This window comes from Melospiza georgiana, chromosome 13, assembly GCF_028018845.1.
Source record: "Melospiza georgiana isolate bMelGeo1 chromosome 13, bMelGeo1.pri, whole genome shotgun sequence".
NCBI lineage: Eukaryota > Metazoa > Chordata > Aves > Passeriformes > Passerellidae > Melospiza > Melospiza georgiana.
The window spans coordinates 5,571,357-6,015,313 of record NC_080442.1 but is presented as its reverse complement, the minus strand read 5'-3'; the positions used below and the strand labels follow the sequence as shown (position 1 = coordinate 6,015,313).

General features: G+C 40.3%; 10 protein-coding genes across 20 annotated transcripts; 5 read left to right on the top strand and 5 right to left on the bottom strand.

Annotated features, from left to right (window-relative positions):
• Positions 1-24,661: 24,661 nt before the first annotated feature.
• ENTREP2 (endosomal transmembrane epsin interactor 2) lies at positions 24,662-111,898 on the top strand. 7 transcript variants are annotated; one of them, XM_058033620.1, is made up of 13 exons: positions 24,662-24,865; positions 60,757-60,813; positions 75,500-75,610; positions 81,809-81,940; positions 91,628-91,735; positions 98,213-98,275; positions 100,827-100,987; positions 101,574-101,709; positions 104,824-104,899; positions 105,565-106,155; positions 110,044-110,118; positions 110,805-111,136; positions 111,510-111,898. In XM_058033620.1, exons 1-13 carry the CDS (start codon positions 24,740-24,742, stop codon positions 111,696-111,698), a joined length of 2,157 nt encoding a protein of 718 aa, XP_057889603.1. In that variant the 5' UTR covers positions 24,662-24,739; the 3' UTR covers positions 111,699-111,898. The 7 variants fall into 7 exon arrangements, with proteins under 7 accessions (XP_057889603.1, XP_057889604.1, XP_057889609.1 ...); XM_058033623.1 differs by having other exon boundaries at positions 24,675-24,865; positions 98,261-98,275; XM_058033622.1 differs by having other exon boundaries at positions 24,675-24,865; positions 98,258-98,275.
• Positions 111,899-112,222: 324 nt separating this feature from the next.
• Positions 112,223-194,389, bottom strand: APBA2 (amyloid beta precursor protein binding family A member 2). Of its 2 annotated transcripts, XM_058033627.1 has the most exons (13): positions 194,276-194,388; positions 145,862-146,867; positions 139,160-139,240; positions 138,122-138,158; positions 133,334-133,479; positions 131,982-132,017; positions 130,351-130,437; positions 126,613-126,798; positions 123,779-123,958; positions 122,511-122,723; positions 121,598-121,717; positions 116,270-116,410; positions 112,223-114,778 (listed from the first exon to the last, which is right to left on the bottom strand). In XM_058033627.1, the coding sequence occupies exons 2-13, from the start codon at positions 146,828-146,830 to the stop codon at positions 114,707-114,709; spliced, it is 2,268 nt and encodes a 755-aa protein (XP_057889610.1). In that variant the 5' UTR covers positions 146,831-146,867; positions 194,276-194,388; the 3' UTR covers positions 112,223-114,706. The 2 variants fall into 2 exon arrangements, with proteins under 2 accessions (XP_057889610.1, XP_057889612.1); XM_058033629.1 differs by lacking the exon at positions 131,982-132,017 and having other exon boundaries at positions 194,276-194,389.
• Positions 194,390-200,249: 5,860 nt separating this feature from the next.
• On the bottom strand, positions 200,250-206,491 carry MCEE (methylmalonyl-CoA epimerase). The gene is made up of 3 exons (XM_058033231.1): positions 206,413-206,491; positions 202,413-202,753; positions 200,250-200,925 (listed from the first exon to the last, which is right to left on the bottom strand). Exons 1-3 carry the CDS (start codon positions 206,441-206,443, stop codon positions 200,773-200,775), a joined length of 525 nt encoding a protein of 174 aa, XP_057889214.1. The 5' UTR covers positions 206,444-206,491; the 3' UTR covers positions 200,250-200,772.
• A 1,723-nt stretch (positions 206,492-208,214) lies between these two features.
• Positions 208,215-215,021, top strand: MPHOSPH10 (M-phase phosphoprotein 10). Its single transcript, XM_058033230.1, has 11 exons — positions 208,215-208,328; positions 208,790-209,441; positions 210,179-210,336; positions 210,740-210,911; positions 211,190-211,331; positions 211,657-211,724; positions 212,394-212,531; positions 212,744-212,854; positions 213,091-213,198; positions 213,748-213,978; positions 214,803-215,021. Exons 1-11 carry the CDS (start codon positions 208,234-208,236, stop codon positions 214,950-214,952), a joined length of 2,025 nt encoding a protein of 674 aa, XP_057889213.1. The 5' UTR covers positions 208,215-208,233; the 3' UTR covers positions 214,953-215,021.
• Positions 215,022-216,082: 1,061 nt separating this feature from the next.
• Positions 216,083-231,637, top strand: FAN1 (FANCD2 and FANCI associated nuclease 1). Of its 2 annotated transcripts, XM_058033746.1 has the most exons (15): positions 216,089-216,134; positions 216,762-216,894; positions 216,996-218,423; positions 220,594-220,734; positions 222,034-222,229; positions 222,527-222,760; positions 223,217-223,348; positions 224,439-224,547; positions 225,082-225,201; positions 226,065-226,229; positions 227,164-227,332; positions 228,985-229,088; positions 229,827-230,021; positions 230,422-230,550; positions 231,437-231,637. In XM_058033746.1, the coding sequence occupies exons 3-15, from the start codon at positions 217,118-217,120 to the stop codon at positions 231,572-231,574; spliced, it is 3,138 nt and encodes a 1,045-aa protein (XP_057889729.1). In that variant the 5' UTR covers positions 216,089-216,134; positions 216,762-216,894; positions 216,996-217,117; the 3' UTR covers positions 231,575-231,637. The 2 variants fall into 2 exon arrangements, with proteins under 2 accessions (XP_057889728.1, XP_057889729.1); XM_058033745.1 differs by lacking the exon at positions 216,762-216,894 and having other exon boundaries at positions 216,083-216,134.
• Positions 231,638-232,492: 855 nt separating this feature from the next.
• MTMR10 (myotubularin related protein 10) lies at positions 232,493-268,169 on the bottom strand. Its single transcript, XM_058033564.1, has 16 exons — positions 268,100-268,169; positions 266,779-266,839; positions 254,415-254,551; positions 253,253-253,325; positions 252,062-252,204; positions 245,627-245,717; positions 243,076-243,250; positions 242,604-242,691; positions 242,358-242,446; positions 241,226-241,356; positions 241,033-241,102; positions 240,776-240,846; positions 239,745-239,914; positions 238,357-238,527; positions 237,347-237,529; positions 232,493-236,857 (listed from the first exon to the last, which is right to left on the bottom strand). The coding sequence occupies exons 1-16, from the start codon at positions 268,151-268,153 to the stop codon at positions 236,258-236,260; spliced, it is 2,307 nt and encodes a 768-aa protein (XP_057889547.1). The 5' UTR covers positions 268,154-268,169; the 3' UTR covers positions 232,493-236,257.
• A 7,229-nt stretch (positions 268,170-275,398) lies between these two features.
• Positions 275,399-317,460, bottom strand: TRPM1 (transient receptor potential cation channel subfamily M member 1). Of its 2 annotated transcripts, XM_058033477.1 has the most exons (27): positions 317,407-317,460; positions 310,895-310,974; positions 309,959-310,154; positions 309,474-309,687; positions 308,644-308,768; positions 307,811-307,982; positions 305,249-305,423; positions 303,593-303,716; positions 302,104-302,176; positions 301,189-301,289; positions 300,174-300,347; positions 299,394-299,528; positions 299,061-299,111; positions 297,440-297,580; positions 296,800-296,829; positions 295,296-295,585; positions 294,546-294,774; positions 292,997-293,119; positions 292,528-292,659; positions 290,417-290,545; positions 289,847-290,098; positions 289,128-289,302; positions 285,965-285,985; positions 284,218-284,362; positions 281,967-282,166; positions 280,699-280,831; positions 275,399-278,835 (listed from the first exon to the last, which is right to left on the bottom strand). In XM_058033477.1, exons 1-27 carry the CDS (start codon positions 317,458-317,460, stop codon positions 277,572-277,574), a joined length of 4,938 nt encoding a protein of 1,645 aa, XP_057889460.1. In that variant the 3' UTR covers positions 275,399-277,571. The 2 variants fall into 2 exon arrangements, with proteins under 2 accessions (XP_057889460.1, XP_057889461.1); XM_058033478.1 differs by lacking the exons at positions 285,965-285,985; positions 310,895-310,974; positions 317,407-317,460 and having other exon boundaries at positions 309,959-310,013.
• A 47,010-nt stretch (positions 317,461-364,470) lies between these two features.
• CA12 (carbonic anhydrase 12) lies at positions 364,471-383,188 on the bottom strand. Its single transcript, XM_058033565.1, has 10 exons — positions 383,098-383,188; positions 382,330-382,350; positions 376,158-376,337; positions 373,496-373,638; positions 373,132-373,227; positions 371,413-371,476; positions 370,831-370,988; positions 369,653-369,779; positions 365,247-365,331; positions 364,471-364,555 (listed from the first exon to the last, which is right to left on the bottom strand). The coding sequence occupies exons 1-10, from the start codon at positions 383,186-383,188 to the stop codon at positions 364,471-364,473; spliced, it is 1,050 nt and encodes a 349-aa protein (XP_057889548.1).
• Positions 383,189-396,942: 13,754 nt separating this feature from the next.
• USP3 (ubiquitin specific peptidase 3) lies at positions 396,943-437,315 on the top strand. Of its 2 annotated transcripts, none has more exons than XM_058033281.1 (15): positions 396,943-397,111; positions 413,239-413,299; positions 415,047-415,178; positions 421,069-421,152; positions 422,617-422,698; positions 424,803-424,885; positions 425,435-425,548; positions 426,224-426,337; positions 429,434-429,580; positions 431,424-431,530; positions 431,700-431,780; positions 432,456-432,574; positions 432,720-432,833; positions 432,948-433,015; positions 433,750-437,315. In XM_058033281.1, the coding sequence occupies exons 1-15, from the start codon at positions 397,021-397,023 to the stop codon at positions 433,913-433,915; spliced, it is 1,563 nt and encodes a 520-aa protein (XP_057889264.1). In that variant the 5' UTR covers positions 396,943-397,020; the 3' UTR covers positions 433,916-437,315. The 2 variants fall into 2 exon arrangements, with proteins under 2 accessions (XP_057889264.1, XP_057889265.1); XM_058033282.1 differs by lacking the exon at positions 396,943-397,111 and adding an exon at positions 397,548-397,566.
• A 1,206-nt stretch (positions 437,316-438,521) lies between these two features.
• Positions 438,522-443,713, top strand: FBXL22 (F-box and leucine rich repeat protein 22). The gene is made up of 2 exons (XM_058033279.1): positions 438,522-439,674; positions 441,582-443,713. The coding sequence occupies exons 1-2, from the start codon at positions 439,340-439,342 to the stop codon at positions 441,925-441,927; spliced, it is 681 nt and encodes a 226-aa protein (XP_057889262.1). The 5' UTR covers positions 438,522-439,339; the 3' UTR covers positions 441,928-443,713.
• Positions 443,714-443,957: the final 244 nt, after the last annotated feature.

Here is a 443,957-nt window from a genome sequence, read left to right as displayed (position 1 = left end):
ATGGAGTTCAAAGCACAGTACCACCTACTAAGAAGTTTGTGTCTATCCCAGCCAAAAGCAGCACCATGTGAAACACTACAGAAGGAGTCAGTCACACTTGAGGCACCCTGGCATTACCCTGCATGGATGTGGTGTTATTTGTGTCCTGGGCATCGTGAGTGTGCTGCAGGGTGTAACTGTCCTGTGGTGATTCTACTGTAGTGACCCAGATTACATCTTCCTGCTCTTCTGTTTTTAAAGAGCACAGGGTTATGCCTTTCTGTCAAAACGAAAAAAACCAAAACAACCCAGCTTTTGCTCTGTTGTTGTTTCATAAGTGGGATGAGAAACTGATGCTGTTCAAAAATGTGGCAATTCTATACTGCAGAGCAGCCTGTTGGGGAAATTGTCCTTTGCTGTCTGCCTGTGGCAAGGTTTGTCCAAGTATCTAATGGGAGCCATGTGCATACCTTCTTTCTTGTTAAATCCCGTTATTTTGGGTTAAAACATGGCCAGTGAGAATAACTAGGCTAAAATAACACATTTATTTTAAAATAATAGTGGTTTTGAAATCTTTATCCTTGGAACTGGTTGCATTCCTTATATATTTTATATAGGCTAGGCTCTGCAGGAGGTAAGTTTTAATACTGTTTCTATTTACTGTTTTATGTGAAGCTCATAAACTACATCTCTCAATTCTTCCTATTTGTCTCAGTGATGTCCTGGTCAGCTTTGGCCCTGCAAATTGTACAGAAGTGTTAAAAATGTAAATCTCAAGTCTTGTGTTCATTTTAAAAATGGGCCTTCGGTGTTGGAAACAGGGGATACAGAATTGCTGTTCCTCTCTGATTTAGGTTTTTGGTAATAATATTTTTATTATTATTATTTTGATTTTTCCAATAAAAGTAGCAGTACATATTCAGTGATACATACACAGTTACATCTGTAAAAGTAATCTATTCCTACCAGCCTGGGTTAGGTGAAGCAATTCAGCAGTGGTAGGGTATGGCTGAAGATTCTCTGCTGCAATGAAACCTGAAATATGTGATGGAAATTAAAGCCATGCGGCTTTGGAGAACAGAGGCTGGTAAGCATATGTGAAAAATGTGTTCTTAGTGTCTCAGTCACCTGAGGAAGGCATTTGTAGAAGCCTTGCTGAGTGCTGTGGTGGTCTGGGTACGTATGGACTGCACTGGCTACTGGCTCCATCCATTGGCAATATCAAATGGTTGGGTAAAAATGTCTTTGATTATCTCCAAACTGTGCGTTATGATCTTGTAAGCAAGGATCTGAGAATAAATACACTTAGTATTACATTGTCTTTACAGTATTCTGCACCACTTGTCTGTTTTGTACAAAAGTTGATGAGCACGGTAGATAGGCTGTGAGAATAAATGACAGCCTGTTAAGATAAGTGCTGGTTGAAAACACTTTTGTTAAGGTATTAGTTTCTAAATTATATTAAAAAAAAGCAATATTTTCTCAGTAAAATTGTGGCCTACTTCCCTTTCAGCCTTGGGGCTTAGAATTTGGGGAAAGATCTACAAGAAAAAGGCTGTAGAATTTAAGGAAAATGAGATCAGGTATTTAGTCTGATAGGTTCTTTTATATCTTTGCATACTAATGGTGATACAAAATTATATACATTTAAAAGCCTTGCCAAAGGTTTAGATAATTTTTGCCAGAGTGAAACCTGACATTGAAAATTATTTCTTGTAGAAAGAAGATGAGGAGAAGGATTTTGCTAGAAGGATCATTCAAAATACAGAGCCTGATAAAGAACTTCCAGTATAGGTGGTGTAATAGTGAAACTGACTGCAGTCATTTCCCTCCTAATTATACATGTCATTCCTGAATTAATGGCCAAATATTTCACATTGCAAAATAAAAAAGGTAAGATAGAATTAACTACATTGATGATACAGAAATTTACATATTTGTTAACCGAAGTAGCATGTTAGTAAAGCAGTACATTGGGGAGATAGTTTAGTGCTCAAGAAATAGTTGCTTAAAATTAAGATTTGTGCTAATTGTTTTCAGCTTGTCTTGTCTAAAAGCTGTGTAAAGGCACAAGATATATCCAGATGCAAACCTTACTGTATAGGAAATAATGCTCTGAAATGAGCTACATAAACAATAACCTGCTGGCCCTGCAGAACAACCAGAGCTGAGGAGTTGCAGCCCTTTTTCCTGACCAGCAGTGGCAGTCCCACTGGTGCTGCCAGGATTGGCACCACTTTTAAAATTTCTATCAGCTGCACACTGAAGGTTTTCATAGCCCTTCATGTGTCTGCTGAGAATGCAGGAGTGATGAGAGTGGGCTTGCCTATCTTCCAGATACATTTCATATACAGACTTTCATTTTTTCATAATAATTGACATCTTCATGGTTCTAGGCAGTTTTGAGAAAGCAATTCAGACATAAGCTATTGCAGTAGTATCTATGCAGCTGTGTCAGTCTCACTGAAATGAAGCTTACTCATCCCCCAGCCTCTCATCCATATGTGGGACTTGCTGGTATAGAAGCCTCTGGGGTTGCTTTGGTTTCAAGAGACTGGAGACTTGTTTTCTATTCTGGTGGCATTTAAATATAATTTCCATAAATTAAATTTCCATTATTTAATGGGTGTAAATGGTATGGACTCTTGGCCTGTGATGGTAACAGCTGCCCAGTTTTAAGCCATGCCAGTAAGAGGAGAGAGTTTTTCACAAATGCTGAAAACTATCACTGAGCAGGGAGAGTTTCCTGGGAGCCCATAAAGCTGCTGCTGCTGCAGTATTCTATTTAACAATGCTCCAACTCCAAAAAACACAGCAGAGTTCCTTGAGGATGTATTTTCTGATGAATTTGTCTGTAGGATGCAGAAGTGTCTCCCCGCAGTGAAGGTGAGGGAGGCATTGCTCTGGGGAGAAGGAGCTCAAAATTTCTTCCTGCAGTGTGAGAGTAGGTGATGAGCAAGCAGAGTCTGTTCACAAAGGTGTAAAACCTTTTATTTAAGTCAATAGCAAGCTCTGTTCTGACATACCCATAACTTTAAACATGTTTTCTGTTTCTCCTTTCGTTTGATAGGATGGTTAGAAATTTGCTGATGCTCTTACTCCTCTGGTCTATAGGCAGTACTCTAAAGTGTAGCATGGTAGGTAGTGAGCTGTGATGCCAGCATGCTTTGAACTACTCTGTGTGTGGTTTTCAAAGCACTTAATTCTGAGGAAATTCAGTATCACTTTTCATTTCTAGATGTGATCCTTGTTTTTTTAAATATCAAAAATAAAAAACACCTTGCTGAGGCTTTCTAGTGATCAAGCCATGTACAGGAAATACACCATAATGTCATGCAAAAATACCTGCATGTAGTTCAGGCCAAAATGTGATAAAAATGGAGATGGAGGTTTGCAAGTCCTTGTTGTGTGCATTGGTGCTTCAGTTCTCCTATTTTAAGAGAAAAAGTCATAGGCAAGTGGTTTTACAGTGGTAGAAACTGTCCCTAAGAACCTCTCTAAAAACCCCCAAGGAAACAGAAAATGTGTCTGAATATAAATAAGTGAAAACTAGAAAACTATTCTACCTATCCAGTGACTCTTATCAGTCTGGTTTTATGTATATGCACATACAGACCTGCCACTACTGCAAAGTCTGAGCTCTGCAGGTAACAGGGGGGTGTGCTTGTGTATCTGTCTTGTTCCCCTCCCATAGGATCCATTGGACATTCTGGGGTGGTCAGAATGCATATCTGCCACAGATCTTGGTACACTTTGAACTTTTACTGGATTTTCATAGCAATTGGGAATAGTTTTACCATATGGTCTTGAGGGTTGTTGATCACATTATAATGATACTGTGTATGTAATTGGACTACTCTTGGCAAACAGGAAAAACAAAGATAATCACCTGTTTGTGAACAAAAAAGCACTTCTTAAAATAAGAAGTTTGCTTTCTCATACTGTGAAAGAAAATGAATATATAATTAAAACCACTCCAGTTGAAAAGGAGTGATTCAGATCAGCAATTAGTGTTAAGATTCCCTTTGTGCAGGCTTCTGCACAATGAGAGCTCCATCAGAGTTCCTGTGCAGTGTATCCATAACACAGATTGGCTAATCCGAAATCCCACTTCACTTCTGACAGCCTCTTGCCGCTCCTTTTGATTTATCACCCTTAATACTGCCAAGTGCTACCGGGTTTGTCCGCAGGCCGAGGAGCTGCGGCACCTTTGAGCTCACATGTGAGTGAGAACAGCAACCACTGGGGGGGAGTGGTGCCTAAGGAACAGCTCCGTGCCGAGCTGCGGGCGCCGGGGCTGCGGGCAGCCCTGCCCTGCCCTGCCCGAACGCTGGGCTCCAAGGAACTGCTTCTGTCACGGGGAAGGCGACATCAGGGCGCAGCCTCAGGTGTCTCAGCTGGCATTTTAAACTGCTGTCACCTCTAAACAAGGGGCATTCTGGCCTGAACTCCATGTAGGTAGCCGGGGGGAAGATGTTCAGAGTATTGGTTCAGTCATCAGAAAGCCTGGCATGGCTTCAGTGGTGTGGCACTGAGGAGCCAGAGCTGCTCATACAGCTGCACGATGGCCATGTGCCCTTCAGTGTCAAGGACTCTGGCAGAAATAGTTCTTTATCATGTTCCTTCTGCAAAACAGATTGGTTTAAGATTTTTTTGAGACTTGCTGCTGCTTTCAGAAAACAGGAGCTGCTTGAAGGCTGCTTTTGTAGTTACAAAACAGATGTTTTTTAGAAAGCTGTGAAAGCAAAGAGACAGTATGGTATTTGCAGGGAATGCCCCCACGAAGGCAGGAATGATACATCTGACTCGATGTTCTCAGAATGCCAATTTATTACTTTATAATAATAGAATGCTATACTAACTATACTAAAGAATACAGAAAGGATATTTACTGAATGCTAAAAAGATAATTGTGAAAACTTGTGACTCTTTCCAGAGTCTCAACACACCTTGGCCCTGATTGGCTCAAGTGTTAACTCACACCAGAGTCCAATGAAACAATCACCTGTGGGTAAACAACCTCCAAACACATTCCACACAGGAGAAGCAAATGAGATAAGAATTGTTTTTCTCTGAGGCCTCTCAGCTTCCCAGGAGAAAAATCCTGGGCAAAGGGATTTTTCCAGAGCGTGTGAATGCCACAGGACAGTGCAACAGGAATCTCCAACTCACTGTGGCCTCACTGTGCCATCTCGTTTTGCTACAGCACCGTATTTTCTGCCTTTATCATTTTTCCAGGGCTGTGGGTTCTCTTTATGAGCTAATAAACTGAAGGGGAAAATGCCAGAAGGATGCTCTGATGTAATATACCCAGCAAGAGATTATAGACTTTTATAGACTTTTTTAGTCTGCAGTTAATTTATTTTTCATGTTCTCTTTGCATAAACTGTTATCTTTTTCAAACCAAATTGCAAACAAGCCTTAGGAAAGAATTCAGTGTAATACAGAGTAATTTCCTAAAGAACAGTCTATGTAAACTACTGCTAGGGTATTTTTTACCATCTCAAAATGGTTTTTCCATAGCAGTGTGATGTCTGTATAACAGTCTGGATGGTCTAATCTGGATAAAAATCTAAAATAAATGAATTTTCTAGGTCTTAAGGTTTTTTTCCAAACCTTTTTTCTTCAGGAGGAGGAGATGACCTTTGTGCTGTTGGAATATATAATAAAATTCATGTTTAGGCTGTTGGGTAATTATGTGTATGGAGTTATGAAAATGAAATTTTGAAAAGCCTTCCCAGCATTTGAGACCTTCACTCTAAATGGATGGCTCATTAGTAAGCCCATTTTAATTCTTTGCTTTCTTAATTGTCATGAGAAAGTAGTTATTTAGAGTATAGATAATAATTTTTCTATTAACAAAATAGAAGTTAAATGCCAAATGTTCTATGAATACCTTCATGTAACTTCATAGACTTTGGAAAAATCTGCATGAAATGTTAAAAAAAAATTTAATCCAAGAAGATCAAAGATTTACTTATCTCTAGTTTTCTGTCAAAATGTACTAATTTTGGGTGGTGAGATCTTGCAGCAATCACAGCTGAGTACGAAATTTCTTTCTGTTAAGTAAAAAAATTGATGTTCCAAAAATGTTTCTGGTCTTGAATATGAACAGATATTTTAAGGGTTTAGTGAGGCAATGAAATCCAGGGATCCATCTGTGCATCATTTTATTCTTAGTGAATGTTAAGTTCTAAAAATACATAGGAAGGGATGCTGGGGTTGTGCTGCAGAGTTATGTAAGGATAAATATAACCATGTAGAATACTATTAACTATGTAGAATAGTATTTGCTTATGGCTTGTGCAGAATTCCAGAATGTTATGCCCCTGTGTTTACAGGCATGGCATTTGCTGAGTAATTTTGTTTAGATGCTTACTTTGCATTAAGAGCAGCCATTTTGGGACCAGTGAGTAAGGAGAGAGACCCAAAAGAAAGGTGGTGCAAGTAATTTCATTCATTCTGTATGTCTTGATAAATAATGAATTTGAAATATAAAGTGACTCTTCATAGTAAAACTTTAAATTTGTGGACAAGTTTTCTTAGGTGAATCACTTAACATGTAACTACAGGTAATTAAGGAGAAGAAAATAATTCCACGACAAAGTTACCTCCAAAACCTCCACAATCAGTCCAGGTCTCACATGTAGTAGCAGCTCAGGGATTTCTTCTTCAGTGTCAGTTCAAATATGCTTCCAGGAACATGCTCAATGTATTTGGGAAAGGAGAAGCAAATTGAAAAGAGATGGATCAAAATTGGGTCTTTTACAGTCATAACTCTTGTAGTGCTGCTCAGCTGCAGTGTAGCTGAATGCAGGGCTAATGGAGGTAATGCAGAAGTGAAACCAGGTTAACTTTCAATCCAAGTAATAGCAGTTGCAATCCATACCTTTATTCAACATCTTAATTTATTTTTAGTGCACATTGTTTGTGATTCTGTTGTAGAAATGATGTTTTCCTCAGCACTAACAGAAGCCAAATTGCTGTGGTAAAAAAAGTTGCACTGTGGGTACGTGGCCTCATGGAATGCTTTGTGTCGCTTCACTCTTTGGTGCTGTACTAGGGCATGTGGAAACCTCCCTACTCTGCTGTGTGCTGAGCACCTTGAGAAGGTCTTGGCACTGGGATTCACTGAGATTCACTCCCATTCTGGCAGTGTGCCCTCCAGCAAAGGCATCTGCAGTGCTCTCCTGGGCTCCATGAGGCAAACCAGTGCCAGCTGCTCCAGGAGGGAATCCTGCCCCTTGACTCAGCACTGCTCAGCCTGGAGCTCTCTGTTCACTCCTGGCTCCTCAGGCCAGGGAAAGTGTGGATGTGTTGGAGAGAGGAGCCAAAAGCCACAGAGATGGTGAAGGGCTGGGGCAGCTCTACAATGAGTGAAGGCTGAGAAAACTGGGCCAGTTTAGCCTGCAGGGGAGAAGGCTTGGAGGGGTTCTTTTGTTTGTAATATGTGCAGGAAGCAATTACAACAAGGAAGGGTGCAATGAAGTTGGAGCTGGGCTCTTTTCAGTGGGTCCTGAGGCACAACTAGAGAGACAGTGGGCACAGAATGGAACCTAGAGGATTCCTTCTGAACACCACAAACCACTTATTTGCTATGAGATTGCCCCTGGAGGTCATGAACTCTCCATCCTTGGAGTTATTCAAAAGCCATCTGGCTCTGGGTAACCCTGCTTGAACAGTGGAGCTGGACAGGGTGACCTCTGGATGTTCCTTCCACCCTTAACCATCCAAAGACTCTTCTGACCAGACAGCATAACTTCTGTGCCAACTCCAGTGAAGCTGTTCCCTCATTTTTAAGAGTACCAGGTGAGTTCTAATCTATGAACTGCTCTGGCCTGCTTATTTATGGAGTATCTGATTGTGTCCAAAAGAAGTGATAAAAATACCATACTTCATAAAGAACATCTAAGACATCAGTGTTGTTTAAAAATTGGTTAAGAAAATATTTAGTTGCTGTTACTCTTTCTCTGCTCTGCTGTCATACTGTTTGTGGAAGAAGATGGGAAGCAAATAAGCATAACAGTTCTAACTCAAAATCCCCATGTGTGCTTTCCATATTTTTGCTGTTAATTGAACAAAATGTACTTGTAGCTGTCCATAGCTCTACTTTAATCTAGCTGAATTGTTTGTGTTCAGTGAGGTTTCCTGAATGAAATGGCTGCAAAGTTGCCACAGTGTAGTAGGGATGTTGCTGCTAGTGCTTTTATCCTGTTATGTGATCTTATCATGTAATACTTTGAAATTTTCACTCTGCAGACATTAATGCTGTGAAGCTTTCCTTGTTTACACAGTATTTGCCATATTTAGAAGGTAAATTAACTCACCTGTATTTGGTGCCCAATGTCAAGAAGCATTAAAAGCTTGCAATACTAGAAGTGATCTGGTTTTTGCAGCAGCAGGAGCCCTGCTGCCTGGTCTGTTGTTTTCAGCTGGACAATGCTGTAGTGCCTCTGTCTGCCTTGGAAATCATTGGTTTGGTGCCTGCAAGTAGCAAGGGCACTGTGACACATCCTGGGCTGGGGGACAGGCACAAACAGAACACCCTGGGTCATGCAGGTCTGCAGCTGCTCCAGTCTGTGGAACTTCAAGGTTCAAGCTGCAGCTCTGTTCTCTGTGTTCCGTTGTTCTTTTCTCACCTCAATAGCTTCTCACTGAACATTCCCAGGAAGGCTTCATGTTTGACAATAAAATCTGTTCTTGCCACCCACTGAATCTTGGAATACCTTTGAAAATAGAATGAGCCTAATGGAAGAGGTAACACTTTTTTCTTACTACAATCTAGAGCCTCCTTTGTCTCAGTTAAATATTTACAGCCCATGTTCTATAATTCAGCAGGAAAAGGTTAGAGAATACAAACATTGGAGTGTTTTGCTGTAGTACTTCTAAGATTCAGCACATGGCAAAAATGATTTTAGCTTCTAGAATATTGCTTTATTTATGAGCTGTCCCTGTCAGGGATGTAATTAGCACTTTGCTCACAGTGCAAAAGCTGCCAGGCCAGCTGTTGGATGCTGAAGCAACCTATTGATACACAGACCTCCAGACCAGAAACTTTTCCCAGTTGTACGCAGCTAAGATTTAATTTGCCTCTCAGTTTTTGTGGGATTACAATTGTGGACTGTTCAGCTTCAAGTGATGACTGAAGTTGGATTTTATTTGCATTTCTTAAGAAATAGCTTTCATTCTGATTGAGGAAGTGACTTGTGTTTTCATTTCACTGTTCCCCAGCACTTGGGATGGCAGCTTAGAGCTAATAAATGCTGTAGATGTGTGTTTGTAGCCATCACTCCATTTAAGTGACAGATCCTTCCTAACATGTAATAGGCTGCCCACTGTGTCTGACTAATAATTGTTAATGTGATCCTCTGTTGAAGCAGAGAAAAGCTGCAGCTAGCAATTTGAAATGTGTGCGCACATACTGCTAATCCAGCCTTTGTGTACATGCTGGTGTTGAGTGGTGTAAAATTCACATGATGTGTAAGGAGTCATGGTTTTCAGTAAAAGAAAGGAAAATCAGGCTTTGGGGTTTTTCCTAGTGGTCACAGGAGGGTCCTATTAAGAACATAATAGAGACATTGGGATGCTACCAGAAGTGACTGCAGTAAGGAACTAGAAGTAATATCAACATAATAAATCAAAATAGTTCTTTGTCAGCTGAACATGCCAAAAAAAACCACCCCACCCAAAAACCATTCTTCTCTTCTACCTTTTCCAGCCTCAGGTTTCTAACAGGTGTCCAAAACCTACAGCAGTAACTAGTTTTACTTGACTCAAAATCACACCAAATCCTATTGTGGACCTGGAATATACGTTAGGAACAGGTGGGAAGCAATAGCTGTATTGCCTGAATGTAGCAACTTTTTACTTGTCTAGATTCTACTTCAGCTTTTTAAAATCTGCTCTTAATTTGACATTGCAGTTGGTGAAATTTTCAGCAATTTTAAAACAACAGACTTTTTTGGGAATATCACAGATGAGCCACGCTTACTCAAAAGACAAGGACAGTGAAGGTAGCAGAGCGTAAAATGCCAGACTGACGTGGATAAAAGTATTATCATCCATTGCATGTGTGAGTTAAGCAGCTCTGAAATGCTGTGTTGTGGGCACATATGGTGTGAGCTGTGTAATCAAGTTGTTATGCCTGGGTGGAGATTGCTTAGGAGAGGAGTGATGGATGGTTGCAAATAAGCTATTGCTTAATAATCCATGCAGTTGTTGAAGGACTCGTGTTGCTCTGGCTTGTGCCTGGCACACACAGCCCCACCTCCCAGCACTTCTGTCCCAGCTGCTCTGGCTACTCCCAGGAATGCTGTGGGAAACAGCAAACCATGCTTAGAACTTCAGCTTGCTGTAAGACACCACAGCAGGGGGAAAACCAGCTCTGAATGACTATGGCAGATATCAGCCAAAAGTGAAGCACTTCTATTTATTATTTGTTTTAAGCATTGCTTCAAAAAGGTTTAAAACATTCTTTGCTGAATCTTCCCCTGTTAATGAATCTGCCCTTCCACAGAGAGTCATGAGCTCACCCAAATCTGAAGATAGCAACTTCTGGGAAAGACTAATGTTTTCTATGTGCCATTTAATATGTGTAGGAATTTCAGCTCTTGACTCTTAAAAGTATAATTACTTCATTACCAAATGTAAAAATTATAAACAGGAAATTGTTTCAGCTGTCTGTCAAGGAACCCCAATGTCCAGTAGTCTGTGTAGAGCCCATTAACTCTGCAAACCTGCTGTGTCTAATAAGTGCTGCTTGTGAAGGGCATGTAGGGAAACAGAGCTCAGTAACAAAGACCACAAATCTCCTGCACTGTGTGGCAGTGATCAATTTGGTTTCACGTCCTTCATTTTAGAGTGTCTTTGAATACACCCTTTCATGTGGAGATGATCAGGAGACTGCTCTGTTGGAAAACTTCCCATCTGTGAAACAGAGTTCATAAGAGGCCCTGAACTTGGGTTGAGCAGGACTGGAGTGGCTGTGCTCTACTGAAATGAGATTGCTCTCTGATGCTGGCCAAGAGGATTTGTTCAAATAGCTTTTGCACTTGGGTAAGCTTTTGTATGTGTTGTCTTCACCAGGCTGTGTACTTTGTGAGCAGGCTGCTTCCTACCAACTAAATACAGTTAGAAACAGTTCAAATTAAGGAGGGGTAACTTACTGGGTACCATAAGACCAGTTCCTAGGATATTAAAAATGCTGGTTTGTACTGTGTTTTAGTTAGTGGCAGCCCAAAGCTTTATTATGGTGTTAAGTTTGCTCATCTTCCAATTTTCACTAATATCAGGGTCTTCTCAAAACCCAGGAAATGGGGGAGTTTGGAGTCATTCCAATATATATGGCTTTGGTCCGCTGTGTTAACTACGGTTTTTACCCTACACGGTTCCATTGTGTATGGGGCAATCGTTCATTCGTTGCTGTTTTGGATGGAGTATCGCTCATTTGTGGGTATTTTTAATTCCAGAGTTTAAATACCCAGGCTTATTCTTAAGCTCCCAGCACCACCCATGTCAGCTCCTGGGATACCAGCTCCCAGTGCCATGAACTCAGGCTGTGGTAGGGAGACAACTTCTCTCCTGTTCTGTGTGCCCTGAGATGAGGGCTGCAGATGGGCTCTGCATTCTGCCTCATAATTCTGCCCACTCCATACAACAGCTCAAATCTTTCACTTCTGTTTTTTTCTTGGTCCCTTGTAGTCTTTCCCTAAATAATTAAAATAATGATCAGTCTGTCTCCTGTTGTGGAATGGAGATCACCACTTCAGGGAACCTGTTTCAGTGTTTGACTACCCTCATAGTAAAAATTAAAAATTTGAAAGAAATACTGAGGAGGTCATGTACTAATGTTGACCAATAATAAATAATCTGAATATTCACTTTATCCTCTTTTATACCCCTATTTGGTGAAGCAAAATGATCCTCATTCCTTCAAAGCTGCTCTCTGCAGTTACAGTATTTCCTCTTGCACAGAAATATCTGATGCCCCTAGTGCTGCCTGTGCTGTGCTAATTATTATTGTTCCTCACTGGTTGTAATGTCCTAGGATTTGGATAAAGAATCCCAGCAGGTGAGGGAATGGAAGCTGTCAGGCCATGAGCCCAGTAATGTAAAGCTACCAACCCCAGCATTTTACATTGTGAATCAAAGAATCAAGTTGAATTATAGAATGTTATTTTTATGGGATAGAAAATAATAAAAACCCCAGGTTATTTAGTATATCAAACCTGCTTTTACTAATGACACTTCTATCTATATTTTTAATATTGCTATTAAAAGGGACTTAATTAAATAAAATGCTCTGTGATTTATTGAAATAGCCTGTAATAGCTCAATGTGCTTATACCTTCTTGAAATTCCTAAACCACATTGTGCTAATGCAGCTAATGGCAAGTCCATCACTGCACCACCTGTCTATTTGTGATTTGCAAGGCCTATTAACTCTATTTATCATTGAGCTGATATGAGGCAGAGAGGAAAGAATGAGATTAGAATAATTTCATAGAGGAAAATGGCAAGAGGAAGTGGGCAAGGTGAAGTAGTTCTTGAAAAGAGTACACAACTTGTAAAGTCACAGTTCTTTAGCACTTTGAATTAGAATGTTTCCTGAGAGTTTGATCAAAGAAGCAATTTTAATGGGTTTCTGAAGAAAAAATACTGTGTTAGGCTCTTTGAGAGTACCTTGACAGACATCCTTCCCTTTGCAGTCTGATAACCAAAGGGAAGGCTTGGAATTTACCCAAATTCTGAATTACACAGAGTAGGCATGGTCTGTTTTGGATTATTTTGTCTCCCCAGAAGTGTGACTCTAATGTAGATTTTGGTTTAATTTAGGGTTTACTTTCCTCCAGGATAACACCTGAGGCTTATAAGCAATTTCCACAGTAGTCTAGGCTACATATTTAATTCTATACTTACAGAAATCAACTGAAAATATAAATATGAAAAATAGGTTTGAATGCACACATAGCAGAAAGCAAAGTAGCTTGTAATATACAGAGGTAAGAAGAAATTACAGAATGCTATAAAATCTCATTAAAAATGATATATTGTTCCAGTAGCTTTATCTGGGATATGGAGTGGGGAGCTGTAATTGTCCTTCAGTTGCACAGATCATATTGGAAACATTACTTAATATTTATATGCCAGAATGGTTTTATTTCAGTCCTGCCTTATGTGAACAATATGTTATTTTATCAGCTTCTATCTCTACATTTAAAGTCAAAATGTTCCTTATCTTTAATAGCAACAGAACACTTACAGTAATGCTTTTCTTAAAAAACAACCACCCTGAAACTGGAGCACAGCCACAGCCTTCCCTGACAGGAAGCACTTTAAACACAATTTTCTGAGGACACCAAGTGTGGTGACCCAGAGCAGCAGAATGCCTGGGGATGAACTTTACTGACATTATCTGCAGGTCCTGTGTGAATCCAAGGGATGCCAACCTCCTCAGCTGGTGATGCAGAACATCACCAAAGAAAAAGGATTGAGAAGGACCTGTAGCCTTCAGAACTCTCTCTGAATGGCTGGAAGAATTCAGCAGGGTAAGAAGCACAAGCAGAATAGCAATTCCCCCCCATTGTTTCTCAATTTTTGAAGCTTATAGTTAGTTTTCCAACCCCAGAAACATTTCACCCTCGTAACGATTAGAGACTGTGATACTACTCAAAAACTGTTCAGGCAGTAATGTGAGGAGAACAGGGAGCATTAAGTGGTTGTTAGGTTGAAACAAAATCTTCTGAGCTACTAAGAGATAATTAGGCTTTCAGTGGGGAAAGAAAAATATAATTTAAAGGCCTTTACTAAACTTGGTTTTTCCTGAAGTGTTTACCTAACAGCTGTTCTCCTAAGGGACTCCCTTCTGAATTATTCAGTTCCGCAGTACAACATCAACTCCTACCCAGGGGCCTGAAATACTCAGAAAAACTTGAAATAATAATCCAACTGTCTCATATTCTGTGTAATGGAGCAATTGCCTCCAAATTACTCTTGCTACCTCAGGCCTCGGTGTCCCTTCAGTAGCATCACATCATGGCAGGAGATGGGTGTGAAATGGTACCAGTTTGAGCAAGGGGTGCCTGGCCCTGGTGCCAGGGGGAGCAATGCCTTCTGCTGCAGGGTGAATGAGAGGGCACTGAACAGCCTGGCAAGCCATCAAATACCCTCTTGGGAAGAAATGCTTTAACAAGAGGGAGATTAAAAAAAAAAAAAAAAGTATTAAGAATTGTGCTAAAATACTGGCTGAAGAGTAATCCTAGCTGTACTCTAGCTGACCTTGTTAATTTTCCTGATTCTTAGAGAAAGAAGCACAAAGCCTGAATGAAATTTCTCACTAATTCTTTTGTTTGAAGGGTAGTGAGACAATCTCCTTAATTATTTTTGGCAGCTGAGATAAGTCTGTTTTTCAAACACTTGTCATAGTAACTAATATTCTGTTAGAGTAATTGCTTTTTCTGTATGTACACCTCTCTATTCAGAGCTCTTGTATTATTGTTTTTATTATAAATCCTTCAGGGAATTTTTCTCTCTGCCAAACCATTTTATATCCTTGGCTTACATTCTACCTTATAGTTTTTGCCAGATTTCCCTGTATTAGTCTCTGACAAGCACCATAATATAAGAGAGATGTGTAAGATTTTGTTTGTTTTTTTAAATTATCACCAAAAATATTCCATTTAGAGACATTAAAAAAAATGAAAAATAGAGATTAGCATTGGAATACAATTGTTCAGCATATTAAATCCTTCTCATTTTGGCATTGCCAAAAACAGAGACTTTCATTCCACCTGCCATTTCTACAGACCTCAGGCCACTGTGGTGAGTGATGCTGCCAGCACTGTTCCCTAGGCAGCCACAGAAGTACACTGCTCATTATGCACTGATATTCCACAGGGATGGTTTCTATTTCCCCTCAGGCCAACAGTAAGCTGCTTTGGAAAATACACAGGCAGTATTCCTTTAAAAAGAACAAGTGCCTCTCTTTCAGAAGAAACATGGGTAATTATAGAAAAGATTTATTTTCATTTTGAAGAAACCATCTTCCAGAAGTGTCCCTGGGTGCAGCCATTTGCATGGGTAAGATTCACTGTTTGTAGAGCAGTGACAGAACCTTTAAATGCACCAATAATCAGCCAGTGTCTGTCTGGGTATTCCAGGTATCCTGTTTGGAGTGATCTGTTCCTTCTGCACTGGACATCTGCTGAATCACAGGTCCCATGATCTCTTTTTGCACCCTCCAACACAAGAGTCTTAATTCTCACAGAAACTTGGCCATCTACTTTCTGACCAGATGAAAATTCTTTTAGGGAGTGCCACCTATGTTGAATGAATGCCCTATTTTAAAAGCACTTTGAAGAGCAAAGAAAGCTTTGCATGCTGTTAAAAAAGCACACCCAACTTTCAGAACATTGTCAAAAATGGAATATTGCATTTTTATACTGATTTAAGTAGACAGGTAAGAGTAGCTTTTCACAGAACAAATGTAATTTCTTGACTTGCTCTATATTTTTCTGTGCTGAAAGGAAATTTCGTTTTGTGCATAAATGAGCCACTTAGACTTACAACAATAAAGTCAAAGATTCTTGGTACATATGGATAACAAGTTTATAAAGGCTTTTCCATATATTGAATTGTACCTGAATCATGAATATATAATAAATAATTATGCAGAAGTTATCTCTTCCTGAAGGGTTTTTTTCAGAAAGTATACAGTAAGACTTGTCTCAATTTCTTTTAAATATATATTTTTTTCTGCCACTCTGTTGCCAAAGAAAAGAGTCCATATAATGCCTAAGAACTCCAAATACCTCAGGATTTTATTCAGATGTAATGTTCTACATGGATGATGCATTTCAGAAGAAATAGCTTCTCTTCAGGCATATTTGTTTTGAGGAAAAAGTATTCTGTTCTACCTCAGGAAAAAAATCCACTTCTTTCCAGCCAGTGTGTTGAAGTGAGAAAAAGTTCATTTGCAGTGCCTGGACAGACATGAACAGTAAGCTTTATCTAAAAAATAAATCTTGAACACAGGTGAAAGTAGGAAATGTAAGATTTTTTTTTAAAGTCCAACAATTAAAATTTAAAAAGTATTTAAGGGGTTTAGTTAATAACACTGAAATCTGGTTCTCTAAATTTTCCAATCCTTAGTCATCCTCAGCAGCAGATTTGGCTGTGCCATTCTGCAGAGGGAAATGTTGTGTGTCTGGCTGACTGTCCTCAGGGCAGGGGGTTTTTAACCTGTCTCAATTCAGGGCGACTAAATTGGGTTTGATCCTAAATATATTCTATATTTCATCAGCATTTAAAACAAATGGATGCTACAGTAGTGTGTGATGCTCAAATAAACAAATCATAGCATTTTCTTTCTTTAAGTCTTTTGCTTTCAAAATGGACTTGACCAGAAAAAAAAAGGCAGAAAGGTTATAATAGCCTAATAAAACTTCCAGTGTACTCTGCAAGTATAGATTACTGGAGAATTATGTCATTTTTCTCCTTTTACTCTGCATGTTGCTCTGAAAACCTAATGCAGAACTCTATGTGGAGTTATTTAGGGAAGGCTGGAGGTATTTAGAAAGATTAGAGAAATGCAGAGAATCATGGGGGCTAGGAGAGCGAGGAGAATTTGTAAATGTCTGCAGAAATACAGCTGTGCTGGTGGAAAATACTGGACTGGAGAAGAGGGTATGGCTTAAAAAATATTATCCCAATACATTACACCAGTGTACTTCAGTCTGCAGGTTTTTCTTGCAGCACAGTCCTGCTGTCTCCCTGTGTGGAGCAAGGGCACAAGGGGGTGCAGGGCCTTGATGCCACCAGAAAGGTGCTTCTGCTTGAGGTGCTTCAGTGCCCAGGGCAGAGGATGAGTTCCACAGAGTGCCCAGGGCAGAGGAGGAGTGAGTTCCACAGAGTGCCCAGGGCAGAGGAGGAGTGAGTTCCACAGAGTGCCCAGGGCAGAGGAGGAGTTTCACAGATGTGTTTCAGGGCTGCAGCTGGATTAGCCAGGGGTGGGTGGATGGTGCTATGGAGCCTTTGGGCATGGAAGGGAAATCTCTGAGGCCTGTTCCAGCTTACCCATGGAAGTGTTCCGCCAAGGGGACAAAACTGTACAACTGCTGACTTGTTTCTGCTCCACACAGTCCTTTTGGTGTGTTAGTGTGCAGATGAGTCCTTTTACACCCCACAAAACTGCCACAGTTCATGTATCTAATCATGTATGGTCAGTTACTGCAAAAAAACACTACTGTGCCTTCAATCTGAATGTATTTCAGATACATCCAGACAGCCATTTTTGCCCTCTGATTTGCAGCTGCATTTCACAAAGAAAAAGCTTGAAAAAAAATATCCAATTTATCCAATGTCCAGTATGTTGGAGACTGATTTCATAAAATTTCAGTAGCAACTTCATATGAAAGAAATGCCCTGCACGAATTATAATTTCATCCAAGAACCAGAGTTTCTTGAATAAGCCTTAACTTCAGCTCACCTAGTTTCCATGCTGAAAATCTTTCTGGTCTCCTCAGTTTTCCAAAGTAGAAGCTGTGTTCATCTACCAGGTTTTAACGACATTGCTAAGAGCAGCTAAGCAAGCTTTGAATTATTTAAGATTGCAATTTTTTGCAGAAGCATTGGGTAGGCAAAGTCTCAGCCACCAAACACCAATTCCTGATTCTCCAGGGAAGATCCTTTTGCCCCATGTTTACAGCTTTTCTCATCTACCAATAACAGCTGGAAAGACTATGTGCTTTTTGTAAGCTATTTCCTAGAAAGTGTGTCTAAGTTTTTTCCCAATATTTTGTTGATTTTTACTTGATAGTGATTGGAAATATTTTCATTTTTCTCCTCTATTTCTCAGGAATGCATTAATGTATAAGAAGAATAGGTAGAACCCCACAAGCAGATTCTATGTGCTTTATTAGAAAATCCACAATCTCAGCAAGATACTTAGGTGAGGGATTATGGACTTCTTTCTTTTTCATTCTAAATACTTTAAATTACTTACCTGTAAATCAAACAAATTAATTTCTTGAAAATTTTATTTTGGGAATCATGTAAGATGTTAAGAGGTGTTTTTCTCAGAAAACTAAGTCTTTAACTTCTAATTTTAAAAATGTAACTCATCTTTCAGTAAAGGAAATAAAAACCTACTTGAGAATGCATAAAATGATTCCTCATTTAAAATTATGCTTGGATTTTAGTGGCTTAGCTAAAAGGTGGATTTTGGGGTAATAAAAGTGATTCTGTTAAGTTTTTATTTGGGAATTTCAGCTGTTTAATTTCTACAGTTGAAAATATTTTATCTAGTAGATTCTGGCCCTGTAAAATCCAGCCATTTTAAAAGACAGTATGAACTGGCTAATTCTACCACATTTTTTTTTGCTCTTGGCAATGGGATCAATAAGGAATCTCATCACTATTAATTGTTACTTTGTATACAGAAGTGTTGCACATTTTAAAGTTTTACAGAAGAAAAGTGATATTACTTAATGCAGTAAAAAAGGTGCTGTCTAAAACTTCTTGTATAGTATTGGATATATGTTTTTCTGTGTTTTAATTTCTTAGATTGAAGTCCTGATTAAAATAGTTTTATTTTTGCTAAGACTTGGACAGAAAATACCGGGTACTTCTTTGCTTTATGCTTTTTGGGGGGATTACATTTTCTGCCAGGCCAAGGGTGATCATCTGGGAAAGAAATCTGCCTCATTTTTAAAAACATGAGTTCTAGCTTGCCTTTTGTAAAACCACAGGGCAATCTGCTTTTCAGATCCAATCACGTGTACTCAGTGTGAACTTTCAAGGAGTCATAAAATGCAGAGCAATGATCCTGATTTCAGTGGTGTCTGTAGCTCTCCAGGACACTCACAGGGAGGAAGCCATTCCAAGGTAGATGTTTCTGAAGAAAGGATACACACTACTTTCAGGTTAAAGCATGAAAATTGAGGTTTCTTTCATTTTTTTATCTGCAAAGCTTTCTTGTTTAAAACCCTTTTGGCTTACATATAGAAGTAATTCCTATAGCTTTATATACACTTAGATGATGTTGTTAAAGGATGCTATTTTTGTGAAGCCAACTGATCTGTGATTATCCTCTACTTGAAAACATGAGGAACCACAGTAATGGCTGTAAAGTAATGGCAGGTACTTTTCTTTGTCTCCTTCAGGCCCGTGACTGGTTGGGGTACAAAACCAATTCATAGGTGCAGAAAAGCTGAGATATTAGGGGATCCACATATAACTCCAAGTCCTTTGAGAGAAAAGTGAGAGAATGTGCACACAGGAACCAATCACCCCATCAAGGACAGTGTGGGTGCCTCAGTTTGGGAAGGACGTTGAGCACCTGCAGAAGAGGCAATGAGGCTGGTGAGGGGCTGGGAACACAAACCCTGTGAGGAACAGCTGAGGGAGCTGGGAGTGCACAGCCTGGAGAAAAGGAGACTCAGTGATAACCTTATCACTCTACAACTCCCTGAAGATGGTTGTGGTTGGGTGGGGTTGGTCTCTTTCACCGGGCAACAAACATCAGAATGAGAGGACACAGTCTCAAACTGCATCAGGGGAAATGAAGGTTGGATATTAGGAAAAAGTTTTTCACAGAAAAAGTGATAAAATATTGGAATGGCCTCCCTGGAGAGGTGGTGCTGTCACCATCCCTGGATGTGTTCAAAAAAAGACTGGAAGTGGCACTGGGTGTCATGGTTTAGTTAAGGTGTTTAGGGCATGGGTTGGACTCGATGATCTTGAAGGTCTCTTCCAACCCACTCATTCTGTGTGTGATTCTGTGTGTGTTTTGCAGCTTGCAGTGGAGATGCGACAGTTCCCCTTGTTTGTGTTACCTTTTGGAACCTGACTTTGTCCAGGCATTGATTCATTGCAGGGCTCTTGATGATTGTGAGGTAGATGCTCTTGTTTTTAATATATCCTTTTAAAAGCTTTCATAAATAGGCACTTAGGATTCAAGCACAGAAGCAGGGCTTAGTCAAAGTCTACTGATCCTCACATTCATTTTTAAAGTTTTTATTCATACTATTTTTGAACACAGAATTGATTTGCTTTGTGAGCTCTTCATTCACTTCCACAGAAAAACTGCTGGGAGTATCATCATATATGTGATTTGCCAAGTGAAAACACAGTGGATAGTTCTATTAGTATAAAAGTAGGGAGGTGGGAAGAGGAATTTTATTTTTGAGGTTCATTGATTAGCTACAAGTCTGTCAGAGGCAGTTATCCTATTTTAAGAAAATTGTAGATTCATCAGGAAGCAAAGTAGTACCCAAAGATAGCAGTGCCACCATAAGGTTTTAAGTGTGCAGATTTAACTCTACGATCTCTTCTTACACTGGTGGGCACTGGCATGCATTGTCTTCTTGTCTTTGACACATTTTGCTATCTGCTACTATGAGGGGGCTTTTATATTTTCAAAGCCTAAAGCTAGTAAAGCAGGATACTTCCTGCAAGATGTTGATTACAATGGAAGTGGTGTATAGATAAAGAAATCTTTATTATTTGCTGTCTTGCCCTCCTTTCTGTCCCTGCCCAGTACAATTTTTTGGAAGATAAACTTAAGGAAGATTGGCTGTCAAGTGCAAGAAAATGTAAATTTCTTTTTAAATGTACTGAAATATCAGCTTCTGTTGCCTTTGGAATCAAATATCCTTACATGCTTATAAGTTGGCATGTGAGAATAAGTTGTTCTTCAGTTCTGCCAATGATACAGACTTCATATTTAGGTAATTATAGCCATAAACCAATTTCATTACCTCTGTAAAAATTGGATATATTGAGGATGGTTCCTGGTAAACTGAGATAAAGTATGTTGGAGTGCCTTACAAGTTATTTTTAGAACAGGGCAAAGTGGAGCCATGGAAGAAGATAATTAAATTTTTTATATATGTGCCAAGAAATTATTATATGCTTCAATTGAACTTATCCTGGATGTTGTGGTCTGGGTACTTGATTCCCTTTGAGGAATCAACGTGGACAAAAGAAGTGGAATTACTACTGCTGGTGTTATAGGGATGCAACAACATCTGAATGGCTGAGAAATGACTTGTTAAATATTAGAATAATAAATTTATTTTAAGTCAAGATATCAAGATGAATTATGAAGGTTGGATATGGAAGAAGATATGTTAAGTTTGTGGGGGTTTCTCATTTTGTGTGTATGTGTAGATAAAATTTGCATTTTATCTTTCAGGGCTGTTACCACATTCAACCAATTTGCACTACATGTTTAAGATGTACATTGTGTGGGACAGCCTGGTTTGTTAGTGCTTAATAAGCCCTTAAAGCTGCATCCATGGAGAGGGGCTGCTCCAAATCATGAGCTCATGTGAGGGATGCAGATTTGAGCCATGCTGGATGTAAGTGGCAGTGGCAGGGCCCTTGGACATGCTTTCAAAATCTGTACCCTGTGGGGCACCTTTGTAATGGCAAGAGAGGCTTTGCTGTAACTGTGAATTTACTTCTCTTTGCTCCTTTTCCAATTCTGTCATACTTGAAAATGCCATTTGCTTCATCTCAAATAACAGTTGAAGAGACAGATGCATGAAATTCACTGCAGTGCAAAGTGGGGTAGAATAAATACAAGGTAGAATAAATATGAACTTCTATCCACTAATACATTCCTGAGGATGAAGCTGCTTTCTGAACATGTGAGAGCCAGTAAAGGCTGACAGTTATGGTAAAAGTGGCATCATTTTCATACTGGCCTCTGAGTTTGATGGGTTTTAACAGGCTAATAAAAAGGTCTGATATATAGTGCCCTTCTGGCTGCCTTTGGGAAACAAATTATTTGGTAAATTTAAAATGAGTGGTTTATAGTGTTCCCAAATAAACATGGCTATTCCAAAGCTTTTTCCATGGCCACAGTTCTGGAAGAAGTTTCAGTACCACATCCCACTTAGAGTTACATGCAGTGATCTGGCACTGAAAAATATCAATGGAGGTATACCAAAAAGGTCTCTTCAGCAAAATAACTTTAGTTAGGGACAATACTACTTCCCAAATTGCTCTCAAATACTTCTCAAACAAATCCAGCAACTAAGACTCTTCAAAGAAAACTAAGAAGTGTATCCAGAGCTAATTCAGATCTTGAACAGTATCTATCTACATCTGAATGCTCACAAATATTGAAGAGACAAAAAGCAATTTAAAGTCCAGTAGATTCATACTGGAAGCCAAAATAATTTTTTTTCTCCCTTAGTTGACCATATTGAAATCTGTGGAAGCATTGATTACCTGAGAGCTTACCCACATGTGAGGTTCATGGACAGCAGATGATCTTGTGGATCTCAGTGCCAGATCCTCCTCTGGATTACCCACAAATGTAGATTTTTAAATTTTTTTTTTATTTTTACATACAAGTTAGAAAGTCCTTGGAAATGAAGGTAAATTGCTTCGTATGTAACACTTTCAACAGTATCAGCGCAGGGAGTTAGTGAGATGTAAATTCACACCCCAGTGTAACGTGTCCTAATTTCTCCAAGCCCTAGGGCCATCTTGTTCCTGAATGAGAGCACCCAGATAGAGGTTTAAATGCATTTATTAAGGTTTCTGATTGTCCTGCTGTTGAATAACCTAAAGCATTTGTGCCTTGATGGAGAATGAGCTACTTAATCATAGAGACTGCAGAGGTTCAGTTTGCATCTGGGCTTTGGTTTGGTTTCTTTTTGCTAGAACGTTTCACTCTCTTTGGCTGAACATTGGAACACAGACTCTTCCTTGAATTTGAAAGGGGCATTTCAAAGTAATGTTTCCAATGTTGGACAGCAAATAGTTCTACTTAAATACAAGTGGATGTTAGTTTTAGTGTGAACTGGTATAACCAAAAATTCAGTGTGATCTATAACCATATATTCCCACCTGCCTTCATTTATCTCTTCTGCCTGGGCTTTCAGGTGGGAGGTAGCACACCTGTGCCAGCAGTCAGTTTGGGAATATCAGCTGGGAATGTGTAGTGCTGCGCTGTTTCCAGCTGAATCCTATTTGTTATCAGGCCCAGTCTAACTATGCCATTGTAAGCTAATTCTTCTTCTGATCATGAGCAGTGTTAATGTAGTACCTCCTGCATTTGACTAAAAACTTTTAGCAAAACATTTGTTTCTTCAGTGCAGAGTTTTGTCAGGTGCTTTTGTCTCTGATTAAAATATGGCTTGTACATGTGCTGGAGGAGTATTTCAGCCATAGTGGGGTGACAGCAGCTGCTATCCTATGATATTGTATGACACAGTGAATTAAGCTGAAAGCAGCAAGCTTTTTTTTGGTTCTTCTGTTATAGTAAAACATCTGGATATGGTATAAAGAGAAGAAAACCTTCTCTGACACTTTGCTGTCAAGGCACACTTCCTCACTACTACCTCCCAGGAAACTCTTTAATGCTAAGAAAAGTTCCTGTAAGAAAAGAAAAAGAGCCTCAAATACCAAGTTTTAAGCCTGGTGTACATGTGATGTTTGGATTGAGGGGTTTTTAAATGAATATCACAGAATTACACATATGTAGACTACATGTACCAATTCCTGTATTTTAAAAAAACCCAACAAACTATTTTTAGCTGATTATGGTGCTACAAACATGTTAATCTTGGCATAGTTTTACTACCTAAACTGCCCTGCAGTATAGTTACACTATAGTATATACTGCAGTATAGTTTTACTATAATATCCTGCACAAAAGAGATGATTACCTGGGGTTTGGGTTCTGTTTGTATGTTTTTCATGAGTAGGCCAAGCTGTTTGCAGTTGGTGCCTAATTGCTGTGATTTCCCTTCTGCAGAAAAGTGGCTTCAGGTGCTGTGGGCAGCCCGACCATGCTAGACCCCGCTGGCAGCAGCAGAAGGGCTGGGAAGTTTTTATAATTAGAAGCCTCATATGTTTCTGCTACTGGGGATGCTGTGCCTTAGATTTGGTTACGGTTTGCTCTGAGGAAAAAAAAAAAACCCCAAAACAAAAACCGTTCAAGATTCCTTCTGCACAGCCCTGAGCCCCAGCCCTGCCCTTGCTGCGCCGCTGGACGGAGCACACAGAGCACGGGGGGAGGCTGCCGGTGCCGCTGCCGCACAGAGCGCAGGTGGCAGCGATTTTGCCCTCAGGGCCGCGGCGGCAGGAGCGGGGTCGGCTCGGGGGCGCTGCCCGGGCGCCGTCCGGCTGCACTCGGCCCCGGGCCCCTCGCCCGCCTCGCACATCTCCGAGCCCGCAGGGCCGGCGGCCGCCGCCGCTGCTCCGGCCGCTGTCTCCGCCCGCCATTGGCCGTGCTCAGCCCTCCCCCGCTCCCCTCCCCTCCCGGAGCGGCGGGCGCTGGGCAGCGGGGCTCGGGCGCTCCGCGGCAGCCGCGGCGGGGCCAGGGCGCTCCCCGAGCGAGCGCGCCCGGGCAGCGGCGCCGGGGCTGGGCCGGAGCGGGGCCGCCCCCGCCGGCGGCTGAGGTTGAGCCGCGCCCGCGCGCTGCAGCCCCGCAGCCCCCCCCGCCCCGCGCCTGCAGCGGGGACAGGAGGCGGCGGCGGCGGCTGCCCCTCGCCCGCCGTGCCCCGGCCGGGGCCGCGCGGGTCGCTGCGGGCGCAGGGCGGCTCCTCCTCCATGCGCCGCGGTGCCCGCAGCGCCCGGCTGCCCCGCGGAGCGCGGGGGCGGCGGGAGGCGTTGCGGGGCCGCGCGGAGGATGCCGGCGGGCGGCGGGGCGGCGCGGGCCCCCGGCGGGGCGCGCTCCCTCAGCCCCACGGCGCTGTCCCGCAGCCTGTCCCGCCTGCGCGAGCAGCGCGCCCGCTCGCGGGCCATGCTGGCCCTGGGGGTCACGCAGATGGTGCTCGGCTGCCTCATCGTGGCCGTCAGCTTCGCCGCCCTGGCGCTCACCACCTCGGCCCGCGTCCGCCACTCCTGCCCCTTCTGGGCCGGATTCTCGGTGAGTCTGGGGGCGCGGGAGGGGGCGGGCGGGAGCGGCGCCTCAGGGATGCTCGGCCGCCCGACAGGTGGGACGCGGGCGGCGGTCGCGGGCCTGGGCGCCCTCCCCGCGCTGAGGCGGGCAGGTGAGCTCCGCGATCGGCTGTGCCGTGTTCTGCACGGCTAGGGCGCTCCCCGGGCCGGCAGCAGCGCGGTGGCTCTTCCACCTCCTCTTTGGAAGGGCTGGCTAAGGTGGATTGGGTTTTATCAGCAGCGTCGGGTGAAAGTTGGGATGACAAATGAGCCTCTGGCGTTGGCTCAGCCGCCGGTGCCCGCTCCAGCGGCGCTGACTTGGGCTCACCTTGAGACGCGGCCGGCGCTCGGCTCTGGCGCGGCTGCAAATTGAGGTACCAGGCGTGAGGTGCTGGAGGTGACCAAAGGGGACGAGCACAGCAGGAGTGGGGTTTAAGGTAAACACACGGCGTGGAAGAGTTCCCCGAGGAGAGCACGAGTGCTCCGGAGCGCTGGGAGGGCCGGGGCTGTGGGGCAGCCCAGAGGCCTGAGGGAGGCTGGCGGTCTGAGGGAAAAGCTGAGCGCAAACTGGGGTCCTTCTGATTCCTTTGTATCCTTGTATATCCTTGTCCACTTTCCATTGTGTCCTGCTGGCACAAATTTAAAACAAACAAAAAACCCGAAAACCCAGAGTCGATAGTCTGACTCAGGTGGTCTCATTTAGTGCTGGTCATGAGGGGCTGCATCTGTGTGTGGGCACGGTGCACACATGGACACATTAGGATAATCCTGCTTCATGAAAATTTTTCTCATAAGCAGTGAAATGGGGCTTGACATTTATGAAGAATTAGGCATTTCTGAGGGCACTGGTAACAGACTCTGTGCTGTTGGTGAAGATTTGCTCCATTTAATTTAATGCGTTACTGGTTTCAATTATGTCTCTTCAGCTCTTTTAACGGACCAGAGAGTTTTCAACTTCAAACGTGCTTGTTAGAAACCAGAACAGTTAGATAAAATATTTTGGGTTATTTATTTCTGAGCATGTGGTGTAATTTTTAAAAAGTCTTAAACTCTTTAATATGCTCTTATGCAGAATATTTCTTTTTTTTTTTTTTCTGAGTCCTTCAGAGCAGAAGAGTCGTTCTGGATTAATTATTTAGATATCTTTCTTGATTTTGTTGTATTTTATTCTAGTCTTGAAAAGAAATATGAGTTTACACTAATAGCATTGATGTTGTAATTGATCCATTCTATTGAATTGGATCCTCTGCAAGATAATATGCAATTATTTGTTGTGATGAGGTGTGAGTTTTAGGTTCAGAATCTGGCTGCTTACATATTAATGTGCTACTAAACCAACACAGCTCAGGCAGCCTTTGTTTCTTACCTTGGTAGAGTGAGCAGAAATATGCACAACTGCTTGTGGATTTCAGTAAACACAACTTTTTCAATGGCACCTTTTCCCACCTCCTGTGTTCTGTTCAAAGACACTCCTGGTGGTTATTGTTATGCTCCAAGACAGGCTGCTTCCCTTATTGTGGATGTTTCCTACTCTCGTCTCTGTGTATTTCACAGAAAATGTGTTTCCCACGTAGATTTCATGCTAGTTGCTCACCGGAAACACCAAACCTGTGATTCCAGGCTGTGGTAGAACGGGTGGAAGGCTCAGGGAATTGAAGGACTGCTGACTTCAAGGCCTTATTTTCCTGTGCTGTCAGAATGAGGCAGGTGTACCTTGTTCCTTAAACTAGGAGTTACTTTCTGGAAATATAATTCCACCTTATAAATTATCTATCTGAGCATCAGAATAAACTTATTTTCCTCCTATTATCCTTATCTCTAAGTCTCAAGAACTAAGAGAAAATAGAGCAGTTTTTGAGGCATGATGAGCCCTAAAGAACTTTTTGAAGTTAGTTGATTACACACCTTTTTCTAAAAGCCCTTGGAGCTATTTAGTAGATTTAACAAACACTAAATATATCATCACTCACAGCTGAAAAATGTTTCTGTGGAAGAGTAAGTCTTTAGCTTGCTTCTATAAAATGCAGTTAAAGAAATAAATACAGGTGGGTTTAAGTAACATGAGAGAAAAAGGATGGAACTGCCCTTCCCTTCTTTATTTGGTGCCAAAATCAGACATAGATATTCACTGCCTTCACACAACTTCCCCCTCACTTCTTGGAAGTAAATAACTGAGTCATTTGACATTGAAGTAGAAACTGTGAATCTATTTTGTTGTGTGTTTATGTGGTGTACTGTAGTTTTTAGTCATTAGAAATGCACATCCTAACAGAGAGTAGTCTTGCCATTGATACTTCTCAGCAGTTTTTGACACCAAATGACCTGTCAATAGAAATGAAGGCTTCAAAAATTTGTTATGAGTATTTCAAATGTTTCTTAAAATAATTTCCTAGTGTTTGTAACCATCTAGCTGGTTGAAAAAAAATTCAAAATAGATCAGGCTGCATATTAGACACACAGAAAGTTCTGTAATTAAATGCAATGAAAAGGTTCTGATTTCTCACTTTCTTTTTGAAATCAAGTGTCCATGTTAGTGAGAGCTTATTTAAAGAACAAGGCACCATAATTTCCATAAAACTTTGAAGAGTTCAGAGCTTATTTAAACATCATCCCATACCTTAAACATTTTATCTTTCATAGGAAAGATTAGGAAGATAAAGAGTATCTTCATATATTTTGCATTAAGGCATTTTTAAGGCAATTAATCAGAGTCAGCCTCACACTGAGCAGAAGGAAATTTGAGGTTTAGATAAGCAGGTACTGGTTAATTCTCTGCATAGGCAACTTTCATTGGCAAGACCTTGCAATCTGTGTGCTGAAATGCTTGGCAGCTTGTTCCCATTGCAGTTTCCTGGGAAAATGGGGATTTCTTCTTCACATTCTCTCAATTGGGTAAAAGGAAATATTTTTTCATATAAGGGAAATGAGCAGAAGTGTCTTTGATCCTGTTAAGAGCACCAAGAGCAGAGTACTAGCCCCATTTTAGTGGTGGAAGGATAGGTCTCAAAATGAGGCTGTTCTGGGAGATCACTGGAAGTATGAGCAGTGACAGGGTTATTTGTCTCTTCTGTAGGTCCATAATTGCTTGAAGATGAGAAAATATTTGTGCCCCCTTTGCCCTTTAGGATGCAAACCCTGTGCCAGTTGTAGTGTGTTGCTGTGTGTGTGCCCAGAGGGAAGGAAATGCTTCTGCTCAGTGATGTTCATGGTTCCTGGGACAGCAGCAAACCACAGGCTGTGGAGCTGTGGCTGTGGGACTGCAAAAGCAAATATCACTTTGTGAAGTCTTTTCTTCAAATTATTTAGAAGATTGCAGAAAGATGTTTATCCTGCTACTCCCCCAATCTTGATTTAAGAAAATGACCAGGCTTAGAGACCAGAGTTCTCTCTAGTAGAGCAAAGTATTAATAAAATAGTAAACTAAATCATAAGATTGCCCAGGTTTCTAAAATTACTCTGGCACTAGAGTAATTGCTGTGTGTTCTTCTATCTCTTTTTAATGTATGGTTACATGGCAGTTGTTGTGTTCTTGTGTAGAAGTGTGTTGCTGGAAGATCTTTTGCTGCCTTTTCTTTTTAGTAAGTTTCTTCTCAATTGTGCCTCTTTTCATCCATATCCCATGTTCAGAGCAGATCAATTCTTCTGGCTTAAAAGCATCTTTAATGTAGAATGTTTTCAAGGTTCATGAAATACCTGCTTTTTTGTGTTCTTTGAAAATGGAAACAGATATAAAGGGAGATTGTTGGTGTGAACTCAAACCCAACTTTTCTTTTGTGGAAAATGGGAAATATGTTATATACTTGCCTACTTCATTAACTGAGAAAGCTGAATGTAGGAGTTTTTTCTGTAGTTTTCTATGACTTTAAACCTATTCTGTACAAAAACCTCAGGTGGTGCTTAAAGGAGTTAACTTTCAACAACTTCTACTTGTCTGTGACCCTGGCTGTTCCTCACATGCAGCAGGTTGTCCTGGCATGTTCCTGTACAAAATCATTGTGGAATTGAAGGGGAGATGACAATAAAGATAATTTGTTAGCAATTGTGGTTTTCTCTTCTCCATTTCAGCTAAAGAGTTTGGGTTTTTTTCCTTCCTCCTATCCCCTGTTCTGTCTTCTTCTGGTATTTTCCATTATTGCCCGTGGATAGTCAGGAGGAGTAGAGGGATAGTTGTAGCTTGGGGTAAGGAACTTTAAGTTTGCATGAGAAGCCTCTTGCCAACAGTGTGACTGTGAAAGCAAAGCCAAGCTCCTTGAGAGAAAGGAACCTCACTGCTCCTGTGGTGTGATCCAGTGTTCAGTGAACTGGGACAACCTGGAACACATTTATTTGTTTATTTGGCTGGCAGATAATAATTTCATGTCTAGGACTCCAAGGGCAGCTTTCCTGTCCACCTGCTGTAGGTAGAAATGGAACTCCAGCTCTGTGGTTATCAGGTGGTTTTTCACCAAATGTCTCCTGTGCTTCTGAGCGTGCTCTGTGAGAGCTCTGCATCCTCTCTGGGGTGTGAGAACCCACAGTATGGATTGTTGGTTGTGTTTTCCTGGTTAGCACACGCTGCCTGAGAGCTCAGCCTGCAGCTTCCTTGGGGGAAACTCTGTTTGGGTGAGAGTGTGTGACCAGATCCCTTCTCTGCAGAGGATTGTTCTAATAGCAGATTCCAAATCTGTGGACTCACAGCTGTAGGGGGATAGAACATAAAATGTAACCTTATCCCCTAAAGAGTTGCAGCTGAACCAATTACTAAAGATTGGGAGCAGGCCTGATGTTAACAGGCCACACCTGAGGCCAATAAGAACAAGGGTTATGAAAGAGTGGAATGGTGGGACTGGAGTCAGTTGGCTGCTGTGAGGAGCAGGAGGAGTCAGTGTCTGGAGGAGCTGAGTACCAGAAAACATCAAGGAGGTACGAGATTCCAGCAGTATGGAACCCTTGCAATGGCATGTAATAGAACCTTTGCAGTATAATGACTACACATAGCCATGATGATTAGTTTGTTGTGGACAATTTGTTTTTCTGTGAAGTTTGCTGCTGGTTCAGCAAATGTTCTATATCTCTAAATATTCACTTTCAGGCTTCTTTTGGAGGAGTTTGTGTTGCTAGTTTGGAAACTGGGTAGGTAAATTTCCACACAGAAGAAATTTTTGGGAGACTTACCAGACCTCTAATGCAGATTATCAAATAGTGAAGCCCAGGGAACAAATGAAACTGATTTCTCTATGTGGCTGTTGAAGATCTTATGTCATTCCTAAAAGAGGATGCATCCACTCACTAGGACAGTTACTTTGATGTTCCTTGTTTCCATTTGGTGAAATTTAGAAGACCAGGAAATGAATCACTTCAAAAATCCTACAAGTGACTTGGTAATATTTTGCCTATTCACAAAATGGCCAATAAGTCATGGTAGGTTTTGGCCCCTGTGATAGGGACAAAATAAAAGCTGCTCAATGGGATGATACATTTGAGAAAGTAGTACTACCAGTTTGACTGATCAGTTAGGAATTTTAAGGTGTAGTCTCAGTTTTAGTTACAGATAGTGGAACCTTCAGTTATACACACTTGCAAAAGAATTACATGAACTTTGATTCTTTGAGACATTATCTGTTACTGTGTACCACTGTATCCTTTATTAACTACTATCTGATTTCTGGGTTTTTCTGACTTCTTTTTGGATTTGCTGACACCTCAGCCACCTCTTTCCTTCCCTTTGTAAGTTTGTCAGGGCTTTGAAATGTGAGCAGTCTGTGGAAGGAGGTCAGCTGTCTGGAACTTTGTGTCTCAGGAAGCCTGCTAGGGGTGTGTGTTGTGCTACACAGTGTTGGTAAAAAAAAGAAAATCAGTCACCTGCACAGGTTTGCTTGTCACCTTCACAAACTGCACAAGGATTGCAATGTGCCGTGTCTGTGATGGATCATTATTAATTGTATTAGCATTCTTGGTTTGTACATCCTGACTGTATTGTGTGACTGACAAAAAACCCAGAAACATCCAAGCCAGAAAACCCACGAGGCTGTTAATAGATGCCAGTTAAACCTTGGCATTGGTGCACAGGAGGAGCTCATACACCTCATAGAACATCAGAACTGAGAGGCCCTGGGTGCATCCTCTGTGGGTGCTTTGTGGAGTCTGTGCTCAGGCAGGGCTTTGGAGCAGGCCATTCATGGGTGAAAGTGTTGTTTCCATATCCTGATGGAATGACAGCAAATCAGCTGGACAGAGGAACAGTCAGAAAGATGACAGCATTCCTTTTTAATTCTTTGAACTGTGCCTGGTAAAATAACTGCTTGTAGCTTCTGAGGATTTGGGGCCAAGTACAACCTTGAGATTTTTTTGTCTCCAGTGCACTAGAGAATAGCAGACTCATGGGAGGCAACATTATTTGTTTCAGGAGGCACATCAGCTTTTATTGCTTCTGAGTATGTTCTGTTGCCTTAGCCTTAAGAGCAATTTAATTTAAAAACTTCCTGTGTTACAGGAAGGAGCAGTGGAAGAAAGCAAAGATAATTATGATAAGAAGCAGGAGGTGTCCAGTCTGTAGGGAAGAAATAGCATTGTTTTTATTAATCCCATATTATTATAAGTGACTTGTATTCTGAAGTCTTTATATTTCTGTAGGCAGCCAGACTGCAGCATAAAAATATTTTTGAGTAAGTCTCTTACTGTTGTCAGCATACAGCTTTTAGTTACTTTGTTGTGGGTTTGTTTTTGTTTTTTCTGTAGCAGAAAGACAGATGTATGTTTCAGTCTCTTTGAGAACGAAGTATTTTTCCTGGATGCTGGTTGTCCTTTCCAGACAGTTTTTTGAATGCTGGAAATGTAGGAGCATTGGTGTAAAGGACAGTAAATACTGCCCAGGAAGTTAGGAGAACTAGCTGTGAGGAACAGGTTAAGTCTACTGAGAAACTGGGACAGAGCTAAGTACCTTGGTGGAAATGGGAATTTCTAAGGTAAATAATCTAGTTATTTACAGCTGCTGAACTTATTGCACCTTCATTTTAGTTTTATGTTGTGACTTACTAAAGGAATGAGTTGTGAATTATTATGTTTAATTAACTATTCTTTCACAATTGATTTTTCTGCTTACTCCTGCGCCTTCTGGGATCCAAGGGCAGAACAGATAATGGGACTGTGTAAGGTGTGAAGTGCCTGAAATATGTAACTTACAGGAGTAGAACAATTTCGGTGTATTTAGAGAAAGCTACTCTGCTAGAAGCAGGTGGTGTGGTCATTACCTCATCTCTTTGGGAGCAAGCACATTGCTTTAAAGGAGTGTTATGCAAATGTGACAAACATAGGGAATTCATAATTGAGGAATATTTATACATTCAGAGCATCCCAGCTTACGTGCAGGCAACATTTTAAGATCAATATGCCCCAAAGCTTAGTCTTCCATCTTTGGCAAAGTCATAGAATCACTGTGTCTACCCCATAAACAGAGGGTTTACAATCTGTTTGTAAGGACTCTGTGTTGATAACTCCATCACAAGCTCTTGCCTGTGCAGTTTGAAGCTGCAGTCCTGTCCCCAGTCTATTTTGTCATTTTTGTTTTTGGTGGTCTGTGGATGTGTCCGTGTCAGTGTTCCAGTTCTGGTTGTGTGTGTGCTCCCACTCACTGCTCCTGCTCACCAGGAGTGTTCTCACACACAGACTCTGCTCCTGGGGATAAATGGAGCCAGGGGATGAGCTGGGAGAGCAAATGGAATCTGCCTGCTGGGAGGATGAAATCTCTGGGCCACACTGGAGCCTGTGTGAATGGTCACTCATCCACTGAGTGCTTGCTGTGGGTGCTCTCAAGACCAGATTCTTTTGCAAACAGATCTGCTCGTGTTCCACTTGCTCTTTGGCCCAAAAGGTTTTACCTGAATTACCAATCTGAGAGCTCCTGTATTGTGCAGGGGATGTGAGCTCCCCACAAACGGCTGGAAATGCTTTGTGCTGGGCAGAATTTTCTTCCATCCTGGTTACATCTCCATTGGTAGTTTGCTGCAGGTCTGCAGACTAAAATAGCCAGTTCTGAGGAGCAGATGCCAGTGCTTGGTGTGTTGCTTTTAAGGGCCTTGAGTGGGTGGAGTACTTTTGAGCTAATTTGCAGTAAATGAGAAATACTTACTGGAATTACTGCTGCATCACTTATTCTGAGACATTGTTTTCCAATAGATTGTGGTTTAAAAAATTGAATAATTTCATAATATTCTAAAAAGTGTATTATTTGGTTTTATTATTGGTTTTGTTTGGTTTTATTTTCATATGCTGATAAAAATGAGTAAACACTTTGAAGAATATGTATTTTGCTTAAAGGAGGCAAACTGAATTTAACACTTGGATTTCTGATCTTTATAACAGCTTGATTTAAACTTGGGTACTTGAAACAGCAGCACAATTTTAAACTTTTGGGTCTGATTTACAAAGTAGGAGTTACTCTATTTTGCAAACTTGCTTTCAGTTTTAGATATGAACTTTCCTTCTTTCTAGAAGCCATCATCATGAGTCACTTCTGTTCTGCAGAACCAGCAAATAATGTCCTCACTGATAACTGTGCAGGTTTGTTATTTCTGTCACTTCCAAAGAGTCAATCTCAGCAGAATTATTTTCATGTGTGGGGTATAATGTACTTATGAGATTTTTTGTTTTGCTACTGTTTTAGCAGAAAAGAGCATGGCTTAAGCTGAAGATTCTAGATAAGCCTTCAGTGCCAGAGAGATAACAGGTGGTTTTAAACTGAACACACTTAATCCAGAGGCACTGAGAGATAATAAACATGTAGCTTTATGCTGTCACTTTTGTATTCACTCTCTTCAGGGAAAAAACTCTTTTCATCTGTGTGGAAAATTGTGTTTGCAGCTATTTTTCATATGTGACAGATTTTGTCTGCTAAAGAAATTAAGATTACTCTTTAGTTAAAAAAAAAACAAAAAACAAAACTAAACAAAACACCAAACCAGCATTGAGCATTCAATGTAAAGAGCCAAGGGACAACCTGATTTATCAGTAATAAACACAAGTCATTATCTCCCTATAATGCATTCTAGTGAGCATGGTTCTATCAGAGCAGTCAAACTCAATGGTTTTCCTTTGTTAGAGCAATGGAAGCATTTGTTGACTAATGCTGCTAAAATAGTGGAATAATTTGTTGACTAATGCTACTAAAATAAGAGGTTTTCAAGTTCTGACTCTGTGAACAGTCATCAAGAATTTTGATGTTGCTGTGGTCATGTGTGACATTGCTGTGTCATTCTGGAAATAACATTGGTAGAAAGTGGTTTTGTCATATCTTGAAATTAGCTGTAGTTCAAACAAATTTGATTTTTCCCTAGGCTTAAATACAAAACCTTTTGAAAACTTGTGAAATGTATGGCTACAAAAAAGTAATTCCACACTGCAGTGCAAAGGCTGCTGCCCTGTGTTTGTGTTGCTGTGAAGGGAACTCAGTGTGTTCTGTGTGTCTCAGGTCATCCAGAGTATCAAACTGTACACTTGACCCTTTCCATGTTCACTCCTAAACAGAAATTTTCTGGGGGTGTGTAGGACCACTTACACATTCTTGTGGCAAGTTTCAGTTTTTCTGTTTGTGAGCTGAAAATAAAAATGCATTTAGAAAACTCCTAATGAAAGTGTGGCATCTTTAGGTGAGCAGATGAGCTTCCTCTTGCTTGCCTATACAGACATGATTTGTATCTGAAAGGGTATTGTGTTGATTGCAAATGAGAATAAACCAAATGGATGCTGTTGTAGTCCTTTCTGCCTTGAAAATTGCCTTCCAAAAAGCAATGTTAATTCAAGAAGTCCTAGATCTGAGTTTTCATTTTGCAGTGGTTTTAAACATAATAAAGTTTTCATGTGAAATAAATTTTTGTTACACTTAAAGAGTAAAAGGGAGCATCAAAAAAGAATATTTCTGGGTTTATAACAAAAACGTTGACTTAGGGACTGGAGATTTATTTAGATACAACAGAGTATGATGAATAATTTTTATGTTCAAAGTAACATTAAAAGCAGAGCAAGACAGGCCACAAAACACCACTGGAGTGGGGGATGTGGGGAAGGAAGGAAGGAAAATGCATGTAGGATAATGGCTCATGCCCTGGAGACATTGCCATGGCTCTGTAATTGCAGGACTCCCTTAGAGCTGCACCACAGGATTTCTGTGATGCACCTGTGCCCCTCCTAGCACAGAACCTGCTGCATGAACCAGAGGGAATGAAACCAGGGAGGGCAGGACAGGTGGGCTGGCAGGGGCACTTTGTCTGCCTGACAGCCCTGCACACTTTGGGTGGGGTGTTAATAGCTTCTCCATGTTGCCTTTATGCATAAACCAGCAATGGTTGTCCTTTCAGGAGGACAGAAGTAATGTTATGATGTAGGAGTCAGGTTTAATGTGTAGGCTGAAGTCTCTCACATCAACAATTTTTCACATCTGTTCTGGTACAAGAGGAGGCATTAGCTTTTTTAAGGAGTTCCTAACAGGAAATTCTTGTCCTGTTTATTCTTGTGTGACATATATTGGTCTGGACCTAAGGAATTTATAATAATTTAGAACTTCTTTTCCTCCCTTAAAAATTTTCCTTCATTCCTTCTGAAATTTGGAATAAAGCTTCACAGTCAGACCATGCTTTGAGATCCTATGAAATATCACTACAATAAGTAGTGACTAGGAACAGTGCTAAAACATTGCTGTCTGTTTTTGAAGTTCATGTTAATTCAGTAAATATTTTCTTTCCTACCTAAGTACCTTAAATCTTCAGTGCAGCTTTTCCTTTGAGCTTTTCAAATACTCTCACTGTGGCTTGACAGACTCATTTCTCTTGGTATGTAATATTTGCCTTCTGAGTGGAGAAGAACCTTTACTGTAAAAGCAATAATGACAGTACAAACAGTGTTGCACAGATAATAAGGATAACCAATATCACCCCAATATCTGCTGGCATTTGGTGTCTGCCAGAGGCCATGTGCTCATCCTCCTTCCCTGACCTTCTGTTGTGCTTTAACACACCTTGGTTCTTAGCTCAAGAGAAAATCCATCAGTTAAGGAATGATTCCCTGGAGGGAGCTTGGCACCTTCCTTTGGACCTCACTTCTGGAACTGCTGGCTTTTCCCTTCCTGTGAACCAAGTGTCTGAAAGATGGAATATGAATCCAGCTCTTTGGGAAGGGGCTCCCCAGGGACAGGAGCTGTCAGTCTGGGTGAGGTTTGTCTGAAGAGTTCAGTCACACCCATCACTGCTTTGTGAGCCTAAAGAAATGGGCAGGAGCAGAAAGAATTTATTTTCTACTTCTGACCTTGCACCTTCCCCTGCAGCAGTGCCCTTTGTGCCTGTGGGACTGGAATTCACCACCAGGCAAATTGTAATGTCCTTCCCCTTCATAGTTCCCTCTCATGTCCTGGAAGTTTAAAAACTTGCCTTCCAGTATGAATTGTTTGGGGTGGGCTTAAGGTTTTGCCTCAATCAGCTGTTTTGGTTCATAACTCCAGAAGTAATTATCTTGTTAACTAACCTATTTTGAAAAATTAGAGAAAATAAGAAATAATGGGGGAAAAAGGAGTCAATTTGAGAGTTACAGTTACTTTTCAATCTTGAATGTTTTGGCAGCAAGCAATTTTATTTTTGTTTTTGGAGGTTGGTTATTTTGGGATTCTGAAGATTTCTTCCCTTCATCAGTGTCTGATTTGATTTATATAACATCAATGAAACAATATAGGTCTGTGAAGAATTTTACCTTTGGAAAAGTAATTCTATATGCACTAACATTTAGAGCTCCTGGAAAATAAAAATAAATGAGATTTTTTTTGTTTATAGTTAGATATATCATATTTAGGAACTATACGGGAGTCCCCAAACAATATATTTCCTTGAATCTGCTGTATGTGACTTAATCAAGAAAAAGAATCTGGTGCCAAATTGAATGCTGTAGTAATGAGCTGTAGCTCAAATTCTTGAAAACTGGATCATGTAGAAATTAGAGCAATGGTTTAAATATCAAAAATGTTATATGGTTAACAGACAGAAGGCACCAGAAGCCTTTTGACCTCCTTTACCTGTAGCCTGAGGAATCAGTGTTGTAGACAGTTTATCTGTTATTGATGTAATTCTTGAGTTGAGTTTGAGGAGGTAAAGGAGCCCAGTGTCAGGAGGAGCTTGTTTTGGTTTTGGGTAAAGCATGGCAATGCAGCACTGGAGCTGTGCTCTGTGTCATCCTGGCCAGAAGCTTCACTGAGCCAGGAGTGTCAGGAAAGGTGTCAGGAGTGCCCAGCTGCTGCCTCACCTGCCAGGGCTGTCCCTGCTCCTTGGGACACCGTAGGGACAGCCAGGGGTGGCTCTGTGGGAGTTCCAGCAAATCCTGCACCAAACAGAGCTGGTGGCTGTGAATTCTGACTTACAGCTCAGGCCAAAGGACATGCCAAAGGTGAATAGGATGTAGAAAGCTTATACTTAAAAATAATATAGAGGCTTTGTGAAGTGTTCTGTTTTCTGAAAGCAGAAAATTCAACACTCAGTGTAATTATATTTGTTTGAAGCCCACAAGAAGCCTGTGGATTAACAATAATGCACAGTGATTGCATTAATCAGGAGACTCTAGTGGAAATGAGAGGTTTAATGGTATAAATACATATAATAGTACTTTGGATGAAGTACAAATACTTTCTGAGGAGATCATCCTGAAGAAGATGAAAAATTGTAATTTTACAAACAGATCTGGAGAAAAGAGTTCCTTTCTTTTCCAATTAAATTACCAGTGAATAGCTTGAGAAAGAAAAGGTAGGCTTGTGTATTAAAGAAGGTGGTTTCTCTGGCATGGAAAAGGATACCTCATACAGCTTTTTAGTTAGTAAAGTTGTACTTGGATGGAGTGTGGTTTACTGGATTTCTCAGAAGCAGGCACTAACTTCAGTGTAAGACAATAAAATATTAAAAATCAATGTATTTGGTGTCTGTTAAAGAATTCCTTGGTCATTTAAATGGGAGAAATGTTTGCTTCCCCAGTTGCCACTTGAAATGCCTGAGGAGTGGGAAGATGAAAATAAGCAATAGTGTGTTCTCAGACAAGATTCACACCTCCTCAATCCCCAAAGAACTTTCTTAAGAAATGTGCTATCTGTTCCCTCAGTGTTTCCACATCTGACAAGTGATGATCTGTTACTTCAGTAAGCTCTAAATATGCCCCACCATTGGATAACAGGGTTGTACACACACACTGAGGGAACTCTAATAAACATTATAGTGATGAATAGTTCTTGCCCTTCTTTGCCTGAGAAATTAAACTTTGCTAGCTTAACCCACCCATGTTTTTAAAAAGTAACTATAGCATATTGCAGGGACAATGAATTCAGTCCTTTCACTGACCCAGTGGTCTGTAGCAAGGCTTTAAGGAATGTATGAGCAGATAATGCAAGGAATATTTCCTAGAAATCTAGGATTGTAATATAGCATTAGTTGAGTATAGATTTACAGTTTATAATCCTGTGGAATAGCAAATATATGGAAGTAACCCTCTTAAATATAAATGGAAACTTGGCAAAAATTTTTTTTGTGTTGTTGGTTTGGTTTGTTTTTGTTTTTTAGTTTTTATTGTTAATTTGTTTGGGTTTTTTTTTTTTTTTTTTGCTTAGTGGGGATTTTTTTTGGTCTTGTTTGTTGTTGTTGTTTGAGGTTTTTTTTTTTTTTTTAATATCTATATTGTGGGGATTTCCTAATATGGTGTTGAAACAAACTAGAACAAGGTAAGCTGACAGCTGATCTTTCAAGGATGTACTGCCTGTAGGGGCTTGCTTGTTTTGTTTTCCTACAAAATGGAGGTCAATTATTCAGAAGGAAAAAAAGCATTGAGATCCAGAAAATTCTCTTGCTTGGTGAGGCAATAATATCACAGTTGTACAGTGCCCTTTCTGTCTGTGGAGGTGAGGGTCTCCAATTGCTGCATTGAGCTGGGAGCTGTGCCCTGGTGCTTTTGCCAGGTTGCCTTGGCTCCCAGCTCCAGTAACCTTTGTGCTTGAGTGCAGCCAAGGGTCCCTTCCCTCAGGCAATTAAACCCCTCCTGCTTTTCTGTCACTTCTCTAGACCTTAGATCTCTTCTGCTGCTCTCTCTCATTTAGCTCCTTTGTAGAAAGTGTTGATCAGAGGAAAGTTTGCAGAATGCAGTTGATTCTTGACTGAGAGTAAAAAATGATTAAATATTATTCTGTGTAATTTCTTTTACTGGTTATGCATTCACCTTAGGGAAAAAACTAAAACTAAACCCACCAAAAAAATCCCAAACCAGTAAGCATCCAATTTGTATTTGATCTTAATAATGTTCCTCTTAGTTGAATTGTATGAGGAAGGGAAGAAACATCACAGGCATAAAGTTAGTGCTTATGGGAAGTTAGTGTATGATGGAAAGGACAGGATTGTTTAGTGGTCAGAATTGTCTTCCAATAGAATTATCTCCCCCTGCACCAACACAGTTAAAAGGCTGACTTCCAGACAGCACAGCTTTGCTAAGGGTGTGAAAGTAATGTCCTAAATAAAAATGCAATCAAGCCTGAGAAAAAGCACTGTGGAGATGATGTTGTGATTAGGAAGGGATTTGGAGTCTTCTCCAGGTTTGTTAAATGGTTTAATGGTGCTACCTGGGCTGGCTGGGCTGCTCAAGAGTGAGTGCAGGTTTGGGTTTGAAAGCTGCAAATCCCAAGTGTGATCAGTGATGAAAGAATTGGGAAAAGGCTGCTACTAGCATCTCATAGAAACTGCCAGAAACTCAAAAGATACTTTAACAGTGATCACATACTAAACAACATTATCTTCATAGGCTCTAATTAACCACCAGAAAAATGACCATCTTTTCTGCCAGTTTGTTCCATTTGCCTCCATTGACCCACAGAAGCAGAATATTCTTCTGATTTTTATCAAGAAATTTATTTGTCAAAAATAAAAATTCACTCATCAAAATGTAGGTCTATAACAAAAACTTATCTACATTGTAGCAAAACAATAAAAACTTTGCTGTGTTGTAGCAAAAGGAGATTGAAGTAAATTAAGAGGGCAAGTAAAGATGACGTGGACTCTAAAACATTACCAAAGGCTGATTGATTTTCTGTGTATATCATTTCATTTGGGCACAAGCTATACTGCACTTCATGGAGTCAGATGGCAGGACTTGACTTGTGAGTTTTATTGGTGTCACACTATATTTTGAGTGAGATCTTTCTCCTCTTTTTTCTTTTTTTTTTCCCTGCAGCCTAGTGGCCTGCATGAGTTTATTACCTGATGGTGTGTAACGAACTGGGCAGCAGCAGTAGCTTAGCAACATCAGCTAGTGCTGATGAGCAGCTAGTGCCAAAGAACAGTGTTGGCTTTCATCGTTTTAAAATGCCAGCTGCTTCTTTAATAGTCTTTCTATATTTAGAGATTGATAATTGTGTTTTAACTTGTAGACCTAGACTGGATTTCACCACTAAATTGTTTGATAAAGAATTTGGGAGTCTCAGAAGTTTGAACTGTAGGCATTGATGTAAGATTTAGGAAGGGCATGATAATAACTAAATCCCCAGGTGAGATACTTGGTGATGGAGAGTACACAGAAACCTTCCTTGCTTCCAATTCATTGTAAGTGCACGAGCAAAGCTGCCTAAAATGCCCCAAAGGAGTGGTAAACTGCATTCTCTGAGAATTATGATGTTCTCTTAATAAATAATAATACCCAATAAATATATAATTTATTGGAGATTATTATTTACGCAAATATTTTTATATAAGTAAATTAGAAAATAAATTAGTGTTACAAACATATCCTGATTCTGTGCTTACATGTATGCACACACTAAAATAAAACATCAAGAATGTATTTTTTACAGAAATCATAAAGTTATAGAAATGTGCACCTGGCATAGGTCTCAACAGCTCATCTGTTCTATTTTCAGTGTGAGATCCATCTATAAACAGCAGCATCTCCAGCTGAATGTTTGTTAAATTGTTCCTGGAGTAAGGTAATAAAGGAATCTGTGTAACCTTGATTGCATCTTCCAGCACTTAACTGTGCTGATATGAACCTCATACATTAACTCTATATATCCTAACAGGGAATGTAAATTCTTTCTGGAAGTTAAACTTCTGATATTTCTGGATGCATGTATGGTGGGCACAAGGGCAAATGTTGCTGTTCGTTTGTTGAGGATTTTTAACTCACCAGAAAATGCCACTGTTCTTTAGCCTGGGTAAAACATACAGAGCTTTCTAACTTAATTAAAAGTAGTTTTCCAAATCTCTTTGCATCTTTATTTCTGACCTTGATTCTCTACAGTGGTTGGGTATATTTAATGAAATGTGGGCAAGCTGGGCAGAACATTCTTGCTGAGAATCTTCACCAGTGCTCATGGCAGCAGAATGGATGCTGTGCAATCTGTATGGATGACACTGCTGATTTGTTCCCAGATGCTGTCTGTGTCCCTCTGTCACTTTCTTATTTATATTTTAATTCCTGGTTAAACCAATTCTCAAGTCTTTTTCTGCATATTTCCCATTTTGTGACAGCTAGGTCCCTTTATGTACTCAAGTATTAATACCTTACTTCTCTTGAGTTTATTTTTCAGCAGTGTTAGAGCATCCTTATTTGCAAACATCTTTTAATTTCCTGTTTGAAATACTTGCTTTTCATATTTCACAGTTCTTAGGTTGGTTGTGGTACCATCATGTCTCCCAGCCTGAGGCTGTGTGTGGATGGTTATGTCAGTGTGCCCCCACAGAGCTGTGTGGGTTCAGGTGTGCCCTTCTGTGGCCGTGTTCACAGGGGTCTCAGCATGAGGGGAGAGATGAGGATCTGACTCCATGTTTCAGAAGGCTTGATTTATTTTTGTATGGTATGTATTATATTAAAACTATACTAAAAGAATAGAAGAAAGGATTTCATCAGAAGGCTGACTAAGAATAGAAAAAGAAGGAATAAATAACAAAGGCTTGTGTGTGGGACAGAGTCTGAGCCAGCTGATTGTGATTGGCCATTAATTAAAAACAACTCTATGAGACCAATCCCAGATGCACATGTTGCATTCCACAGCAGCAGATAACCATTGTTTACATTTTTTTCCTGAGGCCTCTCAGCTTCTCAAGAAGAAAAATCCCAAATAAAAGGTTTTTCAGAAAATATTGTAGCTACACACTTGCAGAATGAATTCTGCACACTGGGCTCTGATTCATCTTCTGGAGCTCTCTGAGCATGCAGACTGGGTAGCACTAAACTGCCAAGTGTGCTTCCCCAGCAGCTCTGCTTCCCCAGCAGCTCTCATGCTGGCTGGCTCTGGATGGGCAGGTAAATCCACAGGCTCAGACTGGAGCTAGATCTTGTTTCTTAAGGCTCAACAAAACAACCAAAATACACCCCAGCTAACAACAAAAACCCGACAAAACCCCCACACCCTACCACAAAAAAACCCAAAACGAGATGAAACAAGCAAAGAAAAACACAAACAAACAAACCAACCCCCACAAGCACCCAAGCAAAACAAGCCCTGCCAAGGCAGAGCCGTGGATGGTGTGGATGTCAGCTTCCCAACAGCATCTGCTCCTGCTGGCCTGCCCTGCCTGTGGCTGGGACACTCCTGTTACAAACATGCTGTTTTGGGGAGCTGCACACACTCCCTGTGCTGATCCATAGCAGGCTTTTTGAGGGGTGGAAACTCCTGGGTGACAGCTGGAGATTTGGGTGGGTTTGGTGCCACTCTGTGATGCTGTGTGTTTCAATAGGCCATGCCTAGCTGAAGGATTCAAATTCATCTCAGGTTTTTTTTAATTAATTCTGATTTGCAGAACTGGAACTTTTAAAAGTATTGAATAACTGGTCAGAACTACCATTTTTTGAAAAAGCCCAGAAGGTATTTTCTATGGAGAAGACTGGAGAAGTCTTCATGGGAGGAGCTTTCCTGGTAGCTAATGGACAAATCTTGTGGTTTTGTGTTGCTAGAAGAATCTTTTCATGTCTCTCCTTGGCTTCAGCCAGTTTTGTCTTTCTGCCTTAGTCCCTAAATGATCCTCTTGCCATGCAGGAATAATCTGTCTCTGGTTCATTAGAAGTGCTTTTGGTAGTAGGTGTAATAGCTGTCATTGAAATGATGTTTTAATAAGTATGTAGGATGTTTCATGTTTGTAAATCTGCCAGTTATTAACACTTGCACGTGTTTTCTGGTTCCATTCTGTCTCTTATTGTTCCTCAAAGGAATTACTGTACAAATACTTGGAGAAAATCACTTTCTGCTGTGTTTATATAACACTGCTAAAAGGATTTATAAATTGGAAGCCAGCACTATGTGACTCAAGTCATGTTTGACTCGAGCTGTAGCAGAAAATTACTTTGAATATTTAATAGTTTTCTAGTTAAAAGTCTTCTGCTTTGCTTTTAAAGGTATTTGGTGTGCAACAGAGAACAAATTATAGCCTTTTACTGACAGGTAAGTGGTATTGTAAAATCATAAATGTATACAGTTTGTCATTTTCAGAAGAAGGAAAAATGAAGATGCAAATTTTCAGAGTCCTTTAGAAGTATTAATTACTGTGATTTCCTTTCAGTGTTGAATCTTATTTACTTCATCTGCTTTGAAAATTCTAGGCTAGGACTGTATTCCAACTAATATCAAGATTTGATATGTTTGTGATTTCTTTTCATGTATAAGGTGGAGATGGGTTTTATAGCTTAAAAATGACAAGCCATGACAGCACACAGAAAGAGAATTTACTGCCTCCCTGTAGAATCACTAAATGCAAATAAAAAGCATGGTTTAGTTTCCAAATATTGACGGTGAGTTCTAGGAAAGCACTATGAAGTCTTGCACAGACTCTCTCAAATGCTTCATGTGGAGCCTTACCTAGAGCCCAGGATTTCTTTACTGTTAAAACCACATCCTGCAGACTGCAAAGAAGGAAGAAATGGTAAGAAATTAGGGGAAAAATATAATTGAGAGGTTGTATATTTGAGGAAATTAAAATTGTGTGACTGATTTGAGAAAGCTTCTCTTGCTGATCTCCTCTCTTGGAGACCTTGAGGCAGAAAAAGATTGGGTTTCTTTGGCTTTCCCAAGATGTAAATCAATTGAAAGGAGCTTTTTAGACCACATTTCTGTTCTGTTACTGCTGCTTACAGAATTGGTTGATGGATTAGAGTATTTCAAAATGTGGCAAACTGCTTTTTCATTGAGAGTTTAGTAACCAGCACCATTAAGTTTTTGTGTCCCTGGGTTACAACTGGTAAATAGGTAGTTTGTTGCTGATTCCAAAATTGTACATGTGATTTTAGTAATTGTTTTTTGAGTACTCGTAACCTTACTGGCAGGAAGGGAGACAAGAACTTCAGTGAATACAGGAGTAACTGTGATATGGGAACAGAGTACCACATCCTAGTTTTTAACTCTCTTATATTTCAGGAAGAATTTTAAAGAAACTAATGAATTTTTTTTTTTTATGAGTTTGTTATCAGTAGGGGAGCAAGAATCATTTCTGGAGCATAATGTGTATAATGAAATTATAGAATGGCTCCTCACATTCCATCCTCTCTGCCATGGGCAGGGACACCTTCCACTGTCCCAGGCTGCTCCAAGCCCTGTCCAACCCAGCCTTGGCCACTTCCAGAGATGGGGCAGCCACAGCTGCTCTGGGCACCCTGTGCCAGGGCCTGCCCACCCTCACTGGGAACAATTTCTGCCTAACCCCCAACCTAAGCCTGCTCCTTGTCAGTTTGGGAATTTAATATTGATAAGCATTTTATAAACATGTGGTGTCTGTAGTTAGTGGAAGGTCAAAAGCATCCTAAAAATTAAAAAAATGGCTTATTATCTTTGAACATGCAGTGGCTCAGCATTTTGATGTGTAAAATAGAGATTCAGAATGACCTTTATTGTATCTAGTAATAACCTGAGTAACAAACTGTGTTCAATTCCATCATATTTTGAGGTATAGCAAGGGGTTATTTCTGTGTTGTAAGAGCAGCAATGCAGTGATATTTTTTCCCTGCTGAGACAATAAATAAGATGTTAATTGGGCAGGCAGCAGTTTCACTGAGCATGGTCTGCAGAACTGCTGGAGCAGGAATGAGTTTTGAGTCTGCATCACTTGGCATCAATTGCTCCTCGGTGAATTGTGCATTTGCCATGCAGCATCTCTGCTGCTTCTCCATAGTTTCACTGATTCTTCAAACATTTTCAGAAATTTACAGAATATATCTGCAAAAGACAGCTTATGTTGAATACTAAACTTTGAAGGGGATAATTATCAGCTACAAAACAGAATATTTTTAATTTTGCTATCATATTTTTATATCTTAAGTGGTTTATTTTTTAGCTGTCTGCTAGCAAAAAAAATGATATATTTGTTTGCACTTCTATTAATAGTTAAAGTATTGCTTTTAATGATGTTTTTAAATTTGATTTTCATTACATTTTTCTGACTATACTACTGACTTCTGACAGTTTTCTGACTTCACTTCTCTGGCCCTTTCTTTTTCATATCCCATTTCCCCAGTGCCTGCCTGCTGCAGAGCTCCCTGTTTAGCAGTTATCTGCTTTTACTCTTTGTGTGTGTATGAATTTAAAATCAAACAAAAAACTACCAAAACAAAACCAAACTCCACAGGGAACTGGCAATGCTCTCTATCTCCTGTCTTGATAATACACTTGGTGCTGTTACTGATTTCCATGTCTCAAGATGGGAAGTAGGATAGGAAGTCTAGAGGGAAGAGACAGGAGAGATTTTGTCTTTTTTCCTTCTTTTTATCAACAGCAGTAACAATTTTGCTGCCCCTCCTGCAGTTTTTTTGTGCTCTAACACAACTGATCTGCAAAATGATCAATAATATTCCTTGGTAATGTTTCTTGTGAAGCTGTACTGGAATTCTGGAACAAGTTGGGTTTGAGGTCTTTCTGTAAAATAAAGACTGAAGAAATGAAGGATGCTTCTCTGCATCTTTCACTTGTTGGGGATAAAGAAGTCCTGTGTCCTTCAAAGCAGTTACCAGCAGTGTCAGAAGCTAAGGAAAACAATTAGAACATCAGTGAGGGTCCCTCTATCACCACCAAATTTCTGTGGGTAGAATATCAGGAGAGAGACTAAGAACCTTCTGAGGTAACTACTGCAGGGACAATGTATGGATTTCTAAAGGTGTCTTTTCTGAAATTACTTTGAAAAAATACAGTAGAGCTTGTTTATTACAAGCAGAATCTGACATGCTGTATAACGTGCTCTCAGTTCATGAAATTTTGCAACATTGCAGTGAATGAGCAAAGAGCTGTCTCAATTTGCAGAGTCTGAAGCACGGAAAGGTGAGGTGACCTATTGAAGTGACAAAGATTTGTGCTTTCCAGAATCAGGAAACCTACTCTAAAAAGACCCAAGCTTTCCAGCTTTTTCCTTTGTACTTTCCTTCTGAGTCTGGTTTCTTTTTTTTTTTTTTTTTTTTTCTCTTCATGTCATTAGACTTTCCTTAGGTGTTTAGCCATTGAGTGTCTGACTGTGTAACCCTGTGAAAAAAGAACAAGTACCTGGTACTGGTGTAAAGCAAGGCTGAGTCTTGTGTGTGTTACAAAGGGTCTGTAATGTCTGGGAACAGTTTTACAACGAGTAGGAAGGAAATTCTGAAGAAAGTGGGATGAGAAGACATAGATGAAAGTTCCTTTATAGATGAAAGTTCCTTTACATGCTGAAATACAAAAATGACTGAGAATATGATGGTTTTTTCTATCCCAGGGAACAAAATCAGTGTCATTTTAAGAGAGTAATTGAAGTTTTTTGCAAGAGTTATTTATCGTGAGAATTGTTAAAATGAAAAAGATTCCCAATCCACATTAATACTCACTGAATGCTGAATATTATTGTGTTTTGGTTTTGACAGCCTTCATCATTCTTTCTTATTCAGTTTCTTTCCTCCTCTTTCTTTAAGGAGTATTTAGTGAAGCAGAAGCTGTGATTAATTAATTATGTCCATGCCACCTTCAAGATCAAAATGACTTTCTGTTATAATTCCCAGTTTCTGTGTCCCAGAACTCTTCTCCTGATCCTTTTGACTCCAGAATGAACAAAAGTGTTTTGTTTGGTCTTTGATATTTTGATGTCATGTTCTGGGCTAATCTTGTATCCAGCCCTGCATCTGAGAAGTGCTGGTGCTGCTTAGGGTAACAAGGCTCTGAATCCCTGCTCTGACTGAGCTCTCAGCTGGGACCCAAGGCATGGCACTTTGGTTGCTGTGGGATATGCTGGGTCCTTTAAAGTGATTTTGCACTGAGACATTTAAAATTTCTTTATGTTCCATGGGCACTCTGCTCGGGTTTTTCAGCAAGACTGACATATGCCAGGTCTAGATGCTCTGGTGCAATTCATTCTTCTTTTTTTTCTCTTTTTTTGCTCTTGCAGAATGAGTCACTTGATATTCAGGACTGTCTTGTACTCAGGCCAATTAAGCACTTGTCAGCTTTGCAAAATGCACTTAAAAAAATGAAATACAAATGCCAAATGATGCATGTGCACCCGTGGACTGGTTTGAGGCTCGTTTACTGGAGTTTTCTGTAGACTCATTTTGTTTCTTTATGGGAGCTGGATGAGTTTATTAAAAACTGAATTACAGATTTCTTTACACTTGCTATGTTTCATTCCTGCACCGAGGTAATTTCCCTGGGAATCCATACAGTGTGCTGTTTAAATCAAGGTGAGTTCTAAAGGGGAAATATTGCAGAGACATATACTGGGCAAGTTACTCATTTTTAAGGATGATGTTGACAAATGCTGTTTGTTAGGATCTCTGCTCTCCTTTCTGTAGATTAGATCTGAGTTTTTGTTTTTGATTGGAAAGGAATGTAGCAGCAGTTGTATATAACTTGGCATAAAGTCAGCAAAAGTTTTTGATAAGGTGAAGAACTTAATTTTACTGACCTGAACGCAGAAGTTCCTCTCACTTCTAAATTTTTCTAGTTTTATATTCGGTCATAACTTTTTCTTTTGGTGTAGAATTTCTTTCCTAGAAGTATTAGTTAAGTTCCTTGATTTGGTGTTTAACTTCATTATGAAGAGAATATTGTAGTTGTGAATGAGTTTACTTTCACAATGAGAGCACTGTTCTCACCTGTGTTCCCTAGAGAAAAAGACTTCTGAAAGATTGATTCTGTTGAGACTACTGAGTTACCCTAAAATCAGCCAAATAAAAGATTGCTTTTTCCTTTGTTAAAGTTTGCCTTAAAGAAGTGAAAGCACTTTTTTTAGTATTATGATTAGATATGAAATATCTTCTTTAAACTGCTTGATCCAGCAAGCAGCTAAGGAGGGAGGAGAGAGAAATGACAGGATGTACTGGCTGCACAAACTTTTCATTTCTGGTGCCTGTGGGGTGTGAATGATGTGGCTGCATCTCCTTGGTGTCTGAGCAGTGTGAGCACAGTGCCCAGTGTCACCTGAGCTGTGTGAGCACAGTGCACATTGTCACCTGAGCAGTGTGAGCACAGTGCACATTGTCACCTGAGCAGTGTGAGCACAGTGCCCACTGTCACCTCACCTGAGCAGTGTGAGCACAGTGCACATTGTCACCTCACCTGAGCAGTGTGAGCACAGTGCACATTGTCACCTCACCTGTGCTGTGTGAGCACAGTGCCCACTGTCACCTGAGCAGTGTGAGCACAGTGCCCACTGTCACCTGAGCAGTGTGAGCACAGTGCCCACTGTCACCTGAGCAGTGTGAGCACAGTGCCCACTGTCACCTGAGCTGTGTGAGCACAGTGCACATTGTCACCTCACCTGAGCAGTGTGAGCACAGTGCACATTGTCACCTGAGCAGTGTGAGCACAGTGCCCACTGTCACCTCACCTGAGCTGTGTGAGCACAGTGCACATTGTCACCTCACCTGAGCAGTGTGGGCACAGTGCCCACTGTCACCTTGGGCACACTGCACGTACTCTTGCATGTGGAGCTCCATCAGTCTGAGACTTCACCTTCTGCTGGGGTCTGTGAGAGGAGAACAGGAGAGTCCCAGCTCTGGGTTCCTGATCCAGCTGGTGCCTGTGAGCTACCTCAGGTAGCTGAGGCTCATTTTGTCTGGGCTCTCTTAGATATCTGTATATGGAAAAGCTGTAGAAGCTGTAGAAAACTGAATCCCATTTAGCAAGCTTTGAATCTTTTAAGTGACTTTTTCTCTAATGAAAATCAGTAGTATTCTAGAGGCTTTCTAATATCTGTGTTTCCCAAGTTGATGAATGAAACAGGAATAGCAGACTATTTGCATAATGTATTTTCTATTAATGTGACTTTCAGGTTTTTCAGTGCCTTTTTTATTTTGTGTAGAGCTGTTATTTTTATTGCTCTACTATTTTCTCTTCCCTTGTCCGTTCTGTCATCTTCCTTGATACTTGCATTGATTTTTTTTCCTATTAAAAAGAAAAAAAACACATAACAACAAACAAACCCACCAAAACAAAGAAACTCGACCCCTCTTCCCAACCTCCAGACATTGTTCTGCTGATTTTGTAGTGGATTGCCACATTTCTGTGGTCTTTATGTTTAGTCATGATGTGTTTACAGTAGTGCAAGATGGGGTGTAATTACTACTGCAGAGTGTCCTGTAGAGAATATTTCCCAGTGAAGTCACCAGAATCTGATGTACCCCTAACCAGAGAGTCCTTGACACAAGGCACAGGTTGTCATGTTCCTATAAATCAATAGCAATAACTTCAGAGAGTGTTCCTTGACAGCTCTGCAGTGCTGAGGCTGATTTTCTTCACATCAGCTGCCAGCTGAGGGGAACTCAATTTGAATTTCTCCTATCCATTAATCAGCAAGCTTCAAGTGGTCCTTGAAATATTGCTAGAAAGCCAAGTTTCCCTGTAAAGTGCATGGATACTTGTTTGAGAACAACCATTGTTGTCATTGTCTTCCTGTCAACTTTCTCCATGTGGACAAAAAGAAAGCTGCTGGCCAGAGTAGAATAGATCCATCTCTCTCTGCCTTCTTCAGCTTAAAAACAAAGCTTTTGCATCTCAGATGGTGATTCTGAAAAGTGAATGTGGAAAGATAGTGAGGAGATGGTTCTAAAACCAGATATTGTGTGCAAAGTCACTATCTCATTCTATTACATGCCTGAGTTCAAAGTCAAGCATGTTTTTTGAAAAGAAAAGTGACACCTCATGTTCTGGAATACCATCCCACTGTCTTGGGTTTTGAGAGCTAATTTTCAAATTTATTTAACTAAGATGGAATCTAAATGCCAAAGTTACAAGTTAAAACTTTTTAGGCTGTGTTAGTGTGCATAAAATGTAATCATTTGGAAGTAAGTATTAGTCTCTCTGTCTTGTTTTGAGTTTATCCTGTCTTAATGAATAAAGTATCTCCAGCTGAAGCAGGGATATAGCTGCTTTTATGAAAGTCAATATGTTGGGCTTTTGTTGAGTCTGTGGTCAGCCAGGCTGCAGTAACACAAACATTGAGAGTGTGGGAATCTTGCTGGGATGGTAATTTCAAAGCTTCTTTGTGAGCTTTTTGCAGGCAATCAGAGACAAGTAGAACAAACCAAAGAGGCCCTGTCTTTGAAATATAATTGAGTTTGATGTACTGCTTACTCAGTTTGCTTTGCCTTTGACTCTGTGGAATTTTTTTAAATGAAGACATCTGACTGTGCACTGAAGTGGGAAAATGGTCATATTTGAGCTTGGCCATTTAATATTAGATAAAGTTATAGTTATTTCTTAGAGGCATTTAAGAAGGTGTTTTAAAGAGAGTAAAACACTGCTCAGTCTAGTGCCTGTATGTGAATGGCTGTACCATATGAAATTAACATTTTTGGACATGGTAGTGGATCAGCCTCCAAAGGTCAGGAATGATGCTGGTTAATCTGTAATCCTTGTTAAACAAGCATGCTTCACATGGCAGTGGGAATAATTTTTTCTGGGATTTTACTTCCTCCACAGGTGACAATGCAGGTGGATCTTTTACAATGCAGGTTTTATTTGATGCAGTAAGGAACCAGTTTCTGTGGGTCTGAGTTCTGATGATGATGAATGATTCTGTAAAACCCCAGGAACAAATTTTTAGAGTAAAGTGTTTCAATCTAGCAGTAATGTAAAAATGGAAAACTGCTCTTTTAAGACTCTAAAATGTTTTTCCTCTTAATCTTGACACACAGTTCCCATTATATTTACCAGAAGTCCTGACCTTAGAGTCAGTTGGAATGAGCCTTTGGACTCCTTGAGCTTAATTTTTCTGTGGGAAAGGAGTTTCTGCAGAGTGAGTGTGGTTTGTGGTTGAATGGCCATTAAATAATCCTAGAAAGCAGACCACCAGGATCTGGCAAATGGCTCTGGTGTTAGATGAGGTCTCATATGAAGATTGGTGTTCTATTCTCACTTTATTTCCAAATCAATATGGGAAATATTTCAATTTGATGGTCCAGCTTGGTTTTGTAACCAGTATTGTACAGGATGTTTTTCTGTCTGCAGTGTTTAGGAGTTCAAGTATTTTAACCATGTTTATTATAAATTACAACTTGCTGTGCAAATGAATTTAGTGTTATACATCAGTAATCTCTCTGAATCCCTTATGAAGAGAAAAGAGGCATTATTTAGTTGCTCTGTAATGGTTATAGGATTTCCTCTTTTGCATTCTCTTTGCACTTAAAATAGCTCTGGGCTTTGATTTTGGAACTAAGGATATGCTTTTATTCATTAAGCATTTGGGCTATTATTGCCCAAATAATCAATTGTATTAAAATTCCTGGAAGAGCAAGTCATGTACCACCCAAACCTATTGCCTGCTGACAGGTTAAGGAGCCTCTGCAGTAGAATTAGACTTACAGAGATTTTGGTGCTTTTAATTCTTGCCTAGAGTTTGCCTTGAATTTTGGAAGCATGTCACTTGTCAGATTTCACTAGAAAACACCGATGCTTTGCCAAGTAGTGCTGCAGTCTCAAGCTGGAAGTCCCATCACTGTGCTGCCCAAGAGCTTGGTGGGAGAAAAGCTCCTGCCTGTTCCCTAGGTCAGTCCAATATTCTGTGAAGCTTGGTGGCTGTCATTGCTCCTGGCATTGAAAACTCATTTTCTTATGGGTGCATGGTAGAACTTCATGGTTGGTTTGTGGTGCTGGAGTGATACACTCTTTTCAGCTTGCCCCAGTCCTTTTGTCTTTCTTTCCAAACCAATTAGAGATGTTTATAAGTTATTGTCAAGGGTTGTCAAAATCAGGTATCTTGTAGCTTGTATGCAACATGTTGAAGAATGTATTTTAAGTCTTTAATAGTAACTAATAAGATTATTATAATTAAGAAAGGAGGCAATGCTCTAAATTATTCTAAAGACATTACATTCTTTGTTCAGTCTATTTTGACTCTGTATCAGCATGATTTCCTTTTTTCATTTTGCTGCTGGCAGGTTTCAGTGGCTGGAGTTCAGGCCTGTGAGCATGCTGGGCAGGGACAAGGCAGGAATGTTTTACAGTGGCTCCAGGCTGGGTTTCCATCCTGTGCCATTGAGGCTGGGGGGACCAGGTGCTGCAGGTACTTTCCCTGATCTTGTCTTAGCAGAAAACTCGTTCAGATAGATTTGGAACTGGGGGACAGGTGTTGAGAAGGGACCATCAGGATCATCAAGTCCTGGCCCTGTGCAGGACACTGTTAAGATCTCACCGTGTGCCTGAGAGCATTGTCCAAACACTTCTGGAGCTCTGTCAGGCTGGTGCTGTGAGCACTGCCCTGGGAGCCTGTGCCAGTGCCCAGACACCCTCTGGGGGAAAAGCTTTGCTAATCTCTAACCTAAACCTGCCCTGCCTTAGCCTGGTTCCTGCTGCTGCCTCAAGTCCTGTCTGTGATGGAGAGATCAGTGCCTGCTCCTCCTCTTCCTCTCCTGAGGATGTTGTGGACTGTAATGAGGCCTCCCCTTGGTCTCTTTTTCTTCCAGCTGAGCAGGCCAAGTGATTTCAGCCATTCCTGGTGTGGCTTGCCCCCAGACCTTCACATCTTTGTTGCCCTCTTTTGGACCCTCCCTAACAGCTTAGTGTATTTTATATTGTGGTGCCCAGTAGTGCCCCCAGCACTGAGGTGAGGCTGCCCCAGCCCAGAGCAGAGCAGGACAATCCCCTGCCTTGCCTGGCCATGCTGTGCCTGATGCCCCCCAGGACTCCTTGGCCCTCCTGGCTGCCAGGGCACTGCTGGCTCATGTGCAGCCTGCCATGGAATTCATTCAGAACTCTTGGTTTGTTGGCATGCTTGGAAGGCATCTCTCCATCCTTGATTAAACCTGTGTTTATCCAAATCCATTTGTCCTTTCCCTTAAGTCCTGTTCTGGATGTGGTGAGCAGCAGTCTGGAGTTGTAGCTCCTGGGAAGGGCTGTCTCAGGAATGAGGGTGACAGCAGCAGTGCCGGTGGCTTTCACCAGGAGGACAGTGTTTATCTGATGTGACCATTTAATATTTACTCTGCTCCTTTATCTCTCATTGCTGCCTGTGCATCTTTAACCTTTTCCTTTATCTGGTGGCACGGCCTGGAGGGCAAGCACTGATGGTGCTCGTTAGAGTGTGAGCTCTATTGCTTTTTGATTAATCTCCCTGCATGTGCCCTGTGGCACTGCAGTTGGAAATACATCTCCAAAAGATCTATGGAACTGGAGGAGTGGGCCTTTCTCTGCACTAGAGATGTGCAGAGGTGTTGCATTTTGTGTGCATTTGGGAGCCCTTCTGAGTTTGAGGCAAAGAAAATGCTCTTGTTATCAATACTTGGATTGCTTTATAATAATGCACCTCAGCTTTCATCCCCTGAGAAATTGTGTCAGTAATTGAAAGAGCCATTGTCTCATTTCAGTTATCTAAACAATCTCAGTCTTCATCCTTATAATTATTGGAAGAGCCCAGCAGCAAAAATCTTATTAGTAATTTCCTAATGCTACTGGGAAACAATATTTCTAGAATAATTTTCTGTACTGAGTCAATGATACAAGTCAAGATTGGTGTGAAAACCGATTAGGGAATGTCTAAAGAAATTTCTCTCTTTTTTTTTCTTTTTGTCACAATAACATTATGGATATAAATTTTTTAAAAAATACAATAAAACATAAAATGAAAATTCTGGAAGTGAAGATCTGCTACCATTTGGGTATACCTTTGCCTTAGTAATAAAAAAAATATGGAATCCTTCATTACTGGAATTAAGATAAATTTAAGTTCTCACACTTTGTGCCCTTGAAGGAATGTAACTATCATGAAAGAAAGCATGATTCATTTTATAGACTCATAATAGCTTCCCAATGATTTCAAGTGCATTATTTCTTTCATTACAAACAATTAAAAATGTATCAGCAGTTTTGGCAAGGAAATTCAATATACTTGTATGTGGGGAGGTTTTGTCCCTGTTAGAAATCATCTTTGTAAATCTATTGCATGGAATGCCCATAAAGCCCAAGAAAATAAATATTCAGATGAGGGAAGAATTGACACTTGAGTTTACAACACCTGCATACAGATCTATCATATTGGACAAACTGCTTCTAATTTCACTGATTTCTTTGGTTCAGTGCATTTTAATTAAGCTTTTGACTACTGCCTCAGTAAACCCTTCCTGCTTCAAGGAATCGATAAGCTATCCACACTTGATCTGAGCTAATGTAGAGATGCTGAATATCATGTATGGGCAGCACATTTCTTCAGTCAATTATTTGTGAAATAATTGCTTGGTCTGGCTTTCATTTTAAATGTTGTGGAACACAGCATCTGATTCTGCAGCACTGTTACTCAAAGCCCTTGTGTTCTTTTGTTTCATCCATGGGTCATTCTGGAGAAGGGAAGTTGCTTGGGTTGTGAGGAAACTTTATTTTAGATTGAATTGTCCAAGAGCCACAAAATCATCTTATGTTATCCCTTACAGTGTCTCAATAGACTTTATTCTGTGTTCAAACTCTTCCCCTATGAAACAGCACATATTGAGCTTGCTCTTCAGTCATCTGTTTATTTCAGGTTTGTTCATAAGTACTCTAATACATTTGCAAGCTTGGAGGATTGGTTCCACACTGCTTAGTTACCTTTCTGTTTAAATACTCTTATGCTAATGGCTGTGTGCCTTATTAATGCCCATGGATTACATTATGGGGCATAGGAGATAATGTAATGGTGTGTTCTGTGAGGATGTTTAATAAAAACCAGATTAGAATTAAGACTGCATTGTGAGTCACTGACATATCAGCTCTGTGCTTAATATCTTATCTAAATCCCTGTCCATAGCTTTTAATACAGTTTGCATATTTTAGTGAAGTTGAGCATAATGGTTCTGAAGCACTCAAAAGGGTAACAAATACATAACATATGAATTTTTTAAAAATTGAAAATTATATTATTCTGATATATATGTGCTCCATCAGTGCTTGTTTTTCTCTGAATGTTAAATTGTTTCCTTTTAGAAGCAAATTACAGATGTGTATCAAGCAGATTCCTGATGGGTATGGAGAATATTTGATAGGAATACAAAGACAAGACCAAAAAAATCTCACCCTAGAGCTTAAAATGAGATCAGAACTGTGTGCTGTTAATACAGTCTGGTAGCTGTGTCAATGTATAGGTAATTTTGCTGTCCGGTTCTTGTGGGGCACCGAGGGATTTTGTTTCTCTGCTCCTGTTTCCATGGCAATTAGAATTAGATTAGTTTTAGGACCACAGTGGATAAATGAGAGCGACTCAGCTATGATGTAGTGTTTGTGAGTCAGGAACACACTGAGACTTTTTATAAAGTAGCACAAAACTGTGCTTAAATCATTGTGGCTTTCTGGTTGCTGCTGGCTTGCTTGTATTTATCTTTCAGTGTCCAGATCTTTTGCTGGTGGCTGCAGTCTGGTGGCACTTGTGCTTTTTGTGTTTATAGGGATGGAGCCTTTAAATGGGAGAGCAGTGATAGCTGCACGTTGAACAGTCAGTTTGCATATTTGCTAATAAATATTTATGTTAACTATTTGAAAAAACTCTTTAGCCCATGACTGATTTTTGCAGTGTTTTGAATATGCTGTAGTGGTATGATTTTTATTAGCACCCACTCTTTAGGATGACTTTCCTGGAAGACCATTCCAGAACCAAGCCACTGTTCTGTACTTGTCCATACAGTTTTCATGGGTATGTGTGTGTATGCATTTTTCTTCTTCTGGTACTTGTTAATGCATTCATACCACCCTCACCCCAAGAGATTTTCATCCTTCCTGTTTTTCCAGGAATTGGAATGGAGAGTAATATTACTGGTGGGCTATTCCAGTTACTTTTCCCTATTCCCTTGCAGCACAGTTCTTTTTCCTGTAGTGTGTATTTAACTTTACCAGCATTTTGCACTAATGGATTGCAGATGCTGCAGAGAGTGTTATTATAAGAAGATTTCATGCTCTGGTAGTAATGTGTCATGCTTTTATAGTCTCTGAGTACATGATAGTTGTGACATTCCTCACACAGTATTTAATGCTTACATTTTGTTTAATAATTGTCTACTTATTACAAGGGCTGTGGTAGATTTCACAGAGACATCATCCTGGAAGATATTTCAGCCATTGTTTTAGACTCTCTGGATAGCATTTCTGATGTGTGAATATTATTTATTTTACACCTAAACCTAAAGGCCCTTGGGGATATTATTTGTTAAGGTACAATAGAACTCCACCCTTGCAGGCACATTTGAGTTACACAAATAATCTCTGCAGTAGTGTGTGCTCCTGTAGCCCAGAGAGGGGAGCCTTGGCAAGGGTCAGTGGCTTCAGGCCCTGCTGCAGGAGCACAGCTGCTGTTGTGCTTTGGCAAAAAGCACTGGGGGTGCTGGGATTTCCCTTTGGAGCCCAACTCCTGCCCTGCCCTCTCCGCTCAGCTGCCATTTGTGCTGTGCCTGCTCTGCCTGGCCCACCCTGGTGGTGTTGGTCTGATGGGCTGTCACAAACTCTCTGGTTTCTGCCTTCACAACACACCTCTTTGGAAACACAAACACAGATTTCTGTAAACACATAAATTTAGTTCTTAGAAGAGGCCTGAGAAGGAATTTCTGCAATTGCTGTGAAGAACTTGTATGCTTATTTTCATGTGACTGAATCCATTGCTTAGAGAATTGGTTTTGTATTTACAAACTGAAAACATGACTAACCCCTAAAGTGGTAGAAAATAACCAAATGACTTGATACATGTTGTACCAGGCTGAGCAAGGGAGCAAGAATAAAGAATAAAACTTGGAGAAATATAAATAAAAACAGAACATTAATTCTATAACTCATACTCTATATTAGACTAGAAAACCATTTCTAGATGCCAAGTCTAACTAAGGAAAAAAAAAATCATTTTGTTAAGCAAATTAATACATAGACGTCAGTCATTTTAAGTTTCTATGGGTTTTTTTGTACCTTGATAGTGTTTCACTATACCTAGTATGGCTTTATTAATATTTATATAAATAGAGGTTTGTGTAGTTCAGAAAAGAAGTTTAAAGGAACCACACTGGAGAATGTATTGCCTACAAGAGCCACTTTAAAGGTGGAGAGTTGGAAAGGAGGTGATTTCTGATACATTGAGAGATTGCATCATCTGATCTGTCCCATATTCAAAGTCAAAGCCTTCTAAATTTTAGGGATTCACCAGACTGTAGAGGCAGAATGCTGGAAAAGACACCATCAAGGGCTAATCCTTTGTTTGCAGTCCCTGTACTGGAAAGTAATTTTACCTTCTGGTTTTGTCCTGCCTCAGTCTGTGCCTGTTAAAGTAAATGCATCTTTGTCATGCGTGAGCACCACTTGCACTGCTGATAATGGAGTTTTCATATGCATGTTGAGTTGCTGCATTTCTAATGCTGCAGAAGTCAGCACTGCTGTACTCTGTTGTTTCTCTGTGCCTCAGCATTGTGGTAATCAGCAGATACATATATCTACATATATCTGTGGGAATTCTCCTTATGGAATCTGGCAAAGCTACTTTTTGGAATTTTAGTAGCTGTCATTTATTTCAATTATTGTGGGATGGGGAGGTTCACTACAATTCAGCAGATGGAAGTTGGGTGCAAAGTTGTAGATAAATGTACTCTGCAGGTTCTGAAATCCAAACACATTGCCAATGTTAAGGGATTGTTAAAATCCTCAAACACCAATTTACTTTTTATTTAAGGAAGAAAAACCTGTGCACAGAATATACATAGTGACATAGTGATTTTTGAAAAGCACATGAAGCCATACGGATTGCAATGCTGAGCTACTGAATATTCTGAGTGATTATTGTAAGACATTTTGGGCCTGTAAATTACATACTACTTTTCAAATAATTGCTACTTTTGTATAGAAATAAAGTAGGGTTTCTGCTCACTGTATTTAATGTTAACGTTGTATTTATAAGAAGTTTAAGCTGAAGAGAAAACAAAACCTTAAGACTGTTTGGGGTTTTTTGTGGGGTTTTTTACTTGTTTGTTTGGGTTTGTTGGTTTGGTTTGGTTTTGTTCTTAAATTCCTGGTCATCTTCAATATCAAGAGAAATCTGTAGATTTCTATTTTGATAGTAATTTGGTGTATTCTAGCTAAATGTCATGATGTGATATCCTTTGTGTGCTTTTTTCCCAGTTTCATAGCTGTGCCCACTATGGGTTAACGTGAGGTGCTTGGCCCTGGAAGTAGAGGCACCTCAAAGCAAAATAAGTTTTTTGGGTAACACAAGGGACTAATGGGGGTTGGTAAATTACATGACAGCATTGTTGAGGTGACCTCTTATAATGCTAATATTAAACAGGTGGGACACTGAGTTCTTGTGTCTTTAATTAATGCAAATTTATCAAGGGGCCTGGCTGTGCTTGACCTTTTGCATGGAGAGCCAGTACAGTGAGTGCCACAAAGCTCTCCTTTTTCAAACCTAAACACATGTACCTCTTTCTTCCAACAAGGCCTCTCTAAAGGTCAAACACAGCTGTAGTTCAGCTGAACAAAAGGGATCAGCTTCCTTCTTGCACCCTCTGCAATGCCACAAATAAGACAGGAGGGGTAGAGGTTTAATTCATGGAAGGGAGGTCACACTGTAAGTGTGTAAATGAAAGTAAATGAAAGTAAAGGTTTGCTGCTCATAGGTAGTGATTACAGTATCTTGGCACTGACCATGTGACTTGCTGAATACTGATTTACCTACAAATATTTTATGTATCAATACATCCTCTGTTTTGGAATGCAATTTCTTTCTTTTCCTAAAGGGTTTTCTTTAATAACCTCACAACTTCAGCCAGTCCATTTATTTATTTGAGAGCATGTGCTGTCTAGCCAGCAGATAAACTGGCTAACCTTGTCATTTTACCTTCTGAGTGCAGTTCCACGTTACAGGATTATCAGCCCAGAGCCAACTTATCATACAGTAATAATAAGCTAACATAGCTGTGTGAGCACATTTAATTCATGGCAAAGATGGAATTCTCGAATTTTCCTTCACTTGGCCACCATCCAGAAGCGTGTGACTCCTCTGCTGTAGGAAATGTTGTGGAATACAAACTATGCACATTTGCATGTAGGCTTTATCTGGACAGTCTTTGATATCCATGTGCTGGTCCTGGTTCATTTTTACTGTGCATTTATCTCCCAGCTGTTGCACTTGTACTTCATTTAGAAACTAACACTGGGCTTTCACTAAAAACCCCTAATTTGAGGGGTCTTTTTTAATGGCATAGCTACTAAAGAAAATACCAAAAGGCACATCTTCCACATGTTGTCTTTCTGAATAATGTTTTCAACAGCTGCTGCAGCTGTGGATATTGTCAGATTGTGAAAAATGCTTGAAACATGCTCACAGTAGGAGTGTCCACAGACCAGACTTTGTGCAAGCTTAAACTGGGCACTCCCCAGTGCAGCTGCTCCAGAGAACCAACAGCTCCTTCTCCACATTCCCACCAAGCATCCCTAGACTGGGTTGTTTCCAGCCTGCTTCCCAGTGCAGTGTGCATCACTCCTGCAGTGGCCAGGTATAGATGCATTTTTGTTTGTTATACTCTGCTATTTTTACACCCAAATGATTGTTAGGAAAGCAGGATGGGGTGGGAAAAGGTGACTAGCCAACTATAGAAGTTATTATTACACAGACTCTTTGCACAAGCTGAGGTGAAAAAATGACACTCTGGACTCTTGAAATAAATATATTGTGCATTCTTTTCTCTCATTCTTTTATTTGGATTCTACTTTGCTATTTTTGTAATTCAGTGTTCTAATGAAAAGGCTCCTCTCCACTTTTCTTCTCCCACACTAGGGTCAATATCTCTCACCCCATTTCTTGTTTCCTTCTCCATTTTTAACCACATGTTAAGCTTATGGTGACTCAACTGTAATTTGCATTTATTTTAAAATAGTTAAGATTAGCTTAGGTGCATAAAGGTCTGAATCCTGCTTGCTTTTGGTTTGTAGTATAGGGAGCAATGTATATGCTAATCTGTATGCTAAATCCAAGTTTTAATGAATGTATGGGTCCTCTCTCAAACATAAGATCAAGTGGGGAGGTTGTTTGGGTGGGTGAAGCAGAACAAAAAACCCTTTTGCTAATTTATCTAGATACCTGGATGTTTTTGTGATTGTTCTGTCATTACTCCCATTTTTAGCTCATTTTCAGTTGTGGTAAGAGCTCACAAGAAAATTTGCCCTAAACATTTATTCTCCTTTAGTGTTTGATAGCATTTGGGACTGGGAGAGAAGAAATGTTTTAATGAACTTCTTGTGATCTGATCACAACTGAGTGAATCTGGCAGCTGGATTGAAAATTGTTTAAAAACAGCATAGTATGAATTCTGTTTATTTCTTATTGAGAATAAAAGGAAAGCATTTTAATTTTAGTATGTGGTTTCCAGCATTCTGGAAACACTTATGGCTGTGTATTAACTTGATCTCCTTACCTGCTGTGTTTTAATGACACTGGTATAAGCCTCGTGCCTCTTTAGTAACTCTGCTCTCTGTTCCAGGTGCTGTTGTCAGGACTGATTGGTGTTGTTTCATGGAAGAGGCCCCTGTCCCTTGTGGTGAGCAACTCCCAGTGCTTTTGTCCTTATAGAGAAGCCTGATGGTCTGTGGGGATGGTTTGCAGTGCTGTTGTGTATCCTGATATTTATAAACACTTAGTGCAAAAAGTTTGAAGCCTTTGAAGTTGTAATGTATAAACCACCTGGGTGAAAATAGTAATTTTCTGCTGTCTCACAAACAGACTATTGCTCTGCTTGTACCTTTGCATTTAACTTAATTTGCCTAAAAATGCACTGCAGAGTAATCTTTTAGCAGGTATCTGAATGGAAAAAAGCCCATTCCAAATTAGTAGTTGTCTTCATCTGCAGAAAGATTTTCAGCCACATTTTAGTATTTCTGTCGTGAGCTTTGTGTAGTTACTCTATAATGAGCAGTGATCCATTCTTTGTGTGTGCATGCTGATAGAGTTTGTTAGCCCATTCATGTAAAGCAGTATTAGATGGAAATCAAGCTCATTAAAAACATGTGGTGACTGTGTCAATAAGGATGTGTTAGCAGGTAAACATTGCCTTTGGAACAGTGTGCACGTGTGACAGAGTAACACAAAACATTTGTAGCATAGTACTGAAGGTAGTTCTGGGATGAAAAGCATAATGGACAGTATGAAATGCAGAGTCTTGTACTAATAAATTTGATTAGAACTGCAGGTATATCTTTTAGTGTTATGAACCCAGACAGTAGGCAGAGATCACATAATTGGAATAAATAATATTCACACATCAGAAATGTTATCCAGGCCTGTTGAGACCTGTCCTCTGTGATTCCTGAACACTCCCTTGCATGTTGTAAATTCAGCTGGGCTTTCTAATATCGACTGGTTCAGTGAAATGTAAATAGGCAGTCATGGTCAGTGTAATAAGGAAATGGAGATAAAAGGGAGGAAACTGTAATGGTAACATTGATGTTTGCAGAACAGCTCATCTTCCTAAAATCTGCTCTAGGAAATTGTTTATTTCCAAGAGTAAGCTTAATGCTCTTGATTTAGATCCTGATCTCCTGTATTGGCCCTTGGTGCTGACACAATAATCAGCTGAAGAATAGGGACGGGGATGGTGGTTTTCACTTCTGTGTGTGACTAAGCTGTGCAGTGGTTTCCCAGTGGCTTCAACTGTCCTGTTTTCCTTGCTGAGTTGTAAATACCTTTGAGCAGTTGGGCCCCACGTGTGCAGGGGGACTGTTCTGATTAGCAGTTAATAATGTGCAACTTTACAAGCTCACAGCACCAAGTGCCACCAACATGCTAATGAGCCATCTTCCTCCTGATCTGTTTATTCAACACATATGGCCAATAATTCCCTTTTAACCTATTTCATATTACTATAAGCAGCTAGACAATCAATTGCAATATATTACAATGCCTTTTTTGTTGTAGTGTGTTACAAAATCTGGCATTGCTGAGAGTGATAGCAGAAAGATAGATAAATATATTTATCATTTTTAGCTATGAATAAAGTTATATAAAATTAAAACATGCAACATCTGTGGTGTCCTGAAAACTGGTGAAACTGTGATAATATTTTAAGGTGCCAGTTTTCTGCATATCTTGGATTTGTGACTAAAGCTGGTTTATAATAACCAGTGTTTTGACTATTGCTGAGCAGCACTTGTGCACTATCAAAGCTTTCTGGTTTTCCCACACAGCATCACTTGCTTTGGCTTTTTCTTTCCTATTTCCTGTGCTTATTAAAGTATCTTTACCTCACAAGTTGGTTTTTTTTCCCACTTGGGCTTTTCTAATTCCCTTCCAGTCCTGCTGCAGGGGGCAGTGAGTGGGGCTGGGTGGTGCCTTCCTGCTGGCCAGGCTCAGCCCCCGCGCTGCTGGATGTGCCTCGCCCAGCGCTGTAACCACACAGGGCTTTCCCACAGATGCTGGGTCTGTTCTTTGCAAATGGATCATTTTCTGCAGGCAAAACGAGGAAGTTGAGGAAGCATTAAACAAGAGATTGTTCATCAACCATTAGTTTCTGGCTGTATCATAGAAGTGTGTTATGCAGTATTGGTGTAGAAATGAGTGTGTTGTTGCATAGTTTAACACTTGGGAACCAAAGTCAAAACTGAGAGTAGTTGTGTATTTATAAGCTATTAGTATGAATGCTGTTTTGTATTCTGCATTCAGTCAAAGATTTACAAATGTGTATGTGCTAAGGACATTTTACTGCAATATTAATGTGCAGAAATTTAGAAGTTCTCCTGCTAAAGTGTCTTTGCAAATCTTGATCATCTGGAAAATTCACCAGTTTTTTTGTTAGTTTATCTGAATTTTCTTGGTCAACTCCTAGCCATCAGTTGCTTATGTTGCCAAAATACTTTATACATGCAAGGAAGAAGTGTCTGTTACCAAACCTATATTTACATTTACCAGAGGAAACACTCAGGGAAAGGAGATATTTAAATTGCCCACACATTGATTTTGAACAATATTTTCCGTATGTTTCAGTTGTTTCCTCATTAAGCTTTCTCTATTTTCATTTTGAAATCTCTGGGTAGTGGTAGTGCTTTCAGAAAGCCTTTCAGGGGTCCCTTTTTTGGAAACCAAGTGTTGGCTGTGTCACTACCACTGCTTAGTGTTAAAATGCAGTGTTAAAGTAGGAATTTGTTTCCTCTTGGTTTATGGAAGTGTCTGAAAATTGTGAAGCTTGTGGAGCTTCACCTGAGGCTGAATTGCCTTGTAAAACAACTTTAAATTGTGCAGTCAGATTATTTTTCAGTTACAATCTAATCTATGGTAATTGCAAATCTATTTGTGCTAAGGAGATTATTTCAGCCTCTGAATTGAGTTGAAAGCTTCTCTGCTGCCATCTGGCATTTGGGTGCCCCCAGAAAAACATTTTTACATTTCTAACTGAAAGTTTTTTACAATAAACTGATAGATTTAATTTTTTTTTCCAATGAACAGAAATGTGGCGTTTCTTAATGTCTGTGAATGTCAGTGAGCACAAGGTGATACTACTTATTAATAAATGATCTTGATTACTCAGAATAGCTATTTAAAAGCATTTACTATGAAATGTGCATTCCAGATCCAGTTTTGTGCACCAGTGAACATGCAAATCAGTGCGTGTATAACTCAGTGTGATGTCCCTTCAAATTTACCATTATTTCAAGCCTTTTTTTGTGTTTGATAAGAACATAGGATTTTCTTCATTTTAGAAAAATAAGAGAAGCTGTCCTAAATAGCTGCAGTTCAACCTGCATGTCAGGCAAAAGGAAGAACTGTGTAAAGTCTCAGGCTGCACCCATAGTAAGACTCAGTCAAATACAAAACTGACTTTGAAAGAATATATTCATCTTGGGTCAGCTTGGTAGTTGTTGCAAAATGAGAGATTTTTGTTTCTAGAATTCCAGTGAAAAACTTGAATTAGTTGAAATTCAGACTTGAATACTTTTTTTTTTCTGTAAAAATCATTAGAAAAATATCTACATTGAAAAGGGAAATTACTAATAATTTAAAATCAATACATTCACATATACTCTTGCCCCATAAGATGTAAAATTGGTCCAAATGTTTTTCCTCATTGATTATCTCCTCTCACTAAATATCATTGCAGACTACAGCAGAAATAACCAAACTTCAGGAAAGAGATGAAACCTAAAATATATAGAAATAGTGTATTAGTGTATACACACATATATATATATAAAGAGAGAGAGTCTGTATTATATAACAGTAAGTTTCCTATATTCTGCTAGGTGAGGTGGAGTGTTGACATGTTCCTGGCCATGCTGCTTAACCTGAGCTCCTAGATTAGCTTAAGGGGTGAGGCAAGTATTTTCAAACTCTTGTAAGGGAATTTACAGCTTCCTTTCAGATGAAATCTGGGAGGAACATTTGAGTTTTAAAAAAGAAGAAGTGATTTTCCTCCCTCCAGTGCCCACCCTCAAGCAGAGATTTAGTTTGGTTCCTGGAATAAAAGGATGATCTGTGTAGATGAGGGGCAATGCCAGCATAAGCAGGTCAGAGCTGCAGGGAAGAGCAAGTGCAGGAGTGCTCAGAGTGGGAGAGGAGCAGTGTGAGGCTGCCATCCCCTCGTGTGTCACTGCTGACTTTGATACCTGTGTGATGCTGAGAGGAGCTGCAGAGCATCCCTCTGCCTTAACAGGGCCCTTGATCACTCTGCAGTGGCATTTCAGCATGAGTGCTCTTTGAATCCCTTGATCAAAATGTTCATTAGGAACCCTGCTAGTAGACAAACACTTGTCTTTGAGGCTGAAGCAGTGGTTTAAAGGTGAACAAAACACTGGGTGAGAACAAGAGCATCTTACATACCTGTGCTTTTCTGTTTCTGATGAGCTGGGCGGGGGCTGAATGCTGGATATTGCTGCTTTCAAAAAGAAACCTGGGAGACTGAAACAACTTCTGTTTGCAAAGCAAATCCAGTGCTGGGTTTGCTCTTCAGATGTAAAGTGCTGTAAAAAAGTAGCTCTTCAGATGTAAGGCTATAAATTTTGGTGAGAACTGATGTGAACCCAGGGTTTGGAATCAAGAACAGTGTTTTAATTTGATCTCTTTTCTGGGAGCATGGAAGGAAACCAACTCAAATTCAGAGGAGCTGAATGCTAAATCAGGGGGAAGAGAATTGTGGAGGACTGGGACAGGAAGGAGAAATTGAAATGTGAGTCTGGCAATATGAGGAAGATAGACATCAAAAGATTTGATAAGAATAGGACCTAGATGGCCAGACAGAAGTGGAGCAAAACCATGTCAATAAGAAATCACACAGTAGGATCTCTGATGTTTCAGAGATTCAGTGCCATAAGCATCATTAATAACTGAATTGCTATAGATTTGTATCTTAGTTCTGAGTGATTTCAGTGAAGAAAGTGTAGGCTGTAAATACTATTTTCCTATACTTGGGACAAAGTTAGGTTTTCTTTGTCTCTTGCCTTCCTGTTCTCCCTTCCCTGAGGGTTAGCTGTACAGAGCACTAAGATGTCTGTACTGCTCTGGTCACCAAACTGCACCATCTGTCTGTGCACACTGCTACAGCATGGCTGGGCTTGTGCTAAAAATCTGTGAGACAGGATCTAGAAGTGAGGTTAGTGTATTTGGTGATAGCTGTATTCCAGGTTACATCTGTTTGAAAGTAGATTTAAAATAGATTTATGTTTCATTGAAGCTGCTTCTCTTTTATATTTGTTTCAAACTGATGTCCTGAGAGGTCTTTTCCCAATATACAAACTGTTGGTTTAGGCCATGAAATAATACCTCTTGTTGGATTGAGTAGGGTGTCTGAAAAGTGTGGTCTTCAAAATTTGCAATTTGAATTTGTCTAAACTCTGATTGCATTCATGTTCCAAATTGTTTTTGCAGGCAAGTTAATACATCCATTTAGCTTTTAAAATGTGCACTGCCTATTGATTTTTTTAACTTATTAGACTGGTGATTCCCTTCTGTCTTCTTTAATATCATAAAATGACTGTTAGAAAAACCTAGCCCCGGTGCCCTTTCATTAGAATAGACCAGACAGAAGAGGAAGAGGGGAAAAAATGGAGAATGGCCCAGTAAAGTTGTGAACTGGGTGAGTAAGAAACAATACTTGAGATGGAAACAGAAGAAGTGAATCAGGGAAATCTTTGCAGTGGTGGAGAAAAGATGCCACAGATGCCATTGGATGTGCTACATCCTCTTTTACATCTTAACAGTTCTCAAAGCTTTCTCTTGCCAAGGTCTCTGTCTGCATCTCTCTGACACCCTTTTGGCCACGGCTGCCTGTTCCTGGGCTCATGTTCCCACTCCTGTGGGAACCCAGACCCCTCTGCTGCGCATCCCTGTGTGTGCTGCCTAGTTATCCCCCGTGGCAGAGATTAAAAAGACCACAAGCAGCTTTTCCTGAGGAGCAGGCAAACCCTGCTGGGGTGTTACTCTTGCCCCTTCCTAAAGAAGCATTTCTTAATGACCCTAAAGCAGCCCCTGCTCCTCCCCTGCTGCCATCCCTGGTGTTGCTGTGGCAGCAGCTCCTGCTGGCACATTCCTGCCCTGGGAAGCTGTCCCAGCTCCATCCCAGTGCTGCTGCCTGCAGTGGAGAGTGTGCCCTGGGTGCTGCATTCACCTCTCCTCAGCCCTTCAGTAATTCCCTTGTTCTCACAGCCTTTCCATATATATCTGCTGATGGTTCTTTCATCTCATCTGCTCCTTCTTTTAGAAATGCAGGCTGCATCCCATCTGCTCCCGGAGTTCTTGGCAGCCTTTGCACAGTCTAATTTCTTCAACTCTTTCTTGGTGAGAGTCTGGTTTGCTTCAGCATTTCTTCTTCCTCCTTGGAAAATGAATCCCGTGTCACGAATCGCTGGGGCTGGCTAGTTGGGCAACATGGGAGCTATTTGTTAAACTTGGTGTTTTGTTTCCAAATGGTGAGGAAACACTAGCTTCAAAAATTTATTTGAGACAAGCTGAGCTGCTCTTGAAATGTTTTTAAAAGTAGAATAAATATTTGTATGAACTAATATAAAGTATTTTGAGGTGTGATGGAGTTGGGGATGGATATCTCACTCTTTGTGCTCAATCAAAGCTCATGTGATTTTAGTTTTATTTGTGTGACAGATGGAAGGAAACACACTGTTACCCAAAGAGAATCTAATTATCTTGTGCTTGTTGAAGAAAAATACTTTGATTTCAGTGGGATTTGCTTGCCAGGTAAATCACAGTTTAGATCCTGAGCTAAACATGTGTGTGATTGAGTGTTTGGATTTCCTTATTTCAAGTACCATAAAACCTGCAACAGCATTATAGATTAAATTTTACTTGAGATATATGAGGAAAGGTCTGTTCACTTACTGCTGGATCTCCATCAAATTATTAATGTGAGTTGTCTTTGGAGATGTGTGTGCAATTTTTCTTGAAATGGCCAGAACTGTGGTGAGTTTACATTACAATTGAATTGGAAGGAGCTGCTGCCCACGTGAAGCCTTGCCTCAGAAACTGATGCTGAAAATGCTCCTGTGCCCTTGATGGAGACCAGCACTTGTGGCCCCTGACCCTGCTCACCTGGCAGAATTTTCCTCCTCGGGGATGGAGTCAGAGCTCTGGTGTGTGAGGGCTCAGGGAGACCACGCAGTTGTTAATTAATGAGAATAATTGCAAGTGAGTAGCTAATTGCTATTAATATGTTGGGAAAGACAGATGCAAAATATCTGTGTGTGTGACCTTTACATCCTGCTTCTGTCTCATTACTCTTCTGCCAGGAAGGGCTGCTCACAGAGCTTTTGATGCCTGTCCTTGTCAGCAGGACAACACGAGCCTTTATTTCCCCAGGGAATCCTGCTACAGATGTTGGGGAAGGTTAATTTATTTGGAGTAGCATTTCTGACACGTGCATGGAGGTGAAATCCTCCCTGCAATGTGACACTTGCAAAAAGTAATGTATTGTTTAGGTGGATGAACCCATTAGGCAGCTGCTATGGAAGTATAAATTCTGTCTTATGTAGATTTTCTCAGAAGTTATTATTCTACTCACATTGTTGAAGAAAATGTATTCGTTTTCATTTACTGATTTATCTGTTTTGTTTAAATTCAGATTGTTGCATACAAAACTAATTTAGCTAATTAATTCCTAGCATCCTAAATGTCTAAAGACCCTAAACCTCAGCTTTCTTTTCCTGTTCTGCTGTTGTCATGGAACATTTTTGACACACAGTGTCTTATTTGTTAATTTTTTAAAAGTTTCAGTTTTTACTTCCTTTGAGAGTATGTTGGAATGATAAATGAAACTAATATGGAAGAGGTAGTTGAAATTTTAGATCTGGCTTATGTGGTCAAAATTCCATTCAGAAAGCATTATATTTGAAGTTCTTATTATGACACTGTTTATCAACTCCCCTTTTTCCACCTGACTGTACAGCTGAAGCAGTTGTTTTTGAAGCATTTCAAATTGACAACATTTTGAGTAGCATTAAAATAGGTTAGTACTGTTTGATTTCTTTCTCCTTCAAAATAACACTTAAATTTCATGTGCATGGATTTTTTTATTTAGGGGAGCAGTGGTGCATAAATGTAAATGTCAGTGATAAAAATTAGACAATACAACTACTACTAAAAAAAATAATAAATCATTTGTCCAAATGACTTATTTTGACTGCACATACAGTAAAAATTATGTGATTATATGACAATTTATAATAATAAATTATTATGACAGAGTTGCATTGTTGCAGTATTAGCTGCAGATCATTGAAGGATTCCTTTGATTGCTTATTTTCATGTAGCAAACTTCAAATTAGCCTCTTTAGCATATTAGCTGGCAACTCCCCATTGTCCTACTAATGTATTATTGGACAAAGCCTAAACTTGTTCTCTGCTATGAAACTAATTACCTGCAAATTATTTTTGTTACAATTACTGTTATAAGTGGGTCACATTATTTGAATACTTCACGAGATAGCTTGAATTTTATCTGAAAAAAAAAAAAAAGGTATAACTCCTCTTGTCTCTCTTTTATATGGCAGAAGTCTGCAGGCCACTTGGTGGTCCTTTTGGGTCCCTTCCAACTCAGAATGTTCTGTGATTCAGAAAGGTGTAGATGCTAAATGAATAATTGGAATAGAAAGAGCAGAAAATTAGTAGATGCTGAAAGATCAACTTTTGACAAATTTCTGGTTAACGTTCCTGAGTTGAGAGCCCGGGGTCTTTATTACAAAATCAGGCCTCCTCTTAGAGTTTCCTAAAAAAACTACAATAAATATTGTAATTGCTGGAGCTGTAACACAGCATTACAGAAACAACAAACACCTATTGCTGTGTGTACACTGTGACAGTGCTGCACTTATTGTGGTCTTACTCTTTTAATCTGATCCCACTTGAGGAAATTATTTGGATGCCCATTGCTTCTAGTGACAGGGAATTTCATTGAGGTATTAAATCTCTCTTATTATGAGATATTAGGAGACTTGTTTTGATATAAAGGCATTTTTGCATTTGTCTCTCTGCTCCTGCACGCAGAGCCAAGGTTGCATTTTGGATTGCAGGGTTCTTGAAAAGCCTTGGCAGCAGCTGCCAAACCCCTCACTTTATTGATGATGTTGTTGTTTGCTGCACAGGGAAACAGGAGGAACCAAACTACTCCTTCTGGTCTTTAAATAGCTGTTATTTTGTGTGATGCAAATTCTGCATCACAATAAGTGCAAACCCCAGTGCCCCTCTCTGTTGCCCACAGGGCTGTTACCAAAATTCCCACAATTCTCCAAAGGTGCAGAGTGCTGACTCTTGCTGCAAGCTGATTGCTGCTCTGGCACTAAACAAAACACAGTCACAGGGAGGCATCATTCTTTCCTGTAAGTCAAAACCAGTAGCATTTTTTATAATCTTAAATAGAATAATATTTGAAGTTGGAATTTTCCACAGAACATTCTAAATAAAAATATAGAAATTAAGATATAACCAAGCAGCAAATAATAAATTAATTAAATTCCAAGATCTATGTGAATGAAAGCAAGTTAATAGGGCCACAAGAAGGTCAGTAAAATCCCATACACCAAGTTCAAGTTCAGAAGTTTTCATCTGAACTATTTAGCTTTGAAATTAGAAATAGTTGCCTGGATTTTAATATTTATACTGAGACTTCAGCTTTCCTTTACAAAGTTAAATAGCTTCACTGGAGTCAAAAGGAATTTAATGTGGAGAATATGTAATCTAATTGAATAATGACAGGAATTGAACAGGCTAATACAATTTAGAATAAAACAGGATATAATTTATGGTTCCTAACATAAAAACATTAAAATATTTAGCCTGATGCTGTGCCACAAAGGGAATATTTCTGCCTATTTAATATAGAACGTTACTTTAGACTTGGAGAAAATATTTTTGTTCAAAGCTTTATTTTAATTTAAGCAAAAAACAGGGAATAGTGAATTAAACAGATTTGAAATGCCAACACATTTCATCCTGTCTCTTCTTGGCAAGCATTGAGAAATCATGAAAAAGAGATCTATTATGAAGCAAATAATGGGAAGATAAATTTTGTTGTTTCTTGTACACTTGCAAACCATGAGACAGGAGTGTTGGTTTGAATGCCATTTCTGTTCAGTAAGAATTTAAAGTTGGCTCATTTAAAAAATATATGTTTTATCTATTTAAACCTATAATATACAGTGAGCATTCAGCATCTGGCAGATCCAACAGGTAGCTTCTGGCTGTACCCCAGATAATCTTGCATTAACTTAGTCCTGGCACAGTTGCTGATCTCGCTGCTTCATAGCTCTTGGTGGTGATAAATTTTCAGATTTGCTTCTGGTGTTTAACCTTCTGCACCTCTGTCGGGGAAACTATGAATTCTGTAGCACAAATATCAATAAATGTTACTGCCTGCAGTTCATGTAAGACAAAGTTCTGTGAGCAAAATACCTTGGGGCAAGTTTTTAATCTACTTATACAGTGTTTTATAGAGACAAGCACATTTACCTCTGGCTGTTCTTGCTGTTTCACAGATAAGAAATGTGTGTGTTAAAAGGAATGTATTTTAAATCTCACTAAATACACCCACACATATTTAATGTCATTGGAAAGAAACCTTTAGCACTTCATATCAAACTACTGCGTCTCAAAAAAAATGCTTTCTTCAAATGATTTCAGTGTAAACCAAAGTTCATTCAAGGAGATTTTCTGACCTTTCAGGAGCTGCAGGACAGGAATTATTAACAGGAAATAGATGCAGTATTACAGGTGCAGAGGATTGGCAGATTTACAGAGGGCAGCCTATCATGGCAATGCCTGGTTTTATTCAAAGTACCTTGCTCAGGAGAGTTGAGTAATGTGCTTCATCAGCACAGAGGGTAATGTTCTGTCTCAGTGTTCATGTCTTGACTATCAAACCTGCAAACCACCAGGGGAAGCAGTGATTGAAATGCCAGCAATGAAGAAGCAATCCTATTTCATATGTATCTCAAAAATGAAAGTGTGAGGAATGAAATAAAGTGTTGCTTTTAGAAATAAGGTTTCACGTGATACAATATTTACATCTCTTTTGGAGGACTTTAATTATTTTGCATGTAGAAACATCTTCCTGCTTGTAGTAGTTGGTATTTCTTCAAAATGCACTATGTGCTGCTCCCTTTTACTGTGCTCTTGGTGTGTATACGCAGCAGTGAGGGGGTGATTTGGGTCACTTAAAGAATCCCCATCAAAGGTATGGGGAAAAACAGGGTTTAATATAAATTTGTGAAAGTCATAGGGTCATAGAATGGGTTGGGTTGTGTTGGGAGCAGGGGTCACCTTGTTCCATGGGCAGGGACAGCTTCCCCTATCCAGATTGCTCAGAGATCCCTCCAGCCTGGCCCTGAGCTCTGCCAGGGATGGAAAATCCTCCCTCAGCCCCCTGGCCACACTGCTCAGCTGCAGCCCAGGGCAGGGCTGGCTTTCTGGGCTGCAGACTCACATTGTTGGGTCCTGCTGTGCCTCTCATCCACCAACACCCCCAAGTCCTCCTCCTCAGAGCTGCTCTCACTGCTTTTTTTGGTAGAAAGCTGTATATGGACAGAAAATCTAAATTGTTAATGTCTGGTGTTGCAGGTCACAAACTGCAGTGTGTGCACAAGTTGGCTCATTTGTTTTTCCCCTTTTTACCTCCCATCAATTCAAGAACAAATTGTGAAAGACACAGTAAGGGCAAGAAGGTGCTTTGAGCCAGCTATCTCAAGGATTAAAGTTGTTGGGTTTTCAGGTAAACAGTGCCTTTGGGAAAGAAGATGAAAGGAAGACTAAAACTTATGGTAAAAACAAAAGAGAATAAATTACTTGAGGCTAGTTGTGAAAAAAAGAGGAATATCAAGAAGCAAAACTGAAAGTGATGAAAAAGAATGGAGGGCAGAGAATAGATCAGCTTCTGTAAATCCCTTTGATTTTTTTTTTGTGTTATCCATAAAATTAAGATGATTTACTTTGGGACATTCTGAAGGCAGGTGTATGGTTGTATCTACATTTAAGAAACATAAAGGAAAAAATGTTCACAAGTAATCTGAGAATACTAATAATTTTCTAAAAGGTCAAATTGTACTCAAGAGAGAACTACAAACAACTTTCTTTATAATGGAAAGACAATATAACCTGTTAGTACTTAAGTTTTTGGTTTGTTTTCTTTCAGTGAGGAAGGGCACTTTTTCTGGGCTCTTCCTTGCAAGGCAAAGGAGGGTGCTGATATTTTCATTCTGTGCAGATGTGTGTGGTGATATGCATATCACTCTTGATATGCTCTGCATATTTATACTTAAAGCAGTTCCCAGAAATGGAGTAAAAAGGGGAGCCTTGTGTGGGTCCATGTGCAAGATGGCATCTCACATAGTGAGTTGTTACATAATTTTAAGTCATTGCATCCAAACTGTTTCAGTTTTGAAGAATTTGTTTAGGACCATGGTAACATTTACATAGGAACTCCTATTAACATTTCTTCCATAGAGTCCTTTGTATGGAATATAAGCTTTGACTTCTCCAATTAGTTCTGCTACACCAAGTCATAATAATTCCATGGGCTTTGCTTTTTGTTCATGTATTAGTTCTTGGTGACTTTTGCAGCTATGGGGCATTAATGCTCCTTGCTGATTTCTAGAAATATTTTGTCTTGTTTATATGTTGTAACTAGAAAGGTGAAGAACATAATGATGTAGTTTTAAATCAGCATTAAGATGTCATAGCCCTTCAGTATCTGAACATTCTGTGCTTACTTCAGTGTAAGTTTTTGCCCTTGATCATTGGGCTGTTTGTGTCTTATACTCTTTCCTTATAGTTTCACACTGCTCCTTCCAGCATGTCACACTGAGCTCTCAGAGCAAATGTATTGTTTGGTAGCTCTTTTTCTGAGGAAAATTTTAGTGTGGAAATTAGCCATACTTGACTTCATTAATAATGTATATCTAACTTAATCTATAGTGTTTCATAGTGTAATGTTGGGTCTCCATCAAAACTCACAACAACCATTCTTTCAAAGCTGTTTATTTTTGTGTTTATTTTTATTGCTGCACCTGTGCCAGTGTTAGAAAAGACTGCTTGGTGTTAAAAATGAAGCGCAGTGAACATGTTTTTTAATGTCTGTAAATATGGTAATCGATACTTTTGTGGCTCCCTTTCTCTGTTGTGTGTTCCAGCATGGTGTAAAGTTTACACTTTACCTCTGAAGTTGTGATAACAGAGGACCAGGTGTGTCCCACTCCATCAGCAGAAGGCTGTTTTTGGTATTTAGCTGAGAAGCATAAGGAAAGAGATTGGAAATTCTTCAAATCCTTTTATTGGGATCTTTGTGCTCTGCAAGAGGCAAGGCAGTTTCAAAAGACTTGCAGAGGATGTGGATTTCTCCTTTAGCTCCATGTCCAGATTAGGTAGTTCCCTGCCTGGGACATTAAAGAAGTGAGGCATAAAATAGCAAAATTGGGAAGACAACTGTGACAGAGAAGCCCAGTATTGATATCATGTGGTGGCTGCCACTTTGAAATGCAAGTCCTGAGCAGAATGTGAGGCACAGACCACAGAGATGAACAGGAATTCTAAGAGCCTGTTTCATGTCCCTCTTGTCTTTGCCAGTGACAAGAGGAAGAGGTTACCTTGGAAACACCAATAGAGGTTTCTTCATTAATGAATGCTGATATGGAGCAAGTACTGCAAAAAATAGATAAACCTGGTGTATGTTGCAGCCCTTGTTGTCAGCTGTGATGCTTGGAAGAATCTGAAGCTGGCAACTGAAGTTTGTCACACAGCTTCTGTCCTTTGGTTGATACTGTGGAGGTTATGGGGTTTTGTCCAAAAGCACCAGAAAAAAAGTAAACAGCCTTTTTTGATTTAAGGTTGTCAAAAATATTCCTAGCACATGCACTGACAAAAGATAACATCTTGTGAGAACAGTCAAGGGCTGTAAACTGTGAGCACGCATATGGAAAAGAGATGCAACAGAATTTCTTACTAATTTCATATAGTACACTCACGCTCCTCTTGAGTTATGGCAGTGTCAACACTGAATATTTAAGGTGGCCACACATCAGGAACACATTTGTTACTCTTACTGCTTGTGCTGTTCCCTATATGTTGAGATTTGTCTGCCCTGACTGAACCATGCTTTTGTACATTTAAAGTAATAAAATTATAATTAAACTGATGGAATCGGGTTAATGCTTGTTTTGACGTGTTTTGAGATGAGAAAAAAGGAGTAATTAACATCATGAGTAGTTGATATGGAGGATGCTGCTTAAATTTTAATTGTTGTTTAAAAACCAAGTATTTATATATATATATCTGGACTTTTATTCACTCCTTTTTCCCCAACTCGTAGGTGCTCATGATATGTGATAGTCACAAATACTTTTCCTGTGTAATATACTTATATCCCCATCAAAAGGATTGAAATTGTTTCAAGACTATATCTGTTTATAATAAAACATTTTTCAAATCTTACTTTTTAGTAATGCTTGGTAATAAAACCCATTAAATTTTCAGTGTGTGATGTGATAGAAGTGGGAGATAAATGGATTATTTTGAAATGGCTGGAGGAAAACATATAATAGCCATGTCTAGTTTTGATTTAGCTTTCACTTACAGTGCAAGACCAAGGATGCTGTCAGATTAAGTACCCTACTCTCTTTAAAATACATGAAATGTTGTCATCCATGTAATTGTGTGACAGGCTGGAAGTTCTTGAACATCTAAATTATATTTTTCCCTTGTTTGCCTCTTGAAGTGAGTAATAACAGGGTGCTTGGGGTTTTTTGCAGATAACGTTTTTCATGCTGCTCTCTGCAGTGTGTGTGATGCTGAACCTGGCCGGGTCCATTCTCTCCTGTCAGAATGCTCAGCTGGTGAAGTCCCTGGAAGGATGTCAGCTGGTGAGTGATGGAAAACTCCTTTCTTACCAAGGGCAAGGGCTCTGTTCTTCATCTCTTAGGGGTTCACACACACTCCTGGGGTGGTGCTCACAGGAGTCCCAGGACGAGGGAAGAGACAAGAATCTTGACTCCATGTTTCAGAAGGCTGGTTTATTATTTTATTTCATATATATTTTATTAAAAGAAAATTATATATTATAACTATACTAAACGAATAGAAGAAAGGATTTAATCAGAAAGCTAGAAAGGAATAGAAAGGAATGGAACGACAACAAAAGCTTGTGACTCTCAGAGAGTCTGAGCCAGCTGACTGTGATTGGCTATTAATTAGAAGCATCCAACATGGACCAATCAAAGATGCACCTGTTGCATTCCACAGCAGCAGATAATTATTGTTTTTCTTTTCCTCTGAGGCTTCTCAGCTTCTGAGGAGAAAAATCCTGGTAAAGGGTTTTTTCAGAAAATATATCCATGACACACTCCTTTAATTTCCAGTACAGTAGGTATTTAGTAGAGAAATCTATATGTGTTACAACTTAAAAAAACATTTTGGGAAAAGTTTGGAATAAAGTGCTAATGGATTTTATGCTTTGCTACCTCAAAAAGTAACTTTATTATCATAAGGATTGACCTTTTACTGTAATGGTAAAAGTGATGCTTCAGCAGAATAGGTGGAGTTCAGGCCACGTCAGAGTGGTGTGGTAGTTACCATTTGATGTCAGCAGGATCAGAATTCCTTCCATCCAGTACTTGTCCAGGCAGTGGATTTCACAACATTTTGGTATGTGCATGCTAATATTTTGTTTACAACCTGAGTTGTTTTTCATTTTCATTTCCAAAGTAAATGAAAGTTACTTATGCTAAATAAAATACAGAACAATACAAATTATCATGATGTGGCATGCTCTACATTATAATGTACAATTTACTTAAAGCATCTGTGGTTTTATCTCAGGAAAAGAAAACAACTGTATACACATTAAATTCCAGCATATTTTCTGGCTTCAGCTTGTGAAGATGCCTGCATAAGTCAACTCATGACTGAAATGTTTTGAGTTTAAGTAATAAGTGTTCAAACTGTAGTTTTGATTTTCAGAGCATGATGAAATGCTAAGTAGCTTTGCCACAGCATGTTGTACTCTATATGGGCAAGTTAATTTAATTGTGGCTGTTTATCATATTGTAACTGTTAAAAAAAAATTTTAAAAAATCAACAGTTTCTTCTACCCAGACCTCACTCTTTAGGTTTTCCTTGCTCAAAATCCCGTTTCAGTCAGGCTGTGGACTTACATATGAATATATTGCATTGCCATGTTGCAGGGCTCATATATGTGGAATTCTGGAGTTCTGTTCTCATAGGCCACCCTCTGTGGGATACACTGGAGTGAACTGCACTGCTTTATGATTAAGCACAGAGTTTGACTCAGAAGGTGGTGATGTATTATGCTGAGCATATTTAATTACTTTATTACCATTTTTCACTTAAAAAGGAAAAATCCCAGTTTCTTAACAGCTTGTTCCAAGTGTATGTTTAATTTTAATTCCTTAGATGGCTCTCTTTAGTGCTGTAGATCTGTGTAATCCTGCACTGTGTGACTGGTGTACATTATCAAGTCTAAATCCTTTACTTGCCTCCTAGGATACAAATGTACTTTCTGAGGATGCAGCTCTAGGAGTCAAAATCCACCCTTTGCAGACATGTGGTTTGAAATGTAGTTAGCATCCCATGTAACTGAACCAGTAAATTTCCAAGCACAGTATACTAAAAAAGTCAAATTCAAAATAAATTCTGTTTTAGTTCTGGTCCTTCTGTCAAACTCATTCATGGTGAGTGCATGGTGATAATAGTATCTAATGTATTATGGAGTTTAAATTCAGCAGTGCTTCACATGTAGTGTTGTTACTTGAAGGAAAAGAACAAGACTCAGTGGTCTTATTTTGCTTTAAACACTGGGGATTTATTGTAGATTCCATAATATGTATTTCTGTGTGAATATGAGAAATGTGCTTGCCATATGTTAGCATTTTGAATATGTAATTTGTGAAGTTGGTATTTGTGCCCTTTATCCTGCAGCTTAGCAACATTCAACACTGAGGGGGAAAAGGGCAGCAGCTTTAATGCCTTGTTACCAAAAATTAATTGGAGGGGTTTTTTTTGTTTTTCCATAATTAGCTGCAGATTCTGTGGCCAAAACCTCAAGATACTGCTTTAAATCAGTGAGAATCAGATGTGTAGAGAGAAGTTACACACTCAAGCTGTTCATTAATGTGTACAGGACAAAAATTTGTGTATAGGAATTTAATTTACAAAGAATGGTTCTCTAAAATTGTTCTTTGAAAATATGGGTAGAGCAATTATTATATTTAAATATTATATGTACACATATTATTAAATATATTAATATATTTTAATTTATGTTCTATTACTGCACAAGACAGAATAAGTTTTATTTCTTCATCTATATTTGTTTTTATGGAGTTTACCTGTCTTGTAAGTCATTAATTTAAAAATAAATGCTGCAGTTTTAATCTAATTTAGAGGTGATTATTATTCAGAAAAGTAGTGATAGTGGAAGGTTACTTAGTGAAAGGTTACTTACTCTCTCTTGAAAAGTTACTTTTTTTTTAAATTTTTGGTTGTACGGCTGAAATTGGCCAGTGGTTTCAGTAACACAAAAGGAAGACTCTTCTTGCCCCTGAATTATCTTTAGCTGGAATAGACAAAGCAAGGACAAGTGAAGCAGGTGCAGGTTCTCAAAGAGCTGAATGGCAGAGCCCAGGTCCAGAACTGAGGTTTATTTGTATTCCATTTTGCACTGGAGCTAAACCCAGGTCTGTGCATATCAAAAAAAAATTTTTAAAATTCCAGGAAAAAAAAATATATGCTGTGTTGTTCTTAGTAATCTGTCAGTTTTTAATCTTGATATTTCCCTACAATGCAACTTCACCCTTACTGGGTCCTCCCATCTTTCCCTCTGCATACGGTACTGGAATTGACTGAAGTTCCTTCCCCTGAGTACACCAATGGACCTTTCTTGTCCTTCACTGCCTTGTTGTCAGCTTTGGAACTCTCATGCTGCATTTTGAAATTGTTCCTTCCCTTTTTTATATTCCCTATAAAAACCCCCAAAGGTTAATTTAGAAGAAGTAAAATCTATTACTACTTTTACTAGAAGATTTCCATTTGTATTAAGGAGGGTGGTAGAATGCAAAGTGACAGTGTCCACCAACTCCTAGCTCCTGTTAGGGGAGGGTGTGTGTGCACTTAGCAGCCAAACAAGCAAACAGGCTTCTTTCCAGCAGCATTGACAGAATTTGATTAATTGATACAGATTAGAAAAAAAATAAACATAAAGCCTGTGAGAGTATGTCCACATATTTGTAATAAATCTGGAAAGTCCTTTCCTTTTTTGATTCTCTGCTGTGTGAAAGTCAGGTTTTAATGGGTTTTATGGCTTTTGAAGAGACAGAACTGCTTTTTGACAAAACAAAATGAACTTGCAAGACAATTTATGCATATAGGCAGCTCTGGCTGATGTTTGAAATCTTAAATATGGTTTGGATGAGGGTGTACTGTGCAACTGTCATAAATATGAAAGCACACAGAGTCAGCTGTGAGTGCTGACTAGCATGAGTAAGAATCACGAAGTGGGACACAAATATGCACAGGATGGTGGGGAATGTGCAGGGGATGAAGTGAATGATGCTTTATTCTTGAGCTCTGCCAGCCAAAAAGAGATTGAAACACAGACAGTTTTGGAGGCACTGCTGCTGTAATTGTGTCTGGGGTTGGCAAACACCAGCCCAGCAGCTGGAAGGAGCCATCCCAGCCCCTTCTCCCTGTACCAAGGCAGATTTACTGTCACTGCTACTGTCTCTGTTTGTGGCACCACACAGCAAATGGCCTTTGAGATGTGATTTGGGCTAACAATAATCCACTTCTCCTCCTTCCTTAGGCTAACAATAATCCACTTCTCCTCCTTCCTTCGGCTAACAATAATCCACTTCTCCTTCCTTCCCAGATAAAAAAAAAAAAAAGTTAATTTTGGCACTGTTTATGTCACAGAATAGCTGCATGAACTCTTGATCCTGTCTGCAGTGGGGCAGGGAAGGGCATTCTGGAGCAGGGGCTCAGGAGAGCTTTCAGCTGCTGCATTGCTGAGAACACAACTGCAGTGACACCTGCAGCCTTTGTCCTGCTCCCCACTGCAGCAACACTGCTCAGCAAAGAGGCCACTTCACAAACATGGAGGGAAAAGGTGCACAACAAGGCAAATTTCTCCAAAAAGAATATGCTGCCAATCTGATAGTGAATCTTGGCTGTTTTGAATATGCTGTGATTCTTCAGATGGCCCTGTGTTTTGCAAGAAGTGCCATATAAAAAATTAGCTTTTAACTAATTTTAAAAATTAGATTAAAAGAAGAGATACTGGGCAGTAAAAAGTTATGGAATAACTTTCAGAAAGTTATGAATTGAGAATCTCTCATAAATGGGGAGTCTTGACTCAGCTTTATCTTTGCGGCACCTGAACATTACATGTGGTACAGGTGGCCCTGGGATCTGGATTTCACATTAGCAATGCCAGGTACATGGCATGAGTCAGTGCCTGTCCTTTATTGAACAGGGGCAGCAAGAATCAGAATAGATGATCTTGCAGTAAAAACCTTTGTCTGAAGTCCATTTTCCTCATTACAGAAACTTTTTAGCAGCTGAAGCTGATATTGATTTGCCAGGTGCAGCCTTCTGGCCCCTGGCTTTGAGACGCTCTAAATTCAAAGTGGGAGTTCTAAAATTCCTCAGCTGCATTTCTCAACCCCTGAACCATTGCCAGGGAGTTTTGGGAGCAAGACCTCCTCAGTGACAGCCAGTGCTTTGATTTTACATCAGCTTGAAGAGCTGAGGTCAGCTGATCATAAGCCATTTAGTTGGGTTTTGCTCAGATATTTCTCCTTTAAAAAAAATATTAAAAGATTACAGGAATTGAAAAAGAGCTATTCTGAAATTGTTCAAGCTGCTTTATAGTTAAATTGTATGCTAATGAGAAATAAATCCACAACTATCATAGAGGTGAACAAACGATGTTTTTTCTTTATTTCCTTGCAGTGTCTCTGGCATAGGGTATGACCAGTTTCTGTGAGTTGCCACAGACAATTATTTCCAGTGTTGCCTTGGAGAATATGGGAAATGGTGTAATTTACATACCCAATTTTTTCTAAAGCATTTTACAAATTGTGCTGGCTAGAGGGCAATCTGGAGTCTCAGGAGCTGAAGTCTCCTGAGATAGCTCCTGCCCTGAGCTTGCTTTCATCACAGTGAGCGAACATTCAGTCATCTGAACCTCATCTGGAGAAGCTTATTATGTTCTTTTAATTGACTCTTAGTTTTGCTCTTCCATCTGCTGTCCTGGTCACCAGCATGTAAGGAGAGAGTGCTGCATAAGCCAGATAGGGGTAGCACTAAAAATACATATATTTAAACATACAACTTTTAAGATCATATGAACAATTTAAACATTCTTTGAGGTCTAAGAAGTAAGTAAATATTCTGTTGAAATGATTCTATGTATAAGGCTGTGCAAGGTAATTCCACAAGGAATGCTGGTACCTGTTTTTGTTCAGGAAATTGGCAACATCCTAGAGAGAATTTGATTTTAAAATAGTGAACATGTATTTGCATTGGGAATTTTTTAATGGATTTGTGTCTGGAAATATTGAGGGGTTTTTTTAATGCAAAAGAGTAAGTAATAGGGTGGTTCAGATCTCACCACCCAGCCACTGTGCTTCCATCTTTACTTAGGGGAATAAAGGACTGATTTGTGATCATGACTCCTTCACATATTTTCTGACCTTTTTCTGTTATTTTTGGTTATCCCACATTGGGTATGATTTTATGTTTATTCAGTTGAGTTACTCTGGTTTCACCTGCCCCTGCAAAGCAAAATTTTTTTAAAAAGAGGCATAAAAGGTAACACTTTTGACATTGAATCCTCTTTCTGTATTTCCCCTGTTTTTATAGCTTATATTAGCCATTGAAAAACATTCTGCTCCAAAGGTTCTGCACCGAGTTTTTCATTTTGCATTTAGTAGCCATTACTGTAACTGTAAATACTATTTTTGGGAAGTGTGTTTCTGTTGATTTATACTTTTATACAAATTCTGTTGATTTATACTTTTTCTGACCTTTTCTTTTCTCCCCAGATTAAATTCGACAGTGATGGTGTCTGTGTTTGCTGTGAAATGCAGCACCAGACATCAGGCTGCAGTAACCTGGGAGAAACACTGAAGCTGAACCCTCTGCAGGAGTGCAATGCAGTGAGGCTGACCCTCAAGGTGTGTTGGGAGAGAATTAACTGATTATTGCAGTTTTAACTCACAGAGTGTGTGATCGAGGGAGCAGCAGCTGCTGTTTTGTGCTTTCATCCACCCTAATGTGCAAAAAACCTCTCCATCACAATATCAGCATTTGTGTGGTAACTGTTAGGGATTACTCAAGAAACAGAAGTTCAAACTGGCTGGTTTATGCTGGGAGATGCAAGAAGAATTATCTTTCACTGTGCTTTTCTGAGGTGGTGTCTATTGGTGCTAAGGTGAATGCAAAGAAACACAAAGTGTGGCAGAATAATGAGATATTTCCTGATGTGAAGGCAGCCACATGGCTTTGGGGGAGAGGAGTGAGTGTTCTTTCTGGGTGGTGCTGGAAACCTGCTTATAAACTGCCCTGCAACACTGTAAGAAGTTTAAACCTTGTAGCATTTTGTGTTACAGCCACCCAGATGAAAAATTGAGAGCAAATACTGAGCATATTGTATGAGTGAGTTAGAGCTCAGTGTGATTGCTGCCATCATTGCTTCACTTCATTATCACCAAATGGGAAAGCATTGATGCTATGTTGTTTTGAAAATAATAAGGAATCAATGAAAGAACTGCTCAGAAAAAGGAACCCTAGGCTGAAAGGCAGATATTGATTCATTCTAGGTTTAATTGCATGATCAGCAGAACTCTGTATCTGTGACTCTCAATTTCAAAATGTGTATTTTATTAAAACTAATAGAAAATAATGGAGTAAAGTAGAGAAAATTCGTTATGAGAAGGATCTTAGGGAGGTAGATTTTCTCGGTGGGTCCTGAGAAAGCAATAAAAGTTTTATTGATATTTGAAGATATATTTTAAAATTCAGAATGGATAGAAATCCTTTACAAGGTATATAATCAATACCTCAATGTTCTTCAGGCTTGTTAAGAAAAAGCAAAAAAACCCAAGCTAACACTAAGTAATATGGATGAGGTAGAAGTTAAAATATTTTTATATGGCCCCAAAATTAAGTAAGAACTCTGCCTCAGGTTTTAATGATGAAAAAGATTACAGAGCAAAAACCTACTGGGTAGCAGGAGTTTAGTAAGTGGAAAAGAAGCATAACTTGGCATTGCTGGTCAAAACATAACAATAACAGTGAAATGTATTACAAGAAGGTAACTTCTGAGAAGGACGTTCCTCAGAGTATGACAGATGCAGAAACATGAACCTGTCATTCAGGAAAAGCTGACTTGCTAATCCCATGAAAATAAAGATTGAGGGAGCATATGTTTGCTTCCTGTAAATATGTCAGCAAGGTAAACTTTAATGAGAGGGAAAACAACTGTTTATCTTTGGAGGACCTTGTCAGCATATGAAGTGAGTAGAAGTGACATATGCTGAAAATCAAGACAAGGATTCTAACCAATACAGCAGTCAGAATACAAGCACAAAATTGAATTTCTTCGAAGATATAACTCAATCATTTATAAAGGGAATTGACATATCAACTTACATTACAAGAAAATGGGTTTAAACACAGGAGTTCCCATGGGTATAGTCTGAGTGCAATTTTAATTATGTTCAGAACTTTTCATCTAAGAAAAGGTAGTTAGGAAAGTAACTTTTTCAGGAAGTTTTTTACATCTTTTTCAGTTTTAATTTTACATTTGCTTTCTATTTGGCTTAGCTCTGATTCCTGGCTATAAATTTAAGAACAGTAGGTAACAGCTGACAGTGATAAGGCTCACCCTCTTTAATTACAGTTAACAACTACAAAGTAATTTTAAAGAAACAGGTGTTTTAGTACCAAAATCTCAGTTATACTAATTGCTTGAGGAGCCAGAGGGAGAGAAAATGTAGAGAACCAGAGTTAAGATTACATTTCATGTATAACATTTTGTAGGTTTCATGCTCCTCTTTATTGCAGGTGGGGTAAAAATCTGATGTTTCCACTAAGTCACCTGTGGGGTTTTGGTGGTAGCAGCTGTGGAGCTCCCTGTGAACAGAGCAATCCAGCACATCTCACCTGTCTGATCTTGTTCCCAGGCAGTCACACAGGACAAGCAAAGCCAGCAGTGGCTCCTGGCCCTGTGTGTGTTAACTCAGCCTTGCATCATATTGAGTGGGGGGTTTGTAATTGCTTTGAAAAATCTCTAAATTTGTTGTTGTTGTTTCTGCAATGAACCATCTCTATGTGCTTTTTGTAGATCAATCCTCTTTCTTCATTTCAAGCCCTGAATAAACTACTCAGACCTTTTAATGGGGACAGAGGAGCTACCACTGCAGCATGCATGGTCCCATATATGCACATTTATAGATACAAGTATTGATTGCAAATGCTGACTTCTGAGATTAGTTGAATAGTGGGGTTTCAGCACAAAATTATATGTTACAGCAAAATGGCCAAAAATACTGTGCTATTTCACTGTTGTACTGGGGTCTCAGCCCACCCAAGGGTATTGAATTGTAGGGTTAGAATTATAAATATAAGATACCATACTTGTAGTGTTGCCTGCACACCTCAGCAGAAATAGCAGCTGCATGATGAGATGGACTGCCATTAAGATCTGCAGGCACCCAGGTGGGATCCATCTACCCTGGTTTACAGTGGAGACAATTCCTGGTTCCTGTATTTCACTAGGACATGTGGGGTTTTTTAGTTTCCTGCAGTAGTAGCTCCTAAATTGCCCCTGGAAATAAGAGCTTTCCACTGGATGCTCAGGCTCAATGATCTGGGCTTCTAAAGGATGTAAGTGTCCTATTTATCTTGATTTTTTTTTTTTTTACAGTAACCACATTTCCAGAACAGCTTTATCCTATATTAGGAAGTTACTTGGTTTAATTAAAGCCAAATGAAGGCACAAGCAAATCCTACCTATTTACAAAATTAGTTAAAAGAGTTTAAAAGGTTTATTAAGAATCAGGTGTCCAAAAATGAGATGATGGCCACAGATGGGATGGGTTAGGGATGCAGTTTCAACTTAATCTCTTTTTCCACAGGAAGTTGATGAAATCTTAAGGAACTGAGTTTTTCTTGTCATGTTCAATAAAGTAAAAAGGCTAAATTTTTCTGATACGTTTCATCTATGAAAATTTTGTCTTCTTTCTAAACTCAGAGTATTCTTAACTTACTGAAGATATCAAATATCAAAATATTACAAGTAACTACCTGCAACATTTTGAGAGGATGAAGTTAGGTATTTAGAAGTTTTAATTATTTTGTAACATATTATTGCTGTCTGATACTGACTTGCAAGAGTGAAATGTTATGCTATTTTGGTTTAGTAAGGATACAGTTGAGTTTAATTACTTTTAACAGCTCTCAGAGTCCAGAATACCTGCAGACATGTATGTGAGTTTATAGATTTGCTATTTATGTAATTACTTCCTACTTTACCTAAGGTGCATCTGTAGAATGCCTTGGTGACTATCAGGCAAGGAGAGAAGCTGATTCTCTCCTATTTCTTCAGCATAAATATTTGGTTTGGAGCTGCTAAAGTTCAAGTACAATGTAAATAGTAAATGTCTTTTTCAGGTTTCTGGTTCCATTCATTAGTTAGGCATCTCTATTAAAGATTTATGGAGTCAGAGCTCTTGAAGTCTTCTATGTGAATACTTTCTTTCCTTTCCTCTCCTTTGGATCCGAATTTTTTGTTACTGTGTTTCCTGGTGACCAAGTCTACTCATATATTTAATTTTTTTTTCATTCAGAAGGAGATGCTTCTATTTGCAAAGCAGAGGAGGATGGCTCCTAGCACGCTCTTTAGAGTTATGAGAACAGTCTTTCCTCAAGTTTACTGGAAGACCAAATGCAATATTAATTTTACTGAGTGAATTACCTGAAAGGCTTCTTGAACTACTTAAAATTGGATAAAGCTCAGCACAGAATAAGTAATTCCAGATCAGATTTTTAAATGCTGGATTTGTTTCACATTCCTTTACAGGCAGCTGAAAATATTCCCTACATTCAGAGTGTATTTACCACACCACAAATCATCAAAAATAGGGCAGATCAGGCTGGGCTTTGTAGTCTGAGTAGCTGAGCTACTTTTCCTTCCTTATAGTTCTTTCTGTTCCTGGCTTGGACAATGAGTGAATATGGTTGTAAATTCTCTCATAGCTGAAAAGGTGCCTCTTTAAATTACTGCAATCTGTTTATTCCATCCTTGTCCAGTTATGTTGTGAAACCTTAGCCTTTCAGGAGTCTCCAACTGTCCTATCCCCAGTACTGAATTTAATGCAGGCACCTGAGTTGGAAGGTATTCAAACTGGAGTACAAACAGATTTTTAAGTAGCAGTGCACTGTGAATTATACTGTACTTTCAAACCTTAAATCTATTTTATGAAGTGTTGATCATCTCTCCATTTACAATGCATTGTGTGGTTGAGACCCATTTGACTCAGAATTAATTCTTGAGCCTTCCTTGTGTTAGAGCAGATATTTTTCCCAGTGTTTTTCTAGATGTGTCCAGTGAGAACAGCTTATATTTTGAGTTAAAATGATTGTTGTCCTTGAATTCTTGAATTAAAGAGGTACATTGACACTAATTTCATGGGTGAAAAAGCTTTGCTGTTCATTATCTCTTTTCAGGATACAGTAGTATAAGAAATGAAGCGCTGTAATTGAAGTCAATCAAGGAGAAAGGAAATCATCTCCAAAGCAGCCATGGAGCTGCTTTGAGCCATTGATGGCTGGGGATGCTGAGATCTGTGTGCTCAGGGCTGCTGCTCACAGAGCCCCTTTCACACATCAGCAAGCTGATTTTGCTGCTTTCATCCTGTATTGGCTAAAGTCTCAAAAGTGGAGAGAACCTCAAAGACTACAAATCTTTTATTTCCACAGCAAAATAATCTATTCAGCCAGCAAAATGTGAGTGTGTTGCAAAGAGAGCTGTCAGTTCAATACTGTTGAGCAGACTGGAACTCATAAAATGAAATGGATGTACTTTGTGTATTTCTAGAACAAAACAGGTTTAAATACACTTTCTCAATTCTGTGTAAGCAGCACAGCTGATTAATTTTCTGTGTAGTACTTGGCAGAGTGAATATTTAGAGGTAATTGTGCTTCATCTGTGTGGTGTGGTCTGTACTGAGTGACAAATTCTCTGCTTTGATATTCATGCATGTAACTTCATTTTCAGTACAGTTATTGCTGTGATAGCAAAAGCAAGAGAGTGACTGAATATTTACCAAAGTCTGCATTTGAGTTTTGAAGTTGTGCAGACATTCCTGTTTTAGCCTGGTTTACTTGATGGTTTTAAAAGGTAACTAATATTAGAGACAAGTGCAGTTATAGATTGGTGTCTATGCTGAAGGAACTCTATGGGTATGGCCCACCATTAGAGTGAAGTGATACTATTCCAGTTTTGCTTTGTGTTTGCTGTGGTAGGAGGTACAAATGATGTTCTGAAGGACAGAATTTCAGCAGAGGGAGCACACATGGAGTGAGTGTTCATTGGTTATAAGGGACCAGCTCTGCCACTGCACCCATCACGGGCTGATGGGCTTTGTGCTATTGTCATTTTTCATTTTAGATTCTATCTCATCTCTTTGCTTCTGTCAGGTAATTGCATGTGCTAACAGCTGTTCTAAATTGCTTTGTTAAATGATTGTTTCTACAGTTGAGTTATCGATGTGGCAATCACCAATTTTTGACTTATTCCAGTTTGATACAATCTGACTGCTTTATCACCCAGCATTTTGAGGGAAAACAAAAAAAAAACCAGTTTTTAGAACAAATTGCTTTTCGAGCATATTGCAGTATGTGTTTTTATATGATATTCTCAATTAATTATATCTTAAAATTACATTTTTTGAATACAAAATATCAAAATATTACAACTAAACATTCAGATTTTAAATAATACTCAGGTTTTGTAATGTATCTGCTATTTTAATCTGTTCTGTAGGATTTTGGACTACACATTTAGAGCATGCATTTTTATACATTTATGTATTGTTTTAATTGTGCTAGTAAAGGAAGAACTGAGGTGCAGTAGCACAAAAACAATGTCAAGAAAATGACAGTGAAAACAGCTTGAATTAGAAAAAAGAATACATAAGTGTTCTGTCTCTTAGTTAGACATATGGGAAATGATAGTATGAAGATTTGAGAATGCACAGGTATTGTGTGGGAATTCCCAGGTATCCTTTGGGAGCACAGCACAAGTCAAAGGTGTCTGTTTTTATGGAGGGAAAGCATGATAAACAGTTATGCATGTGCTGGCACCATTATTTTGGTAATTGTTCAGTTGTAGTATAAATGGAATACTGCAACCATGAAATCTTGCTTTTTCCACTGTCAGTATTAAATTTTAGTTGTGCTTTTAAGATTTAGTGAGGGCCCTACTTGGGAAAATAAGTGGCCACAGAGAAACAGCTCACAGTGCTGCCTGACTCCTGTGGATGTATCTCTGGGCTGGTCTAGGCATGGTTCCAGGCAATCCTGACAGCTGATTCTGCTCTGGAGGGACTTGTGTCCTCTGCAGCTAGTGAGCTAAGGTGTTTGAAGAAAATTGTATACGTAACCTGTCAAAGAATAATCCTCCCTAGTACATTATACTTATCAGAGAATTAATTGTCATATAAACATGCTGAAGAATCAGAGTTTTGTCTTAAAAAGGCAAAGACAGCATCTAGGAGGAAATTGGTTCAGCCATTTCTGAGGAGCAGAGAACTGTATTTTGTACCATTAGAGATTCATGTGTTGTGTGTTCTGATTAGTGTTCTGGTAGATATCAGCTAAAGATCTGTTTCTAAAGCTCCCTGATTTTGTATTTAGTACAGATTTCCTGCTCCTTTAGACACCTATAAATGTAGCTGTCTGGGGCTGTGGGGTTGGATTGGCCCTGTTGTTGTTACTGCTTTTGCACAGACATTTCCTAAAGGACGCCTTAATTGTCCTTGTTTGTTCCAGCTGCTGTCTGTCAGCACCTGCCCTGTCCTTCTGGCAGTGTGTTTGGCTGTGGAGGGCTTTAGTTCCTGCTCACTTTTAGCTATAGCTGAATAAATGAGTGCCATGGATTACCTAATTATTTTTTCTACAGGGCACAGGGAGTGAATTTCCTGAAAATGATAAATTGCCTGAGGCTGATTAATGTTTGGGGAGTCTGGGGGTAGTGGGGAACAGAGGAGAAGGGTGGGTTGTGGCTTGATTCCTGTTTGAGTTGAAACAGGCTTTAGGATAAAAAAGCCGAAACAAATAAAGAAGCAGTATTGCTTTAAGAAATATCTAGTGGTGGTGAGGCCTCCACAACCATTGCTCAGTTGTTACTGTCTCTGTTAAAATTTTAGACTTACAGTGTTTTAGATGTCTGCTCCTTATTGATATTTATGAAATACATAAAAACTCTGCATCCCTGCATTTGGGATTTTCTAGTTGTGCCTTCACCTTCAAAGAGGTTGTAGCAGAAGAGGAATTGTGTGCTTAGCCTGGAAAGGTGGAAAGAGGCTGCTGTTCCTCTGGGCAGCAATCCCTGCCCTACAGCAAAAGCAAAATGCTGAGTAACAAACAGAGCACAGGGGTCCCAGTGTGCCAGGAAATGTCTCAGGGTGGGTAAGGATGAGTGCAGCCTGCAAGGCACAAGAAATAATCCTCACACCAGAGTCAGTGTTTGCAAAGCCTTCAGTTGTGCCTGGTTTAGGATCCTGCATTTAAAGAAAGATGTGGGCCCAGGTGAGGTGAAACAAATTGGATTAATGAAAAGGATCAGAGGCCTGGAAAGTTGATTTCAGTTGAGAATTGGAGAAAATGGTGTTAATATGTCATGCAGTAAAGGTGGAAAAGGCTTCAAGAGTGATAATAGAGTTCAAAGGTATAAAAGTCTGCTGTGTAACATCCTGTTCTCAAGAGCTATGGAAGAAAAGAAGCCATGGGTTTCATCTGTGGGATGGACATAACCAGGACACTGATGGTAAAAATAAACACTGGAATAGTGAATAATAGTGATGAAGCTGTGGGGTCTGTAGGAAGAGATGAGAAAAACATCTGCCATGAGACTTAGAGGCACAGTTAAGTCTGTCCTGGGACATGTAAAGGTGTATGAGGGCCTTGGAGTGACTTTGCATCCTAATTTAGAACTCTGATTTTATTATTTAGCATAAATGGTATTAAGTTGTGCACTCAGATTGGCTAAGTTTTTTGTATTTACATGGCTGTTGTAGGCAATGGATGATGTTTCTTCCTGCTAGGAAATAGTCCTGTTTTCTACCCTAGATCTTGTCTCTGCCTTGGTGTTCTTTACCTAGGTTTCCATATGGAAAGCAGAACAGGAAGGATCTCAACCTCCCTTTTTTGGCACTGTTAACTAATTGGGTCTCCAGGGATCACTTTGTCTGTTTACCTGCATTTGAGTGCTCTAAGTGGCTCTGTATGACTCTGAGTGAGTCCTCTGCATCACCTTCTGTCAGTGACTTGGTGCTTGGCCCTTCCAGTATTTTGCTGTTAATGCTGCTGATTCATTATTCCTCTGGCTGAGGGGCTGGCCAAGAAGACAGAAAACTCCTGACCAGATCAACAAGAGCAAATCTGGCTCAGTGTAAGTTATTAAATGACCAAAACTTGTTGGGCCATTTATTGTCTGCCTGGTTCCCATGCCTGGCATTTCCATCTTCAAATGAAGGTCACTTGAGGAGCAAACAATTACAGAGGCAGGAGTAAATCTGCACCTTTCTATCATTTGTTTCAGAACTGTTGGGGAAAACAAAGCAATTTATAGCATGGAAGTTGTTTCATGCATTGGCAGTGAATGAAATACTCTGTTAAACTTAGACCCTATGGAATGTTCTTTACACAGAGAGTGGTTTTACTCACTGTGGTGTAGCAATTTTCTTCTGTTCTCTGTGCTGCTTTTTCGCAAATGCTTTTACTGGCTATTCAGGGAACTGGGCCATACAACAGCCCCAGCAGCCATGCAGTTTCTGTACAAGGATTGTAGTAGTTTTGAAATATTGCCAGCACACGAAATTCTTTTCTTTTCACTGGCTGTGGAGAAAGTAAATACAAATCTGATGATTGGAAGAGAGATAAAGGCTTTATTTTTAGTGACATCATTACTCTAAAAATGTTCCATTTTAATTCAAATGTTTATTTTCTTTTATTCTACTTATTAAACCAATATTCTCTGTTCTATTTTAAACTTCTTGTTCTTTAAAAACAAAGCCAACAATATGACCATAGGCACTCAATTCATCAGTAGAAGGTGAAATATCTGGGTGGGTAATCACTGCTTTTCTCTCGTGTATAAAAATGCATTGAGTTTCTGACACAGGATAAGTGTCTTTATTTCATACTAGAATTTTTTTAACACACAACCCTAAGTTGTAGATTTCAACTACTCAAAGCAATAATATTTCTGCATGTAGTTTTTAATCAGAGATGTCTTTTACAGTATCTTTCTTGTGATAGCTGTAGCTTGGAGTCAACTGTGAAAGAGTAATTTGTCTTTTTGGGGAACAAGGAAATTTGAATACCAATATTTCTGAGGAAATATCTAATAGCAAATGTGTTGTGAGAACTGGGGAAGGGAAGATGTTTGTTTCTGTAATTGCTGCTTTTGTGGATTGCTCCCTGAAAAAGATTACAAGCTAAATGAGTTCTACCCAGTTATTTGGGACCTTATTCATGGATAGCAGTTGAGAGTGTTTGTTATCAAATTCCTCAAGCATTTCCTGTGCTTTGTGTCCCTGAGATAAGAGATGATATTCTGCTGCTGTCTCTTGCAGGACCTGTTGTTCAGTGTGTGCGCTCTCAATATCATCTCCACCATTGTCTGTGCTTTGGCAACAGCAATGTGTTGCATGCAGATGGTTTCTTCTGATCTCCTGCAAATGGTGAGTACGTTTCAGTGGCAACCCAGGGTTTGTCCAGCACAGCACAGTGTCCTTCTCTGTGGATGCTCGTTTGCTACTCTTTGCTTATAAACTTCAGCCTACTTGTGTGTCTGTGTAGTGTAAGAATGTGTGTGTACATGGGTGTATTTTCTATCTGCATACATCTATATAAACATAGCATGTAGATGTATGCAGCATGAGGAGCTGCTGTGCTTCAATGTTTATGTATTATAGTGTATGATCAGGATTTTGCAATTGGGAGTTCTTTTTTTTAACGAGGTGATAAACGAGGTTCAGTTACATTTGCTGTCATCACTTGTATATTATCTCCACTTTTCACACTACCCAGAGCAATTACTTAGCTTTAAGATCCTGGTTTTCATTACTAGATTCCTATGAGAACTACAGAGTATGGCAACTATAAGCTCAAAACTGGAACTTTTCACAGCCCTGCGCCAATAATTGTGTTTTCATAAGGCAAACATGTTCAGTCAGAGTAGCAGTTGTGTTCAGAACTAGAGCAAAAAGGATCATTAGTCTTCTGCACAGTCAGCTGCATCACAGGATGCTGTCTTGTTTTGGTTGGACAAAGGCAGCTTTCCTATTCCAAATGAGTGTTGGGATTCACAAGGTTTCAATGTTAAAAACAAAAAAAACAAAAAAATTTTTAAAACCTTTGTATTTTTCAGGCCAGCTTCACTGCTGGCAACCTTGCTCTATTGCTGATTAATCTAGGAATGTCCTGTTTAATAAAGGAGGGCACGCACACAAATCTAATACTGGCCATTTGTACATCTGGCATTGGAAAAATTTGCATGGATGAAAGACTGGCCCAGCAAGTCAGCTGCAAGCCATTTAAACAACACAGAAATGTTGTAAAACCTGCCCATGCAGGCACAGTTGTTTTAAAAAGAAATAAATAATTAGAAATACACTGGGTGCCATGGGTATTGATTTAAGTACATGAATTACAGAGATAAGGCTGCCCTTTCTAGACAAGATTCCAGTCACTGGGTTTCAAACTCAGTTAAAGAATCTCTTCAGTCTGGGATCTGGTGTTTGCTTCACATAGAAATGGGTATAATAAGTTGGGCTCATATGTTTAGGTAATTACTGTAAATAGAACATAAATGCATTTTTGCTGTAGGGCTCTGTGTATGCATATTGTGCAGGCTTGTAGAGGCTTGTGAACAGTGCTATTTAATAGCACTAGTATGGATGGGAAACAATTAACAGAAATAATGTTCAGCTTCAGCTGATGACACTTGTATTTTAAATGGTAAATGGTCTTTATTGTATTCTGGCTATTCTTTCTTTTCATACACTCTCCCTCTCCATATTACAAGAATGCCCATTGACTAAAGAACTATTTCACCTGCAGTGATGATGGGGAGATGAAGAGATTATCATACCTTGAAAACTCTGTCTGTCTAGTGGAAAAATGGTAGCAGTGATCCAGAAGTGTATATTCCAGGAATCTTGATCTACACTTGATGGTATTTAGCAGTGTCAGAGGAATAAAAAGAAATAGGTGACAATGATCCAAGACCAATATTAAAGTGCTTCTGATGGGCATATGCAAGAAGAAATAACCTCAATAAGGAGTCAAATTCCTAAAAGGGCATAATTTTTCTCTCTGCCACCTCATTCTGGATGTCTTTAAAACTCTTTCTTGCCCACCTGGCAATGCTGCCATTTCTTGGTTTCAGTGTTTATTTCTTTTTGCTTCCTATGCTTTGTGTTTCCAGCTTTCTGTCTTCCTGCTTAGCTGCCTGTTCTCCCACACTTTCAGCTCCATCGACAAGAAATTTCTTCCTTCTCCCCAGAAGAAGGGAAATACAAATATATCTATATTTCTGCTCAATCCCAGTCTTTTCTTGTTTATCAGTTTTTCCTTTCTTTTTTCAGGTTGCTGAGCCCGATTCCTACCAGGCCTAAGTGAGCGTAACTTCCCTGGGGCTACGCTGACTTAGACCAGCTCAACCCTCACCTGAGGATTTCTTTTTCTTTCACTACTTTCAGCCTATTGCCCCATGATCTGCAGTTCCTCTTTGCTCTGCTACACCCAGAAATCTGATTAACTTCATTTTCTCTTGCTTGTTAATGCTGGATTTGTGCTTTTTCCTTTTGCTTTTCACTGATGCATCTTCTCTTAGCGGGGTTGTACCAAGTTGGAAGTTTGACAGCAGCAGCAAAGATACCACCCCTCAAAGCTGAGGAAGTTTTAATTATTGTGCTGATGGTTTTATTGTGTTCTGCAGTATTCAGGAGCTCTGTAGGCTCTCCTGTAACAAGAAGAGGCAATAGGGAACAGCCTCCTTGGATGTCATTAGGTTATCATTAGCGCAATCAGTTCTGTGATTCCTGTGCTGTGTTCTTGTCTCAGAAATTAATCCATTGGAATGGTAATTTTTGCAAATTCAAAGAATTCCAATTTATTGCTTAGCAACATAAGGCAGGTGTAACAGTCTCAAGAAAATTTGCAGCAATGATTCTGTGATTTTGTGCTTTGTTGATGACTTTTGCATACAGCAAGTGTCTTGATTCCTACAGGCAAGCTGATGTATTTTACTGAAAACTGCTGTCTTCTGACATCCCAGCCTTCAGGAAAAACATCCTAAAAACACAAACACAAGCTGTCCAGTAGTAAGCACAGTTTAAATTTTCCAGTGAATATGAAGAAGTGTTTTTTGGTTTAAAAACAGTCCTATGCAACAAATATTTTATTTCAGGTGCTAAGGGAAAAAATACAGAAAATACTTCCAAGTAGTTTTATTACTTTATATTATATTTTTTCTGGATTGTTCCTTGTTTTAGAAAGTACCCCAAAATTTTCATTTCACTTTAGCCTTTCTCACTGTGCTAAGTATGTGCATTTGCCCAGGCAATTGTACTAAAGCTGCAAGAGAAAGTGATGCCATGGCTAAAGATTGAAAAGGCATTTGTTGTGTTTCACTAGAGAGTTTAAGGCTGCACTCCATTACAGGGCTTCCCAGAATTGTTCTTTCTATGTGCACACCCCTCCAGGAAATAAATGTGAATCAAATCGGATCAGATCAAGGCTCTGTAATGTGAAGAAACCGCTCTTAATAACCAAACTGTCACTTCCATGATATTTCATTTGTTGCCTGAGGCAGTTTCAGTTTGCATCTTGTTTGATGAATGGCTGCTGTGAAAATGCACCCTGTTTTCTTCCAAAGGTATCTGCCTGGATTAAAATAAGAAATACAAAATATTACAGCCACTGTGGCCAGGATAAAGCATGAATTACACCTATTCCAGTCCTCCTTCCACTCCTGATATGTTTATACACTTCTTAGCCTAGAAGTGCTGGCACTGATATCAATGAGCGTGTTCTGATTTTATCACCATCACTGTTAGTAGCTGTTCATGTTGTGTGATACCTAAAACCATCTGTTATTTTGTAAAGAAAATAAGGTAATGATGACACATGCAAGCTGTAATGTTTAATTACTGTTTTCATCAGTCCTAGTGATAATTCAGCATGTCATTATCTTAATAGGCTGTAGTTAATATTTCTACTCAAACACCTCACAGAAAGCATCTCTCTATGAGGGTAAAATTTTGCTGGCATTGTTTAACCCCCATATTCTGGTGAAATTGTAATAAAAAACCTGTAGAGTGAAGCTTAAGTGAGAATTGATCTTACGTTATAACATAAAACTTTTAATTTAATCTAATCAAAACTTAAATAATCCTTTTTTGGGCACAAAGCTCACTTAAGGTAGTGTAAAACCCAGATGACATTCCCTTTAGAAATATGCATTGGGGATGATGTACATCCATAGAAAAATCCTAAATGTAAATATGGTTGCATAAATACTCCCCTCACACCCACCATAAATGCACACCTTAGGTCAGGAAATCTTCTGACATTTTTAACAAATGTACAATTTTTCATCAAACACTTTATTGGTAGAATAGGAATATTTAATATTTAAGACTAAAATATGGTGACTTCAAAAAAGATATGACAGAGCAATGCCCATGAGGCTCCTGTGATGGTTCTAGGAACAGCAACTGGAAACAACTGAACAGAAAAATCTGAATGCATTTTCCTTATCAAAATATTTTCTGTCTCATAATTTCCCTTTAAGATCAGGGACAAATTAGAAGAGTCAGCCATAATCCTTCTGTTCTTGTAGACAATTAGAGTCTACATTTTCCTTCAGCAGATACTGATTCCAGTGTTTTAGAAAAGGAAAACAGTAACCTGTCCAGGAGGACAGCTAATTGAAGACAGAATTATAGACCCGAGCGTATTGCACAGAGCTTTCACTCAGGATAACATGCCAGTATTTAATTATATGCAATTAGAAATTTCTATTTCCTATTCTCAAAAATCAGCAGATTTTATTTTTATAAATGACTGAAATGAGAATAATGAACTCTGGAGTCTCCAAAGGACTGATTTCGGAGTTATACAGTGCATGTAATAAATGTGATATGAAACAGAGGTAATTACATGCAGATACAGGAAGAACTCAGATAAGTTTCCCTTGGAGCACCAGGCACACACTGATACAAGGCACTTGTGGTTGATAAGCTGTAATTGCTGAGCAGTGGCTCCCAGCAGTGGCATTTCCATGGGGTCAGTGGTGCTGGGCAGGGTGTGCAGAGCACAGAATCTCTTTGCTGATGTTCAGTGGGCAGGTCCCACAGCTGGAGTCCTGGTGCAGAGCTGTCAGTCTGACATGCCTTGGGCAGAAGGATGGACCACATGAGGACAGTTCCAATAGAGAATTATATTGACAGGTCTTACCTGCTCTTTCTTCAGCTCCTTAACTGGGTGTCCTCCATCAGCTTTTACCTCAGTGTACTCAGAATATCCAGAACATGGATAATACCTTCTGATCACTTCAGTGACCGACTTACGGACAGCCTTTCAGTGAAGAGCTGGAAAATCGATCTGACAAAAAGAGAATGAGTTTTACAATTTTACACATGTCTATGTAATGGTGTTTATTCCACCTGGAAAAGTCAGACACTGAGAGATGTGTTATTCTTCCCTGGGCAGGGATGGCTGATGTGTCTGGCTGCAGGCTGGGAGCTGGCAGAGGTCACTGGTGTCCAGCCCCATTGTTGGCTGTGTGGAATTTTCAGTACTGTGGCAATGAACCCTTGAGCATAACTGCATTTTCAAAAACTTTTACCTCTTCTGGAAGTGGGGTACTTCTAGCATTTGTGCTTCTAATTCTCTGCTTCCTAACAACTTGCTGATGCTGCCATGGCAAACTTCTGTATTGAATGCAGGTCCAACAGTGGGTTTACAGCATTTTACAGCTTTCCTGTTTACCCTGCTGCAACCAGGCAGAGAGAATGTTTTACTCTTTCCTCATAACCACAGACAAAATAAGTAGTGCTCACTATGAGGGCTGTTTAAATCAGGCTGTTCCACTCTGTCCAAGCCAGACATGCCCAATGAGAACACACTGAGTTCTGTGGTCAGTGTATGCTCTGTTCCACATCACTTTGGCACAAGCACTGGGCTGTGTGAGGCCCTTCCAGTATCAGACACGTTTCACACACTAAAGTAAGGCCAAGGATGAGGAAATACCTGTCTGTGTGAGTGTAATAGTATGAATGCCAAGCTTCAAACATAAGGTCAGCTGTTTCCTAAAAGACCATGAATTCCAGATCTGTGTTTCATTGCCTGTCAGATTTCTGAAAGCTCCCAGCATCCAACAGCTCCAGCAGGGTAACAGAAATGGTTGAGTCTTCTGGATTTCCACAGCCGTGGGCTTTCTATTTCTTTCTAGTAAATATGTTTCAAGAACCTGTTGATAGCTATAAATTTTTGCTAAGCTTTTAATGCAGCTGGATAATTAGCATTTACCAGAAATGCTATATGCTGTTGATCTTTGTCTGCAACCATTTTCTATCCATAGCTTCTGCAGTGGCCATCAGTTCAATCCCAAGGCTGGCTGGGAGTCCCACTGTGTGAGCTGTTCCGTGGAGTGAGCTGCAGTTTTTGACATGATATTGAGTGCAATTTGATCCTGTTTATCCTGGTCACTGAACAGCCACCCCCATTTTCTGCTTGGCAGTTCTTGTTGTTGTCTGTCCTGTTTGCCATCAGTATCTTGAGACTGATTATTTGATAACAGCTGTCTTCTAATACCAGAAATGTGTGTTTCTGTCTGAAAGTATTTGTCAGTTTTTGCAGCTTTCTCAGCTCTGCATTTTATTACTGTCTTTTTTTAACCTATGAAATTTGTATTAAACTTTGCTGAAACCCTGCCAGAGTTCACTATTTGAGAGTAACTCTTGAAGATGTTTAAAATACATTTTCCTGTAGAAAGAATGAGCTTTTGCAGACTAGCAGAGATCAGTAGACAACGTAGAGTGGAATAAAATATGACTTAATTCCCACTTACTAGCTTTCAATTGTTTTCTCAAGGATGTCTGTTCTTTGTGGTAATCCCTTATATTTGCTATTGTTTCATTTCCTGCTAGTTTCCCTCTTACAGCCTTTTTCACTTTAATTTCTGTGCCTTCCAGCAGGATGATATCACACAGGTAAAGTGTTGTTTATAAACACCCCAAACATGTGTATTTCCATGTCCATCCTGCCGCTCGTTGTCAAGTGTTGGTCACAGTTTGTGCCCATGGTTTGTACGGCCAGACCTTGAAAGGGATGCAGAGAATTCTGCTGTTCAGCTGAGCTGCATCCAAGCATCAGATCTTTTCCTCCTGGAGCCACAGCCCCTTCTGCCCTGTGTGCAACCTCTCCCTTCTGTCATGTCCCACACAGTGTGTGCTGGTGGTTCACCTGCTGTGCAATGCCCTGTGTTTGCCTGCCCCGTTCTGACAGGGGTGAGGGGATCCAGCACTGAGGGAACAGAGCTGCAAGTTCTCTGGTGCAAACCAAAGCTTGGGGTCCATGGCAGCATGGAAACAGTCTGGGAGAAGGTCAAGGAAGTTGTAAATTAAAATGGTTTTTTTTCCAGATTGTAAAAATGACCCCAATTATCAACTGCTTTAGTAAGATGAGGGCAGTCCTGAGTCTGGTGGAGTCAAATACTGTACAAAAGATGACCCAGCATACGCAGATATTTGTTTTCATTATGATAAATGTTTACAGGTTTTAGGTAATTATGTTGATGTTTGTCTTGCTTCCTGTTTTCCTAAAAGATTCTTCCATGTATTTGAGATGGTAACAGACCGATGATTGCTTAGGGCAGAAGTCTGGACTTTAATGGTTGGCATTCATGTTAGGTTACACTTTAGGAAATGGCTGTTGAAAATCAGATGAGTTTAGACCAAATGACTGCAAGAAAGTTGTGGGGTTTTTGGTTTTTTCCCCTGTAAGCCAAACAGAGAAATGTCTGATAGTACTTGGTATGGCAGCTTCCCAACTCACATAGAGGACGAAAGAGCATCAGACATTTCACGTAACAAAGAGCAAATCAAACTGATGCCATGTCTCTGTTTCTCAGCTGTACCATGAGAGAATGCAATGGCTGAAAGTCCTTGGTTGGCTGTAGGATGTAAGGAAATAACAAATTCTGCAGAGGAGGTTCTTTATTAATAGTTATGTGTGGAAATATCTCTGGAGAGCCCAGCAGCCAATACTTCATTTGACAAATAGGTGGTACTGGTCCTCCTGACCCTCTGCTGTGCTGTGTTATCACAGCTCTGACCTTTCAAACAACATACATAGAGAGAGTGTAATAAAACTGAGATGTAACTCAAGCTTTAAAACGCAAAAGACCAGTGTAATATCTGTGATGTGGTAAATTCAGCAGAACTACACCAAGTTAAATTTCAAAAAGTGATAAATATAGAACTGTGATATTAAAAATGAAGGTAATTTACTTTGTATTTGCTGGATCTCGTAAGCATAAACATTTTCCCTTTTATTTTACTTCTTCCCAAATCTTTATCATGGATTTAAACAAAAAACAGTGTAATGAGCCTACAGTACCATAACATAGGAGGTCTTGTTCCAGCCCAAAAAAGAAATGTGCCTTCAGCAGAGGTTCTTAGCAGGCTTGTTTTAGAAGGTAGGAGCTAAAGTAATTTACTGATCCAAGAAAAGTGATATGAGAGCAGAAGCTTGCCTGGAGAAGAAAACATTCTGTGGTTTTGGAGTGTCTTTTAGTCCCCCTTTGATCCATGGGGACCCAATAGAGCCAGGTGTGGGTTGTGGGATCTTCAGGATAGTCCATATTTGATCTTGGATTAGTTCAGGCCTTTCCCAGAACACTTCTGATTGTTCCTGATATCAATGGTGTTGGAATGGCTTCTTTAGATCCCTGCTCTCCTGGAAGCTGATGAGGTCTCTGTCACAAAAGTTGATGTGCTTCTCAATATTATTGCTTTTTATTGCGCAGTGTAGTTATTTGCTTTTGGGTTTTGAGATGTGTATATGGAATACATGTTTTTCTTACTTTCATACCAGTGCTTATAAGCTTTATACCACATTTAAGTGTGCAGTGTCTGTATCACCAAACCACAAACAGCTATTAAGAATATTTCATTTTACAAGAATAATAAAGAATAGCTATAAACAGCCCCTTCATTGGAAGTGAAAAATGGGTGGGATATTTCCAGTTGTTTTATTCAAAACACAATGTCTATATAGTAGCCTGTTTCTAGGTAGTTTTATTTGGGGTTGTTTTGGGGGTTGGTATTGTGGTTTTTTTCTCTGCAAGTGCAAGGCAGTTCAGATTGGAAACAAAAACATGCAAATATTTATTTTAGCAGTTATATCTATTTTTGATCAGTTATTAAAATAGAACTGATTATGTGGGGCTACAATAAAACAATATACAATGTAGAAATATTTCTTGAAAAGCCATTAAATTGTAAATGTCTGTGTCCTGCATCCCAAGACTGACTGACCTGGAGGCCCACAGCCTCTCTGCCTTTAGTAAAACCTTGTGCTGTATTTTGGCAATCTGATCACAAGTATTCTTATGCTCCCAGAAGTGCCTTTTTCATTTCAGCTTGGGTATTTATGAATTTGATACTGGTCAGGGTTGCTAATATTGACCTTTTATTAAAGTTGTTGATATTGGTGATGATGTTTCTACCATCTGAAGGAACTTTACCTGTTCATTTCCAGTTTCTGCCACAGAGGCCACATTCTGCCAATCCTGACTGCATGACTCCACATGGGACTGTCCTGCACCAGACCTTGGATTTTGATGAGTTCATCCCACCAATCCCCCCCCCTCCCTACTACCCACCAGAGTACACCTGCACGCCCGTGGGGGAGGCACAGAGGTGATGCCCTGCCCTTGCACTGGGTCTGAGTGCCTGCAGCTCTTTCCAAGAGCACAAACCCAAATCATCTCCTTCGCTTACACTGGGCTCTTCTTTGCCAGACAGATTGCATATGTTTCTTTGCAAACTTGTTAGGTTACATCTGGAAATATTTGTGTTAAAGCATTTCTGCAATAGAGAAATGACTGAGCTTAACTAAGACAAGGATAACAATATCTGAGCTTTGAGCAAAGGTCCCTTTGCAAGTGATCCTTTCACAGTTAACATTATACATTTGAAGTTGAGTCTGAAATTTAATTTTTAAAGGAAATTATTGAAATTAATGTGTATTAATTTGGACCAGTTGAGGATGTTTATGATGGCAAAGCAGGCTGGTAAAGATGGCTGGCATCCTAAATAAAAAACAGTTGTTAAAGCCACCCTGTGAACCAGGGCTTCATTTTGGATGCCTTGTCTAATAAATTTCTTGAATGTAATTCTTTGTACTGCATTGGCTTTGAATTCAGAAAAGTATTTACATCACTGTGGTATAGGTAATAAATCAATGCCATTTCTTAATTGTTTGCTTGTTTATGGTTTTTTGTAGAAGTCTCCATTTGGACTTCCCTCATTCCCCATTTGGTGCTCTATATGAAGTAACCATTAATAGCCCAGGAATGCTGTATCCAAGTGAGCTGCCCCCTCCTTATGAGGCAGTGATTGGAGAGATGCCTGCCAGACAGGTGAGGAAAACCAAAGGAAATTCGTTATGTGGTCTTCACATTTTCATGGTGCAAAATAATTCTAGATAAACTTTTAAGAACAATCATTAGAAAATACTTTTATTCTTTAAAAACATTTTCCAGACCATTTTCTTTATAAGGGTTTAGCTAACAAATGTTACTTCCTATGCAGCAGCAGTGAGTAGTTCTCTATTGCTTAACCTTCTGATTGTTGCAGTTTGTAGTCATCAGCTTCTGCTGTTGTGGCAAGAAACTGCTACTCCTGAGAGTGCAGAACAGGTTTCAGCATCTTGCCTGTTCACCTCTGGCCACCTGAGCTCCAGAGCTGCTTGTTCTAATCACCAGAAGATGAGTGGTGACTTCATTTCTGATAGTGATAGTAATGTGGTTTCCTACCAGGAGTGAGTGCATACGAGCTTGGTGGTTGCTGTTCAGAGCTTGTGACAGGCTCTGTTCTCAGCACTGCAGCTCACTGGCAGCGAGAACCAAAGCCTACAGTGACAGCCACAGATTTTTCTTGACAACAAAAGCCTGCTTGTATTTTTTGCAATTAGTGTCCCAGCTGAGCTGTCTAAGACAGTTTTGGGTCTACAAGAAGAACAAAATGGAGACCTGAGTCCTTACATGCTGCAAATGCTCCCATAGAGCACAATACAGTAGGAACTGAAATAATGAGATTTATAAATCCCTTAAAGGCAGGCTTGGCAATGGAAATCATGTCAGGGATTTAGCTACAAAAGTGCTTCTGGGAACCATTATGTAATAATGTCATAATTGTAAAACCTTTTACTGTGCATCAAGCAATAGGTTTTATTTGTTTTTAAATGGATTGAGGTCCTTAGAATTTTATTAAATTGTACCAAATTGGACTCGGTATTTCATGCGTTTTATAGGCAACAAATGTCAATGCTAATTTAAGTGGTTGCATCCATGTAAAAATTGCTGTTGTCATCTGTACTGATTAGGAATTCCCATTTCATGAAAAAATGTGGTTTTCAGTGTTTTCCATGCAGGGTATTGACTGGGATATAGAAAAGATAAGAAAAAACAGATCAGGATTCTGGGTGAACCGAATCAATGACAGTGTTTTATAAGGTTTTCTAACCTGTAGGCTCTGCAGGCTTGTTAAAAGCACAGGTTTTCTTCCTTTTTTCCATTGATGCCTTAGTGACTGTCTGAGGATGTGGAATTCAATAAGGTTTTGTTACCCTTGGCTGTGCAGGAGCCTGCATGAAACCATGTGCTGTTCCTGTGTGAACCCAAACTCTGACCTGGCTTCAACATCACAGTGCTACCTGCTACAATTCAAACCCTGGTTCTCCTTCCCCCAGGCAAAGGGTTAATCAATTCCAAATCCACAGAAAATACATTCAGCAATTATTCAGAGACAATGCAGAGTGTCAATAAATGTTTCAGCACAATCTTCCACAGATGTTTTCCAGTCAGTGATTAAGAAATTAAGTCAGTGATTATGAAAGTGCCTAGATTAAGAATTTATGAAAGCTCCTAGAATCCCTAGATTTTTAAAAAGAAACAAACACCACTAAAACATTACACCACTTCTTCCAAAAGGTAGTCAGTCTGAATCTTCTACAACAACAAAGAGCATTTGTGAACTTACTTACTTACATTTGTGAACATTTCTTACTTTTCTAGTCAGTTCCAGAACTTCCACAGTTAGGTCCCAGGAACAATCTGTGACTTCAAGTGACACCACATTTTACTTTTTACCACAGATGAGATACTCTGCTACAATCAAGAAAGATCCATTAAGAAATTTCCAGGGGAATTGTTTAAAAATTTCACTTTTGAAATTTTTGAGTGATTTCACATTTGCTTCCCAGTCTTCTATCCATCCATCTCTTGCTGAGTTAAAGTATTTCTGGTAATGTTCTTTGCTCGGAGTTGTATTTGCTAAACTTGAAATAATTTTTAAAAACAAAATTTGTATCAAAAGAAGTTTTCTGGTCACTGGATCATAGAGAGAGAGAGATAGATAAATAAAGAAAACAGTGAGCACAGTAAGTTATGCACAAATATATGTGCTTTAATCTACACCGGCTCGTGAAATGGAAGCTCTTGCCCTAATAGCTTCAGACTAATTGTGTCACATCCAATTTTTTAGGCCAGACACAGATTAAGTGCTTGACAGAAAGGTTTGCACAGAGGTGACTGATGCTGATTTCTAGACTGTCACCAACCATAATAAGCTCTACTAGTTAATTGTGGCCCTACAGACAGAAGTAGATATGATGCTTTCTGCTCAAGATGGTATCAGTTTCATTCCTTTCAACCTTTTTGTATTTTTTCTCTTTTTATTTTTGTTACCAGCTATTTATTGGAATGATTTTTGGATTATCACATTCCCAAAGAACTGCAAAAAAATCTATCAATATTGGTAATAAGGTCCAATCCAAAGTCTAATCAAATCAATAGAAAGAAAATTTCCTAAATTTCAGGTATTTATGGATTCAGTATTTCCAGCAGGAATGAGTCTATATTTTGTTCACATAATTCTCAAAAGTGAAGGGAAGTTACCCCCTTAGATCCCCCCCTCAGAGAAAAGGTGAGTGGTAATAAATTCTGTGTCCATGGAGCAACCTCCACCAGGCTGGAGAGCACCTGGGTGGCAACGATGTTAAAGGGCTTCAAAACACATTAACAGGTAACATCCTCACAAATAACTAAGTGAAAATACTGCGCTTGTGCTTCTTTTTGTGGTTTCTGGTTTTCTCTCTCCTATTTTAGGGTGATGTGGTGAACAAAAAACCAAGCACAATATGAGAAAAGTAGACTGTAGAAAGAGAGATTGCTTTTACTCAACTCAGATATTAAGTTTAGTAGTGTAAGCCTGCAGCCCCAAGTGCCTGTGAATTCAAGATGAATTTACATTGTAGATTCAGGAAAAATGTAAAATTGCATTGAGCTTGTGTCTTTGCCTTGCATTTGCTCCTGACCCAGAGATGTAAAATACTTTAAATAGCTTTCAGTCTGAATAGCAGCTCATATGAAAGTGCCTCAGCATTGTCAGGTGTGTCCTTCAGATCCTGAGCACTGCACTTGGCTTGGTGAGCTGCAGGTCAATGATCTCTTTCATTCCAAATGTTCATTTAGGTCACTGGTGCTGCTCAGCAAGTGTCTGAACCGAGCCTGGGGGAGAGGAACACGACCCCGGACTTCAGCACCCAAGGTGATCCTGGCTTTGCATTTGTCTCCTTAGAGAGGGAAGTGGGAGCTTTGAGCACACTTTCTCTTCTCTTCTGCCCTTCCTAGTGGTGAAGGAATCATTTGCTTTCAGTTATTCATGGCAAGAAGGACCTTGTCACAGTCAGAGGCTGGGGCTGCAAGTGCAGAGCAGAGTTTTGCTAGACAGAGCTCTAGTCAGGCCCTTTGAGGTGGATCTGGGGACTGTTGTTTCTCTTCCAAGAGTCCTGCACATTCCTTGCAGCTTGTGTCTCATTGTCAGCAGCCATGGGGGGCTTCCTGACCCTCACACTCCTCCTCCAAAGAGTCATTTCCTCCATGGCTTCCAGGAGCTGAATTGGAAGCTTGCTGCCTGAAGCACCAATGTGGGGGATGCAAGTAGATGAGGACAATATAGGGCCTGTTTATTTAAAGTTCAAAAGTCAGTACCAAGAACAGCACAAAAATGTCTTTGCTGAAGGACACTAGAAAGAAGTAAATTATTTCAATGTTTTTTACTTTGGCTTTCTTCATCTGAGAGCTTTTGAGTTCTTATTTATAAAAGAACTTGAAGATTGCTCAATTTAAGTCAGTCTACAGAATATGGGGAGGGAGAAGATTGGGAGGGCAGGCAAGAAGTTTGTATTTTTCTCTGAATCTCTTGTTTTGCAGTTTCTGTGGAGAGCACCTCTTTGATGGTCTCTGAGGCTGTTGATGTCCCAGACCGTAGCTACTCCTCTGAAGATTTTTGTTCGCTGGAAGTTCAAGGATCTCTCCAGTCTGCAGATCTTTCTCCCTACTGCATAACCCCCAAGGGGGCTGCAGAGCAGAGCTGCAGTGCCCTGGATTGCCACCCTCGCTGCAGGTGTCACAGAACTCGCTCTGAGGGCTTTCCTGATGAGGGTGACAGCTCCCACAGCCCAGCCTCCACCGACACGTCCCAAGCACAGGAAAAGAGCTGTGCCCACGGCAGGTCCTTGGACTGTTCCTCAGGGAATTACAGCCCCTCAGAACGAGAACTGCAGAGTTCTGCTCAAGAGAGCAGTGCCGCGCCGCCTTTGAAGCAGAAGAAAACCTGCTGTGTGGACTGTCACCAGCCTCCTGCCACTTTGCAGACCTCTCCCTGTTTTGGGCCAGCAAACACTGCAGCAGGTGGCCCCGAGGCTGCTGTCCAGCAGCAGCAGCAGCACCTCAGCAAGCCCCCAGCCCCAGCCATCGTCCGCTCCAGCAGTGCCCCCGTGTCCTGCTCCTCTGCCACCGAAGGTAGGTGTGGGACACAGGGCAGCAAAGCACTGGGATTGATTGGTGCAGCAACTGGTGCTGCTGGAAATTCCATGCAGTGTTCCTAAGAGGGTGGTCTTAGGTGTGAAAGCTTTAGCTCCTTGCATATTTCCTAAATTTGTAAAAATTTAAGAATGGAAATGGAAAAATTGACAGAGTGAAAATAATTTTGGCTTTTCTAAATTTCACCATTCTTTCTGCACTGCTCAGAAAACCATGTGTTGAGTAGCTTTTCCCACCTCTCTTTTACTGTTCTACTGAGAGGCTAAACTGAGAAGTGCAATGGCAGCTGGGCTTTATTTAGGAGACTCCTCCTGGAGCTGTCACGCTTGTTGTACATCAGGATGTGATTCCTCAAGGTGACACTGACATTGGCAGTATTGGGGCATGTCACAGGCAGCCACTGTGACCAGTGGCAGCTTGGGGGTGTATGGTGAAAAGTTTTGAAGGACAAAGAAATGAACATGAGGCACATGACAAGATGATAAAGGAAAAGAAAAGCTTTTGGCTGTCGTGGATAAGTGTCTTCTGCTATGAATCTCCTTTTAGAAAAGTAGGGAGGAGGAGATGTTAGCTGAACAGTGTATCTTCATAAAAATATGCTTGTTAGTGAAAAAGAAAGGGTTGATTTAGTAGAGGATAGTAGCAGGAATGTGGAACTGTCTAAACCATTTGAAAGAGATCTAAGCTGTTTGGAGAGATTCAGAAGGGGAACCTGGAGAAGTGGCTTGAAAGTAAAGATTAAAAGCTTTTTAAGATGTCATGGGTTGTGCTGCTGCAAGATCTGTTCACCAGGCTTTGTAAGGGATCCAGAGGAAGAATTGTGTGACTAGCTCAGAGCAAAAGGAGACAAAATATTGAGATAACATGTTCCATTTAGGATGATATTTTGGTTCTATTGCACTTCTTGCATCTTTATAATATCATTTCAGAGACTTCATACTTAGCTCAATAATTGAATGCCTTTTACCTTTAGAAATGTAGCCTCTCCATCTGAGCCAGGAAAAGTGAATCTTTAATCTAGAAGTCTGCATTTATTTTATGACATTTACTCTGCTAGGATGTATGTGCAATGAAGCTGCCAGTAAGCAGACAGTAAGTAGGAATTTCTGAATCCTTTCTGCTGCTGCAAGTCAAGAAGAACAAGCCCTTTCTCTTCTGGATGGGGCTCTGCAGGGTTCCAGAGCTCTGCTCCATGTGCTCATGGAGCAGTGTTGGCCATGGGCAGCCGTGCCCCCGTGCTCCAGCTGGCTCTGGACACCTGGTGGGACAGATGCCCTCCTTTTCTTCTTAATGTGTCCTAAATACATTTATCTTCTCTTCTGCAAAAGTGACATGGAGGGACACCAGTTGGGCATTACTGAGATTAACTGGGCTGAGCAAAGACTGGAGTGGAGAGGCAGAGAAAGTTCCAGAGATGCTGACACCCAGGGGAGGGGGAGCAAGAGCAGGGACTCGGAGGGGCTGGGTGCTGACCTACAGAGACACTTCCTATCAAATCCTTCAGGGAAGGATTGACTTGAGTCTCTAGATGTCTTTCTTCATGCATCTGTTTGGCAAAATAGTTTGAAATATTTTACTCTGTGAAGGTTTACATTGCATCCCCTTCCTCTACTTTTTATTGAACCTGATTTGGAAATCATAGGTGGTTTAGAATGAGCCCAATTCTAGTAGCACATTCTGGCTGTTTGTAGCAGTCCTGAAGCGTATTTTTCCTAAACTGTGACAAACAGCTGAAGCTCTTTACAGTCTTTGTAAGTTTCAAAAGGCATTTGATCTGGATTTTTCATGACTGACTGTTGATATTCACTGCAGGCTTTTCAAATACACCTACGGGACTGAATAACAGGCAAAGATAAAGGGAACCAACTGAGCTCCCTCAACCAACACACAAGAAAAAGTGCTTTGGGGTTTTTTCAGTAACATACAGCTACTTTTAAAAATTGTCCTGGAGTAAAAGAACTGGTCAAGTGGATGTGACTTTATGAAAGACAGATCTGTAACTACACATTGTTAGTACTAATAACTGTGGATTTTGGAGAACTGAGGCTGGAGGAGCTTTAGCCATGTTCTCAAAGAGGAAAATACAGTGATCAGATTGTAGCTGGGGCTTGGGTTTTTCTTAAGACACTGCCTTTCTACTATAAGAAAAAATTACTAATTAATTTTCTGCCTCACCTCCAAGCCAACATGAAGAGGTTTAGAAGCACAACCTTGACATTTACTGTGTAGATTTTTGTGAAATGGATTTTGAATTGCACTGTGATTGCACTGCCCATAATTTGGAACAGAAATTATTTGACATGGGGATGGTGCATATGTACAACAGGACAGTGACACAACAGCAATGAGATCTAATGACACCAGTCTTTCAGGCTCTAAAACAGAATTCATTTGCTGCAGGCACATCTTGACCTGATGGGATGTCTATATGGTATAGTCACATAATTCTCCCACTAAACCCTTTTAAGTAAACTTGTTGGTTTTTTTTTTAATACCTGTCATTCCTAGTGGAGAAATTATAAATGAAGGTTTAGTTTAATAGGTGCTTTTTTACTCACTGTGTACTCCCTGAAAAACAGAAAAATGGTGAGTTCACATACAATTGTCAGACATGGTTCCCTCCTAAAAAAATTACTTAAAAGTTAATAGTTTGCACATTTTTTCTGCCTTTTCCCTGTAAAGTTTGTCATGGCAAAGGCAGACAAAATCAACTCCTAGCACAGATGTTTATTACAATAAACTTCATTTATAATCAGCTATGATAGACCATGTGGCTGTACCAGTTAAGTGCCTGAGTGATTTTTGTAGCGTTTGTGTTCCAGATAATTCAGGGTCATGTCCAGTAGTGTAGTTTTGACTTGCTGCAAGTACATTAAACTGTTTAGTAATGGATGGGAAGACACAACCTCTGAAGTGTCTCCTCTTAATAACCATGCCATGATTCATGTGCTACAGTACTTAAGCATAATAGAACAAATTAAAGACAGAATAGAAGCTGTCTCTCTTAATTTCTTACAGATTTGCTATGTTTTTAGCATCTTACATTTGTTTCCTTCATTTAATTATTCACTCTACCAGAGAGGATTATGCCAGCTTTTCATTATAAACTGTTCCTGGAGATATGGAAGAAAACCTGTCCTAAGCTACCTAGAAGTTCAAAACCATTTTCAGTCTTGGAAACAGATTAACAACTAAATGTGATGGTTTATTCCATCTTGTCAGAAATGAAAAAACTGCAGGTGGTAGTTACTGTACAGTGTGATCTCATCATCATTGATCCTCATGCTGGAATCCCAGAAACTGTCATTAGATGGCATCCAAAGCTGTTTGTAGATGCTTCATAACCACTTGTTATTGATTGGCTCATCAGGTACCACCCTGCTCATCTACCCATTAATTTAAACAATGGTGTGTTACATTTGTACTGAAAATAATGATAATATATTTTTTAAAGGAGGAGAAATATTGAATAAAAATGCTGGTTTTGTAGAAATTAGAAGGATTAATCTTTCTCATTTTTCCCATTTTCCAATATAAACTCTGTCCACCCAGGAAATACAGAAAAGGTCTGAGGTCTGCCTCTATAGGGAGCTTGCCATAGTTTCAGCACTTAAAGATGAAATATTTAGGATTACAGAGGAAACCATAAAACATGAACTCTGTCTTCCTCTTTGTATCTGTGTAGCAACTCACAAGGCATCTCTGGGTGTAGTAGCCTTTCTTTATGTATGGACGTCTTGAAAGCAGGATTTCCTTTGAGTAGTTTCATTCTTAAAGGAGATAATAAAAGGTTCCAGTGTATTTTCCCTTGCTTTGGGGAGGACAGCAGGGGTTGACTTTGCTCTTTCTGTCTGCCTTTGGTTGAAGGTGATAATTGTGCCTGGACTTCTGTGTGCAGGCAGTGCCAAGATGCAGGATTATCTCCAGCTACAGGAGAAACAGGTGAGAATTGGTTTTCTAAAGCAGAGGATGGGTTTCCTTTTTTTTTCTTTTCAAAATAATGAAAAGCTTCTGAGAGAGAAATGAGCTTTGAAAAATCTCAGGCAGAAAAGCCAGGTAACAGCATAAATGTATGGTGTACAATGCTGATGGAACCTGCCTTGAATGAAAGTAAATGTTTTGAATTAGGTCCTCTGGTTTAGATCAGCATTTCTGCTTTCTCTGTTTCTCACTAATCTCTCTTGCATATCATTTCCAAGGCCTAGAAATAGGCAGAACTTTAGCCTTAAAGCTGGGGTGAGGGGCTGGGCCTAAAAGAGTATGAGTGGCATGTAACACAGAGTAGCTGGTGGGTTTCCTTAGCATTAATGTCAGCTGAAGTCCTTGAAGGTGGACACAAAAATGTCTGGTTTGTGAAGTTCTTTAATTTCCCACCCACTCATTCTCAAGGCACGGCTCCTTTGCCATGGGAAGGTCTTACTCCTGATTACTCCTAGTTACTCCTGGTTAAAATTACCCATTTTGTAATGTTTCCTTGACTGCATGTTTTTGCTACTCTTCAAACAAAACAGACATTTTATGACAAAGTAGAAACTTTGTGACAATATTTGTTTTGCCTTTTTTTTTTCTTTTCTCTTTTTCTTTTTTTAAACTATTACTTTAAAGATATTCTTCCCCCCCTTTTTTAGTTCCTGTCTCTGGTTCTCATATGGCTGCCTCTGCTTGCCAGCATTCTTTGAGCAGTTTTCTACCAACTGGAAAACAGAGGGATACAAGGAAAAAAATTGATCTGCACCTAAAGCCAAAGGCTTTTCACACCGTCTCGAAAGAGCGGCCACGCTCCTTAGTGGACCTTAAGGCCTATAAAGACACAAAAATTTTAGTGGCAAAATTTTTGGAACATTCAAACTGTAATCTCCCTCCAGAAGTGCGTCACGTAGTGAACAGCATACGGTCAGTCATTAAATCTGATGAGAGACACATGGAAGAAGCCATCTTCAGTGCCAATATCATAGACCAGGTAGGCCACTGATGTTCTAAATGTGTGTCCAGTTTCCATAGACAAATGCCTTATATAAATGTTTTTGCAGCTGAAGTTCTTCAGACAATTCCTACTGAAGCTCTTTTATAGTTACATGGCCTCAGTAAGAAATAATTTCTATTTATTAGGCAGCAATACATTTTACACTGCAGTTCAGACAGGGAGCCTGGCTATGCTTTCCAGGTGCCCAGTCCTGAGCCCTGACCAGCTGCAAGGACAGAAGCAGGAGGGGTTCTGGTGGGCTGAACCTCCTTTGGAAGAGTTTCAGTGTTAGCTTAAATGAAATATTATTCAGTCTTTCCTTACCCCGTTTTCCTCATTCTTTCCTCCTCCCCTCCTGCCTTTCCCGCAGGTGATGACGAGCTCCCGGCAGGGCGCGGGCGGCTGCAGGAAGCGGCTGCAGGGGGATCTGCACCTGCGGAGCTGCGGCGCCCTGAGCTCCGCCGCGGCCCCGGCGCGCAGCCGGACCCCGCTCAGCCGCGCCCTGGAGCGGGAGCGGCCGCACAGCCTGATCGGGGTGTGCCGGGAAACCATCCTGTGACCGGGGTGTGCCGGGGAACCATCCTGTGACCGGGGTGTGCTGGGGAACCATCCTGTGACCGGGGTGTGCTGGGGAACCCTCCTGTGACAGGGTGCCCGGGAAACCCTCCTGTGACCGGGGTGTGCCGGGGAACCCTCCTGTGACCGGGGTGTGCAAGGCAACCATCCTGTGACCGGGGTGTGCTGGGGAACCCTCCTGTGACAGGGTGCCCGGGAAACCATCCTGTGACCGGGGTGTGCTGGGGAACCATCCTGTGATCAGGGTGCCCTGGGAAACCATCCTGTGATCAGGGTGCCCTGGGAAACCATCCTGTGATCCGAGTGCCCCGGGAAACCGTCCTCTCCTCTGAGAGGGTCAGCAGGTATGTCATGGCAGCTGGGAACTGTGGTAGAAACCAGGACTGGGACAAACACAGCTAGTGGATGATTAGGAAAAAGTGTCTTCCTTTGGAATTCCACTTTTTTCCCCACAGCAGGATGAGAACGGCTGTTTTTCTGAATGTAAATTTCAGCCTTGATTTTTGCAAACTTTTAATCGATTTATTAGTGGAGTTATAACAAGTGTTTTCCCAACCAGAAATGCATTTATTTCACTGTACTTACAGAAATGCTACTGATGCTGCCCAGCATTTCTTGAAAACCATTGCAAACCCACCAGAGACTGGCTGTACAACTTAAAAGTTGTATTTATTTAATGTACCTCAAAGTGTTTTAACTATCGTCAGTGTTTTAATAAAAAAGTATTTCTGGACTTTGCCTTTTCAACACTGATTTGGATACAAACATAAAGGTGATTTATACACATACACAGTGCTGCTTCTAATCCATTCTTGCAGTGCCTGTCATTCCAGACTAACTGATCTGTCCAGTGTAATCTGCTCCCCCCTCCCAGGGCTGCCCTTTTGAGCTGCAGCACTTGCTGCAGTGTGGTTTATTCCTGCTCTGTTCTGAGTGTTCACCACTTCAGTCCTGCAGTAGTGTGTGACCAAGAATTGATGGTAAATCCTCTGCAGTGTGTGACCAAAAGATGCATTAGGGAAGAAGACTGAAATTCTGCATTTTTCACAAACTTTTTCCAACAGCAACTGACTGGAAGTTAGAAGAATTTTTATCTAGCAGAGCCTTGAGTATTTTCAAAAAGAATTGTTACTCCAATTCATAGTTTTGACAATTTTATTACTAAAACATATTATTGTGGTTCTGCTGTGTTTATGATTTATTTAACATTGATCTTTTTAAAAATATCAAAAAGTAAATATTGACACTGATTTCATTACCAGCATAAACACAGGTCTGCCAGCAACATCTTCCAGTGCAAGCTTCATCCTGGCTCTTTCAGAGGAAATTGGAAAGGCCTTAAAGAGAAGGTTCTCATAAAGAACCTACCACAGGTTGATGTTTCAGGATTTTAATTTTTTTGCAGCAGTGCTTGTCAGTAGCCTTAGTTTCCATTTGAGGTTTAATTATATACTGGTTTCATTTGTGTCACTCTGAGCTGGGCAGACATCCTGTGAAAAGGTCACAAAGGAATGTAGCTGAAGATGGGTAGTTTAAGTTTTACAGATTCATCCATTTTAATGTATTTTAATTATAGCATGCTTCTGTATTGATGTGAAGTTACAGTGACATCCAGTGGCAACAAGGTATGCTAATTGAAAGCTTCTACTCTCAAGATCATAATGATACACAAATTCCTAATTCAAGAGAATATTTCCTTTAAAAAAAAAATCTGTGACCTTTGCAACTGCACTTAGATGAAGAATTAAATGATCTTCTACTTGCAATTTTTACTATGTAAAGTTACACAACAAACAAAATAAGCAAGCTTCCTTTCTTGTTTCAGATTTATTAGTGATAGGTTAATTCTTTCCTAAGGTCAGTTGCATGCAACACACTACTCCTTGAAGTACAGTCATCTAAAGCTCTTTAGTTACTGCATGGTAAGGCTTCTTAAGTCACAGTGTATTTTCTTCAAGGCCTTGGCCAAAAGAAAAAAAAATAGACAAGGTTACACCAATTAACATTTATCTCATAAGGAATACAACTTTACTACTAGGTTTTTTATCTACACACATTCTAATACTGCTGATGGTGCTAGGTTATTTGTCAAAACAATTTACATTCAGAACACACTGCCTTAGGAATAAGAATGCTTTATAAAAGACAGAAACAGGTAAGCATGGCTTTCCCATTTTGAGCTATTATTAACAAAAAGGTAATATGTAAAAATTAAAGAAAAGAAACCCCAGCCCAACACATACATTACACAACCTGTGCAATAAGTTATCCATGAAACAACTCTGTTAAATCATAAAAATCACAAGCATTAAAAATAAATATGTATCTAAATAAATATTTTGATTTTAATCTTGTGGCAATTATTCTTTATTTAGCATATGAAACACTTGTTACATGTTTATGTTCACACCTTGCCAAACAGGTTACACTTGTCATAACAATACCAAGTACTACAGTGGTTTTCTTTACAGTAGAGTCTAAAAGTTTGAACTGCACACATTCCTTTCCACTGAAATACCATCAATTCAGCACCAGTTTTAAAATTATGCAAAGTCATCAGTATTGGACCACTTTATGGGACTGGGATTTTTTTTTTAACTTGAGGCAGCCAGAACTTTCTCTAATTGCTTCTCTCTGCCATCTCCTGCAGTCTCATTCATCAAATATTCACATTCACTGTGTTATCAAACAAGACAGACATACATCACTCCACATAAAGGTTACAAATAAATATGTTTTAAGTTCTATGAGAAAAGAGTTTAGAAGATGTTCAAAATACTTAAATGTTTACAAAGATTTTTGTCTGTGATTATTGTCCTTGACCATCCTTCTCAACACTTTTTGTCAAAGAAATAGAAAGGAAGGAGAGAAAAGGCAGAGACACCTGTCTGTTCCTTGTTCTGGAGCCCTCAGGTCAGCTTCCAAGCCTTTCATTCATACAAAATACAAAATTCTCTTCGGTTATGACAGCTTCAGCTTGGATGGAAGATGTTAGATGTACAGGGGGGTCTCTTGACCTGTTAGGAGCCTGAACATGGCAGCTGGCATAGTCTTCATGTGAATCTGTCAATTGATTACACAGACATTAATAGAGCTAGTACTAGTTTAAAATAATCCAGAAGGCCCCTGTATCTGTATCTCCCTGTGGTCAAAGTGCATTTTTTGTCCTGGCTTCTATAGATCTTTTTCCTAGAGTTTCTAGTTCAAAGTTCTCTGGTTTTAGGATGCTGGTTTGCTATCTTTGCTTTTTTTTTTTTATGTGGTTTGGGTTTTTTTGTTTGGTTTTGTTTTGTTTTTGAATTTATTAATGACAATTACATGATGTGATATCATATAGTTTTAAAAGCCACCTAAACACTTTTTGTTGATATACCCTGCTCCAATTACAGTAAAGTTTACAGACCTTAAATAATAAGTAGCACAAACCTCTCTGAAAATTCATTCTGCTGTTCTGGTATTAATGGAACTTAATGGATAGATTTGTATTCTATCTTCCTCTCTGTGGGAATGTCATTTCATATTTTCACCTAATTACAATATGATCTTCTGAACACAGAACTTGGACTTTGGCACCTGGTGTTCAAATGCCAATCAAGAGTTTGGTGGAACAGTTTCTCCTATGGCTAATGTCAAACCATGACACTAATGCACTTCAATTCCTTCCTCAAGGAGTCCTGGGGCTCCAGTGCCAGAGGGATTTCACAGACTGACAGAGTCCAAGGCTCAGGTAATCAGGTCTCCACCAGAACTGGACTTATTGGACAACACAAGAAGAAGAAAGGGAAAGTTTACTGACTGATAATACAGACCCTGACCAACTGCCTTGGTATCTTCTCTTCAGGCTGTAAAGAAGAAAAGTTTCATGCTGTTTTCCTATGTTAGGTGAGAAGTTACACAGTGAAGGGGGACCATGGAGGGGCTGTTGGAATCTACAGCTTTGCTCCTGACAAAGAGCACATACTCTATTATGATTTGTCAGGTATCATTTTCCAGGAGGACACCAGCTCTCTCTAATTTTTGTCAGAGGAACTAGTTGGAGATCTGGCCAGGGTTCTGTACTTAGACTACCATTAAATTCAAGAGGGATTTTGAAAAACTGGACAATCTTGCTTATTCATTGCTGATCTTGCTAGAAGTACTGGAGAGAGGTGACTTAACTTACTTCCAAGGTAAGTTGGAAATTAAATTATAAAAATGTATATCAGTTTGCATCTTTCAGACATAGTAATTCATTTCTATGGCAGATGCTGTAGTGATAAGAGACATCTTCACAGCCAACATCCCTGAGTGATTTCTTCCTTTAATCACTTGATTTAATTCAGAAAGTAGGTTGAAGGTATAGATTTATGCAAGGAATTCTTAAAAATGAATGGAAAAATGCAGTGAATATGCATCATTAGTTGTTAAAAATACCCCAACTGTTAATTGTTTCTTATTAGTGCCAAACTTAATTTACTGAATTGGTGAATTTAATGCTGTGTTGACACTCTTTTCCACTGAAACATGCATTTTTTCAACTATTTTGCTGCCTTGCTAAAGGCTTTGCTCCCTTACCTCTCCCACTGAGTTGGACAGTGCTTGCACTATCTTCTCATGAGCCGTGGCCACCACGCTCTGCCCGTTGATCTCGATGATCCGGTGTCCCACTCTCACCCCGCCCCTCTCTGCTATCCCACCTCGCATCAAGCTGCAAATCTGCCAGGAGAAAGCAATGGTTACTGAGGTTCAGAAATACCATCATGCAGCCCTCACTGGGACTTAATGAGTGGTGATGCTGTCAGGATTCCAGAAGGTGTTGTTGGAAGTATTAATCAATGAGTTTTTAAATGTTACTTTAGGGTTTGTTAGAGGGAGTTTTTTTCTGAGATTTCTGCCTGTTATAATTTTCATTTTTAGTCTCCAAATGGGAACATAAAGATACCTTCCACAGTGATACAGGTTGTAGCCACACAAAAGTGGAGACAGAAGGAGAGAGATTTATGCCCTGCTGGGACACAACCTCCTGTGCCCCTGCAGGAGAGGAGGGAGCTCTGCCCTCCAGGGTCTCAGCTTCCCTCTGCACTGTTCAGTGCTGCTGGCCACAGGGAGCTCAGGATGGAGGAGGCAAGTTCAGCCATTCTTCTTTAACTGGCAGCTGAGGTTCCAGTAAAGAACTTGGCACAATTCTGAATGTTATGACCCCTACAACAGGGTAATAATTCTACAAGAAAAATAATTCTACATTCAGCAGACACAGTCCCAGCAGACATTGCTACCTAAAGTATTTTGAGGTTGCAACAAGCATAGAGTGCAGGCAGAAAGAGAAATCTCAATCTGGTGTGCAGTTGAGAGTGTTTCCTCCTTAGCAACAGTATCTATGCTGCAAGGGGACCCACCCTGGCAGGCCAGACTGCTGTGCATTAGGTACAAATTGCTGGCAAATTATTTCAAATGACTAAGTCCATGAATCACACAAGGCAGATAATGTACAGCTCCAATCTCTGGAACTAAGCAGACTTTATCAGCATTGGGATTTACCTTTTGTTGACTGAGAAAAACCAGTTCTTGGAGGAAAAGAAATGAGTGCTGGAGCATCAGCTAATGCCTGCTTCTGCAGTTACTGTCAATGGTTAGAATGATATGCCAAGAATCATTATTTGCTGTGATCTGGTCGTTTGTTCAGAGCTAAATACAAGTATGGTAAGATGGGCTTGTGCCCCAGTGAGTTTGTTATCTAATTCAGAAGCACAGGATGTGGGGAGATGGCCAGTCTGGGACGTGTTGAAGGTAAAACACTGTTTGTGGTTGACTGGAATATTTTCCTATATGGCACTAGCAACTTCCTTTAGACTCCTCTCCACAAATAACAATGCAATAAAAAAAGAAATCCCTTCTCACTTGATGTTCAAACTGTTTGATATGAGGAGTGAGAATATATTGTTATTCTGTGCTTACAAAATATATATTATATTCTTTGCTTTGCCTTTCTCAGCATTCAGAAACAAAAATCAAAAAAGCCCCAAAAAACCTCAAACCCCAACACATTCCTCCTATGGTGAGATTTATCTTCCACCATGCTCTCTCCAGGGGCTGAGTGTTACCTCCTGTAGTCCTTAAAGTATTTCTGGTGGGCTTCACTATCACTTTACAGAATTGTTCTTGAATTTCAGTCACATACAATGGATTGTTCTGCAGGTAGTCTGCCTTCTAATCACACAGCTCACAAGATAAACTCTACTACACAGATCTCTTTTACAGAAAGCTTCTCAATTCAACTCACTGTTAGAATAAGTTTGCTCCTTGCTGTTGGGGAGCAGTAATCAGAAAGGACAAAAAGCAGCATATATCAAAAAACCCCTTGTATATATTTTTTTTGTGGTGTAAAAGAAAATACAGATGCAGTACGGCTGAAATAAAAGGTTTTGGAGCAAATGGAAATGTGATCCCTCACCCCACTGGCATAAAGGAAAAGATAATGGCTTGCATATCTGTCCAGAGCCCTTTTCCCTGCTTGGCTCTCAGAGCACTTTTAGCACTTTTAATACCATCAGCCAGTTTTTAATTTCTAACAGCCCCAGACATAGAAAGTGGTCTCCTCATTCAGGAATCCCTCTCCAGGGGAGGCAGGCAGCTTCCTTTTGTGAGCATTAAGTGTTTTAATGAGGTAGAAAGAGAAGCAGACAGAGGCTGAGTGGCTCTGCCCAGGCTGCCAGACCCTGCTAAGCCGAGACAGCACACACAGAGAAAAAAATATTCTGCATTTACAGCACACATTTAGTGACTCCTATATTTGCAAGGGCTGACTCAAAGCAGCCTTAAGAGTTTTGTCTCCAGCCAGGGGAGCTATGACAGCTGAAGCTGGTGAGTTTAAACTGAGCAATATTTTTAAGTAAATATGATTTTATTCAGCCAGGACTCTTTAACTAGTTGTATTTGTTGAACATGGCAACAGCTATAATATTAGATAAAGGAAGACACATCTGCTTCTTGTAAGCAAGAGTCTAAATTCTATTGACTCTGTAAACTGAAGGGGAAAAAAGAAAAAAAAAGGTGTAAACCACACTGGTTCAATCCACTCAGCTGTGACAGGTCTGCAATGCCTTAGACCAGCTGCAGCACATCAGATGTGAAACTTCAGTAGCTTCACAATCAGTTTTATTGCAACTGCCCACAGAGTAGCAAAGCATTAGGATAAAATAGTGCCAGACAAACGTTATTCTGTGTAAATGTCTTAATCATAACCTATTAAAATGAGATTTCTCCTCATGTCACTTTTATATTACACTGTTGAAACCCTGTAAATTTTTTGCCAGTTTAAATGACAGTAAACAAATGCAGGGAAGAAAGAATAAGATGTTCTGTAAAGTTTTACTGTATTTTTGGATAGCTTGTGCTAGGCTAGGGACAGGGTAGATAGTTCTCAGAGAAAGTGAGATTTAGACTGAGAAGTGGTGTTTTATCAGCAGTGAGAATATAACTGGTAATTCACAGATTTTTTTTTTCACAATCAAGAAAAAAAAAAAAAGTGATATACAAGGACCAAACCTGGAAGACAATAATGTGATACATAAGGACCACCTGTATTTAAATAACATCATTTTAAAAGAACTGTAGCATAATGACTTTCAGAAGGTGGCTGACAGGTCATCTAATGCTCACCTCCCCATCACACAACACTCATAATTGTTATGTGTGTGCACAACATCCTTTTTTCAGCTGCAGCAGTGTCAGCATCTGCCTGACAGCCTGTGCAGGCAAAGCCAGCTCAGATGGGGTTTCTGTGGCCAGCAGCTGCTCTGTGTGTTTATGGGCCATTCCCACTCTAATGGCTGTGCATCCTGCACAGATGAGATAGGCAGGGTGAAAAGGAACCACTGCAAGGCTGCTGTCAGGGGAGGCACAGAAATAAATCCCAGCTGCATGGATAATGAGGTAATGGCCTACCAGAAAGAGACATTTAATTATATCTGTTCTGACAAGCCATTTATTTCTTTGCTGTGCTAATGCTGAGCCAACAAAGAACAGTATTACTTCTGGATCCAATCATAATTTGTAACAATTGCTGGCAATTACAAAAGTACTTTTAAAGAGTAGAGTGTCAAACTACCAGAGAGATATATTTTATAGTTATATTTTCAAATGTTGAAAGAGTTTTTCAGAGGAAAGGATTTTCCAGGCCCAGAGGTTTGTCTCCATAGCAGCCTAACAAAAGATGTTACTCTTATCTTTTTGTTCACTGGCTTTCATATTCAAACAGGCTTTTCATAGATGAAATGCACTGCAAGGCTTTATTTTTTCTTTTTCCTATATGAAAAGGATTTTTTGCTGCTTTTGGTGAACTTTACATTTGATGTCATTTGAATGTTGTTCATTTAAGTGGAAGGAATGATGATCTGCCAGTGTGGTGACAAATGGCCAGTAGATGGAGGGAGCACACTGTGACAGGAAACAAGCAGAGCCTGCAGGATTTACTAAACTGAGGCTCCAGGCATGTAGGAGATGATTAGCAGGGACAAGGTGAATAGATTGTCACAGAGACTGCCTGTCCATGTAAGGGCATGGCATGCTCCTAATCCACCTCGGCCTGATCCATTTCCCCAGCCCTGATCCCTCCCCCACCAAAGCTGGGAATGGGCTCCTGAAAACTTGATAATCACATGCAGTGATGCTTACAGGTATATAAATGTATTCCCTTGTTTGGTTATAGCACCAGTGGAACACACAAGACTTACAAAGGTGAGCAATAAAGGAATGAGATCAGTGTCTCAAAGAGAGCACCCTCTGTGAGATCAGGTGAAACCAGATCCTGGGGTAGGAACCACTTAGAGTTCATCCAGCTGGAGCAGAGGTACAGCAGGGCCTTTATATGTAATCTTAGGCAGGAACATTTTAAACTTGTGGAGTAGTAACTGAGAGATGGCCAGGAGAGCTGCAAACCCACTCCTGAGCCATCTGAAGTGCAGGAAGGCACATGCACCATATCTTACAGTCACCTGTTACTCTTCCAGCTCTCAAAGGGTGGCAAACAGAGATCTGGCAACTTCAATCAATGCATTTCACAGAACAGGGAGCAGAGCCCACAGCCTTTGTGATGTGGTTTTCTATGTGAGCAGCCTGATTATTTTTTCCCTAGACTGGAGGAAGAGGAAATGCTGATGGTCCTGCCCTACAGCCAGTCCCTACTGCTAGTGGCAGCCCCCAGAAGGGCCAGTGACTACCTGGGTTAGTTGTGTGGGGAGTTTGCTCTGGAAAGGTGACAAAGAATGGCTTGGGAAGGAAGAACTGAGAGAGGAGGAGGCTGAGCTGCCTGGGGTAAGTGTTCACTGCCACATTTGTTCTCCTCTTTGCTGCTGCTATTACAGGGAAGCTGCAGCACACAGAGGAGGGGTACCTGGGCCACAGCCTATACAATTGCTTTGTAATGAGAGGTTAGCTTTTATAAGAGTTTAGTTTCAATAACAGTAGGTCACAATTATATTCCCATGCCATCCACATAAATTATGCACAGCAGAAGAAAAATTAAAAGTCTTAGTGAGTGTGTAATGAAACTTTAAAAAGAGAAACAGAATCAGATCTAAGATTGAAGTGCTATAATTGTAAAAACCTTTTTCAGCATAAGGTTTCCTTGCAACTCTGGCACTAATAACAGTTTTACATGATCAGGCTATTGCACCAAATAATCTGGGCTATAAATCTTGTTGCTTTATTATGTAGGAAAATCCCTCAAGAATTTCTCCCAGTGTCATCCATTTGCATTATATTACTCAGAGACTGTAAGGTTTTAATAAACAGTAGAAAAAGTGAGGTCATGCAAGATTGTCTCAGTACTTCCATATGTTTTTCGAAAAAGACAAAAAAGTGAAGGGAAAAACCCCAGAACAATCAATGAACACAGAAACTTACAATTCCATTCTGTACACTGAAGCCCAGCTGGTATTTCAAGTCTGGCCGTTTTATGAGGACAGTAGTCACAGGAGGACAGCTGACAATGTTCAGTTTGACTTGTGTCTGATTCTTGAGTCCCTGTAAGATATTCCAAAAGTCAATATTTCTGAAATGAATCTTACTGAGCCCTCATCTGTGATTTCCTAATTGCAAGAGTGTTAAGCAGCTGATCTGAGAAAGACTAGTGAGAGTTAACAGAAATTGATTGCTAACTTAGAGATACATTTCTCTTATTTATTTCCCTCGATATTTGGCTCAACAAAACATTAAAATTTTGCCTGTAATTACTACAGAAATGTAAACAAATCTTCCAATAAAAATCAAAACTGACTACTGCTTGCTGTTTCCCAGCATCTGGCTAATTAATCTCCTGCTTCTGCTGCTCTTGGTAAATCTGCACAGACATCAGATTTAGTCTCCATGACTAAAGATATTGCATTCTGGAATTCCATTGTGTCTGCAGAGTCTTCATCTGCTCACTTGATCTGTCCTGCAGTCTTCCAGCCTCCATCCATTTTATCTGCATGGAACCCAAAAACGCATAGGACATTTTAATCTTATTTTATGCTGGAGGCTGTGAGGAAGCTTAAAACTTTGAAGACAGCTAAGTACTTAATTTAGGCAAATTTTACAGACATGGCCTCATTTGTTACAGCCCAGTAACAAAACTGTAACATGTTCTCCAGCCCTAAATTTCTGTGCATCATCACTCCTGAATCTCTAATTCTGCTTTTTGTTAATGACAGATTACTGGGGTTTTTTGCAGTGATATGAAAAATTGTGTCTGCTGGAAATCTACAGGATCACTTGTCAGAGGATTCCACCTGCTTTGTCCTACGATCTACAGCACAGAGTTGTAAGTCTGGGGTACCTTTATGATCCCTTGGCATGTTGCAAGAGGTAGACCAACTAAACTGGTGCCATTAATGGACATGATTTGGTCTCCAATGCTCAGTTTTCCTGAACGTGCTGCAGGGCCTCCATTCATCATGTTGGCCAGGATAACCGTGGGTAGAATGGATCCCCATCCAGATTCCACAATCACTACCCCAAGAATTTCTCCCTTCTGTTTTTCTAGCTGGAGCTGCAATTAAAAAGGAAAAACAATTTTTTTGCTTTGATTTGTCTGACTTTGAGCATGAATATGTCACTTGTTCCCAAATAACATCTACAAATCACAAACCAAATTCTGTCCTTTGCCATTAGGTGCTTCATGACTTCAATGTTAACTGTGGAACACACAGCTGTTTCTTTTCAGGGGTGTCCTGCACTTGTTTGTTGAAGGTCATAGAGGTTTAATAGGCAGAGCACTCACACATGGTTAACTCTGTAGGAAGTGGTGGAACTGGATGCCAAGGGAATGAATGCTAAGGAAGTTTCTGTCCCTGGAACCAGAGGGGGAGGCTCTAACCTTTTGTGGCTGGGGCAGTGCCTGCCAGCCAGGCTTTGTTCAGCTCCACTCCTGCCAGCACTGCTCAGGTTTTCTCTTGATCTCAGGGCTTGTCTGTCCTTTTCAGGCAAGGATCTCTTAATGATTATTACCATTATTACCGTTATTAATATTGTTAATTATTGAATATACTCGTGCCTAGCATGTTCATGTAAGTTCCCTGATGTGCTGTAAATGATGCCTTCTCCTGAGCTGTCAGTAACCACAGCACAGCTAACACCTATAAAGTGGAGCAAGAGTTTAAGTAGAGAACATGCTCTTGAGGCAAATACAGGGAATTATTTCCTCTCAAATGTGGAATGACAGGGAATGCCGATGGCCAGCTGACTTCTGCTGAAGTTATCTTTTGCAGAAAACCACAACTCTGCCAGCTCTTTCTGTGTCAGTGCTTAGGTGAAACATAAAATCACCTTACACTGTGTACTGTGAATAGCACAGAGCTTATCTAGCTCAGATGTAAATGTACTTTATTACTGTTCTTATCAATGGAAACAGAAAGACCCTGAATATGAAAACAAGAAATCCTAATAAACCATAAAGCTGGTTTTAGTACACAGGACTGATGAAGGACACATCTTGAAACTGTAATATCATCTTTAAAAATGCAAAAAAAAAAATATTTTTGAGAATATTTCTTTTACTCTGAAAAAATTGGATCAATTTGAAATGAAAATCCAAACCTAGTTTACCTCTTTGCAGTTTTCTGAATTGGAGAAGTGTATGAGATCATCATTGTACATCTCTTGGGTGTTGATGATGTCACTGTATTCTTTCTGACTGAGATCCTCTGGGTTAATTCCATTGGCTCTTAAAAACTCTTGGTAAGCCACACTGAAAGCCTGACCAATTGACTGAGCTATGAGCTGTGCCTAAAACGTAGAAAAAAGCAGCTCAGAGAAAGGACAGATCAACAGTTTAGCAATGAAACCACAAGAAACCAGGAGAGAGATTGGATTTTAAGACAGAATCAAAATAAGGATCCTGCAAAGTTTCTGCATTAGCATGGATATAAAGTCATTTTAAGGTCTGCTGTACAGAAAGAACCCATTCCATCCAAAATCAAATTGCAAACTCCATTAAAACCCCTGCTGCTGTCCCCTGCTCAGTACTCTGCAGCAGCAAGCAGCCATTTGCTGCCCATGCCCTGTTCCAGTGGGCACTGGAGAGGCCTGGCTGCCCCCAGCCCGAGCAGAGCTGTGGAAGGGAGCCACGATCCCTGCCCTGAGCACAGGCTGCCTGCAGGGTGAGGGGAGCAGGGATGCTCTGCCTGCACACACGGGTATGCACTGATGGCTCTGGCTGTGCTGTCACCTGCTGCTCCTGCCCCTGCCTTTCCAGGACTGAAAGCACAGCTCCAACACAGCCATCTGCTCCCCTGCTCCTGCCCCAGTGCCTGTCCCAGCAGCCAGGGATGCCCCTGCTTACCCACTGCACATCCAGGGCAGTGTTCCCATTAACACCTCCACTAGCAATGGCAGGGAGCATTTCAGGAGTGAGCCAGAGCCGCCGTTAAAGCCTGCTAATGTTGAGAACACCCATTCAAAAGCCCTTGTCTTTCTTAAATTTTGGAGCACTTAACTGCACTTTCCACTAGATGGCAAGGGAACACAGAGAAACAGAGATCAGTAAAAGGAATGTGTAATCACTTTTTCTACATTTGAATTATGGTTTTCTTACACTAAGTTTACTGCATCTCATTGGAGAATGCCATGTTGAGTTTTGTATATTTTTGGATCATCACTTGTGTGGTCATTGGGGCATATGAGTAGCTCCTGAAGATATGAGACATTAATTGCACCTTACATGCCCTAAAAATATTACTAACCAAACCTGTGTTCTGGAAATGCAACACAGCTTCTTAAACAGTCAGTACCTTTTAAATGCATTTCAAATGCATGGGGTTTTATGGTTATTATAAATCTGTATCTTCTTACAATCTATTGATCAAGTGTTTTCTTTGATGCTAAAAGGTTGTTTCTGTATTTCATTTATGCTGCTGTACACAAAAGCACCAATCTGCTTGACTGGAAATGACTTTAGAAAATTAAGGACATCATTCACAAATTGTTTCTTCAAATTTTAAAGCATATTTTCAAGTCTTTGCTCTATACCTAGAGGTTTGTACAGAATCATACAATATGCTGAGCTGGAAGGGACCCATCAGGATCAAGTCCAGCTCCTGGCTCTGCACAGGACTTCTCCAAAATTTCATCCTGTGTGCCTGAGAGCATTGTCCAAATGCTTCTTGAGCTGAGCCAGGCTTGGTGCTATGACCACTGCCCTGGGCAGTATGGTAATGCAGAAGTCACTCAGGACATTTTCATATCATTCCATTATTAAAGTTCATCACTCATTACTGAGTCCTCCTGCTCTCCATTGCCATTGCTCTCTCTGTAGTTCATCCTCTGCCTTTGCCTTCATTCTACCTTCCCAAAGCCATCATCTCCAGATGTCATGCTCTGTTCTATTGCTGCCAGTAACAGCCAGTTCTTACATCTTAATTACATCTCTATCTCTGAGCTCTTATGAATGTTTATGAAAGCATTATGCACAACTTAGAGATAATGTAATTAAGTTGCTTGAAAAGGTTATCCAAGCAAAGCTGTGACAGAGCTGAGCTAACTGGGTCTCAGAACAACCCCGGTCTAGAACTCTAACCTTTAGACAATGCCATTTCTCCTTCATGGGCTTAATTGCTTTAACATAATGAAAATGGATTGCTTAACTCAGAATATATGCAACCTCTGAGTTATGACTGTCTGACCCAAAGAACTCCATTATTTTTAATTGGTATTATATCTAAATATATACCTAGAAATTATATCTATAATTGTTCCTGTAATAACAGTGATGACAAATACTTTGTACTGCCTCTTACTGTCAAGTTAGAACAAATTTTGCTTTTTCTGTTTTACTGGCTTGGTATATTTTTCCATAAATGTTTTAGGTTGAAGTCCCTTCTCTGCCACTTCAGACAGAAGTACCTAATTCACTACAGTCCCAAACCTGGATATACAACAGCAGTAAAGCAAGGTTATCTTCTTTTGTCACAAGAGGTACGGGATGGCACATCAGCACTTTTCACGACAGTGAAACAGGATGTACAGCAGAGATGGACAGAATTCTATGATTCTATATAAAAATTCTAGTTTGTAATCTTTGCTAGGGATGAAGAATGAGAACTCAAAAATAAACAGCTGAATGTGTTCCTAAACACCAAAGGATCAAGTGGCATGTTTGAGAGTACATACAACTAGAGGTCAGTAGCCACAAGGAACCAGGACTGGGTGGAGGGCAGCCAAGGCAGTAGAAGGGACTTGGCTTCAGTTAAGAAGTCCAGAATGGTTCCAGCTCATTCCAAGTGCCTGGAGGCACATATGTGTCATTTTGTGCCAACCCACTGGACAAAAGGAAATAATCCAGGATGAATGATCAGTTTGATATCCCACAGGTTAACTTTGCCCATGAATGGCCATTGACTTCAGAGCTCTCTCCATGACCTGCGTTGTTCCCGTTTACTTACATCCTCTGACTCAAAGACGTGGCAGATCATTTTGTACTGCTTCTTGCCCTCCTGGGCGCCGGGGGTGGTCTCGATGCAGTCCTGGGAGGCGGAGCGGGGCATGCGGCGCCGCGCCATCAGCACCACGATGTTGCCGATGTCGGCGATGTAGGAGATGGTGCGCAGCGCGTGGTCCATCATGGTTTCCTGCACACAGCAAGGACAAACTGAGCAGTTCTGCAGGCCTGCTGCTCTCCTGCAAATACTGCAGCTGCCCTCTGCTTGACAGCCTGCTGCTGGAGAAAGACAAGAGCTACAGAAGCACTTCCTATGGGCCCAGACTGGATATTCCCTCCAGTCAAAGGGAAGCAGAGCAGCTGTCCAAGGCATTGGCTTCAATGGAACTGTTACCTAAGCAAATTCAGTATGGTTGCTGCTGTAAAGGAAGAATGAAGAGCCATGCTGCTGTTTTACATTCATTTTCATGCTGTTGGAAAATTATGTTATTCCTTTACATATTTTGCTGTTGTTAGGATGAACTGTACTTAAGGAAATAGAAAGGGCACACCTGGAATCTGCTTCTGGCTGGGGTCACTGATCAGTTTGGAGAGTTTTTCCAGGTTTTATCTATTGCTCAAACTAGAAACAACCAAAAGCATAATAGTTGTACTGATCAAACTAGTTGAGGATGTGTCCTGACCATCCCTGTCCCTCACCTTAATAGCTAAAAGCATCCACCAAATTCCATATTAATTGCAACAAAAGCAAGTGGTACAAGTTAATTCACAATTTTAATAATTTATATAAGCAGCAGCATTCTTTATGTAAACAGCTTGGCACAAGTTCAGCATCAGTTGAACAATTTTCTAAGGCCTAAGGAAGAAGGATTGTTCTTCAAGTCAACAAAAGTAATTGTTTTAAGAATTTCAGTACAATTTAACTTGACAGACAAAACTACAAATTACTGTTGTTTCTTAGAACCACTTGTCTTGCTGAAGATAATCACTACCCATAAAATTATTGTAATGATTCTTCTCAGGCTTGAAATAATGCTTATCCCAACCTATGAAAAGTAATGATGGTTAAGAGGTGGCTTGAGGAGTGTCTCTAAGGGCTGCAGGGGCTCAGGAGGATTTACAGCACTTCTGTCAGAATGGAAAAATGTTTTTATAATGGACATGTCTCAGCAGGATGCAGGGAGCTCTGCAGAGATAAGAGATAATTGCTTTTCAGCAGTGTGCACCAAGTATTGTGTAAGGGTGTAATCATACATGCAGTGTGCACAAGAGTGAATGCATTGGGAAAATGAAGGCATTTCATCTCACCTGCCAAGAAAGCCTTTCTGCCCATATCATCACACAGAGGTTACTTAAATGGTTTGAGTTTTTTTATTTTCCCCTTGTAGGGGTGAAAGCAATCATTCCTCCATCCCTCCCACATTTTTCCTGTTAAGAGTAAGGCAAATACTATCTGGTGACTGTAAATATGAGTTTACTTTTGACTTAGTTGTGACTTGACTTTTTCCTTTGTCTCTCCATATTCCATTGTACTCAATTTTCCATTACCAATATATTTTTCACCCCTCTCCTTTATTACTTTCCCATAAATCCCTCCTGTCTATTTGCCTCTCTCCTTTCCTTTATCCCTTTCTGAATCCCATCCATTCCATCCTTGTTGTCCTTATATTTATCCTTAGCAATTCAGCCTCTCTCAGGCTTTTCTGAAGCCATTGTTCTCTTCTCCTGTCTAGATTGCCCTTTCTCAGATTCTCCCTTCTTTCCCATGGAATTCTTTCAGAATCTTGTTTGTTGCTTCTCTTGAAACCCAAAGAACAGCTGAAGGAAAAAACCTAAGCATTCCTCCAAGCTTTAAAGTGCTGTACTCCTGTGGGAGTGTGAAGACAGCCTAATGAGTCAGGCGATTTAGTGGAGTCAGTCGTGCACCAGAGGCTCTGCACATCCACATTTGTGAGCTCTACATCTTTATTTTTCTTTCTTCATTTTCCCAGCTGCTTCACTCCCAGCTTCTCTTCACTGACTGAGCAAGAAGCTGGGAGAGGCTGCTGTGGCTTCTGCTGGTTTGGGGCAGTGAGTGCAACCCACAAAGCTGTGGCACAGGGAAGAATTCCTGTCCTATCAACAAGGCACGTGGGCAAACATAAGGCAGCTCCTACTTCATCCCTACTAACCAGGTGCTTGATGGCTGAATGTATTCAGCAACTAAATGCATAAACACCCAGGAATGGCAGGGGTGCCATTTCCTTGTGCTGTTCAGGGCAACACAATCACCACTGCTGGCTCTCTTCCAGCCCAGGAATGCACCTGACTGGTGCTGCTCAGCATTTTGAACCTTCCTGCATGTCATTTCCTGAATGGGAATTTTACATTTTCATTCAGCTGTTGCCTCACGTGAGCTGTACAACACTACAGATGGATTAAAACACATGGCATGCTGCAGAAACAGGGTTTATGTAATTGATAAAGCCCTGAAAGTACAGATTGTCTCTGACAGCTGCCACCCCAGCTGAAATAGACCCATGGTAATTATACCAGCCAGGACCTTCACTAGCACTGAAAAGTGTTACCAAGCCAAAAATGCTAAAAAGTCATGGGAATATTTCTGTTATAGCTCTTTGAAAGACATAGTGTAAAAAGAAACACAAACAAAACCAAACCAGCAAACAAAAACACAAACAAAACCCCAGGGAAAACACTAGAGAGCTTGGAATTAGAACAATTTCCACTATTACTATTTTCATCTGGTTGAGCAGCTCAGACATTAGACACCACTTATGATGGAGCATCACCACAAATCTCAGGGGATCAGAAGAGTAAGATGCCAGTTCCTTTGACAGTTTGTGGGCTACTTCAAAGGACCTTTCCTTTTTTGTTTTAAATTGGTGTTCAGCAGAAATGCTGAACTATTTAAAGTAAGAAGAGTGATTTCCACTAAGACTAATCCTTACTCAACAGACACTGTGCCTGTTAACTGCCATACATTCCAGCTATAAACTGTAGCTCTTCATTTATCAATAACATCCCCTAAACAAAAGAAAACTTGACATGATTTACTTCTGACAAAATGTTGCTAAAAATGCCCTTTTCAATGCCTCTCATAAGAATGAAAATTTGAAGACTTCCTGTATGATCAAAGTTACAAGATCTTGTGAGATTACTAAATATTGGATCCATGTATAAATTATATGTATTTAGTTGTAAATTCCTCAAAACCTCCTTTTGATGAAAATCACCTCTTTTTGAATAGACAAGCATTCCTAGAAGATGAGGCTGGTCATTGCTGTGCTCTCCAAATGCTGCTTTTATATGAACCATTAATAATTTACCTTAGTCAATAGGATGGTGGCTCAGATGTGATTTATGGAAAAAAATTGAGATGAAATGTTACAAATGGCAGGATATGAATGGCTTAGTCAAAGCAGCAAATGACTTCCCTGTTGGACTGTAAATCTGGGTTCTGAAGCTGTTCCAGAGGAGTGGTGTACATGCATTCTGAAAGGCTGTTGAATATTTTTTTGAATTGAGTTGAATTATAGCTCAATTATAGCAACATGCAGACATCTTCCAACACATCAAATAAGCAAAGCAGGTGTCAGTCTTGTCAGTCTATTGGCAAGTGTTAGAACAATAGGAGCTCTTTCTGAATACCTGAATTTATCCAGGTTCAATAAAGTGTCCCACTAACTGTGTAAGAGCACAATCTAACTCAACATTATTCTCCGAGAGTTTAAATCCAACTTACCTGTGTGTCTGCATTTAGAACTTTGATCCTCTGTGTGGAGATGAACAGATCCACTTCAGTCAAGGCTTGGGAATCTCCCTCTGAGGTCTAAAAGATAAATGATGTTTTACAAGAGAATTTTTAATTTTCAGAATGACAAATTCATGGACTGCTTCAAGCATAATGTGATGCGAGACAACTGCACTTAAAACCATTACAGAGCTGGCTATTCAAAGGTGTTTCTAAAGACATGCAAAGAGTACATTTATTGCATAGACAGAGTGAAGCCTACTCTGATATTCTGGGTAAGAGAGAATTTTGGAGCCTGTGGGACTGACAGCTCAAGCATTAAAATTCTCTATTTATATGAAAACAGGTGAAAAAGTATGGCTGGTTTTTCCTTACTTTCTCACAGATGCACTTCAGTACTTGAGGCACCAGACTTGAGAAAGTAGGAGAACTGAGAAGGTGACTTAGTTCCCATCAGCTGTTTAGGCCTTGCCACCTTCAGTGAGCTCACCCAAAAAAGTGCAAACTGATGCTCAGTGCTGTGGTGGGATTTAGGACTTTTTTTTTTTTAGCTTTTTGGGTTTTTCCTAGAAAATAAAGAACCAAGCACTGAACTAACGTTTCTCTCACATCACAGAAGGCCATCAGGGTATGACCTCAGCTGCTTCTGAGCACTGCTCACTAGGGAAACACTTCCATGCCCCATCAGAGAGCATGGTCACAGAGCAAGAGGGATCGTTACAATGTAATGTCAGGCTCCAATGTGAGTCCTGGCTCTGTCCACTTGAGAAAACAGGAGAAGAGGTGGCAAAGCAGCTGCTACCTCTCACTGAAGCATTGTCCAAGTGCTGCCCTTGTTCTCTAGTCCAGCAGGAACATATGGATTCCTGCAGGCTGCTTGGGCACAGGGACCACTGCAGCTGGTATTGAGCAGCACCTGTGGCAGCAGCCTCAGAATAAAATGGCCACAGATTGTCTCAGCCTGGGCTAAAGGCAGGCACTGGCTCATGATGAGAATTATGTATTTGCTAATCCTTTTTGGAGTTATAAAGGCTTAGCTATGCCTATAATTCATTTAGATTCATTTTATTCTGATTATCTTCCAGCAAAACACAAAGCAAGCACATACTTTGGCAGATACTACTTGTATTGATTCCATCCTTATGGTGATATTTTTGTCATCTGTATTTAGTTATTTGAAGTATTGTTTTTAACAGTGCAATGTTTCCTGTATGAATTGTTCCAGCTACTATGTGGTGAATTTATTTTGGTTTTAAATATCAACAATAACAATAAATATACAGTAAGTCACAGGCACAGGAAGAACATCTTACTGCTTTGGTTAGTAAAATCAAAATAAGCATTGCATTCAAAAACATCTCCCAGATAACAATGGCTGTGCATCTGCAGTAAACAAATCACAGGTATTCAGCAGGAGAAGGGCAGCAGACAGGCACTCCAGCAAATGAACAATGAAGAAAATGAGTTCATTTTACTCCATTCAGTATTCTACTGCAGACCAAAGAAGAAACCAAAATAACAACTTTATGAGGATCTGTAATGAAAGACATGACACGCCATGGAAAACAAGGACAACAAAAATGTAAGTAAACATTAGCATTCAAGAAAAACAGTTTACACACCGCTTTTTTCTTGATTTTAGCCGCCTTTTGCATCCTCTGAGGAGCAGCATAAAAAAAAGAATGCAGACAGATGTACACAAAGGGAAAGAGAAAACACAGTGTGGGAAGTCAGGGAAACTTGGACTGTGAATCCAGACTGCTGAAAATTAAAAAACTGGGAGCAGTGGGGGAATGATGTGCAAGAGAGAAAGATTTGTTTATACTTTATGCAGTTCTCAAGCATAATTGGATTTCATGGCATTGTGCACATTCACAATTGATTACAAAAGAATTGGTACTAAAGTGTTGTCTGTTATCAGCTGCTCCCAACACTTATCCTGCCAAATTTACAGCAGTCAAAAAGGGCAGCACATGCATCTTAAACCCAAGGTTTTGTCTCCATGTTGATCACACGTCTACATGTAGCTGTTGAACAAAACACAGCTCAAGCCCCCTGCCATGACTGTCTAGAGCAGTCAGGTACCCCTGACAGATTGGGGTTGGTATTAATACATACAACAGTTTTTAGGGAGTTAATTGCAATCAACAATTACTTACTGTAACTTGAGATATCACAATATGCTAAATAGAAACAGAAAGGTTTGGAAAGTTTAAAGAACTGGACCTTTCTTGCATTCCACTTCTTTCTAAATGCTAAATCAATTATCAGTCATGACAATCTCTTGTAAGTGGCCTTTCCAAACTTGTTTTCTTCAAAACCATGCAAATTTTAGCAATTAAATATTTCATTGACTATGCCCATACTTTTTCTCCTAATATTTAAATCTGCCTTTAACAGTGTGTTTATTCAGATGAGATATTTACAGCAGAGGTAAAATAACTTCTAAAACTCTACTACTTAGATTCTTAATCAAAATACGATTTTCTTTACAGAGCTCTATGAAGCAGTCTATGATACATTATTACAATGAAATTGTTCACTGTAAATAACACAAATCCAAACACAATAGCAATGAATATTCTTGTCCTAAAAAGTAATAATATAAGTAATAATATTGAGACTTTCTCAATTTGTACTAAATTAAAGGAAGTAATAACAGAAGAGTAAAACCACAGTCAAACAAATACCCCAGTGCTTTGCCACTGGAATATTTTCTAATTGCAATCTGCAATTTGTCTCTCTTGAATTTGTTGAACAGGTTCCAAAGAATTTTGAATAGACTCCAGAATAATTTCTATTTTGCTGTATGAATTTTTAACAGCAAGCACTGTAAACTAATGGTATTCACAATACTGATGTATACTTACCTAACTGCACCTCAGGAGAGGTTTGAGGCTGCAGATCCTGCAGCACTGAGGGATCAGCTGTTAAGGGATCAGAGAGTATTGTAGAGGCCAGGAGGATGCCCTACCTTGACCCTGCTCACTGCCTCCTGGGCCTGCATCATGCGGATGTTTTTGGAGGGGTTGCGCTCGGACAGCAGCTGGGTGGAGCCCAGGTAATTGGCTGCAAAGATGATTCCATCAATGAGGTCCTCAGGTTCACAAGGCCCTGGAACTGACAGGAAGCATTTATGGTTACTGCCTTTCTAAGGAGTGGGGAGGTGAGAAATTGAGTAAAGACACTGAGGCTTGAACAACCTTTCTAATTCTGGGACTGTGCTCACCATCCTCTTTATTCAGCTGTTAAGCTTTACATCCAACTTGATTAGATTGACAGTAAGGAACAGTCATTCCAGAGTTTGGCTGAAATGTCTTTATACTGAACATTTTTTATGCCTCAACAGTTTTATAAAAGAAATGTGCTTTGAGCTAGATCCACTTGATGACCTTCTAATGCATTTTTTTAAGTATAAAAATCTTGTGTAAGGAGAAAAATGACACTCAAGGGGAATGTTAATTTTAAAAAAGGCTTATTGTTTGGTGTTCAATTTATTTATAATTAAGTCAATGTGGAAGATTATTATGTGGAAAGAATATATGGTATGCTATGCTGATTAAATGTACTGAAATAGTGGTTTACACATACATCTTTCAGTGAGCTTTCCTATCCTTCATATTCCCATTCTAATTTAGCAGAAGTCTTCCAACAGAATATAAACATGATTAAAATGAGTGACTCTCCTCTTTAGGCAGTGTTGCTGACACTTATTCATCCCTGCAGATCTCAAATCCACCTGCCAGAAATCTCAACCCCCAGCAAAAACCCACAGTCTTTGTGATTCAGGACTCAAGGTATACAAACATGTAGATATATATTTATAGCAGTCCTGTACTCTTCAGAGACATGACATTAACTAACAATGCTCGTACAAATGGGAGGGATTTGGTTTGCTATCAAACACCATTGTTTTCATCTTCATTATATACCACAGAACACATTTGATTTAGCTCACATCTGTACAAATCCAGTGATGGTTTAGATCTTCATTATAACTCAGAATAGAATTCTGTGGAATTTAAAATTTTTGAAGTATTGGGAAAGCATTAATAAATGTCTTGATAATCTCCACTAGAAGTATGAAAACCCTCAAAGAAATCCTTGAGAAGCCAGTAATTTAGAAGTCAGTGAAACTCTTCATAAAGGCCAAGTCTTTCAATAGCTCCAAAAACAATCCTTGTTCTTGCAGCCTTAATTCACTAAAAGAAATCAAAGGGAATGAAAATTCCACCAGAACTCTGCTCCTGTATCACTGCTTTTGTGTGCTAATATCTCTGACCATTATATTTTTCAGCAGATGGATGGTGTGTTTTGTATGATGCCTTTTCTGATGGTGTTATTCATTTGTCTTTTCAGGTCTAGAATTTAGTCTCATACATCTGTACTTCTACAGCATGCAACATAATACTCATGTTGCATGATATTGACATCTTGTTTCAAGGGTAGCAGAGAGGGAAATTAATTAAGGACGTGAATTTAATGTTAAGGTAGCAAAACTTCATTAGATACCTGTATCAACACACTCACTCAAAATTAAAGTAGCTTTAATTTTGTTTTCTTTCATTCACTTCGGGCTAAGTAAATGAGGCTAAATTGAATCAAGATTGCTTTAACTCTGAAATAGGCTTACCCACATGTTTAAATCAGTTTAAGTAAACTCCCTTAGTAGGTAATTTAGATTAATTTTCTTGAAATGTTTGTGTCTGAAGACAAGTAAAACTGCAATTCTTTGTGCAAATTCTCATATAATCATTACTACATCGAGCAAAATGCCCAGGATATCTTTGGGGTCTGTGCAACCTATGGATGCTACAAAGGAAAAAACAATTTATTCTCATGTTTTGGCTGTTTGTGACAGCAATGGTGTTTTTAACTAATTTGTATGAAAAATAATCTAGTGTGTTAAATAATTTTATAATCATAGTGTTATTTTTTTGGATTTTTTAAAGACTGGGGCTTTTTTGGTTGGATGTCATTGGTTGTCTTTTCTGAGCTTTAAAAATGTTGTTTTGCAGAATCATTATAGTAGAAACAGTCAGCTACATCATGTATAAATCAGCAGCATGCAGAAAATGCTTACAGGAGTAGATAACAGAAAAAAAAAGACATGTTGGGCAGAAAACATTTCCAACATACATTTCCCATCATGAAGGCAATGTAAACAACTGCCAGGTAAAACAAGACATCTCTTGGAAGGATGGAATGGTGCTGAAAATTGCCAGGGTCAAATTGGGTCACCTGGGTGTTTTCTTCCCTTATCTCTGCCTGCTTTAAATAATGCAAAAATGCAGATTTGGCTGAGGTCCCAGCTCATCAGAGCACTTAAGCATGCCCTTGACTGCAAGTGTGTGCAAAGGCTTACTGATGAGGAAGGGAAGAAGGAACAGATTTCAAATGTGAAGGTTAGTTTGATGTGAGCAAAGATTGGAATTTTATGTTGCATATTAGTGCTTAAACATTAGATAACTATTTCTGAAAAATTTACCTGCAAATTCCTGCACTTGTCATGGCAATAGACATTACTTGGTTTTCTGCTTGTCTATTAATGTAACAAGTATAAAGATAATTCTAGACTAAATAGACTATGTCCAAACATTTTTTAATTACTGTTTGTATTCATAAAACAAGAAAAAAGAAAACTCAATCAAAAAGAAATCAATAATTCAGCATAACTGAATTAGTTATCTGTTAAGAATGCATTTTTACATCTGCCTAACATCACATAAGCCAAGGAGTCAGACAGTATTTAGAGACTGCACTCTGAGCACAGAGCTCAGTTTCCTGCTGAACTATCAGAAGTCACTGAGACCTTGGGATGTGTGGCACTGCAGCAGATTTTTCATAAGGAATAAATGGACACAGGGCATAGATCACCTTCCAGAATACCTATGTACTTCTTCCATATTCTGACTTCTTTACTTCATCCTGCTTGTTACTGTGTAAGGGAATAAGATTTATGGTGCTAGGACAGAGTGCAGAACAGCCAGAACCACTGAACATAGAACTAATTACTCCTACAAGCATGTAGTGGTGGTACTACTACTAAAATAATTCTAACAGTAAAGGACATTTAGATATGATAGATTAAAAGATATTTTTTCTGCTTACATGGCATATGAAAAATATTATGTATTAATAGAAGTATAGATATAGCTGCTGTAGTTAAGGAGTCATGCTGAAAGTGCTTTAAAACAGAGTAGGAATATAAAACAGAATATGGCTGTGGTATTGCTGTCAAAACTCAGGGAACAGCAGCAGTGTTAGCTGGCAAAATCTTTTATGTGCAGAAGGGTCCTGTACTTTTTGAGACTGTGCATACAAATTAATAATAAAAACTGTGCTTTTCTCAGAGTTCAGAGAGCAGTCATGTAAGCTATCATAAGCTCCTAGTGAGCCATGTATTTATTTGTATTAGACAATGCTATATAATACCTGCAATAGAAAAAGTCTAATAGATAGCTTATCCTCACATACTGTGCCACTACAGAAAAAATCAGAGCAAGCAAAATGATTGAACTAAAAAAAGGTATTGTATTATATTATGTAAAGGGTATCCTGACCCCTTTCCAGCAGAGTAGTGAGCTGACTGGTATGTAAAGAAAAAGACATAACCTTTTTATCCCAGTAAAATTAAAATGTGCAGTTGTATCTGCAGCACCACAAGGGGGGAATTGTCTCGGCTGCTTTAAAGTTCTGTACCTGCTGGCCTTGCTTTGTGCCTGTCCACCATGCAATCAGCAGATGCTTATTACAAAGCATCAGCTTCCTTTCTTGTCTCTGCCACTCTTGGGAAATGTGTTTAAAGGTACCTCTATGTGGGGCCTGTTAGCCAGTACATGCCAAGTGTTCCATGTGATATCCCTCAGGTGTCAACCTGAAGGGGCAATCTTTGAACTTTCTTTAAGTAAATTACTGAAACAAAAAATACTTGTCAAGATGGTGAGATCAGGGAATAAAAGAAAAATGTGTTGGATATCCTAATATTATTCTAAATTGAATTAAGTTTTCCCTGAGCTGAGAATGGCATTAGAAATTAAGTTTTTCACAATCTTTTCAGGCTTTTATTGTGTGTGTTCATGGCAGACCTGAAGGATCAGATTCTTGAAAATGTCCTACTGTCTTTTCTCACTTTACAGTGCAGTCATTTTCTTTGCAGGAAGAGCTGTGTGCATTTTCCCTGTGAAAGGTTTTTCAGCTGTCTGTTAATCAGAGAATGGTAATGTTTCTCAGTACAATCCTCTTTTATTTCTGTTCACCTGATTGTGCTAATAATTTTTTTTTCAACCAGAATATATGTAATAGCACTGCAGAAGAGATTGAAGAAACATGTGAAAGCTTTGCTCTCCTGAACAGAGGTTGGATTACCATTGTTTGGTCAGTATGGGAGAGCATTTCCATTCGTGCTGACAGCAGAGGTTCCCAGAGTTTAATAATGGGCCCTGAAGAACACAGTGCTCTTACGCATTCATAAACCTCCTCCTGGGGCCCACTGTTACACCCTTTTTAACATATTCCAGATTTGTAGCTGTTCTTCATTTTCACCTGAATCCTTCTGGGAGCTTTACCTGCTCCTCCTTTTTTATCACCACCAGGCTCCCATTGCCATAAGGAGGGTGAAAATGTTAAATACTTCCATACTCAAACTTCTCAGCTGTGTTCTCTTGGGTTTGACTGGTTTTTAGAACTGTGATCTTTTATATATATTAAAGTATTTGCTTCCACTTCTTCCTACTTTAATTATGGATGATGTCAAACTTACCATCAACAAAACTTGGAAAGGAAGACACTTTCTTTGTCTGTTGAGAAATAAAAATGATATAGCTGTAACAAAATAAGTCTCACACAATGAAGTGAATTGTTATTATATTTAAACAGGTGACCTAGGAAGTCTGATGTCAAATGAACAATACAAACCAGCGATTCCCAATACAATCAGTTGCCTCTTAGATCACATTGCCTATTAGTGATAGGCCAGATTTCCAATTAGAACATTTAACAATGTTTTACAAAGCAAGATTCTGGGTCTGTGAATGAACTGTCCCTGACTGCTCAGTATATAGAATTACACTTAATCTTAGCAGGGGCCATAACAGTGTTCTTCTTAGGCTGCTGTCCCTAGAACAGATACAGTCCTTCCATTCTTTGTCTTTTGCCAGCCTCCTCAGTTGTTCCCATTTCCAGGAAAGAGGCTGATTTCTCCATTATGGGAAAAGGCTTTAGAAATGTGCCTCTTCATTAATATAACAGGCTACAGGCTAAATATGTTATGGTTTAGAGATAAGAGACTTCTGCTTTTAAGTCTCAATTTCATTTCATTGTGTCTAGCCCCAAGCACAACTCATTCTGCATTCTCAGATGTCTCCTTTGCTCCAGTCTTCAGTGACAGGAGCAGGTCTGTCTATCACTGTGTCTCTTCACAGCTGACTAAGCCAGGACTGACACTGGGAGGGGTGGGGGAGGAATGGAAGCAGAACACAATTTCCTTTGGATGCCACTTTTGCACTCCAATAACCCAAAAAGAGAACTTCTGAAGTGTTCTCCCTACTCTGCATGTCATCAGAAAAATTTGGGCTTGAGTACATGCCATAGACAGTTACATAAAATGAATGAGGCAGCAAAAATTCATGGGTATAGTTCAAAGCCTTTTCAGAGTAGGCAGATATGGTATTTATTGTCAGTGCAGGAAAAGAAAGGGAGCTTAGGTTTGTGTGAGAGAGGGGGAAGGCTGACAGTGTGAGGGTTCTGTCCCTGCTGGAAGCTGGCTGCAGGCAGCACCACTGGCAGCCCCAGGACTTACCTCGGGGGGATTGTTGTTGTCAGCTGGGCCATTGAGGTCTGAGCGCTGCTGCTTCCTGGGCTGCTCTAAACCATTGCACATCTGCAGGAAAAAGGAAAGGATTTCACATCCATTACTTATCTGAAGTTATTTATGTAAAATCAGTATTCATTACTGGTACCAAAATATTATAATGTGATATAGCAGTTGGTATTTCCTACTGTAATTTAGCAAATATCAGTTTCACATAAAAATGTTAAGCTGTTTAATTATAATAAAGTATCTACTTTCATGTAAATAATAAGGCATTTCAATTATCATTAAGTAGCAGTTACAGTACTGATTTAAATATAAATTATTTTATGTCAGTGCAATTTTTTCATATGAAATTAAGTCAAATGCTATCATGTCCAAATAAATCAGAAAGCAAAGTCAGAATTTTTTAATGTGTTTATTCCCAGTATCGTACAAAATTAAAACAGCCCTAATGGGCATCTCTGATCTGAAAAACAGAATTCTAGCACTGAATGTAGGATTCTGTTTGTAGGAGATACTTTGTGGCATCTCCTTCCTTGTGGGCCAAACAAATCTACAGGATGCTGGCAGTACAACCTCAGGCTTCAGAAGAAATGTGAAAGAGAAAATATAAACTCATACACAAAGAAAACACTAAGTATTTTAAACTGCAGAACACTCCTTTTTTTCCTGTTCCAGTAGTGTCAGGAGCAGAATTTCTTTTCCAGACCTGACCCAAGTCACACAACACCAGCACCCAGCATGGAGAGTCCCCATGTCCTCTAAGTACTGAGAAAGTTTTCATGGCCCAGATTTTCAGTGTTACAAATCTGGAAAACCAAGGTGATTTCTGGAACAAATTTTTATGGTTTAGGATATTTAATTTTCCCTTTTATCTTAGTTTCTCTAAAATGTATAAAAATAGGGCCAAAATGCCACTTCCATTATAAAGCTTCAGAAATAAAAACTTCTATCAACAATTGTGCAAATAGAAGGATTATTTGCAAGGGTCAGCCTGAATGTTAAGTGGGAATGTACCTCCTTGGCTTCTGACCTTTAAACACAGTATGCAGCTGCAGGCAAAACAAGTCTTTATGCTCACCTCCAGAGAAATGATTTCCTATGACTAATATTTAGTCAGCTAACGAAGCAGGCACATTAGAGCTCAGTAGTGACAACTGTCAGGTAAGACAACATACACAAAGCAAAGATTCACCCAAGTAGTAAGCAGGACTTTAAGAAAGAAATTACTATCTGATCACAGGAAAAAAGGTCAGACTTCACACTCTTCTTTCAAAAAAGACTCCATTCCTTATGTGTTAGTTCAGTGGTGGTGTTAGTACACGTCAGGAGTGACGAGAAATAAAATTCTGATCAGTAATTCCAAGTAAACAAGTTTGGGAAAAGAGGAGTCAAAGTAAGTTGAGAGGTCTAATCATTCCACAAAATTATTTCAATACTCTATCAAATTTCAGTAGACATTAATTTAACTTCCAATTTATTTTTACCACCTCAAAGAACCTTTTTTTTTTCTTTTTTTTCGTCCTTGCATATATTTAAAATTGAGAACCATGATGAGTTTCAGAGAAAAAGCTCTGCTGAATTTTTAGGGAGATGTAATTAGGAGCACATGCAGCCTTCTGATTTAAACTTCCGGAGAAGACTTTGTCACTTCTGCATCTTTAGGCAGCAGACATTGATTTTGCTGTCTGCTGGTGTCAGGAGCTGACTGCTAAAACTCTGTGACTCGGCCAATTAGCTCAGAGAAACTGGTTTTGTTTGAGACTGTTTCAACAGCTTAGCACTTTCAGTAAGTACTTGGTAACTTTGGGAACTGTCACTTGGTAACAGATATTTATTAGTTCTGCCCCACAGCTGCCTAGGGCACACAGGAGAATGCAGAAACCTTCTTTGATACTCTTCATTTACACCCATTTGTGTTTTCTACAAACTGTTCTCAAATGTATCCCATAATATGCAGACTGACTTCCAGCAAGACATTCCTAAGAAACACATTTTCCAAACTGCCTATCGTTTTAGTTTCTTCACACTGTTCTAAAGGTGAAATCTTTTACAGACAAAAGACTCCTGGATTTGGATTCTGCAGCAGCAGAGCACTGTCCCCATGCTGACAGAAGGAAATAAATATTTGTGTCAATACTGAGCTCTACCAGCACAGGCAAGAGAAGCCCAGTGGCAGCACTGACCTGTGCAAAGCTTTTGGAGGGGGAAAAGAGATAAAATACAATGGCTTTGCTAAATTTTCTTTAACAGATTTTTGTAGGGTTCTGTAGTCTGTCTCTGGAGTTCCATGTTGAAGAAGTAGAAGGACACAGCCTCTGTGAAAGTTGTGCAAGCAGACTGTCACTGCAGGAGCCTGTGATGTTCCTACTGGGGCAGTTTGTGCAAGCATATTTGGTGAGGTTCTCAAAGGTATGCCAGTGTTATGAAAGAATGGTAGAGAAATGAGAAGCAGTAGGATTCAGTGTCACAGGCAGCATAATTGAAAAGCAGACTTTCCTCTGAGGTCCTCCTTTAAAGGAGGCAAATTTCATGGCAAATTCCTGTTTCTTCAAAAGGTTAGAGGTGGGATAGGTGTTGGTGCTCTTAAAAACACTTTCTATTATTGTTGGTAAATAAGATTTCCTTGAATAAGGTAGGAGAGGATACATTCTCAGCATTCTCATATTCTAGGTTTCTCTCAGACTTGTCTAGTGCTAATCATCTCCTTTGGTGCTTCCCTAGAAGTATTTTCAAATAAAGGCTAATCAAGCCAAGCTCATATATCCCTGAAGTTTTGAAGCCTGATCACTTGTATTTAAGATAGGAAACTGGCCCACACTGAAAGTCAAACAAGATGCTTACTTTGTTTTTCTTTGTTAGGTGTTTCTTATAAAGTGACTGTTTTCTGGGGCAAACTCAGCAGTAGGAACCTTTAAAATCACATTTGTTTACTTGTTATTTAGCAAATGTCTTGCAAACAGAATATTAGCACCTATCATAAGCTAAGAATTAATAGCTGTGCATTTTAATGGAATGTAAATGTAAATAAGCAGTAATTCTACCTATGTGAGGCAGGAAAGGAGAGGAGGAGAAACATGAAAAAGCTAAGGAGAGCATACTATGTGCATAAAGCAACAAATGCACCTTCCTGCTTGCTCGTTGTTTACAAAAACTGACATACACGTAGTATATCTTGATTTAACCTAGAAGCATTTAAATCTACATTTATTTAAAGATAACTGAGGCAAAAAAAAGTGCTCTATATGCAGTATGTGTGCCTGTATTATCCCTTTCAGCATGATCTTTTGTACTGTGAGATGCACACTTACAATAACAGCTCTTTCAGCAAGGTGACAAAACCAAGGCTCTTCTATGCAGCTTCTCTGCAAGCAGTAAGTTTAGCATGCAAACCTACTGACAATAGCCTTGGGTTTTTTTCCTTTCACTATGGAAGAAATTGAATTATTGTAGTTGGTTTAAATATTGTAGTTAGAATTATGGCTATCTTGGTTACACAAATGAGACAGGTTCATTTAGGTAGTGCTCTAATTCCATCCATCCCTCTGACATTTCATACTAAATATAAATAAATAAATATTTCACAGTAAATATTAAGCCAATTGAATGCCCCAGAAGAAAAACAAAATCTTCTACACTTTATCTCAATTCTTTGAGGTCCAGCATTAATGCTAAACATCCAACCACACCTTGTGCTTAGGACTTTTAAGGAGCTGCTAAGAAAAAACGTAACTTGGGCATGTTCTAGATGGATAATGAGATGATTGGCTCTTGCAATTAAGAGATGAGTATTGTGTGAATATTAAGAGAAGCTTTATTGATGTATAGTTATGTTATTGTAGTTTAGATGTCCTCTGTTCTCCCCACAGTTCCCTTTTGCCCCCCCCTGTATTGTGACCATCAGACAGCCAGGGCTGGCTAGGCCAGGTTAAAAGAAGGTGTGCACAGGTGTCCCTTGCATGGGGGAATGGAAAACCTTGGGAAAAGCTGCTGGGAATGGAAAAGCTTGGTGCTGGGGGGTGAGGCATGGCAACACCTGACCTCCAATCAAGTGACAAGAAAGCAATTCCACTGATAAATGGCACAGAAGAGCTGACTGACAGACTGTGGGAGGGGCCAGGGCTGGCTGATGCCACCCCCAGGGGTATAAAAGACTGAGCAGCCACCTTAGAGATGAAGCAGCTGTGTGCTAGGCAGCCTGGAAGGTAGCTCGGTCCTACTGCTGCAGGTTTTTTCCTCATTTAGTCCTTTTGTTGTATTTTTGTTGAGGTTTTAATAAACCTTTTAAATTTTTAAAGTGAACAGTTGTCTCAAAGGCAGAAATAGGTACTCAACTCTTACTCTAATGCCCTCACCATGAGCCTGATTTGTGGGTAAAGCTGAGAATGATTATCTGCAGTAGGTGAGAACACAGCAAGGTAAGACCAGTTTTGTCATGACACACACATTCAAGTAATGCTTACCAAAGGTTATTGAACTTGTTTTTTATTCTTTATTTTACATCCCTGAAGGCTTGGGGTGGGTAGAGGGATGATTATCTCCTGACCATTTGTGAGCCTCTGTATCTCTGTAAGAAATACCACTTCACACTCTTTACCTTGGAGGCTTGGGCTCTTCTCTTCAGTGAAGTGCCCACAGCAGCTGTGCCTTGTTGCCTTTCTTATAAGTGAAATGCTTGCCTTGACACCCAGTTTACCCTGATTTGGAGTAGATACCTGTACTGCTGTATCTCTAATTTCCTGTCCCCATGTTTGAAGGAATAAAACTCTGTGTACTGTCCAGTGCTCTCTGTCCATTCAGACAGGAGTTTGTGGTTGCTATTAAAAGTGGTGGTATAAGCTCAGTGGCTTTATCCAGCCTGGGGTTACCTATCACAGCAGTGCTTGCCTCCTTATTAAATAAGATTAAAGTATTGCTCCAAGACTGACAGGAAATAACAATCAAAGCTCAGACAGGCAGTTCAGAAATATTTAGGTACTTTTGGATTTTTTCAGATGCGACAGTTAAATCAATACCCAGGTGTTACACAGCCCTCAGCTGTTAGCAGTCTATTAAGAATGACAAATGCAGTTCAGCTCAGCTTCTGATAAATAAGTTTCAATACAACAAAAAGTTATTGAAATGAAGGTCTATTTCAAATATTGTCTTGAATGGGCAATGTTCAGTGGGGTGGAAAAACCCAACAATTACTTAGTCAAGCACTGAGGAATGCTTTCTTATTCAGGAATTCATGTTTTGTTCTGCAAATACTTTGAGAACTTGCAAGGAACAACACTCCCAGTAGCAGCTTTTGGAAGAAAGTCCATCACTGAGTCTAGAACATGCTACCTCAGCCTCTGTGCTCCCAGCCAACACCTAGTAGCTGTTCAAACCATTCAGCATCAGCAGGCTTAGTCTCTAAGGGACTTCTATGCTGGCAGTAGGGCACTGAATATAGTAAGTTGCACAATTTGGTTATAATTATACTTCTGGAAATGGAATGTAGTAATGAATATTAAAAACTTGCTGCAGATATGGGAAATCTGAAAATATCCCCCTAAGACTTTTTTTGTTCACAATTATAATGAAGGTCAACCTGTTTCATCAGCATATACTTAAGCATTTGATTTCCTTTTACTGTTTTTCAGAGGAATTAATGTATTTTAATGGAATCACCTAGACTAAATTGTTTAACTGTGGGGCACTTAATTATAGAATATCCTATTTACGGAGTTGATAAAGCTGAAACAGGAAACTTATGCATGTGAAGTTTAATAAAGCATTTTAATTAAAGATAAGGCAAAATAATTCATTTATCCTTAGTAGTTTATGATCCAAGAACATTTTATGTTCTACCTCTTTTAGGTAGATCTGTTCATTGCAGAAGATAACTAATATTCAACTGCATATAATTTTAGAGATGCAAAGTCAAGGCTTTAAAATGGCATGAGGGAATGAGGTAAATCTCTCTAAGAAGCAACCATGTTCAATTTGAAATGTCAGGGGAAAAAGTTACCCCTCTTTCTCTTTAGAAAAGCTTGAGCTTCATTCTTAGATTCTTTTTCTGGCACTCAGCATTAGAACAAGAAAAGATCATGCACAGTTTAAATTAACTTCTACATCATTCTTGTGATAAAACTGCTTAACAGCATTTGTGGTAAGTGTAAAGCTCTTATTTCTTCCTCCTTGTCAAGGTCAAGATATGTCCAGCTAGTAAAAAAAAATCCATTGCAATATGCAGGTACTTCTTGAAGGCTTTTTAACATATACAGTATCTAGATTTGATATACATTCTATCAAAACCAGAAATTATCAACCACTAAGGCAATGGTACAGGAGCAAGTAAAGGGAAAAAAATGCTACTATTTCCATGCTGACCCCGGTTTTAAGTTTCTCCAGACTGTCATTGCAGAATGAAAATAGTGTAAAGAAACTGGTTTTGCCCCATGTATCTGGAATACCTTTGTTTGAATTGTCTCTTCTCTGTGCAAAACCTCTTTGCTAGATCTCTTCATCTGCTGATTACATTTAGCACCTCTTTCTAAACACACAATGTGATTAAGTGAATACAGTTACAATAAAATTTAACATACTGCTAATACATTTACATATTAATAGATAGAAAAATATTGCTAATTTTGTTTGGAATAACTAATGTAACTGTTGCACAATGCCTCTGACAGTTTGTTTAAAAAAAGCACCTCATACCTGCTCCTGTGGCCACTTCTGTCTGTCCTCTGGGGATCTTGACTTGACTTTAAAACCTCGATGCACATCTGCACTGTGCTTAGAGGCAGATGGGATATTCAGTGATTTTGGCCTCCCCTCGTGCCTGTTAGCACTGTGAACAGCTTCTCCCTTTGAACAAGTCTCTTTGTAGTCATGTGCCATGTTTTCAGTCCCACTGTGCTCTGGACTCATTTCTGTTGTACTGTTAATACTGCTCATGCTCATACTCATTTTGATTTCTGCTACAATCTGGTCAATGTCCTCTTCCTGCTCTTCCAGCTCAGCATCCTCTTTTCTAGAATGATATGGTGATATTCCCTGGGAATTTCCATTAGCCTCTGCTGGGTAATAGTCCTGATAGTCACCTTCACTTTGACAGTACTGAATGTTTTCTTCTTGGTCTTGGATCTCCAAAGATGATGCTTCATCCTCCAAAATCTGAATGCCATTATCTTGACCTTCCTGCCACTCTTGCCTGTCCATCACCTCATTTTCATCTTGGTGCTGAATTTTGCCTTCAGCCCATTCTTCTACAGCTTCCTGACATTCATCTGTTTCAACATGGTGTTCCTCATGGGGAGCATACTCCTCCCCATTGCAGTCCATTCCTTCCAGGTAACTGTCATCCTCTGGACAGTATCTGATGTAGTATGTGATCCCCTCCTCTTCTTCTGGCAAGCCTTCATCGTAGTCCTCCTCCTCTGAAGTGTTGTTTACATAGTCAGAGCTGGAGTCACCATCTCCACTATGGTCATTGCACTCATGTTCCACAGGGGTAGGACTACCTGCTCTGACAGTTGCTAGTTCTGCCTCCTTTGCTGCATAATCTTCTATGGGAAGGTCACTTTCTTCATTTTCAGGCTCCCTGTTGTGAGATGAAGTCGGGCAAGCTCTGGCTCTGTGATCCAGCATGCTGGCTGCAGTGCTTTGATGTTTCCTGTTTGCCATAGCCAGCTCCTTACATGACAATCATTTCCAGCAATTACTGCAGGGAAGATAGAAAAACACACATTCAGGAAAAGGTCATCAGCAGAGAACAGTGATGTTAATAGGAAGCAATCTGATCGATTCATTTGGTAAAAAGCCTGTGTTTGTAGATATTTCACCAAATTCAGACAGCTAACTTTAAAAATGCTTATGCTATGGAACCATGAAATCAGAGTAATAAGTTGCACTCTGAAAAGAACAGATAAAGAGAAGGTTCTACATTTGTGCTAAATGTATTCTAGTGTAGGCTCTCTTCTGTCAATTTGACAGAGAATTAATCCTGAACCTTGAAATTAGTTTTCAATTTCTCTTTCTTGCCAGTAAGGGGTTATGCTTTGATCACTATGCAGTAAACGGGACCTCTTTTCAATTTTCAGCTTAGGCATTTCTTTAACGTGTACTGAAAGCAAACATTTAGACTCTGACCTGCTCTTACCAAAACTAAAGGGAAATAATTCTACTAACTTGGCAGTCACATAGTGCACTAAAAGATAATGTATTGGTATTAAAAGTGTTATTTATAAAAAGCACTTGCTGGTTTATTAGCCCTTTCTAGCTGGATGCCATGAAATATCTCCCATTGTTAAATCAAATATTGCTTTTAGAATTAATTATTTCAGTTGGAAAGGACCTACCACAATCACCTAGTGCTGACCAAGTTAAAGCATGCTTTAAGGCCCTCATCCAAATGCCTTTTAAAACACTGACAGGCTTGGGCATTGACTGCCACTGGAGGACTGTTCCAGCACCTGACAATGCTCTTGGTAAAGAAATGCTTCTTAATATCCAGTTTGAATCCAGACTGTCATGATTTAGCTTTGAACCATTCCCAACCACCTTATCACTGGATACCTTCTCTGGGGAGAAGTTCAGCACTTCCCTGCCCACTTCTCCTCTGGAGGATGCTGTAGAGGGCAATGAAGTCACCTCAGCCCCTTTGCCATGCCTCAAAGGACATTTCCTTGCAGCCCTTTCACCAGCTCTGCTGCCTTTCTGTGCACACACATGAGGATCTTCTCATCTTTCTTAAAAGATGGGGTCCAGAAGTGCACACAGCACCAGGTGATGCTGCATCAGTGCTCAGGACAGTCCTGTGCAGCAGGACAATCCTCTTTTCTGACCAGCTGGTCACTGTTTGGCAGAGCCCAGGACATGCTTTGCTCTCTGGGCTGCCAGAGCACTTTGCTGAGTCCTGAACTGCTGCCAGCCAGCACCCCAGAGCAGAACCTGGCATTTAGCCTTAAATTAATCCTGGCCCAATGCTCCAATCTATCCAGATCCCTCTGTTTTTTCAGTGTCTAATCTATGTTCCAGGTAAAACACACATATACAGTAAAAGCTCACTAATTCTTCCTGCTTAACACTTGTGCTACTTTAAACTGTGCTTTTTTTGGTCTAAATACTGGATTCTAAATAAGTAGGGGTTATATGAACTACATAAAAATACTTAAAATAGCTAATTCTAGACAGGCTTGACAAGTGTGGTCTGCTGCATGATTTGGAAGGGGGAAATAATCAACTTTTAGTATTTGTGTTTCTCTGTGTTTTATTGCTGTATCCTTGTGATAAACTTGACCTGTGCAGTTACTTCATTGGCATGAAGTGAGATCAGACTCCTCACCTAGACCACACAACTGCAAGAACATTTTGATTTAATCAGTGTCCAAAGGCTTGGGCAATAAAACCAACATGGAGCTAGAGGATTAGAGGAGCAATATAGGGAGTAATTTCTTAGGCATTGTGAACTTAGAAAATAAATCCTGTCACTATAACCTTATCAATATCCCTGTAGAAATTCTGATAGCACATGAAACTCAAAATCCTGAGTTTGTGAGAAATCCAGGGATCTGATGTATCTGTAGATTATGGCAAAGATATCATGTGGCAAATCTATCCCTGAAACATGGGCTCTAGATTCTGAGGTACACAGGAGAGATGATGTTAGTCACAGGAGGAGGTATGAAAGGAACACATCATATGGAGCCCTTTTTAGTTATTGTTACCTTGCAGAATTAGTCCTGACAGAATAAAGCTTTAAATTAAATAGTGTATCTGAAGAGAAGTTTTAAAGGAGAAGATCAGTGAAGGAAAACCTCTCTGTGATTACTTGCCCCTCCTCACTATTGGAAGAACTTCCAGACTAGCAAGATTTTCTCAATGCAATCTGTATGTCCACTATCCCTTTAATAATAATGATGATACTTTTTTACTTTGGAGTCAGTTATAAAAGTCAGAACACCAAGCCATCCATCCACTAGGGTTAGTCTGAGTCTAATTTAGTCAAAGTCTGATTTAGTCAGCTCTTACTGCAATCTAAGGATGTTTCTATACTGCAGTATAAACAAAATTTATTGGATTAAAATAGTAACCTAAGTAGTAATAGTAATCTAAGCCACAACACTGCAATGCTCTGTACAGGCTGCAAAAAACTGCCCATGAGCAAGAAAAATTGCTTGTATGACCATTTCAGGCATGAGAGCACTACACAACCATGTCCAAAATGAGTTAAGATGGAGAGCTATAATAATTTTGAATGGCACTGCAAGGAAAATACAGATCTCATCTGGTTCAACCAATTTTTTTTTCAACAACAGAGCAAATTAAGTGCCTCTTACTGAAAGAAAGTTCTCATCTGCAATGGCCTCAATCTTCTAGTGGAAATATTATCCATATTAAATAATACTTAAATATTTACAGTGCAGTTGACCCTGCACATAAGTCACAACAATGTGGCTGAAGATACAGAAACAGAGATCCTGTAACAAGCACAGTTTGAAACCCATGACTCAGATTTTCCTAAGGCATATGGAGATGAGAACCCTTTTTTTAGCCAGTATAATGGAGTATTTCCACCCACATCTAAGGCTCTTTATTTGATATCCAGCCCTAAAATTGCCATAAGCGGTATCTCTGCAGTGATAGCCCTTTATAAATTCCAGTGGTGAATGCTCAAAATGTTGCTTTCCTGCAGGAAAATGCAGTGCACTGTAGATATTGTAGAACACATTGCAGGAAGCCACCTGGATGTGATCTGAGAGCCAAAAGGCAGGACAGGAGCCTGGGGAGGGGTGGCTGGTGAGTGGAGCTCCACCAGCTGTGGGAACTGCAGTCCTGCCCCACAGGGACCTGCTCATGTGCAGCATCTGCACTGTGTGGGAAGAACTTTAAAAAATCATGGCAGACTGGAAATTTTTTAGAGCATAGGTGGTAAGAAATAGAGAAAATAATTCCTCTCAAGCATGTCTAGCACTGGTAAGAAATAGAGAAAATAATTCCTCTCAAGCATGACTAGCACTGATATACTGGGACATGGGAAATGGGTTTTCAGTTAATTCAGCATGAATGATGATTGAGGACAGTGCTTTACCCCTGTATGCTGGAACTGAGGCAAAATGAGCTGGATTTTTGGCGAGAGGCAATGCTGAACTTAATGCTATGGAAACTGAAGTTACAAAGCAATTTCTGCACAATAATTACAATTCTAGTTGGCCTACTTTGCAATCTTCTCAGGCACTACTCTTAAGGTAACAAAGTCCTGAAATAAAAAGGCAGAATTTATTATTTTCAGCCTATGAATTGCAGACTGAATGTGCACTGATTACAGCATCTTCAAGTACAAAATGTAACTTCTCCAACTGTACCAACACATCAGAATTACTGAGCTGAGTTTTCAAACACCAGTCTGAGAACTGCTCTTTATGGAGCTGCACATACATTGCTGTCAAGGAAACACACAGCTGTATTTAACTCAAATATTAGAACAGGGCAGCCTAGCTTTCTTCCCCTGTATCAAAATATCAAGCTTCCTAGCAAAACGCTTTAGTCACAGATTAAGTCTAGCACAATCTGAATATTTTAAGCTGTTTCATGTCAAGCAGCCATGATGGTCCTTAGGGCCACAGGTCTGAACTCTTCTGTCTTCTCACCTACAGAGACATTAATCCTCAAGATTTTAAATATTAAAAAAACAGAATTTTGACTTTTTTTTTTTCTTTTAGAAATGCAAAAGATACAAAATTTTTGCTGTGTGTTCTGCTACTCAGACTACTGCATGCAGCCTTCTGAGTCCCTGGTTGCATGGGTTAGTACTTTAGCTGATATTCACATCAGTCACTGTAACTTTCTAACATCATAGGTATCTTAAAAAATTAGAAATTGGAGAAAATACTGGACTTCTATCTTGTATTGCTCAGTGTTGAAGAGAGGAGTAATGATTTGCTGGATCCAGAGGCACTTTATCCATAAAGGCTCCAGTTGAACCTACAGATCATTTTCTCTGCTTGGTGTAAGACTCCCTCCTACTCCTTGTATCTCACCTCCCTCCTTGGTAGCAGGGAGTTAGTTCAAACTTCTGCATCACTCCAAGCACATTTTTCCATTTCTGGCTGCACTTGGCATGAAGTGTTCCTGGGAACATGGATCAGTGCTGGATCCTTGTTTACCTTCCTTGGGATTCAGTAATTTTATCTTGCTGAGACAATCAAACCCTGACTTCAGTTGTACAGTGCATCGCTAAACTTCCATCAGTGTTGGCAGGATCAGTGAATAAGGGATCAGTTACACAGGATTCTCAGTAAAAATGCTTTTCTTTCAATAATGGTTTTACTTTATTTTTCTTAATTTTCCCCTGGCTCAGCTGAATGTTGAAAGGAAAATCAATCTCCAGGAAACACATGCTGCATTTCCATGTGAGAGCAAAAAGGAGTATACATAGGGGAACCAATTTCTTCTGCTCTCAGAAACAGAGCTACTGGGTTACAGCTGGAATTTATTCTAATCAGTGCTCATTATACTCATTAGCTTTCTCCTGAGTTTGCTGCACCTAATCCCAGACAGCTGTAGTGAGGGTTTTGTCAACCTTAACACTTCTACATCTTTTCACCTGTGTAGAAAGATCTTTTACTGTCTTCCCAGTAAAAGAGACCAATTAAATTAGCTTTAAAAATGGACAATGGTAAACAATTACAAACATGGTGAAATACCCAGTATCATGCTGCTGCTGGTGGTTAAAGAACTGCATTGCATCTCTGATTGATTCACAAACTGAATAGCATTTTAGTGGGAGCAAAACAAGTTACTTACATTTAAGATGCACAGTGGTCTGAGGTTCTCAGAACACCTCACAGTGAGTGAGGTTCTTTTGGCAGCAAGTATTCTTTTGCATGCTTATGTACAGCCAAATGATTTTTGAGCCCTGCTGTTCCAACTTACAGGTGAATCTAAGATTTCTATTGGCCTGAATTTGATACATTCACTTTGTTTTGCAAGGCCTCTTTCCTGTGCCTTCTCCTCCCCACGTTTGTTTTTCCATTTACTCCTCAGTCTTTCTCCCACACTTCAGATATCTGCACCCTTTGTCAGTTTTGACAAAATTGACACTCTAGTTTTGCTTCCCTGGAATTGTTCAATGCCTCCTATTTTCTGCAGATATCCTCTGCAATCTCACTGCTATTAAACTGGTTTTACTCTTTATAAGTCATGTTCAGATGGAAGTTATAAGCACTGGCACACAATTCACTGCCAGGGGAGATCATAGCACGTACAGCCCACACCTCTGCTTCTCTCTGCTGAGCTGTGCTGTGGATGCACTGCTGACTGAAGCTGTTCCATATGTTAGCCCTATACATTCATCATCCAGAAATGCTGCAAAAAAGAAAAAACAACACCCAACCCTCTTAACACAGTCATATGTTTAGATCTGCTACATTCATCTACTTACTCAGTACATCTGTAACTGAGATAACAGTATTTTTCAACAGAACTGCATCAGAAAATTCATGATTGCAGGGCTTTATGCTAATTATACCAGTCTCTTCTCCAATAAAGATAAGTGGAAAAGAATCTAACTTCAATTCATTCAAAACAATTTTTAATATTAAACTAATAGTATTTCTCAGTAGGCTTTCATTACAGAAGACTTAATAGGCTCCCATCTGCTAAGTTGGTCCAGAGGAATTATGACTGATCCTAGACTGGGAAGTGGAATTTTTAATAAGCTGATAACAGAACATGAGCCTGCTGTGACTATGTCAGATTCTGTAGCCTTTTGATTCCCCAAGGCCAAACTGCATTAACTTCATTTTTCAGTGACTCTCCAGACCATGAGACTTGATTATGCAGAGTTCTAGAGTGCAGGGTGACTGCCAGCTCCTCTCAAAGCAGGTTGAACTGGGATCCCAGCTCTCAGAGGAGCCCTAATCCGGCAGTGTCAGTGACAGCAGACTGAGCATGTGACATGGCATTTTGGAAGAAGCACAGCCTCTAACAAAGGGAAGGGAGGAGGGAGCACAGCACAGGAGGAAGGGGCAGGCTGGTGCCTTTGCACAGAGGGGTGACACTGACCTCCCAGTGCTGGGGAAGGAAAGAGTCCAACAGTGAGGACTACCACACCATGATTAAATTAGGGTCATGTTGTGACACTCCCAGTGCCACCTCAATGTTGCTGAAGTTGTCTCAGGCTGGCACAGCCTGCCATACAACTTATTAGCCAGGTCCCTTAAAAATGTCTATTCCTTTTCTCTGAGACTTTGGAATTTAAAACAAAAACACTCTATAAAACACCAACACATTGTTCAGGGAGGGGAAAGGCCTAGGACAGAAACTTCCATTATTAGGACATAATCAAACCAGTCCTTTTATGTCCAGGATGTTAGATCTGCATGGCAGTAAATACCTACAAACACAGTCATATGCATGCATATCTCTTCCTCAGTGCAAGCTCAGCAAGGACAGCATTGCAGCTTTGGGCCCAAAAACTGTAAACAGTGAATTGAGGAGAGCAAACTGGGAGGATCTGACTCCATAACCTGAAGCTGTAACTGGACAATGAACCCCAATATGTAAATGGACTGAAACTTATAAATGTGTGAAAATTAGTGACTCGGGGTCCATCTTGGGTAGAGCCACAGCTGAGATCTTGTACTGCCCAAGGTGTATCCTTTAAAGGCCTTTTAATAAATCCCTACTTTATTCCTTTAACATTGTCTAGCCTCTGTTCCAGGCAGCCTCTTTAGGCATCAATACCACCTGCCTCTCATTTTTTTAAAGGCACAGTTGGTGTAGGCCAGGAGGAAAAACAACTAAAGACAACTCTAGATTTGGAGCTACTGAGTGTTTCAGAGCTTCAATTAATCATCTAAATATTATTTTAATATGCTTAACATAATTGAAATAGAGACTTAGAAAACAGCAAGAGATTTGCATGGGAAGCAGAGCAAGAATGATTCTTAAAGAAGTGAGGGAAATGTGTGGGGGAGGTGAAAATGAACAGCATCTAAAAATAGATGGCATTAAAATACATGCCTTTGCAGTTATCTCAAGAGTAGCCACTAGGGTCTTCCTGTGTAGCTAAGACAAAAAATAAAATCTCTTATCATTCTTTTCTTCCTCTTATGTGTCCACTGTGAATCTGAGGTAGTCACAAAAAATCACTGAATAGGCAAACAAAGAAAATATTATGTCCATTATGAATCATCATTGTCCTGGTTTCATTAGTTTAACAGCAGACTGAGAAATTAAAGTTGTGAGATAACAAATGCTCATTTCTGTATGTCAGGGTTGTTTCATTTGCAGTTTTGCAGAAATTCTGCCCAAAGCTACAATGGCTGCAGTGAATTAGATACTGCAAATACACATCCCTGTTTCCACAGGCAATGCTCTTAAAATGGAGCAGCCTGTCCTGAGTACAACTGAGCTACAACAAAATGTTGTCAGTGTGCAGGGTGCATTCTCAGGAGAACATGAACTGTGGATGCACTGGAGACAGGAACAGCATCTAGCCAGCCATGCCCAGTGCCCCTCTCCTCACCCTGAAACCACCAATAAATGAGAGATGGTGTGCAATGGAGTATCTGTTAAACCACATCCACAAGTACATTTGGGATGTTTGATTACCTCACCTGAGAGTGAGATCTTTGCAATTACTTTTCTATGGGCTTGAAAATCTTCTGTTTTGTGATAGAGGGGTTTTCGAGATGATTTAATTATTTTTCCTATTTTAAAAAGATTTTGCATTCTGAATTATGTTCTTGCACATTTTTTCATGGTATATAGTATTTTTTCAGTTTGGTTTAATCTAATAAGTTCTTAAAATTCAATAATTACCTTGTAAAAGCCATTCCAAAAATGCTCTATAACTGGCACCCACCAATAGAAATTAAAAGTAGAACAGAAAAATGCTAAAGACAGTGGCACTATGGCACTGCAGAGATGGTATTCTTGGGCATATATCCCAGCTTTTATAGTTAAAAAGATTAGCTATTTCCCTGCAGCAGAAATAAAAGTGTGTAATCACATATTTAATTATCTTGTATTGTTGATGTGGCTTAATCATCCTTTAGGGTTTAATTTCCCAGCTCAAAGAGTGATACTAAACCTGTGGTGCTGCATCCATACAGATGTGAGAGTTAGGACAAATATCAGTTTTGCAGTGCTAAGTCTGCAAAAGCTTAGCAAAAAGAGAAAAAGCCAGCAAAATCAGAACCTTATTTTAAGGCCCTTTAAACAGGGGGAAGCATAGAAGCAGAATATTTGTATTCAGCAGAATAAGATGAGACTCCAAAATTAAGGCAATGAAATTTTATGGCTTATTCTTGTGACTGCTCTGCTCCAAGAGATCAGTTTCAAATAATGAAAAAGTACCCCTCAAGCACACAAAGCTCCAGTGATAGCTATGCAGAGGCATCAACTTTGAATTTCATTCCATAATAGGCACAAATTTTAGCATCTTCTTATGATTATTGTATCTCCTAATTTACTGAGAATAAGGGAAAAGTATAGGATGTATAGGAATAAGGGAAAGAGATACAGGAGTAAGGAAAAAGTATATTATATTTTAACATTATCATGCATAAAGAATATATGGCATTCAATTAAAACACATTCAGTAACTCGAGATAATCACAATCCATCCAGAGCTATGGTAGAATTTTCAGTCTCTCTTAGAATGGATTACACCAAGCTTTTCAGTGCTTTGCAGAGTGAGTTTCTGCTGACTGTGGAGGCTACTCCAAAGCCTGGTGATCTTTCTCTCTTGCTGATTTGTATGCTTCTTGGCATCTTGCAATTTCCTGGGTAAGGCTTTTATCTAAATAACAAGGCTGCTTTCTGTACTGAATTGCACTAGATGATAACAGATCCCTCTAAGCATAACATGAGGCAGTGCTGCTGTAACAGTGGGGAGCCATGTGGGTGGAATTCAGCAATGGAGCAGACACTGGGGGCAGCTGTGTGAAACCTCCTGAGGTCACAGTTGTACATATCCACATTAGCAGAGCCTGGCCTTGCACAACTGACATGCAAAATCATCACCTACTGTGAGTTCTCCAAGTCTAACTAGCATTTTTCTGGTCAAAATGCTCATAAAAACCAGCCAACTGAAATAAATTTCCTTCTTATCTCTATTTACTGGTATAGTTTGGAAAAGATTATTCACTGGAAAACCACTAAAGAAAATCTTATGCATTTGGCCCCTGATATAAATTTAAATACTACATTAGGAATAAAACTGATTCTACCTAAAATGCCAATATATGGAATTATTCCTTTTTGTCTGCAATAATTCAGTGTTTTGAAATGGATTGAACAATGATTGTAAAATGTGTTGTGCAGTCAGAAATGTTGTATAAGGGTCAGACAAAATCTACTTTTTCTGGACTATGGAAAAAATATCTGCCATGGCAAATTCCTAGAAGAGCCTTTTAAGCCACCAAATCCAGACAGTGATGGGTGACTTGGGGGTGTAAATGAAAGGTGAGGCAGGATTTGGGGACTTCCTCCAAGGCCAGTACTTTTGACAAGATATGTGAATTCCAAATTTCAATGCTATTAGAGGAAAAAATGAAACTACAATAAATAGGTCTTGACAGTAAAAAGCAATATAACATCTCTTGGTTGCTTGAGATTGTCTTCCACAAGAATACAAGTCTAAGGTGTGAATGTGGCCATTTCCCTTAGCAGCAGAGCCCCTGCCTGCTGGGAGCCTGGCAAGCCCTGGCACCCAGCTCCAGCCTCCTGCAAACACTCAGCTGCACCTGAGATTGCTGCTGGCTGCAAGGAAAACAGGTTTTATTGAACCTGACATGCAGTTAGAAGGGAAAGGAAATTGGTTAAATTTAAGCTGTTTGAGCAAGCTTTGCACTCTGTCGCTATCACACAGCTATAAAAGGACCCAATGGGTGTTGGATAAATAGGTTTTCACACATGCAAGAATAATTTTAGCTCATCACGAATTTGAAACCTTTAATTTTTGGAACTGTGTGTCAGACACACACACTCCCACTTGCTGCAGAGAGAAGTAAGGCTTCTCTAGCAGGTCATGCATGTTACACAACAAATATACAAGCAAATATATCTCTTATAGATGTTTACATAAGAGATATATTAAAATCTACATAGATATATTTAGTATCTATAACTTCATTTCCTTCAGTTCCTTCTCCCACTAGAAAAAAACTTCGGAATCTCTCTAGAAAAGTTATGGTGCTATTCTAATACTATAATAATTCAGAAAGATGAGTTAGCGTATCAAAGAATATTTGAGGAATGCCAAGACAATAGTATGGGTTGTGACAGTACTTCAAAAAATGTGATCTTGCAATTTAAACATCATCATTTAGTACTTTGAGGATTTATATAATGGGATAAATTTATCCATTAACAATATCAGATTAACTATAAGGGAGAGTTATTTAATTCAACATCACCATTATATAGGCATAATGAAAATGCTGCATTTTGGTCACATCCAGTTCCATCTGAGATACAGCAACCACATATATTCCTGTTATTTGTGCCTTTGAAATCAGTTTTTTCTTGACAGTTTTCAGAAAGCTATGGCTGTTTAAGAATTAGCTCTTCAGGGCGGATGCAAATATCCCAAAAGCATTTGTGTCAACCCTTTTTATCACATTTTTGTCTTTTAAAAGCCAGGCACGTGGCTTTTAAGATCTGTCACTTGTTGCAGATTTGTTTCCACACCCACCAGGAAACCACACAGACTTGGTGCATCTAAACTCCATAAAACATTACTCTCACCAATACAGCTGTATCCCACTCCCTTTATTTTTGTTGTGGTTCCACAGAAATACTGATGAAAACTAGAGGTTTCATCCCGGCTCAATTTAATTTACAGAGAGGCTGCTTTATTATATTAATACTATAGAATCATGCCTTTAATACATTTTAACTGTTTTGCTTTTACTGCCATCAACTTCCTTAATTATAATAAGTGCCCTCAGCCAAGTCCGTATTTCAGAGTATCCCTTCATGCAAAGAGGTGATAGCAAAGTAAAACATAATAGCACTGGGAAAAGGGGGATATTCTAGAATGCTAGTATTTTTTTTTTCATTTTTCCATTCAAAAGGAAGAGAAATTCTTAAACTTGATACTTACTTAAAAATACATGTTGTACAAGTACAATGTTTCAAAAGTTACTTTTTAGTATTTTGTACTTCAGTTTACCATTTACCAAGAAAAGAGCCTTTAATTTTTTTTTTCTTTATGCATCTGGTCAAATTTTTAACACAAAATTGAAAATGTTTATCACAGGCAATTAATTAATCATTGTGAAATTATTTCATATATGTGCTTCTCCAGCCTTGTGGGAAAAAATGAAAAAAAAAGATGGCTTTCCTTCAATAAATACTAATTGCAGGTTAGGTAGAGGTAAATCATGCATACCATTTGAATAATAATGCAGAAGGGAATAAAGAAGAATAGGTCACCTTAAATAAAGCCTGGAGATTCAGCATTTCAGACTGTACCATTTCAGGCACACATTTTCAGCCCCACTCCAGGAGCATCCATTCAGTGGATGTGAGAGGCTGGAGAGGGTGGCTGGAACAGAGACTGGCAGCTCAGAGCAGCTGTGCAGGGAGGCCACTGCAAAGGCCTCGTTTGCAGGAGAAAATGGAGATGCTGAACTCTCCCACAACTCAGGGTTTAAGTGCAGGGTTACAGGTTCACACCCAACCATTTGCACTCAAATTTTACAGCTTCTTGATTCTGAGTGTCTAATAACTCCTCAAAAAAGGTTTCTCTTTATCACTATTGACCTTGAAGTCTTGTGAATGGTTTCACTGACTCACTTAACATAACCATAGGGGGAAAAAAAATTTCTTTAAAATGTTACAGGAAAAGGACTGACAGCATTATTTTAATGAGTCGAACCTCACTCAAAATTAGATTTTTCAGGCATTGACAAGTGACATGTTCCTCATTAACACTCTTCCCATTTAATTAGTATAAGAGGATTAGGTTCCATTTTTCTCCTTAATAGAACGTAGTGGTTTTTAAATTCATACAAATACTTGCATGCTGGCAGATTTAGTAAATAAGAAAAAAACCTTTTGAAAGAATACAACAAGGGTAAAGACTATTGTGTTAGTTCTTTTCAAGATAAAATAGTCTGCCTTTGTTCAGTGGAATTAGCAAATTGCAAGGTTAATTTTTGAGACCTTTTACAAAATAAAGATTTAACAAGAGTAGTAGATAATGAAGATAATCAGATACTTTAACTGTGAATTATTTTGTGGGATTTTGCATTTTCCACCCTTTGAAAAAATATCTCTAGCTTGCAGCTGGTTGCGTTTCAGGCACACTGCTCCTTAGTAGATGATCACCTCATTTGAAAAGCAAGATTAGAAAGATTTTTCCTCTCAGTTTCTAAGGCACAAATTGAACATCAGTAAAATCCTCTGCGATGTATAAAAACTGGGTAGAAGATAAAGACTCTGTCAATCACTGCAGCAGATCCTCAGGATGGCTTGAAACCTTACACCCACCAGCTTTGATTTGTATATATACACCTTATGGAAATGAGACCTTTCCTTTTAAGTAAGTATTTTGAATGCAGAGTTATTTGAGTGTGCTCTGAATGACACAGTTACAGCTTAGCAGTTTACATGTAAACAGTCAGTGAAAACAAAGCACTAAGCACAAAGCCTTAAACTCTTATTAGGTATTAGAGACACAGAGTGACCTGCCAGGGGAAGGCTGTGCTGGATGCCCTGTGGGCAGTGAAGGATGTGCTCTGAACTAAATCTGCAATTTAATTGGGTATTGACAAATGGATTATTGGTCCTTCCTGTTGTCTGCTGTTCCCTATGGCTATGGGGACTAGGACATGCTGCAGAAAGGGAAAACAAATAATGCTTTGGCATCTGTACTTGAATTGATTTTCACTAAGTCACTGCAGGTCCAGCAGGGCCACCTATAAGGCCAGTGTTAAATCACATCCCACACTCATTGCTCTCAAGCCTGCCCAAGAAGCAGCATGCACAGGCACACTGGTGGATCTGGCAGAGCTAAGCCTTCTATCTGTAGGGCACAGCTGACCTGACAGGCTGTTCCAGAAGCTGGACAGCAAAGAAAGTACAGAATCATTTAGCTTTGAGCATGGGAGCAGCTCAGCAGTGTGTAAAACCCATATCCCTGTAATATGGAGCCACATGTCTGATTCCATAAATGCATATTTACCACTCACTGAAGACCCAGACTAAAGTACCTGAACTGTGTGAACTGCTCCTTTATTTCCTAGTTCCCAAGTAAGCTCTTTGGCCACAAACATTTTGTTTCTTTTAGACTAGTAAATAACATCTAAAAATGCAGACCAGACTTGACCCTAAGGGAGCCAGAGTGCACTTGGTGAGCAACACCTGGCTTCAAATGTCTCTTGGGTAAAACAGAATAAACTCACATCTTTCTTCTGTTCAAGAAGTCTCATTTATTTCTGAGGCTCACTTAAAGTCTTTTAAAAGTGAAGAATTTGATAGCAGTGCTTCTTTCCTTAGGGAAAAGAAAAAGTCCTAGGCAAAACACCTTCAAAAAGACTCCTGACCTCACAGAAACAGGCACACAGTTCTGGGGAAGCCTCACTAGCTGTTACTCTGTTCTTATCTTCCCAAACCATCAGCTTTTGGCCAGCTGGAAGATGGGATGCTGGGCCTGATGACTGTTTTTCCTCTAAGCCAGCACAGCATGTCACCTAACCCAAATCCTGCCAGTGAATAGCTCTAAGATAGTTCCTACCCTTTCAGGTAAGTTAATACATGGGGAGGCAGGTATTAATTCTAACTTTCTATTTTTTATTCACAAAAAATCAGGAATTATTACTAGGACTATTTTTAATAATAATTTCTATAAATTTGAAATTTAATTGATAAAAAATCAAATTTCATGTGTACCAGTTTTCTAAACATTTAGGTCAAAAGTCACCCTTTTAATCAATACTACAGACAGTCTATTCTCTTATTTGCAGAGATAGGCAATTTAGACTAAAGAGAATTTTGCTCAGAGAGGATAGTTAATTATCACTCGAAATATTTGTTAAAATTAACAAAAGGCAAATTCAGAAACTTTCACTGCTGTCATTAGGACATACCAGACAAACTCACTGCACAAAATCACCTCATTTATTAGGAGGTCAATTTATTGGGATAAAAATTAGTAATCAAAGACAAAATTCTTAACCTGAAGCACTTTTGGGCAAAGAAGTGTTCCACAAAATTCTGATCTCTCTAAAGAGATATGTAACTGGTGTTTAGAGAGTCAAACTGCTGAAATCAATCTTTCTGAAATGCAGTTTATTTTTTTAAAACAGGTTAGAGTAGTTTGCTCTCTACAATAGTACCTTAGGAAAGAGCACTGAATGCAGTGCTGCACTCCAATTGCAGAGTACTGTGGAATTTGGTTACAAATATTGAGCCCCACAGAAGTTCATGTCAACTACAGCAACTCTTTGTTATTGCTCACTAAAGCACAACACAGGAGAAATCTTAATACTGATTTGGGATCTCATGTCCTTTTCCACAAGAGGTATTTCATTAACATTACTTCTGTCCAAGCAACATTTACCAAGACAAATGAAATTATTCAGGGAGAAGTCCTGCATCTACTACCATAGTTACAGCTAAACCATCTTTTCCTTTCTAACTAGGATTGACTGCATAACCAGAAAAATAAGCAGATCTGATTTTTTTAGAAAACCAAACTGGCTTTTCAAGAATTTCCCAGAAATACCATTTGCCAGCTTACAGAGATCTAATTTCATATCTGCAGTAATTTCATAGGTATGAAGGAGTGATTAGGAACCTTTGGAGAAAGTTTCTGAAGAAAACTCAGAGACTGTTAGATTGTCACATAGTGACCATACAGTTGTCTTGCACCTTAAAGCAATTATCTCAGTGTATGAAGACAGCTGTCTAAAAGACAAAGGCTTATTTCAAGTCCTTGTACTAAATCTGCTGTGGATGTGTGAGTATTTCAGTCTCTGGGTAGTGCACCAGGAGCCTTCCAAAAGCTCTGCAATTCCATTCCATCAGGAGATGATACCCTAACTAAACGAGCTCAGTGCAAATCCTTTCTCATATTCACAATTTCTACTCTGAATTAGTGACTGAAAAGGGGAGTATTTTGATTTCACATTGTGAAGATAAAAAATGAGTGCCACATCAATGTTGGTTTGTTGGTTTTGGTTTTTTTAGTAGCATATTTGAATTTTCTCCCATCCTTCATTCCATTCCTCTCAATGTCAAATTCATTATTGTGCCATGTAAGTGGGTCTTACTGCAAAATAACTGAACTCTGAACGGTTGGATTGAGAATGTTTGCATTGGGAATATTGTATTACACTTTTCCTGCATAAGAATACCTGCTGATAATCTAAGTTTTGGACTAGGTGGTTTTCACTCTCAGATTTTAGATTTTCACATCTCATTCTATCATGTTTTCCTTTTCTCTACTTCTATTTTTTAATTATTTCAACAGTTGCTTAAAGTTATATCTCTGTCTCCAAATGTAATTCTCCAAAGTAAGGACCATCTTTTTTTTCCTTTTCACATGATTATACTATTCAAAACAGGCCTCAAGGCAGTGATTTAACATTTGGAAGCACAAAGATAATAAGATTTTCTGGCTCAAAGTAAATCATAGCCATTGCATATCTTGACAATTTTGTGCCTGGATACTTAACTTAGGGATCAAAACCGTTAATCTAGAATGCATCTATAAATTTATAGAACGTTGTACCAATGCATAAAACTCCTCCCTGACTCATGTAAAAAATGTGTTTACTAATTAATGTATATTAAGTGGCAGAGCAGGTAATGTGTTCAGGGTATGCTGTCTGCTGCTGAGAGATAGGGATATCTGAAAGAGATGTTACAATTCACCTTTTCCCAAAGAGCTGTTTTTATTTTTATTATGTTAGTTAGAAGGATTTCAATTAAATAAAACCCCCCAAATCTGTGGCTATTACAAGTGCCAACCTGTAAGAATATTGTAACCAAAAAGCATTGACAAAAACTCTTCCTCCAGTGCGTTTGGTTTATCTTTGCAGCCTTGGGTCTATTTAATTTCATTATTTTCAAAGCATATGTAATTTCTGCTTGGCCTTTCCTAGAGTTGCTAAGAGGAAACTATCACTGGAGGTGGTAGGGGAGCAGCTACATGTTCAAAATTGTAAGTTTGACAGAGGAAAGTAACAATCAACTTGGTAGACTCTGACAGGTTCTTCCTGGCCAGTCTTAACCACCTCTAGTACACGACCCTTGATCTTGCACATGTTGGCTAGCAGCCACAACTATTTCTGAGAGTAGCAGTTTTTTCATTATTTAAATTTTAGTTATTTGCAAGGGCTTCTTGAAAAGAACATGTGCAAGAAGAATTGGAGATGTATGTTCCCACTGTAGGAGGTAGGAGAAAGGACTTCTCATCTAGCTCTTGTAGTTGCAGCTCTGAGGCTGGTTAATACAAACTATAAAATGCATGCTGGCAATCAAGAACTTCTTAAAGGAGAATCTTTGTATTAAAAACCCTTGAAGTTGGTTTTAAAATTGTATTTAATGCAGTAATCCATAAATGTTGTGTATTCCTACTGAGGAAGTATTCTTTGGAGGAGAAAAAGAAAAAATATTTTCTGCATTTGTAGGATGGCATGGTATAACTTTAATGTTGCACTCATAAATGGAGCTAAGTAAACACTGAATGCCTTCTCTTTCTATTTCTCCACATCAAAAGAATTTTTTCCTGCTGACACAGCAGAGCTGACAACATGCTACAGTAATCAATGCTGCCTGTGTCTCAGACAAGCCCAAGCAACGCAGGCTTTGAAAGCCTGCAGATCTGCTGTCAGTAACAAGCTGCCCTGAATACCTTGAGGAGCAGCAAACAGAGCATCTCCACATCACCTGCTGCCTGCAGAGCTCTGCATGACTTTGGGAGGCACAACAGAATGTGCTGTCACTGACTGCAGACAGGCAGCATCCAAGCAACCAAGGAAGAACCTGCCTTTATTGGTGATTCCAAGATAATGAAAGCACAAAAGGTCTCCTTCCCATAATAACATTTTAATCTCCTTTAGCAACCTGCACCACACAGCTTCAATGTTATGAGCTGAGGCAGGGCCACAGCACACCAGGTGGATCAGGTTATGTGTGAACAGGCTCAGTTTAGTACCAGGTGCCTGCCAGGCTGACCTACTAACACAAAACACCAGCAGTGCTTCACTCCTGCTGCCTGCTGTAATTAAAGGAGTCTGCACCACAAAGGATGCTGCACAGGGACTCCAGGAGTATTAAGGAGCTCCACATCACTGAGGTAAATTAAAAGCTGAAAATTAAAGATGCTCTAAGTATTGTCTCATATTAGAAGGGATTTTCTTTCATAGTTGTACTGGATATACTTAAATATGTATTTTCTCTGAGCTTTTATATTAGAGATCTCATGCAGTTTCCTAATTGCCAATGTAAACTGCAAGATACTTTAGAAAAGTGAATACAATTCCTTTTCTCAGCATTCCCATAATTTTGTATCAATGGCTCAAGGACATATTTCCACATGTACTCACATAAATGAATAAACATAGTCTATTTAAAAACTTTAGTCTGTGCACAAAATTTAACCTTTAAATTTCTTATTCAACTTTTTGTCTGACAAGCTCTTTTCCCCTTTTTAAAAGAAGAGATGGATAGAATTTAACGTAATTAATACCCAGTGACTCTAAGGAAAAAATGAAACTTTTGAAACCAGGATACTTTAAATGGTGCTGTAAGAAAATGCCTTCAATTGGCACTGGATTCCTTTGCCACCATACTTTTTACTGTCAGATGTGCTCACATACATAGGAGCCCTTTTGGATAGTTTCCTGTATGGCCACAGAGACAAAGTCCTATACACATATATCCATGCATAAGCATAAATGAAAGTGAAAAATGAATGTTTGCATTATCCTTTCTTTTTAGACAGTGAGCATATGTTCATTGTTGACAGCTACAGGACATGGAGTTTCAACTTCTGAATAGTTCAGGATTCAACAAAAAGATAAGAAAAATACATTCAATCGGCTCAAAGACCACAATTTAAAAAAAATTCAATCTGCAAAATGAAATCCTAGAATGAAAGTCCTTCTAAACTCCAGCATGTTAGGGTGTCATGTCAGATTGTAGCACAACTAAATTCTAGCCATTTGCAGAGACAAGTAGGTTGCATTTATTTCAAAGCATAATTTTTTTAGGGATATTTCCTGATATTTTCTGTCAAGCTGATGTTTCTACAGGATATTGGGGAATTTTTTTTTTTTATGCCTTTGTGGATAAAGGAAGAATTCTCCCCCAGGTTAAAATAACAAAGGATTTCTGTTCCCTTTCTGATTGCATAAAAAAGCATCTACTTCCTGGCATCTCCTGCCTCCTTTCATTTAGAAAATTCTCTAGAATGTTGGCAATCCCTTTGATTCCCCCTGTCTCTAGGCAGCACTTCATAATCTCCATATCTTGATTAGTTTGTCCTATAAATTTTATGCTGTTACACAGAATTAGTGATTGCTAGTACAGAGTCAATCTCTACAATACAATCTCACGGTTGTGTTTCAGAAAGTCTGTATCCAGTTGACTTGTTGCAAAAGAACCAAGTGAAAATAGTGATCCCTTCCAGCCTTTACAGGAACATAAACTGTATTCCAGCAGAAAATTCAGATCCTTCTTTGTAAGACTCCAGTGTTATGCCAAATTTATTTCTTGTTGTTCAGCCTCAGCAAACCATATAATACCAATTACATTTTTTTCCACTCTATTTTACTATTTTCTGTACTGTATTGCTAAAAATATCCTGTACTTTCCAGACTACTTGGATGATAGTTGTGCTCCTTAGACACAGTGTAACACACTGATGATTCCCCTCTTTCACACCAAGATTCTTCTGCATCACACAACAATCACATTTTGAAGTCTAAGCAAATATTAAGGGCTAAATTGCTAATCCAAAATAAGGGATGGTGCATGAGCAGTACAAGAGAGTATTTATCTATTTTATTTTCCTTAAGTGCAGGATACAGGATGGTACAGACTGCTGCACTAAATGTCAGGTGGCACCATGGCAGTTAATGCTAACACTCATCTCCTGTGTTGGACACAGCTCCAGCTGGCACAGCCTTGCAGCTGACCAAGGAAGGAACAGAGATGCCTCATGCAGGGAGAAGAATTCAGGGTTTTTGTTGTACTATACACTCAAGACATCCTTTGCTTCTCCCACATAAACACTAATAAGTGTCACTTGTAGAATTTTTTGTTGTTTTAGGTGATCTTTGACTTGATAGTGTGAGCATTATAAATTACTCAGTTTTTCTTTCTTAAAAATAGCTGCTCCTTTTTACCTTCTCCAGTGAGGATACACTGCTTGGAACAACAGTTTCAGCAGGCACTGTACACACACAGCATGCACAGCATCTAGACAGACAAGGGGAATATAACGCAAGAAAGCAGAGACAAAACATACTTGTCCACAGTCTTGGTTTTTAGCAAGTTATTACCAAAACAAAAGGCTTTCATTATCCCAATTATTCTTTAAAAATATGTTTTACACTAAGTACTCTCCCACTGAAACAGTTATTGAAAACTACTTTTTACCAAGAAGTTCAATTTCAGCTTGTGAGCAGCTTGCTCTGAATTGCGTAGGCAGCACGAGAACACTGCAGAAGTGTTAGTGTAGAAGTAACATATAAGTGCATGAATAACATCTTACTGATTTAACTGTGAAATATGTTCTTTTGGCATTCATAATTAGGGGCAGAACAGATGGTGAAAGCTTAATATGTCCATTAAAATAAATTATGTTGCCAGTGTTTCCTTAGTCTATAAAACTTTGATTGGGTTGGCTACTTCAGACTGGTATTTTTTGTTCTCCTTGGAATGGTTCCTGTGCATATGCTGGAGTGTTTTGTATTGTAACTGCAGCAGAAAGGGAGAGGGGGGAAAAGAAACTTGATGGCAAATTCTGTCTAAGACTAACAACACTTTTAAATGGGAGAACTCTGATTTAATGTTCTCCTCCCTCCCTTACAATCCTGTTCTTCACTAAAAGAAGACCTAGTTGTATTCTCCTCACTCTCTCACTTTGAGCATGTCAAAGGCTTGGAAACAATGCATGTTTCTTTATTTTCCCTCTTTAAATGATCAGTAAAACCCAAGGTCTGTTTTATGTATTGCAGAGTTGCATCTCTGAAGAACAACATGTGCATTGTCTAGGCCAGTATTTGCAAGATCTGAAATATATTTACTTATTCATTAAGAACTAACATGGGATTATATAAAATAAGCACATGCTGTATTATTTATATATTTTTAGATAATATTCTGAAACAAAATGAGAGCAATATCAGAATATGAGGTTGCAACTAACTCCTTTCTCTATCTGGAAATGACTCTTACGAGTTTAGAGCACTTTTAGGATATGCAATAAAATATTCTGCAAGTAAGAAATCAGTAGAGAGTAAAAATGGCTTTGAAATCTGAGCCAGTGGGTGCCTGGCAGCTGGAAAGCCACTTAATTGCCAAGCTCCCCTGAGCAGTGGGATCCAGGCACAGCCAAGCTGCAGTGCCTCCTGTTCTGCTGCCCTGCACCAAACAGGGGAAGGAGAGGTGACCTGAGGACAGAGATATTGCTCCTTTGATTTATTCTTGATTTTCAAAAGAACCTTTTAGGGAAGAAACGTGGACCGTCACAGACGAGGACAAACTTCTAAAAGTAGAGTAAAAGTGTGAAAGTCACAAATCAGCACAGCTTCACCACAGGAAACATTAACACCAATCTTTGGGCTGACCCCATATCTTTGAAAAAAATCTATAATTGTGTTTTTGGTGGGTTTCTGTTATGTGGAATATAAACAGCAGGCATGACTGAGATTTAGAGAAGATGGGGTTCACTTTAACTAAATGCATAAATGATGTTGGATGTGTCAACTGCCATTTCTACCTTTAAAAACCTTCCTTCAGTCTTTGCCATCTGTGCCTTCTTTCCACTGCCTGGAGACCTGCTGCTCCTCTTATCTCTTTGCATGCCTGTGTTGTGCCTGATAAAAGATTCTGCTTTGTGAAGTGCAGATTAGTTCACTGCTTGCATTAGTAGAAGCCATCACTGCTAACTGCATTCTAAAATAACCTTTCCCAGAAAAATCAACTAGGGAAAATGCTTCTATAGATATCATATGAATATTATACTTTAGGATATATTTTAAAAACTAAACTAAACCTCACTAAACTATATTATATATTCAAAACTGAAATACCATAGCTAGATATGTAATAAAAAGTGTAAATAAGCAATTGTAAATTTTTTAGAAAAGTGGCTGCATTTGGAAAGACTGCGCCATCAGAAGTATTGGAATAAAGTCCTCAATAGCAGATATTTGATTGCTATGAGCAACAATTCTTTTTTGTACTAGAATCTCCATAGAATTTCCCTCATGGTTCCATCACTGCAGAATGAACTCTAAACAGATTTCTCTTTTAGTGGGCAAAAAATCAACTAAGTAGAAACAGTAACATCTTTCAAAACTCTTTCTCAAACCTGGAAGTTAAGCATAATTAAAATTTTCATTCAAAGCCAATTCTTCAATAAGGCAACAGCAGGTACACAGTGTGACTTTTACTAGGAATTTGAAAATTTGAACTGCTGTTGACTCTGAGAGATGAAGTGACAGTAATGGGGAAATGGGAAAATGAGAGCACATTATCCATAAGAGTGAGGAGATACAGTCCATTAGCACTGCACATGATGAGAGTCTGTGCATCTTCTGGTGTTACTTTAAGAACATTTTAGTAATTAAGGGCCCTATCTTAGACACCAGGCTGAAAGGGACTCAGTTTTCATCTCCACCTGAGAGTTCTTTTACACTCTTGACCAAATCTCGTGCCTATTAATAACCTTCAGATATATGGAGATAAAGCTTTTCAAAAAAGAGCAAGCAATTTTATGTAAATGTGTGTGAAATAGCACAGGACGAGGGATCTTGATAAAGTTTTTACTTTCTCTTTGATAGGCCCATTAATTTTTATACTACTGCTAACTGGAAAACTGTAGCAGAGAAATCAAGGCAGAAGAACCAAAAATTGAACTCTTTTCACAGAAGTGGGAGGAAAAAAGAGCAGTGGGAAGCCAGAACTATATCTGTATTATACATTATCCCACAGTTATAAACAACTTCAGTTCAGGTCCTTCAGTAGGATCACTCAGAGGTAAAGACACTTATTCAAAGTTTTACTTCAGTAAAAATTTCTGCACAATTAAATTTGAATGAATCTCCCAGCTGCAGATCAAAGTATTCATGCTGCTTTAGCTTTGGTTCTAGGCTGCATTATCATACTATGCAAACGAATTTCTGTCAGCATTACAATGTTTCACTGCAAAGACAGTGTAATTCACATCAGTTTGGTATCCCCAAGCAGCCACTGCAGCTGGGAAACCATTATTTAATTAGAGAAAAACATGAGTTCACAAAGCAAGCCAATTGGTGTTGGTAAATTTTAATCTCAGCATATTTCATAAATCAGTATTTATTAAGAATACCCCTCCCCTTCTCCATCCATACCTATTAACAAAAGAATATCTCTGACTGCTTGCATTCTGTGGTCATTATGTTTCAGATAAAGGCAACAGGATATGTGCTTTGGGAAGATGCACTGCAGGCAGGCAGAAAATGAGACAAGAAAATGTTCTCAGATCCCTCTTTGTGTGCCTGCCTAAGCAGCACCTGAACCATTCAGAAGAGTTCCATGTCTTTTAATTTCAATTGAAGTGAAATGTTAGTAATAAGTCCTTTAAGGTGAAATACTTATTTCTCTCTAAAAAAAGACCAAAACAACATAATCCAAAATCAGAAAAATCCACAGCAATTTAGAGGTGAATACAACCAATAAATGGAAAGCAAGTAGGCATTTGGAATCAAATTCAGTTTTTTAGTCTTATGTCTCAAAAAATAGTCAGTATAGTGCTTAGGCTACTATTGCTTTGTCTGGGGCAGTGAAATCTACTTCAGAAAACAGGATACGTTCTGAATTGCAGCCCTCTGAGAATCTACAGTATGTGAAAAGTGGTAAATTGGTGTATTTCAGAAATGTGCTTTGTCACCTTCATGTCCTGTGCATCAGCTTTGGCCCATTGCCTCATCCCAAAGAAAATGGGTGTTTTGGGACAAGCTGGTATAGGTAAGGCATGGGTGCAAGAGGATACCAGCATCCTGCTGCTCTCACAGGGTTTGTGGAATTAGTAGGTGCTGAATTTTGTGGCTCTCTGGTCTATGTCTTTGCCTCAGGGCACCTCTCTTACTGTATGCTTATCCAGTCCCTACCTGAAAGATTTTGAAGGGTTTAGCATTATTTTACAGTCATTCTTCAACTGCATTTTCTCATGCTTCAACTTTGTTTTCACACCTCAGCTGAAATTTGTCCAAACAGCTGAGCACAAAATGTACCCAGGAACAGGAAAACCCCAAGTACACAGTAATTTCCTTCCAATGTCTTCAAAGCTTTACAGGAACTTCAAAATCACTGAAAACTATAAACTAGGAATACATAATTTGAAATTGGAAGGGGCCTTAAGTAATGTCAGCTACACTGCTTTTCTACAACATAGCTCCATTTTAATATGTTGAATAATTCCTGGAGTTTTTCTAAGATGATTCTCTATAGTATTATTTCACAAATGAAAGAAATGTGTATTCATCCATTGGTTCTGAAGCCTTAAGTCCTCCCAGGAGAATCACAAAAGGAACATAATGTTCCAAGAGCTGGATCACTGGTTGAGCTGATGGATGTGAAAACTCTAGTAGCTAGATAATAAGCTATTGGCTGCAGTTCTAAGAGTGAATAAATTATTTTAAGCTTCGTAGTAATTCATGCTCACAAAATGAGTAAGGGTACCATCTGTTCGAGTACAGACAATACAAAATTCTTTTAATTTGATATTAAATTGCTCACTTTTGACATAGCTGTGTCACTGGTGAACAGCCCTTATATTGAAGTCCTATAGAAACAGAAACTTACCTTTTCTGAACAATGGCAAAAAATCACTTAGGCCTACAAGCAAGGTAGATGGAAATGTAATCAATAATTTTGGAGTAATATATATGGGGGGAAATTGGAACTCTAAAAGGAGGAAAAATGAAAAATGAGGAAATAAGGTAGTAAAACTACTTGAGAGTTTGGAATAGTTTCAGTTTACCTCCCCTGTTCTCCTGTGGTGTTAAAACTTTGAACAAGCAGGGTATCCTGCACCCAGGAAACACAGGTACTCTGTATGCCCAACTTCCTTCATTTCCATGTTTCTAATAAAAGCCTTAACTAACTCCTGAAGTTTCATTCATCTCCCTAGAGACCTTACAGTCATACCTCCAAAGTAATTTAAATAGTTTAAGGCAATGTATGTGATGTGCATACAGAAGCTGAAAATCTGGGTAGAATCTGGTTTTAATATATTTTTTCATTTTATAGCCTATCTATGGTATTATCTAAAAATTAATTTGTGCTGCTCCTAGAGAAAGTGGTATCATATCCTATACTCCATAAATATTTTTACTAATTCCTATTGAAAAAGATAGAAATTTAGTTTTAATGGAATTATTGCATTGGACAAAAGAAATTATTAGTATAATAAGAAAAATGACCTGAAGTAGATTTGGAGAGCTGTATTATACTTCTTTCTCTTCTCTCTCATGAGAAGGATGGGGAATCTGTGCATTCCTCCTCCCTGTGCTGGTAGTTTGCCAAGTCAGAGGAAGTTAGTTGAGTCTACCACAGTTTACTATTCATATGACAGAGTACAAGACAGAATAGCTGCAGTGGATTGTCAAACACAGAACAGTCAGGTTCTCCACAGCCAAGCAAGTTCCTGCTTCAGCTCCAGAGTAAAAGCCAACAGCTCTCCTGCAAAGGACAACAGGAACACACTGATACAAGGTCATAATGAGCACCAGTATTAGCACTTCAGTTGCCTTTTCTTGTCCTTTTTCTTTTGGGGGGGGCAGGGGGTGGGTAGGCAGCAGGGGAAAATAAAATTTTCTTAATTTATATACAGGGTATAGATAAATCTGTTAAGGTGTTTCCTAACACCTTTTCCTACATGCAAGTGCCAGCATAAGAGAGGCCTAACCTGCTTACTAGATATAATAATAAATGGATGATCAAAGTCCTGGATCTCTAGTTGGTTGCTGGGTAATAAATAAAATAGGACTTTTAAGAATTTCACTAAGAACTTTTAAGGTTTTCACTTTAAAAACCAGATTTTAAAAATTACTATCATTACTACTACTGTTAATGGAAAAGGATGCAGTGATTTGATGATGTGATATTCTCACAGCAGAGGAGTAAGAATATGATCTCTGTAGTGGTAGCCTGAGTGGATATAAGAAAAGAGAAATTGCATTAATTAAGGTCAGAGAATGCATTACAGAAATTAGGCACAACTTAATTAGAATTGTAAAAGAAGATTACTTCCTTGGATGTGATACAGAAAACCATGTTACATTTAAGAAGGCAGATGAAAAGGTACATGCTAATTGCAGGCCTGAAGGACAGGCAGAAAAAGTGTTCTTTTCTGTAGTGGCTGTGAAAGGAAGTAACAGGGTACAAAAATTTCTGGTTTAGAGGTGTATTGGTCATATACTTCTGTTTTAGGAATATTGAGAGAACATCTAAAATCCAGAACAAAGGCAGTGTCTGGAATAGAGATGCAAATATAAACCATCCATAACTAAATATGAGATTACTGAGACAAAGGGTATGGAGGGAAATAAGATAGAACAATGGACATGGTTGTAATGACTTCTACAGGAAAAGAAAGACTCCTTGGGAAGGCATCTTGAAAAAATAGTCAGGACCACAGAAAGCAATACAGCCATGAAAGACTGACAGCAGAGAGCACAATTTCAAGAAGAAACTCATGCTGGCAGTGTCAAAGACCCTAGAGAACAGAGCAATGGTTTTGATCTTTGACCACCAGAATGAAAAGTCTCAAATCAAAAAGCAGTTCTAAAGCAGTGTCATCTGAAAGGCTGCATTTTGGTCTCACAGCTCAAAGAAGAGAGGAATAGATCTGGGTTGGAAGAGACCTTAAAGATCATCTTGTTCCAACCCCACTGCCATTGACAAGGACACCTTCCACTAGAACAGGCTGCTCAAAGCCCCATGATACAAAAAATAAACTGATGTGATAAAGTTTTTTGGCAGATTAAATTAGGTACTTTTATTTGCAATACTACTTTTAATGTAAGTTTTCTATGCATAGTTCCCTTTTTTGTTAGCAGCTTAATATCTTACATCAGGAATTATGTCACAATTTTGATATTTTTTCCCCTCTTTTTTAGGATTTAGTCCAGACTCAGAATATCTCTGCTGAAGGGTGGTGGAAGCACTGCAGTTCCCGGGAACACAGACAATGTTTCTGCACAAGCTGGATACGATCACAAAGAAATTTCATCCACAGTAAGAGAAATCATTAATATTCTAAGTGCTCTGTGAATAATCATGCAGCTACTACCATGCCATTGTTTAATGAGCTCCCAGAGTAGAGCTCTCCTCCACGGCACAATGGGATTCTCAGAATCCCAGTTTGGCCAGGCCAGACCCGCTGTGCTGCTCCAGGGCTGGAGGCACAGGAGCACAGGGGCCTGAGTGCTGCCAGCGCTTCCTGTGGGACTCCTCCTCCTGAGCTGAAGCTGGTTCAGTGCCTGGGCGCTGCCTTGCCTGGCTAGCAGGGACTGAGCAGTGCCAGGGTGTGGTCACAGCCACTTTGCACACGTCTGAGGTGACTGGCCCCAAGCCTAAGTGGCTGAGATTGAAATTCTCACAAGGGACTAGAAAATTTTCCAACTTGGTTTGTAGATCTGTTGAACCCTTCATCTCTGCAGGGGGAAAAAAAAAAGCTTTTTCTTTTTTTAAATTTTTCTTCCCTTGCTAGATTTGCAAAGAGATAGAACTCCTGAAAAAATGGTGAAACTGGGCTACAAAGGTGTTATGTAGGACATCTACATGTACAGCAAAATACTTCTCTTTTTTACCACACACTGCAAGCAACTTGATGTTAACTCTGAACTTTCTATAACAAAAATAGCTGAAATTATTGCAGCAGGAAGTAAGGAAAGGAAAGTTCTTTGTATTTCAGTCAGTATTTTTTCTATCTGCAAGTTCTGTATTATTGGTCTCTGTCCTCTTCTTCTACAATTGCTGCTGCAGTCATGCAAAGAGAGTTTTTAAGCTACTAAAATAAGAAATTAAAGTCTTCTAAAAATTTAAGAAGAATTGGCTTGGGTTAGACATGAAAGAATTTCTAGTGCTGTGTTAAAAATGGAATTTTTCAACACTTAATATTCTATTTTAATTATTTTGCTTTAAGATATGCAGTCTTTTATAACACTCTCAGTAAATTATCTGTTCAGTTATTAGAAGTCTGTGAAAGAAAGTTACAGCTAATACAGCACATTTCCTAGAAGCTGTACTCAAGATATTAATGCTTCCTATTAAAGTAATTTGAATAGGCCTCCGAGTTCAATCACCTCTAATTGATCTTGTTGTGATGACTTGGTTCCATAGCATTCCAAATACATTCTCTTTGCTTATTGCAATGCATTTCCTGTATAATAGTATTATACAAGCTGCCATTTATACTTCACTGTACATTTTTATATTACATTATTTTATTGCAATGTCCTTGAGATCTACAGTTAGAGATCAGTTAATTTTCTCAAGTCCTTTACACAGTAGAGCTTAAAAGTACTGCAAAGCTTGGCTGTGATAAGGTTCAAGCCTTGGGATTAATGCCAAGAGGTGGCAGTGAGCTGCTGTACCACTGCACCACACTGCAGCAATTTTCCTGGGCTAACCCACAAACCCATGTATGCACTCTGAATCAATAAGCAGCTTTCCAACGCAAGCATTTACAGAAATACTTCAGGTTTCCTGGCAAGCCCGATCTGAGGAACAACCCCACACATTTCAGTCAAGTAAAGCTTCTGCAAGTATGTGTTTTAAAGGTCAAGGAGGGAGTAACTTCCTTTTTGGGATAAGAAGGGCCTGTGCCATACTCTATTTTGGCAGAACTGTTCATCCTTATGTTGAGGCATGAAGTTACAAAGGAACCACAAAAATAGAGGACTAATGCTCCTACAGACAGGATATAAGAGTGGGCAAACAGAAGCTGCCATGCTGAGATGATGCACGAAGGACATACTCCTCAAAAACCCTTTGCCTACTGGATAATGATAATGAGGATGTGCTACTTGTTCTTTAAAAAACATCCAGCACCTTCAGAGGTTACACAGCAGCCCTGAGTAACCTGGAACTCATACATGTGCAAATATATCTCAAGTTGATTATGGGTAATAAATTAGGGGTTTATTGTCATGATTAATTTGGGGAGCAGAGGGCCTAAGGAAGAGACAACTCATTGTTTATTCTATAGAAAGAGCAGACATTTCATTTCTTATCAATTACTTCACTGGAGTTGAAAGATGGAGCACAAAAACAAAGTATACTTTTAAGACCTTATGAATTATAGTTCCTAGTTGGGTTTTCTTTTATTTCACTGCAATTATTTTGAGATACATTTTAGCAGAGACTCAACCATAAAACACTGTATTGCTAAGTAAGAAGCCCACAGGAACAAAAGAAACAAAAATGAATTTTACCACAGTAGACACTGTCTACCCTAATGAACACTGTCTACTAGATTATATGCTGGTGATAATAATCTTATTTCTAACATCTAATGGGTTAATTTTAATCTAATTTTGTCTGTTAAGAAAATCAATGTGTGATTTGACTTAGCCCATTCTAGGTAGTAAATTAATGTAAATTTTTAACTGGACACAAATCCTGATCAATCTCTTACTCTCTCTGATTACTACACTTAAATATTTGTTACACTGCTGGAGAACACATCTGGTAGTGAGTTTCATTTCCTCAACAGAGTTGCTATTTTCCACTGCACAAAACATTAAGACAATTTCTGGAGGCTGTCAACAACATCATACTTTTATAATAGCATAACTATTATATTAACTAGGAGGATTCTTAGAAATACCAGTAGCATAAAAACATTTGAGGGAGTATGTATTTTGCCATTAATTCTTTTCTTACTTGAACATCCCTAATTTTAGAATCAAAATACTTTGAAGTTAAAAGTGACATAGTTGGAACATAGAGTATTCTTCTAATTCTTTAGGTATCACATCTGGCCAGCTACACACACTTACTGCCACTTTCATTCTACTTTCATTTTGGTATTTTTCTTTCAGAATCATGGACTCCACCTCCCTAGAGTTAGTGCAGCAGTCTGGTGGACAAAGCCTTGTCTGTACCAGAGATGTCCTGATTCATTTTTCCTAGGGCAATTCACCCATCTATTCCTTTATCATCAATTTTAGAACAGAATTGCTGAAAACACACACAGAGTTATTCAGAAAAGGATGCTTAAAGTCAACACCTAATTGAACTTTGATTAAATTTTACGGTAAATTAATTAGTCTTCTTAATATTTTCCAGAAATCAATTATATCATCAGTGATGCTGGGGATATGGATTCCAAGTGTAGCTCAAGAGGAAGGGATAGGTATGACCACAGAGGGATCTTAGAAACAACCTGAAATAAGAAGTAAATCTCCCCATACACCATACAAGTATTAATGAGTAAATGATGCCTGTGTGCATTAGGTGGAAGAACAGATACTAAACTGGAGAATCTCAGATACCTGTAAATCTCATACATCATCCATTCTTTTTAGCCTATTAGGATTATGGTGAGATGTCTCTCAAAATCCCTTCCAAAGTGTCTCTGATACATATTACTGTGGTCACTGTAAATTTTAAAAAGCTAAACAAAGATAATTTAGTTTCATCAGTTCAACTTCAAACCATAGTGACAAGCCATCTATTCTTACCTATTTTCATTTTCCTATTCAGCTCCAGCTGCAGCCCAAATTCATCACCATAAGCTGTGAAGCAGGAGTCTGGAGAACAAACAGTTCAGAGGTCTGCACAAAAGGACTAGAGCACCTTATTAAAAATAAATGCTAGTGCTTCAGTAATAAAAAAGCCCTTAATTGTATCATAGTGTCACCTTTACTACCTGAGCAGTGAAATTTGAAGGCTCTAAATTGCTCAAAGGGCTGATGATTAGCATCTAGGTAGGTCTTAAACTATCAAACCCAGTGTTTTTCTATTCTTGAATTGTTAGTTGCTATCTTGAGAAAGATTTTCTTTGCATCCCGAAACAAAGGTGTGGCAAGCAGTTGAAGAAAATAAACCAGCTGCTGCTCTGCATAGAAAATCACTGCATGGCACCAATTACAGATAATAAAGGAAACACTGGCAGAAATCCACTACATGATACCCCAAACCACTACTGTTGACACTCTGTGCAGTGTAAAAATAACCAATGACATCCAGGCATTGTTGTCCAGGTCTGCAAATCTGCATCCAATTTGATTATAGTGCCTGACAAATGAGAATGCTATTTCCAATTTCAGCCAGCCTGACAGACTATAACTGCACTCCTGCAGTCCTGAGGCAGAATATTTGGTTTGTTCAGGACAAGCCTGAACTGGGATTTTGCTTTCTCTATTTTTTAAGCCTTTTTCTGAAAGTTCTTCAGCACTGAAATGATGACATGATGCAGAGGAATTAGCTGAATAACCCAGTAAAGGCTCTTCTCAACAAGATTGCTGTATTTTACATCTGTCAGGAGTTCTGAGGTCTGGGTGAAGTTAAGAAAGGAGGCTTAGAGCAATTGAGTAAGGAGAGGCAGCAATGTATAAAGCAGAGTACCAGAAACAAACAACACAAGCAACTATGTCTTTAAACCTTACTTGCAACAGATCAATTAGGGAATTAATGCTTTTTTTTTTTTTTTTTTTTTTTTGTGGAATTAGGAAGCTAATGTAGGAAGATGACTGACTAGAAAATTATAGGGCACAAAAAGACAGCAGTACAAAGTACCAATGTGCGAACCAAATGAAAAAAATTTGTTCCAAAGCAGGAGCACACACTGCAGGTACCTAACTCCTATTCTTACTCTAAAATCAAAGTGTACATTAAGGAAATCTGTAATTAATAGTGTCTTCTATGAAACTACAGTAAATAAAACTATTCAGAAGAGCAGGAAGTGACATATGGTCACTCCTTCAAGGATACTGTTCCTGTTCCAAAGATATATGAGCTTTTTATTTGAAGGGAGATGCAAAGTCATGCAGGAGAGTCCAGTCTCTTCTTGTCTCTCTGAGGAGATTTAAAGGATTCTCCATTTAAATGTAAAGGTGCTTCTGCAGTAACAATACTAAATGCTGCAGAATTACCCTGTCTGAATCCACTGATCAACACAGTAAATCCTAACTGGTGGCACAGTGACAGAACACAAGCCAAATTTGCACAGTGCTTTGTGGATCAGCTGTGGCATTTTATCCCTTCTGAGATTACATGGGGTGTGCCCAGAGCTGCCTCCTTTCACAAGCACTGGTCACCTGGAGAGGTTACAGTTTAGTATTCCTGAAAAACTGAATTCCTAAATCATTAAATACACTTCATCATATTTCTCCCACAAATAGAAAACTCCAAGAATAATCTTGGCTAAGGATGGTGGCAGTGAGACTGGATTAAAGGACTGTCAATTTTTTCTGCTATCATTTCTATTAGATCTACAATATCTGACAGAGGTTTACAGAATTAACTACTGGCTGTGTCCATGCCTCATCCCAAAGCTAAGAGCCAGTCCTAAGGCACACTGTCCTTCACACAACTCTATGTCTGTGCTGCAGACATCAATTAAGGATGACACATCAGGCTATATGTGTCTGTGCAGTGTGACACTGCACAAGAATTCATTAGGAAGGAAAGTCTTATATTTTTTAAATTATGATTGGTTTAAAATAAAATCTAAAACCTAAAAAGACTTATAATGTAGAGCAGCCACGTTTTCACAAACATAACTGGAGATATTCCTGGGCAGAGATGTTTGAAGCCCAGGTGAAAAGGCTCAAGAACATCTCTTTCTGTGGAACCCACACACACATGCTCTCCAATAGAAGAGATTTGCTCATTCATTTTTTGTCTGTGTGCTTAGGAGGTCACATTCTTGTCCTTATCTAGACTGCATTTGATAATTACAGATCAGGTAATTATTGAAATCCATTAATATTTCCTTATGTTATTTTTCTGAAGCTTCTTCCTAAGAGGCAAGACACAATTATTCCTAGGATGATCTTTGGATGCAATTGCTCCTAACAGTCACAGCTACCATGGCATTACTTCAGATGTACTTCCTGGCTGCATTTACTGGGCTCTCTTTCCTCTTCTTTTTAGTGAAGAATAAATTATAAGTCTGCTTTGTTTTAAATCAGACAGACTTGGAAACAGCATAATAAGATATGACAGGTTATAGCAGAAGTCAACTCCTGAGAATTCTCTTATTTCCCCATGCCAAATCTGAAGATGCCATAAACTCAAATCCTCTCTGCCAGTCATAAAATTTTAATTAGCTAAACTAAAAATACTGGTACTATTTACCACTGTTCTTATTTATTTCTTAAACTGCTAGACTCAACACTTCTAAAGCAGGTTGCCTGTTTCAGCATACACGTGAGCATCCTATTCAGCTTCATTACAATTAATCAGTAATCTAGTCTCTTGTTTCTCACTGCCAAATGATAAATTAACTACTAGCTACATTCATGGATGGAATATTCATTTATACAATGCCCTGGGGTACTTCTGTGTAGTACAAGATGCCTCATGGACAGATATCATTGAAAGCTTCAGTAGAACTATGGAACAAAAAAGGAGTAGAACTAGTCAGGATGAGCTGAACTATATGAAAACAGTAGAGATCTGTATCAGCAATTGTGGTAAACATCACTGAGATATAGAAAATTAAACATGGACATTGCCTGGAATAATGAATTCTTCTTTTAAATGCAAAAAAAACAAGTACCTCTCTATGCAAAGAATAACTTTCTAGAGGTTTGTGAAGAATAGTTTGACTTTTTCAAGGTCAAATTACATTGTCAGAGTATAGCACTGTATGTGTGTTGTGTAATGAGGAGATTTGCCAGTTCTGGAAGTGAAGTGATTTTTTTCCCCAGTTCTCTGCATCATCTGCTCAAGCTTCCCTTTACATGCATGAGGGCAGCAGAAGGATCCAGAGGTTCTGCCTCTGGCCTTGCCTGTTTCAGCATCCCTTACATGCTGCAGGCTGTATCTGGCAGGGTTTTTCAGCTTTCTAGAGCATGAAAATGACCTTTGCACAGGTGCAGACTGGATGCATAACTGTTTGCCTCTTCCATAGTCTTCTTTCTGGTTTTATCTGCATTTTTTTCTAGTCTTTAAATACCAGAGATGATGAAGTACTAATTTTTAAGTGGTGGAAGAGAGTTCCATAAAATACTAATAATCTGGTGATACTTAGTAGTACCAAAACATGTTTAAGATGCATTATATTACAAAACTACAGTATAACAGGATATACATTTTTTATTTAGTAGCTCTGAAACATAATGAAACTTCAGTGGGGAAATTCTGTCCTCTGTTGGTTTTTCACAGTCCAAAGAAAACTGAATACAGGATGAGCTCTTGGTAAGAATATAGTGGGGCCTGTAGCCCCCTGTAAAATGCTAGCCTGCATTTTGAAAACTCACAGCACCCCAGCTCAGAATTATCAAATCAAGGCATTTGGTCATTTGAGCACAAACTGAGTTTTGAGCCTATCAGCAATCCAGAATGGCTCTCATACATAGCACAAGAAACACAGCACAGGAAAATGCTTGCCAAGAACAGAATAAAACCACTGAGAAAGAAACAGAGTTATTTTCAAATTTCTAGCATAACAATATTAATTATTATGAAGCTTTCTCTCATAGGGATTTTTTTAATTCTCCATTCTGAAATTAATCACTGCACCATATATAAAATAATTTCAAGCTTTAATTATAAAATAATAGGCAACATATTTGAAAGCAGCATAGAGATTTAGCTAAGTCAGGCATTTCAAGCAAGGCTCACATTTTGGTGTCACCTTCTGTTCTTGCATTTTAATGTTTCAGGCATCCTGCTTTATGAGCAGGTTATCATTTATTGCACAGCAAATGTTGGCGAGCTCCTGCTCTCCCTGGACCTGGCAGCTCAGAACAGCATCAGAAACTGGTATAATCTCAAGATCTAGACTTCTACAGGGAATAAAGGATTTATTTATCAAGCATAGTGTATGGAACTGATCCTGCAGGAATATGAAAAATTGGTCTGCATGGAGTGTAAGACTGTATGAGCCACAGCAGACACATTTACAGGCATTTGTCTGAGGTACCATGAGACAAACTTGCATCCAGACTCAGCCACATCTTTTTTTACCACCTTTGCAAACACTTAGAGTCTTATTAGGCACACAGAGCACAGAGCAGAGAAGTTTGACTTCATTCCAGATGCAAGGTTTTTGGAAGGAAAAAGCATTGGATGTGGGCTTTTGAGCTTCTGCTGTTGTGCTTTTGGAAAGTTAATCACCAGATTTATCAGTAAAGGACACACAAACCCAGTATTTTTGATCAAACATGCATCAAACCAAGGGAGGGCTCCCAAGGTGACTCCTCAAGAACCTACCAGGTTAGCATTACTTGTTCTATTTAAATTTAAAAACAAAACCGGACCTATCATGTATCATGATGGCTGAATAAACACTTAGTTCATCTGAGATAAAATTCATTAAATTAATAACTGCTGGATGTTTCAAACATCCAGCTATCTGAAAACCAAAGTCTGAAGATGAGGATTTATAAATTGCAAATGAAAGAACCAGTCCCCTGTGATATCAGGCAAATGAACAGCATGTTGGTAGATGTTAAATCCTAAAGCATAAATAATCTCCTTAAATCTACATCTGTGAAACCCAACAGTGAAGTTAAAAAAATATCTGTCCTTTATGGTCAACAGAAAACAATTTAAGAAAACAAAAGATGAAAAACAGGGTAGCCAAAATGCTTTTCACTATTGGATTGTTGGATGTAGAGGACCTGGGTGGAATTGACCTGATTTGGTTGAAAAAAAATAGCCTACCATCCTACAATTTGCAATGCAAATTTCAGCACATTATTTAAAGCCATTAAATAGAAGCAATCAGCCATGGTTGGATCATCCACAGTAACCAGTATAATTTAAGTAATGATATCATTGTTTATCCTCACTTGGGGTAGGTGGAGTTTTACATTTAGGATGTTGTAGCTCCTTTGAAGTTGGTTTTTAGGTTGTATAGACAAATATTTTGCTTTCTGAAAAAGTACCAAGCACTTACACAGAGGTTTAAACCTGCCAGCTGTAACATGCTGTGCATACTGAAAGACTAGGATCTTCTAACTCTGTCAGGAAGAGTTAATTAGCAAGGTGAATATTTAGATAAAGCCTATTTCCTGTTCTATCTAAGGATCTATTTCCAGATGTTACTGTAGGGTCACATTAGGAAATATGTAAATTAGGTTGATCCAGACTGAGTTTTCTGAGGTGTAAACTGTCTCTCCTATTGTATTATCAATGCAAAGAGTAACATCTGAAGAAAGCCTTCACTTCACCAATTTAGTGAAAAACACTTGACATAAAATTTGTTACCTAATTCTCCTTTTTCACATAACAACCTGTATTTGGTTTGATGTGATTTATGCACTCACATCTTTCTCCCAAATCAATCTCCATCATTCCATTTTAAAGGAACCAAAGAGGTTATCTGCTCCATATTTATACCAGCATCCACAGATGAATGCCTTTAAGGGTGAGGGGTTTCTGGTGTCAAGTTGAAGGGCAAGAATGCCTTCATGTCCAAATTTATGCTCACATAGATCCAGGACTGTAGCTCCATTTATATGCAAAGCTGCAAATTCTCTGCTTGGTTACTCAACACTCCAGCAATGACTGCCTATAATTTATAGACAGAAGATGACAAAGTGCCAGTTATGTAAAGAGCTTTGAGCAGATAAACAGACTAGTCTATGCAGATTTCTATCTGTGAAATTGCATTACCAAAGACAGTGCTCTTTTATTTTGGAGAACTGAGCTAATTTTTTCCCTTCTTTTTCCCCTCAATATCTTCATTGCCTAAACAGAAGATTTCAAAGTTTCATTTCTTTTCTGATGCTACATATAATACAAATAACACTCATCTTGGATGAAATAAAATAGGCAATTAGCCCATAGTTAAAAGGATTCTTTGAAAAAATGTGACTTTGGCTATCTCAGCTGCCTACTCTCTAGTTTGAAAAAGTTTCTCAGTAAAGGTGGAAAAATCCTTTTCATGAAATCTGCAGGCAAAGTTCAAGAGAAATTCTTGATTTATCAGCCTTTTCTGTGCTAGAACTGTAGGATTAACTGTGTTGTTTAAATTGCTCAATTTACAGCTAGGAAGTGAGGCATCATTAGCTGTCTAGGCTGTGATGCACAGCTCTTTTCCCACTAGATCCTAATGGCTTGTAAAGGAGAAAAGAGGAATGTGGATCTTCTCTGGTTGGAGAAGTTGTTGAAAACTGAAGAGCTGAGCTTCTTCAGACAAAGCAGGGGAACAAAGCAATCCTTTTGTTTACTACTGAAGTTTATTCCTTATCTTGAGTGGTTCTGGCAACAAAATCAAGGGACTGAATATTTCTTAAAGTTTCTGACCATCTTTGGAAAAAAGCATCTTGGTTTTAGGTGATTTCTGTAACAAGGTAACAGAATCTGTAGGATTCAAGCCTGATGCTATGAGATGATATCCCATAAATTAATCACTTCTGAGCATAGTTCCCCTTGCACATCAGCTGGCTGAAGGTCTTAGGAAGCACTCATTTTCCTTTGGACCTTCATGATGATAACTGCATGTTCATCTCACTTTTGCCAAGTCATTATAGGGTAGAGAAACTGTTCTAAATGAGACAGTAGATCCTGCTCTCTACAGGTGTGTGATACAGCTGAAATAATGTCATTATGAAAATAAGAGTAAACAGAAATATTCCAGCAGAAATGGTAGAACAGATTTGCATGAGCCTTTGGCAGCTCATACAGTGCTATTTGTATTTTTTAGTCTCTTGAATAATCTTGGACTCTGTGCATGTCACTCCTCCATGCTCGTTAGCTTCACGAGAGCGCAGGAGATGATAGCTGGCTATCTCTGCTTTGTCTTCTCTGCCATGCTGTGCTCTGCCAGGGATGGGAACATTGAGACTTCCAGAGGTCTGTCAAAATCCTCACTATGTGAAGTGTTAAATCTACATTTGGGGCTGATTTTTTTTTGTTTTCTTCACACACAGGTACATAGACTTTCCCTATCAGTGACTGACAGCAACAGTGCAGCACAGAGCAGGGAGAACATTGAGAACCCACTGTTAGACAATATTCTAAAAAGTATTACTACAGCTTCAGCCATTCTCTTGGAGGAAGTGTACTCTGTGATTGAATAATATGCGGTGTCAGCAAGGTTAATTAGATTTACAGTTGGCCTAAACAAGAGATTAGGTTTTGGCTGCAGCTGGCCTAACTGCAGCCTGTAAAATAATGGCATTACACAGAAAAAAACCTCTATGGAGCAGGAGTTGGAGAAAAGGCACTAATCCTGCACTGCAAGGTTGCTGTACCCCAAGGTTACAGCTGGGCAGCAGTATGGAGCCTCATGCTCCATACCTGATACATTGACTAGCAAAGGACTAGGGGAATATTAATGAAATAACATTCACTAATATTCTGATGTCTTTATAAATAGATGTATAAAAAAGCTAGTGTGAAAAAAAGAATTTCCCCAGCATTTGATTTCATTTGTTGTAAGATAAAGTTTTGCAAAATGCATTTAAATAAGCATGCATTTCCTAGGTTCTCAGTAAATGTACCTACACACTTGGCTAACACTTTCAAGAATTAGCATCTTTCCTTAAAGATGAAATGGTTGAAAAATCACTGAGGCATCACATTGCTACATTGTGGGTCAGTCCATTTTGTAGTTATCTATGAATTTTCCAATTCAGAACTCTGCATCTCTCATCACTAAACATGCAGTAAGTAGTTACTGAGGGAAGAATGTAAATGGCAGTATGAATATTGCTGATATGCTCAGTAATTTCATTATTTATTCATAAATAAACTGGTTTGTCTTCAACTGATGCTCAAGGCAATAGGTATATAAATTTTGGTATCTGGTTTAAAGTAAGTAATGTCTACAGTTGAATAAATATATAGATATATGGCACAAAGTATTATGGCTGGCAGAATAGGATCCTTAGAGGCTACTAATTATGTAACTGTTGTGCTCATTGGAAAAGTCAAACACAGACTAATTCCTCTATCAATTTGAACAACTTTTATTTTTCTATCAGTAGGTAAACTCTGTTTCACCTTTCTAAGCCTAATTATTATCAACACCAACTGAATTAACAGAACAGCTAGGCCATGGCAGTCTCTGGTGGTCACCAGAAGTTCCTGTGCTGCAGCCACAGTCCTGCTGGGGCTGGGGACACTCCCAGGGACAGGAGCACTGCAGGCAAGGCTGCAGCTCAAAGCAAAACTGAAGTCTTCAAAGATGCTTGAGCTGCACCCAGGTCAAATCAAAGGTCAACTTCCAGCCACTTAAAGATATGTTACAGACCCTTAATAACAGAAACTGTCCCCACTGTAAAATAACAACAACCTAACACTGTGTGCACCTCTCCCAATGGACTGACAGGGTCCTGGAAGGCTTCCCTGCAGGATCCAATTTTGTACCATCCTATGTAGCCTAGCATTGTGAGGGTATAATCAACTTCTGCACCTCCTGGTATCAGCTCCTTTACCAGATGCAAACTCTAAACAGCCATATTATATATTCCTTTCCATTTAATTCTTCCCCTCTTGTATTTGCTATAGTCACAACTTTCAACTGAGGGCAAATAAATCCTAAATTATGTGTGTTGTGGAAAAGCCCATTAATCAAAATTTCATCAGCTTAAGTATTCTGCAGAAATACCTGCCACAAAGAGCTTAAAAATCTATAAGTCTACAGCTGAAAAATGAATAAAGCCGACCTTGGGGAGTTTGCTTAAAAATCAAACACACCCTCACTCCCACCCTCAGTGACACAGTACTAGTAAAAAAACAACCATGAAAATAATGTAATAACTGCAAAGCCATGCTGTTATAGTCTCCAGAGCAGAGAACTTTTTATCTGCATGCTATTCATATTTACACAGGCAAAATATTTAATATGTTAATCTACAAAGTTAATTATTTTTATCTTTGTAGTTTAACCCAGCAAGAAGGTTAACAGTAAAATGCAACTAAACAGTAGAACCAAATTAAGATTTTCCAGTTAGGTACACTTAAGTTATATTCTCTAGTACTTAGAGATATAATTCAGGTTTTACTAAAGGTTTGGTCTGCATGTTATTGATTACATCCAGTGTTTCACTTAGTACATGCTAGTTAATAGTAAGGAACTTATTTCTACCACAACTGCTGTAGCCTGCAAATCACAAGAAGTCCAGAATTAAAGGTATCATATTGTGCACAAATGTTTAAAATACAAACTCATAGTTTCTTCCTGGAGCCTGTCTGAGAATAAGCTCAAAGCTGTGATTCTCACACACCAGAAGCTGGAGCCTAAACTAAACCATGAAATACTGTAAGAGTCCCAACACTAAAAAATGTCAACATATCTAAGTTAAATCAATGTTGGCTCAAGAATAAGACAGGTATTCTACTGAATTGTGAAAAAAAAAACTTTAAAAGTAATTATAGATACATGCACAGGAAGGAAAATAACACAGTTGCAAAGGTATAGTAGGGGTGTAATATATAATTCCCTTCAATTTTCCCCCAAAATCATTATCTGTCAGTTGGTGGGTCAGTTATAATGTATATGAATTGAATAATAAATGGAGGACAAATACTAAATTAAACACATGCTGTACAGATAATTTATTATCACTGCCTATAGGTGGGGAATAGATGTGGAAAAACCTTAAGGTGGTCTCTTTCCAAGTTTTGAAAACAACCAGTATCACAACAGATACCTTTTACTTGGTGAAAACTGAGACTTCCACCTACCACTGAAAAGATAGAGAAAACCCCTTAATTATTAACAAAAAAATTAAAAAAGCAAACACAAAAGCCAGTCAACCAAACCAAAAGGCAAGCAAACTAAAAAATTCCTACGAAAACAATTGAGTTAAAGGCACATTCCTGATACTACACAGGTATTTTCATGGCAACTCTTCCATCATAAAGCCATGAAAAATTCTGCCCCCAACCACCTTCATAGTGCTGGAATCTGCAATACAATGCAAATCACTGTTTACTAGGGAGTGTTCCCTTCCAGTGCTCATTTTATGCCTCTAATGCAGCACTGAGCATGGAATTTCTAGTCACCAACAGAATTCCTCCCCTTTCATTCATCTAATATGCAACAGCTCTTATCTCCTGGGCCATAACATGTCAAATACTTCTACATAATTAAAGCCACACTGATTGACTGGCTAAGAATATCACAGGGATAAGTTTCTTTTTAAAGCTGCCTTATCTGTAATCAAGAGTTGTCTTCCACTAACACAAGATTTTGTGCCTAAAGGACATTTTATATATATCTACACACACATATATATAGAAATAATGTTCCTTTCTCCTCCACAATACATCAATAACAAGAAAGTATCATCATACTCTGATTTCCCTCTGTTGTATTAAATTGGAGAGGACAAAAGATGGCAAGAGGCACTCAGTAAGGCAGGAAAAATGCATATTTTTTAAGTATGGAAACTATGGTGAATATTCCTCCTTTGATATAAACCTTTATTGCACTCCCAAACAGAATCTTTCCATATTTCATTGCTTCGTGCATATCTTAGATTTGTTGTGATGCTGGGGTTTATTTTAGAAAAAAAAATTAAAATCTGTAGAGGCCAAAAAACCATGAACAAATTGGTGATGAGGCTTATGTCTTGTCAGGCTATTTTATATTTTAATGCACTGTTAACAGTTCATTCTTTTTAAATACAAATCTAAGGGCAAATTTAAATATCAAGGCAAGCAATCTGGTAGCATGGCAACAACGTGCTATGCTGCATAGTAAGAATTTGGAACTATGCAAGCCTGCTTCTTTCCTATACTGGATCATTTTATGAGAGCAGGAATAAATTTATGTTCTTTGTAATTGCCCTGATGATTATTAGTGCCTGTAGTGATCTTTGAAACTCAAGACAGGACAGCAACCCTGTGCAGCCTGGTACCAGTGAGAATGGCCCCATCCTTACCAGACACAAAAGCTGCAGATTATAAGAAGAACAAAAAAGAGGAAAAAAGGATATGTTTAGTAACAGTGTTTAATGCAAGATTTCATTCCCAGGAGAGCAATTTGGCATGGATTTGAGGAGCATAGCAGCTCTGAAGCAGTCTTGCTTCTGCATGAGGAACAGGCAATTCCATCTCCATACACTCCCCCAGATGTGTTGAAAAGGCATCTCTCAGCTTTCAGAGTATGAGTTTTGAGACCTATTTTAAGGTTTTACTAAACAAAAAAGTTGCACTGAAATAATTTTTGTGGCAGCTCGTATCAGTGATTCTTGAGAGTAACATCAATTTATTGCTACCATTTCACTCTTAGTGATTGGGGAAAAAATAAAATCCTTTGTCATTCTAGAACAGATTCTAGGCTGTGCCACCCTCATTCTTGTCAGTTAATCCAGTAAATCAATATTTTACCAAGTTGCTGGAGCAGGAAAAGGCAAAGTTAACTATCACTTCTGATCCTGAAGGACACACTGGGTGACCAGGAGTCCACCCAAGCACCTTTGTTTCTGGGTAGTGGACAAAGGCAGTAAAGATGTGGATGGCATAGTGAAATATTATTTTCTCTTTTATTCTTCACATAAAGATCAGGTAGTTCACTGAACCTGAACAGTGAATGCCAAACACAGCGACCCCTTCTGGGAGGTTTTTACAATACTGCTTGGATTGGCGCTGTCTCTATGGAACTGGTGCTTGTCACCACACATTCCCATGTTACATAACATCCCTTGGCGTTTTGGACTCCAGTGGTCAAATCCAGGTCTGCACCCTCACCAGAACACTCATGGTCAGTGTTACAGAGCTGTTATTTGGGTTGTGAGCTGCTTCTTGCTGGTTTTGTACACTGAAGATAGAAAGAAGTAAATGTGCCTGCTATGACCACGTTATGAGATTGTAGCTGAATCTAATCTCTGTACTCAGGTGAAAGACTTCTAAATATTTCTGTCTTACACCTAATCTTCATTAAATTAATAAATAAAATAAATCTTACACTAAATCTTCAAAGGTCAGATCCCGTGAACCCTTAACACAAAGGCAGAATACATTTTCAAGAAAAACTTGCAGGGTCTCTCTTGGAGAATATTTCAGAAATAAAAAGGATTTCACTCCTCAGAAATGATTAAAGTTACTGTACAATTGACTTGGGAAGAGAAACTTATACAAAGGTTGTAGCTGAGAAGTGCATCTGTGAAGAGAATCTCTCAGTAAAGGGTAACAAAAGCAATCTGGAAAATAATGCAAATTGATGGTATGCTTACAAATATTCCTAATATCAATGCACAAAACAAAATTCAAAACCTCCATTCAATTAATAGACTGGAAATATTCAATCTGCCTTTTAAGTAATAAACCAATATAATTTTCTATGTGGCTGAATCTTCATTATTAGGTCTGTAACTAGCAGGGCTATTTCCTGAAGGAAACTTCATCTTACTAATTCAAACCAGACAACTACCCTGAGATACTCCTCACACAGCTCCCACTGCAAGCCTGGGATCATCAGTGGATGTCTGCATTGCAGAAGTACTACTTGAAAATCCTTGTCTGGACTGCAAACCTCACATTGCTTATAACTGACATATTTTGTATACCTTTTTGCCAACTTTCCTTTCCTCTTCATTTCCTTCTATTTCAAAAGAAAATGATGCCTTCATGCATGAGTATGCTCAAGAGGATGCATCTCCAGCAGCCTTTCACGTTATCTGAGGACAATGACACTTTCCCCTGCCATCCCTACCTACAGGGCTTCTAGTTCTTCCTCTTTAGCTTAGGTGGAAGCACCTATGAATCCCAGAGTTTTCCATACTGGTCTTTGCTCAGCTCTAACTTACTCCTCTTGAAGTGCAAATCACCTTCCTCTGCTGCAGCATGTGAATGAAGACAGTAAGTACTGCAACAAAAAAAGGAAAGGAATGTCATGTACTCAAGTGACAGTGCATTTACCTACCAGCATCAGAAACAAACTGTTCAGTCCATTTGTTTTCTACCAGTTGTGCAAGGCCTTCCTTCCAAAAAAATAGTATTGTTAGCCAAGGGAAGACCTAAGTTCAGACAAAACTGAGAATTTGAATGGGAGTTCTCTTCTCATGGATGTCATGGCAAAGCTTAAGTGGTGCATGTTCAGCTTGTGCAGACAGCAAAAGCCTAAAGCACTACACACTTCACCAGTCACATGGTGCTGTCTTGAGCTGCTTTTCATGCAGCTCTCATGGGTCCTCAGGAAAAAATAAATCATACATGTAATACTCTTCCCAGCAGACTAAAAGCATTTGCCAGTACTTATAATGAGCATTTGACTCAGCAACTGCAAGTTTTTTGAGTGCCTAAAAACCAGCAAATTCTGATTCTGCTTTCAGTCCTTCCTCTTAGCTTGTGAAGCTCATGTGACTGCATCAGGGCTTTATTTTCTCTAGATGTAACAACTGCCATTACATCTCTTGCACAAATGTTGCAAGGCTTTAATTGCTCATAGTGGTGCCAAAAGATACCTCTCAGTAGCAGCTCTTGCCTGCAAGTAGTATGCAATTCCTTTTGTTTATTTCAGTAAATATCTCTTCCTTGGGAGGCTTATAGTAAGGTATTAGTTTGTATTAATGTAATGTGCTATTTCACACATAATGGATGTTGATATATCATACTGATACTGTATCCCATCTTTGTTGGGATGCACAGATTAGTTCTAGAATGGAAACTCTAAATCTTTCTTTAAAAATCTGACTTCTGGAAACATGTCTGCTTCTTGTATCATGTACAGATAGGCACAAACAGGATCATAACACTTCAGGTTGTTAGGAATGTCAGAGATCTCTTGTCCAAGATTCTGCTCAAACCAGGGTAATCAGTGAGCCCTGATCAGTTTGCTGAGGGAATTATCCAGTTTGGTCTTTACAGTGACCATACAGCCTCTCTGGGCTACCTGTCTCCATGTATGATTGTCCTCGTGGGGAAAAGTATTTCTCTTGTATCCACTCTGAACCTTTGTTTCAATTTCAATTTATGCCTTTTGTCCCCCATTCTTTGGCACACGCCACTGGGTTGAGTCTGGGATCGGTTCCATGAGGAACTCCTCATAGGGACTGGAAGGCTCTGTTAGGTCCCCCACAGCCTCCCTTTCTGCAGGCTGAGCAAGCCCCACTCCCCACCCTCTGCTCAGAGCTCAGCCTCCAGCCCCCACTGAAATCACTTCAGTGGCCTCTGCAGAACCCCAGGTCTTTAATAACTCCTGTACTGGGGGAGCAAAACTGGACCCAGGGTTGTAAATGTCACCTACTGGGTGCTGAATAATAATAATCACCTCCCTTGCTGTCCTGGCTGCACTGTGCTCACACAGACCAGGGTGCTCCTGCTATCTTTGTGGCCAGGGGTTGTGGCTGGTTCATGTCCAGTTTGCTGTTCCCCAGCACCTCTGGGCCTTTTGGGCAGGGCTGCTCCTCTGCCTCTACCAGTGCTTAAAGCATGAAATAATTGCCTTGTTTATTTAAACACAGGGAAATCGATTTAAAAAGTCTGCAGAAGCATCTGAACCCTGATGTGTTCAAATGCTACAACCAAGATTTTTTCTGAAACAAACCTGAATCCTCCATGTCTCTCTGTGAGCTGGTATCTTGGAACAGGTCACTTTCTCCAAATTATCCACCCTCAGCACAGGAATATTAACTGAAAGATGTTTAAACTATGGTATTTTCACAAATTATTTCTTAGCAAATGTTCTTATCAGAACAGCTGGAGAGATGGTAAAATTATGCTTCTTGAAGTGGTTTCTCGTGTTCACAGCCTTAAGCAAAGGTCACTTTTTAAAGACCTAGCTTGTTTAAATTCAGGTCCAGTCCCCAACCTGAACCAGCATTAATCAAGTAACTACACAAAACATGCTTTTAAAGATTCCTTCTTAGAACTGTCATACTTTGACCAAAAGAGCTGAGCCTTTATGGCCTTTGCAAGAACACTTTTCCTTTACTATCAGAGGATCAAGAGGGAGCAATAACGTAGCTGCTGCTGCATTTTTAAAAATAGCTTCAGATATTTCCAAGTGCAGACAGGGGCTAAACTATCAGAGAATTTAGAAACTCTGACAGTCAGGGTTTATAAGGACAGTTCTGCAGCATGAAATCCTATGAGCTCCAAACAGACTCAGAAGTACAGTGGCTTTCACTTCAGCAGTTTAGCTCTTGCAGAACAATATATGAAGGAAAGGCTCTTTCATCTTGTCTGTCCCATGGATGATAGAATGATAAATTGCATCTTATGCTTGACATAAATGTCAATCTTTTGCTTCTCAAACACATGACCTGCACATACTGTATTTTATCTTAAGTGGCAATAAGGACTTAAACTAGAATTCCTCCCCTTTAAAACTGTGTTATATTTGAAACACTGTGGCTTACACAGAACCACAAAAAACTATGACACTAATTGTTTCTCTTTTTCAGTTCTACTTATTAATTAATGAGGGATTCTTGGGTAGCAGGCATAATAGATAAATACCTTTTCTGCAAACAGATTTCCCAGCCCCTCCTGGGAGATTATAGGGTGGCCTTGGCCAGGTAATGTAACTGAAAACACTACTTGCATTTTTCAAACTGGTCACAGCAATTTCAGACTTTTCTTAAACATCGCTGCAATGCACATTATCCCTGTACTATACACATTGTATGATCTCTTGTCTTTATCTAAATTTCTTTTCTTGTATCTCCTCACTACCATGCAACAACCACCAAAACAACACTGAGGATGCAAAGTACATAAATCTGAAAGCACAGATTGCCAGTTGAGGCAAAATAAGGCAGTCTTTGACTTTCCAAGATGCAGCTCTAAATGCAGTATTCCCTTCCTTTCCCCCACCCCCATCCCTTTTGTTATGGCAATACAAGGCACCACACACACACATTCAAAAAACTGTTCAATAAGAGGCAAACAGATCATGCCGTAATATCTCGTGCTGTTTATCCCACCAAAAATCAGGTAATCTTAACTGAGCACCCTTCTCCCTCCAGATCTCATGATGAGGGGAACGGGCAAAGAGCAGATCAAAGGCTCTGATCCCTTTGCTAGAGTGGAGACATGAAATCAGAACCAAATACAAACTCCGAGCGGTATTGCATTACAGGAGGGCTCCTCTCGCTTTTCTTTTCACTCTTATTAAGACAAACGGACTTAAGCCTCCCGCCCTCCCAGCAGACGCTGGCATGATGCGGATGCTGCACGGCCGGTGCCCGCGTTACTGGAGCCGCCGTCCCGGCACGGCGGGGCTCAGGCGGCCGGGCTGGGCTCGGAGCTCGCCCCGTCCCGGGGGAGCCGAGCGGAGCCGCAGCCCAGCCCCGGGGGAGCCGAGCGGAGCCGCAGCCCGGCCGGGGATCGCCGCCGGTTCTCCCTCGCCTGCCGGGGGGCGGTGGCGGCGCCTCCCGGGCGCAGCGGGGACGAGCGGGAGTGCGGCAGCCCCCGGTGCCGGAGCCCCGCGCCGCCGATCGCGGCAGCGCCGGCCGCTCCGCCATGCCGCAGGGGCTCCCCTTCACCCCGGCTCCCCGACCGCTCGCGGCAGCTCGTTGCCAGGGGATGGGGATGGGATGGGAATGATGAGGATGAGGATGAAGATGAGGATGGGATGAGGCGGGGGTGGCCGCTCGCGGGGAGAGCAGCCCCCAGCCCCGATTCGAGGGGAGCATCGGCCGTGCTGCCGGGGGCCGGGGGCTCCCCGCTCCCCTGAGGGGACCCGCGGGATGCTGCCGCCCCACCCCCGACGGAGCCGCCGGTGCCCGCGACGCCCCGGCCGGCGGCCGGTATGTCCGTCGGTCGGTCAGTCGGTCGGTCAGCCCCCCGCCCCGCTCCCCCGGTCCTTACCGCGGTGCAGCGGCGGGGCCGGTCCCGAGCAGCGGGGCAGCCGCAGCCGCAGCCGCTCTTTTGTGTGGCTGCCGAGCGCCGCACACCGCGGCGGGCCCGCCCGGGAACCTGCCTGCGCCAGCGCCCGGGAACCTGCATGGCGCATAGCGCCCGCGCCGCCTCACGGCCCCGGCGGCAGCGAGCGGGGGGCGGCCCCGGGCCCCGCAGCCCCGGGGGCTCGGCGGGACGCACTGACCTGTCCGCCATCCACCGCCAGACCGGGGCCGGGCGCCGGGCCAGCTCCGCGGGTGCCGCACTCCTCAGTGGCGTCCAGCCACAGGACGAGGGGCAATGGCCATAAACTGAGCACAAGTTTCACCTCAGCGTGAGGGAGAACTTCTTCACCCTGAGGGTGGCTCGGCGCTGGAAGAGCTGCCCAGAGAGGGTGGGGCGTGTCCCTCTCTGCAGACACTCCGAGGCCAGCTGGACGCGTTCCGTGCCACCTCCCCAGGTGTCCGTGCCTCCCAGCAGCTCTGGCCCAGCGCTTGTGTCCGGACACTGAGGGCCCTGAGGGGGCCAGCCCGCGGGCCCGGCCCCGCTCCCCTGCCCGCTGCCCTGCCACAGCGAGGTTCCCTGGGTGCCCCATCCCGCGGCGGCACTGCCCGAGGCCGCTCCGTGTCCCCAGGGAGCCGCTCTGCCGCTGGGCTGGAGCTGAGGGTGTTTTCTGGGAGTCTCCACAGCATCTCTCTGCGAATAACATTCCTGTATGCCATGTCATCCTGCTAGGTGATCACCTCACCTTTCCCTGCTGCTTGAGGTGTTCCAGTGCAACAAAAACCCAAACAGCAAAAGTTTGAACATTATAGCAGGGGACAGCAGTGGACTCAGTCTCGTTCCATCATACGACGAGATTTATGAGAACAAATGATTTTTGTGCCCTTGTGCAAATAATACATAGATCAACCCCTAAAGTTTAATAAAGTAGGATTCAATGTGTATTATTTAAAAGCTCACTGAAGAGAGTTTCTCCAAGAACATTTCTTATGGTGGATGATAAACACAGTTGGTTCCTCAGGCCTTTTATTAGAAACCTCTAGATCTTTTAAGGGCAGCTAGATGATAGTGACTATTTTGTAAATAAAGAAATGCATATCTTAGAGAAATTCTGACCGGCTTTGCTAATAATTATGCAAATTTGAGACAGTAGCTAATCAGCCAGATATCAGTGTTTACTGTAATAGCTATGTGCTCAGCATGGTGTGTGTTCATTTTGCCCTGGTGTTAGCATCAAGGCACATACCATGTACAAGCACAGGTCCTTCATGGAAACACCATTTTGTAGAGGGAGGGTTTTAGTTTTTAGTTTAGTTGTTAAGATTTTTTTTTTAAGACTCTCCATTTGCTGCTGAGAGGCTATTTTCTGGCATGGTTTTCTATGGTGACTTTTCCCATCTGTCCCTTTCAACATCCCAATTACTTGACAGATTTTGGTTTCCTTTTGAAGATACTAAAAACTCAAAACATTACCCAAACTGTAATGCATGTATGTTTTACACAGAACTGCAGTGTATCTGCAGATATAATCTGTAGACAGGTTGTTTAAACATTTGGCAAATGATCTTTTAATTAGTATTATTAATTCTCAAAATTGTTAACTTGATGAAACAGCCTCATATACATAATAAAGTCTCACTTTATCAAAATACCAAAAGTAGTATTTCCAGCCCAAAAGGGCAGGTGTTTTTTAAATGAAGTTATTGCAGCTGCAAGTATTGTACCACAACTGACCTCTCAAAGACTTCAGAGGTCCCAAAGGGAGTGGGATATATTTTTTAACTTTTTTAAATTTAAGTTTCTAACAAACATTCTCCCTCCACGTCATTTTGGAGACAGTGACTCAGACAGATGGTTATTATGGAAAATTACATAGCAAAATGGAAGGTAAAAATAGGGTGCATGATACCAGTCCATGAATATATCTCTCTTACTCTTCAATTTCTGGAAATAATCATTTCCGTAAAAGCCAGCCATGGGTGCAGAGCTGGATATGCCCCCTATTTAATGCAAATTGTGCATCACCACATATGCTTTCAGGGTACCTGCAGTTACAAATTAGTTCAGATCTTAAAATCGTATTTTGAACATGTCTTTATTACTGAAAAAAATGCAATGTTAAAAATAAGTAAAAATTTTCATTCAAGATGTACTTCATAGAAGATTTTAGTACGTATTTACTATTTTTGCGTTAGCAGTAAGAGTTGAAAGGCCACTTTAGGTTAGACCTAGAAGTCATTAAATACTTCAAAATGTATCATTATGTTAAAATGTATCAGAGAACTCCCTCATTTGTGAATCTGTGCTATGAATTTTGCAGTTAGCAATGCTTTTTGACAATATACAAGATAGTGTAAATGAACGTTAAAATTGACAGTTGACATAATTTTATAGATATTTAAAGATTATACAAGACATAAACATCCCTCCTTCACAATAAGATAAATATTTATTTCATAATTTGTTCAAAGTGCTTTGAAAATGCTTGTCCAAGGTGACAGATTTTGCATTCCTAAGTAGTTGAGCTCTTCCATTGTGAAATGTCAGTCCTAGGTTGATTAATTTATACATTGCTGTTAGTTTCCATTTTCATAGTAATTAACTAGTTTAACTTGATGATCTTATTCTGTTTGACAGCCTCAATTTGGCCAACATGGCAACTGCTTTGGTAAAAGAACTGATATTGAAACAATTAATTCTGAGTTCTCTTAGTTAAGGGTTCCTATGTGCAACTAACCCATGTCACAGCACTACAGGAAGAATTCCTTCTAAGGACAGACTCAAATGAAGTGCCAGGGGTATCATAGTCCAGACACTCCTAGGGTAAGTACCTCAACCAGATAATGTAAACATCTCCATGTTCATGGCCTTTCTATGAGAATGCAGCTTGACATGGTAATAATGAAACCAACAGAATTCAGAATGAAGTTCAGGTGCGTTAATAGCAGAAGCAGCACAACAGGAAGGGACTTTTTGCAGAATTGCAAAGCTGTAAGGTTAGCTTTCTTTTAAAAAGCATGCTGTTAGTTCTTTTCTCAGCTTTTTAAGTTTGCTTCTAGTTTTGTCTCATCATAAGGAACGGGATTCATTCTGCAGCCTGTTCACCTCCTCCCACCTAGGAGTGACTTGAGGGCTGCAGAGAGGAAGTAAAAAAAGATACTTTGCATCATTTAATTATGAGCTCTTTAGCTGCCTGAGTAATGTTGATGGAGTCCAGAAAAATGTGTCTTGTCTGCCTTAGGCAGCATAAAATGGGAACATGCTTCAGCTCAGAGGAGGAAAAAGGCACATGGAGAGATTGGAACAGGGAATTCGCACTTGACAAATGGCACAAGTGTGAGAAAATTTACTGGCAAAATACTAACACTCCATCTTCTGAGAAGCTTGACATTATCAGAGAAGAAGGTTTTGCTGTTTTAAAAAATCCACCAAACAGACAAAAAACAAAAAGAAGAGCCTAATTCCCTTCCAAGATAATCAGGCTCCAGTTACTTGAATCACTGTTGTTCAGGGGGGTATTGTTAAATGTCCCTCCACTGAAAGCAGCAAATCACAGTTCTCTCATTCCCCAGTTTCCATCCCTGAATTTCCACTGTTTTCCTGGGTGTTACTCCCCTCTTATAATCATGGCAGTGACAAAGAGAAAGGCCCATGTATGTAAACCTTGTACCAACCTCTTGGTAAGTCAGAACCCTTGTGAAGGCTGCCTGCCTTAAGGTGAGGGACTACACAGTTGATAGGGGCTGATTCTGTTCCCACTGAAGTCTAAGGGAGTTAAGTTTATGGACAGGAAACTTCTCTCAGTTGTAGCTGTCTTCAGCTCCCTTGGATATTCTCTAAGTCTGTAGCTCCAGAAAGGGAAATCCTCCTGTCCTATAGCACACACCCAGACAAGTAAGGAGGTCTGATCCCATCCAATTTTAAGAGCTTTTAAGAATATGATCCACTTTTGTGTACTGACTAATTTGCACACCTAAACTCTCTTTTGCAGGGCTGGGGCTGTGTGTGTGCTGACATTTTCTTGACTTCCACCTTAGGAGTAGTCAGTAAAAAGGTATGAACTGTGAGATAGGAGCACAATTTAGATACAGGAACAAAATACATCAGCTGACTTAGAGCTGGGCAACCCCATGTCAGTCAGTCAGGAAAATTGCTGGTTACTAGCTAACAAGTAATACAAGCTTCTTTCTGGCAATAAGATATGGAGCACAATCATCAGGTGGAGCAAGTGTTTACTTAAAAATGTCTGTTCTCTAGCACTGCCTTATAGGTGCACAGTTTGTGGTCATTGGGAGCGGGGCTGCAGCTCATCCCCAGTGGGCACAGCTGTGAGCAGCAGGGGAGCAGCACTGACAGCAATGAGCCAGGGAGTGCCCAGGGGCACCGACCAAGGGAACAGAGGGCACACAGGTGCAGTGCATCAACGTGAGGGGATAAAAGGCTGGGCTGAAGAACAAGAGGAGCAGATGTTTGCAGCCTTCTGCTGTGATGTTTCTCTGTATGGACAGAGGCCTGAAGCCTTCTGATGAGGTGAGGTGTTACTGTGTATGGGTGAGTGCTTGAAGCCTGCTGAAATTGTATGGGGATGCTCTGTGTATTGTGGCTGTCTCAACTGTGACACTACCTCAAGCTACTTACTCTGTTGATAGATATCCTACACAGAAGTCCATTTCCTTCAGATAGGACAAAGAAATGGAGAATGAACCACGGGAGGACTGTTTCTGTTGCACCAAACTAAGGGTATTTGGTTTAAAGGGTTCTGTTCAATTATCTTAACCAGTGAGGCTTCTAGTATTGGCATTCTTATGCTGGCTCTGCAAAAAAGGTACCTCCTTGTCTTTGACAGAAAGAAAAGACAAAAGCAGCTTTGCTCATAGAATCTCTCCTAGAATGGCTGAATCATATTTTAGGAATATTAAATTTTTCCGCATTTCCATTATAAGTGTTAGGCTTTCTGAATTTAAGCAGTTTAGAATTTAGATCACAAACTGCCCTCTAAACAGGGATTTGATGAAATGTAGGAACCATGTGGAATGCTGTGTTTTTCTTAAAATATGACAGAAGGAGTATTTATTTTAAGTACAAAACTATCTTGTTAAAAATATCATTGCTTTGTAGAGATTTTTTTGAGAAGTAAAATTCATGAGGAAGTGGCAATGTCTTTAAAAACATGTTTAAATTTCAGGTCAACATTATATTTGTATTTTGTTGCTGCAAGCATGACATATGTTGCAAATAATTCCATTAAGTAAAAATTGTACACTAAAATCATCTTCATATTAAGCTGAAGGTTCTTACTGCATATGCAGAGATGTAGGAAAATTTAAAATTCAGATTGTAGTTAAGCTAGGAAAGTATGACTTTTTAAAGCTTGAGAAGACTAAAGAAATAGTAAGTCTTCTATTTCTACAGCTGAAATGTCAAAACAAACCTATAAAAGAAAGCATCAGGAAAAGACTGCTTGGGTAATATACAGCAATATGGTGAAGTCTGTTCATAAATAAGTTAACAAAACTGCCTGCAGCCTGTGACATCAGCATACTGGTGTGGTCTTTAATGCTAACAACTGTACAGAAGCAAGACATATGTGGTGTGTGTTTGCCACTGATTTTGTAATTGGTTCTGCACAGGAAAACCTTATTTGTAAAGTAAGCGAAAAGGTTTATTGCTGCTTGTTCGTGTCTCTTCAAGATGTCCTTCTCTGAGAAAGCTTGGGGGGAAAAGAATTTAAACAGCCCTAAAAATGAAAAAACTAAAATGTCACAACTGCATTACAGTATGAAGTATATGTCAGGTAAATAGTTTTCAGGTTCTCTTGTTGCATTGCCTGCATATCCATAAAGTTCATAAAACAATTAAATGATGATTTATGCATGGTAACTTCCTTGGCAGTAATTGTTATGCCAAGAAAAACTTATTTACTGATTGCAGACATTCATACAATAATATATGGGATTTTTATTGCATGAACCAATCAATCAGTGTGAAGCACAGATGGTGAATGGTGAAAAGAGGAAAGCACAATATTTGTTTTCCTTTATTTCTAAAGAAAATGTCTAAGCTATGTTGTTGTCACTGGGAAGTGGGTCTCTGCTCTGAAATGTAGAGCAAAATAATGCAGCTTGACCTAGAAACTGTACAGTTTCTGTGGCTACAGAGGTTAAATCTTGCTGCAAACAGGCAACAAAAGATAAAATACTGTGGTACATTTGTAACTCAGCTCGTGTATTTGTGTTCAGAATCACAGAGAATCCAAGAAATGCCAAACATTAATTCTCAAAATTAAATCAGCAACAAGAGCAAAGACAGACCCTAAATGTGTAGCACTGTTTCAGTACTCAAAAGCTGCACTTCATCCATGGGCACTTCAATAACTTGTAAAGACTGAATACCACATCAATATTCCCAGCACCAGCTCAGGAACTTCACAATTCTTCTATTGCTTTATTTATGAATATTGCAGCTCAAGCTTGCTCAAGTTCCACAAGGACTCCATGGCAATCTTTAGGGTGAAGAAAAATCACAGGTTTGCCATGTGCACCTATTTTTGGCTCTTCACTCAATATTCGAATCTTTTTTTTCTTCAGTTCTGTCATAGCCGCTTTTATGTCATCAACCTTTTAAAAAAGATACAGTTCACACAAATTAACATTTTGCACTGTATTATGCAGACTTTATATTCAGGAGCAATAACAATTCCTTACTGAAATGTTATTTTGAAGTTCTAATGTAATTCTGCAAATAAGTTATAAACCATTTAAAAACATCTAGTAATAAAAATACTGCAGGAGTTTGCATTTGTTGTTTGAGGATTTTATAAAATACCATTTAAATGGACTGTGCAATATTTAAGAAATTAATAAACTGAAATAGCTGATGCACAAAGACCATTGATTTTTTTTTGGTTGTTACTTTATAAGGCATCCATAAATAATCTAAATTCTGCATTACTTTCTGCTCTCAATAAGTAAAGAAAAATACCTCCCTTTATAAGGGATGACAGAGCACTAACTCATTAAATGGTGAAAAGGGGAGGGCAGCAGGCAGAAGGTAAAAGTCCCTTTTAGATTTATGTATTCTCCTTCTGAGTAGGTTAAGGTTCATTAATTTTCCTAAGGAAAAAAGCTTGGAATAATCAAAAATATATCAGATGTGGTATTTGTACTGAACTTTACTATAATAACAGCCATTAATACCATATTTCAGTACAGTTTCCTACAGAAATATGTAATTAACAAAAATATGCCTGCACTATATGCTGTGATCTGAAGTTCTGGTGTCATGTCATCTAATGAAATTCTGATTCTCCTAAACTTAAATGCATTCATGTTTTGAAATAATAATATTAGCACTCAGTTTAGAAAATTCAATAGTCAATAAGGACCTAGAATTAAAATAATATCACTGCTGTTTTTCAAGGCTGAAATGTCTGGATATAATTTGGCGAATAAACTCTTCTGCCAATGTTATGGTAGGGACGAAGGAAATTCTTAGCTTTAATTCAGAGGAAAAGACATCACCTAATTCCTACCCATTTGCACCAGTTTTGCTTGTGAATATCCCAAACTCACTACAGTTCTTCCTACACAGAGCTACCAGTCTGCAAAACAAAAAGGAATGACTGTCAAATTATCTACACTAGAAAGGCCACGTGTGCCATGGCCATGGTCCCCTCCAGGTTCTTCCCCTGAGCACAAAAGCCAGAGCAGCTGCTGCTCCTGTGCTGCAGAGATGGCCTGAGGAGGAGCAGGGCCTGGGCTCAGCTGGAGTGAACTCCTGCTTCCCCAAGGATGAGTGACAGTAAACAGGGCAAAGCCTTTGGGTGCACCCATGTCTGAGTTCCAGGCTTGGATTGCTCTCTTACTCTGCTGTGTCCAGCACGGTTTTCACTGCAGCTACTAAATTGTAGCTGCTCAGGAATAAGCTAATTTCCTCTTAAAATATTTACCTTTTTTGAAACACGTTGACTATCAAAACATCTCCCTAAACTTTCCTTTGTATAAGAGAGAAGAAATATGACAGCCTTATATGTTAGTTCAAACCTATTAAAACATGCATACTTGAATGTATCTATCTTATTACAAGAAATATGATGTTAAAATACCTCAATGCAGATATGATGCATTCCTCCAGTCTTGTTTTTTTGCAGGAAGCTTGCAATGGGACTTTTCTCTCCTAAAGGATGTAGAAGTTCCAGCTTGGTATTTCCCAGCTCCACAAAAACAGTGTAGACACCATGTTCAGGAAGAGCAACAGTCTCACTCACCTGGGCTCCTAACACATCTTTATACAGGGACTGAGCTTTCTCCAAATCAGGCACTGCAATTGCCACGTGATTGAGTCGGCCCAGTTTCCACAAACAGCTTGGGATGTTTTGTGAGAAGGACTTTGATGATGATAGAGTTTGTACTGTGGGAGCACAAGTCTGCAATCTGCTAAGAAGCCCTGAAAAAAAAGTGAACAGCACTGACACGATGCTTTTGAGAAAGTCTCAGTGCCTGCTCTTTCCCCTGTGAAGGCCTGCAGAGCTGCCAAGGCATTGGCACACCCTTGTGCAATGCTCAGGGCAGACTGGGAGCAAGGAAACAGCCACTCTCTCTTCAGACTAAGTAAATATTCAAAAGTATTGAGAGAATAATAAATAAAAACCCAAAGCAGACTCAAACTTGGTGTAAATTCTTACATATGCCTGTTGAAAAGAGGAAGACAGGACCAATTGTAAAGGCCAACATAATGTCTTTAAAAGTGACTTTTGATGTTTTCAGAGCTCCTTATGAAACGGAGAAAGAAATATGGATATGCCTATACATCTCAAAATTACAGCAAACAAACAAAAGGATCACAAAAAAGAAAGATACAAAAATGAGGGTATTTACTATTAATTATCTGAAAATTAATCTGTCACTATTAGAATCTAGAGGGGTTGGGGTGGGGAGAAATTGCGATAGCATCAGTTGTTTCTAGAACCAAAATTAGAACTAGATAAAAGGATAGATTCATTAAAACTACATTTTAATTCCATGCCAGTTTGCTTTAGGCCAAGTCAGAGTTCCCAATGCCTTAAGGCCAAGCTAGAGGCATCTTAGCCCTTTGGGAGTCTTTGAGGCATTCTTTGCTTTAAAGCCACAAATGTGCTACTTTGCTGAGAGATTGTGCCAATGAAGCACTGAGATTGTGGAAGCTTTGCAGCACACTGAGGATGGATAGCCTGGCTGGGCTCTTGGTACTCTCTAAGGTCAGTAAGAGCTGTAATTAATTAAATCAGCTTTGTTTCTCAGTATGGAACTGAGAACTAACATTCCACAGGAATTCCACATTCTACCAGTTAATTTTTCTTCAAAAACTGATGAATCCTTAAACCTAAGTCTTTCTGAGCATGGTGCTGTGTTGGAGGAAGAAATGTTTGCATGTATTGACACTTAAATTTACAACATGCAATGTGCCTATTAGCAAGGACTCAGTGTCACAAAAGTAAGTCTATTCACAATCTTTTGATGATACTAAATCAAGATCCTACATTAAGTATTTCCAGAAACTTGTACAGTGCTGCAAGTAACTGCCCTGCAGTATTTCTTGCCAGGCTTTCACACATTCCATCCTGTCATCTCCTTCATCACAGCCAGAAGTTCTGGACAATTCTTTCACTTGGTACCTTTAGGATATCACACTGGTACAGGACAGCAACTGCTTTTCAACTTTTACATGTTAGAAAATCCCTTAGAAATTCCCACAGGGAAAAGAAATGTTTGTTTTTCAAATGTCTGTGCAGAAACTGTTTTGTAGAAACACTTGCCATGTTAATGCAGCTGAATCAGGGTGAACCAAGTAATTCCAGGAGGGAGCAGTACTGTGCAATGCCTAAAATGCACGAGGTACAAACATGCAGGAGCAAGGTGGCATGATTAAAGGCATGGCTAATTAACTAGTGCAAGGTTTGACAGTTAACCAGAGAAAATAAATGTGTTACAAACAGTAACAACCCCCACAATATCTGCTATGCAGTCTTTCCTGACCACCTAAGCTTCTACTGAAGCAGCTCCATTTTACTGTAATTTCTTAAGGCATGATTCAATTCTTGCTGAAGCAAGAGAGATTTTTCCACTTGGAGGAAGGCAGTATTCTCTAAATAAGAAAAAATCCTTTGAAAGAGAACTCCTTTCTATATAATTTATTATGTTTTCCAGAGCCATTTACTGTTTTATTTTTTTTCCAAATATTAACAGACTGCAGTTCAATAGAAATACTCCTAATGCAGATTTTTTTTCCAAGCACTCTTTACTAATGGAAAGGTAAGGATTTTCCCATTCTATTCCCAAGAATCTGTAATTCTTGCTGCACTTCACACAGGGCATATAACCACACAGTTATTGTAATTTAATGTGTATTTTTTCTATTTCAAGTAAATTGACAAAGACACAGCCTCTTTATACTCAGCTATTTGTGAAACACTAGCAAAATAGTAGAAAATGCTCTTTCTTATGGGTTCTGCCCCAGAAATATTTGATTTCTTGTGCTGTTTCCTGAGAAGACTAAAAAAGTGAAGTATATTCCTAGGATTCTTGTAAAGTCAAAGATACTTATATGCTCACTCATATCAGCATTTATTCTATGAAGTCTTGTGAATTTATCCTAGCTCTAGTCAGATGCATACAGAGTACAAATTTTAAATCCATTATTGAATTGACTGAGATTAAACAAAAACCATTTGTGTTTTTCTTGCATTATCTAGATTAGTAACTATATAGATTACTTAAAATTCTAATCTTCTTCAAACCCAATAATCAAAAAATGCCTTGCGGTGAAAAAGAAAGCTTTTCAGGATTTCAGTGATTGAAATCCTATCACTTCCATGTTTCTAGGAAAGAAACACGTGTATTTATATATCACATATATACATCACAAAACTAGTTCTACAGTATATAACCTTCTTCAGCTTCATTTGAAGAATATTTTAAAATTTATTTATTTGGGGGTCATTCTGTTGATCATTGATCTACTTGTAGTATACATATCAGAGTTTAAATATACAGTTGTAACCAAGGGTTATGTTCTTTAACCAAGCAGATTATGAAGTATCACGTCTGAAGTACCCCACAAACTGAGATCCTCACCCTTCAAATGTTTATTCATAGGCTTGTTTGTTGCTTCTGATGTGGAGCAGTGTTCATTGACTTAATCAAGGAAAATAAGGAATCAAACATCAGCCAAATTCAACTGAACTCAGTCATGTTCTCCATGGGAAAGTTTTACAACAGTGGGTTGCAGTTAGAACCTTGTCACTGGGCACTGCTTTATTGTCACTCTTTCAAGGGGAGATGAACTCCCAAAGCATGGAGAGGATGCTGTTACCATAGGGAATCTGGCATGCAGGGGCTGTGTGTTCACTCTCTGGACCAAATGGAGAAAGGGCATAGTGGGGTCATTATTAAATTCCAGCAATCTCAAGGTGGTGTGAGTATCTTGTGAACTCTGGAAGCCAACTGGGCTCACAGTGCTGCTCTGCTCTGTGTCGGACGGGGCTTTTGGGAGTCAGATGGGCTCCACAGTTCAAGGAAACTGAGTCTCAGTGTGCTGTGGCTCTTGTTCCCTCCTTCGAAGTGCAGTATGACTATACAATGGTGTTTTCATTCCCAGCATCCTACTGATCAATCACTGACAGCATTGAGCCTCTCATTCACTTTTCTCCTGGTCTGTGGCTACCAAGTAAAATGGTGTGGTTTAGGTATTGTGACTTTAACCTACCTTACCAGAATGAGCAGTACAGGTTATTACCATAAACAGGAAATTATTTTGAATTTGACCTCCAAACCACACCTCAAAAAAGACAAGCTTCTCCTTGCAGCTTAAGTTTGGCGTTTGCTCTGTAAGTTTACCGTAATGAGAGCTTATTGTTAGTGTGCCCGTCAGTTGGATCGGGAGAACTTGTTTTGATTTACAGAGCGGCAGTTTCGTTCGGCCTGCGAGGCTCTCACGGGGAGCTCGGCCAGGCCGGAGCAGGCACCGTGGCCCGCGGCCGCCCCTTGCCGGCCCCGCCGCCGCCCGCGCTCCCGCCGCCCTTCCCTCCGCCCTGCTCGCCGCCGCCCCGCGTTACCGCCCCGCGTTACCGGCCGCTCCGCGCCGCAGCACCGCCGCCATCTCACCGCCCTCCCCGGCACCCCTCGGTGCGGGCCCGGCGCCAGCGCGGCGAGCCGGCCGCGGCGTGTCACCGTGAGGGGCCGTGCCCGGCAGCGCAGCGCGCCATTGGAGCGGCAGCGGCGGCCGCGCCCTCCCCGGGGCCTGGGCCTCGAAGGGGCCGTGCCCTCCGCGAGGGCCGTGCCACATCCAGACTTTCCTTTAACACCTCCAGGAACACTAACTCCACCGCCTGTCTAGGCAGCTCATTGCTGTATCTAATCACCCTTTCTGAGAAGAAATTTCTTCTGATGTCCAACCTGTCCCCTGGTGCAGCTTGAGCCCATGTCCTCCTGTCCTGTCACTAGGACAAGTTACAGCAGGAGGGTGTAACGCCTGGCTACACCTGTTACACCTGGTGTAGGGAGTCCTGGAGGACAGTAAGGTCACCCCAAGCCTCCTTTTCTCCAGGCTGAGACCCCCAGCTCCCTCATCCGACTCGTGCCCCAGTTACTTTTCCAGTTCTGTTGCTGTTCTCTGGACTTGCTCCAGCACCTCAATGTCCTTCCTGAACTGAGGGTCCCAGAACTGGGCCCAGAGCTCAAGGGTAGCCTTAGCAGTGTGGAGTACAGGGGAATAATCACTTCCCTGGCTGGCTGGCCACACTATTCCTCATAGAGGCCAGGATGCCATGAAGCATTGTGCCAGGAGACTGAGGACAGTGAGCAGGCTGTCTGCTGGTGCTGAGCTCTTGCTGTGTCAGGCATTGCACTCTGCGAGTTGCTGCGATACAGCCTAAGTAGATAAACAACTTGTGCCGCTTCAAATCTAATTTTGTGTGATTAGTTAAAAGTGCAAATCAAAATGAGTGGTCAAAGTGGGTATTTGAAAGTTCCAATATATGGCACATTCGATTTCTAGCCCAGGTTGTGTGTCAGGTGTGTTTCTGATGTTCAGAGAATTTCAGGTGCAAGTCACAGTCACAGCTCTGCTGGCTGGGCCCTGCTCCACACCATGTTTTTTGGAGTGTGCAAAGTGACAGTGAGGGGACAGTGAGGTGGAATTGCAGGGCATTCTTTTATCTGCACTGAAAAGACTTAATTTGTTGGTAGGAAGGAAACATGAAAGCAGCAGAGACAGGAGCAGTACAGAAGTTAAAAGGTTAGTCACAGTTTTGGATCAAGCTGTAGAAGGGCTGTGTGGGTGGCTGAAAACACAAGGGTCTAAGGGTGTAGGGCATGACTTTATAAAATAAACTTTAAGGAAAGCACATGATGTAAGAGCAGAGTTGAAAAGCATTGGGCAGTGCTGTGTAGATGGTGAAGAAGGATGTGAGTGTCTTGTTACCCTGAACTTGTAGACACCTGGTGAGATCAGGTGTTTTGCCCACAGAATCAGCTGGCGATGTGCAGTTCCAAAATAGCCCTTGTATCTAGGTCAGAGATTCAAAACTGTGAAGTAAGATGACTGTTGTTCCACTATATTTAGAGCAGGTTTGCCAGTGCGGACGCACATCCCAGTCTACAGCGACACCGCGCCCTTCCCAGGGCGGGAAGCAGCAGCCACTGGGCATGACGGCTATACCCTGCTGGGGGTTCTGGGAGAAGGAGGCGCTTTTAGCCGAGGGCTGGGCCAGGAGGCGGGGGTTCTTTGGTTCGGAAGGCGGGGATGCCGCCGCTCGGGGAACGGGGCGGGGCCGAGCTCCGCGGGCGGAACCACTGTGTGCGGAACCTTGCTGGCGGCGCGGGAGCCGCCCGGGCCCGAGCGCTGTGGCACGGCGGAGGCGGTGCCGGTTCCCACGTGTGCGCGGCGCGATGGCGGCGGTGCCGGCGCTGCCGGGGCTCCAGGGCATCCAGACGTGCCTCAGGGTGGCCGGAGCGGCCGCGGCGCGCCCCGAGCGCTTCCTCAGGTACCGCGGGGCGGCGGGGGGGCATTGGTAGCCGTAGAGAAAGGCCTGGCGGAGCCTGGCCGGGTGTAAGAGCTGAGGAGTGAGGCGTGGGAAGCGCAGTTACCTCGGAGCCACCTGGGTCTGGCTCTTGCACCATTGAGGTGTTTGCTGCTGAACTGTTCGCTTCCCCACAAGGTCTGGAGTGCTTAAATCAGATCAACATATTGTAAGATGCGGCTGCAGAAAGCTGGAATTTTCTGTCCAGCTGCTGCTTCACATACGAAGTGTAATAAAGGTGAAAGGATTGAGAGTTTAGTGTTTTTCCCCGTGCCTGTGTAGTAGCAGTGCTCCACGCCGTGTGGGGGATGTCCAGCCGCAGCAGTCACCATTGAAAGTGCTGTTCTGTGGCACAGAGAACCACAGTGGGTACAACTGTGATTGGCTTCATGGAAAGTGCTAAACTTTTATTTTTGTGTTCTCAGTGTGCAGGATGGGCTGGCTGCCGACTTCAGAGCAATGACGAAGACTCTCTACGATTTGAATAAAGGAAGTAACATTGTTCGTGGGGGCCCTCTAAAAGAGCTGGTAATAGAAAATTTTGATGAAGAACAGATTTGGCAGCAACTAGAGCTCCAGAACAATGCAGTTCTCAATTTCTTCAAGAAATCCATTGCAAGGGATGCCGAGGATGAAGATCTTTGCCTTCTCTCAGACCAGGAAGAGGATGGCTCTGGTGCAGAGACCAGCAGTGACAAGGAGTTAGAAGACAACATAATGGAAGCAGAAACTGAACAGATGAATGTTTATACAAAAGATAAAGATAAAACTAAAGCTAAAGAAAAGCAAAGTAAACTCAGAGAAAGCATAATGCAGAAAGACAGTGATGAGGATTCTGATATTGACTTTGATATTGAAGCTCTGGAGCAACAAGCTAAAACAGCCAAGGAAACCACACTGAGAAAGAAGGGAAGGAAATCTATAGTGGATGACAAGTTTTTCAAGCTAGCTGAGATGGAAGCTTTTTTAGAACATGCAGAGAAGGAAGACAAGGAAGAAGAAGAAGATGATGACATTAATTATTTTGAAGACATTATCTCAGATGATGAGGAAGACTCTGAAGAAGCTAAAGTCAAAGTAAGTTTTTTCCTTTAAATCAAAATCTGGCATCTGTTAGGATGACCATAAAGTGTTTAACTCTGTGTAGAAACTGCCAATTTACATTTGTTTATGTGACTAATGATTATTTCTGAAGCTTTATTTTAACAGTTAAAGGTAAGAAAATTCCCTGGTGCAGAAGGACATAGCATCCTGCTATTCCAGTCTCTCCTGACATGGGCCCCGGGCCTTTACATAAATAAAGGAAGAGATGATACCCACGGGAAATCAGAGACCTTGAGAATTGCAGAATAGGTGACCCAGCAAATTAAGATTTGTCACTCAGCATCTGGCAGTTAGAGATCACTGAGGTGGCTGATGCAGAGCAAAGGGCTTTTTCCAGGGATGTGGCCTTGTACCTCTGATACAACTTAAATTGATGAGTAATTGATTCAAAAATAAGTATTTTATTATTCAATATTTACCAGGCATTCTCACTAGCAAGTAAGAAATATGCCCAGGGAATTAGTGTGCATTCCAACAAGTATTTGGCAAAATCTACAGTTCCTTGGCTTCTGTATGTGTAAGAAAAGAAATCAGTTTTACTATGGCATCCTACCACAGGTTAATGCATCACTGCCCTGAATTACTGTTGCACAGGCAGTGCTGTTCCCCAGGCACTAAAGACTCAAAAAGACAGGATACCCTTTGCTTTCTGTCACTCTTAACAGCTGTGGTTTGTTGTTTGGGTTTTTCTTTCCCTCTCACCTTTTTAGCCAATTAAAAGTTCCAGAGATATGACATACAAAGATTTCTTTGATCCAGCTGATGATGATGATGGTGATGATGATTTAGTAGCTAATGATGCTGAAGAGGATCAGGAAGAGGAAGCAGACAGTGCCATTGAAGAGCAAAATGAAGAAAGCATGTCTGAGTAAGTAAAATGCAGGTAAAATGTCCTCATAATTTTACACTAAAGTAAAGCAGAAAATACTGAGAATATCACACTCACTCTGGTCATAGTTTGCCATTCTCAGTTAACTGTTGTATGTTCATGGTTTGTGTTCTCACCTTATTTATATTTTTAAAATATTATCCCTTGATCTTTATTTGAATAAAGCATTTAAGAGTTTAAATAAGTTCTTATTTAAGAATAAGAGTTATTCTTATTAGCCAGAAGTTTCCCTAGTGTCCTCTACCTTTAGGGGGATCCTTGAGAGCTGTCGTAAACTGTAAGTTACTTGTAACAGGTAAACATCTAAGGGCTGAAATATCTTCATGTGAAAAATTATAAAGGTTTCTCAACTTTTATTTTATATTAAATGTTATTGTTACAGGTTTGAGGATATGGATGAAATGGTGGAGCACATGAGAAGTAAAGAAGCTTCTAAAAAAGTAACTTTCAGTTTGCCAGATGACAGTGAAACAGAAGATGGAACTGAAGCACAATTAGAGAAGGACATCAGTCCCAGTGAAATAAAGTCCTCATTTGAGAAGAGACAGGAAAAGGTAATTTTGGTTTGGTTTTCTTTGGGGTTTATTCATATTTTATTTGGCTAATACTTCAAAACAGTGGCAAATAATTTTTTTTTACTGACTGTTTCATTTGTTCAGAGTCCAGCAGATACAAAGAGGGAATTTAAAATTTAAGGAAAACATGTGGTTTAACTACATAGATACATCTCCAATCATATATTCCCTCATGTACCTGAAATACATACTATTTTTTTGCTGTGAGTTTACAAGTGAGCTCTGGTTTAAACTTCCTAGGAAATTGTGTTTTCCAGATGAGCAAAAAAATAAAGAGCTTGGAAGAAGCACTGTTAGAGGAGAAGCCTTGGCAGCTGAAAGGAGAAGTGACTGGGCAGAAGCGCCCTGAGAACAGCCTTTTGGAAGAAACAGTGCTCTTTGACCATGCAGTGAGAATGGGTAAGGAGGGACAGGGCTTTGTTGGGTGTTCTGCCCTTTGAGCTTGCTGAAAACACCTGGGACTCAAGAGGACACCAGGTTAAACTTCTTGATGTGATTTTGAGGTTGCTTCACACTGCATTTGCACAGTAGAAACTACAGGAAATTGTAAATTTTATCAGCCTCACATAATAGGACTTACTTTTATATTTACCTACTCCACCTTCAATTGCCACATTCTTGTGAAAGCTTTGCTTTCTTTTTCTGCGGTTTATTCTTTATAGAACAAGACCTATTTCTTGCTGGAGAAACATTAATCTTAAAATTCTTTGCCTTTTCCTTTCAGCACCTGTGATCACAGAAGAAACGACTTTTCAGCTTGAAGATCTCATCAAGCAGAGAATATTGGATGAGGTTAATATTATCTTACTGTTCCTCCTTCCATTGTTCATAGACTTGAGTCACAGGGCACATTCCAAGGATGAGTTGGAAGCATTTCCAATGTTGGGTGTAGAATTATCTTAATTTCTGCAACTGGTTGTTTTATTCTTTTGTCTTGATGAATGTGTTTTTAGATTTCTGAGGAGCCCTATTTTTATATCCCTGTTATACACCAAGGATTTTAGTGTTTTAGTGCACTTCAAAGCAGACTGTGTGCAGATAAAACTGTAAGGAGTTTATGTGGAATGTAAAGCCAGCCTGTAACTGTTGGCTGTTACCATAACTGGTGCTCTGAGCAGTCTGACACTGACCAAAACTCAGTTGTTTGCTTCATTTTGCTTCAAAGCCACTGACAGAAAATTTGTATTTCACAGCTTGTTGAGTGTTACTGTTCATTGAATTTAAAAAGATGAGGAACAGTTTGTAACTTGTTATGGTTGTTGCCTTCATTCATAAAACCAAGGACACAAGCAGAGCTATAATGTTTATTACTTTTCTTTTAATGAAATTGTGAAACTTGATGAGTCCTGGGATGCTACATGCATAAAGTAGTTAATGTGCCAGATAAATAACAGTTCTAAGTAAGATGTAGCTGGTACTTGGCTGTAGTTGCACTTGGTCCTTACTTTATGACTTTCTCAGGCATGGGATGATGTAGTACCAAAAGAGAAACCCAAAGAGGAAGCTTTTGAGTACAAGAAGCGGATCAGTTTGGATCATGAAAAGAGTAAACTGAGTCTGGCTGAAATCTACGAGCAAGAATACATGAAACTTCACCAGGTAACACAAACCATGCTTTTCCTTTGGGTTTGAAGTTCACACTCTGTACTCTTGTGTCTTCATTTATGCATTTCCAAGTGGAAGTAATTTAGTCTTTCCCTGAATATTCACCAGAGAAAGGGCTCTGGATTGTAAATTGTGTTGTTACCAGTCTTGCTAAAGTAAAGTAGCCTTATGAATGGTGTTACAGTTATATTGCATTTTTAATGCAGCAAAAGACTGAAGAGGAAGAAAATCCTGAACACAAAGAAATTCAGGAAATGATGGATTCACTCTTCCAGAAGCTGGATGCACTTTGTAATTTCCACTTCACACCCAAACCAGTAAGTGCATAAGGTTTATAAAGTTGGGGGCTTTCTCCCTTTTTTTAATTGGATACTTTAAAATACATTCCAGAAATGGTAAACAAAGTAAACTTTGGTGTTTCCTGAGCTCATTCTTATTTCATATTAAATGCACTGTGATTGCCTCTAAACAAACCCAGCTAGTTGTGATCTTCAGCTGTCTGACAGCTGCTGAGGAGCTGTGCTCAGTCCTGACTGTGTCTCTTTATTTCCAGCCGGTGCCAGAAGTTAAAATCGTGTCCAACCTTCCAGCTATAAGTATGGAAGAAGTAGCACCAGTTGCTGTTAGTGATGCTGCTCTCTTAGCACCAGAGGAGATCAAGGTAAATATAAAATGGCATTAGGGGATTACAGAAGGATGTAATCTGTAAGTCTGTCAGATCACTGGGAATTCTGCCCTTCCCATCCTGGTGGGTGCTTCCTCACCCTGTGGACTTTTTTGGCCTAGAATTTTAGCATTGATGGTTGTTGGGAGGTTTTGAGGGCTGAGGTGGTTTTTTGTTTGTTTGTTTGATTGCTTTTTTAGTTGTTTGTTTTTGGGGTTTTAGTTTGGGTGTTTTTTACTGACTGGGGAAGTAGTAAATTTTATTTGGCACCAGTAGGCCATAATACTATGCTTTGTTTTTGATCTTAACTGTTCTATGATGGTCATTGTTTTCCCAATATTTATTTGGGTATTGAGAGGGGGAAAGCTGAACAACACTAGAGCAGAGCAATTGGCATGTCCTGGATCAGTTGTACAAATCTCATTTCCCAGCTTTTGTCAGGTTTTGGCCTTTGCCTTATCCTGAGCTCTCACCTGAAATATTGGAAATGCTCTGTGAGTTCTGTGAAGTGAGTCTTGTTTTTTGCACTGTTATGGATTTATTTAGGAAAAGAACAAAGCTGGTGATGTAAAAACTGATGCAGAAAAGACTCCCACAGACAAAAAACGAGAACTGAGAAGGAAAAAGCTCCGCAAACGTATGAAGCGAAAGGAAAGGGAGAAACGTCAGAAGCTTCTGGAAAAGATGAAACCAGAACAAGGCACAAAACTCAGCAAAAAAGCTGCTGCAGCAAAATTAAAAAGGCTTACCAAAGAAGGCAAAGCATCTCTGCTCAAGGTAAGACTAAACTTCCAAGGACAGATAATTTTTCTCTAGAGAGGAAAGGAAACTTTATCCCAAAGAATTACAAGTATAAGGTTGGAAAAATGTGAAAAAGCTGTATGATACAATTACTCTATAAAAGTATGTTCATCAGGCAGAAATGATTTTGTGTGAGGTGCTACTTTTCTATTTATTTCAAAGTTCATAAAGTGATGTTCCTGCAAATATATTTTCTTTATTTCCTGCATTTACGCCATTCCACTTCATCAAGTGGGACTGCTTGAATGCACATTGTGTGTTCTGTATAAGCTTTGGGTAATTTAAACTGTTTTGTAATACAATATTCCTGTTTAACTTTGTCCTTATTGTGGAGCCTTCCCTATAATCTCATCAGATTGATACTGTTTTGCAGGCTATAAAACAGTAAACTCGTGAACCACTTATGGTGCCTTTTAAATAAAACTCAAAAAATATGAAATTTTGAAGTATTAGAAACTAATAGGAAACATAACTTCATTATTCCAGATGTTTGTACTTACCTTTTCAGAAGGCAAGTAGAACACAAAGTACAGATACCCTGCTGTAGTTCATGATGTGCAAGGATCTGTTCTTGATGCCTGCTCTTACCTATCAGGCTAATTGCTACATAGGAAGAGAATGTAATCTTTATTTCTCTAGATAGCAGGGGTGGACTAAAAATGTGGTGAACAATATCCTTTGAAAATTTGTTACCAGATCTTTTTTAACTGAAATACCATTATGCTTGAGTAACTAGTAAGTAATATAATGGTACTGTTTGTACATTTCTTGGTTATAACAAATGTTTTGTCCAATGACAGGATGAAGGTAAAGACAAGGCCTTGAAATCATCCCAGGCCTTCTTTTCTCAGCTACAAGATCAAGTGAGAATGCAAATCAAAGATGCCAGCAAATTAAAAAAGAAACAGAAGAAGGAGAAAGCAATCTCTGTTCATAAACTAAAGTTGTAATTTACCTTTCTTATACAGGTACATACATATATACGTCTTGTATATATTAAATTTTTTTTCTGAATTTGAGTAGGTTTTACTCTGTGTTGATCTTTAAAATACTTTATGAACTTCTAAGGTGATGTTCAGACAGTTTTCTATAGATTTCACTCTTATTTTCTACCATAGAACTCTGATTCGTTCCAAAAAGAAAGATTCTTGGTGTGGGCAGATATGTAACAGTGTAAAATACCTGACATGTGCTGTTACTGTACAGTCTCTTTAATCTATAGCCCAGTGCTTTGTATCTGCTGTTTTAATAGCTCTAGATCTATAGCAGGAGGAACTGCATTTATTGAAGAACTCAGGATGTATCCAGGCATTTAAATTACAGAAATTCTGAAATCGTGATTGGCAAAAAGGGAGGACACAAAATATTTTTAAGCCTGTGGTAACTCAGAGCTAGGAAGTTTTTAACTTAGATGGAGTGCAAGAATGGTTCGGGTTGGAAGGGACCTCTGGGGTCATCTGGTCCAACCTCCCTGCTCCAGCAGGGTCACCCCAGAGCACAGGGCTCAGGATTGTTGTGGAACAGCTCCAGTGAGAGACTCCTCACACTCCAAGCTCTCTGGGCAGCCTGACCCAGCTCAGTCACCTGCACAGTAGGAAGAAGTTTTTCCTCACACTCAGGTGGAACCTGTGTGTCTCAGTTTCTGCCCTTTGCCTGTCCCATTGCTGGGTAGCACCAAGCAGGGCCTGATCCCTCCTCAGCACCTCCCTGCTTACACTGACACGCAGGGATGAGGTTCGTGTGTATTTTTATCCCTCAGAGGAATAATCTCCCATACCAGCACCATGTCAGAGTCTACACGAACAATTAGCCTCAGGGTGAAAATTTTTCACTATTTGCTTTTTGCTGAAAAGAAAAAAAAACCAAACAAAAAACTCACCACCAACAAAATAAACCTCTAGTTCCTGCTCCTGTGGCCCTCAGCTGTTTTCCACGCGTTGTCGTAAAAGGAAGTTTTGAATCTGCGGCGGGTGTTTGCGGCAGCCCCGCTGTGTGAGGGAGCGCGGTGCCGGCCATCGGCGCTGCATTGCTCAGGCCTGGCGGCGGGCGGAGCGGCCCCGGCCCGGCCCTCGGGGCGCGGCCTGGCCCCGCACGGCCCCGGGAGCGGCGGAACACGCGCGGCTGCGGTGCCGGTGCGTGGGGAAGGGCGGGAGGCCGGGCGGGCTGGGGGGGCTCCGGCTGGGCCCCTTTACCCGGGGTACGGGCGGCTGAGGGCGTCCCAGCGCGGGAATGGCCGGCGAGGGGCGGGCATGCCAGAATGGCAGCCCCGGGAGCCTCTCGGGAACCTGGGCCCCGCCATCCGGAGCACCTGGAGAGCGGCTCCAGAGAGCCGGCTGCTCCTGGGCCCCGGCCCTGGCAGAGCTCGGCCCGGGCCCACCGGCACGGCAGCCGTGAGGGTGAGGGCTGCAGGATAGCCCAGAGAGTGCTTGGCACCGAAAATAGCCTGTCAGCAGCAAACAAGACAGTGATAAAATGTTCCCAGCGACAGGGCGAGGACCAATGGCCATAAACTAAAACGCAACAAGTTTCACCTCAGCATGAGGAAGAACTGCCCACTGAGGGTGGCAGAGCACTGGGAGGGCTGCCTGGGGTGGTCATGGAGTCTCCCTCTCCGGAGACATTGCAAACCCACCTGGGTGGTTCCTGTGTCACCTGCTCCAGGTGCCTGGGCAGCGGGGCTGGACTGGATGGTCTCCGGGGATGCCTTTCAACTCTGACTATTCTGTAAAAATTACAGGACTTGCCTATTTGAATTCCAGGTTCACTTGCTGATGTAAATGCAAGCTTGAGATTACTTTTCCATTTATTAAGCCATTTAAAGGCAGCTGCAGCGCTCAGCTTCCTGTGGTGTGCTTCCCTGTGTGGTAAGGCAAGCTAAAGGACAGTAGCATTGTAAGTTAAGGATTGCTTGACTTCTCTGCCTCTCTTCTGTTCATCTTGGTTGCATCTGGTACCTTGGAAGACCACTCATTCAATGTATTTTTTATTTCAAGGCATGTCAGAAGATTACAGATGGAAAAGGAAAAGCCAAGGAAAGTCTTTTAAGTATTGCAGAATAAAGAAATGTAGCCTGAATGGAGTTGTCTGGGCCATGTAATCGCTGTGAAGTTTTGTAATGGCAGAAGCTAGGTCTTCAGGAATCAAAAGATCCCAAACAAGTTTGTCACTCAGTAAAAGTAAGAAGAAAAAGGAAACAACAAAAAAAGTGGAAGTTACGGGAACGCCATCTACACCTTCAGCATCATCCTCTATTACTTCCTTTTTTAACAATGTTCCCCCTGCCAAAGTTAGCTGTCCCATGTGTGGGCAATTGGTGCCAAGATACGGAATAAATAAGCACATTGATGAAACATGTCAGAGAAACCGTGGTGAGATTGGTGCCATTGATGCTACACTGACTTCTTTTAGGAATAAGAGTCCCCCAGCTGCAAATCTGAGCAATAATTCCAGCTCATATTTTTCCAGAAATGTCTTAAATCTAGAAGCAAGTCCTTCCAAGAGTAATTTATTGAAAGGAGGAGGGAGTGCAGCTCAACAGACTAGTCCTTATTTCAGCAATCATAGTTCAGTGTTTAGTGAGAACAGTGAATCCCAGGCCAGAACAGTTAGAACAGTCTCCTTGGGAAGCTTGTCTGCCAAGCTGTCCAGGAGACGCTGCCTGCAGGGAGGAAAGCAGGTCCTGTATGAGGAGATCAACTCTTCACCTCCAGCTGTTCTCAGTGCCTGTGGAAGGGCTGCAGCCCCTGATGATGATGATGGGGATGAGACTGATGCTGGGCAGAGTTCTCAGAAAGAAAATCAGCCTTCTCAGAGAGAGCACCAGGAACATTTTTCAAAGAGGGAACCCGAGTTTCAAAATGAAATAAACAAATGTAATCAAGAAGACCTTGTGGACATGGTTCCAGTGCAATTACTGGCTGATAACAGTAAGGACAAAAGGTTCCCATCTGGTACAAGGAGCACCAAAGCAGAAAGCTGCTCTGAAGGTGGGATACTTAGTCCTGATAGATGTGAAACATCTCTGGCCATCCACACTTCAGCAGAGCTGACCAGTAATTTGGACATTGAGACTCAGCCTCACACTGAGGTTACTCCTTCAGAGACAGAAGTGAACAGTGGGAGAGAAAATTGCTTTGGCAGGGATGATGCAGAGGTACTTCCTGTGGAAGTTCTTGAAGACTTTGAGAATGACATGAACCATCCTCTGTTAGAAACTGTGGAAAAGTCAGACTCTCAGGATTCCACTGGGGACATTCTAGACAAAATAGATGAGGTCCTCTCTGTGCCCAGCTCTCCTGGTCATCCCTACTACCTCCAGAACTTTCTAGTAGTGCTGCGAGCAGTATTGCAGAATGAAGATGATGTCAGACTATTTAATGAACAAGATTTGAACATTATAACCAAGTTCTACAAATTATCAGGTATCTTTTTATTTTAAATACATTTCCACATTCACTCTTGTAGTGGAACATTCTTACATAGTTTAATGTCAGAAGTGCTAAATCAATTGACCATGTAACTTGATGAATTTTTTAAGGGAAGAAACTGCTTCTTCTCAGGAGATGTACCCCTTTTTTTGAAATAAACTCTGCTAATGTAGTTAGGTGCAGTTCCTGAGGGAATGGGGGGACGCAGCCTCCCTCAGCCCTCCCAGCAGCCTGGTGGATCTGAGCTGGCCATGGGCACAAGCAGCCAAAGCAGGGGGGTCTGCAGAGCACTCCAGACCATAAGAATATTACAGCAGGGACAGCTTGGAGCTTGGTAATGCCTTGTTTATCTTGTGGTGGTTAAAGGGGAATATATAAAGAAAGAAAGCAACATAAGTCTTATTACTGGCTCTCTGAGGCAAGCAGTAGGTGCACATTGTTTGCATCCAAAGATCCAGGAATAAACTCACTGTTAGGCCAGTAATGCATGCTGGCATTGGCTGCTTTGACAAACACTAAAAGAGATGTTCAGGATACACCTTCCCCATTTCCACACTGTTCCCTGGATGTGAACAACACTGATCAGTAACAGGACCTTGTTCTGATAGATAAGAGAGCTTCTTGTTTCTCTTTCAGTACTGTGAGTTGGGAATACAGGAAGAATTACTGTAAGGTGGTGCTGATAAATCCATGTCTGCACTGGATGAAACAATCTCTCTTTGCAGGGTAGGAAAGATGCAGCAGTTGAGCTGTGAGAAGTGAGAGGATAGCACTAAGTCCATAGATAACAAATCCTGGACAACTGGCAGATGGATGTCATTGCCTTCAAGAAATACCAGGCAGGATACTTTAAAAGTTCAGGTAGATGAGTTATCTGTCCCACATGAGAAGTGTCTACCCATTTCTGTTGTCATAACACAAAAAAGCCCAACACACACCTGTTTAGTGCAATGAAGTTGCTTGAATATAAATATTTTCCAGTATTTAATTATTTTCTGCAGAAATATCTACCATTCTTCAGTGAGCTGTCTCTAACTCAGTGTAAGTTTATGAAGCTTATTATGAAATTATTATTGCAGCCCTAGTTTGTTCAGTTCCATGGCCTGGAGAAGGAATGTCGGTGTGTTAACCTTTTTCCTCTCTCCAGAATGATAAAAACTGGGGACAGACTTTAAAGGAGTTAAACCCCACAGAGAAAATGACAAGCTTATATGTGTGAATGTAGTTCTCCCAGTGAACTGATCCTGGAAACATTCTATTAAAGAAAAGGCTGAAAAAGTCTTATAAGGATAGGAGAATTGTTAAATAAACATTTAATGTTCATCTGCCATTTCTTAAGCATGTCTAGATCTTTTAGTGTTTCAGTTTTTTTTATTAATGATTAGTTTCAGTTAAGCAGCAATAGACAGGGCTGAAAAATTTAGAAGTTAATGGGGGTTGAATTAAGTAGTCAAAAGGTTGTTGAATGTAGTAATAATAGTTAGACTATTTTCAGTTAAAATTTAATAAGCTATTTTGTTGAATTTCAGCATTGTTAGTATTTAAAAAGTCATTCTGAAAGGTACTTTAAAAGATTTTTATCCCTGATAAAAATCAAATGAATAGGAGTTTTTTTTCTCATTGTCTTCTTTCAGTAGATGTATTAGTATAATTTGGCTTATCTTTGGAAACATAAGGACCTGAAGAATGCTGCACAGAGAAATATTCTGTGATTATGAAATTATTCTGTCAGACTGCAGCTTCTTTTGTTCTCTAGCATGAAATATTTGGTTATTGAGTGACTCTTTAACAAAGCAAAAAGACCTACTTAACCAACACAAAATGCAGAGTTGAAAAATGAAGTTCTCTTTTTCTATACAACTAAATATTTCTTGAAGGGTAAGCATGTCAAAAGGCATTTTAGTAATGTCCATTATCTACAAAACATGTTGTAATACTTTTCTACCCACAAGACTTAAAAATTCTAATGAACTTATGAATTACTTGGAAAGGTAAGTCTGGTATTTTACCAAGACTGCTTGTAGAACACAGGGAGATTTAAAATGTGCTTTAGAGAGTACATGCATCAAAGTGGTTTTTCAGATTAATGTGGTGATTGTGCCTAGTACTGTGTTTAGAATTGACTCTTCTTTTTGTCCTTCCCTGCTTTAAATGACATTTGCAGTTGGTGGGCAGAAGTTGTATGTGAGACTTTTTCAACGCAAGCTGAACTGGTTAAAGGTGAACAAAATAGAGTATGGGGAGATAAGTGTGGATTTGTCACCAATCATTGAAGAACTGGCTGAAGCCAGATTCCTACAAACAGGTAAGGCCAGCATTAATAAACCTTTAAAATACTACAAATAAAATGTGAAGTTGTGTCAGGTTAGAGATCAATGCAGTGCATGCTTGTCTGTGCCTTGGGGAGAGAATAGAGGAGCAGAATAAAGGCTTCAGGTGGATGAGTGGTCTTGTGAAAATACAAATTGTGCAGATTAGATAATGGAGAAGACCAGCTTTTCTGAACAGTGGTTTTTTATAACTCAACAGAATTTATTAATCTTAGCAGTTGTTTTGAAGTTGGGAAGGGTGTTCTTTGTCTGGTTATTCCTTTCCTTCAAAGTAGACCTGTGTAGAGGTCCAGAAGAAGGTGCAGAAGAATTTCAGGGTGAACCAGATAGCATTGTTAATGCATTTTTGAAGAACCTGATGCCTGTATAACTTAGGTCAAAGTTACAAGGTGCTAATATAGCTTTAGTTGTAAGATATCAATATAACCTGATATATCTATATAACCTGATATCAATATAACCTAAATAATGACTTTTTATATATCTATATTATCTGATATCAATATAACCTGAATCATAACTTTTATACCTGTATAACCTGAATCACAGCTTTTTATACCTGTATAATCCAAATCATAACTTTTTTATACCTATATAACCAGATATAAATAACTTCTATACACTGTAATGGAGTATATGGTTAACTAGTCCTTAATGCTGAATAGACAAAAAAGAAGAAAATAACTCACCAGGTAGATACCTTTAGAGATAGATAAGTATAGTTAAGGAGAAATTGGTAAATGTAAAGCCAGTTAGCCACAAAGTAAAGAATTTAGACAGGTTAGGACCAGACAGACCAAGGAATGAGGTAACTTTGTATGCTCCAAAAACAAAGTGGAAAAGTTCAGATGTGAAGAAGACTTTGGAAGCCTTATTAAAGACCCCTTGAGGTGCAAGCACAGTGCAAAAGAACTGTCTAATAACCATCAGATCATACCATGTAAATTAGTTCTGGCACCTGTGTGATGATGTTATAGTGACAGAGTAACACTGAGAAATACTTACTGTATAAATATACCACAGGTGGTATAGCAATATATATAAATATACCAAAGGTGGGTGAGTAAGGTGGAGAAATCCCCCTCACCTGCAGTGCTGCAATAAACAAATACCTGCTCTATGGACAACAGTCTATGGGGTTTTATTTCCAGCCTATCTTTGGGGCATCAAACCTAAATCATTAGATTGGTACTAGGTTGTATGAATGCACTGTGAACTGTTGCTTGACACAATAATATGACACAATGAATATATGTGGATCATTTTACTTTTAGAATCTGAATTGGAAGACCTGTGTGAAGGGTTGGATTTGCTTTCAGCCCCTGAGCTAAAAACACTGGCAAAAATCTTTCACTTGCCAAACCCAAATGGTCAGAAACAGCAACTCGTGGATGATTTTCTGAAGTTGTCAAAGCAGCGTTCCATCTTCAGCAGGAGTCAGGCTGGTATTGGGACAGTGATTTTGAAGAGGTAAATGTTTACAGATAAATTTTGCAGGTGAATGGAAGTTGTGCTTCAAATGACTGAAATCTAGATGCCTTTTCAAGAGAGGAATGCATTTAGTAGATTTCTTAATAAAAAGCGTGGCATTACATTTCAATTCACAGTGAGTCAAAGAGAAGAGTAAATACTAAACTGCATACTCTGCTTCTTTCAAGGGAAATCAAGATTATGCATTAATTGGATTGAAAAAAAAATTTCTCATGCTTCATTCAGTATGTTTTAGTTTTAACAAGTCATGTATAATATTTTGATTTGTCCTTGCAGGGTGAAGGAGCTGGCTGGAAGATGTGTCAGGGTGTGCAGGGAGGCTCGGGCTGTCTTTTCCCGAATGCTGCTGCTGTTTGCCCTGCCCGAGTCGCTGGAGGAGGAGGAGGCTGGCAGTGCTGGTCAGGGCCTGCTCTCCACAGTCCTCAGGGCAAACATGGGGCACATGGTGTTCCCCAGTTACACCGTAAACAGGAAAACACAGGTCTTCCAGGACAGAGAGGATCTCATCAGGTAGGGAGGGCTTTGGCAGCTTGGAAATCTGTTCGTTTCTAAAAGAGCTTTACTGCAGCACTTGTGCAGGCAAATAAGAATTCAAACGTAGAACTCCAGATGTAAATATGTAGAAGTGTTAATTTTTCAATTATTTTAAGTACATTTTTGTATTGAGGTAGGACTTGTAAGTCACAGTGGCTTGCATTTTGGAACAAAATAGCTTATTTATTTGCTTCATGATCATGTGATGAAAGCTGTTTCTTCATTTGCTGTGCTGATTCTGAGATAAAAAAAATTATATTCTCTAGTGTTAAATAAATTTAAACATAATGTTCCTTGCTAGTTTAAACTCTGCTAATCCTACAAGACTGAGAATAAAGATGGCTGCATGGTTTAATGTCTTTAGAGACTGTAAGGGAAAGAATTTATTTCTTTCAACTGTAGATGCTTTGCAAGTGTGGATTTTTACCACAGGTATGCAACTGCTGTTCATCTGTCAAATGATATAGCCACTGCAATGGTAAATGGGAACTGGGAAGAAGCCAATAATCTCTATTTGTATGCTAAAGAAACCTGGAATGAACTGAAGAATCACCCCTCTTTGAGGTACTGATCTGGAAACTGTGAAGTGTATTATCTTACCTTGGGTACTTTTCCTTTGGAGAGAGGCTTATCAACTAGAGATGTTATTTAACCTGATAAAGCAAGAGACTTTAATGCTCTTGAAAGCTTGGAACTTCCTGATTGTTTAGCTTTTAAGTTACAATATGAAAAGACCTTTTTTGTAAAATCTTGAGAAAGAGTTGGTAGGCATGGATATAGCACTAAAACAGTTCTGTTCTGTGTGTCAGTGCAGGAGGATAGGAGTGCAGGAGGATAGGAGCCCTATTTTTCCCTTGTCATAGTGTTTTTTAAATGGCTTTCAAACAAATGGCAATAAGCAGAAAATTGACTGTGAACAAAAGATGTTGCAAATGTTATGGGAAAACATGCTGGGTTATTCATGTCTTTAGATTTCCTAGTGGGTGTTGCTCAGGAAATGTTACTAAATATCTGAGACCTGAAATAACATTTATTGGGTTTGAAGTGTTCTTCATCAGTTTTTCTTTTAATTATTTTGGTTTCTGACTTAATGACATACCACAAGTTAAAGCCTTACACTTGGCATTATATTCAGTTCCATGGCAACTGATTTAAAATAATATTCATAGAGGGTCGTTTACTCTGAAGACAGTGGAAAAATATTTTTTGATTTAAAAAGGCATTCAAAAGACTTTGTCCTGAAATACAGAGGTGCCTACTGAAAAGATGTTGGTCTTCTTTTATGGCAGGAAATTCCTGTTCGAGTGCTTTTCTTTTGTTCAGCTTTGTTTCTGAACTGGAACTGCTGACTTATGAGAATGAGTTGGTAACAATATGTGATGTAGTAAGTTGCTGTTCTCTGTCTGTTTTAAAACTGATTAACTGATAATTCTACTGATGTTGAAACTAAAATATGCTGTGCACAAGTGCAGCTTGCACCTGCTCCCTAAGCCAAACTATTGCCTTACCTTTGGGTTCTTGACTTTGCAGCTGGGATACTAATTTCAGATAAATTTGGATATATAAAACATTTAGTTTGGTAAATGCTTTAGGTATGAACATTCTTAGTAAAACTGACATCATTCAATTGGTCTGAACTGCTCTTATTTTTCAGCTATCACAGAACTTTACCTGATTACCTGCGGCGTTTCACAGTTGGCTGGGTGTACACAAGAATCCTTTCTCAAGGAGTTGAAATTCTGCAGAGACTTCACAAGTATAAGGTAAAGTGGGGAGGTGAATAGAAATATGTGCTCAATTTTTGTACATCAGTTTACATTTCTAAAGTGGCTGGAAAATGGTGGTAATGTTTGCCAGTACTTGCTACAGTTCTAGTAACAAGTTACTTTTAAGGGAAAAGTGTCCCCTTTTTGGTCTGCTTTAGAAAGTTTTAAATTGTTTTGATTTCTGCTTATGCTTTTAAGATTTACCATATGTAATGCACCATAAAACTATTGCTGAGATATGCTTGTTTCATTATTTAAAGATACCTGTGTTTCACTAGATTTGGCTATTGCTTTTAAATAAGAAAAATCTTGAAAGAGAATTCTTCTAGAAATCTCTGCCCCTTCCTTAAGGAATTAACATCTCCAAAGGCCTCTGACTTACATGTTAAAGTAAATCAGATTATTTAAAAGTAGGTTTGGATTGCCAAGACAAAGTTTCTGTACTGTTCATTAATTAGAAGGGAAAGTGGCAAGCTAACTTGAACTTGGTTATGTAACCCAGTTAATAAAGGTGCAATCCCATTGCTACAGGAAGCAGTGCAGCAGCTGCAGAGCCTCCTGGCCCAGGATGTGTATTGTACTGACAGCAGAGGGAGATGGTGGGATCGGCTGGCTCTGAACTTACATCAGCACTTGAAAAACACTAAGAAGGTATCTGGCAAGCTGGAAACACTGCAGGCATTGTCTGAAAATCTTTTTTTAAAGTATTTCTTACGGGAAGAACAGTGGAGTAGAGTCTCCTAAAAATGCAGATTTTGTTAGGAATCCTAAGGTCAGAAAACCAGTTTCAACTAAGAAAATGAATCAATTTTTTTATCTTATACTGATTAGTAGAAATTGAGAGGAATTTTTTTTACTGTACTAGTATAAATTTGAATCTAGAACCCTCCTTGTGCAAAATGTTATTGATTGGTTAGAACTTTCCCACTCAGTCAGCAAGCTGGTCCTGTCCTGCATGCTCATTGTTACACTCACATGTTTGTGACTCAATTTCTCTTGAGCAGAGGGGTGCAAAGGGGTGCAGAATGTTGCAGAGGGGTGCAGAGGGTTGCAGAGGGGTGCAGAGGGTTGCAGAGGGGCACAGAGGGGTGCAGAGAGGTGTAGAATGTTGCAGAATGTTGCAGAGGGGCACAGAGGGGTGCAGAGAGGTGTAGAATGTTGCAGAATGTTGCAGAGGGGTGCAGAGGGGTGCAGAGGGTTGCAGAGGGATGCAATGGGGCGCAGAGGGGCGCAGAGGGGTGCAGAGGGGTGCAGAGGGATGCAGAGGGGCACAGAGGGGTGCAGAGGGGCGCAGAGGGGTGCAGAGGGATGCAGAGGGGCACAGAGGGATGCAGAATGTTGCAGAGGGGTGCAGAGGGTTGCAGAGGGATGCAATGGGGCGCAGAGGGGCGCAGAGGGGCGCAGAGGGGTGCAGAGGGTTGCAGAGGGTTGCAGAGGGATGCAGAGGGTTGCAGAGGGGCGCAGAGGGGTGCAGAGGTCCCAGTGAGCCGTTGTTTGTGCCCTCTGTTTGCCAGGCCATCGGCTGCATCCGGAGGGCGCTGGCGGACGCGGCCGTGCGCACCGGGCACCGCCTGGCGCTGTGCCAGCGCGCCCTGCGCATCCGCGACTCCCCCAGCTGCAGGCAGCTGCAGGGGCTGCTGCAGGACCTGCCCCTCCTCACCGTGCACGACGTCACTCACGTAAGCAGGAGCTGCAGCTCCTCCTGAGCTCTCTTACTTCACACAAGGAAAAGTAATCTGGGAGACTTGTTACAAGCCGCGCACCAGCCTCCGACTGACATGGTGCAGGAAAAGGAACACAAATGTGGTTTTTTGTTCTAAAACAAAAGCCTCTTGTAATCAAGTACTTCTGCATTGGTCAGCTTCTTAGCTGAAGTTAGTCAGCTGTACGCTGATCTAATTTGCATTGCTTTGTATTTGTTATGGATGTGATGATCCATAAACTCCAGTAATTTATCAGTAATGCCCTCAGAGCCTTTCTGGCTGAAGAGTCTGATCAGATCAGTGCATTGCCTCTGGTGGCTGCAGGCCAAGCGTTCTGTGTGACAGAAAAAGTAATAGTAACCTTAGCATGTTGTCAGCATTAGATTAATGGCTAAAAAAGATGCCACTGTTATTTTAGGAACCTTTGGAAGTTACGCACTCTGAATATGTGTTATGCAAATATTCAGTGTAGGGCACTTGCATCATATTAGAATGGATTTTTAAAAAATCTGTCTTTTCCATACCATGATAAAGATAATTCTGTCTGGGCAAAATGAGAGCAGAACCTCACTTCCTCTCTCAGCCTCCTCACCATGTCTCCCTGCAGCCCCTCTTTGTCTCTGCCCAGGTCTGTCTCCTCATTTTTCCATGTTTTTGCTCCTGGTCCTGCGTATAGAAAGGCTACATTCCCATCTGCCCAGAATTTTTGCTAGACATTTATTTTCTTAAAAATGTGCCAGTTTATGAAAGCTAAAGAGGATGATTTCACAGGAATGACAGGTTAAATTTTATTCAGTTTATTTTTGGAAACAAATCTAGTTCTGATTTTAAGAAATCTGAAAAGGGGATTTTGGGCTAAAGCTTTTTCAATGTGATGCTGGAAAGTAACCAAATGTTTTAATATGTTCAGGTTACAATCAGTGGAAAGATGTGTCCTCAGACAGGAATGGGAAAATCTGTGTTCCTCATGGAGGATATTGGTGATGGAGAAGGAGGCCAGGACTGCAGTGTATCCACAGTCATGTGCTCAGTTGAGGAGCTGGCATTAACTCATTACAGGAGGAATGGCTTCGATCAGGGTAACAGTGCTGTTGCTTTGGGGGTATTTTGCAGTAAAATAACTGTGGGAATAAGTAAAGAAACTATTTATTTTAGGCTGATTCTGTTTCCTTCTCAAACACCTCTAATACATCACTTCCTTACCAAAGTGCTCTAACATGTATTTTCAACCTGACCTGCTTTAATGATTTGCTGCTTTCATTTACCAAAGGTGGTTTTCAAATGTATTAGGAAAAACCCCAGTGTTTTTTCTTCATCTACACAGAAAATCACTTTGCCTTCCTTACTGTTGAACAGCTAAGGGTAAAACAATTTGGGTTAAAATTCTAGCATTATCATTCAAAGGAGTGTCACTAATGAAATGCAAACCTCCACTGATTATTGCTACTAGATGTCCATGAGAACAGTATGTACCAATAGCACAAACACTGCAGGATTTATTGAAAAGGCTCTTTTGGTAGTATTTAATGTATTTTTACAATTTAGGAGCTATGAAGCCATCAACTCGTAAGAATATATAGGTCTGTTTTACAGGAAAAAAACCAAAATACAAAAAGGTAGACAAGTTATTTTTGAAGATAAAATTTGTGCCTTTCTATAAAATATATATATTAATATAGTTTAATTTTATTGATAATACTGTTGCAGCAAAAGTGGCCACATCAGAAAAAGGTAAAGAGGAAGGGAACAATATTTAGAATCAGGGAGAATTGTGCTGAAATCCCCATTCAGTTCCTCACTCCCACCCACTCACCATTGGTCTTCTTGGCTCAGTTTTGAGCCAAGTGTGAGTGGCCATGTGTGATTAAGTGATGATCCACAATGGCCATTCCAGCTCCATGCACACACCCCAACACACACATGCTCTCTCTCATATGTGTGAGGTACCCTGCATGTATAATGCACATACACTACATTATATGGTGTACAATGACATACATACTCTGGGATCTGTATGTGTGATGGGTAACAGTACACATACTGCTCTAGATAATGTGTGTACTAACAGACTAATAACAAACACACATCACAGAGTGCCTGAGGGAGCTCTGGGGGTCCCCTGCTCCAACCTCAGCTCAAGAGCCAGCTCTTCCAGACCATGTCCTGCTTTAGAGTATCCCAAGGAGGGTGAGTCCACAGCAGCCTGGGCAGCCTGTGCCTGTGCTCCATCACCTTCAAAGGGAAAAAGTGTTTCCTTGTGTTTGCATACATATACATATATATACACATATATATAGTCATACATGTATATGTTTCCCTATGTTCATATATATAGAAATGTTCACAGAATCACAGAACCACTGAATGGTTTGGGTTGGGAGGGCTCACAGTGGGGTCATCTGGTCCACCCTTCCTGCTCAAGCAGGGTCATCCCAGAGCACCTGGCACAGGATTGTTGTGGAACAGCTCCAGTGATTGTCAGAGTCAGCCCAGTAAGCTTTGTGGGGGCCAGGCAGGGATGGAAGCTGTGCTGCAGCTGAAGGCCCCTGCCCTGGGAGCAGCAGGCTTGGGGAATGGGGCAGAATGAGCTGCATTTGCAGCTGACACCAGCTGGCATGAACCTGAACGTGGCCAGATTACTTCTGTTTTGGGTCATGATGGTTCAGTACCTCTTCATATGACATTGCTGTAGGAATTAATGTTTCCATTTTTATTAAACTCTGCCCTTTAGGTATTCATGGGGAAGGCTCAACGTTTATTACATTGTATGGGATTCTGATGTGGGATATCATTTTCATGGATGACATACCTGACGTGTTCAGAAATTCCTATCAGGTAATTTTGAAAGGCTTTCTTCAGTTAATTTATTTTCCCATTGCTGTAGACTCAGTAACCATGTTAAAATCTTATATGGGATTAGATTAACATTTTATTCTGAGGGACTTTCCAGACAGATCTTGGTGTTTCTTTCATTTTATTATTTGTTATATTTGATTTATTGTATTTTGTGGGATTGTGTGTGGCAGCCGTTTGTGTAAGGCTGTTCCCTAAGCACTCTGCATTTGCTTTTGGAAATGGCTCTCGGGCCCTCCCTGCTCAGCAGCGCCAAAGCTGAGTTAAAGCTGAATTGCTGCAGGGGCTTTTCACACCCTGAGCGTGCAGTGCTGGCCCGGGGCCGCTGGGGGATCCGCCCCGGCTGCATCACGGCTTTGTTCTTTCACCTCACACTGCTCACTGTGCCTGAGCTGTCTTGATCCCGGTCCCATATCCACCTGGAACTACTGCTCAGAGTGCTGGGAGTGCACAGGATTCTTTGTCTGTTAAAGGAAACCTCTGTCTAGGGTTCAAAACAGCAGAGCAGAGGCTAAGATGTGGCCAGTGTTTGTTGCACTGGCACTGGGTGCAATATTTTTCCCATTTAATGAATATTTTTATGGTGGTCATGTTCTAGATAAATCAGTTCAGTGTTTGATTGACTTTGTAGTTAAGAAAAATATGAAGCAGGACATTGTCATTCTGGGAACAGCTGCTGTGGTGGCAGTTCCTGAGAGCTGGATTTACCCTTTCATCCAGACATCCCCCCTGGATTTATACACTGACAGCTTCTATGAGAACAGGAGGGCTGTCATCGAGGCCAGGCTCCAGCAGCTTCACACAGCTTCCTCAGAGACACTGGCAGAGCTGGTTACTGACATCTGGAGCACTCAGGAGGGAAAAGCAGCAGCCCTGGTTAACTGGGGACGTTTTACTTCCCTCCAGCAAGTCCAGGTAAGTGGCTGTTGCCCAGCATGGGCACTCCAATTAGGCTTGACATTCAATTACCCATGGCCCTGGTGTGCTCGTGGCTTTATTGAGGCACTGAGCCATGGCAGATGGAGAGTGGTGGGAGGCAGGAATTGGAATTAGGGATTATTGTGCTGAAGTCCCTGCACAAGTAGTGTTAGAATTTTCTCATATGGTCACTTTTCCTGTGACGGTAGCTGAGAGCACAGCAGGAAAATTGATGTAAGAAACATCTACTTATGTTTCTTGTTACGTTTCCTGAGACTGAACAAAGAGCTGAGGCGGGCCATGCAGTATTCTTGGAACAGTATTCTTGTGAGGGCTGGGAAATGGTTCTGCAGGAAATCAAACCAAACCAAACCAACCAGCAAAGCCTCTCTTGCAGAGCCTGGTGTCCTGCCTTGGAGGGAGGTTCCTGAGTGGTGTTTTCCAGCGGCTTTCCAGGGACCTGCGGCACTGCCGGGGCGGCCTGCCCGACCTGCTCGTGTGGCGCTCCCACAGCCAGCACTTCAAGGTGGGTGGGGAGCACGGAGTACCCAGGGCTCAGCTGCCTTCCCAGGGTAAAACCCCAATACCCAGTGCTCAGCTGCCTTCCCAGTGTAAAACCCCAATACCCAGTGCTCAGTGTGAAACCCCAATACCAGTGCTCAGCTGCCTTCCCAGGGTAAAACCCTGCCCTAGTCAGCCCACACAAATGGTGTTTTCCTTCTTGCAGCTTGGCCTCCCTGCCCCCATGGAGCACTGGGTGATTATCTGCTCCTCTAGTGGGTTTAGGGAGCAGACATGCTCAGCATGTGCTGAGAAAAGGTCTTTGATTAATCATAATCTAAAGCACCTGTTACAATCAGCCACATATTGACTGTTGTTAGCAAGGAGTTCTTCTGGCAGCACTTAGACAAAATCTGCACTATTTGAGTCCACAGCAACTGTGTCTGTGTCTGCTACAGAAATTGAGTAAACAGTCATGGGTGGTGCCTTGCACAGTAGTGGAATAGCTGCTAGAGGACTATTGGACGTCTCATCTGTTGGAGCAGCTTGTTATGTGTTTATGGTAGAGCTGAATAGCAGAAATTAGTTCTCTAGGGCACCTGGATAAGTTGCTGTCAGCATCAGCTGGAGCAGGTGAGGGTGCAGACATTTGATTTTGCAGTATGAGAGATCTTCATTCACCAGGGCTTCTCTTTGTTTTGGTGGGTATTTACTATATAAAATTTCATTCTCTTACAGTTAAATTTTGAAATATGGAGTAATAATTAAGCACCCACTGGACCCTCCATTGTGCTAAGATCTCCATTATTTTTGTTGCAAATAACAGCTGTTAAAAATACTTCTTGTGTGGGAGCTAGTGATCCTTCAGTTCCTCCAGGGACACACTTGTAACCATGTCCCTTTCCTTGTAGCTGGTGGAGGTGAAGGGCCCCAATGACCGCCTGTCTCCCAAGCAGGTGCTGTGGCTGAGTGAGCTGCACAAGCTGGGGGCTGCAGTGGAGGTTTGTCACGTGCAGGATGTTGGGGGCAAGAGCAAACGCCTCAGCTGACACAGGTTGGATCATGTGGGCAGCTCGGGTGTTCCTAAAGGAATGGGTCGCACACACCGATGACTGCTGATTAATAAAAATAGTTTCTTCTAAAATTCTGGTTTCTTGGAACATTACCATAGTCCTTTTTAGCACAAAACATTCTAAAATGTAATTTGAGAAAACTGCCAATATGATTGACTGCATGTCACTGTGTTCAGAAGAGGAGAGCCCTTCCTTTCTCTCCTCAATTCCTGACTTATTGTCTGAGGTAATCTGGGCTTTGCCCAGCGAGGAGAAGAGCTGCCTTCAAGTGTGAAGACCTGAGACCATCTCTACCATACAGAAACTGGGCCATCAGGTGCTGCTCATTTGCAGGGTGCCCTAAATTCATTATGTTGGGCAAGTGTCCTTGCAAGGTTTGAGTTCAGCCCCTTGCCAGGATTGTCAGGTCCAGTGTGATTCTCTGTCTGTCCCCACTTACCATAATGTATTTGAATTTTGCACTTGTACATAAACAGATACAGGTGGCAGAGAGTAGGACATAAAGCATTAATGCTGTTCTAATGTGTATGAAAGGATAATTTATTTAACAGCCCCTTCTGTTTATGTGTATTACCTGTATAAAGGGAAATATTTCTGGTAGTAGACAGGAGTTGGTCAGTGCCAAGATGACCACATTCAGTACAGTCAGTTCTGCCCCACATAAATTGATGTGTTTGCTCATTCAGAAGTATGTCAGTCAACTGGAACTAAAAAGATGAATTCCATTTTAAGACACCAAAATCCTGTGGGTTTCTCCTAATTTTAACACACAGCCAACATCTTTTCTTTGGAGTCTTCATCCTCATACTGAGTAAGTTCCCTTCTATGAGAAATTCTGTTCACTATGCAAACTGCAGACACTAAAATAGAACATAGCAAGAAATAAGATAATTTGCACATCATTTTTATTAATCATCTTTCTATAGCACAGTGTCCATGCTTTTCTTGGAAAAAACCACACACACACTTTTTTTTTCTTTGTTAGAGGAAGGGAAAGAAATCACCTGAAATTCACTGTGGAAAGGTACGAACTTTTATTGACTCTAATTTATTTCACATTCACAACTCAGCATCAGGATTTTATAATCTTCCTGCCACTGCTACTCAGTAAATCATTATCAGGCACAAAGGTTTTAGTTTCAGTTGAAATGGTGAACTCTAAACCATCACAGCAACAGCATTAGAAACCTACTGCCTAGAGCAATTTGAGGTACAAATTTCTGTCTCTTGGTTAGAGGCAAATTTAAGATTTCGTCCTTTGCTTAAATACACGTTAGAATTTTTTGGTTTTAATATATTTCCATCTGAGAATAAGCCAAAAGGTTTGCCCAGCTTGCTACATTTTCACTGAAACACAAGGCAGTTAATTGTTCAGAGTGGTATTGCAGGCAGCTGCACACAAAGCACACGTGCAGCCTGGGCAGACACACAGAGTTCTCAGTGCACTCCTGGGGGCACAGGGCAGTGCCTGGAGGCTGAGGGGGCACCACAGCCCCAGCCCTGCCCTGAGCCCAGCCCTGCACTGGGGCCAGCAGCTGCAGCAACTGCAGAGCTCCCCCTGGGTGGTGCAAAGCCATGACTCAGCCAGGAACAGCTGCAGCAATGCACATTTTCTACAAACACAAAAGGATGAGCTGCTTGGGAGCTTTTCTACTCTGCAACACAAAGATGGCATTTAACAGTATGTTGCTTTAAATGGTGAACAGAAATGAAAATTTGGAAATACGTGTACATATATATACAGAGACATATATATACACACTTGCATGTCAGTATTCTGTACACAGAAGTAAGATACATACTCACACCCCAAAATTGCTTTTGAAAGTTATTAAAGATATTCAGAACAGTCCCTACTGACTTGATAAGGCAACTGTGCAGAGTGGAGAATATTCAAAATCAACACTTGGTACCTGTCCTTCAAAAGTGAATCTGAAAGTAGTGAGCTGTTGAACTCAGAGGAAGCAGCAGCATCCACAGGCACAGCAGCTCCTCAGCAAGGAAACAGAACCTTGGCTTCAAGCCTAGGGAAAGTTGGAACCCTTCCCTTCCTCTCTGCAGGAGGTGCCCCCTTCTCAGCCTCTGCTTACCTAATTCCCTTTTTGGAATGGTAAAAATTTCTTTTTAAGTCTGTTTGGCAAATAGATATTTCAACAGGTTTTGTTTATTATAAAGGCATATTATTTTTAACCCTCTCCCATGCTATATATATAAAATACAAAGCCCCTCTGCAGCATCTGTACACATCTTAGAACTGAAATGTAAAAATGTCTGAAATCTCCTTAAAAAAGACAATTCTGTTTAAATATAGTACCCATTTTTCCCCCAAAGGGTACTAGCCTAAACATTTTTTTAATTCCACCAGCTGCTTTTGTGGAGTAATTTATTTACACAGTTTTGGTACCTTTAATCCAAAGAAGCTATACTTTTAAGGAAAGAAAAAAAAAAGACATTATAGTTTTGACTGTCATTTTAAAAGGAAAACAAAATTGGTACCAAAAGACACTAAGCACACAGGTTGAGGTCTTTATCTCAAGTATCAGGCCAGGGAAAGCAGTAATCTAATAGGAAAAGAGGAATGGCAAAAGCAAACTAAAACAAACATTTGAATAATGAACAAGTGAGATGACTACTGCAGCAAGCTTGGGAATAAACACAACTGGTTTGTGGACCATTTAACATGCTCAGCTCATCTTGCAGCACAATTAGGCAATTGAGGTGAATACATGTTTTTTCCTCACAAACAGTTGCCCAGGAGCCCTGGCATTGTGTCACAACAGCCTGTGCCTGCCCACGCTGTGCACAGCACACACACAGCAGCTTCTTTGCATAGGAACGGGTGTGGAAGCTTGCTAAGGTACAAAAGGAACCCCCTCCCCTGACATTGTTCACCTCTGCATTGGCCCTGCCCTGCTTCCCCCTCCAGCCCCAGCAGTGCAGGCAAAGCACAGCCTTGGAGGTCACAGACCAGCCTGGGAGCCAGACCCCACTTTGTGATTTAGGCTGTGCTGACATCAGTTTGGGTTTACAAACAAAGATCTCCAAGTCCTATTCCCTCCCCCTTTTTTACACTTGAACACTGCATATTCCTATCCTGCAGCTTTCTTTTTCCCCACCCTGAGAAAACTGAGAGCAGCTCTGAGCCCATTCTATAAGGCCTTTGGTGCCCTAAACTGGTGAGGCAATACCTGGATGGAGGCTCAGTGTCAGTTCAACAGTGTTGGTGTTTATACAGAAATAATTTAATACAAAATACAGCCTTGCTGTTCAGAGAAGGCAGCTGACAGGAGCCTTAACCTATGAGAATGACACAGCACTATTTCTCCAACCTCCTGGAATTCTTCACACTCCTTCCTTTCTCCCTGTGAGTCCTCCTGTGGCACAGCATCCAGGGAGAGGCATCATTTAAAAAGGTTTCAGAACAACAAGGAGGCTGCTGCATTAAGCAGAAGGAAGGAGGCTGTTGGATGTAATTCCCTCAGGCAGTGCTTGTTCATTGCACTGTCCCTATGGATATTCAGTCTGCAAAAAGAAGGCACCACTCACTGCTCTCCTTGCAGCACCTGCACCCCTTGTGGAAGTGGCAATGAGGAGCCAGTGCTCCTTTCTGGAACCCAGCAGGGCTCAGGTGTGAGTTCTGCTGCAAGCGACTTCATCCTGCAAAGAAACGAGGACAGGGATGGCAGGGATTGGGACCTGTGCAGGGATATAATGCTGAGTAGTTGAGGTGCTCCTAAAAAAAGGTGAGAGAGTCTTGTGGGAATTACAAACAAGTTTAAGGTTAAAGAGGGAACACCTGCTGCTTCTTCTGGATGCCTGTTGTTTCCAGAAATGGAGAGGGGGAAGCAGGGGATGGAACAAGAACTTGTCACAACAATCTGTTTTAAAAAGTTGGGGGGCGGGTGTCAGCTGCATTAGAGTAATCCTGCTACTGTTTCCTCCCAAATAAAGGCACTTCTAAAGCTACTGCAATACCATATCTACAGTAAATGTTTTAAGGTTAACAGTGCATTGTCCTGATGTGGATTTCTATAGTCTAAAGTCAAGCTCATGACAAAGAGCACAAATCTGACTAATGTTAATGAACACATTTTGGGAAGAGAAAGAAAAGGGAACAAGCCCTTCCATAGATACACTGCATTAGCACAATGTAGGGTGATCAGTCATGGAGCATTAGTATGTTTGTATCTATGCAAGTAAGTATTACTCCTGAAGAGGCAGACTGATAAAATAGTATATCCCAGATTTCAGCTGTCACTTCATCTCCACTGCAGTACTTTGGCTTTCCAAGCTGTTTTTTCCAAGGGTCACTTCAGTCACTATCTGGAAAAACAAAGGTTATTTCAAGCAGAACCCTCACTAACAACCACACCAAGCCTTTCAATTAGCTAATGAAATGCTCTATCACTTGTAATGAGCCAAACCCCCAGGAACAGGAGGAATTGGGGAGCAGAAGCCCCAGCAGATGAGAAGTACTGAAGACAACATTGTGCGATTTGAAGCATGACTTGCCTTGCTTTTAAATATTTGTGCAAATCTTACGTAATGTTTGTATATAAAAATTATTACAGCTTTCAATGCCGCATTTAGCAGTGTTAAGTTAGAAAAGACAAAATGATATGCTGTATTCTCCTCAAACCTTTAAACCTCCACATCACCTCAGTCTTCATTTGCAAGCGTCTCAGTGGATAGCCAGATTTTGGCACCACTTAAAAATTTGCTTAAAGGTGTTCCCAAAATGCTCCGTTTGCATAGGTTCCCTACAGGAGAAAATGGGAATGAGGAGGAGAGAAAGTCTGGGGTGCCTGAGGTGTCATTTAAACCATTTGCTCTGAAGTACATCCTGCTTTGATCCAGTTCTGAGCAGTGGCCTGGCAAGGAGGAGTTGCTCTTGTACTGCCGCAGGCTGCGGTTTAACATGTCCACCTCGTCTGCCAGCACAGACACTCTGTGGAAGGCGGTGATGGAGCCGCCGTGGCTGATCTGCGCCTCGGGAACCCAGCGGAAGTAGCAGAGTTTCCACAGTTTTATTTGTGTTCCAGAGAGATGGGGCAGAATGATGCCGTGCAAATCCACGGGCTTTGCAAACCAGTCTCTGAAGTACTGCTCCATGCTGTGGCTCTGCTCCTCTGCTGAGTGCAAAAACTCCGGCTTCAGTTTTAGAATCAGAGAGTTTCTTCTTGGAACGAACTCCTGCTCACCGATGATGCCGTTCTTTATTGCTGGGGGGACACCTCGCAATGTGGAGCTGTAGTTTTTCTGCAGAAAAGAAATACTGGTAATTTTCCAGTTCTACGTTCATTGGAATAGTAAATTTCCCTGAACTGCCAGGGTGCATCATCCAGACAAATGCTGTGACCTTTAAATAGTTCTGAGCTTCTGAGTCACTGCTGCAGAGCTCAAGGGGCAAACTGTGGCCTTTAAAAAGAAATACATATTTTTTTTGTAGCAACAAATGATAGACTTATAACAGTATTTACTGAAATTACTGACAACCCCAGGGGAAAAAGTGGCCTGTCATCACTTTTCCAAAGGTGAAATAATGCAAATGTTGGCAGTGACTTGGCCACATCAGAAAATATCCTAAAACACAAGGCTTAAAAATTTACATCATTTCTTCTACAGAAAATAATTTCTTTAGGCTGGGAAGCCAAGACAAAGAAGGCTCCTACTGCTAATCCAGTGGCACCTGCAGCCTCCCCAGCACGAGCCCTGAGTGTGAGCAGAGCCCCTGCGAGCCCTGGGTACCTTGGAGCGCTTGAAGGTGCGCAGGGCCCCGTTGTGCACGCTGGGCGCGCTCTTGCCGACGTACAGCGGGTTGTGGAACAGCAGCCGGTCCCGGCTCGTGAACTGCAGAGACCAGTCCCAAACACACGGAAACCTGAGGCCTTTCTCATCACCCAGCTGAATGTTTTTGCTTATAGCAAATTCCTGCAAGAAGTTAACATTCAGGCAGATTAAAATCACAGAAAATGGGCTTCTCGTGAATCTTAATACCAGTGTGTAAGTATGGGGGAAAGAGGAGCAGGGTAGCACAACAGAGCAGCAAGACAGCTGAAGAAAACAGCTGCTCTGCATTTGTGCAGTTACTTCTCAATTCCATTAAATTGGTTGTTGGCTTACTCTTAACCCCCAAACTGGCATTTTGAGAATTCATCAATAGTCCCTCAATGCTCTACTTCTTTGTAAAGTTGCTACCTATAACTTTAAAGGCGAAATATTTAATGAAAAAGTAAGTTTCACTTTTATCAGCCATCAAATGTTTTCTACAGACAGTTCTGACAAGCTCGTTTTCAAAAACAAATTTAAGTGTTCAGTTTTCCAAATGCCTCCATTGTGCATTACTATTGGAACTTTATGCAGCATCTCCAACCTTTTCAACTATTTAAACAATTATGTCAAGAGATTTCAAAATTTGCCTGAAGCATGAAATTCTATTTATTGCCTGTCATTCTACTTTCTGAGTTCCAGATACAGATTTGCTTCCTAGAGGAGTACAAATAGCAATGTAGAGTACCAACATTTTCCTAGGAAAAAAACCACAAATAAATTCAATAGACTTTCTTCTTGAATAGTTAGTCAGTGTCTCTGCACAGATCACCTGAAAGTCATTATGATGGAATTCACCTGGGGACCTGAGTGTTTAGCCCCAAACAGAGCGTGACAATTGGAAGGGCACACAGGAAGCACTGCTGTTATTCCCAGGGGGGCAGGCTGCAGTGTGCTGCTGGACAAGAGGGGCAGCCCCTCCTACTCACAGTGCTCTCCTTGACTCGCTGGTGGGGGCAGTTGAAGAGGAAGGTGCCGAACAAGGAGATGCGGGCGCTGTCGTACAGGACGGTCAGGTACACCTCAGAGAACTCAAAGGCTGCTGGGTACTGTTCCAGCAGCTGCCAAACGCAGTCAAGGAACATCAAGAACAAAGGAGACTGGGAAGAGAAACAAGGAATGATCAGATTTAACATAAGCTTTTCCTAAATCAAACCCATTTCTTTGCAGTTTTGGTATTTGGCTGTACCATTGGTACATTACTCAACCATAGGGTAAACTACTTGGAGTCTTGCATTTTTCATGGTTCTGTGCAATTGTTACACTCTGTATTCCTGTTTAGCCACATCTTTTTCAGCACTACCTTTGCACAGCTTTCCCTTCTGTGTAAAAATGTCTTTCCTGAGCTCCCCTCATACACAAGAATTTGTGCAGCTGCAAAAATCCTTTCTGCCATCTATATGTCCTTCATCATTTCCAAATTAGTGCTTGTATGAGCCTTCCTTGCCCCTTGGCCTTGGTTTTACACTGTACTTTCTTCTTGTTTGAAATGACTGGAGAGCTTATGATTCAGCCATGCTAATTTCTCACCACATTTTCTATGTCTTTTCCATAGCAGCCCATGAATTGCAAAAGTATAAACTATCATTTATATAAAGCTTTAGAAATATCTTCCCATTTTCACTTTTCAATATATCCTTTCCTAGGGCCAAAATAGCTGCTTTTCATTATTTCCCTCTTGGCATCTCATTGCTTTATCCCTTCATGCATTTTCTCTGCTTGGTGCTCAGTGCCCTTGGTTTATCTGTGGGTTCCATGCTCTGCGGATCTTCCTGCTGTGTGACTCTGGCCACTGTCCCTAAAAGGTTCCTAACCTGGGTCCTGCCTGCTTCCAGCTGCAGTCAGCAGCCACTCCTTTGCCATGAAGAGGCCAAACAGGAGCTGGCAGTGCTGGGGGCTGTGGGGCTTCTCCAGCAGCTGCCAGCTCTGAAAACACTGCTGAGTGATAACAGCACAGGGATGGAAACAGGGATTGGTAAAACACACAGCAAAACCACACCCTCCAACCCCACTCCTCTGGTTTCAGTTTGAAACGTGACTGTGCTAGTGTTTGTAGCAGTGAGATGCTTTCATGTGCAACCTTGAAGCAACATGAAAACCCACAGGATTGCACCTGGCATTGCACTGATTCTCACATGGCTACAGAGGGTAAAGAAAAAGTATCTCTACCCTGGAAAAATAGTTACTTCCTCTAATACTATATAATGAGATTTAAAATATTAAAACATATATTTACTTTTAGATTTCTGTACAAATACATGTTCAGGACAATATCAAGCAGATACTGTGATCACATGCAAATAGAATTAATATTTACCTCTTTGTCAGATCTCTTTAAGTGGTTACACCTATCTAAAAATTGATATCCTGCCATGACCCATTCCTTCTGTATTAGGCTCTGAAATCCAACAATGGTTCGAAAATAGGGATCCAGCATGACTTGAATGAGAGAAGCAGCAAGACAGCTCAGGTCCCGTCCCTCTTCCTCTGTGAGTGACATACAGAAAGCACAGAATACATAAGGAATACATAAGGAAAATGCACGTGTACAGAGTCAGATTTCAAAGAGCAAAAAGGTGCAGCTAGGTCTCATGTTTTAATTAGAATTTCCTTCAAAATAGTTGTTTTATTTGTTCTCATAATTTTTAAAAAAACCAAACTAGAAGAAAATCACCCTTTTTTTTTAGCTGAGACTCATACTACAGAAAGGGTTCCTGCAGCACCCAGCACAGCAGTGCATTCATCAAGAACAAAATACCCATCCAACTGCCCAGTACTTAAATCAAGGTGTTCTGAGGAGGAGAGGGTTCATGCTGCTAAAATTTTCAACATTTTTCCACCCTGAAGCAATTTTTGGAAGGCCATTACATGGGGAGAGTGGGATATACCAGCTGAACAGGTCTTATAAAAACTACAGAAATTACAGAATTACAGATATGAGTTTTTCAGTGTCCTTTCCTCTGAAATATCTGTTTGCACAGACACAAGGAGTGGGCACTGAGTGAAATGCTTTTGTCTGGAGAACCTCTGAATTAAACTGATATTGCTTCTGCAGGGACTATTAGCCCAATTAACACAGTACAAAGATTCACAGTAAGGTTTGATTCTATCATCATTATCAGAAAAAAACTCACAAAGACTCCAAGTAAAATATTCCTTTGATGCTAAGGACTATACTACAGTTCAGATATATAACAAAATTATTTTCCTTTCTAGCTCCCCAAATGATTGAGATATTCAGAATCCATGGGGTTTATGCACAAAGATTACAGCTGATTTTATCTAAATCTGTTTATCTACATTATCACAGTAATGCAAATAATTACAGCATGCTTTGTGTTGTATTACCTTGTAGAACTACAGAAACGTGCTTACACTCCATCATATAGACAAGCTCAGCAGAATGCTTAAGAAAGGCTCTGGACAGGAAAAGACAGAGATTTAAGAGTTAACCGAAATTCACACTTTACAAGAAAAAGATTTGGGTTATCTGTATTTACCTAACTTATACTAAAAGAAAGAATCCTTCAAATGATGCACTGCTCATTTACAGTGCTGAAAGCTCTGCACATTCAACTGAACATCATTACATTAATGGTACCAACCTGATGTACTCTAACCAGCGAGTGTTTTCCAGAGAGGACAGCCACTTCTCTTCGGTGTCATCAAAAGGGTCTGCAACAGGGACAGCAATTACATTGCACAACAGCTTCCAGTGACAGTCCCTGTCAGCCAGGCTGATCAGAATTCACTGATGTCAGCAAAACAACCCCATAACAGAAGGAAAGCCCAGCATACCGTTGACACAGAGCTGTTTGAGTTTGTTGTATGCAGCCTGGATTTCCTGGATGTTGGGGAGACACTTGTCCAGGTCAGATTTGTAAACGTCACTTCTCAGGGGATGGCTTCGAGTTATGGCATTACAAATCCTGCAGGAGAAGAATCAGCAGGTTTGTTGTTGGAGAGGAAAGAAACAGTCTTTCAAGAAGCCTGCTACTGTCTAACTGCAAACAATTAAACCCACATAAAACATGCACCTCATTCTAAAAAATAGTTTACTGGTTCATATTCAGGAGATACATTGCTCCTGCCATAAAGCTACTGACTCAAACACTTTTGGTGTCTGCTAATTACTGAACATAAAAAATGGAAATGTTTTAATGGATCATTAAAACATCACATTTGAGAAATGAAATCTAATGCTGACTGACAGTTAAATAACTCTATTCAGTTTTTAGTTTTCCATCATTTTTAGTAAGACTTACCTATGCTAAATGCAGAGAACATATTTAAAGTTTATGAAGTCAGGAAATCTGACAGGGTTTCAATTAAAACTCAGAGCTCCAGCCTAACACACAATGCAGATGTTTGCGCTACTACAAAAAGTCACACTACAAATTAAAGCAAAGATTAAAAACAACTAAGTTTATAAACTACCTACACCAGGCACTAAATGCCTTCAGTCTTTCATTAAGGACAGCACATGACAAATATTTCACAGAAATACCATGTGCATTATGATACTAAGTCTTGAATTGTATTGCACAATTGAATTGTATTTCCCAATGCCACAAATGAAGGGTTTTTTTTTACTGTCTTGCTGAAGGAGGTAAGAAAATGTCCACCAATGTAAGCTGTATTATAGTAAATCTGATCCTTTTATCAATAAATTCTGTCATGTGAATGGTTATCCCCCTAAAAAATAAACATACCTTAAAACCTGTAAAGTTACTCAGAATTTGAAACTGGAATGGCCTTGAATAAAAATGGTGCCAGAACCAGATCCAGAGAACAGTCTCTCCAAAGTTCCCACACTACAACACTGCAGTGTCACACAGGGTCACCTCCACTGCCCCCCAGTGCAGTGTCACAGTCACCACTGGTGTTATCCCAACCCTCTGACTGAAGAGTGACACAACGAATCACTTACCTCTGATCAATTCTTCTCTGCTGCAGTACATCTTTAATGTTGGCCATTCTCACAAGGGCACTCCCGTTGGGGTGATTCCAGGACCATAGCTAACATGGGGAAAAAACACAAGGAACAACAAAATCGTGCAGGTTAGAGCTATTCTGTACAATTATTTCCTTAATGCAATGTTAACTGGCATGCAGAGCCCCAAGCTGAACACTGTGCAATGAGCAGGAGCAGTACCAGAACAAAGAGGACACTTACAGGCATTCTCCTCCCAATGAAGGAGTAGGAGTACAGCTTCAGGTCTTGATCTGCTAAGGAAGACGGAACCACAAAATATTCTGGAAGGCTTGTGGGAAAAAACATGATAAAAAAAGGTTACTTTCCCCTGTGTTTTTTACCACCTTCCCTCTTGCTGCAGTGCTGTGCTACCAGCTCAGTGAGGCTGTCCCAGAGCAGCCCCTGGGCATGGCTGCCACTGTCCCACATGGAAGTACAGAAGCACCAAAGCCATGGAGGCCAAATCGTGACATTTCCTTTAGGAACATGACATTTCCCTTAGGGACATTACATCTCCTTCAGGGACAAGACTTGCAGCATCTTTTGCCTGGGGGCCTCTCCAGAGAGCAGCACAATTAGGAGGTGCAATGCACAGCTGGCTGCGACAGAGGCTGTGGGGCACACAGGACAAGACAGCCCAGTTCCCTCCTGCTGGTGTCCCAGGAGAACTTACCAAGTGGAGATCATATAACCTTCATTGACTGAGCACACTCTCCACTCAGAGGCACCTGTCCTTTTGATTTCTCTATCCCAATCCGAGTAAGTTTCAAACAAAGGAGTCTGCTGACTGCTGGCACTGCTGATGCCACCGCCACCTCCTCCTGGGTCTATGCCATTCACCTTCTTTGCTAGGAAAAAGAAAGTCATCAATGCCCATTAAAAACAATGAATAAAAATCAAACTCCTCACCTTCCTAATTACTAAGATAAGCCATTAGCAACAGGACTAGTATTATCTATATTACCTAATGCTGTATTACAAGAAAGCAGTGATTTAATGGCAGCTTGATGATACATGAAGATGTCAATGTATTTTTCCCTGCAATCTCATTAGAAAAGCAACACAAAATTGGCCTGCTGTGCTGCTTGATAGAAGCCAAGGCATAATAATACTCAGGAACAAATGTTATCTCCAGTCACAGGTTTTCCTTCTTTATTATGCCAAAGTTTGCAACATTTTAAAACATTAACCCTTTATAGGCTATAGCTATTACTGAATAGCTACCATGTCAATAAAGCAAAATAAAACTTATATCATTTCATCAACTTTAAATGACTGCTGTATTAATAGCAAATAAAAGAAATGGAAGGCCATGTTAAAATACTGGGGTTTCTATATAGATTTATATCTACACAAAAAGATGGCCTATCAATTTGTGTTTAGGGACCAGGAGCTTAGAGAGGCTGTAACGATACAGAAGGATCTCCTTTGCTGGTCATTCTTTAGATGCCAAGGGGACAGTCAGCTGTGTCAAAAAGAAATTACATTTTGTTTCTTGAAACTTGAAGTACATTTTTAGATGGAAGTGGAATAAACTGAAATTCAGCCCTATTACCTCCCCCATGAAAGCTCTGAGCCTTAGCAAGAGCCTGCCCAAAGGAAGCAGAACAGTGTCACAGCTCTGCTGACATCCCATAACCTGTGTGGTTTCTGCTTTCTGTATCTATCAACTTCATTCTTGCACTGGCACTTTGACTACTTAGGATTTTCAGAAAAAAACAGGACTAAAATCAGACTGAAGTAGTTCTTCAAAGATGGTAAACAGAGAAATATGAAAATTACCAAAAAAAGGTCAATTTTTCTGTTTAATGGCAGGATATATAACTATCAAATATAGCCTGGGAAGAAAAAAATGTACACATACACAAGAACAATGCAGGCTTTTTATGTTCCCCAGGAGGCACAAAGACAGCATTTCACCTTTTACTTTGCTGGGAGTAGCAGGGAGAGAGAGTCATTAAACACCACTGGAATTGCAAGAGCAAAGCCAGATATCTATGGGACAAACACCAGGGTTCACAACAACAAGAACACCCCAACACAACCCAAAAGAATTTCATATTCTCTTGGGAACTGCAGCATGGCAGAACAACTCTCCTTTGCCATTCTGCTCTGCTGCTCCAGAGGAACATTTTTACCCACCTTATGTAATTCTTCCACTAGGTATTTTTCCATATAGTAAATGGTATTTTAAAGAGAGAGTAAAGGCAACTTTGTGATGGCCTAACATTTTATTGCAATTTTATCTGCAAATTGGCTTCCTCCCTAGTACTTTATAACAGGAAAATACATGGACCTTAATAATTGCCCAAGCTTTATGAGGTAAGAAATTCCATGTGTAATTGTGTGTGCAACATAATAATCACATGCACACTTATTCTTGTGCATGCACAGGGCAGCCATAGAGGCAAAACCATGGATGAGAACCATGCACTGTTTTGCAAATTTGAAGGCCTGATCTCGTAATTCCACAAGGTTGATGTTTTGTAACAGGCAGATGAGTGGTTTCTAGTGGCAGCTGCTGAGTTCAGATCTCACAGCACAGCTCTGCAGCAGCAGCAGCACGCTCTGTGGGAGCCTTGTCACCCTACAATGCTGGCTCTCAGCTGTGTGTGGGCTGGGGAACACTCGGCAGTGACCGCACAGCATTACGCTCAAAATCAAGTTCCAAAGGCATCTTTGCAGGCTTACCTAACTGACAAGGTTCACTTGGAGATTGGCCTTGAGCAGAGAGGGTGTGCTCCAGCTCAGCAGGGGTGGTGGAGGTTTTGAGTGGTAAGAACTGCCTAGTAAGCCTCTAGGAAAGAAGGTATGGAGTCCCAAGTTGCACAAATCCTCCTGCAATACCACCAGAAGAGAAACTTATTCCCAAAAGAAGGGCAGGTGAGCAAGCCTGCCTGATGGGACATTCACTGGGTACCCAGAGTACCAACAGAGACATACAACAGGAGGATGGAAGCGTGAACTGAGAAATAGGAGTATTCATGCTGCCACAGTTTGGCTTTGTTTCAGACAGGAAAGACATTGCTTTGGATTTTGGTCATTAATGTCTATCCCAATGAATGACTTATAACTGTAAGAGGCTGGGTGCAGAACAAGCTGATTTTGTTACCCTTGGAGAAAGCCTCAAATGCTTTTTGCCACTGCTTCTGGACAGAAGTCTTACTAAAAATACACATTACAAAACAGGAAAAAAAGCACAATCCAAGTACCTTCATCCTTACCTGGATTATGATACATTTCCCCAACATACTCAAATGCAAAGAGAAGCTGAAGATCCGTCGGCTGAGAATAATGAGCTATTGCAAGGCACACCTAGGAAAGAGACATTATTGTTATTATACTTTTATATGTGTTATTTATATTTACATAGACAAAAAAATATTGCCCTTAATGGCAACAGTGGCAAATATGCAGAGCTGTGAAAAAGCCAAAAATCAGTCTTTTGATATTTTCTTTAATGAAAAGAGTATCTAATCAATCCAGCAGAAGAACCTAAGAGTGTGCAGGGTCAGTTCAAAAAGCCCAACCTAGCACTGTTCTGACAGCAGCCAGCAATCAGTGCTTAGGGAAGAGGGGAAAAACACAGAAACAACATAATGGAATTTTACCAGGACTGTTTTGAACAATTAACAGTTCAGGCATGTCCTGAACTAAAATCTGGTATCAGTATTTAACAGCATTTGACAGATATTTGGGCTACACAGTTGTCAGTTAGGCTAGGAAGTTTTTCATGTGTGCTTCCTCTTAAGAAAACCTCATTGGTTCTTTCCCTAAGATTATTAAAATTAAGAATGCAGCACATGATTTAGGATTAGATCCTAGACTTAAAATTTCATCAAGCATTTCTAGTCTCTGTCTCTCTGAATGTAGATATTCACTAATAAATACAAAAGATTTGACAAAAACCCTGATATTTTTTTCCTTTTATCTTCCCTTCAACTTTTCCCAACTTTTCATATTTAGAAACACATTTACAAAATTTATTCAGCGTTCTGCAGTTTTGAACATTATTTCTGAAAAAAAATCCTGTGCATCCAAGAAACTGTTTTCTTTTTGTGAAGGAAAGTGTCCTTACTGTGATAGGAATAACAGAAAGACTTGCACCATAGAACTGAAGGAGTACCAGTGCTGGCAGCTTGAGTGCTCAGTTATGCTGAGATCTGCATGGAGAAAGCTGCTGTATTTTTATTGTTTGTATGCAACATCCCTGGTGTTATAGAACCTTTACTGTATTTTTATATACTTTGACTCTGGATGGGGACAGTCCTCATTATTTATAAAACCAGCAATGACAGTAGACTAACTTGAGCTGAAAATGTTGTTTCACAAACACTCAACAAAAAAATTCCAGTCGAGTCTTAGAACAACGGATTCTTTAACTGTTGTCCCCACACCTTCTGTTCCACAGTGAAACTGCAAAGGAAAACAGAGGACAGAACATTCCAGGGGTGACAGCCCCCCAAAAACCCAAGCAGTAAAAGTGTCCCTGGAGAACAGCATAGCAGACTTTCCTCATGAACAGTTACAAGCAGGATTTGATAAAATGTTTAATGACGTAACTGGAAGCCACACACATTTTACTAAATCTTGTTACTTCAGTGTATGAACTGAAGCAGAAGAAGGCAGCTACTCAACAATATTTGGCCACTTCTAACAGATTACTTTTGGCTATGATCAACAATGAATAAAATGGAAATCTGTGTATAGGCACATTTTGACTTCCATTTTTCTATTTAGCTTTTCACTACAGTAACTGATTCTAGCAGAGCTACTCCTCATCTCATTTATGGAGTGAAAGTTGAAAGCCTTTTACTATGCTAATCTACTCTCAAGGCTTCAGGACAAACTGCAGGAAAAAAATTCCATTGTGCTGCCAAATAACACAACAGGAATACAGTAAAACCTATTTTTAAATAGGCAGCAGCTGAAATCTCTGTCATTTGCTTGCCACATTTGAAAAAGGGAGTATGTGTGTGCTGTGTGAAGAGGGATAAAATGGTGGGGTGAAGATAGTAACCATCCAGATCCACAAAAAATATGAGACCATGGTTGTGCTTTTAAATAAAGCAGGAGCTGGAAAATGCTCTGGGTGTTCCATGGAATAGATGTAACTCACACCATGTATTGCATGGGTGAAGCAGTCCACCCACAGGTTCAGGACATCTATTTCTCTTATTTTAAAAAGTGATAGATTTTTCCTGCTACTGTCTCTATTTTTGTATTTTAGAAAAATTCCACTCACAGATACACTAAGCAAGTACCAAAGACATATTAATTTTCTGTTTATTCCTCACTAAATCCCTATAATAGCTTTATTGTCTCAGAGATTCAGAAGACAAGCACATTCCACAGATCTCAGCAGATTATGGCCATAAGTAGAACGCTCTAAATTGGAAGACAAGCATGTTTTACAGGAAGCGTTCTCATATCAAACTCAAAAATGTTTGGTATTCTTGCCAATTTACAATTGTGTAAAGCTGAAGATATTTAGGCTCAGACAAATAACAAGAGAATAGGCTGCTTGTTGGAAAGTTCATTTATTAAAAGCAGTAAACACAATGGCTGTAGTTATTTCATAGTACAAAAGCTATTTCCCTATGTCAGTGTCCCCTGTTCAACCCCTATCTGAGGAAAATAAATGATACTTTCAGGGCACACCCTCCTCTTCAACAGGAATTTTACCAAGGGCAAGAGCTTTAAAGTATTGCTAATGCTCTTGCAGAAGAGTTGTGAACAACAACATTTCAGATGTGCTAGGTTAGCACAGCCCTGGATTTTCCCTTCTTCCTTAAGCCAGGCTACCTGGCTTATGAACTCTCTGGAAAAATACTATTTTCCATTGCTACTGCAATTCCTATCCCAAGCAGGCACCTGTGGTAGAAAGTCAGACAGGCAGGACTACATCAAGTCCCACAAACAGGTTTTGTTCATTTTCCTAGGCTGGAAAACCTATTGGGAAAATAAGCATTCAGCATTAGGAGAATTTTTTAAAATTCATTTGTATTTTTTAAAATATCTTTAACCTTTGCACAGGGAAGTTATGGTTGTGCCATCCCTGAAGTGTTCAAGACCAGGACAGGGCTTTGAGAAACCTGGTATAGTGGAAGGTGTCTCTGCCCATGGCAGGGGGGTGGAATGAGATGAGTTTAAGGGCCCTTCCAAGCCAAACCATTCTGATTCTGCAAGTTTACTTGTAAAAAAAGTTTTCTTCATCCCCTCCAAAGACAGTATCTTATGCATTCCCAATGCCTTGAAACAGCACCAATTTTGTGATCTGTATAAACAATTAGAACAAGGTAATAGAGTTGGGGAGGCAGGAGGAACTCATTAGAAAGGGTCAGGACCATGTGTTCAAAACTCTTACGAGTTTCATATTATTGTTCATAACAATTAGGGAAAAAAATGTTCCCCTCGATCCCAAGTGTTATGACGTAGGAAAGGCTACTTTTGATTGCACAGGAAACAAGATGTGAGATTAAAATTTTCCTCCTGTTTTAACTGAGCATGTGATTCTGAAACAACTCTCATACTCATTCAAAAAAGCTTCCTGGAGTAAAGAACTGAGAGATTTATAGAAGAGAAAGGGATGAGAAAATGGAGATATACTCATGGAGGCACAGGGTGTGTGCCAGCCTGGGGCACTGCCAGGATCCTTATGCACAGTGAGGCAGCACACTGGGCACCACCTAACAGTCAGAAGATCTACATCCTCACCTTTTCATACATTTTATTTTCTCAGTCTAATGTCCAATACTGCAGTGGCTAAGAACTAGCAAGAGTTTTCAGTTTGACCGCTTGCTGTCATTTTTGGAACAAAATAATTCCTTTCCTCTAAGGAATGTGAAATGCTTCTTTTTTTTTGCACTGCCTAACTTAAGACTTCCCCAACTTGCTTACCCTTGCTTCCCCATCCTCCACTTCCTCCCACACCCATCTGGCTTTCCTTCCTTTGGAGACTCTATCGCTTTATTTTAGAGACAAAACAAAATTAAACTGCTAAACAGTGGTGAGCACAAATTTCCATTCCTTCTATTTTCCCTTAATGCTTGTTTCCCAAATATCCACTAATAAAAATGAGGAAGAAAATATTTACCTGGCTGACTAATGCTGAGACAGTATTTTATTAGCATGTACTGGCTGTAATAAGTGCTGAGGCTATTTTTCTAACAGAACTGATTTTTAAGCTTCTCTATAATAATTTACCTGAAAATAAATGAATGTGTTCTCACAATGTTTCTGCTTAAAGGCAAACAAAAAGGCCTCTGAAAGTTCTGCCAACATTACCCATGTGTCTATGTGTAGTCAAGTCTGTCAGTTTGTCCACATCAGAAGCCTGCTTCCAAACTTGGATCCTTCTTTTCACAGCATCCAAAGAGATCCTTGGAAAGAGGATCTTTCTGAGATCCTCAAAGAGATACTTGAAATAATCTCTATTCTAGTAAGGCAGCTTAATTAGTTATTCTCCCTTATGCCCTGTTCAGCAAACAGAGACACTTCCTTAGGAACAGATTACACTCTCTTTGCCAACACCAATTTATGTCACTGGATGCTGCTGAGTATTTCCAGTACGTGCAAGGAACTACGCTTCAAACAAATTCCTTAACTGCACAAAGTCAGCATCTGTTGTCCTTCTAACTACTCCATATATTTAAAGCTCATTTTGAAACATGAATTGCCATGCAGGACCCCCCCATCCAGAACCCCAATTCCATGGTCAGCCCTCTCCTATGGCACTCTCCCAGTCAGACAGCAATGCACCCTCAGCCCAAGAGCAGGCTTCCCCTCACATCAGAGCTCAAGTACACTCTAAGTCTTGGTCTTCCCTACAAAAGTTAGGCACACACAGTTACTTCTAACTAGACAGTTACCAACATTTTCTTGTATAAACAGTTGGATGTAAACATAGATTAGAGAGGCCCTTCAGAACTTTAAGGAGGCCTGATCACTGTCTTCTGTTTTTAAACATCAGGACAACCTTGCGTATGTACTACCTGAAGGGCAGAAACAGAAACCAGATAAAATCTTTCCATACTGTGGTGCCAGCATGCCATCTAAATGTCAGAAAACAAAACAACTCCATTCAATATGCTGTGTAAGATCACTCCAGATGTGTTCACCAGCATCCCAAAATAATTTAAGCAAAATCCTGATACAGGAAAACTGATCTAAGGATCTCATGGTTCTATACATTTATATTTTAATGCTATTATGGAAACATTCGATTAGATTAGCTGAACCTGATCTCCCTCCAGTAGAAATGCTTGTGTGCTACACCCACACAAAGCTGCAGTAACCTACCTGATGCACTGAAACTGCAACAGTAACCACACAGCTGATACTTGTACCAGTTTTCTTCCTCTCCACCGAGCACATTCTGCTATTTGACAATGGCAGTTGTTACACTTTTGGTCACCACCAGCACAAGCTCTATAACCACACAGGCTCTGGCTCTCTAGACCTAGCTGTTCTTATCAGAAGAAATCACCTAAGACCATGTAATTATAAATGCCTAATGTAAAGGCCTTCATAAAATGGTTTCACTGTTCGCTCTTGCATAAGAAAAAGCAGCACAAAGAATGTTAATGAGATGCTGAGTTTATTGTCTCCTCCTCCGGGCTAATCACTCTCCTTTGCTGTGACAGCCAATTAGAAACAGTTGCTGTAAAGATATTGCAAGAGACGGCAGCTCCAGGGGGATTTTGGAGCAGCTGTGCAAGGGAATGACTGCGGAAAGATGCCAAACGTGGAAGGCTCCAACCAGCACAGGCAGCAGGGCAGCCAGAACAGGGGCAAGGCCACAGCAGGGTGGCTCATGACGGGCTCCTGCCTGCACACCTTGGGGAGGGAGAAGGGGCTGAGCCGGTTCAGCAGCTCTCGGTCAGTAACTGCACACAGACTTATGCCTGGGCAGATGGTCCTTGGGACTTACGGGGCTAAACTCAAACCTGATCCTACTGAGAAGGAGAATTGTTAAGCTCAGAGAAAAGTGGGTCACTCCTTACGAAACGCCGGCTGTGCCACGCTGCAGTCGAGGGCAGCCGAGCGCAGGGAAGGCACCAGTGGGCAAGGAAGGGAACCCCTAGGAATGGACTGGACTAAGCCCAGTAATTCCTCCTGTGAAGAGGGTACAAGGCTTTGATAACAAAATGTTGAGAAAGAACCCAGGTTCATGTAAATTGGACAAAATGATGATTCCAAGAGCTTGCTGGAGAACTGCTGTGTGACACCACTAAGGATATCCATAAGGCAGTACACTCAGCCTCTGGGTAAATTAAGCTTATGACTTTTAGAAAAAGTATCAAAGCTTGAAGCATTTTCTATAAAAATGCAAACATCTGTTGTACAGCTGCAATGCAACATTCTGATTCCAGTCCTTAAAAAGATTTGTTTAATAAATTAATAACTTTTAAAAGTACAACAGATAAACCAGTATTTCTTGTCATATCTTGTATGATACGAAACAGTTAATACATCACTTTTAATTTTTTCCCCTAATAGATTTGACTCCAGATATTCTCCTGTAACAGAATGTGAATAATTTGCAATTCTCCCCCTACTTCTCTATCAAAACATAATAATACAAAATGTTCTTATCAGCACAGCTGTTGCTACATGTAATGACTACAAGGCAGAAATTTATAACAAGATAACAATACCTTTTTTGCACTTTCAGGACCTGCTTCATCAAATCGAAATCTGACAATACGGAAGTCTTTGCAATAAATTATTAATTCAGTTGGATTAAATTTCAGCTTTTGGTTGGGACCAAGGACCTTCTGCTTCCTCTTGGTGTCATTAACTGCAAAGAAGAGAAACTTATTTGACTGTGTTCTGTAAGGAAACACAAGATTGGCTCAAACAGGTACAGTAATGTTGCTGCCAGAAGTTTATTTGTTAGCACATTTTGATTCAGGTAGAAAATCTGTTGATTCCTGTTAGTAAAAGCTTATGTTTCACTAAACTTAGGGTAAACCTCATGTTTTAGAAAAGGGGCAACAAATGTGGGCCAGTGCAAGACAATACAACAGGTCAATAGCACCTCTTTGTTGTAAAAAAATAGCATTTCTTCATCATGTTCTTCCTCAGAAACACATTAATCTTTTCACAGTGATCACAACCAACTTTGGGCATTCAAAACTTATAAACAATAATTTAGATTACCTACAGTCAGAAAACCAAGTGTTTAATAGCCCATGCCATAAACAAAATTTGAAAAGTTATCACTTTTATGAAATTTTACAATTACAAGATGAAAAACATTCTTAACAAATAGGTTAGTCTAAGGAATCCAACAAATAAAAACCTGGTTCTCCACAAGAAGTATTTTGTTTCTTCAGATTAAGTGTCAATTGCCATTTGCAGATTTTTGGAGATCACCAGTTATTAACTTGCTAAGAATTAGAGAGGATCGAAAACTACAGCATTTCTCTTGTCAGAAATCCCATCTATGTCTCACTGTATAAGCTATTTTTGCAATTTAGTGTTTTTACTGGCAGAGATTCCATGATTCAATGTAAAAACATTGCTAACAAAATTTTGTACTGCTATAACATGTCTCTCCTACAACACCTGTTGATCTGGTATGGTAGTTACAAATATAAAGTTTATATTATAAAGACCCAATTAAGTCTCCTGCATGGCAGGAGATTTAAGATTTAAGGCTCAAGATTTATTCAGCATTTGAGGCTTTTATCCTAAATAAACCAAGTACTTCAAATCAGGGAAGATTAATGACATAAGACCTCAAGTGTCAACAATTGTGCAGAACCTAACAGGCAGGTAACAATTTTGTACTGAATAAGAATAAAAATAAAGCCTGTCATTATTCTTAGCTATTTTTGACATACCTGTGACAATCTGCTCAATGCATGTGAGTGGGACATCGTGCTCACCAAGGAGGAGGTTTTTATAATGGAATTTCTGAAACACATGAAGTCACAGCCATTAATTGCAGCTCTGCACTTTGCAACCAGATATACAGCACAACCTTAAAGAAACTATGATAAAAATCAGGCATGCCTAGGCTTTTCTGACAGGTACTACCCTTGCCTATTCCCAGCTAATTAGAGGTTAGAGGCTGCACAACTGCACAGCCAGCAGTTCAGAAACCCCAGTGGAATATGCAAAATAACCTCTCTATTTGCACTGAATTTACTGAATTAGTATCAAAAATTACTCTTAGAAATCCAATACAATTTGAACTATAAAATACATGTATATATGGAATATAAGAAATCTGTAATTATTATTACTTTTTTAAGTATGGAAAGAAAAAAAAATATTAATTCTACTTTCAGGGACAAATTTTAACAACTACTTTGTGCCAAAAATCAACCTTTTGAAGTAGCTGTGGTCAAATTTCCTAACTATTATTGAATAAGCATCCAGCTACTTTCAGAGCTATACATATCTTTAATTAATGAAACATTTCCTTTAAAAGCCCCAAATGGAAGTGCAAACTCTACTGAAAATAACACACAGCTCACTACTTGGATTTCCAGTGTTGTATGCTGTGCTGTTCAAAAACTGATCATGCATGGCTTTGAATGTCATGAGCTCTGCTTTGACAAAGCAGAAGAGTTCTCCCCTCCTCTTGTTGCTTCATCCACAATGAATTCTCATTTTGTGGTCACTTTGCCCTCCATCAGTAACACCAATAAAACTCCACCACACAGAGATCTGACACTTGTCTGGTCTAAGGGACATTTGCAAACAGCTCCTTCAGGAGAGACACATCTGTGTATAATTCCTGCTTTGTCTTTGTAAAACCACTTCCTGGGGAAGCCTCCATCCAGGGAGGTGAATGGAGCTGGATGTACTTCTGTACAAATTTCTTGCTCTTGTCCTGATATGAATGGATGGAACAGCAACACACTCAGAACAGGACAGTGGAACCTCATCCTGATGCCTGCTTAGAAGGCATCCATTTGTATCAGATATGAGACAGACTGACTGTGTGAATAATTCCACTTTCTCATTCATGATGTAGCCATGGGAGCAATAACCAACCTGCAGTGGCATTGGGTCATCTGTAATAAAGGAAATCTTGAAGTTAGTGCAAACCAGCTTGCCCCACAGATCATACTGGCTCGTGTCTGTTGCAATGCACTTTCTTACAAAATTTACTTCGTTCACCACAATTTCACCTGAAACAGAAGAAAGGGAGGGGAAAGGAGAAGCCTATATAAATCCTGGAGGTACAAGAATTCCAAGTCTGTAGTACCAAGGAACCCCTAACTCTTCACCAGTTTCAAGTTATCCACCTCTTGTGGGTAAACATGGAGTTTATCTAACACCACTCCAGGGAAAAGAGAAAACTACCATTCCAAAATGGACAATATTGTGCAGTAGTTAAAATAAAACAAAACCCAAAACCAACAAAAACAACTAACTTAAAACCAAAACAATTCTCAAATAACAAAAACCAAAAGAAACTCCACAAGAAACCCAACCCACAGTCAAACCCAACAAAACCACACACCACTTCCCTTAGATCTGGAGATCAAGCTCTGCAATTCTCCACTATTAAAAATTCATGTGTTTGAACAACACTGTCCTTTAAACAAGCATACATTCTTGTACTTCAGGTAGTATTAATTTTAAAAACTTAAATTAGCTGGCTATTGTTAAGTACTTCAGAGAATTTTATGAACTTCCTGAACTCAGAATCATCAGGCCACATCACATTTTCATTTCTAAAGACATTTTCAGGTGGCGTCAGAAAACAGAACACAAACATATTTCCAACTTTTTACTGTGACTGTCTAATTAAAGAGATATTTCTGGATTTCCTTCATAAAACAGAAGATTCAAATGAAGAAAAATACAAATTATGCTAATTGGTCTGGCATAAGCTATAAAATAATAAAAGCATATAGGCAAATGAGACTGAGGACCATTTAAAAAGAAAAAGTGAAAATGATACCTTTCAGTTCCACAGCCAAGATTTCTGAAAGCTAAACCATAACTCTTCCTTCAGCAATCTAACTTAGCAATTCCTTTTATTCCTGTACAGGGCTTTCACTTCTGTCATCAGATCAACCACCTCCTGCTGCTGCTGTCTACCATAAATAGTGTGGGAGTACAAGTGTGTTCCAAGAAAAGCGTAATTTCATATTGGCTCTGAGATTCTGCTTAGAAGAAACTAAGCAGTAAAGATTGCTGAAGCCCAATTTGCTGTTACTAGGTTTGGCATGTTCAGTCCCAGTTGCCTGAAATGCCATCCCACAGTCACGCTCTGCAAGGAGCAGCAGCTCTTGGGGCACTGGCAGCAGTCAGCTACTGCATGTGCAGGGAGCAGAACCACAGCCTGCAATAAATTCCCCATTCAGCTCCTGCTGCAGAGCAGGTCTTGCCTCAGGTGATTACCACTGCAGCCAAGTAACCATAGCTTGAAATGACTGCCTTTAGTGTCCCAGACACTTGAGAGAAATGCACCTCTTGCTGTCTCCAGGCCCTCCAGCCCCTCAGCTATTTCACCCAGCTGTCCTACTGGTCCTACTGGATCTCTGGCCCCTGATACAATCAGGGATCTGCCTGGAAGTCACCAAGAGCAGCAGCAGCATCTCTGCTTTTGGCTCAGTTGTTCAGCTATGAAAATGTCTTGGCCTAAGTCTGTAGCCTTGAGCTGCCAGAATTATGAACTGTGTTCTGGGATTGTGTGAAAATGTGAGGAGACAAGTTTCATTGACCTGTGTTATCATATACATGAGTAATCTAGGCCAGGCAGGAACTGTGAAAATATCTATAAACAGATCTCCTGGAGCTTTAAAGTCTTTCCTCAAACAGTGCTAAAATGTGCTTAAATAAGCTTTTGAATATGAAAATAAAAAATCAGGTTTTGACAGCTTCAGTACAAATAGCTAAAAGCTCATCCAAGTCCACAGCTGCTGAAAACAATGTCTTATAATGGGGTACATGAGAATGACAAGCCCAAATTCTGTTAAACATTGTAATGAAAATGTTTCAATACATGTCTGGCCTGAAACTTCTTAATGCCCAACATTTTTTCAAATAATGTATTTACTTAAATAACTGCAAAAGCCCAGACCATTTATTGAAGCAATTTCTCCTCAGTGTTGGTATTAAGTCTTCAACTATTCAACATGAAGTTCTAAGTCACTTCCTGTGTGTGAAGAAAAACAACCTCCACATAAACTGAGTTCTAAGTAATTTTTATTCCTCTCTCTCTACATACTGACAGTGTATCACTGCATTTCTAATTAAAAAATATGGAGAGCTAAATACACCATGAAACGAAATGCAACTTCATAGATTTTTTTTTGGTAACATTCACTTATCTGTTACCAAGTATAATATTTTTTTACTATCACGTAAGAGACACTTCTAAAAGCAAATTACTATTATCAAACTATTTCAGTGCTTCATTATTTTGATGTAACCAAACAGAAATGAAAAACATTCACACATCTTCAATTTGAATTTACCACAGTTTAAAACATGCCTGCTACATCATTCTTTTTCCAAAGCCAGTCCTTTTTACTTCCCTCCTTCATTCCTCATAATTGTGTGGCTACACTGCAACATTCTAATTCTAATCCTATTTTAGTGCAACTGCATTTAGTTCCATTTCATCCAACACAAATACATTCTGGATTTTCTGGCCTAGCTTATCTTCTGCTCTCAGGTTTGCAGCCCTAACCCAGAACTGTCCATTTTGAACCTAAGGATTAAGGTATGGCAGGACAGAGAATGTGTGTACACCAACTTCAGCCAAAGAATGAGAAAGTCTGCAAATTTAATAGAAGCAGTTTCCAAACACCTCTAGAAATTGACTTTTTTTTTTTTTCAAGATTCAGGTTTGGAATTTTATGTGACCCATCTTTTATACCTCATTTGGACATCTAAAATGTGCAATATATATATATATATATCTATACATCTATATAGTAAACCTTTCAAAATGAAAATTTAGGGAAGTAGATAAACAACACGAGTAGGAAGGGCAGGACTTGCACAACAAACCCTTCTTGTGTTTGTAGTTGAGTAGGTGATTTCTCCTACCCAAGACAACAACAGAGCTATTCAGAGATATTACACTGCACATTTCTACAATGGAGCTGCTGCTTTTTCCAGTAAACAGTCACAAGCTGTTCCATACACGGAACAGCAGTCAACACTTCCATCTCACTCCAAGAGTCAAAGAATTATCTCAGGAGACGAGAGCAGTTTGTTTAAACTTTGACAGGAAACCAGAAGAGAAATTACAGGTTGCCACCCTTACAGAGAAAGCCTAATCATGTTTAATAAAAATATTTCTACATTGAATACACAAATCACAAAAATAACAGGAGATACTGAAGAATCTCTCTAGATAATACACTCTCCACCTAACACACAGCCTCAAAAACTGTTAAACTTCTGAAAAAATCTGCTAAATCTCGCAAAAGCACATGCAATCTGACTGGTTCAAATTTTGGATGTTAAGAGAATTCATGGTATGTATCTAATCCAGGATAATGCATAACCCACTACAACCAAAATACAGAGCAGCAGCAGAGCCTGGGAACACGTGGGAGCTGGGAGAGAGGCAGGAGAGCCCTGCTGAGGCCAGGATCAGCAGGAGGAGCACTGGATGGCACAGCTGTGCTCTGCCCAGCCTGCAGCCAGGCTCGGGGCACGTTGGCTCCTCACAACTAGAAACACAATCACCAACCTCCTGCAATAAAGGATGTTCTACACCATTTTCACTACTACATTTTTGCAACTTTTGGCGCCCTGCCTCACAGGATCAAGTTTAATTTTTTGTTTATCTAATAAAGGTAGCAATTTGTAACTTTTCAGGAAAGAAGGCTGATTTGAGTAGCAACAACCTCATTAATGCAGGAGGTGATAGAGACTGACCAGTTTTCAACAACTCCAAAAATACTGACTGAACACAACTGTGCTACACAATTAAAGAAACCCAGCAGTATTTTATATACACAGAGATCAATACATATATGTATTGAAAGATGGGGCATGGCACACACACATACACATCTTGAAATGCTATCAGGCAGTATTTTTATCACATGAAAAATCTGATAATGGCTAGAGGCAATGAGTAGCTGAAATCATACTCCATAAATTAATAATGCAAACAAGCTCAATAAGTTTGCAGGTACCCTGCATGCTGCTAAGAGAACTTTCCCAATGCTGTACCAGAAGCACAAGAACAGATTTTTCAGCACAAACTTTCTGTAATGAGCATTGAAGCTCTATGGATATGTTCAATGTCTAACAGACATAAACATAACAGAGGTTATTAAGTACTTCATGCAATCATGCAATTTCTACCTAAATCCTAAACAACTAGCACCTGGAAACTGAACTGCTGTTTCCCATTTACAATGCTGGTAATGATTATACCCAAGTAAGACAACAAAAAACCAGCTTGTTAATGTGAAACATAGTCTCACAAGTTCACAATAGAGAAGCTCAAGTTAATTCAAGTAGCTATTTAACTGTTAAGAATGCACAATAATGAGTTCACTTGTAAAATATTTGGCAAATAATTAACTTTCAGAATTTCCCAAGTAAGAATTTCCAATAAAAACTTCATTAATAAGTAACTGAAATCTACAACATTTTTGTCCCTTTATCTGCTCTCTTGTGGAGAGAATACCAAAATTGTATGAGTTTATTAGTATGCATCAAGCATTTATATGTAAATGTCTCTAATCCACTTCTAAATGAATCTTCTGTTCAGTGTGCTCAGGCACTTCCAAACTTAAGGAAAAAATAAGTATTTGTAAGCTCATGAAATAATTGTCTTTCACCTATTTTCTGATTTTCATGAGCTCCTACAAGGTTGTTCCAAAAGGACAGCTCAATTCTGTGATTATTGTGGAATGAAAAACAATTTGCATTAATTTTTAACAGGAGAACCTGAGATTCCAAAGAACAACTCCGACCACTGTTTGGAGAGTGGTGTGTTATAAATGCACAGTACCAAAAGAGCTTGCTTTGCCAGTCTTATTAAAAATGTTATTAAAATATCATATATTAATATTTTAGTTTCTCTAGTGTGCTAAGAGAAAAGAGCTTAGATAATTTTTTTTAATGCTCAATAAGGGAAAAAGTAGCAAAAAAATAAAGGTTTCCTGGTAAGTCTTCAATGATCATCTCTGTGTTTCCCCATGCATGATAACAAGATTAAAATCAGTATTTGCCCAGTAATGACCAATCGTTATGAACATTGCAAAAAACAAAAACAAAGCCAAACAAACCCACAGCTAGGACCTGAGAAGATAATTGCTTTTCTGAACTAGGATGGGATGCTCACTAAAGCTTTCCCCACATCTCAGAACCGCAGTGAAGGACACAAAAATGTAGAGTAGGCAACAAACCAGGAGTTCAGATGGCAAGAAGGGAACATCCATCTGGAGCAAAGCTCTCACTATCAAACAGATCGAAACCAAAGTATTGCAGCAAACTAAAAATCTGCTTACAGAGTTGCTCTAATCCAGGAACTTTTATTACCACTCAAGTAGAAACAGTTCATTATTCCACCTTCACTTCCACCTCAAGCCTTGTGCTGGCACTGCCATTTATGGCAGACTTTGTTAGTCTCATCAGAGAACTGATCCAGTTAAAAATGGATCTTTTCTTCCTTTTTTGTCAGTTCCAATTTCACCTGAATTAGCCCTGATCTGGCTTGTTCTTTGGTTGCACAAAAAGGTGTCAGCATGAAGTAGTTAATAAGAACACACCTGTGTGTGAGAAAAATAAAATAATAAACAGCTCCTGTTGGCATCTGTATGGATAGTTGGGCCAAATTAAAATAAACTCTTGTCACCAGAACCCCTCCAGCAAGAGCTTTAACAATGATTTGGTCAGAGTTCTGTAATGTCAACAATAGACAAGACAGTGACCAGGGAGTGTGCTTGGTGTTTGCATATTTTTAACTCTGGCTACATAAACTACAGATTCCCAAACCCTGACTTTGCCAAAACAATATAATCAGGAACAATTTGAGAAGACTGAGGTTTTCAGCTTGTTATTTCATAACTATGTTACCGATACAAGCTATAGATGCTGAACTGCTAATGTACTACTGAGTCTTTGTTAAATTATACAGGTTTGGCTTAACAAATAAAGTAATACAGAAGCATTTGTTTAGAAATTAGTTTGGAATCAGTTCACTGAAGACTTGCTTCATTGGAAGAAGATATAATTGTCAAGAGACGAAACCCCCAGTAGCTTGGACAGATGACAATTCAGAATTTACTGGATTTAAAAGGCTTGTAGCACTAAATAAGTGTGGGCAGAAACCAATTATTTCATAACTTCTTTGCAAAATGCACATGTAAAAACATTAAAATACTTAATTTTAAAAGAGAGTCATCTTTCTAGCTTCAAGGAAATATTCCCATATTGGCCTATGGCTAATCTGTTGCATATAGGAAATTATTTTTGCAGATGTTTACAAATACTAAAATATATTACTAGTCGGAAGCTTTAAGAAATGCCTTTTATAACAAAAGGCAGAACAAAATTCCTCTGTCCAGCAAAATCTACTTCTAAGATTGTATCTGGTACTTAGATTCTGCATGCAGACCGCCTTGGTTGTACTTATGTCCTTAAAAAAATCAAACCCAAACACAGAACAAGCAATTAACTGAACTCAAACCACGTCTGAAAATTTATTTTGAGCCAAACAAACAAAAAAGCTGTAACAGAAAAGAGTACTTAGTATATACTTACTGTGACATCTCATTCTAAATCTAAGTCAAATGTTTGGTTCATTTTAAACTTCTTGCAGTATGAAAAACTAGTTTGCAGAAACCTGTTGTTTCAACCTTCAAATCCAGAATTCGAAACACTCATAACTTACATAAAACTTCTGGCAATCTTTGTACAGACAACAAAAAAACCTGAAACATCTACTTTTAAAAAGCTTCAGGGAATTGCATTATTTTCCAAATTGCCATTCTGATCTTCCAATCTGGCCATTCTTAAATGCTGAAAATAATTTCATGAAATTGCCATTCTGATGTTCTAATCTGGCCATTCTTAAATGCTGAAAATAATTTCATGAAATTGCCATTCTGATGTTCTAATCTGGCCATTCTTAAATGCTGAAAATAATTTCATGCTCTTGTATGACACTGACTTGTGAAAACAAGTTGCAGCTACAAAACTCTTTTGCTTTCTTTTTAATATCACCTATTAATTTAAAAAACAAACAAATGAATTTTCACAGTAACATTTCAGTTTCAAATAGAAAGCTGGATGCCGGGAAAAAGCGTGACCCTGCAATATGATGGGTCTTACTCAGCAGCGCAGGGAGGGAGCCTTGGCGAGCTCTCCAGAGCACTGGGGAGGAGAATCAGCAGCTCTGGAGCAGTGAGGAGCTGCCTTGGGGCAAGTTCTGCTCAGGGGCTATCAGCACGGACAGCCAGATCAGGTAATGCCTTCCTGAATATCAGTACCTCATTCCAGAAACAGCCACAGGAAAAGGCACCGACAGCACGGCACTTGTACCAAGTAAACAACCCCAGTTTTCCCTCGGAGGCACTAAGGCAAAATGATTCCTAAGAGGCAAGCGGGGCAGACCCGAGAGATCGCGGGGGTTATTCATTAAGCCCATTAACCTCATTAACCTCATTAACCCGGGCCCTGGCCGGGCACACGGCGGGGCAGAAACGCCGGGAACAGAGCAGGGTCCGGAGCAGGGACGGCAGAACCTACCTGGGGCACCACTGCACAAGGGTGCCTCAGAGAGCAGCGAGTTTCCCTCTCACATCACATGATGCGCTGCAGCTGCTCTGGAACACATGACTCAATGTGACAAGGAATTGCAGAAAGCAGAAAAAAACCCAAAAAGCTGGGAGCTAACTTGCGAGAGAAACAGACTCTTCTAAAAGATTAAATCTTTCCATGATACAGTCTTTAAAACCTCACAAAATTAAATTTCTACAGTCACTTGCCTTTCTAAAGGCATATATATATAAAAAAGTCAACAGATATCAAAAAAACAGGTGGTAAAGTCAATCAGCATTATTAAATAAAAGCTGAATATATTCAATGGCAAAAATCTTGAACAGGATACATAATTCCATCTCAGCCAAAAACAGGAACTCGTTCAGAATTAATCAAAAAGATGATTACAGATATGAGAAACTTCATTTTAAGGACCTACTGAGACAATTAGGCCAAAAGAAGGCAAAACAAAGTGGACATAGAACACATGTCTAAAAATCACAACTTGCATGAAATGGAGGAATATGGCTTGATGTTTGCTGTGCCCTACAAGAACTAGGATTTATCCAAAGGATGGTGGTAATTTCAGAAAAATAAAATCAATTAAAAGGAGTTCTAACAGCATATAATTAAAGTATGGAACTTGTTACCCTGTGAAGCTGTGGGTGATAAACATTTACACAGCTATAGAAAGCAACAGCATAAACCCAAGTAAGACAAATCCAGCAAGAGGAACTGAACTGGGCAGCACTGTTTCTGTGATATCCTGTGGCTCCTCACTCGGGTGTCCCCATGAGGCTCCTGCAAGAGGATATTCCCCACGCTGCACTCTGCAGAGGGAGCAGCTGGAGCAGCTTGCCCTGCTCCCCTGTCCCTCGGTGCCACCGGCAGCCAGAGGTGACAGCTGTCCCTGCCCAGCCGTGCTTGTGCCCTGCTGGTCACCCACCACACACCAGTGACAGCCCTCAGGGTCACTTCTGTCACCTGACCACAAAACCGGGCAGACACAACAGCCAGTGCATAGCTGCTTTCAGCAGCACTTCACCACCACTGCCCCTTGAACTTGCCTTAGCACGAACAAGCCTTAAAGAGAAAAACTATTATTGTAATTCAGTTTAGTCTATAATTTATTAACCATTTCCAGCCTTTCTGTAAAGAACTTACAGGTAACAACTACTATCTTAACCTACTAGTAAATTAGCATACTGGGCGGCAATCAGATGCTCCACTGGTTACATAATCTGCTGCAGAACGCCCTGTGTGAGCAGCAGGGAGGATCTCGTTGCCTGGTGTTGCCCAAACCACAGTGTGGCACTGGTTCCAGCAGAGACATCAGACTGGCCCATTGTCCCTCCCTGTGCTGCACCTCTGCACGCTGCTCTGCCATTCACAGCGTGGAGACTCTCTGTGTTCACTGCCCATCCCTGTCCTGCTCTGCCATTCACAGCACAGAGACTCTGCATCCACAGCCCATCCCTGTCCTGCTCTGCCATTCACAGCATGGAGACTCTGCATCCACAGCCCATCCCTGTCCTGCTCTGCCATTCACAGCGTGGAGACTCTGCATCCACAGCCCATCCCTGTCCTGCTCTGCCATTCACAGCATGGAGACTCGCTGCCTTCACTGCCCATCCCTGTCCTGCTCTGCCATTCACAGCACGGAGACTCTGCATCCACAGCTCACTTGTGCTGGACAGTTTTTTCAATGATCAGGTTGATGACTTAGAAATGCTACAGACACAGTTGTGGCAAACAGGCTACAGCTGATCCCCAGAACAAAAACACCTTCAGGTTTAACAACGTGAACTCGCACTCCCCAAAGGTAAACAGACCAATTTCCGACCAGCCAGGCAAGGCACTTTGACTGCTGGACTACCTGCTATTTCTGTAATTTTCCTCTTTGACATGCTTATAAAACTAGCAATGTACACAAACAAAGGGGGAAAAAGTGAAACTGTTACAGAGGCCAACTCTTAACTAATTCTGCACAAACTCTCACTCACAGAGCTAACACTAGGAAAACAGAACTTCAGAAAGAAAAAGAAAACGTTTTTATAACTCCACCTCACACCTGTATCATCTGTTTTGCAATGAAATTATACCAAATTCTATAAAACTACTTGCTTTTCCCTATTGCAGTATCAGAGTTGTCCCTTACAACCAAGGTTTTCACTTGTTTTAAATGATACTTGTTCCTTTTCCCAGTAAACAGCCTCCTCAGGACATACAGTTCCATGTGAACACACGCTTTTGCTCCAAATTCTGATGAGATGTGGGCTCTGGACTACAGAGGAAACTTTCAAAACAAACTCTATAGGCTCAAAGTTGATTGCAATGAATTTTCTTTTTCAAGTAAAAACCACTTCATTTTCTAACCAGATGTATTATTTCCTAGCCTGTAACTCCTTGTCCTAACCTTCACTGCACAGAAATACAAGATAGAGAGCAGGGTATTTAGCTCCTTTGGAATTAGTAAGCAAGCCACTCCCTCAGAGTCACTAAGTTTTAGGAATCAAAAGTTTAATACAACCATTTGCAGGTTTTAAAGATTACTAAAGCCAGTACCCACTTGTGCTAATGTAACTTAATTCCAAAAGAACTCCTTAAAAACTCCACTCCTTAAAAAAGCGTAACAAACATTCAGCCACTCAGGTTTATCTCTGTTCCTGAGAGCAAAAGCAATTTCACACAATTGTTAAGGATAGGGTATTAGGAATGCCATAGTGAAACTGTATTTACAAGGAAGTGCAAGTCAGCCTTAATATAATTAAATGAGCTGGAATTTGGCCAGTAACTCGGGCTATGACAAATCCACAAGCCAGTCTATCCAACAGTACAAAGTGTACTTGTTTATGCACTTTTCCACAGCACGGCTGATGACAGAAACAAAAAATGTCTTTAGGCTGGTGCTTAACTTCAAACAGGAAGAATTGCATTTAGGTAATTTTAAATAAGTCACTTCTAACACCCTCCCAACTCTCATACAGAGTCATGAACAGATTTTGTCAGAGCTACTCTGTGGCTATACAGAGCAGTGAATCTTATTTTGAAATAATTCAAAATAATACCTTAGAATGATATGGAAGTGGAAATTAAAATCTGTGGTACCTCATACTGCAGTTTCTACATAACTTGAGGCAACTTACTACAAATGTCCCAAAAGCCATCAAATGCTGACTTCAAAGAGGGTGCAAACAAGGAAAATGATGCAAAGAGGGAATAAATACAAGCCAGTTGAGAAAACAAACCCAGTCACACCATTTTAAGAGTACTTTGGAGTTGCACAAATAGAGCATGAACCACACTGCAAGAAGTGGCAGCACAGAAGTTACTTTTTGTGACTGCTCCTGGCCAGCCCCACGGCAGAGGCAAGATGTGCTGCATTTGGAGCACAGCACTCTCGCACTGCCCTGCAGTGGCTGTGGAATGTCTCAGGGAAGAACATGCAGTCACTTCCTTGTGAGTCAAAGGCCTTGGATGAAAATCAACTGCAACACAATCACTGAGATGCCAAGTGGTAAGCAGAGGTTTTGCAAGCATAAAAATATAACTATTTCAAATATCAAGCAATCTCAGCAATGTATTTTAGGGCATTTATGCCTCAAGCAAACTCTGCATTCTTTTGTTTCATGAAGAATGTCAGGCAGTTGTTATTTACTCTTTCAGTTGAACCTCTGCCACAGTATTTCAGCCTCCTAGGTACCACACTGGACCATATCACATATCAATTAGTATTGCTTAATTAGCAACAGGCCCATGTAAAGCAGTGACAGAAATAATTTTTAAGAGTTGTTTATGCCTACATCAGTGTGTGTGTAAATTCATATTTTTAAATAGACATTCTGAATGATAAGAAAAAAACTGTAGTATGATATTGTTTTAAGCTCAAAATTATCCTTAGGAACTGCAAGCCAAATTTATTACTGTGATGTACAGTTTGCAGTGAAAGTAATCTTGGGAACAGTAGATTGTTCCTTCCATGCCTGAAAAAGGCTTTTAGAAATCCTCATTGCTCAAACTGTCATCTACCAGAGATTATGCCTTATTTAAAATATGGATGTCATTAATACCCTACATTTTTATAAATATGCTATGATGAACAGTAATAAAAGCATCTCTTTATTTCATCCACACTCCAAAAATATTATTCTGTAGGTCTGAAGACACAAATTCCAAATTTACCTAACAGCACCATATTCAATAAGAGTAAATGAATAAAGATGGCATTACAAGTTTTCCAATACAGAAGTCAATCATATCCACATACTGGAAATTCTGTGACTATTTTCCTTTATTTTAAATGAAGACTCTGACACAGGCTTTGCTACTGGGTTCTGCACACAGGTAAAATCTGTCCGATAAAAGTGTAATTACCAGTACTCTTCTGAAAGTTATCAAGAATGCAAAAACACTTAACAGTGGTTTAATTTCCAATACTCATAATAAAACCAAGACATTATTCTATATGTAGTACAGCATCACACAGGCAAAACTGCCTATGTATTTATTTAGTGTTTAGGTGTGTTAGAATAAGTTTCTACAGAAACAAGTACCATTACCTTTTTCTGCTCAAAAGCAATATTCCCTCAATGAACAATGCTAAGATTAAAATATACCAAATTCAACACCAACAGAGGTATTTGTCAAATTCTTGATTCATGCCTACCTGGTAAAAGTACGGGTTCCAGTTTTTTAATCCTTGGTTCTGATGCTATATTTTCATCAGCCTGGAATAAAAGAAAAAAAAAAAAGAGATAATTAACTTAAGGCTCAGAACTTTACAGTCAGACACAGGTTTGACCTGCTTGTACACAAGAGAAAGTTGTTTTAAGCTAAAAGGTTCATCTTAAGGAGCTGGAATCCAGTCATAGAAAGAGTTTTTAACAGTTTTGAGGGCATTTACTTTGTACCAAAAGAATAAAAAATATTTAAAATATTCATGTTTAACAAATTGGGTAACCCAAACTATCACAAGTCGCAGGATGAATAAAAACCAATTTGGCTTGATACTACATAATGGCTCAAGATTTTCAACAAGTTTTACAGATATAGACACTCAAGTTCAAAGTAACTCTACTAACTTCTAACATGCACAGCTTTCCAACATAGGAAAGATTTCAAAAAACCCTAAGGCCTAGAACATGCATATGCCTACTTGCACTTCAGTTTCAAACGTTAAAAATTAAAAACTTCTATAAAAAGACTGGAACCTGTAGTGAAATAACCCACATTTCCTACAATGATAGCAATATAACCATTTCCCAGGACAAGGAATATCCAGAACTGTGTTACATCGACATCTCACTTCTACTAAGAAATTGGGAAAAAACAAAAAATGAATCAACATGTCAAACATGTTGCTAGAAGAGGTCCTGTCTTGTCTAAAGCAAACAAATACCACTTTGTGTCAAGTGCACATCCAGATGAGACAAAAAGTCCTGGTGGTTCTCGACATACTCAGTACTATATGCGCTATATATAATTGATAGGTATACTTGGTTTCTTATTTATGCCATCAGACACGTTGTAAACATGAAGCGGTGGCTACAAGTGAGAGTTTAACTATCTGCACAGCTGCCCAATGCTTTCTCCTGATCCCGCCCAGCGCTGCGAGCAAAGCGAGCCCAAACACCTGAAGCATAACTCACAACTTTCCAAAATAATCTGCCACGGGCCGATTGTAATGAACACGAGACTTTATTTTGATACAAGTCCGGCTTCCGGACAGACCGCCGTGCGGGCTCTGTCCGTGTGCGGCGCGGGGACCCGGAGGCCGAGGGGCTGCACCCCGGACCGGCTGCGCAGCTTTTGTTTCCCGGTGCCACGGAGGGCTCGGGGACCCGGCAGCCCCTCCGCAGGTGCTGTTCGCCACCCCCGGGCCAGCGGGCACAGCCCCCGGCGGCACCTCGGCCAGGGACAGGGACGGCCCGGGGCAGGCAGGGCAGGGCAGGGAGGGCAGGTCGGTAATGGCAGTAAAAGGCGGTTACCTGAGGCAGAAGGTACGACTTGAAGGTGGGTTTGGGCTGCTTGAGGGAGAACATTGTGGCCGCCGACGGGCGGGCGGGCCGGGCCGGGCCGCGGAGGTGGTGCCGACGCCCGCCGGGTCAGGCCCGGCGCCCGCGGCCGCTCGGGCTGCGCTCCCCGTCACACCGCGGGGGCGGCCCCGGCGCACCCTCCTTCCCCAAGGGAGGAGCCAGCGGCCTGGGCAGGCCCGGGCTGGAGCCGCTGCCGCCCCGCATGGGGCCCCGCGGCTCCCTCCGCCTCCCCGAGCCGGCCCAGCGGCTCCTCGGGCGGGCGGCGGCCCCGGCGGGCCGGGCCGGGCAGTGAGGGGTGGGCGCGACTGTAGCCGCGTACGGCGGCGCGGAGGGAACAAGCGGCCCGCGGCACCGCGCAGCCCCGGCACGGCCGCACTGCGGGGCCGGGTCACCGCCCCGCCGGCCCCGTTCTGCCCGGCCCGGGCCTACCCGGGAACACGGGGCCTGCGGCGGGTGGGGCCGCCTACCGGAGCGCAGGATTGCCGCGGTTCGGCCTCAGAGCCCCGTGGGAACTGAAACCCCCGCTCCCGGGCCTGCAGGAGTTACCGCTACCCAGGGCTGGCTCCTAAGGCAGCGGTGAAATCCAGCTCCGGCGTGGAGGAGAGAGGGACTGGTCAGAGACTGGCACAGGCTGCCCACGGAGGCCGTGGCTGCTCCATCGCTGGCAGCGTTCACAGCCAGGTTCTGTCACGCCTTGAGCACCTGTTCCAGTCCAAGGTGCCCCTGCCCCTGGCAGGGTTTTGATCGATGCTCCATTCCAAGCCCTTAACGTTCTGTGAATCACTTACTGCTATGGAGTTCTTCCCCTGGCACCCTTTACAGAAGGTGTATGCGTTACAGCTGAGGGTTGTGTGAACTCTCTCAGGCACACGATGTGACTCTTGGGGATGGTTCTGTGCAGGGCCAGGAGCTGGACTCCACGATCCTTGTGGGTCCCTTCCAACTCAGCATATTCTGTGTGATTCTGTGAGGGCTGGATGATGCCCCAGGCAGCTGCTCAGTCACCCTCCAGCTCTGCAGCCCTGCTGACTGGGAGCTGGATGTTGATCCAATATCATTCTAACTCCCTTTAAGCTTTCCAGGCACTCATGTGTTGCTCACCTGAACTTCTCCAGAACATGGAAATAACACAGGCGCCTACCTAAACTGCCAAAATCCATCACTGCTATCTCTTTTAAGTAGGAAACTGAGTAACTGCTCATGTTTGCTTAGTGGCCTGTCGCACCCATAAAGGTCCATACTTTATTATGACTGTTCTAAACTTGGCCTCCACAGTGAAAATACCTCCTACACAAAGCAACAGTTTGGGTGGAAATGTGGTTTAGTGGAGAACCCCAAATCAGGAATACACAGTCTGTCAGCTGTGAGATCTAGGGAAGGGGGAGAGTCTGGGTTCTCCTGCTGATGATCCAGTCACAAGGGAACTGGGTTAATCCAGCAGGTCTCTCCAGAGCCAGGTCTGAAGTGTTCAGTAGGGTAAGAAGGGCTGGCCCCTGGCTGCTGCTGCCCCACAGTCATGGTTCCAGCTGTGAGCCAAGCAGAGTTCACAGCAAGGACCATGCTTTAGGGGCGGGAGTTGAAGGCCAGGACCTGACAATCAATCTGCTGGTGTTTTGCAGCCTCACCATATTAAAAAGCATAATTTTGGTCAGCATACTGTCATGAAAATGGAACAGCTCATGTACAATGTAACATTTGTAAAGGCCTGCTACAGCATAGTGGTGAGGCCTCCAGAAAAACATTTTAGACACAAAATGACACATACAGTACTCAACATCAGCAGCAAAGTCAAGATCTTCCCTTATTAATAGAAAGTATATCATGTTGCATTATAGAACCTGGGATTTTTTGTGAAGTCTGAGGGTGTGTGGTCAGTGAAAGAATGTACTTTAGGGCACAATCTGGATCCCACAATTTAGAGGAGATGCCCTACTGATTGCAGCAGAAAGGTTTGATTGAACAATGGGGAGGGAATTCACTGGCACCTGCCTAGACTGAGGAAAGCTCTGTGCATACATTTAATGCTGTTCAACAGCCCAGGAGGGACCACCCTGCTCTTGGACTTGTGGATAGAAAGAAGATAAAACCAATCCCAGTGTACTTCTCAAAACAAGTGCACCTCCTTGCACAAGGGTCCCATCTTATTGCTAATGGCAGACAATGCCCTTCACTTTATCCTCTATTTTTATTTTGTGATGGAAACATCCTTGTGTAAGTGGGATTATTCAGCCTGGCCTGACCTCATGCCCCAGTCCATTTTAGAGAGTGCACTGTGCTGCAGATGCTGCTGATGGTGTAGAGCTGAGTGCTGTGAGAGCAAAGCACAGCTCCTCTCATCCCCTTTCATAACCTAAATCCTTTGGATGTTTGATAAGTGAGAAATACTGCGGGACTAGCCCTTATCTTTATCCTTCTTTAAAGTTTTTGTTCATATTCAGAACACTGGTGAAAGGGAATTTAACTCAAAAAGAGGGGAAGAGAAAGTGAGGGGGTGAGGAAGGCAGAAACTACCCAGACTTGTTATTGCACCTGATAAATTTGCCAGTGATATTAAAAATGATTATAATTTACACCATGTCGGAATTCTAAGAGTATTTCTGCATCAGCACAGAGACTTTTTAGGGGTAGCTGCAAAAGCAATCTTACTCATGAGAGGATGATCACAGGATAGCAAAAAATTCCATTAAGGACTGCACTGACACATTGAAATTGCAGTGCTGTTCTGAAAAAAACAAAATCAAAACTAAGCTCTCACAAGATTTATGAGGATTGTTACTGGAACTGGTTGCAAGTTTCCACTGAAAGAGTTCTATGCCAGTAGGAGAAGAAGGCTGATTTGGCAGAATTGAGTACTTTGGAGAAGCAAGTTAATTGCCACAACTTGCAGTGAGATGCAGACAGGCGGAGCAGGACAGGCAATTAGGGCAGGATAGGCAGGCAGGGCAGGGCAGACAAGGCAAAAGTGCAGGCAGGGCAATCCTCTGGCTCCTTTTCGGCAATGAACTCAGCTGCCTGCCCATCTCTGGCCATCCCAGCTCTGCCTCACTCACTCACTTTTTTCAAACAGCTCTGCTAAGCCAGAGATTTTTGAGAATGCCTTTGTCTATGAGAGCAATCTTGAAATAATGGTGGGAAGACAGCTGTGCAACAAAGCCAGCTGAACTGAAAAGACTGCAGATGTCTGGTGTTATTCTCATTATTTAAAAAATAAATTTTTTTACTCAGCACAGTTATTTTCCTTGCCTCTACCTTGTTATTCAGTGGTATCTCCTGTGTGCTAGCCTGGCCAGGACCCTTTCCCTTGGCCACTCTCTGAGAAGCAGCCTGGCCTGCTCTCCCAGTGGTGTCACCCCCAACACTGTGTGGCTGTCTCCCAGGGCTCTTTTTACACACAGTGCCTCTGTTTGTGGCAGTGCAGATAATTATCTGTCAGCAATGGCTGGGGTGCAGAACCTGCTGTGTTCAGTGCACACTCAGATTAGGCACCTTCCTCAAAGTTCTGCTCCAGCCTCCCAAGGCAGCTCTGTGGCTGGGGAAGTGCTCTGGCTTATGCAATGCATGAGGGCTGGGGTTAAATCACAACAGATTTTCACAATGGTCCCTTTTGATCTCAGCAGATTAGAGAATGGCTTTCATTAGGCATATTCAAGAACAGGTTAGACCACCATCTGCCACTGATGCTATTGACATAGCTGAACTTGCCTAGTGCAGATGATCTCTTCCAGGCCTGTATTTCTATGGCAACTTCCATGTTTTCATAGCTCTCTGAAGACTGGTTCAATTATTGGTTTGAACTCCAAGACAAAAAGACACAAGTGTTGTCTGATTTCACAGCAGAGCTATGTGCCCAGAGCTACAGCAAGTGTGCAGCAAGCCTGCCAAGTCAGGGATTCACTGATGGAAGTCAGTTCTATTTTTCCCTGAAAGTGCTACAGTTTATTACTTCACCTGGACACCTCTCTATTTGTGCACCCAAGTTGCCTCAGCCTGCACGCAGAAGTGTGGGACTCTGGGGACTTGTGAGGGAGCCACCCCTACAGATCTGTATTACCTCTTACAGAATAAAAACATAATGTCTTAAATTTATTAAGCAGCTGGTAAAAACCCGGTTATTCCTGAATGTCCTTGATGAAGACCTAGGAGAAGAATATTTAAAATGTGTTTACATACATAAAACAGCAAATTTGACAGTCTTGGCCAAATATATACAAAAGACATAAAAACTATGCAAGAAGTTTCTTGAGGTATCTCAGGAAAGAAGCCTCCTTTGCAAGGCATATCTGTGAAGTGGAGGGTGTCTTCTTTGTGTGGAGGTTTAATGATATGGGGCTTTGCTATGCCAGGTAAGGGTACCTTCCTTGTTAACCACTGTGTAGGTTTTACTTGCCTGGAGTTACTGGGTGCTGTTCATGGCACAGTGTTCTACTTGGGCTTGGACTATTTCACACAGGAATTGTAATTGTGATTATTACATTACTGGTGCTTCTAAACTAGAATCTGATCTTTTTCTGTGGCCTTTTTTGAAGGCTGTTGGTTTGCTCAGGTGATAGCTGAGCACAGCAGTCCAGTTAGGGTAAGCAAAGGGAGATGCTTGCATCTAGAGCCATGCAGGATGAAGCACTGTGGTTTTACTGGGGGCTCATGTTGCAGAGACAAAAGAGGAGCAGGCACATGAAATTATGCACCCTCTTTTTCACTACTCCAACACCAAGCACTAGGTGGACACCAGCACTTAAATATTTCAGCTGAACATCTGCAAAGAATAATTTAAAGCCTGTTTTGAAGACATATCTTACATCCATTTTAAAGATACAGGGCATCAACCATAAAGCACCACTTTGCCATATCAAACTCTGCAGATAAGGCTAAAAGTGGAAAAAACCAAAATAAAATTGCAGTTTTAAGAAAATCTGTAGTGTTTGTCTCACTCCTCTCAAGGTTGTGGTGTGTCAGCCTACAATGCAAAAAGTACAGCTGGGTGCTGTTTTATGCCTACCCCAACCTCCTGTGCCTGGCACCATTTGAAATGGTCTTTAAATGGCCACATCAACCATGTCCTTACATCACTTTTGCCTTCCTGTCTGATGTTGGAACACAACAGGGGATCAAAATCCACAATTAGGCTGAATTTTCAGCTTAGGTGACTGCTGCATGTGGTGGAATATTTATCTGCAATGGTTGCAGTGAGAAGAAAACACCCCAAGGGCTACTGTAGCCTCATAACCCAGCAAACAGAGGCTAATTGTCACTGCTAGTAACAGCCACAGGCTTTATGCTGACTTTGTAAGGCCTCAGGACTGAGGCTTGTCAGGACTGCTTTGTCTGAACTTGCCTTAACCTGCCTCAAGCTGTCCCTCATTTGTTTAGCTGTGAAAGCAATTGTTCTAATGATGAAGAATATCAGGTTTATTTGTAGGATTTAAAGGCCAGTGATGAAAAACAAGATATAACTTTGTAGTTCTCATAAAAATGCCCCTAAAGTAGTAAAAAATAAAGACAAAGAAACAACTCATGCTCACCCTACAGAGGATCTGGGATGCTGACAGCTGGCAGTATGTCCTCACTATCCTCACTGTAGGCACTGACCATTGGCCCCAGAGGATCAGTGCAGGTTTCAATAAATATCAAAATAAAGGGTAGATAGTAGGAAGTGTGCATTGAATAACTTTAGCATTTTCTGGTTTTCCATTAGTAACATAGTAGTATTCTTTTCTGTTCTCTCTTCTTGTCTCTTCTCTAATTAGATGGATCTAAACTAATAACAATTTATATATTAGACTGTTGAAACTTGTTACACCAACAATAAATTCTTAACTTTACATCTAAGGCTCCCAACAGCTTTTGAGTGCAACACTAATTCAGGAAGAAGTGCCCTTCTGGACAGGACAGTGCTGCAGAAGCATCTGTGGGACCCCAGTACTGTGTCCAAGGACTGCTGTCATTTGGAAAACTCACCTGCTCCACATGAAGGGCTCCAGCAGCACTCTGTCTTTGTGCCAGCCCAGAACACCTGTAACAGGGCACAGTCCTGTTATTCATCTTACAGAGCTAATGCAAATGATCCTCTTAACATCCTTGGTCATGCACCTTCCTCATGTTCCTGTTTCCTGACAAGGCCTTGCAGATGTGTTCTTTTTTTATTTAGAAGAACAGATAAATATTTTGCTGAAGATGCCAAGCACAGAACCTTGGAAAGCATCCAGATAAGCAGTATGGAGAAACCATAGTTGGAAGGTTTCAATGGCTACTTTAATGAATTAGTAAATAATATGGAAAATGGCTTTTCTTGATTCTCAGGTATCGATCTCCAGCTTCTAAAATGGATAAAGTGATTCTGCAACAGGAGAGGCTGAGAGCAAAGCTAAGCTAGTCCCTGAATGGTGCAATGTAAAAAGGGGTAACTCATGGAATCAGGTGGGAGGGTCATGAACCTGCCTTTGTGAATATGACAATTAGTCACTGTGTTGAAAACATTTGCCTTGAGGGAAAGGGAAATGTTTGTATTGCAAGATACTGTAAGATGAACAAATTTGAATTACCTCAGAGTAATATCTCTGCATAGACATAGCCCTAGAGTACACACCCTTTCAGCTTGACTTGCTTCACTACAGGTCAAGCACACAATAAATCATGGCAATGGAATTCACAGTGACATTGCTGTGGAGTCACCACATGCCTAGCAGTGAAGGGGGACATATCTTCCTGAAAAGCACTATTAAACATGCCTCTTCAGAAATGCAAATTCCCTGCCTGCATCCTTTCAGCCACTATTCAAGAAAGCAGGGAGGCAGACATGCAAATGTGTTGGTCATTATTCTGCTTAGTGAGCTCCAAATCTATTATTAGTCTTCTATGCACATACAAAACCATATTTAAATCTTATTAAAATGGCTGTTTGTCCAAAATGACTCTGCCAACAAGTGTTGTTACTTCACATGTAGTGGCAGAGACATTTGCATTCAGTTCATGCTGTGTGAGAACACAGAAAATATCCAAACCTCTTAAAATCATCCCTCTGTAGAAAACTTTATGCAAAATAACTGGCAACTGTTAAGAAAAAAAAAATTATTAGAAGATGTTTGGCCCATGCACTGCATAAGAAGAAACAGATTAGTAAAGCATTCGGACATTACAGAGAAAAAAATTGGTATATTGAATTAATTTACCATATTTTTCATGTGTTTCTTTATAAATATTTTTACACAAAGGAAGTATATAAATACAAAGGTAAAATATTTTTGTTTGAAATCTACATGCTATCAGACAAATTTTCAATGTAAGTGCTAAAAAAATTAAGTGGTCAAAAGCATGATTAACACACATTTTATAAAGACAATATAACAAGAGGTATGCAACACACTGTATTCCATTCCACAATGCATACTGCTTGTTTAGCACAGTGCTGAAAAGCTGCATCCCTTTGTGTTTGTAATGAATCCATTTCTGGTGAATGTGCAGGCAAACAATAACAAGGCATTGGCAAACTGGAGGCTATTTTAACCACATACACACAATGGCTATGTAGTTGCACAGAATGGTAACACAGAAGTAAACATGGAAGTGAAACAATTTCAAATGTCATTCTGTTTGTACAAAATGTCAAGTTCCCTAAGTTGAAGAAAAGAGAAACCCACATAAAAAGCAAAATGTCAACACTGTTCCAACAGCAGTGAAACCAGTAAACCTGCTGGTAAGAACCAAGATAGGAAAAATCCAAAAGAAATGATGACTGAACTGTGTGAAATGTCTGTGCACTTTCCATGATCATTCAGTCTAGTAACAGTACTTCAGGGTATAAAAATGGATGGAGCATGAAAATATAATGCAATCAATACAAATCAGATACCATTAATGCATTTATAAAGACAATCCATCAATCTCTGCATTTCAAAATGCTGTAAGCATCATTGTCAAGGAGGACACTGAGACCTGCGCTGTGGGGCTGATGGTGAGTGAAACAAGAAATTACATCTTTTCAAAATAACATATGAATGAGTTAAGCATAAACCTTGGACCAGTATTCTGCCTTTAACTCATTTTCAAAATTCTCTGTCCAGTGGTAAGCATCCCCTGTTGAAGAGAGGTGCTGAATATTTGGGAAATCAAAATTCCTAAAACTTAACAGGGAAGAATGAGGCAAATAACACTCTGCTATTATGAAGAAAATGATCAAAACCTAATACTTAGAATGCCACTGCAGAGACAAGTGCTCTGGATACATCTAACTACAGATGCTGACTTCTACTCTTTGTCCTCAAAACAATTTTGCTGTAGAGACTTTTTTTTCTCCTTTGACATTTGTTTTTGAAATTTACTCAAGAAAATTTACTCAAAAAAAAGAATTTCTATTCTCATCTGGAAAATCTACATATTGTTTAGACAGACTCCTAGAAACTGTTCCTTGTTCCTCGTGTGTCATAATGAAATTGCAAGATGTAAGATGAATTTGTCACAGTAGATTTGTTTCAAGCAAAGATCAAAATCTCACTTGATCAGAACACCTTTCCCATTCTGTTTTGATTTGTTTTCACTTGCAGGCATCTAAGAAAAGTCAAAATCTTTTTCTAAGTCTGCATGGACTTCTTTAATCCTCATTTATATAAAATACTAATGCAGATCTTGGATTTCTATTATTAAAATATCTATGTACTTGGTATTCTTAGAATCTCCCAAAACATTTTGAAACAATGATCACTGTTTTTCAACAGTTTAAGGCTGTCACAGCATGCTTTGGGCTGGGGACAGATGTGATACTGAAAGCAAGATTATGCCACTGAAGTTCAAGGACAGATCAAGAATATGTCTATATGTGGCTTTCCAGGTCAGATTTCTCCAAACACAACTGTATTTTGCCAGTCTGACCTATTTTAGTGGATGAGAATGCCATGTCATGCCATTCTGAAAGAGAAGCTGAGCAGCATGCATGAAATCAGAAGTGAAAGAAGGGACTGCGTAATTTTTCCTTGCCTCCAACAATTTTGTTTTGATCTGAAAAAACACCATGGCTACAAAGAAACCAGCTGCATAAGTAAGGATAAAACTAAGGCTGGTTAAAAATGTGTTCAGTTTGAGAAATCTTCTGATAAAATTATTACATTATAATATTGCTCTTCCTCTAAGAGCTTTATAATGAGTTTGTCATTAAATGAGCCTATGACAGAGGTTGAAATGGAACAAAGGAATATCAATATATTCGGCATCTGTGGACTGTACCTACCTTTTATCTGCCCCTGAGAGAACATCTCCCTTTCACCCAACCCAGCAAACATTTATTTAAGAACAGAACATGCATCTATTAATTTTAAAAGAAGAGGAATACATATATTCACAATTCTTCTTTAGAAATTAATTTTAAAATCCCTAATTTGTTCAATTTGTCACTCTGCTTTCTCAACTGTTGGTAAAACAGGGACCATAAGCCACTTTAACATTCAGTTTCTGTGGATGCATTTTCTTGCCTGGTTTTCTGTTCTTCTGTTGCACTGCCAAACGCTACCACCAAATTAGTTACACTGCTGGCATGTCCTGGTCTATTTAATTTGTCCTTCACGGACTTGGCTTTCCGGGAATGGCTGTGCAAACTCTTGGAGCGTACTGATGGGAACCCAGGAGTCCTTTCCTCCTTTGCTGACAGGAAATTCTCCTTCTCAGCCTTGACAGGGGCAGGCATAGAGGTGTAAGAGGCACTCATACCTGCTTCAGCAACATTACTATCATCATCTGTGTCCATCTGCTTCTCCTCTGCTTGCCTTTCTGCCTCAGAGATCAGGCCAGGGTATTCTGGAGGACGCTCTTGAGAAAGCTGCTGCTCAACTTCGTATTTCCACTCCGTGGCCCACTGCTCAATTGTAGAAGGGCACACCTGATCCATAATGGTACTGTACTCTGAGGTCCAGTTGTTAACTCCTCCAACCAGCTTTCCACCTTGTGCAAATATGAAGCTCCTTGACTTCATCATAGTGGTTTGACAAGCACTGAAAGTTTCAGGAGGAAAGTAGCGCATTGCTTTGGATTTGTCCAAGGGATAAGAGATGGTTGCTTCTAACTTGGTACGTTCTACTTTTAACTGAGTATTCTGAAAATCTGGTCCTGCTGCTGACTGACTGTTCGTAACAGCATTCATCTGGTTCACACTTTGAGGGATCATTCCATCGCTACTGAAAACCCCCTGCTTTTCACTCCCCAAACCGCCTGAGCCAGAATGGGCTCTGGAAACATTCTGTGCAATTTCTAGTGTAGATTTACTGTGATCTGCTGTAGCAATTGCATTAGGACTCGAGGTATGGAGTCCAGTTTGGTGTTCTGGAGCCAGCATCCTTGGGTCTGCTCCATCTTCTTTGGTACCAATAGAGTGAGCTTTTTTACGCATGGCTGGAGACATGGGCGTGGTGCTGTCATCGAAGGTGAGCTCGTCGCCACTGATGTGGTACTTGTACATGCTGTAGCCATCAGAGCTGTTGACGCTGCTCTGCCTCAGCAGGTAGGCAGCGTCACACTCGGAGGAGGCCCGCGAGCGCGTGTACGTCAGCTCGGCCTTGTCGATGCCCGCCAGCTTCTCCAGAGCATTCACCATCCGGCCCGAGAGCTCTTCCAGCTGAGACAGCCGCAGGTCCACTGTCTGCAGAGAGGCTTTCATAAAATGCTCTCTTTCATTCACCTCTTCTAGCCTCATGGACATATTTTCAACTCTGTAGGGTATAAGAAAGGAAGCAGAGAACAGAACCTGTAGAATTGTGCAGTAACCCATTACAGGCACACAGCTCCTGATTTCTTCCTAAGGCAGAATTTTGTGGTGTCTGTCATGCCTTGTTCTTTTTTCCTATGGGTAGCAACAAAAGCAGGAGCATTTTCTTGTTATCCATGATTTTGTACACCATATTAGAGGGGTATTTGAACTTTGCCCTTATATTCATGGCAAGAGAGCCCTTAGGGACAGACTTCTATTAACATTTCTGCGTGTGCCACCCACTGTGTGCTCACTTGTTTTCTCTTTCACTGTGAAATATCAAATTAATTACATGAAAAGTACTTTCCAATGGCATGTTCACAGGGTGACTTAAAATAACATCAAAGCATGTTGTAAAACAGGTTCTGCAGCTGCATGAGAGAGAAACATTTACTGGTGTTGATGGGATTGCTTTTGCTCTTGAAATACCTTTCTATTTTGTATCAGCTGAAGGGAATGGAACTATTGTCTAGTTCAATTAAAATAATACTTTTTCCCATTTTCTTTTTATCATTTATATCATAATAGATGCGATGGTACTAGAAAAAAGCATATAAACATAATTAGCTGGAATGTGGCTTAGAGATCATATACTAATAAATCTACTGTGGAAATTAAATGAACGTTTTCTTGCTCCCATACACAAAAGATGATGAAGCATCTGGAGCAAGGAGCCATGAGAAATAAGCAAATCTGCTTTGTGGCCATAGACCATAGTGAATCAGTGAGGCTTATCAGCCCTGCTTTATTCTCTGCCACAATACCTAGGAATTTGACAAATTGCCATGGATAACCAGTGTGATAGAAACTACTCAAATATATGTAGCAGGTTTAATTTACTTCTCTATTCTCAAATTTCAAATATAATAATGCAAGAAGTTCAGGGCCTCTCTCAAGAGAAAGAATTTTATCTATTAAAGAATTATATGGCTCACAGAGCTAATTCATAACAAATGTTAAAATGAAGATTCAAATAGATATATAGATAAATATGTATTTGGAGTACTTAATCAACAGAATACTCTGAGACAGATTAAGGTGAAAGAGTGTTTCAAATGTGTATGATTTTCATTACAGGGAGAATTTTTCTTCATTTCAAGGAAGTGATAAAAGACCCCATCTCTTGACTTACTTAGATCTACTGACAGAATAGGCAGAGCCTTTGGGAACAGTCCTGCCAAGTGACCTGGTAAAAAAGGCTGCTGCCATTAGCACTGTGTGCTTACACAGCAATGTGCAAACACTACCTAGTCCTCAGAGTAAGCATAATGATTAACATGGGAATATTCCCCATCTTTTATATGGGGAAGTTCACACTGAAAAACTAAATGCCTTGTTCAAAGCCTGCAAGAGAATCTGTGGCAAGATTAAAATTCAGCAGTTGTGAGTGCCAGATCCTCATGTAAACCACAGGTCCAAAGGAAGAACCCTCAGTGCTTTTGTCATTAAGCTCCAACATGTTTCTCATGGTTGGATGAACTGTTGGAAGCTCAGCAAGCAGCAATTTTCTCAAAAGGATAAAAAGCATCACTCTGATCCTCATATGGATAAGACGTACACAATTAATCATAAGCAAAGATGCTCTTATAACAAAGCTACCCAAACCAGCAGATTTAGTGACAAAACAGAAGGAATAACAAGAACTTTGCTCTTTTGAGAGATGCACCTGCTCAGGTAGTTATTTGGGATTCAGATCAGTTTCTGAGTTGGTGGTGGCTTTCTTCAAGATCAAAATCTTTTGTATTTTCCCTCAACCACAGGTATAAAGAAGATATTAAAAAGACTGTTCCCAACAGACAGAGTGGATTTTTGTTACAACAGGTACCTTTCAGAGGTAACTCTGATGCGTTCATCATTAGATGACTGCTGCTCATCCTCTTTCTCCTGGAAGTATTCTTCTACACACTGCTCTTCAAACTCATAGAGTTTCTTTAGCTCTTCATCATTCAGAAATAACTCTGTGCAAAAGAGAAGAACAAAAGAGGAGTTTCCTTTTTCTGAACTTCTGGCAGACAGTTTAAATCCAAATTAGCAGTTTATTTTAGACATGGCCATACTGCAGATTCTACTCCTATTCCTACTAAATGAACAGATGATTTTTTAAAATAAGCAATGAGCACTTAGCTAAAGATGGGCAGAGCTGTGAAGGCAATGGAATGCATGATGAGCATCATCTGCTTCCATGGCCATCCACAGGGGGCTCTATGTTCTGAATGACTTTAGCACTTCTCAACAGCTCTGCATTGAACAAACTGAGCCGATTTTACAAGATAAAGACCTGGGCAATCTCTGCCAGTTTGGCTGTTCCTTCATTCAAGTGTTATCCTTAAAAGGATGTGAGTTATAGGCAACAGATAAACTTAACAGATTGTTCAGAGATATTCTTTGGATAAGATGTTAAGAAATTTGTAATCACATAAGAAAAATCCAAGGGGAATATAAGCTTGTGGGAGCAATTCATCCTTTATCTGAATTTGTCCCTTTGCATTTGGAAGGAATGTTACATTTCCTTTCTTCATTTTTCCTCTTGTCCAAAAATGGTTCTTGTGAAATATAGAAGTAAAGGGATGTTGTGAGCATCCCTCACATTATTTCCACGAGGCATATAATGAAAATATTAATTAACAGTTACAGAGTATGTTAGGAGAACAATCCTCACAGTTTCCCTGTGAAATGACTCATAAATCTCCAAATGATGGTGGGGATACTCACAGTCACAGATTGCTCACAAAGAGCTGACACTATAACTGACATTTGAAACTGTATTCCTTCTGTAATTCCTATTTGCCCCTCCCAACATATGGGCTTCACCAGAATTTGGTAAACCCCTGAATGCAGAACATACCATCTTGTTTTAAGAAAGAATGTTAAAGGAGGTATTTTTTAGCATCTGAGAGTTGCAAATTCTCAGGTACCCACAGAGCCCAAGAGCTGTTACATACATACATATACTTGATACAAATATTGGCCCATACTCTCTTCTGTAAATACACTTGATGGGCAAGGTGAACAAAACACTTCAGTGTTCTAGAAGCTGCTGCTTTCTGCTAATATGGTGCAAAGAACTCAATTTAGAGAAGATTTTTTGCATACTCAGTCCCCTGTCACGCTCATCCTGGTCTCCATCACCCTTCCTGCAGCGGCAGCAGATCCGCTTGATGATGATGTAGATGTGGCTGAAGATAATCATTGGTGGTGGCAGGACAGGTCTGTCATGGAATGTCATGATCAGCTGGTACCTCTGGAACTTCCAGACTTGGTTGGATATTGATTTTACCTCAAAGAAGGTATTGCTGAAAGGAAACACAGGTACAGTTTCTATGAGGTCCCTAATCTCACTTTTCACTGAGCAAGTACTGTGTTGAAAAAAGCAGCAGCTCAATAACCTCATGGAGCGACAGGATTTGCTTGGTTCAGCTCTTTGTGGGTGCTACTGAACTAAGGATTAAATTGAACTCGTGCTTGCACCACTCCTTTTGAAGGTAGCAAACAGCAGGTGCTCTGCGCCCCTCAGGCACCACTCAGAACAGTCCTCTCAGACCAAGTGCTGCTACTGTACAAATCCCTTAGGTGCCAGTGAAAACAAACTCACACAATTTATGCATCACATAATTGGTATTTTGGGCTTGGTTATAAACTATTTCTTTTAACACACGCCAGTATTTGATGCTACACAAAGTATTAAATCCATGAAAAGTATTTTGTATGCTAAACTCAGAAGCTTCACATAGTTTGCCTTTAATATGCTAATCAGCTTGACCTACATAGAAGACTTTTCAAGTTTTCACAGAATGTCCTAAATTCAAACCTTACTCCCTCAAACTTCTGATTCGAAAACATGCTGCAGATTCTTGTAAAGGAATTTATTCTTGGAAGCTTCATCATTTTTACAGCAAAGTAAGGTGTGTTTTAAAGATGTTTAATTTTAAAATTCAGTTGATAAGAAGTGATAGTAGTCAATCCAGAGATAACAATAGTCACAGTTATGAAATACCAACTAAGAGAAAGCAGACTTGATATTCTGTCTTAGAAAAGGCTTTCCAAGCTATTTTAAAGTATCTTCAGACAGCGCACTGCACTTCTATGATGGTGATGATACTGGAACTTCCTTTTTATATTTTCTGTCCACTTATTTCCTAACTTTATATGCTTTAGAATCTCTACATCCAAAAAAACAGTTAAAACATCTCTTCGAAACCAAAGAATTCCTGTGTCCACATACTTTAGGTGAAGTCTACATGAGACTGTGATCAATGATAAATAACAATCTGTCTTCATCCATGTCTCCTTTACAGCAGGAATTCCCCAGCTAGATCTCAACCCTGTGCAAGCAGGCTGGGATGGCAGGAGTTAACAGCATGACCTACTTCCCAAACTGCTGATGCCTTGGTCCTTCAGCCAATAATAGCTACCATTGTAAGATTCTTCCCCTTCTCCCCAGCTATGTGACTGGCATTTGAGTACTTTAAATTCATGACCTTTTAAGCTACATACATCAAATGAAAGACAGGCTTTGTGAGCTGCAGATTTCTGGGCACACGAAGGACTGTTTTTTGCATTTGTGACACAAGGTTACACCAACAAGCCCTCCAACACTACATGTTTGAAGGCAACAAAAACGGATCACCTGCTTTTCTCAGGTGCTCTGTTCAGAAAGTATTGCCAGCAAGTCACTATTTTTTTAATCCCCACATCATGAGAGGAAAAGCATGCAATCTAGGTGCAGGTAGGAAGAACAAGCAGCAGAAATTTATTTAGTTTTACTCCAGATAAGTCTAAATATGAGCATACTGCACCCTGCTTGGATTGGCCACAGACCTTGGCAACACATAGCCATCCTACCTGATGGTTCAAGGCAATACAGACTATTTTTTTAGGTCATGAAAGGACTCTGCAAGGCCCTAATTTCTTTTTCTAAATGGAAAACAAAACATGACAAAAGCCAGATGATGCAGTGGAAATGCCTCAGGCTTTTGAGTTTTATTCTGCTGTTCTCCTGCAGAGCTGTGACTGCCAGTGGCTACACGGGTTTCTGTCAGGTGTGTGCCAGGTTTCATGGATCCTATTTCTCATCTTTCCACAGCAGCCTTGAGGCCTGTCACTGTCCATCAGAAGGTAACTGGAAGTAGTCAGGTTCTCTCACATCCATTGCTGCAATCGCTGGCAAATTCAAAGCCACCTTTCCTCACCCTTCTCCAGGGCACATCCTGCTGCCAGAATTTGCCAGTGACATCCGTGGATAGTGAGATCCTGAGTGAATGCAAACCCTTGCAGAATCAGTGGTTGGGCTCAAACAGAAACTTTATCTTGACAATAAAACAAAGACGCATGATTGTTTACGTACTTGAAGACAGCAATCAGCAGGTTTACCAACAGGATATTTGCTACCAACAGGTAACAGGCCATGATAGCAGGAGTGAGCCAGGCCCCTGGGATGCACGGAGGAAGGCGTTTACCATCATCATCATAAAGATTGTCCCCACAAGGAGCTGAAGGAAAAACAGCAAAGATATTTTTCACCAATTGCCTGATACTTAAAAATACTATTCTTGTTTATTTAATGATGATACTTGCACAAACGTTGCCAATTTTTGTCAGATTATTTCAGGAGCAAGTATGTATAATTTGTACTTCAAATTCTGCTTCCATATTAGTGAACAGAGAGGCAACTCCTTACTGTACAGTGTGGCTTTCTATTCACATTCCCATGGAGTTTCTTTTTCTCACAGTAATAGTCAAAGACCAGATCTTCATGCATACACATACATATTAATAGTGGAATTACAAACAAATTATTAAAACTAGCTTGTAAGCATACCTTGCCAAAGAGATAAAAGCATCGTTTTAGTGGTAACAGATTGCTGAGCATAAATTCAAAACCTACAGGGGCTCAGAGTACTGAAGAGCCCTTTAATGTCCCTGACCAGCTTCACTGGGGTTTGCACCTGTGCCCCCTCTGCCCACCTGTCCCTGCCTGAGCTGTGTCTCACCTCTGCCTCCAGGATGGACCTTGGACCAGGGTTAGTCCCCTGGATGGACCCTTCTGTCTCTGGCCCTGTCTCCTTTTGCCTCTTACTGGATTCCCTAGAAGGATCCCAGACTATTACTTGACCTGTCTGGGACTGTTAATGTTAGAAGCAAGTTAATGCTACCAAAAAGATCCAATTCTAAAATGAAAATTATATAGTAACAACAAGACTACTGAGAATGGTGGAAAAATTGAGAATATTGATCAAACTAATAGAAAATAATTGCCTGAAGTAATTCTAAGTTTACATAGGTTGTCTTGGGTAAGACCTGACCCTGGAGTAGGGTAAATGCAGCAATTATGTTCTGTCTGTAAGTGCAGTGCCAACACATCTGATTTCAAATACAAGGCTAACTTTTGGAACTATTTAGTAGCAGGTGAAGTTTTTGTCAGCCACAGGTTCCTTAGCTGTAATCTAAGCAAATGCAAAGTCTGACAGAGTTCATAACAGATTTAGTTTATGTAAATAGAAAACCCAGTATTTTTTTAAAATTTGCAAAAAACCACAATGCTTCAGCCTCACTTGAAAAATACTTCAAAATATTTGAACACAAACTAAGCTTATTTTCTGAGGTCTCAAAGAGCTGTTTGGACTGTAATGAACAGCATTCATTTTACTTGCTTTTCAAACATCAGACCTAAATTTTTTCCTGGTTTTCCTAAGAGAAGTATAGCAGGAAAGTTAAGTGAGTCCTTATTTTATTCTAATGGACCAATGAAAATACTGCCAAAACCACAGTAATATTCTATCTAGGTAATCAAAGGAAATTAGTTGTATAATGCCACTTAAGCATCATAATTAAAAAACCCAATTATTTTACTGTTCGTGTACTAGAAACAAGTCTTAGCAACAACTTCAACTCAGTTAAAACTTCTGATCTGCATTTTGTATTAAAATATTTTTCCTCTGCTTATTTTCTAATGAAACTATTACAGTAGAAAAACAACATTCACACCTGAATATTGCATAAGTGCTGCAATTAAAATATGACTGACTAGTCAAGAAAAACATTAATGAACATATTGAGCTAAATGAGATAATCAGCCCTCCCCAGAGACTTACGATTGATTTCCATGGCATAGACTGAACACCAGTCCAAAGGGACGGAATAGAAAGGAGGCAGGGAGAGAAAAAAGAAAACAATACAATAATAAACAGAGCCCAAAAAAAGATGACTGGAAATACAGTTCTGCTGCCAAGAAAGGATAAGCAACTCAAATGTCAGAACAGTAGAGACATATGTTGAGAAAAAACGTCTTTGTTAAAAATGCATTGCATTCTGCAATTTCCTTTTCATGCTGTTTTCCCCAAATGTTACATATGGCAGCAAATTAATGATAATAATATATCACAAAATGCTTCTGGCAGATGATCATTTAAATATACAGGATATTTCTGGCAAGTAAACAAAACTGGCCGTCAACACCAAGCAAGTCAAAATTATCACACAAAAATCATTCTTTCAGCTATTATGGAAACATTTTCTCTCTTTTTTTTTTTAAACCACCCTGGCTTTGAATCTGTCAGCTGTTTCTTTTGAATAGCTACATTTCCACTAATAGGCATGCTATTTGACACTGTAAAAACATCAGTATCATTAATGCCCATTTGGACTCCCAGTCTGCACACTTGCCTGCCAATGCCTAAATGCTGGTAAGAAAAGTGATACTACTGATAATACTCAACCAGGTTTCTTTATTGTTTAAGAATATGATGCTGTTGAGTACAAGATGCTGATAACTTTTTGCTTGTGCTCATCTTCTAAAGAGAGTGAACCACACAAGAGCTTCCTGGGGTGCATTAGGGAAAGCGTTACCAGCAAATTAAGGGAGATAATTATTTGCCTCTACTCAGCTCTGGTGAAACCACATTTGGACTTGTGTGCCTGGTTCTCAGCTCCTCCACAGAAATCAGGCATAGACATACCAGAATAGTCCAGTCATGGCCACAGAGGAGGAGATCCAATCTCCATTGCTAAGGAGATTGGGCTACCTGACAAATGAGGCAAGACTGAGAAAGCTGGGATAATTTAGTCTAGAGAAGGCCAAGGAGATCTTACCAATGTTGTAAATACCTGATGATGTCTGGGAGAAAAGAGCACAGGGCCAGACTCTTCTCAGTGAAAGGAGAAGCAGCAGTGGGCAAAGGTGGAAAGTTGGACAATTCAACTTAAACCAGGTTGTCCAAAGAGGCTGCACACTCTTCATCCTTCAAGATACTGTAAACGTCACTGGACAGTCCCTAAGCAATCTGGGATAAATCTAATTTACCCTGTTTTGAGCAGGAAAGTTCAACTGGATGATCTCCAAAGGTACCTTCTAAGCCCAGCAAATTCTGTGACTTGTGATCTCCAGATGAATTGATAGGATTCTTCCTATCCTCAGAGAAGCTACTGACAGAATCCAACCACCTTCTTTCAGAGGGAAGATTTGATTAAATACTTTTTCCATAATTTTTTAACACCTCTGGACCTTGCCAAAACCAGCCATTAACTCTTGAGTCAGAGTCATATTAGACTGCCCATAGCCATGACTCCCCAGTGACTTCTGAGGCGGCTTTTGCGGTGTGTTTACAGAGAACCACAGACAGATTAGAGTGAAAATTTCTTATTGAAAGCAACAAGATCTTCAGGAGTCAGTCCATAGACTTCTACGCAGGAGAAATATACAGAACAATTGTAAGGCAGTGTAGAAGAATGCCTTGCATAGCCAGAATTACTTTAAAATTAAAACAACATAAAGCCACACATTTCCAAGCTAGTTTATGCCCTGCAAAGCTTCTGACCTGGGAAGGACCAAGTAGCTGAACTTGTACAACCCAAAAGTCCAAACCTTTTGACCCCCAAATCTTTTGCACTGCTGAAGAAAGATTTCCAATCCAAAGCATGCTGAGTATGGGACTGAGAAATGACTGGAAGCATGAGAGAAGCCTGGGACATCTCTTACACTAAAGAGATGGCTGGTAAGGTGTGAGTTTTGATTTATAAAGAAATCAAACTGTCTACACTGGCAAACATTCTTTGTTCAAACTGAACATGAGATAAGGGATAGCCCATTACAGTCACTTCCTCTCCATGGGGGAATTGTCCCTCTTGTGAACCAGGATAAGCTCAGGATCTCTCATGTGCACCAAAACTGCACTATCAGACAGCAGATGACAGGCTTGGCCTTTCACTTGGCAAGAGTAACTTACTGTACCCTGAGTTACATTATTGAAACAAACATTCATCAGGAAAGCAAAGTTGAGCTGATTGTGCACTGTTCAGAAATAGACTAATGACACTTCATTCCTTTCTAAACTTCATTCCTTTCACACTTTAATGACATTTAGAAAAAAGCTTCTCATGATGATGAACCTTAATGGTTTTTGAACTCAGACCTTCAGGTTCTTCATCCTTTCACTTCCCTACCTGTCAGTATATGCAGGTGACTGAGGTAACAAATACACAAAGCTGAAACAGCAGCTTGTATTATTTCAGATAAAGTACAAACTACATGATACACACTAGAGGAGACCAGCTGCACATTGGACTGTCATACAAATTTCAAATATTAGCACAAAATTAGCAGTAACAGGACAGCTTACATCTCCTTTAAAATGCTGACAGGTATTTTTTTAAAGTGTGCAGGATTCCTGTAAGAAAGGCTATTTCCACATCCAAAGCTAATCAAGTGGAGATTGCTTTTTTTGTTTTGTTTTCCTACAGGTGTAGAAAAGAACAACATGAGTGATTAATGAAATGCAAACGTTTCTGAAAGCAGACAGATGTATGACTGGGAGTAAAAATGTATGAGCTCATTGCTTGTGAGTTGGAGACGAAAGAATATGTGTATTTTAACCTCCCTGCACAAGGGATTTATTTCTTTTTTCTTCTGTTGGAACTGACTCTTAGTAAACCTCTGAATGAAAAGAACATTTCAGAATGATCTCTGTTGATCCCTGCAAGTAAACAGAACACTTCACACTGCCACGCTCTTGGACAAGAGAATATTCCAGACTACATCACTTCCTGTGTTAACTGAATTTGAATATAAACCAAGAGAGCAGACACACGAATGGGGAAGAGAAAATTGCTCAGCCTCGGGTCTGCCACAAGAAAACAACAACAATATCATCATAAAGCAAGAAAAACCACTACTTCCAAATTAAAAGCAGTCTTTAATTTGGATCTGATCATCTGCCTGAGAAACAGGAAACAGACTCTTACTATGAATTCTACTCTTACGGTCTATCTGGTCAGCGAACACCTCTCCGTAGATCATCCAGTAGGGCATGTAGAAGATGTTGCGCGCCAGCCGCCAGGAGGGCTCCTCGTCCGGGTGCAGGATGGCCTGCCGGGCCACTCCAAAGCTCATCAGCACCACCAGCATGATCACCACAAAGTACAGCATGTCAATCATCTGCAGAGAGAGAGCAGGGACCACAGAGAGGCTCTCAGACCACACAGCAGCAGCAGCACGTCTGTCTGCCAGCACACATTGCAGCAAACAAAAATAGCAAGAGAGTCTGTTGGACATCGTGCTTTAAGTACTACTCAGGTATTAAGCATACATACAAATGCAGAGAAAGCAGTTACTTAAAGGAATACCAGATTATACTTCAAAATACTTAAAATGCTAGAACCTTTGCTATCCCCATTCCTTTGCATCAAATGGAGCATGCTGTGCTTTCAGCACAGATCTCCTCTGTGGCTGCAAAGAGATGATATAATCATTGCTGTACCATCTCCTTGCACAGCTGATGGGTTTCTGGATAATCCAGGTGTACCTGCAATCTGCTATTGCATGAGTGTAACATCTTCTGTGTGTGCATGAAATTCACAAGGCAACTTTTCACAGGCTGTATTCAGTCCTACTTGACAGAAAACCTCTTTTTAAAGCAGAATGGAATTTAGTTTCACATGAAGTTCTTAAAGACATAATTTATAGCAATTTAGGCACTAACCATCTTTCCAATCATCATGACGTAAGGTCCCAGATATTTGTTCACACCAAAGATATCCAGTACTCTGATGTACCAGAAAATGATATCTACACAGTAAATCACTCTTCCATAACCCATGTAAGGCTGGTTCTGCAGGCGAAGAATTGCTCCTATGATAAATACTGAAATAGCCACCAGGTCAGTAATATTCCAGTATTCCTGGAGCCAAACTTTGATTTTTTGGCTCAGCTTGCCAGGCTCTGACATTAAAATCTGAAATAAAAAACAAACAAACATATGAATTTACAACAAAAAAACAGTTAGAAAAAACTCCAAGTTACAATTTTGTAATGGTAATGGTCATGAAAAAAGACAAATCTTTTCATATTCAACAGGTGTCTGAATATCAGACACCCTCCACTGTCAGCAAAATTTGTTTCAAGCAAGAATATTTTTAGTTATTAGCATATTTAGAATATGACACTCTTCTCTCTCCTGTGTGACCCTTCAACCCCGTACACAAGTCCAGGCCATTACAAAGAGCAAGCTTCATTCTAAGGATTATGAGCTGTTGGTATGGGCAGGCTTTACCTCTCTGACTTTCTCCAAAGCCAGTGTCACAATGTAGGAGATGACAATCCATTCCTGCACTGATGGCCACCGTTCCATCCGCACCAAGATGATGTAATTAAATAACATCAAGTAACCAAGGTATGATATCTGCCAAAAAAGAGGAAAATCCTTCATGGACTCTAGATGATGTATCCTAGGATCCTTCCAAACTGGGCAGTATTCAATTACTAGAGATGACTTGCACACACAAAAAAACCCAACTCTCCACTAATTTCCGTTACACAGTCCTGGATTATTAGTGTAAGCCAAAAGAGCTAACACTCAGTTTTCTATAACCACTTGTGTAAATGTCAAACTGCTGGTGCTTGTGTCTCCAAGCTGCACAGCAGCCTTTGGTGATCAGCCAAAGTAAAAATTCTGAGACCTTAGAAAACCAGAGTTGAGAAATCAAAAAAGATTCAACGACTTAAAAGGGAAAAAACAAACCTGGACGCAAAACAGTAACAAACCAAAGGATATTTCAGGGAGAAAATGGAGTTTTCTAAAGAATGGAATTTTCAGTGTGAAATGTTTACCCACCATCTCAAGGCAGAACAGGGAGTAATGCTGTGAGCAGCACCTGCCTGGAGGGGTAGGGAAAATAAAGAGCCATCCAGCCCACTTGCTTCTCCACTCTGTAATGATGTGGTTGAGCCCATCTGGGAAGAATACACTCTTCAGCTGAAGCCAGAGGCATACAAACTTCATTCCTCAGTCCCTCTTCCTACACTTGTCACTTAAATCCATCTACATGGACAGTAGGTTTTTGCAGGTGGTTTGGTTACTTTAAGCAGCTCCCAGTCTCAGGAGCAAGTTTCTTGCTAAAGCCTAATTCAGTAAGAGCAGAGAAGGCTGCATCACCAGACAAGAAACACCAGACAGAAGGCAGGCAAATCCTCTTAGCTGAGGGGCCTGGTAATGCAGGAAAGCAAAGCCCCCTTTACTCAGTTCCCTAACAACTGTGCTAATTAGGACATTCATATGAACTTGTGTGTTGAGGCCAAGTGTGAAATATTCAGCTGCTGAAGACCCTTACTTGCACAAGAAAAAATATTTCCTTCTCTGCAGGAAGCAGGCCTGCTGCAAAGCCCTCCACATTGGCACAGCCAGGGGCCTCCAGCACCTAAAGGAGTCCCAGAGGCTGGGGAGCATATGATCCAAACAGCTGAATTATCTCAATTGCTGAAAGAAGAAAAACAGCAATTCTGAAGCAATCTAAACCAGGCCCTTTATGCCTGGGGCTTTTTTAGCCCACTAAAATGTAATTTCTTTGCACCGTAAAACCATGCTGAATACTTTTCTTTGAAATTAAACAGGAATTTCGCATTTAAATTATTAACTCAGGCAGCAGAAAGGGATTAATGTAGTGTTTTGTGATTAAAATGTCTAAAACTGAAAACTTGCATATTACTATGACCTATCAGGTATCAGGCATCCTAATCTTGAACATACAAGAAACCAGTATCCCTTTTACAGGGCACACACAAAATTTGTGAATGTAGCATGAATAGATGTTCTGTTTAATTATAACAGTTTAACACCTGATAATTCTTGATGCAATAAAATTAGATGCTTGTCAAAAATAAGTATTTTAGTTTAGATTGGTTTTAATTGTTTTAATAAAAGAACTTATGAAGTCTTAGCAGACTGGGATCTGTGCTCACATCTAGGCCGCACCCATCTGAGCAACAGGGCAAATGGCAATGATACCCTGGGGTTACTTCTTGGGTCCTAAAGGACATTTCAATGCAGAACAGAGCCAGGTCCTTTACAAAGCAAGAGAATCCAGCCTAGTTTGGATTGAGTGCCTGGATTGTGGAGCTTGCACTTAGTTTGGTGTATTCCCCACAGAGCCTCCTTCACAGCATGTGGGAGCTTTAGAGACTGACAATGTAAGCTTCAGTTATTATCCATTCTGTTTCACTGTCTGTGCATTTTCCTCTGAATAAAGGGAGTGCTTTACTCATTAGATTCCACAAAAGTCAGTAAAACATTTATTTACTACATGTTTATTATTTTTACATTGGAAACCTGTCAGTTTCACAGGTGTGAGAAAAATTATCACTGTCAGTTTAATCATCATAACTTACTGTGTAGAACCAAAATTTGACAATAGGTGCATTATAGAATTCATAGATCTTTGTTCCAATTGGAAGGCTCGGTTGTTTTTTCTTTCCATTCTCTTCATCCCCTTTTCGGGAGCCTGCATCTGCATTTGCATCCTGGAAGACCAAAGTTGTCAGATTTCATCAATACACAGCAGCAAAAACAGTAGTTTTCCTCAACCACAGCCCCAGCCCTGTTAACTATGCAGGGATTCCCCTGAGCAACAGACCTCTTTTAAAAAATATATCAACAGAATTCTGCAAATCTGGAACTACACAAACACTTCCCATGCCCTGAGAATCCAGTCTATACTCTCCCATGATTGAGAGACTGATTTTATCCCCTAGAGGCAGTTGAGATTTTTAACCTAAGTGAGCTACAGCATAATCAGAAAGGTCAGAAAAATGAGCAGTCCTGAGATAATAGAACTTTCTAATAATCTCAATTACTGACCGCATTTTCCTCTTCTTTTTCTTTGCCTTCCTCATTTTCCTTTGATGTCTGGTAGGAGTAGTCATCATAACTGCGATACTCCAGGAAAAGGATGGTGGGAGGGAAGAGAATTCCCATTATAACCTGTGAACAAGAAAGAATTCAACTCAATATTTGTTTATATTATGGCTTTTGTAATAAGGTAGGTCCCAACCCAAAATATTTTTTTTATAGTATTTAAGATATTCTGCCATCCTCAAGTCTATAGAAATTAGGAAGTATTTAAGAAGCATTGGCAATAACGTATTTCATGAAATATGGCACCCTGGAAAGCCTCCCATCTCCACAAATACCCTGCAATTAAGAAATTCTGCTCCAAAATTAGTGTGCAGAGAAATGCCATGGAATGACACAGTGGTCAAAAGAGGCCTTCAGGTTTGTTGTTGGAGTTTACAGTTACTTCAGACATCTACTGTCATTAGTTTTAATAGTTTAAAAAGCTATGAAGGGTAAAAGAATCTTTGCAGGTAGTCCTGGGGAAATTCTCTTACTATATGAGATTGCTTAGATACAGTAACACAAGCCAAAGTGTAGAAAAGGAGCAGAGAAAAGAAGGCAGGTAATGAAACTAGAACAAACATCAGGAGGTTGATTAATTCTTTGGAAAAAAGAAAGGAAAGCAATAAACAGATTTGGGAAGAACATGGTGCAATCTGAAAGGCAGATTCAGTTCCCTAAGGTTTCAACCATGTTTAAGAGGGAGATACGGGAAAGTGGAAATAAACTGAGAGTGGCAGAGACAGTGCAATGTGTATGTCAGCAAACTTGGGAATCTGACCCAGGAAAACAGATGCAGCACTTTGTCAATGGGGATTTAAGGAAATAAGGAGGTGAGCAGGATGGGCCTCCATATGGGTGACAGCAACTGCATAACTCAACAAAGAAAGGATTCTATTCACATGAAAACACACACAAGCAAACACTGCTCTGCTTCCTTGGTGTTGACTCACTCGTGTTCCTCTTCTTAGAGCCCCCTCACATTACTTGCTTTTTTTGTAAATCAAACAAATTAGGAAATATTAAAATCAGTAAGAGAGACTGCATCATCAAATCACAGAAGCAGGAAATAAAATCACATGGTTTCACACAATGCAATTGCACAGATTTCACTCTTTTCAACACTGAGTCTCAGCTGGTAAGGTATTAAGCAATTTAAGAAGCATGTGTCCACATATGGTTTATTTTATCTCTATTCCCATTGCATGGACCCCTAATGGAAATATTTTTGCTTGTCTACAACTGATTTTTAATAGGAGCATGTTCTCGATTAACAAATCTCATGCTTTATTGAAAGCCACAATTTGTTTCTCAGATTCCAATCATGCTAAGTGTTTTATGGAGTTATATTTTCCTTTGTCATGGTGTAATATTCCTTAGATATCCTGAAATTGGAAACTGAAGAAATTAGCTTCAAAACAGAGCTGTATCTCTAAGTAAGTGACTTTTGCTATATGTAACAAAGTGCTGCCTCCAACAAGCTCTCTTTGGGAATGCTGCAGAGCAGGAATACCTTCAGGCCGGGGTTTTTCCGCATGCGCAGCCGCCCCATCCACATGTCTGTCAGGAGCATCTGGCTGCAGGTGTGAGCAATGAAGTCCCTGTGTTTAGCTGCCACAGCCAGCTTCAGGCAGGTAGAATTACTCCAGTTTTTCAGTTCATATGTCAGCAGTTTCATGGCAATCTGCTCATCGTGTTTATAGGACTGATCCAAGAGTTCAACAGCCAGCTGGCCAAAATCTCTGGAACAAGGTAAGATCAGTGAAGTTTGACTTAGAAATCAGTCTGTTTTGGGGTTTTAGCTCTGTTCACAAGGCATTGTGCTTATCCACACACAATTATAGTGACAAGAACAACTAATCTCTTAATTTGGGACAGTCTACAAAAGTTCCAAACACACTGTTAATGAACAGAGGGAATTCACTTAGACCAATAACATCTTGAAGGCAGTTTAGATATATCATCAGATACTCCTTAATTTCTGGGAGTAAGTTCTAAAAATAACTTTGTGAAATAAAACTAGCTAGTTTTGCAGAGAGAAGCTCAAGAAAGAATGTATTCTATCAGAAAAAATGCAAGTCTTCTCCTTGCTAGTGTTGCCTTGAGATCCAGAGACCACATTTTGCCTTGTCTGTAGTTGATAAATTGGCTCCAAATGGCATTCTGTGAAACTACATTTAGAAATTATTGTACTGAACTAAAAGTAAAGTTTCTCAGCAAGCTTTTACCAAGTAGATACGAAATCTGCTCTGCATCTACTAACTTTGAGTTGTTGTCCAGATCCTGAGAGATGTCATCCACCAGCTCACTCTCTGAGGACTCGTGGGCCATAGACTTGTAGAGTTTACAAGCCACAAGAGCCTTGGCCATGGACTCCTCCCCTCGTTGCCAAAGGAACAGGGCCATCTTCTGCCGCTTCATGAGCACAGCCCACACCATCAGCTCGTGGAAGGGGTACTGAAAGCGGCTGACTTCTGGGTCATCCACATCAATATCAATCTCTTCCTCCTTTTTCTTCTTTTTCTTCTTCCCTTTGGTGGGAGGCTCGTCATCCTGGGAAGAAAAATTGTTCCTGTCAACTTTTAACAGCTCACCTGACAACAGCACCATGCATGGAACAAGTACATTAATACTCAAAGTTCTAACTTGGTTTTGCTGTTTGCTACCATGAATGCAATAGGGCAGAGCATGCACTGGGCAAGCACACAGAGACTTAGATATTGTGCAGGGTGCTGTTTCTTGTACACATAATTACAATCACCCATCCTGGAAAAGTGCAGTAGAACCCCCAGCAGTGCAGGCATCCCTTCACACTGCATTGTACACAGATCCCAACTTCATGTGGAATTGCACAGGCTGGCCTGCAACAAATCAATAATTACTGAATTCCTCTGCAGTATCAGTGGGACTCTAGCAAAGCTGAATTCCCTACAGAGGGGCTCCACTGCCATTTCTGATTTCACATGTCTGTGTCTATCCCTGCACATCTTCCAGGTACCAGAGCACTTTTCTGACTGACGTGCAGGCCATGGCAACATGCAAAAGGCAAAGACAGGCACACAGCACCCTTAAGAACAGCAAGATACCAGAGGGAGTCTTCACCTTGGAATAAGCAATCTCCTCCTATGTATGCAGTGCACCTGGAAGGTATTAAGTATCCCATTTCTTAAAGGGATAGGGAGGAGAGGCCATTACTACAGGAACCAACATGGAAGTAACTGAAGGGAAGTAGTGACAATGAAGCAGGATCCTGAAGGGAGAAAAGCCATGATTGGGAAAGTTAGGGTTTAAAAAAATGTAGGAAGAACATTGCATATATAAGGCAGAGCTCATCATCACTGTAGACCTTGAGTCCAATTCTCAGAAATGGATTGCATGTAAAAGAAATTGCTATTCTACAAAATCAGTTCTTGTTCAAGCAAGCTCAGCATTATGCACTGTTTTCAACAAAATGTGAATTTAAATCCAAATTCGGAACTCAACCTCCCACACCATTTCCAAAGATGACTCTTCAGCTCAGCAACTGAACATGTACTTCTCCTTGAGCAGTTTTAACAACTGCAAGTGGCGATCTCTGTTTTCTGTGGAAAATTCAGGGGCCATCAATTACACAAAGTATTTACCACCTCTGAAGCACAGGACATAAAATCTCAAATGGAGGACAAAAAATTAGGTCCTCTACACCCTAGGAAAATCAAATAAAAACAAAAGGGTATTGTACCAGGAAAGTTTTGATAAAACCAGTTTTTTAAATGAATCCAACTTACCTCCATTCCCAGTAGTTTAAGAGCTTTTGGCTGAATATTAAAAAATAGAAAAGAAAATCAGTTAGATGGGAGGAAAATTTGAAAGACCAAACAACACCAAGCAAACCCATTTTCATTTACAAATGTACAGCATTTATTATGAAACTTACTGTTATAAATAATTGTACCAATAGTGCTGCAATTAGTTACTCTTCATTTAAATTGTATTTGCTGGAATACAATGGGTTAGTAAATATCTATCCTGCACTCAAAGAAAAGATTTTAATTCAGACTGAAGAGTGAAATGAATCATTTGATAAATAATGCTTTGAGAATTAAAATAACCACATGGTCACAAAAGCCAAAAAAAAAAACAACCCCAAAAGTGCCTCTAAGCACACTACAGTTAGGAATACTTGGATTGTAAACTACTGGAATGGAGGAAATTTGCGTCCAGGTCAGTGCATTCACCACCTCTCATGTCCTCACATCCTTTAGCAGAGATATCTTTTCTTATATAACTTCACCCTTGGAGTTTCAACTTCTACCTTGCAGCACATCTTTAGAATTTAATATGCAGTGTTTCACAAAAACAAAGAAACAGTGTTACTTATTTTTTACCACTACTACAATGGGACATCTAGAATTAATTAAATCTTACCCTCTTTGGTCCAAATAAATTATTATAAAGAGTCCGAAAGCTTTTCCGAGTGTAGTTGCAGCGATAGGCTCCACCCATGAGATATTCCAGGACAAGGCCAATATCTATTAGGCTGATATGATAATCTGGTGGAAGATTTCCCTAACAAAAAACCCCACAACTTAATAAGGATTTAGGATAAGAAAACATGACACAGATTAAATTGCCTGGCTAGACATATGTCACAATTAAATTGGAACATGGGTATTACCTACAGCCACTGGGTTCAGTCTTTGAGCATTTGTATGAAATTAACTGATCCACAAAGATGAAATTTTTTGGGGTCATAGCTTTTTGGTGTTGTTGTTGGCAGAATTCCTATTTCTGAACAAATTTTCATTTGATTTACTCACATATGAGTGTCCATACAAGTTTATATTGTTTACAAGGGTTATATTTATGAACTTAAGAAACTCTATACTAATTATCATTAATCCAGTACAAAAGCATGACAATTTCATGGTGACTATCCCTGCTAACCATACTTCATATACTTTTAAATTGGAAAATTATATTTCATCATATTATCTACAGCTGAGACTACAATGCAGACCATGATTAATGCGCAGCCCAGAACCAAAGCAAAAGGCAAACTCTAATTTTGGCAGTTACAGCTAAAACTGGATAATTGTATTGACTCCACTGGAAAAAAATGGTGCTTCATGGTCCAAGCTACATCCTACAGCAATGACTGGTTCTACATCACCACTGAGCAGCTGCTATGATGGAACAAGCACAGCCTAAGGAAGCACATCACCTCCAGGTTAACCCAACTGAATCCCCGGGACTGCCGCTGAGGGAGGGAGCGTGGAAATGCAATGGAAAAGAGGAGAGACAGACAGACAGACAGCAGAATGCAGAGGAACATTAGTGACACTCACAGTGACAACACTGAATGAGAAAAGAGTTAAGCTATGAAGCAGATGAATATGAATTATACATTAACACAGTACTGCATAATCCCCACATCTGAACCTCCCTGGAATGACTGGGAGATTTCCTGCAGAAATTAACACAGACAATTTCATGTAGCTGAATTTTACTGAATGAAAGCTTCAAAGCCTCTAAGAGAGAAAATACAACAAATCTCACAATGACCCTCCCTACTCACATACAGTGAACAAATTTTCATGAAATGGAAACAAATGAGTAAAAAATTTAGGACAGAAGAGATTTTCTCCCAGGTGAAAAGTTGGACTAGTGGGGGAAAAGTAACTGGAAAACACACAAGGAAACAAACATAATGCAAGAAATTCTACAGTCATGAGTGGGGCTTCCAGTTAACCTAGGCCTTTGCTTCCACTGTAATGCTGCATCCTTGTAGAGAAGAAACAGAGACAACCTAAATCTCAAATGCCACATTACACTAGAGGAGCTTAATTCAGTTAGCTCCTTAGTTTTTAAATTGTTAGCATTGCCATACCCAACTCAGACTGACATCACTCTTTGCTATACAGGGAGACATTTAACTTTTCTTAACAGCTGCCATCTAATTTCAAATGCCTGCTTGGCCCCATGCTATGCTTGCTTTTACTGTTGATTCACATGGCTAATGCAATCGCACAAATATAACACTGCTTACCTTTTTCACATCTCTGACTAGCAAATGCAGCGTATTTGGCGGACCCAGTCTCTGAAACAAAAATAATTCACGGTCCATTAGAGCTTCAGTTCCTCAGATTTTTTGCAAACACAAACACAATTAGTGATCTGGCACCTTAAGGAGAACTTCAGACAACAGCCATGTGCCATCACACCCCAGAGGGGAGAAAAGAAGGAACTGGGCTACAGTGACAAACACCCTTCTATCAAGAGCTGTGTAATATCCCTTTTGTATAAACCCTTCTGTGGTGATCCAAGTCACATACACAGTGGCAAAATACCAGAGGGCTTTTTAGCATTTCTGCTCACTCACAGTGTTATAGAGCTCCTCCAGGCGAGGAATAGTCAGGAAGTGCTGCATGTTCACTCCATTCTCAATGAGCAGCTTCACAAAGTCCACTCGATCCAGGACCAGGGCATCCAGCATAGCCTGCTCCAGGGAGTTCACCTGAATGGCAGGGTGGAGAATGGGAGAGCACATGAGTACAAGTGAGCTGGGTGGGCAGCAGCCACAGCCATTTTCACTACTTAGCATATGGACTGAGCTCCCACAAATGTTGGTTAGTCTGTAAGTAAAAAGGAATTGAGAAAGTAATATTTTAACCACACGAAGTGAGTAGAGATAGCAGAGACTTCCAAACCTTTAGCAATACAACTGTAGCTTTCAGTCTTTCAACATGTAGCTTTCAATAATTTCGTTTAGCATTTTTAACTAAATCAGGCATACCAAGCCTGGCACATTATGTGAAAAAGGGATTTACTTGCTCAGCATGATAGGAACAAGTTAAACCAACACATTCACAGAAGGAAGATGTTCCCTGGTGGTCTTATTTCCTTCTGACAAGGGCAGGGAAGAAGAGGCTGCAGCTCAGTACTGACTTGTACTGTTATGGCTGCATGTGGTGCACTTGGGATGAGAGAGGGATTCTTGGCTCTAACACCAAACAGCATTCCTGCAGAATCTACAGCTGATCTTGTGGGAATGTGCAAAAGAGCATTCTACAGAATGAAAGTGTGTATCCTCCTTCTGTCTTTGTACCACAGAATAAAAAAAAACCTTCAGCATTTTTTTATACTAATACTTTCATCTCACCCAGTTCAGGAGTTCAAGTTTTCTTGGGTCTGTTTCTTCTTCTGGTTCTTCTTTTGCTTTTCCTCCTTTTTTCTTTCCTTTTCCTTTCCCTCTGCCTGCTTTAGTCTGAGGTGCTGGAGATTTCTTTTCCTTCTCAGGAGCTGTACCATCAGGAGCTGTAAGGCTTCCTAAAGGCTGTGTTTATAATGCATTAAAGTATGAGAAATCTAATTGATCTTACAGTAACTATTTAACTGAGTACACTCCTACCAAGCTCACCCCCCAGTCATCACTTCTCACATTGAGTCATGGTAATTTCTTTAAGGGCCTTTCTGCATAGTCACAGCTTTACCCTTTTTAAAAAGTTGTTAAGTCTAACTTTGTAACATTGAAAGTCGAGGCAGTGAAGGAGATTGACTGAGGAAGACTTCTCTTGAGAAATAAAGTCAGTGTGAGAGGACTGGGACACTTCAGGTCCTTTGCTCTCTCTGAAAGCAATAGTTGTGAAAATAAATACCAACAAGAGCTGGACAGAAAGAGCTTTACAAGAATGCTGCATGATGCCAAACCACATCCATACTGCAGAGCAGAGAGGAGAGAACGGAGAGCCACTCACTGGTTCACTTCTGTTCTGCAGACAGTATTTCTGTCTATTCCTCTCAAGACACATTTATTCTTCAGCTAAGGTCCTTCCCCTTTCCAACCTGTCTGCCCAGGGCAGAGGTACACATGCATCACACTTTGGAGGCTAAACTTGCTCCAGATAATGCTTAGGTTACATAAACTGCACAGAGAAGAAAACTGGATTGTTGCTCTCCTCATGACACTTTGGACTAATCCAGTATCAGATGTTTCACATAGGAAAGCAAAAAGTATCAACACAGTGAGACATGAAAATAGCTTAAATAAAGGATTTTAGTTACACAGGTGAGCTGCAGTGTTTCACCATTGCTGCCAGTGCAGCATCAAAACCCAAGGTGTAAATATTACACAACTTAATTTAAACTACTGACAAAGAAAGAAAACTTTGTCTTACTGGCCAGTGGTGCCCAAAGACAAAGATCTGGCTGCGTGCAATGTCTACACGATTCCAGGCCAAAGCCAGGCTCAGCTGGTCTGGAGCAGATGCATTGGTACCTGAAGAGAAACCACAGAGGTTTCATATTTCACACATGATGAAACAAGGCTGGACAACCTTCTGCATTAACTAGAAAACAGCAAGTCTGTCTCCATATCATACTACCATTAGAATAATTCTGACACAAAGCAGTAGATTCATCCAATCAAATTATAGCATCTTCCATTTAACCCTATAATCTTAATTTCCAAAGGATTAATGAGATTTTCTCCCTTTTTTTAAAGCTTTCACATTGACTTTTATTTTGATGCTAAAGACAGATATTTAACTCTTCTTAAAGACCCCTCAGCTCCCCTGGCTGATACTGTACATAAAAATGGCAATTTGGGGGCTCCAGAGATTCTATATAGAGCCTGTATCCACCCACTACTGTATACCCACAGACAGAAAACAGTTGTCTCAGCAAACAAAACAAACCCCAATTAAATATGGAACTGATCCTGTTGCTCTAAGGTTTAAATGGCACAATCTGAGATCTGGAGAAATTCAGACAGCCTTTCATCTTCCCACTTTTTTCCCCTACCTTTATTAATGCATGCTAGAACTGCAATAAAATGAGCTGCAGCATCAGCAGTAGTGTTGTTGCAGCACTCCCACCCATCCCACACTTTCAGGGGAGGAAAGCCACACAAAACTTTCAGTCTAGATTTTATGCTTCATGCTAATCTGAACATTAACCAAACACACCCAGGCACTTGTTACAATCCAAGTGAAGAAATCAAAGACTGAAACACGAGGACTGAAAGTCAGACAGTGCATAGGGATGTCCTCTTGGGATGCTTGTGCAGCCCTCTGAGTGCCTGGAACACCCACCTTTGAGGAGAGCAGTGAGGATGGACATCTCAATGTCGTGCTGCCCTTCTGAGCCCATGCGGAACACGGTGATCTAAAACCAAACACACCAAATTACAGCACAGGAAAGAGACACTGAACATGTGGATAGAAAATGGAGCAGCTTCATTATTCCTTTCAACTTAAGATTTTTCAAAAAGTACAGTTAAACTAAATTTTTCTTTGAAATTTCATTTTGATAGAAGAGTTTAATTAAATTCTCTCAGTCAGGTTATCCTAAAATATCGCTGCACTGGTGAACATGACAAACTTAATGAAAAATCTTCACCAAGCCCATGTATTCTAAAATGGGGTGACAAAACTGCCATGCAAAACCAATTGTGTTCTGATGGTTCTATTACTCCCTAGTAGTAATGGAAACGGAAATGCTAGTTACCCAAATAATTATCATAGCATCTATTTTATTGATGATAACACTCAAACACTTTTTAGCTGCAGGATGTGTTACATACGACAATCAAAAAGGCAGAACCAAGTAAAAAAAAAGGCAAGTATTTTTAGTCACATTTGCTTAGTTCAGTCCATTGCAATTCAATGACTTTAAAAATAGTAATTAATGTAAAGCTTAGCCATTTAACTACATATTAGATGGCTAATTATTCAAAAGCAGAATAACCAAATATTCTATGTTAACAAACTTAATACAAATGCAGACCAAAAACCCTCAAATTCTTCATTTTCCAAAAGCAGCTATTTACATTAACTACTGAGAATAGCAATTTTCTCAACAGTTAGAACATATTTTGCAGGAATGCAAAGATACATGATGTTAGAAAAAGAACAACTATGGGAAAAATGTTACTAATTAGCAAGAACAGACAAAATTATCAACAGAAAACCATAACCATAAGTCTGCTTAGGCTGCACAGCCAGTGTCTGAATTTTGCTGAGTAAACCAGGCATGCTCTGATGCACATTTTAAATTCAAAACAGTCTGACTAAAGCAGCTGTGGGCTCTCTTCTTCCCTTTTCTCAAACAAATTTTTTAGGAAGGCTGATTCTCTTTTCAGTCAGCTCATCAGAGTCATGTTTACTACCAACTTTACATCCATTGAAGGTGTATGTATGGAACTCATCTTGGCACCATATTTACAAAACTTCACAGAAAGGATTACTCAAAGTCAAACTCTCAGAGATCCATTCTGCCTGCAAAGACACAGTGGATGCAGTTTCAATGCACTGCTTCCAGACCACAGATGTGAATGTCAAAGGTTTTCTTTTCCTGAGCACACTTTTCTCTGCAGCTGGGATGTGGGAGACAGGCAGGAGCTTGAGTGAGGGCTGCAGCAAACCAGGGGCAAGGAACAGGGGAGGACCTTCAGGAACACAGGGCTTCAGTTTCTTTCAACAGGTCTGTCAAGCCCCTTTCCCTGGGAAAATGGCACTTAAAAGTACTCTAGAAAGTTTAGTCACAGAAATCACCTTTGTGAACTACTTTTAGGATACTTACAAGTTCTTTTTTTTTCATGCACTCCATAAGAATGACAAACAGCTGATGAGCTTGATTCCTGTTGTAGTTAAAGGTTTTCTGGATGGTAACTAGAAGCTGGTCCCTAAGGGATTCATTTATTATCCTAAATGAAAAATGAGACATAAAAGAAGACATTGCCAGAATGAATATATCTTCAGAAGGCCTGCTGTTTAAGAAACTATAATATCCAGGTATTCCTCTTATATATCACAGATATATTTCTGTTAGCAAGTTCAGTCTTCAGGATTTTATCATTAGGCCTTACAGAACCCATACCTTTGCTTCTAAATGTTCCAAGTCCCTTTGCATATAGCTAAAAACCTCAAAATATTTCACACTTCTGATATGTCACCTTGGTTATGGTTTTAAACAAAGGACTGAACTTGCTAATGCATCTGAAACCTCTTAATACCCAACTGAGAAACAAATGAACAATCCAAAAGATAATTTAAGAAATTAGATTGAAAACATTATAGAAAGATCTGTTATAGAAGGGTTGTTTTGTAATGTTTGCTCTCCCAAAGCATTACGAAATAGCCCTTCAATCTTCATCCATTTTCCAATAAAACACATGTGTTTTCAGATTATGGCAAACATTACCAGCAGATGAGAGATGTAGTAAAATTCAAAATTCACTGTGAGAAAATGATTGGACTGATGAAAAATTCTCATTATAGATCTGCCTTACTAGATGAACACATATATCATCATTATTGGAGAAGAAAATTGGACACTGCATCATATGCACTGTCAGTGGGAGGGAAAGTCATGCAGTGGGCACATCTCTGAAGGCTGATCCTGATAAGATCTTTCAATTACCTATGAGGTGATAGGAAAAATGAATAAGAAAGAAAAAAAAAAGCAAGCCAAGTTTGATCTAAACTAAGAAAGCTTGTTAGACAGAAAGGAAAGTATCTGAATCATAAATACTGTGGGTGCAATTAAATATGTGCTGTGTCTAAACACCAACAAAATCCAGCATAAGAGCTGCTCTCCTAATTCAGCAAATAATATCCATACTGCTTGCAACACTACTTGTCTGCTTAATATTTAATCCAAGCTAAGCTTCAACTTCAGTCCAGGAAATAGGTTTTGTCTTCAGCACAAGACAGGTGTGCCACAACCTAATTAAGACAAATAATAAGGTGTTTGCTTGGAAGGCAAAAGCAAGAGAATGAAGGAAGCCCAAAAATTCCACAGCTGGTCTGGCACTCTTGGACAGTGAAATTCATTCACACAATACAGCAGAATCAGGCAACACACATTTTGCAAATCCACGCATTAATTAACCTCAGCCCTGGCCTGAAGAAAAGAGTTACTCCTGAGAACCTGTCCTTGCTTCTATCATGCTTAACCCAGCACCAAGTATAGTGCAGCAACCCTGATGGAGCTTGTAAAAAACAGTGTGCTGTACTGAGAGCAAGCTCATTTCAAAGGGCCATAACATGTATTCAAAATGGTAATAACTTCTACTCACTAACTTCAGGGCTAGGACCAAACGGGCAACAAAAGCTGGCTGACAGCAGAATGCCTCTGCTAGCAGCATTTTGTCCTTGAGGGGCTTTTTTTAATGAAGCTCTATGAAAGCAAGGCATACAGTCCTACACAGCTTTGGTGAAGATCTTGAACCCTTACCCTCCTTCCTCTGAGTACTTGTGTGCAAATGACAGGATGTCTGACGCTCGCCCGCTGCCGTCGCAGATCACCACCGGGAGAGGGGGATCTTCCCGCAGACACTCCAAGACAATGGAGATCACATTGGGACCTCCTTCTACTATGAGCCCAACTACAGGAACACCTTGCCCCAGTCCTGCAAAAACCAGAAGAACAGAAACAAGAAAACAAAAGAAGTGTCATTGAAACTTAGTTTAAGGATTGAGATAAGTGGATGTGATTTCTGTGTTAGAGCATTGCTTCCAACCAGAGCCCCTAGGAAAAATGATGGCCATTTCATGGCCAATGTGAGCAAAAACATCCATATGCTGTTCCCCAAGCCCAAAAGGAAAAGAGTAAGATATCTCTCTGCCCTTGTTTTTGTATCAGCTCCATGAGGATAACTTATCCACTCAGTGTTGGTGGATGTTTGTAACCTCTCTCAAACAGACACCAGGTACAGATAAATCAGCTAACATGACTGCTTCATCAGGCTCCCAGCCTTTGATGCTTTACCTCTTCATTGGTTACCTAGGGAAGTCTTCAGTGAGGTGACATACCTATGCTTATTCCTAAGATAAAAAAAATGGAATTAGTGTTTTTATCATGAGGCAGAAATGGCTGGCCGATGGAAGAGACGACAGCTGAGCATCCCTTTGCTGTCCCTGCCTCACTGTGATCTCCAGGCATAGGATGACAAAGGGAAGCCCACAGGTCACATGGTCTCAGTAGCCTTGGTCACAAGAAACTTGGGGAAATGAAGGACAAAACATTACCTGAATGCTGACTAATTCCACTATCATAAGCAATTGAATTCAGTTCTTAACCTGTGAAATGACCAGTGCTTTATAAAAGTTGCACTTTTTTTGTTTGGCTGAGAACGCGTGAAAGAGTTCATGTTTTCAACCTGGATTCCTCTCTGCAGAGCAGGAACACCATGCACAGTGACAGGAGAAGCTTCCTGACATCCTCCTGTCAGTAAACCCCAGCTCTGATAAGGAGGAGTCACAGAGCACGGGCCCGCCTGTGTGTCCATGAAATCTTTAGTGATTCCTCCTGAGATTTCCAGCAGAGGTGCCTGTGCTTAGAGTGATTAAGAAGAAACAAAACAATTCCCTGTATGCTGTAACTAGCAAGTGTACTGCAGCCCTTCACAGAACAGGCTTCTATGTGTATTCCCAACTTTGCCCTTCTCATGACAAAAAACCATCAAACACTACCTAAACCAGAGCTGATGTTGGTATTAAAAGAAATGGACGGAACATCTTGTCCATCTTGTCTCTGGGCCCTGAATTCCTGACCTTTCAAGCCAATGCTCCATTTTACAACCATACAGCTCTGCCAGCACTTCTGCAGAAGACAGAGATGACAAAGCAGGAGCAGGCTGAGCTGTTTCCACCTGTGGGCAGCAGCACCTGGCACTGCCTCCATGCTCAAAGGCAAGGGGCAGCATTTTGCTGAGCTGTTTCCAAGGCTCATGCACAGGCACAGGGCAGCACTTAGAGAATTCCCGGAACATTTGGATACCTCATGGCTGATCCCTGATTGCACCTTTTGGCTTTACCTGCCACTCTGCTTGCGTTTTCTGCTCCACCCATAAGAGCACTTAGACCCTATAAGGAACTTCTATGGAGTTCAATGCAATTGCTGTTCTGGATGTTTATTTTTTCTTATTTTTACAGGCTTACACACTTTACAGAGGTACCAGTAAGAGGTAAGAAAAGCAACTGGTAGAACTGTTGTAGATTCTCCAGTAGCTCTTAACTGATGTGCGAATTGAAATACTATTAACATTTTTGGACGATTTTTAATTAGGGTTGTGGAGTTATTTTTAAATAGTTTACATATTTTTTTATTTCACCTTTAAAAACGAATATTTTACATGTTAATGAATTTATATTTTTAAAATAATTATTTTCTAAATAACAATGGGAAAAAATTCTAGAAAATTATTTTAAAGAGGCCATAATAGCTGGAAGAAATTTTAAACTGCACAAAACTCTAAATATGAGAGCATTAAGGTGAAATTATCTTAATTGTCATTAAATTGAAATTATCTTAATTGTCATTCATATTTCAGATGAAAAAAATCCATTTGTATAAGAGAGAAAACAAAATGCTTGTGTGAATATTCAAAATCAGAAATCACTAAGCTGCACAGGATTCCTGTAAACAGGAACTGTAAAAAATCCCCTCGTTCTGTGTGTTTACTGATGCTTATGAATTCTAGCCCAGAAGTGCACAAATTCTTTGCATTTCCTTTTCCTTAGATTCTCACTGCTTTGAAGCTTCTCCTCACTATGATTTGCCAATTTTTCCTCATCCTTTTATGCAATCCTTACTCCATGGTGTTCCTGCCCGGTTCATGTGGGTTCTTTCACAACTTATCAAACAGCACATGTTCTAGTCCAGTCACACAGTCCTGATCACATTTCCATGGAAAGAGCTGGAAGAAGCCTTTAATTTCCATAATTTCAAGTGTTTCAAGCCCTCCTTGCCCCCCTTCAAGGCGTCATGGTCACAGTTTGCCCCACTCGTACTTACGTGTGTTAATCTTCTGGAGGGAAATGTGTTTTTCCAGCTGACGCCGTAACTTGACTTCAGCTCCATATTTACCTAATGTGCCATTGTCTGCCAGAATGAAGTGGGTGTGGGAACTGTTGAGCACAGAGAGCTTACTTAGAGGGTTTGACATGGTTTGGTAAACTCGTGTTACCTGTGTGCCAAGAGGAGAGATGCACCTAGGTTAGAACTGAGAATCAAATGGGAAAATGCCCCACACCACCCCACAGAGGCACACTCAGAGTCCTCTGGAGAAAGAAACCAAGCAAACTTCTATGAAAACCAGAGGAGAATTAGAAAAGGAGCTTGCTTTTACACTCCAAATCTGTCCTCCTGACAGCACTGTTTTCTTTGGAGGATGACAGTCAGATTGTGCACTCCCCTGCATGTTCCCCTAAGCTCATTACCATGCTCTCCTTGTTCACACACTGTGCTGTTACATAATCCTCTTAGTGCATTGGAAAATACATTCTCATTTGGAGTTCCTAGTAATTCATATGCCACTCCAGAGTACCCACCTATGATAAATGCCAGCCCTTATGTGATTTACAGAAGGCTCAGAGTGCCACTCTGAAGTTAGGATGTAAACGTGTCACCACAGAGAGGTCTTTACTAATGAAAGCAATGGAAACCTCACCAATTCCATATTTACTTTGATCTCATTTATGATAACCTGAGAAATATTCTTAAACAACAGGTTTTCTCAAGAAATTGTTCAATTTCACCTTCTAGACCTGCTTTAGAAATGGAAAAAAGTATTATTTCAGAAATATTAACAATGTATTTTTCACACAGCTCTTTCCTTAAACACTTACATCTTTTCCTATTAGATCCTCCTTGTTTTCTACAATGCCCCATGGTGCAATTCCTATGGCACATATTCGTCCTCTGGATTTGGAAGAATGATCTTTCAAGGCATCTCCCACATGGCGAATGACACCTATAGGTACAATTAATTTAATGCATTTTTGGCACTTTAGACTGATCACTAAAAAACAGAATTTTCTTCTTGCCTCTCATGGAGCTACTGTGTTGCTTTCACTACTAAACCGGTACTGGTACTTTATAGTAGAACATGCAATGCAGACAGCCATGGTTTTATTTTGTAATGGTTGTGTTGTAAGTCCCATGACCTTCTCACATCATTGTGCTGAATTCAGTGATGTCTGTGGAAGACTTACCCCATTACCAACTTGCCACAGTGCAATCTGTCCCCTTGTCTGTCTCGTGGTATTTTATTCATTGGACACAAACCATGACAGCAGGAAATACACTTTCAGTAATAAAAATATCTTTGTACGAAAAAACACACCAAAGCTAAATTTGGAGTAGGAAACTTCTTAACTACAAGGATAACCAAGCACTAAAAGAAGTGTATTAGAACTAGTGGTAGATTCCTTCTACTGAAACCAAGGCTGAAATTTCTTTTCAGGGGAAACACCGAATAATGCAAATCAATACTGACCCAGGAAAATCTTATGGTCTGGGCTGGGTAGGAGATTAACACAAATGATTACAATGCTCCTTTTTGGTCTAGTGGGTAATGACTCGTTCATGTAGACTTAAATCTTCTGCCTGTGGGAAAGATTAGTGAATGAACATCACTGAATTCTTAAGTAAACTAAAAGTGATGGCAATTGCTTACCTGTACTAACACCACCAGTGAAAATCCAAGCTCCTGTGGTCATGGCAGCCTTTATCAGACCTTTTCCAAACACTTGCTTTAATTTTGGTTGCATTTCAAAGTTCTGGAGGCCTCCATGGACAGAGATTAAGAGTTTGGGCAGTTCCAGTTGCCAGTCTTTCACCATGAGATGCAGCAGAGAATCTGGTTTAGTGTCATAGGACACACGGATGTACTGCAAAGAGCAATGTGTAATGCTGTCACTCAACCTGTTCTAAAAATTCTCTGAGCAAAGAATGGTTACTGCTTGCCTTTCATCCTGAAGAGGGAGTTTTACAATTTTCAAACAAAGAAACAAACCTAAGTTTGGATTTTTTCAGAAGAGAGGAAAAACAAAGAGAATTTTTGCAGAAGTTTGAACTGCTGTTACTTTTACTGCTAAGAAAACTCAAGAGTCTGTTGAACACCAGATGAATAAATACCTTAGAGTACCCTATGCCCCTTACCATGGCCTTATTTGAATGTCCTCCTCCCTGGAATTCCAGGTTTCCATAGGCATCTGTTGGGTATGCTTGGGTGTGTTTACTGACAGACCATTTTTCTGGCTGAGCTTCCACTTGCTTCGTTTCTTCTTCATTTTTATTGGCTGTTATACTTGGAGGAGGTGGAATATGTTGGTTAATGAGCTGGCCACAGCAGCACCTGGAGGTTAAAATATGAAGTGACTTTGATTACAGTATCTTCACAATACAAAGAAAATAAATCAGAAATTAGATTTTCAACTGCTCAAGACGAATGACAGAAAACACCTCTCACATACACATATGTGCCAGAATTAACAGGCTTAGGTGTTTTTTAACATGCAAAGACAAAAAAATTCACTTGACTTGTGTCATGCACTGGAAAGCTGTTCTAGGTAAAAGGCCAGGCAAGGAGGAAGAATGCAGAACAGGAGCACCTACCACCCGTTTCTTACCTAGAGGTGACAGCTTGCATGTGACATTACCTGCTCTGTTATCCACACAAGCTGGACTGCAATATGCAGCTAGTCCATGGAGTAACAGTAATATTTAGAATAAGAAATCAAATCCCCCTGTCTGCTATTGTCATTGGTAATGTCATACCAACTGTGAAGGATGGCACCACATTGCTGCACCCTTGCTTTCAGAATTCACTATTAATCTATTATGGTTAGCAAAGCTAGGAGCTAACAACTCACTGCCTCCCTGCTCCCAGCCTGATGTAACGAATTTACATCTCTGTGTGACAGGTCCCATGGCTCTGTGCAGACTAGAGTGCAAGCATGACTTGTGCTTTTGTTCCCCTGTCATCTCCCTTCACAGGCAATGACTAAACTGGGTTTCACACATCTAAAAACCCAAACAAAGTTGAGTTTCTCTGGTATTAAGCTTTTCTGTTGAAACAAAAAGTTCAAATGTTACCTGGTAGCATCTTTGTTGTTAGCAATTATATAGATGCATTCTCTTTTAGAAAAGGTCTTCTCTATCCAAGCCTTCTGACCCTGAAAAGAGAGAAAGGGGGAAAAAAAGGAATGTACTGCTATATTTCTGTGTGGCAGATACAGCAACATTCACCTTCTATTTTCAGCTACTAAATTCATTACATCAGTTTTAAACACCAGATACATCTACTAATGAAGTGATGCAAATTTCTATTACTTGGATAAAATTAAAATCTCAAATGTGTGTAAAAACCCTTCTGTAGAAAGATGATGGTCTTGAAGTTTCAAGTTCTACCAAAAAATGCGCCTGCTCCTTCCTACTGCAGTAAACAGTAAATGGCCTCAATGTAGCACAGAAAATCATCATAAATTGTGAAATAAATAGATAATAGTATTTACTTCAAATAATGCTTTAGTATTATTCTTTGTATGCAGAAAGTTCTCAGTAACTTTCCCTTCATAACTATCTTCTCACATAATTTTTTCCTACTGTAAATCAAGTTCCAGTCTTTCCTAAGGCATCTTACTCTGAATGAGATGTGTCTTGGAAGGAGGAATTTTAAATTTAAAATTTTTAAATTTAAATACCCTGTGAACAGTAAAAACACAAACTCTTTGGGTATCTGTGAAACAGGAGGAAGGAAATGACCTTCAAATTGTGTTGCCCTATTATCCTGCTTGCAAACCAATTTTAAAAATTGAATTCAAAGAAGCCTTTTAACTTTAAAGAAATGAAAAATGTTAAAAACCACTCACAATTGGATAATACCAATACCTTTGCCTTGCTGATAAAAGTTGCCTCTTCTGAGTTTGAATTATGAAACACTTTTCAAGTTACAAGCAGATGTTGCACATTTTGTTTTAGTTTGTGCTATGGAAGTGAAATTAAATTTTTGCAGACACAGAAGCTAAAAATGACACAACAACTTTCAGCCTAACTTAAAAAAAAGTAAAGGGATTTTTCTTAGAGACAGAACTAAAACCTTTGCTGATTTTGACTGAAGAAAGCCAGCTGCAGATGCCGGTCAGCCGCTTTGAGACCAGCCATGCTCCGAATGCTGCACAGGCTCCAGCATGATGAACAGGGGTTTCAGAGTTCATCTTTCTCTCCCATGCAAGGAAAGAGCTGTCTCTGAAGCTCCCATGTCTGTTGACTTGTTATTTCCCATCTGTCTTCTTCATTTACTCCACTATGTCTAAAATTACAGGGGACTACTGGAAGTTCCCTCACTGCAAGTAACTGCAAAGAAGTTGCCAAACCAAGCTTCTCCTTCATTAAAAGGGTGTCAATAATTGTTCAGGAACACAGACATTCCCCTCTCCCAGGTGCCTCTGAGCCAGTCTGGGCAGTCAGTGGCCTGGCAGATCCTGCAGCTCTGCTCTCCACTCCCATCTTGCTGATTTACCAAGGCAGAACCATCTCATGCCATTTTAGAAGGAGTTGTTGGGGCCTCACAGCACAACAGTGAGGAAGAAATAACAACTGATAGACAAAACTTCCTGTGGCTTACAGCTTTACTTGCTTTCTGAATGACAAGGCATGTATCTCAGGCATTTAGCATAAAGGGCTTGGTTATATAGCAAAATAAGAAGGAAAAGAGTATTAGATTTAATATTGAAAGGCTGTGGGGCTTAGTCAGCTTTTCTGTCTTGACTCTACAGATTCCTTCTTCAAATGAAATGAAAAAGCCTTACTTCCAAAATTATTGAGAAGGTTCTTTTCATGAGCCTTCTCATAAGGCTGCTACAACATGACAAATTTCAGCAATAGTATTACTTGAAGTGGAGCTTAGGAAATGCTTTTGTTCTATACCATCAGAGTCCAGTTCTAGAAAAATCCAGAGAAAACATCCCCAACAGTGAGATCCCTGAGTCTCTGTGGTATGTGGAGGTGGGTGGTTAAATCAAAGAAATGCCATTTACCTGCTCAGAATGAGATTTTGCTACCTCACAGGTATTCAGGCAGTTCAAAGTATTCAGAGATCCAAAAATAGTCTATTTATTTGAATTACAGTAATTTTCAAAATTATTCCTAAAGCACACAAATGTACAAATGTACAAATTTACTGCTGTTTCATAACTATGCCCAGTGTTGCTACTTCTCGTATACACCATATTAGTTAATAAACTGTAACATAATCAAATGAGCTTAACAGGAACCTGTTACAGAGCTTACATAATTTCTGTACGTCTAAAATTGTACACATTTAATTTTTAAAATAATTTGGTTATATTGTTTCATATATTCTAAACATATTCACTTCCCCCACCTGATTAAAAATTCCAATTCTGTGTGGTCTCTGGTAACTCCTTGACTAAGTGACACAAAAGCCCAAATCAATCCCACAGTGCAGGAAACACTTTTCACAATAAAAACCATAACAGATGCTGCACACTTAACTGTTCTGTAGAGAATACTGGAAAATGCAATCTAGAAATATCAAATCAGTTTGGATTGTTACACCACGCCAGTGAATACTGCTTTACCTTATTCCTTGTAGCTTACCAAAGCAGAGAGATCCTTTTGCTGTTTTGAGCATGTTAAAAATAGTTAATTAACCATTGATTAAGTCACAGACTTAACATCTGTGTTTGGAAGGAAGCTTTTGCATCTTGGTATCTAAAAGGAGCTCTACAAACAGCTGCACTCTCATCTGTGCAGTTGCTCTTAAACCCCTTCTCAGAGGAGGTCTCTTATCTGCTGCTGTGTTGGAAAAGCCTTGGATACTCACCCCAGCACCCCGTTAGCAATCAGCCGCTGCAGGCACTGCAGAGGGACAGCACATTGTGCTCTACTGGCTTATTTTTCTGTGCTAATGAGAGGAAGGCAAAAGCAGGCATTACAGACTGGGGAAATAAAAACCTCAGCACATTTGGTCAGCCTTTGAAGTTTCGCTGCTTTTGTCTGTTTAATCTGCTTAACCAAAGCCTCATTATAATCCAGTGCAAATACTTGAGCAGGAACATTTGCTGTCAGAAAATGGGCACTTTCTCCACTTACTTTGTACAGATTCTGTACATTTCTCTCTCTGGATTGAAAAGCTCTTGGTCCTTCAAGGAAAAATGTAAGTACACATACTGTCTCTTGTGAGAATGAAAAAAAAAAGTAAACACTTTTTAACAGCCTTGGACTTTGATAGATCAGCTACAGTTTTCAGACCAACAGCTAGTGGTGATTTTCCATACATCTCTGAAGAAAACAAAAAAAACCTAGATCCCAGCTTGTTGACAGTAGTGAAGTTCAAACTTGCTTGTTACTGCAAATCCTGAATGTATTACTTAGAACCTAGTTTTGGAAAAAACACATTTCAGATGATGTTCAGTGGTATATTTGTTCTCCACTATGTAAACTGGCAACAGGTCTCCTAAGCTATGATAAAAAAACCCCAAACCACTGCTAATTCATGTACTTCAGCCTAGAAGCCAATATACTGCTGAGAAACAGCATGAACTAATACTGGATTTATATTATTCCACTATAGGGTTTTGCTAGCTGTCTTTAGCATTATAAAGTTATCCTCCTCAGAAACAAAAGGAAATCAGTATAACTGGTTTGTAAATCACAGAGTAACAAAAACAAGACCCTAAACCACTAGTCACCTTACTAAAATAGGAACTAATGAACACAAGAACTAGTTATAAAAAGACCAATTATCCTTTGACTATTGCAAATTAATTACACTATTTGCTGAGAGAAAAGCAACTGAATCATCTTAGCTGCAGCAACTGAAGAGAATTTTCTCTCCCACACATAGATAATCTCAGTTTTCTACTAAATTAACATTAAATTTTATGTATTTCACTTCATATATAACCAAGCATTCAGTAAAGAAGCACTTGGCCTGAATTTCAGGCTGTACCACAACCAAGCCTGCAGCCCTGTTTCACTGCACGAGCAACAGGTGGGCTATGCACCAATAAATACATCCTTGGAGAATCTCCAAGGAAGGAATCCAGACAGGAGAGGAAAGCCACTGGAAATGTCATGCAGCAAACTCCTGCATGACATTGTGTCACCAAAAGCTGTGAATTTCAGTAGAGCTATACCCCTGGAGGATGGCACAGCATTTAGTGGTTGTGATGAATGTAATGACCAGCAAAAGGAGTGGAAGAAGTTGGGGAGGGACAGGGGGGCAGGGATGAGGGTCTGCTGTGCCACTGGAGCACACCCAAAGGCCAAGCAGGTCTAAAAGCAGGACTGAGCTCTGTGAGCTCCAATGACCCCCAGAGTGCTGCTCCTGGAACAGGGACTCGTGTCCTTGCTCCATGGCTTGGCCTGCTTGAACGGGGCACAGGATGGGACAGGGCTTGGCCTCACCTTGGAGCTGCAGAGCTTCTGCTGCCACACAGCTCAGAGGCACCTGGGGCACAAGGGAGGAGCACATATTCCACAGCTGCTGCTCTCCAGAGAGGATTAGCCTGGGCCAGGCCCAGCTGGTGAGCAGGATGGGAACAGCAGGGCTTGGTGCATCGATGGGGATTGGACACACGGACAGTGCCTGGTGCACAAATGCACTGAGGGAGCAGGCAGGGGACCAAACAAATGTATGTCATGAATAATACAGGGTCTGGCAGAGCTGTTCAGGCTAAGTCAGGCACACAATAATACAAAAATGGATCTGGCTGGGCAGCAGAGCTTACTTCTGTGGACTAGTACAAATTACTTTGACCAGTATCTTGTTAAGATGACTGTTGTCATTTATGGAAACATTCATCTGTAACCCTGTTAACACCATCTGATCAACTTTTCAGGTAATCCTCCTATGGCTTGCAGTATGCTGCAGAAAAGACGGCAGTACCAGTAAAATCAAATCTCAACTGTGTTGCCCAATCATAAAATTAGAATGCTCTACAGAATTAAACTGGGATATTTATGCTAGATTTGAGCATAGGGATGTTTGCTTTGATGAGATAGAGAAAGAAAGAAGTAATCTGAATGTGAAATGAAATTCATATCAAGAGCATCTGAACTCTTACTTAAAAGAAAGTAAATAAGAACAATAAACAGTTGGGAGAAAAAAGAAATCATTATATTAGCAGAATCTCTGTTATCTGGAACTTAAATCCTGACACGAGAACAATTTCTATTTTGTGCTGCTTTTAAATGCAACATCCCAATTACACCATTCATCATCCTTCTTCACTTTGAAGGAACAGTTTTTCCAAGTGCCCAACTAATTAATCTTTCAGGTGATTAGTTCTGCCTAGAAATTACATTCCTCCTAATAACAAGGTCTTGCTCAGAGAAAAATCCTCCAAACTATGTGATGTACGTTAATAGCCAATCCTGTAGCCACTCAAAAACTTGTAAGATATTACTGAAAAGTTATTCATTGCTAAACAAGTACAGGGCATGAAATTTTGAATTTGTGTTATGCCACAAAGAAGCCAGAGCCATGAACAATGTCCCCACCTACAGAACACAGCAACAGCCTATGTATCTACTGAATTTCCAAAACTCTTGTGAGCATGAGTTCTATCAAAATTCTACTTGTGGAACCAAGAATAGCTTTAGTAAGTATGAAGTACCAAACAACACCCAAGAGAAAGAGGATCCCTTATATATTTTGCGAATAAGAGCACCAAGAAGGGATTTGTAACAGTTTAAAGATTATTTCAAATAATATCCTATTCGCTTGAGATAATTCTTATTCTTAGTGATACAGAGAGTTCTGTCAAATTTTATATGTGATCTTGAGACAGTCAGCCCACTGTGTTTTTCATATTGTTCAATTTGAATCCATGCTCTTGTAGCAACTTTGTCAGGGAGCCACTGGTTCTGTGGTAGAGACTAACACACACCATGCAGGATGGCAGTGTCTGTAAGCAAGGCAAGCAATGCTGTTATCTCAAATTGAGGCCAGCAATCCCTCCTGCTGCTGGTGTGCAAACCAGAAAATGATGCTACACTGCACAGAGAGCTGTAAGGAGCTTTCATGGCCTCATTACACTCTGTGTTCCTGGAGAGGCACAGCAAACATCGGCCGTAAAAAGAAAACTTTTCCATTTTCTCTCCATGTTCATTAACTGAGGGACACGGTTTGCAAAGCATGCAAGTAAGAAGTAACAAGCTCCTTTTTCAAAGCTAAGATGATTCTGCTGCACCTCTGAGAGATACACAGCACATCCCCAGAGGCTTTGCAGTGTGAAAAACAGCTACAGCCTCAATAGCACAGCAGCCTGGTGGCCTCTGAAATGGTGGAGAGCCCCAGCACCAAGTCCATGGAGGCACAGGAGCAAAGTGCTGGATGAGCTCCTACAGAGAGGCAGGCACAGCCCAGCACTAATGTAACTACACTGCTAATGAAACTATAATAAAGCAACTTAAAGAACCATTTGGAGTGCGCTGCAGCACAGCCTGGCTCAGCACATGCCTGGGGAGAACATACCCTGTGTAGTTTTGCAGTACAGAATTTTTCTGTGTGAAATACCAAAGAAATTCACTGACAACCTTACACACCACATCTACCACATTTCAAGGAAGCAAAAAGCATTTCTGCAACAGTTTGTCCTTTCCCTTACTGCACCAAATTTCAGGGAAGACATGCTAACAATAAGGTTAATCTCCATTTGTTACTTATCCCAGTTCTGTTAATACCTTGCCAAATCCTCCTCTTACCTTTAGCCCTCCTGTCTGGATGCTTGGGAGATGTGGAACACAAACACCAACCTGTACTGAGCCTCTGCACCTCTGTCCCCAAAGCACCTTCAGCCCAGAGACACTCCACAGGCCAAGTTTGACTCCCAGATCTCACACACTAACCAAGACACTAAGATGTGGTGAGCAGCTTCACCTGAGTGCCATTCTCAAGAGCTCTGATACTGCAGGATGGACGAGCAGGGAGAGACAGTAAGCAGCTTCTAACATTATATTAGCCAAAGCAGCCTGGTAATTCCTAGTCTCGTCTGTAACATAATTTTATTGATAATTCTTATTTAAAAGTTTAAGATGATCCTGGTATCTAGTTCTGACAAGGCTCAGGAATGTTTTTTGTACTATAACTATTATTTGTCTTGGCTAATGTAAAGACTGTTAGATAATATTTTCCAAAGAAGTCAGGGTGCTTCCAGATTATTTTCATGTGGGCTGTTTTTTTAAATTAATTCTAAACTATGACCCTTTAGTACAGGCCATTCATTCTAACCTGAAATATAAAACTGCTATTGTAATGAAAACCCCTGGGATTCAACACCCTCAACAGCAAACTTTCCTTTGTGCAATTCATCAACACTTATGAAATCATGATCAACATGACAAGGTACTTCCCTTAATACAAAACTAAGTCTGAGAATAATTCTCACTAAAACTACCCACATACTTAATTCTCCTGGTTATTTGCAGTTTAGAAAATGGTGTCAATAGATGTCAATCATGTCTACAGAAAACACTAGCCCACACTTACATGCAGATGCAAAAAACATTGATTAGGACTAGAATATTGCCTCCATCAGTGAGATCTGGGTCATTCAAGTCCACATTATTAAGAATAATGACTTGTTATTAATAATTAGAGTATAAATAAAAGATATGCTTGCTGTTTGGAAAAGGACTAAAAGTAAAAGCACTTCTTTGATATATGAGATTACAAGTTCCTAGTTCAGAGAGAGCTATACAACTTCTGACAAGTCAGTTTGTCGTGCTGATTTTTCATACATGACATAATTGTATCATTTGAAACCTTTTTCTTTATGAAACAGGGCAAACCACAAACATAAAACAACAGAAGTAAATGACTACATGTTGCATGGACCATTACCCATCTATGAGAGTTTGTTCTAAATGCACAATTGTAGTTAGTACTACTTGAAGTGCAAAGCACAAAAAACACCTGGGCTTGAAGAATTTGTTACACTGACATTTTCAAAATGTGTGACAAAATGCCAGTACTTAGGGCATGCATATTAATAAAACACAATTTAAAATTGCTATGAAGCAACATTTCTATATTCACATGTAAAGAATATATGTGTATCTCAGAAGTCTCTCAATTCTGGAGATGCTGAACAAATACATATTTTGAGAAAAGATATTATAATATTTAGTTCTGCTGCGTACTGTAAATATGCACCCTTTTGGAAATATGTATGTAATACACTAGTTAGCCAATCTATCTCTGGAGAAATTAACATTAGTTTGCAGCACAGAGTTTTCCTGACTCTTCAGGTAGAATTCTGTTAAAGAGTTTGAGCTGTTGAAAATTTGCAACTTTCTGTGGCTAATTTCACACTCAGTAGAGCAATTTTTTTCTGGACATTAGCTAAGAGCTAAAACCTTCCATAGAATATGCCACAATCAGATGCATTTTATTCCCTGCTGCTTTCTGTCATTTTCAAAAAAAGAATTTCCAGCTATTTAAACTCTTGGGTTGCAGGGTTTGCACAAAATTATGTCTTGTAATCTTTCAGAAATCCTTATAAAAGCATTGGAATTTAAGGTTTAAATTATTTCCTGCAGACTCTAAATACTTATGTTTGAAATATTGCATTTTGTACACTAGAGAGTGGCCAACATTCATTGGGAACTTCCTGAAAACCTGAATATTTCAGGGCTGAAACAATTACAGAGGGTGAGGGCAATGGGAGATTGCAGAGCTTACAGTTTTCAGAAAATCTGGCCAATCTTTTCAGTCCTTATGTACCTAAAACCCATGAAGAGGCGAGTGAAGAGAACTAACGGGTGCCATAGAACAGAAAAGAGTATGTCCAGTGATGTTCCTGGACTTTTTTATCATGGTGTGCAGCACATTGTTCCTTCTCTTTAAAATCCATTGTTTTAATCCATGATCTGTCCATTATTTGAATTAGAGCGATAGTAGGGAAAAACTATAATAAAAGTTTCCATTTTCTGGATTTAATCTGTTATCAAAAATGGAAACGAAAACTTTAAAATCCTGAATTGGAGGAGCTAAAGGAGACTGGAATAGGCCAGGAGCTGTTTCCATGGCCGTCTCTGGCTCAGCAGGGGATGGGTGCCTGCTCAGGGCCCAGTGGGACCACAGCAAAGGGCAGGAAGGACACACAGCGGGTGGGAGCTTCTTTGGGGCCATGATTCGAAGAGCTGGGGGGAACAAGGGCCAAACCTGGGCTTCCTTGGCTCCTCAATCTCTTGAAAGATTGGTGTGGGGATACTCAGAGATCACAGGTAGGCTGGGGCTCTGTGAGACCTCTCACCTCCCAGCCCAATGAGCTTTATGGAAGGGATGCATTTCTTCACACAACAGCAGCAGCACTGTGGGTACGAACGTGATGGGGCTGCTGATGTTTGTTAAACGTCCTTCACTGGGGAACCTCCTTCATGGCCAGCACTCACTGAGGCGGAGAAAACCACCATAAATTCTGCCCTTTTCCTCCTCTAAGACTTCCATAATGCCTACCATAAGACCTTGATAAACTCTTCTGGAAACAAACACACACAGAAAGAAGCTTGCTCATCAGAAGGCGTATTGCCACAAGAGAGCTCCATAAAGTAATATTACTGGCTAATTTTGAAAACCCAGAACAGCCCCCACAAAATAAAAAATCACAACCTACAAAATAAAGAAAACCCCAGAACTCCTTCCCCATTTTTTGCAGAGGTAGCTCGAAATTAGCATTCAAAATACTGAAATACGTGAGGTACGTGGTGTTTCTTTGCCAGTATTTCAACATCGCATTACAGTCATGCTCACGCAATTTTTTAATTTTGAAGTGTTGAGACATAATTTTTGGACCTGAAAACTCATTTTGCCTTCTTGCATCTAGTACTTCATGTTTCACATCCTTCAAAATGAGAAATCTAAGAAGAAGTCTAATCAGATCAAGGGAATTATCTGTGTCCCATCAGCTGCAGGTCACTACGCAGCTCTTCGGTGCAAATTTCCATTGTGCACATCGCTGTGACAAAAGGTAGAAGACTATCAGGAATGAAATGAAAAATGATTTAAAATCATGTCCTACCTGCTCGTCCCTGGAAGTGTTTCAGAGTTTGGAAAGATGAATTACAGCTAGAATAAATAAAGTGCATTTAACTTTGCGCTTCTGTCCCATCTTTCTGTTTATTGTTCAGACGTCTCATTCATCTTACTGTTAGGACTTCCAGTCTCTGAAGTTCATGAGAATTCCCAAGGAGATGGGTTTCCACCACTTTAAGAAGAGAATCTCATATGATAAGCATGTGAGCAGCTTCTTTGTTCAAACCAATCTCATGACTCCCTTTGAAGGTAATCCTTTAGAAGTCTCATGACCCATCTCTCTGCCCAGAGGGTATTTTCATCTCATGGTGGAACAAGGCACAACAAATCTACTTTGATAGTGCCCAAATCTCCAATTTGTTAAACCTCCTTTCCTCTCTTCAAACAGTGGATGTACTTGCTGTAAAAATGCCGGGACTGCAGAAAGGCTAAAGCAGGAGCTGAAACTTTTAATTTGAAGTATCCCCTCCCTTCTGCTAAAATATCAACACTATTTGCATAATTGAGACAATTGGACATAATAGTCCTTTCAGGGGTCCTCATTAGATGTACAGCTCTACATTCTTTGAAAAGAAGAAAAAAGGAGGTCATACAGCATTAATTATATCTAATCCTTTTTAGAACAATTTGAAGTTGGGCAAAAGCTGTACTAAAACAGCTGAAGTCGTAAATAAGCCATTAATTTTGTAACTTTACATATCACATGCATTTTCATACCCTGTTGCCTTTGTCAATATAATTAATTCCTTTGCTGACAAGGGCTTTTTTGCATCTTCTAATACTTTAAAACCACCAACAGCAGAGGACAGTGTGTGTTGCAGGTAATTCTTTGTTCTAACTTTCAACATTTGCCTCCATGAGCTAGGGGCCAAAATAATTGCCATAATGCAACAGATAAGGGTGAGATCCAGAATCACATCTAAGGATCCTGCTCTCTGGAGCTAAAGGCTGCCTGCCTGCTCTTGCTGCACTGCACTGTTAGACTCTAAACTTATTTCCCTGATCCTATAAACTTATCTTCAATGTACTGAACATGTACTCGCCTGTGGCTGGCAACAAAATGTTTTACAGATCTAATTTGAACTTCTGTCTGCCCTAAATGGCAAAGTGTGCAGCTGAAACAGCTTTGTTTTAGAACCAGATCCTGGGCTTCCTAGTGAGACAAAGTTCCTGCCAGCTTAGAAAAAGGATGGAGGATGGAAGATTCTTGAAAGGTCAGCACAGAAATGGAGGGAGGACACACAATGAAGTCCACAGATGTTTCTTTTTCCAGGGGACAATCAAATTTGAGAGGCCTTTATGGATGTCTATTATATAGAATGTGGGGTACTCTGTGAGCTAGAAAAGGATGACCTATTGGACAAGAAATATTATCAAAGATATATAAGCCAAAGAATTAATACAAAAAGGTGATTTGGGCACTTAACTCCCTTTTGAAAATGGAACATGGACATGGAATGTGGTATGTTTTTTTGGCTAGGTACTCCATAACAATGGAAGTTAATAAGCAATTAATTCCTCTCTGCTGCTGAACAAGTTCTCTTTGGCCAGCTATTATGTAAGAAAGGGAGTTGTAAGGGAGTTGTATCTACAGCACCTACATTTGTAAGGCATTATACATTTTAAGAACAAATATTGGAAACATCATTAATGTGTGTTTTGTTCTGCCATCTGTTAGCCCAAACTGCAATGACAGAAACACACACCTGAGAAAGTACAGCACTCATAAAAATCAAACACAAGTTTTGCAGATTTTTTCCTTATCAGAAATTTGGACCTGCAGCCTGCCAGCGTTCCCCTTTGGGAACGCCCTAACACTGCTCTGACACCTCAGTTCAAGTGTAAGACTCAAGAAAGACAATCAAGACATGCATCCACCCAAAAAGAACAAAATTGTAACTGTTAAAGACTTCAGTTTAAGGTGACTGAGATCAAAGACCTCTCTACAGGCAATAGGAGCACTTTCCTCACTTGCTACTGCAAATAAAGAAGTTTGGATGATGTTAAAAACCACAATTTTCAGACTTAGCATTTTAAGCAATGCCACAGCTTGTCAGGATGCCTACACTGAATGTTCTGAACAGTACTTCAAATAGCACATAATTCTCTCTCTCTAAAAATATAATGATAATACCACAATAGTTATAGAATACAATAGGAATTAGCCAGCATGTTCCAGGGGTGGGCTGGGGAACAGCCCTGTAAAAGCAAAGGGCCTTATACACAATGTGTGTAAAATAAACCATAACCAAGTTGGCTAAAAACCTAATAAATGTGCACTTCTGTTGTTAAGGGCACACTGTCTGCTGTGCTTACTGTCTGAAAAGCCTATGACAAAATTCTGCATGGTAAGAGGAAGAAACTGCTGGCATTTAATTCTAAATGTATAATTCTGCCAAGTTCAGCCAAAGTGCTCATTCAGAGTTCAAAGGAATAACACACATGAGTGAAAAAAATTACATTCTCAGAGAAAAGGCCACTAGACAAAGGATAGTTTTCATGGATGCCTGCACTCATACTATGGGAAGGCTCACAGCACTTGGAGTTTGTTTAGTTACATGGCTTGATATAAATGCACTGTGAAGGAAAGGGATAAAGATATGCATCTCTGCTGCCCTCAGTGTGACTGTCTCAGAAAAAAATTCCCTTGGTTTCCAACAGTACCCACATGCTTACAGGGAGTAAGCAGCAAGGAAGAACTCATTAATTTGCTTTTACTGATTTAAACAATATTTTCATGTACGATTAAGAGTCCATACCAAAAAAGCTTTAATTACATCCTTCGCTGTAAAATCACACCCCTATTACTCCCACCACCAAAATAAAAATATTCTTGCTTCACTGACAGCACACAACTTGTTTATTTTCAAAAATGAACAGGTTTTATTACAAGAGCTGTAAATCCAATACCTAGGTAATCAATTATATTTATGTAGGAATAATGGGCAGCTGGCATATCTTTTCCCAAGTGGTAAGTTTTGTTTGGCATGCTTGATAGCTCACTTACTGAATGCAGCCAACAGCCTTTCTAACAAAAAGATAAAACACATAACACTGCTCTGATCTGATGCATTTGTTGGTGTGTCCCAAATGTGTGTCTATCAATGAAATCAACACCATGTACCATTTCTTATCAGATACTTACTGGTCTTGAAAATACTCTCCTAATAAAAGCAAATTAATTCAAATAGTATGAAGGGAAAGTTTTCCCCTGAATTTATCCTCCTGCAGTGTTTATGTAGCATTCTCTGAGAGCTTTCAAGCCATATCATATAGACACTCATGCATACACAGATCAAAAGTAAAATTCATGGATAGCAAATGGGTGAGCTGAACTCTGACATACTAAAATGCACTGTAAGCTGCAATGTCTTTGTTTTTTGTGTAAGACTATTTGTAAAACTGTGCATGAGTAGGAACTGGGACAGACTTCACGAAAAACGCCTAAGGTACACATTGTAATCTTCCTTTCCACAGTCATGATCAGACCAAATCCGAACTTGAAATGCCCCAGTAAACTATAAATGCCAAAGTCACAAAGGAGTGAGCAGTAATTACAATGGGACATAATTCAGGAATGTTGAAGAAAGGGAGAGGGTGGAAAAACCACAAAACAGTGTCAAAATTCCCTTGGACTGAAGTTTCACCATTTGAGGGGAACCAAATGCTGCTTACAAGCCAAACCTGTTGTCATATCAGGGAAAAACTGCAGCTAAAGAAGGCCTCTATTTCTTTTATAGCTGAATTAAAGCTTGAACTAATGACCAGGATTTCACAGAATAAACCACTACTAACTGGTGAGAATTGTGATGAGCATAAATACAAATGTCACAGCTATACATGCCAGAATAGATGAGAAATGATGAGATAATCATCATACCACTGCAACTGCTGGTGAGGTGGCTGTGGTACAGGCAAGGCAGGGCTGGCACCTCCCTCACTGCACTGTGGGCTGAAGCACAGCACTGTCTGTAGCCTCTAGAACTCCAATAAAACCTGAATTCATTCATAACAGCCAAAATGTAACCTCAAAGAAGAAACAGTTTGATAGCAAAATGATCATAAACCCTCTTCCTACCAGTGATGAATTACCCAGGCATTCTGGGTGTAGAACAGCTGATACAAACAACAACTCAACAGCCTTCAAATGTAATCAATTAACACTATAACCCATGAACAGAAGTGGTGAGAAATGCTTAATTCCCATTCTGATTCCTATAACCCAAGCTACATTTACTGAAATGTGATAATCTCTGTACAAAATGGGTTTGGATGGAATGGAATTATCTGTCCAGTTTGAAGCACAGGCTACCATCCCCAGCAACTGTATTATGACCTTAAATAGGATCTGATTAAACCACCCAGTGCAGCAGCAATAAAAAATGCATTCCCATTATTCTCTCCTTTATACAACCCACTCCCTCCCTCCCAATCTACAATCCACTGGAAACACCCAGTTCCTGGAAAATATATACTGCTGCTTATGCAGGGAATAAGGGCTTTTAGGTGGACAGGACTATAAAATAAAATTGATTGTTTCTTTCAGCTGTATGAGACTATCACTGCAATTCTTCTCTGGATGACAGAGATGTATAACTAAGTTAAATAATTGCCTTCTTTACTGCCCAGGTTCAACTCTGAATGCATCTGCAGCCCTCCTGTTGAGTTATGCCAAGTGATTGGAATTGGAAAGACTATTTTTAAAGCCAAACAGACAAGAATTGACACAGCCTTTTTAAATCTGGTGCTAATGTAAGAAAGGCTGTTCGATCCTGTGAGAAGTGTGAGGGAAATGAGTTATTTTTGGCAAGGTTTCACCCACTGATATGTGTTTCTGTAATACAGTCAAGCGCCATAAGTACTACTCCTCCCTAAGGAAAAGCTTTTAAATTTCAAATAGCAACAGTGGCAACTGTATAGGTTTCACAATTCTCCTTCCCCCACCCCCTTTTTTTGGTGTTGGAAGAGGCTTTGTACAGAAAAAACAGCAATGAACTGTGTGTTCTGCTTAAGCACAACTGACATCAAAGATGAGCTGTGACAAAGAAGAAAAAACTGCTGATCACTCAGGGCAGCAACAGAGCAGTGCCACCCATGCCAGCAGCTCCACAGGGGCCTGAGCTCTTGAACTCCTCTCCTACCTGCACTGCTCACATCCAGCTTTCCACACAAAGGCATTTGCTTAACTCTTGATTCTGTAAATGTTTAACTCTTGGTTCTGTAAATGCTTACACACACTCCTAATTTACAGCCATGATGAGCCCACACACTGCCACAAAACTGTGCCATTCCCAGAAAGCTGTTCACAGCCAGTGATATGTCTATGTATGCACAAACCAGTGTCTTTACAATAAAGAGAACACTCTCTGTTTCACCAACTGTGTTCTTCTGAAGAGTTAATGTACAAACTCCCTCTTAGCCCTACACAGCAGACAGCTATTTACCTGCTGGTTAAAGTTTGTGAAATTAGAGATAGTCCCAAGCCAAACAGCTTGGAGACATTCTGGAATCATGGGGCATTTGACTGGAAATCTGCTGTCATAAATTCAGGTCCCACTGATCAATATGGGTTAAGATAAATTAAAACCACGGTATGTTGCTGAAACAGTATGAGGCACTGCAGCTTTCAGCTTTGTCAAACACATTATGTTCCCCCCAGTAATTAAAACAGAAATGCCAGCAAGCAGCAAATGCTCTTGTTAGAGAGATTCTGAAGTTAATAATTCTTCTAAGCATTACTGGGAAGGGTAGGAAATCTCTAAATCTTATTTAGTTTCAGTAATCTTGAGCTGTATAACCACTAAAAAAGAATTCAGGAATTTTCTCCCTAGTGTATTTTGTTTTACATTTTAATGCAAGTATTTTCTCTGCTACCAAGTGTAGCAGTGGCTGAAAAAATGCAAGGGTTTCTGAGTAAATCCTCAATTTCATTAGATGCCATGAGACATGTGCATAATTTACCCTTTAAACTTGCATTACTAACTTTCTCCTCAGACTAGCACTTAGAGAAAAGAAACACATGGGTTACAATACCATAATTTCACCTTGAAATGCCATAGAGTATGTAAGTCAGCAGGTAAATTTATATAGAGAATCCTCTATCTTTCTGTTCAAGAAAATCTTCAAGTTCTCTTTGTTTGAGGACAGCATGTTCAAATATGGCAGCTCCAAGCTTTATCATATCCCTCTATAAAGACTGTGGCAATTTAAACAACTTGGTGATTCTGTACAGCAGCACCAGGCACAAAAGCAGAGCTGACAGCACACCTAAACTTAACCCTAAATGCCATTCTACCAACACATTAATTTGCTGAATTTAAGGTTTGTTACCAATCCACCAGAGAGCTGTGCAGGACACACATCCATCCCTTGCACCATCACAGAAACAGCTGGAGAAGAACTGTCACTGGTGGCCAACAGAGCTGCTTCAGCATGGAGTTTAAATAGCAAAATATTTATAAAGGTTAGAGTCAAACAGCTGATGTTTGTTGGAACAACAGTTGAGAGTGATACTTGACACTGAACAAATGAATACTTTGCAATAAATTAATTTATTCTCAACGTAAAGCTGTCAAATTAATTACTTGACATGTTTCTCACAGCAAAAGAGAAAACAGAAGTGAGTTCAAAGTCAAGATGTTGCTGCTCATCCTCCCATCCTGTGCTACTGCCATACTCATCACAAGACTGCTTTTCTGACTTGTCCAGTGTGAGGGAAGTTCATTAAACATACAACACAGTTGTAGGGCAAAGCAGAAGGTTTGAAATTTATAACAAAATAAATAAGCAGAGTTTCTAATGGTAACAGAATTTACACGGGAAGACTTGACCCTATCTGTATGCCTATTTCCATGCTGACTCATCTGAACAGATTATAAGGAATATAAATTCACTACAAAAAGTCTGGTACCCTCCTGGATCTAATTTGAGATGTGAATACAGAAGATATGGAAGTACAAAATACATGATCAAAAGTATCTATGGTTCCAATCATGCCCTGCTAGCGAGACTGAGAGCTTGCTGAGTCAGACACAGATTTTTTTTTTTGTTTGTTTGTGAAGTGCAAATCATACACAGACCTCATTTAATATGGTTACATTAACCCTCATGGTGTTTATTTATTCAGCAAAATTGTAGCACTCCACTTAGGGAGAGTGGCAGGGAATAAAAAAGGAGATAGAGAGGGAGGGGAGAGGGGAGAAGTGCCTATTTCTGGTCTAAACTTTTTGCCACCTGGGCTTGTTTAGGACCTTCTTGTCCATTATGACATTCTCTCTCTTTTACTGAAAGTCATGTAAAAGTGCTGCATACTGGCTTCTTGATAGATTCCACTAGGCCTGAACAGAGTTCTCTTATCCTACAGCTCTAAAAGCCAAGATTTCAAAGAGTACTTCCACAGATCCCACTGCATTTATCTCAATGTCCTTGGAAGCGCTTGCCACTCTCTTCCTAACTTACTTGGTAGTAAGGCTGTGGTTCGTGTACAGGTACAGGCTAAAGTCTACTAATGTCTTGAGTCCTCTTCTGTCCCCAAACTACCACAGCTCTAAAAAATCCTGAAATTATGCACTCCTTTTATTCTTGAATGGCTCCCTGAACAAATCCAAGAGAGTACTGGATCCTTGTCAAGGGGCATCCAGCCTCACTGAGGGTTTAACAAAAGTCACTATAAAGTTACTGACCATGTATTATTCACTGCACAGAGTAATTCAGATACTTCCTGTGTGTATATAACTATCTTACTACATTCATTACTTTGTTCACACTTCTGATAGAGGCCTCTATCCAAATTATACAGATGTACTTAAATTATGCCTAAAGCCAAAAGAATGCCTTTTCAGGGAATTATGGAAACCATCAGTGTGCTTATTTTATTGGCTTTTCAGGCTGGAAGTTCCCATGAAAGATTAGGTAAGATGATTTGTGCTTTTCAGTTGCAAAGCTCAGGATAAGCTGGACGTTCTCAGGACATGTTCTCAGCACTGTTCAACTTTGCTGAATGTGCAGTTCCATTGAACTCTGATTACTACAGAGTTAAGCTCACTGGCATAAAGCATTAGCATGATATTTTACTTTTTTTCCCCTCAGCAGCCATTCAAGAATGGTACAGGGGAAAGAAAACAGCATTCTGAAACAAGAATCACAGAGGAAACAGGCACCTTAATTAAAGTACTGCCAGCAATCTTAATTTTATCACAATGCTATTTCAGGACTATCAGTGAGCAAATCTGTGCACAACAGCATGGCTTTGTTTTGTCTGGGAAAAGACCCATGAAACATATAGTACTTTGCACTTTTTATGTACAAGAAAGCAATAACCTTGATTTACAGTTACAGGCTGCAGGTTAAAGGAGGCCTTTCAAAAGCAAAGGCTTTCAAGCACTGAAATGCACAACAGAATAAAACAGATGCAGAACCCAAAGCTACAAGCAGGAGTTGATGAAAACACACTGTAATTCCACATGCTCTGCTGCGCAGCCAAATTACACCCACCAAACACCTCCTCACTTTCCCAGCACAGAAAAGTGGGGTTTGGAACATGGCTTTTCAGACTGGTCTGGTGAAGAGCTTGAAATGTGCCAGTTATTGTGTGCTTCTCCAAGAAGGAACTGTTTTGTATGAGAAAGAGAATAGTGTGAAAATGTCACCTGAGAACTTCTTGAGAGAAAATGCATCTTTTTATCACTGTAAATGAGTCCAAACAGGAGTTAAAAGCCAAGCTACTCAATCATCAAACTGAGACTTGCATTGAGCAGATATATCTACACAGAGAATAAGGTTTAGATACCCTGTAATATACTTACTGGAAATGTTAGAAGTCACTAGCATCCTTCATAATTCATCCCATCTATTTATTGCTTTTTAGTGCAAAAATGGTCATTCTTACAAATACTCATATTAGTCCTTCAGAGAACAGAGGCTGCTGATGACAACTACTGCAGGGACTGCTGATGTGCTGCTTTGACATGCATGGAGCAATCATCACCCCTATTAAAACAGGCATTAGGTTTCCTTTAGTGTCTCTGACAGGTCACTGCTGGTGAAGGGCCCTAGTCACAGAGCCAAGGATCTGCCAGCACCAGCACTGACTGAGCACAATGAATCCATGGACAGGAACTCTAAAACGGATCTATCCACCTCAACTGCTTCCATAACTTGCCACAATTACCTGTAACAACAGTACCATGACTGAAAAATCTGCAAAAATAAACAGTGAATTTGCAGTTCTGATGGCTGAGATGCAATTACTTGCTAAGTTTGGGTTGCTTTTATTCTTCAGTCGTGTATTTTACATGGGGGAGCAAAATAATTAACAGTAGTAATTATGCAGTAAAAGTATTATATTACAGCTCTGGCCACTACCATGTAGCTCTGCAGATGAAAAAAGCTTTATCAGACAGAAGTCTCATGAATTCTGCCTCTCAAGACCTTGTACACTAGTGCATACCAGCCTCAGGGTAAGATCATTGGCATTTTATACCAGCAGCTCCACTCACAACTGAGACTCCTTAAACAAGAAGTTTCCTTGTTAAACAAAACAAAGAACATATTTTTAAATTCACCTGTGGGTAAAGAGACATTTGGGCAATGCCTGTTTGCTCAGCCTCATTAACATACAGTTTGATAAAGGAGGAAGTTTACTACTGAACAAGATGAAATCCTGAGAAAAGGCATAGGAAAGGAGGCAGGATTTATTTTAAAAAGGATATAAAAATAAAAAAATAAAAAAAGCCCAAACTACTTGGCGTGAGAAACACACCAGCTGCACTTCCCTAATCCACAGCTGATCCTTGGAAAGAATCACAAATCCACTCAACCAGCAGGCTGAGTGCCATTTTATTGGCAAGAACTGAGAAAAAAATGGAATCAAATACACACTCATAATACTGGCTATTAAAAAATTTTGCTTGCATTTGATAGAGTGTGTATTATGGACTCTCTGCTTAAGTCAAGCATGGAATATGAAAAATTGAAACTAGAAAAATCAAATGCATGAATTTGCAAGAAAACTGTGTCATTGTTATGGCCTCATGGCTGCAGGACATTCACCCACTGAACTGGCTGCAAGTCCTGCACTTTGGAGCTGCTCCAAGGAGGGCCAAGAACTGAATGTGCCACTAAGGAACAGCCAGAGGGATTTCTTTCTGTTCATGGCTAAGGCCCAGGGCCAGAATACACATGGAATTATCTGTACAATGTCTGTGCCTGTACCTGCTGAAGCTACAGGATGCCATCAGTAGTTTTTGCTGAAGGGAGGTTGTTTTTTATCCTGTTCTTACAGCAGCACTTGCCAGCAGAAGCTGTCAAATCCACACATTTTCAACTTTCACACAACTTCTGCAAATCTTTCAGTATGACTTATACTGTATTGTGCAGCCTCAGGCACACAGTATGGCTTAGTACCAGTTCAATACAAATTTGGTAAATAACATCTTAAACACAGTCAAAAGACTAAACCTAGTTTTTTGACCTAAACCTATCACTAGTTGTTTTGCTAATGATCTTTTATAATAAACATATCTCAGAAGTTTAGCACTATAAATTAGAATAAAAATACATAAAGTATTAAATAAAACTCAGAAAAGGCTTGCTTTATTAGATAATGTTACAGGTAATTCCTTTTTCTCATGTTTATGGCTCTTGGATCAATATGTGAGCATTTCTCAGCACTGGAGAGGGGAGGAAGGGAGAAAGGGAATGTGGGAAATGAAAAATCAAAAAGGTAATATAAACTTTGCTTTCAAGGTTGCTGTCCACAGTCATGATGAAACAGCTCTATGATGACTGCTTGATTAAAAATTAACTGCTGGGGTAATTTAAAGATATGCCTTATTTAATAATTAATGCATAGGAATTAAATTGGACTATCCACTGAATTCTTATTATAAGGTACACTTGGAAAAGATCCATGATCTTATTGTATAATTAGGGATGGAGAGGGAATTTACTGCATCTTGGAGAAAGAATGCTTCCTGTCATATCTGATATCTGTCCTTTGCAACAACTGATCCGTTTTTTTGGCTCACTAGTAGGAAATACCAAATTTTAATGTAATACTGCAGAGTGAGGTCCTTTCTATATAACACAGCTCTATCTAGTGGCTGATTAATCCAAGTGCAGCTGGCTGTGAAAGAAGACTAAATCATTAACGTGGTGAAGGCCAGGAAAGCCTTAGGAAGGTGACACTTTCTTATTCTGACCTACTGCCACTCCCCTTGCATAAGGCTGGAAACACACCAGCAAAGGTGGCACCTCAATCCTGCCTTTCCGTGCACTGATAAAGGAGATTTGGTGGAGAGTTCTCTGGTACTGAGCACTTTCTCCAATACAATTTGCAGGAACAAACCTGGGGCTCAAACACCTACCCAGGCAGGGCACTGGGGCTGTCTGTGGCCTGACAGAGACCCCCAGTGGAGCTGGACAGACAGACTCAGTGCTTCATTGCACTCCTGCCCACCGTGTGCTTACCCCTGCATGGGGAATATGCCAGTGATGGCTGGGAAGCCTCTGCTGTGCCCTGATGGTGCTGTGGGAGGCTTGGAGCTGCTCCCCAGCCTCAGCACTGGATGGCCCAGGGGCAAACACTGTGGGTGACACATTCATCCCTCAGCAGGGGCAAACACTGTGGGTGACACACTCCTCAGCAGGCTGAGCTGGTGCCTGTCCCTGTGAGCACACAAAGCTCTGAAGCCCAATGCAGAAAATGCTGCGTTTTTTCCCAATCTCATCATCTATCTCAGGGATATATTGGACATTAACCTGTGTCAGCTCCTAATTGAGCAGAGCAGAAGGAGAGCTGCTAACTTCTGTCCTGTGGAACTGAGTAATGGATTCCATCAGCAAGGGGCAGAGGTCACTGCTTTTTGCAGGTAATTACAAAAGCTTCACAAAAGTGTGCCTACATTTTTCCCAAGCTCATCAGGGAAACCATTATTTCTTTAAACCAGTGGAGGTTTAAAGAAGTAATGGGTATTCACATAGCAGTTATTTGAATAATGCTCTGATGATAATTCTGGTTAGTAACTGTATAAATAAGTAGAGTTTCATTTAAAGTAAAGCAATCCTCCAACAGATACCAGTAGCAAAATTAAAATAGCAATGTAAAAGCACTGCAGCTGGGGAAAAGGACTCATACCTGCTGCATATAGCCAACAACAAAATATAATGTGCATTTTAAACACCTCTTAAGGTTAAGCCCATACAAGAGTTCTAAGAAATCAGCTTTGAGTGTTGCGTAACTTTGCCAGAAAGCCTGGGAATCACCTCTCCTTTAGAATTATTAGAATACATGAACTGGGGGCCTGTCAATACTCCTGGAACTGGGGTTAGGTAATTCTGACCACGGAAACTTCAGCTGCAAACACATCCTCTCCCATTCAAGCTGCATCTGTTTCTCTACATATTGCTCCAGAAAGCAACTTGAACACAGCTTCCTTATTTTGTGTACAGGAATTAAATAGGTTTGCAGCCCTGTTTTCATGTCCTTTTCCACTCATCTTTTATTTAGCATTTCTGCAACCATAACACAGGTTGACATAGAAACATTTTACTAGTATATTTTCATTCTAAATTACTCAAATCTGCTCTAAATTGAGTAGTGTTCTAGCAAAACAGTAAAATGCATTTGATGTTTTGTGTGCCTGTGCACAGAAAACAAAAGCACTTACCCCTTTCAACACTTTGAAGAGCAGTAGAGTCATATGAACATGGAGAAACTAGTGAAAATTTAATATCAGTAGAATATTTTACCTTCTCAACATGACAATTATTTGAAAATCAAAGCAATTTGACCAAGTTAAATACCACCCCCCATATCTTTATTCCATTAAATTTTCATAACCTCTGTTTCCTTTCAGAGAAAAAAAAATCAAGGTGACAGCAAGATGACTTGCTCTAGCTTTTGATTCAGGCAGCATTTGCTAATGAAATAGACCCATAAGATTAACAGGGCTTTGTGGGGACCAGTTCATATTATTTTCTAACAAAGGATTTGTTAGAAAGCAATAGATAAATTATATAATATAATAAAATAAATATAATAGATATAATAAATATAATATTATATAATATATATAATATATTAGATATAAAATATAATGTATATAAAATGTGTAATGTAATATATGTATAATTATATATAAATTATATAATATATAGAAAATAAAATAGTCAGGTGCCTGAACCAACACACCTGGCACCAGTTCAGATTCCTGGTGTATCCCAGGGTTAGTATCCCAAAGGATCTTACAGAGACCTCCTCAGCAGCTAGAGGCCAGAGAGGATGGAAAATGGTACTAACAGCTTAAATTCAAGTAGTTTCAATTAAATTCAAGTGCCCTTGTTCCTTCCTCCTAATAGGCTGTTATACAAAATAAAGGCAACAAGGCTCTCCCTCAGTACTTGAGAAACATTACTTCAGAACATCTGTAATTCAAATGAAAAAACATTTAGAAATCCTACTGAGTGACACAGGTGAATATCAGAAAGATCAGAGATTGCATTAGTGGGTTTATTTATTCCAACTACTAAAGCTTTATCTACAGCAAAACATTAATGCCATAGGATTTATTATGGGAAAGGGAAGTAATGATTAAAATTAACTAGGCCACAGACTGGAGTGGGCCACTAATGACAAATGTGCTGGGCCAGCCATGTCCATCAAGCCAGATATTTCCTTCTGCCATTTCCTGAATGAAATGCACAAAGGCAGCAGAAACCCTGATCTCCTGGAGCACAGCCCCTCCTGCCAGGCACAAGCCCAAAAGGCTCAGGGTCACAGACACTCAGGGCTGACCCCACTGCCAGCCTGCCCAGCACAGATCAGGCACTCTGGGCCATGGGGGCATCACTGTGGTGTGTGACTGGGGGGAACCGAACCCAAAAAATGCTTTTAGTGTGGTACTGAGCCTGCCTGCCCCTGGGTCCTACAAGGATCCTCCTTCTCCCAGCTGTCTGGTTTACCAGAAGATCTACATGCAGCACTATTTATCAGCAGAACTATCACTGAAACAGAACAAAAATTAATATTACTTGATGTCAAGATCCTTCTGAAAAGGTGGAGGCATTTCTCTGGTAAATGAACTACTCTGAAGACAGGAGGCTGATACAACAGTCTGGGACTCTAAGGATGAAGGACACTGCTGAGCAGCCAGAGTTACCCACTTTTAGTGAATGCATGTCAGCTCATCTCATGTCAGCATTTCAATGCTCAGAGCTAGTGATTTAGGAAAACACACTGACTTTCCACCTTTCAACAGCTCTGTTCAAACCTAAGCCTGACAAATACAAACAAAAATTGTCTGATCTGCTTCTGGGAATGAGAAGAATCAAGATTTTGTAAGGATGGGTCAGCAGAATTGTGAAGTGAAATTAGAACTAAATACAAAAGCATGTACAAAATTCAACAGCAACATCAAAAGATTCTCAACTTGGGATACTGTCAGGAGAAAAAAATCATAAAAGATAAAAATTAATGTCCAAAGCTAGTGAGCTCAAGCTGACTTGCACACTTCTGTACAATTTGCAGCTAAGCCGCAGAACATCTTGGTGAAGGATACTGTGCTGACTAAAAGGCAACAACATAATTTCACCTAAATCCCAACAATATTACCTCTGCTCCACACAGTCCCTACCTGAAGTATCTGCATGTAGGAGCAAACTCTGAGGCAGAGGAACCACATCTCTCCCTGCTCTGCAGCACTCCCTTGACTGTGCTGCTCCAGCTCTGGGCAGCACAGAGCAGCCTCACACTTGACCTCTGAATTCAATAGGCATTAAATGGAAACAAACTTGTCAGCTCATGAGCAGTACACCTGATTCCCACCTGGATTTGCAGTCTTCAATGTCATGAGCAAATCCACATCTATAATTGAAAATATTTAGGAGACTCACTTCAATAAAATGTAGGTAAATTATTAAGTGATTAAAATGTAGTTTCAAAACAGCAAACCCTAGGCTCTGAGCACTGATCCAGCTAATCACATGACAAATAAATATTTTAAAAAGCTTTAGAATTTACCCTTTACTCTTCAGTGCCAAATTCACAAAGATTTTACATTTGCAAAGATACAACATAAAAATCACCACCAGGAATGTAGAACTGGACAAAGATATTCAGTACTTATTGTGAACATCAAGCCTAAAACAAATGCCTTCCTCTTGACCTGTCAATCTCTGTGAAATACCTTAATAAATAAAGCAACATGGAAGTTAATTATTGTATTGTATTATGGTGATTGTACTAATGACTGTATCAAGAATAATCTTGGGTACTGTGCATAAGAAACAACAGAGGATGAACCCCTGAGCAACTCATTGCTCCCTTTTTTTGGGAAATAAAATTTTTAATACATGACCTGCAACAAGAAAATCAGGGAGGAGGGAATTTAAAGTCAACTAAAACCACCGGAAATAAAAAATGGAAAACATTTAAATGTCCATTCTGTTAAAAAAATTACAAACAGTACATTTAGTAAAGCTTAGTAACCACTGCTCACTTTCCACTGGTAGGGGCTTAAGCAGCTATTAATCACATGAAAGTAGATATTAAGGAATATTAATCCATACCAGCTGTTACATCTTTTACTGTGCACTATTATTAGAGATTAATCTTTATGGAGCAAGGCTGCCTTTTCCTGTAATTTCCAAGAGGACATCATACAAGCTGATACTTCTTTACAGCACATCTTCACAAACAGTTGAAGCAAGAAGGTGCTAATGATGACATGGTGAAATTTTATTCAACTTCATCCTCAAAATCTAAGCCATTTATACTTAGAGGAGGCACTGTCACTGTAGTAATTTGATTACTTAATTTTTATTGTGACTGCAAAAAATTGCTTTTATAGCTTCCTATTTACATCGGAAGAACCAGAACATTCTCATAGTGATATTGAATCTTCTGTTAAGGAAAGTTCAAGGCCAGGCAATTTTCTATCTTCAGTACCTGGGAATTAATCCAGTTTAAAACTTCTAACATCATCTAGTTTATGAAGTCTCTAACATCATCTAGTTTATGAAGTCTTAATGAGGAACATCCAGGATTTTAACAGATTTTTAACAAAACAGAATCAACACTGTGAGCATAGAATTCTCTAATGAAGCATAAACCCCTGTCAGGTGAGCCTGGGTGTTGGAAGAGCAATTGCTTTAATTATTTGATACACTTCACAGGTGACTGAATTTGCACACTCCAGAGAAATTCCTATTAGATCACATGTTGATGGAATGCTATTAAAATCACAAAAAGCATCACACTCCTCCAAAAAAGTAAAATTACTGACAGAAAAGGTCAGCATTATCCATTAAAGATTATGAGATAAGCATGAAAAATAAGCTTCTAATCAGTTTCTTGAGTTTTGGATAAGATACTACCAGCTGCACTAAGGAAATCAGTTGTCATAGTTACAGAAAAAAAAAATCTATATTCTCTATACCTGCAGGCTCCTCATTTTCTTAAATGCAAGACTCTTCTCTAATTGTGTCACAATTAATCATCAGGGTATCTCTGGTTTTTTAATCATTTGACCCCAGATTGATGCTCCAGAGTGTGGTTTTCTAGCACAGCCCAAAAGGTGAGAAAGCATCTCTTTAGTCTGGGCTGGGCTGAGTGACTGCTCTGCCACTGTCCCCCGCAATTCCCTCAGTGCCTGCTCAGCCACCACTGCCTGTCCCCCTCCCCAGCTTTGCTCAGTGCTGCAGAGGCTCCTTTTTCTCATTCCCCTGTTCTGCCTGGCCCAGCTGATCTGCCCCAGCTGCCATCCCCCAGCCTGGGCAGTCTGGCATGTGCAGCTGCCTTTCACAGCCCCTGCTACCTGCCTTTAATCCTCCCCACCCTCCCTTCCATCTGCTGATGAGCCAGCTGTTGGTTATGTAACACTGCTTTCCAGGCCTTTCCACTCCTCACAAGTAAGTACATTCAAATGTTGCTGTTTCCTCTCAGCTTCATGACACTTCCCAAGACCAGCTGGCCTTCTGATTCCACCCTGCTAATGCCTGTCTGCAGGACTTCTCCCCTCTCTAAACTGGATTAAGTGCTAACCCTGCAATGACACTTCTGCTGCTCAATAGCAATAATTTGCCTGCTAACAGCTGGCAAAAGCACGGGGCAGAAAAAAGTACTGACAACACAAAAAATAACACACATACTAGGAGGTAAAGCTGGGGCCCAAATGTAAGCCCTTAAGCAGGTTATCTCATGGCTTACTTTTTATTTAGAAAGAGGCTTGAAGCAGGGGGGTATATGATCAGAGGAACATTAATCAGTTTTAACCAGCTATAGCTTGTCTAACTTTTCCATTAACATAGATCATAGAAGTTGCACTAGAGATTGGGACCCACATATAACGGAAAACTATTTCTGTGGACAAGAAACATAAAAAAAAAAAAAAAATGAAAAGGGAGATGCCCAATTTCACCAAGTAGCAACAAAACAGAGAAGTTCAACTGTTGATACAACACACCATGTTGCCCATGAAACACCCCCTTTTCAATGTTGAGTCTAGCTTTCCTCTGCTGCCCATATTTTTAATTTCATTTTAAATTCTTTACAATAAAAAAATCTCAATCACTTGCAGAAGTGATCCTAGTAATGCAGAGTCCGAAATGAAAAAGCATCAGAAAGTTTTTGTTTTCTAAGGCAGTGGCTGATTCTTCAAACAGGACTGGAAAGCAATAAGGACCCAATCCACATCCCTCATTGCAAGGTCAACTAACCTACTACTCCTACATGAGACGTGAACTAACAATCAATTTCCAGAAAAATTGTTTTATCCTTTGCTTATGCACACTTGTGTTTTATAGGCCTCTTACACTGACATTCTGAATCTCCTGCTACTGTAAAATGATCCACCTCAGAAGCACTCTAACATGCATTTGCTGTTCTCTGTGTTTGAAAGTCAGAGATTTTTAGTACTCATAAGCATTTGTTTCAGTTTGTAGTAAGTATCCACTCTTGATCCATTCTCAGATTCTCAACAAAACCGTACTTTAAGTTAAAACTGCTCAAGGCTTTCTGTTCTCTATTCAGAGCTGCATTAGGCTTATTTGAGTCTGCCACTGATCAGATGCTGTAAGCAGGAACCAGCAAGAGGGGCAGCATGAGCCAGGCAACCATGGCAGATTTTTTTGTGTGAGACTAGGTGGAATTCACGTTGGGAAACTGGCAGCAAAGTAGAGTTGCAAAAGATACAAATGCATCCAAGTCCCACAGTTGCCTGAAGTGAATATAATCTGCTGAACAGAACAGCAGCATATTGCTGAAAAGTAAAAAACTTTATCCCATAACTCACAAGGTGACTGTGACACTCAGTCCATGCCATGAGCCCTGTACAGAAGTCAAGTCACCTACATATCCAGCTGGGGTTCAGGCTGCACTGGCTGTAAACTCTGGGGGTTATGCAGTATATGCCCAGACACACAGATGTTCTAGGAGATACTCCTTGTTAGTAACAGCTACAAGCAGTTTTAAGAATTTGCCAAACATTTGGGCTTAAACTAAAAAAAGCTCCCACAAAACTCATGGCATTCACCTTGCTGAAAGCCACCATGACACAGCAGCTGTGTGAGGGCAGCACCTTGGCTAGAGCTACATGAGGTTTTAACAGTGACATAGTGCAAGAGGTCTTGTCACTGATTCCAGGCTTCTATCCTGTTTGAGCAGCAAGCTTCCATGCCTTTGTGGTAACCTTTCCTTTGTGCTACAGATCAAACATTACTCATTGAGTGCACACACAGCTGCTTCTGTTGATGTCTGCAAGCACTGACTTGTAGGGACAGGGTTTGCTGCAATGCTGCGTGCCTGACTATGCTGGATGAGTCATTCCTGCAGAACAGACTGGAGTCCTTAGGAACAATTCCTGACAACAGAGAGATTCCTAAGAGCCATACCTTGCAGTGTCTGTCTTGAAAAGGAACAGGATGTCCAGGAAAAGGTCACGGATGTGCCAAGGAGAACCTTTTGGTTCTACATCTCAAATTGGACAAATCCTCTCCTACACTGATATTCTTCCTGTGGAGGGTGTGTCACAGCAAAACAAGTCTTACAACTCACTTGGCCACTTTAACATCCTGCTTAGGGGGTTAAAGGAATTATTTCCAATGCCTATTCAGATGAGCTGGTGCTGTCTAACACACACTCTGTTATAGATGTTTTCCACAATGCTCTTATCCAGGCTGTGAAGGACACTGCAATACCCAGTCAACACGAAAGCACCTTGGTGCTGATCCAGGGCAGGGAAGTGACAGAGCCTGCAGAATGCTCTCTGTAGAAAAATTTGTCAAAACCGGACAAAGTTATATACCCAGCTATAACATATCTCAGTTTCTTATAAGAAAACAGCTACTCTGATAGAAATTATTCCAATCTGATGTTTCCTTCTACCATTACAGAGAGTTGCACAGGCTGTGTTGCTGTGTCTCACCTCAGGACCTTGCACAGGTTGCTAACTACAGTCTGTTCACTTGAAAAGGGGCAACTGATAACCTGCTGGCCTGTTCTTCAGACATGAGTCTGCTTCCATTTCCCCTTTTGGCCATGAAAGTCTACCTGTGATAACAGTTTAATTATTGCCCTGTTAGTTTTTTGAACATTAACATACTCAGAAATTAATTTGAAAATTAACATACTCAGCTATTTTCTTACTTACATCACTCAACTGACTGCCCAAAATATAAAAAATACAGCACTTTTAGCTCTTGAGCCATTGACTGAAATATTGGCACATGTCTTAACCACAGCAGAAATTTGGGGGGAAAAACTTGAAATTCTCAAAAGGAATGAGTATGAAAATTATTTCACTGTTACCAAAGGATTTCTTTAACCATAACTGCAATATTTGCTAATTGCACAAAACTTCCAAGTATACCTATGACCATGTTAAACCTAAACCATCAAAAGGCATGCAACTGGAAGGAATCACAGCTGCCTGACTAATAGTTTAGGAGCAGAAAGTGAATTCATCCTGTTAGTCTTTTTCTTCTTATTTGAAGTTTAATATTATGGTAAGAAAGCACATGAAACATACAATTTGATATTAACAACTGCAACTCACTTCCAGGGATTTCACACCAATTTTCAAGCTTCATTAGCAAATGGTAAGACAGATCAAAACAGTGACTTAATGAGGAGACAAAATTGGTTTTCTGCCAAGAAGCTACATTTTCTCTGATCTAAGTGAACGTATTCATCACTGGTTTGTCTGGTCATTTACAAAACATAGCACAAGTTATTTGCCTTAGTCTGAAGGTCTAATAATTTCTTCTCCTTTGTAATCCATGGAAGTTTTTCCAATAAACCACTGGGTAATACTGCACTTCCTTAAAGATATTACAGAGATCCATTATATTTTCTATTGTAGTGCTGTTGAGATTTTTAAAGTTTTCCATTGCATTTACATAAAATATTCTTTAAATTTTTTGTTAGGCACTACTGTAATTTCTTGTACTACATTTAATAGCCAGGAAGGAGACAGTGATAAAATACATTAGTGGCTCTATAAAAGCTTAAATCTGAGCATCTGGAAGGCTTGTACTGAATATACCCTTATACAGATAATCACAGAGAATTTACAAGCATGGAAGAATTATAGGCAAAGAGAAATAAATGCAGAGTAAAGCTGTTTCAATAAAATGGTTTTCTCTTCAGAGGAACAGAAAATGAGTCATAGTAGGTACATCTTAAAGACATTTAGATCAAGTCAATGGAGATAGCAAGCAGAGATGAAAGCATTGTTTAGTACCAGAAAAGTAATTTGAAGTAATTCCCATTAGTGGGAAAGACAGAGCAGTGATGTGCACCCAGATAAGGTGCTTCTTTTGCTAATAAACTGAGATGTTTACAAGACAAAAATCAAAACACAGACACACAAGGACACTCTTAAGTATCATGGGTTTCACATGTCATTTAGGGCATTCTCTGTTGAGGTAGAGAATTACACCTTTAATTGCACAGCTGGTTTTGTAAAACTGCCCACGAAATAAAATTCTATCTTCCTCTACAGCACTGTTGTCAAAATTAGGGGACTACACAGGAAAGCTAAGCAGAGTAAAGCGCTAAGCAGGATACATTTTTAGAAGTCTTGGTATCCAGAACTACTGCAGTAAAAGCTGGAAGTTAAAATCATGGGCCAGGACCACACACTGTTACACATTCCTCAGAAAAAATGCAAGAGTGAGAGTTGCAAAAGGGAAAAAAGATTAGAGTAGCAGGTGAAATTTTAATTTAAACCTCAATCACATGGCATTAACCCTTTCCTGCACAGGATTTCCAGACATATCCCAAAGCACTACACCCCTACAAGGCACCCGCATTCAACACCAGTTTCAATTCCCCTTTTCAGCTGTATCATTAGCAAAAATTAATGTTCAATACAAAACACTCTCAAGCATGACAGTGCCCAGTTTCCTGCCTGGAGATTCTCAGAGACGAGCACTTCACCTGCCTGCATGACAACTGCATGCTACTGACATCAGGGAACCAACCCACATCACTGCTGGTAGAAATAACACTCGCAGCCTATTAAAAAAGCATAAAAATCTAGTTTTTTACCCAACTCTAATAACTTTTTTTCACAAAAGGTAAAGTTTCTGTTTCTGAAATGAACACTAAAGCAAATAAACACCAAAAGAATTGGGAAGATTAAAATAAGCAAGGCACAAAAGGAATTTTCAGCTTTTGAAAGACAACGTTTTCTTATAATAAGAAGTCAAGAAAGTTAAAATCTGAACTGTGTTCCTTCTATCTTCACTTGACTAGTCTTTCCCATGGGAATACTGGGACAAAATCAAGCAATTTTTGCCTGGGTATTTTACTCTGACTTTATTCCTTTCAAGAAGTAAAATGCTGTATGCTTTGCAGTATCAAAGCAGGCTTGGGGACATTTTAAAAGGGAAATACTTTTAAACTTCATTTATCATTATTTCTTAGTATTACTCAATAAATAAAATTAATACTCCCAGCCTATGAAGCTGGGAGTCATCTGGGGAACAAAGCAAGCAATGCACACTTATTCATGAAACTCAAGATTCTTGAAGGACAGCCTGGTTTGTCATGAGGCACCAGGATGAAACTGTGCAAAAAATAGGCAAAGTTATCCAAAGTAAGACTTGCTAAGTGTTGCTGACATTTCATTTTGCCACTTTGCTTTACATCCATCAAACGAGGAAAATATAAACCCACTGCAAAACCTTCTGTTTTGATTCCAAATGTTTGGGCTTGGCCCTGATGCCAAGGAAATTACAGATGAAGTGGTTTTGTTTTCAATCTAGCACTCATTTTCTGTAATTTGGCCTGTAATACAGGTATTACATGCAGCCTGACAATCTCTACAGGGAGAAGGGCTAGAGTCCACAGTCAGTAGGTAAAAACCATCACTGTTACAAATCTGTAAATTATTTTATTCTGAGACAGTGCTTGGAATTCCCCTGGTAATGGCCCCATGACCATCAGTCTCTGCTGAAGAAGTCCCCAACCACAGACATATCCTCTCTTGCAATCACAGATGACTATGACCAATATTGCACATAGTACAGAACAATCTTCTTAGAGAAGATACATACTTAGTTGCCTGTGTGGCATTTTTCTTTCAGTTTATATTCCTTCAAACTTCCTTTCACCCCTTTAGTTAGAATCTGACTCTAACACTGTGATGGCAATCAACAGAAATTAGAGGTAAGAGGGCTGCAGGGGTTCAAAGAGTAGACAAAAACTATTTCTCATTATTTGAGTGGAATCAGTTTGAAAAAGGCTAGTTGAGCTGGAATGTAAGTAATCCTGAGCTGAAGTTAGTCTGTACTTTTTGTAAAAAGGATCTATCAATCTGTGAACAAAATATGTATGTAAATTCTCTTAATAGCTAGAAAACAGTTAAGAAATGAATTCTTACTATTCATTTACTGCAAGCTTATGATAACAACAGTGAGCTCACACATTACAAAGCAGTCACTCATGTCTTCTTTCTCCTATCTTGCTTTTTCATTCATAACCTACACAGAAAATACTCTAACCACAGTCTCTTTTCTCATAGACTCTGTCATCTGTAGTTCAGTGAATCACATCAAAATCTTGTATACATCCTACCAGTCTTTGCATTCACTGCATCTAAATTGGTGATGAACACCGAGTATCAATAGTCATCAAAAGTATTTTGATATGGACAGGAATAATTACAGGCTAGCCCTGTACAGTGACATTTAACCCAAAGATCCTTAAGACAGGAGCTTGTGAAAGAACTCCTGTTACAGGAATAAGATTAATTGCTAGAACCAGTGCAATGAACACAACTGATACCTCTGAGACTTAAACAAGCACAAAGGGAATAGTTCTCATTTATAATAGTACCAGCTGCTAGAAGTAAGAGGGCCAAACAGTGCCTCCAGCTGTTTCCCTCTGGCTGCACTATTTGGGTAATTGCAGACTTACCCTCTGTGATCCAGATGCTGAGCCTTTAAATGAAGTGCGTTTGAAGGAGCCACTCATCCTCCGTAAGGAACCTGTGAACTTTCCTTTCTTAATCCCCTCCATAATGGAACTAGCACCCCAGCATCAAAGAAAACCCTGATTTCAGTCACGTACTCTGAGCAGGTTTTCTCCTGAAGCCAGCAATCATTAAATTACAGCTTAAATAAAAAGTAAGACAAATGCATAGAACAAAATCAAAGACAAATAATGAGCCAAATATTCTGTTCCGATATGGACCCTGTCACAAGTGCTACCAGCAGCCAGCCAAGCAGAAAAACAAGGCAATCCACTGATAGCAACTGCTGGCCCCCTCCCTCTTCTCTACTGACTCTATAATCAGGCTTAATGCACACAGCTTCTGCAAGCTATGGTTTTTAATGGACAGAGATTTAATAAATGGTGATTGAAGGTAAATCTACTTTAGAAGCAGCAGCCCGAAAGGTTTTTATTTGTGCAAAGCACAGGGCAGTCAGATGGAAATTGTTTTAGTATCAGTAGAAAGGCACATGAAAAGAGCAGATGGTCCTCAGCAGACCATGGGTTAGAGGCCTGGTGGAGCCCTAAAGGAAAACTGCTGATGCCTGCACCAGGCCCCAGGATGAGAGTGACAAGGTTTTAAAAGCAAACAACCCATAAGATCACCAGTCAGATTGTAACTAATTAGGGAATGAGGGTAGATAAGGTGTCGTGTGTATAACCTTCATGAATTCTCACTAATATCTCAATGCATCTGTTCTGTATTATTCTCCCTAAAATGTGCAGAGTGAGAACAAATGGAGGTAGTTAGGAGAAGGCAAACAAGAAACGAGGAGGACATAAGGTGCTCTAAAAGAACAACTAAGTAATTATTGACTAGGAAATATCTAGTTGGCTCCAGAAGACACCCGCCAGGAATTTGTTACAGAGTCTGGTTCAGAAAAAGAAAATGGATGAGAGTGCTGAGAAAACAGAGATCCATTTCAGAAAAATATATGGGGATGGCAGATTTTTAACTGTGAGGTCAAATCAGAACCATGACTTACAGGATTCAGTTAGGGACCCATACTTTTCTCTTTATTATACTTTTTTAGGTTCATCCCTTTGTGCCTCAGTAAAGTTGGCACAGGTGCTGCTTGCAGCTGGTTAGAGGAGGCACAAAAAACTGTGCTGGAAAGCTAAAACAAAACAATGTGGAAGAGACTGATACACAGAGATGCACAAAATTTGTTGTTCTGGTCAGCAAGAACAAGAACAGGGACATACTCTTCAAAAGACAGAAATTTAGAAAACAAATCTACTCTTCAAAACACAGTGCAGAATGCGAGTAAGGAATTAACTCAATGGACTCAGTCCCTTTGGATGTGCGATTCTAAGATGTCTGAGCTCCCTGTAACTGTTCCTGGTGCACTTCAAGGACCACTCTGGATTTTCACAGTTCATCAATACCAAAGGGATGTTTGCATTCAAGAGCCAGATGAAAGCAATCAGTGCAACAGAAGCTGCTGACTACTAACCCCAGCTGAAAAATCAGGCAACTAAGCTGATGTTCTTGCCCCCACTGTGTTTATATAACACTTCATGGGCCATTTCCACTAGATTGGGAAACAGAGACATGCACCACGCTGGCACTTTCAACAGCTCTGTAACTGAGAAGCAAAAGTTGAATAGATTTTCCAAAAGAGCTTTTGGTTTTAGGAGTGTAGTATCACATTAGGAAACCTTTTAAACAAATGTTATTATGAAGGTTCCTGTCTCACGTTGGAGTTTTCTGCTTCATCAGTTGAGCTGATTCAATGGTTTGTGCGGCCTGGATCAGATCTGTGTAAGCACGTGGGCTAAATCAGCACAGAGGGAGGAAAGCACAGTAATCTCTGGCCACAGGATACTGTTGGACAACAAATGAATATCTGGCACTGTATGGAAGTGACAGACCCTTAAACTGGTTCTGAAAAGGAACAATTCATGACAGGAAATGACACACCTGTCCATCATCCTCCATGTTTTTGCAATGAAAACAAATTGGTCAACCTCAGACTATGAAAAAACACAAGAGCATACACCCCTGTAAAGGAGCAAGCAGAGTGCAAGCAACACTCCACTTGCAGGAGTCCATCAAGGTCCTTGACAGCCTGTGTTCTGGGCAAAGCAGGATGCACTCATTTCAAAGTGCACAGAAGACATAAGCAGTTGTACATCTTATTGATACCACACCACGGGAATTTAACATCTGCAGCCATGAGCAGATCCATGTCCCAAAGGCCCTACCACAACGTGTTTTTAAAAACTGAAAAGCTTGGTTAGAGACAACTGTAATTGTTTCAGCCCATAGGGGAAAACCCCCAAACAACATTGCTCTTGCTGTTCGCAGAGCTGTATTCTATGACAACACACCAGAGATGATTGATGTTAGTTTAAAACAAAAAGCAATAGATTTAAATATCTGTAGTCCATCATGTCAGCTAAAATGTTTCCACTCACCCCAGTAGTCAAACTAAATATGGAAAGCAGCAGTCCATAATCCAATGAACTTTATTTACACTGACAGGAAGAGGCAAGATAGGCTTAGACCTCTGTAAAGACCTACATGTACAAGACATGTAGAATTAGGCCTTCCTTCACTTGGCATTTAATATGAGTAGTAAACTAAACACAAGTTTCTTTCGTAGGCAGTGGATTATAAAAAAAAAAAAAAAAACCTTAAAGCACTTTTTAAAAATGGGATGTCTTAAAAGAATGTTTTCTTTTAAAATGCATGCTGGTTTGTTGTCCTTTGACATTTGTGATACAATATAAACATTTCAAGAGTCGTGTTTAACTGAAAAACCAGCCTAGCGTCCATTACACACTTAGCAGTTCTTGACTCTTACTTTGCCTCCCTGAAGCAGAGCACAGACAGAATATTGCTGGGTGGTGGTTACCTACCATGAGAATGAGCCCTCTGGAGGTCACTGGGGACTGCTGGGTGAAGAGTTCTTCTGTAAACTACATATCCTCAAAGCACTGCTGCAGCAACCTAGGCAAGAGCATATTTAGATTAAATACGTAACAGTTTACACAAAAATTCAGCAAGTCACTGGCAGGTGACAGATAGAGGGAAAAAGTTCCATGTAGTCAATTCTACACCTAAAATCAGAAGAAGTATTCAGAAGTACTTTTACTTGAGCAGTCTGTTTCTCCATTCTAGAGCCTTTCTTATTTAGCAACTGTCTGCCCCCTCTCTTTCCCTTGCAAGGAAAATAGCAAGTTTAAAGAAAAATTAAAACAGTTCATGAGATGTGGACAGAAAAGATAAACAAATAACCTCTGTTTGTGTCAGTGGGCCTGTAAATTGGTGCCCATGTGAGCACTCTCACTTATGAGAAATAATCTGCACTAATCATATGAACAACAAACCCCATGCCAAGGGCTCCTACAAAGATATTTGCAAATCCTGTGCTTAGGGGCTCCCAAAATAAGGACAGCACTCCAGATGCAAACTCGTAAGTGCCAATCAGAGGGCACAAACACTTCCCTCTCACTAACACAGCCTTCAGTGCAAGGGCACTCTACTACTCACCTTCAATTTTCTGTTCACTGGGATTCCAGGTCCTGCTAACACAGATATTTTTGCCCCTGACGGAGAGGAATGATGAGGAGGACTCCATCTTATCAGAAGGCTAATTAATTACTTTACTCTACTATATTATTCTATACTCTATTCCATGATATTACATTACATCTAAACTGAATCTGCCAAGCACTGCACTGCCCAGCCTCTCGTGACTGCCAGCCAACAGTCCTGACACACACACACCCCTGGATCCAATGGGTCAGTGAATCAAAACACTCACACCAGAATCCAGTTGTCAATTCCCTTCAGGTAAGCAATCTTCCACGATGCATTCCACTTGTGAACAACACAGGAGCAGTAAATGAGATAAGAATTGTTTTTTCTTTCTCTGAGGTTCAGAGAACGTGAATCTCAGAAATATTCTTGGAAAGTCATGCCATGCTTTTCTCTGTGAAGAGAAATGTGGCTGCAGCTTTGCATTTGCCTCAGTAAACTTTTATTAAGTTTGTGTTGGTTGACTCCTCCAGCTCGATGGAGAAGCAGCCTCCAGCTGTGTTCCCCTTGGTATGGCTGCAAATTTCCTACAGGTGCACTCCAGCCCATTGTCCAGGGTATCAGAGATGTTACTCTGTATTGGCCCATTCTTTCTCACATTTTACATACAAAGACATATTCAAACTGAAAATTAAAACCAAAAGGCTTGCTCATCTTAGCAGTTTAGGATGTGCTGAATTGAAGCACAGAGAACTTTAGAGTCTGGAATTGTGATAGAGGGTGTTCCTTGGATCCTGCTTTATTACAGCATCCTCAGAGACATGAGAAGAACAGTTTTACAGCAGGCAGAAGCCCACTGAACAGCAGGCTGAGCCAGCTGAACACTCCTTGCAGACACAGGGCTAGATGCCAGCTGTTTAACCATTTTCCATGTGGTTGCATGATCACTGGTACTAACATTTGAGCAACTGTGCTTGGATGGGCTTCATTTGACCACAGAACAGCACAGTGAGCTCTTCTCTTGGAGCTCTGTGGCTCCTTTCCCTTTCCTGAGTACATTAGAGCCTTGTACAGGCAGCACACAGCAATTTAAAGCACAATCAGCTTCCATCTCAGTCAGCTGGTGTTACATTAGAAATGGAAATTAAGACCTCAGGAAAATTTTTTACAGGAAAATTTGTCCAGCACTGCACTTTTGACATTCCTGTGTTTTCAATCAGTATCACAAGAAGCTCTGGCTGCCATTACCAGGGACGTCATCTCAGATTAATAAAACTGAGTCACTTGTTTTCTTTCCCTGGTTTGAAACTACCTGGGATGAAAAAAAATAGCAATACAAAAAAATGATGACAAAGGACAGCACAAAAGGTTATGTGCATTCATCTGTCCCTGCCCATAAAAGGCAGTGTATTACACTTAAATTACACTAGAGCTTGGTAGCTATTTCTGCAGCACTGTCCATCTTAACATTCAAGTGACTTGAACATTAAAAACCTGAACTCCAGCACCCTTGGGAAGCAAGGAAGCACTCTCCTCTCTGACAAATAAGGGAGTGCTAAGATCTGTGTGATGGACAAAGCATGAACCTCCAGATGTGATGAACACCTTCTTTCCTTTTGGTTGGGTTCTGGTTAGCTCCCCCTCACCCAAAGTCTGATGGCAGGAATGATTTCCAGGAGAAAACCAATCAGAGCTGCCAGCCTGTCTGGGCTGCACGATTCCTCATCCATTAATTGCTCATGTACTGGGAGCAGGGGGTGTGCACCACATATCAAGGAGATGTTAAATAACACCTTCCTGAGAAAGGATAACAGACCCATACTTCACACATCAATATAATTTTCTGCTTGTGCTCTCTCTCTTTTTCTTCCTATAATTATTACCCACACTAGTAACAGAATTTCAGGATAATTCTACAGATAAGGAGGAGTATAATAGGTTATAGGCTCCAATATTGATAAAACGCTCAGTAACTTTGCCTAAACTCAGACAGTTCCTGACCTAATTCTGAAAAATGCTGAAAAAGCAACAGCTCCTATAACAGCAAATGGAAGCTGCCACTTTTCTTCAATTCAGGTTCCTGTTGTCTCAAGTGACTTTTCGAGAACTGAAGCAGATAAAGACCCTTATCCAGAAGAGAAGACTACCTAAATCAGTCTTGGTATTTATGGGGATCTAGCTCATGGTTAATGGTATTTCTGAAAACTCAGTCCTCAGTGGTATTATATGCCACGTTCCCATGTACAACAATTTACTTTGCATGCAAATTTCCTCCTACAGGAATCAGAGAGCTAGTGACAGCTTCCTGCTGCTCTCAGAGAGGCAGAGCTGGAACCAGGACACTGGATTCCTTCACTGTGGGACCACATTCCCCTTCCAACCAAGCTAAAAGAGCTGGTGGCACATTTAGAATCACTTGGGACAATCTGAAAAATCAGGCCCTTCTCTCATCCTAGGACTCTGCAAATGGATAGGTCTTCCAAGCTAAGAAAAGAAAATTGATTTGTTGACTTGTGTTCTTTGAAATATGGGGGAGGTAAAACCTGAATTCTAAAAAATAGGATTATGAATATAATAATAAGAAAAAATTGTATGGAGATTGAACTTCATAACTGTTTCAGGTACACTAAAACAGAACAAGCAAATTGTTACTCTGGGTACAAAGCTAAGCCTCTAAAAACATTGTATGAATTCATTTTTACTTTAAGGATAATGACAACAAATAAATGACAATGGTGTTCAGTCTCAGCACACTCAGAAGTGACTTTCCTTTTAGACAGATAGAAAACCACAACTCTTTCCAGTCCCTGTAGTCGTAGTAATAAAATAAATTAGACAACAGAAAGGATTACACTGCACTTCATGTGATTATTTTACAAACCAGCTTTGCTGAATATTTTTCTATTTTCTGTGCATCATCAGCCCTGAGAAATGACTTCTCACTGGTCTCAGACTTGTCTATGTGACAAGGCACCTCTTTGTCTTAAAGTAAAACACCTGCTAGCCTAGACTGACAAATTATAGAAAGTACAGACAGACTATTCACCCCACAGGACCCTTATGATCAGTCTGTCTGAATAATCAGGTCAAGACTTTTTCTTAATTTTCTCTATATTTTCATTATTTTCCAAGCACTCTGTTCCTATTCAAACAATTAGATGTCATAAATAAAATCCCTTTAAATATTTCCTATTATATATATGGTTTGGAATGTTTTTTCCTATGTCTAAAAGAGTCTGAAATTGTCTGTACATCCATACAGTTACTTTTGCTCTGTAATAAAAATGGAATGCTAAGTCTGTTATTGGAACCACAAACTGCAGCTAGAGGGGAGCACCAGGAGTTTGTTGGGCTGGGCAGACTGGAAAGATGCTGGGGGCCTCCTGGGTGTGAGCAGGGTGTAAACCTAGACCCAAAATGCAAACCAGACTGATTTCAGAAGTAGAACCACTGTCAGTGATGGTGGGTCCCCACTGAAGATGGGATTCAGGCAGGGTGACTTTAATGTATACTGCATATAGACAGGCAGGAATCAGCTTAAGCCTCACAATACTAAAAGTAAGTGGAGTTTTGACATAGATTTTGATGAGGACAGGATCTCAGAAGAATTATACAAGGTTTTGTTTTAATTTCATTTGATTTGAATAAAATCACTGTTTCAGTATTCAATACACCACTTGTGTCAATGCATTACCACATCTCAAACAAAGCTAGTTAAATAAATCCAGAATATTCCAATATCTATGAGCAATTAAAGGCTGCAAGAAAGAATATTTCTTACTTAGCTAATAACAGAGGACTTGAAAGGGTAGCGAAGAAAAGAGAACCGAAAAGCTAGAGCATAAGCAGAATGAGTAATTTAATGACAAGTAAGCATGGAAACCTTGAACTGCCCCACTGGATACCAACCCACAAAACTCCACTGATGTGAGAACTGAAAGAATGAGGTTGTAGTTCTGGAAGTTGCTTATTTCTGCTTCCCACCACAAGCCAGTATCTACAACTAGTGACAGAAAACTTGCTCCCTGCTTGGGTAACCAAGGAATGTCTGAAGAGCAATGTGCTGAAAGCTCTGCTAATATTAAACATAATAAATGATGGAACAAGGCTTCCTACTGTGCTTCATCATTCCCGAGGTAGAAGAAGCAATTGGTTCTTACTATGAAATAACAGAATTGCCATCAATTCTGAAAACTGGGAAGGACAGACTTCCCTGAGATGCTTTGGTAATGTTTCAACTCCCTAATTCATAGCGCTGCGTTCGGCTGCAAAGCTCCAAGCACAGAACGCCCAGTCCTGCATCCTCCGTGCGGGATCCATGGGAAATGCTCCGCACCGGATGGGATCCTTGGGGGAAAGAGCTCCCATCCCCAGAACCCGGCCCGTCCCACGCCTCAAACCCGGCCCGTTCCATCCCCAGAACCCGGCCCGTCCCACGCCCCAAACCCGGCCCGTCCCGCTCCCCCCAAACCCGGCCCGTCCCGCTCCCCCCAAACCCGGCCCGTCCCACGCCCCAAACCCGGCCCGTCCCGTTCCGTCAAACCCGGCCCGTCCCGCTCCCTCAAACCCGGCCCGTCCCGCTCCCTCCAAACCCGGCCCGTCCCGCGCCCCAAACCCGGCCCGTCCCACGCCCCCAAACCCGGCCCGTCCCGCTCCCCCAAACCCGGCCCGTTCCATCCCCAAAACCCGGCCCGTCCCGCTCCCTCAAACCCGGCCCGTCCCACGCCTCAAACCCGGCCCGTTCCGCTCCCCCAAACCCGGCCCGTCCCGCTCCCTCAAACCCGGCCCGTCCCGCTCCCTCAAACCCGGCCCGTCCCGCTCCCTCAAACCCGGCCCGTCCCATTCCGTCAAACCCGGCCCGTCCCGCTCCCTCCAAACCCGGCCCGTCCCGCTCCCTCAAACCCGGCCCGTCCCGCTCCCCCAAACCCGGCCCGTCCCGCTCCCTCAAACCCGGCCCGTCCCGCTCCCTCCAAACCCGGCCCGTCCCGCTCCCCCAAACCCGGCCCGTCCCGCTCCCCCAAACCCGGCCCGTCCCGCTCCCTCAAACCCGGCCCGTCCCGCTCCCTCAAACCCGGCCCGTCCCGCTCCCTCCAAACCCGGCCCGTCCCGCTCCCTCAAACCCGGCCCGTCCCGCTCGCCGCCTTTGGGCTGCCAGCAGCGCCACCTGGTGCGCTTTGCAGAGCAGGTTTCCTTGGGAATGCACAGGATTTCTCATGGACTGTTCTCCATCCTCCCTCCAGAAATACAAGCATGGCTAATACTTACCACATTGGCATGTGGGAAACGTCAAATATGTTCATATTTACACGCAATTAATTGTCCAGAAAAGGTTTAAAACCATCTCTTTATGAAAAGGAATTTAATCGGCCAGCGACCTTTCCTAAACCCTGATGTACTGGTATTGTACACCATGATGTTGGCTCTGACTGTAAAAATGTTTTTAAAATTTAAAAAGTGAATAGAATACACCAAATAAATTTGTACCAGTTAGCAGTAATGGTAACTGAAACCTAGAGAAGACCTAGAAACGTGCATATGTATACATTTTGGTGCCAGAAGAACAACAAGACAGTACAAGGGATAAGCTGCAAGACAACTGTAAAGATAAGATACAGAACAAGTTTCAATGTAAAGTAAGGGACTGAGAATCAGATAATTTCTTCCTGTCCCTGATTTTCAATGGGACAACATGCAAGTCACCCCATATTTTGAATATCTTGGTTTCTCTACCTGAATAAAAGAGGCAACCACATAGATCTATGCAAAGACACAGAATTCCAGTATATTTGTAGAATCATTTGGAGTTCTTTGATACAAGAACAGGTACAAGCATGATTATGGTTTTCAAAGTGCTTCAGCAAAAAATCTCTACATTTTTAAAGAACATTCTCAGCTGACAAGCCCACAGTTCTTTATGGTAATGGGTTCAAAGTTTTGAAAGATGTTTTAACTCCGAAGGATGCTAATTTAAAAGGGATGGCTACAGAACCCTAACATCTCATTTCAGAGTCCATCACCAGAAGAAAGAAAAGGGAGGAGAAATAGAAACGTAATAACGTAATACTATGATCCCCCTTCTCTGCATTATAACTCTACCACTTAGAGGTTTCTTTATTTCAGTTAAATTTACCCATGATGCAGTCCAGAAACAACTCTAGCACACCTCAGCAAGCAGTGGATCAGCATGTTCTAGGTGGCCTTGTCTGACCGAGCTTAGCACCTGTCTGTATTGCTGGTCCCTGTTTATTGTCTTTACATAACTCACCAAGCCCTGTGACATTCCAGTGACTTTTGCCATTATGCTGGATGTTTTCTGACTATAGCGTTTTACCCTCCGTTGACTGATATTTGTTAAGAAAGGTGCATTAAAGCAGTGAAACCTAATTAAATTGGAGGAGATTTGATTACAATAATTAGGAGAAAAATCCATTGCTCCCGTTTGCCTATGAGGCATTAGATAAATAAGCAGCTGTGCTTTTTGTCCCCAGTCTCTGTAGAAGAAGGGGGAAAACCCTTTAAGTTTTCACTGATTTCCTTGGGATTGCCAAGAGGAGCTGCTGTAGTGTTTATGTCAGAGAAAGGCAGCACCACGAACTCTCACTCACAGGCTGTCAGGAGCACCTCATCCCTCTTATCTGTTGATCATGACATCAGCTGCAGTTCATGCTCAGTGGTGAGATGTGCCAAGTTAATTACTGGAAACAAACAGCTTCTGGGCAGCTGCAGATCAATCCCCTACCAGCAACACCCAGACCTGAGAGCCACGAGCCTGTCATGCTGGGAGGCAAAGGGAAGTGTCCTGTGACAGACCCATTAGCCAGATGTTGGTCCAGGGGCAATTTTGGAATTCCCACCTTTACCAGCTCCATCAGTGGCAGGCTCTCCCATTCTGCTAGGAACATTTATCACAGCAGTACCTTCCAGAATGACCAACCCCTGCCACACAGATCTTCCGAGATCTGACAAATGATGGTGGATTTCCTTTGCTGCAACTTAAATTCCAAAAGGTAATGCTGCTGAGGGGATACACCATGAGAAAAGGACCTCTCCCTTTTCCCTCCTTCACAATCTCCTAACCTTTTCAAAGTTGGGATCACATGAGTCAGCTCTCTCCTGACTACAGGTCTCAGAGATACCAACAAAAACAAAAACTGCTCCAAACCACAAACACGGGAATCAAATGAGCAAAGCAAGACAATCAAACGCTACAATCCCAGCTGACCTTGCAGTAATAGGATCACACCAAGATTAGTCTATGTCATAGTTTAAGCCCACTGAAGTAAACTAATCTTTCTGCAGTCAGCTAAGACTATATGTTTACTCACTAAGCTGGGAAAAACTCAGGAGTGTAAAATGTTTATTACCTGGAACAGACAATCTAGACTGCAGCTACACATATGCTTAGCACAATTATTGCTGCAACTTTGACTTTAAAGTGCCTTCAGAAAGGAAAAACTCTTTAAACAGGTTTTTAAACTATATTGTTTGACTTATGAAACAATGAGACTGTTAGTGTCTACCACTCCCATTTTGACGGTCAACTTCTTGTCTGAGCAAAGCAGCACAGAGAGCTTCCAGAAGAGACACCCTGCACATCACAGGGGACGGCCTCCCTTTGGCTGGCAGAGCAATATTCCATTCTGACTGCAAACAGCAGGAGGCTGTGCGCTGTGACAGCTCTGGGAAGGAGCAGCACAACCCCTGTGCCTCCCAGCCCAGGAGCGGAGCAGCTGGTGAGTGCTCAGCCCCCGAGCACTGCGACCACAGCTCACCACACCACAAGGGTTTGGGGCTGGGCTTTGCTTCCTGCCCGCTGAACCACGGCTTGTACAACCAGTCAGAGAAATGGCATTTGTCCAACCAGTCAGAGAAATGGCATTTGTCCATCGGTGCCCAGGGTCTGAGGCAGAGCTGGAGGCATTTTCTTCCTCACAGGAAGCCCCTTTCTACTGCATACATCGCACCTCTCTAGAAAATGTGTTTATGAATCTGCACACATTCAGGAATTACCCATGCTGCCATCTCAGTCCAGGCTGCTCACACTCCTTTTTGCAGACTTCTCTCCTTCACCTCTCTTAATTAAAATGTATTCCAGGGTCTTTAGTTTGAATTTTCATCAAAATATCAGCGTATGACTGAAAGAGGGCAACTGGGGGAATTACACAGGAATAAATCATGTTTTGGCAGTTTCCTCACATTCCTTTGTTTTTCTGCTCGTGGAAACAACCACAGCTCAGTGTCCCCTGATAACATGTCTGACAGTTGTACCTGGGAAAGGTGGGTAACCCAGATGTTGAGCTGACACACACTGACTTACTGAAGGCACAGCCTAAGTGCCACCAAAACCAGGCTGTACAAACCCCTGGACAGTCAGCACTGCAGAACAATGCAGGCAATGTCCCTGCCTGCATGGCAGAGCTCCATATGTCACCATCATACTCTGCTACTGCTGCTGATCTTACCAAGCTGTCTCAACAGATGAAAGTGCAAAATTTCAAATTAACACATCCATTTAGTTGCAAACACATACACATATATCCAGTCAATATATACCTGATTATTAATGCACCCAAAGTAGCTCAAAAAATTTCTTCATGTGCTCCATTACAATGAAATGAAGGCCTAATGAAATATTTTATAAGTAGGTACTGTCTTGAGACAAAATTTGTAAACAATGAAATCCAAGATTTGTTTGACAGAAGATGAAGAAAAATTCTTGACTATGAAAACAAATTCTAGTTCATCAAGAAGTATTATTTTGTGCTGTGCAATAGCACATTTCAGATTTTTCTTCCCCTTAGCAAATACTACAGCCTTTGGGGCCCAATTCTTAGAGGTGTTAAATTCTCCATGTAACATTTACTATAGTACAGAAACAAAAGCAGTGCATATTTTAGGACTTAAGGAGAGTTAATCATAGATTGGTTTTATGCCAGCCCTCAGCAGTAGGCTGAATTCCACCTTTAATGAAGCTGATACGAACTAGGCTTTTACAGGATCTGTAAGTTTGGGCCTACTGTTAAATTAGAAAACTGTTGTTATATTGTTTCACTGCAGCCAACTAAATCTCAGTGTACACATATCTGAATAAGAATTCTGACATTTGTTTTTGGAGGTAATAAGCAGATTAAACAGAACTCAGTGAACACTGAAAACCTATTTTATCAGGACACATCTAGTTGTAACCGTGAATGAAAAAAATTTCCAAACTGAACAAGGAAGAAACATGGTGATAAGGCAACTTGAACCACTGGTATGTTTCAGATGAAATCTTGGGCTCAGCTTGATGGAACAGGTTTTAAATTAGCTGTGATGTCAAGTAGTTTCAAGCATGTCTGACAACTAGCTTCAATGGAGGCAAGACTGAAAGAAAGCATTTGCAGCGTTGAACACGTAAAATATGTATATATAAATAATGTAATTAGTCCTGATGACTATATCCCCCATGGACTCCAATTGCAGACACCTTCCTTGATAATGCATTACTCTTGCTTAGCTTAACCCATATTTTACCCACTTTTTCTTTGCAAGATGGATTCTTGGAAAAACTATGTTTGCCCACAACTTACTTTTGAACTTTCAATTTTTAAACTTGTGTGGCCCAATGAAAGGGTGAAGGCACATGTTGGTATCATTCAGCTTGGTATTACTAACAGAAAATTGTACAGCAAGCAAGATTTCTGCAACAAAATTAATAAGACATTTCAAGTAGAAAGGTACTTTGAAGAATTTCCCATTGACACCCCTGAAACTGGCAGCTGGGGCTGCAAAGAGAATGTGTAAGCTCTAGTTTATATTTATGACACACATGGTTACATGAACACCCAGCAAAAGAGTGACTCCTCACAAACAAATCAGATGACCTTAAGACTGAGGTTTTATTGCTGCCATTGAGTTCTCCTTGGAGCTGCTACATCCATATTCACCAGTGCTTCCCAGCTCCTGAGCACTGAGTCCCTGCAGAACTCCCAGGCTCTCATCCCAAGAACAGTCAGGGCTGGGCAATTTTCACCTCAGCCACTCAAGGCCCAACTGATGGCTTAGTCCATGCCAAGCTCCATTTCAGCAGCCACATAATCAATACAGATATGAAAAAAGCTACTCTACTGATCTAATTTGATTTTCTGTTATATGTTCATCTCAAACTGTGACCACAAGGCATTGCAGTGTGGATGAACTGCAAATGTTCAGAGCTCTATCCCTTTGCTTCAGGTCAAGGAGCAGTGAACAGAAAAACATGACAGTGAAACAAAAATAACACCAGCTAAACAAAATCAGTTAATTTGGGATCTTTGCCTTGCATCATGCTTACAGCACCAAGCATTTTTCATTCATCATCTATTTCTCCTACTGTTACGTGTATCAGCATGTTTTGTCCTATGAGTATAATGAGTACTAAAACCCTGAACTTCAATAAAGCATTTAACAAGTATATAACAAAACATATGTACCTCTGTACTTTCTCCCAAGCATTCATCAGACAAAAAGCTAAAAACTTACTCTCATTATTCATTTTGAAAAAAAAGAATTCCTCTCTTCTATTAAAGACAAGATAGATAATGTCTTGATATATAAAAATATTATATTTAATAAAGCACTCAGATTTAAACTCCTTAGGATGAAGGAGTATCAGAAGACACACCAGAAGAGATAACCACCTCTTGGCAGAAAAACACAGGCAGCACTCATTTCCCTGAAGGCAGAACGAGCCTTATTTAGATCTTTCTGCTTTGCAAAAGATCTTTGATCCAAGTAAATGTCCACTAGAACAGAGGTAGAAAAGACAACCACATTTATTTTCTCATCTGTACCCAATCTGCACCCATTTAGCTTACTTGTTTCCTTAACACAGAAAAATGAGAAGCACCTACCTTGTCAGACTTGAAGAAAGCACCACATCCTTGGGGTGTGTGTTAGTTACACATAGCAAGATAATGTTCTGTCTAAAGTCAAAGTGCTCCCCATAGCCTTTAGCATGTAGAGGTTCTTTTAGCTCTGCAGAGGATGTGCAAATGCCCACTCAGGGTATTACTAAAGGCTAATTCCTAATTCTCTTGAGTAAGCCTGCTCGCTGCTATGGACTACTGCAGGCTTTATTCCTATTAGAGACTTACCAGTTGCCAAAGGTGACTGTGCTATGTCACAGATAATCATGAAAGTGATATGGTAAAGGGTTTCTGAAAGTTTAGCTTTGAGTGAAAAGATCCAAATGTTAAGTCTGTAGCTGTGTAAGCCTGAGAACCAAGAAGGTATTTACATTTCCCTTTTCCAGTATTAGCCGATAGCAATAAGGTCATGTACCTCTCCCACTCACAAGCCAAACTAGCCCTTGAAGAATCAATGACACCGGATGGGAGCAGGCTGATATCACTCTCCAGATGGCAGCAATTAGGAGAAGGTCAAACCATGTCAGAAAAAGCAGTACTTGTACTCAGTGTTCAGTTTTGGGTATAGGCCATCCAATCTTTTCTAACCACTTAACTTAAGAGCCAAGACTGATTTCCAAACAAGGGAACACTGCACCACAACTTGTGTTTCTGTAAGGGAAATTCTGTATTCTATGTAAATTTTGACAAAATTAGGCATTTTTGGTGTAGGCTGACTTCTCCCATGGTGGAGTATGTTTAAACAAACTATTATGTGACATTTAGCTTAGGTAACACAAAGCAATCTTTGCAGGACAGAATACCAGACAAGCACCTGTCTTACAAATTAACCTTCCAATTTGTTTTTATTTGCAAGAAAGAAGGTTATTCTAATGGACAGGTGAGTTTCCAAAGAGGTGACAAGAGAGCTGTAGAAATTCTCAAAGTCTATCAGTAGCCGCTGAGTTCTTATCTAAAATGCACAGAGTAATACCCTTGTATGACTGAAATTACTCTGTGGCCTGCTACTTTTGAAACAATGCTGTAGTTCCCATAACTAGCAAACCATTTCAAATTAATCCACTTAGTAATTATCTTATTTAGCTTTCACTAAACTACCTTCAGAGTCCTATTTTCTGCACAGCAGCACATGCCATAAAAAACAGCATTATACAGATTTGTACGCTGTTCTAAACATAACTGGCTTCAGTAGTTTTGCGTGTCCTAAAAACAACCAGAAAGGTCATAAAGGATGCATCCAAAACCAAACCTTGAATTACTCTTTCTTAGGATGCTGGATTCACAGTGCAGTGTGTGCCAAATGCAATCGGGATCTCTAATCTGCTTTTCCTCAGAGTCTTTAATAAAGATCACAAACTGAAAAAAAATTCTTGCTTGAACACTGGCCTTTAAAATGAGTCTCTGAAAATGGGAGCTAACATACTGTATCCCTCTACCTAGCTAAAAATGAGACTGTGCAACAGTCTCAGTAACACTCAGTCAGGCAGTATGACCCCAAAAGGCATATTTTCATCTCTCTATACAGAACTCACTATAGCCCTGCTCTTCACACTTAATTTTAATTTTACTTCCCTTTTAGACCTGTTGGGCCATGCATGCAGACAGCGACTGCCCAAGACCTGTCACTGTCACAAGGTCACAAGCAAGATGTGGCTAACAGACTATGCATTACTTGCCTCAAAAACTCTTATGGCTGAAGGCAAATTCTAACTTGTCCATTTATTTTTCACAGAAGCAGACTATGAAACAGACTCTTGGGGATAGGTTTCCAAATGAATTTTCAGGTAATGTAATGTTTTGAGAATTTTAATACAATCAAAATTCTACCAGCTGGTGAGGTGGTAAATACTGTACTCACTGAAATGAGAGTAATGCAATTACAATCAGTTGAGACAGTTTGTGGATACTGATCTATTTGAACTACATGCAGTTGGACTGTCAGCAATGCAAAAGTAATTGATGTAGCAAAACCTAGACAATAATTAATAAAACAGATAAAAATTATTAAGAAGAAGCTACTGTTACGATACAATTACATTTTACAGGACCAAAACAAGAACTCTGGCTAAGAATCTACTTCCCCTCTAAGGGGCTCTGACACAAAGAAAACTGCTGAAGCCAGAGTAATGCAATTAGCAGCATCTTGTTAGAAAATTAGACTTACAACTGGTAATAAGAGAGCCATAAAACGATTATTATTACATTAACTTCTGAAAAATAAGGAGATTCATAACTACCATTAAATACAATTGCTTCACTGCTATTATAAGCAGTATCAAACCCAGGCATTAATGTTAAACTACAGCTAACCTGAAAAAACCAAGATTTTAACTCAGGCCTTGCTTTTAATTAGCTCAACTAAAAAAGCCAACCAATAAAAAGGAGAATGAGATGAACATTAATTTTTGGGTTTGGTTAGTGTTCACAGACTCAGAGACTGCCCAGCCACTGCTTAGAGTGCTGGGCAAAAGGTATGTAAATAGATGAATATACTTAGGCCCTCCAAGTGCCAGAGCATTTTCCAATGCCCAGAAAAGCTTTGAGAACAGTCTAGCTTCCCCTCTGGCCCATCAGCCTCCCCCAGCTATTCCCCCTCCTTACCAGAAGGGAAGCAGGGGCTTCACTGCATCGGGCGATTCCTAAGCCAGAGCCATTCCCTGTGAGCAAACCCTACTGGCACAACCACATGATCTGACTTCCCAAACCCAGGGCCACCTTCCAGGCAGCCAGCCCACATACCAGCTCTGTGCTTTTGTTCTTAAGGTTCATTAGGGAAGAAGAATTTTTAGGTCCCTGTCTTCCTCATGTGCTGCAAAGGCTCAGGGTGTTCCATCAGAAGGGAGCCAGAGCACACTGTGTCCATAAGGCCTCCAGTGAGGCTCGTGTCACAGCAGAGTCTGGCAGACACACTGGCACAGAGCCACCATCTTTCCTAAAAAGGCCCAGGGAACAATCAGACTAAGGCAAATAAATGCTTTTCTCCTGTAAAGGTCTCCCTAAGGGACCGTTTCCGCTCGCCTATCCTTTGATGCTGCCAACACGGTACAGAGGGAGAATGTATAAAAGGAAAGCTGATCTCATGGTCACTTTCTGTGGTGCCTTTGTTGGAAATGGGGTGGGACAAGGATTTTGAGATATCCTGAGGGGTTTGGGGGGGCTTGGGCAAGAATTGATGTCTTTTTCATAAGCACTGAGTCAATTTCTTAACACTAAACTTGAATAGGGTGGGCCTCTCCTGTGGTGAGGCAGCTTGTCCATCTCATGGCTGACAGGGGAAACAGGGACACAGGCAATGGATTGTTTGCTCCTTTTCCTCCCTCCCAGCCACCATGTGCAGCACTGCTGCACGACAGCTTTCTCTGCCACCCTGAGCACAGCCCAGTGACACCAGTAAGCCATGTATAGGGTGTATGGTGTGATGCTTGTCCTCATTTCCTCTAGTAGCTCATGATCCAGCTCAAAAGTAGTAGTATAAACCAGAGAGGAAAAAAATTACACATTTATTAGCTTTCAAATCTCTGTAGTGTCTCTCTTTGAAAAGCCCCAGAAGTCTTAATCTGTGTTAGGAACTGACTGAAGTCATGAGGAAAGATTTTCACCCATTTACCCAAGGAAAAGGCGCATGAGAAGAATGAAATCAAGCAATGCACAACACGTTGGTGGCTTCTGAGCATCCCAGTGACAGTTTAGTTCCCAGAGGTCTGCCAGGGACACAATGTTGTTATCTGTGTCACACATGAGATATTCTCCAGGCACTGTAAATCTCCCTCGCCAGAGAAGCTGCCTGGAATCACAGTAGCAGAAAAGGATAAGTAAGGTCATATTTCCCCTTACTGGATTGTGGGTCTTATTATGGTAGCATGTTAGCTACATCTGTCTTTCTGATCATGCCTGATTTTTTTCCTGGACATATTATGCGTGTAAGAGTGACAAAAGAAATCTGCTGGAAACTATTTTTAAAAAATGCAATCCTTCAATAGGTTTATTAAATGACAGTGGCTGCAGAGACCAGAAAACATATTAGATTCTTTCAGCTTAAGGACCACTGGCAGTGCAAAGTCACGGTACAAAGACAGTGACTGGTGGATGTTTCTAATCAGCTGAGGCAAAGGTCAAAATACACAATAAAATGTTACTGTTCTGGAAGAAACAAGAGAAGCATAGACAAAGACACAGCAAAAAATTATTATGCAATTTTTTCTTTAAACACTTTTATTCAAAGAGTAAGTTATGTTCCCTGTAGCACACAAATGCTGCTTTTTAAGTAATTTCAAACATTTCAACAAAATAATTTCTATGTGCTTGTTTATGTGGTATAAAAATGCTGGCATATGCAGTGTACTCAGTTGTAAAATTGTGCTCCTAAATTTCATGTACAGTTAGTATTAATAAGTTATTTCTCCTTGCACTGAAAATCCTGCTCATGACATCACACAGTTTACTTGGGGATGGAACAGGAAGAATCTAAAACACTCTAAGCTGAAACAGTCTGAATCTGCCGTCTTGAAAGGAGAAAACATGTATGAGAGTTTATTTCTTTAAAGTCACAGACGTGGTGGTGCTGCAATGGAATACAAAAGGTATCTAAGTATAAAGTTCAGTGTTTAGCAGCATTCAGACTGGATGTTATTTTAGGTATAATCATGTGTCTGTTACTTCCTGTGTGCATACTGAGGTACCAGCCTTTCAGATCTGTACGGTAGATGTCAGACTTGAGAGGAATTCTGTATGCATCACCCAGTTCTTCCTGAAGGCAATGGTTTTCCACATTGTCTGCAGGGAAATCAGGTTTGTGCTTCTCACTTCCAAAAATGCATAATCAAACTCCGAGTATCTAGCTTATGAGGTTTGAAACAATAATTCAGATTTCTTTCTAAGAGTTAGATAACTAAGAGAAATAAACTGGAAAAAAAGTATACTGTGTAATTGCAGCTGTAATATATACAGTAAAATCTATCAGGATTTTGTGGTTAAATGACAAGTTACTTACAAACAGCAGCAAGTACATTATCTTCACATTATTCATACACTATAAATAAGAGCAGAATAATAAGACAATCTTCTCTAATTCCTGTGACAGTGAGGGGCTGACTTCCTTAACAGATTTGTGGGGCAGTGTGATAGCTGGAAAGTGAGCTGTTCCCCTAGTAGTGTTCTTCCAGCACAGAGTACCTGGGCCTGAACCCCATCAATAATCCGTGTGGCTTTCATTGCATTTACACTTGTCTTTTCCTCTAATATTACAATTCCATTGGTGAATACACTGACATCATATCCTGCACTTTTCAAAACTGTATCTGCTGAACAAGCCAGCTCAAATACTGGTGTCAAATACAGTTTGCCCTTTATCTTGTTTATATTCATGCTGCTGAAACCAATGTCCTGTTTTAGCCGGGAAGAGTTCTTGTAGCTTGATGAGTGTCTGCAGATTTGGGAAAACCTGTGCTAAACAAACCATAAAACTGGAGTTTAGGATTAACTGTAAAATCAAATAAAACACCCAGACTCAGTAAGCAGCAGACATGAAAAGAATGTGGCGAGGAATTCAGCTCAGGGGAATTCACTGATCATATCTCTCTGGAAAACAAGACAACAAGGGCTACAGAAAACTTTAGGCTGGTATGTGTTTTTAGAACTTTCTTGAGGGTTATCATTATGCAAGAACAAGTGATGTGTTTCACTAATTCAAAATAAATCAGTGCTATGAATGAAAAGGGGCTTTTGTGACAGAGCAGGGCATCAAATTTTGGAGATGTCTTCTTTCTCCTCGTACATGCCTGGTTTGTAGATGACTCCTCTGTTGTCTCCACCTCCCTTTTTGCAACTAAAATAAAAAAAAATTAAATAACTGTAATGCCAATGAAGGAAAAGCACAATTAGTTACTTAAAGTTGTCCATTATACATGTATGAGATTATTTTTCTCTGTACTAGTGCAAATGTCACATAGCTTATTTATTATTATTAATTGTTTCAAATATTTCAGGAGACCACATTTTGTATGCAAGGTCAATGCTGAATGCAAAGGAAATCAGGCTGTAGCAAAATTTGTAACCTTAGATTTTTTCCCCAGGATTTGGCTTTGTCAGCAAAGAGTGGCTTAATGATCTTTCGGTAGTACTTATTTCTTCATCTAAAAGGTTGTGATCTTTGGGAGAGGTTTTCCAAAAATTCCATTCTCCTTGTTTCACATACAGTTACAGGAAAAAAATGGAAGGAACCAAAAAGCAATTAGGAGCAGCAGTGCTAGCAAAAAAAACAAGAAAAGAACAAATGGCATTTGGGAAATAGGAAAACTGGAAAAGTCTTTTATTGACCCAGCCTCATATCACACAAGGAAATAATGTCTACAGAAATAAAAACAAATCATAGTTTGTAGGAAGAGATCATGTCTTCTGAAAGATCAAACTTCATCACTATAAAAAAGGTCAAAGTTTTGGACACGCAAGCACTTCTCTATGTCAGAGGGAAAATATGGCTTTAATTTTTTTGGTGATATGATAGCCAGACATCTTACCTTTTCTTCTTCAGTAGCCAGAATGCTCCTGCAAGAACGATGAGAACTCCCAGAATGCAGGCTATCACAACAGATACCACAAAACCTAAGAAAAGAGGGAAAACAGGCACAAGTGTTAATACCATTGCCTTGAGTGGAGAAGGTGAGTCTCTGATCTGCCATGATGTCTGCATTCTGCACTGGCAACCTTTGCACAGCCTTGTCACACCACGTTGTGACTGTGAATGGGCAGCTGTGCACAGATGTTCTCTGGGATGTCCCAGTGCCACAGCTGGCTCCACAGCTCACAGTGCTGGGGTGTGATGCACATGTTGAAGCCACAGTGCCAGTGTGGAGGCCCTGGTACAGCAGGTCATAGCAGGAGTATCATTTTTATGCTATGATAAATTAGAGCTCATAAACAAACCCAAAGAATTAAACCCAGGCAATCAAGGACATTAAATTCAATCCTTTTTGTTCTCTCACACCACAGAGCACCACTGACTGTGGACAGCTGAAGAATAATATTCTTTGCTGCTGAGAACATTGCTTAAAGGCATCAAAGAAGGTAAAAATGAATTCAGGATATTGGTATGAAAAACTGAGTGATCCCTTGTTTGCATAAAGATTTAAGGATTATCATGATGCTATGTTTCTTAGTGAGCTTCATGTATGCTTTTGGCAATTAAGGTATTTTTTATTTATTTTGGCTTCCACAAAGATCCTGGAAGTGATCTCCCTTTTCTTAATTGCATTTTCTTAATTTATTTACACGTTTTTAAAAATAGTTTTTCAAATGATTGGCTCTCACTAAGCAACATCAGAGCACTTTCAGAGTCAAACTGACAGGTTTCATGCATTCCATCTAAATATTTTCTCCTATTAAATCAGCTGTTGATGAAAAACAAGTGTAAAATGTAGAGTTTAACTGCATTTGACCCATTAATTTGAAGTCCAGCTGAATGGAAGAAGCTTGCAATCCATGGAATTGAAGAGGAGCTGTTTTGTAAAAGGTGAGTATTGTCATAGTAAAGGCATCAAATGGACACAAAAATGTAACACCAAAGAGATAACTGTAGAAAAAAAAAAGAGCTTGTAGTTTGAAGGGAAAGGGCAGGGAGCACTTCTGTGTGATGAGAGGATCTTCTTAGAAAATTTAGTAAGATAGTATTTCAGCCTGATACCCAATCAAAACTAGACACAAGTTCCTGTTTAACTCAGGTGGTTTGAACATCACAGCAAATTCCAGCTGCATTTATGTGAAGGGGAATTTATTGGAATAAATTCCTGATAAAACAAAGTGTATTACAAACACACATGAGTTTTGATGAGTAATACTTAAAGATTAGAGGCTTTTTGAAATGTGGTTCTTATAAATATAGGTGTGAATTTAGATGGTCATTACTGGCATCAAAAGTGTGGATGACCGAGCACCTCAGGCATTTTCAATTTTGCTACACAACACAGGCCAGTGGCCCCATCTGGTGGTGTCTGTGCTCAGGGGAAGGTGGCAGTTCAGGCTTGTCAGTGATAAGGCAGAAAAGTTTCTCTGAAAACCTGCTTGGGAGGGGCTTAGGTGTGCACAACAGGATTTCTTTTACAAATTTCAGTGGTTGCCTGGCTCGGTCCTTGACTCTCTGCATGGCCTTTCCTTCCCTTCTTAATAGCTGAGCTCTGTTCCTGTTTGAGGTGCAGCTGACTGCATCAGGCTGGGCACTTGCAGCAGCCAGGTGTGCTTCATTGGGCTTTGACAGGAGACATTTCTCCATATTTTTCTCTTTTTAGCCCTTTCTTTCCTTTTTTCCCCTTTAGGTGAGGGGCTGCACCTGTGAGGAAGCTTTTGTGACTGCAGTAAGTGGAATGTGAGATTACAGGGGAAATGAATACTCTTTTTTAAATGGGTTGAACTTTTTTTCTATGGTTCACTGGTAGAGTCAATGAGCTTTTGTAACTTAATGTACTTAGACTGAATGGGATTTCTATTAAAGTAGCACTGAGCAATGTCCTTCATAGCCATAGAGACCAGTTCTGGGGTGTGAACAGGGCAATAACTCCTACAGTTTAACTCTGCTAAGTCAAGCCAGCTTTAAAGATACAATGAAAATGTTTTTATGGCTGGTGTCATCTCTAAGGCACAAAATATTGTGCCTTAGCAGAGGGAGAACCAAATGTTATTATTTGGTTTGGCTCTGGTTCACAGCAACAATTTTGAGAGTCACATCTAGACCAAATTTTCCCCCATAAATGGAAATAATAATGCTTACACTATTTCTGTGAAATATTTGGAGATTCCTAGATGAGAAGCATAGTGTCAGATTTTCAATTCCTGGCTTCATGGGTTGTAACTCTCTACCTTCTACTATTAAGTACTGAGTATGATTTATAGAGAGAATACAGTCAGGTGCTGAAAGGTCAGTTTAAGAAACAGATGGAACACTGCATTTCTCATTTCTGACTGACCATTTGGACTCAGCAGATCAATGGCTTGTAGGTGCTGTTAGGAATTGACAACACACCCTTGCCAAGCCCACCAGGTAGTGAATTGTGATAAACAGAGGATGAGGGTAGAAAATGCAGAAGCTGGGTCACTGCAGAGGATTCTATGGTGAACCTATTATAATCCCAAGGGTGGTGCTCACCCTGGAACTTGTGGTGCTTCAGGAAGAGTTTCTGCAGTGGCATTGCTATCATAGATTGTGCAGGGATTTGGGACCTGCAGAGGAAGCCTTAGTCTCAGAAACATGGAAGCTGCATTGCAAATTCTGCTGGTTGAAATCATTGCACATAATCTGGCTTGAGCAGTGATTCCAAGATGATGATTAAAATAACCATTCTGAACCCAGCTAGCTCTCTAGGCAGCAGCCAGTGAGATTGGAGGTTGAAGAAGAAAGTTTTAACCTTTTTGTGGTCATAAAAACGCCCCCCATGGCATTCTTATCTGGTTGGCCCACCCATAAAAGGAGAAAAAAAGCTGACATAATCTAGTTTTCCCCCTCTTTCACTATTCAGTCGTCTTTCCATTTACTCAAAGCATTGTTTGTGCAACTAGTATCACTTTCTATATTGATCACAGAGATGTTAGGAAACTGTTGACAATTTGGCAAACTTGTTAAATTGTAACATCTTCTTAGGTACTATGTTTAGAATCTAGCAACAAGAGCACTCCTCGTGTAACTCTCATTTCAAGAGATCAGCCAACTTTTGGTGACAAATCAAAATCATCTCTGATTTCAGAGAAATGTTCTGCCCAGGATTTGTTTTGGCTGATCTTAATTTTCACTTTTCTTCTTTATAACTTTCTATTAGAGTAGGTACTTTATGAAAAGGTCTGTCTGCAGAGGGGAATGGCAAGAACAGCTGCTGCAGTGTGCCTGCAGGGAACTGTTTCTGTTGTGTCCAAAACAGACAACTTGAGTTTCCTGTTTTTTCACCTAAACAGTGAAGAAAATGGGAGAAAAGTTGAAATGATGTGTTAACACATTTTATTAATGTGAAAGTTTACTGCTTGGCTAATCTTTTTGGTGAAGCCTGCTTTTTCTTTTATAAATCTTATAATTTCAAATAGTGCAGTGGCTTGCCTGAAATCATCTACCTTGAGTGTACATGCCGGCTTCACAGATGCTAAAGAGTATGTGTTTGCAAGACAACAGAGAAGTTGGAACACTGCATTTTTCACAGTGTACTAAAGGCCTTTCTGTGGGCTACAGCTCAGCTTCTCACCACAGATGCAGACTTTTGTGCAAAGCCCCCCAGCCAAACTTATGTGTTGTTGTTGTGTAACACTGCAGAGTTAAGCTTTTGAATCAGTTCCTCCTCATAAAATGGTGGTGTTTTGGTTTTTTTTAAATTTGCAACACTGAATCACACAATCCAGTGTTATGAATTATATTTATTTGCCAAGTTTGAATTCCTCAAGGACCTTTTTTGATTCTGTGTAATTTCCCCAAAACAGCGTCCCTGAAGTTAGGACTCCCTTTAAATGTGTGGCCTGCAGAAGATCAAGCCTGACCTTGCTGGAACCAGCAAATGCCACTGGTGAGACAAGGCCATCTTAAGCACTCACACTGGCTGAAAGAGCTCAGCTGTGGAGCTGTTTAGTATTTAGAGTGACAGCAAATACTTCTGCAAAGCCTGACAAGGCCAATCATGTCTTCCTTATTTTGTCTCCTTGCCTTTGATAGAAGGGTTGCAGGGCTTCCCTCATACCCACTGTGGAAAAAAACTTCTTGCCTACCCTGGGAATACCACATTCCTGTAGAGTTGCCCATGCACAATGCAGTATGAGAAGAAAAGGCAACCAAGTGAACTGCAGGGAGATATCTGTGTTTTTGCAGTGGTACAGTCGGACAGGACTGCCATTTCAGTATTCACATTTACACAGATCGCTGTGCACTGTTTCTTTGCAAAGAAGCATTCACACAACTCACCTTCACGGAAGGAGATAAAAACCAGTCTTTCATGGAAATCCTGAACATTTCTGAAGTTATCAACCATTTCCAGGGGCTCTGGGTCGTCACGCTCTGTGCAGTACATGGCTGTTTCCAGTGCCAGTAACTATAAAGGGATGCACCTGATCAGCTCACAGAACACAGAGAAAGCAGTGTCTGTGTGTGATCACTGGGAGTGATGGAAAAAAGAAAAAGGTGCAGTCAAAGGGAAGGGGATACATTAATAATTAATTTTTATGTGGCCTGTGAACCCAAATACAGAATAATGTTTAAACAGTATGACATCTCCAAGTCCATACCTGTATTTTGTTTAGATCCTGGTGAAACTACTGCTTACTATCAGTTTGTCAGCCAGAAAAATTCAATGGGAGGAAACATGGTAGACTTCCCAGCATACTCTCCCTGGCATAGTCTAACTCCTAGGTAGAATTAAAGGCAACTTTTTGAAAGAGTTCTTTATTTTGGTAGAGATGGTCTGACAGAAGCTGAGAATGTATTTTCAAGACAAGGAGCTTGCAGTAATTTGATGTGAGATTTTGCTAATAATATTTTCCCCTTTGTCTATAATTAGGTGAATCAGAAGATAGTGATTGTGAGTTTATAGTCTAGGTAAGTGGCTACCTAAGAGCAAAAGAAGGTAATTAGATAAGCACAAAAAATGTAAGCTGGGAGAACAGTTAGGGAACTCAAGATGGATAAATAACACAACACAAGCTTTTTTTAGAAACTTTCCAACCCACTCAAGTCCATCAGGATCAAAGTAACACCAAAACACTTGGTGATTAATGTTCAGATATGGAGCCCAAACAATAACCTGCAGGTAACTCATTGAAAGACTCGGAGCCAGACAGTAAGCACATAATGAAAATCAAAATTCATCTCACTCAACTGGAATTTTTTCAAGCTGATACTGTACCAATTGGTGTGCAGCTGTCTGTCCTTTGTTCTGGCCAACTGAGAAAGTGCTAACAACAAACAGAATGGGATATTGATTTATGTCAGCTCTGTGCTCTTCTTCCCACTTAAAGGATTTTAGCAATGGTCCCTGCTCAGTTTTACAGGAACATACGAGAAATCCAGGAAATGAGACTATGTATTTACTGTTCTTTAGCAGAGAGCAGTGAGGGAAATGTGCTCTGCTGGAATTTGGAACTTGCCTGCTCTTGAGAGATTTTAACAGGGTGTCGGAAAACTGTCCAGAGAACGCTTGGGTAGCAGGGAGGAGTTGTCAGGGACCCTTCGTAGCGATAATACTCATCCAGCCTGTCAGGAAGCAGCTCTTGAACATTGAAACCAGGGACCAGGACCTTCTGATCTAAAAAAGGGGGTTTGTGTTAAATATTGCATCATGAGTACACAGGTGAAATGAATTTTCAGTGTCATATCACTAGGAAAAGAAAAATATCTTTTAGCAGAGGTGATCCCAGTTTAATAAGGACTACAGTTTTTAAAGTTTCCTATGTACAAATCATGTCTGAGACACCAAATCAGACTCCTCTAAGATAAACTGTGGCCATATTAACTAGAAAACACCATGTGGAACAAATAAGGCTCAGTCAGCATCACATGGGGCGTGCTGGCCATACGCTCTCTTCCCAGGAATGCACTGCATTTGGAAGCCTTTCACAGTCTGTGACAGATTTGTGTGGGATCTCTGCACTGTTTCTTCTGCCAGTTCAATCCCTCTCAGGGTGACACCTGATACTCTCAGCCATTCTCAATCTGATTTTGCCACTCACCCTTGTATTTCACATTCTGGAAGTGCCTGAAGATCTTTTCATAGGATGGGCTGAAGGGTCCAATCTGCAATGATCACATTATCAACAGCAGCAAATCACCAGCCTGAATATGAGTCTGTGCTTCTGGCCTGTCCTAAGGCAAGGGCTTCCCCTGTGCAGATATTAATGTACTAGGATGGCATAAGTATTTTATAACTCAAAACATTCCCTCTGTCCTCAGAGCCATGATAATATTCCTGCTCCAGGGCTATAAGAGCTTCTGTGTTGTGTTGCTGCCTTTACACCTGCAGTGCAGACCTTTTGTGAGCACTGATCCTATTACCCCTGCCTGCTCAGAGTGCAGTGCAAATGAAGAGAAGCCCTTTCCCCTGAAAGCAGTGCAGGCAGAAGTTCTCAGCTGCCAGGCTTCTCAGATCATCTCCTGGTTTCCAGTCAAAGCCACATTTTTCCACCCGCAAACATTTTTATAGTGCAGCTTCTCACAGTCTGGGGAGGTGAAGAATGACACTGTTGGGTACCACAGGGCCACAGGCCTACAACCCGACATCTGACCTAGGCTATAACTCATCTATCACACAAGACTTCTTTTTCAACTGCTACCAGTAGCTTTTCAGTCTAATAATCAATGCCTTTTTTATCAATTCCTCAGAGCTGGTGCTGAGCAACTCCTCTGACAACTAGGCATAGTAAACTGGTGTCCTTACATTAACTGTAATACCCACCAGCAGTCTGAAAGGATTTCCAAGACCTAATCTCCATTGTTCATTAACTTGATTTTCAAATACCATTGCTTAGAAATAACCAGAATCCTAGTATTATTTCCTAGTGTAATGTACAATACTCCGACACTTTTCACAGCTACAACTCCAAATTAACTGAAATTTAACACAAAATTACTCTCAGAATCTTAGAGGTGCTAGGAAGTGAGCTTGGGTAATATCAATGCAAGCTTTGCTAACTGGAACATTTTACTTTTTGATGGAAATGTGGAAACCTGTGGTTTTGCTTTGTTATACTGCAGAAAATCCTCACATTTAAAAATTTTTACAGTTATCTTACTGATGAGTTTTAATCCTCAATAAGAATTATACATATACAAGCTACTAATTTTTTTTCTTTTTGTTTGTGACCATTATTATCTTCATATGTGGGACTTAAGAGAGAAAAATTGGAAAGCTGTCCTGACATCTTAAAATGTCACTGGACGTACTCGTTTTCTGTAATCCGTGATTCAAAGAATCTGGGAAGCTAGCAGGGAGAAGACTGTGGTTAAATCCTAATTACATACAGTGGTCAAAGGCAGGGTTGTGCCTGCCTGTGCCTCTCTGTGTGTTCAAACTGCTCCATGCTACAGTAGGCAGCTTTGAGTGAATGAGCTTGAAATTCACTGCTGCCTCTTATTTGATAAACAATACCAATCATTAGTTTGTAAATGAATGCAAAAATGGATTTAACATAGCTGAGGTTAATTTACTAAAAAACATGAGGAAATACTCAGAATTCCTCTTTTTGTGGCATTTGCTCCTGGTTTGGTATGTGCTGCTAGAATCTGACTCTTTTTATTTTTTTGTGAAAGAGGAAAGGAAGATCCTTTACTCAGCCACTGTCTATGATAATAATGTAAAGAATGTAGGTGATTTTGTACATTAAAGGTCTCTCATAACTGAATGATTGAAAGCATACTCTAAACAAACAGAAAATAAAGATCCTGCATCCTACCTCAAGGAGAACAGCCAGAACAGCCAGTCCATCTGCTTTGTCCATTGCTGCTGTTATATCTGGGTATTTCTCAGAGTTGTAATGTACAATATGCAGCTACAAAGGAGAAGATACTTTGTTACAATAACATCTGGGTTACGCTCACATTTGTGTTTCACAGTTAGAAAGGACCATGCAGCCACCTCAGGATGAGACGGTGCAGGAGGGTTCTTCAGGGACTGCTGGCTGATCATAAATACTTGGCTTAGAACCTCACAGCCTTTTACAGTCATTCACCCGAGACAGAGATCCCACTTTGAAACAATAGAACATACCCACCCAACCTTCTTTGCCTCTTTGCCTGCTCTGAGCTGCTCTGCCTTACCTCTGCTGCAAAATGCTTCCCGCCCACGGTGTGCTCAGAGCCTTCCGACTTGTTCTGGTTGCCCCAGTGCAGGTGAAGTTGAGATGCAGTGTATTCAAATGGGAGGTTTCTGATGGACATAGCAGGTGACAGATACATTTTCACTGTAAGCAGATCAAAACCAGATAGGAACAAATGATACCACAGCTCTCAGGAACAGGACAAATAAAAATACCGAGTCTATTATATATGGAGCATGAAAAAAGCAGATTCTTGACTCAAATCCATCTCAGTCCGTGGTAGGAGATAAACACTTCTGCTCTCTTTAAGCCTTTCTTGGTAGATCAGGATTTAGAGCATTTACAACATACCTGTTTCTATTTTCCTAAATACGTGAATTTAAAGTGACAATTGTTGCTAGTGGAAATCTTTGAAGAATGTGAATTTATCTCAGACATTGAAGAGACAATTACTGATATGTCAAACCAAAATTATGCTCATGTATCTTCTTTCAATCCCCTTATAATGGTTGAAAATTGATTAATAAATTAATATTTCTCATGGTAATTTATATCCCCTGTTATACTGAACTCTGCTGCCTCTTAATCTTCTTTTGGGGACACAGGATAGAACCAAATAACTCCTCTCTTTCCTTGCTACTCCCAAAATCCAGAACACTGCTGTCGAGCAGCAGGAAAATCCTAGGCCTTAAGAAGGAACATCTCCTCTCTTGACATGCTGGAGCATCACCCTTGTATGCACGAGCCTCCCTTCTCCTCACAAAGGCTCTGGGGTGGGGAGGCAGCCTGGCTTGTTGGGGGATTGTTGTGTGGAAATTACAGTAGTAATTCCCAAGCCAGCAGAAACTTCTCAGTTGTTCACTTGGAGCGTTTGGTACTTCATAAAGCAATGGCTTATGTCAAGAACAGATTGATTGTTTTGCAATTTATCTGCATTATTTTTCAGACTGAATACAGTTTGGTTTCAGATTGCCCTGGACATGTTTTTCAGGGGAAACAAGGCTCAAAACCATAGTGAAGTAACAGCTGTGACCCTCTGTATTTTTAGACTCCTACTGAAAGGGAATTTTTTTTTGAGCTCTACTGTTTTCAGTCCAGCTGATGTAGGTGACTGTGTCTGAATGAGCTGGCTGGTGAAGAGCATCAAACATCATATAGGAATTAATTGACAGCACAATTCTAAGCATCCTACTGGTTTCCTCTGGCTGAAAAGGAAGTTAGCAGCAGATGGTGTAATGATCAGTCCAACAGAGGCTAAATTTTGTTACTCAGAGGTAAATTAATTTGTATCTAAGTGTGGTTTCTAGAGTAGGATGCATCTCTACTGCTTTCTAGGAGGGCACTGATGTTGTAAATGAATTCCCATTTTCTTGAGGGGTTATACTTTTGTCTTGACTTTCTTTAGGGAATAATCAAACTTGGTATTTTAGAGGTGAGATCTGACAGTGGTAGTGACTTAGGGTCTCCAAGGAATTTGCTTTTACTTGTGACTGTTTTGGGAGGGACAGGCTCTCAGTGCTGTTCTTTTGGCTCCTTCTGCACTCTGGCACCCTTCCAGTACACAATGACAAGATTTCCTTCTCTGCCTATTGCCTGTCTCATCAGCCTGGTGCATTCAACTGTGACAGTCCAGTCTTTCACTTAGGACTGAGAAGGACTTCTAGGAAATGAAGGCTCACAAGAAAAGAATGTTCCAGCCATTCCTAGTCTGAAACAACCTGGTTTTAAAGGAGAAATTGATCAAGAGGAAAACCAGGAGTCTGTCCCAAGAGGTTGGCCCTTACTGAAGAATTGGCTTATGATGTTCAATTGAGCAGGTCAACTTCACTGAAAGAATTATTTAAAAAGTGATTTTTGCATGTTGGTCAATTTATAACCAAGCATATGGGAACAAAGGCCATTTTATAATCCAGGTTATTTTGATACTTCTGCTCTAAAGGAGGATACAAGGAAGGAGGACTTTATAACTATTTTTATTTCTGTGTCTTCAGGTGTTTCAGGAAGGAATGACAAATGGTGGGGCTGACTCACTGGTATTGTATATTGTATATTATAGGAGACCTTTATGAGAGCATCATCTCTGCCTTTACCTGCTGTACTGACACTGATTTGGTGCCACTGTGGGGAGGGCCTGTTTGTACACTAATTATTTTTCTGTCTTCTCACCTATCACTATGTATCACTATCCATTTTACCTTATGCTAAAGAGGGTTCTATCTCTACTCAAAAGAACAGAATGGAGCTCCTACATTTTTTTCCTCTTCCCCATGCCCTCCCATAATTGGTGATGAATTGAAGAGACCCATTGCTCATATGTTATCAGTCAACCTCTTTTTAGCAGAATCACAAAGTCTGTTTCTGTTTCAGTGCAACTCAACCAAAGTAATAAGAAAACCTTCGGCATTAATTCTGACATGCCTAGAGTTTATTTTAAATTTCTTTATTTAAAATTTTACTCACTGGGAAACCATTTGTACTTAGTACTTTCCCAGATTTCTCTAGCCTGTTCTGTAGATGTAGGTATGCTGATGTGATTTTCTCATCTGATTAGCAACTTAATTTAATCTAATAATCAAAGGATTACCCATGAAGTAAAAAAACAAAACAGTGAGTTCCTGCAGCTCTTTCTTTTACCATTCCTTGCTGTCTGTGAGCTCCCTTACCTGAATGGCCATTATTGATCAATGTAAACTGGTCAGTGGAGGGCACGTCATAGCCTATGAATTCTAAAGGCAAGAGATTAGAATCATACTGGAGAATAGCTTTGTGGAAATCAATTGGTGATTGGAATACTCCTCCACAAAATGGGTATTTCTTTGGCCAGGCCTTCTCTCCATCAGGACCTGTGTGAATTAACAGAGACACATTTGTCAAACCTTCACTTGCAGTTAACACATAAATTCTCCTGTGTCAGCCTTCACAAAAAATTTGGAAAAGAAGCCTTTTCTGAGTTTTTAAGACTTTGTTTTTTAAAAAAGGACCTCAATAAAATGGAGGTAATGAAGGATATGATCATTCTTCTGAGGGTGTTGTGACCTAGAGACAGGTCTGATTATATCAGACTCTCAGACATTTCCTTACTGTACAAACTATTTGGCACTATCTAACAGGATTGCATAACCCACAGTGAAAAGCTAACTTGCAAAAATTGAAAGTGTTATGGTAATTTGACCTGCAATAACTTGCTCAAACTCTGGTGAAACTTTTCTTCATCACAGCCTTTTGCCCGAGGTAAGATCTACAAAGAATAGATAATATCAAGAGAATTTTAATTGTGCATTTGCTTTAATTGCACATTAACCAGCTAGCAGCTGTTTGCAGACCGTGAGATGAGATGATTTGGATTTAAATACCAGAAGAGGTACTTGCAACTTTTGTTTCTCCTTGTCTCAACACTTATGATTCTTTCCAAGGCAGGAAGGTCCTTAGGGATCACCCAGTCTGATCTGTGTAACACAAGACACTGGGCCTGCCTGGATAAATTTCTACTCCATGAGGCCATTGTTTTCAGAAGGGAATAAACCTCTACTCTTCCTTTCAGCATTGCAGATAAAAGATACTTCATTAGTGCCCAATGGATAATTACTCTCCTTGCTTTTCACTGTGAGCCTGCTGTTCCCATACTTTTGTTCCTCATTGAAGTACTTATAACATAGAGGATATAATTTCTCACTTCTCTTCAACTATGTAGATTGAGTTCCTTGAGTCTTTGATTAGAAGGCTTCTTTTCCAAAACTATAATATTCCCAGGGTCTTCTTGGAACAGGCAAAGCCCGTTCAGATATTTTCTGAAGGAAATTAACAGGCAGGAGGATACCATTAGCAGTTCATCTTATTTACATGAAAGACAAATGCCAAGTAAATGGATAGTGGGGGTGAATCTTTCCTAAACATAGTTCATGTGACAGAATCAACAAGATCAGTTCTGGTGCTTAAAGACAGACTTACTTTCTTGCTAAAGCTGTTTAAGAGTGTTCAAGACTCTTAGGGGTTAGCAGGTGACATTGTTCGCAGTGTGCAGTTTGACACACTCAATCAGTGCTTTTCAGTATAAATAGGCTTTGCTGTTGCTGTAACTTAAATTTTTGACTCCAGTTCACTGAAAATCACATCAATTTCTTTCTTCTTACATCCTTGTGATACTATCTTAAAGTTGCTGAAATGATTTTAAAAAGCTAAAAAGTGTTATGCTGACATTACAGAAGCCTCTCCTCTCCCTATTTTTGGCAAATAACAAATACATCCAGAAAAGCATGAATTCCATACTGTGGAATACATGCTGAAGAATATTTCCCAGAAAAATATGCATTAGAATATTCCAAGAAATGACAGTTTATTAGGTTCAAGCTTACTGTGCATGACAATGACAATGAAATTTAACACTTTTTAAAGGAACTAAGACTACAGCAATGTCAGAAAATTGGTGAGAAGCCTTTATTGTAAAAAGACTTCAATAATTTTAAAAGGCTTGATAAAGTAATGAGTTCACAAGAAGATTTTAATATATTACATATCACAGCTTTGGAGACTTGATAATTAAATAGGTGATTGATGTAGTATAAAATAGAAGTCTAGTCCCAGCCAGAGAGTCATGAGGTACCAATCAGTTTTTGGTATTGTGATTAGGTGACTTAAATGTCTGGAAGAGCTGGCAGGACAATATGGGAACTTCACACCTACGTTGCCAGTTCAGAAGGAAATCTTTTGTCTTTTCTATAAAATGATGCAGCTGTCACAGTCTTTATGAACCTTGACCCTTTTCTTGAGATAAATCTGCAACTCCACTCACAGGCCTTTAAGCTATAGAACATTTTGCTTGTTTCTCATTCCTGCTCAATTTAAAAAAGAAACTACAAAACCAAACAAGACCTCTTTTTTGGTACAAACCCAGATTTTATAGAAGTTCTGTCTTTTATCACATAGTCTTTCTAATTTCAATGCCTCAAAACTCCTGTCTCAAAGAGCTGAGCTCACTGCAGCTTAGTTTTGCGTATGTGAAATTGAGATTTCCAAGGTAGATAAACCACACAGCTGGAAGGCATTTCTCAGTTAGGTCTGCTGAAAATGGATTGATTGTGAACCAGATTTTCCTTTTTCTGTGCCAGTACACTCAGATAAATTCAGTGGAAATCACATTGTGTTTACAAAGGCTTTGTCGGATCACTACTAAAGAACAGCTTGTGCATGTAAGATTGGCCTGTGCTACAAGTCCCCAAAGATATTAACAGAAGTATTGCAAAATTATCTTCAAAGGTAATTTCCTTTTTGTGTGACACATTTGTCACCCAGGCATTTCAGAAGTGTTTGCTGCAATGAGGATCCCACGAGGACTGTGTCAGCAGAGCACTGGCTGTGCCATGGGCCTGTTCTGCCCCCTAAACATTCTAATTCAGCTGTTGGAGTGAGCATGTAAAGGTAGGGAGCTGCTGGTGCCAGTGGAGGTAGGATCCTTCCTGCTGCCACTGCTCCCAGGGCTGCCAAGAGCACTCCCTGCACTCCCACACTAAGGGGTGCAAACTCAGGCTGCTCAAATCCAGCCTGTGGATTGCTTTGCTTGACACAAGTTTGCAGGACCATGTTCCCTTGCCACACTGAAAATAGCTCTGAGCCTGACTGTGCCCTCACGGCTATTTAATAAAAGATGTCTGTAAGTAAAGCAGGAATAATTTTCTGGATTGTCTGGCTGCCCACTACCCAGTGAGCTGAGCAAAATACCCTCAGTGCCAAGACTGCATGGGTCCATTGTAACATTTCCTTTGACAGCTTTACGCTTTCCAGCCAGCCCCAACAACGCTGGTGCTGCTGGGCAATGCAGGACAGATGTTCCTTCAGGAACAGTGGTGTCTCCTCCCAGGGTACATTGGCCCATTTTAAGATAAGGAGAAAACAGCCCTATGAGACACCAGTGGTACCAACAGACTATTGCTCTGATCACCAATTAATATTCGTGTTGCTCCAGCTTCTCACAATCTATGCAAGTTCTCTGGATCTGAAGTGATGTAGTAAAATACATTGGGTGAGTAAAACAGGGAATGCCTGTGGTATTTTTGCAGCCAGGCAGAGCACTTTGCCCTGTTTCCAGCCAGCTGGAAGCTGTAAAGCTGCTGTTTGCCCAGGGCTGAGGTGGTGGTGAAGGCTGAGCCCAGGCTCCCTGCCATGGTGACATGACCACGTGGTTTCCATTTTGCTCAGTGATCAGTGCTACCATCCTGTGCACACAGAGCCAATATGTGTGTGTATCTTCCACACGTGTGTCCAGAGAGAAGCTTGTGAGATAGAGGAATTGCCAAGGGCTGTAGCTGTCGCTGTTACTGCATCCAAGTGCTGTATGAGAAACCTGGGCCATGTTCTAGTGTGTTCACTAAAGCTGGCATTTCTGTAGGGGAAGAGAAAGGGTCTTAGCACAGGTTCTCAGCACCTCACTGAATTGGAGTACTTGGCAGCAGCAGAATAAAAGATGCCTGATGTCTGTTACCAGCAGTTCTTGTGCCTGCATTACAGCATGAAGTTGTCTCTTCCCATGCTAAAGTTCATTAATAATTCTGTTGGCACTGTTACCTTAAATTTGTCTGCAAAACCAGTTTTCTCTGTTGTAGCTGCCTGTCCACTCTGAAGGGATGATTCTGGTTCTCTGATTTCATTCCAGCCCACTAACACTACAGAAAAAGAGCCAGAATCCAAAGAATTGAAGCCTAACATCTACTTGTACTGAGTTTTTTTGGGCCAGAAGACTTCAGCATGCACCTCACAGACACACAGCGGGATTGCCAAAATCTGGGTGCATATGCTGCCCTGAGCTGTGGGGCCTTGGAACCACTCTTTCAGCTCTTTGACTAAAAATTCTTTCCTTATGATACCCTTGATCTACTTTGTCCATCTTACAGGAGATGGAGCTACATTTCAGAGAACACCAAGCGAGCCTGTGTCACCAGGGGTGGAGGCCTCAGGCCTCACTGCTCTGTGGTGTTTCCTCCAGGCACTTTTTCTTGTTCTATATACAAGGGTAGTGAAAACAGGAAGAAGAAATAGCATTGCTGTAGTTTGGCTAAGGAAGGAGCAAACAGGAGAGGTTTAGCCTTTATATTTGATGTATCTAATGCAGTAGTTTCCATTCTAGGCAAGGTGAACTTATGTCTTTGGAAAGCCTGTGCTGAATAGGTAAGGCCTGATCACATGTGGTGTCATCTTGCTTTGCCACTATGGCCTGAGGTATTAACACTGCATCAACATTCAGTTTTACATATTGTAAAATATGTAAAATACTCAACAAATAGAAATCTCTGACAATGAGCACTCAGATTTCTCCTCCACCCTTAATCTTGTACCTTGACCCTCATCTTGACATCAGTTTGCACTGTGGTTATAATGGCTTGATTTCCTTTCCATTCCTGTTGACTTAATTTCAGTTTGAGGCACTGCAAAGTGTTTCAGGGGCAAAGGTAAACAGTGGAAGATTTAGAACGGCATCAGGATCAGTAGGAGAGTATGGAGGGGCTCTTTCCTGGCTCAGCACAGTCTCTCTAATAGCTGCTTTTCTCTGTGGGGGTCAATGCTCTACCTCTGCTTTTCTATATTGTTCTGTACAAATTCAGTTGCCACTTCAGTTTTTTGAAGTTTCTTTTAAACATTTGCTTTTATATGTTTTTCTAGATATGTTTCAAAATCTGTAGCTGAAGGAAAAAGATAATCTGTTTTGTGAACCTTCTCTTTATCCTCCTTACATTTAGAATGTCAAAATCAGACTGCAGTGTGGAAGAGCTTAATAGGAATTGATGAAGTTGGACACTGAGAATAACATACTTTGAAATCAACACTGGTACCCAAATTCCTAGGAAGGGAGAAGTAACTAATTTAAACAAGGAAGGAGGGCAAAACTTCTGCTTTCATGGTAGTAAAAAAAGTCTTGTTTTCTTTACTGTCCAGCAGGGTTAGGTTTATCTGATGGCTGCTGTCAAAGTGGAAAGCCCAGGTTTTTGTTAAAGCTGTGTGAAGCTTTTTCAGTGCTGGGAATGTGAGGTCTGTGTGTGGGCACTGGCAGATAGACATGCAGCTGGCAGGTCTCCTGCTGCTTATGTGAGGCGAGTCAGGTAAATGGAGCACAGCCAGAAGGAGGAGTTCCTAGCAGCAAGTTCACTCTCAGAGGTTCTTTGTGTTGTCTTGGAGCAGCACCAAAAGCTTAAGAACAAGCATTTTTTTCTGAGATTCTCTATACCACCTACTTCTGTGGGGATATTTGGCATGTAAAATGCTACTCTGAGTGAGGAAATACCTGGCTAGAGGATTTGAGCAGTTGAAAGAAAAACACTAGATAATTCTTTTCCTGAGCAGCCACCAGGTGCTTCTGAGTTAGTAGATGACTTAAAGGATTAGTTACAAATTAACACTGCTTTCGTAAGGGTGTTTTATTCTGCTTTGTCATTGCTGGGATCCTCGGGGACCAGAGCCTCCAGTAACAGAATACAGGTGACTTACTGAACTCTGATTCTACCTGACAAAGAGGACTCATGTGGGTAGGGAGAGAATTCTTTGCAGAACTGGGCTGGAATGTGACAGCTGAGGAAACAGAGGGCTTTGGGGACCATCTGCAGTCGTAGGCCCAGCTTTGGTCTGCTGAAATTCTTGTCATTCCACAAGGAAATTTAGAATTCAGTAACTGATTCTCCATCACCTAGATATGAAACCTGGTGGATGAACAGCAGATTTCAAGAAATTTGACCAGATTCAATTCTAGGTAAGGATTGTGATCCCAGTGAGTACTCACCAGAATACATTTGACCACTTGTCTTTAATGCACAGAAGAAAGCCATAACTTTGTATGTATGAATTAGTACTTACCAATATAAGACCATTTTGATGCTGTTTAAAGAAAAAGGAAATATTACTGTGAGTATTTGAAATTAATCTTACTCTGTAAAGAAACAAATTTCTACTTAAACCCACGTATTGAATGTTGCAATATTTTTCTCTATCATTCTAATCCCAGCTGTTGAGCAAAACACAGAAAAGCATAGATACTTTCAAACTTTCTGATATTTTATGGACCTTCCTCACTCAAATTGTAACTATAATTATCCCTGTGATCGTGCCCATAGGGATGAGTCTCTTGTGGTCACTTAAGTCTTGGGGCAAGACTGCTCTCAGTACTTTTTTTCGAAATTGAAATATCCACAGATTGTCTGTAGGTGCACCCCTGGGATTTTTCTCTAGTTAGAGAGCTAAGGAATATAAGTGGAGTGTAACTACAAATGTTAATGTTACAACTCACTTAAAAGTTTTTTGACCAATCACACAAAGCAAAAGCATATTGACAGTAGTTCTATCCAACCACTATAAGCACATGCACCTGTGGTTAAAACAATGCTTGCTTATTTATAATACAAGTCTGTAATGTCAAATAAATCAGAGGACAAATTTCCCTGCATAAGTCAGAATACCTATTCTGAGAAATTAAAATAAGGATACTAACTCCAAACAACAGCAGACTGCAACAATATACAGCTTTGAGCATGACTGAATAGTAATAATGAAAGGGTGCCATTTTTCTGCATAAATGGCTGCCTTAAGGTACAAGAGACAATAAAATAGAAAGCTGAAAAACTTTACCATTCAACGGTGCTTGCATTGAGAGCTGAATCTTTTGGCAGAAAATGAGCACAGTAGCCACTGTGACTATACTGAAGCTCTTGGCTGACATCTCAAGGAAAGACTTATAATATTCCAGCAGTTCACAGGTTTCTTTGCACTCTGAGGAAATTCCCTTGTAGACATGTGGCAAATAGCAGAATGCACATATACAGAGCTTCTGCTAATGAGTTATTGCCCTCCTCTCCCCTTTTCTCTCTCCTTGCCTTTAGGGCTGCTTTTTATAAAGCTCCTGAGACTCAACCCAAAACAAATGATGTAATCAGACCTGCCTCTATGTCAGAACACCCTCAGAAGACTGATCATATCCTTCATTACCTCAGTTTTAGTGAGGTCCTCACAGGGAACACTCCAGCACTTAGGGAATTTAAACATGGAGGTTGAGAAATTATTTAGCAGAGACAAAAATGCTTTAAAAATCTGTACTCCTATGGGCCATACCACATTTGTAAGAGAGTTTTTCTAGCCTGTTTCAGAGAGTCTCCCTCAGCTCCCATTTTTGGATCAGCCCAATCTAGTATAATGGCCCACTGTGAGGACTGGAGGGAGGGCAGGAGAAGTGAGGCTCTGTGTGGAACTGGGACCATGGACATATCCCACAAAAACCTTCCCACTTGTCAGGAACAGATTTTTTTTTTTTAGCTGAATGCTCTTGGAACCAGGAGGACACATGAAGTAGGGAGGACTGAAAATTCATGAAGCAACAGTCCCAGAATCTGATATTATTCAGGACATGTATGGAGAGGGGTAAAGAGGAGCACATAAGTTAATGTATAAATTAATGTCCTCTTCTGTCAGTGACTGAGGAATAAGCTCTTAAAGGGAGCATAGTGGAGGAGCAGAAGGTGAGATTGAAGAGACCATTGGTTTTATTTGAGTACATCATTATTTATAATTGTTATTAACTGCTTGCTATATATCAGTAACAGCTTTATCATGTATTAGTATTGACTGGTCAAACTTTATTTTCAACATCTTTATTTATCAGCTACTGTGTAATCACTCAATGTTATTAAATGTGCTTATTTTTTCATGTCATTTATGAGGCTTATAAGGGAAATTGACTGTAGCATGGCTCACTTGTGCCTAGATCCCAGGCAGGGCCCTGCACGGTTCTGGTCTATTGCTGCTCTTCATCCACAGCCCAGTCCCCCCAGTCTAGGTAGAGGGAGTCTGCAAGGAGCAGCACCAACTAATTAATGTCCTGTAGTCTTTTAGAAAGCAGCTGTGGCTGAGAACACTTCCTCTCATACTTCTTAGCATTTTGTAAACCTAGATTGTAATTCTGCTTGTTTGGGTTCAGGCAGATGTAATCAAGAGTTAGAGAGTGTAAGCTATAATGAAAATGTTTTAACATGGCTTCACAAGTGCCATTGTCCAAAGCAGGGGGACACTGTCTGCCACACTGGTACAAAAGGCATATTGAGTGTGTTCAGCATGAGGGCTATCAGCACACAGCTTGCAGGACCTTCCTAACCCAATGGAAATTTGGAAACACCATTTTGTAGGTTTCTGTAGAATAAGGGGTTTTGTCATCAGCCTTCACATAGCTGGCAGCCTGTCTGACAAGCTGCTAAGGTTGGTATCAAGAGCTGAAAATTACCTGCTCTACAAAAAGACCATGTTTTGTGGGAGTGCATGGACTGAGCTATCTGCCAAACTGTGTTTTCTTATCTCCTTCCTTCATCTTTTCTGCCAGTGTTCTTGAAACATTCACCATGATGAAGTATGCTCTGATTCTTAGAATCCCCCTCAGACCATTTTTGCATTTTCACAATCTGTACCTCTCCTCCCCTAGTTCCTGCTACAGCAGAAGCCATTTTGGCTTCACAACTATGAGAGGAATTCCAGGCAGTGCTTGTGCATTCAAGGCTGGCTGGAGAAAAAGCTCTTTGCTTCCAAAATATAAGCCATGGAAAAAGAGAAAAAAAAGCTCCCTGACACAGTTACCTGCCAGTGTTCTGCACAAACTACATAAGGATTGCATTTTATTCTGGCTTTAAGAAATTTTAATTTGTTAGCAGTCTATTTTCATTTCCCCACCAGGCCAAGGCAGAGACAGAGCAACATTTTCACAGATGGGGGTGGCTCATGAGAAATACGAGTGAAAGTCAGGCTGGAATTCTGCAGTGTGGGTTTATCAGTCTTTACCTTGCACTGTTCTGTAACCTCGGTGGTGTTTTGCCAAGGCAGTAGCAATGCGAAGAGTGATGTGATCATGGAAAGTGCACAGGACAAGTTCAAAGCAAATGGGTGAGACAAGGCATTCTCATTAGAGAGTACATTTGGAGTTTTCACTTGCAAATTCTGTGAGCATTTGACCACAATCACTCCCTCTTCCCGGTGTGTTTAAGCTCAGAGGTGAAGCTGTAATAAAGCAGAAAACAAGGTCCTCTCACCAGCATTCAGGTGCTGGGTGGAGCTTCTTGCAGCCCTCGGCAGTTTGAGTCAAAGAAGGCTCTAGGGAGTGTGGTGACCCAGGGCCTGGCACATCTTTGAGGGAGTAGCATGGCTTTGAGGGCATGGCACACCTGAGGGCGTGACACATCTTTGAGGGCATGGCCCATCTTTGAGAGCATGGCACATGTGAGGGCAGCTTGGGCTGCAGTTCACACAGGCAGGTATTAGGTCATAGGTTGGACTTGATGATCTCAAAGGTCTTTTCCAGCCTACTTCATCCTGTGATTCTGTTCTGATGTGAGCAGTGTTGGAGAAGATGCTGATACTGCATTTCTTTAAAAAACTTTTTAGTAAAAATACAGATAAATGGCCATAACAAACAGACTATGGAGCATACTTGCATACTGTAAACAGAAAGCAAAGAAGGTCAGTTGGATCCAAAAGAAGCAATTACCTCACTATCTGCAGTAACTAAAATCAGTCTGGGTCATAAGGCCATCTCATGGGGTCTCACCAACTCCCCAGTTTGGGAGGATGGTGGGTGTTGGTGGGCGTTGGTTTTGCCTTGTTTTCATTACATCTGCAAATCTTCAAGGTATGAACTGCTTTTTAAAATAATCATATTGCAGATGATGCACAAAACCAAGATACTGATCCCTGGTCATTGCAAGCTATGGAGTTAGAGCAGGAATTCATAAATCCAGTCCTCTGCCCTCTAAATTATTCGACCTCTTGAAATTCTCTATATGTTAGCAATTTCCCATCTGCCCTCCCCAAAATATTATGCCCTTATGAAAGAAGTTTCTGCTGTGGCAGAGTAGCCCAGTGAAGCTGTATTTAAGCATTCTTGCATGTTCTGAAGTAGATGCTAAATGGGCTGGGAACTGGCAGAATGAGCAGAGCAGCACTCCAGGATTTCCTGTAAGAGAAGATCAGGCACTGTTGTGTGTGACCACTTGCACAAATTCAAATAAATTTCCCCAACATTTTTTTTTCTGTTCAAACTGATACTCAGATTTAGTGCTTGTCTTCCCTGAAGTCTGCTCTCAAACAGATTTACAGGAGCATGAAAGATCCCATCAGGCACAGACCTAAAGTTCCCTCTGAGTGCATATATTGATTTTCTTCAGTGTATGTCTTCATTTCTGGCAGAAGGATTAATTTCTCTTGCATTTCTGGACTGAAGTTAACCTATTACAGTAAAACATGACCATAAAGCAACTTGACTTCAGGTCCCAGCTGTTGGGAAAACCCAACTTTTATTTAAACAGCAGACTAAACTATGATGCTTAGAATAGGTTAAACAGATCAAAGAAGCAGACTGAATGCTGTATTTACAGTGTCTGTGACTGTAGCCAGTTAGAAATACTGCTAATCTTGGCATGCAGGGGAGTCCAAAGCACAAATATATTGCCAGTTAATTTCAAGGCACTGCATTCAGTGTCTGAGAAAAAAACCTGTTAAATGTCTGCTTAGATGCACGTAGGGAATGCACGCAGTGAATAACAAACTGATTATATACAAATGTAATAAAGCTTTTTGGTGCTAATAGATAATATGACTTAACAGGGGTTCTCAGTCACAGGGATGAGATGGATATGCTGCTTTGGCATGGTTACTGCATGGTCTACAAGGGCATGGCTCATTCTGCTGATGAGGGCAGGAGGGTCACTTCAGATATGTGTTTCTGCAGGGTAGTGGGCTGTGTTGTTCATAGTGATGGCTATGAATGATGTGCAAGAAGATCTGTTACCTAAAACAGGCTCCAACACATTTCTTTGTCACCTACCAGGGTGGTGAGCCTGCCGCCACATGACAAGCACAAATGGTATCCTATGTTAGGAAAGGTTACCTAAGAAAGCTGCATGAAATAAGAATTTCAAAGTCAAAATGTTTTTTGTGGTCACTGCTGTGACTAACAGGGCTTCTATGTAGTAATTTAAAAACAAGCTGAGGGTTTGCCTGGGGGGGAGGGAGGGGGTGGTGAGAAAGGATCCTTGCAAGGTGGCAACAGCCCAGAACAAATTTCCAAAAGAAGTTTCCAGCAAACCTAAAATGTGAATTAATGGTGTACTCAGGTGCACTTTATATAACAACTAAATAGCAGGTATATGCTTGTTAGTCACTATATTCTATATTTGTCCTGTCTGCACACACTGGAAAGCCCAAAAGTGTGGTTTAAAAAAGGCTGAAGCAAACAAGTCACAAAACACAGTACAGCAAAGTGAGGCATTCCACTAAAAATGGAACACAGCTTTCTCCCCACTGCTTTGCACCCCTGGAACCTGCCCGAAATACTCCTCAAAATAACCAGATCATTTTTGTTGCTGGCCTCTCCTGTCTGCTTCATTCACCTCACATGGTCATGGTGTAGGCTTGAGCAAGGAGTAGCCAGAGTAAAGCCTTGCTGTAGGGAAGACAGAGGTATTCCACTGTCAGCTCTGGCCTTGTCTGGGTTCTAAGCTGGCAGGCTGGAAGAAAGTGAGCTGGGCAGGGTGCAGGGAGTCCCCATGCTGACTGTCACTTTCTTACTCTGGGAATGACTTGCTTGCTTCTGCTTAATTTCTGTCCCTACACCTCTCTCGATATCTGTAGGTGCTGCAATACTCCCCACACTGTGGCCAGCCAGACCCACAAGGCAATATGGATTGGGGAAGGGTGGGAAAATGGCCAGTTCCCTCCTTGCAGTTGTGCCCTGTGCTCTGAGCATTGAGGTTCACTGCACCAGCTCCATCAACACAGGGTGGCTGGCTAGAGTCCAGCCAGAAGTCATTCCATTTCTCTTGGAGTGTCCATGTCACTGAGGAAGATTATGTGCTCATTAACACCTATTCAACTCTCGTTTTTCTATTACAAAAAAACACCAAAGAACAAAGCCAAGTCTGCTTGAGATTGAAAAAAAAAAAAAAAAAGAAAAAAAAAAAAAAAGAAAGAAAGAAAAACAAAGCCAAAAATGTACTTTACAACTTTTTCCAAAACATCTTTAAATTGTCTGGAGTGACTCACTGGCTCTGCTACACATCGAGAGATCTAAAGGTATATTTTAAAATAAAACAAGAGAGATGAATATTAATTCTGCTTCAGCCTCAGCTCCAAATGTATTTATGGCTTAGTGTTCTGGATTGAGCCTGTTCTAAATCAGCAGTAGAACCTATGCTTAAGGAACTACAGGATGGTTAAAATAACCATCTCCTTCTGTGGAGTTTCGTGCAGAAACTCAAGGCAGGCCGTGCTCCAAGCACTATTTTATTATCTTTGGAGACCTAAAAAGCTTGCTTGGTTTGTCTGGCTGGTAAACACTTTGCCAATCATATGTTGGCTTTAAAAGCCAATGTGAAAAAAGTCAGTCTTGTAGTTTTCCAGAAATGTTGATTCTTCATAGTGACTGTAAAAGCCAGGGAGTTATGAGTGGGGAGAGAGCAAAATGGGGGCCAGATTTTTGCATGAAGGCATGAAAAAGTTTTAAATTTAAATGTGTTCTTCTTACATTTTAATAATATGTCCCCAAAATATTTCAATATATTAATTGTCTCCAGGAATGCAGGAGTCCCCAGCTGCTGGCCTGGGCTCCCTTTGGGAAGGGAGTGCACTGGGGTGCAGCTGCTGCTCTGAAACCTCCCCACCAGGGGCTCTTGGAGTCAGCCTTGGAACACGGAGCTGTTGGAGCTCTCCCACCAGCTTGTGTGCTGCAGCAGTCTCGTGTTCGGAGTGAAATGTGATATTTCATGCACACTGATAACCACGTTATCATAGCAAATACAGTCAAAGGGACCAGCATAGCCCAGCACTGTAGAGTGGGAACATTGCTGAATAGCCTGTCTTATTACACAACCAAGAAATGCTGCAGTTGTTTGCTTACAGAGGTGAATGGGAAAAACTCCTTCACTGACAGGCAATGCATGAAGAGTTTTTCCACATTATCTGCATTTCCACGTTTTCCACAAACGTGTCCAGATGATGGCAAGTCAGATGGATTCTTGAATTTCACTTTTCATTTCAGCCCTTAGTGATGCATCTGCATACCCCCTGACAGCTTGTAGTCAGCTGAGTAAATATAATCTCAAATTACTGAAATGTTTGTAGATGTCTCTGAGAACAGAATAATTTGTAAACACTGTAAGGAGCGCGTGCCAACCACAGAGACAGAACATACACAGTGCTCATTCTTGCAGGAAGAAGCTTGCAGGTAGTCCTAAGTTTCAGGTTTCTTGTACATAGATACCTTGTGGTTTAATATTGTCAATGCTTATACAGCACCATCAACAATATCATAATATCACCATAACCAGGCTGGTTCTGGCTATGGGCGGTCTTCATGCCGAAGGAGGGAGGTGTGGCAGGATGGGTATGGCAGAGTTTGGGGTCAGCCTGATCAGCAGCCCAGTAACTTGGAGTGTTTGGGGCTTTGCAAGACTGCTTTCAAGGGTTTAGTTCTGCTCACGGGATGTCCCAACAGCTTCTTATTTCAGAACAAGCTGAACATCTCCCTCTCCCTTGAGATTTTGCCATCTCAAGTTTCAAGCTCCAGCTAGAGCAGGAACATTTCAGAAGGCCTTGTTCAGTCCTTGAATTCACAGATGTTAAGTGAAGGGAGTGAGGAAAGGAAATCTGGGCCGATGGTCTCCTATTTCACAATTCAGATTGCTACTTGACAATGTGAATGACTGGGCCTGAAGAGTAACATAATAACAATATTAGTAACATAATAATGTAATGCTAATGACACGGCAGGAAAATTCCTGCTTCCCTGGTAATGAGCTGATCTCCAAACAGGATAAAATGTGCCATTTTGCTAACACAAGTCCCATTCAATCTAGTTATCAATGAAGTGTGTATACTATCTTTGTGTATAATGGCAAGTTTTTCCAAGTCCAGGGATACTTTGCTTTGGAGACAAAACACTTCAGAACCAAAATGCTCTGAGATGCTGGCACATTTTGTGTTAGCATTTACAGTTATTTGTGAATAGTAAAGTAGAACCAAGATCTAATATGTGTGCAGTACAGTACAAAATTTGTTGTACAAAACTGGAGGCAAGTACGCGCAGAAGAGACAGGTGGGATGCCTTTGTAGCTTACTGCAAACAAAGAAGCAGAAATAGCATGTAGTCTTTGACTATCAACAACCTTGTTTAATATAGCAGAAACGTGATATAATTTGTGTAGAATTACAGTTCAAAGATACATAGGATACTTTTACTGTAGTAATATTCAACAGATATAATTAGTATATATAATTAGATATTGTAACAGAGGTTAGAGGTGAAAAAATTCATTTTAGATCACCCAGTTCATCTTGGGAATTTCCATTTGTAAGTTTGAGATGGGAGTTCAGAAATTAATTTTAATATTTCTTTTACAATAGTTTCTTTACATGTTATTTTTTCACTGGCAAGTAGATTTTGCACTCTGATTCCTAAATTTTATCTGAAATAGTATAATTCCATACCATTTCATTATCTTCCTAATTCTCCCAGATTATTACCAGAGTAATATTTCTTACATTTTTTTGTATCTGGATTATTGTGTGTTGTCATTAGATTTGTTAATTAACTAATCATAGCAGTGAAATTGAAAACCTGAATGTCATTTAAACATGCAGGACTTGTAGCTTAGAAATAACTATGGGTTTGCTCCTTGTGACACAAGAAATATTAGCAGTGAGTTTTAGGTTCTGGAGTTTCTCAAGTGCTTTTGAACAGTTTTCCCTTCCTTGATCAAATGGATGAGCTGGTCCCAATTATGATGTTTTCCAAGCAAATAGATACTACTAGGTTTTCTTTCAATAGGATGCTTGGAATTTTTTTTTCTGTGCTCTGGTACAGTATGTAAACTGAGCTGCCTATATTTTTTTTTTAAATATACCTGTACTTCCCTCATTTTCCAAAAATTAATGAGTAAGCCATGTTCAGTTGTGATGAAGATAAATTAGTTATCTTGGCTATAAAACATTCTATTCTGATGGGATGAAATAAAGTCTGCTGATCCTTAAATAAGCTTAAGCAGAAGTACAGAATCATTATTTTCAAGACTGCCTTTAGGAATAATGTAATATAAAGTTTACATAACAAATACAGTAAAAACTAAATGCCAGTGACATGAATTAATTAATGAAGTAATTCAGTGACATGAATTAATTCTGCTGGATGTCATCCTGATGCACTTGCATTATTGAGCAGGCTCTGGAGCACAGTGAACAATTGATGAAGCTACTCACATTCACCTTTATTTAACCCCTTACATTGTGCCCAAGCTGGGATAGTGCAGAACAGGAAAAGTTTGGGGTAGAATTAAAGCACTGCCTTTTTTTTTTTTTTTTTTAATTAGTTACTTCTGGAATCCTTAGAAAAGTGATGTAAAATTAGAATAGGCTCTTAGAAATTAAAGAAACTAGATCTCAGATACATATTTGAATTCTATTTAAGAAAATAAACACTCTCTTCTGATGGAATCTGTATCAGCCCAATGCCATTTGTACTGCCAAAGTCAACCTTATTTCCCACAGGAAGCAACTCATTAAGAAATGATGGATGGTTAAAATCTTCCATATTACTGGAGAGAGCTATAATCCCGTGGCAGTAGATGTCCGGGGAAGTTTTGCAGTGCCGGTGTGAGCAGGGAGAGTTTAGAACTCGTCCTGGGGCCCTGGACCCTTTGCTCCATCCCTGTGTCACACCGCCCTCAAGAGGTGTCCTGGGACACGAGTCCTGCCCGGTTACACGCCTCAGCCTCAGGCTCTGAACTGTCACAGGTTCCTGCTCTGGGCATTTACCTCCTTTCAAATTCTTTGTCCTTCACCTCGGAGATCTCGCACTTTAGAGAAGAATCTCGAACCTTGTAAAGAGCTGCTGGTGTTCTTATGATCAAACACTGAAAAAGTGTGTGAGCTTTATTTTCAGAGGCCACACAGGAAATGGAAATAGATTTGTTAATGAGACAACATGTCAGCAGAAATGTGCTTGTTGTATTTAATGTGCTCTAGTGTAGTTTCATACACAGCTGCCTGCAGCTAAGCTTCTGTCCACTGCAGACAGCATAAAAGTCACAGAACTGCTTGGCCAACTTCAGTAGAGTTTTTATTAAGCTGAGACCTTGTGTTACAACTTACCTACATTCTGATGCTTTCTATTGATATTTTGCCTACCAGCATCTGCCTCAGAGTTGCACCTGCACCAAGTAAAGGACTCACTTCTTTGTTCTGGGCTTCTGTGGTCTCCATTACTATTGCCATCATACCTGAATGTTTCAGTGTCGTACCTTTGGGAAATTAGAGGTGCAATCCCAATGTATCAAGTTGCTGCTAGGTCTGGATTGGCATGTAGTGTGTTCAGAGTGGTCACTGTGAGAGGCTGTGTGGAGCTTAGCTGCCGCCTGGGGTTAAACCCAGTGCTCAGAGCAAAAGGTTTGCTAATATTCATTTCACCTGAGTGTTCAGAGCACTGGCCAATGTTCCTCATTCTGAATGACAAGAAACATGCCATGGGAGATGATATTCTTTCTATCTTTATGCATCTAATCTAGAAGTGGAGGATGGATGTGTATCCATAGAGATGGGAAAAGTCCAATGTGTATGCTCTGAATAGAGCTGGACTCTTTTCACACAGACATTAGTCTTCAAACAAGCAAATAGGCCTGCTTTGTAAAGAAATTGGTTTAAATTTCTGCCAGGTGATACACTAGAACTGTCTGGCAAAGACTGAACTACAATTCTTCAGGTCAGCATTCATTCCACTTCTGCAGCATCATCCCTTCTTCGTTCCATGCTCTCCAATTTCCACAGCAAATGTGGAAGCCAGCTGAGGCAACAATCTGCTTCACTTGAGCACTGAGTGATGTTCATCTAGTGGCATCTAAGGAAGCCAAGAGCACGAGGAAAAATGCTGCTGCTGCATCATTAGATCATATGATAATACATACTCATGGCAGGTAATGTTTCCAATGTTTGCAAATATTTAACATCACCAATTTTATTTCTTAGGAATACAGCAGAACAGAAGAACTCTCCATGCAAACTTCCCCTCTCCCACTGTAAATGCAAGATACCAATTCAGGACCAAATTCTAAGCTCAAATGCTCTCAGGTGGAGCCTATAGCATAGATGGATGACTACATATATCCCAGAACAGGATGTTGTGTGAAACATCTCTGTTGTAGTAGAGATAATGATATGCTATATTAAATAGAAATTTCTAATACACAGTGCTAAATCACAAGCTCCTGTTCTGCACTGGTGGAACCCATTATAAGCATGCCTGTAGGATTTATATTAGCTACCATCTAAAGTACTCTGATCTGAGGAAGGGGGGAGCAAGAGGAGAGGCTCTGGTTCCAAATCAAGTGATTTGTACAGAAGAAATCTTACTGAAAAAGCTAAGCAAAAAGGAAAAACACACCCAGAGCTCCTACTCCACTTTTCCTCTGCACTCAACATGTACACCTCACTGCAAGCCACTGAAAACTACCCTTGTTTACTGTAAGCAAAGCTTTTGAGATCTGAGTGTTGAGAGTTGCTTTAGTGATCAATTATTTTTCAACAGGCAAAGAGGCTGCATTACAAACATGCTTATGCTGGTCCTTTTGCATCATCACATATGTGATAACTGCTATGACTCCCTAACAGATAAAATCATCCTTACTTCAGTACTTATCTTGGCAGCTAGAGATAAAAACACTTAAAGGCTACCACATTTTTCCATGGGCATGGCAACTAAAACAAAGAAATGAGCACATTTTTGCACAGAATTACACTGTTCAAAGATGCAGTGAATGCAGTCAACCCACAAATGAAAAAAGAAAGAAAACTCCATTATTATCTTGCAAAGGAAAAAGGCGTAAAGTCAGTAATAGCAGTGCTAAAGTGAAAGTAGACAACCAAAAGGATATAAATGTGTTTATTTTAACATATTTCAATTTAATCTTGTTAATATATTGCTTCCTTACTTTGAAAGACAAACATAATCCACACAGAGGTAAGAACTGTTTTGGTTAAACTCTGGTTTATACTCCTTGGAGAAGGCCAAGTGATGCAGGTACAAGGGGAAAGTGAGAAGAGCAGATCTAGTTGAGGTTTCTTACTCATTGTTTGTGTGTAAGGATGGGTGGGGATTAAATGTATGCATTTGTTAGAAAAGACAGCAACTGCAGTCAAACTGCTGTTTTAATGTGTTGTCTTCATTATATATTGCAGCAGAGGGTGCAGAATTAACAAAAAGACCTTGGGCTAATGTAAAGCATGCTAACATGACCACCTTTTTAAAAGCTCCCTAAACTAGTAATTCTTAGATGTATATCAAGGTTTGTATGTTGTATGAAGCAAATATAAATATTGTTTTTCCAGTTGATTTTTTCTCTATTTGTATTTGCTTCTTCAAAAAGTATACAAATTTCTATATATAAATTTTATATGCTATATAAATATAAATTTAAATTTATAAATATTATAATAAATTTATTTTAAAAATTATAAATATAAATTTATTAAAAGTAAATTTCTATAAAATATTACATAAATTTTTATACAGGTTATATATAATACAACCTGTAAAGTATATGATGGGAATGTTACTTACCTAATAGATAAAATATTACAAGTTTGAAGGATGGGGGTGTGTGAGGAAGATCTATGGTTTTGTGTCAGGGTAACATTTGCAGCCATTTAATTCACAGTTTGGTATCAATGACCTAATGCTGCTTCTAGCTACTCAGCTAGAAATGCAAACTAATTTCATAGAGTGTAGTCCAAGTAGTTTCTGATGCTGTGAAAAATTGGGTATTTCATGCTCTGAATTTCCACCCCCCACCTCTTGTGTAAACAGGGTGAAAAAGAACAAAGGGTAAAGAATGATGTTTTGCTAAGGAGATTAGTGACCATCAAGACACCTTTGATATGAATATTTAAAGTATCTCATCTGAAAATCCATACAGAACAGTCAGTTTCTAAAGTATTCCTCCATGAAATGGTGCAGTACCACATATAATAGAGTGAGGTAGATGCTTTCTGTGTCTACACAAAAGTCACACAACAGGCAAAACCAGTGGCAAAATTGCATTTCTCACATTAAGGTAAGGGTCAAAAACTCCTAATATGCAATGGTTGTCACAGTTCCTTAGACTAAAAAATCCCCACTTTTATGCTGGTGGACTTTATTTGCCCTATTTGAAAAGGAACTGTATTTTGGTATTGCAAATGGCTGTGTGAGAACTGCTGAGTTATTCTGCATTGTCTGGTAAAGCTGTTACGCAACATCTGCACTTTTATTGCCACTTTAATATTAGTCATAGAGTATGAAATTCAGTAACAAGCTAAATTTGAGGCCATGTAGCTCTTGAAAAAAATGATGGCACAAGCCTCAGGGCGTGCATCTTACAGATCAGAAAACTGGAGGACAGGCTGGACAGGAGCTGGCGGTCAGTGCATGCAGCCCAGAGAGCCAGCCTGGGCTGCAGGGAGAGGGGGTCCTGCCCATCAGCGAGAGCCCACCTGCAGGGCTGCCCCTGCTCAGGAAGGACGGGGAGCGGCTGGAGCGAGGCCGGAGGAGGCCTCCGAGCTGACCACAGGGGTGGAGCAGCCCTGCTGTGAGGAAAGGCCGAGAGAATTTCGGGGATTGCTCAGCCAGAAGACAATATTCAGGGTCACTTGACTCTGGCCTTCCAGCACCTGAAGGGAACCTACAGGAAAGATGGGGCATGAGCATGAAGTGATAGAGGACAAGTGGGAACGGGTTCGGATTGGAAGAGAGCAGGTTTAGATTAGCTATTATAATGTTCTTCACTGTGAGGGTGGTGAAGCACAGGTTGCTCGGAGAAGCTGTGGATGCCCCATCCCTCGAAGTGTTCAAGGCCAGGTTCGATGGGGCCTGGAGCAATCTGTTCCAGTGGAAGGGGTTGGAAGGGGATGCTCTTCAAGATCCTTCCACCCCTCAGCCCTGCCCGGGCTCCGCAGGCCGCTGTGCGCCGGGCCGAGCCATCTGTTCCAGTGGAAGGGGTTGGAAGGGGATGCTCTTCAAGGTCCTTCCACCCCTCAGCTCCCGGCTCCGCAGGCCGCTGTGTGCCGGGCCAGGCAATCTGTTCCAGTGGAAGGGGTTGGAAGGGGATGCTCTTCAAGGTCCTTCCACCCCTCAGCTCCCGGCTCCGCAGGCCGCTGTGTGCCGGGCCGAGCCGGGCCGGGCCATCTGTTCCAGTGGAAGGGGTTGGAAGGGGATGCTCTTCAAGGTCCTTGCACCCCTCAGCCCTGCCCGGGCTCCGCAGGCCGCTGTGCGCCGGGCCGGGCCTGGCCGCTGCCCTGGGGCGGCCGGCTGCCTGCAAAGCCCGGCGGGTGGGGAGCGGCGCGGAGCGGACGGGAGAGAGGGCGGCTGCCCGCAAAGCCCGGCCCGGCCGCGCGCGGCGCGGAGCGGGAGGCCGTCCTTAAGATGGCTGTTGTGCGCGGGACGCCGCCGCTGTAGCGCCGCGAGGAGCTGCCCGCCCGCCCCGCTCCGCCGCGCCCGCCATGGAGTGCCCGCACCTCGGCTCCAGCGTCTGCATCGCGCCCGACTCGGCCAAGTTCCCGCAGGGCTCGCCCTCCTCCTGGTGCTGTAGCGGTGAGTGCGGCCTGCGCTGCGCGGCCCTGCCGGCCCGAGGTGGCCCGGCCGTTCCTTTGTCCTCGCTGCCCGGCGGCGGGAGGGCGCCCCGCGGGCGGGGGAGGGCTCGGGGGCGCGGGGGAGGGCGGCAGCCCCGGCCCCCACCCGGCGGGGCCGCCCCGCGGGACCCTCTGAAGGGGGCTGCGCCTTCCAGCCGCCGCTGCGCCCGCGGGGGAGCCGCGTGTCGAGGCAGGAGCGGGGGCTGCTCTCCGGCCCCCGGCCCTGCCCCGGGCTACCAGCGCGGTACCGTCCGGCCCGGAGTGGGCAGCGGACTTTGTCCCGCCGGGACCAATGTCGGACACCGCGGAGCTCTGCGGGGCCGCGCTCCGCGCTCCTTTTGTCTGCCGGAGGAGCTGCGTGCTCGGTTCTGTCCCGGGACCGCGGCTGAGGGGAGAGGAGCCGCTGGCAACTGCAGGGTCAGTGTGTTCTTCAAATTGGTCTGAGATTACTTTCCTTTTTTTGATTTTTTTTTCTTTTTTTTTTTTTTTTTTTTTTAATACACGTTTTTGGAATGACTTTAGACAGTGTAGTTTTAGTAAGACTGTTGCGGCTTAAGGCCTTAAGGCGTCGCTTGGGACCCCCCTTCAGGCCCAGGAACATCTCAGTGAAGGTGAAGGTCTGTGGGGTTTGGGAGTCATGCTCACCTGCCTATGAGTCGGCAGGAGTGAAGAGGTCGGGTTTTTTTTTATTTTGCTCATTGATTTAATAATGCAAATAATCCTGTCATCACTACTGTCCCTCACATGATCTTGTTTGTTCAGAGGCATTCCCTTTGAACGTGCCGTGCGCCAGGTGTTTTACACTTGGCTTTCTCCGCAGATGAGCCCCGATGTTTGCTGTCGCTGTTTGCTCGCTGTAGCTGTGTTCAGTTGTGCTCCGTGCGAAAGCGGACACGGCTCTGTCGCTTCCAGTGGGAAGTAGGCCCTGCCCAGAGTAGCGGCGGGACTTGTGCCTGTGGGCACTGGAGAGAAAGAGAGAAATGCTCCTTTGGGAATGACCGACCAGGGAGCACTGAAGGGCTGGGTGTATTTTAAGGTGTTCCTTTTTTTTTTTAAAGGAAAGATGGTTTTCCTTTGTCTCGTAGTGTCAGGGCCTTGGTGTGGGAAGGCTGCTGCTTACTTAACTTGTTCCTGATTGCAGTTTCCGGGAGCCAAGGTGTGGTAGTGTTTCTGCTTCCTTTTGCAAAACCAGTTATTTTTCTCTGTAATGCTTTTGGTTTAGAGAACGTACACTTTACAGTGGAGTCATGTGGAGAAATGGTTAGGAGGAAAGGAGGAGTACAGGAAAAATTGTTGTCCCTAATGTTTTTTTTTTTATAAAAACAAACAAATTATTGACAAGAAGTTTAACTCTGTAAGTTATCTTCAGAATATCACGGGTAAGCAATGTTGTCAACGAGAAGTATATGGCAGTAGGGAACCACCCTTCAGAGAACTTTGATAAAAGTACCAAAAGTAAAAAGATATTCAGAGGTATTAATATAACTTCATAGCTTAAAATAATAGCCAGTTTATGGATACCCTCCTATGCATTCTGCTTCTCAGCAAAGAAGTTCAGCACTTAGAACAAATTTTTCTTTGTTGTTCGGAGGAGTTTCTCCCAAACCAGCACTTACAGGGAGAGCCAACTGCGGGGCAATCACCAGAGTTATTTTACAGCACTGAGGCAGGAGGAAGGTGTGAGGGCTTTTTGGGAACTGAATAATGATGGCACCACATCTAAGGGAGTTTTTTGTTTGTAATGCTTTTTAAGAAAATAAAGATAAATCACACAGTAATCGCGTAGATAGCTGTAGAAGTCTTAACAATGGCTAGAGGAAAAAGCTAAGCGCGATGTATTTAGAGCAGTCCAGTGAAAAAACAGCAGGCTCTTGTTACTTTAAAGCAAATGAAATTGTGGGGTTTTTAAAAATACCTCTTGTATTTCTACTAGTATACTAAAGCTGTAGTGCCTCAGTTCTCAGTTCCAGCTAGCAGTATGTGATTATTGCTACATTAACTGCTTAATGGTATGTAGAGTGCTGTCTTCTTGTTTGTACTCGTTTTGGTGACTTTTATTTTTTTTAAAGATATGTAATACTGGTTTATGTCAAGTCACACTAGATACTATGTCTTATTTGATGGAACGTTGTAATATAAAATTAAACAGTCAATGCTGCATGTAAATGAATACCTTGTCAAAATTTAATGCATTTGCTATCACTTTTGATGCTGTTTTCTAAGATTGTGTTGTTTTAGTTCTGTTTGGTGGTGGTAGTGTCCCAGTTGTAGAAAAATATTTGGAAGGCAGTTTTCTGCAGTCTGTAATTACAGAGCATCTCTCATCAAGTATGCTGTCTTAAACTAACTCAGAACTTGTCAGTCCTGTTCGTAATTGTTGCTGACCTTCCCAGAAAAGGATAGTGATCCAGGAAACTTTCTGGCAGCTACCTGATGTGGCAGTGATAGCAAAATGTTGCAGAATAGGTTGGAGAGTGAGTTTTAGTTCAGACTGCCAGTGGCTATTTTTGTCATTATCTGAGGTTCTAGAGATTTGTGGAGCTGTAGCTGCCATGCTGAGTGATGTACACTGGTCAAGTATCTTTTCCTTGTCTCTCCCCAAAAACTCTTGATTGCTACAATAACTTCACAAGGTAATATGGAGGCACTTTTAAATATTGTTACTTGATCTTGAATATTGTGTCACTGTGTAGTGGAGGAGTGCTGCATTTGGTGCTGGTGTTTGGCAGCCAGCCTTGCTGAAGGCAGCAAGTCAGGAGTGTGTGCAGCCTGAGCTGCTCTCCAATGGCCTAAATAAGTTTCCCTTGAAAGCTTCCTGCCAGAGCTGTTTTAGGCCTTGTGATGAAGGAAGATTCTCAAAAAAGCACTGGGAGGAAGCATTGCCAGCAAGGGTGTGATCCAAATATCAACGGGTTTGCTCTCAGTTAATAAGCAATGCGTATGTTCATTTTTAAGTGTCTCTGCTTTCTGTTCTGCTCCTGTTAGGTAGTTTGGAAATCAGAGAGTTTAGGGCCCCCCCATTCAGAGAGTGGTGTGCTTTCCCCTGGGTGTTTAATCCTGTCAGGCCTGCTGTGTACAGGAAGCAGTGCAGAAAGCAGCAAAGCAGTATTTGCTTTGAGAAGCTTCAGAATTATCAAAAGAGAGTGCAGAATGTTTTTTGTTGGGCTTTTTTTTTTTTTTTTTTTTTTTCCTGCAGATCTACAGGCAGGTTGTTGTTGTAATCGGGCATTTAGGAGGAGATATATATGCAAAGTAGAAATGTATAGAAACTGGAAATGGCTTTGAATCAGTGCTGTCATGTGAAATAATGTGGGCAGATATCTGGTAATCCCAACTGGAGTGCAGTTTTTCCATGCACTTTAATGTCTGAAAGTTGTGCTGAAGTTGGAGGCAGAGTAGCTGGAGGCACTGGTGGTTCTGTGTCAGACTGAAGCTGTTGCATTTGTACCGTGTGCCACACCTTCTGCACTGTTGTGCAAATCATGTAATTATGAAAAGTACTCTGGAACAGCTCAGATGTGGTATTTCTCAACAGCTTTTATGGACTCATCAAACCACAGGGAGCCCTGCCCCGCCTAAGTGAGATTGCAATCTTGTAAGCACACCTGCGGAAGTCTGGAGCAGTTTTCCAACTTTTTTCCGTGTGGTTGAGGATTCATTGTTCTCACTGGGCTCATTGGTTGTTCAGTGTAGAAGTTGAAGTTCCATCTTTAGAAAAACAACTGTGGACTGATAGGATTGCACCTGCTGAAGTAGAGATTCTGTGATTTTGGGTTTTTTTTTAAGGGGTATTGCACTTGTGAAGCATGCTTATCACTGTCAGTTGAATGCTTTTTTCCCCCGTTAAAGAACACAATTTTGTTGAGTATTGAAGAGCAGTTCTGGCTGTAGACTGGTGTTTCCTGCAAAAGCTGAATATATGTGCTGAATATATGGCATCAGTTTTTTGCATTCTGATTTCTGTTGCATAAGAGCTGTAATTGCACCAATGGTCAGAAACATACGTTGTGGGATTTGGAAATGACACAGGGAATAAGAAAGCCAGCATGAGCAGGCTTTTTGAGGCCTCACGAACAGTGATTATGCTGAGTTAATGACTTTCTTTGTGTGTCTTTTAAGTTACTAAAATATTTGTTGAATTCAGTTTGTTCAGAATAGCCCCAGATATCCCTGAGTGCTTGTTTAGATTTGAGATCAAATGTTTTGGGCTGAGCAGAGCTTTTAAGAATATCACTGCACTGGATCAGGCTGCTTTTGATGGTTTTTTTTGTTTGCTGCTTCCCTGCCCACCCCCATTAGATTTGGTTTTCTCAGTTAAATTAGTCTCACTGTTCTGCTTTCACTGGGGTGGATAATGCCATTCTGCCACACTGTGATTTTTGGCTTTGGACCATTGCAGTCAGTGCCAAAACAAGTGTAGTATAAAAGCACAGGTACAGACTTTACCCTCTTGGCTTTCATTTCCATCCCAGCTGCTTCTTAGTGTTGCTTCTCCATTTCCATAAGTAATTCTGTCTCTGTCTGCTTTTCCGGTTTTATTACTAGAGGTCCTGATTTCTTCTGTCTTTTCATTATTACTGTAATATAGGAGGAGGGAAGACTTGCTGAAACTGGAGAGGGCTAGGTAGGACCTTATTCCTAAGAAAACTTCAGTTCTCTGCGTGCAAACTCAGGGTGAGATCATGGACAGTGTGTGGACCTAATGGTCTGTATTGTGTGTGTGAGGATTATTTGTCACCCTATATCTGGAAAATAATTTGGGCCTGGAAATTACCAGATTTATTCTGAAATTTAAATAACAAAGTAAATATATTTTTTAAATTACCCCTTTTAATTTAGTAATTTCAATTTCAAAGTTGGGTACTCTTGCACCTTTTCGTTTCTCTGGGCTGCTTCTATGCAGGAAAGCTTGTAACACTATAGGTTGTAATATCTCCTTAGATTCATTCCCTGATTGTTGTTTTAAGTTAGCTTGTTAGATTTATGTTCTTTCAGACTCAGACTTGTTTTCTTTAAAATTGTTTTGTTTTTTTTTTTTTGTTTTGTTTTTTTCCCCTGTTTGAATTGGTTACTGATGTGTGAACTGATGTGTGTTTGAATTGTTTACTGATGTGTGAAATGACCATGGGGTGAGCAGCTACCCTGGCCTGTGAGGTAGAGCACACTGCTTTGGAACCAGTTCTGTTAGAAGATACACATTTATTGAGATAGGATAAAAGTCTTCATTTTGGTCTCAAGTTAGATGGAAATTTTCTTCTAATTGCAAAAAAGAAGCGAGTCTTTCAGATGCTTAGTATCTTTTACAAGTCAGTAAATTTAAATTGGTGGTGATTAATATTTTCTAGATTTTCTTTTGAAAATTGTGTTTATGTTCTACACAACAGTCATAATCTATCACAGAATTTGAGCATTAGATTGGGAAAGAGGTGCTTCAGAGTAAAGAAGTAGACGTTTAATACGTTGCCTTTGAGAAATTAAATCTAATGTTCATGATGATTTTGAAGATCAACTTTGAAGGGCAAATTTTACTGACTGTTGTAAGGATCCAGTGCTTTGAAATGGCTCTTCAAAGTGTCTGACATTGTGGAGGCAGGATGAGACACTCATGTGTGCATGGCAGACTCTTGATTTTCCTCAGATTAGGGTAAATCTCATTACAGCTGGTTTCAGTGTAGGCAGGATGATTTTCACACGCCTTTCCCAGGCTCTTCAGGGTGTGCAGGTGTTTAACAACATCAGTGCATTATGCTTTGTTTGTCTGATGGTGTCAGGGTGCTGAGGCTGGCACACTTAGACTCGCTAAGTTTGGGGGTTTTTGTCACGTGTGTCTGAGGTTGACAGAGTAAAAGTTTCAGAGCCAGTGTTTGGAATGAAGTTAAGCTTTGAGCCATTTCTTATTCGATCAGTAACACTCACTTCATTTAGTACCTTGTTCATGCTTTGCTTTCTGTTATAACTAACATTCCTTACCTAGGTAAAAAGTGATTAAAAGCCATTAATTAAAATACTCCATGAAGGTTAGAAAGTGCAGTTTTATAAAAAATTTGGATCTGAAAACTAGTTAAGGCTGTTCTGATTTATACTTCAATATTGTTGGAGGAAACAGATTTTATTGTAGAGTGAATTGGAATTGCTTTATGGTGCCCTTGTTATGGGAGTAGTGTAAGATTTTGTCCTTAAAAGTTATTTTCCTCGGTTATAAGAGGATGTGTTAAATGGTACTTGACATGATGAGGACACTTGGCAGTGTACTCATCTCACTTTGCAGTCTTACCTGGTATGTCAAAGCAATCCTCTGGGGTACCCCCTTCAGAATATCTTGCATCATTTTGGATCTTGTAGTTTGAGATTTCTGTGGCAGATTTAATTACCCAGGTGAATCTAATCCCAGTTCCCCCAGGCAGCCTGGCAGAAAAGGTGGTGGTGGTGGTGGTTCTGGAAGTTGGCCCGTCCCGTGGTGCAAGCAGACAGCTTTCTGCCTGGGAAGCAAGGTGATACCCTCAGGTGAGATGGGGGTTGAAGGTCCTTATCAATATCAAACAGGGAAGTTCTGATTTTCAAGGTAATTCATAGGTGGGAGTATGAGCATCTGCTTATCTGTGTCAAAATAGGTGTCTTTTCTGTGAGAAACAAAGGTCAGTCTTTAAAATTTTTAAAAGTTTAATAAGGGATGAAAGGGATAGTACCCAGTGCTGGGGTGTGTGACAAACTGCTAGAAGCACACCATTAGCTGTAACAACTCTTGCTATGTAATTTCTCATTGCATTGGTCCAATGTGTATTAACGAATATTATGTATGTTCAAACATTCCTTTGAGTTTACATGTTCCAAGAATTCTTTATCAAGTTTGACCCTTGACCTCAGCTTCTTAGAGTACGTGCCAAAATGCAGGTGGGATTTTGAGAATCTTGTATTTTATTTCTTCACAAGGCCCCCTGGTCTGTGGTTTGACAGTTGCTGTTAGCTGAAGGGGCTGTGGTATATTCTTCCTTGTGCTTTGGGTGTTATTTGTCTGCTTTTTTTCCAGTGTTATCGTACAGATGTTATAGCTATTTTTACAAGTACTTTCAATCAACATTAGCTATTTCACTGTTGGCAGTCACCTACAAAAACAAAGGCATTAGTTATTATTTTACAACTACAATTACTTCTGCAAAAGTGAGTTATAATACACAGTACATAGCCTCTATTTTAATATTTTGAAAAAGCCTAAACTGTAATGTATATATTCATTATGCTAAGATATACAATTTACACAGAGATTAGGGTATTAACCATTAAAGGCCGACAAATTATACTATATCAAAAGAGACTACAAACTGTACATATTAAAATAATTTACAAAAGCTAATAATAGTGAAAGACAATAACTACATAGTTATTTATAACATTTTCACACAATAACCTTGACCTTTTTAATTTTTTGAGGGTTTTACCCTTCAGTTCATGTTTTAGTTTGGAAATGTTTTCGTTCACCATGCATTTCTTCTTTTTTTGTTTTTGGGGGTCACAGAGATGGTTTAATGTATCTTTTGCTGGTATCGGGGAAGTAGGATTATAATAGTGGCAACTACAAAGAGATTATTACTAGACTAGATTATAAAAAGAAAGCAAGAAAACTTCTTTCTGACTTTCCCCTGTTTTCCTTTCTATTCCCAGCTTGCATATTTTGACCTGCTATTAATTGCTGACTTACTCAAAATGACATTACGCTGTTGGCTTTGCTGTGTTTTTTCTGGCTGCTGTCTGAAAATGAGCATTTGTGTCTTGCTCTAACATAAAGATAAAAGCATTCAATTTTAAAATATATGTACTTAAGTTTGTATGCTAATTAATTATCAAAGTAGCCGAACAACTAAAAAATGTTTTTAGAGTGTAAAAGAGAAATAGAGGCAATAATTTAAAAAAAAAATGCTTTTGGCTTTGCCTGTTCATTAAGATCAGACTGCCCCTATTGTTTTCGTTCTGTCAGCCTGTGATTCCGTACCTTGCACTGTGCTTTCGGGTAGGGTGTGATTTTGGTGGTACGAGCAGGAAGATCGCTGCTGACACGGCTGCGTTGTCCTGGGCACGCAGCGCGATGAAATTCCCGGCAGAGATGGCGCTGCTGTGGGCTGGGAGCCGAATGTCCGTGCGCGGCCGCAGCGCCGATCCCGCCTCTCCCTCTGTCCCTACCCCGAGCAGCGAGCTCGGGCTGTCCCATCCTGTGAGAGTTCTTCCTATCGCCTGGTAACAGGCGGGGTCTCTGTAGCGCTCCTGGGAGCGGCCTGGCTTTGGTCAGCCGCTTCCCGGGGACCCTGTGCCCCTGCCTCGAGGAGCTTTCCCGGCCTCCTGCCCGCTCTCCCGTCGCTGCACCGAGAGTGCCGGCAAACAGAACGCCCGCGTTTTTGTAACATCCCCGTTTCTCTGTGTGCAGTTCGGGTTGCATAATCTGAATGCCGAGCTGGAGGCAGCGTGGTTGAGTGTGGGGAAGGGAATTTCAGGCCGATGAAGCTGATCACCTTGCTCTCTGATATTCTGCAGCATTAGGAGTGTGCTGGGCACTTCAGTGACCTCCCTATTGTGTGAAAAGTTCTGCACCTACTCCTGCTGTATATTCTCACACAGGTGTTTAGTGTATCTAAATTGTGTATGGTTTTCCACTGTAAATGGGAATGGTTCACTGTAACCATGTGAAATTTCTTCTATGAGACTGAGCAATGCTTTTATTTAGCACAAGGAGGAGGAACATACATGTACAGGTATGCAGGAGCACGAATAATAGTTCACAAACTATCACTAAATGACTTATCTTCTTACTAGAAACCTGATCTTTTGGATTTTAGCTGAAAGATAAAGATGGGGAAGTAACTTGAGGTTTTTTCCCATAGCTGCAAGTGAGGGTTGTTTGTTTCTTTCTTTGTTTAAATGTTCTTTGGATTTTAATTTGAATCCTCTTATATTTGAATGTGATTTGAGTGAATCAGGCTAGGACTTGATACTCTTGAGACTTTTCTTCATTGTGAAAGAAGTTTTAACATTTTTATATGTTTAGTAATGCTTACTAGGAGACTTGCTCCCTTGCTTTGATAAAAATGTAATTGAAATTTCCTTAATATTTTCTTAATTTTTAGTTTAGTTAAATGTGTGTTAGCTCAATTTAAAACAAAACATTTTAAGTAGTATAATGGAAAACTTTTTCCCCTTCTGTCTGATTTCATTTTGGCTAGAATGCTGTTTTCCTAAAATATGCAGTAAAGATGTCTTACAAATGAAAGTTATGCAACATATTGTTAAATAGATTTTTTTTTGGTAACAGTTAAGAGCTTACAGCAAATTTAGTGCATGTATGAGCTTCTTTTAATAAGGCAGAGGGAAGGAGAGAAAGAAAAATTTCTTGAAATTAAGTTTGAAAACAAATGGGAGTGTTCTTTAAAACCTGGGCAGTAAAACCAGCTGGCTTCTAAGTGTAGAACATGTCACTGGTTTTCAAAGCCTGTAATGTTCCTTTTTCCTGCATTCTTTGTTTAGAATGGGACTTTTGTCTGCTCAGAGGTTAAAAAGATACTCTTGCAACATTTACTTCCTTTTCCAGTCACCTGACTTTCATTGCAGTTATTCACCTGGAATTTACTGGCCTTCTTAAATATGGAGCTGATGCTTTTCCCAAATGCCTTTACACTTTAAACATTCCCCACCCAAACAAAAAAACCCCACAGTCAACAACCATGCACATTTAACTCTGTATTTAACTTTGAGGAACCTATTTATAGATTATAAGATAGCATTAGTAATCTTTCTGCACCTCTGGATATGTTAAGGCCTACTCTGTCTTTTCGGTACTTTTGATTCCTCTTGTATGTAAACACACAGTAAGGTCAGATAATAATAAAGCTTGTGTGTACACTTGAAGGAACTGCCTTTTTAAATACACAAATGATTGTCAGAAGCTGGGAACCTGATCAGTTGTGTTGGTATATTTGTGCTTAGTAGTAAGGAACTTACATTGCCTGTTAGGCATTTTTCATGCTGCTGGTAAAAATGCTAATGTACCTTGGAGGATACCTGTATTCTTTAGGGTTCTTTGTTTCTGGCAAGAAGGTGTTTTTTACAATGCCAGAGTGTCTGATTCTGGACGTATCCACAGTCTTGGCTGACGTTCTGTGATGAGGAAGACTTGTAATTTTTACCTTGATGCTGTTTATTGTATGTGCTGGTTTATAAGTGAGTTTGTACGCCAGGAGGAAAGAGTGCACGTGACTCTGGGATGTTGGGATTTGGTCCATTCATCTTGGTGGAAAATCCTTGGTTCCAGTCTCAGTTTTAACAACTGAGTGTTTTGTGTGGTGGATTTTGAATGTAGAGTGCATAAATATTCCTTGCTGTAGAGCCTGCAGCCTGGGTGAAAGCTGTAAATGCTGGGCTGGGTGAAAGTTTCACTCAGTCTCTTGCTTTGTCTCACTGTTCCCCAAAAGAAGTATTTACTCATGGGAAGGAGTTGGCAGCCCTACCTCAGCATTTACAAGTTGTCTGTAAAGGTCTTTCAAGGATAGGAGGTACATGCATTAAACTTGGGATGCTCACATCTTGGATGAAAGGGCATTTTGTGGAGAAAACTCCTCTGCTGATTTATTCAGTCTTTGAAGAAACTTGTGCCTGCATCCAGAGGGAGTTCCCGAGCAGTGAATTCCAGCATGGGCAGAACCTTTCTGCATGTAAGCCCAGAGGAGGGACCACATCCAAGGCGTTTGTCTCCTTGATGTTTCTCACAGGTTAGTAACTCGAGTGATTCCTTACCTGGAACATGAGCTTTCCTGGATGACTCTCAAACACCTGCTGCCTGCTGTATATTTCATATGGGAAGTTCTAGGTGCTGCTTTGGCAAATCACCTTACAAATTTTGTGTAGAGTGATGGCTTTTGGGATGTCTTCCCCTTGCTGCAGTTAAAATAATTTAAAGGATTAAGGTGTATGGGCTAGTAGGCTCAGTTCTGATCTATGCTGGTAAAATTATTTTGGTAAATGATTCAATCTCTTGTTCTCATCTGTAAAATGGAAATGGGTTTTCTGAAAAATGCTTTGACTGAAAATCATTGCATTTGAAATGCTGTTACTAAAGGGGGTTTTGTAAATTTGGTTAAATACTTGTACAGAATTTTCTGTCACCAGGATTTTTCCTTGCAAATTTCTCCCACCTTTACTTGCAGATTCCTGGAAAAGGTAGCTTTCAGTCTGATTCCTTAGGCCTGATGTGTCACAGCAGAAGGTTCATGTTCTACAAGGAAGGGGTTTCTCATGTTGGTGTGTGGATTGTTGATGGTTTTTTCTTCGGATGTTGCTGGTAGTGCAGACTGCCCAGCTCTCTTCTGCTGCAAAAATGGGAGTCCCATTGCTAAATCATAATTAAACAGGACACTGAGAGATTTTTAAGGCAAAATTAAGGTAAAGGTATGGGAAAGGAAAAGCAGTCCTTCTCTTGTAACAGTATTATTGTGGGGTTTTTGCATAGGCTCGTGTGCCACATGGCACAGCATGCTGTACTTGTGTAGCATGGGTATGTGTTTGTCACCAAGTGCTTGTGCTTGTGGGATTATTTCCTCAGCACAGTGTCAGTGTACCACTGATGCCACAAGTTTGTAAATATTGTTCCTTCTTCCTGAGTGGAGCAACAGTGGGGGTTTTTTATTCAGTTTAGCTTGTTTTGGTATAGCTGACCCATTGTGTGAATATAAAGTGAACTGACTGGAGGTCAGTTAGTCCAGAGATGTTTCTGTGCAGGTCACTGTGTTATTGAGGTCTGTAATTGGGCCAGTAACATGGGAATGCTGCTGCAGCTCTTTCTGAGAGCTGAGCCCAGGTTGGCAAAGGCTGTCTGGTAAAGGCTGTGGAGACTATTGCAAATAGTTTAGTGACCCTAATCTTGTTTTTAGTCAATGTGCTTTTAACAGAAGAACTAAAGCATTTCTCTTAATGTGCTGATGCCTGGTGACCTTTTCTTTAGTGCAGCAGTGAGGGGCTGTTTTAAACCCTGGCTGTGAGCACAGCTCTGTAGCAGCCCTGGCCCGGGGTCACTCACGCTGTGTTCATCCATGGCTGTGCTGCTGCCGGATCTCTGGCGGACGCTGCATCTTGCAGGTTTCTGAACTTGGCTGCTTTACAGAAACTGCTTCCTGTGTGTCTCTTCCTTTTCCTGCTGCTTTTTTCTATTACCAGTTTTACAGCTATGCAGTGTGCTGTTTAAACAAACCCATTCATTCCACAGGTCTGTTGTATATTTTTACATAGCTGTAACTTTCCTTCAGTGACAGTCTGCATCTTTGCTGTGTAAGAAATGCAGTGTTTGCCAGGAGCAGTCATGCTTCACGCAAGTGTGCTTGGAGTCAGTTTTCAATAAAGAAAAAACCCTCAAGCACGAAAAGTACATATTTGCATAATAATGGGGGTAGGATGGAGTGGGGACCCTGTGGTGACAGAACACCAAATTGATTAGCCTTATCCTGCTCATTCTATTTGGCATAACTCAGTGAACCTTACCTGGGTGATTTGCAAAAAGTGCAAGCTGCACGGATGTCTGAGTGTTCTCTAAGTTATGGATGAGTCTTTACTCTCCTGAGGATGGATTAATAATTCCTCTTGGTTTAGAGAGGGCTTTGCAGACCATGTAACACATCAGTATTCAGGTTTTACTCAGAGAAATCATTCTGTAAAAGAATTCTTCCTATTACATGATAAAAAATTGTGTTTCTGAGTTTCTGAATTAAGATGATTCTGATGTAAGGTGGCAAATAGCCTCAGTTAAGATTGTGGCGTTGCAGCTTTGCTTTCCCTTTTCTTTTGACGCGTTAGTGTCGTCTTTGCCTGACCACTTGAATTTATTCTAAAAATACAGCAATTTGAGGCAGCTGTTAACTGTTTCAGTAGCCAAACTTTTGTCCAAGCTGAGAAAGCAGCCTTGGTCTGTATACCACTAAATAAGACAGATCATTTTTTTAATGGGGTTACAGTGTGTGAACATAACTTTAATCCAAAGTAAGGGAGGCTAATGTAATGCTCCCCTCTCTTTTTTAAATAGTGCTTAAAGAAAAACAAATCAAACCTCCAAATCACAATTGGAAAACTGATTATGGAGCTAATATATCAGTACCTATACGAATGAAACTTGTTCCTTATGATTTAGTGTGTGTGACCTGAAAGTCCAGAACACCCAAATCTGTTTTAGGGATCATCTTCCAGGGCTGTGTAATGTTCTTCAAATTGAAAAGGGATTTGCTGTGGATCACTCTCTCTCACTTCTGGCCTACTTTGAAGCTTACTGTATTCATGTCAGTACCCCATCTGAAAGGAATAATGTGCAGTGTCTTTATACATGAAGCCAAACTGTCTACCTCTAGTTTAGATTATGAGTAGTTCTGGACAGTGACTGTGATTTTGCTGTGCATTCCATGGTGCCTGTTTGATAAAGTCCTAAGTAATGCCTGAAACTTCCAGTCTAATTTAATTTATGAAGTAGGAGGATGATAACTGCTTCAGGATCTGAACTGAGGAATGCCTGGAGAGCCAGGCTTCAATGCAGTTATCTGCTGAGCCAGCCTCAGAGAAATACAGAATGCAATCTCCAGCAATGTCTTAAAAAAAATCAGTTGTGTAATTCTCTGAGAACAGAGCAATTGGAGGTCACAGATTTAACTCTGGATTCTGTGTTTAATCTTAGTGGGAGTCACTTCCATGTGGTGTGAGTTCATTGTGGGTGGAGATGTTTGTGCAGAAGATAAACTACACATTTCTGATGTGATGCAATTGGGGCAAAGTTCTTCCTAAAAGTTAAAATAAACAAATGAACCATCTTTTCCTATTCCCTGATAGGAAAGATGGAAAATTTTAGTGTATGTGATTTTTTTGGTATTGTGCAGAGGTCGGACTTGTTTGCTGGCTTTGTTCAGAACACTTAAACCTGCAGAATGAGCACTTCTCCAGTATAATTTAACACTTGACAAACAAGCAGTACAGGTATTTAAAGTACCTGAATGTGAAATTGTAATTGTCTGGTAGGGGTGGAAAGTAGGAGTAATAGTTTCCATCATAATGCTTTGACCTACTGGTTGAGAACCAGTTCCATGCATAGATGATAGCATAGTGAAAGCAAACATGTTATTTCACAGTGGGAAATTTCTGCTAGGATTTTAATCCTAGGATGACCTTTTTTGTGTTCCTGGCATGGAAAGTGTAAAGTAATGCTTCCTTCAAACAGCACTTAAACACAGATTAAGTGCATGAATGGTTTTGGCTTCTTTTTCTTTCCTTCTGGTTAATATTTTACATTGCTGTTTGTAAATTCAAGCAAATAATATTGGATCAGAGTAGACCAGTGGTTCCTTTAGCCCATTTTTAATTGGTCATAGCTGTTTTTAAGATCTTCCCTTTCTCTTCTGTTTGCCAGTGTTAAATTTTGGGTTTCTTGGTAATGTTTTGGTTGAATTAGACAAACTTCTTCCATGTTCCTGAGTTGAAATGTAAATCAAAGCAGCTCTACCTGGCTGCCCTCTCTCTACTGCAAGATGACCATCACAGCTGTGGGAATAAGCAGCTTTAGAAATAGAAAAATTGGGTTTTGCAGAACCAATGCCAGATAACTGAGACCTGTGAGAAAATCTGTTTCTCCAGTAAAGTATCTGAAGGAAGCAGTTCTGGAGTCTTGAGTAAAGACTTTGAAGAAGTTACTTCATGAAATATTTCTGGAGAATGTGCCTTTCCCCCCACGTAACACTGCAACATTCTCATTTTAAACGTGCCTTGGTTTTTTAGCTTTTGAATTGAAATGCAGCAGCTATTTGTAATAATAAAGTCAAATGCAGAAAAAAGTTGTTTAAAAAGCAGTGTACTCTTTTTTTTCCCCACCCGATTTAAATCAAAAAGGTAAAATCTGGTAGTGGAAAAATGTATTAGCTCTTCTAAATAGCTGAGCTTGCCAGTTCTCTGCTGAATCAAAATTGACCCCTTCCATTAAAAATGAACATTTAATTTGATAAAGAAACCACTTTTCTTAGCTTGGTTTTCTCTGATAGTAAACTGTTAAGATCCCAGACTATGTACCGTGGTTTGTAGCTTGGTGAGCTGTATTTTGGGTTTTGCTACAAGTCCTGCATTAGCCTGCTCAGATGATCCAATCCTGGAGCAGCTTCGGTGCTGCTTCAGTTCTTGTTCTAAGGTGTGACTCCAGAAGGGGAGGGCTGTTCTCACCCTTTCCCACAGTGAATAACAATATAAGTCATTTACATGTACAGCCAGGGTCAGTCCTGTTCTTTGTCTTTCTACCCCCTGGCCTCACAGACCCTCAAGCTCCCAATGCCTTTTCTCTCCTCTGTGACTCTCTTCACTGGCTGTTCCAAGCAGCAGAAATTTATGATGTGTAAAATTTAAGGGTGTGGTATCATACACTTTAGCATTTTGGGGATAATCGAAGTTGTATTTTATTTTTGTTTTCTGGCCTTGTAGCAGTGCACTTAGCATTTTATTTTAATTTTCTCGCAATATTAGTCAGGTATTTGGAAGTGTAATATTATTTTTGTAAATTCTGTGGTAATGGATAGTTGTTCATTTTTTGTGGGTTTTTTTTTTTTTTTTTTTTTTTTGTTTAAGCCCTTTAGCTTAAAATATCCATATTTTAAATTTTCTATATTTAAAATATGACAGCCAAAAACATAGATAATATCTTCTGATGTCCTGAGTAGGTTGTGAAGCACAGCAGTGGTGTTACATTTTAACCTTTCAGCTGCTTGTGCAGGACTGAGGGTGAAGTCATTATGGATAAATTCTGTATCAGCACTGCAGAGTAGGAATTCACATTGTATAAATGGTCTGTATTAGCATGCATTGCCCAGTAATTTATTCTGTGTGCTGCCTTATCAGATTGCCATGCTTCTTGCAAGATCTCCTGTAAAATGGTTTCTTGTAGAACAAGTTTTATGAAACATAAGTGCCATAGCTTTTTATCCTGTGTTCAAAAGAAAAACTTGGAAGGTTTGCCATGTTTTTGTCATTCTGATATTGTGTTTTAAAATCAAGTAGACTTCATTTGTTTGACACTTTTTTTTTTTTTTTAATTTTTTCTAGTGTGCCGGTCAAATAAAAGTCCGTGGGTCTGTCTGACGTGTTCGAGTGTCCATTGTGGAAGGTGGGTACAGTGTTAGTGTGCAAATCTAATCACACCTTTATCTTTCTCCTTTGTTGCTTCACTCTGAGGCAGTTAATTCAAAATTTCTCTGAAATAAACCTTTAACATTGTATGTTTATGCTTAACATGGTTCTTTGCTACTTTAGGAGAGTCCAGAGATTATATTCAAGATATGGGGGTTTTATTTCATTGGGTTTTTAAAGTAAAATGGGCAGCAAAGTTGATTGCTCAGTTCCAAAAGTGTGTGGAGAGCTGATAGTTTAGTGGGTTATTGTAAAGTTCCATTCTGTGGAAGATGTTTCATTTGTGACAAGATGAACACATAAGAGTTGTTGCAAAGCCACAAGTTGGCACAGCTTATTTTGAGAGAAACTGCAACTATTTAGCTGAGACTGAAAATAGCTTAAATGTACTGCAGGGTAGTTTTGGACCTGAAGTTATTGCCATAGCATGTAAGGAGTAGCTGCCATCAGAATTCCTTCTGACTTCACCTTGATGTCTGTATTAGTTGAAGTACACCAAATAAATTGTGAAGGAATTGTATAGTCAATGCTGTAATCTATATGTCAGGATAATTGTAGAAAGTGTGCTGCTCCATAAATGTTTGAGATGCACATATTACTGGAATGCAGTTAGTATTGACATTTAGGCAGTATCTGAGGTGTGAACATGATTTCTTCTCTTGGGTAACATCTGTGCTGGTGTGCTGTTATTCTGGGAAAGCATCATTAAGCATAGTGATTTTGTCTTTTAAAGTGGTTTGAATAAAACTCCAGGTTTTGGTTGTTTGATCTGGGAATCAGTAAGTGCTACAGGTTTAATAATGTGTCCTATTAAGAGTTTTTGACACTGACCCTTGGCAGGAGCTAAGAGAGGGGGAGATACTTCATGGTGTGCAATAAATAATTGGAATATTTTAATTGTTACTAATCTTAAAAAATTACTACTGTCTTCAAATAGCCTTATTTTAATTGTTACTAATCTTAAAAAAATTACTACTGTCTCCAAATAGCCTTTCTTATGTGCAGTTGGTAGATATTGAGTCAATTATTTATGCAGGTTTTTTTGTCTTTCCAAACAGCTCCCATCCTGAGAATGGAAAATAATTGAATGAGAAAATAAAATACACCTTAGGGCTCTTTATTTATTTATTTATTTATTTTTAATTAAAGGTGCCTAATTTCCTGTATATCAAACTTTGAGCATGAAAATGCTCATTGTGTCAGCAAAAGAGCTGCAGGATTTCAGATTTCTTATTCCCTTATGTAACAACAAGCTCCAGAGCCCAAGTTCATGAACTCGATGTCTGTAACATTGAATCGTGCTGCAGAGTGGGAAAGCTGAAAATGGGAGCCAGCTCTCTGTTAAAGGGATCCCAAATACAAGTGCTGGGGGAGAAAAGGTAGAGCTGTAAGAGGAGTGTGTGTGAAGGCAGTACAGAGAACTAAGGGTGCTACAGGTGTGGGAAAAGGGGGTGCAGGATTTTCTCAGTTGTGGAAGTGCATTGATCTGTTAGGAGCACAGATCCTGGGATTTGGTCAAGGAGGTGGAGGGGCCAGTTTGGACCACAGGAGAGAGTAAAGGGGGAAAACATTACAAGATTTGGCCAGTGTTTTCACACAAATGAATTGTCTTTCTAATGCTGTTGTAAATATTGGATGCCTTTTTTATTCCTGTTTTTTTTAATGAAAAAAAATTTTACTAGCTCTTCAGAAGTACAAACATCTTTCTTTTACATTTATTTCAGATATGTGAATGGCCATGCAAAAAAGCATTATGAAGATGCACAGATTCCTATGACCAATCATAAGAAAACAGAAAAACAGGAGAAAGTTCAGCATACTGTGTGTATGGATTGCAGTAGTTACAGTACATACTGGTAAGGGTTTAAACACTGTAATTTGACAACTTTTTATATACTGGAAGGTGAAAACATCAGACACTTGTGCAGTATTATATTACACACATTTTTTAGCATTTCATCTTTAGCTTTCCATCTTTTGCTTTGTCTTTTTGGAACACTCTGCTTTTCCATGTGTATTGCAGCACTGTACAGTTACTGGCTATAACTAAACTCTCACATGTCAGTTGTCTCAAATAGAGAAGAAACCTTCTGAAATAAGTGCTATGGGGTTAGGAGTTGTTCCTTTTTGCTTTGGGGTATGTGGAGACCCAAACCTCTTAATTGCAAAAGCTGTTTGGTTGGTGTTGCTCCTTCCATCAAGCTGGTGAGCCTTTCACATGTCCTTTATTTGTCAGAATTCAGAAGGTAAACTATTACACTAGTTCCTGTCCTAGAGATCTGAATTTGAGTTGTGTTTGTGCCTGTACTTTCTGTGAGTCTGGGAAAGTGGCTGATCCTGTTGGGAAGCAGCATCAAGTCTCTAACAAGAGTAAGGAAAACAATCAGAAATGTTTCTTTAAACAGCACAGTGGCCTGGGCTGATTCCTTCTGTGGGGTTCTTGGTGTGATATGCACTGTTTAGGGAAACTTAATATTGATGCTGCTAATGTTGCATTCCCCATGGTCCTTGTTCCCAGAGGGCAAAGATTGGGAGTCAGTGGAAAGCTCTGCTTTTTGCCTCAGCATCCTCCATCCTCTTTCCCCTTCAGCAGACCTGTTGACAGGTGCTTCCCCATTTGCAGCTGCTCCATGGTTTCCCATGTGTTGTTACTTGTGCAGTATGGCAGAGCAGGATTTGAGCAGTGTAAATCTCAGGGAAATCCCTGTTACAGTCTTGTAAAATTACTGGATAGGTGGCCGCTCTAATGGGTATTTTATTCAAATAGTTGGGTGTCTTTTGGGTAGTTCATTAAGGAAAAAAAGTCTGTTTTATGAAGTAGTTTTATGAGAAATGCTTTTGTAGCAAATATTTTTATCCCCTGCAAGTAAAATCCCAGTTGTGTGATTTCACCTGAAGAAGTGTTGTTCAGAGCAACTAAAAAACTGCTTAGATGGTGGAAGCAGCTGTAGGTATTTAAGCATAGACTAAAGGTTTGAGTAGCTTTGTGATGTAGGGGAATTTTGCGTTGTTTGCATTTTATTTTAATCACTGGCATTTTTATCTGCTCCTGTGTGAATACATGAGAAAACAGACAAGTTTTCCAAGGGGTAAATTTGCACAGGTTACCAGCATTGCTACAGCTATGAGAAGCTGGTTTCACTTTCCCAATCAATGCTGCTAGCAGCTGAGTTCTCTGTTGTGGCTTTTTGTTTTGTTTGAATGATACCCTGTCTTCCAGTCATTCTGAAGGTAATAATCTGTGGAGGAATTTAAGCAGGGTATTTGAAGTCTTTGATTATATCTCCATTATGACAAATAGTGTTCTGAACTTGCTGAGGCTTGGTGAGTTACAGCAGCAAGCCCGAGCACCTGCTGACCTTATCCCAAACCCTGTGTGGGCATTGCAGAATGCCAGCAGCCAGACTGGGGGCTGTGGGATGTGTTACTGACCCCAGCCCTGCACCTGGGGAGCTGTGTGTTTGTGGGAGCACAGAAGGGAAGCAGTTCAGCATGTCATGTCTCTTCTGCTGTACTCGAGGGCTGAGTCATCTGTGGATGAACTGGAACTAATTGTAGCCAGCTTTGCCTTGGGGAGTTCTGTTGTGTAGGTAATTCACCAGCAAATTATAACTCCTGTGCTAATGTGAAGGTGAACAAATTTCAAAAGCAGTTTATCTTTGCTTTCATTTAGGATATTTCAGGTTTTTCCCACATGATAATCAGGGAAAGATACTTGAATTTGTTACTGTGCCCAGTTGAAATGAGCACAGAAGTTTAAAGATGAAACAGAAGGCATCCAGATCAACTTTTCCCCCTTTATTTTGGACAGTACTGTGGAGGCTGCTGCCAGTTAAAGCTAATAGTTGGCTAAATTTGAGACATAATTAGGTATTGTGGGGAGTGAATGGGCTTTCAATAGCTTTGAAAAGCCTATTTGTGAACTGCAGGGTAGACATGAATCCAGTAGGCAGTCCCGAGTTTATGCCATGGTGGTTCTTTTAAGTGAACCTTTATGTAAAGATGAATATTTTATGCTACCAGGGTGGGCTGCCTCAATAATTTGAAAGTCAATAAAATACCATCCTAAGACTTAATTGAATTTTATTTCTACTGTAAAAATAATGTGGATATTTTGATGCAGTGCTGGCTTTTATATTTTTACATGCAGTTCTGTTTACTGCACAAAGTTGAGCATGATGCTCTTACTCCATTTTTATCTTATGGATCCCAGTTTACTGTGTTCCTTGGCTTGCATGATGGTATCAGTGAACGGGCCTGTATGGGCTTTCTGAGAAGGCAGCATTTGATCCTTTGCCTTCCTTTGGCCATGCCATAACCTGTAATGCAGTCTTTGCAGAGGGTTTTGTTCTTTGCTTGCTCAGTCCTCCTATTCAACTGCAAGAATACCCAGTTTTACCATTGGAAAAGTTGAGAGAATTTGTTGATATTTCGTTACGAGAGTACAGCTCTCTTCTTGATTCTTTGGTCGCTTTTGAGACAAAAGGTGCAATACTGAACACTCAGACTAATTATATTTGAGACCTTAACTGCTGAGGGAGTCCTGAATCCCACTTTTTGGAGGTACTCAACCTTTCAGTTAGTTCTAAAGTACTACACACAAAGAGTTTGCAAGAAGTACAGATCTTTTTTGTCTTCAAACTGTCAGAGGGTGCTTTCTCATTCTGTGTTAGGGTTTTTTTTGTGCATGAGAAGTAAAATGATACATGTAAGAGCCCCACTTTCCTGAAAGAGGACTCTTGTAAATTGGTTTTCTCTGTGCTAGTGCACAGACAGTTGGCACTGAAGAAGAAAGGCTCCCCTGTTGATAGTTGATATATTTGCATAATATGTTTCCTGTGTTCATTTAATCCCAGACACAGTTTGCAGGTCAGATTTCTCATCCATTACCCTCCTTGTTACCCCTTAAAGGGACACAGCTGTGTCAGGGGTGTGTGTGTGTATTCCTGGCTGGTGTAAAAATAACCAACTGTCAAGGACTTAGAAAAAATTCTTTTTTAGTCTCTGTGAAGAGGGTTCTCTTTAAAAAACAAACCAGACTTACTGTGCTGGTGCCATGAGCATTGGAAAATGAGGCTGCTTAGTTCTATTATTTTGCATTCTACAATCAGTGAAAATAAGAAGAGTAAAAAGCCTTTTATCCAGACAGTAAAACCTGAGCTCTTTGTTGATTCACATAAGGTGTTGGTATAACTAAGGAAACCTTTTCTTAATTTTTCCTATCCTGTAAATTCTTCAAATCTAGTCAGGGCTTTTAAACACAGCATGAAGTTGTGTCCCTGCTAAGCCCTGTGACAGCAGTGAGCACTCATGTTCCCAGAGCAGTGCATATATTCACTGGCTTAATGCCATTTTAGAAGCAGAGGAGGCTAGGTCTTGGAAGTAGCAGAGGTACTAAAAATAGAGTGTATAGAGGAAAATACTGTGCCAAGCCATATAAGGGACCCTCTGCAAGGTATAGAATTTGTTCAGTGTCGTTGCTGTAGCTACTGTATCCAAAAAAGGTATTTGTTAATTTGCAATAATCCTGAGGATCATAAATTAAGCAGCTGTTTTGAATGGCAGCTTCACATATAGGGTGTAATTTCTCAGCAGTTTACCCTTAAGGTGCGTGGGCTTAGCAAATTTAAGTTACTAAAACATTAACTACTTCTAAATCTGTTTACTTTGTTTATCCAAAATAGTTTGGAGATAATGCTGTTATTCCTAGTAGTAGTGCTGAATCCTCAGTGTTGCAAGAGAGGTTTTTAAAAAATCTGTCTACTAAAAAGAGAAATAGAAGATTGTCTTGATTCTAAGTGAAACTTTAAATTACTTTTCCAGTGTTGGAAGGACCCTGACATTTACTGATGTATTTGCTTTTATTCTTCCGTCTTGGGGCATGTACTGAAGTGGTGTGTAAAAATAAGGTTAATGTAATCTTCAGGGCATGGGAGCAATGAAATTATCTTTCAGCAATAAGTTCTCATTGAAGGTTTCAGTGAGCTTGTACTGCTTCCATCCCCTGTTTTCTCAAGAGTAGCTGCTCCAGCTTTAGTGGCAGTGTGGCTGTGCTGGTGCAGCTGCCCCTGCTCAGCAGTCCCACACTGCATTGGCTGCCTGGGCCTGAGAGCTGGCTCCTGTGGGAGTGCCAAATGCAGGAGCACCTCACCAGGTTTTTGTAGGTAGCTGAAAAAGCTGACAAGGACTACCTAAGATGTGGCTGAAAAATAACCACATTAACAGACTTCTCCCTCCCAAACTAACTTGGTCTGTGGCCATCTTTAAAAATGTAAAAGAAGAAATACTGGTGATCTTACTAATTTCTAGATCTTGTGTAAGTACCCATAATGTTGTCACAGGCCCCCATCTGGGTAGTAATTAGCATTGACTCCATGATTCCAGAAGGCTGATCAAGCACATTCTTTTATTATACTTATTAAAAAACCCATTGCCCTTAGAGACAGTCACGATACAGATGGAGCCAATTGGTCCTTCAATCCAAACACCACCACCACTGGCCAGTTAAGAAACCATCCTTTGGTAAACACATCTCCATAACACATTCCACATGTTCACAACAGCAGGTGCAGCAAGTGAAGATATGATTGTTTCTCATTCTTTTCTCTGATCTTCTCTCAGCCTTGCCCAGGACAATGCCAGGGAAGCTGTGTTTTCTGTCTGTGGCCAGAGAGCTGCTGCCACGCCATAACTGCTGTGTGCAATGTCTTGAGAGGCATCAGGTTAATTTCTCTTCTTAGAGGGAAAAATCAGAGGTACTGAACACACTGATCTGAGGGGCTCCATTCAGTGGCAAGGACCTTTACTTTCTCAACTCTGTAGCCTTTTCAAGAACGTAGAGTTCGTAGTAACACTGGCAATACCTGCAGGTTTATGCAACAAAGAGTGTTGTGAATTCCAGTTGTGCCTGAAGTCAGTAGCTTCATTGAGTTAGGAAGCAAATGTGTATCTGCTCCAGCAGAGGAATAGCCTGAGGTGATGATGATGATGATGTATTTTGCATTTGAGTCACTCTTGTGCCAAAGGGACAGAGACATAGCTACAGTTCTGATATTAAACATATCCAAAGTTAGTTTTCCTCACTTGTTCAGTTGCCTGCCAAAATTTGAAGCTGTAATTTGACACTTCCCAGTATGTACAGAAACTGATGAGTGATTGAATGATATTTGTGGTTAAGCACGAGGTGCAAGTTGCCACAGACTTCTGGACTGACTTTGGAACACTCAAGCAATCTCTTAGTCCATCATCTTCCCTGGTGTTTTTTCAATAGCACAGACTTTTTTTTGTATATATGTTTTGTATATATCTGTTCAGCACTTCAGGTTTCAGTGATAACTTACAATGTTAAAATAGTTTAAAAATTAATAAAAGCTTTGTATTCTGTTTACTAGGGGTCAGTTGATCTTTTCTGATGAATCTGTGGATGGACTACTAAGTCTGATTGTCATTACACTGTTTCAGTTTTAGTTGAACTAGAATTCTGCCTTGGGCCAGGCAGTACATCATGCTTTTGATTTATAATAAAGAACTAAAGTAGCAGAAAACCCATGTAATAAGATGGTTCCTGTACCCTCTTCTGCTGGAGGGGGTTTCTTGGAGGGAACCAAGCTCAGTGTGAGGTGTTGTGCTCCACAGTTCCCATAATCTTTCACTGGATCCCTTTGGTGCTTTCCACACATAGGCTTGTGTGATTTGATCTGCTTCACTGAGGTGCTTTGCATATTCTAAAAAATGTTTTTCTTGCAGTTATCGTTGTGATGATTTTGTAGTCAATGATACCAAGCTGGGCCTGGTACAGAAGGTCAGAGAACACCTACAGAACTTGGAAAAGTAAGTAGTTTGTTTGCACCCAGACTGCCTTGGGCACACTTGTAATAGTGCATCATTAAGTGGTATTTGTTTCATATGTGTATATGTATCTAATTACATCTGTCTTAATCCTTCTGTGTATCTGACACTATGTTTAAAAACCTTTTCATCACTGAGAAGCAGAGGTGCAGAACAAATGGATTTGATTGATCATGATCATATGTCTTGTTTTGTTGTCAGAGTTTTGTCAAAAAACCAGAATAAGCTTTTTTTATCAGAGAAATTCAAGAAGTGCAGGTGGAAGTAGTCTTCATATTAATTGTACAGTTTAATTTGCTAGCAAAAAGATTAGGAAGACTTATGAACTTGGAACTGCACAGAAGAGACATTTTTCCTTTGTCTCTGTCTGGTGCTGTTCCACTGTAGAGCAGATAATTGATCCTGGGTGGCATATGTGCTGTGGCCAGTCCTAGAGAGCAAAAAGTGCTTGCACAGTTGGCCTGCAAATCTTACCTAATGCCAAGCAGAAATGTGGGTGCATTCAGTGCTTCCATGTACATCAGAATGCCCCTGAGCTCACACAGGACTCCTGCTACGAAATTCCTGTGATCTGGGGAAATCTCTGGATCATCCCTGAGCTAAGTATATCAATTACTTGGTAGGTTATATTAATATTTTCATTATTTTCCATCCTCTTTTGATGGTCTTGTCAGGTACATTATGAGATGTAAAGATGTTTAAGTATAATGAGAAGTGAATTGGAAACATGCAAGCCATGTAACTTCTTGGGAGGTAAAAGATACAGTGCAGGCTTCCATTCTGTGTAATGGTACTTTTTGAATGCTTGGAGGGCATATTAATAAAAAAGAAAGGAAAAGGAAAAAACCTACCAATCAAACCTTGAAACAAGCTATGATTTCAGCATCAAATTAAAGAGAAGTCATCAACTGCTTTAATTGAGGGGTCATTAATTTCCATTGATGTGCAAAAGACTAAGCAATTATTTTTGTAACTTAGTATTACAAATGTTAAAACTTCATGTATTTTTCTTTAAGTAAGAGACGTCAGTTATAATACACAAGTACTAACATTCCACATATTCTTGATTTTTGGTAACTTAATTTTGTTGTGATTTTTTTTTTAAGTGGTATTTTTAAAGGCTTAGATGATTTTCCTGACAGAAGAACTAAATTTCTTTGACCTAGGAGAAGGATGAGTATTTTAGATGACAAGTAGCTGCTACTAAGGCCACTCTTGAAGGCACACATCCCTGAGCAGAACACCCTACATAAACTCACTGATGGGCTTTGCCCTGAGGGAGGTGCAGCCAATTTCATACTGCAGCAATGGGGAGCCTGTTTGCTGTCAGTGACAACTGGTGACAGATGGAATCACTTTGTTAAACATGAGTTGATTTTCTCTGGTCCATTCCACACAATACGTTGTTTTTCTGGTAAATAACCATTTATAATTGTTTTCCAACAGTTCGGCCTTTACATCAGACAGACATAGGAAAAGAAAACTATTGGAAAACTCATCTCTGAACAGCAAGTTATTGAAAGTAAATGTAAGTACAACAGATCTGGTACAGTGAGTTAAAAGGGTTTTTGTAAACCTGCTGAGGTTTATGGTTGGCCTAGACCCAAATTGTTCTTGGTGCTCTTTAGCATCTTCTAGCCACACACCTGAGAAGCCCTTTCACACAGAAACATGGCTGATGCTCTGCTGCATTTCTGCTGATGTAGACTGAGCCTTCCTGGCCTTTAGAAGGGTTTCATGTCAAGACAGAGCTTTGGTTTTCTGAGCAAATAAGGAGCTTTTGTCGTTTTCTGGTTTTTGGGTTTTTATTGTCCCAGGTGCAGAAGGCAAAGGAGGAGGTACATTCTTGAGGGAGGCTAAGAGTAATTGTTAGGAAAAAGTAAAAAATGTTACCAGTTTTTTTAAAGAGCTCAGAAAACTTGCTTTCAAGAGGAACTCTGGACTGTTTTTAAGCTTTTCTTCTCCTCATTTCATCTTCCTGCAATTTTAACTTCAGATCTGCAGATAGCACCCAGGAGAGGAGGATCCAGCCCTGGCTAGATGGCCGAAGGGCTGCATCATTTCTTCCAAACAAAGAATGTCGCAAGTCAAATGTCTCTTTTGTGCAGATTGGATTACAGGAGTTTTCATAATTTCTTCCAGAATTTGAGGATGGAGAGGGGAGATACTGACCCAGCTGTATTCAACTGGTTCATTTTCACCCTTGGGAAAATGTGGGAGAGATGGAGCAGGGCTTTTGGGCTGTGGGACAGCAGTGTCACCAAAAGCAGCTGGAGCAGCAGCTCCTTCAGCCATAGGAACAACTGCCCACGGGGATCCTGGGGTGGAGCAAAGCAGTTGGTTGCTGTTGGCAAAGTCTGGAGGGGTTTAGTTACTTTAAAAGATGCACTGGTTGTCTGAATGTGCTGTCTGCACTTCCTGCACTGTCCCAGTCTTGCAGAGATTGAGGAAGCCTAGGAGAAATAGTGGGGCTTTCTTGCCATGGCATCATTTCTGTTCAGAAAACTGAAAGCCAGTAAAAACCAAAAGAAAAATTCCAGGCAACGTTTAGATAAGGACAAGACAGACTTAGAAAGCTTGAACTAAATGCTTATTTTATTCTTCCTACTCTTTGCTGTTTTGTCAGTTTTATTAATACTTCAGTATTGCCTCTAACAACAGATTCTTTTTTATTGTTGGCTTATTGAAGCTTATCTTGAACTGCAGGGGCAATGCTGCATCAGTGCTGTGCTGTAGCACTTGGGGCAAGAGAGAAAAGAATGTGCTCAGGACGCTGTGGTGTTTGGACTTTGAGACACTAAAAGATTTTAAAAGCCCAGCTTTTAAATTCTGTTAGAATAATGAAGAATGCCCAGAAATTTGATGATCTTCCAGTGTGATATTTTGTGGACAGTGGAAAGTGTCCAAATGTTGCAGATTCTAGAATCAGATATGCAGTGTTGTCCACATTTTTCTTCCCTTTCCTCCCCACCCACCCTGGAGATAATTTGGTGAAAAGCAGGCACATCTGTGGGTTCATTGTTCTAGGCTGTAAATGATGTGTATTCTGCTTCTCTTTTTTCCTCTTATTTGCACAGTCTAACTTGACTGTTTATTTCCCAAATAAATGCTGTTGTCTTGTCTTTCAAAAACCCTTCTGGCCACCACAGAGTCCCACTGAGACTCACACTGGTGACTTAAAAACAACCTGGAGGTGGCCATACTGTGCATATTAGACATGGGAAAACGTGGATGAGGATTGGTACTTTAATTTTTCAAAGGCACTGTAGGAAATTGCTGTCCAGTTCTCACTGAGCACTATTGGAGTGTGAATGTGTAACATACATACACACACAAATCCTTGGCAATAAGAGCCTGTGGTTAACTGTATTGTCCTATTCTAGATTTATTTTCACAGGAAAAGATGTAGTATGGTTTTCTCTTGACAGGAATGAGTAAGAAAGAGTTTTCATGTCAAGATGGAGCTTCAGGGCAGTTTAAGCTGCTGCTGAGGGGTTGCTTTAGCCTTGCAGCTGCACTCAGTGTAGTTGTTATTGTTCAGATCTGTGCTTGATCCAACAGTGCTGGCTCTGCAGGAGGGAAGTGGTGGAGCAGTGATAAATGTTTCTGTAACCTAACTGTTCTCATTCTAGGGAAGCACCACTGCCCTTTGTGCCACAGGCCTGCGGAACCTGGGGAACACTTGTTTCATGAATGCAATCCTTCAGTCACTCAGGTACCTTCCCCAGCTCTCCCACCACTCTCAGGGGGCTTGTGTGCTGTACATTGGGCAGGTGAATTTGGCATGTTCCCACTGGACAGAGGTGTATCTGAATTTGCAGGAGTGGGTGTGCATGGGTTGATAAAGTTGTGTTTCATGGTGTGAGGCACATCCTGTGCTACAGCATTCCAGAGGGAACGTGCCGTGTCCCTGGCAGACCAGGAGAGTGCCGAGCTGGTAAAATAAGTTACCTTCCTCAGCAAATGCAAGTCTGGGTTGTTAGGAAATGATATCTCAGTCTGGCAGGGCATCTCTTGGTCAAAGCAGAGCCAAAATGTAATTATTTTAGGAAGCTGGGATGACAGTGACATTTGCAGATCTGTGCAGCTACTGACAGAAGGTATTTGTTGTAGTGTTTCTTGTCTCTTGAACTGTTTGCGATTGCCATCCTGTATCACTGCATGAGGTGGTGTTTATGCATTTCAAAGAACAAGCTCCAGAATACATAATATTATCCTTTTTCTCTGCCCTTTAAGGATTTCTTTCTTATTTCGTTTTTCCTAGTAACATTCAGCAGTTTTGCTGTTACTTCAAAGAGTTGCCTGCAGTGGAGCTGAGGAATGGGAAGACGGCAGGGCGGCGAACTTACCACACCAGGAGCCAGGGGGATAACAATGTGTAAGCTGTGTGTGCCTTGTGAGCTCTTAGCTGTGCAGGAAACAGCAGGTTTGGGCTGCTGGGGCCACTGGACACTTTTGATCTTGCACAATTCACAGGGGACAAGGGCACAGAAAATAGTTGTCTACAAAGAAAGAAACTTGTATCACTTGCAGCTTGCTGTTACAGGTCTGATGCTGCAGGGAGAGGCAGTCAGGTACATCAGGTAGTGCTGGACTGTGACATGTTAAATCATGTTAAGAGTCCTCTTGATATGTGCTGCAGACATTATGCTCCTGACTTCCAGCTAAAATAGGGTCATGAGGATGTGACTGCAAGTCAACCTACTGTGACTGCTACTACAGAAAGTTCAGGAGTAAGTGATTGATGATCTGTAGGTTGCTTGAGCAAGTGTTAAAAGGATGTGGGCAGTCTGCACTAAAATGCCAAACAGTGCATAGGTGTTCACATGAGTCCATCCTGAACATCTGAAATATAATTTTCCAAATCTGTGTGCCTTCAACAATTGTGGGTAGGATTTTGGACATAAAATCTTTGAAGCTACTGGAAAGGATATTTACCCAGTTGTTACAGTCTTAACCCAGCTAATGTCTGATACTTGTACCAATGAACAAGTAAACCTCTAAGGGTTGTAAACAAATGCACATTAAACACCAGCTCTTACTTTCTTTACAGTTCACTTGTGGAAGAATTCAGAAAGACACTCTGTGCTTTATGGCAAGGAAGCCAAACTGCATTTAGTCCAGAGTCTTTATTTTATGTTGTTTGGAAAATAATGCCAAATTTTAGGTAAGTTTTTTAAAAAATAACAGTATTCTTGATTGCAACCAAATATTACTGGTGTCCTACTCTAAAATTGACTGCATCCATAGGATGCACTCTGTGTAGCTTTCCATATCCCTACAGATGTGCTTTGAAAAGGATCTTTGCTTTGATCAACAGTTTTGTGTTCATAAGCAGTGCTTGCTTTTTCCTTCTGCCCTTCTGCCACATGCAGCAGTTTCAGAGAGAATAAGATCTCACAGGAGAAACAGTGGTAGTTGTACCTTTGAGCCAGTGCTCCAGAGGAATCAAGCTATTGACTGGTTGGTAAGTGCCAAGTGCAGGGTGTTGAGTGAACCCAGGCTTGGCTGCAGTAAGAAAATGATGTAGTCAGATTGATAGATACAGCACCTACAGGTCTGAATGCAAACATACTGGCTGAAACTTCCTTGATTCTCTCAAAATACAGTAGTCACAGCTGGACATGATATAAGGACTAGAAGAGAAAGATTCTGTGCCTAATAAGCATTTTGGGCCCATACTTACAGAACAGACAATAAAGTGGTAAAGAAGGTTACCCAAGTAAAGCCAAGTATCGTTCCTCTGGGAGGTCTCCCTGTCCTGACCCCTGAACCTCTTTCAAAGGAGCACTGAAACCTGTTAGGATATATTGTGATGAAGGTAAGTTGCTGTTGTAGTTTATCATAGTTTGGTTTTTAGTTAAGGAAAAAATCCACCAACTATGGAAGTAATTCCCTATAAAAACCTTAACAGCTTCCTTTGGACCCAACAAAACCACTCAGCTAGCTAATTTTAAATATTGACACCCTGTTAAACCACTTAAAAAAGTGAAATATGCCTCTGAAATCACCATTAACAACATAATCCCAATTCAGAAGCACAGAAACAGCTGAAAGCAATGCTGTGAGCCTCTGTGGCCACTGCCTGGCAGAAACCGTGTGACCAACAAGACAAAGCCATTTCCTAGTGCAAAGCCCAAATAAAATTAACTCATTCAGTGCTATAAAATTCCATCTACCAAATAAAAAAAAAAAAGAAAATTTAAAGCACATAAAAGAACAACATAAAGAAACCAACATTGATAAGAAAAAAGAGCCAAAGCCCAAATGAGGAAAAAAAGCCTTAATCTTAAGTTAAAATTATCTTTTAAAGCTATGATGGAGATATAATTAATACATCAGACTCTTTTTCCTTATAACTCATGAAATGCCTTGGAGAGATGTAGTGTTGTAACCACAGCCATGAGCAGGAGCACCAATACTAATGCAAGCAGATGTTGAAGTAGCTGTAATTTGATGAAAAGTTTAGAGAGTAATTAAAAAAATGAAAAACCTTGCCCCAGGGATAGAAGAAGAGACCTCTATTTCTCAAAAATAAAGAAAATTTTTGTCTCTATACTAGAACAGCTTATCCTTAAAATTGCACCCCAATGAACTGAAATGACCCATGGTAGTAGTTGTGAAAAATCTACCAAATGTAAGAGAGACTTTACAATTGTAAATTTCCAGGTGGCTGCTATTAGTGAAAATTAAAACCATGAAAGAACTGTTTCTTGTGAAAAAATCTCCATGACATGGCAAGAAAGACTCCTCTCCCTAAGTAAACTGGAGAAAGATTATTTTGAAAGTAATAAACTGATTGAAAATACCACATTTTGTCTCTTAACATTGTCAGAGAGAAAAGAAAGAAGAGTTGGAGGGAGGAGAAGTGTTGTGAAGGTTTATTCTGATTTCTTAATATTTTTCTTTTAGTTTGGTTAATAAAGATTTCTTTATGCCCTTTAAATTTTTGAGTCTGCTTTGCTCTCCTCCTAATCCTTATCTTGCAGCAAAAAAATGAATAAATAATTCTAATGAGTACATTGGCATTTGGCCAGTGCTAAACCCACCACATTAATTGGTGCATTAACTGAAAAACTCAGATTAGTGAACCAAAACCACTGCAATTGCTCCATGTTCTCACATAATAAAGATGTTCTCTTACCTGTTATATCTCTAGCACTGCTGAAAAGATGCTGTGAATACATCTGTTCAGTGAATTACCCAAACAACACAAATCTGTTTATTCTGTTCTTCATACAGTTAGTTATCTTTCATTTAGCTTCTGAGAATCAAGGAAGTTTAATGCCAGCAATTTTAACAAACATATAATTACTCTGCAACTTTGGGACAGTAAGTCCTGCCTTGGCTGTGCAGACTGTGGCCTGTTGAAGCACAGCAGTGTTTCTGGGTGCTGGGTTTTCTAGGTAAAAGGTAGGCAGTGCTGCCCATGTGTCTGTATACAGGCTCCTTGATTTATTTTAAAGCTGCTGGTTTGGAAGAAAGCATTACTGTAATCCTACAAGATGAACATTTTTGGTTTTGTTCTGTTATCTCTTAGCAATACTCTCACTGGACACATCTGTGTTCCTCACTAAGCAAATCAGCCTCACATGGCATATTTCTGTTGCAGTGAGTCTGTTAGCACTTCTCTCCCCTTCTGGGTCCTCTGCCATGAATCTTACAGGATTTTTCCCTCTCCTGAGCACTCACATTTATAAACCCATTTATATTTCTCTCCCAGACATTCCTACCTGACAGTTATTGCCAGCACTTAGGCGGGGTAGTGAGGTGGAAAGGGGGAGGCCTGATAAAGCAGCTTATGAGAACGGACAGGAGGTGGAGGGAAAGCCAGCTCTGGCTATGTAGGGATTTCTGTAGCTTGGGCCCACAATGACTTGCACATACTCAGGTCAGTGTTGCACAAAGCTTTCAGTGTTTCACTACCTATCTTGTCATGCTTTGTCTCAGTGTGCAGCTTAATGGCAAGTGAACAGCAGCTGTTTGTTGAATTTGATGCATGATTCAGCTTAAATAACTTAAAAGGCATGTTTTACCCTGATGGCTCCTCTGTTCTTTTTGGTAAGGTTTCTTAGTGATGAAATAATAATGGTGATTGAGCAACATTGCTGCTGGTGGCACAGCACATGTGAGACTGGAGCCAAGCACATATGGAAAGTCTGCTCAGTAGGATTAAAGAAGCAAAGGTTTTATTCCTGTGACCCTGGTGCTTGCTGTGTGTTGCCTCTAAAGCAATTTTGTTATTGTTTCCTTTTCTCTTCAGGGGATACCAGCAGCAGGATGCCCACGAGTTCATGCGTTACCTTTTGGACCATCTACACCTGGAACTCCAGGGTGGCTTCAACGGTGTTTCACGTTCAGTCATCTTGCAAGAAAATTCTAACCTGTCTGGAAGCAACAAATGTTGCATGTAAGAAGTGATTTTTAATTTCTTCAAAGCCTTCATGGCTTTGCATGGGTCTGCATGTGATGGCTCTGGAATTTCAGTGTTCCTTGTTTTAAGTTTTCTTCAGTGCTTCTGACTTTAGGCAGTACAAAACTGTAGGTTGTGAAGATTCTGTACAATCTGTGTCCTTTCAAAAGCAAGTGTCTTAGATCAGCAGTTTTCATAGGTGTGAGGGAGCATACAGGCTAAGTTGTAAAGACATTTTAATTCACTAGTCTTTCAGAAATAAAAAACTGTATTTTCTGTAGCCCACAGAATTCTTTCTTCTCCCCAGACAATATAATTTTCTTAGAGTGATAGATAGCCTCTATGCTGCAGGAGCAAAAACAATGGCCAGCGATTTTGATGTTTAAATTGTGAGTAGACCTCCTGGATAAATGACTGAGTAGTGCAGTTATTGCTTGGAGTCAGTTTTCTAGCAGATGATCTCATGTATCACTTCACAGTTATAGTTGGTGCTTTTTTTTGTGCATAATTTTGGTTTTCATGCTACTGTGTACCTTGAAACAGGTGTAATTTGGGTGCTTGACTCCTCTTTCTGTATTTCTCAAAATACTGTTTTTTCTGTCGTTTTTCCTAGCTGTGTTTTCTCTTAGATTGACACTCACACAAGAGACAAAACCTTATTTTGCTTCATGAAGGAAAGATGTCAGATTAGCCTGCATATTTGGCCCCTAAGTCCTTAATTCCCTACAGAAAACTAGAGTTTGAGTTTTTCCTTCTGTACTCATTAGGACAGAGTAAGCGGGCCTGAGATGCAGGGTTTTATAGATGCTTTATTAGGGAAAGCCTAAGAAAATTCAGACTCTGCTCTTTACTGCATTTATGTCGTGTTGCTGATGCTTTAAAATCCCCCAGAAGAATCTCAAAATGTTTGTAGGATTGACATATATTTGAAATCTAAACTGATTTTGTTTTGTCAGTATTTTGGATGTCAAAATCCCAGGAGAATTTAACCTTTGTTCACCTATCTAATGTAAATTTGTCTTGAGAAAGGCTATTCAATGGGGTAGGCTGCCCTTCTTGTGAGGGCACTTTAATGCTTCCAGTGAAGTAACAAATAGGCTGTGAATGCTCTCTTCTTGTGCACCAGTCCCTGTGAGCAGCTATTTCCTCTTGCTCAGGAAGCCTTGAGATGAGCTGGAAAGATGTAGATGGAGTGCAGGCAAGGAACACAGGTTTCTGTAAGCCTTAGTAGTGTATAAAAACATAACTTAAAATTCGTGTGTTTTTTAAATTGGACTGTGAGAAGCAGGCCCATTACATAATATGCTGAAAAATTCAGTAGGAGAGTAATGAAAGATTAGAGAACAATGCTGATCTTGCACATTGTTTATCATGTCTTAATGCAACTTAAGCTGCTGTTGGCAGTGAAGTGCAGAAATGTGCTCAAAGAAGTCAAAAGCACATGTAAGAAAGGGTGTAGAGTTAAAACAAAAATGTGCTTGACCTACCAAAGAAGAAAGAATTTTTGTTTCAGAGGAAGTCTTAATTACAGGGTTAAAATCCTGGACCTGTGTGAGCATCCAGTACAGCTCGACTATAGAAATATGCACAACACTTTCAGTCTGAGCATGTGCTTAGAGCCCCCCAGGTCACCCTTTCTTTAGGTGCAGGATAAAGCAGTGTAGGCACTGCATTCATGTGATGTGCTCCTGGGCAGCTGCAGTGCCCATTCTGCCTGGAGCACCCAGTCCCTGTTTCATTGGCTCAACAGCAGGAGGTGTGAGCACCAAACATGGGACAGTGCTGGGGATTCAGCTCAGGCTTTCTGGGTGACTGTACTTCTCTGATGTGGTTTGTCTAGAAATGGAGCGTCTACTGTTGTCACTGCCATTTTTGGAGGCATTCTTCAAAATGAAGTCAACTGCCTAATATGTGGGACTGAATCTAGAAAGTTTGACCCATTCCTAGGTAAGATGCTGCCTCTTGTATTCCAAATACCGTGTGACTTAGAGCAGAAAATTAAATCTGAAGCTTGATATATTTAGATGTCACATGACGAACCCAGCGTGTCAGCCTGAAAAGACCAGGCATTGCTCAGTTCAGCCCTAATTCTGTTTTTAAATCATTGCTTTTCTAGACCTTTCGCTAGATATTCCAAGTCAGTTCAGAAATAAACGTACTAAAAACCAAGAGGGTGGACCAATGTGCACGCTACGAGGTAAGAGTGCCTGGCTAATGAAATCATAGCAGGCCCAAGAGGATTTTCTTTCTAATCAGAGCATTTCCAATGTAGTTCACTCCCCCCAGACACTGATCTGTACTGTTGCCTGTGGGTGTTCTCTGGGGCTCTGTCCTCAGACACATCTGCCCATGCCCACAGTGAGGGTGGCTCTTGGGGATTCTGCATTTAAACCACATCAATGCAGTCCTGCAGGTTGGGCAGCAGTACTGTTACTGACTTTGGTTTTTACAGGATGTTAGTTTTTCACAGATGTGTGAATAGACTTGCTGAAAATCATGAAATATTCAACAAAACCCTGTTGTTGTATCTGTTCATTTTGTACCTAAAGCCAAACAGGTTTTAAAAGTTGACTATTCTATGTTAGAAAATAATTTATCTTTGTTTGAAAGCAGGTTTTTTCTGAATGTTAGATGGAATCTTGTTGGAAGATGGAGATTTTGGGAATGCATGTTTGTTTCTTTCAAATTCTAGCTGCTTTCAGGAATAGGGAAGGTTGCATGTTACAACACTTTATTGTATTAAACATTATACAGTTTTTTTGCTGCTCAGATGGATATAACTAGAATGGTTGCAGCAGATGAGCACACCTATATTGCTGTATTTGTTGTATTTCATGTTACAAAAACCACTTGATGTATCTGCTTTTTCTAGATTGTCTTCGCAGTTTTACAGACCTGGAAGAACTTGATGAGACAGAGCTGTACATGTGCCACAAATGCAAAAAGAAACAGAAGTCCACCAAAAAATTCTGGATTCAGAAATTACCAAAGGTTTGTATAAGCATGAGAAATTACAGTGTGACAAAATGTCACAGGAAATAATGGTTCAACCAAGACCTCTTCCTCCCCACTGCAGTGTCCAGAATGGAGTTCAGCCCCCTCCTCTAACACAGCTTTTATAACTGTCCCCCTGCAGGTGCTATGCTTACACTTGAAACGCTTTCACTGGACAGCATATCTGAGGAACAAGGTTGATACATATGTTGAGTTTCCCTTGCGAGGCCTGGACATGAAATGCTACTTGTTAGAGGTAAGCAGACCTCCTGATGCCTCCTGCAAGAAATTTGTTCCATGGCATATGTCTTTATTACAAATTCCAGGGTGCTACTGATATTGGAAGAGTTTCTGTTTTTTCCTACCACAGCCTGAAAACAGTGGCCCAGAGAGCTGCCTGTATGACCTGGTGGCTGTGGTTGTGCATCACGGCTCAGGGTGAGTACATAGAGCCAGCCTGGCCTCCTGGCACAGACCTTCTCCCACTCAGGGACAGGCAGACAGAATGAAGGGGTTTCTGTCCCACGGGCATGTATTTTAGCTGAGGCAAATAAGCCATAGTTTATAAGCTGGCAGGGAGCTAAGCTGAATTAATTTCAATAGATAGGCCTGTGAATGCCCCCTGGCAGCCTTTGGGGTTAATGTGTGAGATTAAATGAAAATAGTCTAGTGCCTCTACAAATAAAAAAGCCCTAAACCAAGAGGAGGAGTCAGGGAGCCTTCCAGGAATTAATGTCTCATTCTGAGATTCTTACTACAAACCAGGACTATTTTTTCCTGTTTTTATTCATGTTGGAAGGTACATTTGCCTTTATGTTAAAGAAGTGTATGAGCATGTGTATGGTGAAAGAGATCATCACCATTACCTTTCCTGCCACAGCAGTGAAGGCTCACAGGAACACCCAGGGAAGGCACTGGGCATATTTTGAAGTAAAGTTTCTAGAAGTCTTTTAACTTTCCCCAGCCCTGGACAGATCTGTTGAGAGTAACAGTAGAAGGGACAAGACAATGTGTTCTTGTGGAACTTTAAGAAGAATTTGGGCCCCACTGCTCAAAAAGAGAAGCATGTGCTGTGCAGGGCTGTGGGTACCTTCCTGCAGGCAGTCCCTTAGCCCCAGGAGAAGGTGCCTCAGTGAGTGTCCCTGACTGCTGTCCCTGTGCCTGCTCCACAGCGTTGGTTCTGGCCACTACACAGCGTACGCCGCGCACGAGGGCCGCTGGTTCCACTTCAACGACAGTACTGTAACCCTGACTGACGAGGAGACCGTGGGCAAGGCCAAGGCCTACATCCTCTTCTACGTGGAGCGCCAAGCCAAGCCTGGAGCAGAGAAACTTTAATACCTCCTTTGCATTCTTACTTATCAAGTCCACCGGACAAACATTTCCATTTTTCCATAAATACTTGATCCAAGACTTATTAATTTCATTGTGCACTTTGCAATTTCCTCTTGTGGGTTTTTGTTTTGTTGTGTCAATGGTAGCATTTGACTTACTGAACTTGGACACAAACTAACTTTTTTTTTTAGTTATACCAGAAAACCTCAGCAGATTTTGATTTGCTGCTTTAGTTGCGATAACTCAATTTTTATATATATAGTTTCATGAAATAGTTATTTGACTTTTTTATATTAATGTTTTCAGTTCTCACTTTCTAAAGGCACATTTACATCAGAAAATCTCTGTCCTCCTTACAAGCAAGATAAATGTGCTTTTGATCATGAAAAGCAATACAACTTCATGCTGTTCGCAGTCCTATGATGTAGATATGACTTAATCTCTTTAAATCAACAAATTGTTTGCACGTACAACTGTTTCCCTCGTGCAAGAGACTTAAACAGTGACCTCTGACCAATCATCCTTTGTCTGCAGAAGAGAGGCAATATAACATCATTAAGTAGACCAGGTAATTGCTGCTATATTGGTGTATTCAGGCTGGTGACTTTCAGGAATCATTGTAAATAAACAGTTGGTTCAATTGTATCAATACTGCAATTTAATTACAGTACTGCTCAGATATGCTGCCTCCTACCCCCTGCAAATTTAAAACAATTATCTTTACCTGTCTAAATTACTTTGCCCTTTATGGTTTTAAACTGAACCTGAATTGCATTTGACATCTCTTGGTTTAGACTGTCATCCTGAAATTGGATCACTCACATGCTTGAAAACTGGGGAGACTTCCTGGCAGTAGAATCCCAAGTAGAAGCCCATAGTTCCTAGTGGGAATTGGCCCCAAGGGCTGGGGTTTGTGAGAACAGGTGTAGGTCTGCATGCAGCTCTGCTCCATGGCTACAGTTCACTTGCAAGCAGGAGGAGACAGATGGTGTTGCAGGTGCTTTGCATGAAATTGTTCTATCAGTTCAAGTGAAACTCAAGGAAGGATGCTCAGTCTCTCACAGCAGCGCCCTCACAGGGGAAGTGCTGGAGCAGGCTCAGAGAGCTCCTGTGGCATTTACACACTCGCCCAGGTAGCATTTTTTTCAGTCTCTAGATGACCACTGGAGTCATGGTGCAGTTTCTAAGACCTGGCTAGGTAACAGAGAAAGACTATGCTAAAAAAGCCCAAACCAGTTTTAGCTCTACTGCTGATGGGTGGAAATCAGCTACTGTGAAGAGAAAGGCAGACAGGAAAACCACTACTGCCAAAGCCAGGAATCTGACAGAAAACATGACATTTGAGAACTGTTGCATTTCAGATCTGTTCCCTCAGTCTCTCCTTTCTAGCTGGGTCTCTTGTACCAGGCAAGGAGCTGGATGCTCCTGAAAGCTCAGTAAGAGACGACAGTTGATGGAGAGTGCCACCACCAAACAGCAGCTCTTAGTTAACGAGAAAATGCAGTTGGGAGTCCTGTTTTAGTTGATGCCCCTGAAGGACAAAGGCAGGGAGGCTGGAGTGGAGCCCAGAGCAGCCCAGGGCACAGGGAGGGCACAGCAGTGCCCTGCCCTGGGGTCCTGCTGGCTGTTCACAGGCCAGGACAAGGACAAATTGGAGTCAGGCATTTGGTACAGGGCCATTCTTGGGAGCTTTGTCACAGCAGCTTTAACCAGAAAAGGGAGAAATTGGCTTTATCCAAAGCTGCAGAAATGGTTGAGCATAGCTGATGGGTTTTGAAGTGTGCACACAGGTTAAGACTACAGCGTTATTTGATACAGTGACATATTTATAAGGATGCTGTCTTTTACTTAAGTTGAACAGTAACTAGAACTTGTCATTTCTTTAAGTAGATAGTTTGTCACCTTCCCTTCCTTACAGGCAGGCAGTCTTCTAATCAACGAGAATAGGTTGCTGATACTTAGACAAGCAGAAAACAGAGCAGGTAAAGCACTGTACCACATTCCTGCCATTCCTGCTGCTCACAGGGAGCTGCACAGATGCCACCTCTAGCTGTGTTTTCTCTGCATGCTGCTTGGACCAGCTTTCTTTAGAATTTACCTTTGAGAATGCCAAGCTTAAAATACACAACTCTCTCTGGGCCAGCAGCAGTTTAACTTACAGTAGTCAGGTGTATGCAGTGTTCTTGCAAAACAGTGATGTAAATGTGCCTTTCTGTGTTTTTAGAAATTTAAATTTGTAATCTTCAGCAACATTCACTTCTTTTAATCGACTTCTTCTTGTCAGCAGTTGTTTGGGTCAGAGTTATGCTCTGACTTGAGCATTTTCTCTCAGTCCCATGTGCTGTGTCCCACGCAGCTCCTGGGCAGTGGTGTCTCCAGCTCTGGGGAAACCATGCAATCACAGCAGGCTGTCCTTGCTTGCAGCAGGTGCTGCTCAGGACTCAGCCATATGCTTTGCTGGAACAAGTACATTGTAAATCCTTTCCTAATTTAATTTTCTCCCATTGCAAACTCAGATGGGCAGTATGAACAGTTTGTTGTGGCAACACAAGTATTTCTCTTCCTGGTGGAGAACTTTGCTTATCCACTGTATTCTATTCAGTGTGGTGTCGAAAAAAAAAGTAACTGAGCACTGAACCAGTAACATAATACTGCACCTGGCCTAGTATTACCTTTTTAACCTAGCTTGTATATCCTGTATTTATCTACTCGCTTGTGGGGGGGAATATCTCTTTCATTTAAGCCAAATGTTTTTTTCTACTTACTGCTCATCATAGTACACACTAGCTGGCAAGAAGTTTTTTTCTTGCTTGAGACTGCTCTGCAAGCAGCAACTGCTCTCTACAGTTCAAAGACTTGCATCTTTTTCACCAAAATGTGTCCAATCAAAGGTTGTCCTTTTGTTACTGATTGTTTAGCCACGTATACAACTGGAGCCAATATTTATGTCAATCAAAACAGCAAAATGTCCAGCTCCTAAATGTCAGTTTAAAAGTTTGAGACAGGAAGGGATAGTGGACTTGTATCAAAAACAGGAGGCCATTTATGATGAATTTACTAAATCAGTGGGAAGTGTAACACATGGTGTTAAATTCCCCCAGCAATGTTTCATTACTGATGTGTCTGTGTCTTACTGATGAGGTAATGGGCACCTTGACAGCTGATTCCAACGTGCTTTAGGATATTCTCAAGTACTGTAGTGCCATAGTTGTAATTGTTTACCATTAAAATCTTGTGTGTAATTTTCAGTGAGGATTACTGACTGTGCTCATCTTGTGTGTTTCTGGAGCATTTCCAGGATGAATGTGAATTATATCTCATCACATAGTGTGTTTATGGAAAATGTGCCATTAAAGTGTCTCCTTTCCTTAGAAAATGAAACTCCTTGTCCTTCTACAGGCTTGCAGAACATTGGTGTATGTCCTCTGAACACAAATGGCAGAATACTGTACCTTGCTCTGGGAAAAACAAAATAAAGCAATTGCAGTGTTCCTAACTCTGTAACACCTCTCCCAAATTTAGCACCTAACCCCAAAGAGGACCTGCCATTCCATCTTAAATTCCTTGTCACCCAACTGCTGTTAATTTTTGTGTCAGATTGTGGTGTGTCCCCTCTGTCTGGCAAGAGTCCATCCTCACATCCTTGTAATTCAGCTTTGCTAGACTGTTGATTTGTTGTTAATTTGGGGGGTTTCTTAATTAGTATTTTTTTTAAATAGTATTCCTGTATGTATAACTCTGAGAAGTCTCAACTGTTTAAACCTGCTCAAAAACAAAGGTAAGTTCTTGAGATTTGAAAATGCTGATATAACGATGAAGAACACCTGCAGGCACATCTTTTAAGCTGCTGTTTTCAGTAAACTGCATTACCTGGGATGTGAAATCTTGTCCCTTTTGTAGCATTGACCAGAGCTGTTTCTGACAGGGGGAGAGGGAAGAGCATTATCCTTATCATTTCAAAGATAAGATTAAATGACAAAGGCTATAAAACCAAGAAGACTGGCAATTGTTAAACACAGCTTACTGTAGAAAGTTACTAACTAAAGAATGAAGCAGAAAGAATTGCCATTTCTCTGTGTATGCTGGCTGTGTTCAGACACATTACTCAAGCACCTCCTCAAGCTGTGACTGTTGCAGACTACAAACAAATTTCAGATCTTGTTTTTCAGAGTTGAATTTTAAACTGCATTCTTGGGGTGTGAAGGAGGAGGTAAAATTGAGTCCCACTCAACGTTGTCCTGTATTAAAACACTCCTAATTAAAATGCCATAAAGTTTCCCAGCTACTGTTTGTGTGCAGGCCACTTGAAAAACTCCCCCAGTGCTGTTTGCTGTAACTTTTTCTGGATTTCTTGAATGTATTTATTCTCTTGTATTAACATCAGGCAGAAAGTTACTACGAATACCTTCATCTCAAGTGCTTTTGATTCACAAGCTGGAAAGTTAAAGGGATGCTTACTGCATTTAATTCCAACCTGCCCCTGCTGTAGCTTTATTTTTCTTCTAGGAACAACTTTCTGCTACACTTTCTCCAATTTCTGTACAACAGATACTTTTACCTGGAAAACCACTTTCATATCTCCTTATTCCACCAAAGGGTGGGAAAAATATTTCTGTGGTAATGGAACTAAACCTACAAAACCAGAACAGCCAAACTTGTAAAACTCGAGCCAGTAGAAGACATCTATTAAAAGCACAAGCCCACAAGGAACTAAACATAGGCTTGCTGTTGCCATGCATGGCTGCCTCTGTGTCATTGCCTCCCTCCTGCAGAAGGTGGGGACACAGCCAGCTTTGTTTATGGAATCACAGCTCAGCCTCAAATAACTGTGGGCAGGAAACTGTCCCTACCTCTGGGGCCCATGAACTGAACTGCAGACCGTGTGTGTGCTTCAAGGCACCCAGAGACTGCTTCAGCTCCTTCTAAAAAACTTTATGAAAGTTCCATTATCCATGTAACAGTCCTTGAACATGAACCAAATGTGCAACCTCAGAAAAATCAATGAACTAACAGCCAAGTGTATTGTGCCAAACCAAAGTGGTGCTCAGCCAAATCTCCCGAATGGGAAGCACTGACAGATACACCCAGCAGCTGCAGCTACAGCCCCACCCCACTGCAGTAACTCAGCACAAGAACTTTGCTAAACTCCAGCAGAGTCTACAAAGCAGGGGGGAAAATCCCTTTTAAGGAAGCATTTCACAACAGTCAAGTTGTACATGCCCATTCCATTCCCTTGGACGAAGGAAGCACAAGCTACATACATGGTTCTGTTCCTTTCCCTGTTCTGAGCTTCTGCACCAGTTGTTAGCCAAAAATAAACCCCATTCCACAACCATATATGTGCAACAGCCTCCTGGTGAGTGTGAACCCCCTCCAGCACTGCTGTTACTCCACCCGGCCAAGACACTCTGCCACTGCTGCTGGGCAATGCACATAACCCAGCTCAACCGGGAATGCCTTCTACATCTCTTCTCTTTTCTGGACAAAAACAGTAGGAAAAATCTGGCAAAAACATGTCACAAGTTACTAGAAGTGTTTCAGGATCCTTTACTGTGGTCTTTGTTGAACTTTCATTCTCCAGTGGAACTAAAGAAGGATAATTTTCTCCTGGGACCTGCTTTAAAACACTTATCCATCTGCTGGTATTCAGAGAGAGTCAAGGTGTGTAACATTGAGGACTGGATGAAAAACAGTTTCCAGAAAGACTTCTGTAAGAGGCATGAGAACACTGTCAGTGATTTTTTACTAGACGTTTGCAACAGGTACGTTCTGTGGGTGTGAGTGTGCAGTAACTGCCTTGAGATGAGTGAAGTCAGAGTTATTTCCAATACTCCAAAACCCCTGCCTGAAATGGAGCATGAAGTACATGAGTGCTTTGCCTTTACAACTGTAGTGTAAGTTCATTTTACATAATAGTGTATACTTCCTTTAGATCTCCCTTAAGTCTATGTTTTCCTTCTTTTTTTTCTAAGAATTCATTATTAATATGGGAAAGTGCATTCCTGCCTCTCACACTGCTGCTCAGCTGAACTACACCATTCTGGCAGTGTCTGGGGGGTGCCTGGAGCAGAGCCCAGATTTCAAACACTGAACACACCTCATTACAACCAAGGTCAATTAACATGTCACTAAGTGTCAGCTTTAGTTCAGTCTGAACTTCTGAAGTTTAAACTCCCAGCTGCTTCTAAACTGCAGTGAGGGAAGAGAAATGGCACCACAGAAAAGCAGCTCTGGGTGCACAGCTTTCCCTTCACAGCTCTGCTGCTGCAAGACACTCTGAGGAAGGAGCAGAGCAGTGACAGGAGGAGGCTCACAGGGCAGAGCTACTCCCTCTGTGTGTGGGGAACATCAGGGCTGGCTCGGTCCCAAAGCAGAGCCAAGGGGCTGTGGCAGTGCTTCCCTGACATGGTGCACCTGTGCCACAGCCCTCAGCTTTGAAACAGCAACTGAAAAAATTATGGGATAGTGACAGGAGAGAGCCAGCAGCAGCGCAATCTCAAAACAAGGACTGAAAAATGGCTTCAAAACAAATTAAATTGCAAGTGACAGATTTAAGAAGTAAATGTTCTAGAACAATTAGATAAAAATCTGAATTAAGGAGGAATCAGCATACCTGTGCCTAGAAAGGATAATACAAGGTCCTATCTATTTTTACTGCAACCCATTGAAAGCATTTCCAGTCAAAATTCCTAGCACTGTGTACAAAGAAAATGCAAATTGAATATCCAGCTTTTCTTCCTGAGTTTAAAGTAGTTTTATTCTGTTCAAGCCTTTCTTGACTGCTGCCAACTTCTTCCTCCCAACTGCTCTTAACAGAAAAGAGTTTTAAAAAATTCTGTCCAGAGGCCTCACAAGAGCAACACTGACACAGACCTGTGTGTGATGCTCTGTTCAGCTCGGTGGATGCTGAATTGCTGCTGCCTGCAGAGGGGCTGAGCCAGGAGCAGACATGGCACATGACTGCAGGCTGCTGCACAGGGCCTGCTCAGCACAGCAGCTGCTCCTGCACAGCACCCACACCCCACTGGGGACAGCCCTTCCCTCTACTTCCCCAGGCCTGCTCAAGCAGCAAGAAAAAGCTTTTTTCATTTGCTGCATCATTGTTTATAACAACAGAATTACCAGTTTCAGTGACTCAAAGGAAAGTTTAAGAGCTGAGTGGGGTTTGAACATTGAACACTTTTTAGGAAGCAGCTGGCTTCAGGAAATCCAAGGAGATAAAACATATCTGCAATTCCTAAAACTTAAGAGTGGGAGTGCCTTACTTGCTCATGCTTAGCATGTCTGCACAGCAGTCTCTTCTCTCAGTTGTCCTCCACTTCATCCTGAAATTAATCTCCTCTCTGCTGGGTCTCCTCTGTCTGTGCCTGGAGAAGCACAGCACCATCCAACTCCTTAAGAAAAAAGGATGGAGCCACAGCTTAAACAGGCCTCCACATGCCACTGTGCCAGCTGAGCTAGAGATGTTGCTACCAACAGAAAAAGCAAAGTAAGCTTTGCCTTAAGTTGAACATTAAGATCTACATGTACACACCTATTTGTGCCTCCTTTCCCCTCCTGATGAAGAGGAGGCATTTTTTCAGCCTTCATATTTATTCTTGATGTTATTTGCTTCTGCAAGCTCTATGATTTATTTCTCCCATGTCACCTGTCACCATCCTGCTTTCAGATGTCCAAATCTGCTGTCTCTGACCCTCTCTGGATGTGGCCATGTTACAGATGACTGCATTTTGCAGCTTCTCAAGAACTGCCCGAACCTGAAGAGCCTCAAGCTGGAGAACTGTGTGCAGATCACTGACCACACCCTGGAGGCAGTGACCCTCCACGGAGCATCCCTGCGAACGCTCCACGTGGATTTCTGCCGCAATGTAACACAGGCTGGGCTAGAGAGAGTCAGGGAGAAGTGTCCTTCAGTGATGCTGAGAGCAGACAGAAGTGCTAACATGATCCCAGACAGCAAGCCAGGAAAAAAGCTGATGCTTGAAAAAGCATCAAGAAAATTGGTTCAGCTTTAAGGTGTGGGTATTTTACCTCACTTAGGTAGCAATGAACTGTCGCTACTTCCACAGGTTCTGGTCAAGTCCAAACAAACTGTTGTTTTGTAAAGGGAAAAGACATGCATCTCCTCCTGGATGGGCTTCAGGAAATAACTGTTTGCTCTCTGTTGTTCCTTGAAACTGGGAAACCCTGCATTGCTGTCACAAAATGCCAGATCTGCTGAAAACTGCAGTTCTGGTACCCTCGTGCTGCAGATGCCCTCACTCAGAAGAGGGAAGCAGCAGTGTGTTTATTGAGGCCAAATAATTTGATAGAGTTCAATCAATTTGATGAACTTTTAAGACAGTTTAACTGTAGTTTGACACAGTGCAGTAAGTTTGACAGCAAGGTTCACTGACTGCATGGAAGAAACACAGAGTGAACTGAGGCAGAATGAGTCACACAGGGACCTGAGAACACAACATTAAGAAAGAGCCTCCCTCTGGGTCACGAGGTTCAAACTGGACCCTACACTTTCAAAACTCCTTATGTAATGGCAATAAAGCCACCACAGAGAGAGCCTGAGTCACTGGAGGATTTTCACAAATTTTAGGACAAGAGTGATATACAAACTTCTGTTAAAGGGTATTACCTGACAGTCATTCCATCCTCCAAGGAGGATAACCACTCCTGAAACATCTTTCTAGCAAAAGCAGAGTACTGACCACCAGCACTTCCTTGGTGATTAACAGTGGCAGCTAATTTACCAGGCTTTTTTATTTAATGAGAGAAGCATGGATTCAAGGCACACAAAACACAGTTTGACCCTCTGCATGATGTACTTACATAAAAAAAGATGCACCAAGTTATTTTTTAAAGCTGACTTTAAAGGAAGTGCAATCTGAACGAGTGCTAATTCAGAGAACTAACCCACAAGAGAAGACAGTGACTAATAGGCTGTCTTTTAATGCTAAAAAAGGAACACAGTACAGACCAGCTGCATATAAATACCCATTTCTCACTGCAAAGTCCAGAACCAGAAGCTATTTTCATCCCAAAGCACAAGGCTGTCCCCTTCCTGCACACTGCTCTGCTACCTAGAAGTGAAACTTTTTTTTACATACTTTTGATGCTGTGCCACCATCTACAAAATTTGACACCAAAGAGGCCTTTACAGCTCTCAACATAACTGAATATACTTACTTTGCCTTCTGATCCTGGTTAATTGATCCACAGATATACTTGGTATTTCTCTAATCTGGCTGAGGTAAGAAATAAATCAGAGCATTACAGCAACTTAGTCAAACAACACTGCAATTCTAGAGAAATACTTGATCAGTATGAGCATCTGTAAGAAACACTCACCCAGAAAACCAATGAGGAAATGAAATTATTCCACCTTCATTACTTAGAGATATTTAACAGCATGACACTGTAAAAGTGGTATTTCATTAATTCCTTCCTAAAGTTCACGTAGGGTCCTTATGCACCACAAGGTAAGGAAGAAAACTGGAAGTGCAGACAAGGAGACACAGCAATCCTCACCCAGCACTGACAGCTATGAAAGGACATTGCTGAGCTGAACAAATTTACTGTGATGTGGAAATTGGGAAGCTGACACAACTTGTACCTTGGATACACTACAACAGCTCCACACACTGCTGACAAGCCAAAACAAGGCATGAACTTGTAGAGTCACTGCAGCAAGCAAAGGCCTCCTCATGCCACCAGCTCTCCCAGCACTCTGTGGTGAAAGACATCTCTGTAGTTGTAACAGGAACAGATTTGCAAGTAGCTACAAGATATGAAAGCACATTTGCATCTGTTTACATATTAAGCCTTTTTGCCAGTTTTCTACCAAGACTTGGTGGGGGGGTGGGGGGGGGGGGAGGGGCAGGGTACTTTGTGGGGTTTGTGGTTTGTTTGGTTTTTTAATTTTCTTTTATAGAGCTAAAAAGGGTCTTCAAACACTCTCCACTTGATTTCTTTCCCTATTTGTTTAACAATGCTTTAACTTATTACTTGGTTCTTCCCCTCCTTGAATGGGGCTATTTGTTCATGACATGGT

Bases quoted from the DNA above. Each gene is read 5' to 3' on its own strand.
- MCEE (XM_058033231.1), bottom strand. From the start codon at position 206,443: ATGGCGGCGGTGCTGCGGCGCGGAGCGGCCG. The intron at 202,754-206,412 runs GTAACGCGGGGC...CTTTTTTTTCAG, and splicing joins GCTGCGGCGCGGAGCGGCCG to GGCTTCTTAGCAGATTGCAG. The intron at 200,926-202,412 runs GTATTTTAACAT...CTTTTTTAAAAG, and splicing joins TGCATCATATCTGCATTGAG to GTTGATGACATAAAAGCGGC.
- APBA2 (XM_058033627.1), bottom strand. From the start codon at position 146,830: ATGGCAAACAGGAAACATCAAAGCACTGCAGCCAGCATGCTGGATCAC. The intron at 139,241-145,861 runs GTATGAGGTGCT...TTTTTCCTGCAG, and splicing joins AGAAGTGGCCACAGGAGCAG to ATGTGCAATGGTTTAGAGCA. The intron at 132,018-133,333 runs GTAGGGCATCCT...GCTGCTCCTCAG, and splicing joins AGGCAGTGAGCAGGGTCAAG to AGGATGCAAAAGGCGGCTAA.
- MTMR10 (XM_058033564.1), bottom strand. From the start codon at position 268,153: ATGTTCTCCCTCAAGCAGCCCAAACCCACCTTCAAGTCGTACCTTCTG. The intron at 254,552-266,778 runs GTAGGCATGAAT...CTTCTGTTTCAG, and splicing joins GGAACCCGTACTTTTACCAG to GTGAAATTGTGGTGAACGAA. The intron at 241,357-242,357 runs GTAAGTGATTCG...CTTCTCCTGCAG, and splicing joins CAGAGAAGAATTGATCAGAG to GATTTGTAATGCCATAACTC.
- CA12 (XM_058033565.1), bottom strand. From the start codon at position 383,188: ATGTCAGCCAAGAGCTTCAGTATAGTCACAGTGGCTACTGTGCTCATT. The intron at 373,639-376,157 runs GTAAGGGAGCTC...ATCTGCTTACAG, and splicing joins GATCAATAATGGCCATTCAG to TGAAAATGTATCTGTCACCT. The intron at 369,780-370,830 runs GCAAGTTCCAAA...ATCCCTTTATAG, and splicing joins TTAAAATCTCTCAAGAGCAG to TTACTGGCACTGGAAACAGC.
- FAN1 (XM_058033745.1), top strand. From the start codon at position 217,118: ATGGCAGAAGCTAGGTCTTCAGGAATCAAAAGATCCCAAACAAGTTTG. The intron at 222,761-223,216 runs GTAGGGAGGGCT...TTTTTACCACAG, and splicing joins GACAGAGAGGATCTCATCAG to GTATGCAACTGCTGTTCATC. The intron at 223,349-224,438 runs GTACTGATCTGG...CTTATTTTTCAG, and splicing joins AAGAATCACCCCTCTTTGAG to CTATCACAGAACTTTACCTG.
- TRPM1 (XM_058033477.1), bottom strand. From the start codon at position 317,460: ATGTCTTCCCTGAAATTTGGTGCAGTAAGGGAAAGGACAAACTGTTGC. The intron at 302,177-303,592 runs GTAAGTATCCTA...GTTTGGTTTTAG, and splicing joins GCATGAAAAAAAAAGAACTT to ATCACCGTGTTCCGCATGGG. The intron at 285,986-289,127 runs GTAAGAGTAGAA...ACTGGTGTTCAG, and splicing joins GTTCGCTGACCAGATAGACC to TCTATGCCATGGAAATCAAT.
- FBXL22 (XM_058033279.1), top strand. From the start codon at position 439,340: ATGCACATAACCCAGCTCAACCGGGAATGCCTTCTACATCTCTTCTCT. The intron at 439,675-441,581 runs GTACGTTCTGTG...TCCTGCTTTCAG, and splicing joins TTACTAGACGTTTGCAACAG to ATGTCCAAATCTGCTGTCTC.
- MPHOSPH10 (XM_058033230.1), top strand. From the start codon at position 208,234: ATGGCGGCGGTGCCGGCGCTGCCGGGGCTCCAGGGCATCCAGACGTGC. The intron at 208,329-208,789 runs GTACCGCGGGGC...TTGTGTTCTCAG, and splicing joins CGCCCCGAGCGCTTCCTCAG to TGTGCAGGATGGGCTGGCTG. The intron at 213,199-213,747 runs GTAAATATAAAA...GGATTTATTTAG, and splicing joins TAGCACCAGAGGAGATCAAG to GAAAAGAACAAAGCTGGTGA.
- ENTREP2 (XM_058033620.1), top strand. From the start codon at position 24,740: ATGCTGGCCCTGGGGGTCACGCAGATGGTGCTCGGCTGCCTCATCGTG. The intron at 101,710-104,823 runs GTGAGGAAAACC...ATGTTCATTTAG, and splicing joins GAGAGATGCCTGCCAGACAG to GTCACTGGTGCTGCTCAGCA. The intron at 111,137-111,509 runs GTAGGCCACTGA...CCTTTCCCGCAG, and splicing joins GTGCCAATATCATAGACCAG to GTGATGACGAGCTCCCGGCA.
- USP3 (XM_058033281.1), top strand. From the start codon at position 397,021: ATGGAGTGCCCGCACCTCGGCTCCAGCGTCTGCATCGCGCCCGACTCG. The intron at 432,834-432,947 runs GTAAGCAGACCT...TTCCTACCACAG, and splicing joins TGAAATGCTACTTGTTAGAG to CCTGAAAACAGTGGCCCAGA. The intron at 433,016-433,749 runs GTGAGTACATAG...CCTGCTCCACAG, and splicing joins GTTGTGCATCACGGCTCAGG to CGTTGGTTCTGGCCACTACA.